At 35.5% G+C, this 576,716-nt stretch overlaps 40 protein-coding genes, 1 long non-coding RNA gene and 1 pseudogene across 73 annotated transcripts; 15 read left to right on the top strand and 27 right to left on the bottom strand.

The window, feature by feature from the left end:
* The first annotated feature begins 1,298 nt into the window (after window positions 1–1,298).
* Window positions 1,299–15,399, top strand: lmbrd2b (LMBR1 domain containing 2b). 5 transcript variants are annotated; one of them, XM_051093684.1, is made up of 18 exons: window positions 1,299–1,380; window positions 2,754–2,971; window positions 3,055–3,155; window positions 3,255–3,353; window positions 6,072–6,239; window positions 6,321–6,531; window positions 6,652–6,726; window positions 6,812–6,925; window positions 6,997–7,180; window positions 7,260–7,441; window positions 8,962–9,095; window positions 9,194–9,299; window positions 9,659–9,756; window positions 9,867–9,970; window positions 11,152–11,198; window positions 11,285–11,399; window positions 11,970–12,096; window positions 13,684–15,399. In XM_051093684.1, exons 2-18 carry the CDS (start codon window positions 2,798–2,800, stop codon window positions 13,745–13,747), a joined length of 2,103 nt encoding a protein of 700 aa, XP_050949641.1. In that variant the 5' UTR covers window positions 1,299–1,380; window positions 2,754–2,797; the 3' UTR covers window positions 13,748–15,399. The 5 variants fall into 5 exon arrangements, with proteins under 5 accessions (XP_050949641.1, XP_050949639.1, XP_050949642.1 ...); XM_051093682.1 differs by having other exon boundaries at window positions 1,331–1,395; XM_051093685.1 differs by having other exon boundaries at window positions 1,347–1,497; window positions 11,285–11,369.
* Window positions 15,400–16,804: 1,405 nt separating this feature from the next.
* Window positions 16,805–21,577, top strand: capslb (calcyphosine-like b). 2 transcript variants are annotated; one of them, XM_051093868.1, is made up of 6 exons: window positions 16,805–16,902; window positions 17,849–18,001; window positions 18,479–18,656; window positions 18,740–18,949; window positions 19,109–19,236; window positions 20,949–21,577. In XM_051093868.1, exons 2-5 carry the CDS (start codon window positions 17,865–17,867, stop codon window positions 19,211–19,213), a joined length of 630 nt encoding a protein of 209 aa, XP_050949825.1. In that variant the 5' UTR covers window positions 16,805–16,902; window positions 17,849–17,864; the 3' UTR covers window positions 19,214–19,236; window positions 20,949–21,577. The 2 variants fall into 2 exon arrangements, with proteins under 2 accessions (XP_050949825.1, XP_050949826.1); XM_051093869.1 differs by lacking the exon at window positions 19,109–19,236.
* A 16-nt stretch (window positions 21,578–21,593) lies between these two features.
* il7r (interleukin 7 receptor) lies at window positions 21,594–24,851 on the bottom strand. The gene is made up of 8 exons (XM_051093867.1): window positions 24,651–24,851; window positions 23,884–24,010; window positions 23,604–23,755; window positions 23,357–23,499; window positions 23,102–23,258; window positions 22,842–22,956; window positions 22,691–22,754; window positions 21,594–22,593 (listed from the first exon to the last, which is right to left on the bottom strand). The coding sequence occupies exons 1-8, from the start codon at window positions 24,718–24,720 to the stop codon at window positions 22,255–22,257; spliced, it is 1,167 nt and encodes a 388-aa protein (XP_050949824.1). The 5' UTR covers window positions 24,721–24,851; the 3' UTR covers window positions 21,594–22,254.
* A 12,960-nt stretch (window positions 24,852–37,811) lies between these two features.
* Window positions 37,812–104,319, bottom strand: myo5b (myosin VB). The gene is made up of 39 exons (XM_051093357.1): window positions 103,839–104,319; window positions 83,598–83,708; window positions 82,260–82,431; window positions 80,138–80,282; window positions 77,485–77,641; window positions 76,411–76,554; window positions 75,783–75,864; window positions 73,786–73,893; window positions 73,575–73,684; window positions 73,208–73,473; window positions 72,797–72,878; window positions 71,204–71,344; window positions 70,831–70,953; window positions 68,116–68,199; window positions 63,612–63,758; window positions 63,429–63,526; window positions 62,551–62,637; window positions 62,245–62,356; window positions 58,745–58,956; window positions 58,508–58,664; window positions 58,185–58,424; window positions 57,865–58,092; window positions 56,330–56,414; window positions 53,821–53,966; window positions 53,621–53,740; window positions 53,392–53,526; window positions 51,676–51,744; window positions 49,041–49,280; window positions 47,484–47,566; window positions 44,608–44,806; window positions 44,278–44,371; window positions 44,062–44,193; window positions 43,832–43,983; window positions 43,089–43,178; window positions 42,234–42,384; window positions 41,851–42,145; window positions 41,581–41,755; window positions 41,416–41,496; window positions 37,812–39,366 (listed from the first exon to the last, which is right to left on the bottom strand). Exons 1-39 carry the CDS (start codon window positions 103,863–103,865, stop codon window positions 39,214–39,216), a joined length of 5,433 nt encoding a protein of 1,810 aa, XP_050949314.1. The 5' UTR covers window positions 103,866–104,319; the 3' UTR covers window positions 37,812–39,213.
* Window positions 104,320–107,686: 3,367 nt separating this feature from the next.
* On the bottom strand, window positions 107,687–113,435 carry cfap53 (cilia and flagella associated protein 53). The gene is given in 9 exon segments (XM_051093483.1): window positions 107,687–108,219; window positions 108,309–108,376; window positions 108,378–108,412; window positions 109,348–109,564; window positions 109,652–109,870; window positions 111,555–111,858; window positions 111,941–112,114; window positions 112,194–112,423; window positions 113,209–113,435. Coding segments are annotated over 9 exon segments (1,560 nt in total). The 5' UTR covers window positions 113,278–113,435; the 3' UTR covers window positions 107,687–107,975.
* A 1,481-nt stretch (window positions 113,436–114,916) lies between these two features.
* Window positions 114,917–122,521, top strand: chek1 (checkpoint kinase 1). Its single transcript, XM_051092427.1, has 13 exons — window positions 114,917–115,095; window positions 115,326–115,398; window positions 115,475–115,698; window positions 115,858–115,922; window positions 116,017–116,086; window positions 118,856–119,044; window positions 119,116–119,220; window positions 120,322–120,417; window positions 120,507–120,588; window positions 120,708–120,873; window positions 121,144–121,275; window positions 121,368–121,469; window positions 121,667–122,521. Exons 2-13 carry the CDS (start codon window positions 115,334–115,336, stop codon window positions 121,757–121,759), a joined length of 1,389 nt encoding a protein of 462 aa, XP_050948384.1. The 5' UTR covers window positions 114,917–115,095; window positions 115,326–115,333; the 3' UTR covers window positions 121,760–122,521.
* A 169-nt stretch (window positions 122,522–122,690) lies between these two features.
* LOC127153012 (V-set and immunoglobulin domain-containing protein 10-like 2) lies at window positions 122,691–128,839 on the bottom strand. Its single transcript, XM_051093932.1, has 12 exons — window positions 128,752–128,839; window positions 128,135–128,488; window positions 127,282–127,560; window positions 126,919–127,194; window positions 126,018–126,275; window positions 125,674–125,934; window positions 125,305–125,595; window positions 124,253–124,561; window positions 123,585–123,707; window positions 123,465–123,489; window positions 123,260–123,373; window positions 122,691–123,156 (listed from the first exon to the last, which is right to left on the bottom strand). The coding sequence occupies exons 1-12, from the start codon at window positions 128,819–128,821 to the stop codon at window positions 123,069–123,071; spliced, it is 2,448 nt and encodes an 815-aa protein (XP_050949889.1). The 5' UTR covers window positions 128,822–128,839; the 3' UTR covers window positions 122,691–123,068.
* Window positions 128,840–131,021: 2,182 nt separating this feature from the next.
* On the bottom strand, window positions 131,022–164,599 carry nectin1a (nectin cell adhesion molecule 1a). 4 transcript variants are annotated; one of them, XR_007825140.1, is made up of 9 exons: window positions 163,945–164,599; window positions 144,783–145,154; window positions 143,627–143,926; window positions 142,297–142,414; window positions 140,581–140,732; window positions 134,344–134,491; window positions 132,590–132,656; window positions 132,374–132,433; window positions 132,034–132,133 (listed from the first exon to the last, which is right to left on the bottom strand). XR_007825140.1 is itself a non-coding variant. In XM_051093775.1 (8 exons), the coding sequence occupies exons 1-8, from the start codon at window positions 163,994–163,996 to the stop codon at window positions 131,900–131,902; spliced, it is 1,443 nt and encodes a 480-aa protein (XP_050949732.1). In that variant the 5' UTR covers window positions 163,997–164,599; the 3' UTR covers window positions 131,022–131,899. The 4 variants fall into 4 exon arrangements, 3 of the variants coding, with proteins under 3 accessions (XP_050949732.1, XP_050949733.1, XP_050949730.1); XM_051093775.1 differs by lacking the exon at window positions 132,374–132,433 and having other exon boundaries at window positions 131,022–132,133; XM_051093776.1 differs by having other exon boundaries at window positions 132,015–132,433.
* An 8,301-nt stretch (window positions 164,600–172,900) lies between these two features.
* Window positions 172,901–176,094, top strand: LOC127151958 (uncharacterized). 6 transcript variants are annotated; one of them, XM_051092321.1, is made up of 2 exons: window positions 172,901–173,002; window positions 173,677–176,094. In XM_051092321.1, exon 2 carries the CDS (start codon window positions 173,742–173,744, stop codon window positions 174,378–174,380), a length of 639 nt encoding a protein of 212 aa, XP_050948278.1. In that variant the 5' UTR covers window positions 172,901–173,002; window positions 173,677–173,741; the 3' UTR covers window positions 174,381–176,094. The 6 variants fall into 6 exon arrangements, with proteins under 6 accessions (XP_050948278.1, XP_050948280.1, XP_050948277.1 ...); XM_051092323.1 differs by lacking the exon at window positions 172,901–173,002 and adding an exon at window positions 173,071–173,229; XM_051092320.1 differs by lacking the exon at window positions 172,901–173,002 and adding an exon at window positions 173,071–173,386.
* On the bottom strand, window positions 175,854–195,263 carry LOC127152843 (uncharacterized). Its single transcript, XM_051093700.1, has 8 exons — window positions 195,245–195,263; window positions 194,589–195,072; window positions 185,440–185,931; window positions 182,946–183,108; window positions 179,745–180,384; window positions 178,338–178,540; window positions 176,946–176,959; window positions 175,854–176,748 (listed from the first exon to the last, which is right to left on the bottom strand). The coding sequence occupies exons 2-8, from the start codon at window positions 195,062–195,064 to the stop codon at window positions 175,854–175,856; spliced, it is 2,883 nt and encodes a 960-aa protein (XP_050949657.1). The 5' UTR covers window positions 195,065–195,072; window positions 195,245–195,263.
* A 4,800-nt stretch (window positions 195,264–200,063) lies between these two features.
* On the bottom strand, window positions 200,064–201,668 carry LOC127152794 (uncharacterized). The gene is made up of 2 exons (XM_051093643.1): window positions 201,554–201,668; window positions 200,064–201,300 (listed from the first exon to the last, which is right to left on the bottom strand). The coding sequence occupies exon 2, from the start codon at window positions 201,290–201,292 to the stop codon at window positions 200,477–200,479; it is 816 nt and encodes a 271-aa protein (XP_050949600.1). The 5' UTR covers window positions 201,293–201,300; window positions 201,554–201,668; the 3' UTR covers window positions 200,064–200,476.
* A 6,015-nt stretch (window positions 201,669–207,683) lies between these two features.
* LOC127152792 (uncharacterized) lies at window positions 207,684–209,793 on the bottom strand (annotated as a pseudogene).
* A 5,791-nt stretch (window positions 209,794–215,584) lies between these two features.
* On the bottom strand, window positions 215,585–229,208 carry gig2e (grass carp reovirus (GCRV)-induced gene 2e). The gene is given in 5 exon segments (XM_051093697.1): window positions 215,585–217,282; window positions 217,484–217,517; window positions 224,138–224,629; window positions 228,580–229,061; window positions 229,164–229,208. Coding segments are annotated over 4 exon segments (2,373 nt in total). The 5' UTR covers window positions 229,054–229,061; window positions 229,164–229,208; the 3' UTR covers window positions 215,585–215,909.
* LOC127152799 (uncharacterized) lies at window positions 218,295–220,982 on the bottom strand. Its single transcript, XR_007825136.1, has 3 exons — window positions 220,628–220,982; window positions 219,884–219,980; window positions 218,295–218,428 (listed from the first exon to the last, which is right to left on the bottom strand). It is a non-coding gene; the product is annotated as an uncharacterized LOC127152799 (long non-coding RNA).
* A 2,252-nt stretch (window positions 229,209–231,460) lies between the features above and the next one.
* bud13 (BUD13 homolog) lies at window positions 231,461–239,178 on the top strand. The gene is made up of 11 exons (XM_051093642.1): window positions 231,461–231,628; window positions 231,843–231,933; window positions 232,798–232,879; window positions 234,117–234,165; window positions 234,256–234,536; window positions 234,630–234,922; window positions 237,973–238,081; window positions 238,170–238,308; window positions 238,393–238,583; window positions 238,712–238,793; window positions 238,894–239,178. Exons 1-11 carry the CDS (start codon window positions 231,486–231,488, stop codon window positions 238,985–238,987), a joined length of 1,554 nt encoding a protein of 517 aa, XP_050949599.1. The 5' UTR covers window positions 231,461–231,485; the 3' UTR covers window positions 238,988–239,178.
* A 2,212-nt stretch (window positions 239,179–241,390) lies between these two features.
* On the bottom strand, window positions 241,391–246,172 carry si:dkeyp-69c1.9 (uncharacterized). 2 transcript variants are annotated; one of them, XM_051093648.1, is made up of 5 exons: window positions 246,041–246,170; window positions 245,604–245,776; window positions 245,343–245,465; window positions 241,867–242,092; window positions 241,391–241,782 (listed from the first exon to the last, which is right to left on the bottom strand). In XM_051093648.1, the coding sequence occupies exons 1-5, from the start codon at window positions 246,043–246,045 to the stop codon at window positions 241,674–241,676; spliced, it is 636 nt and encodes a 211-aa protein (XP_050949605.1). In that variant the 5' UTR covers window positions 246,046–246,170; the 3' UTR covers window positions 241,391–241,673. The 2 variants fall into 2 exon arrangements, with proteins under 2 accessions (XP_050949605.1, XP_050949604.1); XM_051093647.1 differs by having other exon boundaries at window positions 241,392–241,782; window positions 245,604–245,791; window positions 246,041–246,172.
* A 615-nt stretch (window positions 246,173–246,787) lies between these two features.
* On the bottom strand, window positions 246,788–249,557 carry c1qb (complement component 1, q subcomponent, B chain). Its single transcript, XM_051093646.1, has 3 exons — window positions 249,400–249,557; window positions 249,066–249,213; window positions 246,788–247,441 (listed from the first exon to the last, which is right to left on the bottom strand). Exons 1-3 carry the CDS (start codon window positions 249,400–249,402, stop codon window positions 246,897–246,899), a joined length of 696 nt encoding a protein of 231 aa, XP_050949603.1. The 5' UTR covers window positions 249,403–249,557; the 3' UTR covers window positions 246,788–246,896.
* A 285-nt stretch (window positions 249,558–249,842) lies between these two features.
* Window positions 249,843–251,865, bottom strand: c1qc (complement component 1, q subcomponent, C chain). Its single transcript, XM_051093645.1, has 2 exons — window positions 251,611–251,865; window positions 249,843–250,525 (listed from the first exon to the last, which is right to left on the bottom strand). The coding sequence occupies exons 1-2, from the start codon at window positions 251,777–251,779 to the stop codon at window positions 249,960–249,962; spliced, it is 735 nt and encodes a 244-aa protein (XP_050949602.1). The 5' UTR covers window positions 251,780–251,865; the 3' UTR covers window positions 249,843–249,959.
* Window positions 251,866–252,289: 424 nt separating this feature from the next.
* c1qa (complement component 1, q subcomponent, A chain) lies at window positions 252,290–253,679 on the bottom strand. The gene is made up of 3 exons (XM_051093644.1): window positions 253,561–253,679; window positions 253,243–253,406; window positions 252,290–253,111 (listed from the first exon to the last, which is right to left on the bottom strand). The coding sequence occupies exons 2-3, from the start codon at window positions 253,394–253,396 to the stop codon at window positions 252,525–252,527; spliced, it is 741 nt and encodes a 246-aa protein (XP_050949601.1). The 5' UTR covers window positions 253,397–253,406; window positions 253,561–253,679; the 3' UTR covers window positions 252,290–252,524.
* fbxo40.1 (F-box protein 40, tandem duplicate 1) lies at window positions 253,561–259,492 on the bottom strand. Its single transcript, XM_051093641.1, has 3 exons — window positions 259,418–259,492; window positions 256,838–258,649; window positions 253,561–255,546 (listed from the first exon to the last, which is right to left on the bottom strand). Exons 1-3 carry the CDS (start codon window positions 259,418–259,420, stop codon window positions 255,328–255,330), a joined length of 2,034 nt encoding a protein of 677 aa, XP_050949598.1. The 5' UTR covers window positions 259,421–259,492; the 3' UTR covers window positions 253,561–255,327.
* A 1,358-nt stretch (window positions 259,493–260,850) lies between these two features.
* fbxo40.2 (F-box protein 40, tandem duplicate 2) lies at window positions 260,851–268,012 on the bottom strand. 4 transcript variants are annotated; one of them, XM_051093639.1, is made up of 5 exons: window positions 267,996–268,012; window positions 265,688–265,741; window positions 265,452–265,491; window positions 261,973–263,865; window positions 260,851–261,420 (listed from the first exon to the last, which is right to left on the bottom strand). In XM_051093639.1, the coding sequence occupies exons 3-5, from the start codon at window positions 265,452–265,454 to the stop codon at window positions 261,223–261,225; spliced, it is 2,094 nt and encodes a 697-aa protein (XP_050949596.1). In that variant the 5' UTR covers window positions 265,455–265,491; window positions 265,688–265,741; window positions 267,996–268,012; the 3' UTR covers window positions 260,851–261,222. The 4 variants fall into 4 exon arrangements, with proteins under 4 accessions (XP_050949596.1, XP_050949594.1, XP_050949595.1 ...); XM_051093637.1 differs by lacking the exon at window positions 267,996–268,012 and having other exon boundaries at window positions 265,598–265,918; XM_051093638.1 differs by lacking the exon at window positions 267,996–268,012 and having other exon boundaries at window positions 265,452–265,488; window positions 265,598–265,918.
* Window positions 268,013–268,158: 146 nt separating this feature from the next.
* Window positions 268,159–303,019, top strand: arhgap42a (Rho GTPase activating protein 42a). Its single transcript, XM_051093635.1, is given in 25 exon segments — window positions 268,159–268,531; window positions 269,747–269,842; window positions 273,092–273,153; window positions 283,489–283,560; window positions 290,238–290,339; window positions 290,415–290,525; window positions 290,810–290,914; window positions 291,134–291,263; window positions 291,736–291,836; window positions 292,486–292,595; window positions 293,929–294,007; window positions 294,650–294,689; window positions 294,838–294,900; window positions 294,987–295,061; window positions 295,245–295,329; window positions 295,413–295,471; window positions 295,925–295,980; window positions 295,982–296,031; window positions 296,150–296,309; window positions 296,955–297,117; window positions 297,187–297,582; window positions 298,761–298,917; window positions 299,020–299,079; window positions 301,149–301,228; window positions 301,383–303,019. Coding segments are annotated over 25 exon segments (2,655 nt in total). The 5' UTR covers window positions 268,159–268,377; the 3' UTR covers window positions 301,472–303,019.
* A 2,499-nt stretch (window positions 303,020–305,518) lies between these two features.
* On the bottom strand, window positions 305,519–315,592 carry trpc6a (transient receptor potential cation channel, subfamily C, member 6a). The gene is given in 13 exon segments (XM_051093636.1): window positions 305,519–305,908; window positions 306,100–306,175; window positions 306,909–306,965; window positions 307,063–307,263; window positions 307,512–307,707; window positions 308,615–308,879; window positions 308,972–309,199; window positions 309,349–309,565; window positions 309,878–310,042; window positions 310,113–310,292; window positions 312,574–312,904; window positions 312,906–313,322; window positions 314,782–315,592. Coding segments are annotated over 13 exon segments (2,625 nt in total). The 5' UTR covers window positions 314,925–315,592; the 3' UTR covers window positions 305,519–305,759.
* Window positions 315,593–324,384: 8,792 nt separating this feature from the next.
* angptl5 (angiopoietin-like 5) lies at window positions 324,385–329,693 on the bottom strand. Its single transcript, XM_051092246.1, has 8 exons — window positions 329,425–329,693; window positions 329,050–329,212; window positions 328,868–328,971; window positions 328,702–328,795; window positions 328,517–328,618; window positions 328,270–328,392; window positions 326,198–326,383; window positions 324,385–326,028 (listed from the first exon to the last, which is right to left on the bottom strand). The coding sequence occupies exons 1-8, from the start codon at window positions 329,470–329,472 to the stop codon at window positions 325,709–325,711; spliced, it is 1,140 nt and encodes a 379-aa protein (XP_050948203.1). The 5' UTR covers window positions 329,473–329,693; the 3' UTR covers window positions 324,385–325,708.
* A 14-nt stretch (window positions 329,694–329,707) lies between these two features.
* cfap300 (cilia and flagella associated protein 300) lies at window positions 329,708–336,998 on the top strand. 3 transcript variants are annotated; one of them, XM_051092248.1, is made up of 7 exons: window positions 329,708–329,851; window positions 335,033–335,114; window positions 335,196–335,268; window positions 335,373–335,530; window positions 335,642–335,814; window positions 335,992–336,058; window positions 336,153–336,998. In XM_051092248.1, the coding sequence occupies exons 2-7, from the start codon at window positions 335,037–335,039 to the stop codon at window positions 336,294–336,296; spliced, it is 693 nt and encodes a 230-aa protein (XP_050948205.1). In that variant the 5' UTR covers window positions 329,708–329,851; window positions 335,033–335,036; the 3' UTR covers window positions 336,297–336,998. The 3 variants fall into 3 exon arrangements, with proteins under 3 accessions (XP_050948205.1, XP_050948204.1, XP_050948206.1); XM_051092247.1 differs by lacking the exon at window positions 329,708–329,851 and adding an exon at window positions 331,157–331,282; XM_051092249.1 differs by lacking the exon at window positions 329,708–329,851 and adding an exon at window positions 332,259–333,720.
* Window positions 336,999–339,462: 2,464 nt separating this feature from the next.
* Window positions 339,463–349,386, top strand: birc2 (baculoviral IAP repeat containing 2). 5 transcript variants are annotated; one of them, XM_051093077.1, is made up of 9 exons: window positions 339,463–339,601; window positions 345,002–346,531; window positions 346,629–346,728; window positions 346,805–346,883; window positions 346,960–347,008; window positions 348,106–348,348; window positions 348,428–348,682; window positions 348,912–348,953; window positions 349,093–349,386. In XM_051093077.1, the coding sequence occupies exons 2-9, from the start codon at window positions 345,607–345,609 to the stop codon at window positions 349,284–349,286; spliced, it is 1,887 nt and encodes a 628-aa protein (XP_050949034.1). In that variant the 5' UTR covers window positions 339,463–339,601; window positions 345,002–345,606; the 3' UTR covers window positions 349,287–349,386. The 5 variants fall into 5 exon arrangements, with proteins under 5 accessions (XP_050949034.1, XP_050949031.1, XP_050949033.1 ...); XM_051093074.1 differs by lacking the exon at window positions 339,463–339,601 and adding an exon at window positions 340,771–341,059; XM_051093076.1 differs by lacking the exon at window positions 339,463–339,601 and adding an exon at window positions 343,083–343,153.
* Window positions 349,387–349,415: 29 nt separating this feature from the next.
* polq (polymerase (DNA directed), theta) lies at window positions 349,416–367,759 on the bottom strand. Its single transcript, XM_051093072.1, has 32 exons — window positions 367,340–367,759; window positions 367,003–367,102; window positions 366,256–366,907; window positions 365,721–365,903; window positions 365,417–365,547; window positions 364,609–364,765; window positions 364,414–364,522; window positions 364,106–364,319; window positions 363,869–364,010; window positions 363,636–363,782; window positions 362,073–362,285; window positions 361,836–361,978; window positions 361,558–361,756; window positions 361,334–361,476; window positions 361,059–361,252; window positions 359,909–360,033; window positions 359,571–359,814; window positions 356,236–358,736; window positions 355,352–355,489; window positions 354,860–355,047; window positions 354,539–354,779; window positions 353,370–353,563; window positions 353,155–353,283; window positions 352,896–353,070; window positions 352,695–352,809; window positions 352,492–352,610; window positions 352,199–352,383; window positions 350,418–350,529; window positions 350,216–350,340; window positions 350,000–350,141; window positions 349,823–349,926; window positions 349,416–349,740 (listed from the first exon to the last, which is right to left on the bottom strand). Exons 1-32 carry the CDS (start codon window positions 367,396–367,398, stop codon window positions 349,627–349,629), a joined length of 7,737 nt encoding a protein of 2,578 aa, XP_050949029.1. The 5' UTR covers window positions 367,399–367,759; the 3' UTR covers window positions 349,416–349,626.
* A 1,056-nt stretch (window positions 367,760–368,815) lies between these two features.
* On the top strand, window positions 368,816–372,800 carry ddias (DNA damage-induced apoptosis suppressor). The gene is made up of 4 exons (XM_051092416.1): window positions 368,816–369,374; window positions 369,536–369,697; window positions 369,781–369,886; window positions 369,976–372,800. The coding sequence occupies exons 1-4, from the start codon at window positions 369,262–369,264 to the stop codon at window positions 371,653–371,655; spliced, it is 2,061 nt and encodes a 686-aa protein (XP_050948373.1). The 5' UTR covers window positions 368,816–369,261; the 3' UTR covers window positions 371,656–372,800.
* Window positions 372,801–373,105: 305 nt separating this feature from the next.
* pcf11 (PCF11 cleavage and polyadenylation factor subunit) lies at window positions 373,106–382,988 on the top strand. Its single transcript, XM_051092840.1, has 16 exons — window positions 373,106–373,487; window positions 375,372–375,497; window positions 375,735–375,917; window positions 376,034–376,195; window positions 376,388–377,367; window positions 377,445–377,628; window positions 377,712–377,949; window positions 378,137–379,494; window positions 379,578–379,629; window positions 379,742–379,858; window positions 379,966–380,080; window positions 380,209–380,392; window positions 381,145–381,300; window positions 381,402–381,494; window positions 381,582–381,617; window positions 382,095–382,988. Exons 1-16 carry the CDS (start codon window positions 373,320–373,322, stop codon window positions 382,305–382,307), a joined length of 4,365 nt encoding a protein of 1,454 aa, XP_050948797.1. The 5' UTR covers window positions 373,106–373,319; the 3' UTR covers window positions 382,308–382,988.
* A 103-nt stretch (window positions 382,989–383,091) lies between these two features.
* On the bottom strand, window positions 383,092–388,573 carry ccdc90b (coiled-coil domain containing 90B). 2 transcript variants are annotated; one of them, XR_007825061.1, is made up of 10 exons: window positions 388,117–388,573; window positions 387,915–388,034; window positions 385,526–385,629; window positions 385,340–385,441; window positions 385,128–385,169; window positions 384,946–385,017; window positions 384,815–384,868; window positions 384,551–384,665; window positions 383,594–384,324; window positions 383,092–383,392 (listed from the first exon to the last, which is right to left on the bottom strand). XR_007825061.1 is itself a non-coding variant. In XM_051092841.1 (9 exons), exons 1-9 carry the CDS (start codon window positions 388,211–388,213, stop codon window positions 384,269–384,271), a joined length of 762 nt encoding a protein of 253 aa, XP_050948798.1. In that variant the 5' UTR covers window positions 388,214–388,573; the 3' UTR covers window positions 383,092–384,268. The 2 variants fall into 2 exon arrangements, 1 of the variants encoding a protein (XP_050948798.1); XM_051092841.1 differs by having other exon boundaries at window positions 383,092–384,324.
* Window positions 388,574–389,080: 507 nt separating this feature from the next.
* alg8 (ALG8 alpha-1,3-glucosyltransferase) lies at window positions 389,081–395,398 on the top strand. The gene is made up of 13 exons (XM_051093925.1): window positions 389,081–389,225; window positions 389,416–389,494; window positions 389,575–389,768; window positions 389,896–390,002; window positions 390,115–390,182; window positions 390,653–390,779; window positions 391,659–391,762; window positions 392,186–392,306; window positions 392,446–392,585; window positions 392,739–392,878; window positions 392,958–393,055; window positions 393,144–393,216; window positions 393,306–395,398. The coding sequence occupies exons 1-13, from the start codon at window positions 389,137–389,139 to the stop codon at window positions 393,538–393,540; spliced, it is 1,575 nt and encodes a 524-aa protein (XP_050949882.1). The 5' UTR covers window positions 389,081–389,136; the 3' UTR covers window positions 393,541–395,398.
* Window positions 395,399–395,408: 10 nt separating this feature from the next.
* guca1d (guanylate cyclase activator 1d) lies at window positions 395,409–401,018 on the bottom strand. Its single transcript, XM_051093926.1, has 4 exons — window positions 400,711–401,018; window positions 398,529–398,678; window positions 397,692–397,779; window positions 395,409–396,943 (listed from the first exon to the last, which is right to left on the bottom strand). Exons 1-4 carry the CDS (start codon window positions 400,903–400,905, stop codon window positions 396,804–396,806), a joined length of 573 nt encoding a protein of 190 aa, XP_050949883.1. The 5' UTR covers window positions 400,906–401,018; the 3' UTR covers window positions 395,409–396,803.
* Window positions 401,019–407,044: 6,026 nt separating this feature from the next.
* On the bottom strand, window positions 407,045–428,063 carry dub (duboraya). The gene is given in 8 exon segments (XM_051092476.1): window positions 407,045–407,485; window positions 407,571–407,937; window positions 407,940–408,358; window positions 408,437–408,637; window positions 408,729–408,791; window positions 409,872–409,949; window positions 412,984–413,070; window positions 427,926–428,063. Coding segments are annotated over 7 exon segments (1,215 nt in total). The 5' UTR covers window positions 427,932–428,063; the 3' UTR covers window positions 407,045–407,485; window positions 407,571–407,576.
* On the top strand, window positions 424,976–461,946 carry LOC127152070 (lysophosphatidic acid receptor 6-like). 2 transcript variants are annotated; one of them, XM_051092475.1, is made up of 3 exons: window positions 424,976–425,107; window positions 458,381–458,480; window positions 459,498–461,946. In XM_051092475.1, the coding sequence occupies exon 3, from the start codon at window positions 459,542–459,544 to the stop codon at window positions 460,523–460,525; it is 984 nt and encodes a 327-aa protein (XP_050948432.1). In that variant the 5' UTR covers window positions 424,976–425,107; window positions 458,381–458,480; window positions 459,498–459,541; the 3' UTR covers window positions 460,526–461,946. The 2 variants fall into 2 exon arrangements, with proteins under 2 accessions (XP_050948432.1, XP_050948430.1); XM_051092473.1 differs by lacking the exon at window positions 424,976–425,107 and having other exon boundaries at window positions 458,226–458,480; window positions 459,502–461,946.
* Window positions 430,157–436,780, bottom strand: cysltr2a (cysteinyl leukotriene receptor 2a). Its single transcript, XM_051092472.1, has 2 exons — window positions 436,599–436,780; window positions 430,157–433,863 (listed from the first exon to the last, which is right to left on the bottom strand). The coding sequence occupies exon 2, from the start codon at window positions 433,853–433,855 to the stop codon at window positions 432,821–432,823; it is 1,035 nt and encodes a 344-aa protein (XP_050948429.1). The 5' UTR covers window positions 433,856–433,863; window positions 436,599–436,780; the 3' UTR covers window positions 430,157–432,820.
* rb1 (retinoblastoma 1) lies at window positions 436,868–478,221 on the bottom strand. Its single transcript, XM_051092470.1, is given in 28 exon segments — window positions 436,868–438,871; window positions 443,319–443,365; window positions 443,455–443,597; window positions 443,684–443,714; window positions 443,955–444,097; window positions 444,241–444,354; window positions 444,456–444,560; window positions 444,682–444,827; window positions 445,256–445,368; window positions 448,584–448,636; window positions 448,638–448,700; window positions 461,925–462,151; window positions 462,268–462,344; window positions 462,920–462,951; window positions 463,054–463,110; window positions 463,847–463,963; window positions 466,567–466,654; window positions 467,191–467,268; window positions 467,352–467,461; window positions 467,803–467,880; window positions 469,815–469,957; window positions 470,334–470,444; window positions 470,641–470,690; window positions 470,787–470,825; window positions 475,166–475,300; window positions 475,409–475,518; window positions 475,602–475,722; window positions 477,926–478,221. Coding segments are annotated over 28 exon segments (2,715 nt in total). The 5' UTR covers window positions 478,039–478,221; the 3' UTR covers window positions 436,868–438,800.
* Window positions 452,449–454,908, top strand: lpar6b (lysophosphatidic acid receptor 6b). The gene has a single exon (XM_051092471.1). The coding sequence runs from the start codon at window positions 453,039–453,041 to the stop codon at window positions 454,086–454,088; it is 1,050 nt and encodes a 349-aa protein (XP_050948428.1). The 5' UTR covers window positions 452,449–453,038; the 3' UTR covers window positions 454,089–454,908.
* Window positions 478,222–480,871: 2,650 nt separating the features above from the next.
* Window positions 480,872–494,423, bottom strand: dlat (dihydrolipoamide S-acetyltransferase (E2 component of pyruvate dehydrogenase complex)). The gene is made up of 14 exons (XM_051093444.1): window positions 493,967–494,423; window positions 492,220–492,321; window positions 491,805–491,929; window positions 490,460–490,610; window positions 490,191–490,317; window positions 487,167–487,342; window positions 485,578–485,731; window positions 485,382–485,449; window positions 485,184–485,300; window positions 483,760–483,867; window positions 483,552–483,670; window positions 483,253–483,415; window positions 481,590–481,726; window positions 480,872–481,121 (listed from the first exon to the last, which is right to left on the bottom strand). The coding sequence occupies exons 1-14, from the start codon at window positions 494,240–494,242 to the stop codon at window positions 480,992–480,994; spliced, it is 1,953 nt and encodes a 650-aa protein (XP_050949401.1). The 5' UTR covers window positions 494,243–494,423; the 3' UTR covers window positions 480,872–480,991.
* Window positions 494,424–494,976: 553 nt separating this feature from the next.
* On the bottom strand, window positions 494,977–508,664 carry zw10 (zw10 kinetochore protein). Of its 2 annotated transcripts, XM_051092575.1 has the most exons (17): window positions 508,454–508,664; window positions 505,297–505,500; window positions 503,724–503,858; window positions 503,521–503,622; window positions 503,255–503,332; window positions 502,357–502,516; window positions 501,730–501,885; window positions 501,449–501,643; window positions 500,994–501,130; window positions 500,724–500,906; window positions 500,405–500,640; window positions 498,421–498,492; window positions 498,168–498,331; window positions 497,463–497,593; window positions 497,242–497,373; window positions 496,959–497,161; window positions 494,977–495,398 (listed from the first exon to the last, which is right to left on the bottom strand). In XM_051092575.1, exons 2-17 carry the CDS (start codon window positions 505,399–505,401, stop codon window positions 495,275–495,277), a joined length of 2,313 nt encoding a protein of 770 aa, XP_050948532.1. In that variant the 5' UTR covers window positions 505,402–505,500; window positions 508,454–508,664; the 3' UTR covers window positions 494,977–495,274. The 2 variants fall into 2 exon arrangements, with proteins under 2 accessions (XP_050948532.1, XP_050948534.1); XM_051092577.1 differs by lacking the exon at window positions 508,454–508,664 and having other exon boundaries at window positions 505,297–505,780.
* A 768-nt stretch (window positions 508,665–509,432) lies between these two features.
* On the bottom strand, window positions 509,433–548,797 carry usp28 (ubiquitin specific peptidase 28). 6 transcript variants are annotated; one of them, XR_007825046.1, is made up of 29 exons: window positions 548,650–548,797; window positions 547,411–547,485; window positions 547,053–547,176; window positions 546,824–546,911; window positions 544,546–544,708; window positions 541,109–541,195; window positions 540,779–540,916; window positions 540,502–540,572; window positions 537,882–537,958; window positions 537,658–537,806; window positions 536,263–536,390; window positions 534,772–534,867; window positions 534,501–534,656; window positions 534,182–534,396; window positions 531,904–531,974; window positions 531,566–531,794; window positions 528,630–528,932; window positions 528,414–528,550; window positions 525,205–525,453; window positions 517,850–517,945; window positions 517,492–517,670; window positions 517,308–517,386; window positions 516,850–516,929; window positions 516,640–516,763; window positions 513,863–514,058; window positions 513,548–513,781; window positions 510,240–510,379; window positions 510,062–510,106; window positions 509,433–509,781 (listed from the first exon to the last, which is right to left on the bottom strand). XR_007825046.1 is itself a non-coding variant. In XM_051092574.1 (26 exons), the coding sequence occupies exons 1-26, from the start codon at window positions 548,695–548,697 to the stop codon at window positions 513,609–513,611; spliced, it is 3,531 nt and encodes a 1,176-aa protein (XP_050948531.1). In that variant the 5' UTR covers window positions 548,698–548,797; the 3' UTR covers window positions 513,124–513,608. The 6 variants fall into 6 exon arrangements, 1 of the variants encoding a protein (XP_050948531.1); XR_007825047.1 differs by having other exon boundaries at window positions 510,074–510,106; XR_007825044.1 differs by having other exon boundaries at window positions 509,433–510,106.
* A 12-nt stretch (window positions 548,798–548,809) lies between these two features.
* Window positions 548,810–561,128, top strand: htr3b (5-hydroxytryptamine (serotonin) receptor 3B). 2 transcript variants are annotated; one of them, XM_051092578.1, is made up of 10 exons: window positions 548,874–548,951; window positions 553,188–553,244; window positions 553,509–553,675; window positions 553,862–553,906; window positions 555,118–555,227; window positions 555,332–555,501; window positions 555,712–555,869; window positions 558,334–558,544; window positions 558,655–558,864; window positions 560,307–561,128. In XM_051092578.1, the coding sequence occupies exons 2-10, from the start codon at window positions 553,208–553,210 to the stop codon at window positions 560,570–560,572; spliced, it is 1,374 nt and encodes a 457-aa protein (XP_050948535.1). In that variant the 5' UTR covers window positions 548,874–548,951; window positions 553,188–553,207; the 3' UTR covers window positions 560,573–561,128. The 2 variants fall into 2 exon arrangements, with proteins under 2 accessions (XP_050948536.1, XP_050948535.1); XM_051092579.1 differs by lacking the exon at window positions 553,188–553,244 and having other exon boundaries at window positions 548,810–548,951.
* Window positions 561,129–562,570: 1,442 nt separating this feature from the next.
* htr3a (5-hydroxytryptamine (serotonin) receptor 3A) lies at window positions 562,571–573,191 on the top strand. Its single transcript, XM_051092439.1, has 9 exons — window positions 562,571–562,707; window positions 563,011–563,174; window positions 563,279–563,323; window positions 565,308–565,417; window positions 565,855–566,024; window positions 566,295–566,455; window positions 567,450–567,660; window positions 570,207–570,437; window positions 572,547–573,191. Exons 1-9 carry the CDS (start codon window positions 562,641–562,643, stop codon window positions 572,831–572,833), a joined length of 1,446 nt encoding a protein of 481 aa, XP_050948396.1. The 5' UTR covers window positions 562,571–562,640; the 3' UTR covers window positions 572,834–573,191.
* Window positions 573,192–576,716: the final 3,525 nt, after the last annotated feature.

The raw sequence follows: 576,716 nt of genomic DNA, 5'->3' as shown, positions 1-576,716 counted from the left end.
TCCTCGTTTTTCTGTCAGGTGATAAGCATTTTTAATCACAGTGCTCCCTCTACAGAAAAGTCTTTGCCTTGGCAGAACAGCAGCAGCTTTTTTGCACTTTTTTTTTTTTTTTTTTGCAACACATACAGTTTTTGAACAGTAAGATTTTTAATGTTTTTAAAGAAGTCTCTTCTGCTCACCAAGCCTGCATTTATTTGATCCAAAGTACAGCATATCAGTAAAAACGTAAAATATTTTTTTTTACCATTTAAAATAACTGCTTTCTATTTAAATATATTTAAAAAAATATAATTTATTCAAAGCTGGATCTTTTAGCATCATTACTCCAGTCACGTGATCCTTCAGAAATCATTCTAAAATTCTGATTTGCTGCTCAAAAACATTTGTGACCCTGGACCACAAAAGCAATCTTAAGTCGCTGGGGTATATTTGTAGCAATAGCCAAAAATACATTGTATGGGTCAAAATTATAGATTTTTCTTTTATGCCAAAAATCATTACGAAATTAAGTAAAGATCATGTTTCATGAAGATATTTTGTAAAATTCTTACTGTAAATATATCAAAACTTGATTTTTGTTTAGTAATATGCATTAGTAGGAGCTTCATTTGGAAACTTTAAAGGTGATTTTCTCAATATTTTGATTTTTTTGCACCCTCAGATTCCAGATATTCAAATAGTTGTATCTCGGCCAAATACTGTCCTATCCTAACAAACCATTCATCAATGGAAAGCTTGTTTATTCACCTTTCAGATGATGTACAAAGCTCAATTTCGAAAAATTGACCCTTATGACTGGTTTTGTGGTCCAGGGTCACATTTAGTATTAATATGTTGAAAACAGCTGAGTTTTAAACATTTTAAAATATATTCAAATAGAAAACAATTATTTTAAATAGGAAAAATGTTTCAGAATGTTACTGCTTAATTGCTTTGGATCAAATAAACGCAGGCTTGGTGACCAGAAGAGACTTAAAAAAAAAAAATAAATAAAAATCTTACTGTTCAAAACAGATTGACTGGTAGTGTACGTTTGTGCATATTCTCTTTGTTATAGTGTACTATTTTTGTTACTCACTGTCCAATCTTCCTCTTTTTAACTAAAATCAAATAATCATTTTACAATACATTACACACAAACTGTAATAATTAAAGCATCTACCCCAAACGATTTTAAACAGTGTTTTTTTCTCTCTGTTACTTGAGACTTACATGCATTGTTGGTGATAAAAAACTATTTTATTTTGCGTAAAATTAGGTTATTTGCTCTCATACAGTAGTTGGCGATATGCACCTTCCCTGTAACACCAGAAGAAAATAGGCCGCCGCCCTTAAGATGCGTCAGAGGCGTGACGTTTGTTTTCTGGACATCAGTGAAATGTGGGTTTCCTCCAGGTAATTTTTATCATCACGCGATGCTCTCGATTTGTCTCTACTTTGGGAATGAATTAGGGTATACGTTTATTGCGTCACATATTTCTCTGCTGCAGATCTGAGGTAAGGCGAATTAATTTGATCCCATGATTCAGAGCAAAACACGGGCAACTGCCCGAATGACCAGCTGAAGATTTTGTTTGACAGATTTGTTTGCGATTAAACCAGGCGTTGTCGTCAAACAGTTGTGTATGAATTGCAAAGCCCTGCACGTAATGTATTATATTCGTATGTGTATGCTTTATTCCAGCGATGTCCGCTTCGTTGAATCACTGAATCATTCTTTTGAGTCGGATCTTTTTAAATGAATTATTTAAAAACCGGATTCAAAACCAGTCGGGGTGCATTTCTTGTGAGCACGGTGCAAATGTTCTCTAGAGTTCACAATGCTCTGAGCGATTGTTTACGAATTGAACTGAATCAGTCAGAGTCGATTCCCGAGTCAATTCATTGAACGATTACATTCCAGTTTTAGTAACAAAAACGCATTATGATGCTCAAAAGAATCTGTTCTGTCTGAAAATAACGATTTGCGGAAATAATCCTGTCATTACTTCCTATCACGTCATTAGACTAACCTGATTGTCTGATTGTGCGTAAGATTATTTAGGCGTGAATGAATAAGGAAATTGCACATAATTAGTCCTTGCGCTCAAATGAGGAAAAACAAAAGCGTCTCTGAGATGCATAATCTGCTGTCACATACAGTAAGTACAGATTTTAATAGGGAGCAGTTTCACCTCGTTGAGGGCACTTTTTTGTAACCATATAAAAACGCTCCATGTCAAACACTTCAGTCGAATTATTTAAAATAAATTCTAAATGTTTGTTACCCATTTAAATCACGTTAACATCAAAATGTATTGTTTTGTATCTATTGGTAGCATTTTCCTCACTTTATTTGTCTAAAATCTTAAAATCCCTGATAGCACACATACATCATGGAGACGTCTATTTAACATCTGGAAGACGTATTTTTTTTAGAGTGTTTGCTCATCTGCAATATGTCTACAGGATGTTGCCTATCAGATCTCAAATAGATGTCTATTAGATGCTTTTAAGATGTTTATGATTTAGAATGGATGTAAAACTGACATCTTACAGACATCTTCAGATGTTTGTACACAGCAGATGCTTTCCAGATCAAGTGATCTTTAACGGACATCTTGCAGACGTATGTGTGCTATCTGGGATAGTTTTATGCAGAAATTCAGATTAAGTGTTAAAACATAATTTTTTTAAATCCCCCACCCCAACTTTCATTTCACGTGGATTTTAAATCTTCCGTGTTGCAAGTCATTTGTCTTTTCTGTTTTCAGTTGTTCTCAGTCCCTGGAAGAGTGAGAGGAGTGCGGTGTGCACTATGAGCGGGGCGGCGCTGGGAATAGAGATTGTGGTCGTCTTTTTCCTGGCTCTCTTCCTCCTGCATCGCTATGGCGACTTCAAGAAGCAGCAGCGCATGGTTCTCTTTGGCACACTGCTGGCTTGGTATTTATGCTTTCTCATCGTCTTCATTCTTCCCCTGGACGTCAGCACGGTTAGTGTGGCTCTCACTTTATAGAAGTGTCCAGTGCTGTTAATTCCTGATGCAACTCGGCAACTTGTGCAATTGATTTTCAGACAATCTACAAGCAGTGTTTAATTGATCACGGCGCACATGCCCTGAGCCCTGTCCTTTCAAACCAGACGACTCCAAATACCTCTATCTCACCCAATAAAAGGTAAGCCTGTGAGTTCACCTGCACGCTATATATTCAGTTAGCCCTATTCTGTTATATTGTTTGATTGTGAATGTATATTCTGTCGTTTTTATCCCAAAGCACCCAACATGTGTGCTATAAACCATGGAGCTACATTCCGGATGGCATCATGCCTGTGTTCTGGAGGGTTGTTTATTGGACCTCACAGTGTCTCACTTGGTGAGAAAGCTTTGTCCTTTTCAAACTTGAAAATGGCGTCTTAAATCTTCCTGATAATTATTTTGTCACTGTTGCTACACAAGTCTGTTGTAGGGCTGCAAGATTAATTGATATCACAAAGAATTTAGTTTAATTTAATAAATGTATGCACTGCTTGTTTCAGAGTGAATTGTAGCAAGTAATTTTACATTTGTACGTTAAAATTTATGTTATTTATGTTTATTATGATTTTGATGATTCATAGTTTTATTATTATTTTTCTTACTCATTTTTTTATTTTATAGTGAAATATTGCATTAGTAATATTTCTTTTGTTTATATAGTACTAATACTAATAAATAAAAATAATGCCAATAATAGTGCCCCTTAAAACTGAGGATAATCATAAATTTAAGAATTTTTAAATCATTTTTAGTTTTAAATGTTTATATTGCCTTTATATTGTATTAAAGCCAACTGAAATTTATAAATGATCAATATCGCAGGAAAAATATTATTTGTCATTTTAGATATGTAAACCTGAAGTGAAACATGTTTAGTTTATTTCAAAATTATTTGTATAGCACTATACGGTGGTGCATTGCTGCCACAAAGTTTTATGACATTTTAACATCTTTTCTCATAATACCAAGATGTTATGTTGTTAAAACGGCATCTTTTCTCGTAATAACGAGATGCTGTCATTAAGAGATATTTTAATTTTTTTTTCTTGTAACAAGATGTTATGTTGTTAAAACATCTTTTTCTCGTTAAAACAACATAATTATTTCTTAAAACAATATAATTTCTCATAATAACGAGATGTAATATCCTTAAAACAACATAATTATTTAATTAAACATCTTTCCTTGTAATGAAATGTCGTTAAAACAACAGCTTTTTCTTATTAAAAGGACATCTATTTCCATAATAACGAGATATTATGTTGTTAAAACGACAATCATCTCATTAAAACGTCATCTTTCCTCGTAATAACGATATGTTATGTCGTTAAAATGACATCCTTTCTTATAATAATGAGATATGTCGTTAAAATAGATTTTTCTCGTAATAACGCGGTCATTAAAATGACAGTTATCTCTTAAAACAATTTCGCATAATAACAAGATGTTGTCGTTAAAATGACTTCTTTTCTCGTAACGAGATGTCGTTAAAACAACATCTTTTTCTTATTAAAACGACATTTTAATAATAACAAGATGTTATGCCATTAAAACGACACCTTTTCTCATAATAATGAGATGTTGTCGTTTAAACATCTTTTCTTGTTAAAACGACATCTATTTCCATAATAACGAGATGTTATGTCATTAAAGCAACAATTATCCCATTAAAACGTCATCTTTCCTTGTAATAACGAGATATATCATTAAAACGGCATCTTTTCTTGTAATAATGAGGTGTTATGTCTTTAAAACGACATAATTACCTCGTGAAAACATTTTCTCATTATCCATAAATAATTAAATTGTTAAAACAATATCTTTCCTGTTAAAATGACATATTTCTCATAATAATATGTTATGTCGTTAAAATGTCATAATTATCTCATCAGATTAACATCTTTTCTTTGTAATAACGGGAGATGTCATTAAAACAACATCTTTTCTCGTTAAAACGACATCTTTCCTTGTAACATCAAGATTTTAACAAGATAATTATGTCATAAAACAACTTTCTCTGTCGTAAAACAACTTCCTCTTTAAAACAACATCTTTTCTCGTAATAACGAGATGTTATATCTTTAAAACAACATAATTATTTAATTAAACATCTTTCCTTGTAATGAGATGTCGTTAAAACATCTTTTTCTTATTAAAACGATATCTTTTTCCATAAAAACAAGATGTTATGTCGTTAAAGTGACAATTATCTCATTAAAACCTCATCGTTCCTCGTAATGGAATGTTACGTCATTAAAACAACATTCTTTCTCGCAATGAGATATGTCGTTAAAACATCTTTCTCTCGTTAAAACATCTTTTCTCGTAAAACAGCCTAATTTCTTGTAATAACAAGACATGTCGTTAAAATGACATCCTTTCTCATAACAACGTGATGTTGTTAAAACAACATCGTTTTCTTATTAAAACGACATTTATTCTCATAATAACAAGATGTTATGTCGTTAAAACGACACCTTTTCTTATAATAATGAGATGTTGTCGTTTAAACATCTTTTCTCGTTAAAACTACATTTTTCCTTCTAATAACAAGATTTTAACCATATAATTATGTCGTAAAACAACTTTCTCTTTAAACGACGTCTTTTCTCGTAATAACGAGTTATGTTATTAAAATAACATCTTTCTTGTTAAACAACGACATAGTTATCTTGTTAAAATGACATAATTAACTTGTTAAAACGGCATAATTATCTCGTTAAAGCGACACATTTTTTCTCCAGTTAATGACATATGTCATGAAAACTATATGTTTTTCCTTTTATCCCTGCTGAAAAAAACAATAGATACAATCGCAGAAATTTTAATGGTTTCTGCTACAATACCATTACAGACAAAATATTAACTATTAAAATTGTTAAAAAATGGTTTCCCGTAGTTTGTTTTAGGACATATTCCATTAGGATTTAGTAGTTTTAATAAGCCACCAATAGAAGGCAACAAGTTACTAGTAGAGACCAACAGGTGTCTATAAATAACTATGCTGTATAATACCTGTGAGAATAGTGGTTAATAACAATATTTATCCTCCAAGGCTGCTTCTGCCATTCATGCAGTCGTATGCTCGCTCTGGAGGATTCTCCATTACCGGAAAGATCAAGACGGCCCTCATTGAGAATGCCATCTATTATGGCACATACCTTTTCATCTTCGGCTCTCTTCTCATCTATGTGGCTGTGCATCCTAAGTGGAACCTCTCCTGGTCTGTAAACCAATCCAGAATATTCTTCCATCATTGTCACACATTGCTGTTTGTACTGACTTTTCTGTATCACCTCACCAGGTATGAGCTGCAAACCATCGGCATCACTGCGGCCAACACTTGGGGTCTGTTTCTCCTAGTGTTGCTGTTGGGCTACGGCCTGGTCGAGATCCCTCGCTCGTACTGGGAGGCCTCGCGTCAGGGTCACCTCCTCATCAAGACTTACTTCAAAGCGGCCAAGCTCATGACAGAGAAGGCGGATTCAGAGGAGAACCTAGAAGATGTCATGGAGGTAAAAGCCATGTGTGTTTATACGCCGTAAACAAAGATTGAGCTGGTTTTTGAACGGTAATGTCAGATCTGAGTCTGTTCAGCCAACACTGTGTCTTAGAAGTTTGTATTTTTATCACAGGAAGTGAGAAAAATCAACGAATCAATCAAATATAATCATCCACTGAGGAAGAACGTGGACACCATTCTCCGAAAGGTGAGAGGACAATGTGATAGCAGCCTTTAAGTATTAATTTGAACTAATCATGCCACTCTTTTTAATAGAAAACTTTTTTTTTTAGTGTCCAGTTGAATATCAGGAGAAAATGGGCAGGAATATGGATGACTATGAGGATTTTGATGATAAACAAAACGCATATCCCACTGAAAGAAGTCTTTCGAAACTACACAAGCAGGTACTGCTCAATTATTTTCTTTGTGTTTTCAGAATTTTGCTTGAAAATATTACTAACAGCTAGTTTCTCAGGTAATTTATGCCGTGCAGAGGCACAATCGCACCCGTGTTCAGTGGCAGATATTGCTGGAACAGGCTTTCCATCTCGAGGACGTTGCCAAGAACGAAACCAGCACCTCTCGGCAGTTCGTTCACAGTTTTGCCCCTCCAGAACCTGTAGGCTGGTTCAGACGCTACATTTATACTCCCACAGTAGGTAGGTGCTCTAATAGATGATGCATTTGAAACAAATGTCAATGTTGATCCTGTCTTACTGTCTTTTGCTCCTTCTTCAGAGTGGTACTGGGAGTGTTTGCTGAAGCAGTGGTTTTACCGTGCACTGTCTGTGGTTCTGTCGCTGTTTTCGGTGGCCGTGGTTTGGTCTGAGTGCACTTTCTTCAGTACTCATCCCGTTCTGTCACTCTTTGCTGTGTTTATCCAGCTTGCTGAGAGGGATTACAACTACCTGTACATTGAGGTGAGTCTGCTTAAACTTAGGGATCTAATCTAGGAAAATCTGTGATTAAAAGATACATGTATGTTGTTTTTAGTTCCAGGTCTTTATTGAAGCAAAAAGATCTTCAGTTATGATGGTTTTAGATCTTTATACAAACATTGTGGGAGAATCTAAAAATGAAGGCAGCAGTAGACAAAAAGTAAGATGAGATAGATAGATAGATAGATAGATAGATAGATAAAAAGATAGGGGGAGAGATAATGTCAGTAAATTCACTTATGTAGTTTTACATTTGTATGTTAAAATAAAATTTGTGTTATTTATTGTTATATATATATATATTTTCTCTTACTCAGTTTTTTTTATTTTACAGTGAAATTTACACTAGTAATATTATTTAGTTTATTTAGCAGAAATACAAGTAATTATTATTATTATCATTATTATTATTAATAATAATAATAATAATTATTATTATTATTATTATTATTATTAATTAAATAATAATTATTAATATAATTATTAATGAATTATTAAATTTAGTAGTAATACAAGTAATTATTAATAATAATGCCATGGCCCTATTAAAGTGTACCTTCCCAAAAGTAAAATTAATAATAATAATAATAATAATAATAATAATAATTATTATTATTATTATTATTATTATTAATTAATTCTTAATTTAATAAGAGCTATTTAAACAGTAAGTTTGATATATATTTATTTTAATTTGATAGTTTTAAATTGGCTGTTAAATGTTTATATTGCATTTATATTGTATTGTACAAAATATTGTATTGTATTTATATTATACTGTATATGTAGCTAAATTAAATTATTTAAATATTTAATGTTTTTAAAACACAGTCTCTTATGCTCAACAAGACTGCATTTATTTGATTAAAAATACAGTAAAAATTGTATTATTGTAAAATAATTTTTCAATTTAGAAAAAAAAATTCTGTTTTAATATATTTTATAATTTATTCCTGTGATAGCAAAGATGAATTTTCAGCACCAATTACTCCAGTCCATTTCTTCTTCTTCTTCTTCTTATTTATATATATAAATTAAATATATATTATATATACATATAAATTAAATATATATATATATATATATATATATATATATATATATACAAATAAAATTAAAATTATTTTTATCATGAACTTATTTTATATTTTGTTTAGATTTATTTTAGTAATATTTTATATTTAATTTTATATTGTCTGTTTAATTTCATATATTTTGTATCTATTTTGAATATTGTGTATTTTTATATATATTTATTTTTATTCAGTTTAGGTATTTATTTATTTATTTATTTATTTATTGTGTCTTGTTGCTGTTATTCAGATTCTTTCCTCGTAATATTCAGATATGTGTCAGCATACTTTCAAAAAAAGATCATTCTGATTCAGATTAAGTTATTTTTTTCACTTGACCAAAACTAAAAGCTTGCTAACACAGTCAGACTTGGTTTTAGACCTGTGGCATTAGCTGAAACAACCTAACATTGTCATTTTGTCCTGTAGATGGCGTGCTTCATTACCATCTTTTTCCTCTGCACCTGCGTCTACTCCACTGTGTTTCGCATCCGAGTCTTCAACTACTACTACTTGGCCTCACATCACCAAACTGACGCTTACAGCCTGCAGTTCAGCGGCATGTATGTTATATAGAAGTCTTCAGTCTATTAAGCTGAACCGTATTTCCAGTGAACTCTGCCCTTCTCTGTTAAACCACAAAAACCAATGTGTTTACTAGGCTTTTTTGCCGCTTGACTCCTCCACTGTGTCTAAACTTCCTGGGACTGATTCACATGGATTCTGCCATATCCCACCAAGCAAAGCAGCAGACGGCATACACCTCTGTGAGTTATTTAGCATTATCTGAAATGCACAGAATTATTATTATTTTAAGTGGCGCTGTTAGGCACAACACGAAGCAGCTTGTTGCTTTTATAAAACGTTATTCCATATACATGTCACAAAATAAAACGGAGCAAATAAAGTGTAATGATATAAATAAAAACAGTATTCGTCCACCAAACCATGTAGTTCCTTAGAAACAGTTGTGGTTGCAACAAAGTGGTTGCCAAGCAACATACAGAAGTAAACAAAGCAATTTACAACAGCTTAGAACGCGGCTCAACCAATCAGAATGAGGGACCGGAACTATCTGTTTTATAATTACTATTAAACATTAAAGGAACCTTCTGTAATGTTGCAGATCATGGGTTCCATGCGGGTCCTGTCCTTCATTGCGGACGGTTTCTACATCTATTACCCCATGCTGATTGTCATTCTGTGCATTGCTACTTACTTCAGGTTAGTGTAATCTTTTCTAGAAATCAGCAACCAGAAGAGTTTCATGTCGGGTATTATGTGTCAAATATTAAGATGTAGTTTCTGACCGATTTTAAATGTTTTCTGCCCAGTCTTGGCACACGTTGCCTGAACCTCCTGGGTTTCCAGCAGTTCATGGGAGACAACGAAATGACCTCTGACCTCATAGATGAAGGCAGAGAACTCCTGCGCAGAGGTGATTTGATTATATTTATATATTAAAATAAATGATACAGCTGAGGTCAAAAGTTTACATGCACCTTGCAGAATCTGCAAAATGTTGGGGGGGTTTTTAACTAAAATAAGAGGGATCATACAAAATGCATGTTAGTTTTTGTTTAGTACTGACCTGAAGACATTTACACAGTCTATAAATAGTTGAATTTATAAAAATGACCCTGTTCAAAAGTTTACATACACTTGATTCTTAATACTGTGTTGCTGGGGGGTAAAAACTTTTGAAATTTGAAGATCAGGGTAAATATAACTTATTTTGTCATCTGGGAAGTGTATGTATCTTCCGTAGCTTCTGAATATTCATTCAGTTCAAAAGTTTTTAGTTCAAAAGGCTCTTAATGTTTTTCATTCTGAATGATCAGTGAGCGTTTGTACCTTCTGTAATAGTTGCATATGAGTCCCTCAGTTGTCCTCAGTGTGAAAAGATGGCTCTCAAATTCATACAGTCATTGTTGGAAAGGGTTCAAATACACAAAGATGCTGAAAAACCAAAGAATTTGTGGGACCTAAACGATTTTTCTGAAGAACAGCAGGCAGTTTAACTGTTCAGGACAAACAAAGGACTAAAAGAACTAAAAACACAGGTGTGGATCATTCAGGTAACAACACAGTATTAAGAATCAAGTGTATGCAAATTAAAATATTTATAAGAACTCTTTTATTTTGGTAAAATAATTAGCATTTAACAGATTCCTCAAGGTGTATGTCCACTTTTGACCTCAACTGTACATACAGTATTATATTAAATATAAGAACTGGAATATAAAATAAACATAAAATGTTATTCTTTATGTTTTGTAAACAAGTTTATTCACAGGCCCAATTTATACTTTTCAAGACTATAAGAAAAATGTAATGTGAAGACTATCTAACTGTTGGACCGGTAGTATAAAAATAAGGTAGAGCAGTCTCCTGTGGTTGCTATGGTTAGATGTAATACAGAAATAAATAATGATTCAGACAGAAATCACTTTTGCTCATTGCAGCAGCTTTACTTTCTGCAGTGGTGAAAACCTCAGAACGTCAGAGGGTAGTTACCGCTGACACAAACATTAAACACTTTTAACACAGTCCCATCCGGTATTAAACGAGGACATGTATCTGAATTATCTGACTTGCTGTTTTTTTTTTCTTGCATAGAAAGAAGAAAACGCCAAAGAATAGAAGATGGGGAGAACAGACGAAGAGTGAGTCATATATTACAGAGTAATATATTTATAATTACTTTAATAAAACATATTAGAGTTAAATATGGTTTATATGTATATGGCAGGAGTGGAGAGAGCGTTATGCACAACGAGATGAGGTTGCTGCCAGAAACAGGATGTCCATGTCTGAGATGAAGGAAACCAACTACGGTGAAACCCTACATTCAGACACAAACCGGCGTATGTTCAGTGCCCAATAAGACATCTGTCCTGTAGTATTCCTATAGTGTTTTTGTTAATAAAGGATAACTTTACTTCCAGAATAAAAAATTTCTGATAATTTACTCAATCCCGTGTCATCCAAGATGTTCATGTCTTTCTTATTTCAGTCGAGAAGAAAGGTTTTGAGGATTTTTTTTAATGCAGCTTCAAAGGGCTCCACACGATCCCAGCCGAGGAATAAGCATCTTTAGCGAAATTATGTATATGACTTCACGCATTAAGTGATTGTTTCGCTAGATAAGACTCTTATTCCTTGGCTAGGATTGTGTAGAGCCCTTTGAAGCTATGTTGAAACTGCAGTTTGGACCTTCAACCTGTTGGCCACCATTGAAGTTGATTATATAAAGAAAAGTCCCAGAATGTTTTCCTCCAAAACCTTAATTAAAGAAGGAATGACATGAACATCTTCGATGGCATAGGGGTCAGTAAATTATCAGGAAATTTTTATTCTGGAAATGAATTAATCCTGTAAGTGACTTTTGCAAAAAAGCAATCAACTGAATATTTATCCGTTTATTTTTTACGCAGAGGCCAAGTACACCCGTAGTGGCAGCCAGACGGGGCGAGACAGCATTGAGTTGCTGCAAGATGCTGAGCCGTTGGACTTTAATGCTGAAACGCTCACTGATGACCCCTTGCAATCTGAACCTGGCAGGTTAGTTTGAGTTTTATTAAGTGCTCCAGTCATGAAGTATATTTGTGGGCCAACATGAAAGTTAGCATCAACTTTGTTCTCTTGACAAATTGCCTTTTGGATTACTGCAGAAAATGTGGTGACTGACTCATAATTGAACACAACTTTTACAGTTTTAAAGCCTAAACAGATCAGCAAAAGCTAAATATAGGCTATAAATAAACTACACCACAGCCACTTGACCTCATTATCACAATCTCTAAATCTTCTGTATTTATTTGAAAACATTTTCCCTGAAAGGTCAATTAGAATAGATTGCAAGAGCACAATTCTAAACACAATGAGGATGTAAAAGTTGACTAGTGAGTAGATGAGGTTATCCATTCCGAGTGTTGATGTTTAAAGAGATAGTTCACCCAAAAATTAAAATTCTGTCTTGAATATCGTTCCAACCCTCATAACCTTTCAAACGAAGGCAAGACCTTCGTTTATCTTCGCAAAACAAATTAAGATATATTTGATGAATCCGAGAGCTTTCTGACCCTGCATAGACAGCAACGCAACTGACACGTTCAAAATAAAGTTCAAGGACCAGAAAGGTAGTAAGGACATCATTAAGTGCATGTGAAATCAGTAGTTCAAGCGTAATTTTATAAAGCTACTTCTGTACGCAAAGAAAACAAAAATACGACTTTATTCAATGATTTCTTCTCTTCTGTGTCAGACATGGAACGACATAAGGGTAAGTAATTAATGACAGAATTTTCATTTTTGGGTGAACTAGTCCTTTAATGTCACCGACAACCTCTGTAGTCCCATTTAGCCATGTGTTATGATGTGTGTACACCAAACGCAAAGCGAATATTTTAGTACTTTCAAATGATTAATCGTGACTAATCGCATACAAAAATCACCCTTTTGTGTTTTTTTTGTGTGTATTTATATATACATAATAAATATACACCATAAACAAACATATATTATGTAAACAAAAACTTATTTTGGATGCGATTAATCACGATAAATTGTTTGACAGCACTAAAATACTTTGCATCGCATTACTCGCTCTAGTTTACTCGTGGGATGTTTTTCACATCACTCGCTCAAATTAAAACATGAAAACAATATAAATACATATTCTCATACAACCGGAGGAGCTCTTCACTGATTGGCTTGCGAATTTTCGGCTTGAATTTTTGAACTTGTGTGGCAGATGCCATTGAGGCATATATCACGCAATCCGATTCACGTCATTCGCATGAATTCTTTATGAAGTCTGACTGTGTTAGTCTTTGCATTGACTTTGTACATAATTTACTTAATAATTAAATTCACTTTTTGGGTGTATTATTGATTTTATGTCATATAATACAATCTTCTTGAACTTGAGTCCTGAATAATGACTGTTAACCACAGGCATTATTACAGGCGTTTAACAAAAAAAAACCGTAAGTTCAGGATGATGAAACCACAAGTGCAAAATGCTAAGTCGTTTCTGGTTTTTGGCCAACAAAAATGCACCTTCCCTGTGTCACTATTGTCATGAGGTTTTTTTTTTAAGCTTTCCTGTACTGCATGCACTGACTCCTTTGTTTCCTTCCCCCACAGACATGCCGGTGGAAGGTACCTTTCAATGTCTTCTTCTCGAAGCCGAATCTTTGATGACGTTTGATGTTTTTCACTTTGGTCAAAAACACTGTCATGAGAAAATATGCTGAATTTTACCTCTAAAAACACTCCTAAAGAAGTGGTCTGTCCCTCTCATTTTAAGCATCTTCCTGTATCATGTAATGCAGTGTAGTCATCTGCATGCGTCCTGATAAACACACAAAAACACAGAGAAATGTACACACTTGTTTTGAAGTGCCAGACAGTCAGACTGCTACATGAGACAAGTGGGAAATGTCTCTTTTGCTCACAGTTTCTTCAAGAAATGAGTCAATTAATGCTGAACAGTCAGATCACTGAGTTATAAGAGGTACTACAGATGGGGAAAATTTAGTTCAACTCACTGTTTCACATCATTTACTGCTGATAGGTATCAGGTGACGTACCTGAGCGTTTACATTAGTCAAGTAACATGTAAGTATCATGTACATGTGGCCAATTTGTGTTGGGTGTTATTGTGAATAGAGATTTTATAGATCTAAACATAGGCACGTGTATTTTTTGTACACGTGATTGTTTTGGTATAAAGCCAGAGAGATTGCTTAAGATTGAGGGTTTAATCTGAAGTTAATATAACACTCATATTTAACCTTTGAAGGTGTTATGGCTTTCCAGTAGTTCATGTGGGTGTCAAAAATTAAGTTTTTTTTTTTTTTCTTGAATGTTTCATCTTAACATTCCATCCATGAAATTAGTATTTTTAATGAAGGAAATATTAACTTAAAGTCACAAACATTTAATTTGATATGTAAAGCTGTATTTTTTGTCTGTTAGACATTATTTGCTTGTTTCACTTTTTTTTATTATTATCCTTGGACTCTGTATTTATAATGAAGTATATATATGTTACATTATTTTTAGCTGTGGTCTTATGAATGAATGTCTGATAGGCCATTTTTGATTTGCACTGACACGTATGTCACTTATTCTGAATAAGCAAGGATGTTGAAATAGCTTTAAGGACACAGATTACAACAGATTACAAAAAGTACTTACGTTCTGGTTTTCAAGACTTACAAGCATTTCTCAATCACAAGCGCAGTTTTCTTATAGAAAACAGATTGTCAGTATATGAATGTGTTGAAGGAAGTTAGCAACTACATAACAAGCTTATAAAACAAGACTACTGACTGAGTGCATGGCAAGATGTGAGGGAATCACTTTTTTAAATGTCATAAAATATCAAGCATATCTGATGTAAATTTTTGCATGGTGTTCTACTGAGTCTAACTCTTGTTTCTCACAGGACGTGCAGTAGCAGCTAAGTAATGTACAGTATATTCCACTACAAACATAGTATGTCTGCTCTCCACAAATGCTAAGCATCATGGTTTCATCTTGAATTAATGTATTTTGATCACAAGTTTAGCCCTTTGAGTTTAAATAAAAAGGGTGTTTTTGTGTTTTTGGTTTATTATTACTTTTTGGTTTGCTGATAGTATCTACTGTGTATTTATGAAGATATTAATTTTGTTGCCAGTGAGCTGTGATCTTTTTGATATGGTCAGTTCTCAATTAGTATACTGATAAAGGCCTACTGGATCTAATGCTGGAGTTTGTTAATTTGTATAGTTGGTGTAAGTTAACTGTGGTACATTCCAAATAGACACATACTGAATATGTAATCTTGCAATTAATAAATTATTGATTAAATCATATTTGCCTCTGTTTGCTAATGTTGTGTATCTAAAGTTGCAGAATCTGCAAAATGTTAATTGTTTTACCAAAATAAGAGGGATCATACAAAATGCATGTTATTTTTATTTAGTACTGACCTGAATAAGATATTTCCCATAGAACTTATACATGTAGTCCACAAGAGAAAATAATAGTTGAATTTATAAAAATGATCCTGTTCAAAAGTTTACATACACTTGATTCTTAATACTGTATTGTATCTGAATGATTCACAGCTGTGTTTTTTTTTTAGTGATAGTTGTTCATGAGTCCCTTGTTTGTCCTGAACAGTTAAACTTAGCGCTGTTCTTCAGAGAAGTCCTTCAGGTTCCACAAATTCTTTGTTTTTTTTTAGCATTTTTGTGTATTTGAAACCTTTCCAACAATGACTGGTTATGATTATAAGATTCATCTTTTCACACTTAGGAAAAATGAGTAACTCATACGCAACTAGTACAGAAGGTCTAGACGCTCACTAATGCTTCAGAAGGAAACATGATGCATTGGTGAAAACTTTTCAACAGAATGAGGATGTGTACATTTTTCTTATTTTGCTGAAATATCACTTTTTTTTTTTTTACTATTTAGTACTGCCCTACAGAAGATACTTACATGTTCCCCAGAGAACAAAATAAGTTACATTTACCCTGATCTTCAAATTTAAAAAAATTTCACCCCCTGGCTCTTAATGCATTTTGTTTCCTTCTGAAGCATTAGTGAGTGTTTAAACCTTCTGTAATAGTTGCATATGAGTCCCTCAGTTGTACTCAGTGTGAAAAGATGGATCCTAAAATCATACAGTCATTGTTGGAAAGGGTTCAAATACACAAAAATAATTTGTCGAACCTGAAGAATTTTTTTTTTAACTCAAGAACAAATTATCACTAAAAAAAAAACCCCGCTGTGGATCATTCAGGTAACAGCACAGTATTAAGAATCACGTAATTATTAATTCACGTAACTATTATTTCTTTTGAGGACTATATAAACGTCTTTTATGAGAAATATCTTATTCAGTAGGTCAGTACTAAATAAAAAATAACATGAATTTTGAATTAACCCCTTTTATTTTGGTAAAATAATTAACATTTTGCAGATTCTGCAAGGTGTATGTAAACTTTTGACTTCAACCATACGTTCTTATTACGTCTCAGGAACTTTCTATTGTGTTTGTCTCCAAACGTTTAAGTACTTACACAAACATACTCGAAAAGCTGAGATATCTACAGTAGTCATTTCCACAGTTGTTTCATATTCAAAATTCTGTTTCGCATTGTTTTTATACCGTTTGACTGTTCAACAACAACCCGTGTGAACTTGAACAGCAACGGAAGATCAAACACCTGAAGCGAGAACGACCAATCAAATGCAAGAACTCGTCTCTATGGAAACACTGAACGCTGAAACAGGAAAGACCAAACGACGCTAGGAAAATCCAGGTGGTTTCAACACATTTATCATCGTTTTGTTTCACTCCTCTACGTGAGTACGCAGCAAATAGATTATTTAGGGTAAATAAAGACTTTATATCGTGGCGTCTTGTGCTGTTTGCTGAATTATGGCAGGTGAAGAGCATGTTGTTTACTTACTCCATAACGTTAGTCAGTAGTCCACGATTAGAATTACTCAGTCGTAGCTCTAAGGTGAATTACTTTAATATTATTATAATTACAGTGAATTTAGAGACTACATGGAATAATTTTAGTCTTAGAATTAATTTGTCACATCATTTAGAAATGAGCAAGCGAAAGAAAAAGATGGTTACAAATGGTGAAAAACGTCAAAGGAAACATTTTAAAAATCTAAATCCACCTTATATTTACTGTAAAAGTGGACTTCTGGTCTCATCCACGTCCAGCTATTTTTAGCTGTACAAAACAGCTTGTTTTCTGCTTGCAAATTGGTGTGTCTTACCACATTACTTTAATGTATTATCTTAATTATGAACACACTGGTTTGTAGTGCAAACAGTTTTACCATTTACTGCATGTTGTTATTCTTATCCACCTTATTTTCTCGTAAGAACGGGCACAACCCTTTGCAAATTTTATGGGTTTGGCTTCTGGTCTCATCCACATACAGAGCTTGTTTTGCTGCTTGATATTGCAAATTGGTGTGTTTTACCAAATTATTTTAATGTATTATGAACACACCGGTTTGTAGTGCAAATAGTTTTACCGTTTACTGCACTTCTTCTCGTTATTTCCCTATAGCGGGAAAATGAACCGGAAGTTTCACCCATAGGCTTACTTCCACGTTGAAGAATAAGGTGGATAAGCTTTTCCTACTATACAGAACCTTCTGTGCAATGGAAAGTTTCCATGGATGTTAAAGATTTTTCATGGAACCATGGATGCCAATAAGGAACCTTTATTTTTAAGAGTGTAGCCACATAAATAAGTCTAAAAAACACTCTTGTCACCTTCAGATCAGATAGGTGTAGGATGGCAGGTACATCGCGGCACGACCGAGATATGGCAGTCAGTGCCAAGAAACAGCTGACGAATTGTTCAGACCCCATTGAGCGTTTGAGGTTGCAGTGTTTGGCACGAGGGTCCGCAGGAATCAAAGGACTGGGCAGGTACAGTATGCATTATATATGTGACCCTGGACCACAAATCCAGTCATAAGGGTCAGTTTTTCAAAATTGAGATTTATACATTGTCTGAATAAATAATTATTTTCATTGATGTATGGTTTGTTAGGATAGGACAATATGTGGCTGAGATACAACTATTTGAAAATGGAATACACACCCTGGAATCTGAGGGTGCAAAATAATCAAAATATTGAGAAAATTGCCTTTTGTCCAAATTAAGTTCTTAACAATGCATATTACTAATCAAAAATTAGGTTTTCATATATTTACGATAGGAAATTTATAAAATATCTTCATGGAACATGACCTTAATATCCCAATGATTTTTGGCATAAAAGAACCCATACAATGTATTGTTGGCAACTTATGATTTAAGACGGTTTCTTGTGGTCCAGGGTCACATATGTTTCTTTATATACACTGCAATGCTGATATTTGACTACAGTCTGATGTTCTCAGGACTTTTCGGATCATGGATGATGACAATAGTCGCACACTGGACATGAAAGAGTTTCTGAAAGGCCTTAGTGACTATGGTGTGCTCATCGAGAAAGAAGAGGCCATGAACCTTTTTCAGCAGTTTGACAAGGACGGCAGTGGACTCATTGATTTTGATGAGTTCCTTATCACTCTGAGGGTAAACAAACACACTGAATGGTGATGTGTTTCTACACCAGTTTAGGCATCTGTGGTCATGTTGTCTCATTCATGTAATTGCAGCCACCCATGTCTAATGCCAGAAAGGAGGTGGTGCTACAGGCATTCAAAAAGCTGGATAAGACCGGAGATGGTGTGATTACAATCGAGGATCTGAGAGGAGTATACAATGTCAAAAATCACCCAAAATATCGAAACGGTGAGTGGACCGAAGACCAAGTATTCCGCAAATTCCTGGACAGTTTTGACTCTCCGGATGACAAGGATGGAAAGGTATGAAGATACTGAAAAACATTATTGTCTCATCTAAAACAAAGAGTATCAAGCATAACAGTACATTAATAATACATAGACTGTCTTTAGAATAAGTTTGTTGGTTTTAAGCATTCATTTAAGCATTCAAAGTTTGATAATGCTGTCTTCATACATCAGGTCACAAAAGAGGAGTTTTTGAACTACTACTCCGGCGTGAGCGCATCCATTGACACAGATATCTACTTTATTGTAATGATGAAAAGTGCATGGAAGCTTGACTAAACTTCTAAATCACCTGTTTTTGGGTAAAGAACAAAGACGGTCAACCTTCAGCAAAAGTTCATCTTGACCCTGTCATGAGCCTGTTAAACATTTTATATATATTTTATTTCATTATAAACTTATTATATATTCACAGTGGAGATCAAAATTACAGAACAACCTATAATTTCCTAAATTTCAAGGTCAGTGCTTAGACCAATTTGAAGTTATCCTAACAGAAGTAGAAGGGTAGTTTTTAAGCAGTTTTTGTATCCTGAAGCAAACTTAAATGAGATATTTGAAAAAGGACAAAATTAGAGAACACAGACACCTCCAAGTTATTGCTTGCCAGTTCAGTGCTGAACAGGGTAGGGATCTGTCTTGGCAGGTCCCTCATCAGCAGAAAGAGTCCAAAGGCTAGGCTTTTTTAAAGTTCACTTTATTGATGAGAGCAAGTTTTATTTATTTGGGTCTGATGGGGAAACATTTAGTTTGGCATCAGACTGAGGAAAGACTGAAGGTTGAGTGCGTAAAGAAGTCAGTGAAAGGTGGAGGAGGAAGTGTCTTGTTTTAGGGGATGTTTTCTACAGTAGGTTGAGCCTCTTATATAGATACAAGGCAGAGTGAATGCAAATGTATATCAGAACCTCCTTCAGCAAGCTGCAGTTCCTTCCCTGCAAGCATCTCTCAATCAGCCTGCAATTTTTATTCAAGACAATGTCCCTGTCACACTGCAAAACAGGTAAAACAGTTCCTTAAAAACTAAAAACACTGAAATTGCCGGGCCAGAGTCTTGATTTAAACCTGATCTAAACTGAAAATCTCTGAAAAATCATCGGCGACAAAGTTATAACTGAGAAACCCACTACAGTTATCAAACTGCAGAAGAACAGTGGAATAAGACCACACCAGCAAAGTGTGAGAAACAAGTGATGTCCTGTGGCTGCAGATGTGCTGAAGTCTTTCAAAGCAAGGGCCTCTACACTTCCTACTAATTTCTGACAGCTGTAACCCTCCAAATCTTATTTGTAATCTACTTTTGTGCTACAGTGGTTACTGTTATCTAATTCTGATCACTGTGTTTTCCACAAAATAAAGTTTTTTTTGAAATACAATGGATATTTTGTCAAACATAGTAGCACAACAGTTGTATACCTACAGCTAATATTCCTTCAAATTTTGAGCAATGAAGATTAACAATATTTCAAAATTAAGTATTTATAGATTGTTCTTTAATTTTGATCTTCACTTAATCTTCACTGTGTGTGTATACAAACACATTTTGAGCACATGACAGCTTAAAAGCAACAGTTTTGACAGGGTTGAGTCTAAAATAAGGTGGCAAGTTTACCTTTGGTGTAACGTTGGGGTTTTGGGAATCTACCTCACATGATCAAAAAAAATCAACCAATGACTTATTGCACAGTGTTTCTCACTGCAGACAAGCAGCTGCACTAATGAATCTATTGTTTTATTCCAGAATCAGCCACATGATCTAACAAGCGCAGGTGGTGTGGTATTGAGTCTTATGATTGTGTGCATCCTCTTTATTTGGCTATTGAAAGCTGTCTTTGCACCTGCTTGGATCCCTGTGAGAAACACTCGAAAACTCAAATACAAATTATGATTGTTATTAATTCACTCACTTTCTTTCTGGGTTGGGATTGTCCTTCTGCTTTGTGCTTTTTGGTGATGAGGGTCTTACAAAGGGCTACCGGTTTGTTTTATAACACAATATTCTCTATTCCATTTACAGGTGACAAAAGATGAATTCTGGAACTATTACAGCGGAGTCAGCGCTTCTATCGATAATGATGTATATTTTATTTTAATGATGAAGACTGCATGGAAGTTATGATTGATATGAATTGATAACACTTCTGAAATCAAAGAAAGTTAGTCTTAATAAACATATTAATTATAAATTAAGGATATTAACAAAGAATCTGGAAAATCAAAAAATAGAAGAATTGTAGAAGCCTAAATTGTGTGTAAAATGTGTGAGCTTGGTCAGTGGAAACTGAGTTTTAGGGTAAATCGCAGCATATCTGTGTAAACCAGTGTGGTTTATGTGATACATGAAAGTTTTGAAATTCATATTTATGCATGTTATGGCACACTGTAAAAAAAACAACTTAAAAAAGTAAGTGTTCGTGTTGCCTTTTTTAAGTTTTTAAGTTTAGTCATGAAATGTTAAGTTTTACTACATGAAACCGTGGATATTTGAGTTGAGTAAACTTAAAATTTGAAGGCAGCGCAAACACTTTTTTAAGTTGAAACAACTTTTTTACAAAATGTGACTCAATAAATGTTTTATAATGTTATACAAATTAAAAGCCTCTTTAGATGATTCATATGAAATGCGAAAACATATTAAAACATATTTTACAGTTATGTGGGCTAATGTTTTTTTATACATTCTTTTATTACAAATCTGTTTAATATAGAATAATATATAGGCTACAGCTGATTGCATGACAAAATTAGAATTGCAAGCAGTTATAAACAGAAGACATTTCTTGTGATCATTATAAATAAAAACTCTAACCTAAAAAAGTGCCACTTTACTGTATGTATTAGGTTTGAAAGTTGTGCGTGACGTTAACAGAACCAAAAACCTCTCAGCTTTACTTACGGATGAAAATATACATGGATAAATGTCTGTTAAAGAACACTGAGGCTAGCAGCAGTTACACGAGGTCTGAGTATATGCGTGATGACTTCAGAAATGTGTATTTCTTTGTTTCTTATCACTCTTAATGCATGTGTTTCTAAAACATTCAGAAGGAAACTGGCTACCAAAATGGAGACCACAGCTGTGCACATTGCTTGGCTGAAAATGAAACCTGTGGATGACTGCTAAGATATGTACAAACTTGGTTAGCATCAGAGCTACAAACCGGACATGACTAGGGACATGTCAAAGCTCCTCATACTGTATATAAGTAACAGGCTTGATGGGTTATTAAATGCATCATGCAGTCTCAGTTAACCCTTTCTGTAGGGTCTGTAGAATCCAGTGAACTTCCAGTAAATTCCTGAATTGGTTTAAGACAGTCTCTTCATTGTGTTTTAAAGAGGCTGGACATTGTGACATATGCTTCGTCTTTACATTCTCGCTGAGGGGATGTTATGCTTTGAGAGCTGCCATTTTCGCTGTCTTTCGACAAATCTGAATTATCTAACAGTCTAATTTTAAGGTGGGACTGCTCTTTTGGAAGGCATTCGTCTGCTTTCATGTCCATTTCACTCACTGATGCTCTTGAGGAACTGGCTTGGCTGTAGCAGTGCTCATCCAGGTCGTCCTGAGGCTCAGGAGCACATGGCTTTTCATCTACGTAATCCACACGGTGTATGAAGACGTCGCTGAATATCTCAGGACTGAAAGTGAAAGGAAGGCCCTGAAAACATAAAAAAACAGACTGTGTGAAGACGCAAAGTCTCACATGTTTAATCTTGCAGAACGTCAACAAAACAAGACATGAGGGATTCATTTACCCTGTGCATTTGTGCAAGAGTTGCCTTGGGGTGTGGGATGTTTGGTGTAATGTAGTCTTTTATTCTGGATGAGAAATTCAGTACACGTGTTAAAAAATATCAAATGGGTTGGGTTTTTGAAAGGTATAAGAAAGGTATACATGACACTCACTGTGTTCTCCATCGCAAGGTCGCGAAAGCGATGATGAGCATCAGAACGACAAAGGTCATGATGTAACCGACCTTTGGAAGGTCGAAATTCTTTTCTGTCGTAGTAAATGAAGAACCTGCACCATCATTTAGAGCATCACAATGTGTCAGACATGATAAATAATGGTTAAAATCCAATAACGAGCACAAAAAGCCCAACAAGGAGTATTTACTATACTAAACATAGTATAACAGTAGTATCTTCTCCATTTCTCCACTCACTTTTTATAGTAAAACTGACATTTGAACTCCACTCGCTCCAGTTGCCATCAAAATACCCAGCAGGTTTTGCTCTAACACGTGTATAGTAGAAACCGTCTCCACCAAGTCTCTCCTTGCTGACACTTACGTTCCTATAATCCATATTGAGACACAAAGGCTGTAAAGAAAGAAAACGTTGTTGTTTATTTCCCAAAGGAACTCAGAATTGACTTTTTTTTAAGGGAAGGTCAAGTCTAACAAACTTGTGAGAAACACCTTGTCTGCAAGTTTGTCCCTCCAGATTTCCACTTGGAATTTAGGGCTAAGAACATAATCATGACGGTGTTCAAACCATATGAAAACGTCTTCTGTGTCTTTCTTGTAAGAGGCAAGCTTTATTTCAGGAGCTGGGATTTTGACTGCAAAGACAAAGACATATTAGACAAACTGACAGCCAGGCAACAGACAGACATATAGATAGATAGATAGATAGATAGATAGATAGACAGATAGATAGACTTGCCCATTTTTGTCAGGTCGATGTATTTTTTATAACCATTGTCTCCTATGCATAGCACGTATTTTGCTGCATTGATCAGATTCTTAAAAGTAAAGTCTGGTTGTCCGGGAATAGCATCTGTACAATTGTTTTCAACATCTTCACCTTTCATTTTGCTAAGCAGAAAAAAAAAAACTCTGTCATTTTTTATTATTTTGATTGATTCACATTACATTCAAACACTCTAGTGACAGAAACTTTTTATTAATTTTCTGACAGACAGTAAATATGTCTAATGAAATACCAGAGTTCCACGCGTTTGACCTCCTCAGTGGGTTCGTCGTTTAGCGAGCATGTGAGGATACTTTCTATGAGGGTCAAAGTGGATGTGCAGCTCACATCAGGATCTGCAGGTTCTATATCAGACCAATCTAAAAGCAACCATGAGGAGAAAAATAATTTATCATTTTTCTACTCTTAAGTCTCTACCTTATGTTAGTGTGCTTCAATTATAAACTAGCCTAAGTGATCACATTTCACATGAATTTCTCTCAAAGGCGTCTGTCGTTTTATAATCATTATTATATGTGACCCTGGACCACAAAACCATTTGTAGCAACAGCCAAAAATACATTGTAGGTGTTAAAATTATTGGTTTACTTCTATGCCAAAAAGATCATGTTCCATTAAGATATCTTGTACATTTTCTACCATAAATATATAAAAACTTTTTTTTATTATTAATAATAGAATGCTAAAAACATCATTTGGACAACTTCAAAGGCGATTTTCTCAATATTTTGATTTTTTTACACCCCCAGATATTAAAATAGTTGTATCTCAGTGAAATATTGTCTTATACTAATAAACTGTACATCAATGGGAAAAAAGACCCTTATGGTTTTGTGATCCAGGGTCACATGTCGATCTAGCTACAGTTACACTAATTTATTTAGGAGAACTTGCCAGCGATTTGAGTACAAAGTGCTTATAATAACCAGTCCCATTGAAAACATATAAAAAGTGCGAATATTAAAAACTTATGGATTGTATCAAATCTCAATTACTCACCATCATCTCCACTCTCAGACAGAACCAAAGAACAGAAAATAACCATGAGCATCCAGAAAACACCCGCCATCTCTTATTCAGCAGTACAGGCATAGATCACTGGCGTCTTCATTACTCACACACGTTTACTGACAAGTGACAGCTCACAGTATCACTATCAGGGAGGAAGACAGACAGAGAGAGAGAGAGAGAGAGAGAGAGAGAGAGAGAGAGAGAGAGTGAGACAGAGAGGGTGCTTCTCATTTATTATTTTGCGCCTCCTTCTTTCCTCGTGTCTTAGCTCCACCCCCTGGAATCAATTTTGCTACTTTAATTTAAACGTAACTTCTCAAGAATCTAATAAAAATCTAAACGGAAATTAATGAAATGTCTTAGAAGCTTTTTTGGCTTCGCATTTAGATACACTGCAAGTGTTTTCCACTCTTTCTTGTTACAAATGCGCTGTCGGAATTTTTTTAGGTTTTTGTTTACGCTCCATGAGTTTTCGTTTGCCATTCTAGCACAAATCCCTCGTGGAGGGCGGGGCTAGCAGCGGTGGGGTCTCATTGGCTGGAGAGTTTTTGATTGACAGCTTCTTGACTGGAGTCCCGGACGCCAGAAAGTACCGGTTTGTCCGGTATCACAACAATTAGTCATCAGAGCTGTCGTAATCCAAACCATGTTAACAGTAAGTTAACCAAAACGAGTGTTTAATAGTCTTCAGTCAGCCAAGAAGTTGACTGAGGAAAGCCAGAGAAGAGCAGCAGCTGTCGAAATGATGATGGTAAGAAATGAGTTTACTGAACAATATTAGTTGTGTATGTCTCAGTGCTCAGACTTCGTCTGACAAACACAAATTCAACAAGTAGTATTATACCAAATTGTTTCACAACAACATCCCATAAACCGTTTCTATAAACATTTCATCTTATCTCTTACTCACACAGACAAAACAGTTCATGAAACCCCACAATCTTGAGATTGAACAACAATGAAAATGCATAAGCAAGAAATATAAATTATAGAAGCATAATAAAATTAATAGGTGAATAAGTGATAGAAAAATTACAATTATATAAATGATAAATGATAAAACAATCAGTTTAGAATTATATGATTATATGAAAAAAAGATTTTAAATGAATAAAAACAAGAAAAATAAAAACAGCGCAAATGTATGATTGCTGTCTTGATGCAACACACAAAATGTGCACTTGAGGATTCCTTCAACCTGGACATGAAGACACTCACGTTTTAAAGTGAAACTAGAATTTAAACTCCAGTCGCTATCAAAATACCCTGAAGGTTTTGCTCTTACACAACTGTCTCTGTCAAGTCTGTTCCTGCTGATACTGATTCCTATAGTTTATAGTGGGACTGATGGGCTGTAAAGAAAGAAAACAAGTTTCTTTAGTTAAATGTTTTATTTTCTTTAACATGTTTATTTGTTAAATTCACTTAAAATGATTATTATTATTATACAAATTGTTGTGAGAAACACCTTGTGTGGAAGTGTGGCCCCCCAGATTTCCACTTGGAATGTAGGGTCGATAACATAATCATGACTGTGTTCAAACCATATGAAAATTTCTTCTGTGTCTTCCATGCAAGTGGCAGGCTTCATTTCAGGAGCCGGGCCGACAGGACAGACAGGCAACAGACATAGATAGATCTGGACTTATAAATGCACTGTTAGAATTTTGCTTCTGATGTTGTTTGTTCTAAGTTTTTGTTGGCCATTCCAAGTACTCCAGAGTGCAGCCAGAGATTGTCTTATTATTGGGAGATGGGAGGGTCTGTTTTTGTGAACATATTTCAAATTCCTTCGTGCTTCAGGCTTGACCAGCACTGTTTGTGTGCACATTTTATGTCTTCTTCAAATTAAATATGAGCAAATAAGAGCACTGATACAGTGTTTGTCTGATCAGGAATGCGATGACACAACGGATTATTGTGAAACACAGCAAACAAAGATATAGACCCGAATATATAGACTGGAAAAGCAAGTGGTTTTTATCTGGAAAAAACTGTTTTCCCAATAAGGCAAAGGAAACACATTTTCAGATTTTACATATATACTGTTAAGTCTAATCTTTCTAAATATTTGGACACTTACAGCTCATGTTCTTTTTGCAAACTAGCAGAGGAGACATTAGTACATCTGTTTTTGATTGTCCTTTGTTCAAGCAATTTTGGCCTGACATAGGTTTCATTTTATGTGGTACATTTTTCATTCACAAACAAACATTTGCAAATAGTTACCCATCCCCTTTTTAAAACTGAATTAAACTCACTTCTGAAATCTCTTCATCTTAAAAAGAATAAAAACCCCCTAAGATTCTTAAAATATTACACTGAGGTATTTAAAGAAAATCCATGTATTTAGATGTTTTCCTTATGTGTGGTTGTTTGAATATCATTGTAATGTCACTGTAATGTCATTAACATTCTGTTTTTTAACAATTTTTATTTATCATTAATGCGTATGCGTTTGTTATTTATGTTTAATTTATAACTAATGGTCATTATTTTATGGATGTGTATGTGATTCCTTGGCTATGCTCTTCTTGTAGAGAAGCACCGAAAATTCAAAGAAGAGTACACAAAAAGTAAAACTATGCATTTATTCTTTTTGTTTTAAACTGATGTGTCATTTGTACTTTGTCTGTAGCGCTGGCAAATATTAGAACTTTTAATAACTTATCGAAACAAAGTGGATTTGTTCATGATAGTTTTTAGTCTAATGATACGATTTCTTGAGAGTTCATTATCATTATTATTATGTTTTTAAATATATAAAGGTAGTCCCTATCTCCGCTGTTGTTGTTTTTTCATTCTTTCTTTCTCTGCTCATATTTTAATATTAAAGGGGTGGTTGATTTTGATTTCACTTTTTTAACTTTAGTTAGTGTGTAATGTTGCTGTTAGAGTGTAAACAATATCTGCAACGTTATGAGGCTGAAGGTTCAGTGCAAATGGAGATATTGTCTTTTAAATTCAGTTTTAATGCCTACAAAAATGGCCCGTAGTGACTACAATAAGCTACTTCCCGGGTAGGTGACATCACAAACCCAAATTTCTACATAAACCCCGCCCCCAGGAACATGCAACAAAGGAGGCGAGGCAAGAAGAGGAAGAGTTGTTGCCATGTCGTCAAAACTAGGGGTGCACGAAAAAATCTAGTTGAATAGCGATTCTGTCTTAAAAGGACTCATGGATTCACAAGTTTCAAAATCAGTGTTGTAAAGCAGAGCTCCTTAAACCTGTTTTTCACGTCCCCCTGCTCTGTACACACTCTGATCTGCATCTCTCTGTCTTTATCTCTCCCTCCCACATACAAACCCCGCTCGAGCCCTTCTGGCCCTTTTGAGTTGTGACTAAACTGCCTTTTCGGTCCTGTATAAGTTTCACAATTTCTGCTGAGGGGGACCCGAGATAGTGCCCTTGTATTATAGACTTTATGTGTACAGACAGATAGATATTTTTCACATAGCTACGAGAAGCGTAAGGAGAAGTCCACTTCCAGAACAACAACTTACAAATAATTTACTCACCTTCTTGTCATCCAAAATGTTCATGTCTTTCTTTCTTCAGTCGTAAAGAAATTATGTTTTTTGAGGGAAACATTTCAGGATTTTTCTCCATATAATGGACGTTAATGGTGCCCTGAGTTTGAACTTCCAAAATGCAGTCTTTTCTAGTGAAACGATTGGTTATTTTCATTTTAAAAATACCATTTAAGTACTTTTTAATCTCAAACGTTTGTCTCGTCTTGCTCTGCCTGAACTCTGTGTATTCTGGCTCAAGACAGTTAGGGTATGTCGAAAAACTCCAACCCTATTTTCTCCCTTAACTTCAAAAATCATTTCAAAATTATTCTACATCACTGCAGAAGCACCGACCCAGTCTTTGCAACATGCAAAGATCATACAGGACAATTCTGAAGTTGAGGGAGAACATGTCATGGGAGTTTTTCGACATACCCTAACTGTCATTTACCGGAAAAAAAAAACAGTTCAGGCAGAGTAAGACAAGATGAGCGTTTGACATTAAAAATTATATAAATTGTATTATTTTCATGAAAATGACCAATAGTTTCGCTAGATAAGACACTTCTTCCTTGACTAGGATCGTTTACAACCGCATTTGGGATCGTTTGAAGCCGCATTTAAACTGCATTTTGAAAGTTCAAACTCAGGGCACCATATCAGTCCATTAACAGTCCATAAACTGCTATGTCTTACCATATTATTTTAATGTATTATCTTAGTTACGAACACACCGGTTTGTAGTGCAAACAGTTTTACTTTTTATTGCATTATTCTTCTCGTTATTTTCCTACTGCCACTAAGCGGAAGTCTCACACATTCACAAAAACAGCTTACTTTTTCATTGAAAAATAAGGTGGATAAACAAATAAAATTTGAGGTGGAAAACAATAGTCCAGACTGCACCAAACCCATTAGAAGGCAAGCCTGCAACCTTTAGCCAAAAAAGCGTAACTGCTAAAGATAATGCTGCAATGCAGGGAAGGAGACCAGACATCATTTTTTTAATGGATGTCAATGTAGAGCAGGGTTGCCAGGTTTACACAACAAAACCTGCCCAATATTCTCAAAACTAGGTCAAAACTAGCCCAGTGGCATTTTGGAGGGGTTCCCCCGATAAAAATTGCATTCTGGGTGATAAAATACACATTTTTTGGCGGGGTTCCCCCTGGCAAAATGTGCATTTCAGGAGCTAAATATGTTGTCAGGGTTGCTTCAACCCACGGACATGAAAAACAACATGGGCAACAGTGTTAAAGTAGCCCAATTCTGCAGGAAAAGCGCAGACTTGGCAACACTGATGTAGTAGAGGCTTCACTACGCTGAATAGAGAGCTTTTTGAAAGAAACAGCTTAACATTGAATAAACTGATCGGCTAATCTTCAATGTTTTAAACTAAACAATAGATTTGAGTTGAAATATTTTTAAAGTTTACACTGAGAAAATGCTGTTTTATATAAGTCACAGACTTTTTGCGACATGTGGGATTCAACTTGCGGCACTTCCCATTCATTCGTATCTGCAAATGGCAATTGAGTGTTGCACAACTCTGACTGAAACTCAGTGACATCAAGGATGTAATGTCTGAATGTATGTAATTGAAAATATGTTAATTCAGTTTGACATTATTGTCACTAGAGCATATACACAAGTATGAAAGTGAAAGTCTTGGATGCGGTTATGTTGTGACAGGAAAGACAAGAATCCACAAACTGCAGTATAGGCTACATGTAATGCACAGTCTTCTCATACTATATATGAACTCACTATACTAAATGCAGAAGTATATGTCTATCCTCTGAGCATTTCCTGTTTCAGTATCAGTAACACAGTAGTGACTGGGTACATTATGCAGTACTGGAGTGTAATATCACCAAAAAATTACCAATAGTCCACCAAAAATTAAATTTCTCTCATCATTTACTCACTGTTTTTGCCCTTCGACATCTGAGTTGTGTTGAGGTAAGCAAAAAAAAAAACATTCAAAGAAACAACCATTTCACATCATCAAAATATCGGCGCTCCTGTAGTCCAAAATGTATATAAAACAATGTGGATTTTCTAAATAACACATTTTAACACATATTTCAGTAAGAGACATCACGTATGTTATATTAAGCCTTACAAGTCTGATATGGTGCCCTGATTTTGAACTTCCAAAATGCAGTTTAAATGCAGCTTCAAATGATTCCAAATGCGGTTGTAAACAATCCCAGCTAAGGAAGAAGGGTCTTATCCAGTGAAACGATCGGTTATTTTCATAAAAACAATACAATTTATATACTTTTTAATGTCAAATGCTTGTCTTGTCTTACTCTGCCTGGACTCTGTTTTTTTTTTTTTGGTTCATGACAGTTAGAGTATGTTGAAAAACTCCCATCTCATGTTCTCCCTCAACTTCAAAATCGTCCTATATCACTGTTTTACCTTTTTTGTTAAGGGTGTTTGATCTTCTTTACATGTTCACTTTGCAAAGACTGGGTCGGGTACTTCTGCAGTGATGTAGGATGATTTTGAAATGATTTTTGAAGTTGAGGGAGAAAATAGTAAAATAGAGTTTTTCAACATACCCTAACCGTCTTGAGCCAGAATATACAGAGTTTAGGGAGAGCAAGACAAGACAAGCGTTTGAGATTAAAAAGTATTTAAATTGTCATTTATGTTTTTTTAAATGAAAATAAAACCGCATTTGCGTTCGCTTGAAGCCTTTCTTTCTTTACGACTGAAGAAAGAAAGACTTGAACATCTTGGATGACAGGGGGGTGAGTACATTATCCGTAAATTATTGTTCTGGAAGTGGACTTCTCCTTTAAGAAAAATCCATCTCTGCGAGTCCATATAATTGAAGTGCTTTGTAAACCATGCACTTCTGACAGTTGGTCCGAATCGATGGTTAATAGTTAAAAAATTACATATGTTTCAAGTGACTTGACCAAGACAAGTGGTGACCCAACACAATTTACCAAAACTGTTCAGTGTACAAAAGTAAAAAAAAAAAAAAAAGTCCTTACAATCAAATATGAAATTTACATAACAGACTAAACAAAATTAGAAATGTTTAACATAACTATATGAAAATTGGCAATTTTGAAAAAGCAAGGATATATTAACCAAATAATTTTGAATTATTTGCGACAAAATACTGTGATTTGATTCAATGTGGTCTTTGACGTTAGACATAGGAAACGTTTTAATGTCCTATGCATGATTATATGCTTAATGCTTAAGGGTTTTTTTGCTGCTGTCTGCAACCGGATTTGAACAAACCCGCAACACATTTCTGGATTACCACCCACCAGTTGAGGACCACCAGTCTTTACCATACGTAATATCTGTTATGTAGCAGTTACATCAAGTTTTGCATCTTAAAGGAGAACAGTCAGCACTTTATTTAGGTCAAACCATTGAGAGACCAAAGCAGACAGACCTTGTGGGTTTGACTAAAACAAAGACTATGTTGCATTTTGGTAGTTGGATTGAAACTGATGCCTGAAAAAAGGAGACATGTTTACTTCCTCCTGTTACAAAATGAAAAACTGAATATATTGACAACAAATCACTAATATTAATTTATCCTACTAGCAGATATCACCGATTAAAGTTTTCATAGTGATAAAAATCATTATTACTAATTATTATTGTTAATATTTAGAATATTTCCAGTAACATTAGCAAAAATGTTTTGCCATCCTTCTTTCTCTTTTAGATTTTGAGGCATTGCTTACGAACTGTTAGACAGAAGTGCAGGTAAATATAAATGAAAAAGTCCTCTCTCAGCATGTACCTTCAATCTAAAAAACAAAAACAAGTGGTAACCTATTACAACCCACTTCCTGTCGCCTCCAGCAAATGGGTTTATGTAAAAATGAGGCCAGCATGTTGTCAATCTAAGCTACTATCGCTTTTGTAAACAGCGTTCAAGTCACAAACGAAACGATTAATATCTAAAACGAAATGGTCAAAGTTATTCAAATTAGGCTAACCTTTCCACAAACTACTGCAGATTGTACTTATGAACATTTAAAGCCTCCTAAAACTTGAATGTCTTGCATAACTGATTTCACTTCATTTAAAAATCTTTGTAGACACACAACAATATTTAGTCCTTTCTTAGTGCTGTCTAAATTAGTGTGATTGTGTTGTGAAGAGACTGTGGTTGCTCAGCTGTGTATCTACATATTTCCTGTATCTACAGAGGACATTGACCTTTGGTTATGATGCATGAAGTCTCAAATGCAAAAAAAATAAATAAAAAAATGATTTAAGGAATTTTCTAAACTTTAAAGTTTCAACCTTACAAAAATCACAGTGCTACATGAGCAATACTAGATCTTCACAATATGACTCTAAAAGTGACAAACAAGCAGAGAAAGGTCTTACAACTGATCATAGCTGATCGATCGGATTTTGACCCATCAAGTAACCACATAAATGGATGTGGTGTGGCAGTACTGATAACCCAGAAGAAATGAGCATCATGTGTTGAAACTAGCAGAAAACATGTGCTTTCTTTGGTATTCAGTGTGGTAATTCGTATATCCTCATCCTAACGAGGACAAAGGTTGTTACCAGTTTATTTCAGTGCTAACGCTGAAGCATTTCATTTGAAGGCCACAATTTTTTTGGTCAAATTCACCACAGCATCTAAATCTTTGAACATTAGTAATAACAATAATAATTTAAAAGTCAGAGTTGGAAACGTCTTGAAAAAAATGTGTCTTTTTCAACTTATTTAGTATGTATGCAAGTTGTATAATATCCATGGTACACATTTCTAGTATTTGTACAGTTAATCCTCATATTGTCATTTCAGAAAGTTTTGGAATATTTTTCCTCTCCGCCACTACCGAAACACATTAATATATAATTTAATAAGAAGGGTTATGTTGACCTATTAAGATTTTGCTTACATCTTCCTTGTAAATATATATTTTTCTATTTTATTAAAATGTTTTCAGAGGTAAGTCAATAACAATTACAGTTTTCAACAATATTTCAAGTGTGATGAGATTTGTTGCATTTTGAATCCAATTTTTCTTTGTAAAATGCAAAAAGTTGATCATACTGATTTCAAACTTAAGGCTTCATTAGTCTGAATATACATTGAACTAAACACTATCATAACATGTTAGTTGATAATTCAATATGCTTTATTTTTGACAAAACATCCCATGTTTTGTGCACATTTTCGGTAGTGACCACATCAAATTACAGAATTTTAACTCACATACTAAAACACTCCTAAAACTAAGAATCCCCCCCCAAAAAAAAAAAAGTTGCATAACTGTATACTAAAATATAGTTTATTTCCCCCAAATATATGATTAAGTGTTCCCTTTTGACATGTTTCGGTCATGACTGTTACGGTAGAGCCAATTTTATGGGATAACTCCCGCCAAAAAAACACTACTGAAACTCAAATGTTCTGATTGAGACTGCTTCGCTAGTGACAATTTTAGATACTTTTGAACCTTGCTTACAGATGCTAATCAGCACATGTTTAGCTAGCACAGTTCTAAACAGTTGAACACATTGTAAAAACCAAATGTTATGGAATAACTCCCAAAAAAGTGTTTATTTATAGAAAAAATGGTGTTTGGTAATGTTCAGTTATTCAGACTTTTGACCACATTTACCTCAAAATGATGGGGTCTATCTACTCAGCATGTAGCTATGAGAGAGAGTGACATAACTATTTCCTGATTATAAGCGTAGGTGTAGTTAAAATCAGTCTCAGCCAATGGATTAAAACATACACTGTTTCGGTAGTGACATGAAAATGCTCTCATCACTGAAGTGAACTTTGTACCAGTTCTCCTCTGTGCACACAAGATGGGCTTAGCCTTTTGATTATTTTTCTGCTGATGAGAGACTTGGTCACTGCAGGATGTCTGCTCTTAAACAGAAAGATAGATCCTTACACTGTTCAGCACTGAACTGGTGAGCAATTCTGGCTGCGGTGTTGAACCGATTCCCCATTGAGAGTCTCTGCATTATCCTGTCTTCTTGTGCGTTTGTCTTACACGGACGACCAATCTTTCTGGGGGACTTGAATAAATTAGTGTCATTGTAAAGCTGGAATATTCTAGAAATCACAGATTTGGAACGACCAGCTTCTCTTGCAGTGGCTGAAAGTGTCGTCCCTTTGGCCTTCATCTGGACAACCTCCTCTTGCAGGGTTTCAGTCACCACAGGGAGGCACATCATCGTGAAAACCGGAGGAATGCTGCCAAGTAAATAGACTTTGTCATATAATTATGGCAACTAGCCCTGGACTGTCCTACATCACGAACGCCAAACGAGAGGTTACATGACAGACAGAAAAGTCCCGTGTCGTGAAGAGATTTTCAAGCCTATACAGAGTAGGATGGTGCAGCATCAGTGGGAGGAGGAGGGTTTCAGGGTTGCTAGTGTAAGTACTCTCGAATGCGTCCGTGGGCGACTACTGCGGTTAACGCACCGTAGCTCAGCAATGATCATGTGAGAACAAGAAAGGGGAGCAAGCACACATTCGTTTTTAGCTCAGTCATTTGTGTTTTCCGCAGAAACAGTGAGACATCTTTTCCTTTAGACGCTGCCAATAACCAGAGAGGTTGATAAGTCACCTCGTGGCTAAAGGACAGCACTGGAGCAGAGTAACGTGGTGCAAAGAGATGCGACGAGCACTTTGAGCTGCATTGTAAGAGCCCCTTCCCCCTCCCCTCCGAAACCACACTCTATCGCTGTAGGCCCCTATCACACAAAAACATCTCACAACAACAGCATCGGTGGTTTCTCTGCATACAGTTGTTGTCTGTACCCTACGCTCGAAGCTCCTATACCATAGGGTGCTACTTTTTTAATGTCTCTGCAGTCTTCTCCTTTATCTTTGGTTGAGGTCGGGATCTTTGAGCTCCTATAAAAACCCCTGAAATGCACGCAGGTGGTACAGAGGGTGGAGATGAGCAGCTTTCTGTGGGAGACATCTTTCGCTTTATGGATCCACAAACTGTAGTTTTTTTGACTAATGGAGATTTTTGTCTGTGTTTAAAACACAAGTGTGTTTAACAATTGCAGTTCTAAGATTGCATGTTTTTAATTTCGGAATTTTCTGTATTATTGTCTTATTGTGTTTAAGAATGTTTGGCTGTTGGTTGTTCAAGGCTGTATTTTTAATCCACCGAATTTGGTACTTCTAAAGAAAAGTGAAAGCTTCAACAAAACACTGGAAAAAGCGGACAAGGTTGGTGTAATGAAAACTGAGAGTCACATCATGGTTTGTGGATGGACTTTCCCTGACTGTTGGATTGACCTTAAATATAACTGCTGAGATTAACATTTATAATATCATAATGTTGTCAAATGAATATGTGTTTTTACAAATCTCATCTTATTATGTTTCCATTCGAATTGTGTGCTCGCCTTGCCAAAATGTGATGACTTCCTGTGAAAACGTTACCACAAACAGGTTGAGCAGACGATCAAACTGGCGTGTCTTGCCATCCTACGACCGTTACCGCAGGGCTCATATGTCTGGGAAAAACTGTGCAGCCACATTCACAAGACCCCAGCGAGGAAGTTGAAAGCAACGAAAGTGACTGAAAAAAAGATAAACAGATTGGAAGATTCAAAGAATTGATCTGAATCATATTCAAATGCGGTCAGCGGGGGCAAAACATTGACTTCCTTTTTGATTCATGATTTTGACACTTGTTCTGACATTTAGAGCTCTTATCAGTATGCACCGATCATGTTCAATTCACATAATATACAGCTGAATTCAAAAGTTTACATACACCTTGCAGAATCTCCAAAATGTTACATATTTTACCAAAATAAGAGGGATCGTGCAAAATGCATGTTTTGTTTTGATTAAGTACTGACCTACCAAAAAACATTTCTAATTAAAGACGTTTACATATAGCCCACAAGAGAAAATAATAACTGAATTTAAAAAAATGACCCCGTTGAAAAGTTTACATACTACTGATTCTTAATACAGTGTTGTTACCCGAACGATCCCTTGTTTGTCCTGAACAGTTAAACTGCTGCTGTTCTTCAGAAAAATCCTTCTGGTTCCACAAATTCTTTGGTTTTTCAGCATTTTTGTGTATTTGAAACCTTTCCAACCATAACTCAATGATTTTGAGATCCATCTTTTTACAATGAGGACAACTGAGGGACTCATATGCAACTATTACAGAAGGTTCAAACCCTCACTGATGCTTCAGTAGGAAAAACAAATCATTAAGAGCCGGGGGTGTAAACTTTTGAACAGAATGAAGATGTGTACATTGTTCTTATTTTGCCTAAATATCTTTTTTTTTTTTCCATTTTAAATGTACCCTGATCCTCAAATTTAGTCCTTAATGTGAAAAGATGGATCTCAAAATCATACAGTCATTGTTGGAAAGGGTTCAAATACACAAAAATGCTGAAAAACCAAAAAATTTTCCAAAAAAAACTTTGATATCATTTTGTACATCAGTCCAATAAAGAAGACGTTAATATTGAGTCACTTAACATTTTAGACATACTGTAGTATTGCCAGGTACTGTGTTTTTGCCCCGCCAAATAGCGACAAACGTGCAACACATAACAGTGGCTTTTAATTGCTAAATGAATCAGCTGAGAGAATGATTCAGTGATTCACGAGTGAATCAAAAAGATTACCTTCACTGAAAAATCCCCTCCACTAACGCACAAACTGATGACTAATGACAACCTGTCAGGAAAGCAAACACAGACAAGCGGAGTGATACTACCCTTAAGTAGAAGCAAGTTCCGCTCCACCAATAAACTCGAGAATGCCAGGGACTATACTTTCTAGCGGAAGTATGAAATTAATGAATTCATTAAATTATAGTTAAATTAAGATTAATATTTTTTTAATGTAGAAACCGTCTTACAAAAGTAATAAGGCGGCTTTTAGCCGTGAACTTTATTCACATTACTTAATTTTGTAACATTATATTAGCTCCCTTATAGTAAGTGTTTTATTTTTTGGCGTGTCCATTTATAAAACCACAGCTTTATTACAAATACCATATGGTTAGAATATTAAAAATATGGTTAATTTGTAGTTACCATAATTTTAACTATATAGTAACTATATAGTTTTTTGGTTTTATCTGTAATAAAACCATGGTAAATTTTCATAAGGCTGTAACTGATTAAAGGTTAAAGGATGTGTTCATGTGCGTGTTTTATCAAAGTTATAATTAAGAAGTGTGATATTTAGCACAAAAATAGACTGAATAAACTGTAGTTAACGAAACAGTGTTGGTGTGATCTGCTTTTAAAAAGTGCGAGTGTCATAACCACAAATAGCATGTATAATGTGAGGCTTCCTTACTATGAACTGTACTTACTGTTTGAGCGTCACTGAAAAAAAGACTAATACATGAAATATACACAATAACTCAAATGTAACAGGAGTTGAAATAAGCAATAATTAAGACAAAAGCATGCAATTTTTCAGTGTTTTCTGACTTAACTCCAGATAAGATGTTACAAATATGGTCGATAGAGGGCAGTAAAAAATAAGAACAACCATTAAAATATAAAAACCAACCAAGGGGCTGTGGTATGAAAAGTCATTATGGTCAATGGGCAAATATTTATATTTACAAAACAATACAAAACTACAACTATGAAAATTTACAGTTTTTATTTTATTGGCATTGAAAGGACTATTTCAATCCAGAAAGTTGTATCCACAGAGTGAGAGTGCAATACATGAGAATTGGACAGCTTTGTATGAATTCTGAAACCTAAAACTAAAAGATGAATTACTTTTTTGAAACAAAATACAATATCCTGAATTGACATGATGCACTTTTCTTGCAGAACAGTCCATTCTGTTGGCAACATACAAAATGAGGGGAAAACCATAAGAGATTGTATAAAATCGTACTTTTGAAGTAAACAGTGCGTAGTTATTGCTATTTGATTGCACGTAATCATTTACAGAGCTGTGCAAAAGTATAAAGTAAATCGTGATAATTGCTTTCATGAAACAGTAACCTGGTATGTTTGACAATGTCTGTCTTTAGGTTTCTGTACACCATAAAACTCATCTCAGTGTATATTATGCCTCTTAAGACACGTTTCTTCATACTTGCAAATGCCTTCGAGCACATTCTAGCTTCCACCAACAAACAATCACATAATTATTTCAACCTAATATGAAATATCCCAGCTCAATCTCCTCTCATCGTCCTCGTCCTCTCATCACTTTCACGAATGGCCACATTCGCTGGCCCCGTGATTCAGGGTCCCAAGTCTCTACATCTGTTTCTTCAACACACAAGAAGAAAAAAAGCATAAAAAGACCCTGTTTGGAGAGTCCGATCCAGATTGGTCACTGGCAACAGCCACTGCAATGCAGATATTTCCTGCTTGTTTTTGCTAGAGGTTGTGGGAATGAATCTTGGCAGCCGGTTTTAAAAGTTCTCCTAGAAAACAAAATGAGATGGTGGTGTTGCTTCAATGGGAGCCTGTGTTTTTCAGATGAGACTGTGCTCCTGCACAAGCAAGGGAAATAAAAGACTTTTTTCCATTACAAACACAAAGAAATCAGTGCGTACTAATACAGATACATACATCTCGTACAGACACATACATCTTGCATTAGTGTTTCATGTCAGTAGCCCAAAACCCTCTTACTTTAATTTAGATTAAACTTATTTATTCATAAGAATTAATCAAAGACAAACACATCCCAATCCAAATATAGTGTTTAAACTTCATATAACAATAGCCTTGCTTGTATTAAACCGGAGCCCAGAGAAAACTGGTTGAATGTTATAGAAGGAAAGGCAGACGGCTTATTTACACCTGCATCGTTTAGATGCATCTCTCCCGTTACTGAAAACGCGTCTCAACACCACAGTTAGTCGGTCGGGGAGATTGTCTGTCTTGTTAGATGCCGATACTGTAAATCCCACACGGATGGTGTTGTTAGTATGCGGGTTAGCAGATCTGCGACGGGCCCGCTGCAAGCCGCAGGTCTGACTCGGTAGATCTCAGAGTGAGACAGAGATGAGATTTAGATGTCAGACCCGTGTGAGGAAGTCCAGGCTGAGGGAGGCAGGGATGTGTACGGTTTCCAGGCTGAGCGCTGATGGAGTGTAAGGGAATAGCACAGGGAAGGTGTATTTAGTGTCTGCCAGCAGTTGGTTGTTCTCTATTCGATCTTGGAGACGATTCTGCGAAGGGAAATGAGAGTTTTTATTAGACATACTCATTAAGAAGCCACCAAACATTATAGAAAATACTGATCTTTTGGTAACAAAACAGTACTAACTTAGAGCAGCTTTTGAACGCTTGATTTTGTTGAATGATCTAACGCTTATTGTTCAAAAAGCCCTTCTCTGAGAGGTATTAAAGAATCTGAATCAAATGATTTGCGATTCATGATGGTTCCGATCTAAAGCAAAAGATTTGCGAACCCAATCCAAAGTTCTGATCCAAATCAAATGATTTGCAATCCACGCTCCGAATAATGATTTGCAAACCATTTTTTCAGTTTAGATCGCAAATCATTCAATTCACAAAATGACTGAAGCCCCTGTTTCAAAGTTCTGATCTGGATCAAGTGATTTGCGAACTCGCTCCAAAGTTCTGATCGAAATCAAATGATTTGCAATCCATGCTCCAGGTCAGGATCATAATTTCAGATCAGGACTCGGTGTGCGGATTGCGAATCATTCAATTCGCAGAATGATTGATGAACCCGCTCCAATGTCCCGATCTAAATCAAATCATTTGTGATACGCGAGGTTCTGATCTAAATCAAATGATTCATGATTCACTCGCTGCGAAGTCCCAATCTGAATCAAATGATTCATGATACGCAAAGTTCTGATCTAAATCAAATAATTCACAAACCTGCTCCGAAGTCCCAATCTGAATCAAATGATTCATGATACGCAAAGTTCCGATCTAAATCAAATGATTGCGATCCATGCTCCGGATCAGGATCATCATCAGATCAGGACTCGGTGTGTGGATTGCGAATCATTCAATTCGCAGAATGATTGATGAACCCGCTCCAATGTCCCGATCTGAATCAAATGATTTGTGATATGCGAAGTTCTGATCTAAATCAAATTATTCACGATACACGCGCCGAAGTCCCAATCTGAATAATAATTTGTGAACCGTCATTTCAGATAAGGAATCAGCGCACGAATCGTGAATCATTCAATTTGCAGAATGATTGAAGAACCCGCTCTGAAGTCCTGATCTGAATCAAATGATTTGCGATCTGCGCTCCTAGGTTCCGATCTGAAGTGAAGAATTCACAAACCTGCTCCGGAGATCCGGTCTAAAACAAATGATTCGCGATCCATGCTCTGAAGTGCCAATCTAAATAATGATTCGCAAACCATCATTTCAGACCAAGACTCGGAATGCAGATCATCAATCATTCAACTCGCGGAATGATTGAAGAACCCGCTCTGATGTCTTGATCTAAATCAAATGATTTGCGATCCACGCTCCGAAATCCCAATCTGAATCAAATTATTCATGATACGCAAAGTTCCGATCTAAATCAAATGATTCGCAAACCTGCTCTGAAGTTCTGATCTAAATCAAATGATTTGTGATACGCAATTTGAAGGCTTAATCTGAATCAAATGATTCACAATACATGAAGTTCTGATCGAAATCAAATGATTCGCGATCCATGCTCCGAAGTCCCAATCTGAAATTAAATGATTCATGATACGCAAAGTCCTGATCTAAATCAAACGATTTGCAGTCCATGCTCCGAAGTCCCAATCTGCATAATGATTAGTGAACCATCATTTCACATCAGGACTCGGAGCGTGGATCATGAATCATTCAACTCACAGAATGACTGAAGAACCCACTCTGAAGTCCCAGACTAATTCAAATGATTTGCGATACGTGACTTGAGGTTCTGATCTAAATCAAATTATTCGCGAACTCACTCCGAAGTCCTGATCTAAATCAAATGATTTGTGATACGTTTTGAAGGCTTCCTTAGTAGTGTTTTTTTAATTGCGAAGAGATATGTGCTTATTAAAAAAAAATGAAATCTTTCTGGACCTTGAACATGTCAGTTGTATTGCTGTCTATGCAGGGTCAGAAAGCACTTGGATTTCATCAAAAATATCGTAATTTGTGTTCCAAAGTCAAACAAAGGTCTTACGGGTTTGTAACAAGATGGAAACTCTGGTACACCCTAGCAAGTTTACAGTATGTCCATAGTGTGCATGTAGTCTTACCTGTATGTCTCTTATGAAAGACACAGTGACTCGTTCCTCAAACTCATTGAGTGGTGTGTACAAGTTAAGGATCTTCACAATCTGAGGTGGAGTAGAATAGCATGATTAAGTCAATGAAAACAAAATAAAAAATAAATAAGAAAAAAAAAAGTGTTAAATGTCTACCTGCTGTAAGCTGAGGGCGGTACAGAGCGAGCAAATTGCCTCTGCGTCTTGGGAGGTCTTCTTCTTGACCTGCAGCAGCTGGGCGGCCTGAATAACAGGTTCCATGGTGGCTGCGGCTCCACTCTGGTGCAGATTCTTTCCTCTTAGCCATTCCTCCAACTGACTGATGTTGTACCTGAAATGACACCAGTGAGATGGCTGTTACATTCATATGACACTTCTGAAGATTTAACACGGACATGGATTTGCCTGAGAGCATCAAATGTGTACCTGAGCTGCATGCCGGTACTCCAAGAACAGACATCTTTGCGCAGCAGCAGGTTGTTCAGGGTCACTGCATTGATGGAGTAGAAGAGCTGGCGAACCACCTGCTGGCTGATCTCAGGGTCCAGGCCGTGGTCTGCCATGGTGGTGTAAAACTGTCCCAACTGCCTGATTAGGGCCTGCAGCGTGTAGCCCGCTGGACCTCCACTCTCACAGTCCAAACTAGAAGAGCGGTTCCTGTAGCCCATGGGCTTCACTCCAGCCAGGCTGGGGATGCTCTCGCTCTCAAGCATGGCAGAAACTGACAACATCAAACATGTATTGATCAGAATGTGCAAACAATTCCATTTTTATTGGTTATAGTAATCCAGTGTTCTATCTGTACCTACCAATCATGGGTTGCATGATGGCTTCCGCCACTCTGACGAGCTGCTGATAGATCTGGATGGAAAGGTCACTCAGAACCTGCCGATACTCGGCCAGGTCAAAGTTTTTCAGACAGTGCTCGTTCTGCTTGCCAGTGTTCTGTGTCATAAATGCCTATGGCAGGAAGCAAGAACCAAATTATACCAGTGATTAAGACAGGGTCGCCTGGCTTAAAGGGACAGCTCACCCAAAAATGACAATTCTGTCATTAATTTCTCACCCTCATGTCGTTCCAAACCTGTAAGTCCTTCAGAACACAAATTAGGATATTTCTGATGAAATCTGAGAACCTGCATAGACGGCAACTCAACTGACACAGTCAAGGCCCAGAAAGGTGGTAAGAATATTGTTAAAATAATCCATGTGACATCACTGGTGCAACCGTAATTTTATAAAGTTACGAGAATACTTTTTGTGTGCCAAAAAGAAAAAAAAAAAAAAAGTTTTTTTCAACAATTTCACCACAACATGCATGTGCATTCACTGACACTGATGTCACATGGACTATTTTAACAATGTCCTTACTACCTTTCTGGGCACAGCTGTCTATGCAGGGTTAGAAAGCTCTTGGATTTCATCAAAAATAGCTTAATTTGTGTTCAGAAGATGGACGAAGGTCTTACAGGTTTGGAATGACATGAAGGCGAGTAATTAATGAGTTATGAATTTTCATTTTTGAGTGAAATATCCCTTAAAATCCACACCCTTATACTTATTATCTGTACTTAATTGCTGGTTAAATATGTTACAATGTGGCTCTCTTATTTTACAGCTGAAAACATCACTGGAGAAGATGAATAGCTACAGTAAAATCTCACCTCATCCCCGCTGTACTGCTTCAGACAGTGCAGAAGTCGACTAGCATTTGCCAGCCAGAAGGAGGTCATCTCAAAGTCATCGTTGTTTCTCTGGAGAAAAGATTAAAAAACACAAACAATTATTATGGGCTTATACATTACTGTTTTCCAATTTCGGGTCTGCAAGTTTTTTTTTTTTTTTTTTTTGTTGAAAGATTTTTTGAAAGTTAAAAGCACTTATATTAAACAGAACATTTTTATAACAGTCTAAATGCCTTTATCGAAACTTTTGATTAATTTAATGCATCCTTGCAGAATTTGTCTTTTTAAAGGGAACCCCAACTTGTGTGGCTTAATATTGATGTCTCTTATTGAAATGTGTAGTAGAAAACCCATGAAAGATTTACATTACTTAAAAAAAAATTACTTACAAATGGCAGAGACAAGAAATGCTAGATGCCATCCTGGCAGGATGTGCTTGTCATCATATCAGTATTTTATTTTCCGAGTTGCGTTGCGATAAAAATAGCAACAGGTAGCGCCAGTAGCTGAAATAATGGTGCCCCCCATAGTCCAAAATATGTTTAAAACAATGTGGATTTTCAAAATAAAAAATCTTTCATGGGTTTTCTACGACATATTTCAGCAAGAGACATCATTTATGTTATACGAAGCCATACAATTCATAATACCTCTAACTTTTGAATAGCAGTGTAGCTGGTTTGAATTCTAGGATTGTGTTGATGTGATTACAGTATACATACCTTCAGGACCTTTTTGATGGCATTGATGGTTGCAGTAAGGAGTGAATGAACTTTCTGGTCATCATTGATGTAGTCGGCATGACGGATACACATGAAGAGGATGTAGGCGGGGAGGCAGGGGACAGTGGCCGACACCGCATTGGGCTTTATGTCTAAAGACAAGACCTGTGTGTTTAATCACAGCTACAGGACCTCCACATGAAAACGTGTCTGCATGTTACCACACATACCTGTAATTAAAGTCTTGACCAGCAAGGCCTCATCTTCTTTGTAGTACTCCAGCATGCCTTCAAAGTCCTTTTCTTTCCTCTGTACAGTGACCTGACGAGTCAGCTCTGGTCTGCTTCTAGTAGCCTGAGACACTGTACAAACGACATCAGCACATCAGCAAATGGCGATAAGTACAAGACAATGTTAAACAAACAGATGAGAAGCAGATGTTTAACCTTCCAGCTCTTGCACTTTCTTCATATAGATCCTCAACTGCTTCTTCAACTTCTTCTCATTCTTCTCCAACTTCTCAACAAGTTCCTTTAGATCCTGGAGAACAATCATCAGCATAATCTTGAGTGAGAATGTCAATACTACTGTATGTGTTGGATATAATGATACTTTTATAGCTCTTTTTTGAACCAATGGCTAATAGACTGAGTGCTCACTGAAAAATAATTGTCTTGTTTTCCAGTATTCCTTTAATTCAAAATATATTCACTGAAAATACAACTGATCTTGTTCTAAGAATATCTAGATATTTTTACAAAGAATTAAGGTCTTACTAGGTTTTCGTTGGTGAGGCGTGTGATCTCCTGCTGCACGCTGAACTCCACCAGAGCTTCAGGAGAAAGTGTGGAGAAGTGGTCCAGCACTTCCTGCTTCTTCTCCAAACTGTCCTTCAGCAGTTCGATTTGTGTGTGGAGAGCCTCTAACTCATCCTTGTGCTGTCGAGACTGCGTTTGCAGCTGGGCCTCCAGCAGCCTGAACAGATACAAACATGCCACACTATGGTATAAGTGGGTGTAAATGGTGTATGTACTTCAGTTAGCCCTTAAACATTCAAATCAATATATGCCCAATGGTCCTTTACTAATTGAAAACCATTGACAAATACAGAGGCCTCGAAATCAAGTTAAACCTAAGGGAAATCCATGAAATTTAAAGCACAACCTGGCAACTTGCTTTAGACCCTGGTAGGCCAGGCCAAGCTCCCCATCTTCATTCAAATAACCCCAGTCTTGTGCTTTACTGGCGTCCGAGTAACAGAGAGCCAAAGAGACAGAGAAGCAGCAGCAGCAGACAGACAGGAGAGAAACCAAAGGAGAAGAATGACAAGATGGCAGGGCCAGTTAGTTTAGCAAAGCAAGGCATGGTAGGTTAGATTAGTTTGTGAAGACGTCAGCTTGAGCATGAGGACACATCTGAATCAAGTAATAAGGTTATGTAGCTGTTATGGTTTTGGTTATTTCTTGGGGATATAATGTTTCAGTTTCTGTAGGTGAGCTGCCTGCCCAAGCAATGTTGCACTCACAGGAAATGAGAAATAGAGAAAGGAGGAAAAACGCATGCATGAGAAATCAGTTTAAAGTGCCCAGTTCTGAGACCACGGAGTACGAAAACATATTCTTTCCTCATCTAGCATCTGTCACTCTCTCCAAAAGATTACTTTAAAAATGTGACAGAAAAAAAGTATCATGAATTCAGAACAGCCTGGATGGATATTTACCAGCATGAAAGTTCAGATTTAACAGTGCACTGGCCAAAGGTAAAAAGACAGAGCTAGAGATGAAAATGAAAAAAAACAAAAAAACAAAAACAGTTCTGTGGCATCTTTTTAATACACTATTTAGAGCCCAGAATAAACACTCAGTAAGTGCCAAATGGGGGTAAAAAGTAGCTTTTGTGAACTTACTAAAAAAAAAGCTACTTGTGGTTAGCAACTTTGAATGAAATTGCTATAAACTTTAATAAACTACCAGTCAAAAGTTTTTTCGGTCGAAAGTTGCAAGCCTGCATTTCTTTGATCCAAAGTACAGCAAAAACAGTACAATTTTTAAATATTTCTAAAATGTAATTTATTCCTGCTGAATTTTCAGCATCATTACTTCAGTCTTCAGTGTCACATGATCCTTCAGAAATCATTCTAATATGCTGACTTGCTGTTCAATTTTTTATGATTATTATTGTCAATATTTTTAGCATTTATCTAAAATAAGACCTTTGTAACATCATACACTATACCATTCAAAAGCTTGGAGTCAGTATAATATATTTTTTTATAAAAATAGTTTTTTAGAGAAATATTTTAAATATTCTAATATATTTTTAGAAATATAGAAATTAATAATTTTATTTAGCAAGGACGCTTTAAATTGATCAAAAGCGATGAAAGAGACATTTATATTTCATAAGAAAGAAACCTGAAAAAAAAAAAAAAAACATTCTACTTTGCTGTTTTCAAGATAATAATAATAAATGTTTTTTGAGCAGCAAATCAGAATATTAGAATGATTTCTGAAGGATCATGTGACTGGAGTAATGATGCTAAAAATTCAGCTTTGAAATCACAGGAATAAATTACATTTTAAAATATATTCAGATAGAAAACAGTTATTTTAAATAGTAAAGATATTTAAAAATTGTACAGTTTTTGCTGTACTTTGAATCAAATAAATGCAGGTTTAGTGAGCAGAAGACACTTCTTTAAAAAAAAAAACATTAAAAATCGTACAAAAAACTTTTGACTGGTAGTGTATTTTGTTTAAATTAAACTGTGCGAATGAAAGTCTGACACTCGCTGATCCACCGTTCAAAAATTTGGAGTATGTCATTTAAATTAAGAATATTTTTTAACATTATAAAAGTCATTGTCGTCACTTTTGGCAATTTAATGCCATTGTGACATGATTTAAATCAGTCATTTACTTAGTTTACCTTTAAGAAGTAGCAATTTTTAAGTTTCTTAAACTCCATGACTGCGTCTAAAAGCTGCAAAACTTTTCATTTAGTTGCTTTTAGAAGTATCATTTGCTGCATATAATATCCTACAAACCTCTGTGGTTAAGAATAAAATTGTGTCCATTTTTTCCAATTCGTAACTCAATTTACACAAAGAAAAAGTCACTAAATATTTTTCTTGGTTATCGCTTAAGCTCACATTTGTTTTAGATCATTAGACATGATGCTCCAGTGCAACAGAATATAAAAATATAAAAAAGTCTTCTTAAACTATTTTTCAATACAAATTTCAAACTGCCTGTAGTTGAAGTTTCAAACTGCAAAATTAAGTTTCATGGTATAAAAATATGCATGGCCGGTAATGGTCTCCAACTCACCATGATCCAATGGTGGTCTATAAATTTGACCAAAATATTGCAGATAACTTTCAAAATGTTAGCTTTGAGATTTGCGAGTGCTTGTGTGAAACAGCACTATGCTAATTCATGAGAAGTGACTGGCTCTCCAGTAATACGAGTCAAAGAACAGAGGTATACTGCTGTAAATGAAAGTAGACGGAGCATGAAGAGCTGAATCAGAGAGCTCAGATGAACAGTCAATACCACTGGATCCCATCTTCATTAACAAAGACGAATGAGTATGTGAAGGAGAGCTGGTGTCAGTTTAAAAGCTTTTCATTATGCAGATTGGACTGCCTTACTTCTTTAAATCAGGCGTGTCAACAGTGTCCTCCGAGTCCACAGGCTTCTTGTTGTTGGTCCATTCTGACACATCATTGGAATCCTGTTTGAATGAAACAAATACATCAATAGAAATCAGCGAATGTGTGTTTATAGATATTTTTGTGCACTTAAAGGAGAAGCCCACTTCCAAAACAAAGATTCACATATAATGTATTCTCCCCCTTGTCATCCAAGACGTTCATGTCTTTCTTTCTTCAGTCGTAAAGAAATCACGTTTTTTTGAGGAAAACATTTCTGCATTTTTCTCCATATAATGGACTGATATGGTGCCTCAATTTTGAACTTCCAAAATGCTGTTTAAATGCGGCTTCAAACGACCCCAAATGCATTTGTAAACGATCCCAGTCGAGGAAGAAGGGTCTTATCTAGCAAAACGATCAGTTATTTTCATTAAAAAAAAATACAATTTAAATACTTTTTAATCTCAGACGCTCATTTCGCCTTTCTCTGCCTGAACTCTGTGTATTCTGGTTCAAGACAGTTAGGGTATGTCGAAAATCTCCAATCGTATTTTCTCCCTCAACTTCAAAAATCATTTCAAAATCATCCTACATCACTGCAGAAGTTCCAACCCAGTCTTTGCAAAGTGAACATGCAAAAAAGATCAAACACCCTTAACAAAAAAGGTAAAACAGTGATGAAGTTGAGGGAGAACATGAGATAGGAGTTTTTCGACAACTGTCATGAACCAGAACAAAAACAGTCCAAGCAGAGTGAGGCAAGACGAGCATTTGGCATTAAAAAGTATATAAATTGTTTTTTTGTTTTTTTTATTAAAACACGCTAGATAAGACCCTTCTTTCTCAGCTGGGGTTGTTTACAACCGCATTTGGGATCGTTTGAAGCCACATTTAAACTGCATTTTGGAAGTTCAAAATCGGGGCACCATATCAGTCCATTATATGGAGAAAAATTTTGAAATGTTTTCCTCAAAAAACAATTTCTTCACGACTGAAGAAAGAAAAATGAACATCTTGGATGACATGGGGGTGAGTACATTATCTGTAAATTGTTTTTCTGAAAGTGGAGTTCTTCTTTAAGCATTCTTGCAAGGATAGTTTTATAACTTACGGACATTATAAAACTCATAAAAACTTAAATATAACAGCGAGAATGAGAAAAAGAGAAGGAGAGTTTTCTTTCCAAGCATAATCAATGCTGACAATGATTCGCCCGCCTCAGCAGTTTCAGACAGGCAGGTGGATATAAAGCCTTTTTTTTTTTACTACCAGTGCAGGTTTTGTAAAGCTCCATCACTATTACACACTGAACCTAAATTACCCTGAGCTCCATCAAAGCCCATTATATTCCATCTTATCCCATGCAAAGTCTCCATTTCTGATTGCTTTTATAAAAGATAAAGCAGCTTTCCATTCAAGGCACCTCCACTGAAGCCTAATGGGATGCTAATAGATTGAAAGCCTGATATGACAATGACATACCAAGAGTTTCATTTGGACAGCAGCTGAATCAAAGGCCCACAAAGGTCAAATTTATGCTGTTTTCAGACTCACAATGTGGTTTAGGTTCTCTGACTGCTTTGTGGAGTTCACGATTTGGGTCTTGAGCATGAGAACCTCCTCCTTGCGCACATCCAGCTCCTCATTGGCCGCTTTGAGCTGATTCAGCAGCAGGTTGTAGCCCTCTTGAAGCTCATTGGACGAGTTGTTCTCGGAGGCCTTGTCGGCCACCGCTTTCCTCAACTCGTTCAGGTCATTCTTCAACTTCTTATTCTCAGTTTCAAGCTCTTGCCGCTGTAAACAAAACAGATTTTATGAACACACAGTCTGAAAGAGGGCAAACAGTCTGTAATTTATACCACTTAAAGGATTTGTTTTTTCATTAAAAGTCTGTTTATGTGAGAGAAATACACTTTTGAAACAGAAAGAGAGGGGCAATGCTGACTGCAGAAATTTTATCCAAGTGAATCTTACTCCTGTAGCTAAAGCTTTGATTAGACACACACAGCGTTTGAGCGCTGCAGAACAAGAACCATCAGCAGTTATTATATAAGCTCACGATGCAATGTTGGGGTGCTTTAAGAAAACAAACAAAGCAGTTACGTAATTCTACTGCCTTGAGCTTCGCATTCAGCTGCACAGCCACCAGATTAACTTTTGTCTCTGGTGTCTTCATTCTTGTACTTTGCTCTCTGGTCAGAGTCAAACTATTTAAAGTTGTTAAACTGAGCCTGCCATTGAGGTTTCAACACACTCTCATACTCAGATAAATTACTGTGATAAATGTGGATATTAAAGTGCTAAGGACTTATAAGGTATTCGAGGAAGATCGCAGTCACATGGTAATACAAATTACATCTGACCAAAAAAACAACAACTTTAAAGACACAAAGGATTAAATTTGATTTCTTATTAGCCACCTGTCTGTGTGCAGCTTTAAGACTAGTCCAGGAGCGTTGTACATACATGTATGTATTTATAATTTATAATGTACACTGCCAGTCAAAAGTTTTTGAACAAAGATTTTTGATATTGATATTTTGATATATATGAAGTCTCTTCTGCTCACCAAACCTGCATTTATTTGATCTAAGGTATAGCAAGAACAGTATCATTTTGAAATATTTTTATTATTTAAAATAACTGTTTTCTATTTGAATATATTTTAAAATGTAATTTATTCCTGTGATTTCAAAACTGAATTTTTAGCATCATTACTCCAGTCACATGATCTTTCAGAAATCATTCTAATATTCTGATTTGCTGCTATAAATGTGCTTGTAAATGTCAGTATCACTTTTGATCAATTTAAAGCATCCCTGCTAAAAAAAATGTATTAATTTCTATCATTTCTTTCCAAAAAAAAAAAAATAATAAAATAAAATAAAATAAAAATTATACTGATTCCAAGCTAGTACAGTGTATAATGTTGCAAAAGCTTTTTATTTCAGATAAATGCTGATCTTTGGATCTTTCTATTCATCAAATAATCCTGAAAAAATGTACTTAACTGTTTTAAATATTGATAATAATAATAAAAAAAATGTTTCTTGAACAGCAAATCAGAATATAGGAATGTTTTTTTGAAGAATCATGTGACATACATACGTATATATATATATATATATATATATATATATATATATATATATATATATATATATGTTATATACATATAACGTTAAAATATATATTTTATTATTTTATGTAGTATATGCATAGCAAAAAAAAAAAAAAAAAAAAATCAATATAATTTTTAAATATTATATTCTATAGTTTATTTTCAATCAAAATTATGTATATTACAATTTATAATATTTTGTTATTTTAAAATGTAAGGATAGCAAGGAAATCTATATATTTTTATATTTTATATACATTTTATATATATTTTATTTTTTATATAAGGACAGCAAAAAATATCAACATGTATATGAAAATGTATAGTAATGAATGAATTTGAAATAAATAAATATATTTGCATTTACGCCTTTCTTAATATTAAATTCTTATACATTAATTTAGCTTACTACTTTTATTTGTTGACACTATTTAATCTTTCATTTTTATGCTGTATTATGGAGGTAAAAACTTGTTTCAAAGTCTTTAAGGTCACAAGACAATGTTGAGAACCAGAAATGTTTTATTGCCTATTCTTAATATAATAACGGTTTCATTGCTTTTGTGTAATTATTACTTATTGCTTATTATATTATTTCTGGGAGAACAATGTTAGACAGAGCACTGAAAAAAACTATTTTGATCACTTTTCACTTTTCTGTTTGTAGACTGACGACTCAATATCAGATCAAAAGAGCGATCTATTAGGAAATCAACTTGACATCCTATTGAATATCAGTCTATTAAACACAGCATCAAATTCAATGTCTATACAAAGCCACTTTTCAAGATTAGTTTGAAAGTTAAAGTGTTTAGATAACAAAATAAATAGAAGAACAAAAATAAAAGCCTTGCTGCCGTTCCTGCCATGTGCTTTCCTGCTATACTTCAAATATCTAAAAAAGCCTTAATTTCTGCACCGTTCCACTCACCCACAGTTTAACAGGCAGGACGATCAGCAGCAGTAGCAGAGCGGCCCCAGTGCAAAACAAATCAATGAGCAGCAAGACAGTCATTTGACTGGAGGCAAAGCGGCGTGACTGTTACACTGCGCTGGACTGACTCTTACCTTCAGACTGTTGTAGGCCAGGTCTGCGTTTATATCCTCCTCTGACGTGGAGCTCTTGGGCTCATTTCCCTACAAGATAAAAGAATTAAAAGAAAAAAATGTAAACACAGGCTGACTGATAAAGCAGATGACCATGCTGTTGCAAGTTCAGATAACAGGTGTTTATGACCTGTAACTTGTGACCAAAAATGGGAAATGTTTAGCAGTCATTCAGGTTAAGTTCTGTTGCTACAAACATCATGGGAGCATAAAGAGAAGAGTATCAACACTTAACAATCAGCAAGTTTGGATTATTGAAGATTATTTATAACACATACATTCGCTACCTTAAAGACCCTATGAAACTAGATAATTTTCTTTTCTCTGTTGACGCATTTCCAGTTAAAGCCAACAGACTTTAGTTTTAAGTGTACAGATGTACACTTTTAAATGTCTTAATATATATTGCTAATAAACAGAGTAATTATTTTTTTCAGTACTTTATTTTACAGTTTTATTTTTACTTCTACATTTTGTTTTATTTATTTATTTTTTTTATTATTTTGTATTTTATATTTATTGTTTTGTGGCAACTGTAGGGCCCTATTATTTCCGTCATGTGGAAAACGTGTACAGAATCATGGAATCTGGTCATAAATATGGAATTTACTGTGTCACAGAATTTGACAAATTTTGGATGCATAAATCAAAAATAGGTGAGTACACTTCAATCAAAATGCGATATAGACTAGTCTCTGTGAATATTAAGATGCAAAAATACTATTTAAATACGGATCCTTTATATTCTGGGTGTCTCTGTGTGAATGAATGGCGCATATGGTTTCGTTTACTACACACATACTGAAGCGTGTGACGCTCGCGGTGTTTTCAGACTCTACCGCCTCAATATCCGAGTACATAAACACATAAACAATCTCTAGGACTGCTCTGAGAGTCACTTCATGAGCATTTTTACCATTTATTTTGAGAAAAACCATCATCATAAAAGTCTTCTCAGCAAGTCGTCAAAATAAAAGTTCGGTTTAACTTGAAGAAACTTTGACAGAAATATATTACTTAATGTAATGGTACTATTACTGATATTTTTTTTTTTTTTTTCAATTATTAAAACATGATGTTTGTAAGAAATATTTACCAAAGAAATAAATGTAAATACACACCAAAAAATATATATAAATAATATATACATATACACAAAATTACTTAAAAAAGTATATATATATATATATATATATATATATATATATATATATAAATAATTATTTAAAAAAGTGTGTGTATATATATATACTTTTAATAATAAAAAGTAATTAAAAAAACATATATATATATATATATATATATATATATATATATATATATATATATATATATATATATATATATATATGTGTTTTTTTTAATTACTTTTTATTATTAAAATTTAATAAATCATTAAATCAAGAAAATGCATGGAAAACAGAATTTGAAAAAAAAAAAATAATTATAAATAAATAAATAAAGCTGAATTTGAGAAAAATATTAAATGTATTTCACAGGGCCTTAAAAATGTAATTTCTGTTAAACATGTAATTAATTGCTGGTAAATTGTGTACATTTCATGATTTCAATCAATTAGACATGCTTTTGATTAATATTTTTTTCATTTAACTATTAAGGGGCCCTAAAACTGTGACAAGTGTTTGAAAGCAGAGAAGATGTGACAAATAAACATGCCTTGCGTTTGTTCAGCTCCTCAACTTTCTCTAGATTGGTCTGCAGCCTCTTTCTTTCCTGTTCTAGCTCTCTTACGCGTTTCTGTAACTTCATGAAAACACTGAGGTCCATGGCAGCCTTCTCTATGCCCATTTCCTGCAGAGAGACAAACCACATTAATGCTCATTCTGCAACACCTTTTCACTCTTTTCAAAGTCTGCTGGTGTATGTTTCAGTGAAATAGCTTTACCTCCACCTGCTGGATGGTGTCATCAGTGTCTCCCACCTCTGACAAACTAATAGAGGGGTAGTTGGAGTCAGAGCCCAGACTGCTCTGGTTAGAGGGGTTCCTCCGGTGGCCGGGATGGAACTAGAATATGAAAAAACCATGAAGATATTAAAATCAGCAATGAAAAGCAAATTCCAGAAGTTTAGACTTCAAACCAGTACCTTCATGGAGGACATGTCCTCCTGCAGATTTTCGTATCTCTGCTCCAGTCTGGAATATTCTTTGACCAGGTTCTGATATCGCTGCCTCTCCTCATCCAGTTCAACCTGCAGACGGACCTCTTTCTGAGATATGTCGCCTCCCTGACCTGAGAGACAAGACAAAGGCATTCAGTCACGGGAATAAAGCAATGAGCCAGACAACATGCTGATCCCATATCAACTTTCACATGCTGTGTGTGGAAAAACATATCTTTCACATAATTAGGGTTTACATTCTGTATCTAAATGTATGAGAAACTGAAACCTCTTTCCATCCATTTTAGTTGTGAGATCTCAGTTCATCTCAGTTCATTACATCACTACAGGTTTTGTGTTATCCGAGTCCACTTGAATATTACACAATGATGATAACACTTTTAACAATCTTCAATTGATCTTCAGCTTTATTGATATTCTACTGATCAATAAAAGATTTTATTACTCTGATGGAAGACCTTTGAGCATCTATGTGTAGGTTACAATATGTTCTTGATTCTGTTCTCTAAAGAAATAAATAAGCACCTAATCTTATACACTACCAGTCAAAAGTTTTTGAACAGTCAGATTTTTAATGTTTTCTTGTATAAAGTCTCTTCTGCTCACCAAGCCTGCATTTATTTGATCTAAAATACAGTAAAAGCAGTAATATTGTGAAATATTTTTACTTTTTAAAATAACTGTTTTTTAATACATTTTAAATTGTAATTTAATTCTGTGATCAGACCTGAATTTTCAGCATCATTACTCCAGTCTTCAATGTCACATGATCCTTCAGAAATCATTCTAATATGCTGATTTGCTGCTCAGAAACATTTATCACAATTATTATTATCATCAATATTTAAAACAACTGAGTACATTTTTTCAGTTTTTTTTTGATGATTTTTTTAATGAAAGAAATTATAGTAATTAAGAAACCTGAAAAAAAATTATACTCAGATGTTTTCACAATTGTTTTTTTTTTTTTGAGCAGCAAATCATAATATTAGAATGATTTCTGAAGGATCATGTGGCTGGTGTAATGATGCTAAAATTCAGTTTTGAAATCACAGGAATAAATTACATTTTAAAATATATTCAAATAGAAAACAGTTATTTTAAATAGTAAAAATATTTCAACATTTTTACTGTTTTTGCTGTATTTTGGATCAAATAAATGCAGGCTTGATGAGCGGAAGAGACTTCTTTGAGAAAAAAAAAAAAAAACTTTTTAAAAAAAACTTGACTGGTAGTGTACACTACATTCACAATGCATTTTATAATTAAAACATCACCACCGACTTATACTCAAAGTTGTGTGTACAATATGAAAGCCTCGAATCACATCCTTTGAAGAGATTCTGAAAGAGTTATCAAACGTATGGCTTGATAGTAGTTTGATAAAACAGACTATAATTAGGAGGTAATTATTATACCAAGATAACAGTATAATAAACCTGTGACACTGTTTCCTTTGACCCTTTTCTTTGAAGCACTGACTTTAAAAATGAGTAAAGCTCCATTACAAACATACTACAAAAACATGGTCTGACATCCAAGACTTCTTTTGTATTTAATTTTTTTTAATGGTCCTCCAATTTATTTTAGTTTTATTTAACTGTAAAAGAAATGACAAAACAAAAGAGTATTTCATATGTTGAAACTGTTGGTTATTGTAAATTTTATCTTATTTATCGATGCCACATAAAAGCTTCATTGTGCCTCCTATTCACTTGAATTGCACAAGACTTTTCTTTAAAGAGATAGTTCACTCAAAAACGAAAATCCTGCCACCATTTATTCACCCTCATGTTGTTTTAAACCTGTGTGACTTTCTTTCTTCTGTGGAACATCAAAGAAGATATTCTGAAGAACTGTTTTTGTCCATACAATACAAAATCAATGGGGTCCAAAACAACAATGACTGGACTCTGTATGTACAATTTTTTTAAACAAAAGAATCATTTGAAGGAAATCATTTGAAATGACATTAGGGTGAGCAAACGGCAGTCACCTTTACCCTTAGTGAAATAACAATATTCTTAGATTAAAATATATTCAAATCCAAAGACATTTAGCAAAAGTGTAGGAAAGTCGCAAGAGGAATCACTACATTCATAACAGTCCTCTGAATAACAACTTAACAGCCTCAGCAGCAGAAATAAGTGCGGAACAAACTCGTTAAAGCGACATTTAACGAATAGAAAGCGTATTGTGACCAAACCTCGGGTTTCAAATAGCATTCTCACATGTGAACCGACTTGATACAATGGTCAGCTTTTAGTTGCGCAGGTAAAGCAGCAGTGTCACATTCCCCTACTGAAATCCAATGCAGTTTCTGTCTCTCTCGTCCCACTTTTGCACACAGACCCTCTTGTGCGTCAAACAAAACCAGCCCAGCCCTCCAGGCAAGCCACACATCCTTTCGCTCCTCATACCCCTTCCTCCAGATGCTCTGAGTGTGCGTGTGACTCTGAAGCATGAAACTCACCCTGATTGGAGCTCTGGATCCTGCGGTTCATCTCTTCTTTCTCCTTCTTCAACAGTGTGTTCTCTTTCTCCAGCTCCTGCACCCTCTGCAAAAGGAAGGAAAAGTCACACCACCCTTTCATCTCAGACCATCTGATAAACACGCAAGTTTAACTGTAAGAAAGCCAATTTGAGTGATCTGAATTAAAATTAAATTAATAATTATTTCAAACCATGTCATTATTTGATATGTCCCATTTGTGCATATATACACCACCAGTCAAAAGTTTTTGAACAGTAGGATTTTTAATGTTTTTAAAGAAGTCTCTTCTGCTCACTAAGACTGCATTTATTTGATCCAAAGTACAGCAAAAACAGTACAATTTTGAAATATTTTTACTATTTAAAAAAACTGTTTTCTATTTGAATATATTTTAAAACAGAATTTATTCCTGTGATTTTTCGGCATCATTACTGCAGTCTTCAGTGTTGCATGATCCTTCAGAAATCATTTTAATATGCCTATTTGTTGTTCAGGAAATATTTATTATTATTATTTAAAACAGTTAAGTGCATTTGATTCCTTGATAAACAGAGAGATACAAAGATCATTTATCTAAAATAAAAAGCTTTTGTAACATTATACACTATGCCATTCAAAAGCTTGGAGTCAGTAGAATTTTTTTTTTTTTTTTTTAAAGAAATGATAGAAATTAATACTTTTATTTAGCAAGGATGTTTTAAATTGATCAAAAGACATTTATAATCTTACAAAAGATTTCTATTTCAGATAAATGCTGTTCTTCTGAACTTTCTATACATTAAAGAAACCTGAAACAATTCAATTTAGCCGTTTATAATAATAACAATAAATGTTTTTTGAGCAGCAAATCAGAATATTACAATGATTTCTGAAGGATCATGTGACTGGAGTAATGATGCTAAAAATTCAGCTTTGAAATCACAGGAATAAATTACATTTTAAAATATATCCAAATAGAAAAAGGTTATTTTAAATAATAAAAATATTTCAGAATTTTACTGTTTTTGCTGTGCTTTGGATAAAAAAAGAAATGCAGGCTTGGTGAGCAGAAGAGACTTCTTTAAAAAAACTTTTGACTGGTAGTGTAGGGATATAAAAAGCAAAAGAAAAATAAATTAATAAACTTAATACATTTCTTGAGTGCATCATTATAACACTCATGTTTTAAATCATTACTATAATTTAAATTCATAATTTTTAACTCTACCATCAAAACATGAAGGAGATGATCACATTAAAATCATACAAGCTTATTATTCCATTGAAAATAGACCTTTTGTGATCTGGTCAAAACAATTTCCATGCATTATTAACTTTGCTTATACATGACAGACATTAGTTATGTAACAGCTGTCCTGTTACGCCAGCTAGAGTGTCGTTTTTTTAGTGGAAACTAAAAAGCTAAACACACTGGTCTGTTTTAAAGAAATATTTAAAAATTCTTGTGACAAAGAAACACCCAAAACTAACAATGACACCAAACATCAACTAGTTATCTGAGCATCATTTCTCACCTGTTCGAGTCCTTGTTTCTCGTTGCCGAACTCCTCCTCTATCTGTTTCCTCTTGGCGTGGGCTTCCTGGAGCTCCGCCCTCAACTTCTCTAGCTCTTCCTGCAGTGATGTGCCCGCAGTCTGCTGACTGCGGAGAGTCTCCAGTTCTTTCTGGAGCTTATTGACCTCTGATCCCAAAGCAGTGTTAGCAACAGCCAGCTGCTCATTCTGAGTTTTATACTCTTTTGACTGTAAAAAAATGAGATGACTAGTCAACATCACGTCATGTTTGATTTTTGATGACTCTGTAATCATTCATGCATTCTATTATCTTCCTGTACCTTGTTATCCATCTTCTTCTGGAGCTGCACGATCTTGTTCTCCATCCCGACATTGAGTTTTTTAAAGTGTTCGGCCGAACGGGCTTCTATCTTGAGCTGTTTGAGCTGGCGCTTGGCGCGTACGCGGCGGTAGAAACACTGGATGACGATGGCAGCATATCGGGCACGGAGATACTGCTTTCTCACAAGCCAACCACGGACGGTCTTTTGTATGATCATGGCTTTGTGATGGAGCAGGAACTGAGAAGATACAAAATGCAGCTTAAAACTGTGCTTAAGAAACATGAAGAGAGTGAAACAAATGATAAAGCACAGTGCAGTACCTCCTGATATAACCTGCGTATGAACATGCCCCGGGTGAATGCTTGAATGGTGATAACAGCCCGACGGGTCCTCAGATACTCCCGTCGAACTCGTACCATCCGGTACTGCTTTTGACAAATAAGCGCTGCTCGGGTCAGGCGAAGCATCTCTGCGTATCTGCGAGAGAGTGGGGGAACAAGTGTAAGTACGTGCAAGTGAAGTTCAATCTAAGAGCGGAACATTATCGAAACACTCACCTGCGTGCCAAGTAACCCCGGCCGTATCTCTGGAGAGTGATAGCAGACTTGCGGATCTTGCGGTACCGAATTCTCTGCAGCCATCCTCGCACGGTCTTCTGGATCTTAATGCAGGCGTAGCGGAACTTATCGGCTCTGAGCTTCTCCAGATAGGCCACCTGACCTGCCCTGAAGAAAATCTTCGTCTTTCCAAACTGGAACTTATCTGGGTCCTGAAGGAGAAATTGAGTTTGAAATTAAGTTACAATTAACAGGTTTATTCACGAAAAAAAATATAATTGAATCAGAGGTTGCACTAGACTTCAAAGGAGAAGTCTACTTCCAGAACAACAGTTAACAAATCATTTACTCACCCCGTTGTTCATGTCTTTCTTTCAGTCGTAAAGAAATTATGTTTTTTGAGGAAAACATTTCAGCATTATAATGGACTGATATGGTGCCCCGATTCTGAACTTCCAAAAGGCAGTTTATATGCGGCTTCTAACAATCCCAAATGCAGTTGTAAACGATCCCAGTCGAGGAAGAAGGGTCTTATCTAGCGAAACGATCGGTTATTTACGTTAAAAAAAATACAAGACTTGTCTTGCCTTGCAGTCCTTGAACTCTGTGTATTCTAGTTCAAGACAGTTAGGGTATGTCAAAAAACTCCAATCGTATTTTCTCCCTCAACTTCAAAAATCATTTCAAAATCATCCTACATCGCTGCAGAAGTACCGACACTGTCTTTGCAAAGTGAACATGCGAAGAAGATCAAACACCCTTAACAAAAAAGGTAAAACAGCAAGATTTTGAAGTTGAGGGAGAACATGAGATGGGAGTTTTTCGACATAACCGAACTGTCATGAACCGGAACAAAAACAGTCCAGGCACTGTAAGACAAAACGAGCGTTTGGCATTAAAAAGTATAGAAATTGTATTATTTTTATTAAAATAACCGGTCGTTACGCTACATAAGACCCTACATCCTCGGCTGGGATCGTTTACAACCGCATCTGGGATCGTTTGAAGCAGCATTTAAACTGCATTTTGGATGTTCAGAATCGGGGCACCATATCAGTCCATTATATGGAGGAAAATGCTGAAATGTTTTCCTCAAAAAAACATAATTTCTTTATGACTGAAGAAAGAAACACATGAACATCTTGGATGACATACAGGCGAGTAAATTATTTGTAAACTGTTGTTCGGGAAGTGGACTTCTCCTTTAACATTGTCAGGGTCCTAAAAATTCTGTCATAATCTAAGTTACTATTGCCCGTCATTTTAATTTTCATATGTTAATTAGAATAACACATTTAATTGTTTTTATTTTTGTTTACATTTTCATTTTTAATCATGAACCTACACGACGACAGCGCAGATACGCTAGGGCTGGGTAAACGAACAACAAAAAAAATCGATTTCTCGATTTAATATTCTTTGTAATGAGCCAATATCGATTCTTATATCACAATCGATCTTTCTATGCTGTTTTCAGTAGATGAATGAACAGCACAGTGCGTGTTCCTTCCAATAAATAGCAATAGGCCAGGGTTTGTGTTATTTTTTGATATGAAACAAAGTCTCAGATTTCAAATTCTGTCAATTTTATTAGGAAATTCAAGCAATAAATACAGTTTTGGCGCTCTTTAATGTAGGCTGTAGCTTCTGTGTACTCGTCTGCATGTAATCAAAGGCTTAGCAAAACATTCCTGACAGTTTCGTGCTTGTTCTCGATCCAGCGCTCTGCAGCCAGATCGGAGCGCACTCGCCCCCAACTGGACAGAGGTGGGAATTACAGCTACAATTTTACAATAGATCTCCCTGAGTGTAATCTGCGGCCATCAGATTTTTCCGTCACTGATAGAAAAAAAATCCGTCAATGACGGACAATTTTCGGTTAACGCGACCTCTGCCTTGAATAAATACTAATAAAATATTTTTCATGTTGGAGAAGGGATATTTTACCCCTGAGCACTGCCCATGTAGCAGTATTTGTAAAAATGCCAAGTTGTTAACAAAACTGCATTTATTGAGATAAATATATTACTGTTACTAAAGTTTAGGGTCAGTAAGATTTTTGTAATATTTTTGAAAAAAGAAGTCTCTTTTGCTCATCAAGGCTGCATTTACATTGCTGTTCAAAAATTTGGGATCAGTAAGATTTGTAATGTTTTGTAAAGAAATTTCTTATGCTCATCAAAGCTGTAAAATTGTGAAATATTATTTCAGTTTAAAATAATGGTTCTCTATTTAAATATACTTTAAAATATAATTGATTCCTGTGATGCAAAGCTGAATTTTTATCAGCCATTACTCCAGTGTTCAGTGTCACATGATTCTTCAGAATCATTCTAATATGATGATTAATTATTAATGTTGGGAACAGCTGTGCTGCTTAATATTTTTTTTGGAATCTGAGATTCTTTTTTCAAGATTATTTGATGAATAAAAAGTGCAAAAGCATAGCATTTCTTCAAAACAGAAATCTTTTCTAACAATAAAAGTCTTTGCTATCACTTTGTATCAGTGTAACAAATCCTTGCTGAATAAAACTATTAATTTTTTTCAAAAAAAAAGGAAAAAAAAGGAAGACTAAAAGTGTACTGACACAAAACTTGAACGGTAATGTATATACTTAGAAAAGATTTCTATTTTAAATTACATGCTTTTCTTTTTTTATTAAAGAATCCTGAAAAAAGTATTGCAGGTTCCAAAAAAAATTTCTGAAGGAGCATGTGACACTGAAAACTGAAGTAATGATGCTAAAAATTCAGCTTTGATCGCAGGAATAAATGAGATTTTAATATATATTAAAGTAGAAAAATGATCAAATAAATGCAAATCAAATAAACTTCTTTAAAAAACAAAACAAAAAAACATTAAAAATCTCATAGATCCCAAAAATCAAAAATACAGTAAACAGTAATATTATAAAATATTACAATATAAAATTACTTTAAAATTACTTTATTATATTTTTATTGTAAATTTTAATCGTTTAATTTATTTCTATGATGGCAAAGTGATTTCCTTCAGAAATCACTGTAATTATGCCATAATTATGCCAATTCTAACATTTCTTATTATTATCAATGTTGAAAAACAGTGGCGCTAATTAACATTTTTGTGGTAACTTTAGGATTTTTTGATGAAAAAAAAAAAAAAAAAAAAAAATCAAAAGAACAGTATTTATTTGAAACAGAAATATATAATATCTTTACTTTCGATCAATGTATTGCATCCTTGATAAATAACATTTTTATTTCTCAAAAAAAAAAAGAAAAGCTTACAAACTTCAAACTTCTGATGTGTATGTGCATGTTTTGTATATTTACAAAATATTTTAGTTTCTAATTTCAATATGTTTTCAGCTGTTTTGATCTGTTTTGACAGTAATAAATGTACAAGGTACTTCAAAAATACTGTGGTAAATGTCCAGACAAAGATGGTATTACCACAATACCGAGCACTATGCACACAGCTCACATTTAAGTCATTTTTAGCCATGGCAGTCTTACCTTGATCAAGGTCTCCAGCAGGTTCTTACAAACCTGCTTCTTATCCCCAATGGTCATGTCCTTCTTTGTCATAAGCACTCGATATCTGCTGAAGAAATCTGGATAGGTCCACCTAAGCAATGACATCAGATGTGATGAGAGAATAAAAAAAACATATATAGAATTAACTCGTACTTGTGGTTTGATTTCCATAATTATGCAATATCCAATGATCCTCCTGTCTAATGTCTTGCTTGAAAGTATAAGACACCAGCTCTTTGTCTACCCTGCCCTGAAGCCCTATAAAGGAATCTGTAGATCCATTACCTGGATGGATATCCGGCGGCACTGATGCGGATGGTCTCGAGAACTCCACATGCTCGCAGTTGCTGAACAGCTCTTCTAGAATCAAACCTACAAAAAGCAAAAGCCAAAGAGTCACTCAAAGAGTGAAGAATCTTCACAAAAATCAACAAAAAAATATCCCAAACGAGGAACATCTGGGTACAAAAAAATGAGCATGTCAAACCACAAGAGATTTGGGGCATTATCTAGACCTACCGGATCTTTCTTTTGAGCATAGAGCACATCTCCCGTGAGAGAGGCATTGGGAGACTGCAGTCCGCTCAGGGACTGGAGGCTATCTGACTCAGAACTCTGTGACTGTGTGTTCACAACCTTAAGAGCATGTGACTGACAAAACCCTCTCAATTTAACATCCTTGAAGGGGCTTTTGTGCTCAGAATTTGCAGAGGACACAAACAGAGCAAAACAAGACCCTAACCTTTCTCAGAAATGCAAAATGCACAAGAAAAATAATAATAATAATAAATACATTTATCATAGTATTTGGAATAGACTGGTCGATGTTATATAAGGTTTTCATTCACCTCAAACATTTCTTGGAAAAATTATTTTTGGAGTTTTAAATGGGAGATGGGAGCCTCTTCTACTGATTTTGATCTTTAAAAACTAGGTTTAATTATATTTTATATAACCTTATCGGCTAATTCTCAGAGGAGCTTTGATGTCTGATTGTTGGAGGAAACATACGGTGCATTTGAGGTCGACCGAATGTCTCTGTACCAGCATGACTCTAATGTTCTCTGGCAGTTTAAATGAATTTGCTATACCTCTATTTATAGACAAGATAATCTAGATAAGCTAATGGATGGATGACACCGAGACAAAAAGACCAAACTTACACAAATGATTCTTTAAAATCATTGGGTTTAATGCAGCGCACATAATGAGGGGTGGTAGCGTTCAGCGTTTCCATCAGAAGGTGTAGAGAGTTCCTGAACTGTGAAAAGAAAAAAGTTTTAATTTCATCATGTTAAGCAGCTCATAATAAACAAAGCGTAAGTGGATCCACTGTCAAGCTTTACCTGGGTGCCCACACTTTTCCTGTGCTCACGGTTATGGCCTTTTGGAACTGGTTTGGCAGCCCGGACGTTGATCTTGGAGGTCTTGCTGGTGACTGAGGCAGGACCAGCATCTTTGCCATCATGAAAGAGATCTGCAACCAACTGGAACTGTACAAAACACATAGAACATTTTCAGGAAAGTAAGTAAGAAAATATACTGTAGAGACAAGAATATGAATACATTTGATCATATTTGATTATATAAGTGTCACATGAAGAACTCTTGAGTGTTTAAAGCCTTCCAGAGATATTACAGATGCATCGCATCTTACATAAGAGGCATACGAACCCCAGATGTTTTTTATTCTAGCTAGACTAGTGTAAAATTTGTATTCAACTCCAGCAGCACTTCAAAGCACATTTGGAAGCCCTTTCAAATCCACTCCCTAAGCATCCACTGCAAGGCAGGTACACAGTGTGTTTCCATGCATCTCTAATACCATGATCCTGCCAAGATTCAGGGCTCGAAGACAGAATACAGATGACATCATTAAACTGCCGTCGCTGTAAGTCTGATACTGTAGGATGACATTGATGAACAGAGATTCTGGACCAGAGACTAAATACAAATACAAAAAGTGTGGAAAGCAATGGTTTTAGGGCTGTAAAAAGTACTGGGAAATTACATTTAAATTATGCAAATTACTATCTACAAGTTAAACTAAAAATGACAATTTAACACTGAAATGGATTTCACTGGACAAAAAAATTAGTATATTTTTTAAGGATTAGTTCACTTCCAAAATAAGAAATTAAGGTTTTTGAGGAAAACATTCCAGGATTTTTCTCCATATAGTGGAATTCAATGGTGGCCAGTGGGTTGAAGGCAGTTTCAATGCAGCTTCAAATGGCTCTACACGATCCCAGCCAAGGAATAAGGGCAGTGCTGCCAAGTTTGTGATTTTCTCACAGAATTGAGCTACTTTAAGACTGTTGCCGCAGGTTGTTTTTCATGTCTGTGGTTTGAAGCGACCCCAACCATCATATTTAGCCCCAGCAATGTGAACTGTACCAGGGGAACCCTGACAAAAAAAAAAAACATGTATTTTACCCCCCCGGAATGTGATTTTTACTGGGGGACTCCCTCGAAATGTGATTGGGCTAGTTTTGAGTAACAATTGGCCGGGTTTTGTTGTGAGAACCTGGCAACCCTGAATAAGGATGTTATCTAGCGAAACAATTGGACATTTTCTAAAAAAAATTAAAAATCGTTTTTAAATCACAAATGCTCATCTTGCATTAGCCCTGTGATGCACATCTTCAGGCATTACATAATCATGTTGGAAAGATCATGTGCGGTTAGTTCTTTGTGTATCAAAAAGGTAGGGTAGAACAAAAAACTCCATCTCATTTTCTCCTCCAACATCATTGTTGTACCTTTTTTGTAAAGGGCATTTGACTTTCTTTGCACATTCACCTTCTAAACACTGGGTCGGTACTTCCGCCTATGTCACATGTGCATGATTATGTAATATGTGAGGTCGAGTTAGTGCAAGCTGAGCATTTGTGGTTTAAAAAAAAAAAAAAAAAAAAAAAAAAGTATAGATTTTTTTTTTTTTTTTTTTATAGAAAATGACTGATCATTTCGATTGATAAGACCCTTATTCCTTGGCTGAGATCGTGTAGAGCCCTTTGAAGCTGCACTGAAACTGCAATTTGGACCCTCAACTCGATTCCCACTGAAGTCCACTATATGAAGAAAAATTCTGGAATGTGTTTCTCAAAAACCTTCATTTCTTTTCAACTAAAGAAAGAAAGACATGAACATCTTGGATGACATGGGGGTAAGAAATGATCAGGACATTTTTATTCTGGAAGTAAACTAATCCTTTAAAGCCGGGGTGGGGAACCTTGATCCTGGAGGGCCGGTGTCCCTGCAGAGTTTAGCTCCAACCCTAATCAGACACACCTGAAATAGCTAATCAAGCTAATCAAGGTCTTCAGGATACAGGTTGCTTTTTTTTTTTTTCAGGGCTGGAGCTAAACTCTGCAGGGACACCGGCCCTCCATGCTTTAAAAAATAGTTCACCCCAAAGCCCCATCCAAAATGTAGATGAGATTTGGAGAAATTTAGCATTACATTAATGACTTGTGAAGTAAAAAGCTGTGATTTTGTAATTAATTCATCAAACGCTCATTAAATGTGAACATTTGCTTCCAGTAAAGTCCTCTGGATAAATGGATTGATTGATTTCTTACAAAAACACGGCTTTTCACTTCACAAGATGTAAATAATGGACTGGAGCTGTATGTATTGCTTGAGGATCATTATCACATTTTATCAGCTGTTTGGACTCTCATTCTGATGGTACCCATTTGCTGCAGAGTAGTGTTGTCATGATACCAAAATTTTGACTTCAATATGATACCTGACTAAAATATCACGATACTACTACAACAGGAAAAGTAATTGAATAATAGATGATCCAAATGGAGATCATAGATATTTTATCTATTAAAACAAAGCATTTCATCCCCCCTTTAAAAAAAAGAACAAATAATAATAATAATCACATGCCAGTGCCACTGCACAAGATTATGGTGAACAACAACCGAGCCTACAGGTATGTAGAGATCTGTGCTATATTGGTAAGTTAGCTTAAAGGATAAAGCCAAATCGTATTTCATGATATAGTAATTTTATTTCACAACAACAATTTATATCATGACATAGTCATTTTGTGTTATTTTATCTTTGTTATTAAAAATAAGAACCTAGATGCAAGTAACAAACTAAAGGACAACTACAATAAAACAAAGACACAAATGAAATTTTTTCCTAAATTCTATTTTCATTTTTCTAGATTCTATTTTAATGGTTACATTAAAAAAATATTTATCAAAAAGCATGTCTAATTAATTGATATCATGAAACTTGCAGAATTTAACAGCAATATATTAAAAGTTGAACAAAAATTACATGTTTTTAAGGCCCTATGAAATACATTTCTCAAATTCAGTTTTGTTTGTGAATCTCAGTTTTTTCATTAATTTTGGATTCTATTTTAATCGTTATTTAAATCGATTTTAATAAATTAAAAGAATGTCTAATGAATTTATAAAGGATAATTCGATTTGATAAAGAATTAATTTATTATAGGCTATTTATTTATTTTTTTCAGAAATACCATGTTGCGCATTTACAATTTTCTGGTAAATAAATTCTGGTAAATATTTTTTTCGGGTAAATATTCCTTAAACATTGTTTTAATAATATGTTTTATTATTAGTAGTAGTAGTAGTAGTAGTACTACTACATTTACATTATGTAATATAGTTAACTGTCAAGTTAAACCAAACTTTTATTTTGATGGGTTGCTGTAAAGACCTTTTGGGTTTTCATTATATGACAATAGTTTTCCGCAAAATAAATGCTGAAATGCTCAAGAAGTGACTCTCAGGACAGTTCTAGAGATTGTTCATGTGTTCATGTTCTCATATATTGAGGCGGCAGAGGCTGAAAACACCGCGATTGCACACGTATGTGTGTAATAAACGAAATTGCGCATCTGCGCCATTCACTAACACAGACATGCAGAAATACAGCTCTTATTAAAATGCATTCTTAAAGTACCGGTACTAGTAAAATGTGGAATCGTACCGTTTTTAAAGGCAGGGTATCGTGATACTTTTTAAGTACCGGTATATCGTGCAACACTAAGTAGTAGTAGTAGTAGCAACAGTCATACTTGGTTTTTAAGTGCTGATCAGTGGTAGATGTACTATAATAATTAAGTCATAGACATCACAGACTATTTATTAAAACAGTAAAAGAGCATGTTAAATTATGTGTACAAACTAATTAATATGCATGAGCTAAGCCTTCACTATTTCCCCACAGTGAAGTCCCTGCATGAAATGTCTAGCTGAGCACTGCTGATATCCTGAAGAGAACACAGCACTGAAACATATTTAAAGCAAGGGCAAACTTCAGACAACTGCGCTGAAAACTGTTATCACTTGAGACAAACTGATGTTTAAATTGCACTTCTTCCACAGGGACACCTCATTACAAGACTCCTAGTGAAAGTTTTATTTCAAACTCGACAGCATTTCAACACTGTCCTGCAGGGAAGATCTTTAGCTTGTAGACGCCGACGTGCTGCTGTCTGCAAATTAACTTATCTCAGATTCCAGTGAATTTTGTTGCCAAGAAACCACTGCAAGTGATATCAGTATTGACAAAGACAATGGATATACTATTAAATCACGGTTAAGATGGATCCGGCTGTTCCCAGTGATACAGTGCTAGGTGTGGACAAGGTCAGGTCTCTGTTTGCCTGAGAACCTTAAGTCAATTAACTGCTTAAACGGGCTAGAGAGCAAAACATGAGCTAAAGTGTGATTTCAATCAGGCACACATGAGGAAGCGTGAAGCATAAACAGAGGCTTAGAGTGAGCCAAAAAATTCACATTTTTTAAAACACATAACAGATCATTCTTACCAAAGATATCCAGTGCTTACCTGACTGGCCTTGAGGATGTTGATCTGCTCCTCATAAACAGTGTCTCTATTCTTCTCCAGGAAGCCGTCACACTGATATTCAACCTGTCAGGGATGACATAATGTCACAAGTGTAACTCATTCATCAGTAACACACTGAAAATAACACGCTACGTCATTATTGTGACCCCAAACTAGCATGGAGACAAATCAACTATTTTTGTTGCATTCATCATACATTATTAAAGGAGAAGTTCACTTCCAGAACAAAAATTTACAGATAATTTACTCTTGTCATCCAAGATATCCATGTCTTTCTTTATTCAGTTGTAAAGAAAATGTTTCTTGAGGAAAACATTCTCCATGTAGTGGACTTCTATGGTGCCTGCGAGTTTGAACTTCCAAAATGCAGGTTAAATGCAGCTTTAGAGGGCCCTAAACGATCTCAGTTGAGGGTCGAAACGATTGGTTATTTTCTCATCTTGTCTAACTCTTTGATGTGCATGCGTATTCTGTGTAATCCGGGTCGATACAGTTAGGGTAGGCCGAAAAACTCCCATCTCATTTTCTCCTCCAACTTCAAAATCGTCCTACATCGCTGCAGAAGTACCAACCCAGTGTTTACAAAGTGAAGGCGCAAAGAAGGTCAAACGCCTTTTCAAAAAAAAGGTAAAAGAGCGACGTAGGATGATTTTGAAGTGGAAGAAAATGAGACGGGAGTTTTTTGACATACCCGAACTGTACTGACCCGGAGTACGGAGTACTCATGCATCGCAGAGATAGACAAGGGGTTAAAAAGTACATAAATTGTAATTTTTTTTTTTTTTAGAAAATAACCGATCGTTTCGCTAGATAAGACCCTTCTTCCTTGGCTGGGAAAGTTAAGAGCCCTTTGAAGCTGCATTTAAACTGCATTTTGGAAGTTCACACTCGTGGGCACCATAGAAGTCCATTATATGGAGAAAACTCCTGAAATGTTTACTCAAGAAACAATTTCTTTACGACTGAAGAAAGAAAGACATGAACATTATGGATGACAAGGGGGTGAGTACATTATCTGTAAATTAGTGAACATCATCTTTAACACATTAATTTGTGCTGTGTAACGGAACGTTAAGTTCAGCCTAGGCAAACTAAATCTGTTTAAGGGTTAAAAGGATAGTTCACCCAAAAATTAATTACCTCATGATTTTCTCACCCTCAAGCCATTCTCAAGTGTATATGACTTTCTTCTTTCAGATGAATACAGTCAGAGTTATATTAAAAAAAAAAAGTCTCTTCCAAGCTTTATAATGGCAGTGAATAGGGGTGGGCGATACGGCAAAAATATCATATCGCAATTTTTTTTCAGAAATTTCACGATTTTAATTGCGATTCTTTTGTTGGGTTTACTATTTTGCAATTTGTCTGAGCAGTACAGCCAAACTAAAAACAAAGATTTTCAAGGTTACAAAGTATAAAATAAAAAAAGAATAGCAGATATTTAGGCCAAAGTGAGTGAAGATAAAAATCTTTGTCATTATTTTATCTTTGTTATTAAAAACTAAAAACAAAGAATACCAACCATGCTTTATTTTTAAGGTATAGTAGGTGTATTTAGCAGCAGGATTCAATCAGACACGATGCATAACTTAGTTCAGTATTTAGGCGCTGATCGACAGAATTTTAATGTGTGCGCGTTTCAGGTGTACGCACAGTGGAGAAGCGCATGTCGGAATAGTACGCGAATGAAATGTTTAACCGACAAGGCTTTAAAGTAAATAATGTACTTTTGTGATTGTGAATAAGTGCAGTGTCCCGTGAGTTAACACTGATGTGAATGTATGTCACGTTGTACAGTATAATGAGACGGAGGCTCCAGAACTGCAGCTGATAGAATAGCACAATACTACGATATTTTTATATAGACATTTTTATCATCCACGATCAAAAATCATCATATTGCACACCCCTAGCAGTGAATGGGTGTTAAAATTCAGTAGTCCAAGAAAAGTGCATCCAACCATCTTAAAAAGTGCTCCAGCTCTGGAGGGTTAATAAAGGCCTTTTGAAGTGAATCTATGCGTTTGTGTAAGAAAAATACCTATATTTAAAACTTTATAAGCTGTAATCTTTAGCTTCCGCTAACTGTCATTCATATGTGTGAGAAGTGATGAAAGCGGAAACGCAGTGGAGAGAGCAAAACAAACCACTGGTCACAAATTAGAAGCAGAAAACAAGGATGTGTTAAGAAAAATAAGTCAAGAGTAGACTGGTTTTCCTTTGCTTCTGTAAACAAAACTTGATTTATCAAATTTTAAACAGGGATACTTTTCTTATACAAACACATTGATTCACCTCAGATGGCCTTTATTAACCCCCACAGCTGTGTGGAGCACTTTTTAAGATGGTTGGACGCACTTTATTGGACTTTAAAATCTCAACACCCATTCACTGTCATTATAAAGTTTGAAAAAGCCAGGATTTTTTTTTTTAATATAACTCTGATTATATTCATCTGAAAGCAGAAAGTCATATACACCTAGGATGGCTTGATGATGAGTAAATCATGGGGTAATTTTCATTTTTGGGTGAACTATCTCTTTAAAAATCTGAATGTTTTACAGCTTTAAGTGTGAAAAGGCTGTGCTATTTGTAAAAGAGTTTCAGGAAGTTAAGGAAGATGCTTTTGGTGATGATATAATATCCCAGAGGCATCCTGAGCCCTATAGTGTGCTTACGATAAGCAGAACCCACCTTGTCTGCAAAGTGAACCACAACGAAAGACGTGTTGGACATCCTGGGCTTTTCGAAATGCCCGCTGTTTGAATGCTTGCTGTACAGCTTCTGCGCCCAGTTTTGATCCGTTCCTTTAGGCACCTGTCAGATGCGGTAAAGAAAAAAATACTTTGAACTGCAGTGAGCTGAAAACATTATTTGGGTTACCTGTGGCAGAAATAGCATGATCACCCTTTTGAAGCTGCTCTGATTCATACTCAAAAACTTCAAAGAGGCAGAGGCGTTTAAAACTAAATGAGACACTCTGTTCGGAGACCTGTTTAGACAACATGCCTCTCAGATTCTCGTTATCGTATTCTCAACAACTGTTTGCCCTCTGCTTGCGACTCACCTTGCACTCTTCATCAAGGAGGTCCAGAATACCAAGTTTGGCTTCAATGAGGTCAATGCATGGCTGGTTATCATAGAAATCTATAAGCGTCCAGGGGATCTGCTCCTTCATATACTCTTCTTGCTCCAGTTTAAACACATGCTGAGGGGAATATAATGTGTATATATTAGGTAAAATCATCAAATGCATTACATTTTATACATAATACAGTCAAGAGTCATGACACAAACACACGGGTCATTCCTGTCATGCAGTACATTTTCTAAATTTGTAAAAATTAATACCCATTTGCATTTCTATATCGTATGATTATGTATTTCTGAATGCAATTCTAAATTCACAATTGTCCTGGAAGATGATGTCATTACACAACTTACTTTTGTTATTCAAAGTAAAAATGTAAAAGACTAATAGGATAGAAAGTGATGCTGAAAGATGTTGAAAAGAAAAAACAAACTGATTAGACAATTATATCGAAAGCAGATGAAAAAACTATAAACTGATAATCAGTTAAAACAATATTTGATTGATTATTATTAGTAGCAGTAGTATAATATATATAATATATTATATACAATATAATTTTTTTAAAAACATTTATATAAAACCGAGAAAAATTGCAAAAATTTAGACACTCTGTTGTGAAAAATCTTTAAATTACTGTTCAATATTTAAAAAATATTATCAGCATTAGTAGTAGTAGTAGTAGTAGTAGTAGAAAATTACTTAAATAAATCTATAATCTATTACACATAATCCATAATCCATTAAAGTAAAACAGAGACAAATTAAAATAAATTTGAGACACTGTTCAGAGTTCTATTGTAAAATATTTTTAAATTAATGTTCAATATTTTAAAATTATTATGAATATTATTATTATTATTATTATTATTAGTGTTGTTAGTATCATTAAACAATAATATCTGAAAATAAATATAAATTAAAAACATTTATTATTAAAATAAAACTGAGACAAACTAAAATAAACTAATGTTCAGTATTTTAAATCTATTATTATTAGTGTTATTAGTATTATTAAACAATAATATTTTAAAAATATATAAATTAAAAACATTTATTATTAAAATAAAACTATTCAGAGTTCTTCTGTTTTGAAAAATCTTTAAATTGTTCAATATTTTAAAAATATTATTATTTTTATTAGTGTTGTATTTTTAAAACAATAATATTTAAAAAAAAATATTATTAAAATAAAACTGAGACAAATGAAAATAAAAATGAGATGCCCTGTTCTGTTGTAAAAAATCTTTAAATTATTGTTCAAAATTATTATTATTATATTAGTCTTATTATTATTATTATTATTAAATTATTAAACAATAATATTTAAAAATATTACAAATAAAAACATTTATTGTTAAAATAACATGAACGCTTTTTTTAACCTTAAAAAATTACAATTATATTTTATTAGAATTATAAAATTTCATCCAATATATTAAGACATATAAGATAGTATATATATATATATATATATATATATATATATATATATATATAAAATACTGCATAGCATGAGTCATCCAAAAGACGCTAAACATATGGATCTATTGAAAATCTATTACTGACCGAGTTGAACTGTTGCTGTAGTTTCTCATTGGCGTAGTTAATACAGAACTGCTCAAAGCTGTTTATCTCGAACGTTTCAAATCTGTTGGGAGGTGAAGACATATTAACAAAATCAATCCGATTTCCCTGAAAACAAACTCAACACCTTCCACACTTTTCTCTGCATCCTATAGCTTGGCACTTTCCTGCTTATTTACTCTAATGCTGATCAATAAGTTCCCCTCTTGGAGGAAGCAATTAGTCCCATGGTCAGAAAGCCTTAAACGCAACTGCTGACTCTAAAAACTCGATGAGGTTTCTACTAAGGGAAGGTCAAAACACAAGACGTATTACTCTACTGTATATAAAGAACCCAAAGAGCTAAGTTTCTAAATCTCTACTTGCATGCCCTCTCATAATCACAAGCATTACCCGTAGATATCCAGCACCCCGATAAAGGAGTGCTGTTTGGTGGAGGTGTGCAAGGCCTTATTGACGTGCTCTACGATCCAGTCAAAGAGATGCGCGTAAATGTGTTTGGCCAGGGCGTCTCGGGCGTTGACCGCCTGGGCGTGTGACATGTTCTTCACGTAGGTTTCGGAGGTGGTCACCAGCTTCCTGCGGCACAGCCAGTGCTCCATCTGATCCTTCTCTATACCCAGCAGCCGACAGAAATGATGCAAATGAGTGTCGTCCCTCTGCAGGTGCAAAAAGAGATTGTAACTGTTAGTCAGGAGTTTAATGCTAATGTGCTAAAATAAATAACATAACAGTAAGACACTATTTGTTGTGCACTTACGCTGATATGGCAGGATTCTCCATCTCTCTCCGACACAATCCCCACGTTCCCCAGGTGCAAGATAGAGGCCATTATCTTAAAGATGCTCATTTGATGGATCTCTTTCACACCTGCACACACAGTGTCACCATGATAAATATGTATGCTTGACACTCATTATGGCTTGTTGCAAAGCCTTGGTTAAAGTCATGTTTATTGCTGTAGTTCTCACCAAGCATTGTAAGAGCCTCTCTTGTCTTCACAAGGTCTTCAGCGTCATTCACTCCTTCAATAAAAATGTTCTCACCGAGAGACGTGTAGGTAAATTCCTCTGCGCTGGCTAAATGGAGGGAAAAACATTTAATTCAACAGGATGCATTAAATTAATCAAAAGTGACATTAAAGATATGTGACCCTGGACCACAAAACCAGTCATAAGTGTAAATTTCTCAAAATTGAGATGTATAGATCGAAATAAGCTTTCTGTTGATGTATGGTTTGTTAAGATAGGACAATATTTGTCCGAGATACAACTATTTGAAAATTTGGAATCTGATGGTGCAAAAAAAAAAAAAATTATGGAGAAAATCACCTTTAAAGTTGTCCAAATGAAGTTCTTGGCAATGCATATTACTAATCAAAAATTAAGTTTTGATATATTTACGGTTGGAAATTTACAAAATATATTCATGGAACATGATCTTTACTTAATATCTCAATGATTTTTGACATAAAAGAAAAATCGATAAATTTGACCCATGTGTTTTTAGCTATTGCTACAAATATACTTGTGCAACAAAAGACTGGTTTTGTGGTCCAGGGTCATATATTTATATAGTTATAAAAACTTGTATTTTAAATAAATGCTGTTCTTTTGAACTTTCTATTCATCAATTAATCCTGACAAAAATGATTACTGTGTAAACTGCAACTGCTTTCAACACTAATAATACTATATGTTTTTTGTGCACCAAATCAGCATATTAGAATACTTTCTGAAGGATCATGTGACACTAAAGACTGCAGTAAAGAATGGTGAAAGTTCTGCCATCACAGGAATAAATTACATCTTAAAATATATTCTAATTAGAAAAAAACTTACACTAACAGTCACAAGTTTTTGAACAGATTTTTAATGTTTTTTAAAATCTCTTATGCTCTCCAAGTCTGCATTTATTTGATCCAAAGTACAACAAAAACAGTAAAATCTTGAAATATTTTTACTATTTAAAATAACTGTTCTGTATATGAATATATTTTAAAATGTAATTTATTCCTGTGATTTCAAAGCTGAATTTTTAGCATCATTAGTCTTCAGTGTTCATGATCCTTCAGAAATCATAATACTATTCTGATTTGCTGCTCAAAAACAGTTATCATTATTATTCTGCTGAAAACAGCTGAGTAGATTTTTGTCAGGTTTCTTTGATGAATAGAAAGTTCAGAAGAACAGCATTTATCTTTTGTAACATTATAAATGTCTTTATCATCACTTTTGATCAATTTAAGGCATCCTCGCTAGATAAAAGTACTAATTTCTATCATTTCTTTACCCCCACCCAGCTTTTGAATGGTATAGTGTATAATGTTACAAAAGCTTTTTATTTCAGATAAATGCTGATCTTTAGATCTTTCTATTCATCAAAGAATCCTGAAAAAAGGTACTTAAATGTTTTAAATATTGATAATATTAATAAGAAAATGTTTTTTGAACAGCAAATCAGCATATTAGAATGATTTCTGAAGGATCATGTGACACTGAAGACTGGAGTAATGATGTTAAAAAATTTAGATTTGTTCACAGGAGCAAACATTTGAAAATCTATTCAAATTGAAAAGTTATTTGAAAAATTCTATATATTAAAACAATTATTTTATGTTAAAAAATATTTCAGAATGTTAGTGTTTTTGCTGTATCAAATAAACGCAGGCTTGGTGAGCAGAAGAGAGTTCTTTAAAAAAAAACATTAAAAATCTTACTGTTCAAAAACTTTTGACTGCTACTGTTGTTTAAGTAGTAATGATATTTCAAAACATATTTTAATTAAATAAAATGTGCATATGAATTCTGTGTCATGAGGACCACATTTTAAGATCTCTTTGTGAGACATTTCTGCCACCAAACAGTACATACCATCAAACAGCCCAGCCATAGTCAGTGGCAAATAAAAACACTTGAATTTCAGAAATACAGGAAGTAACCAAATCAAAGTTCATTGGGCCACTTACTCAAGGTAAGATCTTTAAACTCCGGCAGAGAGGATGAAGCACAGAGCTGGTAGAAGATGTGATAGTTCCTCTCATCCTCAGCCTGCAAAAATAAATGGTTTTTCAGCATGTGGAAAAGCACAAGGGGCTACGATATAATCTTAAAGGGATAGTCCATCCAAAAATAACAATTTTGTCATTAATTACTCGCCCTCATGTCACTCCAAACCCGTAAGACCTTTGTTCATCTTCGTAACACAAATTAAGATATTTTTAATGGCATCCGAGAGCTTTCTGACCCTGCATAGACAGCAAATTCTTTTGTGCACAAAAAACAAAACGAGAATAAATTGTTGAATGAAGTCGTTATTTTTGCTTTCTTTGGGCACGAAACGTATTCTCATAGCTTCATAACATTACTGCTGAACCACTGATGTCACATGGACTATTTTAACGATGTCCTTACTACCTTTTTGGGCCTTGAACGTGGTAGCTGCATTGCTGTCTATGCAGGGTCAGAAAGCTTTTGGATTTCATCAAAAATATCTTAATTTGTGTTACGAAAATGAACGAAGATCTTACAGGTTTGGAACGACACGAGGGTGAGTAATTAATGACAGAATTTTCACCCTTCCTACATAAGACGGACCTGAAATACTACTCTGGACTTCTCAAGCAGATACGTTCGCATGTTGGCACCAATGATGTGATATCTCCTGTCGAAGCCTATCTGGATGTACTTCCCGAAGCGGCTGCTGTTGTCATTGCGGGTGGTTTTTGCATTTCCAATGGCCTGCACAAAAGGAAAAAAAAAGTTATTTTTCATGGTTGAGTCACTCTTTGGGTTGGTTTAATCTGAAAAAGAACGTTATCAAATTACTATGATTGATGCACAATGGAACATAAGAAGGGTGGAGAGAGAATTTCACAACAGGATTTGCAAAATGATTGAGAAGGCGTGAACCTAAAATCCTGTTTGCAGCATCATGTAGAATGAGTAATACAGTGATTTTGAATTATTTGTTTCTCTGAGCTGGGATTTTGTGAGTCACCTGTAGTATTGGGATGGTCTATCTCTAGGTTCGCATCCTAAGAGGCCCTTATATCACCAACGCTCATTTCTGCAGTAATGATCTCTCTAAATTTACTGTGAGATTTGGCCACTCTCATTGGCACTCAGATTATCTTCCTGAAGGGCAGAAGTGCCTGCTTCACTCTTATCTGTTCAAACAGGCCTGCCGATTCTTGAGTTTAATTTCGCAGCTCAAGTGTGGCAATGCTGCGATGGGATGGCGTGATGAATGAAGTGAGGGCACCTGTATAGCTGCTGCACACGATGGAGGTACTAGGAGTTAGTTTATTAGACTGAACACAGTCTATACTAGAAATGTGTCTGAGATGTGTTCACTCAAAATGAATATTCTGTCATTGATTACTTACCCTCATGTCATTCCAAACCCATATGACCTTCGTTCATCTTTGGAAAACAAATTAATTTTTTTTTTAATGAAATCCAAAAGCTTTTTGACCCCGTACAGACAGCAACGCAACTACCATGCTCTTAGATTTCATCAAAAATATCTCAATTTGTGTTTCGAAGATGAACGAAGGCCTTACGGGTTTGGAACAACATGAGGGTGAGTAATTAATGACAGAATGCTCTATCTATCCTTTTAATAAACTGATTAACATCATGTAGTGCCCTTCTCATGTCTTAACATACCTCCATAATGGGGCTGGAGGCCAGTACTTTCTCTTCGACGTTGGTGTCATTCGCTGAACCTCCCACTGTGGCGAAGAAGCGCATGGCATACTTTGCCGAAACTGTTTTACCGGCTCCAGACTCACCACTCACGATTATCGACTGGTTCTTCTCATCTCTGCAGAAGAAAGTTTAGGTTTACATGCGTCAAGACAACAGTGTCCCTATTAATATCTGAGATGATATATATGGGAAAATCCATTGTAAATCTATGCTCGATATAATGCACATTCAAACTCATAAGACTGTGTTTACAGAATTGAGAGGTATATGACATGTACATGTTACATATGTGACCCACTGGACAACAAAACCAGTCTTAGGTAGCACAGGTATATTTATAGCAATGGCCAACAATACATTTGCATGGGGCAAAATTATACATTTTTCTTTCATGCCTTAAATTATTTGGATATTAAGTAAAAAATCAAGTTTCAAGAAGATATTTTGTAAATTTCCTAATGTAAATTAAAAAAAAACTTTTTGATTAGTAATATGCATTGCTAAGATCTTCATTTGGACAGCTTTAAAGGCAATTTTCTCAATATTTGGATTTTTTTGCAACCTCAGATTACAGATTTTCAATTAGTTGTATCTCAGCCAAATATTGTCCTATCCGAACAAACCATACATCAATGAATAGCTTATTTATTAAAAAAAAATGTAACCTTATGACTGGTTTTGTGGTCCAGGGTCACATATATATACAGCATGATTAAAGATGATTCAACTAATTCTGAATAATAATCAGAATAATTAACAGAAAATTTATGTATATTAAAAATGGAGAAAAAATAAAAAATAAACAAAATTGGAAAGTCTGATTTAAATTTATGTAGCTAAATACAACAACAGCTAAAGATGTCATATGCAAACTCTTCTGATATAAAATATATAGTTTTTCTTTGCACACAAAAACTATTCTTGTAGTTCTTGTAGCTTCATAATAATAATACAGTTGAACCACTGATGTCACATGGACTATTTTATCAATGTCCTTACTACCTTTCTGGGTCTTGAACGTCTCAGTTGTGTTGCTGTCTATCCAGTATCAGAAAACTTTCTGATTTCATCAAAAATATCTCAATTTGTGTTCTGAAGATGAACGAAGGTCATACGGGTTGGAACGACGCAAGGTTGCCTAATTAATGACAGAATTTTCTTTTTTGGGTAAACTATTCCTTTAAACTAGAGGACAAATACAGTTAAAATCTTACAGTCTAAACAACACCGGTTGCTGCTGGTCGGTCTATATGCACTAGACACACACACTTGTCCCAGGAGAGCTACCTCAGGAAAACCTAAACGCAGCCACTTCGACACACTCTTAAATAATTGACGTGCCCATTCAGTGTAACTGACAAGTGTAAAACCTATCAAATGCATAGTCTGACCGCAAGCCTTTCCTCATCTTTCCCTCCTTCGCCCAAGCTTATTTTAGAACTTCAGCATTACACAAGTCATTAGTAAGTCATGTTGTTTCGGCGTGGGATGTTTAGCCCCAGCTTAAACCTGATGTGCAAATGGCTTTGTCTTTTGTTTCAAGCAACAAAAAAAACCCCACATGTAAATACAAAGGTTCGAAGAATGATGCTGCGTGCACTGTGATTATCTGCCCACTCTATCCATTATGGAGTCAAGCTGAACTTTCAGATTACTCACAGCTTTCAAGGCACATGATGTCATTTCCTGTTTAGAGCCAGTGAAAATCACTAATCTGAAGTCTTCTGAGCCATCTGAGGTATTTATTACAAAACAACAAAGCTTAACAAACAGCTTCATCATTAAGTAACTTCTTATTGAAAAGCTTGTTCATGTCTTTCTTTTGTCAGTCGTAAAGAAATTATGCTTTTTGAGGAAAACATTTGAGGATTTTTGTCCATATAATAGACTGATATGGTGCCCCGAGTTTGAACTTCCAAAATGCAGTTTAAATGTGGCTTCAAACGATCCCAAATGCGGTTGTAAACGATCCCAGCCGAGGAAGAAAGGTCTTATCTAGCGAAACGATTGGTTATTTGCATAAAAATAATACGATTTATATATATTTTTAATGTTAAACGCTCGTCTTGCATTGCTGTCCTTGAACTCTGTGTATTCTAGCTCAAGACAGTTAGGGTATGTCGAAAAACTCTGATCGTATTTTCTCATTCAACTTCATATATCATATATCACCTTCACAAGACGAGCGTTTGAGATTAAAAAGTATTTAAATAGTATTTTTTTAATGAAAATAACCGATTGTTTTGCAAGATAAGACCCTTCTTCCTCGGCTGGGATCATTTACAACCGCATTTGGGATCGTTTTTAACTGCATTTTGGACGTTCAAACCCAGGGCAACATATCAGTCCATTATATGGAGAAAAATCCTAAACTGTTTTCCTCAAAAAACACAATTTCTTTACGAATGATGAAAGGGGGTGAGTACATTATTTGTAAATTGTTGTTCTGGAAGTTGACTTCTCCTCCTAAGTTTGTTGAAGTGTTTTGAGGATGTGGTTTTGAAAAGATGGGGTGTGTTTGAAGCTATTAAAATGGATTTTATAGCACCATAAACTAATCTACTTTTTTAAACTGTCATCTTGTAAGACTATAAAAACAATGAGCACAAACCTGGCCATCTGTTTGTATGCTTCCTCTGCAACAGCAAATATATGAGGGTCCATGTCCCCCATGTTCTGTCCGCTGTACGCATTGATAACTTCTTCTCCATAGATCTGAAGCTGTTCGTACGGGTTGATGGCCACCAGAACGATCCCTAAGGAGAGACATTTACACAGCTTTATATCTACAACTGTGTTGCACTGATTATACACAGTATTGCATGAATAAAATCAGACAAAATCTTGATGATAATGATGAAAAAATTAAATATTATCTCACGAATCACAGCTAAAATATCAGGAGATTCTAATCATCGAATGATGTCACAGCAAGCAAAAATGACGTTAATGCATGATGTGTCATTCTCAATGAGTGAACACAAAATAGACACACGTCTGTGAAAGTAAAAAGGAACAAACATAAAAGAGGAATCATGAGGCAACGGCCATTGTTGTGACCTGACAGAGACAATAATGGGAATCATTCAGTCATTACAAAGCACAATAGATGGAGCCTACAATAAAACAAGACAAACAACAGCTGGACGGTCTTTAGATTTTAAATATCTGTGACACTGTTTGACCATGGCCTCGGTGTACAGCATATCCACCGTATTTTTTCCATAAGAGCGGGTGCGGCCATTTGTAAATTTAATGTGTCTGGCTTTCGGTCTCATCCGCATCCAGCTATTTTTATCTTCCCAAAATGTGCTTTGCTGTTTGCTATTGCAAACTGGTGTGTCTTATCACATTATTTCAATGTATTATCTTAATTATGAATGCACTGGTTTGTAGTGCAAACAGTTTTACCATTTACTGCACTTTGTTATTCTTCTCGATATTTCCCTACAGTGGCTTATGAACCAGAAGTCACACATTACAAGAAAACAGCTTTCTTACGCATTGAAAAATGGATCTCTTGGATTTCTGATTGCCTCAGAGGTCACATCATCCATCAATATGCATTACATAATACATGTCTTATTCTTTAGAAGAACTTTTCAGTAGAAATGAACACACCCACAAATAAAACAGAATCCCAAAATGCCACAACCTATTAACAAGGGCATGCTGTCAAAGGGACAGAGTAACTAACAGAAACCCTGAATGTAATGAGCGTTGACTAAACAGAGACACTGTCTTTGTTCGTCTCCAGTAAAGCCTGTTGACCCTGGATACGCAATTACAACATTTACAGCTGGTGAGGAGTATTTGTAAGAAGCCCAGAAAAAGCCCATTCAAGAAACCAAAATCTGTCTCACAAGACAGTAACTACAATGAAGAGATAAATAACATGAAGGCTTCGCCTCATTCAAAAATGAAGGTAAAACAAAGTAGAGTCAGATATTCATCATTAAAGTTTTCTGATAACTTTAGATGTTCATGTCCTTCTATCTTCAGTTGAAAAGAAATTAAGGTTTTTGAGGAAACATTACAGGATTGTTCTGTATTTAGTGAATTTCAATGGGGATCAGCGGGATGAAGGTCCAAATAGCAGTTTCAATACATCTTCAAAGGGCTCTACACAATCCCAGATGAGGAATAAGGGTCTTATCTAGTGAAACAATAAGACTTTTTCTTTAAAAAAATTATAAAAAATATAAATGTATATACTTTTAGCCACAAATGCTCATCTTGCACTAGCTCTGTGATACGCATTGCATAATCACGTTGGAAAGATTGCACACGGTTAATTCTTCATCTGTGTACTCAGTTTCAAAAAAGTAGGGTAGGGTGAAAAACATCTCATTTTCCCTCCAACTTCAAAATCACCCCACATCATTGTTTAACCTTTTTTTTGTAAAGGGTGTGCCTTTCTGGGTTGGTACTTCCGCCTACGTCACACGTGACTACTTAACGTGTGAACCGAGCTAGTGCAAGACGAGTACTTATGGTTAAAAAAATATATAAGTTTTTATTTTATTTAGAAAATTAATAAATAAATCGTTTTGGTAGATTAGACCCGTATTCCTCAGCTGGGATCGTGTAGAGCCCTTTGAATCTGCATTGAAACAATTGCAATTTGGACCTTCAACCTGTTGATCCCCATTGAAGTCCACTATATGGAGAAAAATCCTGGAATGTTTTCCTTAAAAACCTTCATTCTCTTTAAAACACACACACAGACTTACCGCAGTAGGTGTAAATGTGATTGGACTCAAGAAAGCGGACCTTGAGGTTGTGGAGCACAGCAGGCTCATGAAGGTAGCTGAGAGCCGTGAGGTCATTCTCTCCTACCAGAATATCAGGATTCCGAAGAAATGGAAGTGGATTGTCTTTGGGACCAATTGAATATTCTAACGTCTAGGAATAAAGACAGTAACGCCATTAAGCAGAAACAGAAGATTAGAAATTGATTGCATTCAAACCACAATGTCAAGTAACTCCAAGGGCTTCAAGAGTCAAAAAGTGTCTTCTAGCAGACTGAGAGTGTTGGTAATGCACTACAGGCACAAGTTTCAATAAGTCATGCTGATCTTTATTTCATCTACTGGTTTATTCAGGTTTCCCCAACATTGTTTTTTGATAATACACTCGAGAATATGGCGTACAACCTTCCCTCTCAGGACCTGCGCTTCTTACACACCAAAACATGATTAATGATTCATAAGACACACTTTCCTCAGTACGGTGAAACCCAAACTAATGCAGGAAGCGTTAGGATCTGGTTTAGTTCACAATTGCTGTGTCACAATTGAGATTCTAAGCCCAGTACTGTTCAGTCTGCTTAAATTCACAAAGTCTACGGTAGTTGTTTTGTAGTCTAAAGAGAAAAAAAAAAAACACATTTTTCTTCAAATTTTGTCAGCTGGGGCACATTAGAGCTGTCAAACGATTAATTGCAGTTAATCAAATACAAAATATAAGCCTAATATATTTTGTGTACTGTGTGTAATTATTATGTATACATAAATACAAACATTCATGTATATATTTAAGAAATATTTACACATACGTGAATTTATTTACATTTTTATACAATTTATATTATATATAAAAACATCTTGTACATAACATTTCTCTTAAATATATACATTGATTTGTGCGTATTCATATATACATAATTACACACAATACACACAAATTTATTAGGCAAACTCACACTTTTATTTTGTATGCGATTAATTATGATTAATCATTTGACAGCCCTCTTGTCTTCATGTCTTCATTTATTTTTTCATTTATTTTTGGTACTATTCAAATGTGTTTTTGTACAGATTTTCTTTTTTGTTGTTGCTGTTTTTGTTTTACTCTTGCTTTAGACACAGACTTTTGATTTTAATCTATAAAAATGCATCTAAAAATATCTTTTTAAAAAAAAGAAAAAAGACTGCAATAAACATACAACATTTCAATATAATTTTCCACAGTGGCAAACAATTTTGTTCCTAATATTCTCCTCCCACCCAAACATTTTAAAAACTGGTAGATACGTTGGTGAAAGATAAAGTGGAGGGTTTTTTGCTTACCGATTCATCTTCTAATTTGAGATGAAGCACTTTGTCTCCCTCCTTATAATCCTTGATGATTTCAGCCGACTTCCAGACATCATCTGGGTCAGGGATCCAAACCCGGGTGTACTGAAACACAGATGAAAACCAATTTTAGAATAAAAGAAACCATTGATATTCCACTATAAGCTCATACAACACACATCTGTGTTTGTAAATGTAATATGAACATATAATCATGGTTTTGCTTCTGTCAGAAAACAACAACCCAAGTGGTCATCCATCTTCTCAGTGAGGAACAGACAAAAGTGAATAAAGCTGTATACAGTAGAGCTCCAATGCTTTTATCAGCAGATTCTGTATATAATTGGAGGATCAGCAGTACAGGCAGAAGAGTTAAGAGATAAATTGAACTGCAGTAAGATAAATGCAAACTATGTTTGTAGAATTTGCCATATCCTTCAAATAAAATGCTGCCCGGTGTTGTTTAGAAAAGAAAATTACTCAAATGGGAGGCATGTGTGTTTAAGGTTGTCTACCCTGAAAAATGAGACGATCTGATGCGTTTGAATCAACTACTGGATGTATTACTCACTAAAAACTCTCACAGATCATGTTTTCAGGCCATTTTATTTCTTATTTTGACAAAATACAGTGGTTATATCTAAGTATGTGAGTTGTTTACTTTTTAAAATTAGTCTACCCATTAACACCATTATATTGTTCATTCAGACTTATTCACGAACGTAGAATGCGCACAAGAGGCAGGATTTATCACATGAACCAATCACAGATTAACATAAAAGTTCTATCTAATCATGTCACGATGCTCTCACGTGAGTTTCTCTCATTCATTCTCAATTACCCCCCACCAAAAATATATAAATATTGCCACTGTTTTATTTTTGAGGAGACACTGACTCCCCCACTAGTAGCTGATGGACAACTAGTCGGCCATCATGACACAGAGAGAGATGTCTGCAGTACCCAGCAAAGAACTAATGGAAATGGATCCTCTTACTGTCAGCCTTGAGCTTTAGCCAAGATATTAAAGAAAGTAAGACAGTCATGAATCAAAGAAAAATAATGCACTGCTAAATGATAAACTATTTTGTCTTCTGCTCCCAGTGCTGCTCAATGTCTCAGCGTTTGTGTGTTGGTGATAAATTGAAAGCAAGCTGAAGGCTTAGAGTATGTAATGAGAGAGTGCTGTTATCTCTCCTGAAGGCGGTTAGAAAGCAGTTTTCACTGTGTAAAGAACGCTGCACTTGACCTTCAAAAAATCCACAAAAGAAATTCAGTGGGTATAAGCCGCTTAGAGAGCTGCAAGTTTATTAGAAGCACATTCAGTCGCTAAATCCACCACAACTCTGTATGATCAGCTTTAATAGATTCTTAACTAATAAATCATGCTCTCAAATTAAGCAGCAACCAGTCAAACACTGTTATGAAGTCCTCAGTATCCCACTGGAACTGGGATGAATAATATAAGAGAAATTTGAACCAAAAAGGAAAATTCCATCTTCCCTGTGTCGCTTCAAACCTGTATGACTTACTTTCTTCTGTGCAACAACAAAGAGCATATTTTAAAGGAGAAGTCCACTTCCAGAACAAAAATTTACAGATAATGTACTCACCCCCTTGTCATCCAAGATGTTCATGTCTTTCGCGGAAAGCATTTCAGCATTTTTCTCCATATACTGGACTTCTATGGTGCCCCGAGTTTGAACTTCCAAAATGCAGTTTAAATGCAGCTTCAAATGATCCCAAATACGGTTGTAAACAATCCCAGCCAAAGGAATATCTAGCGAAAATTTTCAGAAAAATAATACCATTTATATACTTTTTAATGTCTAACGCTCGTCTTGTCCCAGTCTGCCTGAACTGTTTTTTTTCCAGTTCATGACAGTTGTCGTATGTCGAAAAACTCCCATCTTATGTTCTCCCTCAACTTCAAAATCGTCCTACATCGCTGTTTTACCTTTTTTGTTAAGGGGGTTTGATCTTCTTTGCATGTTCACTTTGCAAAGACTGGGTCGGTACTTCTGCAGCGATGTAGGATGATTTTGAAATGATTTTTGAAGTTGAGGGAGAAAATACGATTGCCGTTTTTCTACATACCCTAACTGTCTTGAGCCAGAATACACAGAGTTCAGGGAGAACAAGACAAGATGAGCGTTTGAGATTAAAAGTATTTCAGTAGTATTTTTTAATGAAAATAAAAATTGTTTACAACCACATTTGGGATCGCTTGAAGCCGCATTTAAACTGCACTTTGGAAGTTCAAACTTGGGGCACCATAGAAGACCACTATATGGAGAAAAATGCTGAAATATTCTCCTCAAAAACCATAATTTCTTTACGACTGAAGAAAGAAAGACATGAACATCTTGGATGACAAGGGGGTGAGTACATTATCTGTAAATTTTTTGTACTGGGAGTGAACTTCTTTAAAGAATGTGTAGTTGTTTGTTTGTTTTTGACCATACAATGGGAGTCAAAGGTCACCAAAATAGTTTGGTCGTCTTTTGTGTTGCATAGAAGAAAGTCATACAGGTTTAAATTAACATCAAGGGTGAGTAAATGATGACAAAATGTTGTCACACTGCATTCATTTTAAAATGCTGGTCAACACCAACAAGACAAAAATGACTGAAGTGTTATGGCCGATGAACAGTACATGACTGATATTAAAGGGAACCCTGGGTATTAAGACTTGTATGGCTTAATATAACATAAATGATGTCTTTTACTGACTTATGTAGTTGAAAACAGATGAATAATCCACATCGTTCTATATATATTTTGGACTATGGGGGCGCCATTATTCAGAAGACGTCAAATGGTGGCACTCTGTAAACTACTGGTGTTACCTGTTGCTATTTTTACAGCAACAGAACTAAGAAAATAAAATACTGATACGATGCCACATTGTTCTCTCCACTTTAGCCCTGATGCTATTGAGGCTTTTAGTAGACCACAGCTACTGAAAGAGCTTACAAACGGCAGAGACAAGAAACGCTAGATGCCATCCTGGCAGGATGTAAACATGCCATTGTTCATCATGACACCACAACCACTAAAGATGTTTCTCAGCGTGGATTTCACTTGATATCCAGGGACATTAGACTCTTTGTTAGGGACAAAACCTACGCTCATATCCAGTGCCACCTGTAAGCTCTTTCAGTAGCTGTGATCATTGTAACAGTATTTTATTTTCCAAGCTGTGTTGTGAAAAAAATAGCAACAGGTGGTGCCAGTAGCTCACAGAGTGCAACCACTGTACGTCATCGAAATACTGGCGCCCTCCATAGTCCAAAATATGTATAAAACGACGTGGATTTTTTCAAGAAAGTAAATCTTTCATGGGTTTTCTATGACATATTTCAGCAAGAGACATAATTAATGTTATATTATGCCATACAAGTCTTAACACCTGGGGTTCCCTTTAAAACTGCAAATGCAAGAGAATTTAGCCATCACAATGCAATACGAAAAATGGATGTTAATTTTGTTTTTAAAGATTAACTTTGAATATTAGATGATCTAAATGTAAATATGATGCAGACAAATTAACAAGAACATTGTAATATAAATCACATATGGTACAAATATAGACACATCTTAAAAACATACCAAAAATAAAAATACATAGTTTTTGGCATAGCTATTTGCTTGCACAGTGCTGTGAATATCACTCATTAGGAGTAAAGTTAAAATATGTAACTTTTCAAAACTTAAATGTAAAATACTCATAATATGAATGGGAAATACATAACAGTTAGGTCCGATGTCACACAAACAGAACTGTGCTCAACTGTGTACAGTACTGTGAAAAAGACACCTCAGTCCTTCCTGTTACGCCTGTTAACTCAGACTGAACTTTGCACAGTCTCCTACACAGAAATCACCATATCAGAGCCTTCCCAGCTGACAACAGCGTTTTTAATCCTAGTTAGAGGCGGAGTGAGAGATATGGCAGGACGATTTGGAGATATGAATGAATCGGGTGCTGTAAAGTGTGTTGTCGCTGATACTACCCATGTGACAGTTTCACATGCAGTTAGTTGTAGAAAGCATGAGCATCCCTGAATGTCTAAAAAGAACGTCAACACTGCAGCAAAAGGTGATTTTTGTTATTCTTGAACATAGCGTACTTGTGATCACACCTAATTTAAACAAAGATCTGACAACTAGCAAAGCCTAAATTTCTACAGGTCACACCTGCAGTTTGATCAAATGGCAACTTATTTGTCAAAACATAAGAATTGGAATATCTTAATGGGATCATATCATACAATCTGATGAAAAAATAACAATAAAGAACTAGAAAAATTGCATGGTGTATATCCAGCTTTACAGTTTGGGCTCAGCTGATTTGGTCTGACACAATGGGGACGTACTTTAACCGAGCTGAGTGAAATGTCGGGGCGTACTTAACACAGACATTCTGCGTTTTAGGAGTCTGTGCTGCACTTCAGGCAGAAATAAAAAGAAAACCATAACCGAACACCAAGATTCAACAAGACACAGCGGAAATAAAGATATTTTGATCGAACAGCAAGGGTCTTGTCTGGCTTTGCAGTCTGTTACATCACTCCACTTTTTATAATGTTTCAGTGTAGCGTTAAGGCTGTTCAAAGCTACAGCACAAAATAGGGCTCATGGGATGCAAGTAGCTTGATGATAACGAGAGCTGTTAGTACAGACTCATCTTAAACTTTTTAATGGAGCACTGCATAATTTTCATGAAGTGGAAAACAAGTAAGCTGTCCCCTTAAGCAGCCAGTGTTAGCAACCAGTAAGTCACAATTTGCTTTCTGCTATTGCTAGACAGTGGCAAATAGTATGTATAATTTATAGAGCAATTTTATAAGACAAAAAAAACGTAAATGTTGTGAGCGCAAAATGATTTAAGAAACTTCTTAAAAATGTATGAATGACGCACACTACATAATTTCAAAGTAATGATGATGGAGTAATGATGCTGAAAATTTGACACCACAAAAATAAAATATATTAAAATTCAAATATTATTTTAAATTGTAATAATATGTCACAGTATTACTGTATTAAATGCAGCCTTGGTTATAGTAAGAGACGTCTTTAAAAAAAATACATAAAATATATTACCAACACCAATAATATACAGAATAAATTAGATTTTTTAAATATATATTAAAATAAAATACATAAAAAAAGTATTTTTTTTTTTATTTTAATAATATATCTTTTTTTTTTTTTTGATTAAACAAATACAGCCTTGGTGAGCATAAAATTTACAATAAAAATGTAAATCTTACCAATCCCAACCACTTGGTAATGAATGATAACAAAAGTGTAAAATTCAAAAACTAAAAAATAAATTAACTGAAAAACAATAGCCATATTCTGTTTAAAAAGTTTGTTAGTACATAAAGGTCAAAAAGTACATTTTTGAAGTCAAGACAAGGTTTGGTTTAACCACCGTGCCTCATAATGCTGATTTCATGCGTGGCCTCTCACACCGATGAGTGTGCACAATATGTGCATAAATACTCTGAAATATGGTTTTTAATCTTATCAAAAATGCCACTTTGGTGCTAAAGTCTGTCTAGTGGCCTTTGTTAAACTAAAAATCCTACAAAACTGAACCTGATCTAAATGTGACCCTGGACCACAAAACCAGTCATAAGGGTCACTTTTTTGAACTGAGATTTATACATCATAAATAAATAAGCTTTCCATTGATGTATGGTTTGTTAGGATGAGACAATATCTGTTAGACATACAAGTATTTGAAAATCTGGAATCTGAGGGTGCAAAAAATCTAAATACTGAGAAAGTCGCCTTTAAACTTGTAAAATTATCATCAAAAATTAAGCTTGAATGTATTTACGGTAGGAAATTTACAAAATATCGTCATGGAACATGATCTTTACTTAATATCCTCAAGATTTTTGGCATAAAAGAAAAATAATTTTGACCCATACAATGTATTGCTGGCTATTGCTACAAATATACCCGTGCCTTATAATAAAGGATGTCCTGTCATTTAGGATTGCTCTGTGTAATGGGACTTAATCTACTGGCTGGAAATAGGGGCGTGCCTGTATATTAGATACATGCAGGTCTTAAAGGGACAGCAGACTAATTGTACTAAACAAGCTACTGCTTGTCATTAATGTTAATAAAACAACAAAACACAAACTGTAGAGAAAAATCACTCACTGCTCTTGACTGAAGAACTTTAATACAGTTGCTTTAATTAGAATCAGTGTATAATTTATACAGTTAAGTTTATATAGGGTCTTATTTTCTTATTTGTTCATTTAATTTCTTGAATGCTACTGTACCTAAAAAATAAACCACTGTTTGTTTTATTTACATATTATGTGTATTTGTAATGTGCATCTTTGTCATTATTTGATCTTTTTTATAAGAAAATAAGAACAATGATTTTTTATCTTCACCTACTTTGGTCTTAATGTCTGCCATTGTTTTTTTTATTTTAACAACTTGCAAAATAGTAAAACCGTAACAGTATAAACCTATCAAAGAATCATGAATCATGACTTTCCTGAAAAAAAAAAGTCTGATGTGTTATTTGTACATACAGTTGAAGTTCTGACTTGAAACGTGATGCGTTAAGAGCCAGGGGGTGAAAACTTTTGAAAAGAATGAATGTACATTTTTCTTAATTTTTCTAAATATCAGATTTTCTTCATTTAGTACTGCCCTTCAAAAGATACTTACATGTTTCCCAGAAGACAAAATAAGTTACATTTATTAATCTTTAAATTTGAAAAGTTCTAACCCCCCAGCATCAGTGCGGCATCAGTGATCCTTAACCTTCTGTAATAGTTGCATATGAGTCCCTCAGTTGTCCTCAGTGTGAAAAGATGGATCTCAAAATCCTAGTCATTGTTGTAAAAGGTTCAGGTACAAAAAAAGATTCTGCAAGGTGTATGTAAACTTTTGATTTCAACTGTATTGCCCACCCCTACCTGGAAACTACCTTTAACTAAACCTTTGTGCTGGACACAAAGAATAATGACTTCAAACTGCTGGGTTTGTAACCTAAACAATATATAATTGCTGATACAGATCAAAACTGGTCTATTTTAACTGTCATATGAAAAAAAATCTATAAAAAAAGCCTGGAAAACAAGCCCATTTGAGAATATTCAAAACATGCACACACACCGCAGACATTTCAGGAAATCTACACAAGTACGAGGAATCTGGGACAGGCGTGATAAGCAAATGTACCTTACACCTCTGACAATTACTGGAGCTACAGGCCGAAGTAAATACTTTTGGGAAACTCTAGAATTAACACACCAAGAGGCAGTTCACCTCAAAATGAAAATTCTCCCTTACATTGTTTAAACTTGTATAACATTTTTGATATCCTGTTGATGCTCTAAAGACATTTAATCCCATTTCTTCAATATAACATAAATAGCGACTATAGTCTACCAATCTCCAATAGGCAAAATGAATGAACTGAAATATGATGCTTTGCCCTCATTAGTTTCTCAGTTGCCCTAATATAGAGGTGTTTCAGTAGAGTAGGCCACATGCAAATTGTGCTGCGCAAGACCATCCGCTTATTTGGCTTGTAAATCATTCTCTGATGACAAAACATGGGAGCCTATTATGACAGCCACAGCGGAGGATTGTGACGGGAGGCCTGGGTGTTTTTCTACATTGACAAGGAAGTAACAACAGTTACAGGGTTGTACTTACTGTATAGTGAATCCTGTACACAAAACCTTACTTATATCAGCTAACTATATCTTAAGGCACAGCATTACAGTAGTGTTTTCAGATCAGCATCAATAATTCAAATTTACAGTAGTGATATGTGACACAAACATATTTACTTAAAGAGACGTGATGCTTTAAAGAAATCCAATTTACGGTTCAGGAAATGTAATAAAATGTTATAAATATCTAAACTAGAGCTGCAACAACTAATTGATAAAATCGCTAATAATTTTGAGTCAGGAAAATGTAACATTTAGTCACATCTGTTTTCAAAGCCATAAGTTTGAAGGACAATATTGCGCAGGATGGCAGGATGTGGAATTACAGTTTCCATACAAAAAAATAAACATTTCTCATTTAAATATATATTAAAAATACTGATTTTCTCACTACTTCTGTGGAGATTTCAGATGATGAGGTTGATATATCCATGGTCATATCTGTGTTTACTGATGCTGGAGAAGGCACATGGTATGTGGAGCAATCACATGACATAAACTGAGGCCTAGTTCTTTATTTTTAAACACAGTGAATGAACGAATGCCTCATTACCAATACAATGACAACATAAAGAACCACACTATAGGCTCAGGAGGGGTGAAGCCCAACAAAACAAGACAGTCTATGTGGTCCTACCTCTATTTCTGCTTGGGGAGAAACACTGGCCTCCTTTCATACACAAATAATAAACTGACACTAATTAATATTACTTTGTGGTCCAGTGCTGAGCATGTCCCATTTTAACAAGCACACAGACACAAAAGACAATCCCCATTAAAACACACCCATAGCATGCAACCAATACTGACTGTAATATTTCTGTCACTTGGTGTGGAAGAATTCAGCTCAAGGAAAAGTATGCATGATTTAGGATTGTGACGATAAGTCGATAGTATCGCATATCGACGACAGTCAGAGACATCAAAATATTTGATATTCAAAAGGGGCGGGGCCACTTTTAGTAAAATGCCTATAACTCCTAAACGGAGCAAGGCTTGGTAACTTGGTGGCACTATAAAAAGGAAAAAAACATACAAATTGCTATACCGACGCAATCATTTGTCCTATCAACATGAAAATCACTGTGCACGGTCTTGGTCCACAGTACCACAAGCGTACATATGAACATAAGCACATCCAAAAAAAGATGCCCACCACTGGACGAAAAAGTTTGAGCACCTATTAAACAAGATTAGCAGAGGCTGATCGAAATGAAACTTGGTGTTTGACTCACGGCCCTAAAGGTCTGTGAGAAATTTGAAAGAAATCAGCCACTGCTGATTGTCGCATTTTTCAAGTACGTAAACGATTATACATTGCACGGTTTTTCGCACATACACACAATATTCGGATCATACGATAGAAGTCCTCATTCCAGACAACTTTGCCCCTAGAACCACTGCTGTCAATCAAATCGTTTGTTAAAAATCTCGAGAAGATGTAAAAAAAAAAAAAAAACTACTTTTGCAAACTAATCTTAGGTTTTTTGCTTTTCAATCTGGAAAAAAACACTGCAGTACAACTCTCTGGACTCTCTAGGTCAATAATTATCAAAAAAAAGTTGAAATTTACCCTATGGGAAGCCTAAAGAAAAACTCAAAACATCATGAATCCTGGTAAGCACATGCAACAGGTGATTCTAAACAAGCATGCAAAGTTTTAAGGAGATCCAACCACAGCTGGCGCTATAACAAAAAAAAAAAAAAAAAAATTCTATCTATGGTAAATTACCATATAAATTTCCATGTTTTACAGTGTTGTGCATTAAAACCAATCACACACGATTGCGTTGAGTTTATGAATGCAGTGGCCAGTCAGAGGCGGATTCGTTGAAACATCGCTGAGTTTTGCTGTTAAGTGCGTGCTAGATGACTGAATTCAGCTCTCTCGCAAATTCTCTAATCATTAACAACAAAGCGCAGATGCACATTTGATGTATTTATAAGAGATTTATTCATTGTTTTTTTAAAGGGGTCATCGGATGGTAAGTTCACTTTTATATGCTGTTTGAACATTAATTTGTGTTGGCAGTGTATGTACAAATCTACCCTGTAATGGTAAAAATCCATGCAGTGGTTTTTAATTAATCTGTAAAAATAATATCCCCTTTTTCAAATTGAGCCATTCTCAGATGTTGCGTTGTTGTCGCGTCACACCCACAGAGGCCGCTCCCACGATAGTTGATTGACATGAGCATCTTACCTGAGATCAGTTGTAACAGTCCAACCTCCATGTTTTGATGCCGGAGCAAGGATGTAAGTCAGACAAGAATTGAGCGATTGAGGTGTTGTGTTGCTGGATGTAATAATAAACGTAGTACTCGTCATTTACTCCCGACACCTGAGCTGCTGAAGATGCAGTGGATTACATTTGTTTGTGAAGGGAATGCACCTCCGATCTACATATATCCGTCTATGTTCACGCAAATCATTCGTGATTCAGCTTCACTTACAGCAGAAGTGAGTATAAGGTTTTTTTTTATGAATCTTTGTGATCGCCTTTCCTGATAATGTGCTAGTTATTAAGTTTAGCGGCTAAATGCGGCTAAAGTAAACAGGCTCGTCACCCCACAGAGAGAAGAGAGGGGCGGGGCGAGCAGAGCTCATTTGCATTTAAAACAGCCTCGACCAGAATGGGATGATTTTTGCAGAGCTGATTTTGGCAAGGTAAAAGAGTGTTGTTTTACACTACCATTGAGAATTTTTAACCAAAGTATATTACAGACTTTTCATTAAGGCCCTAAAGAATCATATCAACTTGTGGAAAATGGGCATCCGATGACCCCTTTAAAGTGCATAAACTCATGCTAGACTGAAGTAGCTAACAGCTAGCAGCTGTTTGAATAACTCAGGAAATGTAAGCATTAAAATTAGTAACTAACAATATTTCTATTAAATTGTTATGTTAAATACAAATTCAGTCATATCAAAATATTTTATGACATAACATCCATATGCTACCTGACTAAAAAGATAATGTGTAGTTAATAGATTATACTAACATTAGGCTGCTTGTTGGTTCACTCTCCGGCTATGAATCTAAGCAAGTAAATCATTAAATAAATTAGCATGATACTATCATGTATGATGTGTCTTACTGGCTGAAGACAGGACGATATGACTATGGAGATGATTGGCATATTATGGAAGATTAGAGATAAGATTAAAGTTTTGACAGCTTGTAGTGACTACATCATCTAACACTAATTCTTATATCAGCTGGGAGCATTTCTTATACACTGTTAAAGGATTAGTTCACTTCAATAAAGATTTCCTGATAATTTGAATACTCATCCAAAATGTTTATGTCTTTCTACAGTAAAAGTGGACTTCAATGGTGGTCAACAGGTTAAAGGTCCAAATTAGTTTTAATGCAGCTTTAAAGAGCTTTACATGATCCCAGCCTAGAAATAAGGGTCTTATCTAGCAAAACAATCCATCATTTGTGATGGGAGGATATGGAGTTTTTCAGCCTACCCTACCTTTCTGAACCGAAGTACACAAACGAAGAACTAACCACGCGTGACCTTTCTGAAGTGATTATGTAATGCATGAAGATGCACATGCGCATCGCATAGCTAGTGCAAGACAAGCATTTGTGGTTAAAAAGTATATGATTAAAAAAAAAAAAAATTTTAAGAAAATGACCAATCGTTTTACTAGATAGGACCCTTTTTCTTCGACTGGGTTCGTGTAGAGCCCTTTGAAGCTGCACTGAACTTCAATCCACTGAAGTCAACTATATGGAGAAAAGTCCTGGAATGTTTTCCTCAAAAACCTTCACTTCTTTTCAACTGAAGAAAGAAAGACATCTTGGATGACATGGGGGTGAGTAAATTGTCATGAATTTTTTATTCTGGAAGTGGACTAAACCTTTAATGGTGTCTTCAGTCAGGAGCACTTCATCCTTATGTTTCTGTTAGGATGCCCTTAAGTAGTTAGCTATTGTGATATAAAGGATGCTTATCAGACTAAATAAAATTATTTCATTTATATGATTTAAAAGTAGAATTATTATACTAACAAGCTTCTGTAAAGGACTTTCACTCAAAGGACTTTTATTTCACGGGGATTAATCAATACTGGTTCCTCAGAGAAATGCTGAATTGACTGAGCAACTTGCTTATCAACTATTTCAAGTGAGTCCGGAAAAACTGCCCCGGAAAATGAGTGCATTGGAGTGACGGGAATTCTAAACAATGTATGAGTGTATGAGAGTCAAGTATCAGAAAAAGGGTTCTAAGACACAAGAGGAGACTTCAAATTTGTTATAAATGGTACCAGTTCATCCCCATATCATTTACTCATAAATGATTTAACTTTCTGCCTAACTTTCTGTATGATGCATTGACTCTTCATGTTTTCCAAAAATATTATTATTATTATTATTATTATTATTATTATTACTATTATTATACTTAATTCAAATTATGAAATACATACATATTATGGTTGCAATATATCTTAATTTAAATTATACTATGGTTGTAAATTATAATTACAATAATGAAATATGGTGTGTGCTTCATTCTAAAACATGCAGATTATACAGTTGAGGTCAAAAATCACCCTTTCAGAATCATTAAAAATGTTGATTATTTTACCAAAAAAAGAGGAATCATACAAAATGCATGTTTTAGTTAATTTAACTAACCTGAATAAGATATTTCACATACAAGATGTTTACATATAGTACACAAGAGAAAAATAATAGTTGAATTTATAAAAATGACCCTGTTCAAAAGCTTACATCCCCTTGATTTTTAATACTGTGTTGTTACCTTAAATGAGCCACAGCTGTGTTTTTTGTTTGTTTTTTTTGTTTAGTGATAGCTGTTAATGAGTCCCTTGTTTGTCCTGAACTGTTAAACTGCCTGCTGTTCTTCAGAAAAATCCTTCAGGTCCCACAGATTCTATGGTTTTTCAGCATTTTTGTGTATTTGTACCCTTTCCAACAACGACTGTATGATTTTGAGATCCATCTTTTCACACTGAGGACAACTGAGGGACTCATAAGCAACTATTACAGAAGGTTCAAATGCTCACTGATGCTCCAGAAGGAAGAACAATGCATTAAGAGCTGGGGGTGAAAACTTTTGAAAAGAATGATGATGTGTACATTTTTCTTATTTTGTCTAAATATCTAGTTACCTTTTGGGAAACTCAGTTCGAAATGATGACAGAAAAACATGAATGGCATGTCTGATGGAAGACAGCCCTGGGTGCCACATCTCAAAGCCTCAAAGCAACAACAACCGCAAAAAAATGAGCAGACGAGATAAATGACATTGCATCATCTTTCATGGAGTGGCATTTTTGGATGTCTAATAGATAGACAACAGTCTTGCTTTTAATCTCTCTATTGTTAACTGCCAATCTGGATTTCCCCCAAATATTCAGAACGCAAACTGAAGTGGCATGCATGACAAAGCTTGAACGGAAAAAATCAATCAACTGAAACAGGTATGATCTTTGAACCATAAAAGGTGATACTGCATGAAGAAGCAGTGACGGAATCTCTAATAAAAGCCAATGGGGAAACTATTAACCAGACTATAAACTCTCTTTGCGGCATTTAGCATGCATGCCATTCCACACCTCACCCTGTCATTATATCAGCCTGTCTGCTTTGCTAATTGTTCCAATGCATTTCCTGCCACCGTAATGAGATGGAACTTCTCATCAGACAGATGAGACACAATAGTCGATACAATCACCTACAAGTTTGTCAAGTGGGAAGCTTGGCTACAAAGATACAGGAATGACAGTCACACTGCACTCACCTCAGCAGAAATGGCCAAACTGCATCATTTATATGTGTGTGTGTTATACTGACAAATAATACAGTACAAATAAGGGATCAAACAATTCAGCTGTCTGTGAAGAAGTGTGAGGCTTCTGATTCAGAGCTCCCAGTGTGGTGATCTGTCAGGCTTGAAGGACACCGTAAAAAAGGCCACAGATAAAGAGTGGAAAAGCTGTTGTGCTGGAAGTGAGCTGGTGATGACCTGGGGTGAAACCTGCACAACTGGTTTTGCACAGTTTCTTGTAGCTGCGTAACAAAAAGGCCTACATCCACGTCAGCTGTTTAACTGAGCTGTGGGTGTTTGTGGCACCTCTAATGATTTTGGTTAAATAAAAAAAAACCCTAACAGAAAGTGCATTGTAAAACTGGGTCTGAAAACTGTGGTTAAGGTATCTATTTGTCCTCAAATATTCAATGCACATTTGCTAACCAGAGCTACCTGTTTGTCTAAACATCGGAGGTGCAAAAAGAGCAGTAGTGTTTGGAAAACCTGTTTAGAAACAACTTATGATGCACAATTTCTCCAGTGGCATATTTCACCTTTAAAGAAGTAGTTCACTTCCAAAGAAAGTTTTCTGAGAACGTACTCACCCCATGTCATCCAAAATGTTCATGTCAAAAAGGTTTTTGAGAAAAACATTCCAGGATTTTCTCCATAAAGTGGACTTCAATGGAAATCAACAGGTTAAAAGTCCAATTGCAGTTTCAATGCAGCTTCAAAGGTCTCTACACGATCCCAGTCAAGGAACAAGGGTCTTATCTAGCGAAACGATTGGTTAATTTTCTTAAAAATAAAAATTTATATACTTTTTAACCACAAATGCTCACCAGCTCTGCGTGACTTCAATCATTACGTAATCACGTTGGAAAGATCATGAGCAGTTGGTTCTTCGTCTATGTAAAAAGGCAGAGTAAAGCGAAAAACTCCATCTCATTTTCCCTTCCAACTTCAAAATCGTCCAACATTGTTGTTTTTCCTTTTTTTATAAAGGGCATTTGACTTTCTTTGCATGCTCACTTTGAGTCAGTACTTCTGCCTACGTGCAAGAAGTTAGGCTAGTGCAAGATGAGCATTTGTGGTTAAAAAGTATATAGATTTGTATTTTTCTTAGAAAATGACAGATTGTTTCGCTAGATAAGAGCCTTTTGAAGCTGCATTGAAACTGCAATTTGGACCTTCAACACTAGAGGTCGACCAATGTATTGGTTTTGCCGATTAACCGGCACCGATAGTTGATCGGTGGAGCTATCGGTTATCGGCAAAAATCCACGCCAATAGTTTTTCCGGGTTGGGTCCATTGCAGGAGCAGCTGAGAAGGTCATCACTATACAGCAAAGTCCCTATAGTCTTTGTTATACAGCACGAGAGCGGCCTCTAGTGGTGGAAATCACTGACAGCACGTGACGTTTGTTTAGACACTTGACACTATGCGCTGCACAGAGCAGGACACTTCACAGACGGATTTAAAACATCGACAACGAAACGGCGTGTACAGAACACTGTAGTGCATGTGTTCATGTCATTACTAAGTGATAAATTTGTTGACTAGATGCTGCATTAGAAAGGACAGCAGTAAACTTTTGCCCGTTTGGTGATCAAAAGTCTTGTAGACCGCCACTTGAATTGAACGCGACGCTTCCAGTGTGTGATACAGGATAGCTGCGAGTTCTTCTAGACGCGGCGCTGCACTTTTGCCCGTTGTGTGACTAACATATTTTTATATTTTAATTAGCTAACCACAAATGTTCTAGAATAGAAGCAGTTAAATTGTGAAAGTACAAAACATCCAAATTTATGTAATTTCAATACTGTGGCCTTTGTGTAGATATTTAAAGATGGACATCTTTAGCTTGATTGTTTATGTAATGGTAGGACTTTACAATATGAGTCCATTTGTAACATTAAGATATTATTTCACTATTTCACGAGTTCACACTTACATCTAATCTGGTTGAGTAAACAGTAAGCATATTTTGGCGTGCTGTCCTGGGGGAGGGCTCCGAGCCTGGAATATGGCCCGAACCCAGAGAACTCCCTCAATCCCAAGTATAGGATGAGGATAGATTAAGAATGAGGAGTTGGGGTGGAGGGGGGATGCCGAAAAACAGTCGAATGACGGAGGTAAGTCGGCTGTGGCGTATATATGACTTGTGCTAGTTTGGATGATTAGCTAGACGAGTTGCACCTGTGCCGAATTAGTTGATTATCTGATCGTGCTCCTCCCGAACTTTGTTATCAAACATCATATGGAGAAAAATCCTGGAATGTTTTCCTCAAAAACCCTAATTTCTTTTCGACTGAATAAAGAAAGACATGAACATCTTGGATGATATGGGGATGAGTAAATTATCAGGAAATTCTCATTCTGGAAGTGAACTTCTCTTCTAATGTCAATATGAAACATCATTCGCAACCTAATTCATAAAGATATTTTTTGTTGTAGTTGAGTACAATATCAGCATATTAGAATGATTTCTGAAGGATTGTGAGACACTGAAGACTGGAGTAATAATGCTGGTATGTCAATACATGAATTACATTTTGAAAATATATTAAAATACAAAAAAAGTTTACAATTTCACTATTTCACAATATTACTGTATTTCTGATCAAATACTGTAATTGCAATGTTGTCACGCATAAGAAACTTTTAAAAAAAAAATGTCTCAATGTTAACGTAATCATCTTGAAGAACAGTTATGAAGACAAAAAATTTCTTTGGAACAAAATGCACTAATAAATTGTTTGCATTAAGAACAGCATTATAAAAATGGTTCATTTGTGAATTCATATTGATTTAAAGACTGCTTAAATGGAAAGTTTAAACCGAATGATGAAAGATGCTCATGTCTTTCTTTCTTCTTCGTAAAGAAATTATGTTTTTTGAGGAAAACATTTCAGGAATTCTCTCCATATAGTGGACTTCTATGGTGCCCGTGAGTTTGAATTTCCAAAATGCAGTTTAAATGCAGCTTCAAAGGCCTCTAAATCGTCCTACATCTCTGCAGAAGTACCAACCCAGTGTTTACAAAGTGAACGCACAAAAAAAAACAAACCAAAAAAAAAAACGGTTTTTAGACGTACCCTAACTGTATTATTATGAATATACATTTTTTAACACCCAATGTCAGGAATTCTCAGGTTTCACTGGATTCACTAGACTTTCCCCTAAGGCTATAGGGTGAAAGGTTAGTACAAAGCTCTGTGTGTCTGCTAGCCACACCCTGATCACTGGCAGCACACTCACAAAAGCCCTATAGGGAAAGATCAGGTGTTTCCTGGAGGATGTGTCACACTTTTTTTTCTTTTCAACCTGTGATCTTTGTCCTGACCACTGTCCAGGAATAACTGGTAGATTGTCTGAATCACTGTGAAATCTGACACCAGTGTCCGACTGTGACTGATCAGAAGTGAGGCTTTGTAGCAGGGGTTAACAGGCGAACTGCCTCGGGAGACTTCCGGGTAAATCAATAATAAGTAACAGCAGGAGAACAGGTGCTCCCCTTTTCCTAATTCTGTATACGTAATAAAAACAAATCGGGAGGCTACATTGCATTGCCTTGGTGTAGCTTGAACAGCAGAGCACAGCACTGGCAATAAAAAGGTCATGAGCTCAAATTCCAAGGAAAACAAGATCTGATAATATTATTGTGTGACCTTGAATGCAATGTAAGTAGCCTTGGACAAAAGCATCTGCCAAGTGCATTAAAGTAAATGCATATAGAGATATATTGCACTATATATCATTTTTTTTTATCATTTTACAACTACATTTATGTCACTGGTAACACTTTACAATAACGTTCATTAGGTAACAGTTTACTACGCTAAGAACTAAGAATAAACAATGCTTCTACAGCATTTATTAATCTTAATGTTAATTTCAGCATTTACTAATGTATTATTAAAACTGCAAGTTGTGTTTGTTAACATTAATGCACTGAACTAACATGAACAAACAATAAACAACTGTATTTTTATTAACTAACATTAAAAAGATGAATAAATAATGTAATAAATGTATTGTTCATTCATGTTAATTAATACATTAATGTTAACAACTGACACCTTATTGTTACCATATTATTAATATTTATAATAAAAAATATTTATATTTATAATAAAAAATGCTGTTTACTATGTATTGTTATAAATATGCATTTAAATTAAATTATTTACATTTTTTTGTTCATATAGTTTTTACAATAAAAGTAATATTAATATTATCATTAATAATATTCTCATTTACATTTAATATTTAAAAAATCTGTTTACTATGCATGTTATAAATATGTATTTAAATAACATTATTGAATATTCTTCTTGTGTTCATATAGTAATTTTACAACTAAATTAATTAATATTATTATTAATAATATTCACATTCATATTTATAACAGAAATATTGTTTACTATTCATTGTTATAAATATGCATGTAAATAAAATTATTTAATATTCATTTTCTTGTGTTCATTTAGTGATGCAGCCAGGGATTTTAAAACAACAACTGGTCATAAGCCATTTTTAAGCCTGTCATAATTCATATTACATTATACAGGGACTTTTTTTTTTGTTTAAACACAAAAAAGGTGCATGAACATTACAAATGCTCTTTAGTGCTTCTTAGAATTCTCTCCACAGCTCTCATAGAGACTCTTGTTTCTGCATCAGTTACCTTTGCAGAGGCATTATTCAAGTCATGAGTGAAAGGAGTGTGATCGCGTATCCAGCCCAATGCTTCACTCCCCCTGGACCTGCACACGACTTGTTTACCTGCCCAGAAGCACTGAGAGACCTCTACAGTGACGTAACACGGTTTAATCAAAGAGATGTAGCATTGGGAACAGAAGACCATAAATTACACCAAAACGAACAGAGAACGAAAATAGAATAGGGGTGTTTTGTTGAAACAGCACAACAGAAGAAATGTCAGCTCACAAGTGAGTCTATTCGGGCCTAATGACTCTTTTTGTCCATCCTAACAAATCAAGGTTGTGTTGGGGTCAACTCAACAAAACCTCCCACTAAGAAGGGGGGTTGAAACTTCGGCAGGGGTGCATTGTGCCCCAAACTAATCCTCTTTCTGAGAGCAATAACCAAGGAAAGACACAAAGCTCCAACAACAGGCTACATACAGTAGTAACACAATCACAGCAGAGAGCATCAAACAATACAATGCAATTTAAAACAATTTATAAAATCATCAAAAAGCAGATTATTAAGTTTGATTAGTAGATGAGAAAGAGTTTCAAAGAAACTGAAAAAATTCAGTTAAACAAGGATAGTGCCTGACTATGTAACCCCTTTTGAACTAGTGGCCTATGTTGGAAAATGCCTGGCTGTCCATTCAATAGCATTTGTTCTCAGTGTAATCGATGACACACATGGGCAGGGTGGTTATAATGACATCACTGGTTTGGTCTTTTTATGATCGCTGAGATAACAGCACACAAGCTAATAATACAACCTAAAAGCTGAGGAATACTTTCAGGGCAAAATATCTGAACAATAAAAAGGCCAAAATAAGGGACTGAACCGGTGTAACATGAATCCACCCTTATGGTGACACTGTGAGAACCAGGCTGAACTGAACAGTCCATCTAAGGCTAAAAAAAAGCTGGAGGAAAAAAAATATTCATTTTGCATACAAGCCCAAACAACTTGGAAACACTGAGTCACCTGCAGCAATAGTATTTGAACATAAATATAAGGCTATACCAAGGTCTTTCATCATATTTACAGCTAGCTTTCCCTCTGTGACATATCTCCAAGACAGGTCAAGATAAAATGACAAATAAACAAATATTAATTCATACTACAAGACATATTACAGCTGCTGAATTTCCATGACTTTTTTTCAGTCGTTTGTAAAAATTACTATCTTAATTATACATTTTACAGGCAGGCACAGTTAGAAAAAAATAGATTTGGCAGCTGAATTTTTTTTTCAACTATGGGAACCCTGAAAACAAGCCTCAAAAGCACAAAAAATACACATTTAAATATCAAATGCGATACATCCCAATAAATGTTACATGATGCTGGCAAAGTTAGTGTTTAAAAAGAATTTAGGGTAAATTAATAGCCAATAAACCGTCGTTAAGTAATTATTGTTTATCCCCAGTATTGCTCACGCTGGTTTTGACAGATAGGCTACACCTACAATGTAAACAAACGTCTTTTGCAGCATATTTTAAAAAAAATATGAACTACCAGAGTCACTAAAGTCCTCAAAAGAGGAAGAGCTCGTCATAAACACTGGCTGTATCTCCTAACCTAGTCTGCTGCCTACATAGGCAGCACTATTTGGCAACAAAAACACATTTTAACGCGTCAAAGATGCTGTCTAGATAGGCAGCGCAATTGGTTGTCGAAACACCGCGGACACCGAAACTACCTACAGACCGAAACCAACAGAAACACACCTGTCCGCGATACTTCCCTGTGTTTTATAGGAAGTTAAAGGCAGAACTACAGGGCGTCAAATAGTTGATTATTACCTTTTGGGAGCGTTTATGATCTTTTGAGTTTAAGTAAAATATTTGAAGCTAGTCATGCTACATTAAACGAAGATTTAAATCCAAGTCTAAGATTGGTGAAGGCTTCCCGCGTCGTTTACCACCGTCCACCTGTCACATATTATTATTAAAACGACTTATTTATATTTAATGAGGAAATACAACTAATTCCAACAACTCACCTTAGAGTAGAGTTCAGTCACAGACATGATCCCAGATACAGCAGCTCCCACCTAAACTAGTTACATCAGCACGTAAGGTTAAAATATCTCCGTTTGAATACGATTATATTCCCGTCAAGTTTTATAATCCAGCTTTTCCTTGTCCTGTCACCATTTCATATCGTCTTGTTGTGCTGGTTTGTACTTTTGAACTCCCTCTGATGGCTAATGTTAGCGCGTTAGCCGCGCCTGAACACGGCAGGTGTCTGTCCCCATAATTGAAGTTGAGTTGGACAAGCCCCTTTCATCTCCTCCTCCACGTAAAAATCAAGTTAAAATTATCGATGACCACGACTAATAACTAAGTTCTGGTATTGACTAACAGGTACTTAATGAATATGAGAAAAATATATAATTGTTAAAATGCAGGAGTGAAGTTGCTGCCCTCGTTTCTTCCCTTCTCCATGGACTCTATCAAGCTGACTGACATGACCGCAGTGGCAGAGGCTCATGGATCAATGGCACAAATTAATGCGTCTACAGCGACACCCTCCGGGCAATTACAGCATTGCACGAAAAATCACATGTTGACGGAAACGAGAAGTTCCTGGCTAAAGTTGTTTCTATTTAGAAAATTGTACGAGTACTTTCAAAGCGTTTGCTTTTGTAAAAGTGTCGTTTACATTTAAATTATTTCTGAACACCAAATGAGGAGAGATGCAAAGCTACAAACACTTGCCTCATAGCTGTAAATGAGATGTAAATATACGTGTATGAATGACGTGAATGACAAATGATGTCCGAAAGAAAAAAAAGAAATAAGAACATTTTTAAACATCTAAACACTTTTTGTAAAAAGTGATGGGGTCTAACTAAAGTGATCCTCTCACGTTTACTTGTCATGCCACAACAACGCGTTTCTTATTAATATTTTATAACAAACCAAAACTGTAAACAAACGCACTTCTTATTATAAATCCAATATATTTTTTCCTTCTTGTCTTTAGTTTTCTGTATTCCACTTCTGCCCTACACTGTAAAAAACAATTTGTTGAGTCAGCTTGAAATAATTTGTAACCTGGCTGCCTTAAAATTTTAAGTTCAGTCAACTCAAAAAAACTTTATTCAGCTTGCAATGTTAAATTATACCAAGTGACAGCTTAGATTTTTGAGTTGAATCAACTTAAAATTTTAAGGCAGCTGGGTTACTTACCCATCTGTTAAGTTTAGCAAACACAAATATCTAAGTTGTTACTTAGTACAACTTAACATTTCAAGTTGAATAAACTTATTTTACTTGACTGAACTTAAAATTTTAAGGCAGCAGGGTAACAAATTATTTTAAGATGACTCAACAAATTGTGTTTTTTTATTTTTTACAGTGTAGCTTGTGTACCACTGAAAACATGGCATATGTACCATGAATATTAATAGCTGAACTTGGGTCTTATGATAAATTGTTTGTGTTGGTCCTCATTATGTCACTTTGAATAAAAGCATCTGCTATGTGACTAGATGCACATTTAAATGTAAAATAGCTGCTGCTTATTTTGTTTTTTAAGAAATAATAACATCAAGTTTTTGCAAGATTTAAATTTTTTAGAGACTGTTTTCCTTTCTCTGGGCAGTTACTTGTATATCATATTTGCCATCAAATAACAAAAGTTAAAATTCTAAATTATTTTTAAGAAAGTGAAAACATGAAAACAAGCTCTTCCTCTTTTGAAGACTTTAGCGACTGTTCATATTTCTCTAAATATGTTGCAAAAGGAAAGACGTTTGTTTACATTTTAGGTGTATCTGTTAAAACCAGCATAAGCAATACTGGGGATAAACAGTAATTACTGTTAATTGGATATTAATTTACTGTAATTTTGGCAAAATTTGTTGGGGCGTGTCACATTTGATATTTAAGTTTGTAATTTTTTGTGCTTTTTGGGCTTGTTATGCTTGTTTTTAGAGAATTCAATTAGTAAATCTACTTTTTTCTAACTGTGTCTGTCTGTAAAAATATTTCATTAGATAGTAATTGGTGCAAACGACTGAAAAAAAGTTATTTAAATTTAGCAGTTATGCCTTGTAATTCCACAAATATGAATTAATACTTGAATTGATATTTGTATCCTAGAAAATGTGTACTCAAGCCAATTTTTTATTAACTGCATTCTTATTTAGCTATTTGCTTATCATTTTTGAATGACAAAATATACTAAATTTAACTAAATTCACTGTTTTTGTCATCTGAGAGCATCTTAGTTTACATAAGAGTTAATTCTTGTAACTTTAAAATACATTTTTGTCTCCAGGTAGATCCTGAAATGCATAGAGCTAGCATAGTCTACTATTAGTACACGGTATAAGCTATTAAATACATAGAAACCCATCATTGCATCCGAGATGACAAAGCTCTGATGAAACTGGGCCCATTTCATTGTGATCATACAATGTGAAGTTTAAAACAAGACTTTATATATACATTTGCTTTTTTGTGTGTTTCTCAGAAATATTTGAGAGCAGAAGCTGCCTAGAATAATCAGATAGTGTGCACTGTGTGAGCTCAGTGTCTACATCATTAATCAAAGACACAACGCTGAGCAACACAGCAGCCTCTCTACTCTTATCTGCAAGGTGCAGATTGGCCACAAGCCATGTGTAAAATACGGGATGAAACTTAATTTCCGAATGAGAATGCCAATGTAGTGTTCACATCCTGAATAAGGACATTAAAAATACCTAAACAGATGCATGAATGTGTCTAGCCGGTTACCCTGGTTTATAATATATATGTGATCCTGGATCACAAAACCAGTTAGTGAATAAATAAGCTTTCCATTGATGTATGGCTTGTTAGGATAGGACAATATTTGTTCGAGATAAAACTATTTGAAAATCTGGAATCTGAGGGTGCAAAAAATCAAAATATTGAGAAAACCAACTTTAAAGTTGTCCAAATAAAGTTCTTAACAATGTATATTACTAATCAAAAATTAAGTTTTGATATATTTACAGTAGGAATTTTACAAAATATCTTCATGGAACATTATCTTTACTTAATTTTCTAATGATTTTTGCCATAAAAGAAAAATCAATAATTTTGACCCATACAATGTATGGTTGGCTATTGCTATAAATGTACTCCAGCGACTTAAGACTGGTTTTGTGGTCCAGGGTCACATATATATTTAATTAATTTATTAAAAAAGCTGTAACCTGTAAATCCAAGTGGACACATACTGCAGCTAATCTGATGAGGAAATCTAAAATGAAATACTGGCAGCGTCTGACCTACCTTGACATACAGCTCATGTTCACGCATCTTCTCTTAAAAATAGTGCAAATATCCACAGAAACAAACTGTCAGAGCTCTGAATTATACAGATGATGTATATTCCTCATTTTATGGTGTACTTTGCTGAGTTTAGTAGTCCAGGACTGGCTTGGGTAAAAGTTAAACCTGTCTGAACAGCCAGTTGAGAAAGAAAAGGACAAAAATGACATCAGACCAATTCTTCCACACCCATACCACTCCTAGGTAAGGTATTGGGTGTTGACTAACTTCTTCACCATACAGCTGAGCTGTCGTGGTATTTGCAGTGACAAAACTTATCCACCCACTCATTCACCTGCTAATTATTTAACCCAGCAGCTTATTGGTCTGAAACCTTGTTGCTAAATCATTATGGAAATATCCTGCGTGTTAACTGTGTCATTTTTAAACCTTAACCTTTTGACCTCTCTTGGTACTATGTACTTTACATGTTTTGTAGCAACCCTGGACAGTTTTCCATTGTTTTTAATTAGATGATTGGTGTTAGACGCCTTGTATAAGGAAGTCTGATTTGCAAAAAGAGGACACTATTCGCAGTCTATTCATTTAAGTGATTGGCTTTCTTTAAATAATTAACTTTTAAACATGCAAATATCTATCTTAAGACAAGTTAGTCCAGTCAGACTTGTAGTCTGAATACAAACTTTAAAACGGATAATGAATCTGATCACAGATTACACAAATGTGTAAGGCATACAACATACAGCCTAGTTAATCAGAAATGAGCATGTAAGATATTTATGCAAGTTTACTGAAAGTTAAATCATTTTTAGAATATTTTAAACTTATGTTATGAATGTTACTAATGTTGTGAACAGAACTGGTTGGATTTACGCCAACTGTGCGCTAAAGTTGGAGCAGGGGCGCTCTCGTCTCCTAAAGGGATGAACTGCTGTGGTGCCGGATATTGGCCTTGAAAGGATGTCCTGGATCTTCTTATTGTACTGCTCCTGGTACATTAGACCCTTCTGGAACTCGTAGTCTTTCTCAGCTTGTTCTGCTTCACGAATGCGCTGGCGGTGCAGCATCTGAGCCAATAAATCAGCCTGATATTCCTGAGTGGCCTCCCTTAAACTGGAAATTTTGGAAACAAAATATTATGTTTTTGTATGTTTTGGTATAGGTATGATTAAGATGAACAACTTTAATAGACAGAAACCTACCGAGTCTTTTCTTCTTCATCCAGCAATTTGTTTTCTTGAAAGATTCGGTCAAGCTCCTCTCTCTCCTTTGAAAGGTTCAGCCTGTTTCAGCATATTCTCTTTCACTGAAGAGAAAAATAACATCTTCATAATATATTTATATGCATATTCTTCTATACATATGGAGTCAGTAAGATTTAAAAAAAAATTTTTTTTTGCATATTCTTTTGCTCATCAAGGCAGCATTTGTTTGATCCAAAATACAGCAAAAGCAGTAATATTGTAAAATATTTTTACCATTTAAAATAACTGCTTTTTATTTGAAAACAAAGCTAAATTTTCAGCATCATTACTGACATTATAAATCAGTGTCACATGATCCTTCAGAAATCATTCTAATATGCTGATTTGCTGTTCAAGAAACATTCATTATTATTATTATCATCAATATTTAAAACAGTTGAGTACATTTTTTAAGAATTTTTTGAAGAATAGAAAGATCCAGAGATCAGCATTTATCTGAAATAAAAGGCTTTTATAACATTATACACTATACCATTCAAAAACTTGGAGTCAGTATAATTTCTTTTTAAATTAATACTTTTATTTAGCAAGGATGCTAAATGATCAAAAGTGATGATAAAGACATTTATAATGTTTGATAAATGCTGTTCTTCTGAACTTTCTATTCATCAAAGAAACCTGAAAAAAATCTACTCAGCTGTTTTCAACATAACAATAATAATAATAATAAATAATAATAATAATAAATGTTTTTTGAATAGCAAAATAGAATGATTTCTAATGATTTCTTCTGACTGGAGTGATGATGCTAAAAATTCAGCTTTGAAATCACAGGAATAAATTACATTTTAAAATATATTCAAATAGAAAACAGTTATTTTAAATAGCAAAAATATTTCAAAATTGCTGTACTTTGGATCAAATAAATGCAGGGTTTGTGAGCAGAAGAAAATTCTTTAAAAAACATTAAAAACTTACTATTCAAAAACTTTTGACTGGTAGTGTAAAATCATTGATCTTAAAGCTAGTTCCTTACACTTCTCTTGGATCTGCAATCGGCGAGTATCCATGACATCCTTCATGAGTCTGTCTCTTGCTGCCTTTTCCTGACGCCATAGTGCCTCCCTGCGGGCCCATGCCTGCTGCAGCTCTGATTCAAATAGTTGCTCTGTCTCAGCTTCTTGCCGTTTCTGCTCTTCCAGCTGCTCTGCCAGATGCTCCCTGTACCTGCGCTGTTCCTCTTGACGCTCTAGCTGTTTAGGAATGATTTTTAAAAAAGTTTATAAAAAATTTCTTTAAGTGATGGTCAAAAATGATCACAGTGTTGGCTGAAATCTAACCTTTTTGAGGACCTCATCCTGCTTTTCATCTCTCTCTTCAGTCATTAGCTGCTCCAGTATGCTCATATCTAGCGCCAGCTCTTCCTGTCGATCTCGTGCCAGACGCTTCATCTTGAGCCGAAGCGAAAGGTCCAGCTGTTTACGTCGTTTCTCTTGGTCTTGGAGCTTCTGTCTGTGTGCTCTCTCTGCCTCTAGACGAAGCATCTCCCTCTGCTCTCTCTAAGGAGCACAGAGTTCACAAGAGTCAGTGCCACAGCTTCAAAGTTTTACTGTATTTTTAAACATTTTTAATGATGCAAGTCAGGCATAATAACATTAAAATGTATGGTTTGTAAAATGGATAATAACTTTGAGATTTGCTAAAGATTATATTTAACAGTGGTATACTTTTTTATTAATTAAGTTTTTAAAAGGTATTTTTAAAAAGATAGTTGTATTTGCATTTATTTATTCATATTATTTAAAAATATATTTATATTTTATGTTTATTAATTTATTCATATTTTACTAAAATAAGGTATATTTTAAATATTACATGTAGTATTTAATATACACTTTATTAAATATAAATAAATTATTTTAAATTATTAACATTACAAAACTAAACAAAAGACTCAAAAACAATTTTATATTTTTATTTTTGTTATTATTATCATTATTTGTATAATCATATATTTTTAATAAAATAATTGTAGAATATTTACATTTATTTATTTATATTATTTAAAAATATATTTTATTGTTATTAATTTATTTATATTTAAAATTTGTGTATATTAAATATTATATATATATATATATATATATATATATATAGTTATTTTAAAGTAATAACATTACAAAACTAAACAAAATTTTATAATGATAATACTTTTTATAATTATTTTTAATCAAATAATTAGAAAAAAAAAGAAAATTTACATTTAAGTCTTTATATTACTTAAAAATATATTTTTTATTTGTATTAACTCACTATATGTGTATATTAAATATGATATATATATATGTATATATATATAAAAGTGTTTATTAAATTTTATATATATATATATAATTTAATAAACACTTTTATTATTAAATATACATTTAATATTTAATATTTTTTAATTATAACATATTACAAAACTAAACTAAAAACGTAACAATTACAGAACAATACATTCATTTAAAGATTAGTTTTGAGATCTAAAGTAGATATAAGAGATATAAATAATATTTAGAATTTCAATTATTTTAATTTATTTCAATTATTTTAAAGTATTTTTATATTAATCTATAATATAAGTGTATATTAAATACTATATATATAATTTATTTAAATTATTTTAAAGAATAATTTTATATTTTTATTAATTTATAATATGTGTATCTTAAATACTATATATATATATATATATATATATATATATATTTTAACAGTGGTATTTTATTTTTTAATATTTAAACAATATATTGATAATAATATGATAATAATAAATATATAATAATATAAAATAATATTTACATTTATTTATATTATTTAGAAATATTAGTTCTATTATTTATATTTTATTTTTATTCATTTATTTATATTTAATAATAAAATGTACATTACATTATATATATATAGTTCTAATATTTCTATTTTCTATTTCATTTAATTTGTATTATCTTAAGTGCAATTAATACTATTTAAAAACTATTTAAACTATTTTAACTATTTAAAACTTTTTTTCAATTAATAACACATTACAAAACTAAACAAAAACAAAAACTAAGGCAAATGAGCATTCTTGAACAGCTATGGTTCAATCAAAATCTCTAAAATTGGTCGATAACCAATATGGTGCAGACACATTGTCCATCCCTAATAATAACTAGCTTAATTTGATTGATTTATCCTATTGAATTATATGACCAATACCAGTAACTGGGCCTCCTCTTGCTTCAGTTGCTTGGCCTGTATTCTCTGCTGCTCAGTCATTTCTATCTGTGTCTGCAGGAATGTCTTCTGCTGGAGGTTGTTCTCTCTCTGACGTTGAATCTCCTGGTTATGACGCTCCTCTTTAGCCTGCCTGTCACTCTCCCACATCTGGGCGAACAGTCTGTCTTCTTCTTGTTGCATCCGTTGCACTTCCTCCTTAGTACGGACCTGAGCAGCACGCTCAGTGCAGACCTCATCCTGCCTGCGCTTCATTTGCACAGCACGCAGTTCCTCGCATTGCTCTCTAAAACAAAGAAAGATGGAACATCTTAAAGCTTTGGATCAAAGTTCAAGTTCACCCAATCACTAATGACACAGTATTTTACCTGAAAAGCTGATCGAGTTTCTCAGCAACAAGTCTCTGTCTCTCACTCTCTCGTTTCTCTCGTAGAGTCGTGGCTCTTTCAAGCATCTTAGCTTGCCTTTCCGACACCGTCTCCTTTTTTGCCTCCATCTCCCTGAAGATCTCCCTCTCCTCTGACTCTAGCAGCTCACGAAGCCTGTCAAAATCCAGACAAAGTCATTATGCTATACAGTGAGATGATTTCTTAATAATTTATGAAGTTATTCCATTCAGACCTTTCCCTCCTTTCATCAATGTCCATCTGGTATTGCTCTCTTGCTTCCTGGAGACGTCTGCTAATAGTGGCCGACACCATCCGGCGCTGCGTGTTCCTTTCCCATCGCATTCTCACATCACAGGAGCTTTGATCTTTAGTAAACTCCAACACTTCATTACGTACTGCCTCCTGTTTCCTCCTCTGCAGAAAGAGGTCATCTACGTCTCTGGATAAAGGGGGCTTTGCTCTCTGAAGTGAAATATTTCAGTTGAATATTAACACAAACTAAAAAAAAAATAATAATATGCATGTATGCTACTAGTCAAAAGTTTCTGAACAGTAAGACTTTTAATGTAAGACTCTTCTGCTCACTAAGCCTGAATTTATTTGATCCAAAATTTTTTATCTAAAATTTTGAAATATTTTTACTATTTAAAATAACTGTTTTCTCTTTGAATATATTTTAAAATGCAATTTATTCCTGTGATTTCAAAGCTGAATTTTTAGCATCATTACTTCAATAATAAAAATAAATGTTTCTTGGACAGCAAATAAACATATTAGAATGATTTCTGAAGGATCATGTGACACTGAAGACTGGAGTAATGATGCTGAAAATGTAGCTTTGATCACAGGAATAAATTACATTTTAAAATATATTCAAATTGAAAGCGGTTATTTTAAATAGTAAAATATTGTAAAATTTTACTCTTTTTGCTGTACTTTGGTGAGAAGTAGAGACTTCTTTAAAAAAAACATTAAAACATCTTACTGTTTAAAAACTTTTGACGGGTAGTGTACATTAAATATCTACATTAACGCCATTATAATTTAACGCAAAGTTAACTATTATGAAAGCAACTAAAAGGAATCTTGATTGAAAAGACTGAAAGACAAGTTTTACAGTAAGTTGTTTAAGAAAGATAGACCTTTTCGTGTAAGTCTATGCGATTTTGGGGAGTTTTGAGGAAAAAGTTGGGTTTTGTTAGGCTGTAATACTACTGCTACTACTAACGTTACTGATAACAACTCACCAGTGCAACTGTATGTCCAGGTCCAGTTACTTCCCGACATCGTGGTCTGCTTCGGTGGGCTGTCAACATTTTAAAATATATTTTATTCCACTTTCTTAGAATCTACCTAGCTTTAGAAATAACCATCCAACTGTATAATTGTGTTTACGGAACTGAAGTGATGTTGCCATAACAACGACAGGCGACCTCAGTTTACGTTCAGCTCCTGTTATGTGATAATAACGATGGTGATTATGACAACTTGTAATTATAGTTTACAATACTTAAATGCTAAAAATTAAATGTCGTATCACAAAAAGTACGTTAATGTTATGACTGAGTTTATTCGCCTTGATCACAGTGACTGGCGAGCTTTTATTTTGGATAGTTTTGAAGCGTTGGACACTATACAAAATAAAAGCCCTCAATTTATTTATGGATAGTTTTCGAGCGTTGGAAACTATACAAAATAAAAGCCCTCAAATTTAGACTTAAAATGACTTTGTATTGCCAGTAAGAGAAAAAAAAACAGACAATCAAACACTTACACATCTAATGCTAACTAATATTCTTTAAAAACTATATTAAAAAGCACACATATAAAATAACGTAAATACACTACCAGTCAAAAGTTTTTGAACAGTAGGATTTTTAATGTTTTTTAAAGAACTCTCTTCTGCTCACCAAGCCTGCATTTATTTGATTCAAAGTACAGCAAAAACAGTACCGTTTTTAAATATTCTTTCCTACTAACAGTTTTCTATTTTAATATATTTTAAAATGTAATTTATTCCTGTGATTTCCATTTTTAGCATCATTACTCCAGTTACACGATCCTTCAGAAACCATTGTAATATTCTGATTTGCAGCTCAAAACACATTTATTATTATTACGTTGAAAACATAATAAAAATAAATAATAATAATAATTTATTATTAAATTATTATGTAGAATTTTTTTCAGGTTTCTTAATGAATAGAAAGTTCAGAAGAACAGCATTTATCTGAAATTGTAACATTATAAATGTCTTTATCATGTTTGAACAATTTAAAGAATTCTTGCTAAATGAAAGTATTATTAATAAAAAAATTAAAAAATAAGTTTTGAATGGTATAGTGTATACTGTTACAAACACTTTTTATTTCAGATGAATGCTGATCTTTAGATCTTTCTTTTCCTATACTGAAATCTAAAAATACACTGTTTTGAAATATTGACAATAATAATAATAATAATAATAATAATAATAATAATAATAATAAATGTTTCTTGAACAGCAAATCAGCATATTAGAATGATTTCTGAAGGATCATGTGACATGATGCTAAAATAAATAATATTTTAAAATATGTTTTTAAAATATTTTACTATAAATAGTAAAAATACTTCAGAATATTACTGTTTTTGCTATACTTCGGATCAAATAAACGCAGGCTTGGTGAGCAGAAGAGACTTATTTAAAAAAAAAAAAAAAAAAAAATCTTACTGTTCAAAAACTTTCGACTGATCGTGTAACTCACATTCATATTTAGTTTATATATCTGCTATGATGTTTTATTTGTTATGGTCTGACGGTCTTAGTTACTGAATAGTTTGTCATACAACTCGAACGAAACAAACATGAAATGAATACCATAAAATACTCCAGGTATTACCAAACCGTTCCTCTCATTTTTAAAGTTGCTGTTAAGCTTTTATTTTAAAAATTCTTCCCTCCAAGCGCTTCCGGTGATGTCACGTCTTCTAGAACGCGCCAAAGTTTGGACGGAGTCGCTTGTTATTATCACGGATATTTCTGTCTAGACACTTTTAACGGATGTGTGTAAACCCGTAAACACACCAACAAAAGAAATAAACAACCTGCATCAAATGCGACAGCTTCAACACTGATATAGCTGACTCGTAAGGTATGTTTATTACAAAATAACACGAAATTGACATCCGACAGCCCAAGGTTATCGGATTTGACGTTTCACTGTGTATAACTGCGTATCTAGTCTTATTTAACATGTGTGTCATTTTGTTTATTTACGTTAAACTTATATATTTTGTGTAATGTTCTAGTCTTTTATGCTTTTTTTTCCAAGTACTGCTTATTACTATTAGTTCTCAAGGATGTTCTGATTTGTGTTCACAGATTGGATCATGGCTGTGCCTTTTGTTAAAGACTGGGATGTGGTGCAGACCCTTGGAGAGGGGGCGTATGGAGAGTAAGTGATCTGTCTCCTTTTTATTAGTCTTATCCTGATTCATTAAAATGTATTAATCTGCTTCACATTATTGTAGGGTGCGACTGCTGGTCAACAAAAAGACAGAAGAGGCTGTGGCGGTGAAAGTTTTGGACATGGCGAAAGCCAAGGACTGTATTGAGAATGTAAAAAAGGAGGTTTGCATATGCAAGATGCTTTCACACCCAAACATTGTGCGTTTCTTTGGGCACAGGAGTGAGGGGACGACACAGTACATCTTCCTGGAGTACTGTAGCGGAGGAGAGCTCTTTGACAGAATCGGTGAGATAAACATAGATTAGGACATTTTTTATTTATTTTTTATTTTTTTGTAGGTGTTTCTTTCTCCAGTATAATGTAGATCTGGTGGCTTCTTAAAGTTTGTAATAAGCCAATATTTAATGTTCTACTCAAAATGTAATTTGTTTCTAATTTTAACAGAGCCAGATGTTGGGATGCCAGAAAAGGATGCACATAGGTTTTTTCAGCAACTAATAGCTGGTGTGGTAAGTATCAGTTTTGTGATTCTCTGGTGAGTTTATAAATGGTTTGCACTTAATAGCAACCTTTGTTGTAAAACTAGATCTCTCTCACTTTCAGGAATATCTTCATAGTGTTGGGATTACACATCGTGACATAAAGCCTGAGAATATTCTTCTTGATGATAAAGGTACCCCTGAATGTCCTGAATGTTTTTTTAAATGTCATTATAAAAGAGATTCCGGCTTCTGATTTGTCAATGCAGCGTTCCTGCCACACATATACATGTAACATTGAAAGTTGTGACACAAAACTTCATGGCATCCATAAAATTGTATTCTGTTATTATTAATATGTCAGGAAATATATCTTTTCAGGCTCCCAGGGGGTAAGTGAGTGCTAGGAGGTCCATGGAAAAATGTAATAAAAAAAAAAAAATGTATGTGTGTGTATATATATATATATATATGTATATATGTATATATGTATATATATGTGTATATATATTATGGCATGCCGTTCAGGAAATAATTATATTTATAGTATGAAGTTTGATATATATTATGGCATGCCGTTCAGGAAATAATTATATTTATAGTATGAAGTTTGACAAAACTCTGAATATATATATATAATAAAATCTGAGTATATGAAATGAAAGTCTGAATATATGGAATGAAAGTCTGAATATATGGAAGGAAAGTATGAATATATAAAATGAATGTCTGAATATATGGAATGAAAGTCAGAATATATAGAATGAAAGTCAGAATATATGGAATAAAAGTCAGAATATATATATAGAATCAAAGTCTGTATATATGGAATGAAACTGAATATATAGAATAAAAGTCAGAATATATAGAATGCAAGTCAGAATATTTGGAATGAAAGTCTGAATATATAAAATGAAAGTCAGAATATATATAGAATAAAAGTCTGAATATATGGAATAAATGTCTGAATATATAAGATGAATGTCTGAATTTATGGAGCAAAATTTGTAGCTATTGAAGGAAATCTGATGCATTAAGAATGTTGCAATAATGGAAATATGATCCTCAAGATGATGTGATATAGACTCCAAACTGCACTGTAAAAAAAAAACAAAAAACAATCAAAAAAAAAAATGTTAAAAGTATTTAAGTGACAACTGGAATATTTTAGTTGACTTAGTTTTTTTTTTTTTTTTTTTTTAAACAGTGTGTTTGTGTTGTTTGGAGTATGACCAGCTGCTGCAAAAAAAAAAGTCTTGTAGTTCAACAAAATATTGGAAAATTTCTGGGAATGACATTTTAAATGAATCACAATTCAAAAGCCTATTGCTCTGATAATGATAAAGCAAGCTATACATTATTCAGTGAGAATTGTTTAATTTGCACTTTCTTTCCATATATTCACACTTTTACATACATTCAGACTTTTATTCCATATATTCAGAATTTCATTCTATATATTCAGATTTTCATTCCATATATTCAAACTTTGATTCTATATATTCAGAATTTCATTCCATATATTCAGACTTTCATTCCATATATTCAGACTTTCATTCCATATATTCAGACTTTGATTCTATATATATTCAGACTTTCATTCCATATATTCAGACTTTGATTCTATATATATTTCAGACTTTCATTCCATATATTCAGACTTTGATTCTATATATATTCAGACTTTCATTCCATATATTCAGACTTTCATTCTATATATATTCAGACTTTCATTCCATATATTCAGATTTTATTCCATATATTCAGACTTTGATTCTATATATATTTTTTCAGCCTTTCATTCCATATATTCGGAGTTTCATTCCATATATTCAGACTTTCATTCCATACACTCAAACTTCATACTATAAATATAATTATTTCCTGAACGGCATGCCATAATATATATATATGTATGTATGTGTGTGTGTGTGTATATGTATATGTAAGTCTAAAAATAAATAGATAAATAATAAATATGATTAAACCAATTTAGTGAATGAAAAAATCATTCAAATAAAAAAAGGAAAGCAAGTAGGAATCCTAAATAATCTTCCGTAATAGAAACAAAATATTTCCAAATAATATTTTTCACATAATATTAATATTTTCACTGTATTAACTGGGACTATATAAGAAAATCAGATATTACTGATCGTGTTGGTATTCCTGGGGAAAAACATGCAAGCACTGTCACCAACAGCTAGTGTAGTTTTATTAGTTTTTTTTTTTCCTTCATTTTTTCATGTTTACCTCACATTACACTATGGAGTCTTTTTTTAATTGTATTATTATTTATTTAATTATTTGCTTCCTCAGTGTTTGCTGAACATTCTGTAATTTATTAGTCGGTATATAACACACCATGTGGTGTACGCCGTGCCTCATCTTATTCGTTTTTGTTAATAAACATAATGTAAGCTAGTTTTTCATTGTAGCCTATTGTTTTGTTGTGCTTTTTAATTAAGAATAACAATCCATCTTTCAAGCATTTGTTTTAGTCTTAAAAAATGAAATGTGTATAGATATAAGCAAAACAGACAATTAGAAAACATCCAAAGCCTGGCTTAGAACAGCAAAAGAGGAACTCCCGTTGAGAAAATTCAAATCACAAATAATACTACTGATAAAAAAGAACGGGTTGAATGTTAACCACTTTTGTTACCATGTAACTATAAACTATGATAAAAGTTTATCAGCATGCATTAATTAAATCCATGTTGTAGCCACAAAAAAAAAAAAAAAAAAACCTAAGAAACTGAGACTGAGAAACGTAGTTGCAAAAGAGTGACCAGTGGGAAGAATAAGTCTAGAGTACTGTCTTCCTAATCTAGTTTTCTAATAAGCCTGGCATTGTGTCTGCTAAATACATAAATGTAAATGCAAATTTTAATAAAATGTGTGTATAACAAAGTACATTTACTGTATAATTCTTATATATATCATATTTATATTTCTTTCAGATAATCTGAAGATCTCTGATTTCGGACTGGCTACTATGTTCCGCCACCGTGGCCGGGAACGTTCGCTGACCCGTCTGTGTGGCACTCTGCCTTATGTTGCCCCTGAGCTGATGTCACGCTCCGCATTCCACGCTCAACCTGCGGACACCTGGGCTTGTGGCATCGTGCTCACTGCAATGTTAGCTGGAGGTAGGACAACAGTATTCTCTATGTGTATTTGTTGAGAGTTAAGCTATAGTAAGCTGCATTTTTTTCCATAGAGTTACCATGGGACCAGCCGAGTGAAAACTGTCAGGAGTATTTGGATTGGCTAGAGAAGAAAATCTACCTCACACCCTGGAAGAAAATTGACGCTGTTCCACTCAGTAAGCTTCTTAACAGTTATTTAAATCAGTATATTTCAGTATTTAATTAATTTTCACTTCCAGAATAAAAATTTCCTCACCCCCTTGTCATCCAGGATGTTCATGCCTTTCTTTCTTCAGTCATAAAGAAATTTTTTTTTTTTTAGGAAAACATTCCAGGATTTTTCTCCATATAGTGGACTTCATGGCCAATGGGTTGAAGGTCCAAATTGCAGTTTCAGTGCAGCTTCAAAGAGCTCTGCATGATACTAGCCGAGAAATCTTGTCTAGCAAAATGATCGGTCACAATAAAAATAAATAAAATAAACAATAAAAACATGTAAACTTTTTAACCACAAATGCTCATCTTGCACCAGCCTGACCTTGTGCATTATGTAATCACGTTGAAAAGTTTACACATGATGTAGGTGGAAGTACCGACCCTGTGTTTACAAAGCAAATGTGCAAAAAAGTCAAACGCCCTTTACAAAAAAAAAAAAAAAAAAAATTAAAACAGCGGTTGTATGATTTTGAAAGTTGGAGAAGAAAATGAGATGGAGTTTTTTCTCCCACCCTACCTTTTTGAACTGAAATACACAGACGAAGAACTGACTGCACGTGACCATTTCCAGCGTGATTACGTAATGCGTGAAGATGCGCATCGCAGAGCTAGTGCAAGATGAGCATTTGTGGTTAAGAAGTACATAAATTATTTTTATTTTTTTGGAAAATGACCAATTGTTTAGCTAGATAAGACACTTATTCCTCAGTTGGGATTGTGTAGAGCTATTTGAAGCTGCATTGAAACCGCAGTTTGGACCTTCAAACCATTGGCCACCAAGTCCACTATATGGAGAAAATTCCTGGAATGTTTTCCTCAAGAAACTTAATTTCTTTGTGACTGAAGAAAGAAAGACAAGAATATCTTAGATGACATGGGCTAAGTAAATTATCAGGAAGTTTTCATTTTGGAAGTGAGCTAATCCTTTCATTTAGACCAGACTTGTGGGCTTATTTGACTTGGGCTGGAAAGCAACCACCCAGAACACATGCACAAATGCATGGAAACATGTTTAAAAACACCTGTGATGCTGAAATATGTGTTTTTATTTTCTTTGTCAGGTCTGCTATCTAAGATATTATTGCATAATCCAGAGGACAGGTTCACCATTCCTGAAATTAAGAAACACCGTTGGTTTAGCAGAAGCTTCAAATCAGGTACTGCTTTCAAAGATCAGTGATTAATTATGTTTGTAAGTCTTTCTAGAATGTTTGTGATTCTTTTGGATCTGTATTTTTAACCACAGCAGTTAAACGACAGAGTGACACACCAGTAACCAAGATGCATCGGGCTGATTCTGAGCTCTCACAGCTGAGACGAAAAAACAGGTCAGTATGACAAATATATGAGACAGATGACTTAAAGTTTAGTACAAATACAAATTGTACAGTAAATGCTGTATTTCGTTCTAAGAAGCACATCCATCACTACCTCTGTGTTTCTGTAGTGATGACAGAGCACAGATCTCTAGCTCTCAGCCTGAGCCGCAGGGATTGTGGGAGGAGAAGGAGGTTCCGGTTCACACTGATGTCAGTGTCAGCTTCTCACAGCCTATCTGTGTTGATCACATGCTGCTGGGCACCCAACTGCTTGGCACACCGGGCGCCAGCCAGGTAACCTGTTCTATTAAATGAATATTAGTGAATGTCCAATTTGCAGTTTCAGTGCAGCTTCAAAGGGCTCTACACGATCACAGCCAAGGTATAAGGGTCTTCTCTAATCAAACAATGTTCAAAATTGTTGGCCAAAATGTAGAACCCTTTGAAGCTGCATTGAAACTGCAGTTTGGACCTTCAACCCATTGATCCCCAGTTGCCCATTTATTTACTTAATAAATATTAGTTTTTTTATTAAAGACTTGTTTATTTATTTATTTTCTTCAGAGCCCATGGCAGCGGTTGGTGAGAAGGATGACCAGGTTCTTTACTACGGTAAAGGTAGAACCGTCTTGCGTTGCTCTCCGTGATGCCTGTATTGCTATGGGTCACACATGGAAACAGAGCTGCACCAATCAGGTAACTGGATAAAACAGTCCGTTGTAACATTTAAAGCATTTGAAATCCTTAGCACTAAATCTTGTCTCTTTTTCCTCTCTTTTGATTCATAGGCAACAGTGTCCACAATGGATCGCCGCAATAATAAGCTGATCTTCGTAGTGCACTTCCTGGAAATGGAGGAACGCATTTTAGTAGATTTCCGCCTGTCAAAGGTGAAAATAAGTCTTTTACTTTCATGCTATATGTTATTAATTTAATATACTACACTATAAAGCTTCTAAATTAACTGGTAACATAACTAAAAATAAAATCAAGAATCTTTGAGTGAAACATATCTAATTTTTTCGTTAGCATTATTGATTTGAATAGTCAAGCTCTGTCTTCTCAAAACAATTTTTTTGTGTTCTAGGGTGACGGTTTGGAATTCAAGAGGATATTCCTGAAACTAAAACAGAAGCTGTCTGACATTATTAGTAACCAGAAGGTTTTGCCTTTGATTTGATGTGTCCACATTTTTACATTCAAAGTGCTTTCACACATGCTTACGCTGGTACACTAAGTTGTTTTATGATCGTAGAGCGTATTTAGATTTATATGTTTGTAGTTGTATATGTCTGTTTTACTGATTTGTGTGTGAAAGAGTGAAGAGAAGCTGTCAGGTTCATCTGTTCATTCACGTTCCGTTACTATGAAGAGAGGGTATAATTTCTGCCTCTTGAAAAGATGTGAGATTCTGAATGTGAAAGACAAAATTGAAAATAAATCTGTCATTATTAATGCTGCTTGGCTTAGTCAGCTGTTTAAATAAGAAAGAAGTATGTTACGTGACCATAGTGGAACTTTCTTTAGACAATTCACTGTCTAGAAAATCAAATTAATGCCAGTAATGTTCATCCTTCATTTTATTAAACTTTCATAAAAGAGTACATTTTGTTTGCAAAGACAATTTGTTCAAAAATATCAATCTGGTGTTTACTTAAACGATTGGTTTATCTTAACCCATGTTATTTAGAAGCAGCTGAAATCAGTTTAGTTAACTGTAAGTAGACACATTAAAGGTGAATGCTAAGGTACTCAAATAATCTGTATTCATGTAGAAAGATTGCTGAAAATGTGCTTTGTATTACCACAGAAGTAAACAGTTAAAGGGTTAGTTCACCCAAAAATTACAATTCTGTCATGAGTTTCTCACCCTCATGTATTTCCAAAGCTGTAAGAACTTCTGACCCTGCACAGACATCAATGCAGCTGACACGTTCAAGGCCCAGGAAGGTAGTAAGGACATCATTAAAATGTGACATCCATGTGACATCAGTGGTTTAACCATAATAAATAGCAACTTTATTCAACAATTTCTTCTGGTTGAACCACTGATGTCACATGGACTATTTTAACATTGTCCTTCCTGCCTTTCTGGACCTTGACTATGTCTGATGTTTTGCTGTCTATGCAGGGTCAGAGAGCTTTCCGATTTGATCAAAAATATCTTAATTTGTGTTCCAAAGATGAACGAAGGTCTTGCAGGTTTTGGACGCCAGAAGTAATTAATGATAGGATTTATTTTTGAGTGAATTATCCTATTAAATGTAGCAAAAATTATAACAATCATGCTTTTAATAAACAAAAGTTTGCTTGTATTTTACCAAAACCAGGTTAGCTTGCTGATATCTGAAGCTGTGGCCTAAATGAGAGATGTTTGCTGGTAAACTCTTAAATTGGTATTAGTATAAAATTACATTCAACACCCTTCTTTGTTTACTTCTATTGATGTGAAGTGAATTTATGGTTATAAACATGATTGTGCCTTGGGTTTAGCTTGAGGCCATGACTGTTATAGTTACATTAACCGGCTCCTCGCCAGGGGGGAGGTTTGTAGGTGTTGCGCTTGGCCTTGGCAGTGTCATTGGTGCCGCTGCAAGAAAACATATTTTATTTGCATTGCTGAAGTTGAAGCGCAAATTATTCTCATTTTTTTGGTATGAGTTGGATTAACAAATGTCATGAGGTACCTGGACTAGCTGATTGACTCGGCTGTCCTGTACCTCTGTCCCCCTCTGCCGTTCCACTAACTTCATCCTCAGGGAAGTTAATGTTCTCTCTAGACTGGCTGTTCTGCCTGAAAAGCACAGATAGTATTAAAGTAATAATGAAATGACAAAAAACAATCAGATAACTGTAAAAATATAAATTGTTTAATATCAACATACCTTCCAAATATCAAGTCATGAAGGCCTGTAAAGTGTGAAAGTTGTATTAGCATGCAACCATGCTAGAGTGTTAACTAACCAATGTTTGATTTCTTGAAACAATTAAGATGCGTAACTCACGTGGGTTATTGTTGCGGTTCCGTACCACATACATGAAGAGCAGTACAGTGATTATTGTGGCTATGATCATGCCCCCAATGGCTGCCCCGATCACAGCTGGGTAGGCATTGAAGGGAGGGTCGGCTGGAAGACAGCATACCTATTTCAGCTTCACAAAACCAGTGTCACAATTGCATAGTTTACTATGGCAATCGGACAATTTCTTACGAGCTTACTCCATAATATTAACTGTAATGTACATGGTTTTTGGGAATAAGCTTAAACACTTGGGTTAATTTGTATTTTGGCATAGCATCATTAGCATATATGATTATACAAGCTTTCTTTAGAAGTAAGTTATTAGACAGAATGAGATGAGTAGATAAAGTAACCTCAGGAAAGAGCAAGTTGACAGGTAAAGAGGAAAGGAACAGAAGAAGGGAGATGTGTGAGTATGGAAGTGGTCAAGTGATTGCGCTTTTCACCTGAATGGACAACAAAACAAAAAACAACAGCATTAGATTTTCAGTGAGTGGTAACCAAAAAAACAACACTCCAATCTTGCACATTTTCTAACCGCATCAAATTATGTGTTGCCTTTCTTAGGTGTTTTTATATAAATGATTGTTATCCATGTGTAGATGTGCACTGATTGTCAGATATTCAATGCCCTTTGTAAGTGTTCTCACCTGGGCTCTTTATCTCTGAAGGGTTTCCAGTGGTGCGATGGTTAATGGCAGTAACCCGAAATGCATAGGTACCAGTGGGATCCAGATTGTTGATTTGGTAGTGTCGGGAATCTGGATCTAGATCTACCAGTTTCTGCCAGGGAAGGTCACTGTTTCTTTTCTTCACAGGTTCAGGGAGCCTCTGGCGCTCGATGAAGAACGCGGTGAGGTTACCCTCAGTCTGGAGCTTCCACTCTAGGTCAACATCTGTCCTTTGACGGCTGCTATAAATAATCTTACTGATGCTTATATTTGGGGGCATTGGGTACCCTGAAACAGGTTGATTTAAAAAGTCAATCATTTATATGTAAAACCGGCTAATATAACCAAAGAGTGGGCTACTGGAATTAGGAAGGGTAGCATGAATCCTTGTACTTATCTATCTTGTATAGCAGGGCTGGGCAACTTTGGTACTGGAGGGCCAATGTCCTGCAGAGTTTCAGTAGCCCCTCATTGCAGTACACAAGATCCAGGGGGCGAGGTTACATCCATATGCAGAGGATGGAGATGGGTAGGTTTAGGGTTTCCGGGGCTAGAGACGGGTTTAGGGATATGTAAGGTGGAAGGAGTTGGATCTTGGTCCAACTTCGCCCTCATGGATCTTGTGTTCTGCAGTGAGGACCATCTCCAGAGTTGGACATGAAGAACAAGCTAATTCAGAGGTCTTCAACCCTGCTCCTTGGGACCCACTCTCATAGAAAGTTTATTTCCAACCGGTTTCAGCACACCTGCCTGCAATTTTCAAGCAGTCTTGAGGAGCTTTATTGGCAGCTTCAGATGTGTTTGATTAGGGTTGTAGCTAAACTCTTTAGGATAGTGGGTCCCCAGGAACAGGTTTAAAGACCTCTGAGATAATCAGTGTCTTCAAGATCACTAGAAAGCTACAGGTGGGTGTGTTTGAGGGCTGGAGCTAGACTCTGCAGGACAGTGGTCCTTCAGGACCCAAGTTTCCTAGCCCTGTTGTATAGTAAACCTGTGTAGACTGTCAGTGTAACATTTAAAAGCTTGCTTACTTTTCACCATCAGCATAATGGGGATCTCTGCCCCACCAACTGCATTGGTAGCTGAACACCAGTAATGGCCAGTGTCTGTCTCGCTGTCCGTTTCCCGCACGGTCAAGTTGGTCCAGGCAGCAGCTCGCTCCAGGACGTACTTCTTAGGAATTTCATTCACATGCTGTTTCAGGTTGTTGTACCAGGTGATCTCTGTTACAGGGTAGTTTCTACTCAAGATACAGGTGAGCTGGGCATCACTGCCCTCATAGACGGTCATTGCACTGCGCTGGGTCAATAGGACTGGTGCCTCTGAAGACAATAAGAAAGGACACAGTTTTAAAATGATTGTTTTACAATCCAGAACAGTAACGATTGACCCTTTCTTACCTAGTTTTAAAACACACTGTTTGGTCTCCTTAGTCAATGGATGTTTTGCATGGCATACGAAGGCCTTGCCACTGTAGGTAGCACTTGACCGCAAAACCAGGATGTTCGCATTCTCCTCAGATGTGCCTTGCATGTCTCCTAAACTGGACGACCACCATACCAGGGCTCGAGGAAACCCACCCTCCCAGGAGCAGGACAGCATTAGGTACTCATTGTTTCGAGTTGCATAAGCAGAACACTTCGGCTCTCCATAGGGCATCCCTGGGATCAAGAGAATGTACAATCTATTTAGTGACCATTTGATGATCTCAAAGTGAACAAGGTGCTCTTGATTTTACACTTACAAGTTCTGACACTGCAGCTTTTGATTTCATTCGATGCAATGTGTGAGCCTTGGCAGATGAAGATGGAGTTGTTTGCAGTGTCTTGACCTTTCTGAATCTTGGTGATGTTTGTGAGTCCCTCGCTTTCTTCTCCAAAAACGTACGGGGTCCATCTTAAAGAGGCAGCAGGGATACCGCCCTCCCAGGTACACTGGAGAGCCAGGTCAGTGTGATTGTTTACTGGTAGGATTGAGCAAGTCGGAGCGCCATCTGGAGGATCTGTGGGAACAAAATCATTGTGTAACACAGGGCAGTGAAATGGATCTTAGGTAATTTGGGCCAATTTAGGAAACTGATAGAGGCAGAGAAGCGTTCCTGAAATTGAGCCAAATGAAGAGGTCGGATTAGGTGTCTACACAATGGTAACAGCTAGTTGACTTCTAGAAAGTTCAGGAGTATCATTCCTGCTATAACTAAGCTAAATTTAAAGTCATATCATGGGAAGTTGTTGCTGTGTTAGTATACAGAATCGGTGGGGTTGTTAGTACCCCAGGTCAGTCAAGAGTAGATGTACATTCAAGGCATGAAGGGGAGATTGAGGTGTTATGACAATACAATACAAGGCCTTCTGGCCTTTCTTGACTTGTCATAGCACAGAAACAATCACACCAGCTGTATACCTTCGGCTCTCAGAACTGTCCTTCACCTCCTCCAGATGCACGTCCACAATCGGCCACTCTGGAAGTCTGACACCCTTGTTTACGTAACTGTCTGTACCTTCGTGTGTGCGTGTTAGTGTGAATGAAAAGGTGTAAGAGGAAGCAAATGCCAGAAATTCCAGAAGGAAACTTGAGGAAGCTATAGAAGGACAGATTGAAAGGCGGCCAGCAGAATCCAGGCAGGGATTTGCGGGAGCACTCACAGTAGACGGTGAGGGTGATGGTTTTCCTGGAGCGGGTGTTGAGGTAAGTGTTCTGAGCCAGGCATGCGTAGTGGCCCGTGTGCATGCGGAGGATCCTGTTGATGGTGTACTGCGGACCCGCGAACACCTGGGAGTTGTTGTAGAACCAGACGTACTGACTTGGGGGATTAGAAGATGCTTGACACAGGAGAGAAACCGTCTCTCTTTCCAGGGCGGAATAACCCCGCTCCGTTACTGAATAAGGGGTGACATCGATCTGAGGCTGGTCTGGACCAACTGGAAAAGAACCACAGATGTTTACCTTTTTAAATCACACACTAAAACAATATGATGCACCAAAGAGTACTTAGGGGAGTTTCTTACAAATGGTGTCAAGCCAGACACGGTCACTGCGCTGCTGGTTGACCTGGTTGCTGGCAATACACCTGTACCATCCAGTGTGATTTCGGTTGACATCAGTGACATTTAATCGGTTGTCGTCATAGATCTCGGCCACGGTGGTGAGCTGGCTTTCCCGGCTCTCCAGTTCCCAGATGTAATTAATAGGCCCCGTGCCATTCTCCAGGCCACAGCGCATGGTCACTGACGTCCCCTCCACTGGTGAAGAGTCGCTCATCACAATGTAAGGTTTGGTCACTGGCACTGTTAAATTGATTACAAAATGGAATTATACTCAACCAGCAATATAACAATAGTTTTGATGTACAGTATATGCTAGTTAAAGGGATAGTTCAATCAAAAAAGAAAATTCTGTCATTAATTACTCATCCTCATGTTGTTCCAAACCTGTAAGAGTATTGTTCATCTTCGGAACACAAATTAAGATACTTTTGATGAAATCTGAGACTCACTGATGTCACATGGACTATTTTAATGATGTCCTTACTACCTTTCTGGGTCTTGAACTTGGTAGTTTTGTAAAGAAACTCACAGAAAGTTTGTTGTTTGATTCAGAAAGCTTTCGGATGTCATTAAAAATATCCTAATTTGTGTTCCAATGATGAGCGAAGGTCTTACGGGTTTGGAACGACAAGAGGGTGAGTAATTAATGACAGAATTTTCATTTTTGGGTGAACTATCTTTAGAAGAACATAGTTCTTAATGGTAATTTAGGGTTTCTACACCACTTTAAATGTTAATGGCAATCTAAATAAACCTTGAACTTAGTTAGCCATTGTTAAGATTGGTACATAGACATCCCTTGATTACCACTGACCTAAAACGCGCAGAAATACATAGTAGTAATACAGCTTGGCTCCTTCAGGGGTATCATAGAGTGCCTGGCAGGTATACACTCCTTCTGCAGCCAGAGGAAGCTTCTCAATGGACAGAGAGGCACTGTTGCTGATTACTGTCAGATCGCCCAAGTCATTGGCTAATTTCTGTATCTTAGGGCCCTTCCCAAAGTTGTACACGATGGCACGGATGGTGTCGGTGCCTGGTTTGGTGAAGCCCCAGATGTAGACATCGGGCAAGGTAGGGCCACATTCCAAGATCACACCACGTCCCACCACGCCATTGGTCCTGGTTTCGCTATATACCACCTGCCCGGGGTCCAAGATCTCTACGCCTGGAAGAGCACACACAAACTTTGAATTTGGCAGTGCTCCAAGTTATTATTAGCATTGATTAAATTACAATGGGTATATCATGAGTGCATTTTGACAATGTGCATACTGTATATAATTGTCCTCATTTGACAAATCAGATTCTGGACGAAAACAAATACTTTCATTCAAGTGGAACAGTTAACAAATGTATGATTGGAAGTATTGGTTGACAGCACTGAACAAAATATTATAAAATATTAAAAATGGTTGTTGATATTCTTACCTTGAATGAGGAGGGGTAGAAATAAAACAGTCAGGCAGATGTAAGGCACCCCTAAAACTCTGTGAACCATGGTGCCATGACTCTCATATCCAATGCATTGACCAAGATGTAAAAAAGCACAAAAACAGTCTCCAAAATAATAATAAAAAGAGAGAGAAAGAAATATCCAGTGAATATTATGTGACCTGTCCGAGCTTATTACTGCCGAAGTCCACAAGCTTAATGAGAGAAAGAGGCAGCTGAGTCTTTCTAAACTGATTTGGCTTGAATAATTCAGAGATCTTCCCTCCATGTACAAGAATACAGTGGACTGGAGTAGAAAGGTTTAGAATGACACAATGATAGCTGTGTCTCATATATTATTGAAGGTTGCGGGATGGATGGCCGTTCTTGCATTCCATCACCCACAGTGAGAAAGAAAAAACCTCTGTTACATCTTAGTTTCATCACAATGATTTATTCTCTTATATAAATAAACAAAAAAGTGCTTTAATAATTGTCCTACACCATTAATAAATTCAGCAAGTTGTTGCAGCAAGACATCTGTTTCATCAGTCTGGATTTGGTTACAATCCATGCAATCCATGTCTAACTACCAAAAGGTTTTAATGCAGGCTGCATGTAAAGGTAGGTTGTGGCCAAAGTGCAATTAAAAAAAATCTAAATTAAGATTCCAGTTAGTTAGCCAGGTTCACAGCCTGAGGAGATGCACTTTAATCACAGATCCTGGCTCTTCTCTGAGCACATCCCTCTCAGAGTTTAAGGTCAGAATTGTACTAGTGTGTGTGTGTATGTGTGTGTGTGTTTCCATCCACGACAGCTCAGTCAAGCAGAGGAAACAGAGTGCTCCCTACATTCATTCATGAGTTTCTCATGTTACGCTTCCATGTAAAGTGCATAAACACACCAGGAAAGACAGTTAAGAATGCAAAGGTGCACACCCATATACAGTTGTGGTCCAAAGTTTTCATACACCATGCCCAATCTGCAAAATGTTAATTATTTCCTCAAAATCAAAGGGATCATACAAAATGCATGTTGTTGTTTTTTTATTTAGTACTGACCTGAATAAGATATTTCAAATAAAAGACATTTACATATATTCCACAAGAGAAAATAATAGCTGAATTTATAAAAACGACCCTTTTCAAAAGTTTACACACTCTTGATTCTTAGTACTGTGTTGGTACCTGAATGATCCACAGCTGTGTTTTTTTGTTTAGTGATAGTTGCTCATGAGTCCCTTGTTTGTCCTGAACAGTTAAACTGCCTGCTGTTCTTCAAGAAAATCCTTTAGGTCCCACAGATTCTTTGGTTTTTCAGCATTTCTGTGTATTTGAACCCTTTCCAACAATGATTGTATGATTTTTTTTACATTTAGGGACTCATATGCAACTATTACAGGAGGTTCAAATGCTCGCTGATGCTTCAGAAAGAAAAAAACAATGCATTAAGAGCTGGGGGTGAAAACTTTTGAACAGACTTAAGAATTTTCTTATTTTGACTAAATATCATCATTTAGTACTGCCCTTCAGAAGCTAAAAAAGATACTTATGTTTCCCAGAAGACAAAAGTTAAATTTACCCTGATCTTCAAATTCCAAAAGTTTTCACACTCAGTGAGTGTTTGAACCTTCTGTAATAGTTGCATATGAGTCCCTCAGTTGTCCTCAGTGTGAAAAGATGGATTTCAGAATCATGCAGTCGTTGGAAAGGGTTCAAATACACAAATTCACTTGTGTATTTTACCCCGCCAAACACGACTTGGCTAGTTTTGAATAGCAATTGGGTTGGTTTTGTTGTGAAACCTGGCAACCCTGAATGCAGTTATATTGAAAAGCGTTCAGTACTTCTTCTGCTACAAGTTCTATAAATATTCTATTGGTCTGAACACACAAGGTTGCTGTTTCACTGCTGACACACTCATACAAATAGTTCATAATCTGAGTTGTGATTAGTTCTGTAAGCAGACGAAACCACCTGTGATCTGTCATGCTATGTTCACGCCAGATGGCATACAGTATGTCGTATAATAAATGCAATCTATAAATAGCTTTAATCAGATTGCTATTTCATTATAAATCTTGTGTAATCATCACAATCACTTCTTTTAACATTTTGCATTGCATTGCATCATCACATCCTGGTAAAATGCAAGAAGAATATTCAAACTTATCAGTTATAATCATACTAAACTTACAAAAAAAAATACTTAAGCCAATATTTATTTAAGTATTTATTAGTAGAAAAGAGAAACAAAAAAATCACAAGTGGTTAAAATATTACATCATTAACAGCTTATTCAATACCATACGGTCACTGTAACAACACACAAATACATATAATGTAACCCATCACATTTTTGCACACTTTCTCGTGCTCTATACACTATATAAATATTCCTTACGCAGTTATTACAATTGCAGTGCATGGAAGAACTTTGTACCATTGTGCATGAATGTCACAAAGCATAATGTAAACAATAATAAAGGACAAATGACCAAAGAGATTCACAGTTCTACAGAAATACTTTCTGGAATTGCTGGTGTGCATGTAAAAAAAACTGTCACATATATATATATACAGCATATACATTTTAACGATGCAAAGAAACATGAATAATGATTACAATGTAAAATATTGTTTAGATCATGTGATTGTTGCACGTTTCACTTTTAAGAAAGCAGCAAAAAGACCCATTTAAATAACACAAAATTAAATTTTTTCAAGAATTTATCTAAGGAAATATATTTAACTGCTATCATGTTTTTGTCTTATTACGAAAGCAGCTGTTTGGAAATTAAATACAGTGGAAATCCCAAATGACATAAAACAACAGAGTGATGCATAACTGTACAAAATACAATAAATAATATGCGCCTGTTGTAAATGAAGTGTACGGACCACCGACCTACTTTAAGACAATGAGAATCAGATTTATTCTGCGCATAGATCCAAACTCTACTTTAATCTGTAATTATTTGCAGATTAATTCTAAGCAATATTACCAAAAATTGAAAATACGCATGCAAATCCAATTATGCTTAGAGGATAATATTTTTAAAAATCTATTCAGAAAGAACACAATATAAAAGTACACAATAACCAGAGCAACTGAAGAAAGACAGACATAGAGGTCACAAATGCATTTATACGTACTGTTCTTTCGGGAAGGTGTATGAGGAGATGGGGCCGGGGGGTGTGGGGTACGTGAATATGGCGGTCTGGTTACCGTGCTGAGTGTAGGGGTTTTGGGGCAGGAAGGTCAGAGGAGGTTGAATGGGAGGAGAGTGTTGCTCCAGATAATCCTCTTTGTTACACGCCAAACGGTAACTCACGTAGTCGGCTGTATTTGGGAGCTCGTCGTAGAACCTCCCGGGGCTCTGTGGGAACAAAGATACAAGGTCAGAGAACGAGAGAATTGCGCTGTGCATATTTAATGAGTGCGCTTAGGCACTCAGCTGACACTGTCACCCTGATATTATGCACTCTAGTCAAGTTTGGGCCTTTTTCTAATTCAGAATACATAAATGTTTCAAAAGTAGCAAAGTTCAAAGAAGTTATATGGAGTTATTGTTAAAACACTGCGTTACTCTGTGATAATGAATTATTTAGGACTCAACTTGGAAGTGGTAGCGTGTTTGTTGTCTTCTCCAGTAGGAGGCGCTCTCTGCTTACTATGTCTGTGAGGCCAAAGGGTATTCAGGTTTATCATTAAAGCCTCAGTACCTCTATTCAGGTCGGTGGCCAGACCATGGTGCATTAGTGCATCTTTTCATCTGATAAAATGGCAAGAGCCCACACTGGTGTTTCTGTGGCTTTACTGAGTGCTCTCTTACCTGGAAGTCATCAGCTGCCTTCTTTTTAGACGAGGAAGGCTTTTTGTGGGCAGGGGAAGAACTATCTCTGCAACAATGGAGAGGGAGAGATAGAGGATCTTAACTAAAACAATGGCATAAAACAACTACAGGCCAGATTGCGTTTTGTTTTATGTGGTAGAATTTTTAGAAATTGTACTAAAACAACAGTATAACATTGAAAAAAATAATGTATTTTAACTATGAGCTTAGTTGTTAATGTAATTATGTCATTTTAGCTTTGGCATAATTCATTGTCAAATAATATAAAAGGCTACAAAGAGAATTAATAAATACAAAATATAAAATAAATTAGACAAAATATAAAAATGATGTATGTATAAAAACGATGTAAATGTATTTTAATACTGAATGTTCTATAAATGTGTGTGTGTGTGTGTGTGTATATATATATGAGGTATAATTTTATGTGATATGATATAATTATATATTAATATTTTTAAAAATAATATATAATATATTAATATATATAATGCATTATATTAAACAAACACAGAAACAGATAAATAATATATTAAAATATGAATAAATAATACAAAATATAAAAAATTATATTATTAAAATACTAAATGTTACATATTTTTATAATATATTTTATATTATATATATATATATATATATATATATTGTATTTTTACATCGGTACAATATAAGCACATATACATATTTTTAAAATATTAAATATATATTAAATATGATTAAATAATATGAGATAAAATGAACGTTTTTAAATATTACATACAATGTTTTGTAAAAATTTATCTAGGATAGTAACTGATAATTTGATATGATATATAATTATATATTAATATTTTTTAGAATATTTCATGTTTCTGCATATTATATTATTACAGTATTAGATAAATCAGATATTAAAATATGAACAAACAAATTATACAAAATCTAAAAATAATAATAATAATAATATATAATAATATAAAATGTTACATATATTTTTTATATTACATATTATATGATTTTATATATATTATATAGAGATTTTCTGTATTTTTTACATGTGTATAATAATATTATATAAAGTGTATTATAAATAAGCATATTTTTTAAATATTAGTAAAAATATATATTAAATATGATTAAATAAAATTGAGATAAAAATGAAACATTTTAAATATTACATACAGTGTTTTGTAAAATGTATCTAGGATAGTAAATGATGAAATAAAGTATATGATATACGATATATTTATATATTAATATTTTTAGAATATTTCATAGTTCTTCATATTACATTACAGTATTTATTATTATGTCTTACATGTCTATAGTTATTAAAATACAAACTAAATACATTATACAAAATAATAAATGTATATTTATATATAAATGTATGATATATGATAACATTTTATATATATTATATACATTTTATATTTTTTTTGTATTTTGTTTTGTTTTACATGTGTACAACAATATTATAAAAAGTGTAAAGAGTGTATAAGCATATATACATATATTATTTACATAATGTAGTTCACATTTTTATTATTAAATCTGATTTAATAATATGAAACAAACAAAATACTAAAAATATTATATAAAATGTTTTGTAAAATTTAGCTAGGTCGATAACTGAGGTAAGAAAATATGCTTTGTAGACACTTTAGTCATTATTTGGGCCTCCATAATGAAATATCAAAATTTTATACATGTATCCTTGCACATTTTAGCATTAAAATGAGTTGAATACTTACGAATCATTGTCTGACCCTGCATGTTTGTGTCGCTGTTGTTTTTTGACCAAATATATTGTGCCAGCTATACTGAGGATGATGCCCAGTGCAATCACCCATCCAAGGACACCCATCACCCTCTCTGCAGCACTCAGTGGCTGGGGTTTCTCTGCAGGAAAAATACATGTTGGGCATCTCCTCACTAACTCCACCATATACTCTACATAACACATCAGGTCATTTACTTTTTTATACTCGGTTGTTCTTAAGTAATCAAACATGACATGCCTCTGAAACATGTTTCCGCTCTAACATTAACAAGAATAGCTCTATTGTACGGCCCCGGCCTATTGTTTTGTGTTGATGAGAAAAAAAACCCACACATCCGGCTCACATGCCCTTCTTTTGTGCAAACTCATACCAACAAATGGGGCTGCCATAGAAGGGATTCATGGGAGCTTTCCCTTAGGTCACTGTGTACATAAAACAACAATGATGTAAATGCCAACTAGTGAAAAAGAGGATTTGTCGTGGTGCTCTAATGGCCGTAAAAGAGATGTTAATGGCATAATGTGTCCACTCGAAACAGACAACACCCAACCTCAAATATGTGGCCGGCACAAACAATGCCCTGATCCGATGACCCCAAATATACCACTTAAATAGCTTTGCTTGGAAAACTGTGCTTATTCATTTATTGATTCTGATGTATCAGAAGCAATACATTATTCAGACAAAGGAGACTTTATGATATACATTTTATCTTGACTATTTTAACTGACTTGATTTATACGTTTTATTTCAGCAGAGAATTCATAAGACTTATTAACACTTGTGTTTCACAATAAATACAGCAAACACTGTATATCTGAATATGTTGTTCTTGGCAGCATTATAAAGTTTAACACATAATGAACACAAAAAAACATCAAGAGTTTCCTGAATAAATTAAGCAACGTTAACACAATTATGTTGTACAAACTATACCGAACCAACAGGGCAAGTTCTATCATTATTGTAAAAATGATCGAAGAAACTTACAAATGAAAAAACACTCAAATTAGCACAAAACACAATGTATTAGAAATTGTACAGCACATCATATGAAAGTACAGTACAACACCTGCAAAAGACCAATGTAACATTCAACCAGTTTGTTCCTCAGTGTCATAAAAAGGAAATAATCTAGCATTTCAAAGCACTTTTGTAGTACAATGTTTTTATATCATCTTAAATAATGTCAAACAAGAACCCATATTTTATTGCAGCCACTGAGACATGCAGTGAATCACTGACTCTTGAAAGCTACAGCCACGGTTTATTTGTGTGATTTATATCTAGACATATATTCATATTCTTTATAGGTAGTATTTGACTACTGCAGTGCAGGGAAACGCAGTTTATTGTACTGTATTATGAAACCTGTGATTAAAGCAGCCTGAAATTCACTTTTCTGTTTCAATAAACAAAAAACACAATATCTGACAAAACAAGGCAATATTTCCATGAATCATGCGCAAAACTACAGGTTTATATACAGTGTAAGACTTTCACAACTTATAGGTTACAGTGAAGTTTTAATTGCTCTTGAGTAAACACTAGCCCGAGGCAGAAATTCTTTCTCAGTACAACGGAACTGTCAAGACATGTATTCTCTTCCAAGCAAATACCTAGTTTATGTTAGAGATGTTAACTCTGTTACAAAACCTACTGTCAGCTTTGTAAATGTAATGGAAAATAACTAATCTGGGCACCATCACAGAAACTGTGTACCACGTACATTGTGCTCTGTACTAAGGAATGTAAATCAAATTCGGTTTCAACAGAGTTTGAAGTTAGCATGTTGCTAAGTGAACAGCACAATACTCTAAAAACAATCCACACAGAACACAACACAACTGATTTCAGTACAGTTTGAAGTTAGCATGTTGCTAAGCTAACATTGTTACAAAACCTTGTGATTTAACATCCTACGACACTGAAAGTGACTACACTGTAAAAAATAAAAAACACAATTTGTTGAGTCAGCTTAAAATAATGTGTTAGCCTGCTGCCTTAAAATTTTAAGTTCAGTTAACTAAAATAAGTTTAGTCAACTTGAAATGTTAAGTTGTACTAAGTAACAACTTAGATATTCATGTTTGTTAAACTTAACAGATGGGTAAGTAACCCAGCTGCCTTAAAATGTGAAGTTGATTCAACTCAAATATCTAAGTTGTCACTTAGTATAATTTAATAAACTTTTTTTTTGAGTTGACTGAACTTAAAATTTTAAGGCAGCCAGGTAACAAATTATTTTAAGTTGACTCAACAAATTGTTTTTACAGTGTAGTCTGGGATGCTAACATAGGTAGAAACTCAGTGTGTGACATAAAAAGCACTCTAAACGAGAGATCGCAAATTACAATTGATTTCAATAGAGTTTAAAGTTAGAATGTTGCTAAGCTAACAGCACTTCTATAAAACCTTGTTATTCAACATCGTAAACAACATTTAAGGTGACCAATTTGGGATAAACATAGGTAGAAACTCAGTTTATAAACTAAAAGCACTGCACGGGAGAATGCAATTCAAAATTTCAATAATTCCAATGATTCCAATACAGTTTTAAGTTAGCATGTTACTAGGCTAACAGCAATTCTACAAAACCTTGTGAGCCAGCATTGTAAACAACACTGAAAGTGACTGATTTGAGATGCCAACATAGGTAGAAATTTAGGGTGTGACATAAAAAGTGCTCTGCACGGGAGAAACCAATCACAATTGATTCCAGTATAGTCTGAAGTTAGCATGTTGCTAAGCTAACAGCACTGTTACAAAACCTTGTGATTTTCCCTGCTAAAAAAACAATAGAAACCATCATAGAAATTATAATGGTTTCCACTACAAATACCATTACAAACATTACAAACCATCAACTTATAATCATTAAAACCATTTAAAAATGGTTTTCTGTAGTGTGTTTTGGGACACATTCCATTAGGATTTAGTGGTTTTAACAAGCCACCAATAGAAGGTGACCAATTACCAACAGAAACCCACAGGGTCCTTACAGTTTCCATTAAAACCAAAACTAAGTCCCATTATAACCAGTAAAACCATTAAAAATTTTGTGATGGTGTCTATTGTTTTTTTCAACAGGGTTATTATCCTAAATAACACTGAAAGTGACAAATTTGGGATGCCAGCATAGGTAGAAATTCAGTGTGTCACATAAAAAGCACTCTGCACAAGAGAACGCAATTCACAGCTGATTCCAGCACAGTTTGAAGTTAGCATGTTGCTAAGCTAACAACACTGTTAGAAACCTTGTGAGGCAGCATCCTAAACAGCATTGAAAGTGACCGATTTGCGATGCTAGCATAGGTCGAGATTCTGTAAATAGTGCTCTGTACTAAAGAATGCAAACTACAATCAATTCAGAACCTTGTGATTTATCATCCTAAACACTGAAAAGTGACCCATTTGGGATGCCAGCATAAGTAGAAATTCTGTGTGTCACATAAAAAGCACTCTAAACGAGAGAACACAACTCAGAGCTGAATCCAACACAGTTTGAAGTTAGCATGTTGCTAAGCTAACAGCACTGTTAGGAATCATGAGGCAGCATTCTAAACAATATTGAAAGTGACCGATTTGTGATGCCAACATAGGCTGAATTTCTGTAAAGACTGCTCTGTACTAAAGAACGCAAATTACAATCGGTTTCAATAGTATAAAGTTAGCATGTTGCTAAGCTAACAGCACTGTTACAAAACCTTGTGATTCAACATGATAAACAACAGACCAATTTGTGATGCCAACATAGGCCAAAACTGTGCGTCATGTAAACAGTGCTCTGTCCTACAGAACGTAAATCACAATTTCAATAGTTTGAAGTTAGCAAGTTGCTAAACTAACACCACTGTTACAACCCCTTGTAATTTAACATCCTAAACAACATTGAAAGTGACCAATTGGAGATGCCAACATAGGTAGAAATTTGTGTGTCACATAAAAAGCACTATGCACAAGAGAACGCAATTTAAGTTGTTAAGCTAACAGCACTGCTACAAACCCTTGTGATTCAACATCCTAAACAACATTGAAAGTGACCAGTTTGCTGCTAAGCAAACAGCACTGTTAGAAAACCTTAAACCAGCATCCTAAGTGACCGATATTCAATGCCAACATAAGCAGAAACTCTGCATCACGTAAAAAGTGCTCTGTATTGAAGAACACAAATCACAATCGATTTCAATAAAGTTGGAAGTTAGCATGTTGCTAAGCTAACAGCACTGCGACAAAACCTTGTGATTCAACATCATAAACTACATTGAAAGTGATCAGTTTGGGATGCCAACATAGGCAGCCTGTTGCTAAGCTCACACCACAGTACTCTATATATAAACATTCTCAAACATTTAGTAAAATATTTAATTACATTTAAATATGTATATCACTATTATAAGAAAAGTAACTTTCAATTGCATAAGAACTTATAAATGACACTTAGATTATCTGATCTTAGTTTCATTTTTGCCACTGAGGCGCCGCAGATTATTATGGGACAGTGTTCTATAGTACATTGTAATGCTGATTTAGAATTTGGCTAAAATTAGACATTTCAAGAGGTAGCATAATTATACAAATAATTATGCATAATCACAATGGCTGCCCTAAACAGCTAGCTAGGTTTTGAAACAGAGAAATTTCATCAGGCAACAATATGGCCAATCCTTGGTCAATTTCCAAACACCCATCATCAGTTTGGATTCTCATGTCAACAATGTCCTCTAGGTGATTCAAATCCATTGTCAGCTGTAATCCCAAAGCCTGCTTCAAATGAAAGGAGATGGCAAGGAACGAGAAGATATCATAAAACGACTATGCTGAGAAGCTCAAAGTCTTGAGTTCTACACATACCACTCTTCTTTAGAGATGACAGAGCCGTCCATCTGAGGAATCATGTCCACTGAGACCTCCACCTCAGATCCATAATCGTAAATGTAAGTCTGCTCGCTATGTCCGCATCTCTCATGGTCCTCAATAAGTCCCGTGTGGTAGGCCTTCATCCTGCTGTCATGGCAGTTGTGGAACTCCTGAATGCTTCTTCCTAATGTATTGGAGCTTCTGTAGAGTTCCAGCTTCTTCTCTTCATCTGAGTCTTCGGAGAAGGTCAGACTATGAGGTACTGAGGGGTGTGAAGGCACGCTGCCAGGCTTGCTGTAACCATTTCCAAGGATTTGCTTCTTGGTACTGTAATCTCCTTTAAACATGCTTCTCCGGCGATAGAAAAACACTACCAGGAGTGTAATGGCGGCCAACAACACTGTGCCACAAGAAACAGCACCACCAATGATGGCAAAAATTTGCCGTGGCTCCTCAGACATCTCATGTGTGGAGTTAGGGGATTCTGGGTAAGGAAGAGATCACCTCCATTAAGTATAACAATATGAGGTTGTTAAAGACCTTGTGCGCAGTTTTCTTTCCTGTGTTGGTGTATTTCCTTAGCAGGAAACAGGAAGTGGGATCACAGCAAAGGGCTTGTATCTTTACATTAAAGGCTGTTAGACGACTATTCAAAAGTTTGGGGATGGAAAGATTCTTTATTTTCTTATTCTAAAAAAATTAACATAAAAGGTTTTATTTTAGATCTTTTAGGAGTACACTAGCATAATGGACTGTGGCTAAAAGCCACAGAGCTTTTAGTCACTGTCAGAGAATTTTGATTTCACAAGGTCTTTATAAAAGCAACATGGGAAGAAAGAGGGAGTTGTAATGGGAAAGACTTTTCATTTCTTTGTATTTCTTTCCCATGGGATAAAATCTGAGGTTGCCATCATTATGCCACAGACACTGAACCATGCAACAGACCAGAACCACACATACATGTACACACAAGTAAACGTGCAGTTTCTATAGACCACACCTTATTCTCACAGCATGCAAAGCGAAAAATATGACTCAAGAGATCCTCATAGACAAAGGTTTATTCAGAAGCCACATGCAGACAACATGCAGCCACATGCATAGTGCTGCGCCAGCAAGCAAGTTAAAACAAAAACCTTAGGGCTGAAGGAAAAAATACAGGCAGGAGAGTGAGCGTCCACACTTCAGGCAGTGAACATCTACATTGTTTATTGACAAACAATGGCATGATAAGTGATGTTTCAGAGGCAGTCGAGTGTAAGCTTAAGGTAAAAGACTAAAAAGTTCTCATGCACAGAAGCAGTTAAGCTGCATGCTTTCAGTCGAGTAAGAAGTGTAAACACGCACCTGTGACAATGACTTCAACGGACGCAGAGCCTGTCCCAATGCTGTTGGTGGCCTCACAGACGTATGTGCCAGCGATGTCATAGGTTACAGGACCTTTAAACATCAGCACATCGTCACGAAGCTCTGCTGTACTCGGCATAGTTCCATTCAAGCTAGAGAGAGAAATGCTCATCAGGTCGTGCATGAGATTTAACTGATGTTAAAATGACAACAACTGAAAGAAGCATTAAAGGGGTGATATTATGCTTTTTCACTTTGTGAACTTTAGTCAGTGTGTGGTGTGTATCTTTGGGCATAAAAAAGATCTACAAAGTTACAAATCTCAAAGTCCACTCCAAAAGGAGATATTTTGTTTTTAAAAAATCCCTTTTTGAGAACTACAACGAACAGCTCCTTTGGACCACAACGTTTGTTTTCCGCATGCAACGATGTCACAACGCGGTCCATTAGAATATCATTAAAATAAATCCCACCCATGGAAATTTAAATTGTTGGAGGGAGGGTAGGGAAGAGGTGGGGGATTAGCTTAACTTTAGCGATGCAGCGCGGAGAGCCACTTCAACGAGCCGCAGCATGGCGGGTATTAACCCCCCCTCTGGGGAGGAATCGATGCGTTTTTGTAAGAAAAATATCCATATTTAAAACGTAAGAATCAGTTTAATCTAGCTTGCGCTAACAGTAACAGTTGTACTTGCATCTTCGACAAGGAGTGTGGCAGTACTGAAACACCGTCTAACATGTTCACCAATCGCAACACAGTGGGACAGTTAACCAATCACAACACATTTCGTTTTTCAGAAGGCAGGCCTTCATTAAACCCTGAACTAATCGAGCCTTATGTGCCAGGCTGGGAGAGACGTATTGTAATAATGTAAATTCTGTTAAAAAATAATGCGTTTTTTGAACCACCAAGCATGAAAGCATGTTCTAGTACACCCCCAAAACAAAATCAAGACTTGTAAAAGTGCATAATAGGACCCCTTTAAAGGGATAGCTCACCCAAAAATGAAAATTCTGTTATTATTACTCAACCTCACGTTGTTCCAAACCCGTAAGACCTTTGTTCAACTTTGGAACACAAATTAAGATATTTTTTGATTAAATCCAAGAGCTTTCTGACCCTTCATAGACAGCAACGCAACTGACACGTTCAAGGCCCAGAAATGTGGTAAGGACATTGTAAAAATAGTCCATGTGACATCACGAGAATACTTTTTGTGTACAAAGATGTTATTTTTGTTTTCTTTGTGCTAAAAAGTATTCTTGTAGCTTCATAACATTATGGTTGAACCACTGATGTCACATGGACTATTTTAACAAGGTCCTTACTACCTTTCTGGGCACTGAATGTGTCAGCTGCATTGCTGTCTATGCAGGGTCAGAAAGTTTTCGGATTTCATCAAAAATATCTAAATTTGTGTTCCGAAGATGACAAAGGTCTTCTGGGGTTTGGTACGACATGAGGGTGAGTAATTAATGACAGAATTTTCACTTTTGGGTGGACTAACATTTTAAGTGCATTGCAAACAGTTGAAATTTCCTGTGGTAATCGACACATTTCTTTGGTAATGATATAATATCTAATATTCAGTAGGCTATTGTATATTTTGAAATCATCGTCCATTTCAGTGTATTTTACCTTAACATTCTTTGAATGATAAATAAATTGGCATAGAATTCAAAGGCATGGTATTTATGTAGACTAAAATGACGTACTATCTCCACTGAAACAAAGAGATGGGTGGGTTTGCATCAGCCAAGCAGGTGAGTTGAACGTTTTCTCTGTTCAGATACCAGTTCCCATCAAAGCCCTCCATTATTACCTCTGGTTCATCTGTAAACAAGGAAAAACAGTGCATACATTTATTCCACAATTTTTTTTTTCTTTATTTTAATAGTAATGAAGATTTAGAATACAATTATTTTAATAGAAAACTCTTGATGGTGTATTTTTTAAATACATTTTAAACTAAAAGCTGATCTACAATTACTACTAATATGTACTAGACATAAATAATACATTTAAATGAAATAAATTATTAAATAATAAAAATGTAAATGACTTTTAATAAATTTAAAAAAATGTCTCAAAAAAAATACTGTAAAATATTATTACAACTTTAAAGTTCTGTTCAACAAATGTTCTATGGAAGCCTGTTTACGCCACTGAAAAAAATGTTACTTAAACTTTTTATCTCACAATTCTGACTGCGAGAAATAAAGTCAGAATTGTGAGATAGAAACACACAATTCTGACTTTTTTTTCTCAGAACTGTGAGATATAAACTCGCGAGTTATAAAGTCCAATTCTGAGGGAAAAAAAGACTGTGTTCTGATGTTCTCAGAATTGCAAGTTTATATCTCACAATTCTGACATTATACCTTGGAATTACATGTTTTAATCTCACATCTGTGAGAAAAAAGTCTGAATTCTGAGATAAAAAGTCAGAATTGCCTTTTAAAATTTTTAATCAGTGGCGAAAACAAGCTTCAATAATTTTCCATTTGAATACATTTTTAAATGTAATTGATTCCTGTGACGACAAAGCTGATTTCTTCAGTGTTCTTTAAGAAATCATGCTAATGTACTCATTTGATGCTCAAGAAACATTTCTTATTATTATTAATGTTGAAAACAGTTGTGCTGCTTAATTTTTTATAAAACCTGAGAGACATTTCTTCTTTTTTGTTTTTAAGATTTATTTTTAGCGTTTTTATGCCTTTATTTGGATAGGACAGTGTAGATGGACAGGAAGCGAAGTGGGAGAGAGAGAAGGGGGTGGGATCGGGAAAGGTCCATGAACCAGGATTCTAACTCAGGTCGCCCGCGCTGTTGACGCGCTAACCACAAGGCTATGGGCGCCGACACATTTTTTCACGTTTTATGAATAAAAAGTGCATTTATCTGAAATAGATTTTTTTGGAACAATGTAAATGTCTTTACTGTCACTTTTGATGAATTAATGCATGCCGGCTGAATGTGTATCTATATTTTAATCTTACAGACCCCAAAATTTTAAACAGCAGTGTGTTGCAAGTTTCTTACACTGAATGTTGAGCGTAACACTGTCCGTGTATTGTTCGTCATTATATGTGGAGATGCAGGTGAGCAGCTGTTGGTGTATTTCTCGACTGGGAACCACCAAGTAATCACTGCGCACTGTGACAGTCCCATCGGGGTTGCGTATTTCCTGAGTGTTATTTTCTCCATCTAAATCAGTTTTCCATGTGATCACACTGGGTGGCTTCCCATTGGCAGAAACACACGTGGCAACAGTCATCTTCAGATCTTTGGTTCCCGCCACTATGGAGGGTGTGGACAGACTCATCTGGATCATAGGACGAGCTGCAGGACAAATACATAGGCTTACAACACTGGGATTTTTCATGCACCGCAGACAACCAGTGGATTACTGTAATATCCTGTGCCATGGTATTTGTTTTTTTGTTTTGTTTTTTTTTTTTCATTAAGAACTGCAAAGCACTATATAATAATCAGATTTCATGGAAAACATTTTGAAAAGACAAAGGCCTCTTAAACTTGTAAAATGAAATATTTTTCTGTGAAATCAGGTTTTACTAATCTCAAAACCAAACAAACAAAAAACATCTTATGTGATCTGATCACTACAAAAAAATCTAGCAAAATTCACAGGTTTTATGTAACTAAGATACCTCTTAAATTGTTTAAATCTGAATCTTGTAAGGTCCCTGAACTTCCTCAATGTTAAAGTAATAGTTTACCCAGAAATTAAAATTTGTTGACATCCAAGATGTAGGTGAGTTTGTTTCTTCATCAGAACAAATGTATACTCTGCAGTGAATGGGTGGCGTCACAATAACAGTCAAAACAGCTGATAAAAACATCACAATAATCCACAAGTTATTCACGACTCCAATCATTAATTGCTGGATTGTGGATTACTGTTTGAACTCTCATTCTGACAGCACCCATTCACTGGAGAGGATCCAATGATAAGCAAGGAATGCTGAAATTTCCCTTCCGTCTGTTCTGATAAAGAAACAAACATCCTGGAGTACATTTTTAGACATTTTCATTTTTGGCTGAACTATACCTTTAAATCGTCACTCGCTAACAGTAGTCAAAGTTATTCAGCTCTTAAATCTCACCTTAAGTCATATTTTTAAATGCACTGTTCTTGATGTACAGTTGGTATTAATAGAACACCAGCATTACATACCATAAACAGTGAGATTAACCGTGTTCTCCCTGTTGCCAGCTGGGAAGGTCGTGTACTCGCAGATGTAGGTGGATTCATCCGACAGTTTTAGTTTGCTGAAGACTATGGTGGTGTCCTCCAGGGAAGGCGTGCGCTGGCGGACGGCGGGGTTCTTGAAACGCACACGCTCTTTGAAGGGGCTCAGTACCGACACCCCCAGGGCTGGATTGGCGATGGCCACGTTCTGCTTAGTGCCATTGACAAGCTTCTGCCAGGTTACCTGTGAGATTTTTACAGGTGGGTTGCTGTTGACAAACTGACAGCTTAGCTCTACCTGTGAGCCCACAAATCCTGACTTACTGCTGTCCATCTGGACCATCTGACCATGAACATCTGGGAACAGAAAGAATAAAAACCTTAAAAACAATTCCAGAATAAAAATCTCCTGATAATGTACTCACCCTCCTCAGGTCATCCAATATGTTCATGTCTCTCTTTCTTCAGTCGGAAAGAAATTAAAGTTCTTAAGGAAAACACTCCATTTTTTTTCTCAGATTTTTCTCGATATAGTGGACTTCAGTGGGAACCAATGGGTTGAAGATCCAAATTGCAGTTTTAATGCAGCTTCAAAGGGCTCTACACAATCCCAGCCAACACGTTCTCACTCCCAACTCATCACATATTGACGCTTGGTCAGGACCCCTTGGCAGTTATGATGCAGTTCTGATGCATATTATGCGGTTACTTGTTTTCCTTTGTCTTTGGAGTGTTATAAGCTGTTTGTGCATATGTAAAATCTGTAAAGTTGCAGAGCTTGAAGTCTGAAACCCAAAAAGATATTTATTATAAAAGTTAAGACTCAGTCACGCCTTCCTAAAACGGCTTGTTCAAACACGTGCCGACATGTGCACGCCACGGTGTGGGTAGATTTGCACAACACCACCCATATGTAAACTTTTGGAGCAACATCATGACCCCTTCAATAGTTTGCATGCATTTGCAAAAACAGAAAAACGATATAACTTATATAATTTTATACTTTCATAGATATTTTGGAGCACCTAACCCCAGTTGGGAGAGAGAATGTGTTGCCCCAGCTGAGGAATAAAGTTCTTATCTATCATTAAATGTATATACTTTTTAACCACAAATGCACATCTTGCACTAGCTCTGCGATGCGTGTCCACAACTTCACGCATTACGTAATCATGCTGGAGATGTCACACTGGTAGGGTAGAGCGAAAACTCAATGTCATTTTCTCATTGAAACTGCAATTTGGACCTTCAACCCGTTGGTTTCCAATGAAGTCGGAGAAAAAGACTCCCGAACTTGTTTAGCGTGATGCAATTGGTCACGAAACACATAAAAGCCAATGGCATTTCACAACCAAAGCTGACGTAGCACTTCTTCTGGTGGCAATTTTTACATTTGTGCACAGACCGCACACAGGATGAGCTTTACGGTGGATAGAGACAGCGATCACATCTGTTCCTCTCAGAAATCAATCGTTTTGCCTCAGAAGACTTGGGATATTAATACTTTAAAAAACATTTGTGACTGTAGTTGTATCTGCCTGTTATATTCTGTGTTTTATATTGACAAATGGTTAGGTTTAGGGGTTATGTGCTCATAAATGTATAAACAGTGTAATGTAAAACAATAGTTTTGATTGTTTACATTGGAAAAAAAAAACATACCCCAACATACATGCAATAATGGCAAAATTATACCCAATATGTAATTTAATCATGACGACAAAATTCCCAATGCTTTTTGCGTCAGCATATTGACATCAGAGGTTTGTTATTTAAAGTAATGGAGGACCCTGCATAACAACAAATGGAGTTAAAGGGGCACCCTGTGCATCCTAAATTGATGACAAGGGGTCCTGACCAAGCGTCAATATGTGACGAGTTTGGAGTGAGAATGTGTTGCCCCAGCTGAGAAATAAAGGTCTTGTCTAGCGAAACAATCTGTCATAAAAATGTATATACTTTTTAACCACAAATGCACATCTTGCACTAGCTCTGCGATGCGTGTCCACAACTTCACGCATTATGTAATCATGATGGAGAGGTCACACATGGTTAATTCTTCGTATGTGTACTCCGGTTCAAAAAGGTAGGGTAGGGCGAAAAACTCAATGTCATTTTCCCCTCTAACTTCTAAATCATCCAAAATCATTGTTTTACGTCTTTTTGTTGACCTTTGACCTTTCCAACGTGACTGTGTAACGTGTGAAGCCGAGCTAGTGCAAGATGAACATTTGTGGTTAAAAATATACACATTTTACTTTTTCTTTTAGAAAATGGCCTATCGTTTCTCTAGATAAGACCCTTATTCCTCGGCTGGGATTGTGTAGAGTCCTCTGAAGCTGCATTGAAACTGCAATGAAGTCCACTATATGGAGAAAAACCTGGAATGTTTTCCTCAAAAACTTAATTTCTTTTTGACTGAAGAAAGAAAGACATGAACATCTTGGATAAGATGTGAGTAAATTATCAGGAACCATGCTAGTCAAAAGCACTAAGAAAAAATAAATATACATATAGTAGGTAGACATTGCTCAGTCCACCCTGAGATATACTGTAAATAAGAGTCCTCTGTTTTCAGAACTGGGGCAATTAACTCTGTAACTTCCTAAATGGGTACATCCACCTTAATGGTCTACAAAGACTTTATCCTCCAAGACAATAGCATACAAAAGACAAAGAGTAATGAAAGATATAGATGAGTCTCTTTGCCGTGGGCCTGTAGCTGGTAAATAAGGTGCAACAGCTCCATGCGACTGAGACTGGGCTTAAATCTAGTTGTCTAAAAATAGGAGGCTTTAAGAACCACGGCGACAATAAGATACAGAGAGGGACTTCACCCGCCCTGGCTAAAGGGTGTCTGTAAACACAGCATGTGTTTACCTGCGGGACGTGTGCGTGATACTCCAATCCCAAGCCTCTACATAGCCAGAGGAGTCCTAGCGTTAAACCACTTAAAACAGGAGACAATCCCTCTCCAAAATAAGGCTGCACTTTACTGAGGTAAAGTCCCTTACATAACTGTAAACACATTTTTTTTTCTCTTCTTTTTTTTGGAAAATTCTGGTGCTTTCTGGGGCAGGGAGGTTCAGATATGTCAGAATTGGTATTTGTATGTTTTAAGTGATGACAGAAATAGTGTATGGGACTCAAAACACAAGGTATTTTTTATTCTTTTTAATTGACAGAAACCAGAGTGAGTAGGAGGTAATTACATTAGATTGTGGTTAATTTTGGAGTTTGTAATAATTTAGGACTAAATAGACAACATGGCTAAATAAAACTGTTTATATAGAAGGAGAATGTGGCCTGTTAAAAATACACACACTATAATGTAAAACATAAATAATAATTCATAAAAAATAATTAAATAAAACAATAAAAAGCAAATATATTTTTTTATATAAAAATAATTAATAAAATAAAAAATAAGAATGTAGATAAAAGCTTGGAGCTGGTTCATTTAAATCTGGTTAAACTGTGATGATCATGGTATAATTCAAAGCACCAAGAAAAATATTTATATTTCACCACAGAGTCAAATAGGACACTAATGAAATGATTTTGCAAAATAAGATATCTCTTTCAAAAAAAAAAAAAAAATGTCCTGTGTGGTATTCAGGACACAAATTTAATATTGTTAAATGTAGTCCTTAAGTCTTCGGTCACTATAGATAGGGTAAGCTTTAAAAAAAAAAATACAACACAAAAAAATAAATGTGAGTCAGTGACAGGCAGAAAGCCTGTGCTGGATTAGAGCAGACAGCAGGGGAGCAGACCGGCTTTCCCAGGCTTTAGGGCTGCTCATGAGAGCCTGCGCAAACACAGCAAAGCCCTGCTGAATGGGTGCTGCTGGACGACAGGTTAGAGGAGGTTAGCGACAGCAGCAGATTACAGCACTCAGGATATTGAAGTTCAGCATCGCTTCCAACCCCATGAGAGAGAACATTAGTATACTGCCCTATGCATGATGCTGTATTAACCTGCATTATAGATACCTACATAAAAAAACATGTCACAGAAAGCCATCCACACACCCTTTGTCGTAACAAATGAACATTTACTTTAGAAATCATTTACTGTTGGTGATACCCATTAGTCATGTTTGGGCCAGTACGGTCACATTTGCAGATCATATTCGGGAAAATGTGTACAGGTCAGGATTATTGTATGATATTACATTTTATCACCTTTTATGAAAAGATACAGCACTCAAAGCAGTAATCATTATTTCAGAGCATGTTCAGTGTTTGAGATGATTCATATGCTATATATCAAGTCATTATTCACATTCTTCACCTCCAGCAAATTGTCAATTTGAGAACAGCACTGAATCAGTGAGTTGAACTCATTCTATTCTGTTTCAGTGAAAAGATTCAACATTATTTATTCATAATGTGGACTTTATATCTCACAATTCTTACTTTTTTCTCATAGTTTGAGAAAAAAAGGCCGAATTGTGAGGAATAAAGTCAGAATAGTTTGATGTAAACTCGCAATTGTAAGAAAGAAAGTCAGAATAGTGAGATGGAAAGTCTGAATTGTGAGGAATAAAGTCAGAATAGTTTGATGTAAACTTGGAATTGTTAGGAAAAAAGTCAGAATAGTTTGATGTAAACTCAGAATTGTAAAAAAGAAAGTCAGAATAGTGAGATGTGAACTTGGAATTATGAGAAAAATATTCACAATAGTGAGACGTAATCTTGAAATTATGAGAAAAAAAGTCAGAGTAGTAAGATGTAAACTTGGAATGGTAAGAAAAAAAGTCTGAAAAGTGAGACGAAAACTCGGAATTATAAGGAAAAAAGTCAGAATGGTGAGACAAAACTCGGAATTATAAGGAAAAAAGTTGGAATAGTGAGACGAAAACAGAATTATGAGGAAAAAAAGTCAGAGAAGTTAAGATGTAAACTCGGAATTGTGAGGAAAAAAGTCTGAATGTTTGATGTAAACTCGTAATTGTGAGGAAAAAAGTCAGACTGGTTTGACGTAAACTGAATTGTGATAAAGAAATTCAGAATAGTGAGATGCAAACTTGGAAGAAAAAAGTCAGAATAGTGAGGTGTAAACTTGGAATTGTAAGAAAGAAATTCAGAATAGTGAGATGTTAATTTGGAATTGTGAGAAAAAAGTCAGAATACTGAGACGTAAACTTGGAATTGTGAAGAAAAAAGTCAGAATGTTTGATGTAAACTCGGAATTGTAAGGAAAATAAGTCAGAATGTTTGATGTAAACTCGGAATTGTGAGGAAAAAAGTCAGAATGTTTGATGTAAACTCGGAATTGTGAGGAAAAAATTCAGAATGTTTGATGTAAACTCGGAATTGTGAGGAAAAAGTCAGAATGTTTGATGTAAACTCGGAATTGTGAGGAAAAAAGTCAGAATGTTTGATGTAAACTCAGAATTGTGAGGAAAAGAAGTGAGAATAGTTTGATGTAAACTCAGAATTGTGAGGAAAAAGTCAGAAGGTTTGAAGTAAACTCGGAATTGTGAGCAAAAAATGAAAATAGTGAGATGTAAACTCGGAATTGTGAGAAAGAAATTCACAATAGTGAGACGTAAATTTGGAATTATGAGAAAAAAGTCAGAATAGTAAGACGTAAACTCGGAATTGTGAGAAAAATAAATCAGAATAGCTTGATGTAAACTTGGAATTGTGAGGAAAAAGAGAATAGTGAGACACGAACTTGCAAACTTCTGAGTTTATAACTTGCAATTCTGACTTTTTTCTCACAATTGCAAGTGAATGAAATCAATATAATCATTAAATATTAAAACAAACTGAAATCTTACCTTATCTTAGACTATATATTCATCAGCTGATTTGCCGATGTCGATTCAATAACACACAGAAGCCAGTTTCATTAAAGTACCAAACTACAAGTTGATAAAAACCACATCTCTCACAAGTGACTTACACCTGTGACAGAAACTAAAACAGGATTTGTCATCTGGACATGATGACCTGACACGCAGGGCTGGACTGTGCTTCATAAGTCAGCTGTCATGACACTGAGCACAAAGGCTAATGAGAAATGAAAGCCCTCCGTCAACAAAGGGGACCAAGAACACAGTCCAAACTGCTGTTCAGCTGTCCAGTCTCCTCACTGCATTCGTGAGTCAATCGGAAAAGACACAGACATTTCCACACAGCATGCACTGTCAGCTCAGAAATTTGTTCAGACATTTGTTGCATAATAAAAAAAGCAAACAGAGTTTCGCAGCTTCGCCTCTTATGATATTAAAGGATTAGTTTATCCAAAATTCTGTCATCATTTACTCACCCTCTTGTCATTCCAAACCTGGATAAACACTGTTTTCCATACACAATGAAATGAAGGACCTTTCAAGATTCAAAAGAATGCAAAAGCACCATAAAAGTATCACGTAAGTGTTTAGACACTAATTCTGCATTCATTGTTGAATTTGAAATGGATGAAGATAAGATAAAATAAATATGTTATATTATTTTATGTTTTACTAAAGCAGAGGCTTGCACAACTTTACTGCAATATAGTATGTTACAATGCCTAAAGTACACCTGTCAATCAAACATGGCTGCTCTAGAGTCCTAAATGTCATATACATATGACCTCATCTCCTCCCACTCTGCCGATGGACTGATGAGCTCTGGTCTCTGAGCTGATTAAAAGCTTTGAGGAACGAGAGCTACAGTACATCCAACACCTATGAACAAGACTGATGGACACCCCCAATCATTTTATGAGTAGAATGAACTATATTTGCTCAATCTTATCTATACACAACAAACTCAACAAATTGTTAAATAGTTAAAAAGTTATTTTGTTTTCTTTGCACACAAAGATTTTCCTGTAGCTTCATAAAAATTAAGGTTGAACCTGATGTTACATGGACTATTTTAATTATGTCCTTATACTGTAAAAAACAACACAATTTGTTGAGTCAGCTTAAAATAATTTGTTACCCTGCTGCCTTAAAATTTTAAGTTCAGTCAACTCAAATAAATTTAGTCAACTTGAAATGTTAAGTTGTATTAAGTCACAACTTAGATATTTGTGTTTGTTAAACTTAAAAGCTGGGTAAGTAACCCAGCTGCCTTAAAATTTTAAGTTGAATCAACTCAAATATCTAAGTTGTCACTTAGTATAACCTAACATTTCAAGTTGAATAAACTTTTTTTTGAGTTGACTGAAGTTAAAATTTTAAGGCAGCCGGTTAACAAATTATTTTGATTCAACAAATTGTTTTTTACAGTGTACTACCTTAAATGTGGTAGCTGCGTTGCTGTCTATGCAGGGTCAGAAACCTCTTGAATTTCATTAAAAAAAATTAATTTGTGTTCCAAAGATGAATGAAGGTCTTACGGGTTTGGAAATACATGAGGGTATTATTGACAGAATATTCATTTTTTGGTGAACTACCCCTTTAAAGGTCCACATAAGTGCTTTGAAACATGCAGCGTTATTCTATATGTTGACGTAATTTAAACTAAAACTAGAAGAAAGGGCGGGACATATCAAATAGTCCCACCCCTATTTATAAATAGCCAATAGCGTTTATTTTACAGCCCGAGCTCAGTATAACCGCATTTGACAGTGTATCAGGCCACAATTTCATCCATAACACTATAAAATGATTCTTTGGATTCTAGAGAGCATTTGATTGGACAGAAAGTTTGAAGAGAAGCTAAAGTGCAGGGTGATGTAATCAAAATTGTTGATCCATATTTGTGGAAGTTAGAAAAATAAGTTTTAAAGGAGAAGTTCACTTCCAGAACAAAAATTTAATGTACTCACCCCCTTGTTATCCAAGATGTTCATGTCTTTTTTTCTTAGTCGTAAAGAAAGATTTCTCTCCATATAATAGACTTCTATGGTGCCCCGAGTTTGAACTTTCAAAATGCAGTTTAAATGCAGCTTCTAAAGGCTCTAAACGATCCCAGCTGAGGAAGAAGGGTATTATCTAGCAAAACGATCGTCTATTTTCTAAAAAAAAGTACAATTTATATACTTTTTAACCTCAAACGCTCGTCTTTTCCAGTTCTGTGTGAACTCTGTGTTGTCTGGTTCATGAAAGTTAGGATATGTCGAAAAACGTCTAATTTTCTCCTCCAACTTCAAAATCACCCTACTTCGCTGCAGAAGTACCAACCCAGTGTTTACAAAATTAACATGCAAATAAGGTCAAATGCCCTTTACAAAAAAGGGTAAAACAGCGATGTAGGACAATTTTGAAGTTGGAGGAGAAAATGAGATGTGAGTTTTTCGACATACCCTAACTGTCATGAACCAGAATACATTCAGAGTTAACGCAAGATGAGCGTTTGAGGTTTAAAAGTATATAAACTGCAATTTTTTTTAGAAAATAACCAATCGTTTTGCTAGATAAGGCCCTTTTTCCTTGGCTGGGATTGTTTAGAGCCCTTTGAAGCTGCATTTAATCTGCATTTTGGACGTTCAAACTCGGGGCACCATATCAGTCCATTATATGGAGAAAAATCCTAAAATGTTTTTCTCAAAAATAATTTCTTTACAACTGAAGAAAGAAAGGCATGAACATTTTGGATGACAACGAGGTGAGAACATTATTTGTAAATTTTTGTTCTGGAAGTGAATCTTGTAAATGCGAATTTTGTCATTGTTTTGAAACACACTAGTTTATAGATAACCTTAAGCCTAACATATTCATACCCATTCAATTTTGATATTATGGGGACTTACATATTAGTACCTAAAGTGTACATATTGGTACCTAAAAGGTACAAAATTGTAGCTTTTGAAAAGGCACTGCCCCAGTGATGGCTTTCATGCCTTTTTTTTTCGGAAAGTGCAGCCTCTTCTAGTAATTTTACTACCTGATGAGTGATCAAACAATTAGTTTCTAGTCCCACCCTGACGTGACTCAGAGCTACAAAATGCCTGGTTATACACAAATCAATTGCTTTCGACACCTTAAATTGCACAATTTAAAATGAACTAATTAATCAGCTGCACTCCCTTAGTTATGAAATGTCCCTCTTCTGCTTCACTACGTGTTAGAACCAAGACTGAGCACATCTTAGGTCCCCTTTTATCCTCAAAGCTGAGCCCTGTCAATTTCCATATATGTTCATTACACTGATTTAGCAGGACAGTTATCATAGGTCTTAGGAGAGTAAAATTACCATAGTTCTTTCATTTTTCCCTGTATTAGAATCATAGTGGTCTAATATCTCACAGGTCTGATAATAATGAAGCACCTATGGAAAGCATCGACTTATAACCAAGCAGAGATAAGGATGAGACATCAAAAGTTGAGAGGATTTTCACATTCTTCATCACTGTAACGAAAAGACGTTCAAGCCAAATCTGTGAACAGCTCATGAAGACTAAAATAGCTAGCTTGTGCTGCCTTACTTCTTGTGAATGTGTGAAATAGCAATTATTTTAACAGTACCATCAGAAACACAAAAGCATTGCAGCACTGCTGTTTTCCCTGAGAGCCGTCCATCATGATACTCATCACAATTTGCTCTATCTCTAAGCACTAGGCTGTTAATCTAAAAGCAGACAGGCAAAGCTGGCAATATCCGCAAAAGCACTGCGAATCGCTTTAATACGCCAGCAAGCCATTGTAATAGCAGAAAAACAACATTCAAGTCTGTTCCCAGTTTTCAAAAAGAAACTCATCGTGTTCAAAGACAAAACCACGGATGCTTTATCTCAAACTCAGACACAGATGCAGCCGTCAATTAAAAGTTTTAATAAAAACATCCTCTGACCTTTCTGTGATAATCACTTCTTGAAATACACACAAGTTACTTGTATCTGTTTGCTTGAAAATATACTGTCATACTTCTAAGCCATCATGTAAATTTCACTTGATTCTAGCAAACATAACAGGAACATATCCACACAGCCTTGTCCTTATCTTAATTAATTAATATTTTAATTTCAATATTAAAATACTTACTCTATTCCAGCTTGATATGCAGACACAATGGCTCTGTACTCAACCACTTCGGCTCTGCACTCAACCAAATCAGTTTGGGGGCAGGATTATCCAATGATAATACTGTCCATTATTGGTCATTATTCTGTTTGGTGTCTTTAGAGGTGAGGATATTACATACTTCAGCTTTAATACTAGTAGTGCATGAAACTAACCAGAGCTGAGCACTACAGCAGTATGCTGCCTTAAGCAAGCTATCATACTTAATATGATGTGCCAGTAAGCCGTGAGAGCCCTCTCTGTGAATAATGTCATCAGGCAGGGTTATCAACTTTCACCAGTGGACCTACAGTGACACTGCTCTACAACACTCGAGTTTGATATCTCTCTTTTGGTTGGGTCTATTGGGTTTCTCTAGATAAAATGTTGGATTTGTATATGCTCAATCAGCTCAGATGTACAGTGGATGACAGCCAGATGAAATGAGATCAGTGTTGCTTATACAGTGTTCAAAGAAAACACATCGTTTTCAGTGAAGAACAAACAATTCCCTTCACATCTGTCTGGGAGGCGAGTATCATTAATCTTTTTTTTTTTAAAGTGAGCTATCGGCAGTCATGCTTAGCCATGCAAAATTCAAGAAGGCCAAGAGAACAAAATAATCAGAACATGATACAACTGGAGAATACAAGACAATAAATTTAGGTATCCACGTGACAGAACACGAAGTACTGTTTCACAAGTTCGCCTGCCTATTCAGTGCTGGTGGTTAATGGTAAACAAAACTGGCTCGCAGTTCTCAACAGAGGCTTGAACCTGAGGCTCAGCTTCAACCCTAATAAAACCTCACCTGCCTGTAGCCTCAACCCTTCAAACCTTGATTAGTTTGTTCAGGTGTGCTTGATTAGAGTTGAAGCAAAACCCTACAGGGCCGCGGCTCTTCAGGACCGATGTTCGCCACCCCTGACATAGACGGAAAATAGAAATTGGAGCTGGGGAGGTGGTGGGATGCTAAAAGAACTGTCACTGCATTGACTGCAGCTTTTATAGGCTCATAATGATGATTGACAGACCTGAATGATTAGGATCCTCCCAAACCTACATTTGGAACTCCATTTAGTTCATAAATTACTAATTTTTATTCAGTTGACCATGAACTGACTCAAGATTCAAGTGTCTCTTGAAACATAACTGCTTTGGTAGAATGCAATATTAATATCATATTTCAATATCATTGGTTGGACTTACTGGACAATTACTCCCTTTATTAAATGAGTCTAAACAAAATTAGAAGCATTGCTTAACAAGATATATTGTTCATTGGCAAATGAATGAACAAAGCTTTGTGTTCATGAACAAACTAAATGAAAGCTAGAACATAAACCACAAATAATTAAAATTACATTAGAACTATTATTGGATATTATTGGTGTTTTTTTCTACTGCTTGCTAGTAATTTCTAGTGTTGCTATTGTTGACTAAAATTAAAATAATTTATAAACTAAAATAAAATCAACATTAAATGACAAAATAAACAAAAACTAGAATGAAAATGCTGGCATGTCATCTAATAAGATTGTTAAATCAAATCTATTAAATGAGTTAAACAAAAAGCACAGTTTATTATTGAAGATTGCTCTCATCCTTCAAATATTAAATTTCAGCTTTTACCATCAAAAAGACATTTTAGGCAACCTCAAGCAAGGAAAAATTTGTATCAAATGTAATTTGTGCCAACTGCTGTTAGAATTTTAAATACTGGGATCTCAGTGTGAGTAGGCGTGATTGTGTTACTAAGCCAAAAACAAATTTCCACTTGTGAACTTGTGAAGTGACTAAAAAAACGTACTGTGAACTTGAAGTACTAAAATGGCTAAACTAAAACTTCTAAATATTAAACTGAAATTAATATGAAAACTGCAAATATAAGAACAAAACAAAATATTAATAAATACTATAAATAAAACTAAAATAACACTGGTCTTACCTAGCATTTGAAAAAGAAAAAAATAAGTATCTTGTACACTTTTTCAGGCCACATGTGACATGATTGCAAGTTATAAACTCTTCTAAAAAAGTAAAAACTTAATACTTGCAATTAATTTGCTGTGTAACCAAAAAACAATTACACGTCAAGATACTAGCAGTCTTCTTTTATAATTTTTTCAAATAATTTAATGTGCAAAAATAAAGTGCTCTAAGAACTTGACAACTCTGAGAAAAAAAAGAATAACTTGCTTGGGACACTTAGGCACTCCATATGGAATTTCTTAGTTGATTTACAGTACAGACCCAAATTAAAATAGGGAATACTAAGGATGCGTCTCAATCAGCTCCCTAGTTCAATAGTCAGGGCACTGATCAGGAAGTCTGACATTTTTAAGGGCTGTCTCAATCGCAAAATCCTTCCAGTGCACTGGAACATTCACTCCCTGAAAAATCCCACAAATCACTTCAAAAACTAGAGAGCGTCGATGCTCACTATGCTCCCTTACCGTAAATTACACCACATTTCCACAAGTGTGAAACATAAACCACACGAGTCAACTCGATAAATATAATGACACACAACAGAAGATTTGAAAAGCAGACGTTTCCTTAAAATATTTTAGCATTAACATCTAGTTAACATTTATAATAAAAGGGGTCAAGACATGGATTTTTTAATTATTTTAATACATTCCTTGAGGTTTACTTATAATGTCAATAAAGTTTTTTGCACAAAAATAAATAGACAAATATATAAATATGTGGAAAAAATAATATTTTAACCCTCATTCTGACCTTTTGTGTAAAACAGTGGTCTCAAACTCAATCCCTAGAGGGCCACAGCTCAGTTTAGCTCCAACCAGCTCCAACCTACACCTGCTTATTGCTTAATAGTTTCTAGTAATCCTAAAGACCTTGATTAGTTGGATCAGGTGTGTTTGATTAGAGATGGAGCAAAACTGTGCAGAGCTGTGGCCCTCCAGGAATTGAGTTTGAGGCCTATGGTCTAAAACAACCTGTTTTAAAGGGCCGGGACCTTTAAGGTTTCTCAGTAATCGGCCATTGTCGGCGCTGATAGCCTTGTGGGCAGTGTGCCGACATACAGCACCGCTGCGCTACGGGCGTCCCGAGTTTGAATCTCAGCCCGAGGACTTTTCCCGATCCCGCCCCCTTCTCTCTCTCCCACTTCGTGTCCTGTCCACTATGTTATGTATAATAAAGGCAAAAAGGCCAGAAATAAATCTCAAAAGAAAAAAAAAGGTAATCAGCCATTGTTATGAACCCCTTGATATTGCATGTGAGTGTTCTGACAACATGAAAAAAGGCCATTTCCATTTAAAAAAGGCCATTTCCAGACAAAGCATTATGAAATAATTTACTTACAGTTTGTGGTGCAGCTGCAATCAGGTCTAGTACCGCTTCATCTTTCAACAAATGTTTTTTGTGAACTCTCCCTGACACCGTGCCTCGTTTACAAAACAAAATGCTCCAATCAATCCTCAAACACAATTCGGGATGCTATTAAAAACAAACTATCCACTCGTTCCTTACGCTGGGAACCTTCTGATATCTGTACAAAGACGCAAACGAGCTGTTTAAACCAAATGTGTCAAAGTGAAAGTTCTTTCACTCTATTTGTTCACAGTGTTCTTGCACCCCAGATCCAAACTAGCCGTTTTTGGAGCTTGATTAAATAAAAAAATGCTTTGCTTATGATGAGCAGTTTTAAGCTGTAAAACTTGCAGGATGTTTTAAAGATGAAGTCCACTTCCAAAACAAAGATTCACATATAATGTACTCACCCCCTTGTCATCTAAGATGTTCATGTCTTTCTTTCTTCAGTCGTAAAGGAATTATGTTTTTTGAGGAAAACATTTTTTTCTTCATATAATGGACTGATATTGTGCCCCGAGTTTGAACTTCTAAAATGCAGTTTAAATGCAGCTTCAAACGATCCCAAATGCGGTTATAAACGATCCCACCCGAGAAATAAGGGTCTTGTCTAGCGTAATGATCGGTTATTTTCATAAAAATAATACAATTTATATACTTTTTAAAGTCAAACGTTCGTTTTATCTTACTCTGCGTGGACAGTTTTTTTTCCAGTTCAATACAGTTAGGGTATGTTGAAAAATTTCCCTCAACTTCAAAATCGTCCTATATCGCTGTCTTACCTTCTTTGTTAAGGGTGTTTGATCTTCTTTGCATGTTCACTTTGCAAAAACCGGGTTGGTACTCCTGCAGCGATGTAGGATGATTTTGAAATGATTTTTGAAGTTGAGGGAGAAAATACGATTGGAGTTTTTTGACATACCCTAACTGTCTTGAACCAGAATACACAGAGTTCAAGGAGAGCAAAGCAAGACGAGCGCTTGAGATTAAAAATTATTTAAATTGTATTTTTTTAATGAAAATAACCGATCGTTTGCTAGATAAGACCCTCGTTTGGGATCGTTTACAACCGCATTTAGGATTGTTTGAAGCTGCATTTAAACTGCATTTTGGAAGTTCAAAATTGGGGCACCATATCAGTCCATTATATGGAGAAAAATGAAGAAATGTTTTCCTCAAAAAACATAATTTCTTTACAACTGAAGAAAGAAAGACATGAACATCTTGGGTGACAAGAGGGTGAATACATTATACGTGAATACATCTGATTTCTCTACAGCAAAAAAAGAATTAATTTAGATAGTTAATTAATTCCAGTGATGATGCTCCACAGTGTTGTCCGTTGACGTCATATGTACTCATGTCCCCGGAAACTGAGTAATCACTGTCCCAATGTGCAGTGAGCCCAGGTGACCGGATTCGTGTACAGCACGATATACTGATTCATGAGCTAGGGAACGAGAGAGCTGATTGAAACGCACCCTAAGACTTGTTTCAGTCGTGAAAGATGAATCAATTAAATAAACGATTCACTGACTCATTCTGACTCGTCATCACAGAATAGTAATCACCAGAAACCACGGGTTACTGAATGAATCAGTGAACAATTCAGAACAAATCCTGTCAGTGAATGGATTCAAAAGTCACTGAGATGAATCAAAATCCCAACCACTACAGAACACTCTTAATCCAGATTTATTTGATATCCATTTCTGATGAATTTTTCCCCCCATGGTACTGATTTGCGTCTGGTGGGTTGGTACAGTTGAATCATTTTAGTGATTAGTCCCTCAACTTAATCACAGCTCATCATTACTCAAGCTCAGAGGGCTGCGTCGCATGTACTGAGCTGGCTTATGCCAACGCCGTGGTTTTAGTACAATGACCTGTTGCTGGAGTTCAGCCCTTTACTACATTATCCACGGACTACTGCATCGCCCGTTTAGAAAAGACTCCCAGTATTGCCATGGCAACGGGCCAGGGGATAACAGATGGTGGGAGCGTGTGCTCAGTGGCAGTTAAAGAGGGAGCGCTGATAGTAAGGGGGGAAAGTGGGTCAGGATCAGCCACAGCAGGACCAGACAACGCTTAACACCAGACAGGCCACACACACACACACACATATACAATGTTCTTCAATAATTCCTTCTAATTAGAGCTCCAAATGGAAGAATGCATTCATATTTCACAGGGATTTGAAATATGCAAGTTCTCTTTTCATTATTCAAAAAGTCAAGAAATTTCTACGTGACATTTCACATCTATATTACATTTAGTTACGTTCTTAGCAAATATTTTCATACTAAAGTGAATTATGATACGCATTATGTTAACTGACAAGGAGAAAAAAATTCTCAGGTGTGTAAGAAAAACTTCACACACGTCAATTTTGTGATGCTGTTCATCATTTTAGAAATCAACTGAGATTGTTCACCAGCTGCTAAACATCCTGCTGTTTCCTTAGCTGTGCTTCTTTCTATATCAAGATGACATGAAGCAAAGATGACAGGAAACCAGTTGTTTTTGTGGTTGTTACTGACAACAGTTCAGAAATCATACTCAAGTTTCACCCCTAGTGACGTTCTATTTTGGGATCTCCTCAAGGAAAAAGTAGTAAATGATACGAGAGACTGTGTTTGCCAAAACAATACAGATACAGCAATTCAAATGTTTACAAATATTATACAAATTGTAGTGGGGAAAAAAAGCATAAATTGCTGGATTCAAACAAGAATCTGAAAATTGTCCATCTAAAAGTGTCATGGCAATGTACAAATATTTTCGCACTATTTCACCATCTCTTCAAGCACATTTTTTAGGCTTGTTCAAACAAAGCTGTGGTACATCTAATAAGAATGAATCTCTCAAAGCCTGACAAAAACATGCCCAGGTAAAATTTTACTCCAAAATTAAAAGAAATAAAATAAAAAAAAAATTGCCTTTTTTTTTTGCATTGTTTCTCATGTATTTTAGGACAAATATGCATGTTTTCTCTCTAAATTCTCACTTCTAACTAGCAAAACCAAGTCTTAAAAATCCATAAAATAATACAATAGTACATATCAGTGGTGTGCGGTGGTCTGTGTTGTTGTTTTTTCCCCCGCCACCTTTTTTTGGTTAAATAAGCATTAATTACACGTTCAGAAAAAAAAAAATTCTATTTTATATATTTTCATTAATAATGTAATCAATATTCTATTTATTAAAAGCCATGTATGAATCTCATCGCGTTTTTAAGCACTTTACATTTATTCCAAAATAATTACTCGAGGCAGTAACAATTTAATATATTTTATTTGTGAACTTATGTTCAGCTATTCTATTTAATAACTATTTTTGAATTTTTTGGATCGCCAGTCATTAAATCTCTGTAAATATTGGTCACAGACACAAAGATTTACTTTAAATGTCACCAAGCTGATTACTCACTCACACAGATCATTTTTTCAGGCCATTTTGAGTCTTATTTTGATGTAACAAAGTGGTTATATTAGGGCTGTCAAATGATTAATCGCGATTAATCGCATAGAAAATAAAAGTTTGAGTTTGCCGAATAAATGTGTGTGTACTGTGTGTAATTATTATGTATATATAAATACACACAAAGATTAGATTAGATTTATATATATGATATAAATTATATAAAAATTATAATAAATAAATATACTTGTAAATATTTCTTAAATATATACATGAATGTGTTTGTATTTATACATACATATATATATATATATATATATATATATATAAAATATATTAATTACACACAGTACACACACATATATTTGGCAAACTCAAACTTTTATTTTCTATTCGATTAATCGCGATTAATCGTTGACAGCCCCAGGTTATATCTAAGTATGTGAGCTGTTTACTTACTTTTTAAAATTAGTTTTCCCATTAATGCCATTATATTGTTCATTCAGACTGATGTGCACAAACACAAGAGGCAGGATTTATCGCATGAACCAATCACAGCCAAACATTACCAGTCATATAGTGACTTTCCCCTATTTATTCTCAATTACCCCCCACCAAACTCACCGCACACTTTAGGGGGTCTGTTAAAACACAATGGGCTCAGGGGAGGCGAGAGACACGTGGATTCTCGCTGTAGCTTTACATGCTGGTGTCGCTGTTGCTTTTCTTTAGAAAAACAAGTAATTTATACACCTCTTAATGTTATATTTCGTAATACTGGCATTTTTTTATTTTTGTACTACAAATTTTTCTCATCCAATATTTTAAGGGGATATTGCCGCCCTTGCCTCCTCAGAGGAAACTCCCCTAATATATATATATATCTAATAAAATGGGGACTTAAAGCAAGATAAACTCTCATGATAAAGCTCTCAAAGATGACACTTTTGCAATATCAACGTGAACTTTTGAGCAACATGTTGTTACGTAGTCTGTTTTCCACATGTAAAAGAGTTTGTTAATTCACATACTTTGAGAAATGAGAGAGATATAGTTCATATTTCATTCTTCAGTGCTGATATACATTAACAGCTGAGGACAAACCGTACAAAGAAAATAATGCTGCAAATCCTACTATACAAATAAATCCAGCACGCTGCACATGTGACTGCATGAGCTGTTGATTTACTCTCCAATACAAGCGGATTGCCTTCACTTTCACCAAAAAACCAATCACAATTCACCAGATGTTTCTTAAGTGTAGCATAGTGTCTAGGAAATCTCAGACGGCCCATGTGTTTGTAAAAAGGCAGACTCGGCAGACTTACGCTGTTACATCACAAGCTGTAATTCCGATGCTACATACATTGGTAAATCCAGTTCAAGACAACAGAGCATGTTCAGTGCCAGAACGAAAGTATGATGGTGATTCATGCTCAACCAGAGCCTTGCATTGTATGAATTATGATAACATTTCAAGTCTAAAAGCTGAAAGCTGTAATTATACAGATATATAGTGTGAAATACTTTTAAGAGCCACCTTTCAACATATTTAAGTCTTTGTTATGTTATTCTCTATGAAGGATTACATTAGAGACAGACTGATAGGCTATTTTTACTGGTATATGTGACCCTGGACCACAAAAAAAGTTTATAGCAAAAATTGTATAGCAAAATTTGGTTATATAGCAATAGGCAAAAATACATTGTACGGGTCAAAATGATCGATTTTTCTTTTTATGCCAAAAATCATTAGGATATTAAGTAAAGATCATGTTCCATGAAGATATTTTGTAAATTTCCCACCGTAAATATAGCAAAATTTAATTTTTGATTAGTAATATGCATTGCTAAGAATTTAATTTGGACAACTTTAAAGGCGATTTTCTCAATATTTTGATTTTTGCACCCTCAGATTCCAGATTTTCAAACAGTTGTATCTCGGGCAAATATTGTCCTATCCTAACAAATTATACATCAATGGAAAGCTTGTTTATTTGAGACTTAAAGATGATAAATCTCAATTTTAAAAAACTGACCCTTAGGACTGGTCAGTAAACAGGAAACATGGGGAATTGAAATAATACTGTCAAAAAGACGAAACAAAACAATGAAGACATTAATAATAACTGGTATTGGTCAGATAAAAACAATACTGATCAATACTGAAGAGTGACCTTCTACCAGTTTGATCCAATATTTATTTTGTTTTTAACCAAGTCACACTTTTCTATATAATTGATTATTTAATATCGATTCTATGATAAATTACAGGGTATGCCATACTATAATAACAATTTAAATGCATGTTTTAATGAATTATTTACATTTTAAATAGTTTGTGATAGTACGCTTGGTCTTGAAAAAACAACATAGCAGTGATAGACAACGTAAACTGAGACAAAGAGACATTAAAGAAGAAAGAGTATGTCTTACCTCGTATCAAGACGATGGACATCAGTGGAAGAACCAAATTCAGAAACATCATGGTCTTGTTTAAGATGTAGCTATTTCAAAACAAGTGGTGCGGTATGAGTTTAACAGAAAGCACAATCCCTTAGAGAACAATTATCCGGGTTCCCCATTTATTAAGATGTGACAGGAAAACTGAAGATATTTAGATGTCCTGTTGTTAAATTGAACTTGTCAGCCAGTTCGGATGGACACCAGGAGCTGAAATAGGCTACTCCGATAGAGCAAAACAATTACGCGCATCGAGACGCACTTTGAACTGCGCGCGTGGGCAGCGGATCGAACATAAATCAGCTTAAAGCACTGAGATTAAAGAAGAATGGATGACCGTGTCAACATAAACCTGAGGTATCTGCTCAGTTGCAACCTAGACGAAAGAGTAAACGTGCTTTCTTCCTTCAGTTGTTGCCCTGGCGTCCTGAAGCGGTTACCCTCATCCATGCGCTTTGGACAGAAGTCTCTAAAAGCATCATCTGTTCCGCCGAAACTCGTCGTATTAACTTAACTAACAGTAAACCACGCTCTTGGTTAAACTGTAGGATGTTTAGAAAACGTCTAATGACGTTAACCAGCACAGGATTCAAAGTTGCGCCCAACTTGCAGCTCTCGTCTGATTCGTTCAGTGATTAAGGGCAATACGATTAATGGATAGCAATACCAGGAGGAGTTCAACTGTACAGCAGCCATAAAAAGTGAAACGAAGTATTTGTAAATAGTTAATTGTGCGTTTCGACTGTATGCTCTATCACTGATCAGATTTAATGTGTCATAACTCACACATTCTGGTTTAAAAAGTATGTTTGGGTATAAATTTAAAGGGAATTTATTGTACGGGTGCGTGTCATAGTTAGGTACAGTCCTACACCTCCCTCTGGTGCTCAACAAATGAACAAACAATTTCAGAACTGCATTGCAGTGTTTAATGCTCAGACAATAATAAATAGAGATAAATAGAGATTTATTATTAGAATGATCAATGTTGACAACAGCTGTGTTGCCAACATATTTTTTCGAACCTGTGATACTTTTTTTCAGGATTCTTTGATGAATAAAAAGCTAAAAAGAACAGTATTTATTTAAAATAGAATTATTTTCTAACCATATAAGTTTTTGCTATCACTTTTTCATTAATTTAACACATCCTTGCTGAATAAAAGCAGTAATTTCTTTCAAAAAAATAAAAAATAAAAAATAAAATAATAATAACATTTAACTGACTCTAAACTTTTGAACCATAGTGTATATTGTTAGAAAAGATTACTATTTTAAATAAATGTTGTTCTTTTTAACATCTTATTCATCAGATAATCCTGAAAAAAAGTATCACAGTTTCCAAGAAAATATTAAGCAACTGTTTTTAACACTGATAATAAATCAGAATATTGTATTTTGATCAAATAAATGCAGCCTTGATGAGCATAAGAAACCTTTTAAAAAATATTAAACATCTTAATAATCCCAAACTTTTGAAAGACAGTGCAAATATAATGTAAAAGGTAGTATATTTTATGTTACGAAAGACACTGCAATCATATATCACCAAAAATGAAAATAGGATTACATTTGCTTTTGTCAAAACATTAATGCAAATACTGTGGAAGGTCAATTCCTCCTGTATTTTGAAACAGAAAAGTTGATCTGAAAACAGTTTTTGTTCATATTTTCAGTACATACTGTAATGCACAGTAAACATTACAGCTCAATAAACTTTTTTTTTTTAAAATTAAGGATAAAAAATTGCAATGACTCTACATACAAGAAGTGGTTCAGACAATGATTGAACAAAAACTCTATAAAATGACTAAAATGGAGTAGAATTTTTAAGTGAAGTGGATGGAATTTAGATCATAAGTTGCAACAAATTTCCCTTAACATATTAATGAAAATATTGTTTACAGCAGCAGAGTCAGATTAGAATTTATTCCTACTTAGGATTCTTTTGGGAGTATAATTGTGAAATTCATTGTTTTCGTTTCAGTTATTGTGTTGATTAAATAGGCATTTTTATCTTAATTTGTAGGGGCTCCAAAGCAGTAATATTAATGAGCAACGTTTGTATGGTACCAATGAATTAATCTCTTCATTTGATGTGAAGGGCGGGTTGTCATGGCTTATTTTGAAATCCTTTCAAATGTAAAACATCCTCTTTACACTCCACCAGCATTGTTATCAGCCGAGGCAAATTAACAATTCAAAATAAAGCAGTGGAATTAATTCTGAACTTCAGCAATGAGCTGTCAGTGCTTTTCAAAAAGCATACCTTGTCACTTAAGGAAACACCGGAGATGTCACTCTCTTTAATCTCTTTAATAAATAATCTTTCATTCCCATAAAAAAAAAATAAAGCAACAATAAACACTGGTGTGTGTGATATTCACCTGTCTAGAAACAGCATTTGTCTGAGGTGCATCAGTCTTCTTCTGATTGACTGAAATCTTAGCGGTATTGAATATACCTGCATCCATCTTAGAAAATGACAATAAAGGCCTTTTACATGCTAATTTGTCCTCTAATTTAAATGCAAAGAGCAACAAACAAACAGTTCACTAGGGCACATCCACAGTGTTTACTGAAAATAAAATGCAAGAGAACCAAATGATTGGCGGCTGTCAGGGAATGACAGATCTGACTATTTACTTCAATGAGTAATGCAGTAATGTTAAAACATTTATTTATCTTAATGAAATGACTTTGTTGTTTAAATTTAATTTAAAAATATGCTACACTGTAAAAGAAAAAAATTGCTGTGTTTTTATGGTTCTAACTTATATTTACATTGAAATACCATTATTTTCTTAACTGATGCAATGATAACCAACATATTAAAGTTTTGTACCTTTGTAATACACTGATAACCACCAAACGCAGGTGGTGATGAGAAAGTCACATGATGAACCTTTTTATTACTAACATATATAGAAGGTGCATAGTGTCATTCACACAAACACTAAACACTATCGTGGTAACACACATGAAACTGAAATAATGCAATAAACATTATTTAGCAACATTAGATGTAACATACAACCCTAATATACAAAACTGATAAGAAAAAACTAAGAAGAAACAGTTATTTAAAACATCAAATTTGAAATGTAATGCAGGGAATTCGGGGAATGTCAATTTGCGGTTATTCACTGTAAATTATACGTTCGTTTTCACTTCGAAAAACGGTATACTACCGTAAAATTACATCCAATGTCCAATGCAAGTTTTTCACCGTATACAGTAGGGGAATTTACCGATAACCATTTAACAGGATTTTACTGTAGCATTTTTAGTCTTTTACCGTAAAATTAACGGTCATTTTTTTACAGTGTATTGTTAGTTCATTTTAGTTTAAAACACATTGTTAACATATGCAAATTTATGTTGAAATGTATCAGTAAAAAAATAACATTGACAATAACTAATATAATTAATAAATGCTGTATAAGTGTTGTTCAGTGACTGATGTAACATATACTGTGTCATATCATACTGTCACATTTGTTTATTACAACAAAATAAATACACTACACTATTAAACTGATCAAAAGTGACAGTGAAGACTCTTTTTTTAATGTTACAAAAGTTTGCTGTTCTTTTGCACTTTCTATTCATTAAAGAACCCTGAAAAGTTTAATCATGGTTTCTACAAAAATATTAAGCAGCACAAATGTCAACACTGATAAGAATTTTTATCAACTGTTTTAAGCACATTAAAGTGATTTCTGAAGGATCATGTGACACTGAAGACTGGAGTAATGAAGCTGAAAATTCAGCTTATTTATATTTTAGAATTAAAAACAGTAATTTAAATTGTATTTTTATGTTTTTAATGTGTTTTTTTTTTTCAAATAAATGCATCTTTAGTGAGCACAAGAGATTTAAAAAAAAAAAAAAAATGAAAAAATCTGACCCTAATCTTTTGAACGGTAGATTAATAGCATAAATACTGAAACATATTGTAAATGTTTACATATTATTACACTTGGAATTCCTTGAGAGTTCAAGGCAAAATGAGTAACTTCAAATTGTGGGGAACTCTGCATAACATTAGGTAAATGGCATAGTTCTTTCAAAAGGGGGAGACAAACCTCTTCTCCTTTCTCTCGAATCCTCTCTCCGTCCACTCTCTACAGAGCTGAAGCTTTATGAACCACTGGAAAGGGCGTCCGGCCAAACGAAAAACATCACAGACTGGGATTAAAACAGCACGACCATAAAGCCTCTGAAAGGTAAATATATGAAAACTCTGATGTCATGCCTGCTCAGGCAGCAAAAGATTTGGCCTGTGATTGAGGATTACACACAAATCAGCTTTTATGATATATAAGATCATGTACATCCTGTCAGAAAATTGCATGCCAAATTGTGCTGTATTGCACTGTTTATTTTACAGTAAGAATGACATTAGGCTTATCAAAGCAGCAAAGGGCCTTCATGATTCTCATCAGGTGTTACTTTAGCTATGTGAATAGACATATTATGGACATACAGATAGCTCATATGATAATGTTGAGGCGTTACATTAGTGCAGCACAGATGGGAGGGGCTGCTGCAGTCCACTGCAGTGCAGTACTTCATGCTGTTAGGTGTATTGCTATGTGAGGCAGTTAGGTGGAGCTACAGCACTGTTGTTGTTGTCGTCTGAAGGGCACAGTTTAATGGATGCTCCACATGGCTGACAGGACTAAACATTTTAAAATGCAGGTTTGTTTATCAGCCTATTTTTTCAAATCACTTCATGCTAGATTTCAGGCTAGATTTTGTGGCCACTGCTGATAGTTATTTCAAAGCTAATTATTAATTTATCAGCAATGCTTTTCACAGGAAGGTTATTTAGTCCTCTACACGTTCTGGGGAAACACAAGATGTACATTTTTTTCCTGATATATAACCGCAGTTTTGATAGTCAAATAATAGATATTTATATATGTTAAAATGATTTTATTCTGCTCTGGGATATTTAACAGTGTTTTATGACTCTCTTTCCTCTTTTCTATCTAGAGTTTTGCAATGAACAGATTTAACTCTTTGTTTGGGTGGATTCTTGTTCTGGGAGGTAAGAACATTATGAAGATGTTTTTCTATGTTCCTTTTCATATGAAACCATTTTAACCATTCAAATATAAGATTTTGTTATATTATTATTATATTATAAGTTATATTCAACTGTCATAGTCAGAAGTTTGTAATATAATATAATTATGTAATATAATAATACTTTTCTATGAATACAAAAATATATCACAATAATATATTACCTCAAATACAGCTAAAAAAGACTTTTGGGTCTATTTATTTATTTGTTTGTTTATTTATTTTTCAATTAATTAATTAATTTTATTATGATGACAACTATATTTTTTGAGATAGATAGAGATGAGGTCAAAAGTTTACATCCGCCTTTTTAGAATCTGCTAAATGTTATTTTACCAAAATAAGAGGGATCATACAAAATGCATGTTATTGTTTAGTAATAACCTGAATTAGATTTTTCACATAAAAGACGTTTACATATAAGGTTTTCTAGAATTTCTGTGTATTTGAACCCTTTTCCAACAATTACCGTATGATTTTGAGATCCATCTTTTCACACTGAGGACAACTGAGGGACTCATATGCAACTATTACAGAAGAAAAAATAAAACATTAAGAGCAGAGGGTGAATACTTTTGAACAGAATGGAGATGTGTACATTTTTCTTATTTTGCCTAAATATAATCTTTTTTCATTTAGTACTGCCCTTCAGAGCCAACGAAAGTAGGGGAACAGAAGTTACATGTTTCCCAGAAGACAAAATAAGTCCAAATTACCCTGATCTTCACCCCAGAGCTCTTAGTGTATGTTTTTTCCTTCTGGTGCATCAGTGAGTGTTTAAACCTTCTGTAATAGTTGCATACGAGTCCCTCAGTTGCCCTAAGTGTGAAAAGATGGATCTAAAAATCATATAGTCATTATTGGAAAGGGTTCAAATACACAAAAGCGCTGGAAAAACAAAGAATTTGTGGGACCTGAAGGATTTTTCTGAAGAACAGCAGGCAGTTTAACTGACAAACAAGGGACTCATGAACAAATATCACTAAACAAAAAAACACAGCTGTGGATCATTCAGGTAACAACACAGTATTAAGATGTATGTAAACTTTTTTTAAAGAAGTATGTAAACTTTTAAACGGGGTCATTTCTATAAATTCAACTATTATTTTCTCTTGTGGACTATATGTAAACATCTTTTATGTGAAATATCTTATTCAGGTCAGTACTAAATAAACAATAACATGCATTTTGTATGATCTGATATGACAAATATCTAAATAACAGGAATCATGCTTTCTCATCTCCAGTTCTGATGATCCCAGTGTTGTGTCAGGATGAAGAGAGTATAATTACAGTATGCCAAGAGGAAGATAATGACCTCAGAGTGGACTGCCTTCTGGAGCCCAGACCCAGCTACCACACAGACTATGAGTTCTCCATGTCCAAAGGCCAAAAGGAGATCATCATAAACACCAACATCTCTGGAATCATGCCTGAGCCCAAGTTCAGGCACAACACGTTTGTGACAGAGCTTGAGCCATACGGATTCAGGCTGACCATTATGAGCTTCGCCATCACTGAGAATACAACATTCATCTGTAAAGTAACCAAGATCCAGAAGACTCTGTTTGTTGAACTAGGTAAAGCAGCTCTATGGTGTCGCTTCGTGAAACTACAATGAATACTTTCTCTGCCTAACCTTGACTTTGTCTTTGCCTTTCAGGCGGCGTCGAGCCCTGCTCAGCCATCAGTGTGTTTCTTCTGGGTTATCCTTGGCTCAATCTTCTGGTTCCTCTGTGCATCTTACAGCTATGGGAAGGCATTTAAGAAACAGTCAGCTACGGCGTCATACTTTCAGAGTATAAAGTATTTCTGTAGATTTCTCAGCATATATGAGTATTTTTAGAAATGCTTTTCGATCTACATGCTCTGTCTTTACTGTAAAGTAAGTACCGGTTGCTGCCTCTATGAAGGTATTTATTTACCTAGCCAAAGCACAACTGAAGAAATGTCCTGTGTGCAATAGGTTAAAGGATTTTTAAGGTTCTTGACTGCTATTAAATCGTTGATAAAGTTATGTCAAGCAATTGTACTGCAACAGTGCCATCAGTGCTTTCAATGAAATGCACCATAAACATCTTGTGCCATTAGTGTGCAGAAAAATAAATCCCATAATTTATTGGCTTAATTCTTTCCCACCACTTTGAAAAGAATTATAAATTCATTTTAATTTTCATTTTTTTCAAAAGTTCTGAAGAAAAAAAACTTTAATGCTATGTAAGGTATAATTTTAATTTGATCAGTAGTTTGTTTTAAAAATGCTATTGTTGTCATATTAGAAAATGTATCTTTAATAAAATCTGTCACTGGTGATATAGCTATTGCTTCGTTTGTGCAACAAAATAAACCAATGAAAAAAAGTGCTTGTTTTTGATTACTAATAATGTTAAAATTATAAAAAATACTATCAGCTTGGTTACTGGAGATAACTGAGCAGTTTAATACTTGAACACATTTCGAAAAAAAAAACCTTTTTATATTCTACTGTCTCAGTCATCACACCAAACTTGTTTGTTAATGAATTGTGTAAGTCAGTTTGCATGTCAACAAGATAGCCTTTTCCACTTCAAGTGGGCGGTTCTTGTCTTGACTTTAGTTAAAAGTCAAAGGTCTGGCTACTTTATAAATGTAATGGCCTAAATGTACTGCAAACTACATGTTAGTCAACTTAAAATGTCGCCAGATTTTTATCCACCGAATTAAACATGCCCCTCTTTCTATCTGTATGTTACCTGTGAAGCAGAAGTAGTACAGCCAGACTGACATAAGTTTTTAAGTGCACTTCCATTCATAAATCCTCTCCCGTGGCCTCATGGACAGTATATCCTTCAAGAATACTGGAGGAACAAGTAGGTCATCTGGGTACTTTTCACCTAGTGTTTTTCGAATATTATGAATTCGGACATACTTGCCTCTGTTCTTTGTCTACTATATAGGGTGACATTTAAAATGTGCAGTGTTTGGGGTTCTCTGGGACCAGGACTGGGAACCACTGGGCAACCCAAAGCGTCTGATCCACGCTCGTTGTTTCATTGTTGCAGGGGCCACGGTTTTCTTGCACAATTAGCTCTTTTGAAAATGGCATCACGGAAAAAATTAGGCTGCAGAGCCGCGGGATGCCATTTTCTTTCTTATTTATGTGATGTGCCATGGCCACCAAAAAATGTAAATACATCCTTTTACTAATGTGTGGTGATGCTTGAATGTTTAAAACCTGGCAACCTAAGAACCGCTGAATCTAGAAGGTACGTGAGTGAATTTTAGTTTAAATAATTTGAGTTTGGCATTGTAGATTAACTGCATATTGATGCTTGTGTGCGAACAAACAAGACGTACGTAAAGAATAAAGAGAATGTAGGCTGTTATTAATGGTCTTGACTAAGATCAGAAAACATTACTTTTCAAATATTTTAAGAAGACATGCAATCAGTATGTTAAGAACAATACATGTTTTGTGAAAAACAAAACGTATAGATATAGTTTTTATCTGCTAAATGCTATATAAGGTATAAAGGTATGAAAAAAATGCAATATAAATAAATTAATTTGACTTAATTTTTAAGGATTGCTGTCACATTGTGTGTGTGCTATTCATGTTTATATGTTACATTTTAAACAATCGTGTAAAGTGTTAAAAAATTAAACTGAAATTTAAAAAAAAGAATTACATGTACCAAAAGTAAAACCGAAGTGTAATGTACAGATTAAATAATTAAATATGCACATATTATAAACATGTCTAGCTAAAACAATAAATAATAATAATAACAAAACGTTTATTTTAAGGCGGTTTAAGGAAATCCCGCAGTTGCAAACTGTGAATGGACGGGGGTGGGCCGGGTTGGATTTTTTTCTGGTACCTGGCAACTGTGTTTGGAGAGTACGAGCTGACACAGAGATCGGTCTGATATCTCAATATCTATGTTATATCGCTCAGGTACGGCATTAGTCATTTATGCAAAATTTATAGCACCATTAGCACCTTTACAATGTTATAAAACAACTTAATACAGTACACAAGTATGACATAATCTGGGTGGTAGCTGTGTACAGTCTGTTCATAAAATGAAAGTGAAAGCATGCAGGGCTATTTGCACGTCAGATAACAGCTCATAACACACTAGGAAAAGACCAAAGTAAGGAAGTGAAATAATCTTTCTCAAGGTTGGGAAATCGCTTTTTACGTCGTTATTTTATGTATATTAATTTACAGCCGCTAAAATAGTCTGCGCAGTAAATGTTAGTCTTGGGAAGCGTTCATTGTTTAACCGGTGTCGACGATTCTTCGTCTTCCGAGGTACTGGGCCTTATGAACCTTGAGGTGTTGTTGCTACCAAATACACATATAGGGATACATTATCAATCAAGCGAAAACAATACATGTATGTATGTATTTATGTAAACAATATATGTATGTATGTATTTATGTATTTCAGTAAAATATTTAGTAAAATATGTAGTTTCACAGGATAATAATTGTAAAAACATTTTAATCTTAGCTTGGTCTATGTTGGTGTTTTAAATATTTTAAGGATTATTTTACCATTGTACTGTTTTCATTGTTTACTTCAACTTTAAATTCATAATTGTTTCTAAAATTGTGTTTTGTAGGAACTGCACTTTTATAAAGGAGTGTCCCAAGATCATTGCAGTATCATATTAGAGTAAGTGCCAAAATGCCAGTGGAATTCAGTGGATGGGAGGCATACCGTGATAAATCAAAGCACCTTAAACCAGGTCAAGAGCCCAAAAAGAGCCACGGCTATATTATGTACCATGGGACACACAAAACCAATGCCCCAGCTATCATATCATCAGGGTTTCGGCCCTCTGGTGGGGGAACTCTGGGTCCTGGTGTCTACTGTAGTAGGAATTTGAACAAAGCAATGGGTTACCCTCTATGTGCTCCCAATGATAGAGTTGTGTTAAAGCTGCGAGTGAGAGTGGGTAAAGTGAAGAGGATTGATGGGCAAAGCATAAACCTGCAGACTACATGGCATCAGCAGGGATATGATACAGCCTGGTTGCCTGCCTCTGCTTCTGGTGTGGGACTTGAGGAAGATTGTGTTTGGGACCCAAAGAGAATTACTGTGATTGGAATAGCCCATTGTACAGACTCCAGTACTAAGAGTTCCCTGGAGAGTCTCATAAAGCAGAATAGCCAATCGCAGGACTCGAATGGCAAAGATCTGAAGCAGTGTAAAGGGTGTGGAATGCAAACAGAGCATAAACACACAATGGAGAAATGCTGGTCCTGTAAGGCATCCATATGCCCCTTCATGAAAAATCACATTTGCCAAAAGAAAGGGAAGTAATTATTCTTGAGCACTTGAGAACTAGTTAATTGATACTTATAAACACTTTAATTAAATATAATCTGTGAAGTGCTGTTGAGATATGGTAAAGGCACTGTAATTCAAGTTCTTCTAATTATATTACTAAAAGTAAAGACATTACAGTGCATGGAAACCTTTGTTTTATTTGATTCAGATTAATACTGTTAAATTAATTAAATTTAGATTTTGTTGTGATATATAACTCCACTACACTTGTGCCAAACATTATACTTAATGTTTTTATCACCGTAAAGCATATCTGGACTGAAATATTAATACCACTACAAAGTTAAAAAAAAAAAAAAAATGTTTTCTGTATTTCCCTTGTCATTCTTTGCTGTTTATGACCTAGTAAGAAGTTTTGTTTGTATGTTTGTTTGTTAACATGCAAAATATTGTGTCTAAAAGAAAGGAATGAATGTGACTCTATACTGTGGGCATTTGGTTTTGATAATAATTCCATATTTAAAATTAAAGATGTAATGTATAGACAACAATGTTGTTTATGTTTTGAATGCCAGTGTGAAGTTTATTGTTTACAAATTCTCTATTCATGATGAAGCACTCATTTATGAACTATTAATTTGTTTATATTGACCTTTTGCATAAAACATGCACCTGCCCAACATCACCATTTACTGTATGTACACAAGTTTTTTCTAGCATATATTCAGATGAAAATGTATAGTGGCGATCAAGTTATTCAGATGAAAATGTATAGTGGCGATCAAGTTATTCATGTTATTCAAGACGGACAGGGTAGGATGGGATGGGAAATGATCAGCACCTTGAATTTCTTTTGGAAATGAAAAGTCAAAGCCTTCAGTTTTGGAAAGTATAGGGGAAGATGATCTGTGTGCAAATTATATCAGTGATATCATTTACTGTATAAGAAGCAAATAAGAAGCATTGCTTTGATAGGAAAACAGTCTGCCTTGTGCTTGCTGACTGGCTGGCTAAATCAGATATTTAAAGTTAATGCCATGTCCTTCTTAAAAATTCCATTTGTTTTATTTTGCTGGTTTATGGTACATACAAAATCTTATTCATCTTTATTCATTTATTAAATATAAAAAAAATAATAAAAAACATAACTCAAAGATATGTCAAAAAAGTATGTTTAATGTATTAATAATTTATATAATTGTGTTACAATAATCATTTCTCAGCACGTGAGTGGTATATCATTGGAAAGTACACCTCATCAGTAACACTCATCTATCTCAAGATGAGGTGGAAATCTACAATTCTCTGGACTGACTTGCTCATTTCAATTAGAATGGCTTTGTCTATGGCTATTTTTAAGTCTTTAAATTCTGATTGAAGCACTCTTGTTCTTGTCTTATGTTTTGCTTCATTTAGATTTTTACTTCCTTATAATTTTTCATTGTGTTATTGGTGTTTTTAGTCATTTTGTTGTAAAGCACATATTACATAGAAATAAAAATTTAATTAAAAATTAAAAATTAAATTGCCATTGCCTTTGCCTTTGCCAGTGACAATGACACCGCCATTGCCAGTGACAATGACACCGCCATTGCCATTGCCAATGACATTGCCAGCGACAATGACACCGCCATTTTTAGCGACAATGACACCGCCATTGCCATTGCCAGTGACACTGCCAGCGACAATGACACTGCCATTGTCAGCGACAATGACACCGCCATTGCCAGTGACATTGCCAGCGACAATGACATTGTCCAGTGACATTGCCACAATGACACCGCCATTGCCAGTGACACTGCCAGCGACAATGACACTGCCATTGTCAGCGACAATGACACCGCCATTGCCAGTGACATTGTCAGCGACAATGACACCGCCATTGCCCTTGCCAGTGACATTGCCAGTGACAGTGACACCGCCATTGCCAGTGACAGTGATGCCTGCTCTTTGTGTTTTTGGGCGTATTTCACGAATGACTGTGATTCGTTGTGGATCCCAAACACAGTCTTCCTCAAGACCACTTGGTACCATGCCACACTTTGGAGGACACCAGGCAGTGTCATACCCGTGATCATGCCAGGTTTTCTGTAGTGGATGACCTTTACGGTCAATCTTCTTCACTCTTCCAACATTGACCTTCACTCTCAGAACCACTCTCTGGTTCTCAGGTAGATCCAGAGGATATCTTGAGGCCTTTTCTAGGTCCCGGCTGAGGTAAACACCAGGCCCAAGCATCCCTTTAGAAGATGGTTTAAATCCAGAGACTTTGATTTTTTCAGCCGCCTCCCTTGATGTGCCGTGATACATTCTGTAGACTTTACCATCTGCTGGTTCTCTGTAACTCTCAAGGCATGGTGGAGCTCCTGGACCCAAATCGTCTTCAGCCCACATGTTTGCACTTGAACAAATCAAATATCTAAATATTAATAGAAACTCAGAATTTTACCAGATCTCTAGCAAACAGACTTACAAAGAAAGACAAACACACATGTAATGGAATTTATTTTATTTTGTAATTATGATTTTAGGCTTTATAAACACAATGACCAACAAAAGCATAAGATCTATTTTCACAAAGACAAAGTGGTGTCTTACCTCTGGTGTTGCTTCTAAAACTATTGCTTTGTTTTGATAGCAGGTATGTAATATCTTTCAGGGTGTGTCCATGACATGTTCCAATGACTTCCTGAAAATGTCCTGCTTATTTAAAAACTACAAAGCTATGACAGAAAAGCTATGAATAGCTCAGGTTAACAAATAATACAATTGAACGTGCTCAAACAGATAAGATCAACACATGACTTACATTTACACATTTTTTTAAATAATACCCATCACCAAAACATAAAAAACACACAAATAAAAAGAATAAATAAACAATAATGTATATATCAATTATATATGTCTATATAATTAAAGACAAACCAGGGGAAGGATTATATCCATATAAAAGAAGTATTTATTGTATAATAATAAAAAAAAAACAATAATATGTACATACAACTATATAAATGGTGTTATGGTATATGGGTGGAGTCACATACTTTTTTTAAGCTCTGTGGCTTTCAACTCACTTAGATGTTTCTGACATAATGAAAAAAGATCCATTTTATTGTCTGTTAGTATTAGTATGTCTATTAGTTATTGTTAGTATCATTTGGATATTTGGAGGCCTGTAAACTCGTCGGAGCGTGCCATGAAAAGACAAATCTGTACATTTTGTAAAATATGAGAACATTTGTCTAAATATTCACAAATAGTGAATATACCAAAATATATAACAGTAATCTTGGACAGACCTTTAACCAATAAGCTGAAGCCAGCTGACATGGCAGTAAAGTTTTTATGAGAGGCCATAAAGAAAAATCGCAATAACCTGAAGCATCAAGAGTGAGTAAAGTGTACTGTAGTTGTTTTTGCTGCTTCTCTGATTACATATTTACTTTAATTTGACAAAGCAGTTGACACAGCAATTGTATTCTGTGTAAGCACTTACATAAATTTATAAATGTGTCATATCAATGAATTAAAATATATTGAATTGTCTTGTTTTGGAGGCACAACTAAAAAAGTTTTCTTTTTTTGCCAGCCGACGGCTTTGCTGTAAAGAGCGTGTGAATGTTATCAGATGCTCGCGGGAGTACAAAGTACTGTAGATGTGCAAGTTATCTAATAATAAAGTATGAACCCATTGATTATAAAATGACTAAAGAAGGGACGGAACAGTTACGTGGTGCTTTATACAAATAATTTAAATTATAAATACGTACATATGACTTTTTGTACATAAAAGTAATAAATCCTACATTTTATATTCATGTAAAAGTAACAAATCAGAAAAGACCAGGCCGTGTCGTACCTGTAATCATGCCAGGTTTTCTGCATTGGATGACCTTAATAGTCAATGTTTTCCACTTTCCCAACATTGACATTTACTCTCACAATCACTCTCTGTTTATCAGGTAGTTATAAAGGGTATCTGGTGGCCTTCTGTGGATCTCGGCTGAGGTAGACGCCACATGCAAGCATGCCATCAACAGACTGCTGAAATCCCTCTGTGAAAATGTTTAGTGCAGCTGCCATGGATGTCCAGTGATACTTTACATACACTTTGCCTTCTTGTGGAGCTGTATAACTCCAGAGGCATGAAGCACCTGGACCCAAGTCATCTTCTGCCCACATGTTTGCTGCTGAACCACATTACAAGATAATAATGAAAACAAAAATGGGAGATAAAATGATCAAATATGGGAAATGCTTAAATATGGGAAATGCTTATATATATATATATATTCTTGAATGGAGGATTTATACACATATACAAATGGTGCATTTGACAAAAACAAAGTGATGCTGATTTTGCTTCAGACACTGAAAGAATTTTCCAAAGCTGGTGTTCTGTGTTTAATTGTGTTATCTGTGTTTATTTTCTGTGTTCTGTGTTTATTTATTTATTTATTATTTTTTGTTATGCTGTAAATGTGGTTATGCTACAAAATTTCATCTGACATTTCATGTAAAATGTCATGTACAAATCAAGCTTCGCACTACATGTCTTGAAAGAAGATGTTTGTTAATAAAAAATTAGTTAAAAAAACATTAAGATAACATATTTTAAGATTTTCATTGCTCATAATAAAAAAACACACTCCTTAAATTGGACGAATTACATCAATTACTGTGATTGCTTTCGGATTCCAAACACAGTCTTGCTCATGACCAGTTTGTGGGGGTATCCAGGCAGTAACCTAAACCTAAAGACAAAAAAAAAAAAAACAATCTACAAACCGTTTTCATGTTTAAGTTTGGTTAGAGAACAACAGTAAAAAAGTGTTTCTCAAAAGCATCGTGAACTAAGTTGATCTTAGAGATGGCAATGGGTCTATGATTTACTTAGGCTTGCAATCCTTTTGGGAAACGCAGCCCTGGTTTGTTGTCTGTATATTTGGTGAAATATGAGAACTTTTGACTTGACTTGACTTTGACTTGACTTTGACTTTATTAATCCCACAATGGGCAAATTCCTTAGAAACAGCAGCAATAATAAAAAAAGACAGTTTAACAGGATCCATGGGATCAACAAAAGTAACAATAAAAATAAATTGTATAAATATAAATATAAACTTTATAAATATAAGTAAAGATAAAAGGAAAAAGAACCTATACACAGTGCTAGTTATGTGGATGAACAGGGAAGGGGATAATCTAAAAAAAAAAAAAAAAAAAAAAAAAAAATTGCACATGGTCTGAAAATACTGCACAGCAACAGGAACAAGCAATGTACACAAACATGTGTATGTCACTGCAGTGATGTATTATAAAGTCTTATAGCTGTGGGGAGGAATGATCGACGAAAACGCTCCTTCTTGCACTGTGGAAGTAACAGTCTTGTACTGAAGGAGCTGCTCAGAGCCTCCACAGTGTGGTGCAAGGGGTGAGAGGAGTTATCCATAGTGGATGACAGTTTTACTAGCATCCTTCTGTCCGCCACTTCCTCGATGGTATCCAGTGTGCATCCCAGGACAGAACCAGCTCTCTTAACGAGCTTGTTAAGTCTTTTCCTATCTCTGTCCGAGCTGCCCCCTGCCCAGCACACAACAGCGTAGAGAACTACTGAGGCCACTACTGTGTCATAAAAAGTCTGTAGGAGTTCTCTGCATACCCCAAAGGACCTCAGTCTTCTCAACAGGTAGAGGCGACTTTGGCCCTTTCTATACAGGGCATCTGTATTTGTTGACCAGTCCAGTTTATTGTTCAAGTGAACACCCAGGTATTTAAAAGTGTTCACAATCTCAATGTCCGAGCCCTGGATGCTCACAGGTGTATAAGCTGGAGGGTTCCTTCTGAAGTCAAGCACCAACTCTTTTGTCTTACTGGTGTTCAGTAACAGATGGTTTCCCTCACACCAGTCCACAACGTCAGCAATGACCCCCCCTGTATTCCTGCTCATTCTCCCCGGACACACAACCAACAATGGCGGTGTCGTCTGAGAACTTCTGCAGGTGACAGTGATGGGAGTTGTACTTAAAATCAGCTGTGTACAGGGTGAACAAAAATGGGGAGAGTACCGTCCCTTGAGGTACCCCCGTGCTGCTAAATAATCACAGTCACGTTTTTTTACTAACCTCTACAATGACAAATTCAGACTGAACAGAAAACAGAAATCCTGGACAGACCTTTAACCAGTACGCTGAAGCCTATGATGGTGTAGTGTAGTAAGTTTTATGAATGACTAAAAAAAGCACAAAATACATTTCCATCAAGACAAAGTGATGCCTCACCTCTGATGTTGCCTCTAAAGCTGATTGCTTCCTTCTGAAAGCAGGTGTATATAAATGGCACATCTTTCAGGGTGTGTCCATGTCAAAAGGTGTTCCACTGAGTTTTGGTTTCTATTCATCTTCATAAACTACTATGGATTGCAAGAATGCGTTATGTATGAAATTTGTAAAGTTTACTGATTTTATTTGGTTTTAAGTCTAAAAATGAAAAGAATATGTAATTATAAAACTAATCATAAGACTGTTTGTTAATGTAATGCCACGCCAGCAGAGGGAGTCCACACCCATTGACTGACTGTTATCGTTCCCTCTGCTGCTTCTCTGGTCACTACCTGTTTGGTGGCCATATAAGGAGGCCTATACCAAACAGGCGTTGTGAAGTATTGTTTTGTCTGTGCGGACTCTACTAAGCGTTTTCTCTGTTTTCATTGCCTTGTTTTGCTATTCCCACGGTTTTGTTTCTTTGTCATAGTTTTGCCTTGTTTTTGCCATAGTCTTGTTTTGTTTCATTGCCATAGTTTTGCCTAGTTTCATAGCCTTGTTTATTTTGCTTCTTTGGACTGCTCACTTGGACTTTGACCTTCTTCCTGTTTATTTTGGATTTTGCGTTTGTCTTGCCTACGTGTTACTGTTTGTTTGGACATCGACCCTGCCTGTCTTGACTACGCTGTGTTTAATAAAGCTCGCATCTGGATCTATCACGCTTCCTTAGAGTCCCGTTACAGTTAAACATGTTACATTTTGTAATGAATACAATAAATAAATCTATTTTAGATTGCATGTTTCAATAATAGTGCAGTGAAAATAAGAACTATAATTTACCCAATTTAGCTTTAAAACCAAGTTTCAAATATAAGTTTCTTTTCTTATTTACAGGACTGTTTCCCTGAAAATGCCACACCTATTCGAAAACTATTTACTATGACAGCAAAGCTAGCTCAGGTTAACAAAAATGCAACTGAACTGATGCGCTTGTACTAATAAGAGCAACACGTGACTTACATTTACACATAGTTTATATTTACTTTTTTTCTCTTAATTTTTAAAATAATATAAAAATGAATATTAACTTTGTAGAACTTTCTTCTTAAGTCTCATCTTACTGCTTTGCATTTTTATGTCCAGAATATGCATATTTGCATGTAAATATGGTATGGTATGGGGTGGAGTCATAAACATTTTTTTTAAGTTCATATAAGCAAGCTCTATGGCCTTCAACTTACTTACTTTTGAAATACATTTGAAATATATAATGAAATATTAAAAATCTTAAACAAACAAAAAGACCATCAACAGACTGCTGAAATCCCTCTGGGTAAAAAATGAGAGATACAATATATATAAATAATGTTTATTTATATATATTTGATTGAATATAGGATTTATAATCAAGCACCATATATTTAGACAAAAATAAAGCAACTTACCACTGATGTTGCTTCTAACACTGAATGCAGATTCTCTGGAAGCAGATTTATGAACTGTAAACTTATTCAGAACCATTTTATCTTCTCTTTATGTTGGAAAACTCTAACATGAATAATTAAATTTAATATGGACTTTACTGCTGTAAATTCTATAAGACTTGATAAGGCCATTTAACTGTTTTGTAAAAGTGTGTTGTTTCTTTGTATTCTTCAAAAGCAAAGAGACCCATACTAAGATTATAAAAAAGTTCAAAATACTGAGTCAAACAGAGTGTGATTTGTGTCAATGTTACAGGTTTATTGATTTTCATCAAGCTGGAATAAAAACAAGCAGATTATTATAATATTAAAATCTATATTATTATATGTTTCATTCAAATTTCAAAAAATTAAATTAAAAAGAAAAAAGTATTAACTTCTCCAATTAATTCAAATTTGAAATCACACACACAGAGATCACAAGTGAATAATTTGGATAAATACCAACTAAAAGATAAGAATATTTAAACTCACAACAAACAATATTAAAAGAAATGGAAAACTGATTTTTTAATGCTTATATTTACAGTCTAGTAACATTGCAAGTGCCTAAAAGACTATAAAATCAAACAAAAAAGCTTGTTTTTAACAATGAATTCACAAATCGTGTCAGTAAAAAGGTTATGTATATATGACAGACAGACAACTAAAAATGTTTATAGTAGGCCAATTTTTAATGATTTCATTTCTCTAGCTTCAACCTCAGAAATTGTTGCAAGACATAGTCAGCAGAGTGCAGTATAATGATCAAATTCTCAATAACACATTGTATTTTAAGATAACATTTTAAGATTTTCATTGCTCATAATGGAAAAAAAACCAGGTACTCCTTAAATAGGATGAATTACATCAATGATGACTCTGATAACCTCTCTCTCACGTGGCTTATCAAGTGGGTATCTGCTGGCCTTGTTAAGATCTCGACTGAGGTAGACGCCACGTCCCAGCAGGCCATCTGGAGATGGCTGAAAGCCATGGATTTTGATCTGTTCTGCTGCTCTTGCAGTGGTCCTGTGATACATTCGGTATACATTACCATTCACAGGCTCTGTAGTGCTTTGGAGATCCTGGACAGATGTTCAACCAGTATGCTGAAGCCTATGAGCGAGTAGTGTAGTAAGTTTTATGAATGACCTCTGATGTTGCCTCTAAAGCTGAATGCTTCCTTCTGAAAGCAGGTGTATATAAATGGCACATCTTTCAGGGTGTGTCCATGTCAAAAGGTGTTCCACTGAATTTCAATTTTTATTCATCTTCATAAACTAGTATGGATTGCAAGAATACTTTATGTATGAAATTTGTAAATCATGGTGCTGACTGATTTTATTTGGTTTTAAGTCTAAAAAATGAAAAGAATATGTAATTATAAAACTATAAGACTGTTTGTTGAACATTTTACATTTTGTAATGAATATAATGAGTAAAACTATTTTAGATTGCATGTTTCAATAAAAATGCAGTGAAAATAAGAACTAGAAATTACCTAATTTAGCTTTAAAAAGTTTCAAATATAAGTTTCATTTCTTATTTACAGGACTGTTTCCCTGGAAATCAGTAACGGCTGTGACATGAACATGTCAGGTTAATGAGCATTAAATACAACTCACCTGACATGATGTAAACAGATAAGATCTATACATCAAATTATTTATTTACTTTTATTAGAAGTAAAACAAGAAAAATAACAGTGACCAATATTAATAAAAACTCACTCAAGTAAATACAAAATATTTTATAGGGTTTTTTTAGGTTCAAGCCCACAATGTAAAGGGATCACAGCAAGTTTTATTTACCATAAAGTCAAAGTACCATAAAAGTCATATAGTACCATAGTACCATAGTACCATAAAATGACAAATAGAGCAAGGAATGAACTATAAGCTTTGCTTGTTAATTTCAGTCCAAGCCCAATCAAATGGAGAAAGTAAAATATTTTGAGTCACATCTCACAATATACAGATTTTGAATCTTGAGTATCTGAAAATTTCAAATAACAGACAAGCATGAGAGAAGTTATCTTTAGAATAGAAATGTGCTTCACAATGTGCATGTATGTGTACTGTATATTCACACTGCACCCCGTGTTTTCTATTAAGTAAGTGTATTTTATGGAAACCTGGCAACCCTGAATGAATGTGAACATAGCCATTTGTGTTAACAAATTATTCTGTTACACATTATTTTCAGTTTCCAGGTCATTTCACTATTTAGATTAGCAGCACAGTATAAGGTTAATTTTTAATTTAACATCTAGTTTATTCTATTTCTTCATTTCAATCATATACAAGTCAGGTCGTTTGCGTGAAAAAACACCAGGTGCTCGGTTTACCGCTTACGCCATTGGAAACGTGTTTAATTGGTCGGATTTTGTGGTGTTGTCACGTTACTGGATAGACGAAATATACATAATAAAAGGCACCATATTACAGAAAATGGCATATACTCCAGTAATTTTTAGTCAGGATTAGCGGTGGGGATATTAAGAAGTTAGAGGGTTTTTGGTTTTGTTATTTTTTATAATTTAGCACCGCCCACGTCCCTTCTTCCCGTTCCCTTTATCTTGTGTTTTTCCTATTCATGTAAATACTGTATATATATATATATATATACCACTCTTTTGATTCCACCACACCTTTGTAGTTTCCACCTTTAATAAATCGCTTTTGTTGCAGAATATCTGTCTCGCACATTGCTTGTATGTATATGCTGTTAATGTCTATATTTTAAATGTTCGACCCCAGAACCCCTAGACCACTTTGGAGTCCTAACAGTTTGTTTGTTTTTTTGTTTAAATGAATATATGTTTTTAAAAGACTTAACAGTTTGTCAGAACCACTAGTAAATTATGTTATTTTGTTTAGTTTTTTCTCCAGAATCAGAGAATCATGGTCTCCGATTTATTAAAAACAACTGGGATTCTCAATTTATCCAGAATCATGAAGCTCTTGTTTAAATGTTGTTTATTACTGCATATAATTCCTTAAAATGGAAGTTTAATTTCATAAAGTTCAAAATGCACCTACGTTTTTTTGCATTTTGTCTTTTTCAGTTGACTAAAAGACTATTTTCCCTATATATTTGATCATTAAGGATTTCTTAAGAAAAGTTTAAAAATCTCGTCTCGTCTCGTTCTTGTGAACCCAGTCTCGTGTCTCGTCTCATCACACCCCTATTGTATAATGCACATTTCATTCTGTAATTGTAGGTTTGTGTTTTGATCCTGAATGCACACTTTGTATTCTGCAGATTATTGTGTATGGGACAAAGCAGATTATTACAACACTGAAACCATAAAAATGTATGTATCAAAGAGTTTTATTGGTTTTATTTCTTGAGCATCTTCAGAGGATTCTGCAAAAACTTTCCTCCTCTGTCTTTGGGTAAATTAAATCAATGACTGTGATTCGTCTTGGATCCCAAACACAGTTTTCTTCAAGACCACTTGTCACCATGCCACACTTTGGAGGACACCAGGCAGTGTCGTACCTGTGATCATGCCAGGTTTTCTGCAGTGGATGACCTTGACGGTCAATCTTCTTGACTCTCCCAACATTGACGCTCACTCTCACAATAACTTTCTCATTCACCGATAGATTCAAAGGGTATCTGGAGGCTTTCTCTAGATCTCGGCTGAGGTAGACTCCACGTCCGAGCATGCCATCAGAAGACTGCTTGAAGCCAGAGACTTGAATTTTTTCAGCATTCTCCCTTGATGTGCCATGGTACATTCTGTAGACTTTACCATCCTCTGGTCCACTGTAACTCTCAAGGCATGGTGGAGCACCTGGACCCAAGTCGTCTTCTTCTTCCCACATGTTTGCCACAAATGTGACCCTGGATCACAAAACCAGTCATAAGGGTCAATGTTTCAAAATTGAGATGCATACATCATCTGAAAGCTAAATAAATAAGCTTTCCATTGATGTATGGTTTGTTAGGATAGGACAATGTTTGTTCGAGATACAACTATTTGAAAACCTGGAATCTGATGGTGCAAAAAAATCAAACTATTGAGAAAATTGCCTTTAAAGTTGTCCAAATAAATTTCTTAACAATGTCTATTACTAATAAAAAATTAGGTTTTGATATATTTACAGTAGGAATTTTACAAAATATCTTCATGGAACATGATCTTTACTTAATTTCCTAATGATTTTTGCCATAAAAGAAAAATCTATAATTTTGACCCATACAATGTATTTTTGGCTATTGCTACAAATAAACCCCAGCGACTTAAGACTGGTTTTGTGGTCCAGGGTCACAAATAATCTTGGTATGCAAGATATTAGTGATAACTAATTACCATGTGTAAGTAAAAAAATAAATAAATAAATAGGAGAAAAAAGACAAAATACTTGTAGTCAACACAAAGTTGTGACTTACCTCTGATGTTGCTTCTAACTCTGAGTGAAGATCTTCTGAAAGCAGATTTATGAACCGCAAGGGTGTGTTCACAAACAGAAATTTTACGCATGCAAAAGAAGAAACTTTTAGTTTTATTTTCACTTTTACTTCACACCTGTTTTCTTGTAAATTCTCCACTCTACAGGAAACTGCCTGTGATTGTGTGAGTCTGAAAGGGTCATGGTAGGGGAGACCAGGTATGGTTGTAAGACTTTTTTTCCAACATCTGTAGCTTACTGAATTTTTGAGATAGAGTGCTCAAACTTTTATACAGATCACCCACATTTGATTACTACAAAAGGCACCACTTCAAATTACTTATAAGCTGATGTCAAAAACACGAAGTGCCCACTGCCAGGGTATGTTCTGTAACAATTAGGCAAAAGAAGCAAAAACAGCAGCCACCTCATGAAGTATGTTTCAAAAACAGGTTTATTGAGACAATCTAAAAGAACAATACACCAGACCACAGCTCAAATCCACATTCTGTTTGATGAGTGTGTGCGTGTGTAAATTAGACTAGAACAACTTCCTTAATGGTATTGTTGCTTAAAGAACACTTACATCCAATGAAGCTAAGTAAAGAACATAACACCTAACAAAAACACATGTAAATTTGTGTGTCTATTTATTAATGTTCTCAACCAGAGTCACAATGGTGACAAATCACTCAAAAAGATCAAATCAACACATGCATGTTGTTGTTTGATGACTGCATTATGCTGACCGGCCAATCTGGCAAATTAAGACAGTCACTGATTTAAAGTTAATTTCATATAAGCACACAGAAGGATAGAGGAGGGTGTTTTTTAATTAAGGATGCAATGATAAATTAAAGCTGCAAGCAGCGCTGAAAGGTCCCTCACACTTGGGTTCACCGCCACCCGGTGGCTTTAGGAAACAACGAATGGTGAGCAATATGCAAGTGGTAAATATAGGAGGAATATGTCTAAGCCATTTTTATGTGCCAAACTTCCTGCTGCCAGCTGGTGGCGCCATAACTATAACTGAATATTGGCATGTAGATGTCTTCAAGCCAGGACTTTGATCAAATATATAAAGTTTGGTGCAGACTGAACATGGTATGTTTGAGTTAGTGTAAAATATGACATTTTCTGTTGCCAGCAGGTGGTGCTGTGATTATAACTGAATATTGGCCTATAGATGTGTTCAGGCCAGGACTCTTATCGAACGGGTGAAGTTTGGGGCAGATCGGACATTGTATTGCTGAGTTACAACAACTTCCTTTTCCACAGTGAAATGTCGAAGTTTGTCACGCCACCATGGACACAACCTTTAACGAAAACTCAAGATCTTCGTAATTTTACATCGTAAAGGCCTTTAGATTAGACTGACCAAATATAATGTTGATGTCATTAAATCTCTATGAGGAGCTTGTTAGAGCATAAAACATGTCACTTCCCATTGCCAGCAGGTGGCGCTATGACTATAACTGAATATGGGCATGGGCATGTGTTCAGGATTCTAATCAAACATGTGAATTTTGGTGCAGATAGGAAATTGTGTGCCTGAATTATAACAACATGACGAAACATCAAAGTTTGTCAGGCTGCCACAGACACGCCCTTCAACGAAAACTCAAGATCTTCGCAATTTAATGTCACGAAGGGTTTTAGACTACACTCATCAAATTTGGTGTTGATCTGTTTAAACAGAATGCCTGAAATGGCAAAAACGTCACAAAACTTGCAGAGAAAATTCAAAATAACAGACTTCCTGTTGGGTTTTGGACTTGGTACCATGGGACTTTTTTTGTAGGTATTGGTGTGTTACATGTGTCCATCGAATTTTGTACGTGAAACAGCTCGAGGGGCACTTTATTGAAATTTTATAGGTGGTGCTATCGAGCCATTTTGCCACACCCACTTCTGAAACCCATATCAGATGTACATTTTCACCACTTTTGGCACGTGTGCAAAATTTCATGAGTTTTCAAGCATGTTTAGGCCTTCAAAAATGCGATTCATTTTGGAGAAGAAGAAAAAAATAGCAATTCCAATAGGGTTCTTGCACCATCAGTGCTCAGGCCCTACACTCTTAAAAATAAAGGTGCTTCACGATGCCATAGAAGAACCTTTTTTGTTTAAATGGTTCCATAAACAACCTTTAACATGTATTTATCAAAAGGTTCTTTGTGTCGAAAGAAGGTTCTTCAGATTATAAAAAAAAGTTAAGAAACAGATGGTTCTTTAAAGAACCTTTGACTAAATGGTTCATTTATGGCATAGCTGTGAAGAACCTTTTAAAGCACCTTTATTTTTAAGAGTGTAATACAAACAGGGCAGGATGGGAATGGGAAAGATCAGTACATAGGAATCATTTTTATACAGCTTATTTTGACTTTTCTGAAATTTCTGGCAATGTAAAGTTAGAAAGATTTAAGTTTTCAACAAGAGGAAGAGGAGAGGATCTTTAAATGAGTACAATACATTTCTGTTATTTATGAATTGCTGTATGAAGACACCATTCCTTTCACTTATATTGTTGTTTTTATTTTAAAAGACAAAAAAGCAAACTCATTTTATTCAAGCAATTGTTGAAGGAGTCCTGAACACTCCAGCAATCTCCTTAACACTTCCATTACTCACCAGCAGAGGTCACTGTCAGCACAATTCTCCAGTAGTCAAGTAATCCATGCTCAAAAAAGGAACCAGGTAGTAGAAACCTAAATATCATTAACTTAGGTTTCTAATACATATTTATGTATGTTACACTCTAGCAAGTTTTTGAATGGCCATTTAGCATTTTATTTTGTATTTAAAGTATCAAATAATAAAGGGGTCATCGGATTCCCAATGTCAACAAGTTGATATGAAAGTCTCTAACATACTTTGGTTAAAATTTCTCAGTGGTAGTGTAAAACAACACCCTTTTTACCTGTCAAAAACAGCTCTGTTCACAGCAACCTGTTCCAGTGCATGTCCCTTTAAATGCTAATGAGCTCTGCTCACCCCACCCTTCTCTTCTGTGGGGTGATGAGCAGTTCTATGAGAGACTTTAAACCAGGGGTGCTCAACCCTGGTCCTGGAGATTGACTTTCTTGCAGAGTTCAGCTCCAACCCTGACCAAATACACCTGAACCAGCTAATTAGGATCTCAAGGAGCACTTGATAATTACAGACAGGTGGGTTTGATTAGGGTTGGAACTAAACTCTGCAGGAAAGTCAATCTCCAGGAACAGGTTTAGGCACCCCTGCCTAAACAGAACTTGCTAACTAGCTCATTATTAGTGGGCCGATTTGCAAAGATTCATAACAAAACCGTATACTCACTTTCTCTGTAAGTGAAGTTGGATCATGAATGATTCACACGAACATAGACGCATTTGGTTAGATCAGGGGGCACATTCCCTTCAAAAACAAAATAATCCTCTATGCCTTCAGCAGCTCTGCTAACATGTCCCTGCGGGGCCCATACTGGCTTTTTGGCTAGGGCCAGCCCATACTAAACCTAAACAGGCCCAGTGCGGGCTCGCCCACAGCTTTGGGCTCACCGCAGGCTCTCTGTGAGCAGCCCACACTAGCAGACTGCCCACATTAATCCCATGATAGCCCAGTGTGGGCCAGCCCGTTTAGGCCCAGAGCAACTTTTGTACCTTTGGGCCCATGCAGGTTTTGTGTAGGCAGCCATGTAATGCATACTAACAAGAGAATACTAACAACATCAGCTGGTCATTCTTTAGCCACTCAACTGAACTAGAATGGCTCAAACCATAAGAGACCTTTTCAGAACCTGTTGTTTCATATAGGCCAGGGATCCTCAAATATGTCTTATAAATGCACTGGTGTGGGACTTGAGGAAGATTGTGTTTGGGACCCAAAGAGAATTACTGTGATTGGAATAGCCCATTTTACAGACTCCAGAAGAGTTTTAATTGGTTGAGATTAATACTAAATTCATAGATTCAGATTTTGTGGGCAGTATATAACTCTACACTTGAAACAGATTGTGCCAAACATCACACTTAATGTTTTTATCACTATAAATGTTTTTTTTTTTTTTTTAATAATCTGGTATACATAACAATTAATATTTATTAAAATATGTATTTTCTCTTGTTTTGCAGTCGCAATTCTGCAAATTCTCTTGATTTACTGTTGAATTCTATTATTGCAACAACTGTTTTGTGAAACTATGTGAAATTTAGCAATATATTAAACATGAAAATTTGGCTTTTTTACTTAGTCTTAGTGCCTCCTAAATGCTTTTCACAGATTTTACGTTTTACAATTCAATTTCATGTTAATCTGGCACACTGAGTCCTACTGTAAACTAATAATTGCTGTAAACAAACTCTTTCTGAGATTCTGAAAGACTTTCTGAAATCTGGACTAAAATATTACCAGTACAAAGTATAAAGATTAAATAAATAAATAAATAAATAAACACACACAGAAAAACACATCACATTGTTAACTTAAATTTCTCTTCCTTGTCATTCTTTGACATTTCCCACCCAGCAGGAAGTTTGTTTGTTTTTACATGCAAAATATGGTGTCTCAAAGGAAGGAATGAATATGACTAGCAAATAAGCTTTGGATCTTTGGAAGGAAAAAATGGGCCTCTGGTTTTGATTATAATTTCACATTTAAATTCAAAGATCTAATTTATAGACAGCAACATATTTTTTTATGTTTTGAATACTACTTTATTGTTTACAAATTCTCTTTTCATTAAGAAATACTCTTTTATGTATGACCTATTAATTTGTTAGTATTGCCTTTTATATGCAATATGCACATACGCAGCATCACCATTTTCTGTATGTAGGTGTTCTAGCATAAATATACTGTAGTGTAAGCATTCATCAACAAGATGAAAAGTGTATAGTGCACATCAACTGATATTATTTAAGACTTGACAGGGTATGGGATAGGAAATGATCAGCACCTTGTCACAGCGGAAACTGTTTTACATACAGCTATACTTTCTAAGTGGCAAAGGCAAGTTTTATTTTATGCATTTTTTTAATAGAAGAAAATACCTGCCATTTGCTTGCTGACTGACTGAAATCAGATATTTAAAGGTAATGGCATGTTCTCTTCTAAAATTCTGTTTGTTTTATTTTGCTGGTTTATGATTCATTTTTATACCCATTTCATTTATCTTTATTCTTTGTTAAATATAAAAAAACATAGCAAAGACATGCCCATGAAGTATGTTTAATTTATTTATCATTTATATAATAAATGATTTATATCATATTATCATTTCAAAGCACATGAGTGGTTGGTTTATATTCAACAGCTTGTATAATTTTCAAAAAACATTAATTAAAACATTAAAACAGTACTACTAAGTTCAAACTTCAAAAAATACACTTCAATAATGCTCATGGCAGGCCACCATGTGCTCCTTGTGTTTTGGGGCGTATTTCACCAATGACTGTGATTCGTTTTGGATCCCAAACACAATCTTATTGTATTTCTTTAACAGAAGAAAACATCTGCCTTCTGCTTTCTGACTAACTGGCTAAATCAAATGTGGAAAGTTAATGGCATGTTCTTTAATATTCTCTTTTTTTATTTTGCTGGTTTATTATACATAATTACTCATCTATTTATTCTCATATTTATCTTTATTCCTTTATTAAATATAAAAAAATATTTAAAAACATAACTGAAATGTCAAGTATGTTTAATGTATTCATCATTTATATAATTGTATTACAATTTGATCATCATTTCAAATCATATGAGTAGCTTATATTCAACAGTTGTTGAATAAGTGCACTGTAAAAAATTATTTGTTGAGTCAACTTAAAATAATTTTGTAACCAACCAGATTAGTTAACTCGAAAGTGACAACTTAGATATTTGAGTTGATTCAACTTAAAATTTTAAGGCAGCTGGATAACAGCCCAGCTTTTAAGTTTAACAAACTAAATTTTCAATACGTTATCACTTAGTACAACTTGACATTTCAAGTTGACTAAACTTATTTGAGTTGACTAAACTTAATATTTAAAGGCAGCAGGGTAACACATTATGGGTTGACTCAACAAATTGTGTTTGTTATTTTTTACAGTGTAGTTTATATTCCAAGTCGTTTTCAGCCAACATGTTTGCACCTGGACAATTAAAACAAACCAAAAAAAAAAAAAAAAAAAAGAATTGTTATCACTAGCAAACTGACTTACTAAGAAAAACATAATGAGAAACAAAATAGCATTAAAAGTCATTTATATTATGATATATTGTTAGGTTTTATAAACACTACGACCAACAAAAGCACAATATGCATTTCAACAAAGACAAAGTGGTGTCTTGCCTCTGATGTCACTTCAAAAGCCGATTGCTTACTTATGAAAGCAGGTATATTGGCACATCTTTTAGGGTGTGTCCATGATGGCAGTTGTTCCAGTGAGTTTTAGTTTCTCTTCATCTTTGTAAACTTTATTGGATTTTTCCTAAAAGAACATATGATTGGAAGATTGTACAGTTCTACGATTAATTAATTAACTGTTTGGTAGAACAGTCAACTTTTGGTTTTCTCCAGCATCCAAATCAAACAGTGTCTTTTAATCAATCTTACCTCTACACTCTGATTCTCCCAAAGCTCAGTATATTGATAAGTCTGAAGTAAACAGGGTGTGATATCCTCTTTTTCAAACTGCTATAAAAAAAGCAGGAACTGCTAGGTGATATGTGACACAATCTGCTCAATATATGCATAAACCTAAATAGGAAATAAAACAGTTATTGAATAAGCATGTGTCCTAAACATTTTTAAAAGTAACTGTAATTTAATTACACATTTTTTTTTCTCAGTAACTGTAACTAATTACATTCATTTTGTAATTAAATTACTTAATTCCATTACATGTAACTAGTTACTCCCCAACACTGGTGTAACTGAAGTTTCATTTTGGCTGCAGAAGACTGTTTTCCTGTAAATGCCCCACCTGTTTAGAAACTATTTACATGGCTATGACAGCAGATGTCCAAACACCCCAAGACAAACTATGTTATTCAAGACTGACAGGGTAGGATGTACTGGTTTGGGTAGTTTATGAGGACACTGCCTATGTCCCCATAATTCAAAAGGCTTTAAAAAACATACTAAATGGTGTTTTCTGTGATGGATAGTTTTAGGGGTAGAGTTGGTGTAGGGTGATAAAAAATACAGCCAGTGCAGTATTAAAACCATTACACCTATGGAAAGTCTCCGTAAATCACCAATACCAACATGTGTGTAATATACACACATATAGCTACATTACATATAGCTCATGTTGGTTTGAATTTCTTCTGCACTGTAAAAAATAAAAAACATAATTTGTTGAGTCAAATTAAAATAATTTGTTACCTTGCTGCCTTAAAATTTTAAGTTAAATAAGTTTAGTCAACTTGAAATGTTAAATTGTACTAAGTAACAACTTAGATATTTGTGTTTGCTAAACTTAACAGATGGGTAAGTAACCCAGCTGCCTTAAAATTTTAAGTTGATTCAACTCAAATATCTAAGTTGTCACTTAGTATAATTTAACATTTCAAGTTGAATAAACTTTTTTTTGAGTTGACTGAACTTAAAATTTGCAGCCAGGCTACAAATTATTTTAAGTTGACTCAACAAATTGTTTTTTACAGTGTAGGAATGAAAAGGTCAAAGGCTTCAGTTTTGAAAAGGAGGGGAAGGAAAGGATCAGTGTGTGATATATGTCAGTGCTATCATTTCTAAGAAGCAAAGGCAAGTTTTATTTTATGTATTTGTTTAATAGATGAATATATCTGCCTTCTGCTTGCTGACTGGCTGGCTAAAGTTACAAGTCGAAAGCTAAAGTTGAAAGTTAATGACATGTTCTCCTTAAATAGTCCCTTCTTTTGTTTTATTTTGCTGGTTTATAATACATTTTTATTTATATTTATTAATTTATTAAATATAGAAAAATAATATAAAACATAACTCCAACATACTTCATTGACATTTCTTTGATTTATTCATCATTTGTTTAATTGTGTTACAGTTTGATCATCATTTCAAAGCACATGAGTGGTTTATATTCAACTGCTGATATAACATTTTCAAAAAACATTTCATATCACAGTTCATGGGAAAGCAAACTTCAGTAACGCTCATGGCAGGCACCACGTGCTCCTTGTGTTTTCGGGCGTATTTCACCAATAACTGCGATTCGTTTTGGATCCCAAACACAATCTTCTTCAAGACCACTTGGCACCATGCCACACTTTGGAGGGCACCAGGCAGTGTCGTACCCGTGATCATGCCAGGTTTTCTGTAGTGGATGATCTTGACAATCAATCTTCTTGACTCTCCCAACATTGACCTTCACCCTCAGAACCACTCTCTGGTTCTCAGGTAAATCCAGAGGATATCTGGAAGCCTTCTCTAGGTCCCGGCTGAGGTAGACGCCAGGCCCGAGCATTCCTTTAGAAGATGGTTTGAAGCCAGAGACTTTGATTTTTTCAGCCGCCTGCCTTGATGTGCCATGATACATTCTGTAGACTTCACCGTCTACTGGTTCTATGTAACTCTGCAGGCATGGTGGAGCACCTGCACCCAAATCGTCTTCAGCCCACATGTTTTCACCTGGAAAAAAATAAATAAATAATCAGAATGTTACCCAGTCACTAGCAAAATGACAAAGAAAGTTATAAATAAAATAACATTAAAGGTAACTTATATTGTAATATAATATTAGGCTTTACAAGACCAACCAAAGCACAATATGTATTTCCACAAAGACAAAGTGGTGCTTTACCTCTGATGTCGCTTCCAAAGCTGTTTGCTTCCTTCTGAAGCAGGTTTATAAATGGCACGTTTCAGGGTGTGTCCATGACGAAAGGTGTTCCATTGAATATTTGCCATTGCGTTGTTTTGTTTTTGCTACTGAAGTACAGTTTAGCCCCACCTAATTAAAAACTACTTACACAGCTACGATAGAAAAGCTATGAACAACTCAGGATAACAAACAACACAATTGAACTGACGTGATCAAACAGATAATATGTCCTTGTAAAACAAAAGTTTATTGTATAATGAAATATAAAAATATTTATAAACTTTGTAGAACTTTTTTCTCAGGTCTCGTCTTGTTGTTTTGCATTTTTGTGTCTAGAATAAGACTATTTACATGGTAATAGAATATACATGAGGTATAAAGATACATAGTTTTATGGTGGTATACGGCTGTAGAGTCATATACAGGTTTTTTTTTTTTTTTTTTTTTTTTTTTTTTCATTTAATATCAGCAAGCTCTATGGCCTTTAACTTAGATGGTTTTTATAGTATACACCAATAATGAAATGTAAAAAATCCTAAAACAACAACAAAAACAATCCATTAAAACTGTTTAAAGGTAAGTTCTTTATATAAAAAAGGATTATTTCCAAAGATATGTTAAATATATTCTTTAAAAATGTCAAAATTTTATGTATATGTGACCCTGGACCACAATCACAGTCTTAAGTAGCACGGTTATATTTGTAGCAATAGCCAAAAAACACATTGTATGGGTCAAAATGATTTATTTTTCTTTTATGCCAAAAATCATTAGGGGTATTAAGTAAAGATTTTTTTATTAGCAGTTAGCAATTAGCTAAGAACTTCTTTTGGACAACTTTAAAGGCGATTTTCTGCACCCTCAAATTCAAGATAGTTGTATCTCAGACAAATATTGTCCTATGCTAACAAACCATAAGTCAACGGAAAGCTTATTTATTCAGCTTTTAGATGATGTATAAATCTCAATTTTTTTTAAAAAAAAATGACCCTTATGACTGGTTTTGTGGTCCAGGATCACATCTGTAATAAATGTTATGTTCAGTAATCAACGCTAGGAGTCAACGTGGAGTAAAACTAACAAGAGACAGCTTTAAGAATGAAATGTGTGGGGTCAGAGAAGACAGAAATGTGACACAATCTACCATTTATCATTATCCTCCTCCTTTTTACCTCCTTTATAATAGCATTTATAAAGTATCCTTGTATGCTGCTTCTACCTTTCCAAGGATAAATGCAGACTTAATTGAAATGAAGGGATGTTTATGTGACGTTTATCCTGAAGAAATTCCTAGTCCAGCCCACTTTTCACAGTGGAAATCACCAGACCTTTAGCCATAGAAACATTTAAGCATTAGAAAAATTATTTCTTACCCAGTATTTCTGACCAGTTATCTAAATGTTCTAAAATCAGTATGCATTTATTGAGAAGGAAAAGTAGTTAAGATATTAAGTCATGTTTTCTGAAATTTTGATCAAATTTGAAAAAAGTGATCCTAGAAGCAAGACAAATATAGCCTATCAATGGGGAAAGAAAATAATCACTTTAAATTTTCACTTTAAATTAAGTTGTTTTTTTTTTTCTTAAAGCATAAACCCCCGTAATTTTGATCAAATGATCAAATTCTCAGAAAACCAGACTCAAGTAAATATATCTCTATTTAAGAACGTTTAGATATTTGTAGTGGAAACAATATTAAAAATTACTGAAGCACAGTGTAGGACAATAACAAAATTGCTCTAGTACAATAATGCATTTTTATCTGTAATGTAATTGAAAGATGACTGAACTGGTAACTGATTTGGTAAAAGTGTTTTGGTTCTTTGTCTTCTTCAAAAGCAAAGAGACCCATGCTATGATTATCCAAGTCCATAATATTGATAAGTCAAACAGGGTGTGATTTGTGTCAGGGTTACAGGTTTAATGATTTTCATCAAGCTGGAATCAAAACAAGCAGATTATTTTAATATTAAAATGCATAACATATTACGTGTTTCATTCAAAAATCAAACTGAAAAGAAAAAAGTATTAACTTTCCCATTTTAATTCAAATTTGAAATCATGCACACAAACATCCAGGGATCACAAGTGAATAATTTGGATAAATACCAACAAAAAGATAAGAATTACAAAACTCACAACAAAAAATATTAAATATTTTTATGTTTATTTTTACAGTCTAGTAACACTGCAAGTGCCTAAAAGACTATAAAATCAAACAGAAAAGAAAGCTTGTTTTTAACAATGAATTTAACAATGAATATGTATATATGACAGACAGGCAACTAAAAATGTTTCTATTAGGCCCATTTTTAATGATTTCATTTCTCTAGCTTCAGCCTTAGAAATTGTTGCAAGATACAGTCAGCAGAGTGCAGTATAATGATTAAATTCTTAACAACATATTTTAAGATTTTTATTGCTCATAATGAAAAAAAAAAAAAAAAACACATACTCCTTAAATTGAACGAATTACATCAATGACTTTGATTGCTTTCGGATTCCAAACACAGTCTTGCTCAAGACCATCATGGCAGTTTGTGGGGGGATCCAGGCAGTGTCATACCCATAAACATGCCAGTTTATTTGCTTTGGCTTGCCTAGATAATCAATTTTTATCACTTTTCCAACATTAACTTTCACTCTCAGAACACTTTTCTGCTGTTTAGGAACATGCCCAAGCGTGCCATCAGACTGACACAGCTTCGATTTTTTCTTTCCTTAGTAGTGCCATAAAACATTGTGTACTCTTTATCTTCAACTGGATTTTCACTACTTTGAAGGGCTGGTGGAATTACATCAATGAAAGTAATTCGTTTGGATCCCAAACACAGTCTTCTTCAAGACCACTTGGCACCATGCCACAGTTTGGAGGAACCCAGGCAGTGTCGTACCCATGATCATGCCAGGTTTTCTGCAGTGGATGATTTTGACAGTCAATCTTTTTCACTCTCCCAACATTGACATGCACTCTGATTACAACTCTCTCACGTGGCTTATCAAGTGGGTATCTGCTGGCCTTGTTAAGATCTCGACTGAGGTAGACACCACGTCCCAGCATGCCATCTGCAGATGGCCGAAAGCCATGGATTTTGATCTGTTCTGCTGCTCTTGCAGTGGTCCCGTGATACATTTGCATTACCATTCACAGGCTCTGTAGTGCTTTGGAGACACAGCACACCTTCATCTTCTGCCCACATGTTTAAACCTAAAGACAAAAAATAACCAATCTACAAATCGTGTTCATGTTTAAGTTTGGTAAAAACCCTAAGTTGATAGATTCGGGTCTACATTTACTCAGGCTTGCAATGCTTTTGGGAAACGCAGCCCTGGTTTGGCATTTGGTGAAATGCTTTTGTCTAAATAATCACAGTCAGGGTTTTTTATAAATTGCTCATCTTTCAGTATGTGTTCATGTCGAAAGGTGTTCCACTGAGTTTCAGTTTCTATTCATCTTCATAAACTATTATGGATTGCAAGTTCCATACGTTTCTATTCTTCTTCATAAACTATGTATGAAATTTGTAAAGTTTACTGATTTTATTTGGTTTTAAGTCTAAAAATGAAAAGAATATGTAATTATAAAACTAATCATAAGACTGTTTGTTAAACATGTTACATTTTGTAATGAATACAATAAATAAATCTATTTTAGATTGCATGTTTCAATAATAGTGCAGTGAAAATAAGAACTATAATTTACCCAATTTAGCTTTAAAACCAAGTTTGAAATATAAGTTTCATTTCTTATTTACAGGACTGTTTCCCTGAAAATGCCACACCTATTTGAAAACTATTTACACAGCTATGACAGCAGAGCTAGCTCAGGTTAACAAAAATGCAACTGAACTGATGTGCTCGAACAAATAAAAGCAACACATGACTTACATTTACACATAATTTATATTTACTTTTCTTTTCTCTTAATTTTTAAAATAATATAAAAATGAATATTAACTTTGTAGAACTTTCTTCTCAGGTCTCATCTTACTGCTTTGCATTTTTATGTCCAGAATATGCATATTTGCATGTAAATAGAATATGCATGAGGTATAAAAATAAATAGTGTTATGGTATGGGGTGGAGTCATATACATTTTTTTAAGTTCATATAAGCAACCTCTGTGGCCTTCAGCTTACTTAGATGTTTTTGAAATACATTTGAAATATATAATGAAATATTAAAAATCTTAAATAAACAAAAAGACCATCAACAGATTGCTGAAATTCCTCTGAGTAAACAAAAATGAGAGATACATTATATATAAATAATGTTTATGTATATATATTTTATTGAATATAGGATTTATAATCAAGCACCATATATATTTAGACAAAAATAAAGCAACTTACCACTGATGTTGCTTCTAACACTGAATGCAGACTCTCTGGGAGCAGATTTATGAACCACAAGCTTATACAGAAGCTTTTACCTTCTCTTTATCTCGGAAAACTCTAACATGAATGATTACATTTATATATGGACTTTACTGCTGTAAATTCTATAAGATTTGATAAGGCCATTTAACCATTTTGTAAAAGTGTTGTTTCTTTGTATTCTTCAAAAGCAAAGAGATCCATACTGTGATTATAAAAGTTCAAAATATTGATAAGCCAGACAAGGTGTGATTTGTGTCAATGTTACAAGTTTATTGATTTTCATCAAGCTGGAATAAAAACAAGCAGATTATTATAATATTAAAATGCATAATATATTACGTTTCATTCAAATTTCAAAAAAACAAATTGAAAAGAAAAAAGTATGAACTTCAGTTAATTCAAATTTGAAATCACACACACAGAGATCACAAGTGAATAATTTGGATAAATACCAACAAAAAGATAAGAATATCTAAACTCACAACAAACAATATTAAAAGAAATGGAAAATCAGATTTTTTTAATGTTTATTTTTACAGTCTAGTGACATTGCAAGTGCCTAAAAGACTATAAAATCAAACAAAAAAGCTTGTTTTTAACAATGAATTAACAAATAGTGTCAGCAAAAAGGGTATGTATATATGACAGACAGGCAAATGTTTATAGTAGGCCAATTTTTAATGATTTCATTTCTCTAGCTTCAACCTCAGAAATTGTTGCAAGACATAGTCAGCAGAGTGCAGTATAATGATCAAATTCTCAATAACACATTGTATTTTAAGATAACATGTTTTAAGATTTTCATTGCTCATGATAAAAAAACACACACTCCTTAAATTGGACGAATTACATCAATGACTTTGATTGCTTTCGGATTCCAAACACAGTATTCCTCATAACCAGGGATCCAGGCAGTGTCGTACCTGCAATCATGCCACATTTTTTGCATTGGGTGACCTAGATAATCAATCTTTAGCACTTTTCCAACATTAACTTTCACTCTCAGAACACTTTTCTGCTGTTTAGGCACATGCCCAAGGTTTTTAGAGGCCTTTTCTACATCTCGACTGAGGTAGACTCCATACCCAAGTGTGCCATCAGACTGACAAAAACCATAAGCTTTGATTTTTTCTGCATCTTCCTTAGTAGTGCCATAAAACATTGTGTACTCTTTATCATCCACTGGATATTCCAATGGATCATCTTTATTTTGAAGGCTTGGTGGAATTATGTCAATGAAAGTAATTTGTTTTGGATCCCAAACACAGTCTTCTTCAAGACCACTTGGCACCATGCCACAGTTTGGAGGAACCCAGGCAGTGTCGTACCCATGATCATGCCAGGTTTTCTGCAGTGGATGTCCTTGATAGTCAATCTTTTTCACTCTCCCAACATTGACCATCACTCTGATAACAACTCTCTCACGCGGCTTATCAAGTGGGTATCTGCTGGCCTTGTTAAGATCTCGACTGAGATAGACACCACGTCCCAGCATGCCATCTGCAGATGGCCGAAAGCCATGGATTTTGATCTGTTCTGCTGCTCTTGCAGTGGTCCCATGATACATTCGGTATACATTACCATTCACAGGCTCTGTAGTGCTTTGGAGACACGGCACACCTGGATACAAATCATCTTCTGCCCACATGTTTAAACCTAAAGACAAAAAATAACCAATCTACAAACCATTTTCATGTTTAAGTTTGGTTAGAGAACAACAGAAAAAGTTAGAGAGGTCAGTAAAAAGGCCTGCATTTCTCAAAAGTTAATTGTAGAGACCATTGGTGTCTACGATTTACTTACAGGCTTATGATGCTTTTGGGAAACGCAGCCCTGGTTTGTTATCTATACATTTGGTGAAATATGTGAACTTTTGTCTAAATAATCACAATCAGGGTTTTTTACTTACCTCAGACTGAGCAGCAAACAAAAATCCTGGACAGACGTTCAACCAGTACGCTGAAGCCTATGAGCAGGTAGTGTAGTAAGTTTTATGAATGACCTCTGATGTTGCCTCTAAAGCTGAATGCTTCCTTCTGAAAGCAGGTGTATATAAATGGCACATCTTTCAGGGTGTGTCCATGTCAAAAGGTGTTCCACTGAGTTTCAATTTTTATTCATCTTCATAAACTAGTATGGATTGCAAGAATACTTTATGTATGAAATTTGTAAATCATGGTGCTGACTGATTTTATTTGGTTTTAAGTCTAAAAAAATATGTAATTATAAAACTAATCATAAGACTGTTTGTTAAACAGGTTACATTTTGTAATGAATACAATGAGTAAAACTATTTTAGATTGCATGTTTCAATAAAAGTGCAGTGAAAATAAGAACTAGAATTTACCTAATTTAGCTTTAAAATGTTTCAAATATAAGTTTCATTTCTTATTTACAGGACTGTTTCCCTGGAAATCAGTAACGGCTGTGACATGAACATGTCAGGTTAATGAGCAATAAATACAGCTCACCTGATATGATGTAAACAGATAAGATCTATACATCAAATTATTTATTTACTTTTATTTGAAGTAAAGCAAGAAAAATAACAGTAAGCAATATCAATAAAAACTCGCTCAAGAGCAGTAAATACAAAATATTTTATAGGGTTTTTTTTTTAGGTTCAAGCACACAATGTAAAGGAAGTTTTATTTACCATAAAGTCAAAGTACCATAAAAGTCATATAGTACCATAGTACCATAAAATGACAAAAAAAGCAAGGAATGAACTATAAGCTTTGCTTGTTAATGTTTTCAGTCCAAGCCCAATCAAATGGAGAAAGTAAAATATTTTGAGTCACATCTCGCAATATACAGATTTTGAATCTTGAGTATCTGAAAATTTCAAATAACAGACAAGCATGAGAGAAGTTATCTTTAGAATAGAAATGTGCTTCACAATGTGCATGTATGTGTACTGTATATTCACACTGCACCCCATGTTTTCTATTAAGTAAGAGTAATTTAAATGCTAAATATCTGATTATTGTGTACTAGGTCAAACATACCATAAAACAGAATACAATACTATAAATCATTTAACCAGATAAATGCATTTAGAGTGTGTTTTTTTCTTGAATTCCACTTAATATGAGTCAGCATAATCAGATACAAAAACACCAAATATATCGGTTCTGTGATAAAGGATCAACAGATATTCTCATTGATTTAATTATATATTTCAAATACTGTTTTGATATTACCATAATTATTTCAAACAGAAAATGGAATAATTTCAGTCTCAGCCCATGCATCCCTGTAAATGCTGAGTCTGCAGATAATCACTCCCTCTGATGATAATGCAAAGACCACATTGTCCTGTAATTTCTTCCTTAAGGTTTAAGTGAGTATTTCAATTGGAATCAGTAACAAAACAGTGTCATAACCTGGATCATTCCAGTTTTGCATTGGTTGACCTTGATAATCTATGAGACTGATTAGACTGTGTTTATTGGAACCATGTTGGATCTGTGAGATAATTGATATAATTTACCCAAAATGTGATTTTTAAGAATAAAAGATTTCTTTATAAGTTATGTATATTGTTCTTTTAGATTTGCACATTGTGGTTACATGCTGTGGAGGATTTTTATTAACAAAATATATATCAAGTACTATAATGAATGCAGTGTTGCCAAGTCCACGGTTTTCCCACAGAATTAGGCTAATTTAAGACTGTTGCTGCAGGTCGTTTTTCATGTCCGTGGGTTAAAGCAACCTCAAAAACGTGATATTTAGCCCCTTGAATGCGAATTTTATAAGGGGAACCCTGTAACATGTATTTTACACCCCAGAACATGATTGGGCTAGTTTTGAGTAGCTATTGGGTGGGTTTCGTTATGGAAACCTGGCAACCTTGAATGAATGTGAACATAGCCATTTGTGTTAACAAATTATTCTGTTACACATTATTTTCAGTTTCCAGGTCATTTCACTATTTAGATTAGCAGTACAGTATAGAGTTATTTTTATTATTTTAATGTAACATCTATTTAATTTTATATCTTAATTTCTATCATATGCACTATAAAAAACAATTTGTTGAGTCAACTTAAAATAATAATTTGTAACCTGGCTGCCTTACAATTTTAAGTTCAGTCAACTCAAAAAAAAGTTTATTCAACTTGAAATGTTAAATTATACTAAGTGACAACTTAGATATTTGAGTTGATTCAACTTAAAAATTTAAGGCAGCTGGGTTACTTACCCATCTGTTAAGTTTACCAAACACAATATAATAATATAAATAAATATATAAATAATATAATTTGTTACCCTGCTGCCTTAAAATTTTAAGTTCAGTCAACTAAAATAAATTTAGTCAACTTGAAATGTTAAGTTGTACTAAGTAACAACTTAACTCTGATATTCAAGCACACAGAAGGATAGAGGAGGGTGTTTTTTAATTAAGGATGCAATGATAAATTAAAGTTGCAAGCAGTGCTGAAAGGGCCCTCACACTTGGGTTCACCGCCACCCGGTGGCTTTACGAATCAGTGAATGGTGAGCAATATGCAAGTGGTAAATATAGGAGGAATATGTCTAAGCCATTTTTATGTGCCAAACTTCCTGTTGCCAGCTGGTGGCGCTATGACTATAACTGAATATTGGCATGTAGATGTCTTCAAGCCAGGACTTTGATCAAATATATAAAGTTTGGTGCAGACTGAACATGGTATGTTTGAGTTAGTGTAAAATATGACATTTTCTGTTGCCAGCAGGTGGTGCTGTGATTATAACTGGATATTGGCCTATAGATGTGTTCAGGCCAGGACTCTTATCGAACGGGTGAAGTTTGGGGCAGATCGGACATTGTATTGCTGAGTTACAACAACTTCCTTTTCCACAGTGAAATGTTGAACTTTGTCACGCCACCATGGACACAACCTTTAACGAAAATTTTTACGAAGATCTTCGTAATTTAACATCGTAAAGGCCTTTAGATTAGACTGACCAAATATAATGTTGATGTCATTAAATCTCTATGAGGAGCTTGTTAGAGCATAAAACATGTCACTTCCCATTGCCAGCAGGTGGCGCTATGACTATAACTGAATATGGGCATGGACATGTGTTCAGGATTCTAATCAAACATGAATTTTGGTGCAGAAAAGAAATTGTGTGCCTGAATTATAACAACATGACGAAACATCGAAGTTTGTCAGGCTGCCACAGACATGCCCTTCAACGAAAACTCAAGATCTTCGCAATTTAATGTCACGGAGGGTTTTAGACTACACTCATCAAATTTGGTGTTGATCTGTTTAAACAGAATGCCTGAAATGGCAAAAACGGCACAAAACTTGCAGAGAAAATTCAAAATAACAGACTTCCTGTTGGGTTTTGGACTTGGTACCATGGGACTTTTTTGTAGGTATTGGTGTGTTACATGTGTCCACCGGATTTTGTACGTGAAACAGCTCGAGGGGCACTTTGTTGAAATTTTATAGGTGGTGCTATCGAGCCATTTTGCCACACCCACTTCTGAAACCCATATCAGATGTAAATTTTCACCACTTTTGGCACGTGTGCAAAGTCTCGTGAGTTTTTAAGCATGTTTAGGCCTTCAAAAATGCGATTCATTTTGGAGAAGAAGAAAAAACAGCAATTCCAATAGGGTTCTTGCACCATCAGTGCTCAGGCCCTACACTCTTAAAAATAAAGGTGCTTCACGATGCCATAGAAGAACCTTTTTTGTTTAAATGGTTCCATAAAGAACCTTTAACATGTATTTATCAAAAGGTTCTTTGTGTCAAAAGAAGGTTCTTCAGATTATAAAAAAGTTAAGAAACAGATGGTTCTTTAAAGAACCTTTGACTAAATGGTTCTTTGTGGAACCAAAAATGGTTCTTCTATGGCATCGCTGTGAAGAACCTTTTAAAGCACCTTTATTTTTAAGAGTGTAATACAAACAGAGCAGGATGGGAATGGGAAAGATCAGTTATACTTGTGTCACATAGGAATCATTTTTATACAGCTTATTTTGACTTTTCTGAAATTTCTGGCAATGAAAAGTTAGAAAGATTTAAGTTTTCAACAAGAGGAAGAGGAGAGGATCTTTAAATGAGTACAATACATTTCTGTTATTTATGAATTGCTGTATGAAGACACCATTCCTTTCACTTATACTGTTGTTTTTATTTTAAAAAACAAAAAAGCAAACTCATTTTATTCAAGCAATTGTTGAAGGAGTCCTGAACACTCCAGCAATCTCCTTAACACTTCCATTACTCACCAGCAGAGGTCTCTGTCAGCACAATTCTCCAGTAGTCAAGTAATCCATGCTCAAAAAAGGGACCAGGTAGTAGAAACCTAAACATCATTAACTTAGATTTCTAATACATATTTATGTATGTTACACTCTAGCAAGTTTTTGAATGGCCATTTAGCATTTTATTCTGTATTTGAAGTATCAAAAAATAAAGGGGTCATCGGATTCCCAATGTCAGCAAGTTGATATGATTCTTTAGGGTTTTAATGAAAAGTCTCTAACATACTTTGGTTAAAATTTCTCAGTGGTAGTGTAAAACAACACCCTTTTTACCTTGTCAAAAACAGCTCTGTTCACAGCAACCTGTTCCGGTGCATATCCCTTTAAATGCTAATGAGCTCTGCTCTCCCCACCCTTCTCTTCTGTGGGGTGATGAGCAGTTCTATGAGAGACTTTAAACTTTAGCCGCAGAGCTTGCTAACTAGCACATTATTAGGAAAGCCAATTTGCAAAGATTCATAACAAAACCGTATACTCACTTTCTCTGTAAGTGAAGCTGGATCATTAATGATTCGCACAAACATAGACGCATTTGGTTAGATCGGGGGGCACATTCCCTTCAAAAATAAAATAATCCTCTACGTCTTCAGCAGCTCTGCTAACATGTCCCTGCGGGGCCCATACTGGCTTTTTGGCTAGGGCCAGCCCATACTAAACCTAAACAGGCCCAGTGCGGGCTCGCCCACAGCTTTGGGCTCACCGCAGGCTCTCTGTGAGCAGCCCACACTAGCAGACTGCCCACATTAATCCCATGATAGCGCAGTGTGGGCCAGCCCGTTTGGGCCCAGAGCAACTTTTGTACCTTTGGGCCCATGCAGGTTTTGTGTAGGCAGCCATGTAATGCATACTAACAAGAGAATACTAACAACATCAACTGGCCATTCTTTAGCCACTCAACTGAACTAGAATGGCTCAGACCATAAGAGACCTTTTCAGAACCTGTTGTTTCATATAGGCCAGGGATCCTCAAATATGTCTTACAAATGCACTTTTGTGCAGAGTTTAGTTCTGACCCTAATTAAAACACACCATGCTAATCAATCAATCATAGGTGGGTGAGTATGATCAAAGCTGGAGCTATACTCATCATTTAAACTAAGGGTCACCAAACTTGTTCCTGGAGGGCCGGTGTCCTGCAGAGTTTACCTCCAACTTTCCTCAACACCTGCCTGGAAGTTTCAAGTATACCTAGCAAGACCTTGATTAGCTGGTTCAGGTGTGTTTGATTAGGGTTGGAGCTAAACTCTGCAGGGACTCTGCAGGTCTGGTGACTCCTGATTTAAACTAAAGGAGCTAAACTCCTCAACATTTGAGGATCCCTGATATAGGCCTATTTGCTTTTCAAGGTCTGATTGAAAATGCTCCTTTACAGTTCTCTCTGTCTCTATTGATTATAAAACATATTCAGCTATAGATGCACAAATACACAAATGAAAATACACATTTATCCAACATCTATCACCCATGTGACAAATTAAACTAATAAAACTATAAAATCATATACTTTAACTATAAAATAAAGATAATTAAAATCTGGTTGTGCTACATTTAGCAACAAAATCTGCAAAGAAACATTTCTGATAACTAGAGATCAGTCTTGTACAGCGTTTTGGTAGAGTTTTGGCACACTCTGTATTAAAAAAAACTAAATGAATGTAACATCTATAAGTAGCCTTACACTTTTATAGATTTTAGAATGTTTATTTTTAAATCAAGAAACATTTTAAATGACCATTTAAATCAAATAAAAAAGAAAGCACTACTCAACTTGTACATGTTTTTACAGAAGGCTTATTTTTAATCATTTTATTTCTTCACCTTCAGCTTTAGAAACTGTTATAAGACATTGTTGTAAGTCAGCAGAGCACTCTATATCAAATTCTCAATAAAACATTATATTGTAGGATAACATATGTGACCCTGGACCACAAAACCAGGCATAAGTACATTGTATGGGTCAAAATGATCGATTTTTCTTTTGTGCCAAAAATCATTAGGATATTAAGTAAAGATCATGTTCGATGAGGATATTTTGTAAATTTCCTAGTGTAAATATATCAAAACTTAATTTTTGATTAGTAATATGCATTGCTAATAACTTCATTTGGACAACTTTAAAGGCATTTTTCTCAATATTTAGATTTTTTTGCATCCTCAGATGTCAGATTTTCAGATAATTGTATCTTGGCCAAATTTTGTCCTATCCTAACAAACCATAAATCAATGGAAAGCTTATTTATTCAGATTTCAGGTATTTTGTATATATAAATCTCAATTTTTTTTTTTTTTTTTTACAAAAATTGACCCTTATGACTGGTTTTGTGGTCCAGGGTCACATATATGTGGGTTTTAATTTATTAAAACCACCTCCGCTTCCCAAATCTTGGACGAATCTTCTCGATGACTGCTATTGCTTTCGGATTCCAAACACAGTCTAGCTCATGACCATCTGGCACCATGGCGTTTTGTACGGGGATCCAGCCAGTGTCATACCCATAATCATGCCAGATGGTTTGCATTGGGTGACCTTGATGATCAATTTTTATCACTTTTCCAACATTAACTTTCACCCTCAGAATATTTCTCTTGTATGTAGGAACTTCATCAGGTTATTTAGAGGCCGTATCTAAATCTCGGCTGAGGCAGAGTCCAGTCAAAGTATGCTTTCATACGGACCGAATCCAGAGACTTTGATTTTTTTCTGCTTCGTCCTTAGATGTACCATAAAACATTGTGTACTCTTTACCTCCAAGTGGAATTTCACTACTTTGAAGGCTTGGTGGAATTACGTCAATGAAAGTAATTCATTTCGGATCTCAAACACAGTCTTCTTTAAGCTTACTTCGCACCATGCCATAGTCTGGAGGACACCAGGCAGCGTCGTACCCTTCATCATGCCAGGTTTTCTGCAGTGGATGTCCTTGACAGTCAATCTTCTTCACTCTCCCAACATTGACTATCACTCTAATAACAGCTCTCTCACGCGGCCTATCAAGTGGGTATCTGCTGGCCTTGTTAAGATCTCAGCTGAGGTAGATGCCATGTCCCAGCATGCCATCTGCAGATGGCTGAAAGCCATGGATTTTGATCTGTTCTGCTGCTTCTTCAGTGGTGCCGTGATACATTCGGTATATGTAATTATCCTCAGGCTGTTTAGTGCTTTCAAGACACGGGACACCTGGATACAAGTCACTCTCTGCCCACATGTTTGTAAACCTAAAGACAAAAAATAACCAATCTATAAGTCAAAAAGTTTTCATGTTCAAGTTTGGTTAGAGAACAGCAGAAAAAGAGAAGTCGATAAGAAGGAATACAGGTTTGTTGTCTGTACATTAAGTAGAATATGAAAACGTTTGTGTGAATAATCACAAATAGTCGGATGTATGTTACTTACCTCTACAATGACAAATTCAGTCTGAGCAGAGAACAATAAACTTGGACAGACCTTTGAAACAAACCAATGAGCTGAAGCCTATGACATGGCAGTACAGTTTTTATGAGAGGCCATAAAGAAAAATTGCAGTCACCTAAAGCAGCATGAGTGAGTTGTGTTGCTTCTCTGATTATATATTTACTGTACACTTAATTTGACAAAGCAATTTTGTAAGCACTTGCATTTATTTATATAAGTGTCGTTTGAATAAACTAAAATATATTGAGTGATATATATTGAAAACAAGTTTAATTTCTCTGCCAGCCCAGTCCTTTATACCAGCGTTTCTCAACTCCAGTCCTAGCAATTTTAGATTGTAAACCTTCAGGTTTGTGTTTTAAATCCTTAATGCACATTTTGTATTCAACAGATTGTTGAGTGCTGGGATAAAACAATCTACAAAACTGAAGGAATAAAAATTTATGTGTCAAAGAGTTATACTGGTTTAATCTGTTTAACATTGTCAGAGAATTACACAAGGATTTTGCTCCCCCAGCATTGGATGAATTAAATCAATGACGGTGATTCGTGTTGGATCCCAGACACAGTCTTCCTCAAGACCACTTGGTACCATGCCACAGTTTGGAGGACACCAGGCAGTGTCGTACCCGTGATCATTCCAGGTTTTCTGCAATGGATGACCTTGACGATCGATTTTCTTCACTCTCCCAACATTGACCTTCACTCTCACAATTACTCTCTGGATCTCAGGTAAATTCAGCGGGTATCTGGAAGCCTTTTGTAGATCTCGGCTGAGGTAGACACCACGTCCAAGCATGCCATTAGAAGACGGACGAAAACCCTCCTGAAGAATTTGTAGCGCAGCTAAAAGGTGTGTGCCGTGATACATTATGTAGACTTTGTCTTGTTCTGGGGCTGTGTAACTCTGGAGGGATGGTGGAGCACCTGGACCCAAGTCATCTTCTGCCCACATGTTTGCACCTGAGCCATTCATAATTTTAATATGCATAAGATAGTAGTGGAAAGTAATTACCACGTGTAATAGGAAGGAAAAGACAAAATATTTGTACTCAACACCAACAGTGGTGACTTACCTCTGATGTTGCTTCTAAGACTGAACGCAGATCTTCTGAAAGCAGATATGAACCACAAACTTATTCAGGGTGTGTCCACGGAAATTTTAGAAGAAACTTTCAGTTTCTCTTTATCTTCATGAACTCAATTCCCAAAACAACGTTTTAACGTAAATGCTCCGCCTAACTGGAAAGTTGTGACTGTTTGAGTCTAACTTATTAGGTATGAACCACAAACTTATTCAGGGTGTGTCCACGGAAATTTTAGAAGAAACTTTCAGTTTCTCTTTATCTTCAAGAACTCTTTTATGAATGATATAATTGGACACTGTAGAAACGATAATCCCCAGTTTACACAATTCCCCAAACAACGTTTTCACGTAAATTCTCTGCCTAACTGGAAAGTTGTGACTGTCTGAGTCTAAAAGGGTCATGATAATAAACAACAAGCACATATAATGCTTAAAAACTCAAAAATTAATGCATGCATGCTGTTGTATTACGCTGAGAAGTCAATAAGGCAAATTATGAGCCATACCAGTCACTGTTTTAAATTATATTTGTTAGTCTATAACTGTTTTAAAGTCTTTTGAAAAAGCAGAAGCGGAGAAGATCTTTAAATAAGTACAACACAGTTCTGTTTTTTATTAATTGTCTAAGAAGTCATTCCTTTCACTTATACTCTTAGTTTTGTTTTATTTTATTCAAGTATTTGTTGAAAGAATTCAACAAATCACGACCGTTCCAGCAATCTCCTTAACACCTCCATCACTCACCAGCAGAGATCTCTGTCAACACAATTCTCCGGTTATAGGAACCAGGTAGTAGAAATATGAACATCATTAACTTTATTTAATGATTTATAATGCATATTTATATATGTTACAGTCTAGCGAAGTTTTTTGATATCCATTTAGCATTTTTTTTTGTATTTAAAGTATCAAAATAAGAAAACATAACTCAAAGGCACATGCATGTAGGGAGAGCAAGTGAGTTGAGCCAGTGCTAACTTGCAGTGTCTTTAAATTGAGCACATGACGGTAAGGTGTTCAAATTTCAGTATGTGGTGAAAAATCACTTTGGGTCTAAAATAAACTGCTTTCAAAATATGACTTTTCAAATGCACACACACAAAAGTGGTCTTGTTGGCTCAAAGTGAGGGGTAAAATGAACTTATAACTTAGATAGGGAGAGGAAAAGTTGAGCCACATGAGGATTTATTTCATAACTTTAAAGGCATTTTTTGTTATAAAATTATTATTTTATTAAAATAAAAAATTTAATGATAATAATCCACATGTGTAACAGTATACCAAAACACAAACAACAACCAACAACGAACAAAAAAGACAAAAGGAACTTAAGCAGTGATGATGAAAAAAACTGACAAACAAGAGACAGGAAACAGGAAGGTAATGAGAAACAAACTAAAAGTCTATGAAAATAACCAGTTATCAATTATTCCATGGGCCTCTCTCCATCACAGGGTGAGTAAAATGGATGACTCTTCAAATATATGTGGACATATTACAAATTTAGTTTTTGGTAGCCTAGACTATGTTACATTTATTTATGGCCAGCTTTAAGTTCTGGGTGTACTACAATCAAAGCACCATTTAAAAGCACATATGCAATTTGCGTTCAACAGCTAATAACATTTACATAAAACATTTTAGAACAACTACTTCATTAAGCATTTTTGTTTTAACATTTCTAAAGCATACTTTATTAATGCTCACTGCTTTGGAAAATTTTCATTAATGACTGTGATTCGTCTTGAATCCCAAACACAAAATTCTTCAAGACGACTTCATCTTCAGATCTCGGCTGAGGTAGACGCCAGGTCCAAACATGCCATCAGAAGACAGACGAAAACCCTCCCGTTTAATTTTTTAGCAGCCTCCCTTGATGTGCCATGAAACATTCTATAGACTTTATCATCAGCTGGGTCTCTGTAACTCTCAAGGCATGGTGGAGCACCTGGATCCGAATCGTCTTCAGAGGTTTGGTAGAATTATATCAATGTCAGTGATTCATAATGTCAGTGACTATTCCAAACATAGTCTTCTTCTTGACCTCTTGGCAACATGCCACAGTTTGGAGGACACCAGGTAGTGTAGTACCCTTGATGATGCCAGGTTCTCTGTAACTCTCAAGGCATGGTGGAGCTCCTGGACCCAAGTCGTCTTCATCACACATGTTTGCACCTGGACCACAAATAATCTTGCTATGCATAAGATATTACTAAATGTAAGTGAACAAAAATAGAAGAAAAAAAATGACAATACTTGTACTCAACACAAAAAAGTGATGACTTACCTCCAATGTTGTTTCTAACACTGAGTGCAGATCTTCTGAAAGCAGATTTATGAACTGCAAGCTTATTCAGGGTGGAAATTTTCCTTGAGCAAAAGAAGAACCTCGATAAACTCTTATATGAATGATTACATTTAGACAAACAAGTCTTCGCGAGTTTACTCTTTAAACAAAAAAATCATTTTCATTTTTACTTACAGCTCTAAAAGTTTCTCCACCTAAAAGTCTGAAAGGGTCATGGTAAAAAGTTACAAAGATTTAGGTTTTTAAAATGCGGAAGAGGAGAGGATCTTTAAATGATACATTTCCGTTTTTTGATTGCCTAAGACTTCATTCCTTTGACTTATGCTGTTGTTTTTGTTTTTAAAAGACAGAAAATCAAACTTACTTTATTCAAGTTTTTGCTGAAGGAGTTCCACCGCACCAGCAATATCCTGAACACTTCCAACACTCACCAGCAGAGGTTTCTGTCAGCACAATTCTCCAGTTAGTCAAGCATATGGAATGCCAAAGCTGACATAATTAGAAATAAATAAATAAATAAATAAATAAATGTACAAAGAAATGTAAAAAAGCACATATAAATAAATAAATATATAAATAAATATACGAAGAAAAGTAAATTAATTATTTATAATTTCATTTATGTATTTTTTTCCACATTTATTTTTTATTTTATTTATACAATTATTTATTTTCACATTTATTTATTTCTCCATTTCTTCGTTCATAGGGTAATGAGGAGGGCATGTTTTACCTCAGGAATAGCAAGAAGTGTCGCCTACATGACGTGCCTGTTGATAGTGTGGGATGAATATGGCCAAAATCTTATATCACGGGTTATTATTTAAATTATTGTGCGCATAAGGAAGCGATTTTCATGAGTTTCAGCAAATACACACGACCACAGATTGCTCGCATCCCAGCCGAAATAATAACTGTAATAATAATAATTGAAATAATAACCAGTGATATGAAATTTTGGAAGTCATTCATCCCACACTATCAACAGGCACATCATGTAGGTGACACTTCTTGTATTTCGTTTGGGCACCACAAGGTGTTACTGTGGCCTAAAAGCCTACCCCCTCGCCTATTCTGGCTCGATTGCTATTCCTGAGGTAAAACACGTCCTCCTCATTCACCCTACGGATGAAGAAATGTAGAAATAAATGAATGTGAAAATAAATAAATGTAGGCATAAATAAATGTGGAAATAAAGAAATAAATATGTAAATAAACACATAAAAGTGGAAATAAATAAATGTCTAAATAAACAAAAATAAATGTGGAAAAAAATACGTAAATAAGGAAATAAAATTATAGATATCTTTTTTACTTTTCTTTGTATATTTATGTATATATTTATTTATATTTGCTTTTTTTTTCTTTGTACTTTTATTTATTTCTAATTATGTCAGCTTTGGCATTCCTGTAATATGTTACAGTCTTATTCATATTTAAATATCAAATATAGGCCTATAAAAAAACATATCTCAAAGGTATATAAAGAATACTGTCGTAAAGACTTTTCTCCAATATCCAAAAGCAAAGAGGCCCATGCTATGATTGTCCAAGTCCATAAACATGGATAAATCTTAAGTAAACAATGTCAATGTTAACAGGTTTAATTTTTTTTTTAAGTGGTATAGCAGAAACTCACTGCTTTTTATGTTAACTTTCCCATTTCTTTCATTTTATACCTTTGTATAGAAGGTTTGTACTTACGTCATGGTTTGGTCAGTTACCCAGATGCATGGCCATACTGGCAATGCTCAAATGTAAACAACAGCATGGACTGCACGGTTAATGTACTACCGAACACGTTGTTCTGCTGTGCTGTCTAAACCATGGAAAAAATGTGTGGAAGCTGCTAAATCATATAGAGAAGTAATATTTCACCTACCTCAGTTTTTGCACTCTTCTCCTTGATTTGTTGTAACTTTTGTCAGTCTATAGTCTAATGTTTTTCCCAGTCTGACCTATTAGTACAGCTCAAAACATGACAATAATTGACCATTTTCATCAGCAATAATCAGGAAGCGTTTGTCTGTTTATTTATTTTAATCAAATATATTTTGCTGTGTTGGAGTCTGAAAGGTCACAATGAGCAACACATGCATAAGCAGTTTTACAACTTTTACGACGGATCACAAGTTAAAAAGATAAAAACAAGGAGATAGGTGTAATAGGTCATGTGTATTTGAGTTGCTTTTGAGATTAACTTTGTTTTGCATTGTTTCTGTGATTTTTCCTTTTGATTTGCCCTCATGTTATACCTGTGTCTAGTTAATTTTCTCATTTAGTGTTTCCCTGTGTATTTATAGGTGGATGGTATATATTATTTAAAAGCATACAAGCAGGAATACGTACATACATACATACATAAACTGTGATCAATATCAATAGACACTTGCTCCAGACCAGCAAATACAATATATTTCATAAGGTACTTTGAAGTTCAATCACACAATATGAAGTAACAAGGAAATTGATTTAACATATATTTATCCCCAATACCACCACTGAATAACACTGTTTATTATTTTTCGTTCTCCATCTACTTTGCATTATGTGTCCAATAAAAAAGCCTAATATATAAGGTATATGCAAAAGGATGGATGCATGATCAGGTGGTGTATGGATGAAGTCAAAGAGTCTTTATAGTCAGTTGTCCATCAAAATGTTATAGTACCATAACATGACAAAGGGAGCAAGGAATGAACTGAAAGCCTAGCTTGTTAATGTGTTCGGTCAACACATTCTCAAATAGAAAAAAAAAGTTTTTCCAAGCTTATTTTGTTTTATTTTATTTTATTTTTCCGTTTCAAATACATGAATACAAGTACAATAAAGGAACTAAAAGTTCAGTCTGTTTTGGCAGCCTGTTCAAGAAGATATAGGCCAGGTTTATGTTGGTTTTTGTACATAGAGTTATCCCAAAACTTTTCCTAATAACCAAATAAGATGATAAACATCATTAGCTTAGGTTTATAATATATATTATATATGTTACAGTCTTATTCATATTTAAATATCAAATATAGGCCTATACATATAAAAAAAACATATCTCAAAGGTATATGCGTGAACCATTTTAGGTTTATTTATAGCCAGCTTTAAGTTCAGGGTGTACTACAATCAAAGCACATGCAATTTGTATTAAACAGCTGGTAAAATTTTCATGAAACATTTCAGAACAACTAATTTCTTAAGTGTACTTCATTACAGCATTCCTAAAGCAGACTTTATTAACTCTCATTGCTTTGGGAAAATTTAACCAATGACTGATTCGTTTTGGATCCCAAACACAGTCTTCTTCAAGACCACTTCGCACCATGCCACAGTTTGGAGGACACCAGGCAGTGTCATACCCATAATCATTCCAGGTTTTCTGCAGTGGATGATCTTGACAATCAATCTTCTTCACTCTCCCAACATTGACCTTCACTCTCAGAACCACTCTCTAGTTTTCAGGTAGATTCAGAGGGTATCTAGAGGCCTTCTGTAGATCTCGGCTGAGGTAGACGCCACGTCCAAGCATGCCTTGAGAAGACAGACGGAAACCCTGCCATTCAATTTTGGCAGCAGTCTTCCTGGATGTGCCATGATACATTCTGTAGACTTTACCATCAGCTGGTTCTCTATAACTCTCAAGACATGGTGGAGCACCTGCACTCAAGTTGTCTTCAGCCCGCATGTTTGGATGAATTACATCAATGACTGTAATTCGTCTTGAATCCCAAACACAGTTTTCTTCAAGACCACTTGGCACCATACCACAGTTTGGAGGACACCAAGCAGTGTCATACCCGCGATCATACCAGATTTTCTGTAGTGGATGACCTTGATAATCAATCTTTATCACTCTCCCAACATTGACCTTCACTCTCACAATCACTCTCTGGTTCTCAGGTAAATCCAGAGGGTATCTGGACGCCTTCTGTAGATCTCGGCTGAGGTAGACACCACGTCCAAACATGCCATCAGAAGACGGATGAAAACCCTCCCGTTTAATTTTTTCAGCAGCCTTCCTGGATGTGCCATGATACATTGTGTAGACTCTATCATCTACTAGTTCTCTGTAACTGTCAAGACATGGTGGAGCACCTGGAGCCAAGTTGTCTTCAGCCCACATGTTTGGATGAATTACATCAATGACTGTAATTCGTCTTGAATCCCAAACACAGTTTCCTTCAAGACCACTTTGAACCATACCACAGTTTGGAGGACACCAAGCAGTGTCGTACCCGTGATCATGCCAGATTTTCTGTAGTGGATGACCTTGATAATCAATCTTTATCACTCTCCCAACATTGACCTTCACTCTCACAATCACTCTCTGGTTCTCAGGTAAATCCAGAGGGTATCTGGACACCTTCTTTAGATCTCGGCTGAGGTAGATGCCACGTCCAAACATGCCATCAGAAGACGGACGAAAACCCTCCCGTTTAATTTTTTCAGCAGCCTTCCTGGATGTGCCATGATACATTGTGTAGACTCTATCATCTACTAGTTCTCTGTAACTGTCAAGACATGGTGGAGCACCTGGACCCAAGTCATCTTCAGCCCACATGTTTGCACCTGGACAAATAAAAAAAAAAAAACTAAATTATAAAAATGAATATAAAAACATTGCAATTAGAAACTTACAAATGGCATTACGAAGTACAGTAGTTCATTTTTATAGTATACAATAATTTCGGTAGTTATTATGTGATTTTTTTTAGAATTTACAGGTGTAATGACCAATAAAGCACAATATGCATTACTGTGGTGCGTTACCTCTAATGTCACTTCTAAAGCTGATTGTTTCATTCTGAAAACAGGTATATAAATGGCATATCGATCAGGGTGTGTCCATGACGAAAGGTGTTCCACTGAGTTTCAATTTCTCTTTATCTTTTATTGATTGCAAGAACAATTTATGCATAGAATCTGTAAAGCATAGTTCTGTAAAGTTGATTGATTATTTGATTTGCAATTATGTAATGCATTTTGATGCATGCTGTTTACATTTACTCAAATGTAAACAGCATGGATTGCACGGTTAATGTACCCCATACGGAAATGTAATATATGTGCTTATATGAAATACCCATATATTGAATACATGTTTATATATGCCATATCCATATATGATTCCTATTAGAAAATGGAACAATTTCATATATTGACATATAAGTCTACCCCATACAAAAATATATGTTTATGTATGTATAATACATGCATTGCCATATATGAAATGTATATAATTATTAATATATGTGAGATATATGTATGTTTTTATTATGTTGTATACAAATTAGACATATATGCATGAAATATATGGTATCATATATTTAATATTTTAATATGTGATCTTTGATCTTTAAATAGAGGTTGTAGACACATGTAAGACACTCTACAAAGTTGCAGTGCATTGCACATTTCACACCTTTAGCCTTAAATGTTAAATGGTACAGAAAGTTACACAAAGAAGCATCTTTATTTAAACAGAATTTATTTAAATAGAAAAAAAAAGTTACTGACCTGCACAATCAAACAGGACAAAAAAGAAACAATTACATATATAACTGATCAAAACACTGAACAAGCATAAGAAACAGAACATCAATTGTAGTGGTTCAGCTAAAGGTCTACAGGTTTGTATTCCCACAGCTTGGTTAGTTTTTTGTTTATTGCCATCCCCAGTAGGCCCCAGGTGAAGAAATTTCTGGATTCCAGCATCTGTAAAAAAAAAAAAAAAAAAAAAAAAAAAAAAAAAAAGTAAAAGTTAGGTTTTTATAAGATAATTACAATAAATTTTCTGCACCATATATGATTTCAGGAAATGCACCACATTCAAAAGCAACTTTTTAGCTTTGGTAGTGTTGGGTGGTACAGTAAACTAAACTTGATTTTAGTCAACATGATATTAAAATATAAAACCTGCTTAAATCTTGCAATCCAACATTGTACCAAAGTTTAATTTAGGTTTTTAGTTAGAACTGTGCCTGTATCTTAAAGTGATTAACTACTATAAGATGACAAATATACTGAGTATTAAACATGGTTGGTAAAGTTAAAGATTATTTTAAAACTGCAGAATACTCATTATTTATGTAATAATTATAAATTGTAGTTGTAAAATATTCCCAGATACCACAAGGACATGGCAGAACAACGACAGAGCACAGCCTGCATGCCCATTCAAATTATATGTCTCTATATACATGAAGAACTAAACTATAGTAACCCAAATGCTCAATGACAGAGTTCACAGGTTACAATTTAATTTGCTATTTAGCATCAATGAAATAAAGTGTTTACATTCATAATCCCTAATATGTGCATCGAGAATGTGGCCTGGAGAAAAGAAATAGAGGGGTGGAACTATGACATGGGTTTTTGAATGACAATTTTGATTAAATCCCCTAAAATAAGGTCTGCGGTTTACACAAACTCATAATATTTTCACGTTTTATTCTATGACATAAAACACACCAGTTAAACCCCACTCTTGATTTTTATTTATTTTTTATTTTTTAAACTGTTATGTTTCTTAAAAAAGGTGGTTGCTAACATGCTGCTAAATGGGACTACAGGCCCTGTCGGAGGCATTAAACGTCATCACGCTGAACAGTTTATCAATTTACAGTATTTTCCAATTGTAGTATAATTTATGGTACAATTAATTGTAGAATAACCAATTAATAGTTTCCCGCATGCAACACAAGTCTTCGGATGGAAGATGCTCATTTGATCGCTTTCCTACTGATATGGGGACTCTCTCTGTATTTGTACCATAAATATTACAATTATTCCATATAAACACATTTACTGCCTTTGTCACAGTCAAAGTGAAACTTTAATAATCTATAGTGCTTAAAGCCACGTTACGGCCACATGAAGCTGTTAGAAAGCAGACAGATTAAGGATTTTCTAGAAGCAAGGATAAAATAATATTTTGTGTACCCACCCTAACAAAATTAGAGCTGAAATGTGGTACTTCATTCACTAAAATAAGTTTAATCTAACCATATCCCAAAACTCACTCACTCCACTGTTATTTAATAGATTAAATGCACTAGAATTGTATTAAATAGTACATGGAGACACATTTTTAACTAAAATATTTTGTTGATTTGATTTGTTTACATGTATATTGCAGATGCTAGTTTTGGTTTCAATAAAATATTTAACCTTTTCTGTGTAGATGCTCCATCATTCACATCACTGCCATCCACATCTGCAGGTTCGGCCTCCATTTCTATTTTCTGAGAATGTCGGGACTCATTACCTTGTCATGGGACACAAACAAGAATAGCACAATTATCAGCAATGATATGAACAAAATTTACTACGATAGATTAACCATATGTTTAAAACCCCACAATCACATCCTTTAGTGTAACTTACTGTACCTTTATGCAATATGCACATACATGTGCTTACGCACCCACTCTAGGCATGTCACGGACATGTCAATGCACTTGGTGCAATATAACCAAGTACTGTCATTTACTATATGAATTCAAGGTGCTTGTATTTAAATAATTCCATTTCGTGCAGTTTTATAGTTCTAGTCTAGACTACATCTCAGAGATAAACATTATAATTTTCATCCATTATTTTTGTCAGACAGCTTTAAATAATTTCCAAACGTGGCATTGCTTATCAAGTGAAAACAATGAGCTCACAGTATCTCCATACAGATTAACCTGTTACCCAAAAGCTAAAATTAACTTTAACGCGAGCAAATTGCAAAACACATCAATGCAGCTGTAATCATAACATCATATATACAACAATGACAGGGAATATTTAAAACATTAGCTGATCTATATAGAGACAGAGGCTCTTGCAGACCAAAACAATCATATAACACTTAGTTTCTATGTAATATTAGTGTAGGAATAAAGCGTTGAGTAAATTAGTGTAAATTACCTGCACCGCTGCCACATTCAAAGGCGTTTCATCCACTCCACTCAGTGATGTCGGTCTGTCTTCGTGCCCGTCTATAAAATCATTGTCGTTTATTATGTGAAGGTACTGGCACATTTGTTATCCTTCCACTAAGAAAAACATCTTACCGCAGATGACTGTTTGTTTAGCCGCAGCCATTGCTCAGACTCTGCCGTTAGCGCGGGTGTGTTTGAATTTTGGCGCATGCGCAAAAGCGCTATTGTGACGTTCACATACAATCGCTCATGTATTTTAATAAAATGCATTTTAGTTCATTGATGATGAGAGCACATATGGACAAACAGTTACATGAAGTGTTTCCCCCCCCTCAATAACTCTATAATACATTCCTACAAGTAACTTTTAGTACATTGGCATTTTTGAACAGGTTATATATTCATCTCTACTTTTTCCCCCAGAAAACTAAATTGAAACAATTAATAAAGTTAAGCAATGAATTGTGTTATATGATTTACAATAAGCAGTATCTTTTAGGCATATATGGTTAATAAACTTGCATAAATTCAGTATATACATTGGTAACAAATGGTCAAAACATAGAGTACCATATATAATTTTGATATATATTGTTAACATATATGGTCATAACATATAATACAATATATAATTTTGATATATATTGTTAACATATATGGTCATAACTTATAATACAATATATAATTTTGATATATATTGTAAACATATATGGTCATAACATACAATACCATATAAAAGTTAAACATATATATACTTTCAATATATGTTTATATACAAATTGTACTATGGGAAATTCATATATGTTATAAACATATATCTACATATATCCAGAAAATGGATATATGTGATAATAATATATTGCCCTATATTTAACATATATGAGAGTAGCACTTCTGATATAGGTACATATATGTCATATATTACATTTCCGTATGGGACTACCGAATACGTTGTTCTGCTGTGCTGTCTAAACCATGGAAAAAATGTGTGGAAGCTGCTAAATCATATCGAGAAGTAATATTTCACCTACCTCAGACAGTTTTTGCACTCTTCTCCTTGATTTGTTGTAATTTTTGTCAGTCTATAGTCTAATGTTTTTCCCGGTCTGACCTATTAGTACAGCCCAAAACATGACAATAATTGACAATATACAATAATTGACAATAATGAAATATATTTTGCTGTGTTGGAGTCTGAAAGGTCACAATGAGCAGAGCAACACATGCATAAGCAGTTTTACAACTTTTATGACGGATCACAAGTTAAAAAGATAAAAACAAGGAGATAGGTATAATAGGTCATGTGTATTTGAGTTGTTTTGAGTTAGATTGACTTTGTTTTGCATTGTTTCTGTGATTTTTCCTATGATTTGCCCTCATGTTATACCTGTGTCTAGTTAATTTTCATAGGGTATTTTGAAGTTCAATCACACAATATGAAGTAACAAGGAAATTGATTTAACATATATTTATCCCCAATACCACCACTGAATAACACTGTTTATCATTTTTCGCTCTCCATCTACTTTTCATTTTGTGTCCAATAAAAAAGCCTAATACATAAGGTATATGCAAAAGGATGGATGCATGATCAGGTGGTATATGGATGAAGTCAAAGAGTCTTTGTAGTCGGTTGTCCATCAATATGTTATAGTACCATAACATGACAAAGGGAGCAAGGAATGAACTGAAAGCCTAGCTTGTTAATGTGTTCGGTCAACACATTCTCAAACAGAGAGAAAAAAAAGTTTTTCCAAGCCTATTTTTTTTTATTATTTTTCCTTTTCAAATACATAAATACAAGTACAATAAAGGAATTAAAAGTTCAGTCTGTTTTGGCAGCCTGTTCAAGAAGATTCAGGCCAGGTTTATGCTGGTTTATATACATACAGTAGATTTATCCCAAAACTTTTCCTAATAACCAAATAAGATGGATGGTATAACAAATCCATCTTTCATTTTTTTAATGTCCATAGTTACAATCTATGTATCTTTTCATGTCTAAAACACATTAGAAATGTATTTAAAGAACCTTAATTATATGTAGGATCATTATCAAGAACAAATTTAACCACCTAGAAATAAGCCAAGATTTGTACTTTTCTGATTTAAATTGGGTCAGTCTACCTTTAATGGACTTTAAAATGAAAAACAAATTAGATGTCTGAGCATAAACATAATGATGACATTTAACACTTAACATTCTAAGCAAGCTTGTATAGGACAACAAAATATACTCTACTTCAAGTTTTTCTTCATCTTGATAAACTTTGATGAAAATATTTAATAGATTTTGTAAAGGATAGTGCTATATAGTCTGTAGGATCATTTGGTAAAAGCATGTTACTTCTTTGTTTTCTCTAACACCAAAAAGCAAAGAGAGACGTATTATTATGATTCTTCAGAACGATAAACAAAATAAACTCAATTCTAAAGTACAAAAACTTACATTTACAGGTTTTATAACATTTCTAGGTTTTATAAACAAGCATCAAGGTCTCTGGTGTTGCTTTTAAAACTCAACAGCAAAATTATTTAGGAAGTGTCTGTATATAAATCTTGATCTTGACAATGAAAGAAAGATATATTTATGGATGTTGTGAAGAATATTGTTGTAAAGACTTTTCTCCAATATCCAAAAGCGAAGTGACCCATACTATGATTTTCCAAGGCTAACATATTGAGAAATCTGAAGTAAACAGTGTGATTTGTGTCCATGCTGTTAGGTTTGATTTTTATTATTATAATTATTATTATTAAAGTGGTATTGAACAAACAGAAACTCCTATTTCATACCTTTAAATAAAAAACACTTACATATTTTATATTATAAATTTCAATAAAAACTGTCAAATGAAAAGTTTGTTTGTTTGTTTATTTTATTTTTATTTTATTCACATATATTTTGCTGTGCTGGAGTCTGAAAGGTCACAATGAGCAGAGCAACACATGCATAAGCAGTTTCACATGATGGATCACAAGTTAACAAAACACAAACAAGAAGTCATGTGTATTTGAGTTGTTTTGAGTTGGGCTGGGTTTGTTTTCTGGGATAGTTCATATTTCTTTTGTCCCTGTTCATTCATTGCCATGGTTTTTGATTTGCCCATTTAGTGTTTCCCTGTGTATTTGTAGCATTACATCCAGTTGTTCCTTGTATATTTGTATGTATTTACAAATATCTTCACGATTGAAACGTGTGCTTCATTTCACAGTATCATTCACACTTTGCACCTGGTGTTTTATTGTAACAGTGTGTTTTTCCTTGCCTTCCACTCAATATGAGATAACACAATCAGATAAAAAAAATACATAAAATACATTACATAATACATAAATACATTTAAAAATAACAACAACAGTACATACTGATTATACAGTGTGACTAAGAACATGCGATCATAAATTTAATACACAAAAACAGTAATGACCAATTATTGAAGAATCAGAAAACATCTTGGCTACATAGTCCTGTCATTTCTTCCTGTAAGTTTTATGTTAGTATTTCGATTAGAACCAGTAACAAAAAGAACAGACAGGGTAAAATAACCTCTAAAAATGGGTAGAGCATTTCAATGACCTGAATCCGCTGTGGATCCCAAACACAGTCCTCTTCGAGGCCGCTCGGCACCATGCCACATTTTGGAGGGCACCAAGCAGTGTCATACCCGTGATCATGCCAGGTGTTCTGGAGTGGATGACCTTGACAGTCAATCTTCTTCACTTTCCCAACACTGACCCTGACTTTTAGAACCACTCTCTGGTATGCTTGCAGATTTAGAGGATACCTACGGGCCTTCTCTAGATCTCGGCTGAGGTAAACACCACGTCCAAGCATGCCACCAGCAGACTGACAAAAACCCTCTTTTCTAATTTTCTTTGCAGCCTCCATGGATGTGCCATGGTACATTGTGTAGACTTGACCTGATACTGGATTTGTGTTGCCTTGGAGGAAAGTCGAACCATTTCCACCCCACATATTTTTCACCTAGACAAATCACAGAGACATAAACAAATAAAATGGTGACTTATACTGAATCACGCGTTTAATAAATATAAACTGTGTTGAAAAATATATATTTACATACGTTATCTGTCTCAAGAAGAAACTTTTCACTTACCAACCGTCAAATTCAAACAAGCTTGATATTTGTTCTCGGGAAATGCCTGTATATCCTTTAAATAACCACGGAACTTCAGCAAACTTTTTAGCCCGTAAACCAGTTACAATAGCCTTAAACAATGCAGCCACGAACTACATAAGAATACGTCGAGCTGTCATTAGACCAGAAACTTATCAAATTCTAGCGCTTATTAAAAATAAAGGATAAAGGAATTCGCTCACGGGTCGTTTTCTCTTATACTTTCATTTTCTTATAATCGCCATTGGCCATCCAACGCTGTCAATCATCATTACAAAGAGACGTCACCACGCTGCTGGAACCAATCACCAATCAGACAAAAAACCAGGACGTTTAAAATAGCGCGCCAGTAAACTAAACAAAAAAAATGCTTGATGCTTGAACCTAGTTTTACAGTATTCAGTGGCGTTGTACTTCTGAACTGAGAAGGCAAATTTCCCTTTCAGCATTTGTTTTACAGGCCAGTAGGAATTCACTAATTTTATTTTATTTTGATTACATTGGTCAAAAGAGAGAACGTTTTCAAATTTGCAATCACTCCCTCAGACTTTGTATAAAAAGAGTTTGCACGTACATCACAAATTGGTCAGTTACCCGGATGTGCGGCCAAATCGGCGTAAGGCTGTTCGATTCTGAAAATGTTGGAATCGACTCCGATTCCGATTCCTGGTTCTGGAATCGATAAGATTCGATTCCAAGAATCGATTCCTCACTTTTTTCTATATATATATATATATTTTTTTTATATAGTGGAGGAACCTAATGTCGCCATGACTGTAGGATATAAAGGTCTTAGAAAGTAGCCTAATCATAATATGAAGCTTTATTTTTAAAAATTATGATACATTTCTGTATTTAAATTGTACATTTGTCTGCATTGCACATGAAATTAGTCATAGCCCACAACTGAGCAGTGGTCATGCGTTTATTGCATGAATGGAACAAGACACAATTCAGCTGAATGATGTGTGCTTCAATTGTATGGTTTGCGCAAAATTAACAAACTGTACACTGAAACAAAATAACCAGAACAACAACACTGATGTAAGAGCTCGTGGTTTATCTGTCAGATCAGATGCGCTCCCGGCCACTGATCTGTGCTCGAAAGAACCTTTTCGTGAAAACGAATCAGACTTCTAATCACTATTAGCGAGCAAGGCTGCATCCTCAAACTCAGACGTGTTCAGTACCGACTCTTCATTCAGTTTATTTTCGTGAATCGATGCTCAGTGACGTTTGAGTACAACAGTCGATATATGCAGCCTTTGTATGATGAAGCCTTTCATTTGAGAGGCTCCCATAGATAAGCTTTGTTGAACTGAAAACGGCTATGAATGGAGAGTCGATTCCCCTTGATGGGATCGATTCCAAACTTTGGAATCGACTCTCGATTCCCAACGCCTCGGAATCGATTCTTTTTGGAATCGACTCCTAGCCCTAAATCGGCGATACTCTGATGTAAACAACACCACGGGAAAAAATGTGTAGAAGCTGCTAAGTCATACAGAGAAAGACTTAGTAAGCAGGAAAGGTCGTAATATTTTGACAAACTTAAGTTAATAGGTGTTAAAGATACGTACGAGCAGTATTAATTAAGATATTAGTCTAACATTTCACCTGCCTGACCAGAAATTCTAAGAACGAACATGTTAAGATTCTTGTCTTGGAAACCCTGGTTCAGTTTGGCTAACCACAAACGTCTTTTGTTCCTCAGATAGTCTTATCTACTCTTCTCCTTGATTTGTTATAACTTTTGGCAATCTGTAGTACTCCAAATGCTTTTCCCGGTCTGATTACTGACTGATTGGTACAGCCCAAAACATAACTGACTATTTTCAACAACAATAATCAGCAAAATATGTGAGTTTCATTCAGTTCTGTGGCATTGTTTACGCTCAGTGCCGACAAATGGCTGACTGATGACACGTAATGAAAACACTATTATAAACACTTGCACAGTAATTTAGTACATACATGTTTTAAAAAAATTAAAAATACAAAACCTTGACTAAATTTACAATATTATTAACACTAAAAAGGCATCATCACAGTCTGTAAAAACGGATCCATCACTGTCTGTGCTTATGTTGTTACTGAATTATAAATTCAGTCTGAGCTGAGAATAATCATCTTGGATAGACTTCTTGTTCTGTTCTTGTTCACACCTCATGTTCTGCAAATATGTTTAATTTCTTGGCAGCCCACATCATTTCGGTAAAGAGTAGGTCAACATTATCAGTCTTTAGATACTTGAAGGTTTATGTGCCAGCTAACATGAAATTCCTGATTATAAAGTATAGTACCATGGAGCTATAAGGCGATATTTTATTTAAAATCAAAATCAGCAGAATGCAAACTAATAAGGCTAAGACTAAAAAAATCAGCAAAGATTGACAGACGATTCAAATCAGGAAGCACAATAATCCAACCAGTCAAGGATAAATTGGGACATGGGAACTTCCAAATAACAGGGGGCATGAAAAAAACTCAGGAAGGAAATGGGCGAAGAACCATGCAGAAATATCCTGTGCTGTTAACACTTCAATAATCTTTAATTTCATAGTGAGAAACACAAGGCTTTTCAGTTTAGCAACATTATTATTATTTACATTTCTTTTAACATTATGTAAATCAGAGATTTTTCCAGCAGGAGTATAAACATAACTTTTGTGCATTTTATAATATAATACTGAGCTGAAAATTTTTAAAGCTTATTTATCCTAGTAGTAGATTAGCTTGAATTCGAATATACATACACTGTTTTACTATCATAACATTTTATGGGTCTGGCTGCAGTCTCATCCGTGTTTACTATTTTTAGCTGCACAAAACAGCTCGTTTTGTGCTTGATATTGCTAATTGGTGTGTCTTAATATTATTTTAATTTGTTATCTTAATTATAAATACACTGGTTTGTAGTGCAGATAGTTTTACCGTTTACTGCACGTTGTTATTCTTTTCGTGTTTTCCTTATAGCGGATAATGAACCGGAAGTCTTACCCATAGGCTTACTTACATGTGTTGAAAAAAAGGTGGATAGAGACATAACGAAAAGAGTAACAACGCGCATAAACGATAAAACGGTTTGCATTATAAACCAGTGTGTGTTCATAATTAAGATAATACATTAAAATAATACAGCAAGACTCACCAGTTTGCAATATCAAACTATGAAATGAAAAACCAGACCTATGAAATTTTAAAATAGCCTTGCCCATGCTAACGGAAAAATAAGGTGGATACGGGCTGTTCAATGAAATCTAATTTAATTCAGCTAACGTGAGTGGTTTATTTAAGTTTTATGTTATTTTAATAATGTTATGAACATAAAAATACCACAACAAAATTTTTTTGTTGTTTTGGTTCTCCCCACCCAATGAGAAGATTAACTGTGAAACTTTAAAAATCTCGATAAAGAAAATAATATGACATAAATAGATTAGATATAAATAGAGTAGACATGTATCTCAAAGTCGGTGTCTCAAAATGAGGTGACCTGAATAAAATGCACCGTTTGTCTTTTGCATTAGATTCTTTTTCTAACCATTTGAGCTGTCAACTAAACTAATAATATTTCCTAGTAATTCAGTGACAACCTTGATTTTAGTCTTGATTTTCAACGCAGGCATGCAAACACAACTTGCAAGTGTATTCAATCAAAATATATCAAAAATATAACTTTAACAATGCACAGATTAATTTGACATCAATGTTTTATTAGAAAACATGAACAATAACCAGTACATTTGTCATTTCTATTTTCTAATTCTGTTGTCTGTTTTGTGCGTTTTTAATGATAATAGCCATACTGCATATGTGAGAAGCCATGCTGCAGTTTTGGGTAAATGATATCAAGAATCTGAATCCGGCGTGGATCCCAAACACAGTCTTCCTCCAGGCCGCTCGGTACCATGCCGCAGCCTGGAGGGCACCAGGCAGTGTCGTACCCATGAGCATGCCAGGTTTTCTGCATTGGGTGACCTTGATAGTCAATCTTCTTCACTCTCCCAACATTGACCTGCACTCTAATCACAACTCTTTCATGTTCAGGCAGATTAAGAGGGTATCTGCTGGCCTTGTTGAGATCTCGGCTGAGGTAGACGCCACGTCCAAGCATGCCATTTGCAGATGGCTGAAAGCCAAGGGCCATGATCTGCTGGGCAGCATATCGAGAGGTGCCATGATACATTAGGTATTTTATATCATCCACAGGCACCGAGTAGCTTTGGAGACACGGCACCCCTGGATACAAATCATCCTCTGCCCACATGTTTAAATCTAGATAAAACGAACAAAACTGTTCATGTGCTGTTGTAGTGCTGGTGAAGGTAAATAGGTTTGTCGATATAGTGTAAAAGTTTAGAGAAATATGATCCTTACCTTCTGGATGACAAATTCAAAATGTGCAAACAGCTGCTTAAGAGGTGGGGAATATCTTGAAGCCACACCTTTGACAAGACGGAAAGCCCCAAACTTTAAGTTTCGTTTCTTTCGAAAAAAAGGAGTCCTACATAACCAGAAACCACTTTTACAGTTGAAAAGAGCAGCAGAATGTGTTCATTTTAAAATGAAAGTCTTGATGATTTCAAAGTTCAGAGTTTATTTGGACCCCTCGCTGTATCGTCTTACTGACATCTTTAAAATCACTTTGGCATTATTATAGTTGTACAGTTAACAATAATTGCTTTACAGTTGTAACTTTAACAGCTTCTTATTTGTACAGCATTAGCACGAGTTTGTGTTGGGTAAATAAGTATTAAAACACAGTAATAATCAGAGGTCAGTGATCACATAATCACCAGTTGATTAGTAAATGTACTTATTTGTATTTGAATTTAAACATATGAAAATATGAAACAGAAAGTACAAAGCTATAAAAAGAAATGTGTAACATTATTTGTCTTTCAATGAGATGCTGTGCAGCTGCAGATCAGGGGAAGCGATTCAGTCCAAAAGACGTTTCCTGGAAAATATCGACCTTGCAGTTAAACAACCACTGGAAAGGTTCAAAAGAGGTTATTTCTTAGACAAGACAAATATTCTTCACAATACACTTTAAACATGAATGAACATGCAGAATCTGTTCTGAGACGAACATATTGAGGTTTAGATAAAAAATACTAATGCTACCTAATTCAAATCATCTTGATGGAAAAGATATTCATTCGTAGAAATTATTGGAAATGTTATTTACCATGTGTGTAACATTTAAATGCTAAACAATTTCTAAAGTTCTCTCTCTCTTCTGTTCATCACCAGCCAAATAATTACATTTATTAATAATTAGGCTAAATGTATTAAAAATGATGATTTGTAATGCACAAAGTTGGCACAATAAATGCAGAAAGCTGAGAATGTCACTTGGCAAACAACAAAACAAAACTTATTTTTGCATTAGGGCCTAAACAATGACAAGGAAAAGACAATAAACAAAACATTGTAAGAGGGTTACAATACATGACATTCTGAAATGAACTGAAGCATGTTATATAATTAAGTATTAGCCTACACTGTTGAATAGTCTTTGTTGAAAATAAAAATAATTGCAAGAAACAGTAGGCTGATAAAATCATTCTAAACATCTATAAATAGGGTCAGTTCTCAGTGAGACATGAAAAAATGGCTTGTACAGAATTTTGGGTATCCTTTTAAAACAACTGGAAAACACTTTTCCAAAATGCAATTCCAAAATAAGTGAGTAGAGTGTTTTCATTGGCTGCACTGACTTTAAGCAATGCCAGAATGAAAAAAGCTCACATATTTTGCTGATTATTGCTTTTGAAAATGGTCAGTTATTGTCATGTTTTGGGCTGAACTGATCAGTCGGACCGGGAAAAATATTTGGAGTACTATAGACTGCCAAAAGTTATAACAAATCAACGAGAAGAGTGCAAAAAAGGAACAAAATGCATTTGTGGTTGGCCAGACTGAACCAGGATTTCCAGGGCAAGAATCTTGACAACATTCATGTTTGTTCTTATCATTTCCAGTCAGGTAGGTAAAATATTAGGCTAATATCTTAATTAATATAGCTTGTACATATCTTTACCCTGGTGAAAAAACCAGCATATGCTGGTAGGTATGTTTTGATGCTGGGATGCTGGTTAGGTATGTTTTGGTGCTGGTTTAAGCTGGTCCTTAGCTGGTTTATAGCAGCAAAAACCAGCAAAGGACCAGCATAAACCAGCATCAAAACATACCTACCAGCATATGCTGGTTTTTTCACCAGGGTACCACCTATTAACTTTAGTTTGTCAAAATAGTGTGTTCTTTCCTGCTTCCTAAGTCCTTCTCTATACAATTTAGAAGCTTCCACACGTTTTTTCTGTTGTTTAGACAGCATAAATTAGCAGAACAACATAGTCAGTAGTACATCAACCGTGCAATCCACGCTATTGTTTACATCCGAGTATCGCCAGTATGGCCGCGCATTCTGGGAAACTGACTAAATCGTAACATAAGTGCAAACCCTTTCTTTAAAATGACAAAAGCAGCAATTGGGCGAAATACTTTTAATAAACGTTGCAAGCCTGACAGTTATGAATAATAAACAATTTTCTTTCAGAGAAAGAAGCCAGACTTTTCCTATTCTATATCCACTGATTTTATTATTCCTAAAACGTAAAGAATTTTGAAGTCTATTTTGCGTTGTGCTTTTTGTCCCTTAGCAGTTTCCGTTCAGTGACGTAATACATAAACAAGATGGCTACTTCCACAGGCTTAAGCAAAAGTGCTGCACTCTCTAAAGCAGATTATCTCAAACGGTATTTATCCGGTGATGAAGCTGGCAAGAAATCTAAAGAAAAGAAGCTTAAGAAGAAACGACCGAAACCCACGGGGAAAGGGTAAATATGATCGGTCACACATAACAGAAATGCAGAATTTAGCTCGCGGTATCGAGAGATACAACTGAACATAATGACATTATGGTTGAGCCTCAAATACTTAGAGTTCCCTACATGCACAGCATTTTATAAAGTAGAAAATAGCAACAAGGTTGCTTTCAGCAAAGTGTACAAGGAGCTGAATTCTATCCATTTAACTTATTATAAACTACAGGATGAAAATTGTGGATGACGACATTGATTGGAGGCAACTGGCAGCTCAGCATGAAGAGGAAAAAGAGGAGGAAGAAGATGAAGCGCCTGTGGTGTGTAAAAGCATGTTTTACCTATTTCAGATTTTAGTCTTAATTTACTATAAACAGCAATTTACGTAGTGTAAATCCTACTGAGTATGCATACCAAGTACTTTTGTAAAAGTTTGATAGTGAATACTGAATTGCAGCAGGGCTGCCAACTCTCACGCATTCAGCGTGAGACTCACGCAATTGACGCAATTCTCACGCTCTCACGCCACACCCCCCTTTTCTCACGCAGACTCGTGCAGCAGTGAGAAAAATCGCGCCGCATGATCTCGCAAAGCAACGCGCAGAGAGACCAGACAGACAGTGTAGTGAGTTTTTTGTGACAATTGTGAGGGAAATACACAATTTATTCCCATAAACTGTGTAGTCAGCCGTTCTCCCTCCCATCTGCACCGTGTGAATTGTGAACGCAGGCAGGTCAGTGAGTTATGTAATGTTATGTAAAATAACTTAAAAGCCATCCAAATCAATGATTAAGGCTGCAAAATCAGCCACCAGCATTTACAATAGAGCACATGTTAATCTGTGAACATGTTAATCACATGTTAATCCTATTTCTGTAAAATGTTTGTGAAAATTAAATGTAATGTAAATCTCCCAAGAAATTCTGTACAGATACCAAATACTTTGACAATCAATATATACCTAATACACTTCTGCTAATGCAATGATTTTGTGTTTGTATTTTTTCCACACCAAGCCACGCCCCTCCATAAGCCCCTCCCCCATAACAAGCCCCGCCCCCAAAATCTCACTCTAGGCTGAACTCAAAAGTTGGCAGCCCTGATTGCAGTATGGTCTTTAGTAATAACTATTAAAAAAGTACATTGGTGCTACTTTGGTTTTGGAAATCCTCCTCTTTTTTAGATTGCAGATGTGATAGATGAACGCCCAGATGAGATCAAGCAGCTTGAGGCATTTGGGACGGGCAAGTGGAAAGTGATCGGCGGTAAGACTTTCTGCACTTGCTTCTGCAAATTTGTGTACTGGTATGTTTTTGTATGTGCAAATAAAGTAATAATAAATAATAATAAAGTATTATGAATTAGAAAATAATTATAAAATATACTATTTTATATACTACCAAGATTTTTTATGTTTTTAAAGAATTCTCTTCTGCTCACTAAGCCTGCATTTATTACATTATTATTCCTGTGATCAAAGCTAAATTTTCAGCTTCATTACTCCAGTCTTCAGTGTCACATGATACTTCAGAAATCATTCTAATATGTTGATTTGCTGTTCAAGAAACATTTTATATTATTATTAGATCAAAAGATCAGTATTTATCTGAAATAAAAAGCTGAAACATTATACACTGCACTATTCAAAAGGTTGGAAATTATAAAAAATAATACTTTTATTTAGCAAGGATGCTTTAAATGGATAAAGACATTTATAATGTTACAGAAGATTTCTGTTTTAATAATAATGTTTTTGAGCAGCAAATCAGAATATTAGAATGATTTCTGAATGATCAGGTGACTGGAGTAATGATGCTAAATTCAGCTTTGAAATCACACAAATAAATTACATTTTAAAATATATTTAAATAGAAAACATATTTTAAATATGTATAAAAAAATCTAAATTTTACTGTTTTTTTTTTTTTTTTGTTTTTTTTGCTGTACTTTGAATCAAATAAATGCAGGCTTGGTTAGCAGAAGAGACAATTTAAAAAAAAAAAAAAAAAAAAAAAAAAAACATTAAAAAACGTACTGTTCAAAAACTTTTTAGTAGTAGTGTAGGGTAGTATTGCCGTTTAAAAATTGAGATTGAAAAGAAATACAGTAGAAAATTAATATTATCAAGTATTATTAGAATTTAAAATAACTTTTCTGTTTTGATGTTTTAAATGTAATTTATTCCTGTGATGCAAAGCTGAATTTTCAGCATCATTACTCCAGTCTTCAGTGTCAAATGATCCTTCAGAAATCATTCTAATATGCTGTTTTGGTGCTCAAGAGACATTATTTCTTATTATTAATGTTGAAAACAGTTGTACTGGAGTTGTATTTTTTTGTAGAAACCATAATACAGGATGATGATGATAATGTTTTGTAACATTACAAATGTCTACACTCACATTTTGACAACTAATTGCATCCTTGCTGAAACAAGTACTATTTATTTCCTTTTTTTAGTTCATTTGTTATATATAATCAAATTTGTGTCTTATATTGTAGCAACGGAGAGTGATCCCCAAGAAATACAGGACCCTGCATTAGATAAAAGGTATAAAGAAACTGTCCTTCCCCTTTAGTTCTTTTCTTTTTAAAATGGTTACTGCAGGAAGAGTGTAATAAATGTTCCTTTTTTTTTTAGCTCGGACCTTGACAGAGGTCATAGAGTACGGCATGACTCGCCGGACACTTCTCCTGTACGAAGAGTGCGGCACGATTCCCCTGACCTCTCACCCAAGAGGGCTCGATGCGACTCACCAGATCTCTCACCCCAAAGAAGAGGTCGTCATGACTCACCAGATCTTTCACCTCAGAGACAAAGAGCTGAGAACAAAAACAGACGGCATGATTCCTCATCACCTTCCCCTCCAAGAAAGAGCCACAAAAGCTCACCCTCTAGAACTCAACGGTCACATGATAAAGGTATGTAAATACATCCACAAATCAGAAACATTACACATTAAACTTTACAGCATTTACACAGAGTTATGTAACTCAAAAATGATGTTATTTCAGAGTCTCCACACAGAAAAAAGACAAAAGCTGCTTCTTCAGATGATCTTTCGCCACCTAGGAGTCGAGTACGAACAGGCAAAGGCTCAGACTCTGATCAGTCCCCACCGCGCAGACGTCCTAATAAACGACGGGGCGGCTCAGATTCAGATCTGTCTCCACCTAGAAAGAGAGGTCAGGGTGGAAGAGGTTCAGATTCAGATCTCTCTCCTCCAAGGAAAAGGCCACAGGGGGGACGTGGGTCGGACTCAGACCTGTCTCCACCACGGAGGACGTGCTCTCCTGATGGACAAGCAGTAAGTTCAGGGTTTGCAGAATCGAACCACAAATTGATTTATTGTAACACCCCTATCTGAACTGAACAAAAACAGCAGACAGGCTGAATGAGATGCAAATCCACTCTCTGACAGCAGGTGGCGCTTATGGAACAGCAGCAATACAGCATTTCCTTGGTTACTGCTGTAAACAAAGCAGCGCTGTGCTTTTAAAAACTATATTAATATGCATTATTATGGAAGCCTGTTTCCTCTACTGAATATAAATAAAAAAGGTAATTGCGACTTTATCTCAGAATTTACTTTTTTTCTTTAGAATTCTGAGATGTAAACTCACAATTGCGAGTTATAAAGTCAGAAATTACCCTTTGCAAACAGCTTGATTGACAGGTGATCTGACCAATCATAATGTCGAATCTGTCATTCTGTCTGATAATAAATCAGACAGGACAGTAGATTAACTTCGGTGGACTTAAACTTAAATATTGTGTGTATTGACGTCTTTCCACGGTTCAAATAAAATACATTCTGATTTTCATTCGTGTTTATTTCATGCTTTAAGTAAATAAGAAAGTATGATCGGTTCACGTGTCGATTGATCTAATAAGGCAATACAGCGATCTGTCAGGACACATTAAAGAGCCACAAAACGGTATTAATTGTTTGAATTTCTTAAAAAAAAATACAACATTTTAAATCTGAGACTACGTTTCATACCTAAGTAACCTGCTTTGTCTTGTCTGTCGGCATGTTGTCAGTTTCTTATTTGTTCCACGATGTATTTTTCACTGCGTGAGAACATGATGTGTGGTGTGAGAGCGACATTGTTTGCTGGACATTGCAACAGTAAGGGCTAGTTTTTGCGAAGGGTCAATTGCGATGCATAAACTCGCAAATCTGAGAAATTAAGTCGCAATTCTAATAGGGATGGGACGATACACCTACCTCCCGATTCGATACGATTCCGATACTTGGGTGCCGATACGATATGTATTGCGATTTTTTTTTTAAGAATTCCAATTCTACAAGTATTGCGATTCGATATTGTAATGTGTTGCGATTTAGTTTTTTCTCTCTAGACCATATGGAAAAATGTGAATAGTACACAATATATACACAATAAAAAAAACATTTTAGCATTTTTCCTGTTTTATTTCAGTTTATAACAAACTAAATATTTCAGCATAAACAAACAACCACTAACTTATACAATGTCTCATTTAGAGTTCGTTGGCTTGCAGACGCTTCTGCTTTCTCAGGTTGCTTGGCGTTTAACTCTGGATGATGTCGAGCAAGATGCGCGCTCATGTTAGTTGTATTACCACAGTAGGTTACCAGTATTCGACAGAGTTTGCACACTGCTTTAGACATGTCTAGCTGTTCATTCCCTGGTAATTTGTGAAATCCAAAGTGTTTCCACACTTTGGATTTAAAGTGTGATGGTGCAGGCTGTATATCTCTTGCTGTCTTTCCTTCCGCCATTTTCAATTTTTCGTGTTTGCTAGTAAGAGATGTGACATCATGTAACCGATACAACACATCGCCCTCTGCTGAAATAAAAGACGTAACTTTCGTCCGCCTCGTTTATAAGTAAGTGCTAAAATAAAGCAATTGTATTTAATATGAATTAATATCGATTCTGGTGTAAAAAAATCGATTTTAAAATCGTAAATAAAAAAATCGCGATAGTTAGGTGAATCGATTTTTTGTCCCATCCCTAAATTCTAATAAAATCAGAATTGCAAGATATAAACTCACAATTTTGACTTTTTTCTCAGAATTGCAAGTTTATATTTTGCAGTTAACTTTTTTTTTTCTCAGAATTGCGAGTTAAATCAGAATTTTGAGATGTAAACTCGCAATTCTGAGAACATATCAATCTTTTTTCACCTCAAAATTGGACTTTATAACTTTATAAAAAAAAGTTTAAATTGATGTAAACAAAAATCTGTTAATTCTGATGTTATAACTCGCAATTGCAAGTTTATATCACACAATTCTGAGGAAAAAAAGTCAGAATTGACCATTCGCAAACAGCTTGATTGACAGGCGATCTGACAAATCATAAATCCAAATCCGCCATTCTGTCCGACAAACAAACCAGACAGGAGAGTAGATTAACTTCAGTGGACTTAAACTTGAAACATTGTGTATATTGATGTCTTTCTGCAGTTTAAATAAAATATGTTATGATGTTCATTCATGTTCGTGCTTTAAGTAAAGTATGGTGACCATACGTCCTCTTTTCCCCTAGACATGTCCTTTTTTTTTGGACCTAAAAAAAAAAAGCGTCCAGCCAGGATTTCTAAAATATCCGTGATTTGGCTTTTGCTTCTACAGTCAGGATTCATTGTGTGCGTTTTTGTATTAAAGCCTTGCGCGAATGTTCTTAATCCCCGAACATTCTAATATTCAATATCATTTTCATGCATCAAGGAGTTGCTATTAATATGCAGAGTATTTAAATCACTTTGGATGCAGCTTATGTTGGATGTAGGGTTGCCAAATCCTCATTTTTTCCCACAGAACTGGGCTGATTTTAAACTCTCCCATTGGTTAAAGGTTTTAAATATTGCACTGGCCACTGTAGTAGCTATGTTTATGATCAGTCTGCATAATGATGACAGGGAGGCTGTATATTGCCTCCCTAAAATATAACATTTATTACTAAAATATGGTCACCTTAAGAAAAGAAGACGATTGGTTCACATGTCATTGATCTAATTAGGGCAATACACTGCATACACAAAATCGTTTAAGTAATAATAAAAAAAGACAACTTTTTAAAGCTGAGACCTTGTTTTATAAATTCATATAAACCTCCACCCCCAATTCATTATTTAGGATTTTATTCCTATATTTGGCACATGGTACTATCTCTGGCACTTGTATGCCTTTTTTTTTTTTTTTTTTTTATATTCAATCTGGTTTATTGTTTGAACCGGGTATATCGCCCAGCACTAGATCCTACATAAAATATACAGCATATTTGCAAAGTTTCGATTCATTTTTAAAAATTGAAGTTGTAGCATGGATAATGATGTTAAGACTTTTGCATTTTTGTTTTTTAGGCCCCTCGAATGCTGTCTGGTGGAGCTGCAGGGCTGGTCTCTGTCGACATTTTGAGGAAAGAACAGGAAGAAATTCGCAAAAGGGAAAAGCGCAACCAGCCTCTTGAAGGTCTCTTGAAAAGCAGTTGTTGTGTATTTGAAAGTGTTGTATTATTTCCTAACATTACTTACATTATTAATGTTTTTTGCTTTTTCAGAGGCATCAAGAAATGCTCAGACAATATTTAGAGATAAGTCGGGTAAGCAACGTGACCTGAAGTCAGAGAGAGAAGAGCTTAGCCAGAAAGCTGGAGAAAAAGCAGAGAAGGATGAAAAATATGCACAATGGGGAAAAGGGTGAGGCCCATTTAATGGTGTTTAAATGTAGATATTATACTGTGACTTGTCACTAGCTGTGACATCTGTACTGTCATCATTCAGGCTTGTTCAGGAAGAAATGCAGCAGCAGAACGTGATAGATGCTATGCGGGAGGCTCAGAAGCCGCTAGCGAGACACATCGACGATGAAGACCTCGATCGAATGCTGAGGGAGCAAGAGAGGGAGGGAGACCCAATGGCAGCCATGCTTCGCAAGAAGAAAGACAAAAATGCTAAATTACAAGGAATTAAAGGTAAACGTATGGAATAATGCCATCATTTTTCTGATATACAGAATCTAACCTGCCAGAGACTGATCTTAAAACAAGCCTAGACCACAGTATTAATCGCAATAATTTGTGTTTTAATGTTTTTTCTCCAGAAAAACCTCGTTACAAAGGTCCACCTCCACCTCCGAATCGTTTTAACATTATGCCAGGGTATCGCTGGGATGGAGTTGACAGGTAAGAGGTTTTCATGAATGACAGCTGTTTTGAAATATCATAAACGTACTAATCCAAATCCCAGAAAACTGTTTAAGTTACTTTTCCAATGATCTTTTAGGTCCAACGGTTTTGAGCAGAAGCGGTACAGCAGGATATCCGATAAGAAAGCTGTCCAAGAGATGGCGTACAAGTGGAGTGTGGAAGACATGTAGATCCAGATGTGTGTATAGAGATTTAGGATTTAAAAACTGAAATGACTGACATTAGTACAGTGCACCTGCACACACTGCAAAGCAGAGCTTTGTGTGCCATCATTTCATCAAAAACCAAGATGTTTGTGTGCAGTTGTCGGTCCTAATGTGTACAAGAAACATACTTTCCTTATTAAATACTACTTTTTTTTAACAAATCTGTTTTGTCTTGATTTTCCCAAGCGCCATTTCAAAACCAATTTCAATATTCAACAGAACAAATTAAATCTTTGTAAAACCATTCTGAAAAAAATGTATTGCTCCCTACTGCGTGTAAATGATGCGTAAAATGTTTTGTGTTAAAACTGATTACGCTGAATTTTAACGCACTGCCATAATAATATTTTACAAGTTCATTTGCCCTTTTTTTTAATGGCTGAGAGTTGATAACTGTTCAACTACTACATCAACCAACCATCCTACTTCCGTACAACAATTGAGCAACAGTAGAGAAGTTTATATTCCTGATTACTGCATTTTTAAATGATGTAATATTCCGTTTTTTCGGTAAAATTCCAAGTTGTGGTAACCAAAGCGTCACAGCTGGAAAAGAACGCTGTGCTACCAAAATGTTCTCAAGCACCGCCAGCTGGCCGTTTTCAGAAGAGCACCTGGGGTTTTTTTCAGCTAACTAAAGCGCTTTGGTGGACATGTTACATTGGGTATTTATTTTTAGGCATATGGACTATTAGTCTTTTTTGCATTTGTGCAATTTACTGGAGCCAAACATGAGAAGGGAGTCCAGAAGATTCCATTGCATTCCTAAACATGTAATTTAGTTGTTCATAGGCGGGGATAATGCTAATTGTGAATGAGTCTGCCCTGTTTACAAAAGACTGGAATGGGCCCTTTACAAACGACTGATGACGCGTTTCAACGGTCATCAGCGTCATAAATCCTTGAAAGTTTTCTGTATTTTGTATGTACATTTATAACATCGTACTCTGTATTATATCACCTTTTCATCAAGTTACAACTAGTTAACGCTAATGCAAGGGTGTTTCTATGCCATCCCTGGTGAAAAAAACAGCATATGCTGGTAGGTATGTTTTGATGCTGGTTTAAGCTGGTCCTTAGCTGGTTTTTGCTGGTCCTTTGCTGGTTTATGCTGGTCATGTTGCTTGTCAAGGACCAGCATCAACCAGCAAAGGACCAGCTTAAACCAGCACCAAAACATACCTAACCAGCATCCCAGCATCAAAACATACCTACCGGCATATGCTGTTTTTTTCACCAGGGATGTCTATGGTAGGGATGGTAAATTTGACATCATTCTCTCTTCTGAGGATATCAGTCTGTCTCAGTTTTTTTTTCCTTTGAAAGTCGTGAAAACACTATCTAGGTTTTTTTCCTTTTGCTATCTGAGCAAATGGGAATGCAAAAAAATACATTTGTGGTACTCTCCCATTCACTGCTCTAGGATTTTACCCAACTATGACGACTTCCGCTGCTGAGAAACCTGGAAATGTAGGACAAGGTCCATTCATTAATATACATGTTTAACTATCAAATCTGATGTTTAGGAAGCATTTGTGAATCCAGAGGAGTGTTATCAGGGAGGTCTGTTTTATGTGCAAATTTGCTTATATATTTAGCAAGTTTCAGGAATGAGGCCCATTTTATATTTTGCTATAAGAGCAGGCACAGATATTTGTACATTTTTTGATTTTGGCTTCTAGTCCACGTCCACATTTTTAGCTGTACAAAACAGCTCATTTTGCTGCTGGATATTGGAAATTGGTGTGTCTTACAATATTATTTGAAAGTATTATCTTAATTATGAACACACTGGTTTGTAGTGCTAACCGTTTTTTCTTGTTATTTCCTTATAGTGTTTTCACAAAGCATCATCAATTGGCCATAGTGGCGGCTCTGAACCAAACAAAAAATGGTCAATTGTTGTCATGTTTTGGGCTGTACTAATTGGTCATACCGGGAAAACTGTTGTAGTATTATAGACTGCTGAAAGTTTAGCGAATCAAGGAGAAGAGTGCAAAAAACTGTCTGAGGAACAAAAGGCATTTGTGGTTGGCCAAACTGCAATAATCTTGACAACATTCGTGATTGTTCTTATCATTTCCGGTCAGGTAGGTGAAATATTAGGCTAATAATTAATACTGCTTGTATGTATCTTACCACCTATTAACTTTAGTTTGTCAGAATATTGCGCTCTTTCCTGCTTACTATGTCTTTTATATGATTTAGCAGCTTCCACGTCTTTTCTGCAGTTTAGACAGCATAAATTAGCAGAACAACATATTCAGTAGTACATTAACCATGCAATCCATGCTGCAACATTTAATAATGACATTTTTTCACCCACTTGTGTTTTACTTCAATAAATTTATTTCAACAGAATTTATTTGAAATAGAATGTTTTGGAAACATTGTAAGTGGCTTTACTATCACTTCTGATCAATGTAATACATTGATGGAGAATAATGTAGTGAACGGTACTGTAAAATAGTTTTTCAGATGTAAAATGAAACAGAAATATATTTTCTTCGAGTTTCTAAAGATATTAAACGTCATGTAGTACAGGATAAATGCACGAAAGTAAAGCTGAATAATACAAATATGTGATTTAAATAAGTTTTTGTGTTATGCATCCAGTGTATAAATGTACTTTGATGGTTTTCTCTGGTCTTCAGCTGTCAGCTACAGCTGTTCTGTTAAGTCGGGCAGGCGGTGGGCGCGCATGCACACAGACATCCCAGCCTGGGAAAGCCTCTTGCTGCACTGTTTTGTATTCAGCTCTATAGAACACAGATTTAAAATCATTAGTTTCAATAGATCTGTTTAAGTAAAACTGACTGCAAGTTCAGTGTTGGTACACTTGCCTCATTGAGGTGTTGATCGCCAGGTTGTCGGGATGAGGTACGACCCGATTTCTCCTGACATAGATTCTTTTAGGAGCTGGGAATTCCTGCTGGTAAAGAGAACATCTCTGTGCTTGGCCAGTCCTGTTTTCTCTTGCTGGGACTTTCCCATGCCACACGATTGGAGTTCCATCTGCTTTGTAATAAGGGAAATCCTCTCTATTTGTTGTGCTGAAACTCCTGTCACCTGCAATTACGTAGAGATAATTAAATTAATAGATCTACAAAACAGAATTTCAATCAATTCCATTCCATATAGAGTTAGGCTGCAGTGTAATATATTTTTAAATGTAATCTATTCCTTTAATGGCAAAGTTAAGGTTAACAGCCATTGTCTTCAGTGTACTCAAGAAACATTTCATATTATTAAAGAATTTGTTTGTAATTTAGGGCTGTCACTAACAAATATTTTAGTAATCGAGTCATCAGTCGATTACTGACAGTTAACTGAATAATAACTATAATTAATTTTTTGCAGTAATAATAGACCCAAGTGAACAATAGATTATAAAATGACTTAAAATACATATATAATAGCAATGAGGTAATAATAATTTGTTCAAATAAAGCAAGAAATCATATGGTTTTATTGAACAAGCCTGTAAAAAATACATAATGTATTATTAACAAAAGAGATAACATTATGCATTATAACAAATGCCTGCAGAGGGTGCAAACAGCCTAATGATTTGCTTTATTGTGCAATCTAATCCTACTTTAAAGGGGTCATCGGATGCCCAGTTTCCACAAGTTGATATGATTCTTTAGGGTCTTAATGAAAAGTCTATAATATACTTTGGTTAAAAATTCTGAATGGTAGTGTAAAACAACACCCTTTTTACCTTGCTTTACCTTTAGCTCTGCAAAAATTATCTTGTTCTGGTCGAGGTTGCTTTAAATGTTAATGAGCTCTGCTTGCCCCACCCCTCTCTTCTCTCTGTGGAGAGACGAGCCTGTTTACTTTAGCCACATTTAGCCGCGTTTAAGATATTCTTGTCTAACTTACATCCCTGCTCCGGCATCAAAACAATGGAGGTCGGACTGTTACAGCTGATCTGAGGGAAGACGCTCATGTCAATCAACTATTGTGGGAGTGGCCTCTGTCAGTGTGACGCCACACCGATCATGCACCTCCCGATCTACATAAATGCGTCTATGCTCGCGCAAATCATTCGTGATCCAGCTTTACCTACAGCAGAAGTAAGTATAAGGTTTTTTTAATTATGAATCTCTGCAATCACCTTTCCTAATAACGTGCTATTAGAAAGTTTTGCTAAATGCGGCTAAAGTAAACAGGCTCGTCATTCCACAGAGAGAAGAGATGGGCGGGGCGAGGAGAGCAGAGCTCATTTGCATTTAAAGGAACAATCCCTCAGAATGGGATGATTTTTGCAAAGCTCATTTTGACAAGGTAAAAAGGGTGTTGTTTTACACTACCATTGAGAATTTTAAACCAAAGCATATTATAGACTTTTCATTAAGACCCTAAAGAATCATATCAACTTGTGGAAAATGGGCATCCGATGTCCCATTTAATATTTATTTTTTGGCCATTTCCTTACGACAGAAATGCTACAGACACTGTCCCAGTAGCACACGTCTGCAAGATGTCTGTTAAAGATCACTTGATCTGGAAAGCATCTGCTGTGTAGTAACATCTGACAGACGTCTGTAAGATGTCAGTTTTACATACATTCTAAATCATAAACATCTTAAAGACATCTAATGGACGTCTATTTGACATCCGATAGAAAATGTTCTTTAGACATATTGCAGATGAGCAAACACTCTAAAAAAATACGTCTTCCAGATGTAAATTCAGACATCATATAGATGTCTCTGTGATATATGTGTGCTTCCAGGAAACTCAGAGTGAAGGTTTAAACTTTTATTTTGAAATCACGATGAACCATTAGCATATTGAGAAAGATACTAATGTATTCTCATAGGTCTATAAAATACTGAATGATTAAATCTGATAAAATGCCCGTTCCCAGATGAACGTTATTATATGCCCAAATTTACAACAATATCCAGAGATGTAGCTTGAGACACAAATTTTGCAGATTACTCAACACAAGCAAAATGCAATCGAGAATTTTTAAAAAAAATCAAGTACTTGAAGTGAATCAAGGAATGATGCAGTCGTTTAATAATTTCAATTTTAATAATTTTAATAATTAAAGTGAAAACCTTTTTTATTTTTTTGCAATTTTATGGTAACTGTGAAATTCTTTGATAATATTATACATTTAAATACATTTTCAGTGTAATGTTTCCACGCTGAATAAACATATTTCTGTTTTGTTTTGTTTTGTTGTTGTTGAAAATGTATGGGATTATTTTTGTGCCAATAAGAATGAACGTAACTTTATAAAACTGAACGTAACTTTCCAATAAACGATCAAAAATATGCCACTGCAAAAGAAGAAAAACACAATGAAAATGAAAAAATGAACTCAGTCGCACGAATTTAACATGCTCTTCAAATATGCTCCATTCTTTGTTAATGATTTTCAAAGAATCGTTTTCGCGAATCATGGATTCTGAATGCGTTGCCACAGCTTTCGCTTACGCTTCGCAAATTTTCGTTTGCTGTTTTGGCACAAACCTCTCGTGGGGGCGGGCTTAACAGCGATCTACTCTGATTGGCTAATGAGCTTTTGATGGACAGTTGCTCTCTGAACTGGAAGCACGGACGGTGACGTCAGTGGCGCAATACGTCGTGCTTTGTTTATAGAAACTATCAGAACTGTTGCACACTGTACATGAATAAAACTTTTATCGATGTTATTGATTAACGTTACTTTAGTAACACGAACCTACTTCAAGCTGCCCTGAGGGACAAGCTGAGGTGGAAGATGATGCTGCTCCGTGTCTTTCCTGGGAGCTCATCTTTAGAAACTAAGAGACGACCATAGGTGAAATACTAATAACATTAATACTTAATATAAACAAAGCACGACGTATTGCACACCGCAACAACTTTCCAATATGTGCGCCACTGACGTCACCGTCCGTGCTTCCAGGTCAGAGAGCAACTGTCCATCAAAAGCTCATTAGCCAATCAGAGTAGATCGCTGTTAAGCCCGCCCCCCACGAGAGGTTTGTGCCAAAACAGCAAACGAAAATTTGCGAAGCGTAAGCGAAAGTTGTGGCAACGCATTCAGAATCCATGATTCGCGAAAACGATTCTTTGAAAATCATTAACAAAGAATGAAGCATATTTGAAGAGCATGTTAAATTCGTGCGACTGAGTTCATTTTTTCATTTTCATTGTGTTTTTCTTCTTTTGCAGTGGCATATTTTTGATCGTTTATTGGAAAGTTACGTTCAGTTTTATAAAGTTACGTTCATTCTTATTGGCACAAAAATTATCCCATAATAATGTTAACCCCAAACTTTTGAACGGTAGCGTATATAAACTGTATTCGTACCATCTAGAGTTAAGTTGCACTGTAGGATCTTCTTTGGCTCTGCCTTTGGGCAGGTTTTGGGTCCAAATTCAGTTTCTGTTGTGGTTACCATCTTTTCCCGCTTACCAGGGTAGAGCAGTAAACCTAAAGAGAAGATTTGTTTGCATTTGTCATTATTTAACACTCATTCAGATATACTTTTGTCTAGTATATGATATTATCTATGGAAATTCTGAATCAAAGCTGAAGGATAAATGAAAATCTCCTTGTTTCACTGCTTACCTGCCAAAGAAGGAAGTTCTCCCAGCATTGGAAAGGCTCGTGGGTGTTTCGACGCCATTTGACCGTTTTTGAGGAGCAGTATATCTGTCCTACGTCGGTGACCAAATGGGATTCTTACAGATGGTCTCTGTTGTTTGCTGATTGTCTTCTCATGAGTGGTCATCTTTGAGTTACTGTACTGTACTGTACTGCATATATTTAAACTTGTAAAAATTATTCTGCACTGTGAATGAAGGTGCTTTCAAGGTTATGCTGGTTTCATAATGTTAATCAGTAACTTTAATCACACTTAAATATTTTCTAATGAGATACTTCCTACTTGTGCGCTATATATGCAGAGTAGTTAACCAGTTCCAGCTGATTTCAGAAGCTTTAAATTTTTTTTAAATGATTTTACCTTGTCCTCTTTGTCCTCCAATTAAAAGAAGTGAACTCACCTCATGCATGGCTTGTTTTCTTCCCATGAATTTGATTCCTGAGCAGTTTAGTCGCTGCTGCTTTTTTTGTCACATTCTTTCAGCACAGTGTTTGGCATGTTTGGAAATGGCTGTTACACTCAGTTAGTGGCTGTTGCCATGGCTGCTCTATTCTTTATAGAAAGCCTGAAGGGTGATGGAGCTTAAGAACAATGAGTGTTCTGTAATAAATACCGTAGACTGACGTGACGCTGCACTTGTGCTCAGCATGAGACTCTCAGTTTTATCATATCTAAATAAAGCATCCCGGTTGCAGTATATTAATATTTATGCTTAAAACGGCTCAATTTATTAATGGATGATAACCAAGAAGATTGTTGTGTGTGTGTGTATATGTGTGTACCTGGTATTTATCATGTTATGACCTGTAATATCGTAATATCAGTCAATTTTGACCTTGTGGGGACTTTTTTTAGGTCCCCATAAAAAAAAAAAGACTTATAAATCATGCAGAATAAGTTTTTTTGAGAAAGTAAAAGTATGCACAGTCTCATATGAGGGCTAGGTTTAGGTGTAGCATAGGTGTAGGGCGATAGAAAATACGGTTTGTACAGTATAAAAACCATTATGCCTATGGAATGTCCCCATAAAACATGGAAACACAACATGTGTGTGTGTGTGCATATATACACACACACACATAATATAGTATATAATACAATGCACTTTGTTATACTTGTAGTGAAAAAAAGTCAAGAAACAACAATATATGATAGCGTATAATTTTAATCAATAACACTGGATGTTCCCAAGCAATGGTTCCAATTTAAGGAAGAGTAAATACAAGAGTGTGGCTGATCAAAATCATATTAAGCATTCATTGTGGGAAGAGCAAGAAAGCTGTAAAGGTGCAGTCAGTGTCTCTACTGAAGATAGAGCTTACTGCAGTTGACTGTATAGACACTTTATCATAAGTTTTCAGTGGCAGTACCACAGATCCAGCAGTTACCATTATCATACCAGGTGAATCGCAGAACCTGACCTTTTCTTCCTCCCCTACTTGAATCTTTAGGCAGGCAATATTATTGGATGAAATGTGGTAGCTGATGTAATACATGCCAGATTTTTGCACCGTAAAGTAACCAGCAGAATCAAAGACTGAATCTGGGGTGGAGATCAGTGGGACTTCAAAGGCAACAGATTTGTCTTGAGTAATTCTCTGTGACTTTGGACTTTTTTTGTAAGACAAAACAAAATACTGGTCTGGAGTATCTACCCCTGTAAAATCTCCCTTCTCTCCTTTCGGTCCCTCTGGGCCTGGTGGACCTTCTAGTCCCTTGTCTCCCTTCTCACCAGGCCTGCCTGGGAATCCAGAAATTCCAGGGTCTCCTTTTGGCCCAATTATTGGCACCGCATTCTCACCTGCAATCATGCACACAGCCAGGTAAAGTGAGATTAACCTTCTTTTGGTGTCTTGGATTAGACTAAAACTTAATGGATAATCAATTAAATAATAAAAAAAAAAAAAACTGTCAACATTTACCCTCAAATTATTCCAAACCTGTATATCTCCAAATTATGTACAAAAAATACAAGTAAAATCAATAGATACTGGAAACGGTTTGGTTACCAATATTCTTCAAAATATCTTTTGAGAAAGATACTTTTACAGATTTGGAACAACTAGGGGGAGAGTAAATGATGACAGAATTTTCATTTTTGGGTAAACTATCCCTTTACCGACTTTGCTCACACAGGGTATGACAAAATAAAGAATAAGTTCTTTATTTTGTACAAAAATAAAATAAAATAAAATAGCTGAAATATCAAATACAGTCACTATTAATATGATTGAAAGATTTATCACTGTTGACCAGTAGGTGTTGCTGTTACGAAATTGATGTGGTGTGGTCAGGGTGAGGTGACAATGGCACAAATAAAGCTAAATAAATGCAGAGATACAGCCTCAGAGTCATTTTGGCATCAAGCCTCACATTTGTTGCAGCACTGTGCAAATACGATTTCGTCTATTGAGATGAAATCCATAACTGACTGGATTTTGGTGAAAATCAGAAGAATGGTCAAGGAGGAGTTAGAAAAAGTAGGTTTTTATGGCAAAATTGATATCTGTGTTCTTGATCTTCATGACCCAAGAAATATTTTAAGACCAGTTTAATTACAATACGCTAATGCAATCAAAAGTTATTAGCATTAGCATAGTTATTGGCTTATTTTTTTTTTTTTACCAATAGGTGGCGCTGTTACCAAATTTATGTGGCATGGTCAATGTGAGGTGACAATGGCACACACAAAATTTGGTGTCAATATGTCAAAACTTTGCAGAGATACACCCTCAGATGCAGTTTGGCATCATTCCAGCAAATTTGTTGATGTGTTAAAAGGTAACCGTTTCATGTATGCCTTATTCGAAAAAGTTTGACTAATCAGCTTGAATTTCATAACATAGTCTGAGTCAATTTAGGTAAAAAAAAATCTGAGTTGGAGACTCCAAACTAGCTATGGTTAATTTTGAGACTGTCTTCTCTGTGTGCCAAGTTTCATAACTTTCCCACAAGTGGGCTGCCATAGACTCCATTGAGCTCAAGAAGAAGGAAGAAGAAGAAGAAATCTAACGAATCTTTTTTTTTTTAGAACTAATTGGTCATAGGGACCCTATTGATCTGAGCTTATGCACCTTAATTTTTGATTGAATATTGCCAAAGTTATCCACAAATAAAGCTTTTTCACTTAATAACTGAGGTGCATAACTCAAATCATTTGACAAAAAAAGAGTAAATCCATAATTTAATAAGAATAATATAGCATTATGGGAGATAATATAGCATGAAGGTGGTCATTTTTGACCATGAACGGCAAATTAAGCAAAGTATTTTCAGCACAAGGGTTAAATGCAAAATTTTTATTTTATTTATCGGATTCTTTGTCTTCATTTAGAACAGTCAAGAAAACAGAGGGTACATTTGTGGACTTTCAATTTGCATTTTTCTTTTCTTCGAATAAAATAAAATAAGTGCAATGACTATACCTGGATCTCCTTTTTCTCCTTTTGCACCATCCTTCCCATCGGTACCAGGAATTCCTGGAATACCTGGTTTTCCATTACATGTACCTGACTCAGAGGAAGCCACCAGCAACAACATAATAGTAAGCTGGAGAACAACCATATGTGCAGCCTGTAAAAAATAAAAACAAGTGCCATTTCAAGGAAAATCATTTGGATAACTGAGTTCAACTATACAGTGACTGATATAAGCAAGCATGTCGATTTTCCTTTAATAAAATTATGTTTTACAATACGAACTTTTAAAACCAGAAGCCGAGTACAAATTTATTCCAATAAGATTCATAATGTATCTTACCATCTTTTCTTCCAAGAAAGCTGTTGGAAATACAGATGGGTGGCTTTGAAGATGAATGTTACATTGAATGTTTTTTCTCCCGCCTGAATGAAGAGCTCTGATTTGATTTCCCAGTTTCACAGGAGAAGTGCAGTGTTGCACAATAAGGGGAAGTAACAAAACACAAATTCATCATAATCTTGATTTGGATAAACCTTGAATTACCTTTTTCATTAGTGTTATTGCACATTTTATTTTGCTAATGTTTGCAAGTTCCATATCCCTTTTCTGAGAAAAAGGAAGCCAAGTTATCCGTATCGGACAATGGATTGACGAAACATAAAAACTGTCATTTGTCAATATTCGTCTGCAGATTTAGATTTTTGGTCAGTAGGATTTGTTTTGAAAGAAATGTGTACTTTTTCAGTCAAAATGATACTGTATATTCACAAAACTTGAGACAATTTACTGAAGCATTATGTCATTTTATTTAAAACTTGATTGTGTGCATTTTCCATGAGTAAAGCATACAGTATGTTTAACAAGAATGTCTTTATAGGTCTTAACAGTGCAGCAATCAATCAGTGTGCATGAATCAGGAAACCTGAGAAAACACTGTCTGCTTTCTCCCCTTCTGCAAACAGACCATTGTAGAAACCTGTCGTCAGCCAGACTTTCTCATTTTCTTTCAGATAAACTGCTAGCCCACCAGAGCTCACCTGCTGGTTGCCCCTTTGCACATGATCACAGAAAACAGCTAGCTTCTTATCATCATGAACCAGGTTTACACACAGATTTTTTTCATTGGACGATGCATGAAACACAAAATAATAAGTGCCAGGAATTTTACATACAAATTTGCTCTCTGCAATATTGAAATCTTTACTGATATCGGTGATAACTTCACTAAAGCGTATCAGAGAGTTTGGCTCGGGATGGGCTCTTGTTTTACGGATAACGCTGAATGCAGACTGCAGAAGAGATCCGGAAGCGTCCAAACTGCCTGGTTCCCCTGGCTCTCCTGGAGGGCCGGGTGGTCCCACTACGCCCAAATCCCCCTGGGGACCTCTCTTTCCAGGAATTCCTTTGATTCCAGGGTCTCCTTTTTTCCCCCTTTTCTTGGTTTCATGAGCTGTAAGAGGCATCCCTGTTGAGACAAACCAATTGTTTTCACATCATGTTAGAAGTATAGTATATGCCAATACTACATCCTAACCCTGTCTTAGCATTTTTAAGAAGTCTCTTCTGCTCACAAAGTCTGCATTTATTTGATCTGAAGCACAGCAAAAATATTTTTAATATTTGAATATATTCTATTTGTATATATTTTGAAATGTTATTTATTCCTGATTTCAAAGCTGATTTTTTAGCATCATTACTCCAGTGACATGATCTTCAGAAATCATTCCAATATTCTGATTTGCTGCTCAAAAACATTTATCATTATTATTTTGAAAACAGCTCAAAGTATTCAAAACTACTCAAACTATTTTGAGTAGAATTTTTTCAGGTTTCTTTGATATAGGAAGTTCAGAAGAACAGCATTTATCTGAAATACAAATCTTTTGTAACATTATAAATGTTTTTATCATCACTTTTGATCAATTTAAATCATCCTTGCTAAATAAAAGTTTAAATTTAAAATATTAACAATGTTTCGTGAACAGCACACTAGAATGATTTCTGAAGGATCATGTGACACTGAAGACTGGAGTAATGATGTTAAAATTTAGCTTTGATCACAAGAATAAATTACATTTTAAAATATATTCAAATAGAAAGCAGTTATTTTAAATAGTAAAAATATTTCAAACTCTTACTGTTTTTGCTGTAATTTATGGATCAAATAAACGCAGGCTTAGTGAGCAGACTTTTTTAAAGACATTAAAAATCTGACTGTTCAAAAACTTTTGACTAGTAGTGTAAAAGTGATAATATCTTTCATTCATTATATAATACTGTATGTATCTCTTTGCACGTTGATTGATTCATTAGCATGATTCATTAAAAGAACCAGCTCAATAGAGTCACTTGAGAATTGCGCAAAACCGATTGCTCCGTATGACTTTGATTCACTAAAAGGAATCGGCTCATACGAGTCGTGAGAGAATCGGACATCGAACATTATTCGGTTAATATAAAACATGCTCTCATTAAGAAATGTTAAGTTCCCACAAACTGAACCACTCTGAGTTATTTTAAATAAAAATAAACATGAAGAGTGAATCTTACCAGGCTCTCCTTTTTCTCCCTTCATGCCTTCCCTTCCATCACGTCCAGGAAATCCAGGGATACCTGGAAAACCAGGCAATCCTCCAGAAGCACAAGTTTCCGTAGAGACCAGAGAGAGGCAGAGAAAACCCACTAAAAGGCTTCCAAAAATTATGTGACAACCAAACATGTTTGCTGTGGAGCGAGGAGATAACCGGACCCACACGACTTGAAACTGTGAGCTCTATACACATATACACAAGAACAAGCAAACAAAATGGCAATCACAGTTCCTCTTTTGTGCTGCACGTGTTGCACTTATCCATGGATCATTCACAAAACTGCATTCAAACAAACCTTAATGCGCAGTATAGCGTTTGACTTTTTTCTTACAGTGTTTATAGACCCTAATGACAACATTGTAAAAAAGTTTATTGGAGTACATTTCACAAGAAAGTACTGTAATTGCTTGTCAAGTTTACTAGCACTTTCTGAGTGCTAGTATTTATTTTTAGTTATTTTTTTCAGTGTAAATATTGTAATTAAAAAAATAATATATATTATAGGCCTAATATATATCAAACATTGCAACTAAGAAATCATTTTTTAACATCAGACAACTCATTTTCATTAGATACATATTTCATTGTTAACGGTTTGTAGAATGTAGAATTAAAATGTAGTGAAAGGTAGTCATTTGTGTAGTCATTTATGCTTTTATTTAGTTAATTGAAGACATTTGTCAAAGACAGCAAGTTTAATACAAAACAAAACAATTAATACAAAACAAGATGCATGTATACAAGATTTGAATACAGCATGCAACAGATTATATTTTTAATAAATGTTTGTAAAATGCTCACATCACTGCTATACATCACCACCACAGTCAATAATCATTTGCAGCGTGTTTAATATGTGGGCTATTGAGTCTCCTATGTTTTACGGTAGATTAAAAATCCATTGAACACAGCAGACATGCTTTTGGGCATGTTCCTGGCAGAACCACTTTTTGTGAAAGGCTCAATCCATATTTCTTCATATAAAGATAGCTGAAGTACGACTCCACCTGACACAACAACAGATACCGATTGTGGATTCAAGTCACAGAAATTCAGGCTGACTGTATTGCTGTTATTCTTAAGTCTGAGACATATGTGTCCTTTAGACGATGCATGAAACACAAAGTAATACACCCCAGGATCCTTGCAAGTAAATTTGCCAGTTTTAAGGTTGAAATCTTTATTGATATTGCTAAGTTCACTATCAAAGATCACAGGTGTGCCGTATGAAGCCAATTCTGTTTGGGTTCGCAGCACAGAGAAAGCAGGCTTTGTACCAGCGGCGCCTCCGCTGCCATCAATGCCACCACTGGATCCTCTAGGACCCTTAGGACCAAAGGAACCCTTTGGACCCTGTGCACCCATAAAACCCTTCGGACCACGTTCTCCTGGAGGGCCTCTGATGCCCATCTCTCCTTTGAGTTCCTGCAGGGTGATACTGTTCAGCTCCTCCTGCAATGCTGAGAGAATATACTATTATTCAAAACTATCATTTAATTTTCCTTTGTATACAATTGCAAGCTCAAAAAAAAATGTAACTGATCGTTTTTAGCTATCTATGGATATAGCATGTCACAAATTACATTCTTACCTGGTGCTCCTTTCTCTCCCTTTGCTCCTGATAAGCCGTCCCTGCCAGGGACTCCCGCCACGCCATTTCTCCCATTTATCGGACATGAATCATCCTGACAGAAAACAAAGGGAAGCAGCACCCAAAGAAAAGCAAATAAAGCCAGCGGCTGCATCCTTAAACATCTACGATAAATCACAGAGAACAAATGAGGTTAACAATTGCACAATCGTTTTGAGTTAATGTACTATAATAGAAACGGCTATAAGGCAATATAATATTGTATAATTAGGATTCTAAAATCATAAAATCATTAGCAGTTAGAAATTTCTGCCTTACCAGTGTCCCGCAGTAAATTTTACACGTCTTTTCCTGATTGTTGGCGGTAAAATGGGGTTAAAAAAAAAAGACTGCTGCTGAGAAAAAAAAAGTGATTGTTTCATTTCTCCAAAATTTGAACTGTATTAAACATCTTTTGAAATTGCTAACACAAGTGTTTTTTTTCCTTCCCCATTCTGCGTCAGCATGTTTTCTGTCCTCATAAAACATTTAAGTAATAATAAAAGGTCAAAAATCTGTTTTACTTCTTAAAACAACCCTTTCACTGTCACAAGCTTCACTTAAACCAACTTAACCCTTTTTATTACACAGGTCAACAATTATAAGATAACCAAATAATAAGCAATTTGATTTTTATTTTACTTTTTTTTTTTGTAAATGGGCCACTCTACAGAGCTGGTTCAAAGAGTTGAAAACAAATTTTGTATGTATGCAAATTGTATATTATCCAAGGTACACATTTCAAGTAATTGTGCAGTTAATTCTCATATTGTATTTTCACAAAGTTTTGGAATATTTGTCCTCTCCCCAAATTTGTCACTACCAAAATACAGTGATGTATAATTTAATAAGAAGGGTTATTTTGACCTATTAAGATTTTGCTTACGTCTTCCTTGTAAATATATTTTTCTATTTTATTAAAAAAGTCTTTAGATGTAAATCAATAACAATTACAATTTTTAAAATATTTCACGTGTGATTTATGAGATTTACTTTTTTTTAAATCTAGTTTTTCTTTGTAAAAGGAAAAACGTTGATTACACTGATTTCAAACTTCATTCATTTTAATTAGTTTGAATATACATTGAACCAAACACTGTCAGAACATCTTAGCTGATAATTCAGTATACTTTATTTTTGACAAAACATCCCTTGTTTCGGTCATGACAGAACAGTTTTGGTAGTGACAGTAATGTTTTGGTAGCCACCACATCACATTACAGAATTTTAACCCACATAAAACATACTAAAATACAAAAAATTTGCATAACGGTACTAAAATTTTCTTTATTTCCCCCAAATATGAGGACCAAAACAATGATGGCATGTTTCAGTCGTGACTGTTATGACAACATCATGGGATAACTCTACTGAATCACTACTGAAACTTCACCAAATGTTTTGATCGTAGCTGTTATTGTAATGACAACTTTAGATATTTAGATAGACGATTTTAAAGATATTAATATCTTAAAATGCAAAAATCATTTCAATATCATTTTCATAAGTTGAAATTTAGGAGTTAGGGTTCGGGACAGTCACCTCTCAATTGAAATTACCCACTTAGTGATGATCTTATATATGTTAAGCTTACTGATATTTTAAATATTATTGTTTCAATAGATAATAGAAGTAGTAAACATCTAAGATTTGAATACTTAAATGCTTTTTAAATGTGTTTTTTGACTGTGGGACAGCAGTTTGCACCAGTTCTGTAGAATGGCCCATATACAATCAAAGTTGGTGGTAATGAAACGGTTTTCAAAATATCATCTTTTGTGATCTGCAGAAGAAAGTAAGGCATACAGGTCTGGAAAGACATGAAGGTAAGTAAATAATGACTGAATTTTCAGTTTTTGGGTGAAAGGACAGGGTATAGATTGAACACAAATATCATTCCAAGACAAAATTGAAAAATTGTTTATTTATTGATTTTTCCACATATTTCGAACAAAATAACAGAATTTCAGTACAGATTAATGATCTTGTGCATGTGTATATGTGTGTGTATGTATATGTCACACAATTAAAACATTTAATTTGATTCTAATACAAATTCGACTTCTTTTTCATGAACATGGAGACTAGACTCCGATTCCTGTGTGCTTCCTTTTCATGGCACTCATGAACGCCAGTTAAAGGAAAAGGTGCAGTCTTATTCTCCACCTGGTAGTAGGGACAAACCTTTAGATGTTCAGAAATCGGAGGCAATTTGTCAAAGCACCAGCTGTCCACGGTGGAGAACAGGTTGCTGTACTGCCACACCTGATGACGTTTTGAAGGTCAATTAATGTAAGTGAGATATTTCTTATTTTAAATGTTCATGCACATACACAAACTAAGTAAACTGCTCCATCATTTTGAGTCTTGAGAGTTATAACAAACACATTTTGAGGCTTTCTAGAAAATTCTAGTTTTTTAAATTGCGTTTCTTCCAGCCTGATCTCATGACGAAAACGTACCCGTGGGAACTTTTTCGCAAGATGTGAAATACCTACCAATAAGTACATCCGACCTCCACTGTTTCGATGCCGGAGCAGGGATGTAACTTAGACAAGAATATTTCCGATTGCTGTGTTGTGTTGCTGGATGTAATAATGAACATAGTGGTCGTCATTTACTCCCGACATCTGAGCCGCTGAAGATGCAGTGGATTACATTTGTTTGTAAAGGGAATGCGCTTCTGATCTACATAATTGCGTCTATGTTCGCACAAATCATGATCCAGTTTCAGCTACAGCAGAAGTAAGTATAATGTTTTTTTTTCTGAATCTCTGCAATCACCTTTCCTAATAACGTGCTAGTTAGCAAGTTTTGCTAAATGCGGCTAAAGTAAACAATCTCTCAGAGCACAGCTCTCACTCCACAAAGAGAAGAGAGGGGCGGGGCGAGCAGAGCTCATTTGCATTTAAAGGAACAATCCCTCAGAATGGGTTGATTTTTGCAGAGCTCATTTTGACAAGGTAAAAAAGATGTTGTTTTACACAACCACTGAGAATTTTTAACCAAAGTATATTATTGACCCTAAAGAATAATATCAACTGGAAATGGAGCAAGTGGAAAATGGGCATCTGATGACCCCTGTAAAATAACGCACCATTTGCACTACGCCTAAACCTACCCGATAATATGAACAAAAGTGAAAAGTGAACATAAAAAAAAAACACAATCACAAGCATGCTGTTTTAGCTTGTTTTTTGATCTCTCATCTTTCAGCTTTTTCATGGGATTCGTACCAAAGTCCAATTCTGTGCAGATGAGCTACTGAGCAAGCTTGTTATGTCCGGAAAGCGAAACATATGGAGCTGTAATCGTACTCTGTATGAGAACGATTACAAGTGCTTGCTGTTTTACTGTCTCTAGTGTTCATTATTGCTGGAAACTCCAGTGATATGTACTTATTGGTACGTATTTCACGTCTTGCGAAAAAGGTATGTTTTCGTCATGAGATCAGGTGGGTTTCTTCACAAACATCTCGTTGTGACTTATAACTCTAAATAATAGGCCTGTTCTCTACGCAAGATAATTCAATATTTTAATTGCTGTAGAAACTCACCGTCTTTCTGGCTCTCCAGCACCATCCGCCATGAGAGTAGACCTTCTTCTCCCACTTCAGTGAGACCATCCCTCTATCATGAAGCAAGGTCCTGCATACTTCCCTCATTAGACGAGATACCAGTGCCAGCTGGGACAGGGTGAAGCTATCAAGAAATTCAGCAACATGGACTAGAACCTCAAAAGGTAGCCTGCTCAGAGCGTCTGTATTGCGTGCACGCTTTCTTTCCACAGTCACCGGTTTTATACCTTCATACAGTACATCTGAAACCTCCGGTCGGAGGCAGAAAGTGCTGAGCTCCTTGTCGTAGAAAACCGTCGCTCTGTGAGAGCTAGGCTGAAACCTTCTCTGAATAAAAGTGCAGCCTTGGTAGGCAAGAGGGCATCGCTGTTCAAACCATCCACTGACGCAACTCTGGATGTCTGAGTGAATGTTCTTGTAGTGTGACGAAAACTCATCCCGTCTGAATATGTGGTTGCAGAGGTACGTAAAAGCAGAGCTGGACTTGTTGTGTCTTCTGGTGACGCTCTCTGTCTGAATGTGGACATGAAGTTTCAAAGCCCGGTCAGCTGTGATGTCAGCCAATGAGGTGTCTGCTTTAAAAGGCGCCGAGTAGAAATCATACGTCTGAGTTCCAACGTCTGTAAGAAGAGCATCTGTGGAACCAGATTCGGCTATGAGATGCCCTCGTAGTTCCTTCTCCAAAGAGCACAACAGAGTTGCTTGAACTTCATCCCATTTTGGCATATCATCGAGTTCAACACCTAGGTCAGATGTATCTACGCTCACGTTAACCTTCTTGTTATGTGAGGGGTTTCGAATCCGACTTTGTTTGGCTTTAAAGCTGGTTGGAATTTTAAAAGTGCGGACTGTTTTAATCTTCATGGGCTCCAAACGTTCATAAACGAGTTTCTTCTTGGGTCTCGTGTCACATGCAAACAGGGATGTGGCGATGATGAATTTGTCTTCGTCCATGAAGTTGTATTGAAGGATGTCAGTAGGGGTGTCCTGACTTTCGATCTCCGTTGGCAGCTCTTCCTGTAAGACTTCCAACCTGTTTGGGTTGGCTTGTGGCTTTATTTGTTTCTGAGACGTTTCGGGATTTTGCCCCAAAGATTTTATCGTATGCTTGCAGCCGCTCAATTCCATGCTGAACATTTTTTCCCAAATATTATAGCTTTCGAGATTAACCACATTGGGATTCCTCGCCAATTCCTCTCGCTCCTCCTGAGTCAGTCCACCTTCTACAATTTCTTCGCTTGAAGATGCAGATGCTTCCTCGACTCCGTTCCAGAGAGGTACCCCTCCCACGGCCCCCTCTGGCACTGCAACCGAATCCTCCACCTCAGCCACCTTTTCGATCAGTTCAGGAAAGAGATTCTTCATTTTGAGAGAATGAAACAGATGATGCTGGTCCCTCAGAGCCATTGAGAGATCCAGAGGTTCCTGAGCGTAGTTCTCCTTCAAAATGTTCTTGTAGAACTCAGGGGTCTCAGACTCTTCGATAGGCCATCGGTTCCACTCCACTGAGCAGGAGACGATGCTGGCAGGACACACCGTCAGATGCTTAGCCAGGTTTGAGCGGTACATGGTGAACGGGCAGCCGTATTCGACATTGAGACAAGGCACTCTTTCGTTGGGGCACAAGAGCATGTGTTCCTCTTCTTTGCACAGGTGAAACACAGCACCGCATAGCAAACGGCAGCTCATGATCGCACATGACACAGAAATCTCAATCGGCGACTTGCAGCGCCGGCTGTGGCAGCTCTCGCAGTGGCGATGAAGCTTGGATGCTTGGGTCCTTTGTCTACCCTGTGAAGCAATGCAAAATTTTTACAATGTTTTAGACTGGACAGAAACTTGGTAAAGTAGGGGTGCCACGATAAATCAATTCGTGGATTGATTCTGTAATTTTCTAAATGAATTACAACTTTCTCTGGAATCGATACTGAGCTTAGTTTTAACAGCAGATGGCACTCTAGGCCAGTTTTTAACCACACACTTGTGCATTCAACTGAGTAATTTAAGAGGTTAAACATACTTGCAACCCGGCTTTTATGCTTTTAATGATGCAAGATTAATATAAACACAGCCCACTGTAAACATTTGTAATTCGCCTCAACCTTTTCAAAATTTGTGAATGATTACTCTTAAGTTCAAGTGGTGTGTGTAAAAAACTGGAAGCAATCAGTTTCTAAAGCACACAGAGCCATCTGCTGTTAAAAACTAAGCTCAGAATCGATTCAAGAGAGAATCGCAATGCATTTGGAAAATGCTTTGAAGGGTCTTGCCATAACTACAAGTGAATGTCAATGACATGCTAGTCAACAGCTTTATAGAAGAACAACTTTATAGTCTTGGAATTAATACATATGCTGTATATGCATAATATACACATGCATAAATGTGTTTTTGCACATTCCACCTCTTAGTGGTAAAACTTGGAATGCCTTTCATAAATATCATTAATCCTAAACTAATGCTACAAAATTAAATGCTTCTTGCGGAAACAATACATGTATTTAGACTTCTATGCTTACATCTTGCAGACAAAAAAAATGCAAAGAAGAGTTGACCTACCATGGTGTTTTTACATTGAGCTCCACGCTGGTGTTCAGCTTAGTCACTAAAAGTCTGAGTGAGCCTATATCTGTTTCTGCCCACAAGTTAAAAATAGACACTTTCATATACTCAGAGTGTGACTAGGTCTTTGGCATACAAGAGTCAAGTTACATGTTCTGTAACCATAGCTGCTCTAGGTACCCAGTGTTTTCAAGACATCCAAACTTAGCGGCAGGTCACACAGAATGCATTTTTGCATTAGTTTGCCCTGCATTTTAGACGTTTTTTGTTTGTTTGTTTGTTTTTACTATTATGCCCCTTTTACAATATGTAATATATGTCTTAGGTATCCCCAGAATGTGTCTGTGAAGTTTCAGCTAAAAATACCCCACAGATCATTTATTGTATCATTTTGAAAATGCTTATTTTGAGTGGAAGCAAAAACATGTGGTTTCATGCATGTCTCTTTAAATGCAAATGAGCTGCTGCTCCCCGCCCCCTTTTCCAGAATAGAGCTGTGCCTTTATATTAGTTTGAACCTCTGATATAGGGTTTTCTGAGCGCATACATTCTAAACTCACGCAAAGAAAGTGTCTGTCATACGACATGAGTAGTAAACTAAGTTTTCTTTCATGTCTTATTGCGCTTACACTGTCAAATACACACAAGTTTATGTAAAAAAAAAAAAACAGAAGTTAGAAAAACAGTCAGTCATCTCTGTGAAGGTTAACAGCTGTGAAATAAATTGCATGTTTATATTATATGTGTGTGGCAGCAATGTAAAATAAAGTAAATAAAGCAATAAATTCACTGCTCTCTTGTCCCCTCTGAGGCTGGAACTTTATATAATGTTCTGTGCTCATCTGTGGTTAACAGGCTAAGGGGCGGTAATATTATAATAAGATCCCCTTTCTACGTCACGGGGGGAAGCGAAATCTGAGAGGCTCGTTTTTTCACAAATTTGCAGAAAAGGCTTATCAGAACTATGTTACTGGGTTGTCCTTTTTCACATTTTCTAGGTTGGTAGATGCACTGGGGACACGATTATAGCATTTAAAAACAGAAAACCCAGATTTTCAAGATATGTTACCTGTATGTTTATAAGACGTGTCAAGTTTTTAATTTGACATGTTGTCTTAAAATTTTCTTAAGCTTTTCTTTTTCATTGTGCTGCATATGGGTGTTTGAATGCAAGAAATAATTAATTTTTAAACATGTTCAGTATTATTTATTTACATTTGTTTGTCAGGTCTATTTATTCAAACTTGCTTTTCTAATCATACAGTTATTGTGCATATAATGCACAAAAATATATATTTTTTACTCTATGGGTTTATTATCCCCATTAATGCTTGCATGATTGACCAAAAAAACATAATATATGACAAGAGCTATGGAAATGTAAGGTGAAGTGAAGAAACACATTCTGCTGTACCATAAGTTGAATTTAAAGTTTTATTGTCTAAATTTAAGTTTTACAGAGAGAATACAAGGCAAAATTCAGTTATAAATCAAACACACAAGACCTGAACATCTGGGATTCAAAATTTAAACCTAGAAATAAAATAATTAATAAATAACCATAAAGTAAATGTGATAATGTGGACACAGCTACTGTCATTAAAGCAAAAAAATGCAACAACATACTGAAATAATAATTTTTAAATTAAGTTGTTATACATATGATATTATTTGTAATGAAAAATATGTATGTTCATAATTTAATAGAAGTAAATATTAGCATAATATACTGTAAACAGAATAATTTTTACTACTGGGGTATATTACATTTTAACCCAAAATTTCTAAATAAATTTCCAGTATCATTTGCGTCCCATAAACAAAGAAACCAAACCGTGTCTCTCCTTTCCTTTGTTGCCAAACATACTGGCCAGGGCAAAAGGCTCAGTTTTCAGTTCAGTTTGGTAGAATGGACAGTGTTTCAGGTGATCAGCCATTGATGGTGTGTCGCCAATGCACCAGTTACCCACTTTACTAAAAAGAGTACTGAACTCCCAGACCTAAGAAAAAGCGATAAAGAAAAATGAAAGGAAACATGTAGTTAAAATCAATAAATCAGTGCAGATTTTGAGTTGTTGGAATCTTTTCAGAAATAAGATAGCTACTAGTACTAGTACTAAACAAATGATTGCTTAGTTTAAATAATTGCAATAATAATTTATCAAAAAAAAAAAAAAAACTTTAAAAATATTATTTATAATATTTTAATATATTTAATCCACCTTATTTTTCCTGTAAGAGCGGACACAGCCATTTGTAAATTTTATGGGTCTGGCTTTTTGGTCTCATCCGGGGCCAGCTATTTTTAGCTGTACAAAACAGCTTGCTTTATATTGCAAATGGGTGTCTTACCATATTATTTTAATGTATTATCTTAATTATGAGTGCCCTGGTTTGTAGTGCAAATAGTTATACCATTTACTGCACGTTGTTATTCTTCTCGTTATTTCCCTACGGCAGATAATGAACCGGAAGTCTCACCCATAGGCTTACTCCCACATTGAAGATCAAGGTGGATAGCAATTAATTAAACAAATGATGAAATGTCTTACTTTGGTAGGTATCCAGCGGGCTCCTCCATGAGAGTATGACTTCTTACGCCACTTAAAGCCCACCATTCCTCTCTCCTGCAGATGTGTGGCACATATATCCCTGAACAATCGGGAGACTAAGGCTAGCTGGGACAGGGTGAAACTATCCAGGTAACTCGCAATGTAGCAAAGCACCTCAAAGGGAAGGTTACTGAGAGAATCTTCACATTTGACACTTGCCTTTAATGGAACAGTCTTCGAATCACTCATGAGAGAGGTGTGAACCTCAGGCGTGAGGGTGAAAATACTAAGATCTTGGTTATAGGAGACTTTAGCCCTGTGTGTGGACGGCTGTAATCTTCTCTGACTGAAGGTGCAACCAAGATAGGCCAGAGGACATCTCTGCTCAAACCAGCCACTTAGACAAGACTGGATATCCAGATGCACGTTCTTAAAGTGTGAGGCGAATTCGTCCCTTCGGAAGAAATGGCCACACACGAACGTGAAAGTGGAGGTTGATTTGTTGTGTCTCAGTGTAACCGTTTCCGTATCAAGGTCAACGTGAAGTTTCAAATCCCTCCCTGCTGTAATTTCAGTCAGAGTTGCGTTGTATTTGAAGGGGGCTGTGGCAAAATTATACGTTTGTGTAGCGATATCGACATAAAGTCCATCAATTGGCACCGTTTCGCTTATTTTGTGGCCTCTTATCTCAGTCTCCGCATAACAGAGTAGGGTTGAAAACATCTCATCCATCTCCCCACCATCTTTCTCAGAAAGATCCAGGTCAGATGTGCCAACGCACTTGTGCTCGGTCATTACCCTCGTATTGAATTCTCTAAGCTGAATGCGTTTTTCTCTGTAACTGCTAGGAACCTTGTATGAAGAATGTAGAGTCTGGACTGGTATTGGTTCCAAGCTCCCATAAACAAAATCTTTCTCTCTAGGCGTGCAAGCTTCCATCTGACCGAAGGAGATCAACATGCGTCCATGATGCACTATGTACATGTTGAATTCTCTGGGTTTCACCTCCTGCCCAAGTCTCTCCAGGACACCATCCTGCCAAGGCGCAAATCCAGTTTTGGAGGTATCCACATGGGATACGTTTGATTCCTCCTTCTCAGGCTCTGCAGAAGCTCCTTGTGACTTTGAGGAACCTTTAGAAGATGTTTTATTCCCTTTCTTCTCTTCTGTTTTCAAAACCTCCGCTTCTGCCTCTGCCTGCCTGCAACCACCCATTTCCATGCTAAACATCTTTTCAAACAGATTGTACTTCTCCTTGTCAATAGGACCATTGAGGACCACATCTTCTTTCAGAGCTTTCTCACAAGCTGGTCCATTCACCAAGCCTCCTCCTGAACTTCCATATCCGTTGACTTGCATCCCGTTACACACAGTTTCTTTTCCCACCGCTCCCTCCTCATCGTCATACTCTTCCACTGGGGCAGGCTCCTCTTCTTGTTCCTCCATCAACTCAGGAAAGCACCTTCTCATTTTCAACCTGGTACATAGATGTTTCTGGTCTCTCAGTGCCATGGAAAGGTCCAGTGATTCTTGCTCGTGGAGCTCTTTCAGAAGGTTTGTATACAAGGGGGCATCTGGATTCTCAAGAGGCCAACGGTTCCACTCCATCGAGCAGCAGACGACGCTTGCGGGACACACCTCGAGGTGTTTGGCAAGCCGAGAGCGAGACATGGTGAAAGGGCAGCCATAGTAAGCATTAAGGCAGGGCACCTTCTCATTGGGACACAGCAGAGTGTGTTCATCCTCTTTACACATGTGGAAGGAGGCCCCACAAAGCAAGCGGCAGTTGACGACCATGCAAGACACGGATACTTCTATGGAGGCTTTACAGCGGCGACTGTAACAGGTCTCACAATGTCTGTGCAGCCTTGGACCAGATCTTCTATAGCGGCTCTGTGGAGAAACACAATAGACAAGAACAACGAAGAAATTGGACTGGTTCCAAATTGGAATCTCATAAAGAAAAGCACAGAATTCATTCTTTACTGGTGTATATTCATTCTACATCTCCTAGAGAAACATGAGGGGGCTTTTCAGTTGAAAGCACATTTTGATTGGACGAAATTTTGATTAATTTTGAGTTAACATTTATGAGTACAGTAGCATATGAGTGGCCTCTGTAATGCTGGGGCCAAAAGAGAGATGAGGTGGATCCCATCACAGAGATCACAAAAAAAAAAATAGACATCATCAACAAATTTGTAATGGTTTTACTGGTTGTAATGGTACTTGTTTTGATTCGAATGGAAACTGTAATGGACCCCGTAGATTTCTAATGGTAACTGATCGCCTTCTATTGGTGGCTTGTTAAAATCACTGGAATATGTCCCAAAACACACTACAGAAAACCATTTTTTAATGGTTTTAATGGTTAAAAGTTGATGGTTTGTAATGGTATTTGATCATCTGTGATGGTCTTTTTGTGTGTGTGTGTGTTTTTAGTAGGGTTATTTACTGAGGAACATGAACATGAAATAACAACTGACCAATGAACCAAGGAAACACAGGGGTATATATACACACAAGTTAACCAGGGTTAACAAGGGGCAGGTGTGGGTGATTCCCTTACGAAAATTAAACATGGTTTTATTGTAGTAAAAGTGTAGTAACCATTTGTATAACCATAGTTTTACTACAAATACCATGGTTAAACTATAGTTAGTGTAGCAAGACCATAATTAATTTGTGGTTACCATGGTTTAACTATAGTAACCATGTTTTTTTGCGTTTTTTTGCATTTATTTGTAGTAAAACCATGGTTAATTTTCATAAGGGTTCGTTGTCATTGACATTAACAAGGCAGCAAGGCAAACAGAGACACAGAACACAGGAAGCAAGCACAGAAACACTGGGGAAATACATTTCAAAATAAAAGTGCAAAACACAAGACAGAAACACAAGATGGGATTATGACAGCCTCAAATCTAAAATGTGTGGACAAAAAGCCACAAAACACCAATCTTGAGCTATTATATTAAGTTTTATCATCTTGTTCTTTGTTCTTTGTATATAATGCTACTAGATTTTGCAATTCAAATCTGAATAGAGTGTTTTTACGAAGTGTTGGCACAGAATGTAAACAACAATGCCACTGAATCGAATAAAACTGAAGGGCCAGAATCTTGACAACATTCCTGTTTGTTCTTATTTCCGGTCAGGTAGGTGAAATATTAGGCTAATATCTTTATTTTTTTTAAATATTGTGCCCTTTCATGCTTACTAAGTCCTTCTCTATATGATTTAGTAGTTTCCACACATTTTTCCCATAGTTTATTAGCATGAATTAGCAGAACAACGTATTCAGTAGTACATTAACCGTGCAGTCCATGCTGTTGATTACATCCAAGTATCTCCAATATGGCCATGCATCCAGACAACTGACCAAATCAGTAAGTGCAAACCCTCTATTGTGAAACTTTTACAACCAAAATATCACTGGTAACCAATATTTTAAGAATGAGAAAATTAAATGAACATACCATTATTATGTGAAGCAGTTTCAATGTGCAACAGCAGCTTCTGGAAAAAAAGGTAGTAAATACGTATTGATCAATTCTAATACAATTATCTGCATGCATCTATATATTACATTGTGCTACAACACATATTTTCCTTATAAAAGTACCTGGTTTTGCAAGACCTTGCTGTATACTTAAGGGCAAGCGGTTGCAGACAGCACTGACAGCAGAACCTAAACAGTTACCAAACGGCTTACCTAAAGGGGGAACCATGTCTCAAGACATTCCCCGGCTTGTTCCAAGAGTCCTTTCTAAAGAACAGGATTGTGGGTCATGTTAAAAATAGTTGCCTCAGCTGTCAGTAGCAAGTTACATGACTTGAAGGTACAGAGGAAAATTTGACAAACACATGACCATCATTGTCAAATAAAAAGCGATCTATTTTTGTCTATCTCGCTATAATTAAAGCTCTTTACTAGCCACAGAATGCAAACAGAAGACGGAACAAATCAGCAGTAAGAGTTTAAACCTGTTGGTTTTTTATTGTTTCATCAGTGGGTCAGCAGATGGCAGTCTTTGCTTTTGGTTTACAGGACAGAGGTCCACAAGGACAGAGCGCATTATTCAAGTAACCCTTTTGGTATCTGAACACAAACACATTTTGTGTTCTTCTCCATCTTTACCTTTATTTTTCATTAATAGGTTTGTCATGTGATGTTCCTAATGTAGTATGTAGGGTTTTTTTTTAATCAGAAGGTTCAGGAACATCCATCAGTCTATCTTGTTTCCAAACTACTTGTCTTATGTAGGGTTGCAGGGAGTTGGCACAAGTTGGCTATAATGAAATTCTACAGGAAAATGCATGTGTGTTTTGATGTGCCATGCAATTGTATGTTATAATATACTATAAAAATGCACTATAGTAAGCACATTTTCTGGCATATTATCATGATTTGGTTAATGTTATTAGTAAAATAACAAGTGCCAAAACCAGTTTTACTGTAGCTAAATACTATTTTTATTTATTTATTTATTTTACTAAACTATAATCACCATGGTACATTTTTGAAAGAGGTGCTATAGTTAGCCTATATCGTGTGGTTAATACATAGTATAGTATAGTATACTATACTATATACAGTTGAGGTCAAAAGTTTACATACACCTTGCATAATCTGTGAAATGTTAATTATTTTACTGAAATAAAAGGGATCATATTGACCTGAATAACATATTTTACATAAAAGACATTTACATATAGTCCACAAGAAAAAAAACAATAGTTGACCTCATTCAAAAGGATGTATTTGAACCCTTTCCTACAATGACTATGATTTTGAGATCCATCTTTTCACACTGAGGACAACTGAGGGACTCATATGCAACTATTACAGAAGGTTCAAACGTTCGCTGATGCTTCAGAAGGAAACCCGATGCATTAAGAGCCAGGGACGTAAACTTTTGAACAAAATGAAAATGTGTCCATTTTTCTTATTTTGCCTATATATCATATTTGTCTTCATTTAGTACTGCCCTTCAGAAGCTACAGAAGATACATGTTTCCCAGAAGACAAAATAAGTTACATTTACTCTGATCTCCAAATTCAAAAAGATTTCACCCCCCAGCTTAATGCATCGCGTTTCCTTCTGAAGCATCAGTGAGCGTTTGAACCTTCTGTAATAGTTGCATGTGAGTCCCTCAGTTGTCCTCAGTGTGAAAAGATGGATCTCAAAATCATAGTCATTGTTGGAAAGGGTTCAAATACACCCTTTTGAATGAGGTCAACTATTGTTTTTTTTTCTTGTGGACTATATGTAAATGTCTTTTATGTAAAATATGTTATTCAGGTCAATATGATCCCTTTTATTTCGGTAAAATAATTAACATTTCACAGATTATGCAAGGTGTATGTAAACTTTTGACCTCAACAATTATGGATCTCATAATCATACAGTCATTGATAAGAGTTAAAATACACAAAAATGCTGAAAAAACAAAGAATGGTGCCTAAAGGATTTTTCTGAAGAACAGCGCACAGTTTAACTATTTAGGACAAACAAGGGACTCATGAACAACTATAACTAAACAAACAACAACAAAACACACACACACATAGCTGTGGATCATTCAGGTAACAACACAGTATTAAGAATCTTTTAAACAGGGTCATTTTTATAAATCCAAGTATTATTTTCTCTTGTGGACTATACAAACATCTTACGTGAAATATCTTATTCAGGTCAGTACTAAAAAAATAACATGCATTTTGTATGATCCCTCTTATTTCTGTAAAATTTTGCAGATTCCGCAAGATGCATGAAAACCTTTGACCTCAACTGTAATTATACTACAAACGTTAATGTTTAAGTTTAAAACTTAAGTGTTTGTTAATTAATTGTGACCTGTAATCATTTTGTTTAATCTTTGTGACCCCTTTCTGGTCATGGCATTTCTAGTTTTCTAACTTTTAGATAAAGCACTTTTGTTTTATATGAAATTAAACAAGAAAATATGCACTTTATATCCATCCAAATAAAATCCAGCATGAAATGTCACCTTCCTACCTTCAAAATTGTAATAGTTCTTTCCCCCTCTGTAAATCCTTCACATTTGTACACAGAGAAGCACAACTTCTAGAGTCGCCTCAGGAGGGTGTAGTAGCTTACATACCAAACACAGCATAGTCGCCTAATCATGTCCTCATGTTTTACTGTAGGTGAGCGGGATCAGACCAGTAGGAGTCACCGCTCCACTCGCGTTCTCGCTCTGCTGAACCTCTCAGTGATTGTGCTGGGAAACAAAATGCCGGAAGTGGGGTTTCGGGAGACGGAGTTTCGGGACTCGTAACGGTGGAAAGTTTACTCTGTTAAGAAATCTACTTTTTCCCGAGGATTAAAGCTGTTCGTCGGGTTTTGTTTTATTGTTTCATTCATCCGCACTTCTACAATGGGGCTCCCGGCGCTGGAATTCAGTGATTCTTTTCTAGACAGTCCTGACTTCAGAGACCGACTCAAATGCCACGAAATTGAGCTGGATCGTACTAATAAATTTATCAAGGAGCTAATCAAAGATGGAAACATGCTTATTAGTGCGCTTAAGAGTAAGTTACAAGTCGTGTGTCTTTTTAAATGTAAGATCATTGTGATTTATTGAGGTTTATAAGCGAGAAAGCTCATATTTGTTGTGCTATTTAAATATATCAGTATTCCCAGAATATATATTTTATATTCTGATGAAAATGCATGTATATACGTATCAAACTGACCTTTTGCCTTTTTAAAACAGTTAATTTAAGTACTTAAAATTACAGTTCCTTATGTACAGTCTTCAGAGGCTTACTGAAATTTTACTCTCAAAGAACAAATCATTGCAAATATATTTGTGAATCAGGACCACAAAACCAGTCATAAGGGTATTTTTTTTTTAATTGAGGTTCATACAGAATCTGAAAGCTGAATAAATAAGTTTCCATGAATGTGTGGCTTGTTACCATATGACAATATTTGGAAATACAACTATTTGAAAATCTGGAATATGAGGGTGGCGGAAAAATCTTAAAAGTTTAAAGTTGTCTAAATGTAGTTCTTAGCAATGCATATTACTAATCAAAAATTAAGTTTTGATATATCTATGGTCGGAAATGTACGAAATATCTCGGAACATGATCTTTACTTAATATCCAAATGATTTTTGGCATAAAAGAAAAATCGATAATTTTGACCCATACAATGTATTTTTGACTATTGCTACAAATATACCCATGCTACTTAAGATTTTAACATTTAACCACTCTGATATCAAACAGGTTTACAAAGTGAGCATGTGGATGGTTGGTGTATGCCATCATTTAATGCTTATTTATACAGCTGGGATCTGATGTGATATCAGAAAGGAGACATATCTCTGCTAGATATGCTGTTATCGGCCACTTCACCAGCATGGCTCCTCCTGCCTTCCTCTAGATATATTTGCTTTGCACTAGTCTTAGTCTTTGAACGTTTAGTTACAATCAGCTTCTTGTTATTTTCAATAATATTCTCTTTCACAACTTTCTCCTTTATTCTCAGCCACAAAGCAGTCTGGCTTTTGTACCAAACAAAAGGCAGTGAATGCCTTCACAAAGAGACCTAAATCTTGCTTTGCACTAATGCTTTAATTGACTATTATAGTATTTGTGATGCCAGCATCTTCTTTTCAGTCTAAATGAATCACAGCTTATATAAAATGTTATAATAATAGCTGATAATTCAAAGCGAATATGCTTAAATTATAACGAAGCTCCATCACATAACTCTGTTGGTTGTCTCTTTGACAGATCTTTCTGCAGCTGTGCAGAAATTTTCCCAGTCGCTTCAGGATTTCCAGTTTGAATGCATCGGAGATGCAGAGACGGATGATGAGATTAATATTGGTGAGTAGTTAGCAAATGATCAAGATGATAATTAGATGAACAATCATATGATTTAGTTAATTATACAATTTCTTAGATGGATGAAAAAGTACATTCTGTCATCATTTACTTAACCTCATGTCTTTCTAAACCAGTACTCCTCCTTTTATACAACTCAAAAGGAAAAGTGTCACAGAATTTTGAAGCTGCTCTCATCTATACGATAAAAGTGGATGGGGACAAGAAGAGGTCAATCCCAAAAAAGTAGCATAAAGAAAAAAATTAGTCCATAAGACTTCTAAAAACATATTATTCACTAAAAATAGCTGTGATCACCATTCATTCCATGGAAAATTAATTTATTGGTTATTAAGCTAAATAAATAACTTCTTTGTATCACAGAAGAAAGAATGTCATAGACGTTTGAAATGACGTGGTAGTGTGTAAATAAGGGCAGAACGCTCATTTGTTGGGCGAACTATCCCTTTAAGCTGTAAACAGTGTGCAAAATGTTCTTGCCTCCATAAGTTTTTTATTTGCAGCTGTCGTCCTAAGTTACCCACCAAGCTGAGAAAACACACATTACTGTAGCACTACAGCCCTATAGAGGGTTTGCACTTATGTCAGGATTTGATCAGTTACCCGGATACGTGGCCTTTTAGGCGATACTTGGCTGTTACATGGATTGTATGGATATTGTACTACTAAATATGTTGGCTCTGCTAATTTATGCTGTTTAAACCACTGAAAAAATCTGCCAAATTATATAGAGAATGACTTAATAAGCAGGAAAGGGCGCAATATTTTGACAAACTAAAGTTATTAGAGATACTAAAGATATGTACGAGCAGTTTTAATTAAGATATTAACCTAATATTTCACCTACCTGACCGGAAATGATAAGAACAAACACAAATGTTATCAAGATTCTTGTCCTGGAAATGAGTTTTTTGCACGCTTTTCCTTGATTTGTTATAACTTTTGGCAGTCTTTAGTGCTCCAAATGATTTTCCCGGTTTGACCCAAAACATGACAATAATTGACCATTTTCAGCAGCAGTAATCAGCTAAATATTCAAGTATCATTCGATTCAGTGGCTTTGCTTATGTTCAGTGCCGTCAATATGCTGATTGATGACGCGTTGTGAAAACACTCTATAGTGTCAAACACAACAGTGATGGTTGTTTATCAGACTGAGACAATTGCTGACTAGCATTTAGAAAACCATGAACCCAAACAACTGCCTGCATGGAGTAAAAATGTTCCTGTCCCTGGCTGTCCATATTGGTCAAAACAGTTTTAGATATTTAGACTAGTGGGACTGATAAAATGCAGTTTAGACCTTTGTAATGTTAATAATGACATTTTAATGTAAAAAAAAAAAAAAACACAGTTGCCACTTTTATCCTCAAAATGTACAAAAAATCTCTCATTGAAAGGGGTGCTATTATGCTTTTTCACTTTCTGAACTTTAGTCAATGTGTAGTGTGTATCTTTGGGCATAAAAAAGATCTACAAAGTTACAAATCTCAAAGTCTACTCCAAAGGAAGATAAATCCCATTTCAAGAACTACAACGAATAGCTCCTTCAGACAATGAAACTAAGTATGTAAACAATTAAATACATTAGCACGATAATATCATGTATTGGCGATCTCGCAGGCTGACGATAGGACCCAACACTACTGTAGCGTATTATTTACTCACCCTCTATGCATCCTAGATGTCTATGGCTTCCTTCTTTCAGACGAATGCAATTGGAGTTATATTAAAATTTATCCTGGCACTCCCAAGCTTTAGAACGGCATAAATGAGTGTTTCTCCTCATCAGTCCAAAATAAGTCCAATAATATGCGTCCATCCATAATAAAAAGTGCCTCACATGGCTCCGGGGGGTTATTAAAGGCCTCCTGTAGCGGATCTATGCATTTTTGTAAGAAAAATATTCATATTTAAAACATAAGAATCACTTTAATCTAGCTTGTACACAAAACTTGCTTCTTTGACAAGGGGCGTGGCAGTTCTGGCTGGGAGAAATGTATTGTAATAATGTAAATTATGTGAAAAAGTTTTTCGGACCACCAAGCATGAAAGCATGTTCTAGTACACCCCCAAAACAAAATTAAGACTTTGTAAAAGAGCATAATAGGACCCCTTTATTAGGGTTATAAGAATTGGCGATGCAGTCAGTAATAATAGCCATACACTATTATTCAAAAGTTTGATCAAATAAATGCAGCCTTGGTGAGCATTAAAGACTTCCTTCAGTTTACCCCAACCTTTTGAACAGTAGAGTATGTTTGCGATAAATCAGAATGCCAGTTCTTCGAATGCGATATGCATATCTCGACAGGATAAGTATTGTTTGGTGCATGCCTTGCATGTCCTTTTAAGTGCATCTCGGCGGATTTGTGGTTCTCCTGCTATGCGTCAAAACAGATTTGTCGTGCTGTAACATGATTTTCAAATGACCGAGGGTGTGTTTATCTGTCGGTCTGCGCTTCTAATAGAAAGTAGTTGAAAGTAGTTCTTATCTGAGTTTCTAATTGGATATCTGGAGGAGTTAAAATCCCCAGAGAATGATGAGGGGGACTGAGAGGTGGGACCCCGCTTATCGCAAAAGAGAAAAATGCTGTATATCCCAGGACAGGAAGTGATGTGGCCAAAGCGTACTTTGTTTAGGAAAAAAAATAAAGCACAATCTAAGAATCACAACATCGTGTGATGTGACTTTAGTAGCATGACATAATATCAACAGTAGTTTATTTTAGATCACAGTTGATTTCTGTTTTATATCATTTCTTAGGTGCTGGTTTTAGCCTGCATCCGGATTATATTTTAAGTATCATGTTCTGTAAATGTTAAAACAAGGCATATTCTGTAACTAACATGAATAATCCCACTGTTAGAAATGTAATGGATCACTGTAAAACATGCAACTGCTTTTGAAATGATGAAATCTTGATTTTTTTTTTCTACGACTGACCGTGTTGCACACATGCAGGGCTCTTACAGGAAACATGTTTTATGTTACTCTCACATTTCTACATCTTGAACATGTGGTCTGCTGTTTCTTGAATACCCCTTTGTGCATTGATCAGTTGTTGGGTGGCCATGGTGTGTTTTTTTCAGCATAGCTAATATTATATGCAGGTTTTCTGTATTTCCTTCATGCTAAAAGACCAAAGGGCAAAATCAGATGTGCTGATAGAGTAATTACAGATCCAGAGCTGATGATTCATGATTGGAATTCTTTCTCTCTTATCACAGCCCAGTCATTCAAGGAATTCTCCCAGCTGCTGAACACAGTGGAGGAGGAAAGACGACGACTAGTGAGTTGCTTTGTTTCTGTTCTTTTGTTTCAAAAAAAAAAAAAAAAAAAAAAATTCTACCATTCGAAAGGTCTCTTATGGCTCTAAAGACTGTATTTGAAATTTTATTAAAATTTAAAATAACTTTTCTATTTGAATATACAGTTAAGGTCAAAAGTGTTCAGACACCTTGCAGAATCTGCAAAATGTTAATTATTTTACCAAAATAAGAGCGATCATACAAAATGCATGTTGTTTTTTTATTTAGTACTGACCTAAATAGGATATTTCACATAAAAGATGTTTGCATATAGTCCACAAGAGAAAATAATAGTTACATTTATAAAAAATTACACGTTCAAATGTTTACATGCGCTTGATTCTTTTTTTGTTTAGTGATAGTTGTTCATGAGTCCCTTGTATGTTCTCAACGGTTAAACTGTCCACTGTTTTTTTGCACAGAAATATCCTTCAGGTCCCACAAATTCTTTGGTTTTTCAGCATTTTTGTGTATTTGAACGCTTTCCAACAATGACTGTATGATTTTGAGATCCATCTTTTCTGTCACTGAGGACAACTGTGGGACTCACATGCAACTATTACAGAAGGTTCAAACGTTCACTGATGCTCCCGAAGGAAACACGATGCATTAAAAGCTGGGGGGTGAAAACTTTTGGAATTTGAAGATCAGGGTAAATTTAACTTATTTTGTCTTCTGGGAAACCTCTTTTGTAGATTCAGAAGGGCAGTACTAAATGGAAAAATATGAAATTTAGGCAAAATAAGAACAATGGACACATCTCCATTCTGTTCAAAAGTTTTCACCCCCGGCTCTTAATGCATCGTTTTTTCTTTCTGGAGCATCAGTGAGCATTTGAACCTTCTGTAAAAGTTGCATATGAGTCCCTCAAAGTGAAAAGATGGATCATATAAGCATACAGTTATTGTTGGAAAGGGTTCAAATAAACAAAAAAAGATGATAAACCAAAGAATTTGTGGGACCTGAAGGATTTTTCTGAAGAACAGCGTGCAGTTTAATTTTTTAGGACAAACAAGTGACTCATAAACAACTATTTCTAAAAAAAAAATTTAAAAAATCATTCAGGTAAGAACACAGTATTAAGAATCAATTGTATGTAAACTTTTGAACGGGGTAATTTTTATAAATTCAACTATTATTTTCTCTTGTGGACTATATGTAAATGTCTGTTATGTGAAATATCTTATTCATGTCAGTACTAAATAAAAATAAGATGCAGTTTTACCTCAACTGTATCTTAAAGTGTAATTTATTCCTGTGATGGCAAAGCTACATTTTCAGCATCATTACTCCAGTCTTCAGTGTCACATGATGCTTCAGAAATCATTCTAATATGCTGATCTAAAAAACATATCATATTATTATCAAGCAGCTGTGCTGCTTATTGTTGTTGTAAAACAATAAGCCTTTCAATTAATCAGTCAATTCCGAATGGACTATTCCTTCAAGCTATGTAGGTTTAAAATCTCAGTGATGCCATAAACACGCCACATGATGCTGTCTACTTCAAAAGTACCGCAAACCTCATAAATGAAGTAGCCATAGTGATTGTTTGCTTTCTAGCAATTGTCTCTTCATTGTTTCTTTTATGTGGTATTGTTCACGCGTGGTTAAAGTTTCATAGCCTTGTGGTTTAGCACCATCCGTGTGCGCTGTTTTGAGGGATTGTTTTTTGTGAGCTTCTGCTTGTGCGTTATGAGAAACAGGCTGTTTACCAAAAAGATGCTTTCTGTAGGTCATGACTCTTTGAGGAGGGAAGGGAAACGGCATAGATCAGCAAGTGCAGACGCTAATGAAATATCACTCACGCTGTTTCTCTTAAATATCAGTGAACAGCATAGCATCTTCATTGGCATCAGCTCTAGCCACTAATAGGCACTTTTATGGGCATTATGCATGAGGCAGTGTGTTGCCAGGGAATATTACTGCCATTCACTGCTGCAGCTGGTGGATCATTAGTCATAGTACAGCAGCGAAAGACCTCACCAGGAAAACAATGCTCCTCTGTGCTTCACCGCTGACCCTACCCACATGTTAACAAACATGCAGCTTTGTTTGGGATGCATAAGATTTTCTGTACACTAACTCAAATTTCTTTAATTGATTGTATAGTTTAAATATACTACTGTTCAAAAGTTTGGGCTAATTTTCTTGGCGAGGCTTATTTTCACCAAGGCTGTTTATTTAATCAAATGTAGTACTAATGTGGAATATTACTACAATTTAAATTGTCTTTTTTCTATTTGAATACATTTTAAAATGTATTTTAATCCCGTGATGGCAAAGCTGAATTTTCAGGATCGTTACTCCAATCTTCAGTGTCACACGATCCTTCAGAAATTATTGCAATATGCAGATTTTTTGCTCAAAAAAACATTTTTTTTATATTTTCAATGACACTTTTTCCTCTGGATAAACACTTTTATGATAATATGTCATTAGTTTTTATTAGTCATAATTTTATAGAGCAGAATGACGTCTGGCCAAATCTAAACTGAAGTCTTGTAAATGCAAAACTCAAGTTATTAGCTGTAATGGTGTGACTGTAAGACAGCAGCCTCCTTTGTAGCAAAGACAAACATCTCTATTGTTTCTTCTGGGCTTGTTTCTGGATGTCTAATAAAAACGCTGAGGTCAAACCTTAGGTCATCTACTCATGACATGTTGTGTTATTGGCTCATACCTTCAGATGATTGCTTTTCCAGTCTGTAGATCACAACGTTGTTTCCTTTCTCAGTGAGAGACCAATGCGTAATTCTTCCCTGTCCAATAAATATCATGTTAGTGAGTCACTGCTGCTCTGTATATCCTATTTTATAACTATAAAGATGGATAATTTTCTTTCCTTGCAACGTCTTAATGAAGTGAACATATACGGCTGAATTTTAAATTCACTACTTTGGTTTGAGCAGTTGTTCCCATTTTTGGCATTTTATAACTTATTAGATAAAGACCTGCCTGTTATTAAGAAATATTCCAGATTTCTTCTCTCTTTTTTTTATTTTTACTTTCCATCTTGTTCATTTTGTAATATACACTACATTACTCCAGTCTTAAGTGTCACATGATCCTTCAGAAATCATTTTAATATGCTGATTTGCTGGTCAAGAAACACTTATTATTATTATCAATACTTCAAACAGTGTGGAAAACATTTTTTCAGGATTCTTTGATGAATAGAAAGATCAGAAGTGATGATAAAGACATTTATAATGTTACAAAAGATTTCTATTTCAGATAAAGGCTGTTCTTTTGAACTTTCTATTCATCAAAGAAACCTGGAAAAATTATACTCAGCTGTTTTCAACATAATAATAATAATAAATGTTTTTAGAGCAGCAAATCAGAATATTAGAATGATTTTTGAAGGATCATGTGACTGGTGTAGTGATGCTAAAAATTCATCTTTGAAATCACAGGAATAAATTCTATTTTAAAATATATTCAAATAGAAAACAGTTATTTTAAATAGTAAAAATATTTCAGAATTGTACTGTTGTTGCTGTACTTTGGATCAAATAAATGCAGGCTTGGTGAGCAGAAGAGACTTCTTTAAAAAAAAACAAAAAAAAAAACATTGAAAATCTTACTGTTCAAAAACTTTTGACTGGTAGTGTTACTTTAATTAAGAAATACCCAAGTAAAATCATTTAGTTACATAATCAGTGAATTTTTTGGTTCTGTGGTGTTAGCTGGTTTGATTTTTCATTGATTTTACAATAAATTTTCCAGTTTTTCCAAATCTAGGTTATCAAAATTTCTAAGGAAGCTGAATAAATGCCAAGTTCTGTTATTAAACTCTAGATGGCGCAGCCTGGTGGGTCATTAACGCAAACTGATGATATTTATCACAGCGTTAAACTACTTGGCACAAGCTGATTGGTTCATGTTGCATACACAGCCAATGAGCTTGCTGCTCTCATTTAATTGGCTGGTTAGTATTCACTAGAGAAGTTCGCAGTGCTTTCAGAGTTCCTCTGAAACCCTCCACCTCCCCAGCTCCACCTGTATACAGTAAATCTGCTACAGGTTGTAATATATTCTACCTGTGCACCAGCAGTATGTCCTAAATACTCACAGCAATGTATCAGTGTATGTATTGGCAGTAGCAAGTTCCTGTACTTGCTTTGCAGCAGCAAAAATCTACAGCAACAGCAATAACCAACAGCCAGTGGTAGAAATATAAAAATAAATCAGATCAGTTAGAAGTGGCTAAATTTGGATGTTTATTTCTGTCCTGTTGCACATCCTGTTTATCTTGATTTGCGTAGATAATTAGCTTTAAACGTTATAATTAATAAGGGGTTGTAAGCTATTTCTGAAAGTCTGGTTTAACCAGATTTGTAACCAAGATTTGTAAAAGAAATTACCCTAAAAGGGGATTACATTCAAAATGCTTCTGTACACAAAGGAAAGTCTATTCGGTTTGATTTGGAAACACTTGATTTGTGCAAGAGGATATGAAATATGTTGCATTTGCCTGGAGAGCCCCAGTCTGCAAGCATCCAGGCTGCAGTTTCAGTCCCATCCATTGTTCACTGGAGAAAGAAGAGTGGGTCAGCGGAGCTGTGTGAAGAGCCTCAGGGGAAGAATTACCCAGCAGCCTCCTACAGTTTCTTTACTTCCTGTAGACCGTGGCCGTGTTACGCTTCAGTCTCACAGGCTCCTGCTCTGGGCCTCTCAGGATGACAAACACCTCCGTCAAGCTGAGAAAGTCCCTGAGGGCCTTTTCATTCATAGACGTACAATAACAGAGCCGAGGGGTGAATAACTCCAAGTAAATGTGTTGCCCTCCCACAGGGGTGCAGATGGGAAGTACTCCCTGTTATTGGACCATGGTGCCGAGACGGTCAGGTCTAGAAGCTGTGACTCACGTAACGGTGAATCACTATGTAAACACAATCGTAGTAGTGTTTTATTGAATGTCTGCCATTGTGTTCTGCCAGATTAGTAGACGGTCTCATATCCAGAGGTACTTTCATCTTAGGCGCACTGCCAACATGCTCTGCTTTAAGTGGGAGGCATTTTCCCACATGATGGATCGGACTGATGTAAGAAGCGAGTTTCCTCTTTGGCTAAAAAGGGCCATGGGAAGTTTTGACGGGAGAAACTCTTGACAAACAGAACGACTGTCTGCACTCAGCGCTCGGCACTCTGCTGTATCTGAAGTGCTGAAAGGCCACTTGCTTTAATGAGTTGAGAGTTTATTGTTGACTTCAGTTTAGTTCAACATGTAGGTCAATGACATCATTGATAATATATTTACAAATGCATTAAATATGCAATTTGTACATACATTGGCTTGACTGCACCTCAGCTATTTATATGTTTTTAAATCTCTACATTAAAATGCAGAGATAAAAATTCTTTAAAAGAAAATTACTATTTATTATTATTTATTACTATTATTATTGTTATTATTAGTTAAATATTTTAACAGAAATTCTTCACTGCTTATTAATATTTTAAAACTTAAAGTCATGTAGGACATAAAACAGGAAGGACATGACTGTGTGTCAAGGTCAATGAATTTCTTAAAGGGATAATTTACTCAAAATTCCTGAAAATTACCCCATGATTTACTTACCCTCAAGCCATCATAGGTGTTTATGTCTTTCTTCTTTCAGATAAATACAATCTGAGTTACAGTTGAGGTCAAACGTTTACATACACCTTGCAGAATATTTTTCCAAAAATAGAGGGATCATACAAAATGCATGTTATTTTTTATTTAGTACTGATCTGAATAAGGTATTTCACATAAAAGATGTTTACATATAGTCCACAACAGAAAATAATAGCTGAATTTATATAAATGACCCTGTTCAAAAGTTTACATACACTTGATTCTGAATACTGTGTTGTTACCTGAATGGTTCACAGCTGTTTTTTTTAGTTGTTCATGAGTCTATTTTTGTCCTGAGCAGTTAGACTGCCTGCTGTTCTCCAGAAAAATCCTTCAGGTTCCACAAATTCTTTGTTTTTTCAGCATTTTTGTGTATTTGAACGCTTTCCAACAATAACTGTATGAATTTGAGATCCATCTTCTCACACTGAGGACAACTGAGGGACTCATATGCAACTATTACAGAAGGTCCAAATGCTCACTGATGCTTAATAAGGAAAAACAATGCATTAAGAGCCAGGGGTGTAAAGTTTTGTGTACACTTTTCTTATTTTGCCTAAATATCATATATTTTTTTAATTTAGTACTGCTTTTAGAACTGCGACAGTAGATACTTACAATTTTGCCAAAAGACAAAATAAGTTATATTTACCCTAATCTTAAAATTCAAAAAGTTTTCACCCCCTGATTCCTCGAATTTTTATGAAATAATTTCTGCGAGGTGTATGTAAACTTTTGACCTCATCTGTATATTAAAAAATGTCCTGGCTTTTTCAGCTTTATAATGGCAGCGAATGGCTGTTGAGATTTTAAAGCCCAAAAAAGTCAATCAATCCATCTAAAAAAGTACTCCACATGGTTCAGTGGGGTAATAAAGGCCTTTTGAAGCAAAGCAACATATTTGTGTAAGAAAAATATTAATATTTAAAACTAATAATATCTAGTTTCCGCTAACTGTCGTAGTTGCGTTCACGAGAGAGTGGTGTTCCAGCAAATGACATAGGACACAGCCGTAGCATAAGCTCCAGTGAGAACATGCTCGTCTCGCAAGAAATAAGTTTTGTTTACAGCAAAGGAAAACCAGTCTCCTCGTGGCTTATATTAAAATCCTCTGACATTTTACAAATCTTTCTTTTGTACTTTATTTGTGACTGGTGTTTTGTTTTGGTTCTCCTCTGTGCTTCCACATTTATCAACCACATTCACCTACTTTCTACAACATCCGCTGGAACACCACTCGTGAACATTAGTATGACAGTTAGTGGAAGCTAGACATTATGGCGTATATATTTCTTACACAAATGCATCGATTAACTTCAGAAGGCTTTTATTAATTAGTTAGTTCTTTTTAATATAACTCTGATTATATTCATCTGAAAGAAGAAAGTCTTATACACCAAGGACGGCTTGAGGTTAAGTATATCATGAGATAATTTTCATTTTTAGGTGAACTCTCCCTTTAAAATATCACATAATTTGACCATTTTATGACAAGACAAAGTCAGTTCAGGTTGTGAAATATCAAGTAGTGCGATTCTCCTAAAATCAAATGATATTTCTGAATTTAAAATTGTTGATGTTTGTAAAAACAAACAGAAAAACACTTTTTACATTGGAAAAAATAATAATTTAAAAGCATTTTTGAAAATAATTAAAACATGCATGCTCACATTTTATGTATGTAACATTTTTCAAAACGTAAATACAAAGAATCCATTTCTAACTTGGTGAATGTGTTTAAAACGTGATTTTAAAATGATTTTCCCTTTTCTTTATTGTGGCCACTCTTATATGTCCCATGTGCAGCTCATCTGTCTGATGCTTATAAGCCTGTCATATATGTTTGTGTAAGGCAAGCTTGTTTGACTTGCTTAAAAAGTTTAAAATGAAAGTTCAGCATTTTATGTAATCATATATGCGGTAAACTGAACTGAAATTCAGTATAAATATACTGTTGGTTTACACTATAGGGAAATACTCAGCTGTTCGCCATGAGCTGAACAGGAAATGCACCCATATTTTAAAAATGAAGTTGTCACTTACATCCTTTCAAAGCCTATAGCATACATCTGGACTTGCTTGGAGTCTGTACATTTGTATTATTTGTAAGTGCAAATTCCATTACTGTTGATGTGGGTGGATGGAGCCTGTAGAGATGGACGGTCAGTGGTGCCGCCGGCTGAGCGCAGGCAAGCATGTGGAACTGATTTCGACCAATTCTCCAGCGAGACATGAAGTCCTCCGTGCTGCGCCTGGGAAAGTGTATAAAAGGAACTAGTGTATGTAATTGTGTGTTTTTCCAATTGGAGTGCCTACATGAAAATGGTACTAATTATAGTGCCGTTATTTTACAGTAAATAAAAGTAATTCCCTTGGATACGTTCGCGCACACTGCCGGCTGTTAACTATTAACAGGCTGTGATGTCGATGAGTTCACACATTAAGAACCACATTGTGTTTCAGTGTGTTTCTTTTTACACTACAGACTGTAAAAAGGGTCAATTTTAAATACTTTCACCACTTTGGTTTAAGCGTATGATGCAGTTTTTGTCATGCTAACTTCAAAGGTAGAAAAACATGAAGTGTATTTAGGAATATTGCAAGTGTTTTAATTTTTTCTTTATTTAATCAAATTATTTAATATAGTACAAAGGCAGCGATCTGATATACAGCATTAAATTTACATGTAAAATGTAACATGATGAGATTTTGACATTCAAACTGCATGTTTGAATTCTAAACAAGTACATTCTGACCTAAACAACTCTTAAAACTACATTTCGTGACACATAAACAGTATTATTTATAAAATTATAGTGGATTTGGGCATCCGCCATGAGAAAACTCAGCGAGTGGAGTGATACAAATGATGAAACAGTTGGAGTTCTGTTATCACTAGAATATCACACTCCTCTCAGCCAATCAGATTCGAGGAACAGAAATAACTGTTGTGTGTGTATATTTATCTGGTCCACAAATGTGATTGGCTGATAAGAGTATGATATTAGAGCAATATCAGAACTCCAACAGCTGTTTCACAGTTTGTAATTGTGTCACTCTGCTTGCGGCACTTCTCACAGCGAGTGTCATGGCGGATGCTCAAATCCGTATCATTTTATAAATATAACTGTTTTACTGTGTCACGGAATGTAGTTTTAAGAGGTTTTCAGGTGAGAATGTACTTGTTTATAGTTCAAATATGCAGTTTGTTAATAAGGATAATGTCTATTTGAAAATTTGCATCGTCGTTTTTTGATGTGTGCGCTCCAGATCGGCAGCGTCCGTTCTGCGCTCATGAACCCGCCTGAGAGCGCCTTACCTCAGCCAGATCTTCTTGAATTTACCACTGGCTCTGATGTCTCTGTAGTGGTTACACAAGAAATATAATTCATTTTGGGGTAAATCTAACAGTAGTTTTTGGTCTTATTACTCAATTATTAGTTCCAGAGAAGATAGTTTTGGCTATCTTAGTGTTTAGTATTGAGAAACGCTGTGTTCGTGATGGTGATTTTAGTTACATTGTTCCACCATTAGATGGTGACAAGAGATTGTTTTTCTGAGTCAGCAGTAAAGACTTATGCATTGAAAAGTTAATTGGAATTTATTTTCAGTTTCAATAACAGCTTGACACAGCGAACAAATGCACTGTGCAGCAAACTCACCCTTAACAGATGAAAGGACATTAATGATACGACAAAGATATCGCTTTCCTCAGCAGATATTTAATGCTTATTGTGATTACGAGACCGATCTGAAGAATGAATGCTGTTTCAGATGCAGATAATAACACTCGCTGTGTCCATCTCTCTCTCATGATATTCTACATAATACAGTGAGCTTTTAATACAGTAATTCAATGAAGCAACTCAACGTTCCTTCGTTACTAGTTCTAAAGTGATGTTTTCAAATTAATTTAATTCAAATGTATCTTTATAGCACTTTTCACGATACGTATCGTTGCAAAGCAACAAATTAAAGTAAATTAAAGTTTGTACAATATATTTAGTAGTAGCTTACTAGTGGTGACTATGTCAAACTGATGTACATATGGCAGAGATGTATGGTAAAGATCAATTAATGACGTAATCAAACAGACAAAAAACACTATGAATTAGTAGCAAAATTTGATAGTGCTGTATGTTGTTTCAGGGCTGGCATCATACAAAGTCTTCTGAGGGGTTGGCATCATCTCTTCTTAAGTGTTCTGAATCCAGACATTAGTAACGGAGGCTTGGGCTCAGCTGTTAAACTGTCAAGCTTAGATTTGTGGCAGAAGGAAGTAGTTCTGCACAAAAGAGGGGTTTTAAACACACTCCGTTGTTATTTTGTTTATGTATTTACACACTCGTGTCATCGAACTGTTGTATAAACCCAATATCACACTCATAGACGTGAGATATGGCTGTATATCAGCACTGCTGTGATTTGGCCGCAGTTAATTACAGCGGCTACTCGTGTTAAATATATATATATATATATATATATATATATATATATACACACACACACACAGTAGAAAGTAATGAACGATTATTTTATACAATCTCAAAGCTGTTAAGTACAAAGCAAACATTTCCCTCAGTGACTGTTGATTATTTTGTAATGTTTTATTGTATAGTTAAAGGTTTTCGAGGGATGATTGATTAATGTTGGTTGTTTGAAAATGTTTGATGATTTTTCTTCTATTTAGATACAAAATGCTGATGACGTCTTGATAACACCGCTGGAAAAGTTTCGCAAGGAGCAGATCGGAGCGGCCAAAGTAAGTTCTTAAACCCCATTGTGAGTTAATGTACTACATGTCAGCGGAAAGTAAATTTTTCCTACACTGCGACAGGATCCTATACGATCAATATAGGTCTGTGAAACCCTGCAGGAAGGAGGGAAATTGCAAACACCTGTTGAAGACAAGCGCAGTCAAATTATAGCCAGATACTGTAATGCCACATTGACCAACATGAAACGGCCTGTGAGCGCTATGCTAAAGGGCATGTTTACAACCAGACCAGTTAAAGCTTTACTCCTTCTAGGAGATTAGCTTGTTGTGCTGCATGGGAGCCCTGGTGATCTGTGAATGTGACCCCTCCAGTCGTATTAGAAGAGCTGGAGTGCTGCCTGTTGAGCTCAAGGATCCAGAGCCAACACATTTGATGCCTTATTTGGGCGTTTTGGCCCAGTACTCTTAAGCGAGAACTGTGAAGGAACTCGCTCAACTTAGACATTGAGACATGATAGAGGCCAAAGGGAATGGCAGTTCGGCTGTTCAACCTCCCGCAGATGTGTGCACATATTCAAACCAAAACACTGTCACACACAATCTATTCCCATTTTAAGGCTTCGTTTACACTAGTGTGTTTTCGTTGTAAAACATAACTTTAGCTACTGTTACGCCTGTCGTTTACACTGCCTTGGCGTTTTTTGACCCTTGAAAACTGAGACTTTTGAAAACGATGGCATGGCTGCCCACATTCGCTCTGCATATCCTTGGCGACCGTGTAAACAATAATATCATGCTCATTGTTGTACCCATAGATATGTTTAGGTAGATGCCCCATTCAACCGCTCCAAGCACCTGACGCATCCACCATCTAAATAATAGGGCATCTGCTTATACATATCTATTAGGGCTGCAACTAACGATTATTTTAATAATCGATTAATCTGTCGATTATTTTTTCGATTAATCGATGAATCGGATAAAAAACAAGAAAAGCATTCATTTCCAACCCTTTATTCAAAAACAGAACTAAAATCTTTAGATGAGCTGTTATAATAATAATAAATTAAAATAAAAATGGACTAACACAAAAAACATACACATGTATGCTTTACATCTGCCAAATATATAGACTTTTTTTTAAATAAAGTGCCACCTGAGCTGCCAGAACAATAAATAACTTATAAAAAATGAAAGAACAATACAAATCAGAAAATTTAACAGGATTTGTTTGAATGCCAGAACTTGTTCTCTACACTACACTGCAGACGCACACACTTTTGCAAATGCACACATGCAAGTGAATGCAAGTTCACTTGAAGCTTATTCATTAAATTATTACCATCATTGTAGTAAGTGCAAGGTTCATTTATACACCACATTTAAACACAGCTTAAGATGACCAAGTGCTATAAAAGAACTTTAAAATTAAATTAAAAAGTACAACACACACAAATATATTTGTCAATAATAACCTATATGGGACAAAGCACAGAATATACACTGCAAAAAATGCTTTTCTAACTTAGTAGTTTTGTCCTGTTTTCAGTCCAAATATCTAAAAAAATCTTAAATCAAGATACATTTACTAGACACATGAAATAGCATAAGAAATTATGTCTTGTTTTCTGAAAAAACAGCTCAAAATTAAGTGATTGTTTGCTTAAAACAAGCAAAATTATCTGCCAATGGGGTAAGAAAAATAATCTTAATGAGATATAATCTCAAACAGAAGTTTTAAGCATCACTTAATTTTCTCATGCCATTTGTCTTGTCTAGTAATCTTGATTTAAAATTTTTTAGATATTTGGACTGGAAACGAGACAAAATTACTAAGTAAGAAAAGCTTTTTTTGCAGTGTAGCTATACATGACAACAGATTGAAAAATGAATGGTCCAAAAAAGGCGAGTGAATAAAAACGTGTCTTTAGTCTTGCAATGCAAAGTGCAAAGTAACTATACCACCCCTGCTTTACTACTGTTATTAACGAGCTAACGCTAACTTGTCATGCTTGTCAAGCTGGATAACCAGTAAACACTGGCACCAGGGACATTACGTTCCTCACTTCAAAACGGAACAAAAGCAGGATTCTGTAGTAAAGCAGGATTCTGTAGTGACTTATTTTTCTGGTGACTTTTAAAAAAAAGAGCAGCGCGTTGCGTTTTTATGTTGCTAGGCAACCATCAAATCAGCCGTCCTGTCAATCTAATTAAAGGATTATAGCGCGAGCGCTCTAAAATCTTTGGTTTTTAGCTGTTAAGTAAACTGTCATATCAGCAAAAAACTTAAAACATACAGCTCCGGGTAACCCGCGAAAGACACCAAAAGTTTCTCCTCCATCACTGCAGTCTCCGGACCTTTTAAGCGTCGGTAAAACTTTTGTCACCACAACAGAAGGCGCTGCAGGGGGTTAAAACGCGAGGATAACGCATAAACAGCGCGCATAACGCTCACTGCCTATGGAAAACAATTCAAAAATTCGTTGTTGCAGCCCTAATATCTATAGTTATACCTGCATGAATTGTCATGTGACATGCATTTTCGCTTGTGTAGTGTGGCGGAGATCGTTTCTGGAATGCAGTGAAAACACCAGTGCAGACAAGGATCGTTTTTATTTTAAAGCTAAAACGAAAACGCAGCAGTGTAAACAGGTCCTAAGATGTGTAAAAAAAAAAAAAAAAATAGATCAGGATTGGAACAAACAGCTGAATGATAACTGTAAAAAATAAAACATTTAGATATTCTGAATGTTATAATATTTATTAATAATATTTAAGTTCTTTAAGAGTTTTTAATGTTTTGAAAGAAGTTTCTTATGCTATAAAAGGCCTTATTTATTTAAAATGTAATTTATTTGAAAATGTAATATTGTGACATATTACAATTTAAAATAACTTTTCTATTTGAATATGTATATTAAAATGTAATTTAATTCTGGTATGGCAAAGTCTTCAGTGTCACGTGATCCTTCAGAAATCATTCTAATATACTGAAGAAACTTTTCTTTCTCAATGTTGAAAACAGTTATGCTGCTTAATATTTTAGTGGAAACCATGGCAAAACTAACATTATAAATGTCTTTACTGACACTTTTGATCAGTCTAATTAATTCTTGCTGAATAAAAGTATATTTTTTTCTAAAACGTACTGACCTCAAACGTATGAATGCTATGTAAACTGTCGTTCAAAAGTTTGGGATCAGTAAGATTTTTAATGTTTTTTAAATATTTTTTTTTCTCCTCATCAAGGCTACGTTTATTTGATTAAAAATACAGAAAAAAAAAAACGTAATATTGTGAAAAATTAGTGCAATTTAAAATAGTGGTTTTCTATTTTAATATACTTCAAAGTATCATTTATTCCTGTGATGCAAAGCTGAATTTTCAGCATCATTACTCCAGTCTTCAGTGTCACATGATCCTTTAGAAATCATTCTGATATGCTGATTATCAATGTTGGAAACAGCTTAATATTTTTTTTGGAACCTGTGATACTTTTTTAAGGATTCTTTGATAAATATCAGGTTAAAAAGAACAGCATTTATTTATAATAGAAATCTTTTGTAAGTTGCCAGTAAATTTTCTCTTTCTTTCTTCGTTTGAAAGAAACTAATACTTTTATTCAGCAAGTATGTGTTAAATTGATAAAAAGTGATAGTGAAGACTTATATTGTTAGAAAATATTTCTATTTTGAATAAATGCAGTTCTTTTTAACTTTTTATTCATTAGAGAATCCTGAAAAAAGTATCACAGTTTCAAAAAAAAAAAATATTAAGCAGCACAACTGTTTCCAACATTGATAATAAATCAGCATATTATAATGATTTCTGAAGGATCATGTGACACTGAAGACTGGTGTAATATTGCTCAAAATTCATCTTTGCATCACAGGAATAAGTTATATTTTAAAGTATATTAAAATAGAAAACCATTATTTTAAATTGCAATAATATTTCACAATATTACTTTTTTATGTATTTTTGATCAAATAAATCCATAAGAGACTTCTTTAAAAAACATTAAAGATCTTACTGATCCCAAACTTTTGAACAGCAGTGTACATGCATATTATTACTTACATAAATGTTTGGGTACCTCTGCTATGATACTTTTGGAGGTCTTTCTTTCACGCAAATATAGTATTTTTCTTAAAAATTCCCTGTATACATGTCTTTTTAAAATCTTTGTACACAAAGCATGCATTCCTAAAGAGAATGATGTCATTGCTAGCCAGCAGATGGGCCTAGAAACTGGACTAAGCATGTCAAAAATGAGATTCCTTCAGTTTGTTGTTTGGCAATCCAGTCTGTGGTTTAGACGGCGTGTCCATTAGAGGGTCATGGGAAAGGTTGGGCTGATGTCAAACAGGAAAAACAAACAGCTCCAAACTGGTTTCAGTTGCAATCTCAGAAAAAAAAAAGATTCTCATTGCTGGAGGTCTGCAGCATATAAGCGTTCAGTCCAATGTAAATAGGTGCCGTCAGTGCGGGCACAGGAAGTGGGGGTCTTGTCTACTGTACACATCTTTATTCAGCCTCATTTACAACCATAGGCCGCCACATAAAATTGAGAACACGCACTGTTTGTTGTTGTTTTATCTGTGGTTACATGGGTGCTCAGAATCATCAGCTTTATCACGCTTATCACCGATGGTACCTCAGTGACTAAGGAAGCGTGTGCATGCCACACATGTCCTGAAGTGACACTTCATTCCATTCAGATGAGCTGTTGAGTAACTCATTTAGTTCCTTGTTCCCTGTATTTGTTTGTCACATTATCCACAATAAATAGTTCAGATTCATAATTTCTGCTTAAAGGAGAAGTCCACTTCTAAAACAAAGATTCACATATAATGTACTCACCCTTATTGTCATCCAAGATGTTCTTCAGTCGTAAAGAAATGATGTTTTTTGAGGAAAACATTTCAGCATTTTTCTTCTTGTAGTGGACTGCTATGGTGCCCCGATTTTGAATTTTCAAAATGCAGTTTAAATGCGGCTTCAAACGATCCTAAATGCGGTTGTAAACGATCCCAGCCGAGGAAGAAGGGTCTTATCTAGCGAAATGATCGATTATTTTCATTAAAAAAAATAAATTTAAATACTTTTTATCCTCAAACGCTCGTCTTGCCTTGCTCTCCCTGAACTCTGTGTATTCTGACTCAAGACAGTTAGGTTATGTAGAAAAACCTCAATCGTATTTTCTCCCTCAACTTCAAAAATCATTTTAAGTATCGACCCAGTCTTTGCAAAGAAGATCAAACACCCTTAACAAAAAAGGTAAAACAGCGATATAGGACGATTTTGAAGTTGAGTGAGAACATGAGATGGGAATTTTTCGACATACCCTAACTGTCATAAGCCAGAAAAAAACAGTACAGGCAGAGTAAGACAAGATGAGCGTTTGACATTAAAAAGTTTATAAATTGTATTATTTTTATGAAAATAACCGATCGTTTCGCTAGATAAGACCCTCGGCTGGAATCGTTTACAACTGCAGTTGGGATCATTTGAAGCCACATTTAAACTGCATTTTGGAAGTTCAAAATCGTTGAGCTGTGCAGAACATCGAAATCTGCAGAAAATTTTGGGTCAATTATAATAAACGTTAGTTATGGGGATAAGTAGAATTTAATTGAAATATTTAATTTATTAAATGTTTGTTTCAGTTAATAAAATAAATGTAAAAATAGATATGTAAAATAAATAATAATGTTTAGTAAAATATATAAAATGTATATAATGTTTTAATGTTTTTTCACATTTTATGTTGCTGCTTTGGCTGTCAAACGATTAATCGCATACAAAATAAAAGTTTGAGTTTGCCTAATATATGTGTGTGTACTATGTGCAATTATTATGTATATATAAATATAATAAGTATATATATTTATTATAATTTTTGTAAAATTTATATTATATATCAATAAAAAAATATTTTGTACATAACATATTTCTCTTAAATATATACATTAATGTGTGTGTATTTATATATACATTATGATTACAGTACACACGCATATATTAGGCAAACTCAAATTTTTATTTTGTATGCGATTAATCGCGATTGTTTGACAGCCCTATTTTAAACTACTTTAAATTACTTTTTTCCACATCAATCTACACTCCATACACCAAAATGACAAAGCCAAAACAGAACTGTCACAACTTTGAATATTTATATTTAAAAAAAAAAAAAAAACACAGAAATAAGTACATTGCATAAGTATTTATACCCTTAATTCAGTAAATTTACAAAGTTGTGACAATTCTGTTTTTGCTTTGTCATTTTGATGTATGGAGTGCAGATTGATATTGAAAAGCAGTGATTTAAAGCAGTTTAACATAAGGCAGCAACATAAAACGTGAAAAAAATGAAGGGGTATGAATACTTTCGCAAGGCACTGTATATAATAAAAATGTCCATTTGAATTTGGCAGAAATCTGTAGGCTATATTAAACATGAATTAAATGTCATTAAAACAGGTTACTGGAAGTCAAATGTGAGTCTGCCATCTACTGGTTGTTACATTTCAGGATTAGTTTTTGGCCTGTCTAATGGAAATAAACAAATTAAAACACTCCTAATGTTTTCTTTGAGACTCTCATATGGTGTTTGTTTACAAGTTAACATTTTATGTAACATCTTATCTCTGCAAAACCTATTTAGCATCATAATTACAGTGCAGGAAATTCCAACTCATGTCACCTTTTTTTTTAAGGAAGGAAAGAAGAAATTTGACAAGGAGACAGAGAAGTATTACACAGTTTTGGAGAAGCACTTAAGCCTGTCTTCAAAAAAGAAAGAGTCACTTTTGCAGGAGGTAATTTGAATGTTAATTTATTGATATAAAATACACAAAACACAGAAAATAACTATTTCTGAACTACTTCTTTAGGCAGACACCCAGATAAATAAGGAAAGACAGATCTTCTATGACGCCTCCCTGGAATATGTTTTCAAAATCCAAGAAGTGCAAGAAAGGAAAAAGTTTGAGTTTGTTGAGCCGGTAAGACACACCTATTTCCATTTCTCCAGTGCTATGAATGCAACTTTTGTTTGAGGCGAAGAGAAATGCGAAGATGACTTTCTCTTACTGCGAGAAAATTTCTAGACTGCTTTTTAATCTATTACATCTTGTAACATCAGCAGTGTTGTTTCTCTAAAGCACATGCCTATCAGAAAGAAAATGCTGATAATACCCACATCCTGCCTGCGCTCAGAATGTACTGCATGATTATGAGTGTTATTGCTTTTATACAACTGATCAAACTTCCGCTGTCTTTCTCGCAGCTGCTGGCCTTCCTCCAGGGATTGTTCACCTTCTACCACGAAGGTTACGAATTGGCACATGAGTTTGAGCCATACAAGCAACAGCTACAGTTCAACCTCCAGAATGTAAGAGCCTTCAAATAACATGGCCTGATGTATCGCTCTGACAATAAGCCCATTGTGTAGTGCTAAGCATATCATAAAACTGTTGGTAGTGTTAATCCGTCATAGGCTGTATAATAGAATATCAAGTATTTATTGCTGCACGTGGACGAAACTGTGATTTGGAATCCAGTGATGTCCCTCTAGAACCAATAGACTGTTGTTTTGATGTTCCCTCTGAAGACAAGAAATAATTTCGAAAGCACAAGACAGGAAGTGGAGAATTTGATGAGAAGGATAAGGTCTGCAGAGCAGGACTTTAAAGCTCCAGGACAGTGGACCATGGAGGGCTTCCTCTACGTGCAGGAGAAGCGTGAGTATCCTCCTGGGCATGTCCAGGTCACAACTAATAAGAAAATCATGTTTATATTTTTTAAATAAAAAAAATAATGATTTTTTTTAAAAAGTGTGTTTTTAAAAAAAGTATTTCTAACATTATGCTCACCAAGGCTGCATTTATTTGATTAAAAATACCTTCAAAACAATAAAATTATGAAATATTATCAGAATTTAAAAAAACAGCTTGCTGTTCCACTATATTTTAAATGTATTTAATGCTGTAATGGCAAATGACTTCGTCACTGCCTGTGGATTTTTTTTTTCTGCGACTAAGTGACTAATAAAATTTTTGTCGACCAAGCCTCTTCTTGTCAACTAATTCGACTATTAGGGGGCAGCCCTAGTAATTTCTGACACCAAACGGCAGAGTACAATTTTTGAATATTGATTTTGAAATATTGAAATAAAATTCATATGCACTAATGTTTGCCTGTTTTCTTTTGAAGGACCCTTGGGGTGCACGTGGAGTCGACATTATTGCACGTATGAGAAAGGGACCAAAATGTTTACGATGAGCAACTCTGAATTCAAATCTGGAGGCAAACAGGTATTCAATTTTCAGCATTTAAATGTCATTAGCTTCATTTCTCATTACCATATTAAAGGATTTGTTCACTTCCAGAATAACAATTTCCTGATAATTTACTCACCCCCCATGTCTTCCAAGATATGCATACCTTCCTTTCTTAAATCACAAGGAAATTAAGTTCCAGGGAAAACATTCCAGGATTTTCCTCCATGTAGTGGATTTCAATAGGAGCCAGTGGGTTGAAGCTCCAGTTTTTAGTGCAGCTTCGAAGGGCTCTACACGATCCCATCGGAGGAATAAGGGTTTTAGGTAGTGAAATGATTGGTCATTTTATAAAAAAGAAATAAAAATATCACTTTGTAACCACATATGCTTGTCTTGCACTAGCTTGACTGGACTGTAATGTTGAAAAGTTCATTTGTGGTATATAAATTATATAAGTATTTAATTTTTTTTTTTTTTATGAAACTGCAATTTGGACCTTCAATCCGCTGATCCCCATTGAAGTCCACTATATGGAGTAAAATCCTGGATGAATTAATTTCTTTTCGACTGAAGAAAGAAAGACATGAACATCTTAGATGACATGGGGGTGAATAAATTATCAGGAAATTTGATCTGGAATTAAACTAATCTTATCTTTTGTGTTGTCTTTTGTCTTGTCTAGAATGGACTGATCATGAGTCCCCCTGAGATGTTTAAGCTGAAGTCCTGCATCAGACGGAGGACTGACTCTATTGACAAGCGATTCTGCTTTGACATTGAGGTGGTGGAAAGGTGTGTTCAACTAATGGCACCCATGACATTAAGAGAAATTTGAGAGCTGCAGAAGGCCAGGGTTTACTGTGTGTAATTCTTTCTTCAGTCTGTGATTTTCAACACTCTACTTCCTTCCATTTCTTCTTTTCTCTTCTCATAACTGAAGAGGTAACGCCTGTGAAGGGCTTCTGTTCACTTATCTGCAATGTTTCTATAAAGTCCATCGGTATGTTGCACTTTTATCCTAAACTGCTGGTGTGTTCTAATGATAATAAAATCACTTTTAATAAAAACAAGCTCCCTTCGCCTGAATGTGGAGTATTTAAATGACTTTTTGCAATGCTATATAATGCTATATAAACATACTAACTTTTTTGTGACCTTTTATTTTTTGTTTTTTTCTATCACTATTTACAAAAAAACTAACTTAATTTCAATTTTAGACGTGTTGTTCAAAAAAGCGAATATGTTAATTCAGTAACTGCACTCAAGCTTGAGTTATGTTTGACTGATTCATTAAAAATTGCTGAAAATTTACTGACCTATGGCTATCTAAGATGTCAAAAGTTTTCATACACCTTACAGAATCTGCTAAATGTTAATCATTTTACCAAAATAAGAGGGATCATGCAAAATACATGTTATTTTTATTTAGTACTGATCTGAATAAGATACTTCACAAAAAAACATTTACAAATAATCCACAAGAGAAAATGGTTGATTTTTCAGCATTTTTGTGTATTTGAACCCTTTCCAACAATGACTGTGATTTTGAGATTCATCTTTTCACACTGAGGGACTCATATGCAACTATTACAGAAGGTTCAAACACTCACTGATGCTCCAGAAGGAAACTCAATGCATTAAGGGGGGTTTAAACTTTTGAATGTGGTGATCAGGGTAAATTTAGCTTATTTTGTCTTCTGGGAAACATGTTAGTATCTTCTGTAGCTTCTGAAGGGCAGTACTAAATGAAACAAATATGATATTTAGGCAAAATAAGAAAAATGTATACATCCTTATTCTGGTCAAAAGTTTTCACCCCCTGGCTCTTAATGCATTGTGTTTCCTTCTTACGCATCAGTGAGTGTTTGAACCTTTTGTAAGTTCATACGAGCCACAGTTCAAAACTGCTACATAATAATGCCCGCATAAATCTGTTTCCTTTCTGCTGCACTGCAGCATATGGAGTTGGTTTGCAGGCTTTGGAAATATCTCATTATTCGTAGGCATGATACTTAGAGCTTGATTTAAAAAAAATCCTGGTTATAAACAGATGAAAGAAACAAAATGTAAAATTCTGACACCTTACACTAGTAGTTGAGCTAACATTTATCATTGTGTCCCACAGGCATGGTATCATCACCCTTCAGGCTCTCTCTGAATCCAACAGACGACTGTGGATGGAAGCCATGGATGGAAAAGAGCCGGTAAGAACAAACACCCTGTATAAATGAGACTCTACTCTCAGTTTGATTAACATATGTCGGTTCATAGTACAGGAACTTTATGACTTCTTGAAATCCTGATAAGAGATAGTAAAGGGTGGCAGTAAATTTTCTTGGCTCAATCAATGGTGCAAGTAGGGAGTATCTGTTTTTTGACCAATGACAGACAGGGAAACCCATTTGAACCAGTTTATTTTTTTTCTTTAGACCACTGACTCCGTTTTTGCATTTTAGGCACGTAATTGTTATTATACAGGCTCTTTGAACTCCAGGCAGTGGATAGTGTACACATGGACAGGAAAAAGATGACAGCCGAGAATTTACACTTCACTAATGACTCTTTGTTTTGACTCTCATGCTGTCAGCTGTAGTTGATTGTCTTCAACTCATTTGACCCTCATTACGCTGTTACTATTTAGTTGAGTTTGTGAGCCTTTTTATATACAAAGGATTATTAGTGCATGTATGTTTATATAGTGAAACTATAAATTGTATTTTGTATATTCGTCCTTGTAATTTATTGTCCGTTAAGAGATATGGATTATGCAATATAATGCATTAATGTATATGCTTTAAATGCCATTTATCTTCAGTGTGGTATAAACACATGATGATTTCTTCTAGATTTACACCCTTCCAGCACTACTGAGCAAGAAAGAGGAAAGTAAGTTCATTCCTCCCATTTATTTTATTGTCATTTAGGTGTATACAGTGAGATAAACGGTTTCATTTGGCCATGTGCATGTTAATTCATAAGACAAAAATAGTTCACCTGAATTGGCCTCATATTTATAAACTCTCCGTGCCCACAGCATTCCTAAATGAAGCAGGCTTTAATTTTGTAAGGAAGTGTATAGAGCTTGTGGAAACAAGAGGTGAGTCTCTGCTTTTATTAATTAGACTTTCTGGTATACTGACAGAATTTAGTGCTTGTATTAAAAGAATTGTCTTTTTTCTTTAGGCATTAACACAATGGGGCTGTACAGAATAGGTGGTGTAAACTCTAAAGTCCAGCGACTGATGACCTCAGTATTTGGTACAGCAATGTTAACTTTTTTTGCTTTAAGAAACCTGATAAATTTCTGTACATGAAGTCTTTAACATATTACAATTTGTTTAAAAATGAGTTTGCCTGTTAGAAATGTACACTATTTAGAGTAACATTTACCAGATGTGTGTTTGAAGCGAAATTGGATTTAAGTTCATTTGACCCTTCCAGCGGCCAAAGCTCCTGCAGATATGGACCTTGACCCAGACACCTGGGATAACAAGACCATCACCAGCGGCCTGAAGAATTACCTCAGGTTTGTAAATAATCCCCATAATCTTTCATTTTTAAAATGGCATGTTATCAAGGAGAAAAATTAAGTCTTTTTGTTCTCTACAGGTGTTTGGCAGAACCCCTCATGACCTACAGACTCCACAAAGACTTCATCATGGCAGTCAGTGAGTTCTAGCATGTTCTTTGCTTTTAACTCGTCTTGTCTGTATCTGATTTGCTTATTTAAAGGAGTAGTTCACTTCCAGAGCAAAAATTTACAGATAATGTACTCAGCCTGTTGTCATCCAAGATGTCTTTCTTTCTTCAGTCGTAAGGAAATAGTTTTTTGAAGAAATGTTTGAAAATGACTGATCGTTTCAGTAGATAAGACACTTATTCCTCGGCTGGGATCATTTAGAGTCCTTTGAAGCTGCATTTAAAATCCATTTTGGAAGTTCATACTCAGGGTCGCCATAGAAGTCCACTATATGGAAATAATTACTGAAATGTTTTCCGCAAAAAACATCATTTTATCTTGGATGACAATGGGGTGAGTACATTATCTGTAAATGTTTGTTCTGGAAGTTATCTACTCCTGTAATGATTGGATGCCTTTGGTTTCTTTTTTTTTCCTCTAGAGTCTGATGATCAGAACTACAGGGTCTGTGCTGTTCACGCCCTCGTCCACAAGCTCCCCCGACAAGAATAAAGAGATGCTGGGTATTCTGATAAAACATCTACATGTGTACGTCACACTCGTGAAACTGCACGTCTAGTACATTTGTTCATGACTGCACTTTAAATTCCACAAGGTGGTGTTAACCAGAGTGTTTATGAAATTGTTTTTCTGCTGTTTTTGACAGGGTTTCCACACATAGTCAGAAGAATCTGATGACTGTGTCTAACCTGGGTGTGATTTTTGGCCCAACACTTATGCGCTCTCAAGAAGAGACAGTTGCTGCCATGATGAACATCAAGTTTCAGAATATTGTGGTAGAGATCCTCATAGAAAACTATGACAAGGTGATTGTTTGAGCAAGCATGTCGATAGATGAACAAACCATTTAAAGGTTTAGTTCACTCCAGAATTAAAATCTCTTGATATACTCTCTGTGTCATCCAAGATGTTCATGTCTTTCTTTCTTCAGTCGAAAAGAAATTAAGGTTTTTAAGTAAAACATTCCAGGATTCTTCTCCATATAGTGGACTTCAATGGGAACCAACAGGTTGAAGGTCCAAACTGAGGAAAAGGAAGAACTAAACTCGCTTGACCTTTCCAACGTGATTACGTAATGCGTGAAGTCACGGACACGCATTGCATAGCTAGTGCGAGATGAGCATTTGTGGTTAAAAAGTATATACATTTGTATTTATTTTTTTTTTTTTAGAAAATGACTGATTGTTTTGCTAGATAAGACCCTTATTCCTCAGCTGGGATTGTGTAGAGCCCTTTGACACTGCAGTAAAACTGCAATTTGGACCTTTAACAAGCTGATCCCCATTAAAGTCCACAATATGGAGAAAAATCCTGGAATCCTGGAATGTGCTTAAAAATCTTAATTTCTTTTCGACTGAAGAAAGAAAGGCATGAACATCTTGGAAGTAAATTATAACCAAATTTTGTCTTTGGGACCATTTTACCATTTACCATTTTGTCTTTTTTCTTAGATATTTCATCAAGCTCCAGATCCTAACGTCCCTCTGCCGCAGCCTCAGTCTCACTCTCAGTCTCGTGCCAGTGCCCGCCGCAGCAAAGCCATCTGCCTGTCTTCAGGGTCCCGCAAATCCAGAGGCTTGTACCCTCCCACCCTGTGCCTGGCTGATGCTGACAGTGAGTGTCTCCAAAAACAGCCATTAATCCCTCTATTAGAGTATCAACCTAACCCTTTCTCTCCATCAGGTGACACATTCAGCAGCAGTCCGAGTAGCACTCCCATGGGCAGCATGGAGTCTCTCTCGTCTCACTCTTCGGAGCAGAACAGCTGCTCTAAGACGGGCTCCCCGTCACGTAACAAACACAAGGCATCAGGGAGTCTGTGCTGGACCACTTCATCTCCCTCCTCCAATGGGCCCAAAAGCCCTGCTTGCACCACCAGCCCCGATTCTAGCTCCAAAGAGGACGCCAACAAGACTGATGGAGAATGGGAAGAAGCGCTGAGCACAAGTCCAGGTGATCGAAGCTCTCCAGCATCAGAGCTCCTCCAGAGAACCATAGAAGAGACAGTGGAGGATCATGTGGAAGAACGGCGCAGTCTGTCCTCCTGCTCTTCTCTCACTTCACTCCACATTTCTGAGGGTAAGAACAAATATGTTTAGTATGTGTATGGGCATTCTGATATGCCAATATTTATATGGCCTTCAGCGTGGCCTTCTGAGTGATCAACTTGGTTTATCAACCTTTATTTTTAACCCAAAGATGGTTTGTGTGAATTATAGCAGAATCTGCGAAATGTTAATTATTTTACCAAAATAAGAGGGATCATACAAAACGTGTGTTGTTTTTTGGTAAGGACTGACCTGAATAAGATATTTCACATAAAAGATCTTTACATATAGTTCATGAGAAAATAGTTGAATTTATAAAAATGACCCTGTTCAAAAGTTTACATACACTTGATTCTTAATACTGTGTTGTTACCTGAATGATTCACAGCTGTGATTTTATTGTTTAGTGATGGTTGTTCATGAGTCCTAAACAGTTAAACTGCTCGCTGTTCTTCAGAAAAATACTTCAGGTCCCACAGATTCTTTGCTTCTTCAGCACTTTGTGTATTTGAATGCTTTCCAACAATGACTGTATGATTTTGAGATCCATCTTTTCACACTGAGGACAACTGAGACTCATATGTAAATATTACAGAAGGTTGAAACGCTCACTGATGCTTTAGAAGGAAACACAAAACAGCTGGGGGGGGTGAAAACTTTTGAATTTACCAGTAACTACAACAGACATGGCAGGAATTCAAAGGTTTATATCCACAATCCTAGTTTTCCTTTTTGAATGAGAGGAATAGACTACTGCCACCCTCTGGTATAGACAGTTATTTTCTCTCACATAGGTGCATAACATAAAAGCTAGGTTGGCTATTGGATGTAGTCATTGCAGTGAGTTCAAGCCCAACTTTTTAGACCAGATGAATGCAACACAATGCGATAACACAGTCGGCCCTTTGTTTTTTGATGTCAGTTTGGTGCATCATTGCCTGAAAACACAGCACAAAATCCTGCATTTTATCCACTAACCATCCACTGACTAAACATTTACATTTACAGCTGAACAGATGCTTTTATTCAAAAAGACCGGATACAATACCGGAACATGAGCACTACAGAGTAAAACCAAACAAACCACATATACAAATAATCACCGGCATCAGCGGAAGTTATTATTTCGGCGGTTTTGCACTTTATTTCTCCTGAAGTATGACTAAAGTGGTCTTTTTTTTGGTCTTTTTTTTTTTTGGTTACACTTAGGTTTCAGAAGCTGTCACGGCTCTATTCAGAGTCTGGTGTCACGCAGTCAGAGAGACAGTCTCAAGTCCCTCCAGCTGCCGGAGCTTCCTCCTAAAGAGACTGTGAGATACAGAGCTGACTCCTCAGCCAGCAATGGCTACCAGAGACCGGGATCTGTGTAAGCAAGAAACTTCTCACTCATCTTCTCGTAATGTAAAATCAGTTTGTTGCACTGGTCTCAGTTGGTGAATCACCTGTGCCATGTTTTTTCTTTCCCAAGTGTGGCCTGCCGTGCAGCAATCTTTGAGAGTCCTGTGATATCCCAACCCACAACGGGAAGGTAATGAGTCAGACTAAGAGTATTACTAAGTTTTATTTTTATTACTTGTTTCCAGGCCTAAATTAAATCTTCAGTGTCTAGCTGAGTAAGACGATACCTCACGTCGCTCCAAACCCGCAAGGGATTCGTTCATCTTCAGAATACAAATTAAGATATTTTTTATTAAATCTAAGAGCTTTCTGACCCTGCATAGACAGCGAAGCAAATGACACTTTCAAGGCCCAGAAAGATAGTAAGGACATCTATAAAATAGTCTGTGTGATGTCAGTTGTTCGCATTCATGATAGTACCACAAATTAATACAATTATTTTCTTTTAAAAAATTCACCTTAAAATATTGTTCTATGGGTCAGTATCACCACAGAGTGCTTTTCAACCCTCACAGTACTCAAATATTTTGGTCTTAATTTCCCATTCGCTTTATGTCATGTCATTAATAGTAGACACTTTTTAAATAATTATGGGCCATTATTCGAAGCATAAACCATAAGATATGTCCACCCTGTCATGGACATATAGATTACTGTGTATTTACCATTTTCATTGCAATATTAAGATAAAAGATATTTTCTGAAAGGTATAATGTTCCTTTCCTAAACAGGGTTATTTGTTTGCTTTCAAATTATAAATACATGAAAGATTTTATGTGAACTATGTGCATACAATTTGCACATGTATTTTTTCTTATTTGGAGAACTGATATTTGGATGTAGTTTTTTGTTTGCATCTTATGGCCCCCATACCTAGCTATGGAACACACTGGATATGATTAAATATATTATTGGAATATTATTTTTAAATATTATCAAGATGACAGGGTGGACCAGCACATGACGGGGTGGACACATAAAGCAGAACACACAAAGCGTGACAAAATATGACAATGAAACATTTATTCAACTTCGAAAAAAATAATATAATGATAATAAATAATATAATTAGATTCTCAGTCACACTGATATACCCCCTCGCCCCCCATTCATTTTAGTTTTTAGCAATATTAACTACAAATGAATGCTATGGTCCATCCTGTCATGTGTATGTCCACCCTATTAAATCTAAGTGGCCGACAGGGTGGACATTTTGAGCTTCAATTAGCATATTCACTTGCAACAAACTGTTACAAGCTAAATAGTTAGTCTGGTTGCTGAAGAGAATTTGGCATATTTAAAACTTGCATGTTTTGAAAATACTGTATTCTAATCACTTCCAGCATATTTTATGTCGACAGGGTGGACATGTAAAGCTTAGGAAAAGCAAGTAAGCAAACTCAAACGAAGAAAATTGGTCAATTAAAAAGTCATCAACTTACTCACCTCAGCTGTTGAAATTTCTGCCACTGAAGAGACAAAAAATCTGTTGTCCTCACTAAAGGGGACGGATTCCCCAATACGACAGGGGGGACAACCATGTCCAAGGGACATGGACAAACTCTTCTTTTTTTATTAAATAAACATACTGGTTTTATTACCAAATGGTCAACACACTCAAACTGATTAATCTCTTATTGAACAAAATATTATTAGGAGAACAAAATGTTAACATTTTATGACTTGACTATATCCTACTCTCATTCAGATTTAATGAGCAGTGCATGGGACATAGCAAAATAATACGCATCCTCTGACACAAAAATCTAGAAAATGTATCTAAAGAGCCATGTAATGCTTTTGTTATGAATATAAAAACGTACAGTCCCTTTCATAGTCATTTTTATTTTATCACGTCAAATGAGCTACTTAACGTACAGGACACCAAAAGGCACCCTACAGTGATATTGATCCCTATATAGTTCAGGTGCTGTTGGCTGTTGTTTTGTGTTTTTTCTACAATTCTTTGCAAATAGTAAAATATTAATCACAAATGTGGTCAAATGTGACATAAAACGGAGAGTTGGTCACTGAAAACATCAAGTATTACAGGAATTTAAATGTTGTGTAATGAATTTCTATTTCCTGTACTAAGAAAAGCCAACAGGGCTAAAAGATAAGTGAGTGTTGTTGATGTTGTCAGTGATATTAGCACGTTTTCGCAGTTGTCTTGTCTTTACATCTCTGGTGTTTTTACAGAGAGGCTAAAGCCTTGTATTCCTGTCAAGCGGAACACAGTCATGAGCTGAGCTTTCCTCAGGGGGCGCTCTTCTCTAACGGTATCCACCTCTTTTTTTTAAATGGGATGTTGTGTACTGTTTGAGGATACAGTTTGAGCCGTACTTTGCTTTTAACACAAACTCAGTTCTGCTTTTTAACAAAATCTCAGTTCTGCAGTATTTGACTCTACTTTTTGTCTTTATATCCATGCAGTGTATCCCTCAGTGGAACCAGGTTGGCTTCAAGCGACATATGATGGCAAAACAGGACTCATCCCAGAAAATTATGTGGTATTCTTTTGATGGGTCTGGAACAGGCAAAAAAAGTCCATGGTATCCATGGTATTCATTTCTGCAAAAAAGGGAACATTTATATGTACATTTCTTACAGTATTTAAATAAATTTTATGTTATAACATATAACGTTTAACATTATAACCAGATTATTAACTGTTGCATATGTTCAAGTTTATTCTGAATGTAAAAATCACCTTTGTCTTAAAGGTATTGTAGATTTTATTACCATCTAGGTACATGCAATTGACTGTATTAACACATTTCTCTATTTATATGTGTCAAAACTGTAGACATGAGCTCATAACACTCTGATCGGTGTTGCGGTACGGCTCTGAAGGAAACTATAGATTTGTATTATATTGAGGGAGAATTATACGTGTATCATATGCATTAATTAGCGACTATTTGTGACCTTGGACCACAAAACCAGTCGTAAGGGTCAATTTTTTGAAATTGAGATTTTACATCATCTGAAAGCTGAATAAATAAGCTTTCCATTGATGATAGGATAGGATAATATTTACAGCTGTTTGAAAATCTGGAATCTGAGGGTGCAAAAAAAGTAAATCCACCTTTAAAGTTATCCAAATGAAGATATTAGCAATGCATATTACTAATCAAAAATTAGGTTTTGATATATTTACGTTAGAAAATTTACAAAATATCTTCATGGAACATGATCTTTACTCAATATCCTAATGATTTTTGGCATAAAATAAAAAATCGATAATTTTGACCCACACTTATGGGTCTATTATGGGTCACTTATGTGTATTTTTGGCTATTTCTACAAATATACCTGTGCTACTTAAGACTGGTTTTGTGGTCCAGGGTCACATATTACGTAGCGGAAGATAACATTTGTGAAATTCTTTGCAGTATGTTTTATTGACTTTCTTTTCAGTGATGCCAAAAGGAGAATCAAGTTTGGTAGATGCAGGTCATCTTTCATTTCAGTAATTGTTGAATCTGTTTGGTGAAATAATTTTCAAAATGAGTTAGCACTCATTGTTATTCCTTACAATTTCAAAAGGTTAACTAGAATAGAAAGAACCTTTTCGTGTCCTTAACATTTTTATTCCAAATTTAAACAATGCATCTGACTTTTTGAGCCAAATATGTTTCTTATATACTGCAAACTTATTTTATTATGCTAATGTACTGTCGGTTTTGGGGCATTTGGTAAAATGATGAAACTAAGTGTTCTTTAGATATTTCAGCTTATACTGAATATGTTTGTTGAGTGTAATATAGTGTTTTTTCTTAATGAAGTACAATCAAAAAACAAGAAAATACTTCTGACAGTGTTAAATTTTGTAAAGTTTGTTTTAGCTGCAATTAGTTGTAGTTTGTGCTCACAAAAATGCAGTTGTTCAAGTAATGGTTCTGCTGTATTTTATTTTACACTGGTTTAACATTTCTATATGTTGAAATGGAAAATATATATGATATACAGATTGTAATACTTATTATTAACATCATTTACAAAGTAATTTAATGTTTGGTGATTTTCTGATAAAGCATTTTAACTATTAAAATGTTACTGAAATGGTTCTTTTGGTTGTGTTTTGACCTGTTTTCATCTATCTATCTATCTATCTATCTATCTACATTTGCCACCTCAGTTCAAATCTTAATTTTTTTGTTTTTAGAATTTTTTATAGAATGTTAACTGCTTTACATTCTACACTGCTGTTCAAAAGTTTCGGATCAGTAAGGCTTGTAATGTTTTTCAAAGAAGTTTGCTCATCAAGGCTGAATTTATTTAATCAAAAATACAGAAAAATACAGTTGTTAATGTTAATAATAATGTTAATAATGTTATTACAATATAATATAAAAATTTTCTGTTTTAATATATTTGAAAATATAATTTATTCCTTTAAATTATAATTTACATAATTTATTTTTAGCATCATTACTCCAGTCTTAGGTGTCACATGGTCCTTTAGAAATCATTCTAATACACTGATTTTTTTATTACAATTATCTGTATTGACAACAGCTGTGCTGCCAAAAAAAAACTTATATCAGGATTCTTTGAAATAATTAAATGTTATTTCAAAATATACATGTTTCTATCAATATAAGTAGTCACTTTTTATTAATTTAACACATCCTTGCTGAACAAAAGTATTAATTTCTTTCCAAAAAGAAAGAATAAACATTTACTGACCCCAGACTTTTGAACGGTAGTGTATATTGTTAGAAAAGATTTCTATTTTAAATAAATGCTGTTCTTTTTAACCCCTTAAGCTCTGCAGTGTTTTTTGGAATTTTTACATACTCAAATTCAAATGTTTACCCTACACACATACAATGGAGGAAATGTAAAAAATGGTGTCATTGGAAAGAAAACCCCTTGAACTACAAAATATGATTGTAATTTTTCATAAAGAACATTATATTGGTTTTAAATATTACACTAAACCCTAAAAAAAACATGGGCGCTTTTTGATTTTTTCCAGAAGTTTTTGTTTGAAAGTCTGTTATTCAGGTTTTATTTGCTCCAGATAATATAGGGTTTGTGGCTGTTTGAAGCAGTAGTATGTGTAGGAATATGATAAATAAAAAAATTGTAAGAGCTAACGGTTTTGACATCTCGATTCTATTGACAACCATTCGGTCTGTGATTGTCACACAATAAAATAATTTACATAGCCAAATACCTGAGAATGAGAGCTTGCATGTGATATATGACTTGTCTGTTTTGAGAAAAATATAAAAAATACACATTCTTGGGAAAAAATCATCCTAATCTTTAGGCGGAAATTTATGCGTGGGACAAACAAAGTTCTATGCTTAATTTTACTACTTTATGTATCATAAAACCAAAAGTGATGGTATTCTTGAGAGATGAGACTTTAAGCTTTCAAATGATACCATATAAGGGCTGATACCATATAAGGAAGGCTTTGAAAATGAAACGTTATTATTTTAAACGTGATTTTGGACCCGTATCCGGGTCCGCAGAGTTTAGAGGTTAACTTTTTATTCACCAAAGAATCCTCAAAAAAATAAAATATTAAGCAGCATAACTGTTTCCAGCACTACTAATAAATCAGCACATTAGAATGATTTCTGAAGGACCATGTGACACTGAATTCAGCTTTGATCACAGGAATAAATGATATTTTGATGTAATAATATTTCACAATATTATTTTTTTCTGTAGTTTTGCTCAAATAAACACAGCCTGGATGACCATAAGAAACTCCTTTAAAAACATTACAAATTTTACTGATCCCAAACTTTTAAACGGAAGTGTATATATAGTGTATATGTCTTGAGAGAACATGAAATATGACAATATGACAAAAAATCCGCATTTAGAAATTTGAAAACATTACTTCACTTTGCCTTTTTTGTACTGTACAGTACATTGTGTACATTTCAGTGACGTTCTTATATCAGTAAATGCGTAAGCTGGCAGTCCCACAGCATGACACATACAGTGTTATTGACAAAGCAGTCAACTGCTCTGTAATTCCCCTAACTTCCTCTTTGGTGAAATTTTTCTTTGTTTCACTGGACAGCTATGAGGTCTTATCTTTGACATCATTATCTTAGTGACCTTTAACCTCAATATCCACATAATTGAAATTCCAGTAAAAAAAAAAAAATTCCCAAAAAAATTTTCCCAGGATTTAATGACAATATTTTTTATATTTGTTAGACCTGGACAGGCTTTATCAAAAGGCTTGTGCTGGTTATATGATCTTTGCCAGCTCAGCAGCATGTGTTATTGTGTCGGCAGAGTTAAACAAAGCGGCTCTGATTCTGGAAACACATTGTGTTCTTGTTTTTCCATTCTCTCTAGTGTGTTTCGTGATGGATTCCAAACACTGTGACTGTGATATTTTAAATCTGCAGTTCCTCTCAAGCTCAGTTCAGCTTCAACCTTTGGAACAGAAGTTCTCTTGTTACACATAAAAGGAGAAATAAAGCCTATTACATAAAGAGCCCCTGTGGAGAAAAAGAATTTGACATGTTGAAAAAGCGGGCTGTTGTAATATAGTTGATCTTGATACAAAGAAAAATGATTAACTTGACAAAAAAAAAAATCTTACCCGTAAATTGGGCATATTTGTTATTTAAAAAAACATTCAGTAATGTATCATCAAAACAAAAAGACAGAATATCATATCTTCACAGTCATGGAACGCACAACAGTTGTTCTGTTTACCCAACAGGCCAAGGCAGAGAAGCATGTGAAACCACATGTAGTCCTTGTGCAAATTGTCTTGCTTGATAAATAGTTGATCATATGCTTCTGTAAAGACGCTCGACTTATTTAATGAGACTTGAGTGTCAAGCTGTCCTGAGAGAAATTTTTTTCAAGTGTCCTCACTAGGTTTGCCAGCTCTTCCATGTTGTGTGACTTTTCCTCCAGCAGCTCATAGCGAAGGCTTGAAATGTCCTGCTTAATCTCTTTCAGTTCACCTGCAACACAGTAGCTTTCAGTTTGAATTATGAAATGTATGAATCACAAAACAGACATATTTCACCCATACACTCACTTTGTTCCAGACCTCTTTCGCCACTCTTACCATTAAGTAAATAGTGATCATGTGTAACAAGCAAATATGTATATTTGTGAATTATTCCTTTAATGAAAGCTTAAATACACTCACCTTCATTGACTTCATCACATTCTTTGTCAATTTGAGCTTTGATGATGTATCGCTTAACAAGACGCTTCATAATTTTCTGTACAGATTAAATGCAGTAAAATCAAAGTCAAACAAGCAAATATGAACCGTACAGATCTATGATGAACATTAAAGGGATAGTTCACCCAAAAATGTCAATTCTGTCATTAATTACTCACCCTCATGTCGTTCCAAACCCGTAAGACCTTTGTTCATCTTCCGAACACAAATATTATTTTTATATATTTTATATATTTTTGATTAAAAGCCGAGAGCTTGACCCTCCACAGACAGGGTCAACTACCACGTTCAAGGCCCAGAAAGGTACTAAGGACATCATTAAAATAGTCCATGTGACATCAGTGGTTCAACTGCAGTTTTATGAAGGTACCAGAATACTTTTGAGTGCAAAGAAAACAATGCGTCATGGTACTTTCGTGAACATGTCAAAGACTGACACGGAAGAGAATAAAGTTGTTGTTTTTGTTTTCTTTGCGTACAAAAAGTATTCCCATAGATTTATAACATTACAGTTGAACCACTGATGTCATATTGACTGTTTTAACAATGTTCTTACTACCTTTCTGGGCCTTAAACATGGTAATTGCGTTGCTGTCTATGTAGGGTTAAAAAGCTCTTGGATTTCATAAAAAAATCTTAATTTGTTTTTTGAAGACGAACGAAGGTCTTACGGGTTTGGAACGACATGAGGGTGAGTAATTAATGACAGAATTTTCTTTTTTGGCTGAATTATCTCTTTAAATGTAGCATAAAAATGGAAGGAAACATACCTGATATCGACTGAGGCTAGGAGGAGTTTTGTCCTGGCAAGTTTTGTTCTGTCCCAACTGAATCCAACAAATTGCAAGAGCAACATAAATGTATTAGTTTGTCACACTGTGAATTTGCTTACTCTAATGCAGAATTAGAGGAGATATCCCTCACCTCACTGAGCTCAGACCCCTTCATAATGGCTTTATGTCTGTTGGAAAGCTCCTTCAAAAGACCTTTAGCCCCCATAACCAGTCCCAGAACAGATTTGGGACTGGGAACCAAGTTAAAAGGCACAGGGAGAGTCCGGCCCTCCTCAAAGTAAGTAAACCAAAGCTTGGCCCGGGCAAACTTCCACTCCACATCTGCGTCATCCTGCAAGATACCAGGAAACACTAATGTTTTGTATAGGATTGTGGATACAAAATGGTTTAATTAAAACTAATTAAGCAGTCACACTAATTGTCCCATTCTGAGGAGATACGGTTGTTTTACATAATAAGCAAAAACTACACTGGGGTGCTTCATCAGCACTTAAACACAGATTTACAGATCCCATGTCAGCAGATTTATCAAGCCATCAGCTATTCAAAAGAAATATGAAGATGTTAACTGAAAAGTACCTCAATCTCCTGAAAGGAATTGTTGATCATAGCAATGAGCATGTTGAGAAGGACGATGACCACTGTGACATTGTAAACTCCATAGAGAACATATCCAATGTTTTCGATGAACTTGTGTCCATTGTTCACGACTACTGATCTGACCTCAGAAAGGCCAAATATTGCCCAAAACAATGTTTTGAAGCTTTCCTCTACACTACAGAGAAAGAGAGATGTATTTACTGATGGAGGTTTACTGAGGAACATTTCCTTTTCTCATCAGAACTGTATTTATTTCGCCAACTACGACATGTTCATGAATAAATTCACTAATAATTTTGTACAATTTACTGTATTTAGACTACTTTTTTTAAAGGATTAGTTCACTCCTGAATTAAAATTTCCTTATAATTTACTCACCCCATGCCATCCAAGATGTTTTAAGGTTAAGGTTTTTGAGTAAAATCTTTTTTTTCTACATATAGTGGACTTCAATGGTGGTCAACGGGTTGAAGGTCCAAACTGCAGTTTCAATGCAGCTTCAAAGGGCTTTACGCGAACCCAGCCGAGGAATAAGGGTGTTATCTAGAGAAACGATTGGTCATTTTCACGAATCACATAATCATGTTGGAAAGGTCACAAGTGGTTAGTTCTTCATCTGAGTACTTTGGTTCAAAAAGGTAGGGTAGGGTGAAAAACTCCATCTCATTTTCTCCTCCAACTTCAAAATCATCCAACATCATTGTTTTACCTTTTTAGTAAAGGGCATTTCAACTTGATTATGTAATGCGTGAAGTTATGGATGCAGAGCTAGTGCAAGATGAGCATTTGTGGTTAAAAAGTATATAAATTTGTATTTTATTTAGAAAATGATTAATCGTTTTGCTAGATAAGACCCTTATTCCTCGACTGGGATCATATAGAGCCGCACTGAAACTTTTTTGACCTTCAACCGTTGATCCCCATTGAAGTCCACTATATGAAGAAAAATCCTGGAATGTTTTCCTTAAAAACCTTAATTCTTTCTCTGAAGAGAGAAAGACATGACCGTCTTGGATGACACAGGGGTGAGTAAAGGAAGACGTCTTAATGGGCAAAATCACCATGAGTGTATTTCTACTCACGTTGTGAAAGCTTCGTTCTGTTTAGCACCCCGATAATATGAGTAGAGGTTGAACATTCCAATCATGAAGGCCAAAAAGACTAGGATGAAGATAACCATGAACTTGAAGATGTCCTTCACAGTTCGTCCCAAAGATATCTGCAGTGGTCCAAAGCTCTCATTCGCTGGCAGGATGTACGCAATTCGAGAAAAGCTCAGGACCACTGCAATGGCGTACAAGCCCTCAGAAACTAACTGAGGATCAGACGGGAGCCAGTCGATCCGAGCTGGATCAAAAAAGATAGGGCTGTATTAGGCTATATATTGTAATTTTGTGGGGAAACAAAATCTTGCCCGACTTGAGAGGACAATCACTCACCCAGCTGGAAGTATCCCACCTCGAAAGGCAGAGTTACATTGGTTAAATCAGTGTAGTGCTCATCAACATAGCGTTGGGCTGCACATGCGTGCCAGAAAGCCATTATCCTTGAGATGAAGGACGCCACAAAAATGGCCAACATTCCAAAGTCTAGCAAATTCCAAGGCTCAACCAGATAATCTCTTGGACCTTGAGACCAGATCTCCTTGCACTCTGCCCAAATCATCCCTACAGTGAAGGACATTAAAACAGAGAAATAGATGTTGCAACATGCAGTTTGTCCTGGGACATACACATGAACTGTACATTTTGTTCTCTAAATATAATAATAGACTAGTAATCTTAGTAATCAAGTTAAAAATCAGTCAAAAACACACCTATGACCCAGGAAATGATGAGCATTTCCATCCACGTAAAGGGAGTTGTTTTCATACGAAACAGCTGCGTTGGATAGTCATGAATGGTCATATTTGGGAGCAGCTTTGTCCCATCAAAGCGGTCTGCAGCGTTCATTACCAAAAGGCCAAGGAAAATAGTGAAGGAGGCTGCGTGTGCCACAAACTTAAGGAAAGGCCCACGCATGATCTTTCCCATCTGTTGGTAACAGCATTTTTTACTGATTGTGGTGTGATTAACAAAAGATTCATGCATTCTTCTATTGTATTTTTGTACATTACTGCTTATCAGCCTGATATGCTTATCAACATTACTGTGACTCATAGGATTTGGTGGATATTTTAAGCTCTGCTATAATTTACAACCATGGGAACAGTCAAACTGAGCATAGATTCCTGTGAGTGATTCATGTTAAAGCAATTTCTTGATTCTTTAATCATGTACTGTATGTTTGCAATGTAATACCTCTGGTATTTACCATTGTTAAAAAAAAGTAAACAGCATGCTTACCTTGCTGCAGGGTGCCACCCAATACACCATTGCTAGAAAGGGAAGTCCAATTGCAACACCTAAAACCACTAGCAACTTAATGGCGGTGGACTGCTGCCTGAGTCCAGGCAGGTTTTCGTACCATATTGATAAGAGCTGTTGTTGACAGTTAGGGTGGGCCACAAACTGTTAGGAGAAATGAGTTAAAAGAAACATTCTGAGATCAAATTTGAAGGCAGATTATAAGATTTCTTACCTTTTTCAGTTCATACGTTATTGCGAGTTTTAAACGAATGAGACTTGGTCGTCCGGGCACGTCTAAAGTCTCATCCTCTTCACCATTCAAAATGGCTTCAACTTCCTCTGTGCTCCGACACAGGTCCAGAAGCCCCACGACAAAGTCTTTGCATTGCATAGAAAGTTTCCTATATTCATTCTGAGGAAGATAATCATTACAAAGAACATGCAATCTTTTTACGTTTTTAAAAGGAATAGTTCAACCAAAATGAAAATTCTGTGAAAGTTCTTCTGTGGAACACATAAAGAGAAATACTGAAGAATGTACTGGTAGTTGAGCTCCAAAATGACAATAATTCATTAAACGAGTCGATACAATTTATTGTCTGTATTCCAAGTCTCATGACATTATATGATTGATTTGTTTAACCAATTTAATTTGTTATTCACTTAGAATCTTTCCCTCAACTTTTATATATTAAAAGAAGGAGAATGGCTATTGGTCACCTAAGACAATGGGTAAAGTTAAAGGAGAAGTTCACTTACAGAACAAAAATTTTCAGATAATTCACCCTACCCCTAGTCATCCAAGATATTCATGTATTTCTTTCTTCAGTCAATAAGAAATTATGTTTCTTGAGGAAAACATTTCAGGAATTATCTCAATATAGTGGACTTCAATGGTGCCCCCAAGTTTGAACTTCCAAAATGCAGTTTAAATGCAGCTTCAAATGACTCTAAACGGTCCCAGCCGAGGAAGAAGGGTCATATCTAGCGAAACAATTGGTCATTTTCGAAACAAACTGACAATTTATATACTTTTTAACCTCAAACACTCGTCTTGTCTATGTCTGCATGAACTTTTTTCCAGGAACATTTTTTTCCGGGACAATACAGCTAGGGCATGTCGAAAAACTCCCATCTCGTTTTGTTCCCCAACTTCAAAAACACCGTATATCGCTGCAAAAGTACTGACCCAGTGTTTACAAAGTGAACATGCAAAGAAGATCAAACGCCGTTTACAAGAAAAAGGTAAAACAGCGATGTAGGGCGATTTTGAAGTTGAAGAAGAAAACAAAATTTTGTCGACATACCCTAACTGTATTGACCCAGATTACACAGACTACGCATGCGCAAAGCAGAGCTAGACAAGACGAGCATTTGAGGTTAAAAAGTACATAAATTGTAAATTTTTTTAGAAAATAACCAATCATTTTGCTAGATAAGATCATTTTTCCTCGGGCTGGATCATTTAGAGCCCTTTGAAGCTGCATTTAAATGCCATTTTGGAAGTTCAAACTTGGGGGCACCATTGAAGTCCACTATATGGACAGAAATTCTGGAATGTTTTCCTCAAGAAACATAATTTCTTTACGACTGAGGAAAGAAAGATATGAACATCTTGGATAACAAAGGGGTGAGTAAATTATCTGTAAATTTTTGTTCTGGAAGTGGACTTCTCTTTTAACCTGGTCATGTCACTTTCATGTTAGACTTGCAACAAAATTTGTTTGTATTTTTTTTAGTGAAAAATGACTTGAAATTTCAGCCGGTGTAGTTATTGTTACAAAATGAAAATTCAGTCATTATTCACCCTCAAAATTTCTACGTTACCGGCCATTCATAACTTCTACTAGCCAAAAATAAATAAATACTGAAATGAACCAACAGCTTGTGGCTGTCCACACTGGATTTCTGAAACTGTGTTTCTGACGTAGACCCCAGATGTGCTGCACCTTGTTTACTAACAGTGGAAGACTCACGCTGTACATAAAGCAGTCTTTGTAAACATGTCTGAAGATTTGGATGAAGACTTGCAATTTTTTGCTCAGCCTTATTTATTTGAACGATGAACTAAGAGAAATGGATGTTCCACATCAGACGTATGCGTCGTGGTACAGGTGACACAGAAGGACTTGTTGAATAAAGTTGTTATTATTGTTTTCTTTGCGCACAAAAAGTATTCTCGTAGCTTCATAACATTACGGTTGAACCACTGATGTCACATGGACTATTTTAACAATGTCCTTACTACCTTTCTGGGCCTTGAACGTATCCGTTCCATTGCTGACTATGCAGGATCAGAAAGCTCTCGGATTTCATCAAAAATATCTTAATTTGTGCTCCAAAGATGAACGAAGGTCTTAAGGGTTAGAAACGACAAAAGGGTTAATAATTAATGACAGAGTTTTCATTTTTAGGTGAACTAAATGACAAAAGCGCATGACAAAATAACTAAAACGTAACTTGAAATTAAAGCTGAAAACAAAAATAAAAGCTAAATCAAAATATTAATAAAGACTATAGTATATAAATAATAGTAAAATAATGATTTCAGTATGCTTACACAAAACTGTGTATGACTAAATGTGAAACGCTAGTGCTCACTTTCACTCTATTTACATGGCCAGTACATTCTTCATATTTTCATATTTGAGTGAACTATCCTTTTAAATGACAAACAGGCCTGGTTGCTGTACCTTAAATTCTTTTTCAATATTGGCCAAAGACGCGAGTTCATTGCTGAGCTCCAGAGCCGCCAACACAGGATCCTCATTGGACAGAGAGAGGTACGCTGGACTGGCCAATCCCCTGTAAGCATTGATACGCGAGCGGGAGTGGCTGAAAGAATCGTATTTTTGATGGTAATTGCAGGTGTCGCAGGTACAAAAGTAGTCATGTGGCTGCTCAATTCGAGCACCCTTTCCTAGAAGAATGTGCACGATTTCGTATTCGTGACAATGAGATGCTAGAATGATCGGAGTGATGTCATGAGAAAACCGCGTGCCATCCTCGTCATACGCAAAAAAAGTCATCATGCATTGGAGCCTGACTAGGGCTCGCTGTGAGTCTCTTGGAGTCGGCGAAAGCTTTGTGACTCAAAATGGCCTCGACAATCCTGGTGTAGCCTTTGCTGATGGCCAGCAAAAGTGCATCACCAATACGCGACAGGTTGTCTTTATTTAACAGGAGCTCTGTTACTTCTAAGTGCTCGTTTGCCACCGCCAACTGCAATGCATTCTGGCCCATGTAGTCCACACAGTTAACATCCAGCTCAGGTATCTCCTCAAGCATTCGGCGCACCACAGGTATGTTTCCATACTCGGCGGCATCAAGGAAACGTTCCTCTACAGGGGTTAGGCTGTTGGGGTGGGCATTGAACATGTAGGCTGCCCCTCGAACCGCCTGCCTTCTGCTCTTGGGTAACGCCTGTCGGGCCAGGTTCTCACTACGGTTAAAAACAAATTAAGAATGTGTCCTGTGGCCGGCATTTCGTAAAATGTTTTTAAGTGTTACTATTCACACCACTTATGTTACTCTAAAGTAGCCTAACCAATCACCAATCCAAAGCTTGCATAGTAATTTTTCTTTAAAAAAATACCCCCATTTGCTATTACTGAACAGCATGTGTTTTCTTAATAATATCAGATTTTTTGTTCAGATTTAAAGTAAAGTATGTAAATATTCAATACCACATGAATATTATGTGTGTATCTCATTGTATATACATTGTACAACATTGTATTTGTAATATTAATTATTATATTAATGTTATGTTATTGCATTACTACTATACTATATTATCAAAACATATATTAGTGCTTGTAATTTGTAATGTTACTGAAACAAATTCTGTATTTAAAAATATAATGTTAATATTTTAATTGAAAAGTTAGTATTTACATATAGATTAATATTATAAGATTAATATTATATTATTATAATTATATAATAATATTGTATTATAGTATACATTAATGAAATGTATTGTGTGGTGTTATTTTAAAATATTGTTATTATATTAGATTTTAAAATATTAAGTAATTTTAAATTAAAATATAATATAAATATTCATTATTAATGTAATATTAATGTGTGTGACCCTGGACCACAAAACCAGTCATAAGCATACATTTTTTTTTTTTTTAAATTGAGCTATATACATAATCTAAACAATGAATAAATAAGATTTCCACTGATGTTTGTTAGGATAGGACAATATTTGGCCAAGATACAATTATTTGAATCTGGAATCTGAGGGTGCAAAAAATCAAAATATTGAGAAATATTTTGCCTTTGAAGTTGTCCAAATGAAGTTATTAGCAATGCATATTTCTAATCAAAAATTAAGTTTTGATATATTTATGGTATGAAATTTACAAAATATCTTCATGGAACTTGATCTTTACTTGATATCCTAATGATTTTTGGCATGAAAGAAAAATAAATCATTTTGACCCAGACAAAGTATATATATATATATTTTTTAATTTTGCTACAAATATACCTGTGCTACTTAAGACTGGTTTTGTGGTCCAGGGTCACATACATATTTGTAGTTGAATAATACAAATTAGGTCTAAATTTGCTATTGTTTCCAATAATATCATTCATTTATCCACACAAACAAATACAAACATTGTTTTATAGCCATCTAATTTTGCTGAACATGGTATTTACATAATGACTTATGACTAATGACTTATGCATGATACGTTTTTAAACTGGTGTTACTAGTTTCTAATGCCTGTTTATTGAAAACTGACATTTTAAATGAGCAGAACAGTTCACAGATATTTCACTGGATATTGAGTGACAGTTTCAGGTCAGGCCATTGAACTACATATTAATCCTTAAAGGCAATGGCAACTAATATTACAGTACATAGAGAACCTTGACTAACTCACCCATGGTAGTACCCATAACTGCCATAACAGTCGTCGCCAAAATCTTCATTCATCAGTAGATTGTCTTTACTTCTGTTTCTCTTTTCAATTGTGTGATACTTTGATTGATTTCTATCCTCCAGAACAGGTCTTCTTTGATTCATACTTTCATCTGAGGCAGTCCACGTCCGAATTGCGAGTACAGCAGAGCTAACACATCCTGTTATCCAAACATCCAGCTGTGAGTGATTGAGTGTGCGCTACACACTGGCAAGTCACCATCTTCTACAATCCGTTGTTATGTTCCCGTTTAAGTCTTGAGATAGTGCAGAGCACAGAGGAATTCTGACTGTTCTTTTCCACTCATTGGCTATAAATGAGGAATATATAATGTCTTCCTGCTAGTTTACGGCATATAAAAATAAATTGTTTTCTTTCTTGCTTGAGTTTTTTGATCAAACTGAATGAAGCTTAAAGCATTTAGTCCTAATTTTAACAGTAGATAGATAACAGAATCCATTGACATTCTTGATAACATTTTCAGTAAGAAGAAATGCCACATGTAGGTCCTTCACTTTTCATAATAACTCTTTCATTGTATATTCCTCTGTTTGTATTAGGAACGGTAATAAAATCTGCTCTCAGCTTCCCAAAATCAAAAGCCAGTGACGGAGTACAGATGTAGAATCCCTGTGGGTCTGTCTCAGCGTTCCCAATAAACCTCTACATCCTGTGTGTTCATTAGGAGCACCCAGCTCTCTGTAAACTGTGGGAAATGGCTTCAATGGAATTCCAGACTGACCAATCGTCAATGTACGTTCGGCAGCGACATCACACTTTTGCTTCTCTGTATTTTGCCTCTCTCTGTTATTCTTTCTCCCACAGTCCCACATCTGTCTGTGAGTGTGTGTGTGTGTGTGTGTGTGTACAGTATAACCACATGACTAAATGTGTACGTGCAGTAGTGGTCAGTATACTGCTCACAAAAATCTTAACTGACTATGTGAGCCAAACCGATGGGTCAAAAGGTAACACACACAGTGGGTCATGGGAAGCCACTGTCTTGTTTCTATTCTCATGTTGATAGGCCCTGATACTGATGACTATCAGACTGACTATTTTTAGACTATTTTTATTAGTTCCAGGGACTGCTAACTAACTCTCCTTGGCTCATGCTTGTTGCAGTGCAACTTTATATATAGTTTCTATGTGTAAAACATCTGAAAATAAACAATATTATACTTTTTTTGTAGCATCTTCCCCACTGAAGTCAAATTATAACACAAGGTTCTTGCGCCAAAATGGTTGTAATTTATTTTTACTTGACCATTTCCCACCCTCTCTCTGATCCTAAGAGTTATGCAAGCTGTTTATGCTACAGTAGCTTTTAGAATTCTATACGTGAATGATCTCTGTTATGATTGGCAAATCTCCATGTACCCGCATTGTTTACAATGTCGTCCATCAGAGTTTTCAACACTGATAATAATAAGAAATGTTTCTCAAGCACCAAATCAGCATTAAAATGATTAAAATGATTTCTAAAGGATCATGTAACACTGAAGAACGCAGAAATGGCTGCTGAAAATTCAGCAATTAATTTAAATTCTGAATTTGAATTACATACAAAAATATATTACGGTAGAAAACTGTCACAAGTGTTTGCAGGAATACAGGCAAAGACAATGAATAAAGTCCTAAAACCCAAAGTTTAATAATAAATCTCCACAAAGCAGGCGAACAGGCAGTAGCAAAATGCATATCAACATAACAGAGACTGGAAAATGAATGACTGAGCAGGTACAACTTAAATAAGAACTCAAAGTAATTAATTATGCACAGATGATACAAACAAACTAATAAAGACAAAAGCCATGACAACCAAGTAGAAGCGGGAAAATGAGACGCAGGGATACAGAAACTAGTGAATGCAAACTAAAGGCTCGTGCACACCGGGGCGATTATCGCATGCCTATTGCCAGCATTTTTCGATGGGTCTTTGTGTTCATACCCAAACAGTTTTCACTGGCGATGAGCCAAGTGAATGTGCAAATTCACTCCCTGACATTAGATGTTGCTTAATTAAAAACAGAAATACTCCGGTACATCCCCAACTGAATCACGCTCTGGCCCACCTCTTTCAAGCAAGCCAGGGATTGCACGGGCACGATACAGAGAAATCACACTAATCAAACAAACCGGGCTTTCGAAGTCAGACACGCTTGGGTATGGTTCACACTAGATCACCTGGTGTGAGTACACCCTTATGGTACTTTTCCACTGTATTCTGTATTGCTGTATTCTGACACCAGTGAGATCAGCAGCTCTACATTCATCTTGCCTTGATGCATCTTCTTCATCTACTTACTACTATGTCGTTAGGTATCAAATGTGTGCTCGGCAACACCGTTTTGTCCTTGAGCACCACCAAGTTGTGTTTTACTGTAACTTCAGTAGCTCCAGGCATGTGAACAAAAGGGCCAATCTCATTGGCTGGTCAGTTTTAAATGACGTTTTTACGCCTGACGTTTTGCGCGCCGGTGTGCACTGCCTAGTGTGTATACCGTAAAAGTCCATGATAACTAAAACTGAATGTTGGTGCCCACTGTTTAGCCATGAGGCATTAAACGTTGGCGAAAATCGTGCGCAGTATTTGTCCCGGTGTGCACAAGCCTTAAGGATACTTTTCAAATGAATGGCACAGTACGACTTAGCTCGCTTCGCTTTTCCAATGCGTGGTTTGGCTCGATTCGGCACGGCACAGCTCGGCTCGCTTGCTTTTCCACTGCAGTTAGTACTGCTTCAAAATTGGTGGGATTATAGACTAGTTGTGTTTTCTCTTCTGCCGTGATACCATTGTAAACATGCGCAAAACAGGAGCCTTTCTATTTTAATTTTTTTTCCAAACAAGTCATTTAATTTGTGCAAACGACACTGTGGTGGCTGTTGCTGCTAGTGAGTTTGGTGTCTCATGTCACAAATCCAATGACACAGGCAGTGATAATTCTCTCTTACCAATCAGCAATCTGCAGTGTTAACACATCACATTTTAGTGTCTGCACCATGCAATGGAAAAGCGCCAAAAAGTGAGCCATGCCATGCAGTAAAAAAGCACCAAAGTGAGCTGTACTATGCAGTGGAAAAGTGCCATAAGGGTGTACTCACACCAGGTGATCTAGTGTGAACCATACCCAAGCTGACTTTAAAAGCCCAGTTTGTTTGATTAGTGTTTCTCCGTATCGTGCAATCCCTGGCTTGCTTGAAAGAGGTGGGCCAGAGCGTGATTCAGTTGGGCACAGCACTTCTGATACGTCCAGCAATACTGCTTGAAATTTTCTGAGCAGCAGAAGCTGCATCATAATGATGTAAGTGGGTTCCGGCCCGAAACATAAAGTGCAATATATGTGCAGGCCATCGAGGGAGTGGGGACAATCGTGCTTCTTGACAGAGTGACAGTAAGTATCATAGAAGGGGGAGGTGGCATAAGCACCACTCCGAGAGTACCACGGATGCTGCCCTCTTGACCCAGGACTGCAGCATGAGAGTCAAACTTGACAGGAATCTCCAGTTCCCTACCGAGATAGCTAGCACAAGCCTGCGTCCAGACAGTGTGATGTGGTCCAGCAGCTCCAAAACTGAATTCCGTGGGAGGCAGTGATAGGGGCTGCGTGGGAGAGGAAGAGGCTGAAATAACATGAATTCACGGCTGAGTGCAGGGAGGCAGGATGGAAAGCCACTATTTACCCATTAGAGGTGGGATGCCGTGAGTTTGTGGGGAAATCAGCTGTTCGCCTCTGGGAGTCTCTGGAACAAACTTGCGGAAGGCCCTCAAAGACCTGGCTGAAGAAGCAGAGAAGGGTAACTTTTGACTCTGGATAAAGAGGAAGGACACTTGTTGGGGCACCACTTAGCACAGACACAGGCTACATGAGGTGACAGGGAGACGTCCTTGACACTGCCCGTCACCAGGAGGCATTCCGAGTTTAAAGGGGCGAAATGTCAATGAGCGATGGTACCCGGCTGTTGACCCTGCAGCCTGCCAATTCATAGGCACCAGAGGATGTGCATCAGGCAGCAATGCCTTAGCAGGTAAAAACCTACCTGTGTAATATTTGTCAGACACAACATCGTCTGCAGGTCAATGAAGTGAGTAAATCATAGTCCATAGTGCCATAGTGCCATAGAAACAGCAATGATGAAGGTACCAGGTGGGAGTCAATGCCTCCATTTCCCAGTCAGTCAGGCAGTCCTCATGGTCCACATTCACTACTCCCTTGTCCGCTGATGTCCGCTCCTCTTCCGGGCCGAGGGTCAGCACTGTCCTCTTCTCCTCTGGCTCTGGCCTGACACATTGCAACAGGTGGTACCTCTACATTTGTAAGGGGACGAGATCTCCATGGTCGATGGTGGTGATTCTGGCTGTGCTCTGGCCCAGGGCAAGACACTCTCCAGACACCTAATGATGGCATCCCTCCAGTTAAGTCCAGAGGTGTCTGGGAGATCAACATGCTGATGGTAATTGATCCCAATCCAGAACAGTTTCTCGTCATCAAAAGGGCTGAAACTCAAAAATCAGTGTTTGCAGGAAGTGTTTGCAGGAAGTCCCAAAACTCTGAGCTCCGCAGCAGACTTTTACCCGACAGTCAAAGCAACATTATGTCACAAAAGTGTGGACTCAGAAGAAGGCCGTAAGGGTTTAGGGTGCCATTTGGGACAGGGCCTGAATAGGAACTCAAACAAGGTAATTAATGATGCACAGCTAACACAAACTAACTAATAATGGCAGAAAAACCACAGCCACTAGAAGGCAAGCCTGCAACCATTAGCCGGAAAAGTGTAACAGCTAATGCTAATGCTTTCAGTCTGGCGGTAAGTGGAAAAGGAGACCAGTTAACATTGCCGGTCACAAACTTTTGAACAATAGCATACAGGTGCATCTCAATAAATTAGAATGTTGTGGAAAAGTTCATATATTTCAGTAATTCAACTCAAATTGTGAAACTCATGTATTAAATAAATTCAGTGCACACAGACTGAAGTAGTTTAAGTCTTTGTGATCATTTTGGCATTTAACACATTTAACACAAACCCACCGATTCACTATCTCAACAAATTAGAATATGGTGACATGCCAATCAGCTAATCAACTCAAAACACCTGCAAAGGTTTCCTGAGCCTTCAAAATGGTCTCAGTTTAGTTCACTAGGCTACACAATCATGGGGAAGACTGCTGATCTGACAGTTGTCCAGAAGACAATCATTAACACTCTTCACAAGGAGGGTAAGACACAAACATTCATTGCCAAAAAAGCTGGCTGTTCACAGAGTGCTGTATCCAAGCATGTTAAAGTTAAGTGGAAGGAAAAAGTGTGAAAGAAAAAGATGCACAACCAACTGAGAGAACCGCAGCCTTGAGAGACTTGAGAGAAGCAAAATCGATTAAAGAATTTGGGTGAACTTTACAAGGAATGGACTGGGGCTGGGGTCAAGGCATCAAAAGCCACCACACACAGACGTGTCAAGGAATTTGGCTACAGTTGTCGTATTCCTCTTGTTAAGCCACTGCTGAACCACAGACAACGTCAGAGGCGTCTTACTTGGGCTGAGGAGAAGAAGAAATGGACTGTTGCCCAGTGGTCCAAAGTCAGTCCAGTCCAAAGTTTTCAGATGAGAGCAAGTTTTGTATTTCATTTGAAAACCAAGGTCTTAAATTCTGGAGGAAGGGTGGAAAAGCTCATAGCCTCCAAGCTGCTTGAAGTCCAGTGTTAAGTTTCCACAGTCTGTGATGATTTGGGATGCATTGTCATCTGCTGGTGTTGGTCCACTGTGTTTTTTGAAAACCAAAGTCACCAAGAATTTTAGAGCACTTCATGCTTTCTTCTGCTGACCAGCTTTTTAAAGATGCTGATTTCATTTTCCAGCAGGATTTGACACCTGCCCACACTGACAAAAGCACCAAAAGTTGGTTAAATGACCATGGTGTTGGTGTGCTTGACTGGCCAGCAAACTCACCAGACCTGAACCCCATAGAGAATCTATGGGGTATTGTTAAGAGGAAAATGAGAAACAAGAGACCAAAAAATGCAGATGAGCTGAAGGCCACTGTCAAAGAAACCTGGGCTTCCATATCACCTCAGCAGTTCCTACAGACTGATCACCTTCATGCCACGCCGAATTGAGGCAGTAATTAAAGCAAAATGAGCCCCTACTAAGTATTGAGTACATATACAGTAAATGAACATACTTTCCAGAAGGCCAACAATTCACTAAAAATGTTTTTTTTATTTTTTTTTGTAATGTTAATTGTTTATATTAATATTATAAGAAGTATAAATTGTGACACTCCAATGAAGTCTGTAGGTCATCTGCTGTAAACTGAAAATTCTGCAATACTGTAAATGTGTCACATGTTCTTTGTGTTTTGGTTCTGTTTTCCTTGTTCTCCTGCCTTCTGTTTTCTGTTCTTCATGTGTTTCTATGGTTTTTGATTAATTACCCTGCACCTGTCATTGATTTGCTCTCGTTTGCCCATGTATTTAAACCCCATTCTGTTCAGTCTTTCTTTTTCCGGTCACAATTACCTACGTTGTGTTTATTCCCCATCATTCTGCCTGTGTTTATTAAATAAGAAGTTTAGATCCTACTTTCTGTCTCCGTCATCTTCCTTATTCCCTATACAGCCGTGGCAAAATGATATATGTAAATCTATATAATTTTAAAATATATGTACAATAAAATAATGTGCAATAAAAGTCTCAAATTTAAAAATAAATGTAAGCTTATTCAAAAATGTATTATGTTTAAGTGTAACATACCTTACACTTAAAAGTTGTTTTTTTTTTTGTTACATATTTTTTTTTCTTTGCTAATATCAAGGGAAACCATAATCATAAATGGGTGAGTGGGTCTGTGTAGACTCACTGAAAATAATTAATTTTAAAAAAATAGTGTACAAACAATTTTAGTTCAGAAATTGCTAGTAAATTTCACCATTACAGGGCAATGGCAAGTAGCAAAAAATAAATTCATTAATTTAAAAAATAATATAAAGTAGTATTTTCTTGTAAACATACTCCAATAATCTTCATCTGTTTTGTTTACAACTTTAAAAATTCTATTTTTTTTTAGTGTAGGGAGGACATTTTGCATTCTTAACACTGGAGTGAAGATGGTACTGTTGTCTATGTGTCCTTTAAAATAACCATCCCTTTTGTGCACTAAATCCCAAATTCTCATGTTGATATCATGGTGGTTAGTGTTATCTGGTTTTCCTGCACTCTCTCACGGTGACTCCCACATAGGCCCAGGGCAAGGTCCTACTCACGAAACGCTTCAGCAGAACTGGACTTTTTGTTTAGTCTTTGGCAGGACAAAATTTGGCTGGATTCTTTGCTCTAAATAGACATAGTACAGATGGTTTAACATATACACACATAGCAACTGACATATTTACCCAAGGATAGTGATGCTAATAGCGGCCCACACACTATGCAGCTTATTTTAAGTGTGTTAATTATCTCTGTCTTGCCAGTGAATCAGGACAAACAATAGACCACCCACGTAAATGGTGACACTGCTTTTCACCCTCATTTTTAAAGTGCCTGGTCACCTAAAATCTCATAAAATCTTTTTTATTAATCTCAATAAGGTTAAGACATTACCTGTTTCTACTGTGGTAAATAACTGGTAAATTACCGTTAAGAGTTCATGTGTGAACAGGACCTTTTCAAAAATACCGGTAAATTTGTGCCGGCAATTTACCAGGGAAGTTGTAACATTACCAGTGAAAATTACCGGTAATGTCCTCTATATGAGCGCAGAACTAGATTACAGATATGAGCATCAAAATGCATTGACATAATACGTCTACTCTGGGCCAATCATATCATTCTGACACAGATGACACATGTGTAGTTTGATTTAAAGTCATCAAATACAATGTATCTGTGCCAAAAGCAGCTGCATAAGTGTGAAAGTTTGAAACAAACATGAAAACATCAACAAACCCACTAACTGTGTTTACCCCCAGACACAAGAATGGGGGTGCAACCGTTTAGAGGTAATTTCTGGTTAAGGATGTCACAGAATTTACCGGTATTTTGAAACTGATGTGCGAATGGTGCTTTACCGGTAAAAAGACTGAATCTACACTCCATACACCATAATAACAAAGTAAAAAATGTTTGTAATGTTTGTAACAACTTTAGAAATAAAAATAAAAGAACTGAAATGATTCCATAAGTGCTCATACCCTTTTCTGGGACACTTCAAATTTAGCCTAGGAGCATTCATATCTCTTGTAGATGTTACTACACTTGAGTAGAGTTAACCTGTGGCAAATTCGATTGAATGAATATGATTTGGAAAGGCACCTCTCAGAAAAGGTCTAACAGCTGAAAATACATATCGGAGCAAATTCAAGCCCTGAAGTCCAAAAAACTGCATGTAGAGCTTAGAGACAGGATTGTGTCAGGCCACACATTTGGGGAAGAGTTCAAGGGTTCACAGAAGCATGTAGCTTCTATTTTCCATAATGGAAGAAGTTTGGAACAACTACGAGTCTTCTTTGAGCCGGCCTCCTGGCCAAACTGAGTAATTGATGGAGAAATGTCTTGGTTAGACTGGTAACCAAGCAGATGGTCAATCTAGTTGAGCTCTATGATAATATATGCAGATGGGAGAAACTTACAGAAGAACAAACATCACTGCAACACTCCACCAATCCGGTCTTTATATCGGTGTGGCCAAACTCAATCTTCTCCTCAGCAAAGACGCATGAAAACCCACTTGGAATTTGCAACAAAGCACCTAAAGAACTCTCAGACTGTGAGAAACAAGATTCTCTGGTCTGATGAACCTCAATTCCAAGCATCATGTTTGAACAAAACCAGGGACTGCTCATTTCCTGCACACTACTATCCCAAAAGTAAAGTATTGAGGTAGCAGCCTCATGCTATAGGGCTGTTTTAGCGGCAGGGACTAAGGGACTCGTCAGAGTAGAAGGAAACCTCAACAGAGCAAAATATTGAAATAGCCTTAATGAAAATCTAGTCCAGAGCATTCAGAACCTCAGACTGAGCAGAAGGTTCACCTTTCAACACGACAATAACCCTAAGCACTCAGCAAGAGTCACTTATAGACAACTCTGTGAATGTCCTTGAGTGGCCCAGCCAAAGCCTGGGCTTGAAACCAATCAAACATTTCTGGAAAAACCTGAAAATATGAAAATCCCACATGAAACCTGAAACTCCAAGCTGACAGGGCTTGAGAGGTGAAAAGGTGAGGAGAAGAATGGCAGATAATCACCAAATGCAAATGTGCTAAGCTTGTCTCATCATACCCTAAAAGACTTGAGGCTGTAAAGGTGCTTCACCTAAATATCACATTAAGGGTATTTTAACGTAATTGTGTGCATATTTGACCGTTGAAGCACAATAACTCGTAAAAGAGAGCAGAATTCGCTATCACATTCTGTCTGTGAGAAAGGCAACTTTCCATGCACACACTTTGGGTGTGTTAAAGAGTTCTTTTATGAGGTTTATTGTACTTAATAACTCATTTTAACATCAAACACATCCTGCATTTTATTTTCTCAAGCATGCATGTTTCTTATCCACTATTAAATTGTCATTAAGTTTAACTAGTCCTGCCCATCACAGATATATAAAGTTTGGCATGACTAGTGTTTATGTAGTGTGGAATCAGGGGGCTGCACACACACTGTCCCACTGTCACACATCAACGCAACTCAGGAAATACGGCTCTTATTAAAACGAATTCTTAAAGTACTGATAATAGTAAACTGAGGAATCATAGCGTTTTTAAAATCAGGCTATCATGACACCTTTTTAGTATCGGTATATCGTGGAACGCTGCTTTAGACTTGTTAAGCTTCTATCATAATTTAATTCTGCCATACAAAGAATGCATCTAAATTGATATTCGTTAAAAGCTCCATGTAGAGTTTGTAAATAAGATGTTAAAATGGTATTTCTCTGTAAGTAACTAAATGCCCTTTCACCCTTTCTACTCTGACTCAGGAGGTTGGCTTTCATTGTCTAGAACAGTATGATGGCCCGCTACTTTTTAGGGATTGCTAGGGCCACTTTATTCAGCTGTAGTCCAAAGAGTCCAAAACGAAAACTGAAAGTAGTTTAGGATCATTTCAGTTTTATTTCTAAGCGTGAGATAGTTTCAGTTTAGAGTTTTTGGGAACATCTCTGGTTTTTAGTTCATTTTTCTAGGGTTTTTTTGTGGTATGTTGTTTTGGTTTTAGCTTCAGTAAACTTTTATAACTTTCATAACTCTCAGGACTTTATCATGATTGTGACTTCACATCTTGTGACTTTATTTCCTAAACTGTGACTTCATATATTGGAATTGTGTGACTTTATTTCTCTGTGACTTCATACCTCACAATGTTACTTTATTTTATTTTAAATTATAGATTTTTACACATTTTCATTGTATGTTACTTCTCAAAGATACCTTCTTTATTATAATTATAATAATAATAATAATAATTATTATTATTATTATTATTATATTCTGAAAATGGCAAAAACAGCCTATGAGTGTTTTGTGTAAAATCTCATGTAAACAGTCAGTTGAGAATTGTACTCCTGGGAATTTCCGGTGCTGATAGTTTGACAGTGTCTTTAACTGAATTATTTGGTTTAATGTGTGGTTCCATGTAAACAGTACATTTTAGTAATGACACAATTCCCTTTATTCATAACACTGAAAAGATTAGTATGAATATTTTGGCCTGTGACCCAGGATTAAAAAGCATGGTGGACTAAATCATAATGACAAATGGTTTATTCCTACAAATTGCTTTTTTTTTTTTTTTTTTTTTTAGAAAAGCTCACAGGGCAGAAGTGCAAGTTTTAAGTGACTCCAAATTATTAATTGTTCCATTTTAATACATTATTTTCAGAAGCGTGATTCATTTTAAATTCGGGATCTCAACTCTCCTGATCTTCATAGTCACTGATTTGATTTTGACAAGCGTGCCATTTTTGGTCCAGGTGTCCCAGTGGATATGTGACTGGCTGGAGAGATCTTGGTCCAGTGGTGAGCCATTCAGATTTGCCTTGCCACACTGGTTAAACCACCACCCTGTGTTGTTCTGGTTCACACTGCAGCTCTCAACAGCTTTATCAGCAAAATTGCAGAACGGAGAACAACCGTCATTGTCAACGTCAGAGGTACTGAAAGGAGCCGTGTCTTGATTCTGCTCTTGGTCGTACCCTCGAAAAGCATCTCCTGAAGAAATATAAAGATAGAGTACATATTTAATATGGATTGTCAGTATTGTGCAAATCATAAACGAATCATCAGCAGGCCCAGATGGAATATGTAGACATTATTTGCATTTTCCATTCTAATTTTGAAAAAAGCAGTGTTATGAGAATAATATTTGCTGCTGGCTGACCTGCACTACCAGCATATCTGCCAAGGTGTATTGCAAAGAATTTGGTTTCGTCTTCAAGCCAGAACTTATCATATGAGGCATAGGCCGTAGTGTCATCTTGCGCGACCAGGGACACGTGCAGCTGGAAACGTGTGTTTCTCTGATTCACAATGTTGAAGATTTTTCTTAAACCCAACCAGTGTTCACCTTCAGAGACAAACATAAAGTCAGTACCTTTTTTATAGTAATATTTAAGACATTATCCGATTTCGAAGTTAAATTCTGTCCTTAATTACTCACCCTCATGTCATTCCAAACGTATAAAACCTTCGCTCATCTTCGGAAAACAAATTAAGATATTTTTGATGCATAGACAGCAATGGAACTGACACGGTCAAGGCCCAGAAAGATAGTAAGAACATTGCTAATGTTATGAAGCTACGAGAATACTTGTTGTGCGCAAAGAAAACAAAAATATCAACTTTATTCAACAATTTGGACAATTTCAGTGATGCCCTTACTACCTTTCTGCGCCTTAAACGTGTCAGTTGCATTGCTGTCTAAGCAAGGTCAGAAAGCTCTCGGATTTAATCAAAAATATCTTAATTTGTGTTCTGAAGATGAACGAAGGTCTTACAGGTTTAAAACGACATGAGGGTGAGTAATTAATGACAGAATTTTCATTTTTGGTTGAAATATTCCAAACCTGTATGAGTTGCTTTCTTCTGTTGAGCACAGAAGAAGATACAATTGAGGTCAAAAGTTTACATACACCTTGCAGAATCTGCAAAATGTTATTTTACCTACATAAGAGGGATCATACAAATTGCATGGTATTTTTTTATTTAGTACTGACCTGAATAAGACCTGAATTGCACATAAAAGATGTTTACATATAGTCCACAAGAGAAAATAATAGCTGAATTTATAAAAATGACCCCATTCAAAAGTTTACATACACTTGATTTTTAATATGTGTTGTTACCTAAATGATCCACAGCTTTGTTTAGAGTCCCTTGTTTGTCCTGAACAGTTAAACTGCCAACTGTTCTTCAGAAAAATCCTTCAGATCCCACAAGTTCTTTGATTTTTCAGCATTTTTGTGTATTTGAACCCTTTCCAACAACTGTGTGATTTTGAGATTCATCTTTTCACACTGCAGACAACTGAAGCACTTATATACAGGTATTACTGAAGGTTCAAACACTCACTAATGCTTCCGAAGAAAACAATGCATTAAGAGCTGGGGGTAAAGACTTTTTGAATTTGAAGAGCAGGGTAAATTTAACTTATTTTGTCTTTTGGGAAACATGTAAGTATCTTCTGTAGCTTCTGAAGGGCAGTACTAAATTAAAAAATATGATATTTAGGCAAAATAAGAAAAATCTACACATCTTTATTTTGTTCAAAAGTTTACACCCCTGGCTCTTAATGTATCATTTTTCCTTCTGAAGCATCAGTGAGTGTTTAAACCGTTTGTAATGGTTTCATAAGAGTACCTCAGTTGTCCTCAGTGTGAAAAGATGGATCTCAAAATCATACAGTCATTGTTGGAAAGTGTTCAAATACACAAAAATGCTGAAAAATCAAAGAACTTGTGGGATCTGAAGGATTTTTCTGGAAAACACTAAACAAAAAAAACACAGCTGTGGATCATTCAGGTAACAACAGTATTAAGAATCAAGCATGTGTAAATTTTTGAATGTGGACATTTTTATAAATTCAACAATTATTTTCTCTTGTGGACTATATGTAAACGTCTTTTACTGTATGTAAAAAATCTTATTCGGGTCAGTACTTATTAAAAAATAACATGAATTTTGTATGATCCCTCTTATTTTGGTAAAATAATTAACACTTTGTAGATTCAGCAAGGTGTATGTAAACTTTTGACCTCAACTGTATTTCAAAGAATGTTGGTAACCAAACAGTAGTAGCCATTGACTTTTGGTTACCAACATTCTTCAAAATATCTTATTTTGCATTCAACAGAAGCAAAAAACTCATACAGGTTTGGAACAACATGAGGGTGGGTAAATGATGACAGAATTTTCATTTTTGGCTGAACTACCCTATTAACTGTCTCACTGTACCCGGTAAGTGTCCAAATCCATCCAAGTACTCTGACCACATTCGTTTAAAGTCAGTGAGGCCGTCTGTCCGTCTCTGTATTACCGTCCATCCGCCCTCCATGTAATCCATCTCACAGAACACCTGTTGATGGCCAGTTTTAAGATGGTTAATTCATCATGTGTAAGCCTAAAACCGTGTTTGAATTGCTTTTAGATAAAAATAACTGTGGTTGGAAATTTTTAAACAACTAAAAGACGGTACTTTCCTCAAAGGAAACATCTGTGTTTTCTGGCTGAATTATATAAATTCCACTTGGGATTTTTGGAGACACGGCACCTAGTGTCTCTTGGATGTCACTACAGTCTTTCCCTGTTGAACGAAAGGGAATTCACTGTGAGGTTGTGTAGATGATAAATATTTTGCATAAAGTTTGACAGTATGAATCAACTCACCATGGGACTCCATGGGCTTCACGGAAAAGATGTCACAGCTGCTTCTCTGCACATCTGAACTGAGTGTGTTTACTTTATCTGTAAGCTTGATTATCTAAAAAGAAAGCAATATGTTGAAGAATGCAAAGAGGATATGTGGTTTGGAAGTTTGGAAGTTTTAGAATACCTGACTTGAGAGAAATTCCAAAGCTTTTTGCTGTTCATCAATGAGATCTCTGATCAGCTTCCTAGTGTTTCTTGTATATGACACTATGGTATGCTGGAGGTTATCTAAGACACACAACCTGCATTAAACGTGTAAATTATTGAAATATATCACACTGTATGCACAAAAATTTAAACACTTACTACACAAGGAATGTTTCTCATCACGCATTAGCTTTGCAGTCATTTCACATGGCATAGTGCATTTGTCTTTGCCTGTGTCTCTGTCGTAATGCTCTTTTTGGCCTTGAAGAGAGACATCCTCAGACTTCTCAGTCAACATAGCAGGATCATTCCTGCTAGTATTCTATTAAGAAAAACAAAATATACCACACATTATTACATATTCAGTACCCTTGTTATATAAGCTCCATACATTGTTTTAACAAAGTATTTTAGTATAACAAGAATGAAATACTAATGCATTCTAGCAAATATTGCAAGAATAAACATTTTAACATTTATTAATTTATTAACATTAATTGCAGATGATAGAAAGGAAAAGTTGACAACACTCACCATAGCTGATGATGCAAGAAGATGCAGAAATAAAGTGATCCAGATCATTTTGGTCTATGTAGCAGTCCCACATGTGAAAATGTGAAGATGTGCACCTTCCAGTAAGATGGTAGTTTTCTCTACTCTTTTCTGGTGGGCTGGACTGCCCACTGCTTCAGGAAAAAAAGAAAGAAAGAAAGAAAGAGAAAACCTCACAAAAAAGACAAACAGCTGTTATCACCTCAACAAAAAGTGTCTAGACTAATTCTGCTTCATTCTAGAGTATTGTTGCTTTATTGCGCTTCAACAACATCCTGTATTGGCTATGAAAACCAGATGCTGAAATGTGACACGTCTTTCTGTTGAAGTGGGAATCAGCAGGACCCAGAGCAGCATACGTAAATGCATTCCTTCCAGAAACACAGTGAAATCCTGGACATGACAGAAGGTAAACACATTCAGTTAAATTACCTTCAAAATGCTTGGATTGGCAAATATATATTTTTCTTTATAATAGGTCATTTGTTGCATCTAATTGCAGATCATTTGTGCCGTGCTGTCGAAGATGGCACTAAGCCAAATAGGTTTAATTCCAATCAATTTATATACCATGCACTGATTCAAACTATATGCTGAATGCACTTTCTTTGGATAAAAACATAAGCCAAATGCACGAATGCGTATATAATATGTACTCTTGGCACCTATGCAGAAATTCTTGGTAATGGTCAAAAGGGTTTCATGCATTGTCCTTCAGTGCCCTTCAAGGACAGCTCTGTTGATTATGCAATATATATATATACATTGTAGAATCTGCAAAATGTTAATTATTTACCAAAATAAGAGTAATCATACAAAATGCATGTTATTTTTTATTTTGTACTGACCTGAGTAAGATCTTGCACATAAAAAGACGTTTACATATAGATGTTCACAAAACGTTGTCACTCCCTGGCTCTTAATGCATCGTGTTTCTTCCTGAAGCATCAGTCAGCATTTGAACTTTCTGTAAAAGTTGCAGTCCCTCAGTTGTCCTCAGTGTGAAAAGATGGATCTTAAAGTCATACAGCCATTGTTGGAAAGGGTTCAAATACACAAAAATGCTGTAAAACCAAGGAATTTGTGGGACCTGAAGGATATTTCTGAAAAACAGAAGAGAACAACAACAACAACAAAAAAACACAGCTGTGGATCATTCAGGTAACAACACAGTATTTACAATAAAGTGTATGTAAACTTTTGAAGAGGTTAATTTTTATAAATTCAACTATTATTTTGTATGATCCCTCTTATTTTGGTAAAACAATTAACATTTTGCAGATTTGCAGTATGTAAACTTTTGACTTAAACTGTGCATAGCCTTATAACGGATGACTGTTATCGGGCTAGTTGTCACACTTTTTACTCCAGTGAATATTTCTCAGAATAGGCCTGTTTATTTTTGATAGTCAATGTGATTGTCTACAGTCAAATTAAACTACTTTTTTAAATAAACCAATAAAATGCCATTTTTATAACAAACACTTTCATGGAAACCAGAGCAAACTGTTTCTTATTAGATCGTTAAAAATAATTAAATTAATAATAAAGCAGAAATTTTCTTTATCGAAATACCAATATATAATTGTTAAACTTGTACAATCCAACAATATTACTCTTAAACTTACTAAATCTAAACTTTTACTAAAGCTCATTTTCCTCATGCATCGTTTCGCACCATGAGCGCGTCTCTTTGTAGTTGTCATGGTAACCTGTGGACAACAAGCAGCATGGCGGACGAGAAACTTTCGTTTGAGCATGCGTTCACCTTCAATTTGCTTTCTACCAAAAAATTTACGTTTCAGCAAGATCCTAAGATATCAAGACTCCTGATGAAATGGTAAGAATATTCTCGACAGGTGCAATTTTACTAAATTCAGTGACAGCCAGTAACCGAACAAGCGACACGTCATTAATTATGTGCACACCTACATATTTCTGCTGAAAATGACATACGTAGTTAACAGTGTGGTGATTCGCGAGAATATAATATACATTTAAATGTAAAGACATTGGAAGTGCTATAACTGATGAATTTGGAAAAGAAACCGATTAATATTTTCTGTGTTCATATTGCTGCATTGTATTAAATTTAATTTTATTGCCTATTTTTATTATTGAGTTTAATTGTATTGCTTTATTGCCTGTGTGTGTCTGTATTATGCACCTTTTCTGCATTGGAAGCTGTCAGAAATAACGTTACTAATTCCATATTTGGCAGTAAAGCTCATTCTGATTATGAAATGAAAAGATGATGCATAAGTGTCTGCATCTATAAAACACATTAACTAGAAATGTACTTCAATTTAAAATTGACTTGTGAAGCTGTATAGAATGTTTTCATGATGTGTCGTCAGTTGGCCATATTGGCAGCACTGAATGTAAACAATGCCACTGAACCAAACAGAATTAGCAAATTTTGCTAATTATTGCTGCTAAAAATGGGCAATTATTGTCATGTTTTGGGCTCTACTAATTAGTTGGAGCAGGAAAAACATTTGGAGTACTATAGACTGCCAGAAGTTAGAACAATTCAAGGAGAAGTGTGGAAAAAACTGTCTGAGGAACAAAAGGCATTTGTTGTTGGCCAAACTGAACCAGGATTTCCAAGGCAAAAATCTTGACAACATTCGTGTTTGTTCTTATAATTCCCATTCAGGTAGGTGAAATATTAAGCTAATATCTTAATTAATGCTGCTCATACTTATCTTTACCTTTAGTAACTTTAGTTTGTCAAGTTATTGCGCTCTTTTCTGCTTACTAAGTCCTCTATGCGATTTAGCAGCTTCCACCTGTTTTTAGGTGGTTTAGATAATTCTGCATAAATTAGCAGAACAACATTCAGTAGTACATTAACCGTGCAATCCATGCTGTTGTTTACATCTGAGTATCTCCAATATGGCTGCACATCCGGGTAACTGACCAAATTGTGACATAAGTGCAATATATGTATATATATATATATAGGGGAGAGCGGGGAGCATTTTCACCTCATGCTATATCAAAGGAAGAGAAATTGTGATTGACGAACCACCTATCCAGGGAGTTTCTCCACCTATTGATCAAGACACTGTATTAGACACTATACCATGTAAGCAGTGTGGATAATGGAACGGGTGGATGTCTTCTTAAAATACAGTTAAAATTGAGCAATTAAAAAAAAAAGGATGGACTGCAACTGACCCTACACAGCTGGTCTAATAGTACTCAACATCCTGCTTATAAATGCTGCAGGGAAATACAATTTCATAAAAACTTCAAAGGCCAGTTTTCATCAACCTGTTTCAGAACAACATCAGAAATGTTAGGTGTAAAATTAATTAAATATAATGTAGAATTACAGTAAAATCATACTTTATAATCACAAGAAGAGGTGAACCACTGGCTCAACTTACCCCACTCCTACCATATTAACAAATTTGTATCATCCAGCAGTTTAGAACTAATATCATGCTGTCTTCATATATTTGTAGTAACATCACTCATTTTGTTTAAGGTTGCCTAGAAACAAGGGGTGGTTCAACTTCCCCACAGACTTTATTTTATTTTATTTTTTTCACTGCATCTCTATAAGACCTTCATTTTAGATATATAAAAAATAATGTGTAAATTTTATTCACTCCTAATTAGTCATTGTATTGTGTTTAAAAGACTGATAAGACATTCCAAAAGCAACCCCCATAAAATCTAGGGGCAATCCCAAACGAACAGATTCTTGTAAAGGTATTTAAATGTCACTGTAAATTCTTTAGGTAGTTTCCAGTGGAGAGTGGGTAAAATGTTGTTGATTACTTAATTTACATGGTATTGGTAAGCTTAATAAGTTTAAAGTATTTTATCAGCTTTTAAAGGTATCTTTTGGGAAATGCAGTCATGCATAAGTGTCTGCATCTATAAAACACATTAACTAGAAATGTACTTCAATTTAAAATTGACTTGTGAAGCTGTATAGAATGTTTTCATGATGTGTCGTCAGTTGGCCATATTGGCAGCACTGAATGTAAACAATGCCACTGAACCAAACAGAATTAGCAAATTTTGCTAATTATTGCTGCTAAAAATGGGCAATTATTGTCATGTTTTGGGCTCTACTAATTAGTTGGAGCAGGAAAAACATTTGGAGTACTATAGACTGCCAGAAGTTAGAACAATTCAAGGAGAAGTGTGGAAAAAACTGTCTGAGGAACAAAAGGCATTTGTTGTTGGCCAAACTGAACCAGGATTTCCAAGGCAAAAATCTTGACAACATTCGTGTTTGTTCTTATAATTCCCATTCAGGTAGGTGAAATATTAAGCTAATATCTTAATTAATGCTGCTCATACTTATCTTTACCTTTAGTAACTTTAGTTTGTCAAGTTATTGCGCTCTTTTCTGCTTACTAAGTCCTCTATGCGATTTAGCAGCTTCCACATGTTTTTAGGTGGTTTAGATAATTCTGCATAAATTAGCAGAACAACATTCAGTAGTACATTAACCGTGCAATCCATGCTGTTGTTTACATCTGAGTATCTCCAATATGGCTGCACATCCGGGTAACTGACCAAATTGTGACATAAGTGCAATATATGTATATATATATATATAGGGGAGAGCGGGGAGCATTTTCACCTCATGCTATATCAAAGGAAGAGAAATTGTGATTGACGAACCACCTATCCAGGGAGTTTCTCCACCTATTGATCAAGACACTGTATTAGACACTATACCATGTAAGCAGTGTGGATAATGGAACGGGTGGATGTCTTCTTAAAATACAGTTAAAATTGAGCAATTAAAAAAAAAAGGATGGACTGCAACTGACCCTACACAGCTGGTCTAATAGTACTCAACATCCTGCTTATAAATGCTGCAGGGAAATACAATTTCATAAAAACTTCAAAGGCCAGTTTTCATCAACCTGTTTCAGAACAACATCAGAAATGTTAGGTGTAAAATTAATTAAATATAATGTAGAATTACAGTAAAATCATACTTTATAATCACAAGAAGAGGTGAACCACTGGCTCAACTTACCCCACTCCTACCATATTAACAAATTTGTATCATCCAGCAGTTTAGAACTAATATCATGCTGTCTTCATATATTTGTAGTAACATCACTCATTTTGTTTAAGGTTGCCTAGAAACAAGGGGTGGTTCAACTTCCCCACAGACTTTATTTTATTTTATTTTTTTCACTGCATCTCTATAAGACCTTCATTTTAGATATATAAAAAATAATGTGTAAATTTTATTCACTCCTAATTAGTCATTGTATTGTGTTTAAAAGACTGATAAGACATTCCAAAAGCAACCCCCATAAAATCTAGGGGCAATCCCAAACGAACAGATTCTTGTAAAGGTATTTAAATGTCACTGTAAATTCTTTAGGTAGTTTCCAGTGGAGAGTGGGTAAAATGTTGTTGATTACTTAATTTACATGGTATTGGTAAGCTTAATAAGTTTAAAGTATTTTATCAGCTTTTAAAGGTATCTTTTGGGAAATGCAGTCATACAAAAAAAAAAAAAAAATTACATGATTACTTTTTCTTGCATTTTCTATCAATAATTGGTCAATTACCCATTCTAAAATTCATCATGGCTTTTTAGGTCCATGTTGGGTCGAATTACCATCCAGGCCTTCAACTTTGACCAATCTTTCCAGTCTTATATGAGCAACGACTTTGCCTGGGTAAATATTTATAGATGAATCTTAACTTTCTTTGTCACAGCAACATAGTATGTCAACATTATTTCTTTTTATTTTTTTCAGAATTTCTTTCAAGATCCAATTGTGAAGAACAATTTAAAAGTACTTGATACTGCTGGATCATGGACACTGTTGGGTATGTTACTACAGCTGAAGATACTGGGTTCACAACGTTTTATGTCATCTTATGTTTATATCTCCTTTCATAAAGGCTAATAATGGCTTTTTACCCATTCACAGGTAGTGACGTCACACATGTAAACGTTGAAGTTGTTCCTTGCACAAAGGTGTCAGTAGATATATTCAATCCAATTTACTCAAATGGAATTGTGCGTCCCTCTGGCCACATTGTCAGATGTTACCATGAAATATACCCAGACTTTGATGAGTTAAGGATGGTATGAATTATTACATCATTCACTGTTATCACTGATGCTCTCAAACATAGCTGATCATAGCTGTATCAAAATGTTAATTTAACCTAAATTGTTTGATGTGCTTTCTGACAGCTTTTGCTTGAAGAAGATTCTGACAATTATCATATAATCAGTCCAAGTGATCGCCAAGAGTTTTTGTTCAGACTGTTCAAGCATGTGGTCTTGGGTGGTGAGCTTTGCCAATATGAGGATGTCATTGATCCCTACATTGAAACAGCAAAAATGATGTACAAAGACTTGGTCAGGTGAGACATTTAAAGACATTATGTTCCATTTTAACATTTCACATGAATGTGGGACCAAAATAAGTGAGTACACATTAATGTGGAAAACTGACACATGACCTCTTTAACATTTCACCATGAGACCTGATCAAATGTATAGTTGTCATATAATAAACTTCTCAGTTATATGTCTTTCAGTGTTCAGAAGGATCGAGATACAAAAGAGATCAGTGTGGTCACAACAATCTTAAAGGTTTCTGCTCATGTATGTAACTTGTTTCTTGTGCACCATTATCTTTAGATGCAGTCAGTATTCATTCCTTATTAATTATGTTAACATTGCTGTTTTTGTTTATTAGGATCACAGTGGATTGTGCTACCCATCCGCAACAGAAAATGAGCAGATGTTTGCTTACCTTTGTATTGATCCATTCAAAAGGCATGTGTATGTTCTATACCATTCATTTGGTATTGGAGACTTTTCAGGAAATGAAAAGCCCTAGATCTAGCCCTATATCTAAACTTCCAAGAATGCTGCATTTCTGTAAACACTTTTTGAATATAGTTTCATGCTTTGAAGAATTTTTTCATCTCTCTGTTTCATACATGTGAATAAACCTTTACTCAATTACTATTTAAGAAACTGATTACTCATATCTAATATACATAGTTGATGTCTGTAAAACACCAACGTGGAAGTAAGCCTGTGGGTGAGACTTCTAGTTAATTATAGGAAATTAATATATATTTTCCGCTATAGGAAAATAACGAGAATACATTAAAATAATATGGCAAAACACACCAATTTGCAAACTTGTTTTGAACAGCTAAAAATAGCTGGACATGGTTGAGACTGTTTGTAACACTGAGAGTAATGGTGGTGTCCCCACAAAACATAATACATTTACATTGGACTTTTCTTGTAATTCAAGCTTTGGTTATGAGCAGGGAAAAAAAGGTTTGCAACACTGTGACGCCCCCACAAAATACATTATGAGCAGAAAAATAATGTCATTCTCTTCCTCACTATATATGTTTAAGTTGGTCCATTTTAGTCATCAGTCAGATTTACGTCAGTAGCAAATTGTTATTGATCATAAAACGTTATAACTGCAAATTCTGACGTTTTGTTTGAATGCGTTTTGTGTACGCATGATGGAAAACAGATTGTGCTCATCCAGAGTTTCACTGGATCGCAACTTGTTTAATGGATTAGTACAAAAAAGTAACAAAATTGGGATGTAAAGCCTAAACATTCTTAAAACAATAAATGTTTTGTATAATATAATAAATCATCTGAGCTGTTTTTCCTGACTGATTACATCCATTCAGATACATAGGTAGGCTAACATTATACAGCAGAGCAAATATTAGTGAATACTGTAAACTGTAGTGATAGTCTAGTAGAGTCTACTTTTACCTTGTGTTGTGCGTATTTATTTATTCATTTTTAACATTACGCTTTAAAATTCGATCAGTAATCAGTTACACATTGCAATGTTTGTTTTAAAAACTACAACAAGAAAAAAAGAGGTAAATACAGAAAAAAAAAAGTTGCTACTATAGAGGGTTTCCACCTACATCACGTTTTAATCAGTTATCCGGATGTGTGGCCATTATGGTGATACTCAGATGTAAACAGCAGCGTGGATTTTATAGTTAATGTACTTTTGAAAACATTATTCTACTAATTTATAAACCATGGAAAAAAATGTGTGGAAGCTGCTAAATCATATGGAGAATGACTTAAGCAGGAAGGGTTGTTATATTTTGACAAACTAAAGTTAATACAGGGCTCAGCCCTAAGCAGCGATAGTGTTTCCTTGATTACTGCTCTACACAAAGCTGCACTACGCTTATTAACACTGCTTTATAATGCATTATTTCCTGGTCTGTCATAAGACTGGATTCTGATTGGCTGGCAGGTATGCAGTAAAACCGTTTAATACACAGGTAGTTCCTTTTCCCTGTTTTTGAATTAATTAGTTGTTTCTAGAGAGAGATGCACAGGGCAGCATGCAGGTATGCACACACAACTGTCATCGAAAGAGTAACTGTACATATGCATTTCTAAGAAAATGTGAAGATATGTTTATAAATATGTAGATGTGAATTTTAAAGGGGTCATCGGATGCTAAGTTCACTTTTACATGTTGTTTGAACATTAATGTGTGTTGGCAGTGTATGTACAAATCTACCCTATAATCATAAAAATCTATGCAGTGGTTTTTAATTAATCTGTACAAATAATATTCCCTTTTTCAGATCGAGCCGTTCTCAGACGCCTGTTGGTGTGGCATCACACCCACAGAGGCCGCTCCCACGATAGTTGATTGACATGAGCGTCTTACCTCAGATCAGTTGTAACACTCCAGCCCTCTTTGTTTCGATGCCGGAGCAGGGATGTAACACAAGTTATATTCGTATTAATGCCACTGTTTACGTTCAGTGCTGCCACAATGGCCGACTTCCAGATTGATGACATAACCTTAAAACTAGGGACTAATCGCGTTTAATCACATAGAAAATAAAAGTTTGAGTGCCTAAAATAAGTGTGTGTATTGCATGTAATTATTTTGTATATACAAATACACACAAATTAATGAATATATTTAAGAAAAATATGTTATGTACAAAATATTTTGATTCATATATAATATAAATGGTTAAATACTTTCCAGAGTCTCTGTAGGTGCTTCTCAAATGGAAGGCTGCATCCTGTGATGACTTCTCAGATATTTTGGCTAGTACATTATCAAATGTCGGAAGGATTGGAATGATTCTGCGGTAGACTTTCATTTCGTGTCCTTCATTCAGCTGGATTTGAATGCATGGGATTCATCCTCTGCGAACTTCATTTACCCACAATCCTTCGTACACATTCCAGTTCACAAAAATAAACAGAGCTTGTCTGAATTTATGGTGAAATCTAACACAAAAATAAAGTTTTCAGACATGAAAGCATAGATGTTTTTTTTCTGTGTAAATTACTCACTACACTAAACTGTTGGTAATGTAAGTTAAGCCACTGGGAGAGTGTAGGCAGTTGTGATTCATAGAAAGTCAAATAATATAAAGATCTGTAATTGTAGAGGATGACTCTAGCCTACGGGTGTGCTAGGGTGTGCCGATGCCACCCACAGTGGCAGCTGGCACACCTAAAACTAGATGCAGAAATATTTTTTTTTATTATCGTTGGCCAGCGCAATCTCATCTATGGCTTTAATATTAAAAAAAAAAAAAAGAAATAATTTATAGAATTATGCAATAAGAAATGAAACACTTTTATGACAGTGTGATGTTTTATTAACGTGTTTGACAAAACATTCGAGCAAACGAATAAGGGACACAAGGCAAATATTAAACACATGAAGAAGCCTTTGTTGTAATACAAATGAACTCCGCCATGTAATTAATATGCTGGACAGAAACCGAAACTGTCATCAATTAAATACCTTAAGTGCGTGTGTTTCAGTCTACGTTTTACTCTGGCTGACAGCGGCAGTGTCACTCGAGGTGCCACAGCAGTGACATGTTCTGCGAGATTGACAGTGACATTGACACAATCCATCTACACAATCCATCACTGGCACGTGCCACTCTGCGGTGACACATGTCACTGAAAACTGGAAGTGTCACTCGATGTGTCATTCTTGTTGTGCAGTTTCTACTAACAAGCTGATGAGTTGAATCAGGTGTGTCAGATGAGGGATACAAACAAAATGTGCAGGGCGGTGCTTCCAGGACCGGTCTGAAAATCTAAACGAAGCAGCTGTGGGGATGCCTGAAACAGGAATATAGAAAAATGGTGAATTATCTCTCTTTATTCTTTTTCTTTCTTTCTTGATAGTTTACAAAATAGCCTTTTTACTTCGTACATGAACAAGTAGGCCTACTTACAGACAAAACTTATTTTACACACAACCACGTTTACAGAATAATTGCATTTATTTTCGCTAAATACAGTTCTTAGTACAACATATCTGACCACTTAAACATCAATCCTATGTGAACTTATAATCTGTTTTGTGTCTAAACTCATTATGTGAAAAAGCTTGTTCTGGCCAGTATAAATGCAACATGCCAGTTTTTTTTTTGTTTTTTGTTTTGTTTTTTTTTTTTGTCGGCTATTAATAATATCTTGCAGATTGTGCAAATTATATGTAAATTTACGACTTAAAAATTTGCGGAGTGTGTGTCGCGAATAAAGTGAAAATTAAATGAAAAGTCAAGTGTCTATTGCCGCATTACATTTTTTTGATTGTCGGTGGCTGTCTAGAGGAGCGAGAAAATTGCTTCGGAAATTGGCTCATTAAAAGAGGAGGACTTGAATATGGCAAGCCGTTTTAGCTTAAAATATTCTAAGTGTCGTCCTAATTACATTTTTACTAGTAATAATTGAATTAGCTCTATAATTACATTTTTACTAGTAACAGTGGCAATTAGAGAGCTCTCTAATTCAATTCTTGCTAGTAACAATTATAATTAGAGAGCTCTCTAATTAAGTTAGAGAGCTCTGCAATTGTATTTTTACTAGTAAGTTCTGAATTATAGAGCTCTCTGATTTAGTTCTTACTAGTAACAATTAGAATTAGAGAGCTCTGCAATTACATTCTTACTAGTAAGAATTGAATTAGAGAGCTCTCTAACTGGCATTGTTACTAGTAATAATTGAATTAGAGAGCTCTCTAATTATAATTGTTACTAGTAAGAATTGAATTAGAGAGCTCTCTAACTGGCATTGTTACTAGTAAAAATGTAATTATAGAGCTCTCTAATTCAATTATTAATAGTAAAAATGCAATTACGACGAGTAACACTTAGAATATTTTAAGATAAAACGGCTTGCCATACTTTAATGCGTTTTGAAAGTTGGAGTCTAAAAAAAAAAGGTAGGCGTAAACGTTTCACATTAAATGCTGTCAGTGAGGGAGGAGTTGTAGGGTTGCGTGCCTAGCAAGAAAAATAGGCTACAAACGCATCTCTGGTTATTTTAATATGTAATTTGTAATGTTAGTAATACCAGTCGGACTTTTTTGCACATCAATCATTTATTGAAATGTGGCACACCAAGTTTTTCTCATGCACACCCAGAGTCTCTTTTCTGGCTGAAGTAGCAATTGGTCCAGCCTTTCACTGAATGTGTGTATGCATGCGGGATGGGGGTGGGGTGAGGCCAGAAGTCGGAAAGTCCCTACGTTTCCAAATTCACTAAACCGACTGTCTACTGAATAGAGTGAAACTTTGCGTTGAATCTTCTCAGCTGGTGAGTAAAAAGCTATGCATATAAGATGTCCACTCAAGGGTGGGTTAGGTGCATTTTCTTTTCAGACTTTTTGTAACTTTTGTAACTGATTATGATGTGAGTGGGACAGAAGATTGTATGCCATCAAATCAAATATTACAGTTAATAAAAATTATTTTGTTTTAATCCTAATTTATTGTAAACCTTACTGAAGTAAATGTTCTTTATGAGGTGATCCTCTTTGAAACTTTATTATTATTATTATTATTATTATTATTATTTAAAAACACTGACAATGAAGCTGTTACACAGGGATACAAATATCTCATCTAGTCTAACTCATGTGATTTTATACACAAAACTTACTATAGAATAGATTTACTGTAGAATAGTAGCCTAATTTTGTTTACATGTCTCTGGTGTTTTTAATATGCTTAAAGACAAAGCATTTCAAAAAATGCTGTTTGAACCACGCCCCTTTGCTACCTCACAAAAATGTAATTAATCCATTAGTATCTTGTGAAGGTGCAGGGCGTGATGTTCTTTACTGGTCAAAGATTTTTACATACAATGTTTTTTCCCCCTTTTTTTCTTTGAGCGTTGAGTAATACAATTCATTGGTGTTTTGTTTGGTGCTAAGTTATGCGTGCTCGAGATTCCAAGGTGTAGACACCATGTAAATAAGAGATTCATTGTGTAGTTGGTGCCGAAAGCCTTGTGGGCAACGTCGTCCCGTGTTCGAATCCTGACTCAAGGACCTTTCCTGATCCCGCCCCCATCTCTCTCTCCCACTTCGTTTCCTGTCACTGCTGATTTGTTCTGTTGTAATAAAGGCAAAAATGGCAAATATAATGTATAATGTTCTCTATTTTAGTTCAGCAAGCACAGAGTAGAGCTTCGCAGATTATAAACGAACGAGAATGCGACAAACTAAGATGAGTGGCAACTTTTCAGCGATAAGGGGAGCTTTCTAGACTAAAATCCTTTCGGAATTTGAATACATTCTCTCACGGATTCATTCTCGAAACCGCAATGTATGACATCGCGGTAACCATTAATCCAAGATCCATGTTGAAGCGTATACTACTATATCGTATAGCCTACACTGTAAAGAATAAAAAAAACACAATTTGTTGAGTCAGCTTAAAATAATTTGTTACCCTGCTGCCTTAAAATGTTAAGTTCAGTCAACTAAAATAAGCTTATTCAACTTGAAATGTTAAGTTGTACTAAGTAACAACTTGGATATTTGTGTTTGCTAAACTTAACAGATGGGTAAGTAACCCAGCTGCCTTAAAATTTTAAGTTGATTCAACTCAAATATCTAAGTTATCACTTAGTATAATTTAACATTTCAAGTTAAATAAACTTTTTTTTTTTTTTTTGAGCTGACTGAACTTAAAATTTTAAGGCAGCCAGGTTATAAATTATTTTAAGTTGACTCAACAAATTGTTTTTTACAGTGTACTTCCGCTAAGCAAGTACAGCATGTCAGGGCCAGTGACAGTGAATGGAGGCAGGTACTAATTTGCATAGATCAGCATATATGACGTACAATGACGAGGCTGTAGTTAGTTTTTCTTTTTCAAGTACGCTAGGCGACACATTCGCTCTAGAAAGTGTCAACTTTGTCCAGCGTCTGCTCTGTTTATCTCCACAAGTTATGATCGATAAATATGTCTTTATACTCCTTTTAATTTTTTATGTTGTTGCTATCTTATAACCCTCTCGCACAAGCGCATGTCAATGCGGCCGACAATTGTTGCAGTCACCACAATTTTGTTGTCGTTGTTCGGTCTCTCTGCCCTTGAGTCAATGTGCATGCGCGATCTGTGAATACAAAAATAAATGATGCCTGTACAGTACGTGCGTACTATTCTAGTGACGAATCTTACACTGTAAGCCAGTGGTTCCCAATTCCCGTCCTGGGGGTCCCCTGCTCTACACATTTTGAATGTCTCTCTGATTTAACACACCTGATTGAGATTATCAGATTGTTAGTTCAGTTCATGGATCTCTTTCCTAATGAGCTGATGATCAGGTGTGTTAAATAAGGGAGACATGCAAACTGTGCAGAGCAGGGGGCCCACAGGACCAGAATTGAAAACCACTGCTGTAAGTAGACCCTCAAACCATTTTAAAATGGAGATATTATTTTCATGGGAATACATCATTTTTATTATGAAAGATGGGTTTTAGGAGATAAAAATATTGACAGTAGGGGGAATTTAAGATCCAATTTACAAGGTGAATTTTGTGTTCTAAACCTAAATTTAAATTTTGTTCCTTATGACGTGTAATTACTATAATTTCGTTCTATCTTTGGAATGCAGTGCTCGATTATTTACCATCACGGCGGGGCTTTACAGTTTGTTCCTGTTGCGGTTGTTTAGGAGGGAGTGTAAAATATTTTCTTGAAAATGGTTACGTTTTCGCCAACGCGGTGACATGTGTCATAGATCATAGATATGTATCTATGCCATACTGTGGTGGATTGCCATAGTGGATTGTTACGAAGAACATAACGTTAGGTCTGCTTGGTACCGACCTGGGACTTCCGAAGTATTATTTAAAATTAAACAAAACACCTCTCTCTCCTTCTCTCTCTCTCTCTCTCACTCACTCACTCTCACTCTCACTCACACACACTAAATATAGAAAAATATGATTGCTGCTGCCAAAAAAAAAGAAAAAGAAGAAAATTATAATTATATATCCATGATATTTGCAACACTGTGACGTCACTTCCGCTTTTCGCCTGAAGAAGAAGGGACATTTTGTGCGGTCTGAAAAATCCATTTTTGTTTTTAGCGTCGGTAAGTCGGTCTTTTATAACTCTCTATTGGCCAAGATGAAGATTTGATTACCTTTGTAGTGTTGTATGAATTGTATTTGGCCCAGAAAACAGGTTTTCTGGTATTATATCCATAGTCTCCGTGAAATGGCAGCGTCACGTTAAAAGACTACCTGTCTGCTGCTGTCGTGGCAGAGACGTTACTCACAGGATTTCACATATGGTTTACCCATTTAGTCATTAACGCGCGTTCTGTATTTAATGTGGAAATTAACGTTACTCATCAAGTTATTTCCGTTTAGATTGAGGAAGCGGCGGCAAAGGGCAAACATTATGACTCATGACTATTGTGCGAAGTCATCATCCAGTATAAGTACATCACTTTTTTTCGAAACAGATTCGACTTACAAGGCTGTTTTGTTTTTCGATGAATCAAACAAAACCTAAATATCTGATAAAAGCTCAGTGTGTTAAGTTATTTGAGTTGACAAAATGAAACGCTATAGGGGCCTCCTATTTACTAGTTGTAATATTTCATTTGTTTGGAAAGGCTCCTCACACCAGTGGGTGAACCTTGACTTCCAGCTTCCCTTCCCTGTCTGTAATGGGTGGAACTAGACCGTTTAACCACGCACATCTAAATGCAGCTCCACCTATTAAGTCCACAGAGGTGAAGTTGGACTAGGTCAGATCCGACTATAACATTCAGAGGAGGGGAGCTGTATGTCATTTGAATGGTTGATTTACCATTGCATAGTTCTATTGTTTATAATACATTGTTTTTCCACATGTTTGTTCAATAAAACGGAAAATTTGGTGTTGATATTGCCTTAGGTTCATATTGCCTCGTGGCTGTTGTAGATGTATTTGAAGTCATTTTAAAGGTTATTTTTTTGCATAGGTGTATTTGTATAATTACTTTGTGTATATATATATATATATATGTGTGTATATATATATGTGTATATATATATATATATATATATATATATGTATGTATGTGTGTATGTACATGTTCTTGCCTTTCTTTCTTCAGTTGTAAAGAAATTGTTTTTTGAGGAAAACATTTCAGCATTTTTCCCCATATAATGGACCGCTGTGCTGGGAAAAAATATGACATTAATAGAGATCTGTAAATTAATCATGTGGTTTTTCTGTGTTATTTTCAGGTTCATGCATTATAGGGGACAGAAGCCCGTACCTCCTACGTCGACCTTTTATCTGTTCAAGAGTTCATTTCATTTTTTTAATAAGATTATGTGTTCTGTCATGGACGACTAGACACCAGTCATGGGGTATCCAGCAGAGAGAAAGACTTGAATGGACACACCCTGTGGTCACATTTTTAACATTTTTATGTTGGATTCTATGTTAATTACATGTTAAGGTCTAAAGAAACTACCTTTTGGCATTTAAAAATGTGTTTTGGCCAGGTTGGTGTATTTCTTAGTGATCCAGGATGAGCTTATGGAGGAATCCCATAAACTTAAACTAGTTCATCTAACCAATCTTGTTTGATGTGGCTTGTGTTATACATCACATTATGTATATGCAGTTTTAGCCTTTCCGTGCACGTCACCAGTTCTTTGAAGAAACACTGTTGTGTTCTGTTGTGTAACCGGCGTGATTGATCAGGAGGAATTTTTCTTTTTTGCAAGGAGTTAGATGTTTGTGTAATCTTGTTTGCCTTGTTCACACAGTTCATTCTCTGCACGCACACAGGGTATTCAAGTCTTTCTCTCTGCTGGACATCCCTTTCCCCAATATTTCTATAATGGAAATTATACAAAACAGTGCTTTCCTGAGAGGCTTGTGTCGTAATAGTGCCCCTGCAGATTTACAATACGATAACTCGTCTGAACTCTTTCGTATATCCACATATGCTAAGTTCCCTGCCACTGCACCAGTGACTGAAAGAAGTCTCGCTCGAGCTGGCTTTTATTACACTGGAGTGGGCGACCGTGTCCAGTGTTTCCGCTGCAGTGTGACAGCAGACAACTGGAAGTCTGGTGATTGCCCTGCAGAGCGCCACAAACAGCTGTCTCCCACCTGCAGCTTCATCCAGAGCTTACCCGCCACAGCAAACCTCCTGTCGTCCTCCCACTCAGCCTTTTCCCCGCTTCGCAATGTAGCTATCCTGCAGCTGTCCGCCCCTGCAACCGCAGTTGCATCAACCACTTCAGCATCATCTTCAGGCCAAACAGAGGACCAGGTGGGTTACCTAAATATGGGATTTAGCAACCTGGCACCCTCCAGTCCCATTTCTTCCCGTGGAGTGGAGGACATGTCTCACCAGCGACCGCCAGCTTGTCACAATCCCAGTATGCGTCGGGAACAGGAGCGACTTGACACGTTTCAAAATTGGACTCTTGCTACAGTGACACCAACTGAGCTCGCCAAAGCTGGTTTTTACTACCTTGGCCAGGGCGACAGGGTGGCTTGCTTCAGCTGTGGTGGCCAGCTCAGCAACTGGAAACCAGGAGATCGGGCAGTTTCTGAGCACCAGAGACATTACCCCAACTGCCGGTTTGTTCGAGGCGACCGTGCAGATAATGTCCCATTATCTGGTGGCGGCCTTTCCAACGTATCCAACTCAGCAATGCAACAGTGTGAAGAACGGCTGCTCACGTTTGTCAACTGGCCCTCAAGAATACCTGTTCGACCAGACCAATTGGCTAAAGCTGGTTTTTACTATGTTGGTAAGAGTCTTGATGACATTACAAGTCATACGGTAAAACTTTTATGCTTTTTTTGATTCTTGTGCTTACAATTATTTCTTTCGCTTTGTTTCGATAGGTCGTAACGATGATGTCAAGTGCTTTTGTTGTGATGGTGGACTCAGATGTTGGGAGTCTGGTGATGATCCATGGGTTGAACATGCTAAGTGGTTTCCAAGGTAAATAAAAGTGCCATCATTTTCTGTCCTGTGATGGCATTATGTGAATATTAATCGTGCATACATGTTCTTCTAGATGTGAATACCTGTTGCAAGAAAAAGGCCAAGAATTTGTTCATCAGATTCAAGCAAGATTTCCAAGACTTTTTGAACAGGTATGTTAAAAATACTGGTGTTATCGGTTCTTCCACTACACTGATGGATATTTTACCTAGTTTGTGTGTTTTACAGCTCTTGACTAATGGAGAAAACAACTCGAGAGAATTTGTTGATCCACCTGGTAAGTTTTCTATTGAGTTGACCTATAGTTGAGGTCAAAAGTTTACACACACTTTGCAGAATCTGCAAAATGTTAATTATTTTACCAAAATAAAAAAGATCATGCAAAATGCATGATATATATATATATATATAATATATAATTTTTTATTTTTATTTTATTTTATTTTTTTATGTAGTACTGACCTGAATAAGATATTTCACATAAAAGATGTTTACCTGTAGTCTACAGAAGAAAATAATTTATAACAGCGTGCTGTTCTTCAGAAATTCCTTCAGGTCCCACAAATACTTTTAGTTTTTCAGCATTTTGGTGTATTTAAACCCTTTCCAACAATGACTGTGATTTTTGAGATTCGTCTTTTCACACTGAGGACAACTGAGGGACTCATATGCACCTATTACAGAAGGTTCAAACGCTTACTGATGCTTCAGAAGGAAACACCATGCATTAAGGGGGTGAAAACTTTTGGAATTTGAAGATCAGGATACATTTAACTTGTTTTGTCTTCTGGGGAACATGCAGGTATTTTCTGTAGCTTCTGAAGGGCAGTACTAAAACAAAAAATATAGATATTTTGGCAAAATAAGAAATGTACACATCTTCATTCTGTTCAAAAGTTTTCACCCCCAGCTGTTAATGCAGTGTGTTTCCTTCTGGTGCATCAGTGAACATTTGAACCTTCTGTAATAGTTGCATATGAGTCCCTCAGTGTGAAATGATGCATTTCAAAATCATACAGTCATTGTTGGAAAGTGTTCATTTGTGGGTATCAACAACACAGTATTAAGAATGAAGTGTATGTAAACTTTTGAATGGGGTCATTTTTATAAATTCAACTATTATTTTCTCTTGTGGACAGTATGCAAACATCTTTTATGTGAATCATCTTTTTCAGGTCAGTACTAAATAAAAAAAAAAAAAAAATAACATGCATTTTGCATGATCCCTATTATTTTGGTAAAATAATTCACATTTTGCAGATTCTGCAAGGTATATGTAAACTTTTGACCTCAACTGTACATGTGATGCCAATTTCCATATGTTTTACAATGATATCCTTTACATGTAGTCAGTATTTCAAATCATGATTTTAGTTGTACACCTGGGTCCTGGAGAAGACCGTTCAGAAGATGCAGTAATGATGAACAACCCTGTTGTAAAGTCAGCATTAGAAATGGGATTTGAGCGTAACCTGGTGAAGCAAACAGTTCAAAGCAAAATTCTTACAAGTGGAGAGAATTATAAAACCGTTCAAGAACTGGTGTCTGACTTACTAAGTGCAGAAGATGAAAAGAGAGAGGAGGAACGAGAACTTCTTGCTGAGGAGATGGCCTCAGGTATGTATTTTTTACCATCTGTCTAATGATTCAAGAGTCCATCTTGACTGAATCTAATACTCATTGTGTTTCTTCACAGATGGTTTTACTTTCCTTAAGAAACATCATGCTGCCTTGACACAGCGTTTAAAAAGCGTGCAGAGCTTAATGGATCATCTTCTGGAGGAGAATGTCATCTCACAGAAAGAGTATGACATTATTCGTAACTGCACTACGGTCAAGCAGCAGACAGGGCAGCTGATTGATTTAGTCCTATCAAAAGGAAACGCAGCAGCAGAAGTTTTCCGCAACTGGATCAAGAAGAATGACGTGTACCTGCTGAGAGAACTGATGGGTATGTCACCTATGAATCAGATATGAAGCACATTTTGAGTGTTACATGTTGTTAGTCTGTGTCAGTGTGAAACTGCACAGCCAGTAGATAGGAACACTTCTTGAATCAGTTAAAAAAAAAAAAGGTGATGCCTTTTAAGATCCTAAAGTGAGCAGGGACAAATCCACAGCAAACAATCACATAATATTGACAACCAATTTTTATTTTTTTTTTCTTACTGCAATTTCAGCCCAGACAAATGAAGCTGCATCACCGAGTCAAGATCTTTCAGGTATATTCAAACATGAGAAAAGGTTTTCTTTTGATTTTGCCCCTTTTTGTCTCTAGCCATCACACTAAGGGAATCAGTTAGATCCCACTCTGAAACAGAGTTTGTATAAAGTGATTGACTGTGTCCATCATGTTCACAGACTTACCTATGGAGGAACAGTTGAGAAGACTTCAAGAGGAACGCACATGCAAAGTGTGCATGGATAAGGAGGTCAACATCGTCTTTATCCCATGTGGTCACCTAGTGGTATGCAAAGAGTGTGCGCCTTCTTTACGGAAGTGCCCAATTTGTAGAGGATTGGTCAAAGGCACTGTCCGTACCTTCCTATCATAAAATAAAACTTAGCCTTCAAAAAACAGTGATAACTTAATCAATTAAAAAAAATGAAAAGTTCTTAACATGTTTCAAATAAAGGATTAAAAAAAGGAAAATGAACAAATGTCTGATGTTTGATCTTTTTAATATCTTGTCTACAAAAATTTTTTTAAATAGAATGTACAAAATATTTCCATTTCTTCACACTTATTAGCATCTGTTGAATTTTATTTCAGATTAAAAACATTTACTGCTTATATATTAAACATTTAGTGTTTTAACAGTCCATTCAAGTAATTCATAATCATCGATCAGCTATTTACACATAAACCGCAGAAGAGTCAAGGATATGGTTGTTTTATATGTCCAGGTCTTGAAGGTTACCCCAGCTTGGACCCACTTTGACTTTTACTCTGAGTTTTACATACAATTTCACAACACACTCCATTTCTCGCTTCACAATCTGAGCCACCTATAAAAACAATACATTTAGACTTGTCAGTGCTGAACTTTTTTTGTTGTCCAAGTTAAATAATAAGACTAGTCTTCCTTACCTGAATGACGTCTTCCTCTGCAACTTCGTAGATGAGTTCATCATGCAGCTGAAGTATAAAAAAGCCTCCTCGAGAGGGTCTAAACTGATTTCTGTGCCGACCACCTGATCACAAACCTTGTATATTAAATTCAGATCTCATTTAAAAGTGAAAACGGTAATATGAAGTCAGTCTTACCTGATCTGATTGGAGGGTGTTGATGTGATGTGGGAACTCCAGGAAACGCTGCCTCCAATCTACGCTGAATGTTGATGGTGGCTAATTTGACAATGTCAGCGGCAGAGCCCTGCACTGTTGTGTTCACTGCCTGTCGCTCTGCCTGAAAGATGAAGGCGAAATTAAATGCTTATTCCACTCCAGACATATTGTAAAAGAATCATCATGAAGACTTACATGAGACTTTATGTACACATTTGTATCTTTTATTCCAGGCAAAAAACGCTTCCTGCCGAGCAAGGTCTGCACATACCCGTTTTTCCCACATTTCTGCACAGTTTCACGCAGAAAGTTCTGTATGCCTTAAAGAAAAATAAGAAATGATACGGTTATCATTTCAGACTTTTTTTTGGATTAGACAAATTAAAATGTAATTTACCAGTGTATCTGGATTTAAATGTCTCAATGTAGCAGGCAGCATCATTCTCCTCAATGCCCATTTGTTCTCCAAGAGACTTTGCTCCCATTCCATAGATTATTCCATAACAAATCTACTGACAAAAATATTAAGATGTTAGACAAGTAAAATTTCAATGAATCATGCTAATGACTACATTTACCCAAAAACAGCTGCTTTTAGAAAGACCTACTGGCTCTAGAATGCACATACAGTGCCTTGCAAAAGTATTCAAACCCCTTTAATTTTTCACATTTAATGTTACTGCCTTATGTTAAATTACTTTTTTCCCCACATCAGTCTACACTCCATACACCATAATGACAAAGCAAAAACAGAACTGTCACAACATCAATTTATTAAAAATAAAAACACTGAAATTAGTACATTGCATAAGTATTCATACCCTTAACTCAGTACTTAGCTGAAGCACCTGTACAGCCTCAAAACTTTTAGGTATTATGTGACAAGCTTTGCACATAAGCATTTGGCAATTATCTGCCATTCTTCTTCTCACTTCTTCATCTCTCAAGCTCTGTCAGGTTGGATAGGGGCTGACAGACACTTTTGGGTTTCTCCAGAAATGTTTGATTGGGTTCAAACCCAGATTCTGGGTTTTCAAGGACATTCACAGAGTTGTCTATAAGCCACTCCTGCTGTGTGCTTAGGGTCATTGTCCTTTTGAAAGGTGAACCTTCTGAATGCTCTGGAATGGATTTTCATTAAGGCTATCTTCATATTTTGGTGCATTGAGCTTTTCTTCTACTCTGATGAGTTCTTCAGTCCCTGCTGCTGAAAAACAGCCCCACAGCATGAGGCTGCTAACACCACACTTTATTTTTGGGATGCTACTGTGCAGGCGATGAGCAGTGTCTGGTTTCCTTCAAACATGATTTTTGGAATTGAGGTTCATCAGACCAGAGAATCTTGTTTCTCTCAGTCTGAGGGTCCTTTAGGCGCTTTTTTGCAAATACCAAGTCTTTCTTCATGTGTCTTCACAGATGGAAAGAATTAAGTCTTTCCACACTGCCATAAAGCCCAGATCAGTGGAGTGTTGCAGTGATGTTTGTCCTTCTGTAGGTTTCTCCTATCTCCACATATGATCAGAGCTCAACTAGAGTGACCATCAACTTCTTGGTCACCAGTCTAAGGCCCTTCTCCATCAATTGCTCAGTTTGGCCAAGAGGTCAGCTCTAACTCTCAACTTCTTCCATTAAGGTTAACGGAGACTACATGCTTTTGTGAAACTTCAATGCAGCAGATTTTTTTCTGAACTCTTCCCCAAATGTGTGGCTTAATGCATCCCGTTTCTGAGCTCTACAGCTTTTCTTTTTTTTTTTTTAAATCTCAGGGCTTCGTTTTTGCACTGATAATCCTTTTTAACTGTTAGACCTTTTACTAAGAGGTGTGTGCCTTTCCAAATCATACCCATTCAACTGAATTTGCCACAGGTTAACTCCACCCAAAGTGTAGTAACATTTACAAGCAATATGAAAGCTCCCGAGCTAAATTTCAACTGTCCCAGATAAGGGTAGGAATACTTATGCAATGGAATCATTTATGTTTTTTATTTGTAATGAATTTTCAAAGATGTTAAAAAATGTTTTTTGCTTTGGCATTATGGTGTATGGAGTGTAGATGGGTGTGGAAAAATAAGTAATTTTAAGCAGTTTAACAAAATGTGGAAAAAAATGAAGGAGGTTAATATTTTCACAAGGCACTTTATATGTAAATGTATAGAAATATATTCTAATATAGCAAACCTGTTTGGCCTGTTGTCTCATATTATCATCAACCGAAGCAGGGTCTATCATTTTCCACTCAGCTGCAATGCTTTTAAATACATCTGCACCACTGTTGAGCACATGGAGGAGACGTTTGTCCCGGGACAGATGAGCTAAAATGCGGAGCTCCAACTGTGAATAGTCAGCAGCCAGAATCAGACCTCCTGAAGACATGTACAAGATTAAAACAAAGCATGTTAATGTGGCACAAACAGATGTTCCTTTAAATAATCACCTCTAGACCCAGTTCCCTAAATAATAAAGTTTCATACCTGAAAAAGGAACAAAAGCATGTCTCATACTGACAGAAAATGCCATCCCTTTGTCTGGTGATTTGTCTGATACTTTTAAAAGGGGTGCCAACTGCTGGTTTATCTTTGATCGTTTAACCCTGAAATAAATAATCAACATTTTAAACATACATTACATATGTATTTTGTTATATAGAATAAAAGGAATGAATACAAGACTGTACCACGTCTTGCTTGCACCATTCTGCGATGGTTGACTTTCTTCTATTAGTGTTGGCATTTGAATTTCAAAATCTTTTGGGACATTTTGAATGTTTGGTTCAGTGAAGCTCACCCGCCCTATGTGAGATTAAAGATTAAAACATTCAAATACTATCACAAGACACATATATAAAGTTCAAAGGGTATTTCCTAATGCTCCACACCTGTGGCTGTGTGAGACTGTGAGATTGGATGTATTCTGTCCATTTTCAGATGTGAGTGCCACTTCTTCTCTCGTTGCAAGGGGAAAACCACTTTTGTCAAAGCATTTGTGATTCTTCTCCACTCAAGAATAACACCTGGTAACTGATGCAGTGGCTTAAGCTTTTCTAAAACATCCTGATGAAATAAGAAAAGAGTGTATTTAGGAAGTATATATCACAAGTTTAAAAGACAAAAAAGATCTGAAATTATGGAACGTACCTTGGTTGTGCTGAACTGTTTAGAAAGTTTTATACGGGCTCCTGCTCTCCTAGCGTAGCCCAGTGTCTTCTTATTCTTTGGAGCATTTAAATCTCCATTGGGTGGCAGCTTTAACTCAAGAAACAACACCTGTAAAAGTTGAGATGGAAGATTATAAAGAGGTTTCCATACAGGACAATAAATTTCTATGAGGGTAAACAAATGGTGATGATAACCTCTGCTACATCCTCAGGACTGGTCAGTGAGAAGCTGTGCCCTGCTAGCTGATAAGCTTGGGATTCCAGAGCACTAAGCTTGGCTTGCATCACATGTTTCTGAGCCTCACATTCGGCAACACTAAACCCAATTCCATTTAGCTCCAACAACGCCAGGCAATATTGGGTAGGCATCTCTACTTTCTTGAATACGTCTAGCAAAGAAGACAACATCAAATAATTAGTAGCTATATCACCAACTTAAATATAGACAAGGTTTGTCCAATCCTGCACCTGTAGTGCCACTATCTTGCAGAGTTTATCTCCAAACCTAATTAAACACATCTCAACCAGCTAATCAATGTCTTCAAGATCACTAGAAAGCTACAGACAGGTATGTTTGATTAGGGTTGGAGCTAAACTCTGTAGGACAGTGGCCCTCCAGGACCAAAGTTACCCAGCCCTGGTGTAGGGGCTGGTTGGAGTTCATTCTCTAGCGGTGTCCAAACTCAGTCCTTAAGGGCCACTGTCCTGCAAAGTTTAGCTCCAACCCTAATCAAACACACCTGAACAAGCTAATCAATGTCTTCAAGACCATTAGAAAGCTACAGCAGGTATGTTTGAATAGGGCTGGAGCTAAACTCTGCAGGAGAGTTGCCCTACAGGACCAAAATTGCCAAGCCATAGTGTAGGGGCTGGCTGGAGCTCATACTCCAGGGTTGTCCAAACTCTGTCCTTAAGGACCACTATCCTGTTTAGCTCCAACTCCAATTAAACACACCTGAACAAGCTAATCAATGTCTTCAAGATCACTAGAAAGCTACAGGCAGGTGTGTTTGAATAGGGTTGGAGCTAAACTCTGCAGGACGTTTTCCAGCCATGGTGTAGGGGCTGGTTGGAGCTCATACTACAGCGATGTCCAAACTCGGTCCTTACAGGCCACTGTCCTGCAGAGTTTAGCTCCAACTCCAATTAAACACACCTGATCCAGCTAAGTAGGGTCTTACTAGACCAACTGGAAACTTCCAGGCAGGTGTGTTGAGGCAAGTTGGAGGTAAACTCTGCAGGACACCCACACTCCAGGAATGAGTTTGGACACCCCTGTCCTACTCTTTAGGATGCTGGCTTTCCAGAAGCAGATTGGACACCGCTGATACAGACAAATCGAGAAGCTCAAATTTTGTTTCTACCAGAGAAGCCATCCTTTTCAAGAAGACAGTTGAGTTGCGTCATGACCCTGAAGACCAGAACAGACTCAACAGCAGCTCTGTAGCGTCCAGGTTGACTGGCATCTCCATAGATCCCTAAACTCTGCACACCCTGACCGGGACTAATTCCTTCCAGCATTGGGAGATCCTCTGTAGCAAAGCTGGAAACCATGTTGTGGAGGGTGCGCTCTTTGGAGCTTGAATCCAGAAGCCAACATGCAATCTATTGAAGGAAAAATAATTGAATGTAGTTAGATATCCTATTCCAGTCAAACTGTTTTATTCCAATTTGACAGATCCTACCTTTGGGTCTTCAAATCTGCCACGCATAGCAAGCTCACATGCCAGGAGTAGTGTTTTGTAAATGTGAATGAAGTCATAAGTGACCATCACACTTGATTCTTTTTCCAAGCAGCACTGAATTTGCCTCAGTCGCTCCTCAACTGTAAGTGTCTCATCAAGAGGTGGTGGTGCCAAGCTGGCACTTATATCTGTCATAAGACAAGAATAGCAGTAGGTTTAGAGCAAGGGTGCCCAAACTCGGTCCTGAAGGGTCAGTGTCCTGCAGAGTTTAGATCCAACTTGTCTCAACACACCTGCTGGAAAGTTTCTATGTTATGGAAAGTTATGCCTAGTAAGAGCTTGATTTGCCGGTTCAGATTTGTCTAATTGGTGTTGGAACTCTGCAGGACACGGGCCCTCCAGGACCGAGTTTGGGCACCCCTGGTATAGAGGGAGTTAATGAAACAAGCTCATTAAATTTGGTCAACAAGTTTACATTGACATGTTTCCTGCCTGATTCTGACAGCTCCTGTTGTAGAGATACAAAATAAGCATCTTTTGCTCCCCAGCATATAGATATGCCAATGACCGCAAGGTCCTCGTATCCCTTGAGAAGGAAGCCATCTTTTCTTTTCCTCATTGGGGTAGTATCTTTAAACAGAGGATTACAAAAGATTACAATCTGGATATTACATTTTACATTACAGCGGCGTTTTCTCTGAGGAGGCAAGGGAGGCAGTGCTTCCTCAAAAAACTGGGTGAGAAAAAAATTTAAAATGCAAATACATCATTAAAAAGTATAGAAATTACTTGTTTTTCTAAAGAAACACTGTCCAAAAGCAACACCAGCAGGTAAAGTTACAGCGGGAGACCGCGTCTCTCTCGCCTCCCCTGAGCCTATTGAGTTTTAACAGACCCCCTACAGCATGCTGTGAGTTTGGTGTGGTGTAATTGAGAAAGAATGGGGGAAAGTCCATTGCGATATGATTGTAATTATGATCGGCTGTGATTGGTTAATGCAATAAATCACGCCTCTTATGTTTGTGCGCGTTACACATTTGCGAATCAGTCTGAATGAAGTATAATGGCGTTAATAGGAGGAGTAATTTAAATAAGTAAACAACACACACTCTAATATCACCACTTTGTTACATCAAAATAAGACTTATAATGGCATGGAAACATGATCTGTGGGAGTTTTTGGTAAGTAATCAGTTTGGTGAAATTTAGGTAAATCTCTATGTCCGTGACCTATATTTACAGAGCGTTGATGACTGATGACCCGAGGAATTTAAAAATAGATAAAGGTTTCACTATTAAAAAGAAAAGCACACCACTGGTATATTATATACAGGATAATAATACATAAAAGAAGCAACATTTCTCTGAAGTCTTACGTTTTTTGAATTTTCCACCTATAACCATCTCAGGTTGCACTGAGGTGTTGTCTATCTTCTCACATGCTAGAGCAAGACAAAATCTGTCCTTTGTTTTCCACTCCTTTATAAATGTATGAAAAAGCCTTTTATCGCTTGCCACATCGATTATGGAGAATGTTTCTGGACTGCAGAAATTTGAAGCAGGAAGTGATTGACACTGAGAAAGCCTTGCAAAGCCATCCTCAGCCAGAGACATGTCTAACTCTGACGCAGAGTTAGTCCTCAAACAAGAGTGATAATCTTTCTGGGTACTTGATTTAGAATTTTTAGGATCCAGTTCAGACCTGTGCTTGGTGACATTAAGAGGTGACTGTATAGCTGAGGTGGTCATTTTAACTCGTGGCGTGACTGGTTCAGAAACTTGTGTGGGAGGAACAAGGTCATTGTGAGACAGTGGTTTGGTCTGGGCTACCACGAAATCTGAGCTTCTTGGACCTCCTTGATCAATTCCATGCTTTGTTTTTGGGGAAACTGCTTTTTCAACAGCAGCATTTGGTTCCACCACAGTTGAATCTGACTGCCCTGGAACCTCAGATAGGGTTGAAAACTGATCAGACCATTTATCAAAAATGTCCTGCATTCCTGGGCTGATGTGAAACGATGAACTGTTTAATTGACACCTTTCATGTGAAGTGCTTGAATGAGGTTTGTTGCTTTGCAATACATGAAGTTCATACACAATATCATCTGTATAACTCTGCTTCTCTGCACCCAATTTTTGGCCATCACAAGCCTTGACAACACTGCTCATTTTATCAAGGTACTGCTCTCCAATAAGTAGTGAATCTCCCCATTCTGAAAGGTTGAAAGATGATTCACCCCATTGGATTGCTTCCTGATCCTCTGTTGACGCTGCATCTCTTCTCTCTGGAATGAGTTCTGGAGAAGAGCCGTTCGAATTAGCATGAGCTTCAACCACCTGCTCTTTGTTGTCTCGATCAATAGCTGCTTCCTCCATGGCATCCAAGATGGAGTTGTCATAGAGACTGTCAAACAGAAAACTGCTGCTCCGGTTGAAGCTATTCTCAGCAACATGATCAGATGACTCTTGATTTTCCCTTTGTTCAGCAGGTTTGTTTGCACTTGATTCTTCTTCAGTAACCTGGTTACTGTAATTTAAAATATTCTCCAACTGGCTGTCAGTAAGCGAGATGTTATATTTTGGTTTGAATTCAGTGGCTGGGGCATTCTTCTGAGGTGATAAACCTTTGTCTTTGTTGTGGTCTCTAGATATCTGTTTTTCATTTTCCAGGAAAGATGACTGCTCGACAGGTTTCATCTCACTTTCTGAATCAACATGATTGTTATGTTTATTTTCTTTGAGAATGTTTAAATGACCAATGCCATGTGAAAAATCATCTCCTTGAAGCATTTTCTCAGTCTGTGTATCAAGTTGAAAACTATCACCAAACTCTTCCAGTCCATTTGTGTACAAGTCAGGAGAGCTAAGCTTCTCAGAACCACATACTAAATCGTGTTTAAGGCTTGTGTTTACCCTTAAGCCAGTTTTATTCTCATCACTGCAGCTGAATTTCTTGAAACTGTGAGTTTCACTTTGAGTTTTGACATGTGGGGTTTCCCTACCCCTTTGTAGATCACACAAGTGAGAAAACGTTTTTGACTCAATGACTTGGTTTAGTCCAGCAATGGATGACTGGAGATTCATCTTGTCTTTATCTGTTCTACAGTCAGTTTCAGATTTATTAAAGCAAAACTCTTTAACTTTTGATTTTCTTTCGGGGTCTTCTGTGGTTACAGTTGGTGTTTTCGCTTTACTCACTATGGGTTTTGCATCAGAATCCACTACATCCATCCTTCTGCGTTTCGAAACTGGACTTGAACGATGGTCACTGCCAGAGTTACAAGTACTTTTTATACAGGAACTGTGTCCTAATTTCCTTTGAAGTGATTTCAAAGAACATTCTGATGCCTCAGCTGTTTGACTATTTTGAAATCCCTTGTCTTTCGCATTTAATGATTTGAGAACTTTATCCAATGTACTTGACTGCTGTTCACATTTCTTAGCAGGCTGACAGTCACTAGATAATGCATCAATATCCATTGGCTTGTCTGAATTGGTAGTGATCTCTAATGGCCTCAAAGGAGGATGGGAACAACTGTCAGCATTTTTATCCACCAATAACTTCTGTTCATCCACGTTTGTGGTTACATTTTGCCTCTCTTTGTGTTCTGGGTCTCTTGATGTAGACTGTAGAGGTTTTGTATTGGACGATTCTTCGTGTGAATGGGAATCTGGCTGGGTCTTTGTTGAGAGGGATGTTGGGTTCCATTCTACCCCAAGAAGAGCCAAATCCTGCTGGAGGAGCACCTGGGCCTCGGCCACGATTTGCTGAGCAGCCTCCCTTTCAGTCAAGGCCTTTTTCCCGCTGACCCAGATGCAGCGCATGCTCTTACGCTCTTGAGCCTCAACCTCGTTTTCATCCAACGCCTGCCTGGAGCTGCAAAGAATCAAATTATCACTGTATGACTTAAAATAATCTATGGATAAACCAACATTCAAATTCTGTCCATTACAATAAACCATTACGAACAAACTAATGCCCAACTAAAGTAAAAATGAAACACTAAATATCAGTCATTTTAAATGCTACAAGTGGATTCATGCATCACAACATTGTAATGTACAGTACAAAACATGGGACATTCATTCTGCGAGTTAATGAAGACTGCTGACTGACTGTTTTTAAATATTAACTTGAAGGGATAGTTCAGTCATTGTTACTCATCTTCATGTCGTTCCAAACCCATAAGACCTTCGTTCATCTTCAGAACCCAAATTAAGATATTTTTGATGAAATTAGAGTTTTCTGACCCTGCACAGACAGCAACGGTACTACGAGAACGGTACTACTTTCCGTGCACAAAAAAACCCAGACAATTACAACTTTATTCCACCATTTCTTCTGTGTTGTGGTACTCTCATGAGGGTGCGTTGAAGACTGACATGGAACAGAAGAAATTGCTTTTCTCAAAAAGTATTCCCGTAGCTTCATAAAGTTACGGAACCACTGACATCACATGGACTATTTTAACAATGTCCTTACTACCTTTCTGGGCCTTGAATGTGTTAGTTGCATTGCTGTCTATGCAAAGTCAGAAAGCTCTTGGATTTCATCAAAAATATCTTAATTTGTAATCATTTTAAAACTCAAACAATAATAGACAGATCTCACGTCTCTAAAATGACCATTCTTCAATAACTAAAAAGCTTATCAAACACAAGAATGACATCAAATAAACCTTTTAAGCTGATAATCTCCCTGTTTCATTACCTTTTGAAAGGGATGGCTTTCCTGAGGGCCTTCTCCACCTCTGTAACATCAGCTCTGGCCACCTCTGCCACTGTGACAAACCCAGAGCTGTAGAGTGTACGTGCTCTCTGGGCGTTTAGTAAAGAAATACGAACCAGATCGCACAACTCCCTTTGGACTCCAAAACTCAGACGACTCTGGAACTGGGACAGAAGCAGCTCTAGGTTGTGCCATCCAAGTCGATTACAGAAGACTGTGACCATTCCTGAAAAAAATTGTTGCCAGGTTTTTAACTTTGGCATTGTTTATCTCCTATTGATAAGTAAGTAAGCCCATGCCTACAGTATGAAGAGATGTACCTGCATATGTTGAGGCAGACTGCTGAAGTGACTGAAGCTGTCCTCGGCTACAGCCATACTTCTTTGCGACAGCTCCAAGTGGTACTTCGCTTACAAGGTCATGGAGAACTAACGTTGTGAAAAAACTGCACAACAACAAAAAATACACATCAATATACTGATACTTAACATTAATTGAGGCACTCTACAGTTGAGATCAAAAGATTACATCCCCTTTTCAAAATTCTGCATAATGTTAATTGTTTTACCAAAATAAGAGGGATCATACAAAATGCATGTTATTGTTTATTTAGTACCGACCTGAATAAGATTTCACATAAAAGACGTTTACATATAGTCCACAAGAGAAATTAATAGTTGAATTTCCAATTTACAAAAAAATGATAGTGATAGTTGTTCATGAATCTCTTTTTTGTTTAAACTGCCCACTGTTCTTCAAAAAATCCTTCAGGTCCCACAAATTCTTTGATTTTTCTGTATTTTTGTGTATTTGAACCCTTTCCAGCAATGACTGTGTGATTTTGAGATCCATCTTTTCACACTGAGGACAACTGAGGGACTCAGTGCAACTATTACAGAAGGGTTAAATGCTCACTGACACTCCAGAAGGAATAGCTATGCATTAAGAGCCAAGGGTGAAAACTTCTGAACATAATGAAGATCACATTACAGAAGAGTACATTTTTTTTATTTTGCCTAAATATCATATTTTTTTCATTTAGTACCACCCTTCAGAGGCTACAGAAAGTTACATTATTCCCAAAAGACAAAACAGTTGAATTTACCCTGATCTTCAAATTCCTAAAGTTTTCACCCCCTGGCTCGGCTTGGAAAGGGTTGAAATACACAAAAATGCTGGAAAACCAAAGAATTTGTGGGACCTGTAGGATTTTTCTGAAGAAGAGCGGGCAGTTTAACTGTTCAGGACAAACAAGGGACTCATGAACAACGATCACTAAACAAAAAAAAAAAACATCTGTGGATCATTCAGGTAACAACACAGTATTAAGATTGGTCAGTACTAAATAAATAATCCACATTAATTTTGTATGATCCCTCTTATTTTGGTAAAATAATTAACATTTTGCAGATTCTGAAAGGGGGATGTAAACTTTTGACCTCAATTGTATATTCAGAAAATACATAGTACCGTTTGTGAATGGCCATCTGTCTGCGTTGCTTATCTGTTTTAGCGACTAATTTCCCACTAACAGAGCGGGCCAAGAAACCTTCTTGGATGCCCACCATCTCAGCCACCCGTTTCATTGCAGATGGTAATTGTTCCCACAGACAAAAGAACTGGTACCAGTCAATTGTAGTCCAGTCCACATACACAGGTGTTATCTTAAAAAACACATAACACGATTTTGTAAATAACCCATATTTTTCTGAACTACTGATGATAAACTGAAGTCATCTGTCTACCTGATAGAGGATATGAAGATCATTTTCCAATACAAATCCTTTCATTGCTCTCTGGAGATCTGCAAAAATCCCCAGGGCTTCCGGAGGTGATAAAGACGAAGACAGAGTCGCAGAACCCAGATGCGTGGGGCAGTACCTTTCCACTGTGAGGCAGATAATTATTAAATTATCAAAATGTCAACATCTATCAAAAACCACAAAAAAAAAAATCCCAGATAAATTACCATCTCCTTCTTTCTGTATATGAATAAACTCATTGTCCATTAGCCACTCTATGCAGGCTTCGATAGCTCCTTTGTTTCGAGCTTCTGATGCAGCTTCTTCTCCACGTGGCTGTTCGGCGGCAATACTGGCTGTCAGAAGAGTGCAAGCCGCATACATCCGCACATCCTGTGGTGAGCTGGCGACACCTCCAACGATGATCTTCAGTCAAAATAATGAAATTAAATCCTGTACATATTCAGTATCATACAACACACTGTAAAAAGAAAGACATTCACACCTCCAAGATGGCCCTGAGCATGCTGGTAGTGACGCCCTCACCCTCCCGCTTCACCAGGCAGCTGCTGATAGGCTTAAGTGAGCCCTGGATGAGGCTCATCCCCTTCGCACGTTCAGCCTCTTTACAGACCAACACACTTTCCCCTAAGTCAACACAGATAGCAAAATAAATAATAATTAACATTTTAAAATCCTCTAACAAAAAACTAGCTATGCCTTCAAAACCTGTTGCACTCACCCATGGTGTCCACTCCTTTACGGCCTGCTCGTCCCACCATCTGCTTATAGGTCAGGATGTCCAACAAATGACCATTAAAAACAGGGGTTCTGATAATCACACGTCGGGCGGGCAGATTTACACCAGATGACAAGGTGGAGGTAGCAGCCAGCACCCTAATGTAGCCTTGACGAAAAGCACCTTCTAGAATATCCCTCTCATCAAACGTTAAACCTGAAACAAGAGTTACAAGGATTTAACACAATGGATTTGGGATGTTGGGATGTCCAACATGTCCAACAGAAATTATAGAAATTAATACTTTCATTTAGCAAGGATGCTTTAAACTGATCAAAAGTGATGATAAAGACATTTATAATGTTACAAAAGATTTCTATTTCAGATGAATGCTGTTCTTCTGAACTTTCTATTCATGAAAGAAACCTGAAAAATTCTACTCTGCTGTTTCAACATAATAATAATAATAATAATAATAATAATAATTAACAAAACAGAATATTAGAACGATTTCTGAAGGATCATGTGACTGCTGTTTCAACACAATAATAATAATAATAATAATAACAAAACAGAATATTAGAATGATTTCTGAAGGATCATGTGACTGGAGCAATGATGCTAAAAATCACCTTTGAAATCACAGGAATAAATTACGTTTTAAAATACGTTCAAACAGAAAACAGTTATTTAACATAGTAAAAATATTTCAAAGTTTTACTGTTTTTGCTGTACTTTGCATCAAATAAATGCAGGCTTGGTGAGCAGAAGAGACGTCATTAAAAATCTTACTGTTCAAAATCTTTTGACTGGTAGTGTACACGGTGATGAAAGCCAAAATATTAGATGTCACAGATGTGTATTTACTGGGTAATCCACTATTTTGTAGAGAAGTGTCAAATTTTCACCTATTTGGAGTTAATTTACATGGGTCTAAAATGACTATGTCTTTTATTTTTACACAGAGATTGTGAATCCATTGACTTTAGCAATGTTTGTTTTGTTAAATGCCAACAGTGACAGTTCAAAAATGGCAAAAAGCACTTATTGTGGTTTTGTGGTCTCAAGTTTACATGCCTGTAACTCTTAATATCATTTTAGATTCTGGATCTTAACAAACTTTCTTTTAGGTATCTTCACTTTAAAAGCCCTTGATGATTCAGTCATGGAGATCTTAATGTGGTTTCATGAATAAGCTGGACAATTGTACACATTTTCAGTGAAAAAACAAATTTGGGTCACTTTGCATACAGCTGAAAATTAATGAATGAATGAATATTTGAAGAACAAATAATACTGAAACTAGAAATGTACGTCATGATTTTCTATCCACATATCATAAATAGTGCCATAAATATTCTTTTCCCAAAGTTTGCAAGTAAAAATATAATATAATGAAACAAAGAGGGCTAAATTCAACAGATTTTACTAACAGACCTACCAATCTCTGTGTAAAACTAAAATAATGATGCTGCCAGCTTGCTAAAGTTGTTTTTACACTATGTAATTTGGCTCAAAATCTCAGGTTGAGTTGACACGGAATAACACTTGTGTAATCTCATGCACCTGCATGGTGGAAGGCAACTCCCCAAGGAACCGTTCGCTGAAGCACTTGGTCCAAGCCTGCAGGAGTACGCTTGAGTTGGGCTAGTACATCCTGGAGACCTTCCTGATTCAGAGATATACTTTGCACTCCAGAGCCTGACTGCATTTCTGCAAAAGCAAACAATGTTAAAGAATGTTCAATACATACCTGCATAATAAATATCATAAAACTTGATATATCTGTGTCGGTAAACCTTTGTGATAAAGATTGTAAAACTCTCTTCCAATGCTGTCTGCTAGTTTCTCACACCAGTTCTTTGAAGGGCAGAACAGCAGTGCAGAGTGTCCGTCCTGCACTGTCTCAAAGCAGAGGCTGACAATATGATCATCATCTCCCTACAAACAGAAGAACATCTTATTTTGTAATAGGTACACTCTGTGCAAAAACTTGATTCAGTTTTCAAAGGCCAGCAAACATGTCAAGCTCTGACCTTTACGGGAAGAGCTGGGGTGAACGGTCTGACCAGGTTCATAGATCCATCATAGACATTCGTGCCTATCTTGACCCACTCCACCAGTGGTACAGGACGATAGTTAGTACTATACAGCTCAGCATTCAACCAGCGAGCAAGAAGGTCCAAGTTTGGCAGTGTGGCACTCATACCAACAATCTGCACACCAGCTGAGGCACTTTGAGCAGAACCCCTTAAAAAGACACAATGTTAAGCTTCACCATACATACTGATTATCAGGAGGATTTCTGAAGGATTACTGGTTTAAACATTGGATTATGACATACCTTGCTGCGTTTTTTTGGGCAATGTATTGGATTTTAGTTAGCAAAAGTTCCAAGAGATATCCACGACCAGAGTCCCCAAGCATGTGCAGCTCATCAACCACAACAATTCCTGCAAATTAGGTAAAAATTTAGTTTTACAATAGTACCTGTAAGAGTAGATAAAATAAGTGGTAAGAAAAGTGACCATTATTTTACCAAGTAGATCCAATTTGTCTTCTTCAATGAGTCTGTTGATAAGTCCATTAGCTTTCTCAATTGTGCAAATAGCGACATCTAAAGCTGAAAACCCACCAGCTGCTGAAGTGTTACCCATATACCCCTCCACTCTGACCCCTGCCTCCTGAAACACATTCTGGGTGAAAACAGCAAGTCATATTAGCAAAATCTTGTCAACAGAATTCCAAGATTGACAGATGTACTAAATTCAGAAGTCAATAATTATATGTACAGTGGAGATCAAAATTAGAGAACAACGTGCAATTTCAAGGTCACTGCTTTGAAGTTGAATTTGAAGTTATCCTAACAGGAGTGAAAGGAAAGTTTTTGAAGCACATTTCATAAATTAATTGTATTCTAAAACACATTTTAAAAACATAAGATGTTTGAAAAGAACTCTTACAGATACATCCAAGTTATTGGTGTTAATCTGACACCTGATCCAAAATTTAGCTCAAATATTCATTTGTGCTACAGTGGTTACTTTTCTCTAATTTTGATCACTGTGTTTTCCAACAAAATAATGTTTTTGTTGAAATTCTCTGGTTATTTTGTCAAACATGTTAGTAGAACAGTGGTATATCTACAGCTAATATTCCTTCAAATTTTGAGTCATGAAGATCAAGAAAAAGATCAAGAAAAAAACAAGTATTTATAGATTGTTCTCTAATTTTGATCTCCACTGCCGATAATGTACTGTGCACTCCCAGCTGAAGAAGAAAAATACATTAAATGATCAACTGAGATAGTTGACAATTACATACGCACTTAGGAAATGGGAACCAACCTGTAGATAAAACATTTTCTCACGAGCCACAGACACGAAAGGAAGAATGAACATGGCCTTTTGTCTTGTTTCCAAAACTCTCTTCAAGATTAACAGCTCAGAAACCAAAGTTTTTCCTGCACTGGTTGGAGCTTAAAAAAGAAAATATAACATTTTAACCTGGGAAAAATGAGATGACTACATATATTTTAGAAAACTATCAAGTAATCAGAAGCAGCATTTGATCTGGTGCTGTTTCTCAGAAAAACAGGACTAAATAAAAATTAAAACATCTGCTGTCAACAAGACAAAAACAGGCATTTACCAGAATACACCAGGTTCTGGCCCTCCAACACTTTGCCCAAAGTCAGACACTCAGCCTGCCACTCAAACATCCTCTGAACACCAAGACTCTGGTATTTCTCCAGAACAGGCTTAGGGAGACCCCAACTGGAGAGCAAAAGCTTGTCTAACTGATCTGCGGGACGTCCCATATGGATGCTTTGTGCTGTTCAGAGCAACGAACAGAAAAAACTGAATTAATATTTCACAAGAGCAAAATGTCAAACAATTTTCAAAAGTTTTGGGTCAGAAAGTTATTTTAAAAAAAATAATAAATTGACCAAAATTTGTGTTACAAAACTTTCTATTCTAAAAGAATTCTGAAAAAAGTATCAGTTTCCACTAAATTATCACCCAACAGAACAGTTTTTAACATTGATAATAATAAGAAATGTTTCTTGAGCAGCAAATCAGCATATTAAAATGACGTATGAAGGATCATATTACATTAAAGATGGAAGTACTAGCTGAATAAAAACAACATTAATGATGAAATTAGGCAATTTTTAGAAAATCACCTGCATCTGGTAGTGTAGCATCACCGAGGACACTGAGATCCAGTCCAGGAGGAGGGGTGAGCACAGAGACCGAAAGGTTTTTCATTGATCTCTTCAACAGGGATCGCTCTTTAGCGGCAGCCATATGTGTTGGACTAAACAGAATGTAATCCTTGGAGTTACTGAGAGAGTCATTTGGGCTGGTATCTCTTCTGAACTTCAACTTTTGCTTGCCGTTTGCTACTTTAGCTGTTTTTTTCATGGAGTTGAGGATCTTTTGAGGTGAAGAATATTCCTTGTCACATTTCATCTCACGGCCACGGGCCCGTCCTCCTGCGTCAGTCTTTTTAGTTTCACTGAACAAAAGCTTTTGGGCCAAATCCCTCCAGTCGTTCTCTTTTTTGGCTTGTGTTCTGGTTCTTTTGCGCTCTGATGGTGACCACGCTGAACCTGGACTTGAAGGGTTGATGTTTTCTGCATTTTGCACTTGTTGCTCACAAATATTTTGTGGAAAGTCAGAGGTTTTCTTAAGTGACGCCAATTCAGTTGGTTGAATGTTTTCATCTTTTTTGAATTTTAAGACTTCTGGACCTAATTCATCAATAGCTTGTAAAATTTCCACATCCATAGCCAGAGTAGAGTCTCCTGGCATCCATTGCTTATTCTGGTTTTGCTTTAAATAGAAAATGTGAATTCATGCACTTAGTGTAACACAGCTTATCAGTGGCATAATATTATATAAACTGAATTAAAAAAACAACAACATACTTTTGGCTCACTACATCTTTTGTTCTCAGATATATCTGTGGCAGAAGAGCATGCTCGATGCGGGCGACTGGATTGTCTATGTGGTTCCTCATCTCTTAAACTACAAAAATGAAAAACTCCATGTTAGTTACAACAACAATATTTACATTTCACTAAACAAAAAACTCATATACAGTCACGCCTACTTATTTGTGTACTATAAACAAAGTTGTGCTAGGCGTTAAGATGAAACAGAGAACCATTAAAAGCTCCATGTCAACCAAGTTTGCAAACAAAACCATGGAAACACACAATCAATACAAGCTCAACACAGTTTCAGGTGTCCGACAAATCTTACCCCTTTGTCTTTACAATCCGATGTTGTCCCAAATAAATCTTTCTTGTTGAAGTAGTCATCACATTTAGAAATTAAATGACTACTAACGTTAGTGACGTCCTTACATAAAACGCTTTGGTTGAGTAAAAATATAAACAGTAAAATAACATATTTTGTTGAGGTAGCTGTTGTGTTTCTACCTCCCGTCGCTCCACATAAACAAACACGTATTAGTGGATTAAAAGAAATGCATTTCTCATATCATTCCAGCCAACTGAGCTGACATTTTCAAAATAAAGCTATTTACGTAAAACCATCGCAAAGTCTTTGAATAACTAATATTTCATTAGTCCTGTCAGCTAAACAAAAATTGTTTGTGTAAATTCATACTGAACGACAACTGTAAGAAATCAAAACAAGGTTATCAAAACAAAAAACAACCAAATCAAACAGCCCGCGGTGTTCACACACAAAACTGTCCCGTGGAAACACGACTACAGTGTCGAGGTTCCTCCTGGCTGTATAAAAATATTACACCTTATTTTATCCTTTAGCTTTAAAAAATATAAATCATAAAAAAAACACACCGAGCTGATATTTCTTTTACTTAAACAGTGGGTGTAATGTTTAAATTACGTTCTTGTAGTTTTAGTGAATCAGATTTTTGAACGAATCTTTCGTTAACAATACATTTTTATCACTCCCATGATTCATATTTTTGGTAACGTTACACTGAACTTCTCTCACTGTTTTTCTGCCTTAACGGGTTGACAATAGCACGAGTAAAAAGCATCCGAGGTATCGAGTATATTTTGGGTGATTCAAAAGATTCGATTCATTTGAATGAATTGAAATCCTCACCACTGCTATCACTTAGTGATGGGAAGTTCGGATCATTTTACCGACTCGGACCTTTGAGTCTCGTTCAGCAAAATGAACGAATCTTTTTTCGAGTCATTTCGTTCATTTTAGCAAAATATAATTAAAATGTTACCTGTTACCTCCCTAACACATCTACTGCTTACACAAACGTTGATCACACTTCAAACAAAACAAAACCATAATGCTATAAGAAACAGAAAATATTAATTCATTGTTTACCTGGGTCTTTAGTCTAGAATTCGCTCACCTCGCCTCTTATCTGACAAGTTTTCGGGTTTGAGTCGTTCGTTCATCACCTGACAGCCCAATTAGCTAACCAACGTCTGAGCCGGAAAAATAATTGATTAGTTCATCTCTCGAGTCTTCGGGTTCGAGTCGTTCGTTCATCACGTGACAGCCCCATAAGGTGAACGAACGACTCTAAAAACCCGAAGACTCGAAACAGGTGAACTAATTCCAGTACAGAACCAAATAGGATATTTGAACGAATCACTCCCCGAGACGACTCATTCGTCCCGAGTCACATTAAAGATTCGTTCAAAATGACCGAATCGTTCAAGAACGAGCCATCACTGCTATCACTCGCAACACTGACATCTGCAGTATGAACAAAGCGCAGGGTAAAGACACATTACATCAACGTGATCACAAAGGACTTTAAATACATTTCAACTCATTCAAACCTAAATTAGAATACAATTAAAAGGAAATACCTTACCGTAATTTATCTTTAGTTTAAAACTACACACAGCCGTATATAACATTGTACGATAGATGGAGCTGTGATCCTTGAGAATTCAGGGAGAAAACCAACGAGGAAGAAAAGCGTTCTTGTTTTGAAATGCACTTTCTAGCTTACTTGTTTTTGGTTTCTGGTCTATTTTTTTCTTCATTAGATCATTTAGTTGTTGTGTGACTTTAATGACATAGATTTAGATTTTTAAACCTTTTTGACGAAAAGAGGTTTAAAATCTGAGTCCTCTGTAAAGTTAGTATTTCCTTGTAGAGAATAATGGTATTATGGTCATTGTTTGTAAACCTTACCAGTATTTTAAGCACTCATGAGCAACACACGGGCTCTGGTGAGTTGTACAATACTTTCTCTACAAGATTCTTGTTTTGTATATCCATGCTGCAAAGACTGCCTATCCAGACTAAATAAGGAAAGCAAAAGGTACGTGGTAAATTTAAGTTAATTTCATTAATCTATTACATATTGTGGTGAATGTACTTTAGTGAATGTATCATTATGTGCTATTACGGATGCTATTATGAGTGTGTGTTAAATGAAAAAGTGCCTGAATATTACGAATAACTTTTGAATCATTATCTTAGAGCTATTTGTGGAAGATGTGGATTCACTTGTGACTTGCAAAACGTGGACTACAGATACAGGCTGTCATTTAAAGTGTCCAGAAACCAAGATATATTTGGTGTGACAGTATTCGGGGGCTGTTTGAATCCCTTCTTCGGCATAACTGCTGGTGGCCTTCAAAGGTATGTTTTAAAGCATTTGGAAATGTTAAACGTCTTAAACATTTCCGTGAATTTATTGTTGATATAAAGTGTGATGTTTCCAGATGTATTGATTTGGAGAAAACTGAAGGCACACATACTGTTCAACAACTCCTTGTCAAAGCTGTGGAAGACTGCTTTATAGGAAAATGTGTCATATTTGGATTGAAGGTATGACGCATTTCATTTAATTTGGGCTGAGGCATCAAGATTAACCCCCTTTTAATTAATTTTACTCACTTCTTGTTCGTTCCTAACAGGTTCCTCATAATGTTGCCAAAACTTCTTCGCTGTCTGGACAGTTAGTGGCCTGCCAGATCATTTCTCCATGCGAGTCTTTGATTGGATGCACCGTAATCGGTTATTTTAAAAACCTCCTGCGAGCAAATTCTGAGTCTGCAAACAGTATTTGTTCATCGCAACAGAAAGACTCACAAAGTTCACAAAGAAATGAACTCAACAGTTTTGATTATACTCCTCCATCATGTGGAAAGTTGGATTCTCAACCCAACAGTGAAGGATTCACACTCTCAAGTGCATGGCAGTCACCTGGGTTATGCTTCCCCTTAGAAGAATTAAATAATGACTTGATACAGCAGTCCAGAGACTGTGATCATCATGATCTTTCACCAAAGAATGAAGAGACAAGAACATGCCAAAGCAACACCAGTCAGCTGAAGCATGTTAACTGTGTACAGGATGAACTGAAGAATGAAACACAGAACAGTCACAGGAAATCTTTTTCCTCAAGCTGTGACATGTTTGAATCATCAGAATCACATTTTAACACTTCCACTGCATGTGATGCTATAAATCCACTTAGCACTTTGTCCTGTGAAAATAATTCTGAAAAAACTACATCCAAATGCCTTGCCAGAGCCAAAACAGAGGAAGAATATGATGCACCTTTACACGAGAAGTCACTTTACAGTCATTACAGTCAAAACATGGGTTTTGATTTAGAGGATGCACCTTTATCAGAAAGCTTACAAGAATTTGTCAATGTTGAGCCTCAGATATCAGAGACAATTGATACAAAGAACCACAGTTCAGGTAAAAGTAATCAAATGACTGAAGTGGAAAATAAATTCTCACTGACTGAAAATTCAGTGGTTGCAACCATCTCAAAAAGTGAAAAATTGCCCTCACCAGTGCACAATGTGAACAACATTAGCTGGAAAGAGAACAATGAAAATGACTGTCCAGAAAATCCTGGAACTAAGATGAACAATGCTGAGATCCGTAAGACCAATTCTTCAAAAAAGATGATTCCTTTTAGTCCTGACATTATGTGTGCATTTAATCGCTCTACAAACAACAGGTTGTCTTTTCCAGACAAAAAAGAACTCGCTTTAAAAAGGAAAAAATTAACTAGGAGCAGACCCTCTGTGGCTTTTTGTTCAGTAAACCATGAAAAGGGCAAATATTTCAGGCACTGTGCACAAAGTGATGTCCATTCTGTAAACTGCAAAGTCAAGCAGGAACGTATTGTGTTTGATGACCGTGAGGAGAGGTACAATTGCTCTGTAGACTTGTTTGCTTCTGGTCAGAGCAGTATGGACATGAACCTTTCGGATGTGACAGAGACATCTAAAGTCAATGAACTGAGAAATGTCAACACATCAGAACCTGGAGGTTCAGATTCTCTGCCTTTTTCACCATGTTTGCAATCCACCCCAGTTTCTTATTATAACAACTCATGTGGACAGAAAACCAGGCGAAGCCAAAAACGTGTAGCCTCACTGTGCTCCGGACAAATCAAGTGTGAGTTTAAAAGCAAGATCGTAGATCTGAGGTTAAGTGATAAAAGACAAAAGATGGATCAGTCGCAGGTTGTTGGGTCTACTGAGAGTTTCTCCGGCGAGTCTGACATGCAGGATGCAAGTTGTAATTTATCTGTAAATGAGTGGTCCAAAGATCTTTTTGAAAATTCATTTTAAATTAAAATTGAGTGAGATAAATTTCAATATTTGTTCTGTTTATTGTAAGTGTAAATTAAAAAAAAGTTATATATGTAAAATGTAATTGTAAATAAGCCACTGTCTAAATAATTTATAAATATGTTTATGAATATTATAAAAACATGCCCAGAATTGTTTATTCTTACGCATTTTATTACACTATCAGTCTTTTGAAAAATACGATTTTTAATGTTTTGTTAAAGACGTCTCTTCTGCTCACCAAGCTTGCATTTATTTGATCCAAAGTACAGCATTTTGAAATATTTGTACTAAAATCTATTTGAATATATTTTAAAATGTAATTTATTCCTGTGATTTAAAAGCTGAATTTTAGCATCATTACTCCAGTCACATGATCCTTCAGAAATCATTCTAATATACTGATTTGCTGCTCAAAAGACATTTATAATTATTATTTTGTAAACAGCTAAGTAGAAATTTTTATAGGTTTCTTTGATGAATAGAAATTCAGAAGAACAGCATTGAAATCTAATAGTGAAATCATTTGTAACATTATAAATGTCTTTATCACTTTTGATTAAACTACAAGCTTTTAAATGGTATAGTGTGTAATGTCACAAATGTGTTTTAATTCAGTGTTTTATTCATCAAAGAATAGAAAATGTCAAAATGTTTTAAAAATTTATATTTTCTGATAAAACTGATATTAATAATAAAAAGTTTCTTGAATAGCAAATCAGCACATTACAATGATTTCTAAGGGGTCATACCACACTGAAGACTGAAGTAGTGTGCAGAAAATGTAGCTTTGATCAACGGAATAAATTACATTTTAAAATATATTCAAATATAAAACAGTTATTTTAAATAGTAAAACTATTTCAGATTTTTTCTGTTTTTCCTGTACTTTGGATCACATAAATACAGGCTTGGTGAGCAGAGGAAATGTTAAAAAAACACTAAAATCTTACTGTTCAAAAACTTTTGACTGGTAGTGTAATAGTAATAAAACAGGCCCTACATGTTTAATAATCAAAAACACGTTTTTCAATTAAAATTGTGTTAATTTTGCGTCACGTCCACCAATACTTCAGCAACGTTAATGTACTCAAAACAGATGATTAAAATGCAAAAAAAATTAACCTATTTCCATATATCTGTGCTTATAGCTTATTGGAAAAATACTCTGTATTCTTTTGAACCTGCTGAACCTCTCTTCCATGCAAATTATCCTATAGTGTGTATTTTATTTTCAAGGTGATGACGACATTGTACTATCTGTTGTGATTTTTGTTGATTCATTGAATTGTTTAATTCTGATAGGCTCTTCTTGAATATAATAGTCCTGTTTTGACCAATAACATCGAGCTCGAAGTCTTCATCGCCCAATCAGATTCGAGTTTTTAAGCGCAGCCAATCGGATAGCGGTGACGCGCGTTCAACTATAAAACAGTTGGGATGACGCGCAGTCTCCGTAGAAGTACGACGGACATTTTGCAACGCGTTATCCAAACAGAAAATATCGTTACTCAAAAGCAAGACGCTAGGGGTTACAACACGACATTCGACGCGCAGAGGAAACCAAGAGGAAATACAGATGTTTAAGAGGACTGTGTTGCAACTAATGTTTGTATAATAGTTTAAATTGTGTGGCGACAGCCCTTCGACTCAACGGCTTAAAGATGTCGGACGTAGGCGCGAGGGAGGACGCCTGCCGCGAGTATCAGTCCTCGCTGGAAGATCTGACTTTCAACAGCAAACCGCACATCAACATGCTCACCATTCTAGCCGAGGAAAACCTCCAGTTCACCAAGGATATCGTCGCAATAATTGAAGCACAAATTGCCAAGGTTTTTATGAAAATAGATTTATTTTTGTTTCGTTTCAGTCATCGTCTTTTAGCTCGAGTGTGGCTAGTTAGTCAAATGACGACATGACATGAGGCCTGTAACATGGCGGCAGCTCGACTAGTTCGCTAAGCACTTGTGTAAATCGACCGAAAACATGTTTTTGATGATATAAAGTATCGTTAACTAGTATTGAGTTTATTATTTAATGCCGGTCAGTTAGAATTCACTGTTTTTGTAGCTCAGAAAAGTCACACCACTCCACATTCCCAAATTAGGCCAGTTGCGGCAGCATGTTTATCTGGTTGTTGGGTCACAGCTGCTAATAAAGTCGGACTTATTGTTGACGCACATTTGCCTTGAAGTTAATAATCCATGTTTTATCTTCTCAACAAGCTTATAGGATAATGATAACAGGCCGAAGGGCCAATTCTATTTATTATCTTAAACCAGTGTTGCAGTAACGTTACATTACATTGTTTTATGTCAATATACATATAACTGCTAAAATGTAATTTAATGGCATGTGGTTTTATGAATCATAATTTATCCACAAAAACCCTAACTTGGATAGAAAAGATACGACATTTCCGTGTTATGTAATCAGCCCAGCGAATCGAGTCATTGTTCTTACATAGTTAATTGTGCACTTTGTATAATAGCAGTTTGTAAACGTTCACTAATTAGAAATATAAGGTGCAAGACAAACCCTTTTCATACCAACCATTAATCAGAAATAAGTATTTGCATACTCATGGCTGTAGTTATGTCATATCACCAGCTGGTACACGTGGTTTGCCGCTTGTGTGCATAGATGGGTATTTGGAAAACTCGTGGATTTTTTTATATATATTCTTGTTTATGTTTGCAACCTATTTGAAATTGCATTAGTTCGGATAGCCGTGTTGGGCTGCTTTGTGAAAACGAGCACGCCTGCATTTAGTCCTTAATACAAATGTGCGCCATTCAAATTTGTGTGTACTTGAATTAATAAAGGGTTTGGGGTGTTAGATTGCTGAGTAATTTTCCATTCTTTATTGCAATGTTAATAAATGGTATACAACTGTGACAATAAACTATGTGAAATGTCCTTTTGTCTTTATTTCCCAGTGTATTTTTTTGTGGTAATGTTTGCTCCATTGATTTTCATTTTAATCTAAATGCTCTTTAATACAAAGACATTTGCGTTGATGCAGTGTCCTTTCCAGTGACATTTCCAAACAATGTTTAAAAATTACTTTTGAAAAAATAACTACAGTTTTACCAAAAAACTGTCTTTATCAAAAACTCTGCACTGGGGCATGTTGGTGACAACTTGTCAATCTTTTTATGGACTTGTGTAAAATGTAAAGAACAAGTGTTTATTTTTTTTCCCCTAATAAGAAGAACAAATCTAAACTTGAATCTAAATGGATCACTGAGTTGAGTTCATGGTCAAGTACCAAAAAAAAAAGCAAGTGAAAAAATGTTTGGTTTTTTTAACCAATTTAAAGGACTTGGGCTTCTTGCTTAAAAAAATACTACCAGTAACTGAAACTGAATTGTACTGACAACCTAACAGAACTCTTCTTGATGGACTGAGCCTGAAGAGTGAACACTGAAGACATTTTTAAAAATTTTCCCACCTTTTTTTTTTTTTAAACCTGGAACATGGATATTTTTAATTCCTGCAACCAAGAAACCTCCCTGATTTTTGATGGATCTGGTTTTGAAGAGTCTTTTTTTTTTTAACAGCAAACAATGGACTTCCCCTTAAGTGCTTGATTTTTGTCATCTGTGCCAGTATTTTTGACTTCAAACATTTAATAACCTCAACAATCAAATTTAATGTAGTTGTGCATTTCTCCCATGTTGTTCTCTAAACTTGTCAGTTTTCTATCACTTTAGGCACCTGCTGGTGAGAAGCTCCCAGTTTTGTACTTAGTGGATTCCATAGTGAAGAATGTTGGAGGGGAATACCTTGAAGTGTTTGCTAAGAACCTAGTCAATTCCTTTATTTGTGTGTTTGAGAAGGTACATAATTTTTGAAACCATGTCCATGGTGTTACTTCTGATTGAACGTCATGTGTTCTGTGTCCTCATTTAAAATGTATTGTGCTAATTCCTTTATCATGATTGTTTTTTGCATACCTTGATAGTAATAACATTCAGCTTTTGTACAAATGGTAATCTGTGTAGTTTTGTCAGTGTTCTTTGAGAATAAACAGAGAAGTCAGATATTCTTTCCCCCTTTCTTTTGCTTCACTTTAGGTGGATGAGGCCACTAGAAAAAGTCTCTTCAAATTGCGTTCCACATGGGATGAAATTTTCCCCTTGAAGAAACTTTATGCACTAGATGTGCGTGTGAACTCTTTAGATCCTGCTTGGCCTATAAAGCCATTGCCACCAAATGTGAATGCCAGCATACATGTCAACCCAAAATTTTTAAAACCGGTAAGAATTTAAGGAGTTCTAACTATGATTTTTTATTTTTTTTTTATTATTTCCAAGAAGTAGGAAGAAGTGTACTGCTATGGTTTATCTGAAATGTGTGCTTTTTCTTTGCATAGACTGAAGAAGCTTCTCCGAAGCCTCCTGCACCACAACCTCCACCTCCGAGCCTGACACAAGAACAATTGATAAGGCAGCAGTTGCTTGCAAAGCAAAAACAGTTGTTAGAACTTCAGCAAAAGAAGATAGAGCTAGAACTTGAACAAACCAAAGCTCAGTTGGTGAGTTAAATAGTCATGTGCTTTATAATGAGATGAACTAGAAAGCACAGCATGTTAATACTTGCAGTTTTAGAAGTAGAAAACTTGTTTTCTGTGATGTCAAGTGCATGTGATATGTAATGAGCTTGTAGTTAGTCTAAAGCAGCTGAATCGACTTTTGAAAGAGAATTGCTGCTTTTTTCTTTCTCAAAGGCTGCTAGTCCTGCTGTTGCTTCAAACCATGCACGTTTCGATATCTCACCACAAGTCACTCATACAGTTCCTGCACCACAGACCAAAACTTGGCTTCCAGCACCATCAGAAAAAGTGGCAACCAGAGATCCTAGATTAAACAGACTTGGTACAACAGCTGTAACTGCAAAGGAGCAAGTCATGAATAAGAAGGAGAGTCAAGTCACACCAAGCTTTCCGAATGCATCAGAAAAAAGAGGACAAGTCTCGGCTGAAAGACCGAGTAAGTTGGAGAAGATGAGAATTCCAAAAAAGGATAACTCTGCAGTAGAGGAAAAGCCCAAATCCAAGTCAATGTCACCATCTGGAAAAGGTGTCCTTATCAGACCCAGAGGAATGGAGGCTGAACATTCAAAGACTGCTGAATTGAATAAGAAGGACCCAAGGTTACATAAGCAGGTGCATGACAAGACCGATTCAAAAGCTGAAGATGTCCGAGAGAAGAAGAAAAGTTCAGAGAAGAAAGAGAGGGATGAAGATAGGGATCAGAAGTCCAGCAGCACTAGGAACAAGCTTATAAACGGCTCTCTAAACAAGCATGAAAGACTTGAAACGTTTCTGAAACAAGAAATTAAAGTGAACAAAGCAAATGTTAGAAAAAGGTCTAGGTCAAGATCACGTTCACCACCGTTACATTCTCCCAAAAGAAAAGAGAGGCGATCGTCTCCAAAGAGAAAAACCAGGAGTATTACTCCACCCCCCAAGTCTGGAAAGGCTAGGATAAGTAAACATCCACATAATGATGATGCTTTTCCACAGTCGAGTCTAAGAGATGAACGAAGTACCAAGAAAAGCGCCCCAGAACCAAGACGATCAAAAAGGCCGCTTGACGATAGACCTGCTGATCAGAAAGATGGACCGCAGCAGAGAATTTCTCCTGCAGAGCATAAAGACATAAAAGATGGCAAGAGATGGAGGAGTGGATGGGAAGAAAATAAACAGTAAGTGGTTTCTTTTTAATATAAATTCTTAAACATCTTTTGTCTTTCTATCATTGAACTTAAAACTGCCTTAACAGCCTCAAACAGTCAGAGTCAGATCTTTCACACGGACGAGTGAGCACCCAGAGACACAAGACTTGGAACACTAATCAAAGACCGTCCACACCTCGTACTCCTAAACAGCATCGCTTGAGTGTTGACAGCAACATACAAATACCAGAAGCACTTAATTCTGCAAGTAAACGGGATCTTTTAAGAAAGGTGTGTCAGTTGTTATCAATTTAGACCTTGTCTAATACATTATTGATTTACAACATTGCTAAACTGGACATTTTTCATTTCAGGCTAGCAAAAGGCATGCTGATGGCGAAATATCCAGTGATGAATTCCTCAATGTAGCCCATCAAATAAACCAACTGTTTCAGTATCAAGAGGAAAGACAGCGGTCTGACTCTTGGGATGAATCGTGTGATGAGGGAGTGTATCAGTCAAAAAAGAAACAACCAGGAACCATGTCTGATGCAGAGCTTTCTTATCTTGAACATAAATCGAAGTTGAGAAGAACACAGCTTCACCGTCCTGGTAAGATTGTGGCAATTTTTAAGTATTAAAAGTTTAAAGTTTTAAATAATTTAATTTATTCATTTTTTTGACAATTTCACCAAAGGAGGTAATATTCAAACATGCCTTAGGTTGTTGATGTTGTTGGTGTTTTATAGAGAGTCTAAACTTTAATTATTTTCCTACATTCATTTGTCCATCTCTACAGTCCAAAAAGAGGGCCAGTCGCCTTTGGATGAAATGTTCTATCACCCTCAACATGAAATGACCGAACAATACATTGAAATCTCAGAAGTGCATAAAATTGGTGATGCCATAAAGCCTGAACGTGAAGATCCTAGAAGAACTGACAGGCCTCCATCGTGTACAGGTCCCACATTTAGAAATTCACCAAGCCCGGTCAACTTAGACGGGACCTGTGGAAAATCCACAGCACCACCATTTGAACAGCCCTCATCTCCAGTTGAAATGGATCAACAACCAGGAGACATCAGCCCACGTTTTGAAAGTCCCAACAGCGTTCACTCTGGCACAGGTCCAGATGATGGTCCAATAAGTGTAGAGGCTCTTCCAAGGCCTGATCAATTCTTGGAACTGGGAAGAAGTGGACGAAACCATGGAGAATCTCCAGGGAATACGCCAACTCACTCCTCAGAAGGTTCCATGCCACAGGTGAACGCACCACGGCATGATGGACCAAATGTTCCTCAACGATTTGATAGATATAAAAGTTCTCAAGCTCCCTTTGATGGGCCACCTAGCCATGTGAGAGAGCCAAGGTTAGATGGTCCTCCAAGACCTTATGCTCCTCCTCCTCCACGGTACGAAGGCAGTGCAGGGGGATTTGAAGGTTCTGGTGGACCCGTAAGATATCCTGGACATCGCTTTGATACCCCTCACCGATTTGAAAGATTTCCCAAAGCCCATGAAAGACCTGTGAGATTTAACAACCCACCAGTACACAGGCCAATGAGGTACACAGAGCCTCACAACATTGTGAGATTTGACTCACAAGCCCCAATTCACTATGACCACCCGATGCACCAAAACAGATTCGTTAATCCACCAAGGTTTGATAATCCTCACATGCAACATGGTCCACCAGGATACGAGGAACCACGGTTCCCAGCTAGACTAATGAATTATGATGAACAGCAGGGTCCAGTTAGATTTGATAGTCCATCAGGTGGGATGCGCTTTGAAAATCCTGTGCAGCCTGAACCCTTAAGATTTGATGCACCACCTGTCATGCCAAGATATGACCCTCAAGGTCCTCCAAGATACTGCGCTCCAAATATTCCAAACCAGCTTAGACCGCAGGAGCCAACAATGTACGATCAAACTCAAGGTCAAGCTCCTGTGATAAACCCCGCTGTACCACCACCTAATTTCAACATGCCGCCCATGAACACGTTTGGTGGCCCGGCCCAACAGTTCCCCATTCAGCAAAATGTATCTCAGCCTACATCTAACTTCAGTGTGACGGGACCTACGTCATCAGATTTTCAGGGTTCATTTAGACCTGCTCCATTCCCTGGTCCAGGTGTTGCGAATGTTCCTCAACCTGTAAGTATCAGAGTCCCTCCGTGTGTATTCTTTTCGTTAAACTTGGAAAATTAAAGCTTAGTTTTTGTCTTGTGAATTTATAGATGATTGGAGCTCAACCCTTCATGCCACCAAACCAGATAGCTTTCCAGCCTGGTAAGAATGTCTATATTTTATGCATGCATATCCTGAAACACTGTACTGTTACTGTTAACTTATCAGCCTACATTTGTTTGTTCTAATTGTGACCTATTGATTATTGATTCAGGTTCCCAGTTTCAGCAGCCTGAGCCAGAGTCATTGAGGCAAATAGATGTGAACGATCTGTTATCAAAACTTATATCCACTGGAATAATAAAACCTGCACAAACCGACTCAATGACTGGTATGCCTACCATATTATATTTAATTTCTTACTGTTGGACGATTAAATTGCATCATTGAAGTCTTATTTCAAATGAACCTAATTAAAGATTGTTAAATCTATTTTAGACTCTACTTCAGCAAGTCAGACTTTATCTGTGCCTGAAGAGGAAGAGGAGGAGGAACAAGAGGAGGATGAAAGCGTCCCAGATTTGACTGGCTTTGTTTTGGATGACATGAAACAGTATGTACATCTACACACTCTCTGGAGTCTAGACACAAGTGAATCTGACAGAAATATCTTTATTATTGTGTTACAGTGTAAAAAAGACTTAATGACACCAGATGTTTTTGAAAATTTGTGTGATTTAGGAGACACGACAGCATTATCACCAAACTATATACTGGAATCCAGTGCTATTCCTGCGGAATGCGTTTTACCGCATCTCAGACAGATGTGTACGCAGATCATTTAGACTGGCACTACAGACAGAATCGTTCAGAGAAGGACATCAGTAAGAAAGTTACACACCGCCGATGGTACTACAGTCTGACGGTAAGCAATTCTACTTCATTACTTTTCCTAATTAAATTATGTACAGTTGAGGTCAAAAGTTTGCATCCCCCTTTCAGAATCTTTAATTAATTATTTTACCAAAATAAGAGGGATCATACAAAATGCATGGTATTGTTATCAAGAGAAATAATACTTGAAAGAATAAAAATGACCCGGTTCAAAAGTTTACATGCCCTTGATTCCTCAATACTGTGTTGTTAGCTAAATAATCCACAGCTGTGTTTTTAGTAATAGTTGTTCATGAGTCCTTGTTTGTCCTGAAAGATGTTCTTCAGGAAAAAACCTTCAAGTTCCACAAACTCTTTGGTTTTCCAGCATTTTTGTGTATTTAAACCCTTTCCAACAATGACTGTATGATTTTGAGATCCATCTTTTCAAGGAAAACTGAGGGACTCATATGCAACTATTACAGAAGGTTCAAACACTCACTGATGCTCCAGAAGGAAAAGCCATGCATTGAGCCGAGGGGTGAAAACTTTTTAACAGAATTAATTAATATTAATTATATTTTTCTTATTTTGCCTAAACATCACATTTTTTCACTTAGCACTGCCCTTCAGAGGCTACAAAAGATAGTTATACGTTTCCAAAATAAGACAAAATAAGTTAAATTTACCATGATCTTCAAATTCCAAAAGTTTTCACTCCCTCAACTGTATATTGTCAGAAAATTGTGAAATGGAGCACAGGGCTTTTTTAGAAACCTAACACAAAGAAGTGCTGTTTTTTAGGACTGGATTGAATTTGAGGAAATCGCTGATCTTGAAGAGAGGGCAAAGAGTCAATTCTTCGAAAAAGTTCATGAAGAGGTTGTGCAGAAAACTCAGGAAGCAGCCAAAGAGAGAGAGTTCCAGAGCGTAAAGGCTGCCGCAGACGTCGTTCACGAGGTTAGATGATGCATGTAGTCTGTGATAATTCATAGTATTAAAATATTTTTAATATTTCAAAATTACAAATGTTCTAAATTTCTTTATTTCTCTGTCCTCAGCTGTGTGAGATTTGCCAGGAGCAGTTTGAGATGTACTGGGAGGAGGAAGAGGAAGAGTGGCACCTGAAGAACGCCATCAGAGTCGATGAAAAGGTAAGAAATCCACTAATTAAAAGAGCAAATCAAACGCTGTGGCTTTGATGTTTGACAATTAATAAACTGTTTTCCCCTCTCTTTTAGACATATCATCCCTCATGTTACGAAGACTACAAAAATGTAAGTGTTGATTTGGAGAATGGCATTGTTCCAATCCCGTAAGACCTTTGTTCATCTTCAGGACACAAATTAAGATATTTTTGGTGAAGTCCAAGAGCTTTTTGACCCATGCATCATGGTAGTCGAAGACTTTGTGCACAAAAAGTATTCTACTAGCTTCATAACATTGAAGTTGAACCACTCTTGTCCCATGGATCTATGTCCTTATTACCTTTCTGGGCCTTGAATGTGTCAGATGTGTTGCTGTATATGCAGGGTCAGAAAGCTCTCAGGTTTCATCAAGAAAATTTTAATTTGTGTTCCAAAGACGAACGATGGTCTTACAGGTTTGAAACTACATGAACATTTAACATGCATCACATCTACATATTGAAGTCCCATGGCAGAAAGCATGCTGTATTTATGATTCTGCTTTTGTGTGAAGACTTTGGCGTTTTAGTCAATTAAAATACTACTACTTTTTTTTTTTTTTCCTAGACATCCTCATTTGTGGACTGCACACCATCTCCTAATAAAATGCTTACAGAAAATCCTTTAACAGCTTTCATGAAACAAGAGCAGGGTGATGAGGCGTCATGCTCCAGTATTAAAGAAGAGCCCTCCGAGGACGATACGGATGCACCAACGGTAAAAGAGGAGGTTCAGGTTAAGTTAGAAGGAGAATCACAAACCAGTGCAATTATTTTCTAACTATGCTGCTCCTTAGCCACTTTTTGTGGTTACTTTAGCTGGTCTTTTGTGTTTTTGTAAAGAAGGATATTTTTATATTGCAGAGCTTTGGGGCCGGGACCTCAGCTAGTCACTTTAAATACATTTTTGTATTTGTATTTGCCTGCATGTTTCAGGTATTTTTTGCCATGTGAATGCCCAATGAAATGTACTGTGAAAGATGTACATTTGGGGTAAATGTATATGTATAATTTAATTTATAAATAAAGATATTTTTGGTATTCTCTGTGTAGTATTGATAAAAAAAAATGGAATTTTTGTTTGAGACAATGAGACATTTGTTTCTGTCTTTTTGGAGAATGGTGAACGGTGGTTGAATACTAATTTATGAATGACTTTTTGTTTTTCCTCCAAAAAACAAGGGAAAATGCTTCTCAGTCATTGATAATTCCCTAAATCCAGGTTTGGGGCTGATTGTAAATTATTAGTTGATGGAACATAATTTACTATGAGAATTTCCCTGACCTCAATATGTAAATAGTTATTTGAGTTTACTACTGTATTTGGTTCAGAGTAATGTGTTGAAGAAAATGAAAAAGAAAAAAAAAAAGGGTGGTGTTTTTTTTCTCTCTTTTTGCAGAGGTTCAAAGGGCAATTTTGCTTTATTCGGAATATTCAATAAAAAAATATTTGAGGAATAAATAGTGTCTTGTGTGTAAAGTGATTATTGTGCGCTTTTTGACTGCTTTAAACTTGTCAGTTTTATGCATAATTCTAAATAAAGTTTCAGTGCTAATGAAACCTTCTCTGTTCATTTATTTGGTTCTTGTCTTTTTAAATGTGTACCACAAATTTAGTTACAACCATATTTTTAGTTCATCTGTATTTTAATATTTGTAAATTAAAAAAAAACATGTAATACTTTAAATTATATGATAAAATGAAGCATTTCAATAGTCTAAAACTGTTAACAAACTTAAATATCTCAATTTCCGTTTTCAGAAGAAAACAAAACCTTGGTCACCCAACATGATAAACAGCCATTCATACTTCCACATGACTTCTCTTCAGAGATATGCTACAGTGATATGATGGAGCTCCAAAATCTAAAACCAGTGTGATATGATTAATCTGGTGGTCATGGACCCTCAAGATCGACATGGTTGATTCATATGTATGTATTAACAAAAAATAAGCCATGTTAAGGTTAAAACCTGATTACAACAATAATTGAAGCATTTATGTTTGTGCTTCCTTGTAAATGTATAGTTTAACCCATGGAGAAAATTTGAGAATATAATACTTACCACATGCTAAGCTCTGTGGTTCAAGATATTAAGTGAAATGACTGTATCAGAAACAGCTTCTGAAACGGTACGATAATATTTGTTGTCATGCATATGAAAGTGCTTACAAAAGAATGATTTTTATGTACTTGCATGAAAGAGAATGTTGGCGAATACCTTTTAAAAACTGAAAATGTGCAAAAACTATGACCAAACTCTCACACATTGACAATATCAAAAACAATCGCTGGAATTTATATGTCATACTAAAGATATTGGTCTAAAGCAGAGATGCCGAAACTAAGGCCTTTGATATCTTATACCTAAGGCCCATATCTATATCCATATCTAAAAACAGAAAAGAAATTTTTATTTATATTTCAGTTTCAAGTTTTTTATTATTATTACATTTGAAATTTAAAGAATACAGGTGGTTTTATATTTTAATATAATATATTTGGACACAATGCAACATTTACAAACAAGTTTGTTTTTTGGCTTTTCGTAGTTAAAAGTTTAGGCACCTCTGATCTAAAGAAACTTAAAAAAAAACATTCATGTTGCTCACATAAAAATACGCAATATTGAAATGTAAAATATAATATAATAAAACATACATGCGTCAGCATGAATAAAACAAAAGACAGAAGTTTTAAGATAAAAACTCAACATTCATTCTCTCCTGTTTTGTAAGATTCATTTCCAAAAGCGATAGAGTCCCAAGGAGATTGCCAAGCAGGCGAAGACGCATGCTGTGAAACAAAATAAACATAAAAAACAGATTGTTCAATTTAAAAATATATATATTTTTAAATTGCATCAACAAACTAAAGAGCCACTAACAAAACACTTGATTCATTCATTTAGTCCGTCACGAAATTCAGTGTCTTATCTGAAGGACTTGCAAACAAGTCACTGCCAAATCAAATATACGCAGAGATAAATATCATCTGTTTGAAAAGCATCTTGGGTACATACCTGCAAGATATCTAATCGTCTCTAGCTTGAGTGATTCCAGAAGGGTTTTCAAAGAGGCAACTTGTATGTCTATTTTCTTTGAAGTATCCACAGCTTCACTTTCTATATCTGCATTCTGGAAAAAAAAAACTTGACTGTAATATGTCATATATGTTTTTATATAAACTATGGCAATAAAAGCATTATTTCATTTGGTTAATAGAAATGCTTTTTTATAATCATAGTTCAAATTACTGTTAAAACATGCTGTGATCATAGCCTTACCATTTTTTGGAACTCTGTTTTAACTTCCATAAGCTTCTTCTCTTGTTCTGTAAACTGTAATAAAAATGTTTTAATTGAAATCTTATACAATGCAAACTTACACAAAATATTAGCAAGTAACGTACACATACCATGTCTGTAACTCTGCTTCGCTCCAGATTAATATCTAACTTTGCATCTGCTCTGATTTTTTGACTTTCTTCCTTCAATGTAAACATGAAAAGATAAATGAAGCATGTGTTAAACAGAAACAATGGTACTGTGCAGAATGATTATTGAAATTCACACAAAACTTCTATCTACTTCTACTCACCAGTAGTCTGTTCTTTATTTGCTCCAGCTCTGTTTTCATTTTCTACATGTGAAATAATTGAGAAGGTAAAGAACTGAACACCTGACATTTGTTTATGACACATTTCAATGTGTTAAATGACAAAAACACTGTGGATAAACAGGTTTTTTTACTTTTATTTTGTGTGTTGCCAAAAACAAAGAATGAAATACAGGTTTAAACTTTATTCTTACAGCATTTTCAGAGCGTAAATTGGCAAATTCACTCTTCTCCAGAATAACCATGTCTTTCCTAATAGCGTCTAGATGAGCCATGATTTGTTGTAGAGCTATTTCCTAAAAGAGCAGATGAAGAAACAATATCATTCACTGGGGTTCTTTACAGTCTTTCTGTTAACAGTCATTTAGTTGGCAGTTTACCTGATGGGCTCCAGTGACCATGTCTCTGTATACAATGTCCATATTGGCTGTAGTAAGAGTCACCAGTGCTGTGACAATCACTTCTGCCTGCCTCTTCTCAAAGCCTAGATACATATGCAAGACACATAAAATAAACTTAAAACTGCTTAATATGACAAGATTTAAACAAGCATATTTAATACATTTAGTAAATATAAATGATTTTAAATATCTATATTAAACTTACATTTATACTTAAGATGTATAAAAAAGTAATTTGTTTTAACCAATAAATATTAAAATGGCTTGCTAAACTATGGAAGCCCATTTCCGCCAGGTAAGAAAAAAAATTAACGCCTTAAAAAGTCGAAATCATGACTTACTTAAGTCATGATTAAGAGATAAAAAGTCAAAATTATGACTTATACAATTCTGAGATAGTCACAATTATGAAATAAGAAGTTGAAATTGATAAGAAATCGAAATCAACTTGAAAAGTCTAAATTATGATTTACGAAGTCTAAATTATGACTTAAATCATAATTACAAGATTAGGAATTTTAAAAAATCAAAATTATGCGATAAAAAGTCAAAATTATGACTTAAAATGTCGCAATTATGAGATAGAAAGTCAAAATTATTACTTATAAAGTTGAAATTATGACTTACTCGAGGCATAATTATGAGAAAAAGACAAAATTATGACTAACTCAAGCATAATTATGAGAAAAATTCTAAATTCTGACTTTAAAAAAATAAAAATTGTGATCAAATTATGACTTAAAAAAATCAAAATCATGAGATAAATTTAAATGATGACTTAAAAAGTCATAATTGCGAGATAAAATTTTTTAATTATGACTTATTTACAATTACAAGATTAGGAATTTAAAAAAATTAAAATTATGAGATAAAAAGTCAAAATTCTGACTTAAAAAGTCAAATTATGACTTAAAAAAATCAAAATCATGAGATAAATTTAAATGATGACTTAAAAAGTCATAATTGCGAGATAAAAAGTCGAAATTATAACTTAAAAGGTTAAAATTATGAAATAAAAAGTCAAATTCATGTTCAAATTATGACTTTAGACTCGAATTAAAGTCATAATTTCGACTTTTTATCTCATAATTACGAAGAAAATTCATGATTAGGAGATAAAAGTCTAAATTATGACTTACTTAAATCATAATTACAAGATTAGGAATTCAAAAAAATCCAAATTATGCAATAAAAAGTCGAAATTATGACTTAAAATGTCGCAATTATGAGATAGAAAGTCAAAATTATTACTTATAAAGTTGAAATTATGACTTACTCGAGGCATAATTATGAGAAAAATTCTAAATTATGACTTAAAAAAATCAAAATTATGAGATAAGTTGAAATGATGACTTAAAGTCAAAATTCTGAGATACTTAAGACATAATTATGAGATAAAAAGTTGAAATTATTACTGAAGTCATAATTACGAGATTAAAAAGTCAAATTCAAGACTTAAAAAAAATCTAAATTATGAGATAAAAAGTCAAAATTCTGACTTAAAAAGTCAAATTATGACTTAAAAAAAATCAAAATCATGAGATAAATTTAAATGATGACTTAAAAAGTCAACTGGGAGATAAAAAATAATCTAAATTATGATTTACGAAGTCTAAATTATGACTTACTTAAATCATAGTTACGAGATTAGGAATTCAAAAAAAATCTAAATTATGCGATAAAAAGTCGAAATTATGACTTAAAATGTCGCAATTATGAGACAGAAAGTCAAAATTATTACTTATAAAGTTGAAATTATGACATAAGGCATAATTATGAGAAAAAGTCAAAATTATGACTTAAAAAAAATCAAAATTATGAGATAAATTGAAATTATGACTCAAAATTATGAGATACTTAAGACATAATTACGAGATTAAAAAGTCAAATTATGACTTAAAAAATTTAAATTATGACTTGCTGGCTCACTGATTTAACACAACACCACATGAGACCCAATAGTGATCTAATGATGTGAAGAGATTATGTTTTGATATTCTCGCCTTTATTCATAAATCATAATTTCGACCCTATATCTCATAATTTCTACTTTTTGTCTTGTAATTATTACTTCAGTAAGTCATACTCTCGACTTTTAAAGTCATAATTTCGACTTTTTATTTCGTAATTACAACGATAATTCATAATTAGGAGATAAAAAGTCTAAATTATGACTTTAATTCGAGTCTAAAGTCATAATTTAAACTTTTATCTCGTAATTACGATTTTTAAAGTCATAATTTCGACTTTTAAGGCATGATTTTTGTTTTTACGTTTCATACCATACAAATGACTAGAGACGTATATGCAACACATACTTACACAAACAAAGTACTTATCACAGTTTGTTTTTGTCTAGTAAACATACCGCTGGATTCCAGCTCTTTAACGAGCGCATGGGAGTCAAACGTGAGTTTCCTCTGCTCCAGGGGCGTTAACTCCACCTTTCTTACATCATATGTGTTGACAGTAGTCGTTTTATGGAATCCTAAATAGAAAAATACGTCTGTAAACCCTTGAAATGCACCAATGCAACTTCCTGCATTGTGTCCTTAAAGAACAACACTTACCTCTCCGATGACACGTTGGTTGGATGTTGAGTTGATGCAATTTGAACAGCGAGGAGAACTGGTATTGTCTCCGTACAAAGATTCCCCAGCATGACATTGTTATATAAAACGTTATATGGCTAAACTAAATAAATATAGGACTGTTTATGTGGGGAGTATAATGCGCATTTAGCTTCAATACTTTTTGTGAATTACTCAACAACAGCTAAAACGAAGTCTTGCGTCTGCCTTTCCCAGGTAAGTTAACGTTATTCCAGGGCAGAACGACACACTTTTCAGGGTCAAATCGATTATTACTGTCTTAACAAAAAGTCTGCAGATCTCCTCAGTATATGTCGTTTCCTGTGTTAGGTACGCTTTAGATGACGTTTCGATAGATTGTAAAGAAGGTGGAGTTTTTTTTCGTTTTTAAAGTAGAAATAGAAAGTAGAAAGGCGGTTAGCATTAAACAAGTGAGGCTTAGCAGCCCGGATGTTGTCACGAGTTGATCAGGTAGCATGGTTCTACAGAATATTTTGTAAAAACTTTTAACCGTTCACTGAGTGTTTTAAATAAAAATTATGTGTGTGTGTGTTTTTATTAAACTTTTATAATTGGGATAATTTATGTATAAATTATTAACAACTGCAGAGCGCTACGGAAGCATCACGTGATAGGCGATATGATGTTACTTTTCTCAGCGCTTTTGTGTGATTGACCAATCACAGTCATTTGTGCACTCTGATTATAATGTTTTTAAACAATAATTTTAGGGAGTTCTAGTGCGGATTTCTTATTGTACAATAGCGACCAGGTTTCTAACTTAAGATTTCATAGATTATACTTTTTATTGTACAAATATCTTCGTCGACATATAAAAACAACGTCCTGATATGTACATTTGGTTTAACGCGCCTTTTGACTTTCTGAGCCTCCACGCGCCTCCTGCAGGAGAACTTGTTTGTGACTACAACTTTGTGCCAGCCAAAGGCTGTAATTCGGCTTTTAGAAATAAAGTTTTCTTTACTCTAATAAACTGTCATGGCTGCGTCCATGACTCACGAAAAGAGCTGGTTTTTGGCTCTGGCTCTTGGAGTTACATTTCTCAAATGTCTTTTGATAAATGCCTAGTAAGTGAATTTATCTCACATTATATACATTTTCTCTCATGTGGTCACATTAAAACAGAAATTCCAAATGTTTGTCAGAAGAGCGAGCAAATTCTTGAGACTCATTCATTCTAACAAAGAGGAAGTATATGTTTTACATCACCTAATACCAAGCAATTTAATTTTGTAATCTGAAATTATTGTATTTCAGCCACTCTACGGACTTTGAAGTACACAGGAACTGGCTTGCCCTGACTCACAGTCTTCCAGTATCACAGTGGTATTATGAGGTAGTCATATATATTAAATACAGTTTTCAAATAACTATACACACAGGTTTTAATTTTGTGGTTTATTTTTGTATTTTCAGGCTACATCTGAGTGGACACTGGATTATCCTCCTCTGTTTGCTTGGTTTGAATATGGACTTTCTCATATTGCCCAGTTTTTTGATAAGGAGATGCTGGTTGTTCAGAATCTGAATTATGCAAGTCCAGCCACAATCCTGTTCCAGAGACTGTCAGTCATTGTGGCTGATGTGGTCTTCTTTTATGCAGTTAAAGAGTATGTAGCTTCTATGCCACAATTTAATCCAAAGTAGTTTTTGCACCTTTGTCTTTTTAGGTTTGAAAGATACTTTTGTTAAAGGCTTATGTTGAATTTGGGATGAAGAACATTTGTGCTTTTTTAGATGCTGCAAATGTTTACGAGAAGACAAAGGAAAGGACCTTCTTGCAAAGCCACCTTTCATCCTGACAGTGTTGTTGCTGTGGAATTTTGGGCTTCTTATTGTTGATCGTATCCTTTGAGATCTAGCACGTTAAGAAGTCAAGTCATGCTTGCCCTGATGTGGCTCAGACATGTAGTTTCCCTTACCTGAAATTAATTTTGCTTAACTGAATTCCTGCAGATATTCATTTCCAGTATAATGGATTCCTGTTTGGAATTCTTCTTTTATCAATAGCAAGACATTTCCAGGTATTAACTGTAATTTCTTTATATAGTGAGTTTTGGGACAACTAATAATTTGGGCTTTGAAATAAATTTGTACTATATCCACCTTATTTCTTATATGGAAGTAAGCTTATGGGTGAGACTTCCAGTTCATTATCCGCTATAAGGAAATAACAAGACAAATAACAGTGTAAATGGTAAAACTGTTTGCTCTGCAAACCAGTGTGCTTATAATTAAGATAATAGATTAAAATATTATGGTCAGACACACCAATATCAATATCAAGCAGCAAAACAAGCTGTTTCGTACAGCTAAAAATGAGACTGGAAGCCACGCCCATAAAATTTACAAATAGCCACGTCCACTCTTACGGGAAGAAAAAAGTTGGATGTTTTTTTTTAATTAAACATCATTATATTTTGTCTTATTTAACTTTATTTGATTTGCTGAAAAAAAATATATGTAGTGTTTTTTATATTTTGTGTTTTAACAGAATAGACACTTTGAGGGGGCCTTGCTGTTTTCAGTACTTTTAAACTTGAAGCACATAAATCTATACATCGCACCTGCATACGGTATCTACCTGCTGAGATGTTTTTGTTTTACCCAGAGCAATGCAGGTAATTTAATTTCTTTATCAGCATTATGCATGTATTGTATAACATTCAAGGTACGCATTTCTAGTGATTGTGCAGTTAATTTGCATATCTTTCAGAACGTTTTGGAAGATTTGTTCTCTCCTCATATTTGTCACTACTGAAACACAGTAATCTATCATTTTATTAGAAGGGTTATGACCTTTTAAGATTTTGCTTACATATTTTTTTCTATTTTATCCAAACGTTTTCAGAGGTAAATCAATAACAGTTACAATTTTAACAATATTTTAAGTGTGATTTATGAGATTTGTTGTATTTTGAATCGAAATGTTTTATGTAAAAGGCAAGAAGTTGATCATACTGATTTCAAAGTTAAGGATTCAGTAGTTTGAATATACACTGAACCAAACACTATCTTAGTGTTGATAATTCAGTATAATTCAATTTGGTCGTGACTGCACATTTTTTGTAGTGACAGTAATGTTTTGGTAACGACCACATCACATTGCTTTCACGAAAATCTTTAAAGTTACACACAGATGAAAATGCAGGAACTTCACTTAAAAAAAATTAAGATGTATTTAAAAACAACAATGGAAAAATTATTTCAATATCATTTTCATAAGTTGAAATTTAAAGGTTAGGGTTCGGGACAGCCACCTCCCAGTTGAAAATACCCACTAAATGATGATTTTATGGATGTATTAAGCTTATTGATATTTTCAATATTATTGTGGGTTTCAGTAGATATTTAAAGTATCTTAGTAAACATCTAAGGTTTGAACACTTGAGTGCTTTTTTATTGGTTTTGGGACAGCAGGGTCTACCGGTTCTATAGAATGGCCCATATATATGATGTAAAATGATATATATATATATATATAAAATCTTGTTTTTCAGATGGATCTTTGCAGTGGAGAAGTTTCAGTGTTGTGCGGCTTGTCACACTAGGAACTATTGTCTTGTCTACTTTCGCAGTGTCATTTGGACCCTTTATAGCACTGGTTTGTTATCATTATATGAATAAAGCTCTTCATATAATCACATATATACACTGCCGTTCAACTGTAAAGTCAGTTAAAATGACTAATTTTATTCATGAAACTCAAACATGAAAGTAAATAGATTTGTAATGTTACATAAGGTCTCTATTTTTATTTTTTTATATTAAAGATTACAATGATTTCTGAAGGATCATGTGACAGTGAAGACTGGAGCAATTACTGCTGAAAACAGAAACAGAAAATAAATAACATTAAAATATTCAAATAGAAAACAGTAATTTTAATAATATTAGTAATATTTTGCAATATTACCGGTTTTACTGTACTTTTGCTCAAATGAATGCACTGTGTATGCATAATTTGAATTGCATTTGTTTTATGTTATCACATATTGATATATTTTATTCATCTTTATTCATCAAGGGTCAGCTTCCCCAAGTCCTGTCACGACTCTTCCCTTTCAAGCGTGGTTTGTGTCATGCATACTGGGCACCAAACATCTGGGCACTTTACAATATTGCAGACAAAGCTTTTTCCATCCTGGGTAAGTTTAATAACTCAAACAATTACTGTTCATTAAACAGAAATGATCAATTTTGTATGTTCAAATTCTGAGCATTGTCAAATAATGATCCAGTCACTGCCCCTTTGTTACTCAAATCATTAATAATTCATTTATTTAGGTGTGAAATTCAAACTACTTGATATAAACAAACTTCCCAAGGCCTCAATGACTGGTGGTCTGGTTCAGGAGTTTCAGCACTCTGTGCTTCCTTCAGTCTCTCCTTTAGCAACCCTTGTTTGTACGTTACTGTCAATATTGGTGAGTTCTTCTTGATTTGCATTGCTAATCTGAATGTTCAAATATATAGCCTTGATTTTATCCACTGACATGACTAATACAAAAGAAGAAACTGGTTTCTAGATTTGCTAAACTCTGATGCATATACCATTTTTGTCACTTTGTCCTTTGCAGCCTGCTCTTTTCAGGATATGGCATAGACCTAATGGAGCGAGAGGATTCTTGCGCTGCCTTGTCGTTTGCGCCCTTGGCTCCTTTATGTTTGGTTGGCATGTGCACGAGAAAGCCATTCTTATGGCCATACTTCCTTTAAGGTGATCATCTGATGGTATTCTTACAAAAGTATGTTCTGCCAGCCACCTACTAAGCACTTGTTTCTTTATTTTTTTCCAGTTTGCTCGCTGTGGAGAGTAGAGAGGATGCCAGGATTTTTCTTATCCTCAGTATAACCGGTCATTATTCCCTGTTTCCACTCCTCTTCACCACTCAAGGTAGAAAAAAATACTCATCTCATAACATTTGAAGCATTTTGCATCATCACTGATTGTAATTCTTAAACATTTTAATTCTTTATTCCAGAGTTGCCCATTAAAATATTCCTCATGTTGCTGTTTACAATCTTCAGTGTCACTTCTCTAAAAACGCTGTTCAGGTCAGTACTTAAAATGGAATTGTTGTACCATTATTGCATTGATGTTTGAGGAAAATGTTGGTAATGTGATTCTAAATTTGATTTTTCAGGAAGGGTGGGGCTTTGTTGAATCCACTGGAAGCGACGTATCTGCTGGGCCTGATTCCGCTTGAGCTGATCTGTGAGTTTGTTTACCCGCTGACAGTGTGGCAGAAGACATTTCCCTTTCTCCCTCTCATGCTCACCTCAGTTTATTGTGCGCTGGGAGTGACATATGCCTTCATCAGACTATATATTTCACTGCTGGCATGTTCAGACACCACTAAAAAGACTAAAATGCAGTGAATTGTGTGATTTAGATGGTGGTGGCTGGGCGTAATAGCTAGGAGCTGTTTATTTCTGTTTCATTGGACCAAAATGAATGACTTGTAGATGACATCTTGGGATTTGTTTGGGGACAGTTTGTGGGATTTGAGTGTCTCGCTACTCAGTTGTTTATTCTTTTAAATAATGATACAATCTAGCGTATGGATACAAATGTTTACTTTTTAAGGTTTTTCTATAAATATGTTTGCTCAGTAAACCTGCCTATGACCTGCAGTGTTGTTGTTATCAGCTAAAACTGTGCTAAAAACAAAAAAAAACAAAAACACTATTATTCAAAGGTTTTCAAACAAAAATTTTTAATGTTTTTTTTAAAGAAGTCTCTTCTGCTTACCAAGCCTGCATTTATTTGATCCCAAAGTACAGCAAAAACAGTAACATTTTGAAATATTTTTACTATTTAAAATAACTGTTTTCTATTTGAATATATTTTAAAAAATCCAGTCTTCAGTGTCACATGATCCTTCAGAAATCATTCTAATATGCTGATTTGCTGTTCAAGAAATATTTTTGTTATTATTATTATTATCAATATTTAAAACAGGTGAGTACTTTTTTTTTTCCCCCATTTTTTTTTTTTTTTTGGGGGGAAAGAAATTATAGAAATGAATACTTTTATTTAGCAAGGATGGTTTAATTTTATCAAAAGTGATGATAAAGACATTTATAATGTCACAAAAGATTTCTATTTCAGATAAATGCTGTTCTTCTGAACTTTCTATTCATCAAAGAAACCTGAAAAAAAATTCTACTTAACTATTTTAAACTTAATAATAATAATAATAATAATAATAATAAATTGTTTTTTGAGCAGCAAATCATAATATTCAAAACTTTACTGTTTTTCAAAACTTTACTTTAGATCAAATAAATTCAGTCTCGGTGAGCAAAAAAAAAAAAAAAAATATTACTGTTACAAAACTTTTGACTGGTAGTGTAAAAGCTAATAAAAATGACAAAAAATGACAAAAATTACTTAACATCAAAATGAAAACTCAAAATCTAAAAATAAAAGCTAATATAAAATATGAATAAATGCTATAATAGTATACAAATCAGTCTAAAATGACCTGCTTTTAAACATTGGTTTGTTTAACCCATTTTATTAATAAGGCAACATAAATATTCCATACCAGATGACATGTAACCTGATTCTACAGGAACACCATACCTCATTCATGTATTTGATGTGTTTCCTAAAGTATTTCTAGAGTGAAAATGGTCAAATACAGAGATTTGTCACTGGAAGCAAGTGTACAGTGCAGGGTATGAAAATGATAATCTCAAAGCTTCATATCAAGCATTTGCGCCTTCCATTAAAAAACATAATTCAGAAAACAAAGAAATTAAAAACAGTTCACCACAGGTGCCAACATAACAGTCACAGAAGCCACATCATGCTACAGAATTTCTATCTCACTGCTTCAGTTCTGGGGCCTCATTTATAACACACAATCCACGCCAACATTCGGCTTTCTAAAAAGATCATTGATGTGGAAAAGTGCTTAACGCTACTTCAGATTCTTAGCAGGCATATGTTAGTTTCTCTGAATCACACATGCGCACATTTGAGAAATAATACGCAACATTTTATAAACAAGGCCCTTGATCTCTGGTGTGCATCCAACAGAACAGTCAGGTGTTTATCTACTGTTTGCTGTAGTTACATAATTTAATTTTAGTGCTAAAAGATCAAGCCGGAGTCTACACAGACATATTCTAACTGGTTGTTAACGATGCTGTTAAAATATTTCCAACAGTAAAAGCACTTTTAAGAGCCCGTTTGTAATTCGCCTGTGTTTTCCAATGCAAGGCTTATCTAAAGGACTCAAGACTGGTTAAAAAAAACACATGCAGACATCTAAACAGCGACATTACAGAAATATATATTTAGATATATATGGATTACAAATTCAGAAATTTGGGGTCAGTAAGATCTTTTAACACTCACCAAGGCTGCATTTATTTTATCAAAATAATTTGTGAAATATTATTACAATTTATAGTAACTGTCCAGTCTTCAGTATCATATCATCCTTCAGGAATCATTCTGATATGCTGATTATTACCAATACTGAAAACAGTTGTGTTGCTTAATAATTTTGTGGAAACTGTGATACTTTTTTCAGGATTAAATGTTTTACTATCACTTTTGATCAGTTTAATGTGTCCTTCCTAAATAAAAGTATTTTTTCATAAAATAAAAATAAAATAAAATAAAATAAAACCTTACTGAACCCAAATCTGGTAATGTATATAACTATGAAATATGCAGTCACTAATTTCGAAAGCTTTTAGTTTTACTGTTTTGACAAGATTAGATCAGCTAAAAAGATGTGCATTTAATGAATTGCACCTACTGCATCAGGTAACATTATCAGATAAATCTGATACTTTTCTATGATAAAGTGCTAATTTTATGATGTTTTATCATTGGTTCTTAACTGGTGGCTCACAAGACAAAAATAGGTCTTAGGTCTTTTCTGATGGGTCATGGACAACAAAATAAACAGGCACATCTTCCCATATTGTTAATGATGTCAAAGATGTTGATGTCAACATTTTGTGGCCAAATATTGCATTTATCAAATTGTTATATTTTCCACTTAGCCTGGTCATGTTACTAATGTAGTCATTTCTGGGCCTATGTAGGTTGTTGTAACATAACGTTGAATACATTCTCTAAAAATAGTTTGATTTACAGGTAAGGGTATTTTGTATCATTTTGTGCCGTTTGATGTCCAGTATAAAATGTAGGCTTAAACCAGTTAAGAACTACTGCTCTATATACTGTACATTGTGCATTTCACAGTTTTTAGGGCAATTCAGGCCACGTCGGCAGCGGACTGTCTCAGAGTTCACTCTCAGAGCATTATAGTGATGCCGTAAACAGTTCAAGCACGATTACATGGATTATACGATGCGCTCACCCAATGAAAGTCGCTAGATGTGTGCTCAGTGTTCTCCACTGAGCCTTCCCTTAAAAAGCACCACATTGCTCACTCCTAAGCCTTGCCAGCAGTTCCTTAGTCTCCTGAATAGTCTCCTGAATCCCTTATAGCATTAGAAGATCAGTGTTCAGCTGAGGACAGCTCAGATGCAAGGCTCGGTATCTCCACTGGGGTCAGACAGCACCATGCTTGGGCGAAAGTCGAAGTTCCCCTTGAGAATTTTCTGTTGAGGAAATCACTGCGGGAAGCTACATCTGTTCCTGTTTAGCCAGCCTAACTTCTATTGTTTGATTTCTGTCGCCCTTCGACAATAATGATCAGGACTGGAGTGAGGTCCATCAGCTTCTTCAGCATATCCATAATGTCAGGATGATCTTTGGCTCCTTCAATGAACTCCTCCAGGGTCAGTTCACCTGAACGGTTAAGTAAAGAGAGATGTAATCAACTGGAGATTACATTACAAGTGGATATAGATGAGGGTTTTCATAAATCTCATCCAAGATGGTCACGTCTTTCTTCAGTCGAAACGAAATGAAAGTTTTTGAGGAAAACATTCCAGGATTATACGCCATATAGTGGACTTCAGTGGTGGTTGGAGGTCCAAACTGCAGTTTCAATGCAGCTTCAAAAGGCTCTACATGATCCCAGCCGAGGATTAAGAGTCTTATCTAATGAAAGTATTGGTCATTTTCCTTTACATAGTCACGTTGGAAAGGTCACATGTGACGCAGGTAGAAATACCAACCCAGGGTCGGATGATTTTGAAGTTGGAGGACAATTGAGATTGAGTTTTTTCGTCCTACCCTACCTTTTTGAACCAAAGTACATAGGCGAACAACTCATGACCTTTCCAGCGCAATTACGTAATGCATGAAGAGCTGATGCAAGATGAGCATTTGTGGTATTTTTCCGCTAGATAAGACCCTTTTTACTCGGCTGGGATCATGTAGAGATCTTATGAGCTGCTTTGAAACTGCAGTTTGGACCTTCAACCTGTTGGGTTCCACTGAAGTCCACATTACGGAGAAAAATCCTGGAACGTTTCCTCAGAAACCTCAATTTCTTTTCGACTAAAGAAAGACAGACATGAACCTCTTGAATGAGTAAATTATCAGGAAATCTTTATTCTGGAAGTGAACTAATCCTTTAACTAATTCTCACCTTCTCCGTTAACATCAATCTTTTCAAATATAAGAGCCACTATTTCCTCTGGCACGATGTCACGATTTCTTGTGATGTCTTGTATAGCCTGTTGTATAACAAAAAAAAAACCAAACATATAATTTCAGAACTTTCTTCAACTTTTTTTCAATGAAAATCTATTACATTTTCCCATTCTTAGAATTGCAGCATTATTGTGTGGAGTAGCCGAGCAGCCTCCTGAGGTCAGCTGAACATAAGACCTTATTGACACGCAACACTATTTCCAGTCTTAAGACGTGTCAAAAACCCCAGTACAGAAACAGGACAAGAAAAACAGTTCTCTAACTGGATTAAATAAGATCATCTACAAGTTAAGCAGACTAATCCAGTGGGCATGCTAACCTGATCTGACCTGCAGTCAGCGTCTATTTTTGACTTTCTATTTTTAGCTCGTTCACAAAGACCTGATGCCGGAGACAATATAAATGCAGATAATTCAGGGGTTGTCCTAAGCAGAGGTTAACATCCAGTTGCGACCCATATTGGATACTTAAGCACTAATTTATTACGCTTTGTAGTATAAATAGTGCGAATAGTGTGTTCACACTGAAAGTCACTTTAAATACTCACATGAAGCACTTAAATAACCAAAAAAGCTAAGTGTGGATTTTGGACACTTCAAGCACTTAACTCTCACATCTTTAATTATAGCAAAGGGGGAGTGGCTGTCAGATTATGAATGACAAAATAATCATATAATTCTTACTCTACATAGTTGAGTACATAGTGTTATTTGGGATGCAGCTATTGTACTTTGTGTGAAAAAGTAAGCTAATGAAATGAACATTTACTTACAGTAAATATTGTTTCCAGTTCATCCTTGTCGATTTTTCCATTGCCATCCTGGTCAAACAGTTTAAAGTACCATTTAAGTTTCTGGTTGATTTCCCCCTTGAGCATTAAGCTGATAGCAGCAATATATTCCACAAAATCTATGTATCCGTCCTAAAGAAAAGAGAAAGAGAGAGTGCATGTTACAATAGTTTTTCTTGGACTGTTTTAATATGAACAATCCACCTAAAGAGATCCAGATCAGATCATTGTGCTAGCTTGCTTTTTAACCTGTTTAAGCTTTTTAAACTTAATCAGTGCAAGCTTTTTTCCTTTAAGCTGAACAGTCTACAGTTAGATCTCAATGTACTTTTACATATTAGTAAACCAATCAAAGGAGCTTGGATGAATTACACAACTAAATCTAACCTCCATATTTCTTATTACACCCCTGATAGCACCTGCACTGTTTTGTTGAGTCAGCTTAAAATAATTTGTTAGCCTGCTGCCTTAAAAGTTTAAGTTCAGTCAAGTAAAATAAGTTTATTCAACTTGAAATGTTAAGTTGTACTAAGTAACAACTTAGATATTTGTGTTTGCTAAACTTAACAGATGGGTAAGTAACCCAGCTGCCTTAAAATTTTAAGTTGATTCAACTCAAATATCTCAGTTGTCACTTAGTATAATTTAACATTTCAAGTTGAATAAACTTTTTTTGAGTTGACTGAACTTAAAATTTTAAGGCAGCCAGGTTACAAATTATTTTAAGATGACTCAACAAATTGTTTTTTTTACAGTGTGTCTGTTGACGATTGGAAAGCGTTTGCTGCTTAATATTTTTGTTACAGTATGCACTACTATTTAAAAGTTTGGGGTCAGTCATTTTTTTAAAAGAAATAAATACTTTTAAGCAGCAATGATGTGTTAAATGGATATAAAGTGATAGTAAAGAGTTATATTGTTAGAAAAGATTTCTGTTTTTTTTAATAAATGCTGTTCTTTTTATTCATCAAAGAATAAGGAAAAAGTTTCACAAGTTCCAAAATAATTAGCATATTAGAAGGATTACTGAAGGATCATGTGACATTGAAGACCGGAGTAATGATGCTGAAAATTCAATGCTGTATCACAGAAATAAATTCTATTTTAAAGTATAATAAAATAGGAAACCAATATTAGATATTGCTAGAATATTTTCCATTTTTGCTGCTTTTTGTGTATTTTTTGATTAAATAAATACAGCTTTGAATAGCATAAAAGATTAAAAGAGCATTAAAACAAAAATTAAAATTGTACTGATCCCAGACTTTTAAACAGCAGCGTACTTCTTGCAATGTAAATGTCAAATATTAATATAAAAATGAAACAAAATGGCCAAAAAATATTTCTAGTATAAATGGTAAAATACATTTAGTTACTAATATTTCCTCATATTTTTTTTGACAATTTTTATACATATTTTCAATTTAAATTTATTTATACATTCCAAATTCTGCTTTAAAAATTGAATTTTTATACTGGATTGGAAGTATTTCCTCATCTCTTTAAGTGCATTCCGTAATATATTTAAATTACGTAAAAATATAAATATATGTGTGTAGTTTCTGATTATACAGAATCAAAAGTTTGTATTACTTTATAAAATTATATTCTTATAGGATTTATTATCTTGTATAATTCATGCCTAAATTCAGTTGAATTTTTTTTTTTTTTTTGTAAATTCTGCAAAGTTTTAGCATAATCAGCTAAAGAAATGTAATAAAAAATATATATTTATTTTATGGCATTTTACATTGTATGCTATGTGTATTTATTTATTAGCATATTTTAATATTTTTTTTAAATATTTTTCTTTTTTGTCATTTTTTTTTTTTTTCCAGAATAGGCCAAAAGGCTTTTGACCATACTATAAATAGGTAGTGTTAAAACTGTACAATATTAATATTTACATGTATAAATTACTAATGTACAGTTTTATCCAAAGTAACTCACAAATCAGATATGCATTTGCCCAACTGATACCTGCACAAGTCTATTTAAAATGTATCTATTTAAGATCGAACAATAAATTATAGTTTTTTTTTATACCATGTCTATAAAAGATGATTTGCAAGATTGCAGAATTAGAAATCCCAGAAATCCCAACAGTGATTGATATTACATGCAAATATAACCAAGATAAACCACTTTAAGAATCAAACCTCACCCCATCCATGTCGAAAGTAAAGAACACTTGATCCACATAACTGTTAGCGTTCTCATTCATCCCCTGCAGTCCCAGGATGGACTTCAGTTCAAAAAGTGTGATCAGGCCTGATGGAGACTCCCTCATGAACTTGTTATACCAGTGGTGCATATCCTCAGCGAGAATGTCGTCCAGACTTGTGTGTGTGTTTCCCATGGCTGTGTCCTGCGGCCCTCGTACACCTTCTAGTCCGTCGCTGGTCCAGGCAGTCGTAGGCCTGTGAGCTCTGACGACGAGGTGCAGACTGGCCTCCGCACACAGCGATGGCACAAGATACTGAATGTCTGAACCTATTAGGTCCAGGTAGCAATAAAAAGAGGTGGTACCTTAAAATAACTTTGGCTAATGGGATAATGGCAAGACCTGAGCGTTAAAGAGTAACTGGCACAGAGTAGAGAATGCTTATATAACAGCATTCAGCCTCCAGATGAACCGTTTGTGCGGTCATTGTAGTGCAGAGTGCATCAGAGGCCACCACTCGGTGTGTTCTGTTACAGGTTCTTTAAGGTCTAACAATTATAGTTATCTGTTTCTGAGGGCAGACTTTAAATAAATCTTTTTACAAAACAAGTTTAAAATGGAAATAGATGTGATTTAAATTCTGTCTGATACTGAGTAACCCATGTTATTTTTTTTGTTATGGCCAAAAATGTTTTTTTATGATATTTAGAAGTTTTTTATGCTCATCAAAGTTGCATTCATTTGATCAAAAATACAGAAAGACAAGAGTAATATTTTGAAATATTATTGCAATTTTAATATAGTTAAAAACATAATTTATTCCTGTGATGCAAAGCTGAATTTTCAGCATCATTACTTCAGTCTTCTGTGTCAAAAATCATTCTAATATGCTGATTTATTATAAATATTGTTTTTTCCTGCTTAATATTTTTTTCGAACCTGTGATAGTTTTTTCACGATTTTTTGATAAATAAAAAAAATAAAAAAAGAACAGCATTTATTTAAAAAAGAAATATGTTGTAATAATATACACTACCGTTTAAATGTTTGGGATCAGTAATTTTTTTTTATTTTAAAAGAATTTTTGTTGCATGTGAAAAGTGTTGGTATAGACTTACACTGTTAGAAAAAAATTATATTTCCAACATGGATTATAAATCAGCGTATTGTTAATAAATCTGAATTATTTATGAAGGATCGTGACACTGAAGACTAGAGTAATGGATGATGAAAAGTCAGCTTTGCATCACATGACTAAATAATAGTTATTTTGAATTATAATAATATTTTTGATCAAATAAATGTACCCTTGATGGGCAGAAGAAATGTCTTTAAAAACATTAAAAAGCTTACTGATCCCAAACGTTTCAATTTGCATTGATAACATTAATAAAGAAATATACATATAAATATTAATGAAAAAAGTATATTCATTTTGTGATTTGTTTTGAATGATTACGTTTTATTTTATGTATTATTATTATTATTATTATTATTACTTTATTTTAGATCATGGTAGTAACCGAACAAAGTGTGAACAATTAAACACTGATACATAAAAAAAACTCAAACATTAACTGATATAGTAGAAATATATTGTGCATCCCTAAAGTTATTTAATAAATCATTCTGTGTAGTTTCTGATTATACAGAATCAATAGTTTTTATTACGTTATAAAATTATATTCTTATAGGATTTATTATCTTGCATAATTAATGCATAAATGCAATTGAAATATATATTTTTTGTAAATTCTGCAAACTTTTAACATAATCAGCTAAAGAAATTTTTCAAAATAGCAAATTGCAAACTAAAAATGTTCCATATTTTTAGTTTTACAAACAAAAATCATTTCAATCACAAAAAGTTGCGTAGTTCCATTTTGAATTTAAATCTGAACTTTAAATAAACACATACATACTAAAACAATTTAGAAAACAATACAAAACACCTAAATTATACAGTCATATACTGTTGCAGGTGGAAAAATTTCTGTTCGCTTTCATTTTTTGTCAATGTACACTATTAGAAATAAAGGTGCTTTAAAAGGTTCTTTATAGCAATGCCATAGAAGAACCATTTTTGGTTCCACATAGAACCAATTAGTCAAAGGTTCTTTAAAGAACCTCCTTCTTGCCTTTTTATAATCTGAAGAACCTTCTTTCACCACAAAGAACCTTTAACAGGAAAGGTTCTTCCGAAGGTAAAGGTTCTTTATGAAACCATTTAGACTAAAAAGGTTCTTCTATGGCATCATGAAGCGCCTTTATTTTTAAGAATGTATCCACCTTTTCCTTTAACATGGAAGTAACCCTATGGGCGGGACTTCCGGTTCATTATCTGCTATAGGGAAATAACAAGAAGAATAACAACGTGCACTAAATAGTACAACTGTTTGCACTACAAACCAGTGTTCATAATTAAGATAATACAATAAAATAATATGGTAAGACACACCAATTTACGATATCAAGCAGCAAAACAAGCTGTTCTGTACAGCTAAAAATAGCTGAACGCGGATCCCATAAGATCCCAAAGACCCATAAAATGTACAAATGGCCATGCCCGCTCTAACAGGAAAAATAAGGTAGATAGAATGCACTCTGGATTAAATAGAAATGAGGGGTGAGAAAACATGCCTTTTGCAATTTATGATTAAAGGAGTTGTCACATAACACTTTCATGCAAATGCTACTGGTGATATGACCTGATGATCTCCCAGCCTCATTTTGTCCGCACGCCAGTCCGATCACTGACTTTTCTCACTTGAAAGTGGTGACGAGGCAGATCTGTGCTCTTCATTAGGGTCTTAATGTGGTTTGTATCCACTACAGTAAATGGGATTAAGTGGCTGTAGTCATTAGCTCAAACGTTCATTGTGAGCATTAGCCTGAACCTCTCAACTCATTACTTTCCTGACATTTCTAACGGTCTACCAGTAAATTAAGATACATTTCCAATGCCTGGATTAGCGGCAGCGACTTTGTCAAAAGTCACGTGAAGGAACGAAACAATTAAACAAATTGATGATCAAAGTGCAGCACAGTTATATAAAACACATTGAAATATGTGCAGAATGCATGGCTCAAACTGGACACTGAAAGCCAATCAGAGAGCTGGAGGATCATGTTATCTAGAAATAGTATCAGCTGTATGATTATTACAATATTACAAATATTGTTCAATCAGAGCAATATTGGAACAAAAAGTGTCATTTCTGTACACTGTAAAAAATAAAAAACACAATTTGAGTCAGCTTAAAATAATTTGTTACCCTGCTGCCTTAAAATTTTAAGTTTATTCAACTCAAATATCTAAGTTGTCACTTAGTATAATTTAACATTTCAAGTTGAATGAACTTTTTTGAGTTGACTAAACTTAAAATTTTAAGGCAGCCAGGTTACAAATTATTTTAAGTTGACTCAACAACATGATTGTTATCTTTATAATTTAATTTCATTTATTTTTACATCAGACTTTGCAGTGACAATATTAGCAATCAGGACAAATCAAAAAGTCTGGTAGTATTTCAGTAAAAGCCAGATTAGGAAACATGAGTTGATCCAGCGTAATCCTTCCTCCCTTGACCTTGAATATCTGATTCCAATCATTAATTAATCTCATTGCCCTTACTGGACAATATTGAATCCTTTGAGGTCTTTAAAGTAGCATGATATTTGGGTCTTTGCCATAGTTAAGTATACTAGTCTGTAACAGTGTTCAGGACAAGCATTACAACAAAGAACAAATGCTGCATGAGCGAGAGAGAGATCTATTTAAATGATAATCTGTCCCTCACTAGAGCTTCCATGAGGTCAGCACAGATCCCAGAGATGAGAAAAGGCCTGAGAGTTGAGCCTAACACTGAAAATCTGTCAGTGCCCTAATTAAGAGATTTTATAAGAGAAATAAGATATTTCTGGTAATGTACTTCTGCTCTGAATGGCCAAGTGAGGGAATTAATCACAATTTGAAATTTTTTATTACATTTTATTTGTTGTTTTAGGGATGGCTTTGTCTTTGCACCTTATTTTTCCTGTAAGAGTGGGCATGGCCATTTGTAAATTTTATGTATCTAGCTTCTGGTCTTGGCGTCCAGCTATTTTTAGCTGTAAAAAACAGCCTGTTTTGCTGCTTGGTATTGCAAATTGGTGTGTACCGTATTGTTTTAATGTATTATCTTAATTATGAACACAATGGTTTGTAGTGCAAATACAGATCATTTCTATGCCACTTATACCGTACAGGGTCATGATTGTGCTGGATGATTCCTGACGTATGGCAGAGTGATCATATTGGAGTAAAGAGGTTAGGAAAACGTTATAATAACGTTGAGGGAATGTTTGTAACATTATACAAACCAAAAACTAACGTTCTATTTCCGTTAAGAAAATCGTTCCTGACTAACCAAAAACAAACCCTAACCAAACAACATTCTGGGAACCAAAAACGAATGCTCTGGGAACGTTATAATAACATCAGAATAACATTCTAAAAACCAAAAACTAACGTTCTGGGAACATTAGAATAATGAATAAATGAATACAAACGTTTTGAGGACGAAAAACTAACATTATGGGAATGTTAAGAAAATCTTTCCCGGCTAACCAAGAACAAACCATAAAAACGAACATTCTGGGAACCAAAAATTGTTAACTGGGATCGTATTTAAAGGAGAAGTCCACTTCCAGAGCAATAATTTACAGATAATGTACTCACCCCCTTGTCATCCAAGATGTTCATGTCTTTCTTTCTTCACTCATAAAGAAATTGTGTTTTTTGAGGAAAACATTTCAGGATTTTTCCCGGGCGCATGTGTTCACTGTGTGTGTGTGCGTGTTTGTTCACTACTCACTACTGTGTGTGTGCACTTGGATGGGTTAATGCAGAACACAAATTCCGAGTATGGGTCACCATGCGTGGCCACACGTTACGTCTTTTCCTTTCCTTTCCTTTCCTTCCAAAACATTATTTATGCTTTTGCAACTGCAGGTTAACGGCATTCATGTCCTGCATCAAACAGTCTGTGTGAATGCATCTAAATGCCACTTCAGATGCAGATTCTGTGCATTGCAAACACAAATTTTGTTGATTTTGATTTGATTGATAACAGCCCTATAGTGTCTTACTGTTTGAATTTATTGATTACATTTAAAGATGTCCATTTCCATAACAAAAATTTACAGATAATTTACTTACCCCCTTGTCATCCAAGATGTTCATGTCTTTCTTTCTTCAGTCGATAAGAAATTGTTTCTTGAGAAAAACATTTCTGAATTTTTCTCTGTAAAGTGGACTTCAATGGTGCCCCCAAGTTTGAACTTCCAAAATGCAGTTTAAATGCAGCTTCAAATGGCTCTAAATGGGTCTTTTTTTGTAACAAATTGACAATCTCTATAGCTTTTAACCTCAAATGCTCGTCTTGTCTCGTCTCTGCGATGCGAATGCGTAGTCTGTGGAATCCGGGTCAATACAGTTAGGGTATGTCGAAAAACTCCTGTCTTGTTTTCTTCTTCAACGTCAAAATCGTCTGCTGTTTTACCATTTTTTTGTAAAGGGCGTTTGATCTTCTCTGCGTGTTCACTTTGTAAACACTGGGTCGGTACTTCTGCAGCGCTGTAGGGCGATTTTGAATTTGGGAAAATAAAAAACGAGATGGGAGTTTTTCGATGTACCCTAACTGTATTAACCGTATAGAACCGGGAAAAACCGAGTTCATGCAGACTTAGACAAGACGAGCGTTTGAGGTTAAAAAGTATATAAATTGTCAATTCGTTTTGAAAATGACTGATCATTTTCCTAAATAAGACCCTTCTTCCTCAGCTGGGATCATTTAGAGCCATTTCATCATTTGAAGCTGCATTTAAACTGCATTTTAGAAGTTCACACTCACGGGCACCATAGAAGTCCACTATATGGAGATAATTCCTGATTTTTTTTTTCCTCAAGAAACATAATTTCTTATTGACTGAAGAAAGAAAGACATGAACATCTTGGATAACAAGAGGATGAGTAAATTTACCCTCTTTTGACACAAAAGATGATACATACATTTAATTAGGTTAGGTAAAAATCCCCATATAAGGTAAAAAATCTATTTAAACTTATTGGAAAATTCCAATAAAATTGAAAAATATTGAAAATCACTTTGAATATCAAGTCCACACCAGTCCTAAACCGGCTAAGGTACCAGCACAAAAACACACATTTTGTAAAATACTGTCTAATTATCGTTATCAACAAAATTCCAGAAGAGATCGAGATACAATTTTTTTGTCAGTATTGCACACCCCTAGTTATAAGTATGTATTTTTATCATAGGACAGTATTTCCAAAGAAGTTGAAATGTGATGTTTTTATTAAATTTCCATATTTTATTTTCTGCAAACCTCAAAGATTAGCTCTTCACATATTTGATAGGAATTCAACTATGAACAACAAAAACAGAATAAAAAATGTCATTTAGTGAAAACTAATTATTATATACAATATATGTCTCAAACCAAGCTAATGTGTAAATTCATACAAGCGGCTCAGAACAGAGATATTACCAATAATACATCTGTACAGGAGGAAAATACTGTTGTTCTCGGGACCTGCAGATTTCACTTGCACATTCAAACGACTCATATCTGACATAAAGTCTAATACCAAGTTCTTCACATTATTTCATCTTCTCCTGACGTCTTTGCTTTGAAGCAATGAGTTTAAGGGAGCTCTTCAGTCTGACGCAGCTGATTTGATGTTTTTCTCTATTTTCGAGATGTTACACTCCTGCAAAATATAAATAATGAGATCAAATGGAACAAGTAAGTGCATATAACTAGTGTGATATGAAATGGATATGACTCCCACTTACTTGGCTCTAACAGTTTACTTCATCTTCTTTCGGTTCCTCTTTTTTCTCATCTGTCGTGTCAGGTTCTGTTTGTGGCTGCGTGACCGGCTCTTCACGTGTTTCTTCTGTACTGTTAGTCATCTGTGGTTGGTCTTCGTTTTTCTCTTCCATTTGCTCTGGTTCTGTCTTCTCTTCTTTCTCTTCATCCTCTTTCTTTTCTGAAGTCACAGTCTCCACTGTTTCTGTCTTCTCTTCTTTCTCTTCATCCTTTTTCTTTTCCGAAGTCACAGTCTCCACTGTTTCTGTCTTCTCTTCTTTCTCTTCATCCTTTTTCTTTTCTGAAGTCACAGTCTCCACTGTTTCTGTCTTCTTTTCTTCATCTTTTTCTTCATCACAGTTGTCTTCTCTTCTTTCTCTTCATCCTTTTTCTTTTCTGAAGTCACAGTCTCCACTGGTTCTGTCTTCTCTTCTTTCTCTTCATCCTTTTTGTCTTCCGAAGTCACAGTCTCCACTGTTTCTGTCTTCTCTTCTTTCTCTTCATCTTCTTTCTTTTCTGAAGTCACAGTCTCCACTTTTTCCTCCGGTTCTGTAGTTTTAGTTTCCTGCTCACTCTCTTCTTTAGTAGAAAGAGATTCAGCGTCTGTTGACGACTTGTGTTCTTCAAACACGTCTCCTTCGTGGCCATTTGGAGTTGTGTGATCGAGGGTGGCTGAGGTTGTTTTATCCACCTCTTCGCCGCCTTCGTCGGCACTGGACTTCCTGTGTCGGCGAGACGGCGGCCGCCGCTTGATGGAATGTCGAGCTCTACCCTGTGTGGATTTTAAAAGATGTTTGAATTCAAATTCTGCCATTTGAGTTCACATTTGAAGTTATATGAGGCCTCAAACCTTGTTGATGCTTTTGAGAACAGTCCCGTCGACAGGATTCTCAAAGCTAGCGGGAGTTTCCTCTTGTTTGGGTGTGACAATTGCAGGAGGACTAGAGGGGCTGTTGGGAGAGCCGGGGGAGAAGGCTGCCACTGGTAATTTCACCACCCCTGGGCTTTTTGAGAAGGTCGGAGGCCCCGTGGGAGAAAGTGTAAGGTTGGCCTGTGTGAAACGGGATGGAAAATCACTTCCATTATCTAAAGCAATACTGACCTCTATCCACTAGAGGGAAACATTGATGTGAACAACCAACCTGCAGTTTCTCAATAAGGGCTGAGTTTCTGTTCTTCCTGGTTGATACTGTTTCAGCTCCTTTCTGAATGGATAAAACATAAATCAGTTACATAAATACAAACAACTTTGAGGAAAATGCTTTGAAAATCATTGCATATTTTGATCTGAGGTAATAGTTCACAAACATAATTTCTGTATGCATTTCCAGAATAACAGTTTACAAATAATTTACTCACCTCCTCGTCATCCCAAGATGTTCATGTCTTTCTGTCTTCAGTCGTAAAGAAATTATGGAAAACATTTCAGGATTTTTCTCCATATAATGGACATCAATTGTGCCCCGGTTTTGAACTTCCGAAATGTAGTTTAAATGCAGCTTCAAAGGGCTCTAAACAATCCCAGCCGAGGAACAAGGGTCTTATCTAGCGAATCGATTGGCCATTTTCGTCCACGAGTCGTTCTTGAACGATTCATTCATTTTGAACGAATCGTTCAAGAACGCGAAGAACGAGTCGCGAAGAACGAGTCGTCTCGGGGAGTGATTCGTTCAGTGATTCTCGGGGAGTGATTCGTTCAGTGATTCTCGGGGAGTGATTCGTTCAGTTGCTCATGTGGAACATCCATTAGGTTCTGTACTGGAATTAGTTCACCTGTTTCGAGTCATTCGTTCATCTTACGGGGCTGTCACGTGATGCTGACCTTTCGACATGATTCAATAGTACGTGAACGCGCATCCCAGAGCCTGTGCTACATGAGCTTTTGTGCTTAAAAAGTATACACATTTTTATTTTCTGAAAAAAAAAAAAAAAAAAAAAAAAAAAAAAAATGACGATCGTTTCATTAGATAAGACACTTCTTCCTCGGCTGGGATCGTTTAGAGCCCTTTGAAGCTGCATTTCGGGGCCACAAAATCGGGGCCACAATTGAAGTCCATTATATGAAGAAAAATCCTGAAATGTTTTCCTCAAAAATCATAATTTCTTTACGACTGAAGACAGAAAGACATGAACATCTTGGATGACAAGGGGGTGATTATTTGTGAATTGTTGTCCTGAATGTGAAGTTCTCCTTTAACTAAGGATAATTTACTACACTGTAATGAAAGGTAGTTTTATTACTGACAATGTGGAGTTTTTTCCCTCTCAATCCCTGATCGTCTCACCTCTTCCTGGCCTTGACCTGCATCATTACCAGCAGGCAGTGGCAGTGAGCGTGGGGGTCTCCTTCTCACAGGCTTGTTCTGGAACAAATGAAGAGCTCATATCCACATGCTTAAACATGTACATAATACCTTATCACCAAATTACTTTGACACTATTCTAATGTGTGTATGTATATAGGTATACTACCAGTCAAAAGTTTTTGAACAGTATTTTATTTTTTTTATAGAAGTCACTTTGCTTACCAAGCCTGCATTTATTTGATCCAAAGTACAACAAAAACAGTACATTTTTGTGATTTGAAAACCGCTGAGTACATTTTTTTTCAGGTTTCTTTGATAAATAGAAAGTTTAGAAGAACAGCATTTATCTGAAATAGAAAACTTTCGTCATATTATGTCTTTATTATCTCTTTTGATCAATTTAAAGCATTCTTGCTAAACAAAAGTATTAATTTCTATAATTTCTTTTCCAAAAACAAAACAAAACAAAAAAATTATACTGACTCCAAGCTTTTGAATGATATAGTGTGTAATGTTACAAGCGCTTTTTATTTTAGATAAATGCTGATATTTGGATCTTTGGATCTTTCTATTCATCAAAGAATCCTACAAAAAATACTTAACTGTTTTAAATATCGATAATAATAATAATACAAATGTTTCTCGAACAGCAAATCAGCATATTAGAATGATTTCTGAAGGATCATGTGACACTAAAGACTGGAGTAATGATGCTTAAAATGTAGCTTTAATCACAGGAATAATTTACATTTTAAAATATATTCAAATAGAAAGCAGTTATTTTAAATAAAATAACTAAAAAATATATGAATAAAAATATTAAAAAATTGTTACTGTTTTGTTGTACTTTGGATCAAATAAATGCAGGCTTTTTGAGCAGAGAGACTTCTTTATTAAAAAAAAAAAAAAAAACATTAAAAATCTTACTATTCCAAAATTTTTGACTGGTAGTGTTTGTTTATATTAAAAAAATAATTAAATAAATAAAAAATAAAAATTAATACATAAAGCATTTTTAGAATTAAATAATTCAAAACCAAATAAAATAATTTTATTAAAAATACAATTTTAAAAAATTAAACAAAATAAAAAAGTGTATATTTGTAAAAGAAAAAATGAAAATACATAATAAATTATATAAAAATTAAAAACTAAAAAATGAATAAAATATTTTCAAAAATAAAACAAATAATATTTAAAAACAGAAATATAGAAATAATTTACTATAACACAGAAACAAAAAAAAACTATTAAAAACTAAATAAAAATAATTAGAAAATGTAAAAATAATAATAATGTAAACATAATAAAAAATTTAAAAATAAAAATAAAATACATAATAATTACTAAAAAAAGAATACAGATATTTAAAATAACAATAAAAAATAATACATTTAAGAAATGATTAAAAATACATCTATCAGAATTACACATGCCTAAATCAAACATTAAAACATTAGTTTGCCCAAAAATGAATATTCTCTCATTAATTACTCACCCTCATTTCTTTCCAAACCCATAAGACCTTTGTTCATCTTCAGAACACAAATTAAGATATTTTTTATGAAATTCAAGAGCGTTCTGGCCCTGCATAGACAGCAACGCAACTGACACATACAAGGCCCAGAAAGGTAGTAAGGACATTGATAAAATAGTCCATGTGACATCAGTGGTTCAACCGTTATGTTATGAAGCTACATGAACACTTTTTGTGCATTAAGTAAATAAAAAAATATTCAACAAAATCATTCAACAATTTCTTCTCTTCCTCGGCTGCACGTTAATGACAGTACCACTTTCTCTGCTTATAAACAAGGCACATCTGGGTTCTACATCAGAACGTCGGCTACTGTGTCAGCAGCATCACAAGCATGCGTCATGACACTCGTGAACGAGCATCAAAGACTGACACAGAAGAATAAAAATTGTTGAAAAAAGTCTGTATATTTTGTGTTTTCTTTGTGCACAAAAAGTATTCTCATAGCTTAATAACATTACGGTTGAACCACTAATGTCGCATGGACTATTTTAACACTATTTTGTCCTTACTACCTTTCTGGGCCTTGAACATGTCAGTTGCGTTGCTGTCTATGCAGGCTCAGAAAGCTCTCGGATTTCATCAAAAATATCTTAATTTGTGTTCTGAAGATGAACAAAGGTCTTATGGGTTTGGAGCGAAATGAGGGTGAGTAATTAATGTGAGAATATTCATTTTTGGGTGAACTATCCCTTGAAGGCAATCAAACATGTTGATATGCACACTATTATATATACTTGAGAGTTTGCAATGAGGAAATGTTGCTAAAGTGAGCGACAGGGCTTACAAAGGGGGAAAGACGGGAAAGTAGTGGTAAAAACAAACTGTCACCTGCATAGACATGCAGCATAGTACTTCTGTACTGCATAACATTCACTCTTATTAATATCTGTGCTTGAGGATGCCTTTCTTTGGTGTCTGTTTCCTAAGCGATAGAATGACACTCTTCCAAGCAGTTCATGAGGATCCGCACCAGTTTTAACATTCATAAGAACAGAAATGCGGATGGCACAGAACCAAAAATAGACCAAAAATGTTCTAAAGAATGAGACAAGGAAATTTTCTTCATTGTCTGTAATATAGGGGACAGACCAAGAACTAACCTAGAAAATCTTTGAAAATTTCCCATGAATCGCTTCCTGTTTATATGTACACAGAAGGTATCAGGAAACACCTGTGTTATACAATCATACTTTCTACACTTAAGTACAAGTTATGCTATACTGCAATATTTATAATATATGGATAAATAATGTCACTTTCTAATTTGAATGTCAATGTTAATGTTAATGTTATTTATTTTATCATTTGAGGGTTTGTTTTTATCCACACTAAGGTGAAGGTTAACTGTTTTTTCAAAGGAAATGAGGAAAAAAGAGAGCAAAAAAACTGAAGATTAAAAACAAAATAATAACCTATAAGCAAAAGCAGGAAAACACCTTTAAAAGATGAGATGACTTTGGTAAAGCCCAGAAAAAGAGATGAAACGTAATAGGAAGTTCAAGTGCGAAAGCAGAGAGGATGTGATCATATTCGGATAATGTGAAACCTCACCACTTCAGCGTCTGTCGTATGGGATACTGGACAACTGAATTTTCCAGCTAGTTCAGCCACAGAGCGCTTTTTTACAACAGAATGCTCCTGAAATACAAAAATGTTAGTGAATGAATGAGAAAGCCCCCTCTTTTTTTATATATATTGCCTTTTATATTAATCTAAGGCATTATAATCCATGGCAAAGCACTTGAAAATTAAAACACCTGTAAAACACCTACCACCTTTATATATATATATATATATATATATATATCAGAGGTCACGTTAATCGAAAATTTGAAATTGAAATACTCCGTCTACGGAGTTTATTTTTTTAATCAGTGATGGAAAAAAAATCTGAAGGCCATCTGTCATTTTGACAGATTACACTGAGGGAGATCTATTGTATATTGTAGCTGCAATCCCACCCCTGTCCAGTTGTGTGCGCTCCAGTCTGGCAGCAGAGCAGGGGATCCAGAACAAAAACGAAACTGTCACGAATGTTTTCCTATGCGTTTGATTACGGAACGGCGAGTACACAGAAGCTACAACAATCTATCACGCCACATTATAGAGTGCCGAAACTGTATTTATTGCTTAAATTTCCTAATAAAATGGACAGAATTTGAAATCTTTGAATATAAAACAAAGTCTCAGATTCCTCACAAAGCTTAGCCTATTGCTGTTTATTGGAAGGAAGGCGCACTACGCACTGTTCATTCATCAGCTCATAACAGCATAGAACAAAAGACTGATTGTGATTTAAGAATCGATATTGGTTCATTAAAATGAGAATCTATTAAAATCGAGAAATCTATTTTTCTTTTTCTTTTTTACCCAGCGTATTTTGTTGTTTTTAAACACTACGGTGTCGTCCTGTAGGTTCATGATTAAAAATGAAAATGTGAAAAAATAAAAGCAATCAAATGTGACATTCAAATTCAAATGACGGGTAATAATAGATTATGACAGAATTTTTACGACCCTGTCCGTCAAAATGACAGACAATGTTAAAGTCTAGCACAACCGCTGATATATATATATATATATATATATATATATATAACAAATTTATAATTTACGTATAACAAATTTTTGTAAAAATGTATGAAAACACAATATTGCAACGGCTTGTATTTGAGGACTTTTTAATCTTCTAGTAAAGATTTCTAATCACAAGCCATTAGGTTCTGTAATGCTGACTTCTAGAGTGAGGGTGAGAAAATGTCTTGTTTTTCATCACAGGAAACCACAAGAGTAGAGAACGCTCATCTGAGCAAAGTGACGAAAAGAGCATATTTCAAAGAAAATGTTTGAGAAAGTGCTTTTTGAGTCTCGCGAGTATCCTCAGGGGGACACGGGCTCAGTCGGGTATGACTTCAGCCCGCTGTTATCATTCCCTGCTCAGGCTCTTCCATCCACAGGCTTCCATCTAAGACCATTAGCCCTCTCACTATCAGTGAAGGGAAACCAGTGCTGCCTTGTCAAAAGTGATAGCAGAGTGTGGTATTTTAGAGCTGAGGCAATGTCTATGGACTTACACAACTGTTTGTCGTCAAGGCGTTCCATCTCAGAGCTTTTGTGGGAACCCGCCCGCACTAAGCTGCATGCAGTCTACACCTTACAGGATGTTGGTTATACAGTGATGAGGCAACTTAAGATAAACTGATCTTTATAGGACAAGTCAAAAACAGGAAGGGTGTCTGAGCAAGCCACAAGCTTAAAATCACAAGTCTAACCATTTCTGAGTGAATTATGTATACAACTTTTCGATTCAACTTTTCCTAACTATGCCTGTATATAAACCAGAATGCATGAAACCGTTGCACAACCACTGCAATTTAATCACGATCCAAACAAACGTTACATGTAGCATGAGCTGTTTTTGATGTAAATTAGATTGTATAATTTCAAAATTTGAGGAAAAACGAAACAGCCTGACCTTAGCTTTGTGAAATTATGCTACATAATCTGCACGAAACAGACATATCTGCACGAAACAAAAACAGCAAGTGGCTGAACGAAAATGCAAATTCACTCCCTGACAGCAGGCGGCACTAATGAAACAGCAGCTGCATTTTTTAAATACTATATTAATATGCATTATATGAAGATGGTAAGACGAAAAGAAAACACCATCTCAACTTTTCTGAAGACATTCAGAATCCTGGAATATATGAAACTTAAAATTTACAATTTTACACACAGTACACGCACAAGAATTGTGAGTATATATTGCAAAACTTTTTTCTCAGAATTGTGAGATTGCATTTGTGGGTTATGAAGTCCAATTCTGAGGTAAAAAAAAAAAATTCTCATATTTTCTCAGAATTGCAAGTCTGTATCTCACAATTCACACTTAGTAACTCACAAAATGTTGTTATAAAGTCAGAATTGTGATATAAACTTGCAATCCTGAGAAAAAAGTAAGAATTGTGAGTATATATCACAAAACGCTTGTGACAGTGGACAAATCTGCCACTAGCCCGATCGGGCCACTGCTGTGTCGTTGCGAAAGTTTATCATTTGCACGTGTTTTTAAGTATTGTTCATTTAAAATTTTAAATTTCATATGTGCCGGGATTGGACACGAACTGCATGCAATATTTTTTCAAAATGTCATGTGTGCAGAAATATTACGAACTCTTTAAACATCTATTAACAGAGGCCAGAGACGCTGAAGACGAACGCAAAAAGGAAAAGAAAACTGTAGCAGACAGAGCAAGATCACGGTTCACAATGTGCGGAATATTGGAAATATTATCCTAAATATTGAAACAGGGTTTATATGAATGTATCTCCGATGGGAGCTGACTGTTTTAAGAAATGTTTACATGGCGTTTTCTTTTCATCTGCCTCTGTATAATGCATTTAAAGTTGTGATCATAAGCACGGCACTGCTTTTTACACAATTGCGTTTATTCAGTCTGTCTGCTGTTTTTCCCTAAGCATCGTTTCAATAATACAGTAAAATAATAATAGTAAATAATAGTATAATTATAGTAAAATTATAAAATTAAATAATAGTAAAATTATTTTTGAATGAACAATTAATGTTTGAACTTTGTATTTGTTAGGCTAATAGGTTTTGCTGTGGTATCGAAATTGGAAATGAGAATTATACAGTTGAATTGGTATGTAAAATGCTGATGTCATATAAGCTTTTTTTTATTATTATTAAAATAAAGGTAACATGAGTCAGGATTGTGAGATATAAACTGTATATATATATATATATATATAAATAAAAGTAAGATTTGACCCTTTGCAAACAGCTTGATTGACAGGTGATCTGACCAATCAAAACATTGAATCGTTGAAGAGTAGATTAACTTCGGTGAAAAATTGTGTGTATTGACATCTTTCTGCTGTTGAAATGAAATATGAAATAATGTTCATGTTCATATTCATGTTTTTTTCGTACTTTAAGTGAAGAAGACATTCGGTTCACGTGTCGACTGATCTAATAAGGAAAGAATAAAAAGCACCAAAGCGAGTATATATTGCAAAACTTGATTTCTTACAATTGTGAGATTGCATTTGCGAGTTATAAAATTCTGAGGTGAAAAATGTTTTCTCAGAATTGCGAGTTTATATCTGCCAATTCTCAATAACTTGCAATTTTGTTATAAAGTCAGAATTGTGAGATATAAACAATTCTGAGAAAAAAAAAGTAAGAATTGCAGGTTTATATATCACAATTCTGAGTTTTTTCTTATAATTTCGAATTTATATTAAACAAATCTAAGATAAAATCTAAGATAAAAAAAAATAAAATCACAATTACTTATTTTTATTCAGTGGCGGAAATAGGCTTTTATAATGTGAGCCTGGTAGCCCTTTTTTTTTTTTTTTTAAATAAGGTATATGACAGCCAGCTGCTCATTAAAAGAGCCAAATAAGACCTGGCAAACACCTGGTATCTTGATGCATTCAGGCCTCTATTTAAGAAAAAAAAAACTCTTTTGCCCAGCCTCTTTGTGTCTGCACTTCTCTCAGCCCTGCCTCTGTGTCTGCTGTCCATGTGTTCCAGCTCCACTAGATCCAGTCCCCTTTAAGATAAAAGCATTCCATCATGACATCACTTGCCCAATTTAGTGCCCAATATGGACAGAAAAAAAGCTTGTTCTGTGAAATAGCTTGTTGCTATTTTAAATCTAGGCATGTTCAGAATTCACTGATGTATTCAATATCTGTTACCCTGGACCACAAAACCAGTCATAAGGGTCAGTTTTTTGAAATTGAGATTTATACATCATCTGAAAGTTGAATAAATAAGCTTTCCAGTCTTGTATGGTTTGTTAGAATGGCTGAGATACAACTATTTGAAAATCTGGAATCTGAGGATGCAAAAAAAAAAACAAACAAAAATCTAAACACTGAGAAAATCGCCTTTAAAGTGGTCCAAATGAAGTTCTTAGAAATGCATATTACTAATCAAAAATTTAGTATTCATATATTTACAATAGGAAATTTATAAAATATCTTCATGGAACATGATCTTTACTTAACATCCTAATGATTTTTGGCATAAAAGAAAAATAGATCATTTTTACCCATACAGTATATTTGTGGCTATTGTTACAAATATACTCATGCTACTTAAGACTGGTTTTGTGGTACAGGGTCACATGTCTGTGTAGAAATGATTTAAAACAGAAACAGATTCAAGCAGTTTAGCCCATATAAACTGCTACAGTTAGGCATGTATTTTGTCACCCAGCTCACTTCAAACTCCAGCCTGAGAAAACATTCTCCAGTGTGACCCCAAGAAGCATTCACAGAAATTCTGTGTCACTGACAAATTGACAAATTTATGCTAACCGCCAAAAACAACATGGGAAGACGATGAGGACCTGCCCCAGAGACCAAACCGCTCCCAGAGCGAAGCTCCCATGCCTGAAATGCAACGCAAGTGCATGCTTGCCATTTTTAACACCAGCAACTGAGAAAACACTGATTTCCTTCATGCACTTTTCCTCTATAATCAAATTTTCAAAGTTCAGTGAGTAAAAATGGCATTACAGTAGATATTATGCAAATATAAACATAATCTGACATTGTCAGCATGTATTTCTGCTCTACTCAAGGGAATATTTCACGCAAAACTGAACATTTGCTGGTAATTTACTCACTCTCAGGCCATCCAAGATGAAGGTGACCTTCTTTCTTTAGTAGAACAGTAAAGATTTTATTTTTGTTTTCTTTGGGCACAAAAATATTTCTGTAGCTTCATAAAATAATGATTAAACCCCTGATGTCACATGGACTGTTTTAACAATATCCTTACTACCTTTTTAGGCCTTAAACATGTTAGTTGCATTACTGTCTATGCAGGTTCAGAAAGCTCTTGGATTTAATCTAAAATATCTTTTATATAAAATAGTTTTTTTCATTTGTACTACTACAGATTTGAAACGACATGGTGAGTATTTAATGACAGAATTTTCATGTTTATGGTGAACTATTCCTTTAACTCACTTTCTCTATAGAGTCACCTACATCTTAAATAGCCTGGGTGAGTAAATAAAACACACCTTTTCATATCTGGGTGGACCATTCCTTTAAAACATGAACATATGACAGATGTTGTGGTTTTTACTTTTGAAAGGTTTAATTCAGATGCAGTTTATCTCATATGTTAAGTACAGGGCACTGAGCTCATTACTGCTCATTTCAGGCAGGGTGTGGGCAACTCTTCCCTTGAGATCTAGTGGGTGGTGAGATTTACAGCATATGTGTGTGTGTGTGCGTGTCCCACAGCTGTGCCTTTGCACACATTTAACACATACACACACCTGCAGAGATGATCCTTGAAGATGACATCACTGCTGTAATCGTCACTAATAGTTTCCTCAGAAATTTTACTACCTTTATAAATACTGTTAGCTACAAAAGACTGTTCCAGAGCTTACTTTATCTTTACAAGAGCTGGCAGCAGTCAGATGACACAGGGTGGGTAAACAATGCAACAAACATAATCAATTCAGCATGAGCCTCCAAAACAGAGGCATGATCATGATGACACACTCGCTTTTTAACTGCACTGCAGTGCTGGAGCAAGAATCAGCTCATTAAGCGTAAGGCCATCATGAGTGTGGGAGCGCTTATGTGTAAAAAAAACATCTAAGAGAGGCTCTGGGGTATTTTGTCTGCGTTTCTGCTTCAACTGCTTCAGCCACATTGTTACCGGAGCATTTTGTCAGAGGCAACAAGGGAGGCAGTTTAAAAAAAAAAAAAAGAGATGAGAAAATAAGACAAAAATTAGATATTTGTATCTGTGTAAAAATTAAATTTATAACACTTTACAAATGCACAAGTCCCAATTACAATTTTTAACAGTTAGTAAACAGTAAAGAAATATGTTTAACCTCATTATTGCAATACTTATTATTGCAATACTTATTACCATTTCAAAATTTGTTTTAAATTGCAATAATGAAAATGAACCCATGACCCTCAAGCCATCCTAGGTGTATATGACTTTCTTATTTAAGACGAATACAATGAGAGTTATATTAAAAATGTTCAGTCTCTTCCAAGATTTATAATGGCAGTGAACGGCTGTTGAGATTTTGAAGTCCAATAAAGTGCATCCATCCATCAGAAAAGTACTCTACACAACACAAGCAAATCGATACGTTTGTGCAAAAAAATAACCATATTTAAAACTTTATAAACCGTAAGCTTCCGCTAACTGTCATGAAAGAGTGCCCTTCCAGCAAATGATGTAGAAGTAGGTAAACACTGAGACGCAGTGGAGAGAGCAAAACAAAACACCGGTCATGAAAGACGTACAATAAAGAAATATGTTGGAGGATTTCAATATAAGCCAAGAGGAGACTGGTTTTCCTTTGCTGCAAACAAAACTTGGTTCTCATGAACGTGTATAGTTAGTCAAAGCTAGAGATTATGGTTTATAAAGTTTCAAATATGGATATTTTTCTAACACAAATGCATTAATTCACTTCAAAAGGCCTTTATTAACCCGCCGTGTACTTTTTACGATGGATGGATGCATTTTATTGGACTTCAAAATCTCAACGCCCATTCACTGCCATTTTAAAGCTTGGAAGAGCCAGGACATGTTTTATATAACTCCAATTGTATTTGTCTGAAAGAAAAAAGTCATATACGCCTACAGTGGCTTGAGGGTCATCATGGGGTAATTTATACTTTTGGATGAAATATCCTTTTAATATTACTGTTTTTAATGTTTTTTGATTAAATAAATACAGTATAGGAGACCTTTTTCCAAAAACATAAAAAATGTTACCAACCCTAAACTTCTGAACAGTAGTGAGCCTTTGAACCTGGTTTTTAAAAATACCAAACAAGAATGTGATTATTCTATGTATCGTTTTGCATCTGGTGTTGCATCTGTCTTTAACCCAGAGACTGAAAACCTTAAATGTGACTGTAACATTAAAATCATTACACTAAAAAATAACGAAATTCAACCCAAACATGCTCCTCATTTTAGAACCCCAACACTCTACTGATTGTGCACCAGGCAGTGGAAAACAGAATCTTATTAGTGTCCCACAAAGAAACTGTTGTATGTCAAAGGGCTGAAGGACATGAGGAAGCAGCCATGATTCAATTTACACTGAAACATGTCACCTAATGAGAAAGGATGCACAGGAAGGAAAGACAGAGACTTTCTAAACGTTTTAAAGAAGGCCATGTACGCAGACACGTCCACCTACACAGACTCAACTTTATGTGGTTTTGCTTCAAAACATGTCAGAATCTACTGTATAATGTAAAGGTGCAAACTGTAGTCTCATCATTGCTGCAAGGGGCTTACATACACAAAGAAATTTCTTACTAATATATACATATATATATATATATATGAATGAATGAATGAATAAATGAAACGCATTTGTCCGTGTTTCACTCCGTCTCGAATCGCACTCACGGAAATCACACGAGTTTATATCTCGCAATTCTGACTTTTTTCTCAGAATTGGGGATGTAAACTTGCAATTGTGAGAAATAAAGTCAGAATTGCGAGGTAACTTTTCTCGCAAATGCGAGTTTGTATGTTGCAGTTCTGACTTTTTTTCTCTCAGAATTGTGGTATAAATTCACAATTGCAAGTTATAAAGTCAGAACTGTGAGACAGATTTGCAATTCTGAGAAATGAAGTCAGAATTACGCACTATAAACTTGCAATTGCGAGTTATAAAATCACAATTGTGAGAAATAAACTTGCAACTGACTTTTCCCTGAGAATTGCATAATACAAAATCAAAATTGTGAGAAATAAAGTCAGAATTCTTTTTTTCTCCGAATTGTGAGAAATAAACTCGCAATTGACTTTCTTTCCCTGAGAATTGCATAATACAAACTTAAAATCGCAGAATTACGAGTACGAGTAATACAATTCTGAATTTTTTATAAGTTTATATCCCACAATTGTGACATTTTTTTTATCAGAATTGCGTGATATAAAGTCGCAATTTTGAGAAATAAACTGACTTTTTTCCTGAGAATTTTATAGTTTATATATAGTTTGTTTATATCTCACAATTTACTTTTTTCTCAGAATTGCGTGATGTAAACTTGCAATTGCGAGAAAAAAAAAAAAAAAAATCGCAATTGTGAGAAGTTAACTCACAATTTACTTTTTTCCCTGAGAACTGCATGATAAACTCAAAATTGCAAGAAATAGTCAATTCTTTTTCTCGCAAATGCGAGTTTGTATGTTGCAGTTCTGACTTTTTTCTCACAACAGAATTGAGATATAAACTCACAATTGCAAGTTATAAAGTCAGAATTGTGAGATAAATTTGCAATTCTGAGAAATGAAGTCAGAATTACGCACTATAAACTTGCAATTGCGAGTTATAAAATCACAATTGTGAGAAATAAACTTGCAACTGACTTTTCCCTGAGAACTGCATAATACAAAATCAAAATTGTGAGAAATAAAGTCAGAATTCTTTTTTTCTCCGAATTGTGAGAAATAAACTCACAATTGACTTACTTTCCCTGAGAATTGCATAATACAAACTTAAAATCGCAAGAAATAGTCAGAATTGTGTGATATAAACTCACAATTGCAAGTTAAAGTCAGAATTACGAGAAATACAATTCTGAATTTTTTTTCTGAGAATTCTGAGTTTATATCCCACAATTGTGATATTTTTTTAATCAGAATTGCGTGATATAAAGTCGCAATTTTGAGAAATAAACTCTGACTTTTTTCCTGAGAATTTTATAGTTTATATATAGTTTGTTTATATCTCACAATTTACTTTTTTCTCAGAATTGCGTGATGTAAACTTGCAATTGTGAGAAGTTAACTCGCAATTTACTTTTTTCCCTGAGAACTGCATGATAAACTCAAAATTGCAAGAAATAAAGTCAATTCTTTTTTTCGCAAATGCGAGTTTGTATGTTGCAGTTCTGACTTTTTTCTCACAACAGAATTGAGATATAAACTCACAATTGCAAGTTATAACGTCAGAATTGTGAGATATAAATTTGCCATTTTGAGAAAGTCAGAATTGCATGATATAAACTTGCAATTGACTTTTTTCTCAGAATTGCATGATGTAAACTCATAATTGCAAAAAATAAAGTAAAAATTGCAAGATATAAACACAATCACTAGTTATAAAGTCAGAATTGCAAGATATAAACTCGCAATTCTGAGAACATAGTCTTTTTTCCCCTCAAAATTGGACTCAAATTCTCAGTTGCAAATTTATCCCTCACAATTCTGAGTAAAAAGTCAGAATTGCAAGATACAACTCAAAAAAGTCAGAATTGCGAGTCTGTATTACAAAATTCTAAAAAAAAAAAATCATAATTGTGAGAGAAAAAGTCGCAAAAACTTTTTTTTTTTAATTCAGTGGCAGAAACGGGCTTCTGCAGTAACATTTACAATTTATATTTTATTGCAAAAATGAATATACTCAGAATACATTGAAACTAAATAGCAGTCAATAGAAAAACATCTACAAGCAGTGAATAGCTGGGTCATGCTAACTAGCCAAACCTTGACCTCTTTAGTTAAAGTTAGCTTAACGTCTATATGTGTGCAGCTAGCGATCATAATAACACTCATGGTTAATGACACCGACATTCGAGGTTTGTTACACCCACAGTAATGTAAAGTTGCATGTTATGTACAACAAGACCACACATTCTCACACTTGTATAGAATAGGTTTATGACCCAAGCCACCATTTCTTTGGTTAAAGCAACAGTGTTCAAGGACAATCACTTTCCTCTACAGTGATCTCTATCCAGAAGTGCCCCATTACAATGACCTCATGTTCTGGCTCACAATATTTGGAGCGAATGGTGCGCTGGAAAAGTCGAGCCTTCGCAAAACACTCTGGTGTGAGTCAGTGAGTTATGATGATGGACTCCACCTCACACCCAGATCCCATCAGGGTCCAGGTCTTGAATCATTCACACAGTGTTGCAGGAGTATGTAATGACTCCATCTACAGCATGCACATCGACTTCCTGTAACAGAATAACCGGATTGATTGGAACGGACAATTACCTGACGCTTTTGAATCATGGAAACGACATGGACATTGTGTCCTGCACTGAACATTTAGGCTACATCACTTGCTAATACTCCAAATGAAGTCATACCCCTACATTTTTGAAGAGTGGCTGGGACACGTTCACACCCATATGCTCTCGCAGTCTCCAAGCACAAGGTTCAGCAAGTTCTTTATGAGGTAATGAATGATCGCTCTCCTAAATGCACAGAACACTCTCCAGTACAAAGAACAAACAAAATATACAGGTCTTTTGGGGAGGAAGCTTGATGTAGTTGGTTAATGTTGTGTTGCAATAACATTTCCCTTCTCCAAATCTCTCTGTCTCATCTATGAACACACTGTGGTTGCGTACAGCCCTGACAAGAAGGGCCGTCGCCCTAACAGCTGCCGAGGTGGGACTGACACTGACCCGCATGCCCACATAGCTGACATTCAGGAGATAATCAACTTAAATATCCCGACGTCCACACGGTACAGTGCTCTGCACAAACACAAAGCTTTCATTGCAATCCAGGTTTCACAACTCCTACAGCAGCAGAGATACTTTTTTTTTAAACAGGAATTAAATCATTTTAAAATGTGGCTTAGCTCACAATATGTTCATAGAGAATAGTTCCTCTTGCTTAAATTTGCAAAAGTTGACTATCACAATAAACTGACTTGAGAAATCTATTTGTTTTGTCTTATTTGTGAGATTTGTGGTATTTGCCGCTGCATATCTGAGCAAACAAACAGTTCTTCTGACCACAACGTAATTTCCGAACCAGAAAACAGAAGCACATGCAGAGTCACTTGTTTTGAATGTTATTCACTCACTTTCAAAGCAGCAGCATATTAAATTTAGCTTTGATAATACTGTATAACACTTCTAATCTACATGATAAGTAGTTAAAACGAACTTCTAACATGATAAAGCACCAATTATTGCACACTTTTAGTATTGATAAGTGTTTACAGTAGTGATGGGTCGTTCTTGAACGATTCGTTCATTTTGAACGAATCTTTAATGTGCCTCGGGACGAACGAGTCGCCTCGGGGAGTGATTCGTTCAGTCGCGCATGCGCAACATCCTATTAGGTTCTGTACTGGAATTAGTTCACCTGTTTTAGAGTCGTTCGTTCACCTTATGGGGCTGTCACGTGATGAACGAACGACTCAAACCCGAAGACTCAAAAGATGAACTAATCAATTCTCCTTCCGGCTCAGACTGCATAGGTTAACATTACGGGGCTGTCACGTGATGAACGAACGACTCAAACCCGAAGACTCAAAAGATGAACTAATCAATTCTCCTTCCGGCTCAGACTGCATAGGTTAACATTACGGGGCTGTCACGTGATGAACGAACGACTCAAACCCGAAGACTCAAAAGATGAACTAATCAATTCTCTTTCCGGCTCAGGCTGCATAGGTTAACGTTACGGGGATGTCACGTGATGAACCAACGACTCAAACCCGAGGACTCGAGAGATGAACTAATCAATTCTCTTTCCGGCTCAGACTACGTTGGTTAGCTAATTGGGCTGTCAGGTGATGAACGAATGACTCAAACCCGAAAACTTGTCAGATAAGAGGCGAGGTGAGCGAATCATAGACTAAAGACCCAGGTAAACAATGAATGAATCTTTTCTGTTTCTTATAGCATTATAGTTTTGTTTTGTTTGTAGTGTGATCAACGTTTGTGTAAGCAGTAGATGTGTTAGGGAGGTAAAACGTAACATTTTAATTGTATTTTGCTAAAATGAACGTAATGAACGAAATGACTCGAAAAAAGATTCGTTCATTTTGCTGAACGAGACTCAAAGGACCGAGTCGGTAAAATGATCCGAACTTCCCATCACTAGTTTACAGTTGCATACTCATTTGCATAAAAAAAACAAAAAACTAACAAAAGAATTGCATAGCATGCACATTTTTAAGAATACTGAAAAGATATTAAGTAGGCCTTTATTAAAAAAAGTTAATACATTTTTTTAAGGCATTTATTTTGTGCAATTCAAACAATCGCTTAAGTGATATTCAGAGCTTTTATTAAAATGGTAGTTATTTATTATTGTGATATTTACAAAGCCACTGAATTACGTATCGCAGCCTATATGAGCCATTCTACAGAATTGATGCCCCACAACCAAAAAAACACTGTTAAAAAGCATTTAAGTATTCAAATCTTAGATGTTTACTAAGATCCTTTTATTATCTGTTGAAACCCACAATATGAATGACTTGTGATAATGATAATTTGACACTAAAATATGCAGATGACATGGCATTGGTGGGACGTATAAAGGATATTCAGTCATTAGATACTTGCCTTAATTTTTTTATTTATTACATTTTGAACAGAGGAGAGTTCTTTGCAGCTTAACATTAGTAAAACTAAATAAATGGGCTAACAACGTACAAGCATTGTGTGAACCTTTTTTAGTAAATGGAGAGAAAGTTGAACAGGTGGGATCTTTTGAATATTCAGGTATTGAGATTAGAATGTTTTTTTTTTAAAAAGGCTTATCAACGTTTAGGGTTATTGAGAATTTGGTGGCATTTCAGTAGTGACATTTTAGGTTTTTTTGGGCGTTATCCCATAAAATTGTCACAGCCGAAACGTTGTCATTGTTTCAGTATTGACAAAAGGGAACACATAATCCTTTATTTGGGGGAAATTAACAATTTTAGTACAGTTCTGCAAATTAACTGTATTTTAGTAGTTTTAGTATGCAAGTTAAAATTCAGAATTATCAACTAAGATGTTATAATAGCTTTTGGTTCATTATATTATTCAAACTAATGAATCCTTAACTTTGAAATCAGTATGATGATCTTTTTGCCTTTTACAAAGAAAAAAATGGATTCAAAATACAACAAATTTCATAAATTACAACTGAAATATTGTTAAAATGTAAGCAAAATCGTAATAGGTCAATATAACCCTTCTTATTAAATTATTATTACTCTGTTTGGTAGTGACAAATGTGGGGAGAGAACAAATATTCCAAAACATTCTGAAAATACAGTATGAGAATTAACTGAACAATTACTAGAAATGTGTACTTTGGATATTATATTCAATCTGCATACATACTAATTTTTTGGAAAAATACATTTTCAACTCTGACTTTGGACCAGTTCTGTAGAATGGCCCATATATATCACAAAAACAACAGAAACTTATGGAAAATTACACATAATTTGCCTACAAGGCACTAAAACCGCACTCAAAATCCAGTTTTGAAGTTGTCAAAGCTCTTCAAAAAGGTAATTGTTTTTCTATGCTCACTCAAAAATGTTCAGAGATGGAAAAAGTGATTATTAAGCCACTTAATTAATCACTTCATGCAGAAATCAGTTGTAACAAGCATATACACGTCTACAAACACAAGCACGTGGGGCCATCATCCAACCCCGCCATTTTAATCTGTCATACGGATGAGGTTACACCACTTCCTGTGTCAGTTAGCTTGCTGCCATTCCAGTCATACTTTCTTACTAACTTGAGAAATGTAAGTGAGGCAGTGTCAAATCAACAGGATTCACTTGTCAAACATATTTTGAAGAGTTACTGGCACAAACACAACAATAAAACTGCTAGTAATGATAGCAGCCTCTGCAAACAAGGTTATGTAAATGATGATCGATGGAGGTTTGCAGGTGGCTTGGCCAATCTCAACAGCCACAGTTATGCTTTATTCATCTTTCACCCACTGACTCCAAACTCACATATGACTCAGACAAATACCTGCCGAGAGTGTTGGAATGCAAACCGTTATCTCTTAAACTAGACAGCACACATATTTTAAAGCATAATGAATAAGTCTATAGTAAAAAAAGATTGAAACCTGCACTAATAATAACTCATTTAACCCAAATGTGTATGAAGTATAATCACAGTATGCATACGGTGAAGTCTAAAAAATCTAATTTGAACCTGAAAATAGAAGATTTAAATTTTTGAACATTTGCAGATATAGATGCTATGATGTAAAATAAATACTAAAGATACTCTTGAAGATAAAGCTTTACACAAAATTGTGGAATTAATGCAGCTTTAGTGCTGTTGTCATTAAAGCAAAGGGGCAAACCAATCTAAAAATATTGAAATGTAATTTGTTTATTTTTATTACATAATTTGCATACAAATTGGTGATAATATCTTGCTTTCAATGCTTTCAAATGCAAATCATTCACTATACTTTTGCAACCCACTGTATAATCAAATAGCAAACGCAGTTATTTCTGTGGCATCTATAAAAGCTGATGCTTTGCCATCTTTAATCATCTTGTGGCATCTCATGGACTGAAATGCAACAAGTTTTTGTTTACTCTGTAGCAGACAACATGAAGAGCAGTATAGGAAATAAACTTGAAAAGTTTAGGTGAAAAAAAAACGCAACAACAAGAGTTTAAAGCGGAAACTGAATTATTTCATACCTCCATCTTCTAGCGTTGTTGGCGTGTTCTCAACTTCTTGTCGCTGTTTTGGTCTGACACTTGCTGAAGTGAGGCGCGCTCGCTCTCCTCACACGAGCGCAACGTGCGCGCGCCTTCTCTCTCACAAGTCAAGAGGGTGGTCGTTAGTTATATTTAGGTCTGACACTTACAACATTTCCACGGTCAAAAGATTGTGCCATACTCTGCTAAAAAGCTGTTGCAGAGAAACGGCCTGCAGTTTCTTACACATTTCCCTGGTTACAGAAACTTATGAAAATCTCTGTGCGGTGACGCACTAAAATTCCATTATCATTAAATTGCACTTGGTCATTTTTTGCAGAAACGTTTTATACATTAAGCACAGCACTTTTGATGAACATAACTAAAATTATATTAATTCCATGAAGTCGCCAGATGACATCCAGAAACAGCTGTTTAATTCTACATTGAGCAAGTCGCCCCCTCATGGGCGCAACCATGTTTACATCACATGATGAGCAATGTCACTAACAGGACAATACATTGTTATACTGATTTTTAAAGCTCAAGATACTGTATAATGTGTAAAAGCATATCAAAACAATTAATATAAAAATAAACACAGCATAGCCTACCACAGCGGTTCTCACGGGGACAGGAAAGCAAATTTCTAAGGTGGGCCTATGAAGTTGATTTGAAATGACAAAATATATTCTAGTGGATTTGCAAGTGTGTGATCCATCGGAAAGTTCAAACTAGATTAAATGAGGGTGTACATGATAGACAGAAAAACAACTGGAGCAAAACAAAACTGAGGTTATCAAACATTTCTTACATCCAGACCAACATCCCTGGTGAAAATACCAGCATATGCTTAAACCAGCATCAAAACATACCTACCAGCATATGCTGGTTTTTTTCACCAGGGACATCAGTATAAAGTGCAAATCCACAGCTAATGTTGGGATAAATAGGTTAAATAAAAACAAAAACTTGAGTAAATGACTGAATATACACTACCAGTCAAAAGTTTTTGAACAGTAAGATTTTTTTTTTTTTAGTGTTTTTAGTCTCTTCTGCTCACCAAGCCTGCATTTATTGATATAAAATATAGCAAAAGCAGTAATATTGTGGAAAAGTTTTACTGTTTAAAATAACTGCTTTCTATTTGAATATATTTTAAAATGTAATTTATTCCTGTGATCAAAGCTAAATTTTCAGTATCATTACTCCAGTCTTTAGTCACATGATCCTTCAGAATTAATTCTAATATGCTGATTTGCTGTTCAAGAAACATTTATTATTATTATTAATATCAATATTTAAAACAGTTGAGTAAATTGTTCTGAAATAAAAATCTTTATACATTTTAACATTATACACTATACCATTTAAAAGCTTGGAGTCAGTATGTATGTATGTATGTATACATATGTAAGTACATACACACACACACACACACACACACACACACACACACACACACACATATATATATATATATATAAATGCTGTTCTTCTCAACTTTCTATTCAAAGAAACCTGAAAAAAAAATACTCACCTGTTTTCAATCATTTTATATTCAACAATATTAAATGGTTTCTGAAGGATCATGTTAGTGGAGTAATGATGCTAAAATGCTAAAAATTCAGCTTTGAAATCACATGAATAAATCACATATATTCAAATAGAAACCAGTTATTTTAAAAAGTAAAAGTATTTCAAAATTGTACTGGTTTTGCTGTACTTTGGATCAAATAAATGCAGGTTTGCTGAGCATAAGGGACTTCTTTAAAAATAAATAAATAAAAATATAAAATCTTACTGATCAAAAACTGGTAGTTTATACCTTATTTACCCATAAAGGGTGCATTTTAGTATCCTAAAGTTACATATTTGTACCTAAAGTGTACACACTCATACCTAAATGCGAGTACCTTTTGAAAAGGTACTGCCCCAGTGACAGCTTTCGTACATTTTTTCTGAGAGTGAAGGATGTTGTTATTACTTGGTGACCAACAGTTAACTAAATGAATGAACACTGTTGTCCAAAAACATGAGCTGATTGTTTTGCTAATATCTCTTAAAATGAACTTGTGAATGTCTGTGTGGGCACGTCATCGGCATTCAAAATCAAAGCGCGCCTTTTTATTTTATAACGCCGTCTTATTGTTCTCTTTATAGCAGGTGCATTTTAAAAAAGCTTTCCTGATGAATCATGGACTCCTGATCAAAATTCTAAATTAATATAACAACAGACAGCTACCCAAAAAAAAAAAAAAAACCCTCACACAAGACTTTGAGGCTCAACCTGTGTTGATGCTGAGGACGTTTCTAATGTACTTCAGTTGCGCAGTATGCAACATAATGGGAGGAGCTTTAGCAAGGGAACAATAGTGATAATACTTCCATTTATGGATAAAATGAAAGAGGAAGCAGTTCAATGTTTATGTTTCAACGAAACATAATTGCGGTCAATACCGTTTCCTTGACATCTCTAGGTATGGCATGTTTAAAAAAAAAAGTGTTGCCCAATGCAATATGCATGGGATGCATGCTTTTCTAATTAAATCTGACCAGTGAGCAAGACACTTAATATATCGTAACTATAAACAACCCAACCCCGCAAAAAAGTTTTAAAGCCAGTTTCACTCCGAGCATGAACAGTGGAAGGGTGTGCAGACGTGATGAAGATAACATGATATTCACCACACAAAACCGAGCTTCCTCTGATGAATCTGACGACAAATAAACAACTCCGATATCTACCACAAAACACAAATGTTTCACTATGGAAACTTAAAAAGATGAATGTGCGCAGCGAGCAGGTGTATGCAGGAAGCCACATGGTTTGCCAGCTTTACTTGTGCTTCCTGATTGCGCAGACTTTATCATGGGACTCTGCAGAGAAGTGAAACCATCAGTACTGAGCAAAACAATTTTAATTGAAGATTATACAATGAAAACAATTCATGATATAGCACACACCTACGGACATAACAGCCCTGTGTAAATATTAACATGATTAGCATTGAATACTGAGGCGGTGTTTGCACTAATAGTGAATTACAGTAAACAAAAAGTGACTTGCAATCGTTTCCCTTTTAGAGAGCAAGTGACTGCTAGTGAAAGCAATCAATGGCTAAGCTACATAGTTAAACTTTATGCGAATGAACAGCTATACAACTCGACAAACACAATGGAAGTACAGTAATCCACCACCTGACAGAATTGGACATTGTTATCGGGGAAGAGCACAGTGACATAAATAACGGGTCCATTACAAACTCAATCGACAGCATTGTTCTCATTTATTTAAAAAAAAAAACAAAAAAAAAACCTGAGGTAAAGGTGTGGCAGCGGCACTTAAAAGTCCTTCTGGGAACTTAGTATTAATGATTTCGTAAGTCGTAATTACAATTTAAGGTGCGTTCAAATTTTAAGATCGTAGCGAGATGCCAATTTTCTACAAAAAAAAAAAAAGAAAAGAAAAATCCCGAGTTTCACACTCAATGTGTGTAAACTCTCCAACAGCTCTTAAATCTTTCCGACATGAGTTAAACTCACCATTACAATAGGGCCAATTTCTACAGGCTTTGTGATGTGGTTAATAAGGCATCACTCCCTTGGTTTTACATACAGGGCTTAGATTAAACCAGGATAAGGCCTTAGTTAAATTAGGCCATTTAAGTCCTTTTTTGGTTTTAATCGTGCCCTAGAATAAGAAAAGATATACTGGTGTGCATCTTGATACAAATTGATGGCACATAGCACAATGACATTTTAAGGTAGTGGTTTTCAAACCGGTCCTGCGAGCACCCCTAACGCTGCATATTTTGTAGGTCTCTCATATCTGACACACCCATTTCAGGTCTTGGTGTCTCTACTAATGAGCTGATGAGTTGAATCAGGTGTGATAGATGAGGGAGACATAGAAAACATGTAGTGTTGGGGGTGCTCGCAGGTATGTTTTAAGGTATATTAGTGCAGTTTCCTTTCAGTTAAGACAGTTCAAACATGCATTATTAGTCTAGACTAGGTTTACACCTTGTCTGTGAAACTAGGCATTAGTATTCTGTTAAAACCTGTTTAAGTTGCAAAGTTGTTCTCATCGTTTTTATGGTCATTTTAGGGTTTATGGCATTGCGGTGTCATCGTGAGAAAGTTGTTAAACTGAATACAGAGTATTTTTTTCCCTCTTTACATTGAAATCATGTTAAAACGCATATTACTTAAGTCTAGTGGCTATTCTACTGAAACTGTGAGAAGCCTAGAAGCCTATTTTAAAGGTATAGTTCACCCAAAAATGAAAAATATGTAATTTATTATTCACCCTCATGCCGTTCCAAACCTGACTTTCTTCAAAACGCCAATTAAGATATTTTTGATGAAATCCAAAAGCTTTCTGACCCTGCATAGACAGCAATGCATCTGCCACGTTCAAGACCCAGAAAGGTAGTAAGGACATCGTTAAAATAGTCCATGAAGCTACGATAAAAGTTTGCGCGCAAAGACGCACACGCGTGCATCATGGTACTCCTGAGAAAACGCAATGAAGACTGACACAGAAGAGAAGAAATTGTTGAATGAAGTCATTATTTTGGTTTTCTCATAGCTTCATCAAATTTCAGTTGAACCACTGATGTCACAGACTATTTTAACAATGTCCTTACTACTTTTCTGGGCTTTTTAAAAGAGGGAGCAGTCAAAATTAATTTACATAAATCGAAATTTTGTTGATTGAGCCCAACTTGCAATGAATCCAGAATATTCCTCTAGTCACAATCAGTGTAAACATCTTCAAAGGCCATTCAGTATATACATGACCTTTGTGTGTTATACATCTATTTATAAAGTACACAAAAGAATGAGGTCCTTCTGGTCTGTTCTTTGTTATCTGTTCGGCCATTTTCCATTTACTTCTGCAAAACCTGTAACTCTTTCTGCTGTGGGTTTCTCCCTGCAGTATAAGTGATTTTTTTTCTTCCTCCTGTCCATTTGGCGAAGAATGATCTGGAATTTTCCCCAACGAAGAAGAAGAGGATAGGGTCCAGACAACTGTTAGCCGTGCATAGGCAATGCGCTATGACGGCAACCTTTCGGACTATCAAAACAAAGTCACATGAGTCCTTGTATACATTCGTCTGGATGTCCTTTTCAGTTGTTAAGAAGATTGTCCGCACTATGTGATAGGGCATAAAACACACCAGAAAGATCCCAAGGCTGATGATGACCAAAGCGCAAGCTTTCTTCCTGCAAGGTCTGGTCCTGCCGAGTGCAGGGCTAGGCCTTAGAAGATTCTTTGCAACCAAGACAGAGCAAAAAATGACAGCAACCAAAGGAAAAACAAAGCCCACTGGAAACGTAACGTTGTTTATAAGAAGCAGTTGGTCCACGTTGCTCTCCGCCAGCTCCAAACATCGAAAACTATTTGGGTCGTGATTTTTTTTTTGAGTGAACAACAGTGGACTGCAGGCTAAACCCATAAAGAGCCAAATGAGAGCACACACGATTCCTGCGACGTAGTGAGTCTGTATGCGTATGTATAGGTACGGTCGCACCAGCGCCAGATAACGCAAGATATTCAGAGCCACTAGGAAATAAACAGAGCTGTACATATTAAGATAAAACACGTATGAGATTACTCGACAGGTGATGTTACCGAAGATCCAGTGTGAGTCCAGCATGTAGTACGAGACCCTCAGGGGCAGAGAGGACACCAGCATCAGGTCCGATACTAACAGGTTCACCATTAACACGCTGACCGGAGTGAAACTCTTCTGAGTCCTCCATTGGCTGTAGAAGACGCAGATGGATAAAGAATGACCGACGAGTCCCAGGACAAAAATGAGTATGTATGCTGCAGGATACACTTGATGTTTGAAGATATCAGAGCTGTTGGACTTCAAACAGGAGATGTTTCCCCTGAACTCTGTAAAAGACGAATTCATGTCCTTCCCTGGAGAATGATTACAAAGTTAGTTTTAGTGATTTAAAACAAACAAAACAGCTTTTAAAGGGGTCATCGGATGCCCATTTTCCACAAGTTGATATGATACTTTAGGGTCTTAATGAAAAGTCTATAATATACTTTGGTTAAAAATTCTCAATGGTTGTGTAAAACAACACCCTTTTTACCTTGTCAAAATAAGCTCTGCAAAAATCATCCCATTCTGAGAGATTGTTCCTTTAAATGCAAATGAGCTCGGCTCGCCCCGCCCCTTCCCTCTATTCTCTCTGTGGAGTAACAACGAGCTGTGCTCGGAGATTGTTTACTTCAGCCGCATTTAGCGCGTTTAGCCGTGAAACTTGCTAACTAGCACGTTATTAGGAAAGGTGATTGCAGTGGATCACGAATGATTTGCGCGAACATAGACGCATTAATGTAGATCGGGAGGCGCATTCCCTTCACAAACAAATGTAATCCACTGCATCTTCAGTGGCTCAGATGTCAGATAAATGACGACCACTATGTTCATTGTTACATCCAGCAACACAACACCTCAAACTGCTCAATCAGAGATATTCTTGTCTAATTTATATCCCTGCTCCGGCATCGAAGCAGTGAAGGTTGGACTGAGACAGCTGATCTGAGGTAAGACGCTCATGTCAATCATTTATTGTGGGAGTGGCCTCTGTCAGTGTGACGCCACACCAACAGGCATCTGAGAATGGCTTGATTTGAAAAAGGGGATATTATTTTTACAGATTAATTAAAAACCACTGCATGGATTTTTATCATTATAGGGTAGATTTGTACATACACTGCCAACATACATTAATGTTCAAACAACATGTAAAAGTTAAGTTTGCATCCGATGACCCCTTTAAAGAGATAATTAGCTTAATACACTTCTTGAACCAAACATTCAAGGCATGGACAGAAAAAGCACCAACGTTTTTCAGAATATCTTTTGTTTCGATAGAAAAAGCACAGCGTTTTTAGTTGTACTGTCCCTAGTCTAAGTACGATAATGTACACTCTTAAAAAATAAACATTTTTGTCGCCAACATATCCACCTTACCTATGGGCAAAATTTCCTTTTACGGTTTGGTCAGTTACCCGGATGCGCGGCCATACTGAAGATACTCAGATGGTTAATGTACTATTGAATACGTTGTTCTGCTAATTTGTACTGTCTAAACCACAAAAAAAAAAAAAAAAAAAAAAAAAAAAAACATGTGGAAGCTGCTAAATCATATAGAGAAGGACTTTTTAGGCAGGAATGGGCATAATATTTTGACAAACTAAAGTTAGTAGGTGTTAAAGGTAAGTACCAGCAGTATTATTTAAGATATTAGCCTAATATTTCACCTACCTGACTGGAAATGATAAGAACAAAGACAAATGTTGTCCAGATTCTTGCCCTGGAAATCCTGGTTCATTTTGGCCAACCACAAATGCCTTTTGTTCCTCAGACAGACTTTTGCACTCTTCTCCTTGTTTTGTTATAACTTTTGGCAGTCTATAGTACGCTAACGATTAATACAGCCCAAAACATGACAATAATTGACCATTTCAGTAGCAAAATATTAGTTTTGGGTCGTTCAGCATCATTATTTATGTTCAGCACCGCTAACCCTGGTGAAAAAAACCAGCATATGCTGGTAGGTATGTTTTGATGCTGGAATGCTGGTTAGGTATGTTTTGATGCTGGTTTAAGCTGGTCCTTTGCAGGTTCATGCTGGTCCTTGACCAGCAACATGACCAGCAAAAACCAGCAAAGGACCAGCTTAAACCAGCATCAAAACCTACCTAACCAGCATATGCTGGTTTTTTCACCAGGGAATATGGCCGATTGATAACGCATTGTGAAAACACTTTACAGAGAAATAATGGGAAGAATGTCAATGTGCATTAAACGTTAGACTGTTTGCACTACAAACCAGTGTGTTCATAATTAAGACAATACATTAAAATGTAAAAACACACCAATTTGCAGTATCAATCAGCTGTTTTGTACACCTAAAAGCTTAAGCGTGACGCAAATGAGACCCAGAAGCCAAAACCCATAAAATGTATTAATGGCCGCGTCGTTCTCACTGGAAAAATAAGGCGGATAGCCCCCTCCGACTTCGCTTCCTGTCCTATGATAGGAAAAGGCAAAAACGCCAAAAATAAGAAATCTTAATAAAAATAAACTTTTTTGGGGGGCATCAACAGTTCCATGATTTTTTGGGGGGCATCAACAGTTCCATGAAGAACCTTGAACATCCACAAGTTTTTCATAGTGGAAAAACATTCTTCAGATTATTAAAATATACAGCAAGAAAAAAAAAAAAGAAGTTTTTTTTTTCTTACGAAATGTTCACAGAAAGGTTATCAGAGGAACCCAAACTGGTTGTTCTATTGCTTGACTGTGGAATCTTTATTTTTAAGAGTGTTAGTTCTTTGCATTCTTACTGAAGGTTTTACGGTATGTACCATTTCCAGTTCACACATTAACTTACTTTTACAAGCAGTCCTGAAAAGTTTTTCTAGTCTACTGTGAACAATCTCCGTCACATTCACAGTTACTAAAGAGGTCTATTAAAAATAGATCTTTATCTCAAATTACTTCTCTAAACTTCACTCCACAATAGTGCCCACATATCATGTTAACACAGTTTTAAACAATTGGGTCAACTGTATCTAAAACAAGTTTTACAAGACACATTAATTATATGTTTAACAGCAACTGTAAAAGACGTTACCTTTTCTGCAGAGTGGAGAGGCGAAAGCAGGTCGTCCAAAAGCGCACACCGTTTTGTCACCAGCCAAACCAGCACAGCAATGTCAACTATCAGAGAAGGTATGAGGTAGAAAACACAGTAGAAGGAGGATGTCCCAAGACCGGCCTCCCCATCATCTCTTTAATCTGTTCAAAAGGACTGATTCATTTCCTTATATAAGAACAGCAGCCACCCTTGTGCGTGCATTGTTTAGCACAGCAGTTCTGTCAGCTGCTGTAGATAAGTGTTTTGAATATTAAGTCTTGATATACAGCATATATGAAAGATCCAAAGTCCACATGATTAGGCAAGTGACAGAAGCAGCCAATCAGATGCAAAAAACAAAACACTGTTTACTCAGAATTTTGCTTGGCAGCTTTAAACCACAACAGTATTTTGCAGATGTACATTTTACCGTCCCCCTTATTTGTTTCCTCATGTAATACGGAATTTAACCTAGTTACGCTCCACTGAACTTTCACAAGCACAAGCACTTTTGATGATGTACTGATAACCTTTTAAAAGAAGCCACTGCTGACAAAGCAGAGCCTGTGTGAGCGTCTACGCTGTGACGCTAGCAATACATTAAAAACCATAAATGATGTGATGGGGGAATTTGAATGAACAAACTTCGTTGAATTTCTTCTTCATCTTCTGCCTTCATGTGCAGACATGTTCCAGTATTTGAGACATGAGCGACCCACTTAGGAAATCTAAAATTTCGCAACTATCGGGAAGCGTGGATGCAAAAAGGATTTCAAACTAAAAATGATCAAGTTTCCAAAAATAAAACAAGATGCTACAAGATTCTTCTTTGAACTTTGTCAAGTATTTGAGACATGAGCGATTTACTTATGAAATAAATCATTTCACAACTATCGGGAAGCGTGGATGCAAAAAGGATTTCAAACTAAAAATGATCAAGTTTCCAAAAATAAAACAAGATGCTACAAGATTCTTCTTTGAGCTTTGAATTAAACTAATGCGAGCATGACGTTTGCGAGCATGTCGCTTCCTGACAAGCAGCATTCCGGTAAGGAATACTATATATCTGCCAACACTTGCCTAAACAGTTCATTGAAAAACACAAGTGTGATTTATCATTTCACCACAACGTGCTATGGCTACAGTCTCAGATTGTGGCAACAAGAAGCAAGTAAAGGTGTCACTGTCTTCCTTGAATCAAAACAGGACACATTTCGCTTTTCTTTAACAAACAAGTCAGTTGTTAAACTTTTGAGGCATTACATAATTTTTCAAAAACGAACATTTGAGGTATAACATAATTTTTTGAATATTAGTAACAAAAGCTCTAAAACGGTCTTAAAATCCAACAGCAGAAACAACAACGCAGTCCAGGAAGAACATAAAAGGTGACCGCCACACATGCGCATTCACTCACACAACAATCGCGTCCTACAAAACTCAGTAATGCTTAAACAGCAACAAATTTATAATACAGTCACAAAATTAATTCCATTTACTTCTAGTATGCAAAATAGTCCTCAGAGAAATGAGAAAAACCACCAGCAGGGTTCAGATCTACAAAAGGCCATCACAATACATGATTAAAAGAAACACTTGCAAAATTTGATCTTGCACCCTGTGTAAATCACAATGTCCTGTATAGCAATGAGGAAAAGCAGGCAGCTCTAAAATTAAATGGAAAAGCAATAAATTATCATGACATGCTAAACCAGCCTGTTTGTATATATCTGTAGATCAATTAAAGGGATAATTCACCCAAAAAGGAAAATTCTGTCATCATTTACTCAAACCTATGTTGTTAACCAAACAGTTGCTGCTCTCCAAATGGAGTCCATCAAATTTTTGGCAACCAGCATCCTTGAAAATATCTTCTCTGGTGTTCAGCAGGAGGAGGAAACTCATACAGGTTTGGAACAACTTGAGGGCGAGTAAATGATGACAGAATTTTCATTTTTGTCCCTATAAGAGGTATGCATCATGTTATTTCCTCAACATAAACAGCTAAAATAAAACCTCCTTCATGCTTAAAACAAACTAAAATAAAACACCACAGGAAAAGCACCTGTGCCATTTTAAGAAATGCAGTGCACCACTTAAATACTAAAATAGGTGGAAAAGTCCAAACAACCCAGGCATATCAGCGTTTCCCTTTCAGTGGTGGAGTGGTTTTCCTCAGGCAACACAAAGTGGATTTATTTAGGGCTCTGGGTGCTCTTTATCGGACTCCTCCTTTAGTTTCTGTTCCTGCATTCGAGTACGTGTTGAGCCTGAAGAGACAAGAACAGATGTTTAAGCAATAGCCTTTGACGTGATGCTGAATTATACCACAGTGACTTGCATCTTTTCATTGCAGTATTTTGCAAAGTTTCCGTCTGAATCTAATCAGGCGGAATAGAAAATAAGTTCCATTTGTTGAGAATTCAGCTTAAAAATATGAGATTCTTATCATTCTTAATTATAAGAAGAAAAAACGCTTACCAAGACTGCATTATTGGATGAATAATAAAGTAATCTGTCAATTACTAGAATTTAAAATAACGTTTCTATTTTTATATTAGGGATGGTCTATTTGATAGTCATTTAAACGAAAGTTTTGCATCTGACTAGTCGACTAGTCTAAAACCAAGATAACCCCAAAAGATGGTAAGAAAAAAAACCTATGTAGGTATATTTAAAATACTTCTCTATAAATCACACTGTCAAATCCCTCAACGAATTCTGCTTGCCGTACGCTTACCTCGCAATCGATTCATTTTAGGTGGTCGTTAAAAAGGAAACAAAAGAAGAGCATACACTCAACGTCAGCCACTGCATAGCTTATTTATTCAAATCAGCGGCGGAAATACAATCTAAAATCAATCAATAGCCTGACAGAATTATTTATCTTCATATAACGTTAGACAACATTAAAACAAGTCAAAAACAATAGAAAAATTTATCAAGGAATAGCATTAAAAATGCTTTTAAAAACGTACATCATGCAGGCTATGTCGTTTAAAAACAAAAAAAAGCCCATTTTACTTAAGACCATGTGTTTTTGTTCAGTAAATTATCAACGTGGTCTGGTGAACTATGAAAAAAGGCACTTAGCAGGAACTGAAGTTGAAGACACAAAGAGATAAACGAAATGCTAGCCGATAGAGTTTTTAGAAAGCGCCTGGACATCCCGCACCATCACCGAAGTGGGTCTTTGTTTAGAGGAATAGACGATGTGGACAGGTTGTAGTGAATGCCATGATTGACATTTGCTGGCTTTGGCTAGCCTCTAAGTTAACGCCACGACATGCCTGTTATGCATCGCTCCAGGTACTGTAAGCCAATATGATATTACAGTTTACACAAAACTTTTCCAATTCCTTCTAATTCAAAATAATCCCACACCCAGACTTTTGCGTGGTCATGAGGTCACTATAAGGGCATGCGGGGTCTGAGGTAAAAACGCAGTTTTCGCCCAGACACTATTATTTTTCAAACGTTTAATTTTAATTTAAAATGTAACGTTAAAATGATGGCAGTTTCAATGATAAAATCAGGGTTTTTTTTCTGTCATGTAGTCGACTATTGTTTTCAGTGTCAACTAGTAGGAGCTGTATCGTTTAGTCGACTAGACCCGCACATACCTATTTTATATATGTGAAAATTTAATTTATTCCTTTAAAGACAAAGCTGAATTTTCAGCAGCAATTACTCCAGTCCAGTTACACACCACTTCAGAAATCATTCTTAATCATTTATCACTGATTATCTTTTGCAGGATATATATTTATACATAATATGGTTCAATAGTTCCAGTCCCAAAATGCACAACTGTTTTTGCCCTACAATTAATAATGCTGAAGGACTACTTCATGTCACCTGCAGTGCAGGAACAAAGTGAAGCAATACAAAAAATACAGAGCAGGATGCAGCCAAAACAAGATCACTATGAGGAACTTGCTATTAAGCGATTATTCTTTACAGCAGAGCAACACACAAGTGTGTGCATCTCAGCTGTTACACAACAGTTTCTCAACAGTGGCTCAACAAATCAAAAGTGTTACATTATGTTAAGCTGTTACTGCATTAATGCTAGACTTAATTCACTACAGTTTTTTCTTTTGGTTTGAATCCATCAATTTCCAGAGATAAAATAATCAAATAAGCTAAAATATTTAATTAATCAGATTATTCAAAGCAAAGTTCTTAAATGTAAAGTTCTTACAAAGATGCATTAAAATTGATCAAAAGTGACAGTCAAGCCATTTAAATTATTACAAAAGATTTTCACTTCAAATAAATGCTGTTTCTGAACTTTCTATTCAAAGAATCCTAAAAAAACCCCCCAAACATCTCAGTTTACAACAGTAAGCAGCACAAGGGTTCTTAACATCGATAAGACAATGTTGACCACCAAACAGCACATTTGAATGATTTCTGAAGGATCATGTGACACTAATTCAGTTTGGCCATTATAGAAATAAATGATATTTAAAAAAATATTCAAAAGGAAACTATTTATTCTTTGAATTTTCTTACTGTGATATGTTATCGCTCAAGACAAAGAAAACCCCAGGTATTAGACTTGCATGGCTTAATATAATGCAAATGATGTCTGTTACTGAAATATGTAGTAGAAAACCCATGAAAGATTTACGTTATTTAAAAATCCACATCGGGGGGGCGCTACTGTAAAAAAGAATGTGGGTACAACTCTGTGTGCTAATTAGCCAAGAGGCTAAGTGTTTTTTTAGACCATTGTTTACTTTGTAAAGATGCACACCTTTATGAGAGATGTCATTACGTTCTTATGGACAACATATGCTTTTCGAATTTGTGTTCCCACATCATTAGCAAGTCTGGATCACTAAATGTTGAATGACTGTTAACTAGTGAAATGACATTTAAACCGAGACATCAGAGCTCGTGTTAAAGGGCATGCTAGATGAAGCCTCGATTTGAGGCTTGTTAACATAGAAATCCCTTTCGTAGAAGCCTCACTTTCTGTCCAGTCATGTGCGCGATTCACTTTGCGTGTCCTAATGTTCGACAGATCTTACTTTGCGAGTACATTTTCATTGGGACCCATTTAATACTTACTTTTTTAAATACCCAGTCATATAAGTAATATGAAGAATACAAATTATTTCAGGAAAATTAAATATATGCCATCTGCAATTAATATATGTGTACATTATTCTTCTATTACATCATATTGATATTCGTACTGGCATTTAATGGCACTGTTCAATGGGTAAATTAATCAGAGTCAGAAATTCAACAAACACACGGTTAGGCTTTTATTTGTGCATATAACATGGACCGATCTATGGTGCTGCTTCTGATGGAGCTTTGGTCTTTTGGCTGCTTTACGGTTTACTAACCACCAGATTGCGCTGTTTTCAACACTCTCTAAGTTTTGAATCTTTTCCTGAAAACGGTCAGAGGAAAGTCTCAGTGCTTCACGAGGCTTAATTTGCCCGTCACTACAGTCAACTGTTGAATGGATGAGTGTCACGTCCCGCTTGTTTACTTTGAACCGGTAGACGCTCCACTTTTGACGCAAGGACTCATGGGGTGTAGGAAACTTGTGGATACACATTTTGGATTATAGGGGGGGCACCATTATTTCGAGGATGTAAAATGGTTGCACTTGGTGAGCTACTGGAGCTACCCTGCTGCTATTTTTACCGCAACACAACTCTGAATACACAACTCAAAAATAAAATACTGATACAATGCCACATTGTGCGGCTTTTCAGTTGAATGACAAAAAAAAAAAGAAGCAATGTAAATTTTTACTGCTTTCCCTAGTGATATTAAGAGAAAAGATTGGGAAGACGCCTATGTACAAATAAAACTTTGTAAAGACCCACGTCTTTGTTTTCTCCACTTTAGTCCTGATGCCTTTGAGGCTTTTAGTAGATCACTTCTAGTGAAAGCACTTACAAACGGCAGAGACATGCAAACGCTTGTCATGATGTCGCAGCCACTGAACAAGTTTCTCAACGCAGATTTCACTCGATATCCAGGACGTTTAGACTCCTTGTGGGGAAAACTGATGGCATGACATTTGGTAGTCTATGCTGATATCCATTGCCATTTGAAAGCTCTGTCAGTAGCTGTGGTCATCATATCAGTTTTTTCCGAGTTGAGTTGCGGTAAAAATAGAAAATAGTAGCTCACATAGTGTAACCATTTTAACATCATCACATGGATTTTTTTAATAATGTAAATATTTAATGGGTTTTTCTCTCTCATATTTTAGTAAGAGACATCTTTGATGTTATATTAAGCCATACAAGTCTTAATACCCAGGATTCCCTTTAAACACTTTCAGTAAAAACGCATTAAGTGGATCAAAGACTTCCATTTTAAATAAATGCTGTTTTTTTCCCCACTGTTGTTTCCACAAAAACAGCAAGCAGCAGTGTTTTTAACATTAATGATATTAATGAGAAATGTCAAAATGTTGACCTGCAAATCAGCGTATTTGAATGATTTCTGAATGATCATGAGACTAATTAAGCTTTGCCATCATAGGTAATAACTCAAAACAAAGGATTGTAATCATACAACACACCTCTAACTTGCACTATATGTTAAACCACCTTCTGACTCATAAACAAAAAAAAAATACAGACAGGAGGAAGTGTGATGGCTTGAGCGTTTGTGGTTCTGGGAAATATAGCTCACAATTCAGATAACAGACATGCACAAAGGTTGTAGGAAACTTACTCATCTCTGCCAACTTCTGGATCAGTGTTGACTCGCCACTTGATTTACTAAAAATGAAAAAACATTCTCAATGATTCACTGTGATTGACAAACTTACGAGAGATGAATTAATAGTAAAACAGAACATAAATCCCACCTTCCATCAGCTTCATCTTGTCCATCCATGTCAAAGCGTAACCTCTTCAATGGTTTGGGGGCGGAGCCTCCATCCAGACTCCTCTTGAGAGACCAATCGGTGCTGCTCACCATCTCATTAATCTTCTGAAATTTGTCTGCAGACTATTGAGACGAGGAAAGAGATTTTTAAATAAAGTCTAACACATTTAAAAAAGCCTGAACGTTTAATAATTGCTTTCATCACTAACCCCAAAGGATTCGCCGATAGATATAAGAATTCTGTCCAGGATGCCATGAAAGAAAAGATACAGGACAATTAATACAAAAAGACAAATTCAAAAATCGCAATTTTTTATGGTTAAAAATAAACTAGTCAACCTCACTAACCATCATGCCTCATCTCAAAATAATACAGCAAAAAAAAAAAGATCTATTCAAAGGACAGTTCATGATTTAAAATGTAAAGTGTCCAAAACTGATAGATGATCTCCCGAATTTAATGACCGAAAGTAAACAGACCTGCTTCTTGGAGTCATGACCACTGGGGACATACGGGTGCTTTTCAAAGGGGAAACGTAGACGTTATTGCTGCCAGGTACTCGCAGAGGGGAGTTTTTATAGGGGCTGCAGGGGATGCGTGGAATAGGAGACAGAGGTGGTGGCTGGGAGACAAACGGAAGGACACTCAAGTCAACCAAAAGTTGGTGTGAAATCTTTCACTCATTTGAACATGACTTCAGCCCACCAGGGGGCATTATAATACAAGTAAAGATTGATTTAATGAAAACAAAAGTGAGCATCTCACCCGAGGAGAGGAATACTGAAGAATGTTAGTCTTCAGCTTCTGCATGAACACCAGATTGTAGAAGACGATGATGGAGTCGTACTGCCCCTCTCTTATAAGCACACGCTTAAATGTCTGAAAAACAATAAACATAACATCACTTTAGATTCACTGTTAATGTATCTGAATGATCATCTGAATTCAACTATTTAAAAGAAAACCCAAGATTGACTCACCTCCTGATTAGTATTAGGCATCTCTTTGTAAGCGGTCACAATTGTTTTGAAGCGCAGGTCCACGTTCTTCACCTTGCATATGGCATACATAGCTGACATAATCAACTGAAGAGAGAAAAGAAGCAGGAGAGGGTTAAATTTTTAAACATTTCACTGAACATAAGGCAAAGTTAACGGAATGCGAATGCGGGTTATTATAACATTAATGAAAAAGAGAGGGTAGTACCTGGTCTAAGTGTCTGTCTCGCATTAATTCGTACTCGTTCTGGAGGGTGTGCTGAAGCAAGGTCCATATTATTGGCTCCAGTTCTGGGTGTGAGGTCAGCAGGTGTGAGAACAGTGTTTTCAATCGCAGGTAGGCCATCCTGTACACTGAAAGACCAAAAAACAGTATATATCAGTGGTGTGTGGTGGTGTTCTGGAATGAAGAGGCAAGGTCCTCAAAGTTTTTTCTTTTCTTTCTTTCTTTTTTTTTTTTTTTTTTTTTTTTTTTTAAATGTAAATTCATGTTCCAGTTACATTTTCCTGGTTAAATAAACATTACTTACACTACCAGAAAAAAGAAAGAGAAAAAAAAATGAAAGATTATTTTATATCTATATTATATTTATGGCTGGGCGATATGGCAAAAAATTCAAATCTTACCGTTTTTTAAATCTTCGATTTTTAACTACATGATTCAAGTAACTTTTTCTTTATTAACCCTCTAGTTAAAGAAAATTCTATTCCAAGTGCAAAACACATGAAGTTGTCAATATGTAAATGTTAAACATCTTTGCAAAAAAGATGTATGAACCTACATTTTTTGTAGAAGAGGCTCAGAGAGTTTGAACGGAGCGCTTTGGTTCCTGGTGTGGGGAGCTCGGCCTCTGCTGCTGGAGGTTGACAGCTTGGCCGCACAGGAGAGAGATACCTGGGGAAAGTGAGAAGGTTAAACATGTTACATTCACATTTTGTCATTGAAAAGGAGATAAAAAAGAGAGAGCTAATGAATGTCAGTGGTTAAATACTGTTCAAATGCTTGAGAGATTTTCTAATGTTTCATTTATTCATGTAACACACACGTACACGTATTACGTTTTAAACGTAAATGTAATTTAAAGGAGAAGTTCACTTCCAGAACAAAAATTTACAGATAATGTACTCACCCCCTTGTCATCCAAGATGTTCATGTCTTTCTTTCTTCAGTCGTAAAGAAATTGTTTTTTGAGAAAAACATTTCAGGATTTCTCTCCATATAGTGGACCTTTACGGTGTCTATGAGTTTGAACTTCCAAAATGCAGTTTAAAAGCAGAGTTCTAAATGATCCCAGCCAAGGAAGAAGGGTTTTATCTAGCGAAACGATCAGTTATCTTTAAAAAAAGACAAACATATACTTGTTAACCTCAAATGCCCATCTTGTCTAGCTCGGCTGTGTATTCCGGTTCAAGACAGTTAGGGTAGGTCGAAAAACTCTCATCTCATTTTCTCCTCCAACTTCAAAATCGTCCTACATTGGTGCAGAAGTACCGACCCAGTGTTTATAAAGTGAGCGTGGAAAGATTAAAAACAAGTTTAAACAGCGATGTAGGACAATTTTGAAGTTATAAGAGAATAAGATGGGAGTTTTAGGGCCCTATGATTTTCGCGATGCTGAAAACGCGGACGGAAACCAGTCATAAAAACTGAATAACGCAGAATGACATGGAATTTGTCAAAGTTTGAATTAATTAAAAGTAGGTCATTACACTTAAATCAAACCACAATATGGACTAGCATCTGTAAATATTACGCCGCAAAAATACTATTTAAATCTGAATCCTGCATGTTCTGCGTGTCTCTGTTTTAATGAATGGAGCAGACGAGCGGGTTTGTTTACTGCACACACTAAAGCACGCGTGACACTCACGGTGATTTCAGCTTCTGACGTCTCAGTAAATGAGGACATAAATACATGAACAATATCTGTTGAGAGTCACTTCATGAACATTTTAGGAAAACTAGTGTTACATTTCCGTGTGTCTAGGTGGACACGGCAACCCGTCAAAATAAAAGTCCGGTTTAACTTGATTGTGCCAGATATATGTTACTATTACTACTACTACTAAAAATGTACCAAACATTATTTTTTAGGGTATAAATCATATAACATTTCCATGTTTTAATGTTAATAGTAAATTCCCCTTTGTTTGCCCAAAAAAAAAAGTTTGCTTAATTTCCAGTAATTAAAAGATAAATGAAATTAATGTTTTATGCCTTCATTTGATAAACAGAACATTTCAAATATACAACACAGAATTTGTGAGCTAAATAAACCGTTTCATAAGGCTATTTTAAGAATCAATTTGAACAAATTAAATATGCATTCAAATAATTAGACATGCTAAAACACAGCATGCTAAAACATATGGTGAGAAAAAAAAAACATTTCTTAGGGCCCTAAACATTTAATTTTTGTTAAACCTTTAATAAATTCATATTAAATTGTATAAGTTTCATGATTTTAATTAATTAGACATGCTCTTTGATTAATAAAATTTAATTTAACCATTAAAAAGGAGTTGAGACAAATTAACATGGGAAAAATTTAATTTAATTTTTTGACAATTTTAAAGAAAATATCAATTCGTTTTGCTAGATAAGACCCTTATTCCTCAAATGGAATTGTTTAGAGCCCTTTGAAGTTGCATTTAAACTGCATTTTGGACGTTCAAACTCGCAGGCACCACTGAAGTCCACTATATGGAGAGACATCCTGAAATGTTTTCCCTCAAAAAACAATTTCTGTACGACTGAAGAAAGAAAGACATGAACATCTTGGATGACAAGGGGGTGAGTACATTTTCAGTACATTTTGTTCTGGAAGTCAACTTCTCCTTTAACAAAACTCTTTATGTAGCTGTTACAACATGGTGAACAAATCGTTCGGTCTTTAGGTTTAGCTTTTGAATCAGAACAACAGATTCATTAGAAGATACTAGCTTAAAAGAATGATTCATTCACAAACCACCTGATTTAGTCATTGAGTTTAACTTATCATCAATTATCCAGTGGTTTTTGGGAGTTAACTCACTGGAGGGGAAGATTACTTAGATTACTTTTAAGCTAATTACATAAATACTGTTTCGCTCATGCATCATTTGTTTGCAACTTGATTTCAAAGGGGAAGTTGATTTTTTTCTTAACAGTCTATAGTCTATATATTAACGCAACATGAATATGCATGAACTGAAATATCAGGTGTTTCCCACCATCATACAAAACTAGTAGATGAGGCTGACCACATGCAAGTGGCTAACCTTGTTTAAGAGAGACAAATTTGTATATCAGACTTTCCACAGACAGGCATTGTCCCAGCCTGATAACCTACAAGCTTGTTTGCAACCTAAAAAAATTCAAGACTTTTGGTTCCCTGTTTGTTAATCAAAAGAAATCATGCCACTTTGTTCTTTCAGAAAGGTACCCCCAAAACTAGCATTAATCTTACAGTGCTGCAATACACTGAACTATGACTAATCTGACTTTGAATTATGCAATAGCTATTTCAACAACTAGCTTGCTGGAAATCATAAACCCAGATTTTTCAGAAGCACTGTTATTATCACAAACTCAAAGAAATTATGTTCACCGTTTTTTACCTACATGTACACCAATTAATCATAATCCCTTCAAAATAGCTAGTTAAAAGTCGAATCACATGATAAAATCATTTAGTAATTTAAGGAAATTTGAATCCTTTTGTCCCCTTTTTTAATCTTTTGCTAACCTGTGTTTTGTATTTTGTGTCAAAGGCTGAGATCCTAATGGTTGAACGTGACAGAATAAACGTTAAAAAAATGTTGATTCAGGTGCCAGTTCAGATCGGAAGAACAATCTCGTACTGATTTTGTCTGCTTTCCCATGCACTGCTTAGGCAATAACTTCCTATGTTACAATGGGGCACATTTCCTCTAACCTAAATTAATTTAAGACATCGCAGCTGCATGTGCAGCATCTTCTGACTCCAAAAGTAATGATTCCTCAAATTAGCCCTAGTATCAAAAGTAACTAGGACAGGAATTGAGTCTGTTACATAGGATGTTGTGTCTTTTCAAACAGGATGTTGTGAGTTTATAACTGCACAGCCCTAGTCCTGAGGGATGACTTACAAGTCAGCGGCGGTGTGGTTGTGATGTAGGGGTTGGTTTAGTGTTGCGGGGGGGTTCTGCTTGTTCCCCAGGTCCTTCCTCACGAGACTGTTTAAGGAGGTCAAAGAGAGGAGAGTCCTGCACGGAAGAACAAGATATTGAGTTACATCACTGACCTGAAACCGAGAATGCCTATATAGGAACTAATTAGAGGAAACAATGTGTTTTTCACTAAATGAGGCACTGTTTGTAATTTCATTTGAACACATTCAAATGAATTCATTCATTTTATTCCCAAATATTAGTAAAAACATTCTATTAAAGAGCTTGTTCATCCAAAAATGAAAATGATGTCATTAATTACTCATATTGTCATGGTGGTCTGGTGAACGCGTGAGAAAGATTGACACAGAAGAGAAAAAAAAAAAACAGTTAAAATCATTATTTTTGTTTTCTTTGCACACACATAAGTATTCTCGTAGCTTCATAACACTGATGTCACTTGGACTATTTTAATGATGTCCTTACTACCTTTCTGGGCCTTGAACGTGTCAGTTGCTTTGCGGTTTATGCGGGGTCAGAAAACTGTTAGAAATTCATCAAAAATATCTTTCTCTTTTTTAGGTGAACTATCCCTTTAAGCAATATAAGACACGTTTTTAGAGATTAAAAAAAAATAAAATCGATAAAAACCAGGATTCGTACAGATACTGTAAAATGAAATTCCAGGACTTTTCTACTACTTTTTAGATTTTCAAGGACTTCAATCAAAGATCTAACTTATGTCTTCCATTTCAAATTCTAATTACAAAAAAAACAGTAATAATAAGTAAATAAAATAAATAAAATGGCCAAACAAAAATATACTAATAAAAAAAATGGCTAAAATAAAGAAAAGCATGCACATAAAAACTATTACTACTAAATTATTACAAAGTATACTACACTTTTACTATAGTAAAACCACGATTAATTTATGTATGTGTATACTTTTTTCTTTGGTTTTGTTTTTATAACTGTACTCCATTAATGGTTTGATGTTTTCTACTGTTCTACTGGAAAAGATTCACGATCCATGCTCTGAAGAGTAGTGATGGGTCATTCTTGAACGATTCGTTCATTTTGAACAAATCTTTAATGTGACTCGGGACGAATGAGTCATCTCTGGGAGTGATTTGTTTAGCCACGCATGCACAACATTAGGTTCTGTACTGGAATTAGTTCACCTGTTTCGAGTCTTCGGGTTTTTCGAGTCGATCGTTCATCTTATGGGGCGGTCACGTGATGAACGAACAACTCAAACCCGAAAACTTGTCAGATAAGAGGTGAGGTGAGCTAATCATAGACTAAAGACCCAGGTAAACAATGAATTAATCTTTTCTGTTTCTTACAGCATTATAATTTTGTTTCGTTTGTAGTGTGATGAACGTTTGTGTAAGCAGTAGATGTGTTAGGGAGGTAACGTAACATTTTAATTATATTTTGCTAAAATGAACGAAATGACTCGAAAAAAGATTCGTTCATTTTGCTGAACGAGACTCAAAGGTCAGAGTCGGTAAAATGATCCGAACTTCCCATCACTACTGAAAAGCTAATCTAAAACAAAAAAGTTTTGCGAACCCGCTCCGAAGTTCCGATCTAAATCCAATGATTTTTGATCTGCCCTACAAAAATCCGATCTAAAGCAAAGATTCGGGAACTTGCTCTGAAGTTCTGGTCTAAATCCAATGATTCGCACTCCAAAGATCCGATCTATAGCAAAAGATTTGCAAACCTCCTCCTAAGTTCTAATCTAAAGCAAAAGACTCGCAAATTTGCTCCGAAGTTCCGATCTAAATTAATGATTCGCGTTCCACGCTCTTAAGTCCCGATATGAATAGTAATTAATTAAGAACCTTTTTTCGGCTCAGGACTCAGAGTGCGGAGCACAAATCATTTGACTTGCGTTGTGTATCGTGAATCGTTTGATTTAGATTGGGACTTCAAATCGCGTATCACGAATCTTTTGATTTGAATCATTCGATTTAAATCATTACATTCGCGAAATGATTCGCAAATGTTCCTGTCTAATTAAAACGATTTACAATATGTGAATCAAAGTCGAAATTTGAAAAATGTTTTGAGATACACAGTTCCAATCTAAATCAAATGACTTGTGATCCGCGATCCGATTGGAATGCTGCGAAACAGTGAATCATTTTGTGATGCAATAGTTTATCTGATTCAGAGTTTCAAAAAGCTGTTTCACCCGTCACTACGTGCTTTTTAAAACTGTTATCAGTGATGTTGAAATTCAACAATGAATGGCTCTTTTTTTTTTTTTTTTTTTAAGAATTATTTTTGGCGTCAATCAGAGCGGTTCCAGCTTTCCAGCGGTTTCCAGCAAAAATTAATCTGTTCCTATTTTCGCGTCTTCAGCCATGTTTACACGACACTGTCTGTACTACTATTTGCTTAGCTCGACTGTTGTTTGACATTAACTGAAATAAGCAAAAAAGTTGTTTTAAATTGAGTGAATCGTGCGTGAAAAGATACATGCTTATTGACAAAATTAAACGTTTAATTCATAGATACATTATCTTTCAATAATTTGAACACTTTTAAAGTACCCATTTAGGAATACTGCTATTTTCAAGGGTTTTCCAGGCCTTAAATTTTAAAAAGTCAAATACAAGTAATTCATACACTTTAAGCACCTTGAATGAACCCTGACACAAAAAAATAAAATTAAATGTGATTTAATTAACACTACAAACAGTAAATAACCTAAAAGATGATAAACAACAGAATTTTAAGAGACAAAAAGGATGAACCTTTTTTACATTTGCATGCTTTCTCAACTTCATTCAAAACCGGTTGGACAAAAAGTGCAATGAACTCATAATACTCCCTTGATTTACAAGCTATATGAGTTTGCATAATGCGCTGTACATATGATGTCACGTCGAGTTAAATGTGTGAACTTTGGACTGGCAATCCCTCTTTGTAAGTGCTAGGAATCAATGAGCAATGTGCTCTTGCATACAACACACAACACACCCTTTATAATCAAAAAGAATCCACAAGGAAAAAACAAAACAAAAACTACAAAACTTACTAGCAAAGGTCTGAGCACTTATGGGCTTTGAAATTAACTATTTCATGACTAAATGTTGTATGACTATAATATACGCTACCAATCAAAAGTTTTTGAACAGTAAGATTTTTAATGTTTTCAAAGGTCTCTTCTGCTCAACAAGCCTGCATTTAAAGGCATTTAATATTTTTTTTGCTATTTAAAATAACTGTTTTCTATTTAAATATATTTTAAAATGTAATTTATTCCTGTGATCAAAGCTGTACTTTGGATCAAATAAATACAGGCTTTTAAAGAGACTAACCCTTAAACATTAAAAATCTTACTGTTCAAAAACTTTTGATTGGTAGTGTACACAAATTTTCACACTGATTTTAAAATACAAAATTAGTCACATAAGTCTTAAAAATGGCTCATTCCAGCAGTACAGACTCAAGAACACGTAATACAACTATACTTAAAGTGCTTTGCACAAGCCTTTTATTTTTATTAAATAAATACCAATGATTCATGGTTTAGGTGGCACCAATTTTGGATATGGATCTAGACGCCTATACTATGCTAACAGCAGCCAAGTCTCTACTATTATCTACTTATGTAACAAAGCAAACAAATGTGATTTTTACAAAGGAAAAAATAAAAATAAAGATCTTATCTTTTACAGAAACTTTGCGTGCCCATAATATGATCAACCATGAAGCATTCAAACCATTATAAACTCTACAGAAAACTCATTTTTATGTCTGGTACGTAAAAGACAAAGAGGAGGTGCTTTAACTCCAGCCCCACCCTCTCGTGTGCCTTTCAGTCCTCCACATGAAGAAAACTTCAGTGTAAACCAGAGACTGAACAGCAGAGGTTAGGCACTATAAACCTCACGTGGCTTCAACAAAGTAACAGACTATGACTAAAATCTCGAGGAGACAAAGACGATCACGCCTCAAGTCACACAGAGATGGGAAGCCAATTAACGGAACAAGAAACTGAAATTAAACCAGGCTTGGTGGTGGAAATTTCACATTGCTGTTCTTCGTGAAGAAGATCAACTAGGTATGGATTCTCTTTTCATCAAAGGCTCAGAGAACCTTCAAAGCACTTTGGAACTGTGGATATGAAGAGCAAATATCTAGAAACCAACTTCCTGTGCCGGTAACAAGGCGGCTATTCATTGAACCACACACAAAGCATACACCACGTCTCATTGAGTGGAAAAAGAAGAAGGTAAACTGATGTGGTTTGTTCATGCTTACGTACGCATGCTTTTTGCACTTTGAAAGAAGGATTACGCAACATCTGAGCGGTAAGAAGCTCCATCTTACAGCTCTATGTAATTCATTTCACGTTTTGATTCTTCGAGCTTTAAAAGCACTGACTGACTTCTTTAAGTTAAACTCTAATCGATGACAATGACCGAAAAGAACAATTCAAGTACAAGCTGTGCCAACGATAACTTTAAATATGTATTATACAGCTCCGTTTTCAGTATTGTCTTTATCCTCGGGCTGCTCTTCAACATGGTGGCCTTGTACATTTTCGTCTGCAGACTGAAAATGCGCAACGAAACTACAACATACATGCTGAACCTTGTGGTCTCAGATACTCTCTTCGTGTTCAGCTTGCCTTTCAGGGCGTTTTACTTTATTAACCGTCAATGGCCTTTTGGCAACGCTCTCTGCAAGATCTCAGTGGCCTTGTTCTACACCAACATGTACGGCAGCATCCTCTTCCTCACGTGCATCAGCATGGACCGCTTCCTGGCAATTGTATATCCCTTTGCGTCCAGGACGCTGAGGACCAAACGCAATGCTAGAATCGCCTGCACCTTGATCTGGGTGGTTTTGCTGTCGGGAGGCCTCTCCGCAAGTTTCGTGATGGACACCACTTCGTATACGAACAACACAATATACTGTTTTGAAAACTACTCCAACCTCCAGTGGAAGTCAAAGGTGTCAAAAGTGGTGGTGTTTATGACGACGGTGGGCTTTTTGATTCCGCTGATGATCAACTTTATCTGCTCCATGAGGGTCCTGCAGACCTTACGACACCCTGAGAGCATCAACCGTGGAGGGCAGCTGAACAAGGCTAAGATATTGCGTATGATTGTGGTGCACTTGCTCATTTTTTGTTTTTGCTTCTTTCCGTACAACGTCAATCTGGTCTTCTACACCTTGGTCCGAAGTCAGGTTATTACAAACTGCACTGTGGAGTCAGTGGTCCGGACGATTTATCCGATCGCATTTTGCATCGCCGTGACCAACTGTTGCTTTGACCCGGTCATCTATTACTTCACCTCAGAGACAATTCAGAACTCTATTAAACGAAAGTCTTACGCTGTGCGCAAAAACACGCTGAACACCACAATTGACAACAGTGTTAACAACAGAAATTACTCTATGAATAAAATCACATCTCTTAAAGCTAAATTCATCATCGAAGAGTCTACAATATAACCAAAGCTCAGGCAGCAGTTGCTTTTTATACATATTTCGTATCAAATTCTATTCATCCGACATTCAGCCAGTTGGTTGGCACAGAATATACTGACTAATAAATAACTGAATATTGCTAAACTTGCAAAAGTCTGAGTATCATCTTGGTGCTTGAATGGATGTGTTTACAGGCCAAACTGTACTGTTTTCCTAATGGATTATTGATCTTGTAATTGTATAAGAACTGTATATGACTGAAACCTGACAAAGAAATATCAGTATTTCTGCACAAAGTGCTACATTTTAAGACAAACAACAAATTAAAGTCTAAACAGCAGCAGTTTTTGTATCATGAATTAATAATGGGTAACACTTTACAATTAATTTCGATTAGTACTACAATGCACTGACTAACGTGAGCAAACAATGAGCTTATTAGTATTAATAAGTAGTGTAATAAATGCATTGTTCAACAAATGACACATTGTAAAGTGTTACTCAATACATATTTTGCACAGCATTTAATATTCTGGGTTAATTTTAGTTTATAAACAGCTATATTTAAATTCACTTGTAATTTATATAAAATTAGAAATTAACTAAATTATTAAATGCTGTTGTTAACTGTTATTTCACACAATATATTGTACTGTATTCATTAAATGTTAACTGAACCTCACTGTAAAGTGTTACCATCTAAACAGATCATTTTGTTTATTATTTTGTTTGACATTTCAATGTATTAATGCAGTAAACCTCTATTATATGTACAGTAATATCCACCAAAACTGCTAGTGTCTTGTAACAAATGACACTTGGGGTAAAATGTTTTGATAAAATATTCCCATGTGCCATTTCGTGTTTATTCCTGGGCAATTCAGACAGTTTGTATTGTCTTCCAAGCCAAGTCATGACTAATGTAAACAAATTCCATTATATCCGTTTAGTCTGAGGACAAACAGTAAGAGGAAAAGGGAGTGTCTCATTGAGAACGATGACATTTTGTGCGCTTTGGTCCACTGATTACTGAATATACCAAGTTTTGGTAATGTATGAAATTAAGCTGATGACGAACAGGTCTGCAGGGTGTGTCGCTTACATGTGGTAAGAGCTTCACCTAGAAGTAGCTCAAGCAGTATTTTTCATTTTTTCTATTTTTTATATTATATAAACTTTTATAATCTTTTCTCATTTTCAAATATTCTTTTTTTTAAAAAAAACGTACCAATAAGGAACTGAATGACCCAAATCAAAGCTGCATTTCAGGAACGCTTAACAGGACTGAACGAGCCCTGCTCCATCACTTACACTGCATTCCTTGCGCAATCACATGCCCGAGGGCCACGCTCACAAAAACTCTCAAATCATACCTCTAAAGGGCATTTTAAACAGTAGACAGCAGGCTTTGCATGTGATCTTGCTGCCTTACACACACAGGAGCCTGAATGAGCCGGTTTAACACTAGCCAGGACAATTCCAGCTTAAAGCTAGTGAGTGCAAAACACACTGCATTTCTGAAAGTGATTTCTGTACATTTATTTTTTTGGATGTAAATGCTAATAAAACTAACAAAAGTTCAGTAAAATGTAATTTATTTCTTAATGAAATGCCTTGCATATATATAAAAATAGAACAGAGTGATGATTCAAAAAAATGTCAGCGCTCAGAAAATGAGGAAACAGTGACTACATTGCCAAAATGCATTTTTGGTTATAAATAAAATTATTAGTCAGTGGAAACTGGTAGATTTACAAAAATACTTGGTCATGCGTGCCACTAGCAGTAGGATTTCTGTGCATTAACGTGGCAGCTGGCAAGGCATTAACTTCTTCAACTCTACAATAACACATCTGTAATCTTCACTCAGGTCCAATGTGTGAACACCCACAATGTGTGAACACCCACAATGTGTGAACACCCACAATGTGTGAGCGTAATCCATCAATAACAGGCCCTTAACTTAAGTAAACAAGAAAAGATAAAACGCTTGTGATGTACAGACAAGATGTGTTTCTGAGGAAATCTCTCACTGAATCTGATGCTAAATGATTATTTGAACATGCAGAAACCTAATACTTCCTGTGTAGGCCACAGCATACACTACCCTGGGAAATTTCAGGTAGACAGCGACTTGCACAACACATCCTTGGACCAAGACAGACAAGTGAAAGCAGGTCACTAAAGGGGTCAGGAATGCAGTCAAAAAAAATAAAATAAAATAAAAAAAATCTGTAAAAAATTGTTTACTTTTTTCCCCAATACAAAATGACAAATTTCAACAAGCTGGAAATTAAATAGCTATAAAGTCACTCCACATATTAATTTTACTGGAAAATGATGGCATATGATGTGCACAATATTAAACTGCTTTTTGTAGATACATTCGTACTAATGCTTTCACTGATCCTCACAAGTCATTTTTGCAGTTTCGACAAAACCTCATCTACATTAGCTACCTAGATAACATCATATTTGTGAGAAACCAGCAGGATTTGCAACAGCAATAAGCAAAGTGTCACAGAAAACCAAAAAAGCTTGTACAGATTTAAATAAAAATGTGAAAACCAGTGGCAATTTTCTGTCAACTGAGCTTACTGTTACGTCATTTTAGGTATTTTGTAAATCACCACTTTATATGAAACTGTGTGAATTCAGTTTGCTTTTAAAAAATAAAAATCAAGTGATAGAAGTGAAATATGCTTACTGAGTGAATTTAAATTTGCAGTAGATAGTCAATAAAATTATGACGGGTTTATATATACAGATGTCGAAATGTTATGACTTTAAATTAAAATTACAAGATTAAAGTCATAATATTTTGAGAATAAAGTTGAATATTTCAAGAATAAAGTCAAAATTACAAGAATAAAGTCAAAATATTTCAGAACACATTTGGAATATCTAGAACACACTCTCAAAATATTATAACCTTATTGTCGAAACGTTCAGACTTTGTTCTCGCAATTCTCGTAATTTTGAATTTATTCTCAAAATATTCCGACTTTGTTGTCGAAGCGTTCAGACTTTGTTGTCGAAACGTTCAGAATTTATTCTCAAAATATTAACATTGTTGTCAAAAGGTTTAGACTTTGTTTTGTCGACTTTATTCACACAATTGTCGTAATTTTGAATTTCTCAAAATATTATAACTTCATTCTCGTTCAGACTTTGTTGTCGAAACGTTCAGACTTTTTTCTTGCAATTTTGAATTTATTCTCAAAATATTATAACATTGTTGTCAAAAGGTTTAGACTTTATTCTCGCAATTTTGAATTTATTCTCAAAATATTATAACTTCATTCTCGAAACGCTCCGACTTTATTCACACAATTGTCGTAATTTTGAATTTCTCAAAATATTATAACTTCATTCTCGAAACGCTCCGACTTTATTCACACAATTGTCGTAATTTTGAATTTCTCAAAATATTATAACTTTATTCTCGAAACGTTCAGACTTTATTGTCGAAACGTTCCTACTTTATTCTCGCAATTTTGAATTTATTCTCAAAATATTATAACTTCATTCTCGAAATGTTCCGACTTTATTCACACAATTGTCGTAATTTTGAATTTATTCCCAAAATATTATAACTTCATTCTTGAAACGTTCAGACCTTTCTCTCGAAACGTTCAGACTTTTCTCTCGAAATGTTCAGACTTTATTCTCGCAATTCTAGTAATTCTGAATTTATTCTCTAAATATTATAACTATTCCCGAAACGTTCAGACTTTATTGTTGAAACATTCAGACTTCATTGTCGAAACTTTCCTACTTTATTCTTGCAATTTTGAATTTATTCTCAAAATATTATAACTTTATTGTCGAAATGTTCAGACTTTATTGTTGAAACGTTCCGACTTTATTCTGGCAATTTTGAATTTATTCTCAAAATATTACAACTTTATTCTCGAAACGTTCAGACTTTTCTCTCGAAACGTTCAGACTTTATTCTCGCAATTCTTGTAATTTTGAATTTATTCTCAAAATATTTCAACTTTATTCTCGTAACTTCGACTTTATTCTCATAATATTTCGACTTAATTTCCATAACATTGACTTTATTCTCGTAATCTTAGTTTTTTTTTTTTTTTTTTTTTGGAACCTGGCACTAAAGCGCTGTCGTAACCAAAGTTTAGGCTGTACTTTTTTTTTTTTGCTTACTATTTCAATCCAGAGCTAAACTACTATATTAGTAATAAATCCACACACCCCATCCATATTTGAACAGTTATATGGCATACACACACGCAAGTTTATTGATTTAGTGTGACTATATATATATATATAAAAAGTCTTAATATGTGTTAAAGGCACCTTCACTCAAGCTTGACTGAGAACAGAGCATGTTCAACTAACCGAGAGACATCAGAGCAATGATGTAGATAAAGATGGATGAGATGAAGCAAAATGGTGAGTTAATTCCTCTTTATGTCTATGAATCTAAAGTTTAGAAAAATTATCTATAATTTTACCATCAAGACTAGAGTGCTCTATGAGTTTGTTAAAGTTTATATATCCTTTACACTAAGGTTGTCAAACGATTAATCATGATTAATCCATCCAAAATAAAAGTTTCTATTTACATACACGGTGTGTGTACTGTGTATATTTATTATGTATATAAAAATACATACATACATGTATATATTAAGGAAAAATATGTAAGATTGATATATAAAATATTTATACATAATCTAAATTATAGACATGCATATATTTTGTCAAATATATACATGTATGTGAGAGTATGTTTATATACATAATAAATATACACAGTATAAACACACATAGTATGTAAACAAACTTATTTTAGATGCGATTAATCGTGATTAATCGTTTGACAGCCCTACTTCACACACTCAATTTAATAATCATTATAATACAAAACATTTTCAACCTAAAACTACCACTTTATGTGCCTTTTTATTAATACATAGCATAATTTTAAATATCAAGTTTAAACCAAACATTTCTAAAAGTATTAATATTTAGTACAGACAAAATTCAGGCAAGTTATTCAATCAAATTCAAGTTTAAATGTGCACATTTACAATGTGTGCAAGTAACAGGCAGTAATGAAATTCTAGGCTCCTTTACTGCTTTCTAAATGAAGTCCTCCTCTGTCATAATTCAATCACATTACTTTTCCGTTTCATAACCCCAAGTCATATAGACTCAGCCGCCCTGGCTGATTATGACCAGGCGAGAACAGGTGGTTTGTTTTATACGAAGAGGAAGTCGTAACTTTGTAAATTTCCTTCTACGCTTTGAGGTGGCTATATGAAGAGGAGGCACTCAACAGCACCTGCATTGTAACCAAATAAAAAAACAAAAAGTCTAACAACACAGTGCCTGAAACCTCATTATATTATAATTAAAAACGTTAGTACTGCTGTAACAGTACAGCTGTTTTCCCTCTCGCCAAAGACAGGTTCCTCATTCATTTCTGGACCACAAGAAGGTTCTGACTGATGCAAACCAAGCTGAAAGTGATCATGGATCTCCGTAACACAACGTACATATCTATTCAAGCCAACTGCACGGTGGACACCAGCTACCGCTTCACCTACTACAAGATCTCCTACAGCGTGATTTTTATATTCGGCGTTATCAGCAATGCCACAGCCCTGCGACGTTTCTGCCGCATACCTCAAACGTTCACTAGCACGGTCATCTACATGGCCAACTTGGCGGCTGCGGATATCTTCTTCGTGATATCTCTCCCCCTGCGCATCTATTATTACCACAACAAAGCTGCCGCTATCTCCAACCGCACCAACGACTGGTCTCCAGGAGGTGCTTTCTGCCAGCTGACCTTCACATTGAAGTACATCAGCCTATACGGAGGAATCTTTTTCCTGGTTTGCATTGGAGTAGACCGCTACTTTGCCGTGGTTCACCCTCTACATCAACACCTGAGGAAGGTTCGTACCGCCCGCATGCTCAGCGCTGGGATCTGGTGCCTAGTCCTGGCCCTCAGCCTCACTCTGCCTCTTCTGTATTCTGCGGCATCGCGGTGGCACAAGTCATGCCTTTTGGATCCGTCTTCCAAACGGGACCATACTATAATCCTAGCTGCTCTCGGCCTGGTGCAAATCGCCTACCTATTGCCCGCGTTGCTCCTGCTGTTCAGCTACTGCAGCATACTCCGTATGCTCCGCAGCCTGCCGCACCGCAGGAAGATCCGGCACCGACGCACACTCACCGTCATCTACTGGGTGCTGGTGGTCTTTTTTCTCTGCTTTACCCCTTATCACCTCAATCTGCTAGGTTATACTCTCACACAGGTGGGCCTTGTGCGCAGCTGCGGCCTGGCTCAAGTCACAAAAGTGCTTCATCCCATAGTGCTCTCACTGGCCAGCACCAATTGCTGCCTAAACCCACTCATTTACTATTTTTCCAGTAGCCTGATTCACAAAGAGACGACCGGCAGCAGAGGAAGTGCAAGTCAATGATGTGTTTGCTCAGCAACGTCACAGATTTTAGACTAGAAACAGACCATGGAAAGGTCATTTAAAGGATTAGTTCATTGCCAGAATAAACATTTCCTGGTAATTTACTTACTCCCCCCCCGATGTCATCCAAACTGTTCATGTCTTTCTTCAGCCAAAAAGAAAGGTTTTTGAGGAAAACATTCCAGGAATTTTCTCCGTATGGGTACTTCAATGGGGATAAATGGGTTGAAGGTCCAAAATGGCAATTTCAGTGCAACTTCAAATGGCTCTACACAATCCTACCTGAGAAATATGGATTTTATCTACAGGGTTCATATGGATACTGTAAAATTAAATTCCAGGGAAATTCAAGGACTTTTCAAGCATTTTTTAAAGGCCTTCAACCAGAGGTTCCATTACTATGTGCTTTTTAAAATCATTAAAGGTGATGTTGAAATTCGAAAATGAATTTTTTTTTTTATTTAATCTGGTTTTTGCTAGTGAATCGCTTGGAAATGAATGATCAAAGTCATGAGTTTAAATCATTAGGAGCGGTTCCAGCGTAAATGACTCAATTGATTTGGTTCTCTTTTCGCATCTTCAGCCATGTTTACACAACACTGTCGCGGCACATCAGTACTACTACTTGCTTAGTTTGATCATTTTCTGATATTAACATAAATAAGCAAAAAATATAAGATATATTTTGAATTGCGTAAAAAGATGTGCTTATTGACAAAATTAAACACTTCCTTTATAGATACATTGTTTTTCAATAATTGAAGCATGTTTCCAAGTACCTCTTCAGGAATATTGCTATTTTCAAGGGTTTTCCAGGCCTTAAATTTAAAAAAGTAAAATTCAAGTACTTTCAGCACCTTGTACGAACCCTGTATCTAGCGAAACAATCGGTCATGTTCTAAAAAAGAAACTAAATTAAATGTACTAGCTTGACCTCACGCTTTATGTAATCACGCACACGTGACTTCTAACTTCATTACGCAATGCGTGAAGTCACAGACACGCATCGCAGGGCTAGCGCAAGATGAGCATTTGTGGTTAAAGGGTATATAAATGACATTTTTTAGAAAATAACCGATCGTTTTGCTATATCAGACGCTTATTCTTTGGCTGGGATTGTGTAGAGCCCTTTGAAGCTGCATTGAAACTGCAATTTGGACTTTCAAACCCTAAAGTCCACTATATGAAGAAAAATCCTGGAATGTTTTCCTCAAAAACATTAATTTCTTTTCAACTGAAGGAAGAAAGACGTGAACATCCTGGATGACGTGGTGAGTATATGATCAGGAACTGTTTTATTCTGAAAGGGAACTAATCCTTGAAATGATAGCTCAACTTATGCTTTAGGTGACTGAATAAAGCAAACAATGCACGCAAATGGCAGCAGACAGTTACTCACCGCTTTCCATGCGAGACTCTCCATGATAACATGTTCGCACTGCTCCAGGTGCTTCATCATGTCGTGTTTCAGGGTGGGCTCGGCTTTAATAAAGCTCTCTATCACCTTGTAGAAATCAAAAGCAGGCAGCTGGAAGACGTCCAAGATCCATGGAAAACACAGATCAGTTTCTACAGAATCGCTGGCCCCTGAGTTGCGGCCAAACCCTCCACTCCTTAAGGAGTTCCCTGAAAAAAGAAAGCAGCAGGTGCAGTTAATGTATACAAGTTAGTTCTATAAACCGAAGCTAAAAAAGACTTTGGACAAATTGTTGTACATGTGTAAATTACAGTAAAGGACTTACCAATATAGGTTGCCATAACCACTTCCAGGGCACATGCGAGCAGTGAGGTATGGAATGCTGCATTGTTGAGAAGTTTACTAAAAAAATGAAGTAACATGATTAATTGTCAGTGTATAGTTCATAACTAAATCACAGATTATTTATTGCGGTAATAATCTGATAAATGACAGTGTGGAGGAAGTTTTATGTGTTTATCTGAAAAATGATTTATTATATTATTAGCTTTATCTGCTTTACTCCACCAAAGAGTGTTCTTTCCTTGTCTAAATGCCTCATCAGTATGCTTGAGTTGTGTTGATGTACTAAAAACAATCCATGGGTCGAAGGTGCCAAGGCAAGTGCGAGAGACCCTACATCCTAGCTTCTAAGAAGATGGTTTGCATTAAATACTTAGAAACTCATCTAGGGAACACAGATACCTTAAATGGAAACGTGTGTTAAACATACAGTATGATTGGATAAAACAGAATTCAGATTTGGGTAGAAATATTGAGCTAAGCTGACCTGAATTGAAGAGTGTATAACTGGAGACCAATTCTTCTTGCAAGAAATAAATTCTCAAAAGACTTTTGTCTCATACTTTTATTGAAACACAAAAAAAATGCCACCACAACATTTAATAATCTAAGATGATTTATAATATTGTTCTTACCTGAAGTTTTGGACAGATAATCTTTTCTCCTCCTAAAAAAAAAAAAAAAAAAGCAACACAAATGTGACCACCAGAAAAAAATAAAAAATAATTGTACAACTAGTAATATAAATGTAATTTTCATTAAGGCTTACCGATTTTAGCATCGACTCCATGACTTTATAGTAAAGCTGGGCACCAAGATTAAACCGCTGAAAACGCAAAAAACAGTTGTTGTTGTTTTTTTTTTGTTGTTGTACAAAAGCTACACTACCATTAAAATGTTTGATGTTGATCATACTTTTTGCTTTCTGAAAAAAAGTCTTAGCAAAGCGGTTTTAATTTGATCATCATAAATGAAATATTGTTAAATATTATTACAATTTAAAATTTTCAGCAGTAATTCCTCCAGTCTTCAGTCACATAATCTTTTAGAAATCATTCTAATATCCTAATTTGGTGCTCAATAAACATTTCACATTATTATCAATTTATTACAGGGTGTGCTGTAATATTTTACATTATTATCAATGTATCAATTAAAGGGTGTGCTTTTTCTGAAAACTGTTGATACATTTTGTTGTCATGATTCTTTAAAGAATCAAGTTCAGAAGAACAGCATTTATTCGAAATCTTGTTACGATATAAATGTTACTGTCACTTCTAAACAAAATCTTACTGACCTCATCTTACTGATTTTTGAACAGTATTACATTTCTAGGGTGTTATCTAGGGTGTACTTTATGGCTCCACAATCATTTTGACCAATAATAATAATAATAATAATTGTGTGCCATTACCACTAACCACTCCTATGGCAGCATTCACAAAAAGGCCAGATATTATCTAAATCAAATTAGCAGAATTATCTTCAGTCATAACAGTATGATGACGATCAGTGTAAAAAAAAAAAAAAAAAAAAAACAATTAAAAATAGGCTGGCGGTACCTTTCTGCCCAGTCCCTCACAGTGCTGGCCCACAGCCTGCGCAAACCTCTTGATGAAGACCTGGCCCAGCTCTTCAACCCTTTTCTTGATCTCTTCGGATGGGTCAACAGTGCAGTTCTGACAAACACATTCCAAATAAAATATATTGTATACACCACTTTGTTAGGCTTGCCACGATAGACGGTGTTACCGGTTTTAAGACGCAACACCGGTGACATCACTTTTCCACCGTGACACCGTCCCCACATTTTTATTTATTTTTTTTTTAAGTATTCGTTTTTTTATTAAATATTTATTTGAATTAAATGGAAAATATAATTCTAAATAATTTACTTAAGACGAGAGCATGCACTGTAATTAAAAACTGAACATGGCTACAATGCGTCATATTTCATTTATCACGTGAGGAGAACGAGAGTCGTCGAATTTACAGAAAGAGAATGGCGTTGTGTTTTTTTTTTCGTTATGTTAATAAAAGTTCTGTTTAATATCAGTGATTTTTTTTTTTTTTTGTACTTTCGTTGTCGTCCATTCAAACAATTGACGCCGAATTGCCAATTCCCGCAAAACTGAAAGTGAAAGTATAATACGCACGCATTTATAAGCTATTTAAACGCAGAAAAAAAGAGGAAAAGAGGAAACCCCCACCCCCACGGTGATACCGGTATTACCGGTGTTGTCACATGTCGATTAACCGGTGGGGAAATTTCCTCATCGTCACAACCCTACACTTTGTTTCTGTATAATATAGGTCTAGCTATTTTGTCTAATAGGGCTGGGTTTTGACAAAAATTTGATTTTAATTCACAAGCTTGAGATTTGACTCGATTTCCAATTTGATTTGATTTTGATTGTTCTGGATATATATCAGGTACAGTACATGCCAAATTGTCCCGAGGAAAAGAAATCTCTTAACTACTGCTGCAAAATAAACATGAGAGTCAGTTGGTACTACATTACTATCATATAGAAGGTTAAAATCAACTTAACCTATAATAGTCAATTAACCATCAGTTGACGAAAATAGGCATGGTTGACCAAAATTTTATTAGTCCCAGAAAAAAACCCCAACAGGAAGTAGTGAAGTCACGCAGTCTGTAACAGACAGATCGTTCAACGGCTTGTCTGTGGTAATACAGTACATCAGGCAGGACATTTAAATGCTAACCTATCATTAATCGACCTCAAATATGGCTTTTTATCTGAAAGATGTATCTGGTAGCAACCTGACATGGCTGCTCAATCTAATGTTAACCTAGAAAAATATGTGCTATTGAAGTGCCTGTGCAGAGTGTGGAAGCTTAAAAGTAGCGTGCTTACTGCGTGACAGATGGAGGTGCCGGTGCGCTCACTTGCTCTTAAACTACTGTCATTTCTGGTCATACAGATAAAAGTGATACATTTTTTGAATATATAAAAGACACTACGTTTATTTATGTGCACTCACAATAACAACAAAAACTTGCGCTTTTGTAAAATAAAAAAAGCAAACTTGATGTGCTTTCTGCCGTCTCGGTCTTTGTGAACTTGAGCATGAAACTTCAAAACTCTGTAAAATGTCTAATTTTAAAAGAACCAATTCAAATACAAAAATATTCTCAGATTATGTAATCTGTATGAAACATGCATACAGGCACATCCACTACTGCAGAGATGACGAATCAGTGTCGCCAAAAACAAAGAAAGCACTCGTTTAACAAATTATTAAAACGTTAATGCAGTCGCCTTGCTGTTTTTCTCTGACACATTTCTAATTATATCTTACGGTGCGCTGTGGAAAACTTTTTTTGCATGTGCTTGAGCACTTATGAGGCTATGTAGGCAAATAAAAGCTCATTATTATGATTAAATGGCTTATTAATAAAGGTGCGACCAATAGTCGACCAATGCTTAAAATGTACGACTATTAGTCGACCAGAAAAATCTTTAGTTGAGGGCCGTTCTACTTATTTGTATACAAATGCTCAAATTATTTAGTTATTGTTTATAATAGTTACGTTATAAATACATAACTATATATGAACTCGTATATCAAACTCGTTTATAAACATTTAGAACACTTGACGGATTTATTTAAACATAAGTTAAACATTGAAGAACAGTAAAATTTCTAATGAATGTGTTATGTGGTGCATATACAGTATTTAGCAAAATGCGAAACCTAGAGTTCTTTTTTTCTAGCAGACTAATGAATTTATGGTCACCAGATATGTTTTTCTGAGGTTAAGGTGACATTACCGACATATTGTTTACAAGCTGATGAACATCTTTGTGTGGTTGAAACACTGATTGAGTGATTACACGAGACAGGATATGGATTTCAGTTAGTTGTACTTTTTCTTTTAACATACCGTCAGGTGTTCAAGTTTATTTTATGATGAAACTGCTATTAAAGTGAAGGAGACAATCAGTTCAAGCTGTCACTTCACATTAAACAGCACCAAAACAGCATTTATTGTTTAAATACTGTAATAAAACGGACAGAATTTGAAATCTGAGACTTTGTTTTATATCAAAAGTAATAAAGCACAAGGCTTATTGCGATTTAATGGATGGGAGGTGTGCTACAATGTTCCGTTCGTTAACTGAAAACAGGCTAGACTAATCGAATCTAAGAATTTAAGAATCAATATCGTAAAATGAGAATCAATTCAAATCAGAAATTCAGTATTTTTCCCCAGCCCTGTCTAGGAAAGAACTTTTTTTTTAAAAGGAAATACCTTGTAATAAACTAGGAGATTGCTTGAGGGCTGGTCACTGGCCGAGGTGAGATCTACTCTGAGCTGCTGTATGGAGTTCATTGCAGCCCTACAGAAAAAAACAACAATGAACATGAGTGAAAAGAGAAGAAAAAGTACAGAACAAGTTTCCATTATGGTAAAATATTTTTAGAAAGACTTTCTTTTAATCACATCCATCCTTCAAGAAAGCAGTTACTGGTATGCATTTACAAACTTTCCCCAGTCAAATATCCATTAGAGCAGTATGTGCAGCCAATAATCAAACAAAACCCAGGATAAGGCCACGGCTTTGGGGGGGCACGTGAAAACACCAAAACCAGATCTCGGAGGGAATCCCATCATGTGGCATGAGTTTAGAGCATTACAAAACTGCTAGTTGCACATAATACCATTCACACAAATGACTGCGACCCCGACTAGTGAGCAAATTCCCAAGCTGTTTTTGTTAAGGTTTCAAAGATTTGGGATCCAGAAATCATTCTGAAATGCTGATTTGATGGGGATTTTTTTTATTAATGTTGATAACTGACGTTATATACATATATATAATAAATGCAGGAGAATTGGCTCATTCTTTTATGTTCTGAGAACTGAAAGTCGCACCTGATTGGGGTCTGTGGAACTGGAATTGCAACATCATCTCCAGATATGTTCTTTCTTGGAGTCATTTCCACCTTTGGCCTATGAGGAATATTGACATTTATTTCAACATATGCAGGTGCAAATGTATAACAACATGATTGTTTCAATTTAATCACACTCACACTTCTATTTTGTTTGGGGAAAGAGTCTCATCATCCACCAAGAACAACCTGGCATCAAAGTCTTTGTTTTTGTGGTACAGCTCTTCATATTGCTTGGAAAGTGTTTCCATCTATAATAAAAGAGCAAAACAGATGGCCACAAGCATTTTTTAATTCAGACTTTGGAAGGAAATTGTATTGTATGTCTTTCGCATAGCCGTTACTTTATTGTTAATAATCACAGCTGAACCGGCAATAACTTTCCAAATTATCACCATGCAAACAGAGCATCCATAAAACTATGGACATAGTCCAACAAGTAACAAGCTATAAAATACAACACAGGCAAGTTTAAATTCATAGTCCAAGGTGGGAAGTACCCCACGGGGATTTGATTAGTTATCTAAAAACCATTCAGCTCTCAAAAGCAGAAGCAGGTTTTGTTAAACATCTTCCATGACGCAATACTCACTGGAGGAAGCCCTTGGAGTCCCGACAGACCCACAGAATCCAGGAATGCACAGAAAGTGGTCTGGTACACGTTTTTCACCTGGAAAAGAAAATGTTCCATGAATGTGATGAACTACTTTTCACACAATTACGTAAATGCAGATGTGATTATACAAAAGATCTATTTTATGGACACAAGCTGTGCTTGAGGTAGAGGTGGACGATATGACTAGAGCTGCCCCCTAATAATCAACTAATCATTAGCCGACCAGAAGAGGCTTGGTCAACCAAAATTTAATTAGTCGCTTAGTCTGAGAGAAAAAAAAAAAAAAAAAAAAACACGTTAGGAAGTGGCGAAGTCATGCAGTCCACAACGGACAGATCATTAATGGCTAGTCTATGTGGTAATACAGTACATTAGGCACAACATCCAAATGCTTGCTGATCATTCATCAACCTGAAATATGGCTCATCTAAAATAACAACTTACATGGGCGCTCAATCTAACGTTAACCAAAAAAATGTGTGCTATTGAAGCTCATACAGATAAGAGTAAGACATCTTTTGAATCTGTAAAGACTCTGTTTGTTTGTGTGCACTCACAATAACAGCAAAACAATTTGCTTTTGTAAAATAATGAAAGCAAATAGGATGTACTTTCTGCCGTCCCGGTCTTTAGCCTTGAACTCCCAAGCCCAAAAAATAAAAATAAAATAATAATAATAATAATAATAATAATAATAATAATAATAATAATAATAATAATAATAATAATTCACAGAAACTCCATGTATGCCTTACAGACATATATATATTTAAAAAAAAAAAAAAAAAAAAAAAAAAAAAAAAAAAACACCAATAGAGTGCGAAATGTCAAAACAAAGAAAGCACTAGTTTATCAATTAATTCTTAAAATGTTAATGCAGTCTCAACATTGTTTTTCCCTGACACATTTATAATCATTACTTCTTTGTGTACTTGGGCGCTTATTAGTCTATGTGGGCAATTAAAGGCTCATTATTATGATTTATGGTTTATAAATAAACATGCGACTAATACTGGACTAATGCTTACAATGAATGACTACTAGTTGACCAGAAAAATCTTTAGTTGAGGGCAGCCCTAGATATGACCAAAATCTTAGATCGCGATAGGACCAAATTTATAACACAGTAACAATATATCTAACAATACAGTAGCTTTTGCTTTTTTTGATACCAAAAAAATTATACCAGCCTATATTTAAAAAAAAAAAAAAAGACAAGTAAACAATCAGCGATTAAATAATAAAAAACTAATTACAAGAAATAGGACAAAAAAAAAAAAAAAAAAAAAAACTACAGTTAAACAAAATAAATAAATGCTACATACATTGTGTAAAGTAATCAAACGTTTAAAAGCATTGCATAATCTTCAGTGTATATTAAAAAATATTTTTTTTCTTATTAAAGTTACAAAAGTGATTACAAAAGAGATTGTCTTTTTTATTGTTTGATTAACATGAATGATAGACAGCAGGAACTAGACTGCTGTCACTTTAAGAGCTACCCAGATCCAATATACAGTTACACATTTGTATTTTTTCTGAGCTTTTTTTTTTTACTTGATTTAAATTGCCGTGTTTACAAGAATACTTGCAAAGACAGGTGTTTTGACACAGCAATTAGCAATTCGAGGCCTATAAAGTGGCAAAAACGACTCGGTTTAATACTCCTGCGTTTTGTAAACAACGTCTCCACATGCAGTGTCTACCAGACAGTGCGCAAAATAGGAAAATTAGTAAATTAGTTCTCTTTCACTGCTGACTGCAATTCAACAGCTTAAAAATCACTTGTTTTTAAAACGCAATGCTTAAACGCATGCAAACGATGTTTTCGTGCCCATGTTGCACAGCAATGTCACATAAGCGTGAAACTGAGACAGAGCCCACATTACAACATACTGGTTAATCGTGTCTACTATCTACAATCGTTACTACGCCCCTAAATGAAAGCTTGCAATGGCTGATGGGATTGTGTCTGAATGAGTGCCAACCTCATCCACACTGCAGTCGCTCTCCTTGCACAGTGTTTCCAGCAACTGCACGTCCATCTCTGGAGGACGGGGTTTGGCTTTGCCCTGATTACGTCGGGATGACCTGGTTGGAGGACTCAATGTGGATGAATTAACCGCTGACTCTGGAATGAAAATAGGAGAACATTAAGATAATTTTCCTAAAAATAGTGGTTGCAAACCAGAAAAGAGACATCCTTGAGATATTATCACTATCCCTCTGAGCAATGCATTTAACCACTTGTCATTCCAAGCAAATAAGGCCATTTTTAAATGCAAGTCACATCATTTCACTGACCTCATATGACCTTCTATAGCGGAAATTGACACTAACAATTCTGGAAAACACTGATAACAATACTTATTTTTGACCTAAATTTGTGGGAAAAATGTTGTTGTGCTGGTTTCATGAAATTCTTTAGGGAGTCATTCACAATATTAATGGCATTTAAAATATTTGCCCCTGCAGTCTCCGAGCAGAGGAATGTGAGGATCACTCACTGTAGGGTGACTGAAGCAGAGAAGGCGTGAAACGCTTGGTGAAGAACTCCAGAACACACAGCAGCAATTGGAAGGCTATCACAAGGTCATCCTCCATCTGCAGAAATGTTCCTGTACATGATAAATGACACAAAAACAAGAAGTGACAATGTGGCTATGAGGACAAACTATCCATGACGTGCATAATCCAGACAGAAGCTGGGGGGGAAACTCCACTCACAAAAGCAGAAACTGTAAACAAGGCTTATTATTTACATAGACAAACAATAGAATGTGACAAATATTTCCAGTTTCTTTAATGACTCACCTTTGGCCAAGAGGAACATGGTCCAACTGCTTTCCCATAGCTCTGTTCTCCTTGAAGGAAACATACATGGGACAGTAAAACCACTGGTGTTTAATGGAACAACTCTAGAATCATCTTTTGGTAACTGAAACGGGATTTCTACTCACTTTGCTTTGTCAGGCTCTGCAGAGATTTTTTCACAAGTCCTAGAGGAAAATTAAAGATGGAGTTTATGTTAGTCTCAGCATACTTAAAAAACATGAATAACATCTGGAAAGAGATTTACACAGACTGCATGCACTAGAGGTTCACCAAAAAGTAAAATAAATAAATTAAAATGATTATTGATTATTATTAGCAACAACATTATTAATTAACAACAGCAACAACAATAATACTTCTTATTAGCTAAAATAAATAAATAAATATATATATATATTTATATAATATATATATAAATAATATAATATATATATATATATATATATATATATATATATAATATTTCTAATTTTTGTAAAAAAAAGCTCACATTTGTAAATTTTTATGCTTCTTATTAAAATATATTTTTATGCTTCTTATTATATATATATATATATATATATATATATATATATATACACATATATATATATATATATATACACATACATACATACATATATATAAATAATTTAAATAAATTATTTCTGTTGTTAATATTTTTTAAAATAGCAGGCATAAAAGCTTTTTATTTATTTGTTTATTATTGTTGTTAATATTGTTTTAATAAAAGCTGGCATAAAAAGTCTGAAAGAAAATGAAGAATTATTATACTCAATACAGTTTGGGGTCAGAAAGATTTTTCTGAAAGAAAATTATTAGTTTTTCAGCAAAGATACATTAGATTGATCAAAAGCTTCATAGAAATTCTGTTCTTTTGAACTTATTCATCAAAAAATTCTGGAAAAAAAGTATCGCATTTTCTGAAAAAATATAAAGCAGCTCAACTTTTTCTGTTTTTTTACCATGTCATTACAGTATATTAAAATGACTTCTGAAAGATCATGTGACACTGGTAATTCAGATTTGCCAACAAAGGAAAATGTACATTTTAAAGCACATTTATAAAAAATACATTTATTTATTCCAAACAAATGGCAATTTATAACGAAACAAAAATAACTTTTTTTTTTTTAAATCACTTTTAATTTTAATACATTATTAGTGTTATATGTAACATGTGTGACACAGGACCACAAAACCAGTAATAAGGGTACATTTTTTAAAAATTGAGATTTAAACATCATCTGAAAGCTGAATAAATAAGATTTCCATTGATGTATGGTTTGTTAGGATAGGACATTTGGCTGAGACACAACTATTTGAAAATCTGAGGATGCTTAAAAAAAAAAAAAAAAAAAAAAAAAAAAAAAAAAAAAGTGAGAAAATCGCCTTTAAAGTTGTCCAAATGACGTTCTTAGCAATGCATATTACTAATCAAAAATTAAGTTTTGATACATTTACAAAATATTTACAAAATATCTTCATGGAACATGAAATTTATTTATTTACTTTAATATCGCTACAAATATACCCATGCTACGATGATTTTGTCTCAAGTGTCACATGTACTGTACGTTATAATCGCACAACTAAAAGCCAACATAAATGAACTGAAACCCACATATAATGTCAAACAAGAGTTTATCGACTGTTATAGACATCAGTGTGAACGTTTATTTTTGATGCAGTGAGGAAGCTGCCACAATTAACCACAGAACATGCTGGCTTGAGGCACTCGAGAAACAAAAACAAAGCACTACCCTGCAGCTTGACCACAGACTTCACTCAGACCACATATTTAGACTTTCTGTTCTCCACCTACAAAGCACTGACTGTCAGAAGAACACACTGAACAGTGGCCACCTGCCACTTATTCAACTGCAAATAACCCACACAGCAGATCTATCCTATACCTAGACGGCTGCTGCCACCTTCAGGTTCACGAATGACATGTAGAAATCACGTTTGAAGGTTTTTACCATTCAAACGGACTAAGAAATGAAGCATCAAGTGATAATGTCAATCGTGCAACATAAAAGCTTAAGCAATTATTACAGGCAAAACAGAAAACTGATTTAACGAATACACAACAGGTTTCATCAGCCAAGGAGTGACATGGGATGAGTCAAACATTCTTTAAATGAGACGCAATGCAAGAATTTATCTAAATAAAGTGGCATGCGGAGGGAAGGGCGAATACGCCCTGAGGCATGCCCAAACATCACCTGATTAGTAACCGTTTAGTCCTTTAGCGTAATGAGGGAAAGCTTCTCACGTTATTCAGTTATAAACTGCATGAGTCATGTAAATGATACTATATTTTCAATTCAAAATGTTGACTACTTTACATCCCTGGTTATCACTGGTGGTTATATAATGTTTTTAACACACTGTAAAAATTCAAATAATAAATATTTTGCTACTTTCCTCACTCTCAACACTAAAACTGACACGTCGCACTGAAATTTGCACTCTGCTTCTGTGAACAGTACACCCTGTAAACTTTTATTTGATTGGCCATCTCAATCATTTTGACTTTGACAAGCATTGTTAGACTGCTGAGGCAGACTAGGTTGAAAATGTCATGTTTTAAAACTTTTTGTCAGTGTAATGGAGTACAGCAGGGAGGCAAGTACATACATTTCAGATATGGGGGGACAGTTTGGACATTTATAATTATTGGGGGCAGACTTGTCCCCTTCAACGTCTGTGGTGGTTACAGCCCTGTTGTAAACCTTATATATCCTCGAATACTGTATACATTTAAAATAGTTTCTGTTTTCCTCCTAGATCTGGATCTCAGACACTATAACGATACAGAGGAAAAAAAATCTCATTGGAATTACTTTCAGAGCGATTTTTTCAAGTAGATGAACAATAAAAACACTCAGAAGTCAGAAGTCAATCTTGCTTTTAAGAGCGCAAGCATTTAAAGCTGCAGACAACAAACCTGCAATGCATGCTTATTATAAACGAAACATTATCATGTGTTATAATATGGAATAGTGGAATATAAGTAGTGTTATACTTCTCATTCGTGGTGTTAACGTGCCTTAAGCCATTGTATTTAAATGTCTGAACACATAAATAACTTGCTATACTCAACTTGTCCTTACTATAGTCAATTAAAAACAATTTAAAGACAGTCAAAAAATTATTTTACTCAATATGGATTATTCAAAGTTTGGGGTCAATTTTTTTTTTACATTACATTAAACCGATCAAAAATTTTTATACACAATACCAGTCAAAAGTTTTTGAACAGTAAGATTTTAAAGATTTTTTTCTTCTGCTCACCAAGCCTGCAGTTCAGCCTGAAGTACAGCAAAAACAGAAACATTTTGAAATATTTTTACTATTTAAAATACCTGTTTTGTATTTGAATGTATTTAAAAATGTAATTTATTTGTGTGGTTTTAAAACTGAATTTTTAGCTTTCTATTTTTTTATCATTACTCCAGTCACATGATCCTTCAGAAATCATTCTAATACGCTGATTTGCTGTTGAAGAAACATTTTTTATTATTATCATAAATAATAATAATGAATAAATTTCAGGATTATTTGATGAATAGAATGATCCAAAGATCAGCATTTATCTGAAATAAAAAGCTTTCGTAACATTATACACTATACCACTGAGAAATTATAGAAATTTATATTTTTTTATTTAGCAAGGATGCTTTTAATTGATCAAAAGTGATAATATATAGATTTTATTGATCTAAAGTGATGATATATAGTTTCTATTCATCAAAGAAACCTACTGTTTTCAACAACAACAATAATAATAATAATAATAATAATAATAATAATTTTTGAGCTGCAAATCAGAATATTAGAATGATTTCTGAAGGATCATGTGACTGAAGTAATGATGCTAAAAAATAAGCTTTGAAATCACAGGAATAAATTACATTTTATATATACATTCAAATATAAAACAGTTTTTTTTTAAACAGAAAAAAAAAATCAAAATTGTAGTGTTTTTGCTGTACTTTGAATCAAATAAAAAGTGAGCAGAAGAGACTTCTTTACTTAAAAAAAAAAAAAAACCATTAAAAATCTTACTTTTTAAAAACTTTTGACTGGTAGTGTAAATACCATTCTTTTGGATCAAAAAATTTAGAGCAAAAAGGTATTACAGTTTTCACCCAAAAAAAAAAAAAAAAAAAAAAAAAAATTACGTTGGTAATAAGAAATAGTTTCTTGAGCACCAGATTTAGTATATTACAATGATCTCTGAATAATTCATTTGCCAGCAAAGAAAAAAATATTACATTTTATGGTATATCAAAATTATTATTTTAAAATGTAATAATTTCAAAATATTATTTTTTATTTTATTATTATAATATTATTTTTTTTTATTAACTGACATAGTTGTCAGTCGATCCTGGATGCTAATTAAATTAACAAAACGTCTAAACATTGCTAAATTAATCATTTTTATTTAACATCACTTCTACAAATTTAAAACAAATTGCACAATACCACTTACTTCACAAATCTTTGGTAGAGAGCCAGTGTCACTTCATATTTGTTCTCCAGTCGTTTCAAAGCAGCGTTCACTTTAGGGCTTATCGTGTCCACGTTTACATCCATCTTCCTCACAAGACTGATGAACTGCTTCACACTGCAAAAGAACAGCAGCTTAATTAAAGTGTAGTTCATGCATTATTAACACTTTAAAGGCATAGCCACACTCTGGAATAAATGACATTTATTAATCTGCAATACATACTTTAGTCCAACTACTTTCAAGAACTGTGTGAAAGTGAGGCTGATGCCATCAAGCTCCATGCCTGCAATGAACAGACAAGCTCCCCACTGCTGTCTGTTTGAATACGGCATCTAGCATGGAGGACACACACATGTTTGTGTTATTACACATTCATAAATCAATACACTAGGTAGTGTAGATATAAGAGGCGTACATTTGCCTTGTCCATCGACCTGATCTCCCTCTCCCAAATTCTCCACGCATGATCACAGATGGGATTGGTGGCCTGAAGCTCCTCACTGAGAGACACAAACTCAGGCTCCTTGTCCTTGTGCCTGGTAAAACAACACAGTTGACAGACATGAGTAAACACATTGTGAAGTGACGGACACTATTGTGGGGTGGTCGCCATACTGGCGCTGCCGGTCACGCAACACTGCATATACACATAAACGTTTCTCAGCTGTTTGGGCACTTTTCATTGATATATTTTAATAAGCACAGGTCGGATTTACATAAACATACACTACCAGTCAAAAGTTTTTGAACAGTAAAATTTTTAATGTTTTTAAAGAAGTCTTTTCTGCTCACCAAGCCTGCATTTATTTGATCCAAAATGCAGCGAAAGCAGCAATACTGTGAAATATGATTACTATTTAAAAAAACTGCTTGCTATTTGAATACATTTTAAAATGTAATTTATTCCTGTGATCAAAGATACATTTTCACTACAGTCTTTCAGTGTCAAATGATCCTTCAGAAATCATTCTAATATGCTGATTTGCTGTTCAAGAACATTTATTATTATTGTTAATATTTGACAAATAAAAAGATCCAAATATCAGCATTTATCTGAAATAAAAGGCTTTTGTAACAGTATACACTATACTATACCATTTAAAAGCTTGGAGTCAGTATAATTTTTGTTTTTTGGAAAAGAAATGATAGAAATTAATACTTTTATTTAGCTTTAAATTGATCAAAATTGATGATAAAGACATTCATAATGTTGCAAAAGACTTTGATTTAAAATAACCGCTGTTCTTCTGAACTTTCTATTCATTAGAGAAACCTAAAAAAAAGTTACTCAGCAGTTTACAACATAATTTTTTTTTTTTTTGAGCAGCAAATCTGAATATTACAATGATTTCTGAAGGATAATGACTGGAGTAATGATGCTAATTTTACATTTTAAAATACATAAAAAAAGAGTTATTTTAAATAGTAAAAATATTTCAAAATGTTATTTTAAAATGTAAGTTATTCCTGTTATCAAAGATACATTTTCAGCATCATTACTCCAGTCTTCAGTGTCATATGATCCTTCAGAAATCATTCTAATATGCTGATTTGCTGTTCAAAAACATTTATTATTATTATTATTGTTAATATTTAAAATAGGATTCTTTGATGAATAGAAAATCCAAATATCAGCATTTATCTGAAATAAAAGGCTTTTGTAACAGTATACACTATACCATTTAAAAGTTTGGACTCAGTATAATTTTTGTTTTTTGGGAAAGAAATGATAGAAATTAATACTTTTATTGAGCTTTAAATTGATCAAAAGCGATGATAAAGACATTCATAATGTTACAAAAGATTTCTATTTAAGATTAACGCTGCTCTTCTCAACTTTCTATTCATCAAAGAAACCTGGAAAAATTCTACTCAGCTGTTTACAACATCATAAATGTTTTTGAGCAGCAAATCAGAATATTAGAATGATTTCTGAAGGATCATGTGACTGGAGTAATGATGCTAAACTACTTTGAAATCACAAGAAGACATTTTAAAATATAATCAAAAAGAAAAGTTATTTTAAATAATAAAAATATTTCAAAATGTCAAATAAAAGCAGGCTTGGTAAAAACAAACATTAAAAATCTTACTGTTCAAAAACTTTTGACTGGTAGAATATCTATAACCCTGAATGATGAGGTAACTTTTTCTTTACTCATAGTCTGACATTTTATTTTCACAAAAGATATGAAATATTAGACACTTTACTTACATTTAATATGATTTATGTTTAATTTAAGACACCAAAATGGGATGTCGCGTCTTTGACCCAATATATATCAGACTGCTGAAAGATTTTACACAATTATTACTTGACATTTCTTCATACAGACTGATAAACAGACTTATTACTAGCTAGCTAACGTTACCGTAGCTCTTTTGTAGCTTAACAATGCTATCTGTAATAACACCACAGTAGCACAGGTAAATATTGGGTGTGTCCTAATTATCATATTACTACTAAAGTAAATAAACTATTTTTTATTATCAAAATGAGCATAAACACGGTTATAAACTGTCACTTGTACCTGTTACGTATAATTCCAATAACAAAAACAGGGTAACGTTAACGCACAGCTGACATTTTTCTTAAGACTACCGACTCTTATTCATTCACACTGTTGTTTCCTGGCTTCGTCTCAATAAAAAAGACTTTCCGTCGCCTACTACTCATTCATTGCTGTCTATTGTGTCATTGAGGTTTGTTTTAGACACAACCGCTCGGTATGACCTCACCGTTCGGGGCTCAGCACTGCGTTCTCGCTGCTGTCCGGAGATCCGTTCTTCGCGTTCCCTTTGAACTCTTTCTTTTGCGGGGTCCCGCTGCTGCTGCGCTTCTTCGGCGGCATGTCGAAGGTCTCGTGATGAAGAGCAGAGCGCGTTCACTCACAGCACAGCGAGCGATCACGAGCGGCGGGTTCGTGGTGATGTTATTGTTTTTGTGGTAAGTGGTTGGATGTCGTAGCTCGAGATCGCTTGTTTGTGTCCGCAACTCTCCACTATTTCCTCAACTACCCAAAACGCGGGAAAATTGATCGACGCAACATCCGGAATTCTGACGTCACGTCCGGTTTTTGCGTGTAGTCAACATCAACTTTCTTCACTTTACGTGTTGTAGTTATTTTAAAACATTTTTTTCTATGAGCAGTGTATTCAGATTAGTATAAGGTGAATATATATTAAATTTTAAATGCAAGTGAAACATTAACGTGAACTTTTAAATGTAAGTCTTTCTACTCAATTCTATGCGCTTCCATTCAAAACTTAGCTCTACTTTTAAAGTGAGAATTAGGGATCTCAAAACACGTTTATCCATAAATTTAATAAACATTTGGATTTAATATTGAATTTTTGTACTGATTTTGTACTCGCTGTTTAAATGAGGAATGGTGTACCTAATTAAACAAGGTATTTTTCAGTAAAAAGCACGAACAAGATTAATCGCATCCAAAATAAATGTTTGTTTACATAATAAATATGTGAGTGGCTATTTGGTTAAAAATACAGATACAACAACAATATTGTGAAAATAGTGGTTTTCTATTTTAATATGCTTTAAAATAGAATTTATTTCTGTGATGCAAAGCTGAATTTTCAGAATCATTACTCCAGTCTTCTATGGAAGCACATTTCCACCACTTAATAAAAAATAAAAAAAGGTAATTGCGACTTTTTAATCTCACAGTTTCGACTTTTATTATAATATTAAAAGTATAAAGTCAGAACTGTGAGATATAAACTCTATTTGTCTCGCAATTCTGCCTTTTTTCTCGCATTTACGAGTTCGTATCTTACAATTCTAAGAAAAATTCAGAATTGCAAGTTATAATCTCGCTTTTGTGAGTTATAAAGTCCAGTTCTGAGGAGAAAAAAAGACTGAAATGTTCACAGAATTGCGAGTTTATATCTCAATTCTGACTTTATAACTCGTTCATATCACGCAATAGCAATTTTCATTCTCAGAAATGCTAGAAATTCTGAGAAAAAATCAGAATTGTGAGATAAGTCACAATAAGTCACTTTTTTATTCAGTGGCGAAAACATCTTCAGTCTCAAATGATCCTTCAGAAATCATTTTAATATGCTGATTTATTATCAGTGGCTGGGGCTTAGTATTTTTTGGGAAACTTTGATACTTTTTTAGGATTCTTTGATGAATAAAATGTTAAAAAGAACATTTTATTTGAAATATTTTTTTTTTTTTTTTGTAACAATATACACTACCTTTTAAAGTTGTGGGTCAGTAATTTTTGTTTTTGTTTAAAAGAAATTATTATTTTTATTCATCAAGTATGTGTTAAATGGATAAATAGTGATAGTAAAGGCTTGCATTATTAGAAAGTATTTCTATTTTGAATAAATGCTGTTGTTTTTAACTTTTTATTCATCATAGAATCCTGAAACAATAAAAATCTTACTGTTCCCAAACTTTTGAATGGCAGTGTATAGCACAAACTCGCGATTAATTGCGATTAATCAATTAGTACTATTTCGACAGTACTATTTCTAATATCTAATATTATCAGTATTGTACTATCTATCTATCTATCTATCTATCCATCTGTTTAAAATAATGATGGTGAACATAAGACAATAAGACTTTCTTTATGGAATATTATATTCTTTTTATCACATTAAGTGATTATACCTTATAGTAATGTAAATGAGTAAATGCTACTCTGCATGACATGGTCAATAAGACTACACAATTGTTTAGGAAACATAACAATGTGCAACATATATTTGAATGTATATTTTGTTTATTCCCTCTCATGTTGTTTTTTTTCTGTCATATTAAAAATATTGATATAATCTTCCTCAAGGAAAACATAATGTTTCACTCCCTGTTTGTCCACATGGCACTGACTGCAAAAACAGCTTGAGTAAACCATTTTTCTACAAGATGTAAATATGTATATCCAGTCTAGTGTTTTAATTTGGGAACCTTTCTTTTGTTTCTCCATAGGTTTATTTATAACAGCAGTTCACCCCATGAATTGTGCGTTACTCATTAAGAATGACTTGAAAATATAACCACCATTTGAAAAGAAATACCAAGATGCTATAAACAGGAGCAAAGGCACTACTGTGCTTTGTCTGGAGTGAGAGATGTAATAAATAAAGATGCCTATATCAAAACTCTGCTCACATACCAAGACAGTGTGAAGGACCATCACACTGTCTCAGTGGAGCAACCATCATGAATACGCCAGATATTTACCTCAGGGAGTGACAGTCCGAATGTATTACTACTATGCAGCAATACATAAAATAAACCTATGCACTGAATAACGTGTCATAAATAAATTGCAATGACAGCCAGACAATATTTGGCACACACATCATCTCCAGATCTCATCACCGTTTTTCTTACACAGAAGGGGTACTCATATTGTGCCAATGCATACATGGAAACAAGTCAAAGCTTGCAGGTACAGACCGTGAGGCTTGGCCATGGACACAGACGTTATTCTTTGATCTAATGGCAAACACAGACTTACGGTGCTTGTAACAATATCCTGAAGAAAAATAAAAAACCCTTGTTCAGCATTATCTTCTGAAACTCCAGAAAATGACCTTAACAATGACTTGTGACTTTGGGTTGAGAGGTTACTTCAGGCTTTGGGAAGCAATGTTTTAAAAATACAGTGTATGAAAGGGTGTATGTGAGTGAGAAGGACAATAAAAAAAAAAAAGAGGAGAGAGAACCACCTGTTATAATTCCCAGGAAAAGCATATAACCAATGAGAGAGACCTCTCCAAATCTTAAAGTCTGTTTTTCTTTTTCTTTAAACTGCCTGCTCACAGGAGCATGGTGTACGGCTTCTCCAGGAACTTGCGGAACTCAGCCAGCCACTGCGCGCCGACAGCGCCGTCTACAACACGGTGATCACAGCTCAGAGTCACCGACATCATGCTAGCCACATCAAACCTATGAGACACAGAAAACACATGCACTGACTGAAGGAATTGTTTTAAAAGTGTCATATGTATTAGCAGGGATGATGGCAAAGTACGCTAGTTCACCCAAAAAAGAAAATTCTGTCATTAATTGCTCACCCTCATGAGCACCCTGTAAGACCCTCGCTAATCTTTTAAACATAAGTTAAGATATTGTTGATGAAATCTGAGAGCTTTGTATATAGCTGAATCACTGATGTCACATGAACTATTTTAACAATGTCCTTACTACCTTTCTGGGCCTTGAACGTGTTAGTTGCATTGCTGTCTATGCAGGGTCAGAAAGCTCTCAGATTTCATCAAAAATATCTTAATTTGTGTTCTGAAGATGAACGAAAGTCTTACGGGTTTGGAACGGCATGAGGGTGAGTAATTAATAACAGAATTTTGATTTTTGGGTAAACTATCCCTTTAATGTCTCCCTATTTCCCTTGCTCACCCTTTTTCGTTGTCTGCAGGCAGCAGTCTCTTTTCTGAGCCACCCACAGCCAGAATGCAGGCTTGAGGAGGGTTAATGATCGCTGAAAAATGCTTGATGCCATACATGCCCAGATTGGAAATAGTGAAGGTGCCACCCTAGGAAAACCAAAAATGTTTGCTTTGAAAAAACATAAGTAATGCATTTTTTATATACATATACATATATAGTTTATTATATTAGTTTGGGGTCAACAATCTATTTCAAATAAATGCTGTTTTTTCAAACTTTATACACTACCAGTCAAAAGAATTAAATTTTTTTTTAAAAGAAGTTTTGTTCACCAAGCCTGCATTTATTTGATCCAATGCACAGCAAGAACAGTAAAATTCTGAAATATTTGTACTATTAAAAATAACGGTTTTCTATTTTAATATATTTCAAAATGTAAATTATTCCTGTGATCAAAGCTACATTTTCAGCATCATTACTGCAGTCTTCAGTGTCACATGATCCTTCAGAAATCATTCTAATATGCTTGTTTGCTGTTCAAGAAGAAATTACAGAAATTAATACTTTTATTTAGCAAGGATGCTTTAAATTGATCAAAAGTGCTGATAAAGACATTTATAATGTTACAAAAGATTTCTATTTCAGATAAATGCTTTCTATTCATCAAAGAAGCCTGCAAAAAAAAAAATTGTACTCAGCCGTTTTCAACGTAATAATAATAAAAATAAATGTTTTTTTAGCAGCAAATCAGAATATTAGAATGATTTCTGAATGATGCTAATTTCATTTTTTATCACAGGAATAAATTACATTTCAAAATATATTTAAATAGTTCAAAATTTGACTGTTTTTGCTGTATTTTGGATCGAATGAATGCAGGTTTGGTGAGCAGAAGATACTTGTTTAAAAATCTTACTGTTCAAAAACTTTTGACTGGTAGTGTATTTAATAAAGAACCCTGAAAAATGTGTCATGGTTTGCACATAAATTTAATCTAATAATAAAAAAAATATATATTTCTTGAGCACCAAATCAGCATATGTGACCCTGGACCACAAAAATCAGTCATTCGGGTCTTTTTTTTTAAAATTGAGATTTGTACATCATCTAAAAGCTGAATAAATAATATTTCCATTGATGTATGGTATGGTATTAGACAATATTTGGCTGAGATAAAACTATTTGAAAATCTGAGGGTGCAAAACATTTTTAAATATTTAGAAAATGTTAAGCCTTTAAATTTGTCCAAATGAAGTTCTTAGCAATGCATATTACTAATCAGAAATTACGTTTTAATATATTTACAGTAGGAAATTTACAAAATATCTTCATGGAACATGATCTTTACTTAATATCCTAATGATTTTTAACATAAAAGAAAAATCGATAATTTTGACCCATACAATGTATTGTTGGCTATTGCTACAAATATACCCATGTGTCTTATGACTGGTTTTATGGTCCAGGATCACACATTAGAATGATTTCTGAAGGAAAACGTGACACTGAAGACTGTAGTAATGGCTTCTGAAAATTACATTTTAAAATGTATTTGAAATAGAAACATATAACATATACTATATTATAATTGTAATAGTATTTCACAATATTACTGTATGTTTGATAGTGCAACCTTGGTGAGCATAAAATACACTATATATAAAATACTCACCTGGAATTCATGTGGTTGTAGTTTACCCTCCCGTGCTTTAGCAGCTAATGTAGCTACGTCTTTGCTGATATTTGCAAGTCCCTTAATATGAGCATTAAATACAATGGGAGTGATCAGACCCACAGGTGTACTGACTGCAACACTAACATCCACCACGTGATTTCTGTGCGGAGAGAAAAAAAACGCTTGATTTTATTGTAATTTAAATGTCACAGTTACTTTAGATTCACTGCAAACTGAAAAAGCAATGCCGCCCTCAAATGGTTTAAAGCAGAATTGCATTGTTGGAGTCCACTCACTGTCTGATGACTGTGTCCATCCAGGAGGAGTTGGCCTCTGGCACCTTCAAACAGGCCAGAGCCGAGGCCTTGATGATGAAGTCATTGACCGATAGTTTGATGTTATCAGTTTTCACCTCCTGATCATGAGGAAAATGTACAATTTAAATTAGGAAAATCATAATGTGGAGTTCACTATCAAGTCACGGTCACTGATGAGTTCACTCACAGCATTAAGCTCTTTCCTGAGTTCAAGAACTTGGTCCATGTTGACATCGATTGACAAATAATAGTGAGGAATAGTTTGTTTTGATTGCATCAACCTCTGGGCGATCACCTAGACAGCGTACCAGTAAAGAGAAAAGCAGAGAAGCAGGGAAACAGAGCATTATGGCTAACGTAAGTCTTCACACATGCACAGTTGAGGTCAAAAGTTTAGACGCACCTTGCAGAATCTGCAAAATGTTGATTATTTTACCAAAATAAGAGGGATCAGACAAAATGCATGTTATTTTTTATTTAGTACTGACCTGAATAAGATATTTCACATAAAAGATCTTTACATATAGTCCACAGGAGAAAATGATAGTTGAGTTTATAAAAACGACCCTGTTCAAAATGCATTCACTTGATTCTTAATACGGTGTTGTTATCTGAATGATCCACAGCTGTGTTTTTTGTTGAGTTGTTCCTGAGTCCCTTGTTTAACAGTTAAACTGAGCACTGTTCTTCAGAAAAATCCTTCAGATTCTTTGGTTTTTCAGCATTTTTGTGTATTTGAACCCTTTCCAACAATGACTGTATGATTTTGAGATCCATCTTTTCACACTGAGGGACTCATATGCAACTATTACAGAAGGTTCAAACACTCACTCATGCTCCAGGAAGAAAAATAATGCATTACAACCCAGGGGTGAAAACTTTTGAACAGAATGAAGATGTGTACATTTTTCTTATTTTGCCTAAATATCATATTTTTTCATTTAGTACTGCCCTTTAGAAGCTACAGAAGATACTCTGTAGATGTAGAAACTTCAGGAGATGTTCCCAAGAAGACAAAATAAGTTAAATTTACCCTGATCTTCAAATTCCAAGTTTTCACCCCCCAGATCTTAATGCATCGTTTTTCCTTCTGAAGCATCAGTGAGTGTTTGAACTTTCTGTAATAGGTGCATATGAGTCCCTCAATTGTCCTCAGTGTGAAAAGGTGGATCTCAAAATGACACAGTCATTGTTGGAAAGGGTTCAAATCCACAAAAATGCTGAAAAACCAAAGAATTTGTGGGACCTGAAGGATTTTTTCTGAAGAACAGCAGTCAGTTTAACTGTTCAGGACAAACAAGGGACTCATGAACAACTATCACTAAACAAACAAACAAGAACAATAGCTATGGATCATTCAGGTAACAACACAGCATTAAGAATCAAGGGTGTGTAAACTTTTGAACAGGGTCATTTTTATAAATCCAACTATTATTTTCTCTTGTGCACTTTATTTAATTGTCTTTTATGTGAAATATTTTATTCAGGTCAGTACTACATAAGAAAATAACATGCATTTTGTATGATCCCTCTTATTTTGGTAAAAAAATTAACATTTTGCAGATTCTGCAACCTTAAGTGTAAAGTGGTTTCTGTGGACAGTGGACTCACTCTGCGGATGTTGCTGATGGGGATGTCAGTGAAGGTTCCTGTAGGTACAGCAGCATAAGCAGGGGTGGCTGGAGCACTGGGTGTGGGTGCAGCAGGGGTAGGAGCAGCAGCTGGTGCCTGGTGGTATCAAACAGAACATTTCATGAAAGAATGAACATAAGAGATAAAAATTATTTTTTGCTTTAAAATGTAACTTACAGGAGTGAGCTTAGGTGGAACGAAACTGTCGATATCTTTCCTGGTGACTCTGCCATCTGGTCCAGATCCTATGGGCACGGCATAAATCACCCAGAAATTATACTAAAGTTACTTACACTAACGCCACTAGTGCCAAAAAGACATTTCCCATGCAAAAGAAACTAATTGACAGTATTATAAGTCAAAGCGCACTTACCTGTGACTTGGGCGATGTCAATTCCTTTCTCAGCAGCCAGTTTTTTGGCTAGAGGACTGGCAAACACCCTACCCTTCCTAGGTGCAGCAGGGGCGGCTGGAGCTGCAGCAGGTGCTGGGGTAGGAGCTGCTGGAGCTGGTGGTGGGGCAGCAACCTGATAAGTAAGATACAATTATAAGTCATATACGTAAATCACAAGCTTTGGTTAAAGGGGACATCAGATGCCCATTTTCCACAAGTTGGTATGACTTTAGGGTCTTCATGAAAGATCAGCAATATATTTTAGTTAAAATTTCTCAATTATCAAGAAAAACAACACCTTTTTTGCCTTGTAAAAACGGCTCAGTTCACAGCAACCTATTTTAGTGCATGTCTCTTTAAATGATAATGATCTATGCTCACTCCACCCCTCTCTTCTGTATTTAGTGGTGCATTACCATCAAAAACAAAACTAATTCACTGCATCCTCAGTGGCTCTGATGTCAGGGGATAATGAAGACTCGTATGTTCACTTTTACATCCTGCTACAAAACACCTGCATTGTTTACGACACACTGTCGTTGCAGAGAAAATGGAAGACAGTGTACAATTGGCTAAGGGTGGAAATCAGAAAATGAATACGGCTTGATAATTTAGACTGTTTTGGTTTTTGGGGGGTAAAAAAAAAAGTGAATGGATTTTTATCATTGTAAGGTGGTTGAGTTCACACACGTCTAAGACACATTTATATGCAAACACCATGTGGTGAATTTTCCCTTTAAGTTAAACAGTTAAAATTCCGGATTACTAAAATGTGGATTAAAACATGTTATGTTTCTAAAATTCTAAAGTAGCTGTGGCCTGTGTATACCACAACTGACAGCAATTTGTTGTAGTCTAATCTTAACATCGACTCCCACAAAACTGGCATGGCCTGATCACAGTATTTCAAAACACTGCAAATATTTCAAAGTGACCTTTCACTTTTAGCCATAGCATGAAACTGCTGATATTACATTGGCAGTAAAAACATGACCTTGATTTTCCCAACAGCCGTATTTAGGTGGCCACATAAAAAGTTCATTACATCACATCATGACATGTTGCTCATGTCAATCAAAGTTCTGTTGCAACTCAAAGTGGATAATAAATGACTGTTGTTAAAGGGATAGCTCACCCAAAAATGAAAATTCTGTCATTAATTACTCACCCTCATGTCGTTCCAAACCCGTAAGACCTTCGTTCGTCTTTAGTACACAAATATATTTTTGATGAAATCTGTGTGCATTCTGACCCTGCATAGACAGCAATGGACCTACCACATTCAAGGCCCAGAAAGGCAGTAAGGACATTGTTAAAATAGCCCATGCATTAATCAAAAATATCTTAATTTGTGTTCCGAAGATGAATGACGGTCTTACGGGTTTGAAACAACATTAGGGTGAGTAATTATATTTTTGGGTGAACTATCCCTTTGATGTTAAGCGATGTTAAAAATTACAAATCTTTTAAACAATACCATTAGGTGTGCATAGTTAATCATAGTAATAATTACATTAAACAATAAACTCAAATAAACAATAGAGGTCCTGTAGAAATGAGTGTTTTACCGGTGTGGGAGCAGATGGTGGGCTCGCAGCAACCCCTGTCTCTACATAGTCAGCGAACGTGCTAATGTCGGATTCCTTTTCCACGATGATGCAGAGAGGGGTGCCGAGGGGAACATCCCTGGTGCCTTCAGCAATCAATATCTTGGCCAGGTAACCCTCCTCCTGTACCTCAAAACCTGAAAATCACAAGTAGGTATGATTTTACATGGTGTTAATGCAAACCTATAAAAATCACCATTTCTCTCCACCTTATTTTTTTTCCGTAAGAGTGGGCATGGCCATTTGTAAACTTAATGTGTCTGGTTTCTGGTATCATTTACGTCTAGCCATTTTTTGCTGTACGAAACAGCTCATTTTCTTGCTTGATATTGCAAATTGGTATGTCTTACTATATTATTTTAATGTATTTTCTTAAAGGAGAAGTCCACTTCCAAAACAAAGATTCACATATAATGTACTCACCCCCTTGTCATCCAAGTCGTTCATGTCTGTCTTTCTTCAGTCGTAAAGAAATTTTTTGAGGAAAACATTTCTGCATTTTTCTCCATATAATGAACTGATATGGTGCCCCGATTTTGAACTTGTATTATTTTTATGAAAATAACTGATCGTTTTGCTAGATAAGACCCTTCTTTTCTCAGCTGGGATCGTTTACAACCGCATTTGGGATCATTTGAAGTCACATTTAAACTGCATTTTGAAAGTTCAAAATCATAATCAGTCCATTACATGGAGAAAAATCCTGAAATGTTTTTCTCAAAAAACATAATTTCTTTATGACTGAAGAAAGAAAGACATGAACATCTTGGACGACAAGGGGGTGAGTACATTATATGTGAATCTTTGTTTTGGAAGTGGACTTCTCCTTTAATTACAAACACAATGGTTTTTAGCACAAACTGATTTACTTTGTTATTCTTTTTGTTATTTTTTCATTACCAGAAAACAGCTTACTTCCGCATTGAAAAATAAGGTGGATAATTAGAAATTATTATCGTAAAATGACAGGGATGTGACTAATATGAATAGGGTTGGGTATCGTTTGGGGTTTTTTCGATACCGGTGCCAAATCGATACTTTTAAAACGGTACCGGTGCCAAAACGGTGCCTGAACCGATACTTTGAAAAAAGCCACAAAGTGGTGGATGACACAAAAATATATTTTTATTGGACAAAAAAGTTCTTTAAATTGAACAATGTATTAAAAGTAAAAAAAAAAAAAAGAAAAAAAAAAAAAGAAGTAGTACTATACATTATTAATTCAATGCAAAACGCAACAACAATAAAACCTAAGCCACCTAACCCAACTACAATAATTTAACAGCTTAAAATTTCAGAAATTCTTTTGCAGAAATATGACTATATGTGATGAGATCTGGGAAAACCCGTCGGATGTAGCGGTGGGACGTTTTCAGGAAATTCGTTTTTCATTAAATTATTATTCTATAACATCTTGTCTACCATCTCTGAAAATATCTCTTCGAAATTGACTTGTTTAGTGCAGAAAAATAGAAATTTATTGCAGCAAGCAGAAATGACTGTCTTTCTCCTATGTTAAGAACGCGCTGCGGAGGTGCTTTCCCAACTTTTTTAACCTATCAAAATAAACCACATAACATATTTAGTAAAGGCGTATCAGTTCACATTCTCCACCAGTCCTGTGTAAAGTACGGCAAGCAAATTTATTTATTTATTTATTTATTTACTTACTTTAATATCGTGAGATGGCGGAGCACAACAACGCCGTCTAAAGTACTGCAGCTGCTCACGTAACCGATCTTACTCGTCTCAGTCTGCCCAGTTTTGGTGATGTCAGTGCCCTAAATGATGTTGCGGGCTATTTCACATCCAGAGATGAAGGATCGGATGATGAAGTTACTAAAGAGGAGTCCGATGACAGTCTGTTTTATCACAGTGCGCGAACAGTTGCGCTGCGCTCGCTTTTACTACAAAGTGCTGCATTATTTACTAAACATAAAATGGGTGATCAACGGAAAACAAACGTTAGTCTGTTTGTCTAATGATGCAGTAGCGCTCCTAACTTGACAGACAGCTCTCGTTAAACCCGTAAAGTGAAAGTGAAAGCCGTCTCACTTTAAAGCCGTTTTTCTCAAAATCCCATTCCTGAAAATCATCGCAATCAGCCAACCTAAGATAGCCATAACGTAGGTTATGTAAAAAATAAAAGTTTTGGAAAGGGGCCTGAACGCAGCTTTCATATGGTGTTAAAACCTAAAAAAAGGTAAAATTTCACCATGTGTTGGGTTTTCCTAGATCGCATCACATATTTGCCGTCTCTGGCAAAATACGACACCTCTCCAGCTGATGTCTGCAAACTGTCAAACACGGTGCATCCCTCTGCTTTCAACTTTATTCCACATACCATCAAATGTTTCATGAGGTTTGACGCGTTTTCCCCTTCACACGCAACTGCTGTAAAACATTTGCTGCACGTCGCAGTGTCTGAATCATTTCTCGTGAAATATAGCCACACTTTAGAATGTTTAGTTTTTGGCATTTTAAGTTCGACGCGTTTAATGTAGCTCGCTAAGCTAACGGCAAACCACCTGCTGCAGTCAGAGCAAGTGTAACGATAGTTGCAGCATTCACGCGCTTCTCGGATGCATTTCCAGACGATTTGTGCTTTTAATTCGAAATGTGAAAATGGATAGTAACTACAAAGATGTCTTGGATTTCTATCATCAAAGCTTTCCGACTTTCCCGAGTTTTCTCATTCAGTAAAAAAATGTTCTGATCATTCCGACACCCCATGAATGCAGTATTTAAATTTAACTAGCGATCATCCATGTTGATGAATCAATGCTTCTACATCCGTGTCATAGCACCAGAAGACAAATATTTCAATCGACAGTTCAGGCATTTAAGTGGCACCGAAATTCGCGTTCTGATTCGGTCCGGTACATACCGGTCACATGGGTACCGGTGCCGTATTGGCACCGGGTTTCGGTACCCAACCCTAAATATGAATTCTAACAATTTAAGTTAAGATAATTGACAAGTTACCGATTGTTGCTTTATCCGTCTCAATTTCAGCCAGCAGGTCTCCCTCACTCAGTTTCTCGCCCACCTTCTTCTCCCAGCGCTGCACGGTGCCCATCGTCATGGTGGGGGAGAGAGCTGGGAGAAGAATCTGAAGAAAGCAAAACGAAAGTTGATGATACATGTGATAATAAGCTTGCTTATGCTTAGACTGGCCGATATCCCAATGGTTTTTACTTCTGAATTAGTAATTCAGTTTGTAGTCATTTTCATATTTGGTCAACATCTCATACCTTCATGTGAGGTGGATAGGAGCTTCCAGGAACTTGTGGGGGTGCAGGAGCAGCAGGTGCTGCTGGAGGGGGAGGAGCAGCTGCTGCAGCAGGGGCAGAGCTGCCGATTTTATCCAAAGTAAGGTCCTTAAATGCAGGGATGAGTTCAGGACTAAAGGTCAAAGGATAGATGATGTTATGACATTAGGTGGGAAATAGAAGAAAACATCAAACATGCATTCTATATCACACACAGATTTCAAACATGCTAATTTAGACTTTTTTAAAATAGCCAAGATCAAGATGGAATCATTTTGGTATTTTTTATGATGCTTTTAACATTTCTCTGTGCTACTGCAAAACTCACAGATTGACAGGACAGTTTTCACTTGTTATTTCAAATATGAAAGCTTAATTTTCTTCACTAGCATTCTACGCCACCAGTCAAAAGTTTTTGAACAGTAGGATTTTTAATGCTTTTTAAAGAAGTCTTTTCTGCTCACCAAGCCAACATTTATTTGATCCAAAATACAGCAAAAGCAGTAATATAGTGAAATATTTTTGTTATTTAAAAAAACTGCAATATATTTGAATATATCTTACAATGTAATTTATTCCTGTGATCGAAGCTACATTTTCAGCATCATTACTCAAATCATTCTAATATTCTGATTTGCTATTCAAGAAATATTTTTATTACTATTAATATTATTATCAATATTTAAAACAGTTGAGTACTTTTTTTTCAGGATTCCCTGAATAATAGAAAGATCCAAAGATCAGCATTAATCTGAAATAAAAAAGCTTTTGTAACATTATACACTATATCACTCAAAAGCTTGGGGGGGAATTTATAGAAATTAATACTTCTATTTAGCAAGAATGCTTTAAATTGGTGAAATGTGATGTTTAAGACATTTATAATGTTACAAAGTTTCTTCTAAGCTTTATATTTATCTAAGAAACCCGAAAAAAAATCTGCTGTTTTCAGCACAATAATAATAATAAATGTTTTTGAGCAGCAAATCAGAATATTAGAATGATTTTTGAAGCATCATGTGACTGGAGTAATGATGCTAAAAATTCTGCTTTAAAATCACAGGAATAAGTTACATTTTTAAATATATTCAAATAGAAAACAGCTATTTTAAATAGTAAAAATATTTACTGTTTTGCTGTACTTTGAATAAATAAATGCAGGCTTGGTGAGCAGAAGAGACTTCTTTAAAAATATTAAAAATCTTACTGTTCAAAAACTTTTGACTGGTAGTGTATATTATTAATTACATTATGTAATATGTATAAAGCAAACAGCAGATCTTACGACACTCTGTATCCAGGCAGTGCAGATTAAAATGATGCTTACTTGTCAACTGTAATACAAATGACAGCTCCAATGGGCACATCTCTTGTACCCTGAGGGACCAAGATCTTGGCAAGGTAGCACTCCTCCAGCATTTCAAATCCAACCGTAGCCTTGTCTGTTTCAACCTGTCCAAATCAAAACAGAGTAAGTAGAATTAAATTAGAATTATACCATTGGGCTGTTGAGCGGTTAATTCTGATTGGTTGACAGACATTCTAATGTGCTCTGCTCCACGCCGTGGCCTCATTACCACCTCCGATGTGAGTTAATATAAAAGAATTCAACAGCCTTTAACAGTTATTACTTACATAATCTTGTCATCACTATTAAACTATCAAGCGTAATTTCGAACTCTGAACAGTGACGTAGCAGACTGTGGCTTTGTTGTGCTGGTAAAAACCTGAATGTGCCTCACCTCAGCAATCAAATCTCCCTCATTGATTTTATCACCTTCCTTCTTCTCCCAGCGTGCAATAGTGCCCATCTGCATAGTGGGGGACAAAGCTGGTAGTTCCACCTGTAATAGAATGAATTAGGTTAAATAAATAGAAAGCTGTGAGCATTTCGCATGAATGACTTTAGCTTTACCGTCACAGGAATACATTACATTTTAAAATATATTAAATAAATGCAGCCCAGGTGAGCATATGGCTGGTTTAATATGAACCCAAAATAGGTTGTAAATGAAAAATGAAAAATCAGACACATACACTACGAGTCAAAAGTTTTTGAACAGTAAGATTTTTAATGTTTTTTAAAGAATTCCCTTCTGCTCACCAAGCCTGCATTTATTTGATCCAAATTATAGCAAAAGCAGTAATATTGTGAAATATTATTACTATTTAAAATAACTGTTTTCTATTTAAATATATTTTAAAATGTAATTTATTCCTGTGATTAAATCTAAATTTTCAGCATCATTACTCCAGTCACATGATCCTTCAGAAATCATTCTAAAAAAACAAAACAAAACAAACAAACAAAAAAAAAACCATAATTTTTATTACAATGCTTTGAGCAGCAAATCAGAATATTATAATGATTTCTGAAGGATCATGTGACTGGAGTAATGATGCTGAAAATTCAACTTTGAAATCACAGAAATCATATAGAAATAAATTATTTTAAACAGTAAAAATATTTAAAAATTGTACTGTTTTTGCTAGATTTGGATCAAATAAATCCAGGCTTGGTGAGCAGAAGAGACTTCTTTAAAAAAAATAAAAAAACATTAAAAATCTTACTGGTAGTGTAATTACTATAGGCATCAGTAATAATCAAAACGTCCACATTTAAAAATAAACAATTTAAAAACTGTTTATTATTTAATTATTACTTATTCAACATATATATACATTTTCATTTAATCAGCATAATAATAAATGTTAACTTCCAACATATTTTGAGTTAATTTTAAGCAAAAAAAAATCATAATTATTCCATTCCTTTAGTTTTTTTTTTTTTTGGTAGTATAAATGATCAGCATTCGGCAAATGGTACTTTAAACAGTAGCTTAAAAATTCAGTTGTTGTTTACTAAGACAATAGATTGGGATTTTCAGGATTCCCACAACTTCCAATAATAAATTTCCATGACTTCTCCCCACAAATTGCAATTTCCAGCTAATAAAAAGCTAAGAGCTGAGTACTAATGTATAATCACTATGGAAATGTGCACTTTTCTGATCATTTAATTATTTCTTATGTCTTTTTTATGCCAGTGGGCACAGTTTTGAGGCTAAATATTTACATTATTATAAATCATATGAGAAACTGTTATGCTGTTTAGTAAAACAGCATGTTTAATTTAGGCATGTCAACATCGACCTCTGACCCCTAACACAATTCATAACATATATATGTAGCTACAAGACAGCTTTTACATCTTGAAGGTGACACCAACAGAAAAAAAACGCAGTGATTATACCAATACTACGTTTACACCAAATATATATATATAAAACTATTATTCTCCCTTATGTTTTCCAAATCTGTATGACTTAATTTATTCTGTGAAGCACAAAAAGAGATGACAGATGGCACAATGACAGCGAACGATGACTGAGGCAGTCATTTATGTATAAAAAGCTGCAATAAAAGTGAAGTGCTCCGCTAAAAAAGCAACTCAAACTGCGGTGGAAGCACATAATAACATTAGCTTACCTTCTGATGTGGCGGCAGACTGTACACTCGCATGCTTTGACTGAAACTAGCCATTTGGCTTTGCAGGACCCCTGATCTGTTACTGAGGATGCTGTTGTACACACGCCGACCGTGACACAAGGTCCGGATCCGGGCCGGGCCGTTGGAGTGGTATCGTTTGAGATGATGGCATGATACCGGTCCGGATCGCGGACTAGCAGCAGCAGAAGGGCCCGATAGGACACTGGGCCGGGTAAGCCTGGCAGATGGGCGTACTCGCAGCGCTAAACGCAACATTTTAAACGTGAAGACCACTGTAAAACTACGCTGGATTTGAGTAAGGCCACTCTGGTATCAGAATATCTGACACCTGCGCTAAAAGTGGCGGTCTGTTCCCCCCAAAACGAACCGAACAACCTCACTTTCCAATGACCTCCCCACTCCAAAACATCCCACTTTACGACACTCTCCTTCGCTTCGTCCTCCGGGTGACGCACCGGGGTTGCCAGATATGCTTTTATACGATCTGCAAAACTTCTCATTATTGAGAGAATATTCATCGCATATTATAGCTGTGATAAATACGAGTATCATTCGTCACGTAACCTCTAAAGATAATGAGGTTTTGAAGTGATATGGCTGAGTATTTTATTGACCAGACGTATTATTCAGAGTGAACACATGGCAACCTTCTAGCTGTCAAAGCCGGTGTCGTAAACCGTCAGGCAAGCGCTGACGTAAAACTACCGTCAAGTAAAAGTTTAACTAACTATCCCCACGTCTTATCCAGAAGATATTTGCACCACTTCGCATTCTTTCATTGCTAATGTAGAGACTCAAATATTTTTAAGGTATTACCCTCTTCTTAGACTTTAAACATTAATTTGAAACGTTAACTATAAATACACGGTACTTTTCCTAATGTCGTTTTATCTTCCATAGAACACAAAAAGATTTCCGAGGCAAACTGCCAGCCTCAGGCACACTTGTTTTATTGTATTGCATAAATACAATAAATGTGAATACCATACTGCATGCTTGTGTTTCATATTTTAATATCATACAGGTTTGGAACATTACAAAAAACAAAACAAACAACTTTAGACAGCCTAAAACGATATTATATGCAATAGCTGTATTTTATTGAGGTGTTTTTTTCAAGTATTAATTCATATGCTGATTACAAGGTGATGAGAGAACAGGCATGTGCTTAGAACAGCATTTATTGTAATGTATTTTTCAGCAAAATAGAAAAATAGAGAATACAGTATATGTAAGGAAAAGCCCCATGTAGCGTTATTTTGCTTTGGAAGTGAGTTGGTTGGCTGTTTATTTGACAATTTTAGCGAGGGCTGCTGCTCTTCTCTCTGTGTTTTTGAACAGGGCTCGGATAAGGCTCTTCATCTCATTACAGGAGAACTCCACTGCCAGAGGTCCTTTTCCTTCTGCCCACCTAAATGAAAAGGAAGATACATCTATTGTGAGCTCCAGTTAAATCTATAAACTAGATACATTGGATCCCATAAAATGAACCATATATGGGCCATTCTTCAGAATTGGTTCAAAGTCTAAGTTGGAAATGTCTTTTCCACAAATTTTGTATGTATGCAAATTGTATAATATCCAGTATTTGTGCAGTTAATTCTCATTCTCATTTTATTCTCATAATTCTCATATTTTAAGAAAGTTTTGGAGTATTTGTCCTCTCCCCAAATTTGTCAATACCGAAATATCATTTAATAAGAAGGGTTATACTGACCTATTATTGAGAATTTGCTTACATCTTACTTGTAAATGTATATTTTTTCTATTTGATTAAAAAGTTTTGAGAGATAAATCAATAACAAGTACAATTTTAACAATATTCCATGGGTGATTTGTGAGATTTTGAATCCAATCGTTCTTTATAAAAGGCAAAAAGTTGATCATACTGATTTAAAAATATTTTAGGATACATTAGTTTGAATATACATTGAACCAAAAACTATTATAACATCTTAGCTGATAATTCAGCGCACTTTATTTTTAACAAAACATCCCATATTTCGGGTCATGACGGAACAATTTCAGTGGTGACTAAACTAAAAATGACTAAAATTTTATTTCCCCCAAATAAAGATTATGCGTTCCCTTTTTCACTACTAAAACAGTGATGACATGATTTGGTCATGACTGAAGGTAGTGACAATTTTAGATTCTTTTGAAGCTAGCTCAAGGATGCTAATCAGCACATGGTTAGCTAGCACAGTTCTGTACAGTTGTGCACACACAAAAACTAAATGTTATGGAATAACTCCCCAGAAAATGTGTTTAATTATAGAAACATTATGTTTGGTAGTGACATTTGTTAGTTACACAGATTTTTCATACGTTTCAACACATTTACCTCAAAATGATGGAGCCTATCTACTTAACATATAGCTATGAGAGAGGGGCACACAGTAATAGTTCCTGATCATAAATATTATGGGTTTAGTTAAAATCGGTTTCAGCGAATAGACTAAAACATACACTCTTTTGGTAGTGACATGAAAATGCAGGACACTTTTTTTTTTTTTTTTTTTTTTTTTTAGTTTTACATAAAGATTTTCACAGAAAATCTAAAATAAATATTTTTTAGCTTCTTTTTTTTTTTTTTTTTTATTTATTTATTTTAAAAAAACAACAACAATGGAATAAAATGCAAAAAATATTTCAGTATCATTTTCATGAGTTGAAATTTAGGGCTTAGGGTTCGGGACAGCCACCTCCTAAGTGAAACTACCAAATAAATTATATATATATATATATATATATATATATATATATATATATATATATATATATATATATATATATATATAAAGCTTACTGATATTTTAAATATTATTGTGGGTTTCAAAAGATAATAAAAGGATCTTAGTTAACATCTAAGGTTTAAATACTTAAATGCTTTTTACATGTATTTTTTGGTTGTGGGATTGGTAGTGTACCAATTTTGTAGAATGACCCATAAAAAGATTAAATGCATCACCTGTCCACTATTTCCTGTAGATTAGCATTTAGCACCATGGAGATCTCTTTTAAGGTCATCCATTTCTTTACATAGACTGGAACCTCTTCTTGGTATTTTTTGTTCTTGTTTTCATCTGGTAATGGATTGAACACCAGCGGCCCTTCCTCTATGATGGTTTGACACAGTGTTCGCAGTCGCTCACCATCCACGTTGGAGATGTCCTGGAATGAGAGCACTTGGTTTGTACTTTAAACAATTTGGTGGTGTCCCCAAAAACAACAAGCATTATGTACTGCCTTACCTCCAACATCATAATTTTGTTAATCAGCTCTGATATTGCAGTATTGAGGAGTGTCCCAATGGCTTTGCAGTATATGTTCACAGGCAAGACATCTTGCCAAACTTTTCCCAACCTCCTCAGCTGATGAATTACCTAAAATACACAACAATATTTAAATATAAGCAGTAAAAGCCTTTTTTTTTTATTCAAGGATAGTGAATATTGGTGGTGTTTGATTATACTTGTCTGATAGCTTTGCTGGCTACAGAGTAATTGTCTTCATCATCCAAATTGGAAAAGTTACGTGCAGTTGACAGTCTTTCCAACATCTCTGCTTTCTGAACATTCATTTGTGCCACAAAGCACCGAGCACCTTATTTAAAAACAGAAAAAAACCCTTAAAATAAACATCTCACCTTGGAAATTGCCATCTACACTACTGTTTAACAGATTCAAAAGAAGTCACTTATAGTGCATTATAATAAATGCAAGACTGCATTTATTTGAACAAAAATACAATAAAAACAGTAATATTGTGAAATATTATTACAATTTAAAATAGCTGTTTTCTATTTGAATATAATTTAAAATTAATGTATTCCTGTGATGCAAAGCTGAATTTTCAGCAGTCATTACTATAGTCTTCATGTCACATGATTATTCAGAAATCATTCTAATATGCTGATTGGTGCTCAAGAAATATTTGTTATTATCAATGTTAAAAACGGTTTTTCTCCTTCAAAAACATTCAAAAGAACAACATTTATTTGAAACATTATAAAAGCCTTTACTGTTACTTTTGATTTTGAATTGAACTATACTGAATTGTAATGCATCCTCAGTTGTAATGCCGAATAGAAGTATTCATTTCTTAAAAAATAACAATAATAAATAAATCTTACTGAGCAGCTTAAACAGTATCATAAAATCTGTCAATGTGTCTATACCTAGTCTTCTGAAGCCTGGGACCAAGTCTACAAAATAAGCCACGCCGTCCTTCAAAGGAAGGTGAGGTTTAAACTGGAAACCCAAGGTTAAAAGGTGGTGAGCGATGAACATGCAGTTATTGTGTTGGATTGCAGCCAAGTGAGGCAACTTCAAGAAGTTGTCCCTAAGTTATGAAAACACAACCACATTAAAAAAAAGAAACAAACAGTATACCAAGAATACTGCTATTTAACATACACACACCACACTTACTTGTGATATGTAGGCACAACATCATAGAATAGGTGAAAAATGTTTCGGACTGTGTAGAAAAGCTGGACTGCACTGCAAGAAAAAGACCACAAATTTACAGCTTTCAATTAGACCTAAAAACATATCTGCTTAAAAGAGATGTTAACTTCAAGAACAAAAAAATTCTGATAATTTACTCACTATCATGTCATCCAAGATGTTCATGTCTTTCTTTCTTCAGTCGAAAAAAAAATTAAAGTTTTTGAGGAAAACATTACAGGATTTTTCTCCATATAGTGGCCTTCAATGGTGGCCAACGGTTTGAAGATCCAAACTGCAGTTTCAACACAGCTTCAAAGGGCTCTACATGATCCCAGACTAAGAGTAAGGGTCATATAGTGAAACGATCGGTCAATTTCTTAAAAATAAATAAATAAATAAATAAATAAATAAATAAATAAATAAATACTTTTTAATCACAAACACTGATCTTGGACTAGCAATGCGATGCGTGTCTTCATGCATTACATATTCATGTTGGAAAAGTCACACATGGTTAGTTTTTCATCAGTGTAATCTGGTTCGAAAAGGTATAGTAGGGCAAAAAAAATCTAATTTTCTTCTCCAATTTTAAATTTATCCAACATTGTTGTTTTACCTTTTTTTGTAAAGTGCATTTGACTTGCTTTGCCCATTTGCTTTGTAAACACTGGGTCGATACTTCTGCCTATGTCACATGTGACCTTTCCAACATCATTACATATTGTGTGAAGTTGAGCTAGTGCAAAAGCATTTGTGGTTAAAAATTATATAAATTTAAATTTTTGATTAGAAAATGACCAATTATTTCACTAGACAAGACCATTATTCCTCGCCTGGGATCGTGTGGAGCCCTTTGATGCTGCATTGAAACTGCAATTTGGATCTTCAAACTATTAATCCCCATTGAAGTCCACTATATGGAGAAAAACCTTAAACCTTAAAAAACTTTAATTCTTTTCTACTGAAGAAAGAAAGAGAAGAACATCTTGGACGACATGGCGATGAGTAAATTAACAAGAATTTGTACTCCGATAGTGAGCTAATGCTTTAAAGGAGGAGAACACTTCCAGAACAACAATTTACAAATAATTTACTCACCCCCTTGTCATCCAAGATGTTCATGTCTTTCTTTCCTTAAGTCGTAAAGAAATTATGTTTTTTTTGACTTCAATGGTGCCCCAATTTTGAACTTCCAAAATGCGGTTTAAATGCGGCTTCCAACAATCCCAAATGCGGTTGTAAACAATCCCAGCCGAGGAAGAAGAGTCTTATTTAGCATAACGATCGCTTATTTTAATAAAAATAATACAATTTATATACTTTTTAATGCCAAACGCACATCATTCCGGTTCATGACAGTGTATGTCGAAAAACTCCCATCTCATGTTCTCCCTCAACTTCAAAATCGTCCTATATTGCCGTTTTACCTTTTTTGTTAAAGGTGTTTGATCTTGTGCATGTTCACTTTGCAAAGACTGGGTTGGTGCTTCTGCAGCAATGTAGGATGATTTTGAAATGATTTTTGAAGTTGAGGGAGAAAATACGATAAGAGATTTTTGACATACCCTAATTGTCTTGAGTCAGAATACACAGAGTTCATGGAGAGAAAGGCAAGACGAACATTTGAGATTTAAAAGTATTTCAATTGTATTTTTTAATGAAAATAACCAATTGTTTCGCTAGACAAGACCCTTCTTCCTTGGCTGGGATCATTTACAACCACATTTGGGATCATTTGAAGGCGCACTTAAATTGCCTTTTGGAAGTTCAGAATCGGGGCACCATAGCAGTCCATTATATGGAGAAAAATGCAGAAATGTTTTCCTCAAAAAACAATTTCTTTACGACAAAAGAAAGACATGAACATCTTGGATGACAAGGGGGTGGGTACATTATATGTGAATTTTTGTTTTGGAAGTGGACTTCTCCTTTAATTGTAGTGTCTGTAATTCCTGCTACGTACCACTGGGGGGAGCTGCCAACTGCCTCAGACAGAGTTTGTACGGCAAGGTCCATTAACTGCTGCACTGACTCACTAATGCGACACTCAGGTAGGCACAGAGTGCTGGGACTCAACTGCTTCTCATTTTCCAGACTCTGCTGATCATAATGGGCACTTTTCTTACTAGACTCCTTCTTTTCCTTCTCTCCACTGGGACTTGGTAGTTTAGGGATAGAGAGTTTATACTCTGGAGTGATCTGGATACAAAGAGCAAATAGAAGTCTTTAACTAAAAATCGTTTACAGCTTAATTAACATTAGAGCATCAGAAGAGGTCTTACTTTCACTGTATTGTGCATCTCAGAAGTCATCAGTTTCCGGGCAGCCACGATGACATCTTGGCATTTTTTGCTTGCGAAGTGGCAGTTGACGTTCCTGGCGTATTTTAAGAGGTCTGTTGAGTCTCCTGCGAGGTACCCCATCTCTTTCAGACTGCTCTCGAAATCTTCTGTCTGTTTGATGACCTGAGAATACAATTGAAGATTGTATTACAAAGAATGCTGAACAGTTGTCATATGCTGACAGATACTTCTATGGCCCTGCCGCCTTACCTCACTATACTCAGATAGCTGACTACTGTTAGCTGGTATGGAATGAACCAAGCATTCACGAATGATGCATTCAGACATCTCCTCCCATATTAGGTCTCCTAAAATCTCAGACACTTTCTTTTCATCTATACACACATCTGAAGCAAGAAAAACAAAACACACACCATCATCAGCCTACTTCAACCTTGACCCACCAATATTGTATAAAACTGCATTTTACATTTTATGGCTGACCTATAATAACATGCATATTGTACCATAACACTTAAAGGGCAAGTACATATACAGAGAAAGAGACAAACATGGAAGCTTGTGCATTCCAGAACAAGCTAGAACACATGTAATTAGTTCTAGCTTTGCATGTTTATCATGTTTTTGCTCTATGTATGTGTTTTTATTTTAATTTATTAGGTATTTAAATTCAACTTGTTTTGCTTTTTGATTTCTAGACATACCAAAAAGGTGTTCATGTAGCGTTTTAAGCACGGTGAGCACTTTGGTGTAAACCTGGCTGGGATCTGGATGCTCTTCTTTGGTTTCTGTGCACTGCAGGCTCAAGACTGCACCCTGCTCTGGCTGACTGCTCACTTCCACCACCAACGAGGGGTATATGATTAAAGGCTTCAGCATGTACTTAAACAACACTTGTCCTAAAGGATTGACAAACAGTCAGTCAACTAACAGACCAAAATATAAACAAATCAATCTGGGCTGTAACACCAAAACTTATTTTTACCAAACAGTTTTATTTTTTTATGAAGTTCTCCTTGAATGGAGAGGGCCTGGAGAATGCTGGGGAGAAGAGCATGTGGAACAGATTCATCTCCCTTAGATCCTCCTCTGTTCAAATGGAGTGCTGTTTTCAGGAAAGACTTTACACTAGTGAGCTCAGCTAAAAAACAGAGATCAGAAGATATTAGACAAGCAAACAGAAGCAGAGTGTTTTCAAAGAAACCACTATTCTCTATGCAGATACCAACAACTAATGATTCTGATGTAAATCAGAGTGAATAAGATTATCAGAAAAGAAAAAATTGTAGGGTGGGAATTGGTTCATGCATTGGTTGCTGATTGGTAGGAGGCGTATCTGATTGCAAGCTTGTGGTCGATTCTAAGAAATGGTCTGGGTTTAAGCAAACTAAAGGACCATTTACCCTAAATGACTAGAGAAAATGGTCACTTGGTCATTTTGGATTGGTCATTTGACTGGAGATGGAGATGGGACATTGTGATTAAAAATTAGGGTTTGAAAACATACTCACGTCACGATTGAATTGGTCACAATAAGATGAATAGCATGCATTTATGAAATAAAAAGGGTGAATTTTTACTTCTTGTTGGTTTTAAACTAAAATACAGTTACTTTTAGTGGAAGGAAGCTTCCAAACTGCCAGTTCCTTCCACTCTTCCCCAAGGTGGTAGATGAGATTCTCTCTCTGTATTGTGATCTCTGAGCTGAGGGCCCGAATTAAAGGCAACTCGGTGTCTTTCCAGGCTTTTAGGGCATCGACACTAGCTCGTGCCTGTATAATGCAAGTAAGAATATGTAAGACCTGGTTTAGTATTTTGCAGGGCCGTTAAAAGGATTAGTTCACTTTCAGAACAAAAATTTACAGATAATTTACTCACCCCCTTGATGTTGAAGATGTCCTACATGTCCTACATTCTTCAGTCGTAAAAAAATTATGTTTCTTGAGAAAAACATTCCAGAATTTTTCTCCATATAGTGGGCTCCTATGAGTTTGAACTTCCAAAATGCAGTTTAAATGCAGCTTCAAAGAGCTCTCAATGATCCCAGCCGAGGAAAAAGGGTCTTATCTAGCGAAACAATCGGTTATTTTCTTTTTTTTTTTTAAAAAAAAAATTACAATTTATACACTTTTTAACCACAAAAGCTGCATTGAAACTGCATTTTGGAAGTTCAAACTCATGGGCACCAAAGAAGTCCACTATATGGAGATAATTCCTGAAATGTTTTCCTCAAAAAACATTTTCTTTTATGACTGAAGAAAGAAAGACATGAACATCTTGGATGACAAGGGGGTGAGTAAATTATCTGTAATTTTTTGTTCTAGAAGTGACCTAATCCTTTAATCAACCAAAATGTTATTTAAATTAATTACATGATATACCAATAAAATTCAAAGAAATGTCAAATCGGAAGAGGAAAAGCCCTCTTTTTTTAAATAATTAAGATACATGAAATAAACCTGTTAAATTCACAGGATGGTAAATATGGTTTTAATGTTAATGTGACTTACCTTTCCATGTTGCTTGGCTGCAACCACATAATTCTTTTCCTGCAATGCCCTGTGATACTCCTCTTTTGCTGTGTCAAACTTAAAAACCATATCAAAATAATGGGATAATGTTTTTCTTACACAAACCATGTGCCTGAGTGTATGTAAACAGGCAAATTACTGTGTGCTGTTTTTACACAATCAAATACATCACAAGAATGCACATGCTTTAAGACATAAGTCTAGCTTTAATCCTTTAAGCATATAGAAAATCTCAGTAGCATTACCTCTTGGAGATGCTGGAGCAGGTCTATAACTGCAGTGTTTTTTTCAAGCTGCTGTTTAAGCTTGGCGTACTCTGTTACGGCATCATGGAGGTTCTGCTGAACCTGCAAATGCAAACATTTAGTTCACATAGTAAAGTACTATAAGAGTCACCTTTTCATTTGAAACTGATGCATAATTGTTTATTAACAGAAAATAAAGGTACCTCATTCTCAATGCAGCTTTTTAATAAATCAATGTCTTTGGAAACTGATTCAACCTGGTCCAATAGCTCCTCTGCTCCCTCCATACTGGGTATAAACTCAATATATTTTTTATTAATCATGTCTGTAACCTCTTCCTGTATGGAGAAAAACATAGGAGGGTTAAACTCTGACATGGCAACATAAAATAATAATAAACAAAAGCTTAAACATACACTACCGGTCAAAAGTTTTTGAACAGTAAGATGATTTTTAATGTTTTTAAAAAAAGTCACTTCTGCTCTGGAATTAATTTGATTCAAAGTACAGCAAAAACAGTACAATTTTAAAATATATTTAAAATAAAAGTTTCTTATCTGAATACATTTTAAAATTTATACCTGTGATCAAGGCATAATTACTCCAGTGTCACATGATCCTTCAGAAATCATTCTACTAGGCTGATTTACTGCTCAAATAAAATTATCGTTATTATCATCATTATCAATATTTAAAACAGTTGAGTAAATTTTTTTTCAGGATTATTTGATGAATAGAAAGATCCAAAGATCAGCATTTATCTGAAATAAAAAGCTTTCGTAACATTATACACTATACCCTTCAAAAGCTTGGAGTCAGTATATTAAAATTAATATTTCTGAAGGATCATGTGATTGTACTAATGAAAAGTCAGCTTTGAAATCGCAAGAATAAATTACATATTAAACAAAAAACAATTATTTTAAATAGTAAAAATATTTAAAAATGTTACTTTTTTTTTGCTGTACTTTGAATCAAATAAATGCAGGCTTGGTAAGCAGAAGAGACATTTAAAAAAAAAAACATTAAAAATCTTAATGTTTAAAAACTTTTGACTTTTGATTTAAATGGAGATCAGTGTTATATTTCTTAAGTAATACATATGGATAAATTGATCTCTCCAATTCAGATAACAAATATGAAGCATGACACATTTCGATACATTTAAATACAAAAATCTCTGAATGTGACATAATTATCTCGTTAAAGACAAATATCAAAAATCACAAAACATAACCAAGAATGAAACACCAAAAGGCAAGGTTGATAGGTAAAAATCAGAACCCAGACAGATATTATGCTTATCGGTGTTAACACGGTCTCAAGACTGGAAAAGAACACACTGTTGCTTAAAATTAGGCTAATAACAAATAATCTGTCTAAAGTCAGAGATTAGACTGGCACTGACAGGCAATGATATCAGCAGCATGACACGTCAGCCAAAGTCACATCAATACCCCTCTATTCACGATTAAACACGAATTAACACAGAGCTCATTGTCAAGCGAAGCTTATTACACGTTTGTTAATCCTAAATGAATTCACGTCATGAGAACGGCGTTAGCCGCACTTTTGTTAACGGTCAATGTAACGTTATGCTAACATTAGTACCATAGAGTCAGTGTGCAAACAAGCAAAATAATCGCCTTTAAAAAATAAAAATAAATAAAACTATGCTTTTAAAAATATTGAATGTAACATTCATTATTTTTACCGTCATGTTAACTCAGTTATATTGTGGTTTGACAGCTGCTAGCTAACACAACTTCAGTTTACCTTCGTTTCCTCCACTTTCCGTGACAATTTGGAGATTTTGCAGGCGAGGTCATCTTTCTCCAGTTTTCCTGAGCTGGCGAGCACTTCTGTCACAAACGACGACATGACGGTCACTGGTAAACAAACGACTGAACGCACAAGATAGTTTACCACTTCATGCCACGACCCGCCATTCCGCGCGCAAGGGATGCCGGGAGTCTGTGTCTGTTGAAGGAAAAAAAAAGCTGGATTGATTTTAAAAAGGGGCGGTTAGAAATGCTCGCTGGCTTTTCAGAGAGGTGCATTTAAACTATAAAATTGGGTCATGCGGTCATTTATTAGGGCAGGTTATAGACGAGACTGAAAAACAATTGAATGTATTAGCTGTCTTATGTCTGTTTTAGTGGATATTCAATAATTCCATTTTCACTTCAAGTCAGACTAAAAGTGAATTCTTGCTAAACCATTAGAAACACACCTTAAATAGGAAAACAACTAGGGATGAGCGAGTACAGCATTATCTGTATCTGTATCTGTATCTGTTAACCATATGAATTATCTGTATCTGTATCTGTACTCGGAGTGGGCGGGGCCTAACCCGGAAGTGGGTGGGATTTAACCTGGAAGTGGGTCATGTTGTATTGAAATGGGCGGGGCTTTAACCGGTATGTTATTTTAAGCATGCAATTGATATGGGTTGATCAGAAATTGTTATATTTATTGCTGATTAGAAAACTATTTACATGACAGCATCAGCATTGAGCTTCAGATCAGTGGTTTTGATCATGATAACAAACGAACTATATACAGAATAAGTTTTGCAACAATGAATACAACACATGCGGTTGCAATTACGAAGTAAAATGTAATGAACAAGAGTTTTCATTTCAACATAACTTTCTTTTTTTTTTAACCTTGAGCAGTGTGGTTTTTTTATTTATTTATTTATTTATGTACATAAATAAATTTACATTTATTTATGTACATTATTTAATACAGAAAGAAAGTGTCAGACACTCAGTGCGTGAAGTAAAAAAAACTGGTCAGAGCCAGCTGACGGTTTAAAAAAGAAAAATAAATTCTCCGACAGGCAGAGACGCGAGTCGCTTTTACCAAGCACCACGTCTGAACAAACCCCACGTTTACCAAAACTCTACTGGTTAAAAAGTAAGTACTACAAACAAACCAAAGTAAAAAACAAAGTGATGCTGAAGAAACCCTAAACGTTAACGGAAAAAAAAACCGCAAACCTGAGTGACTGAGGGAGAGAACAGAGAGAGAGCGCGCTGTTCTCTTCTCTTCTCAGTGTTCTGTGTGTGTGTGTGAGCAGAGCGGGACACAGCAACACAATAAATCTGTATGTGTTAGTGATGCGCGGATGGCGGTTATATCCGCGGGCGCTGCGGACAATCCGCGGGTCGGGTGGGTCGGGTAATAAAAAATTGCATTCTGATTATTTGCGGGTGGTTCGCGGGTGGATGAGAAAAATCAATAATGACGCAAATATTAACTGTATTTTCTAACATATGTTTTAAATACTCGAGTAGGTTAATATGCAGTGGTGTGTATAACCCGCGTATACCCATTTCTTTATCAGTCGGCTCTGCGCACCCACTTCTAAATCCCCTCTGATGCGCATCATTCAGTAGTGTCCTGCATTAGCCAAAATCATGACAGGCCACCATTTGTAACTAAATCGTATGTGAATAAATGCAAATATTCGCTCAAAACACCCAGCAAAGACGGTAAGGACCCTAGCGCCGGCTTCCTTTGAAATATGTTTTATCATTGCACCTGATGCGCCTGATGCGCCCGATGCGCCCGCGCCCGCGCCGTCCGCGCCAGCACCACATTTGCTGCCTGTTCATACGCGAGAGCATGTCAAGAGAGGCACGCCGAGTATTAAAATAAAAATTATTATTGATTACTAATTTGAATCAGTACATTATACCGAAAACAATACGTCACGTCCAGATATCAGTTAACGTTATTCTTTTTAGCGTGGATTTGGCTTAAAAGCACGAGTGATTAAGCTTATAAGTGTTCATCACATTCATCATATCATCATGCAAAACTAAGAATTAGAATAATTGTAAATGACGATCGGGTGCGGGTCGGGTGCGGTTATCTAAATCAGAGAAAAATACAGGTGCGGGTGAGTGGCGGGCGGATCATTTATTTGGAGCTGCGGATTCCGGTGACGTTTAAGCTCATCCGCGCATCTCTAGTATGTGTGTAGGGGAGGGGCGCTGTGACTAGCCTATCACAGAACGCAGACACAGTAAACTACCCAATGAGAATTTTTATTCAATCCGAGCACAGATATTGACTCGTATTACTCGTATGATACTCGTACTCGGCAAAAGTGCTTTATCCGTGCCGGATACTCGTTTCAGCCGAGTATCCGGCTCAACTCTAAAAACAACTGCACTGAATGTAATGGTCGAAAAACAACCAAAAACGCAGAATGCTTTCTGGGATATAAAAGAGAATGTACGGTTTAAGATATTAAAATGACATTTACACATCATCAGATTGATTTTGGGTAACATTAAATTTATTTTTGTGTAAAATAGAGGGTCATAATTGATTTTGCTGACATCTAATACTGGCTTGTCCTGCTGTGTTTGCAGTTGTTCACATCAGACCAAAAATGCTTTTTGGGGTATAAAAACGTGATTAGACATCGTCAAGAGTGAATTTGGGTAACATTACAGCCATAATGGATGTTTGGACATCATCAACCCTGAGGTTTCTTTCTATTCCATCAAGGATGACAAACATTAGAAGTCACTAGAGTGAATTTGGGTAACATTAAGTGCTGTCAAGTGTAATTCTTGGAGAAATTGTCAAGTGTAATTCTTTCTCTGTGTACTTGGATGAACCATCGGAAGAATGGAGATCTAACAACCCTGAGGCTACTTTCTATTCCATCAAGGATGACAATCATCAGACATCACCAGAGTAAATTTGGGTAACATTAAAGCCATGGTGTCTGAAATAGAGAGGGGTAACAGATTTCAGATTTCCTGCCAGATTTGGTGACCGTGGTGTATGTTTTCAGCTGTTCACATCAGACCAAAATGGTTTTGGGCTATAAAAATAATGTTTAGATATCACCAGATTGAACCAGATTTTCATTCTGTGTGAAACAGAAGGTGTAACAGGTTTCAGTAACCTCTAATACTGCCTTGTTGGATTTAATGACCCCTGCCGTATATGTGCTGCTTGACACATCAGACCAAAAGGCTTTCTACAGTGTGAAACAGTCACCAACGTGAAGTTGAGTAACATTACAACCATAGTGTGTGAAATAGAGTGGTGTGCAGCGACACGACCAGTCAAAAGTTTTTGAACAGTAAGATTTTTAATATTTTTTAAAGAAGTTTCTTCTGCTCACCAAGCCTGCATTTATTTGATCCAACCTACAGCAAAAACAGTCAAATTTTGAAATATTTTTACTATTTAAAAGAACTGTTTTATATATTTTAAAATATAATTTATTCCTGTGATTTCAAAGCTGAATTTGTAGCATTACTCCAGTCAATCATCATTTTAAAATTCTGATTTGCTGCTCAAAAACATTTATTATTATTATTATTAAAAACAGCTGAGTAGTTTTTTTTTCAGGTTTCTTTGATGAATAGAAAGTTGAAAAGAATAGCATTTATCTGAAATAGAAACTTTTTGTAACAATATAAATGTCTTAATCATCGCTTTTGATCAATTTAGAGCATCCTTGCTACATAAAAAAAAAATTATAATAATTACAATATACTGACTCCAAGCTTTTAAATGGTATAGTGTGTAATGTTAAAAAAGCTTTATATTTCAGATAAATGCTGATCTTTTAATTTTTCTATTCATCAAAGAATCCAGAAAAATTTACTCAACTGTTTTAAATATTGATAATAATACAAATAAAAATAAATGTTTCTTAAACAGCAAATCAGTATATTAGAATGATTTCTGAAAGATCGTGACACTGAAGACTGGAGTAATGATACTGAAGCTTTAGATTTGATCAGAAGAATAAATTACATTTTAAAATTATTAAAAGAGAAATCAGTTATTTTAAATAGTAAAACTATTCAAAATTTTACTGTTTTTGCTCTACTTTGGATCAAATAAATGCAGGCTTGGTGAGCAGAAGAGACTTCTTTAAAAAACATTAAAATATTACTGTTCAAAAACTTTTGACTGGTAGTGTATGTGTGCAGCTATTAACATCAGATCTAAATGCTGTCTACGATATAAAAAATAAGTTAAGACATCACCAGATTGAAATGGGGTGACATTCCATACATTGTGTGTGAAATAGAGAGGGGCAACCGATTTTGGTAACCTCTAATACTGTCTTATCTTATTTAGTGATGCTGCTGTATATGTGAAGCTGTTCACATCAGACCAAAATGGTTTTTGAGATTAGACATCATGAAATCCAGAGGGGTTACAGATTTTGGCAACCTCTAATATTGCGGTGTATGATGTTCTACCATGCCGTGCCTGAAAAAAAGATGAAGACATTATCACACAACTGACAAATGTTAATAAAAAGACAGAAAGGGTTGTAACTCTGACAATATTCCCAAAACGTCTGTGTAATTCTTTGTTTGTGTACATGGATGAACCATTGGAAGAACAGAGATCTAACAACCCTCAGGCTTCTTTCTATTCCATCAAGAATGACAATCATCTCAACTCAGGCATTTTCAAAGACACTTGTATCCCAGAAAGGGTTGTGTTCATTCATTGTAATTATTATATAATTTTTCATCATGCTCACGTGACACATTACTGTGTTCTGATGATCAGAGCCCTCTTCTGTGGCCTGGAGATCAAGAAAAACATGCATCAAAATATTTGAATCAATTCATTATGTATATCGTTAAAAACACACTGTTAGCATGTGTAATACTGCATTTAAGCAAATAAGCATTGCAACAACAACTTTGGCTGATTACCTTGTGTGAGCAGTGGATGGATGGAGTTTCTTTGAGGTTTCACTCTCTGCCACCCTCATTCTCACCACTGAGCACCTATTCTGTAAAGCTATTGTGTTAAAGACGGAGGTGTACCATCACAGACAGCAGGTACCTTCTTCCTGAGGACAGAAGATAACACTTGTAAGATTATTAAATGTTTTCAAATGTATAAGCACGACAAATTAAACTCAAAAAATATTTTAAAAACAGTTCTGATTAGCTGTTGTACACTCAGCGGTGGCCACAGTTCTATATTAATACACTATGCCTCTTTGGCATCCATAAATAGCTTATAGATTATTAAAGAATTATTATTATTAACACATTTAATTGGTTTCTTTTACACTGGTCAGTGTATATTTCTGTTGCCTAATATAAAAGCCCTCTCTATTTTCTGTATGTTCTTATTATTTTGTATCTTAAGGGTAATGGGAGAGTCTAATCCTGATAAGACTGTATAATGACAAGTTTGTGAAACTTAACCAGATGGCTTCAGTGCATCTTATCTTTCTTAAACGCTTTCCATGTAGCCTTAGAAGACCACGATCCACTGTGCAGTGCAGCGTTTTGTTGTATCAACACAATCACGGCCGTGTTCGAAGTCTAATTAAACTCAGGAGATTATGTCTAATTCTCTAAATTAATCCAGGGAGAAGGCGGCAAAAAGAAGTCTTGTGGTAATGCATTTTAGAAGAGTATAACATAATGATTTCATGCAGATGTACAGAACGTAAAAAATATATAACTGCCTTCATTAACTCTAAACTATGTTGTCACTACTGCGCTGTTTAACAGCACAGCATGTTCAGTTTTAGATGGCAAAACAGTCTGAATTTACACACACACACACACACACGAAAGATTGAAAGAAAGAGCTGAGAACAAATTGGATTCTATTATTTATTTAACTATTTCTGTTGATAATGAATATAATAATAATTTGACAAGTGGCATAGGAAATGTCTCACTAATTTAGTTTGAATTACTCAAAATTTTCATATCTCGTTAAACATAAGTCCACACTACTCTATGGGCATTAATCAAAGAAATGTAATTAACGAAAAACAATACCACTACCTCACCGGAGATAAACAATTCTAATAAATGCATAAAACTGTGGCTGCCCTTTGTATGTGGTTATTTTTAGTAACAGGCCATTCTGAAAGCTTCTAACCTACTAAAATAAATTAAAGAGAGGAAGGTAAAACTATTAATTTAAGGTTGTGGTTAACAGAGTTGACTATTTTGAGATACACTTTTGATCAGTAAGATTTTTAATGTTTTTAAAGAAGTCTGTTTATTTGATCACAAATACAGAAAAACTGTAATATTGTGAAATATTATTGCAATTTTAAATAGTGGTTTTCTATTTTAATATACTTTAAAATATTTGAATAAAAGTTTGTGATGCAAACCTCAATTTTCAGCATCATTACTCCGGTCTTCAGTGTCAAATTATCTTTCAGAAATAATTCTAATACTCTGATTTATTATCAATGTTGAAAACAGTTGTGCTGCTTAATATTTGTTGTAACCTGTGATACTTTTTTAGGCTTCTTTAATAAATAAATATTAAGAACAGCATTTATTTAAAACAGAAAATCTTTTCTAACAATATACACTACTGTTAAAAGTTTGGGGTCAGTAATTTTTTCCTTTCTTTCTTTCTTTCTTTGAAAGAAATTAATACTTTTATTCAGCAAGGATGTGTTAAATTGAGAAAAAGTGATAGTAAAGACTTTAAAGTCATAAAGTCATAGTAAAGTCATTGCACACTGAGTCCGAAATTTTCGTATACGTTTTTTCTGCGTTTATTTTTTTCGTATTTGTCATCCTTTTCTATTAAAATGATTGCTACGGATGTGAAAACGCAGAAAATCGAGCCTGATCTGCACTTTTTTTTTATGGCGGACGAAAGTTTCGAAATTTTTTAACGTGCGAAAAATTCGGACAAACATTTCGGACTTTTTGACTATTTATTCATCAAAGAATTCTAAGAAATGATCACAGGTTTCAAAAAAATATTAAACAGCACAACTGTTTCCAACATTGATAATAAATCAGCATATTAGAATGATTTCCGAAGGATCATGTGACAATACTGGAGTAAAGGCTGATGAAAATTCAGCTTTTCTTCACAGAAGAAAATTATATTTTAAAGTATATTAAAACAGTTATTTTAAATTGCAATAATATTTTACAATATTACAGTTTTTTCTGTATTTTTGATCAAATAAATGCAGCCTTGATGACCATAAGAGACTTCTTTAAAAAATATTAAAAATCTTATAAACTTTTGTAATGTAAGTAATGTGGGAAGTGTTTCGTAGATATTGACAGAGGAATTGGCTTAAAAATATTTTAAAAATAGGCTAAGTAATAAACATATATGTATATATGTATATACTCACACTATATATTACACGCACACATACAGAACAATATGAAAATCTTTTAATTTATTTTTTTAATTTAATATGAGGAATGTGATGAAATATACGCAACTAAATCTTCTTAATGTAAAAATATTTTACGATTTTTATTAATAATATTTTACAACATTAATATATTTTGTAATATATATTTAAAACAAATGAAAATATATTCTTTGTCCTATCGGTCATTTGTTATTATCTGCAGATCCCACAACGTGACAAAACAAGTACAAATAAGTGTCCATACACTTACTAATAAATAGACATGCCTGTGGTCTCCTACATAATAACTAGTTATTATTAATGGACTTGCAGTAAATGTACAGTATAAGTGGAAACCCTAATAGAATTATGATGAGAAGAAACAGAAAATAAGAACAGATGTGGGAAAAATACAACAGAAAAAAAGAGGACTCACAAGAGAGAGCGACAAAGTGAGAAATCAAATTTTTATTGAAACGTAACAAGAGGGGTAGAACAAAGGAGTGGAAAATCAGACAACCTTACTGTACAAAGAAAGAATACATAGAAGATCTTCAGCTAAGTGTAGACTGAAATAAAGTGGCTCCAGCAAACGACTAATATTTTCACGCTGTCTACAGCTCACGTGAAAAGAAGAACAGGGTAAAAGCTTTCACTCTGCCTTCACTGCCCTCTCACAAACCCGGCCTTAAAAAATGTCATCTATTTGATCTTTCCTGAGATCAAACCTCTACAATGATCGAAAGCAGCCAATCAATCTCCCTTCAAGGAATTCAGAACACAGTGAATATGTGTACCGTGGTGTGACAGAAAATGTCATTGTGCAGCAAAAATGAAATCCAGCTCAGCCTGAGGCAGAGGTTAGATCACCTTGCGACTGTGCCGTGTTTTTTTGTTTCCAGCCTTGCCTTGCATTATGTTACGTCTGGCCTCACTTCACAGTGACGACTGAGGTGCTGTGAATGGACTCCATGACAGCAGACAGGCGGCTGCACAGATCGTGGGGAGAGTTCCTCACTTTGGGGGGCTCCTTCAGGACCACCATTTCTGCAGAACAGTCCAGGACTCTGGGCAGGAATTCACTGAGCTTTTCCTGAAGAGAATCTGCAGACAAACATGAACAACAACATGAGCTAAGAATTTAATTGAAATGGTCTATATATGAAATCTGGGAGGAAAGCCCACCATCCATGTCCTGTCCCAGGTAGGAGCACCAGCAACTCCTGATCAGCTCTATGATGTCCAAATCCTCTTGGCTGACGCTGTCTCTGACCATAAGGTGCATGCAAGGGATGATGCATTCATTCATGATGGTCACCGCCTCTGCCACATCATTTTCATCTTGACTTTTAAAGAGCGTGGCTGCGTTCTCATTCAGCTCCTGCAGAGTGCAACATGTACAGACACATTTCATATTATATGGAAATAAAATACGTTGTACCAGTCAAGGTTTCTCATGAACCTAAAATCTTTGGATCTAAAGATTTGAGATATAAGATACAAACCGTGCCTATTAGGGGTGTAACGATACATGCATTCGTACCGAATCGTCACAGTACGGACACCTCGGTTCGGTGCATGAGGCCTTACAACGTAAAGGCAATTCACCTTTAATCCAGAAGAGGATAATGCAGTAATGCAACGCTGATTTATAACCAGCAGCAGGAGAACAGCGAGCGAATGCCAGGAGTTGTGCACTTGAAAACAAAGCCCACTAGACAGTGACCATGTGCTGATTCTAAACGCGTCTCTCACTGACAAATGAGTATAATGTTACTTTAAAGGCTTTGTGCCCTTGTATCCTATCTCTCTCATTCACCACAAATTCAAATATTCCATAATATTGCCATATTTGCGATGTATCTAAATGCTAAACGATTATTTATTATGTAAATTACAGGCTTTGTACTTTAGTCGCGTTCCAACGGTGACAGAATGAGGCGGGCGCGCTGATGTTGGGTTCACTGTATTTTATTTTGATAAAGTAACGTTTCCAACTGCGCTGTCAAGATAGCAATACTGGAAACCTTGAACTTATGTTTTGTGTGTGTTCCGGTGCAATTGCTTAAACTGTTTCCTTATACCAGCAAAATTAACTTATAACAGTGTAATTTATTGTCTTATTAATAATGCATCACTGTAAAAGGTCTTCTGTAAAATAAAGAAAACAAACAGAATGTCGCTTTCTGTCATTTGAGTTTCCCTTCTGTCACAAAAATGAACTGAAACTCAACATATATAGGCTACGTTATGTGTTTTTTTCACTTGTTTATCTGTTAACTAAATAAAATATTTAAAATTTTGAGTATTTATTCTTTTTATGTATATATGTACTGCAGATTACATATATATATATATATATATATATATATATATATATACACATACATTATAATTTCATATAATATTTAGTATTTTCACAACTAGGTGGAAAAAAATTCTAATTTGTACTACAGTCTGTTCAAAATAAATGAAAAGAAACTTATAGTGTATTTGTTGTACCAAAATCGTATCGAACCGTGACCCCCGAACGGAGGTACGTACCAAACCATGACTGTGTACGTTACACCCCTAGTGCCTATATATGAATGTCTTTGCAAAACTACATACAGAGTTTATTATTGGGGCCTGTAAGATTTAATAAAAATTATAATAATAAATAAATGAATATTTTTATTCATCAAGGATACAATAAATAAAAACTTAAAACATTTATTATGCTTCAAAAGATTTGTACTTATCAAATAAACCTTTAAAAAAAGTTTCTACAAAAATATAAACCAGCACTGTTTTTAATACTTATAATAATAAATCAGCATATTAGAATAATTTCTGAAGGACTGGAGTAATGATGCTGAAAATTCAGCTTTCCCCTTACAGGAACAAATTAGATTTTTAAAATATATTAAAACAGAAAACAGTTATTTTAAAGGCACAGTTCACCCAAAAATGAAAATTAACCCATTATTTACTCACCTTCAAACCATCCTAGGTGTTTATGACTTTCTTCTTTCAGATGAATACAATCGGAGTTATATTAAAAAATGTCCTGGCTCTTCCAAGCTTTATAATGGCAGTGAATGGGTGTTGAGATTTTGAAGTCCAATAAAGTGCATCCATCCATCATAAAAAGTACTCCACACAGCTGCGGGAGGTTAATAAATGCCTGAAGTGAAGCGATGCATTTGTGTAAGAAAAAAATCCACCTTTAAAACCGTAATCTCTAGCTCTGCTAACTGTTGTACATGTATTCATGTGAATTATGTAGGCCATAGGTGTCGCATAAGCTCCACTGAGAATATGCTAGTCTCATGAGAACCAAGTTTTGTTTACAGCAAAAGAAAAGGAGACACCAGTCTCCTCTTGGCTTATATCAGGGGTGGGGAACGTTGTTTTGCTTTGCTCTCTTCTCTCTGCTTCCGTGTTCATCAATACGTTTGCCTACGTCCTACATCATCTGCTGGAATGCCACTCTCGTGAATGGTTATGGGACAGTTAGCAGAAGCTAGAGATTACATAAAGTTTTAAAATATGGATTTATTTTTCCAAAACGCATTAATTCACTTCAGAAGGCCTTTATTAACCCTCTGGAGCCGTGTGGAGCACTTTTTATGATGGATGGATGCACTTTATTGGATTCAAAATCTCAACAGCCATTCACTGCCATTATAAAAATCTTGAAAGAGCCAGGACATTTTTTAATATAACTCCGATTGTATTCGTCTGAAAGAAAAAATCATATACACCTAGCCTGAGGGTGAATAAATCACAGGGTAATTTTCATTTTTGGGTGAACTATCCCTTTAAATTATAATAATTTGTTATAACATTACTGTTTTCATAGTATTTTTAATCAAATAATCAAAGATTTGGTGAACAGAAACAGACTTTTTTTAGAAACACACAAAAAAAAAATCAACCTTATACAAAGTGTATGTTTTGGATGATTAATGTGGACATACTTTCAAACACTTTCTTCTATAAAGTGCTATAAGTGACTGGTCCACTCCTTTCTTCTCCCCTTTCCGAAGCAGGACTGAGTTGTCCTGGTGTGCGTGTGCGAGATAATTCAGAGCTTCTCTTATCCTGCAATGGAAAAGATAAATGCTGAAGCCATACAAACTCTCCAATACACTGCAAAGACAATGATCGTTGTCCTTGAGTCTACGTACTTTCCATTCTGATACTGCTCAAGGCCTGTCAACAGGTAGGCAAATACTGTCTTGAACATGCTGTAGTCATCATGCCATTGCTGGGAAGAGAGGGAAGAAAATATAGTTTGAAATGATCAAATACATGCAATGCTGTTTAAAAATTTGGGGTCAGTAAGCCTTTAAAAGAAGTCTCTTATGCATTTATTTGATCAAAAATTCAGTAAAAACTGTGATATTACGAAATATTATTATACATTAAAATAACTGTTTTGTATTTTAATATATTTTAAAATGTAATTTATTCCTGTGTAACATTATAAATGTCTTTACTGTCACTTTTAATCAATTTAATGCATCTTTGCGGAATAAAAGTATTAATCTCCCTAAAAACAAGTAAGAATCTGACTCCAAACTTTTAAACAGCAGCACATATACACTCAAAAAGATATAAGAGTAGAAAGCCTTATTGATTTTACCAAGTACTCATCCATGTCCATGTCTTCTGGTTTAATGAGACGCAGTTTACATCTGGCTTCTCTCATAATACTGACAGCCCTACAAAGGAAAAAGTACCAATTTGGATTAGTCCTATTATTCAATCTTAACATAATGCCCCCAAGAAATACAGCATTAAATGACTTATTTATAGGAAATGTGTACCGATCATCAAAACTCAGGTTACGATCCGCAAACTGCTCCAGCAATGTCCTCTCAATGACACGGTTAGGCGCCTGGTTTTGGAAAAAGTAGACCAGAACATGCTGGAGTCGAGGGTCCTGCTGTGGTGTGGTCTCTTCCTGGGACAGCTCATACAATCTGGAAAATTCCTCATGGAACGCCTGATCAGGAGACCCAAAAAATTTTCAAAGAAAAAAACAGGGAGCTTGCTAAACGCTTTCTAAAAGTATTAAGTAATCTAATTTAATATCTATAATTAATATATGAATATATGAGAACTGTGAATAAGCAATTTGGTGTGTTCAGCCACAGTTTCGTTGAGTATTTTTAAGATGTATACCTTGATGAGTCCTGCTTCAGGTCCATCTTTGTCAAAGGCCTGTCTTGCCTTGGCGATTGCAAAAATGACGCCCTGCATGGCTGGTGTTAGCATCATCTATTCAATTACACATGAAAAATAAGTCAAAATTAAAGTCAATGGTTCACCCAAAAATGAAAATTCTGTCATTAATTGCTCACCCTCATGTTGTTCCAGACCTGTAAGAACTTTGTGAACTTTGTTCATCTTCAGAACACAAATTAAGATATTTTTGATGAAATCTGAGAGCTTTCTGACCTTGCAAAATTAAGAACCACTGATGTCTCATGGATTAATTAAACAATGCTGTTACGTCCCAGGACATGTATAGATGGGAGTGTCTCTTTTGTGTACATGCTGTTTTCGTTTAACTTTTCTCTCTCTCACAAGCTCTGACAAGGACTAACAGGTGGAGTTCAGTTAACTGGTGTTTCTGCTGATGACTGCACTGTCCTGATCGGTCCACCTCATCTATTTAACCCAAATATTATTGGGTTATTTTTAAAATTGCGTTTTTTTTTTGTTTCTCTAGGGAGGGAAGCTGTAGGGAGGTGGTTGCCATTTCTTTAGTCTACAGGTTCTCCAGTTTAAGGTTGGACAGAGAGATAGTGTATTATTTTGTATTTTTTTCTTTCATTTGTTAGTTTAGGTAGATTGTTTTCTGGAGTTAGTATGTTTTGACTATGTTGGCCTTGACCCCTTCTGCTTCCATGTGTTCAAGAAATTTTGCGTTGATTATGATGTGTGAGTCAGTAGAAAAGAAACTCCTTCTGTTTCTCCACCACTTTCTTTATTACCCCTTTCCATCCCTATACTGGGGAGGTACAGTTGCAATCAAAATTATTCAACCCCCTTGACCTGCAAGACATTTTGCTGCACAGAACAAAATCTCAACACAGAAAATATTTCAACACAGGCATCGGTACACTTTGAGAATGTCTATGAATGCGCATTTGAGTAATTCTGAGAATGTAAGCTAATGAATAATGAAAAAAGAATCTAATTGGCTCAAAACACTCATGTTAAATTATTCAACCCCCAAATGTAAAATTTGGTGTGGAATCTTTTATTCTTTAAAACCACCAATAAACGCTGCTTGGAAGTGCTTAGAAGCTTCTGTCACCTCTCTTTTGCAATCTTGGCCCATTCCTCGCCTCAAAAAGCTTCCAGATCACTGATGATCTTTAGTTTTCATTTTGCCACTGCTTTCCGCAAATTCTACCAAACCTTTTTAATGAGAATTACATCTGGAGACTGAACAGGCCACCCAAGAACGTTCTATGATCCTTGAATCAAGCATAAGTAGATTTGGATGTATACTTTGAGATGATTGTCCTGCAGAAAAGTCCACTGATCATTAGCTTCAGTCACTGCACTAAAGGCATGACAATTGTTGCGCAAATGGCCTGATATTTCAAAGAATCCATGATGTCCTTCATACAGTCATGATTTCCACTTCCTGCTATAGTAAAACAACCCCATAACAGGACTGGCCCATCGTCATATTTGACAATGGAGATGGTGTTCTTCTGCTTATTAGCTTTGCCTTTTTTGCATCAGATATACATCCATAGGTCCAAAAATTCCCAGTTTGGTCAGATCATTCCATAAAACAATCTTTCAGAACTCCAATGGTTTATCCAAATGTTAGCATGTTCAAGTCGGCCTTTTTGTTCTTCTTGGACAAGAGTGGTATTTGGCAAGATGCCTTAACATGAAGGCCATACTTGTCTAGTGTTTTTCTGATACACTGGATTTAAATGTTTTTCCTTCTTTCGTCAGGTCATCTTGCAAGTCTTTGGATGTACATTGCAGGTTTTTCTCAGTTGCTCTGATCAAACATTTTATGATATTATGCTTTTTTGTTCAATCCCTCAAAGGTTTTCTAGTAAAGCACATTTTAAAGGAGAAATCCACTTCCAGAACAAAAATTTACAGATAATGTACTCACCCCGATGTCATCCAAGATGTTTGTTTCTTTCTTTCTTCAGTCGTAAAGAAATTATGTTTTTTGAGGAAAACATTTCAGGATTTTTCTCCATTTAGTGGACTGATATGGTGCCCCAAGTTTGAACTTCCAAAATGCAGTTTAAATGCGGCTTCAAACGATTCCAAATGTGGTTGTAAACAATCCCAGCTGAGCAAGAAGGGTCTTATCTAGCAAAACAATCGGTTATTTTCATTAAAATAATACAATTTATATACTTTTTAATCTCAAACGCTCGTCTTGTCTTGCTCTGCCTGAACTCTGTTTTTTCCGTCGAAAAGCTCCCATCTCATGTTCTCCCTCAACTTCAAAATCGTCCTATATCGCTGTTTTACCTTTTTTGTTAAGGGTGTTTGATCTTTGCATGTTCACTTTGCAAAGACTGGGTCGGTACTTCCGCAGTGATGTAGGATAATTTTGAAGTCATTTTTGAAGTTAAGGGAGAAAATACGATACAAGTTTTTGACATACCCTAAATGTTGACCCAGAATACACAGAGTTCAGGCAGAGCAAGACAAGACGAGAGTTTGAGATTAAAAAGTATTTAAATTGTATTTTTTTATGTAAATAACTGATTGTTTTGCTAGATAAGACCCTTCTTACTCAGCTGGGATTGTTTACAACCGCATTTGGGATCGTTTGAAGCCGCATTTAAACTGCATTTTGGAAGTTCAAACTCAGGGCACCATATCAGTCCATTATACGGAGAAAAATGCAGAAATGTTTTCTCAAAAAACACAATTTCTTTACGACTGAAGAAAGAAAGACATGAACATCTTGGATAACAAGGGGGTGAGTACATTATCTGTAAAGTTTTGTTCTGGAAGTGGACTTCTCCTTGTAACGCCAAGCCAGCAGAGGGAGCCCTCACCCCAGTACTGCCTGCATGCTCCCTCTGCTGCTTATACTGTCACTTCCTGTTTGGCAGTATATAAGGACTCACCATGTGCTTGCATGTTGCGAAGTATTGCCAGTTTAACCTGCCTTACCGAGCGTTTTCTATTACTCTGTTTGATTACCTGTTGCCGTCTTGCTCTGTCTCTGGATTATTGTATTTTTGGATTACCCCTTTTGGATTGTTTGCCTGTGTGGATTGTTTTCAAGGTTTGACCCTCATCTGCCCTTTGACTATCGCTATCTGGATTACCCCTGTTGTTTTGGTTGCTATTGGACTGCTTTTGGTTTCGACCCTCTGCCTGTTTATACGTTTATGTTTGCTGCTGTTCCTAATAAACTTCTGCGTATGGATTCTACTACTGCCTCAGCGTCCACGTTACAGAATACTTCGCCTACCAAGAATCCAGCGGAAACGATCAGCCAACATGAACCCAACAGTATCTCGTCTCCTCTGCCTTCGTCAAGGGGACAAGGCTATAGAGGAGTATGTAGAGGAATTTTGTGGACTGTGTTACCTTGTTGATTTTAATGACGTGGCACTGAAGGACATTTTTCGGGTGGGTTTAAACGATCCCATTCGTTCATGGCTACCTGGGGGAAAGATTCATTGGTCACTAGAGAAATATATTGATCATGCTCTACTCCTAAGCGGATCATCATACACTGTTGGGATTGCGGACGAGGGACCCCGCAATCCCGCAGTAACCACCACACCACAGCCTGTTCAAGCCACATCCACCAAGCCAAAGCCTGTTCACGTCATGCCTGCAAAGCCAAAGCCTGCTCACGTCACGTTTCCCGCTCCAGGGCCTGCTCACGCCATGCCTGCCGCTCCAGGGCCTGCTCACGCCATGCCTGCCGCTCCAGGGCCTGCTCACGCCATTCCTGCCCGTCCGGAGTCTGCACCTGTCATGGCTACCCTCCTACAACCAGCTCACAAGATGGCTGCTATCTCCAAGCCAGTTCACAAGATGGCCGCCGTCCCAGAGCCAGTCCACAAGATGGCCGCCTTCCCAGAGCCAGTCCACAAGATGGCCGCCATCCCAGAGCCAATCCACAAGATGGCCGCCTTCCCCAAGCCAGTTCACAAGATGGCTGCCATCCCAGAGCCACTCCACAAGATAATCACTGTCTCCAAGCCACGCCTCATGATGGCACACGTACTGGACTCACCCCTAATGGCTGTATGGGCAGCTAAAATGACAGCTACTGTTCCTGAACCAAGTCAAGCAACAGAGTCAAGTCAAGCAACAGAGTCAAGTCAAGCAACAGAGTCAAGTCAAGCAACAGAGTCAAGTCAAGCAACAGAGTCAAGTCAAGCAACAGAGTCAAGTCAAGCCAAAGCTACTGTTCCCCACGAGTCAAGCCAAGTCACAGCTGTTCCCCACGAGTCAAGCCAAGTCACAGCTGTTCCCCACGAGTCAAGCCAAGTCACAGCTGTTCCCCACGAGTCAAGCCAAGTCACAGCTGTTCCCCACGAGTCAAGCCAAGTCACAGCTGTTCCCCACGAGTCAAGCCATGTTGTTCCTGAGTCAAGCCATGTTGTCCCTGAGCCAAGTCAAGTCACCGTTGACCTTCACAAGCCAAGTCAAGTCACAGCTGGACTGCACGAGCCAGGTCAAGTCACCGCTGTTCTTCCCAAGTCAAGTCCGGCCACGGCAGGCCTCCCTAACTCAAGGCAAAAAGCTATTATCCTACCAAATCCTCATCTGGTCCCCTATAACATTTCTAACCCAAGCCACGCAGAGCCCACGCTCCCAAGCCACGCAGAGCCCACGCTCCCAAGCCACGCAGAGCCCACATTCACAAGCCACAAGCCCATAACATCAGCACCCACAAGGTCAACAGACACCCCACTAGCTACTGTGCTGCCTGTAATGGCCGTAGCCATCCTCAGTATGTGGGCAGCATACTGTGCTCCAGAGGCCTCTTCTGTCCAAGAGTCTGCTCCCGAGGCCTCACCGGTCCACGAGTCTGCCCCGGAGGCCTCGCCTGTCTACGAAACCGCTCCAGAAGCTTCGTCTGTCTATGAGACCGCTTCAGAAGCTTCGTCTGTCCACGAGTCTGCTCCAGAAGCTTCGTCTGCCCACGAGTCTACTCCCGAAGCTTCATCTGTCCACGAGTCTGCTCAAGAAGCCTTGTCTATCCACGAGTCTGCTCCCAAGGCCTCGTCTATCCACGAGTCTATACCAGAAGCCTCTCTTGTCCAAGAGTTTGCGCCAATACCTCCTGAGGTGTCAGCATGCGCTGTAGAACCTCCTAAGGAGGTGGCGTCCATTAATGAACTCACTGCCTCGTCTGTCCACGAGTCTACGTCAGAGGCCTCTTCTGCCCAAGCATCTGCGCCCATGCCCCCAGAGGTGTCAGCGCAAGCTGTAGATCCTCCTATGGGAGCGGCGTCCTATCATGAACTCTCTGCCCACCATGTCACAGTCACAAAGGCCTACGATGAACTCTCTGCCTGTTATGTCATAGCTAAGAAGGCCTATTATGAACTCTCTGCCCGCCATGTCGCTATCAAGAAGGCCAAAGAAATCATTCATGTGCACACCGCTCTGCCTGCCCTGCAATGGCTCCCTGCTACGCCTGCTCTGCCTGCCTCGCCATGGCTTCCTGCTCTGCCTGCTCTACCTGCCTCGCTATGGCCCCCTGTTCTGTCTGCTCTGCCTGCCTCGCCACGGCTCCCTGCTCTGCCTGCTCTGCCTGCCTCGCTATGGCCTCCTGTTCTGTCTGCTCTGCCTGCCCCACCATGGTTCCCTACTCTGCCATTGTGCCACGGCCCTGGCCTTCCAGTACTTCATGGTCTGCTACTGCTTCACGGCCCAGGACCTCCAGTGTTCCACTGTCTGTCATTGCTCTGCGGCCCAGGCACGTCAGTATTTCACGGTCTGCTGTCGCTCCACGGCCCAGGTCCTCCAAGTTTCCACTGTCTGCCACAGCACCACGGCCCAGGACCTCCAGGGTTCTACTGTCTGCCACAGCCCCACGGCCCAGGTCCTCCAGTGCTTCACTGTCTGCCACTGCACCACGGCCCAGGACCTCCAGGGTTCTACTGTCTGCCACAGCCCCACGGCCCAGGTCCTCCAGTGCTTCACTGTCTGCCACTGCTCCATGGTCCAGGTCCTCCTGTGCTTCACTGTCTGTCCCTGCTCCACGATCCAGACCCACCTGCTCTACATGGACCTGGCCCTCCGTCCCACCCCCTGTTTTGCCTCTGTTCCCCCACCCACCTGGACTGTTGTTTGAGCGCCAGGAGTCGCTCCTAGGGGGGGGGATTCTGTAACGCCAAGCCAGCAGAGGGAGCCCTCACCCCAGTACTGCCTGCATGCTCCCTCTGCTGCTTCTACTGTCACTTCCTGTTTGGCAGTATATAAGGACTCACCATGTGCTTGCATGTTGCGAAGTATTGCCAGTTTAACCTGCCTTACCGAGCGTTTTCTATTACTCTGTTTGATTACCTGTTGCCGTCTTGCTCTGTCTCTGGATTATTGTATTTTTGGATTACCCCTTTTGGATTGTTTGCCTGTGTGGATTGTTTTCAAGGTTTGACCCTCATCTGCCCTTTGACTATCGCTATCTGGATTACCCCTGTTGTTTTGGTTGCTATTGGACTGCTTTTGGTTTCGACCCTCTGCCTGTTTATACGTTTATGTTTGCTGCTGTTCCTAATAAACTTCTGCGTATGGATTCTACTACTGCCTCAGCGTCCACGTTACACTCCTTTAACCTAAGGAATAAGGCTGCCAGCTGTGTCTCTAGGAACATTTGTCTTGGAAATCTTCATGTAGCCTTAGACTTTCTAATATAATAAAACAATTTCGTCTCTCTAGCTTTTGTGAGAACTCTGTTGACTTTACTATATTTTCTACTCAACTTCAGCACATACATGGGCCAAATGTACTGTATGTATGTGCCCAAGCTAATTTTTTTTAAAAAAAGAGTTTCTAAAGGCTTAATTGTGTTTTAAGACAAATTTGTTTCCTCCCTAAAAGATAAGTGACTTAAAACAGCAATGTTGAAAAGGGGTTGAATAATTATGACACAGCTGTGTTATTAAAAAATCCTATAACTAAAAACATTACAGTACCTTTTGACATTATTACTTTTAATATGCCAGTAAAATGTTGTAGATGCAATTTTTATAAAGTCCTGGATCTTCAGAAAAGCTTGTACTGCAGTCTCTGGGGGGTTGAATAATTTCGATTGCAACCGTGTGTAATAATGTCCTTACTACCTTTCTGGGCCTTGAATGTGTCAGTTGCGTTGCTGTCTATGCAGGATCAGAAAGCTCTCGAATTCCATCAAAAATATCTTAAATTGTGTTCTGAAGATGAACAAGGGTGAGTAATTAATGACAGAATTTTGATTTTTGGATGTACTATCCCTTTAAATTTAAATATAAGTAGCCTTGTTTTACAATTCATGGAACTAGAAGGATGTGGTGGTCCTTTACCTCCTCATTGTAGCCATCGGCATCAGAGCGCACCAGAATCTTGCCTACATTGGGTATCTCGACCTCAGACACTTCATTCTCAGGCTGGCTGCGTGCGGCTGCAGCCTGGTTCTCCTCTGTGGACGAGGCCTCTGGCTCTGCCTGGGCTTCTGGTTCTGCCTCTGCTCCTCCCTCGTCACTCATGACCTGCTCCTCCACCTCAACCTCTGACTCAGATCTGTCTATAGTGGCTGACTCCACCACAGGCTGCTGAGAAACACAGAGAACGCAGGTGTTGAATGACTGTCAATGATCTTATCCACTCATCCTAGTCTATAAAGATGTCCACTCATAACATCAATTTGTAGGCAAACCAGGAAGTGTAATTCAGCATGGGATCCCTTAGGAATTTTTTAATTGTTTTTTAAAACAGAGGAAATGTGAACCTCTGAGCATCATCTGACTAGTTTTATAGTGGTTTTCATCCATCAAAACACTGTTGAAGACGACTCTTCAAGACTCTGAAGAAGGCAGCAGTGAATGCTAGATAGGAAAATGTATTTTATTTAAAATTTTCATCATTTATTCCTTTTAATTCTTTAATGCATGGACTAGAATGTTCGGATACAGTACTGTCCACTTTCTGTGTGTAAAACAGTGATGTTAATTAACAGTGATTTTAGTTTAGTTTAAACTGAAGTACTAACTAAAGCTAAATAAACTAAAACAGCTCTTTTCAAGTAACGCAAACCAGCTTATTTTGCTTATAAACACCCTTGAATGCAGTATGAGATACTAACCACTAGAGGTCCTATTACTACCATTTATGATGAGGCCTAGCAACCAGATCATGTAGTGAAAGCAGAGTCATAAATCAGGAGCACCAATAAAATCAATGAGTCAAAGAAAGGAACAGCAGAAGAATAAATCCTGTGTTGTAAATACAGAATTGACTTGCTGATTGAAACTCCACATACTGAGTCAATAATATCCAAGATTACGCTTTCCAAAGACTAACAGCAAGAACGCAATCGCCTGTTGATTGAAGTGTCAGGAAAATGTTCTCCACGATCATTTAATGACTGTGGAAATGTAGGAATCCAGTTGATCTTGATGGTGCATGCAGGAAAGACAGAGCTCAGGTTCTATTTAAAGCTCTTCTCTGACACACTGTCCCAAAGCAACCCCACATGAGACTTGAACCAGAAAGACTGAGGAATGTTGGACGGCTCTCAGCTGTCCGATGAACCTTATCCACATATTCCTTTCCAAAACGTATCCTCTTACAAAATACCGGAGTTTTGCACAACATAACGCAATGGATAAAACATTAAACATTAAGCAAGTTCAAACAAACAAGTTTGTAGTGATTTAACCACTAATGTAAACTAAAACTTTCTCTCCCATATTCCCACAGTACACCCTGATCGTCGCACCACACATACTTGGCAAAATATACACAGACATCTATATTCCAAATCCTAAAAATCCACTAAATATGTTGATAACTGTAATGAAAGAAGAATTTAAATATATATATTTTCTATATAGAAATTCATAATAAATAAATGTATCATTTTTAAATGCATAAAAATGTTCTATGTTGAAATAATTCACTAAAACAGTCTTGGGTCAAAAGTCTTAAGTAGCAATAGGTAAAAATACATTGTATAGGTCAAAATTATCGTTTTTTTATGCCAAAATATGTTAAGTAAAGATCATGTTCCATTAAGATATTTAGAAAATTTACTACCGTAAATATATCAAAACTTAATTTTTGATTAGTAATATACATTCTTAAAACCTTAATTTGGACAACTTTGAAGGGGATTTTCTTTGCAACCTCAGATTCTAGATTTTCAAATAGTTGTATCTCAGCCAAATATTGTCCTTTCATAACAAGTTATACATCAATGGAAAACTTATTTAAAACAGCTTTCAGATTATGTATAATTCACATTTTCAAAAAACTGATCCTTATGTCTGGTTTTATGTAATTTTACAGTACAAAGTGTGTCCGAATATGTCTTACTAGAGTAACAAAAAAAGTGAAAATTGTATACTAAATTTAGCAACTCAGTATAAATACAATATATACATATAAAAAGGAAAAGTTCATTGGCAAAAATAGATACCTCCATTTTTAACAATTTTCAAAAATGATGTTTTTTCATTATGCATTCTAATTAATCTCAAACTTTTTTGACATAAAGTAAAAACAATAAAACATGATAACATAATTTAAATTCAACCTGTTCGTGCTAACAAACTTCTAATATTGTCTACAGTTACAAATACATCTTATAAATATATAAACATAATAACATACATAAAAACATACATTGTTTAAAATGGTTTAAGGGTTTTCAAAATAGGGTTCTGGAACCCACAGGGGGCCGCAAGGAGAAAAAGCATAAAAATGTAAAAAAGTATTATTATTATTATTATTATTGTAATTATATTATATTATACATAATTATACACATTTTAAAAGAAATAATTTAAAAATATGATTGAATAAAAATGAAATAAATAAATTATCCAAAAATTGATGAAAATAAATTTGTAAAAATGAAAACAAAGAAATAAAACCAAACTAGGCCTACATTAAAATGAATTATACAATTTAGACTAAAAAGATAAATAAATACTGCACTTTACTATACATTTACCAAGAACTGTTTTTGAAAAAAATGGAAAATAATGTAATTTAATAGAAACTAAATATCTTTCAATTAATATTTTAGACTTGCTTATAATATGCATTTTTCACAGTGTAAACTGGGTATTTATACAAGAAACTATATACAGTAAATGTATTTTACATTTTAGAATAGGGGTCCCTCACAGGATGATGATCATATTTGGGGGTCAGTGGGATCTAAAAGTTTGAAAACCCCTGGTTTAAAATATTATTACTTATTTGTAAAAAAAAAAAAAAAAGGTCATACATGATTCACATTACATACAATTTTGTGAAAAACAGTAAAAAAAAGAAAAGGTATCTGATTATGTGTAATTAAAAGAAATTTTCTTAATATTTAACTTAATATTAATATTTAAAAAGTTAGATAACTAACTTTTTTTGTTAAATGCATTATTTTGTTGAGCTGTAGTTTCTATTGAGGAAGAAGATTTTGACCCATATGTACTGTACATGAAACATCCAGTGCTGTATAAGTGACCTATTTTTTGCACGTCTCAAATAACGTTTTAGCGCTCGCATTCACCTGACTCTGATCTGGCTTCTCTTCATCTGGCGGGCCTGGTGTCTGGCTACTGGTGATAGGCTCTTCACCTCCCTCTTCCACATTCTCACTGGGCTCTGTTGATACCGAATCGAGAGCTTCTGAATTGGCCACAGGCTCTGGGAAGGGAAAGCACATTAAAAATAAACCTGCCATGGATACATGGAAAACATCTGACCTGTACAAAAAGGTTCTGACCTTCACTGTCCTGGGCAGGTGCTGGTGATAAATCTGTAGGTGGTTCTGCGGCCACTTCATTTGTTTGTTCGTGCTCTGGTTCTGGGTTTGGCACTTGTTCTGGATTCTGTGGTTCTTCTTGAACGGGTTTCTCTGTTGGTGTTTGAACTTGCGCTTCTTCACGTTGGGCTTGGCAGAACTGCTCTTCCCATTCTTTCAGCTCTTGCTGGAACCAGCGGTTATCCTCCCTAACATAACGCCTCAGGATAGAAGGGAGGGAGTCCATCCCTTTCAAAGCCTGTCCTGTCTCATCGTCCGTGTCTTCTGTCATTCATAAGCAAGGAAAAAAGTCATGTTCAATGAGATTACATTACTGCAGCAGATGGGAAAAGCATGTCAAAAGGCCTAATGTTAAATAAATTACATCATTGCATATAATTACGGTTGAACCACTGATGTCACATGGACTATTTTATTGACGTCCTTACTACCTTTCTGGGCCTTGAACGTGTCATGTACATTGTTGTCTATGCAGGGTTAGAAAGCTTTTGGATTTCATCAAAAATAACTTAATTTGTCTTCCAAAGACAAATGCAGGTCTTACAGGATTGGAACGACGTGAGGGTGAGAAATTGTCATTTTTTAGTGAACTATTCCTTTAATATTCTGTGGTAAAACTGTGTTGTCATGGTACTTACAATTCGGATACTACTATAGCTATCCAGAGTGGAGAGTTAATAGAGTTTCATTCATTCCACTCCTGAAATCAGGCAGCGATCTTAAAAAATTAAAGTGGAAATTTGTTGTACTGTATGATATTGACCTCTGTTTGTTTTAAACTTCCATGATGTTTTCTCCATTAAATAAAAAGAGTGCACAAATAAAGGACATATAATTTTATATGGCAGTATGCTTCATTCTCAGTAATTTGAGGAAATTTGATTTATTTCCTTCATAAATCTCAATGTGCACACTAAATGTGAATGGGTTTCATCCAAGACACTTGTGCATCTGTTAACTCCATCTTATGTGTGGATTATTTGATTTTATTTGAAAAGCAGAAGCACGCTGAGCGGACTCTGGTGTAAATCTCCAGTTTCAACAACTCTAATAAGTAATAAATAATGTGGCTTGTCAAAGTTAACCTTTTTGTAAGATAAACAGGTCAAAAGTTTACATACACCCTGCAGAATCTGCAAAACGTTAATTGATTTAACAAAATAAGAGGGATCATACAAAATGCAGGTTATTTTATATTTAGTACTGACCTGAATAAGAAATTTCACATAAAAGATATTAAAATATAGACCACAAGAGAAAATAATAGTTGGAATTTATAAAAATTACCCTGTTCAAAAGTTTACATACACTTGATTCTTAATGCTGTGTTGTTACCTGAATGATCCACAGCTGTTTTTTTGTTTTTTTTTTTTATAGTGATGAGTTGTTCATGAGTCTCAAGTTTGTCCTCAACAGTTAAACTGCCCACTGTTCTTCAGAAAAATCCTTTAGGTCCCACAAATTCTTAGTTTTTTATCATTTTTGTGTATTTGAACCCTTTCCAACAATGATTGTATGATTTTGAGATCCATCTTTTCACACTGAGGACAACTGAGGGACTCATATGCAACTATTACAAAAGGGTTCAAACGTACACTGATGATTCAGAAGGAAGCACAATGCCTTAAGAGCCAGGGGGTGAAAACTTTTGGAATCAGGATAAATTTAACTTATTCTGTCTTCTAGGAAACATGTAAGTATCTTCTGTACCTTCTGAAGTGCAGTACTAAATGAAAAAAAAACATGATATTTAGGCAAAATAATTAAAATGTACACATTTTCATTCTGTTCAAAAGTTTTCACCCCCAGCTCTTAATGCAGCTTTTTTTTCTTGTAGAGCATCAGTGAATCGTTTGAATCTTCTGCAATATTTACATGAGTCCCCCATACAATGAGTTCCTCAGTTGTCCACAGTGTGAAAAGATCGATCTCAAAATCATACAGTCATTGTTGGAAAGGGTTCAAATACACAAAAATGCTGAAAAACCAAAGAATTTGTGGGACCTGAAGGATTTTTCTGAAGAACAGTGAGCAGTTGAACTGTACAGGACAAACAAGGGACTCATGAACAACTATCACTATACAAAAATACAAAAACAAAACAGCTATGGATCATTCAGGTCGTTTTTATAAACTCAACTATTATTTTCTCTTGTGGACTATGTAAATGTCTTCTATATGAAATATCTTATTCAGGTCAGTACTAAATAAAAAAACAACATGCCTTTTGTATGATCCCTCTTATTTTGGTAAAATAATTCACATTTTTTAGATTCTGCAAGGTGTATGTAAACTTTTGACCTCAACTGTATATTAATGTCAATGTTTATGACAGGTTGACTGTCTGGCTGTCTGACTTCTTGACACTTTCCCAGCAACCTGATACAAAACCTTGTGCTTTCTGGTTTCTTTTCACAATGATAAACTATGACAAACAGCATTAGAAGTAATTTATTCCAAAAAAAAGAGAGCGAGTTGACTTGCGTGTCATTTTGTTTGACAGACATAGAGTACTTGCCCTTAAAGAGCAGTGGCTGTGGTTAAAAAACCACTGTCAATTCATTTTTCTTTGCGTTTTAATATTAAAAATTTACATAATGCATTAAATGTCCACCCCTATGTCATATAAATATTCATAATAATTTATTTTTACAGAAAATATTATGAAAACTAATCAAAATAAAAAGCATTAGGAAGAGATTTTTATGTTTACAGCTTGGCAGAGACTCTCATATGCCCCCCAAAATAATAAAGTGTTCCGTCACAGCTATCAGCATTAATTCATCAAAGAAATCTGAGCTCATGCCAGTGCTTTAAATCAAGTGTGTGATTTGCTTGGCTCCTTCAGCAAAATCTAAGCCTGGATGTGTAATCTAAGAAGCACATGGGGAAAGTACCTGCTATGAGGTATGGCAGCTTGTCATTGATGTACATGAGGCAGTATGCGCTGGCATTGGTCATGCCACCGTACGAGTCTCGAACCAGCTCCTCCCAGGTTGACTCTGTCACCATAACATCGTTGTATTTCAGCCAGCGTTTATTAGCATGATCATAGATGTACGCCCAGTAATGGCCAGCGGAGGCCTGTCCTTCATGGACGAGCACAGCATGTAGCCTATAGGGCACCTGGAAGCATCAAATAAGAAATCAGGGTACATTGAGGTGTCATGCAAATTTCTTGAAAGGGCTCAGTCAATATAAAAGCACCAACGAGTGTTCAGGATATAGACTTTACCTGACACAGACTGTTATCTGAGTACATGCCCTCCAGGGCCTGGCTGACCTTGTCAATGCTGGCTTTCAGCTCTGCACACAGAGAGGGAACACAGATCAATAAGCTACGCCTGAGGCCAGGATCCTGATACAGTCACAAACGCATTAGGATAACTGCTTGTGAATAACGATGGCCTTCAGAACAGAAAAATTAAAATGCACATTACAGCTCGGATACAAAACCTAGGGAGCCGCCTCGCTGCCGACTGCCTACATAGACAGCTGTCTTCTGTGGCAACAAGAACTCTGCGTGCCAAACAAACAGCACTCAGCATGCAAAGTGCACAGAAGATTTGACTCACAACTGATTTCAATACAGGCGACAAAATATAATGAAGGCACACTCTAAAAAATGCTGGGTTATTTTTTAACCAAGCGCCGCTGATTTGGTGCACTTCTTCAGTTTGTATACATTTTATTTTATTTATAACCTCATTACTGTGCTGTAAATTGTATTATTTTACACAACGCAACATAAGTGCGAGATGTCAGTCAGCTGCGTCAGCAGCGGTCACTTCGCATGATGGAAACGCCTTTTGCCTTGCATAAAATAAATTGGATTTTATTCGTTATAGTACTGAGTTTAATTTACTTAAAAATGCTCTCTAATGTCAGTACTGTTTGTTTATGGGCAGGTTTTGGAGTCAGTCGTGGCTGCTGTCTGAAGCTCACAGTTACCCTGGCGAACAGTAGCCGTTCACTGGTTCAGATTTCGGCAACACACCAGCACAACAATTAGCGCTATTTCAATAAAAAGCTATTACAGAAAACGGTTGAATACACTATAATTAAAATGCTACTTTTAAATGTTACATTTTTATGTCTAAAATGCTTGTAAATGTATGTAATATTGTAAACTATGCTTCCCAAATAAATTCAATTTGTCTTGTATTCTGTCTATGTGCTCTTGCTTAATAATAAATGTTCATCTTTTGATTATTGCTGTTGCCTCTAGTAATTCTAGTGTGTGTTTTTTATAAGTTCCAGTCCATTTTAAGCCAGAAATATAATCATTTTCAAACAATAATTGACTTAAATAAAATAACCCAGCCTGTTTGGTAAAAACATTTAACCCAACCAGCTGGGTCAAAATAACCCAGCATGTGTTCTGTCCAATGTTTACCCAGCGCTGGGTTGCCAAATAACCCAAGCTGGGTTCTTTTTAACCCAGGATTTTTTAGAGTGCATAAATAAATATAGCAAGTAGTTCTCAATTTTGGATGAAATAATCAGTTTTTTAAAAGCATTTCTATCAGTGCTTTTCAGAACAAAATGATTTTTCAGTTAATTATTTGAATAATTTATTTTGAACATTTTGAACATGATTTTGTATTTGATGAAGAACTGTTAATGTATTATGTTATTAACTACGGTGTATGTGTAGTAGTAGGACATTCAGTATTTTTCTAGGTTTTATGAATAATGTAAATATTTGGCCATACTACTTTAGACATTAAATTTGATGTTGGTATGAATTTTAATGTTTTTGAAAAAAGTACTCACTTTTCTATAATATATTTTAAAATAGAATTTATTCCTGTGATGGCAAAGCTTTTCATCAGCCATTCAGTCTTCAGTGTCACATGATCCTTCAGAAATCATTGTAATATGCTGATTTAAAGGGATAGTTCACCCAAAAGTGAAAAATCTTTTATTAATTACTACCATGTCGTTCAAACCCGGACCCAGAAACAAATTAAGATATTTTTATAAAACATTTTAAAATTACATGCAACTACCACGTTCAAGGCCCAGAAAGGTAGTAAGGACATCGATAAAATTACATGTGTCGAGGTACTCTCATGAATGTATGTCGACTGACACAGAAGAGAAGACACTGTTGAATAGAGTCGTTATTTTTGTTTTCTTTGCGCACAAAAAGTATTCCTGTAGCTTCATTAAATTCATGTTGAACCACTGATGTAACATAGGCTTTTTTAATGATGTCCTTACTACCTTTCTGGGCCTTCAACGTGTCAGTTGCGCTGCTGTCTATGCAGGGTCAGAAAGCTCTCGGATTTCATCAAAAATATCTTAATTTGTGTTCTGAAGATGAACGGTCTTACAAGTTTGGAACGACATGGTTAGTAAGCAATGACAGAATTTTCATTTTTGCATGAACTATTCCTTTAAAATGTTGTTTAAGCTCACCAGGTTTTGAAGGAGAGTGTATGTGTTCACTTACAAAAACACTGATTCAAGCTTGTAGAAAAACAACATTCACTCAGTGCATGATCTACCGTTTATGGTGTTCTCGACTTCTGCTCTCCAGCGTTGTAAGCAGCTCCTGACGAAGTACAGCTCCTCCTCGGTCACGCTGTGGGGGGCTGGTTGCAGTGGCACCTCCATGGGGGGTCTGCACTGAGTAAAAGGCTTGTGTATGGGAGTCCTCTGTGTGGCTGTCTGCGGGCTACCTGAACCATCTGATGAGCCTGCATCGTCTGGTTCTGTTTGACTACAGCGGGAAATTAAACATTTAGAGAGTTGGAAGAGAAAACAAACAATGGGCACGATTTGTCACACAGCTGAAGAATAAGAACGCAGGAAAACGGGTCTTGCCTGCTGTCACCTGAGCTGGGTTCTGTGTGTACAGAAGGGTTTGCTGGTACTGAGGCTGGAGATGCATTTGTGGGTTTCGTGGTGGCAAACTCCAGCACATACTGCAACATGTCTGCCAGGGGGTACTTGGTTGGCCCTGAGCCATAGTTTTTATATCTTTAAAAAAATAGGTTTTGTATTTAACATTGAAAAACAAACCAAAAATAACAATTTTAAAATATTACTTGCAGTGTTGACCAGGATTTAGCTTATATTTGGATTTTGAACATACCCCTCGAGTTTCTGTTGTAGAACTGTTAACTGGTCCTTGAGTCTCTTGACTTCTCCTCTTCTACCATGGGTCTGATCAACATTTTTGTGGAGGTATCTGCTCACCAAAAAAAGTGAATTGCCATTTATTTCGGCTTTTATTTATTTTTATGCTTTTAAGAAACAAACAAACAAATAAAATAAGTAAAATAATAAATTAATATACAGTTTGGTCAAAAGTTTACATATACTTTGCAGAATCTGCAAAATGTGAATTATATTACCAAAATAAAAGGGATCACATAAAATGCATGTTTTTTTTTTTTATCTAGTACTGACCTGAATACGATATTTCACATAAAAGACATTTACATATGGTCCACAAGAAAAAATAATAGTTGAATGTATAAAAATGATCCTGTTCAAAAGTTTACATACACTTGATTCTTAATACTGTGTTGTTACCTGAATGATCCACAGCTGTGTTTTTTCGTTTAGTGATAGTTTTTCATGAGCCCCTTGTTTGTCCTTAACAGTTAAATCAGAACAGAAAAATCCTTCAGGTCCCACAAATTCTTTTGTTTTTCAGCATTTTTGTGTATTTGAACCCAGCAATGACTGCATGATCTTGAGATCCATCTTTTCACACTGAGGACAACTGAGGGACTCATATGCAACTATTACAGAAGGTTCAAACGTTCACAGAAGCTTCAGAAAGAAACACAATGTATTAATGGTTAAATGCATAAAACAATGCATTACAATGTGTTACAATGCATTACATTTTACTAAATGAAATAAATATGATATTTAGGCAAAATAAGAAACATATACACATCTTAATTCTGTTCAAAAGTTAACACCCCCTGGCTTTCAATGCATTGTTTTTCCTTCTGTATCATCAGTGAATGTTTGAACCTTCTGTAATAGTTGCATATGAGTCCCTCAGTTGTCCTCAGTGTGAAAAGATGGATCTCAAAATCATACAGGCATTGTTGGAAAGGGTTTAAATACACAAAAACCAAAGAATTTGTGGGACCTGAAGGATTTTTATGAAGAACAGCAGGCTGTTCAGGACAAACAAGGAATTCATAAACAACTATCACTAAACAAAACACAGCTGTGGATTATTCAGGTAACAACACAGCGTTAAGAATGTAAACTTTTGAATGGGGTCATTTTTATAAATTCAACTATTATTTGCTCTTGTGGACTATATGTAAACATAATTTATGTGAAATATCTTATTCAGGTCAGTACTAAATAAAAAATAACATGCATTTTATATGATCCCTCTTATTTTGGTAAAATAATTAACATTTTGCAGATTCTGCAAGGTGTATGTAAACAGATAAGCAAATAAATTAATTACAAATTGATACATCAATATAATTATATCTATTTTAAAAATAATTAAATCAGTACATAAACAACCAAATAAAGTAAGCAAGAAAGACTACAGGCATTTTAGACAAGTGACACTATTAATATATTTTGAGGATATTTTTCTCACCTGTCCATATAGATCACTTGGGGAAACTCCAGTTTTTTGTGTATTTTTTCTGGTCGCCCTAAAGACTGATTGAACTCAAATCTGGACAGTTCAAAGGTCAGCACTGGTGGCAGTTTGGAGAACCACCTCTGCAAAAAAATGTAAAATCACATTCTTGAATTAATAAAAAGAAAATGTGCATGCTTCAGAATAATACCTGTATTTTGTTTTTGCAATACTATGTTGTTTAATTAGATTCTTCCTGTATCTCAAATAGTAGAGGCCGGTGCTAGCAACACCAAGGTTATGGGTTTGATTTTGATAAAACTGATATTGTGTACCTTGAATGCAAAGTCTCTTTGGATAAAAGTGTCTACCAAATGCATAAGCACTGTATAAATAATGGATAAATAACAGGAGTTGTATATGTATTTTTGGGATCAGTAAGATTTTTAATGTTTTTTTAAGAAGTCTCTTATGCTCATCAAAGTTCCATTTAGAAAAAAAGTACAATTTTGAAATACTATTGCAATTTAAAATAACAGTTTTCTATTTTAATATACTTTAAAGTGTAATTTATTTCTGTGATGCAAAGCTGAATGTTCATCAGCCATGCTGTTGGAAACAGTTGTGCTGCTTTATATCTTTTTGGAACCTGTGATACTTTTTTCAGGATTCCTTGATGAAAAAGTTAAAAATAACAGCATTTACAGTCTTTACTATCACTTACAGTCTTCACTCATTTTTTTAATCAATTTAACATATCCTTGCTAAATAAAAGTATTAATTTCTTTCAAACAAAGAAAGAAAGAAAAAATTTACTGACCCCAAACTTTGAACAATACTGTATATTGTTACAAAAGATTTATATATTAATCAATTGCTGTTCTTTTTAAAGTTTTAATCATCAAACAATCCTGAAAAATGAATCAAATGAATAACTGTTTTCAACATTGATAATAAATCAGCATATTAGAATGATTTCTCAAGGATTATTTGACACTGGAGTAATGATGCTGAAAATTCAGCTTTACACCACAGGAATAAACTACATTTTAAAGTATATTAAACTAGAAAACCACTATTTTATTATTTCACAATACTATTGTTTTTTTGTATTTCTATTCAAATAAACACAGCTTTGATGAGCAAAAAACAGACTTCTTTAAAAACATAAAAAATCTTACTGATCCCAAAATTTGGAGCGCCAGGATATGTATATGTATATTGCAACCCATTTGATTTTCTTTTATTTAAGTATTTTTTTCATTACTAAATTTCAGAAAGAATGTCTATAATTCTACTAATGAAGCTGTTTTGACTGTTTTCCTGTTTGTCAATGTTCCATAACGATTAAAAAAAGAATAAACGACAGGAGTTCCTATAATTGTATGTAGTTAAAGTAGAAAAACTCACCTCCTGCCCAGAGGAGACTGTCTGATCTGAATGAAGTGACTCAATCTCTCCTTCAACCATGGCACCCTCCAAACATTCGTCTAAATTATTGAAGCCATTCACTTGGAGAGGGTATTGTCCAAATTGCTCAATGTTGGACACAATCTTTCCTGCACACAGTTACACAACTATCATCAAGGACTGTGATAAACAGAATAATTACCAAAGAAATATCATTCTCTTACCTTCATGAAGTCTCTCAGCCACAAATGTGCCATAAAACAGCTGGACCATGGGGTTGTTTTGTTTATCCTCTGGGTTACTGAAAATAACAGCTGCCATGTTTTATTTTTGGGGACAAAAAAAAATTCCTGGCAAGTACATTAGCAGCCAAATATACCATAGGGTAATTATTCAAGATTCTTTAACAAATGCTACACTCATTACCATTTATTAATTAACCCTCCACAGCAAGTTGTTGCCTTGGGGTAACAAACACATTTTCTTCATGTTGCAAGCACATGATGCATATGAGATGGCGATGAAGTTATTTTAAATAAACCATTAGAAAAGCTTTGTCTTAGTCACACTATTTTTTAAATACATTTTAAACTCATTTTCTGGCATGATGCACCCTGTGGTGGATTTATGCTCTGAAGAACTGCCCTCGAAAAAGGATGTTTTTAAAATTGTCCACCCATTAAAAATATGATTCACATTTCTTTGGAAGTAAAGTTAGTTTTAAAATGGTTTATGAAGAATTGCTTCAATGTCTTTCTTTCCAAAAAGAAAGATTATGAAACTGTGGAATGGATTAAGGATGTAGTGAACACAGATGTAGTCACTAGAAAATATTGCAGTTATGAAATATTATTATTTTATTATACACTGACCAAAATTATAAACGCAACACTTTTGTTTTTGCCCCCATTTTTCATGAGCTGAACTCAAAGATCTAAGACTTTTTCTATGTACACAAAAGGCCTATTTATCTCAAATATTGTTCCAATATCTGTCTAAATCTGTGTTAGTGAGCACTTCTCCTTTGCCGAGATAATCCATCCACCTCACAGGTGTGGCATATCAAGATGCTGATTAGACAGCATGCATTATTGCACAAATGTGCCTTAGGCTGTCCACAATAAAAGGCCACTCTAAAATGTGCAGTTTTACTGTATTGGGGGGGTCCGAAAACCAGTCAGTATCTGGTGTGACCATCTTTTGCCTCATGCAGTGCAACACATCTCCTTCACATAGAGTTGATCAGGTTGTTGATTGTGGCCTGTGGAATGTTGGTCCACTCCTCTTCAGTGGCTGTGTGAAGTTGCTGGATATTGGCAGGAACTGGAACACGCTGTCGTATACGCCGATCCAGAGCATCCCAAACATGCTCAATGGGTGACATGTCCGGTGAGTATGCTGGCCATGCAAGAACTGGGATGTTTTCAGCTTCCAGGAATTGTGCACTCGATCCACAAAACTGACATCAGCAAACCGCTCACCCACACGACACCGTACATGCTGTCAGCCATCTGCCCTGTACGGTGAAAACCGGGATTCATCCGTGAAGAGAACACCTCTCCAAAGTGTCAGACGCCACTGAATGTGAGCATTATGCCCACTCAAGTCGGTTACGACGACAAACTGCAGTCAGGTCGAGACCCCGATGAGGGCGACGAGCATGCAGATGAGTTTCCCTGAGACGGTTTCTGACAGTTTGTGCAGAAATTCTTTGGTTATGCAAACCGATTGTTGCAGCAGCTGTCCGGGTGGCTGGTCTCAGACGATCTTGGAGGTAAAGATGCTGAATGTGGAGGTCATGGGGTGGTGTGGCTACACGTGGTTGTGAGGCCGGTTGGATGTACTGCCAAATTCTCTGAAACGCCTTTGGAGACGTCTTATGGTAGAGAAATGAACATTCAATTTACGGGCAACAGCTCTGGTGGACATTCCTGCAGTCAGCATGCCAATTGCCACGCACAGAAAACTTGCGTCATCTGTGGCAATATGCTGCGTGATAAAACTGCACATTTTAGAGTGGCCTTTTATTGTGGCCAGCCCAAGGCACACCTGTGCAATAATCATGCTGTCTAATCAGCATCTTAATATGCCACACCTGTGAGGTGGATGTATTATCTCGACAAAGGAGAATTGCTCACTAACACAGATTTAGACAGATATTGGAACAATATTTGAGATAAATAGGCCTTTTGTGTACATAGAAAAAGTCTTAGATCTTTGAGTTCAGCTCATGAAAAATGGGGGCAAAAACAAAAGTGTTGCATTTAGAATTTTGGTCAGTGCATATTAGATATATTATAGTATATTATATGTGACCCTGGACCACAACACCAGTCAAAAGGGTAACATTTTTTAAACTGACATTTATACATCTAAATAAATAAGCTTTCCACTGATGTATGGTTTGTTAGGATATGACAATATTTGGTACAATTATTTGAAAATCTGGAATCTGAGGTTGCAAAAAAATCTAAATATAGAGAAAATTGCCTTTAAAGTTGTCCAAATGAAGTACTTAGCAATGCATATTACTAATCAAAAATTAAGTTTATATAATTACGGTAGATATTTTCAAAATATACTCATGGAACATGATCTTTACTTAATATCCTAATGATTTTTGGCATAAAAGAAAAATCAATAATTTTGACCCATACAATGTATTTTTGGCTATCTGGTTTTAAGACTGGTTTTGTGGTCCAGGGTCACATATTATATACCTGAATTACCTGAGTCATTTAACGTTTAAACACTGCTTTCATAATCCGTGCAAACACAGACTTTCAAGCATCAAAATTAAGTCATTCATCAAAGAGTATTATTATTTATCATTTATAAACTTACTTTCCATTAGCAGCCAGCTGGAACGCATCCTCTAGCCAGTCAAGCAACTTGTGTGTGAATTCACTGACATCCTAGAACAAGCAAGCTTAAAATAAACACTGTTTTCCAAAAATACAACATGGTGTCTGTTTAGAAAAAGCTCTAATGTAGTTTTATAAACTGCTGCGAATGGCAAACGCTTCAAGTTATCTTTTATTAGCCTGTCATTTGCAACCATTTCATTTTAAAATTAGCCCCCGACAGAACAGCTGTGAATCATATTATTTAAATGATGTACCTGTTGTGCCTCACTGGTTCTAAATGCATCCCTGAGAAGCTCGACTGCTGCGGAGGGGTCTACAAACCTACGGTTCGAGCCCACCATCAGAGCAAACAAGCAACGCAACTCCTGCATGAAGGCAATGTTTCTTTTCTCCTGCAACAGAAAATAATGGAAAGTGCATATTCAAGTAGACCTATATTAGCATCAGTATAGATTAAATTTAAAGGAATAGTTCACCAAAAATGGAAATTCACAGAAAATTGAACATATATAGACATACATAAATAATATTCAATGCAACACAAAGACGAAATGATACTCATGCTCATCTGGCAGATTACTCACTGAATGACTTTTGCATTTCTCCAGCACACGCTCAGACAGGCAGTAATTGAGCACCAGTCTACGGAACACCGGCAGATGGAACAGAGACTAAACACAAGAGAATTCCATTGTTTAGTCCAATTTGCCTTCTTCCAGCATTAGTACATGAACTATTATAGCAGTATCTGACCACTTTTATTGACACAGTTGTTAATTTTGTTGTCATGTTTAGTAACGTCTTTTGATGTCAGGGTGTATTTTGGTTGAGTATTACACCTGTTGTGCTTCATGTATCAAGTTTTAAGGTATTTTATGAGTGTTTTGAGCCTTTTGGGTAATAGATGTGAATGTAGAATGTAACAATTTAACAACCTGACAGAAGCATAGTGTGTAATGCTTGCTGGCATATAAAAACAAAGACATCCCACTTTATATACTGAAACACTGAACCAGTGTTGCCAAGTCCGCAGGATTGGGCTACTTTAAAGCTGTTACAGCAAGTTGAAGCGACCCCAATAATGTGATATTTATCCCCTAGAATGCAATTTTTAACAGGGGATTCTCGCCAAAAAACGTGTATCTGACCCCGAAATGCATCTGGGATAGTTTTGAGTAGCAATTGGGTGGTTTTTGTTGTGAAAACCTGGCAACCCTGCACTGAACACATGCACAACAGATTTGCAATAGGAGGAGACAAATGACATAATAAAGTGTTTCCACAACATGTCATCAGTCTGCCATACTGGCGGCACTGAATATAAACAATGCCACTAAACTGAATGAAACTTGCATATTTTGCTGATTATCGCTGCTGAAAATGGACAGTTATTGTCATGTTTTGGGCTGTACTAATCGGTCGGACTGGGAAAAACATTCGGGGTAGACTGCTGAAAGTTATGAAAAATTAAGGAGAAGAGCGCAAAAAACTGTCTGAGGAACAAAAGCCTTTGTGGTTGGCCAAACTGAACCAGGATTTCCAGAGCACGAATCTTGACAACATTCGTTATCTAGGTGATAAATATAGATAACAATAATTATGAATAATATGAATGAGAAACACTGTGTGCAAAAATACAGTTAAAAGGCTTTTTAATCTACAAATTACTTTAGTAGCACTGCCTACACAGTGGTATTGTGCCAGAAATGTGGGTATATTTGTGTCAAATGTTATTATATTATTAATGTAGATATGTATTGAAGGAGGAGTAATGGAATATAATTACAGTACTTTTTTGTGATGAAGCTACAACATTTATGCATGTATACTAAATGTATTCAGACTACTGTTTTTCATACAAATACCTAGGAACCATATTATATTTTTACCATGGTATTGAGGTGCTATATTTGTGGTTTTAACTGTTATTATCAGGATCTATGGATGATACTATGGAAGAACAATGGTTAATAAAAAAAAAAAAACTCAAAACAAAAGAATAATAAAAAACGAGGTTGCTACAATTTTACAGATTTTACTGATTTTGTTAATGAACATGAATCTACATCTGCATCCTAACTCAAGCTACTATCCAATGTGTATTTCTAAGAGACAATTTTTTAAAAATTATTATTAATGTTATCAGGTAACACAAACCTGTTTCTTGATTTGAAACAATATTACTCATTAAAACATGCACAACTAAGAATTTTTTTTTCTGTTATGATATTTATTTATAAAGAAAAATGATTGGAAAAAGTGTGAAGAATTAAAAAAATATATTTTTTGTGTTTGTCACGTTCTGACCATAAATAATAGTTTAAACCCACATTTAACCTTCTGGTTTTTTAAAATTTTTACATCGTAGCAAAAACCTGCCTTTAAACTTGAAAGTTATAAAAATTGGATATTTATTGTGATAATTATCAATATCAACTGATATGAAAAAAATTATTGTGATCATTTTTTCAGCCATATCGTCCAACCCTATTTGTTCTTATCATTTCCAGTCAGGTAGGTGAAATATTAAACTAATATCTTAATTAATACTGCTCGTATGTATCTTTACCACCTAACTAACTTTAGCTTGTCAAAATATTGCGCCCTTTCCTGCTTACTAATTCCTTCTCTATATTATTTAGCAACTTCCACACATTTTTAGCATATACTATGAGAAGCAGGTTATGTGATATTGATTTTATAAAACAGTCCAATAAACAAGAAGTTAATATTAATTGAGTTACATTTTAGACACAAGTTCCTGTTTTTGCTCTATTTTTGTCAACGAAAATAGTTTCGATCCAAGCCACAGCAGAGTTTTGCGTTTCTGATGGTGTTATGTTAAATCAATCAGCCATTTGAACGAATCAGTTGAATGAATGACTCAATGATTCACGCATGCAGTGATTTACTGCCACCTACTGGCAATTTTATGTTTATATTTAAAGTATATTTACTCTTTTTTTCCCCAAAAATCATTTCAAATATCACTATTATAAATACAATACCAGCACAACAAAGCACAGAGCAAAGTATTGTCTAATAATCAAAAAATTCCAGAAAAAAAAAATACAGGTAAAAACTAATATTGGGAAATAGTATTACAAATCAAAATAGCTGTTTTCTATTTTAATATATTTTACATATTATCACATGATCTTTCAGAAATCATTCTAATATGCTAATTTGGTGCTTGAGAAACATTATTATCATTGTTGAAAACCATTTACAAAATATTTTGGTGGAAACTGACTTTTTGTTTTTAGGATTTTTTTCATGAATAGAAAGTTTAAAAGAACATTTATTTGAAATTAAAAGTTTCTGTAACCATGTAAAAGTCTTTACTGTCAATTTTGTATTGTAAAGTATTCATTCATTTAAAAAAATGAACTGAAAATGTAACAGTAATGTATTTATACTTGGGATATTCATATTAACGCTGGGGCTGTTTTCAAATGACATCATTAAACTGCAATATGAATGAACTAAAGATTGTTTGTTACTTATCTATAAGCCATAAACTCACTCCATGAGTTCATGCTTCTCTTTATCATCAAAACAATGCTCTATTTAATTAGCTCAGACATCTATCAATACAAGGCTTATATTTCACCACAGACATCTGAGAAGCCTCGCTAAATTCAGTCTGGAATGGATATAATAAAATTACAGCTCTTAGACGCTTCTGCAGTCAGGAACAAAAATAAATAAATAAAAAACAGACGCTCTACCTGATCTTCTCTATTCTCCAGTGATTAGCAACACAAGTAATGTAATTTACACAGTATGGCCAGATCATATAGTAACAGGTTAGAACAAAGCACTTACTGCAGTCCTTATGTTTTATTCTATAAAACTAAAAAGTCCAGCACTCACAACACAATTTTCATAAGCCATATCAAACTTAGGCTAAAAATGAAGCTTACCTGAATGCACAAACGGGCATAACAACCTAATTTTACTGGAAATGTTGTCTTTTCGTCATCTCAAAGCAAAATTTGTGATTAAAAACTCCACACACCTGAATGACAGCGCTGAACCAGCAGGTATTTCCCACATTACGGATGCCCACAGGACAGTCCTCCTGTCGGATCCAGTCAGCAGGGCTGCAGCTCTCTCCAGACCCCTCACATCTCTTTCTTTTCATGCGAGCCGCATTCTCTTCTGCACTAACCTCAAGAGCCCTGGAGTAAAAAGAGGAGACGGTCAAGACCACAGTCTGATAGTTACTGCTGCCCATGATTTCTTAATTCACATAAAACCAGTGTAGCAAGGGAGAAAAGGGCAATTTTAACACTCTAAATTCTTTTATTCACACTTAGGTTAGGTTGACACTTGCTCAGCATATGGTTAATAAAATTCTCTCTCTGCCAAAGAAAAAGGTGTTAAAATTTATTTTGAGAAATGAGTGTTCTATTTTTTCTTTAAATCTTTAAAACAAATAATTAACATTATGTCATCAAAGTACCAAGCTGAGGAATGTTTTTGACTTAATGTAACTTAATGTACACTGCCGTTTAAAGGTTTGGAATCAGTAAGATTTATTTTTTAAAGAAGTTTCTTATGCTTATCAAGGCTGCGTTTATTTGATCAAAAATACAGAAATATTATTACAATGTAAAAAAGTGTTTTTTTCTATTTTAATATACATTAAAATCAAATTTATTCCTATGAACAGAGCTGAATTTTCAGCATCATTACTCCAGTATTTAGTGTCACATGATCCTTCAGAAATCATTCTAATTTGCTGATTTAATATCAATGTTGGAAACAGTTGTGGTGCTTAATATTTTTTTTTTTTTTGGAACCTGTGATACTTTTCAGGATTCTTTGATGAACAAAAATTTAAAAAGATCAGCATTTATTTTAAATAGAAAATATTTCACACAATATTCAGTTTGGGGTCAGTAATTTTTTTTTTTTTTGAAAGAAATTAATACTTTTATTCAACAAGGATGTGTTAAATTGATAAAAAGTAACAGCAAAGACTCATATTGTTAGACGGGATTATATTTTGAATAAATGCTGTTCTTTTTAACTTTTTATTCATCCAAAAATTTCCTGAAAAAAAGTATCACAGGTTCCAAAAAATATTTGGCAGCACAGCTGTTTCCAACATATGTAATTATAAAAATAAATCAGCATATTAGGATGATTTCTGAAGGATCATGTGACACTGAAGACTGGAGTAATGGCTGACGAAAATTCAGCTTTGCATCACAGGAATAAATTGTATTTTGAAGTATATTAAAATAGAAACCATTATTTAATATTGTAACAACATTTTATAATATTACTGATTGTTTCTAATATTACTGTTTTTTTTAAAAGATTTATTTTTAGAGTTTTTGCCTTTTATTGATAGGACAGTAGTGAGACAGGAAATTAAGTGGGAGAGAGAAGGCGGGACAGGATTGGGAAAGGTCAGCGAGTCAGGACTCGAACACGGAACGCCCAAAGAGCAACGGCGCTGCATGTCGACACACTGCATCTTACTGATCCCAAACTATTGAACAGCAGTGAATTTTTAAAACAACACTTTTACAGTACTATAAAACAGTGAAAACCATTTATTTACTAATAAGTATAAACAATAATACTATTTTAAGGTGTGCTTTATTTGAGATTTAATGTGTTTAATTACTCTACAATTGCCCCCAAGCACTATTACCATTATTACAGAAGTACTGTCTTAGAAGTATTATGATAGTCCTTTTCATTACAAGTTAATTATTTATAGTTTATTGTAAGTCATTGACATGTACCGTTCAAACATTTGGGGTTTGTAAGATTTTTTGAAAGAAGTCTCAGTTTATTTGCCATTTATTTGATCAAAAACATTAATATTCTGCAATATTATTTTCTATTTTTTGGGAGGGGTCTGTCCTTTTATTATTATGAAAGGACAGATCAGAAGAGACAGGAAGCGATATGGGACAGAGAGATGGGGGCGGGTTCGGGAAAGGTCCGTGAGTCGGGATTCGAACACTGGACGCCCGTTGACGCGCTGCCCACAAGGCTTTCGGTGCCAATAACTATTTTCTATTTCAATATATTTTACAATGTAATTTGTTCCTGTGATGGTAAAGCTGAATTTTCAGCATCATTACTCCAGTCTTCAGTAACACATGGTCCTTCAGAAATGTCCTTGCTGAATAAAGGTAATAATGTCATTGAAAATATACTTCATAATGTACTTTTGGCATATGCAAATATTTCTTATGCCAAAAGCAGATGACTTGTACATTAGTAGTATTTAATGAGTTATGAAGGAAAGTGTAAAAATGTTGGTAGTGAACCTGTGCAGCTCTCTCTGCTCCGCTTCGGCCTGCTGTGACTCCTGAAGACTAAGCTCAATGGCGGTCTGCAGGTCATCTTTAGCAGGGCCTGAGAACACGTACAAAAGAACTATGTGAGCATAAAATAAACCATGACATTATCTGTCACACTGCTATATAAAGAAATGAATCTTTGAAAAACGCAGTGACGTGAAAGTCATTTGATATTAATAGTGCGGTTTCAGCCCACCGTTCTGTGTATTGGAGGTGTTCCTCTCATTATTGGCGTTAGCTGGTTCTTCGGGCGTGTGCTCCTCTTCCGGGGGCTGAGTGGTCAGCAGCCCAATGGCATGGCTGATATCACCCTGACTAGCCTGGATGAAGAGTTTTCTCACAATTAGTCATCACTACTGATGTTTTAGCACACGCTGCGTTTTAGTACCACATCTAGGTCACTGCTGAACGGAAGGGAAACTCTCGCACATGGTATGATTTACATATTTACAAACATTTGTCATGCTTATTTGATATTTATAGCCGTGTCAGTATCATTACATCTGCTGCTCGTGTTATAAACACACGGATAAGTGCTGCTGTACTAAACATACGTTCAGGGCGCTCTGGAGAACCTGCAGATCCTGAATGCCAGTAATCTCTCTGAGCTGGTTAAGCAGCATTTGGCTCTGAAAAAGACAAGCAAACATGCTGTTTTTTAATTTCTGTGGATCAAAAATTCAAATGCTTTGCCACGGGCATATTGAGAATACTTCTGTTTGTGATAACAAGACCCACTTGAGCAATTAACCACTCAATAACAGGATCCGTTCCAGAAAAAAAGAGCAGGTGTGAACTGATCAAAACAAGAATATGATATGAGACGCAATTTGCACTTAGATTTATCACCCAGCATAACCACATTTCTGACTCAGGTGTCAAATGAGCGTGGGCTGGCGGAGTCTGTAGCTGGCCCGATCAACATGTTACGAAAGCCTTGGGCATGAAAATGCCTGCATCTTCTATTAAATCCATATCAGATTTGATTTTCTTCAAGTACAGTGTGCCTGAAAATAGACTTTAGCATGTGGCATGTAAACATTTTCAAAAAAAGTCTGTGGCCCAGATAATAGATGCAGGAGCTACAGAACTATATAAAGAAACTCTGACAGCAGGTGGGAATGTCAGCATGGCTGTGGAGGCAGCCAGACACCCTAGGCTGGGAGCAGAAGACATATATGGTGAGCTGGAGGCCTGTGAGCAGCACTCAGAGCTCTATTTTGGGCCCTCGACACAGATAGCGCTTGTGTTTATCATAGACAAGCTTGAGTGACACAAGAAAATTCACTGATTCCTAGATTTCATTCGGAAGATGGCATTAAATATTTAAAAACCTCATTTAGAAAAGAAAATAATTTAAGGGAAAATACTAACTGAAACATCTGAAACGCTTTTGCAGATTCTCTGTCCGTAGAAGATTCCTAATGGATTTTTTATCATAAACTGAAAGTAATCATAATGGGTTCAAAAATCAAACAAGTGCATATTCTGGATATTGCATACTGGATATTTGATTCATTGAGTTCAAATGAATTTTGTGTAATGTTTGTCTTTTCAATGAGAATGGGTTCCAATGGATTCCAATGTTAGGGTTTTAAATTAGGATAGAAATTCCCATAGTAGGCCTATATGTTTAAGGTTTTATAAACATACTTTCTATATAATCAGTCTGCAACATCTACTAACTGTTTAAAGCAAATAAAACAATGACAGGCAATGCTGTGTCTATATATCGTTAACACAAACCGTGTTATCGTTTTTAATTTGAATACGTTTCTTCAAAACACACTCACCGAGTTTTCAGACGTTTCCCCATGTTCAAAATCCTGTTCAACTCTCATGGCAATGACTTTTTAAAAAAATATTTCTCCAGATTTCTTCGCCCTGACTCCAGAGTGTGACCTACTCCATATGCCCCCCGCACACACACCCACACAAGCGCCGAGCGGGACAAACGCTCACACGAGCACGCGCTGGGAATCGTCGTGCGCGCGCTTGGTAAACCGTCAAGAAAAGGAAACGAGTCTTCCTGTGGTAGTTTGTATGAGCTGACTGGACTGAACCTGGTAATCATGACAGCCTCACCTAGACAGAGGTAATATGGATGAAAACTAAAATAAATGCTTATTTTGTTTCCTGAAGAATACAAGCAATGTAAACGATGTAAAAAGGTGCCATGGTAAACTAGCATTAATAATAAAGTTTCGTACACTTTAAAAAAAATGTACAGTGATTTTGTAACTGCAGTTTTTAAATATAAAAGTGTATAAAGCGTTCTTTCATTTTGTTTAATTTTGTTGACAGTGACTTACCAAAGTACGATTTTTTTGGCGGAAAATATAGTTACTTTAGTTAGGGTATGTACATAAAACTAGCAGTAACTAATAATCACTGTTGGCAAGGTTTCTTTAGAAATGTAATAGGTTAAAGATTACAAGATACCCTATTTAAAATGTAATACGTAACTATTTAAATTACTTTATTAAAGTAATGTAACTGATTACATTTGATTCCTTTTCTAAATTTCTGTTTTCAACTGTTAACCATTTTTAAACATTAAAAGCAGGAAGGCTTAACCCTTTAACTGTCACCCCCCATTTTTTAAAATAGCTTAGTCTCTTTTTAAAGACGACAGTCAGCAGATTATGCCAGAAGTTTCAAAAAAATAAAATATTAATAAGTTACAGAAGTTTAAATTTACTAAAAAGAAAACTACTACACACTTTTTATTTTATTTTATATAAAATACATATTTTACATAACAGGTTTTACCCTAAATTTGATATCAAATTGAGGCCTTATGTCCAAATAAGTTATGTTCCAAATTTGAAGTTGATATGAAAAAATTTGTGGTTCCTGTAAAAGTTTGTTTAGGGCGTAATACCACAAACAGCCACCGGGTGCCATACGAACTCTATATAAACGCATTTTTCATTCACAAACGTCCAAATTTCTCTGTCAATTTTACTTCTATCACAAAATAACCACCAAATATGAAATCCTGAGACTCAGACCTTTCCAATGACATGTTTTTTGTCAAGATTATAAAAAGTCTGGATTCTAAAAGACCATTTTGTAAAATGACACTTGACACCGCCACTAAGGGGGAGGAGACCGCCAAAAGATTTTACAGTACCATTTCCATAGTAACACAATGTCCAGTTTCAAAATGGTTTTCACAGGATGATTCTTGGGCTTTTAAGCTTTTAAATGATATATAATTTATGATGATTACTAAAATATTTGATAGAGAAAAAGGACAGCGAATAAAAGAGCGCCAAGCGTCCCACAGGTGGGACGGTGACAGTTTAAGGGTTAAACTTACAGCAGTACTCAACACTGATTACTATCAGATTTTTAAAATCCTTCATCACTTGAATTAAGATTAGCCTATAATAAATTAATTTTAAAGCACTGCTACCACAAAATCAGACTTTAGCATGTCTTTTTATTTTGAGATCATTCTGAGGTTAAATACAGATCATCATAACAAGAGGACTGTAAATTTGTTTCGGTGACACAAAAGATAAATGAGTTCAGAAAAGTTATTATAGTTTTAGTAACAATTACATAAATTATAAACCAAGTATGAAAATGTTCACAGATTTTTAACAAAATTTTTTTTTTTTTTTAAATTAAGAAAAATTAAAACATAAAACATGGAATATAAAAAGGATTTGATGTTCAGAACAGAGTAATTACAGTAATTGCCCATTGCCCCCAAGGGTGTTTTAGCCCACTGACTACGTTTGAGAAAAAGTTGTCATTCTGAAAATAGAATCATATTTTTATTAAATAACACATACTCCCTATCTACAGGCCCTACTGTTCTCATATCATACATAACTGTGATGTTTTACAAAACAACAAGCTTTAAAACACTTTTTTTCTTTTGCTGAAAGATCATTTACTGTGAAATCCATTTTCTCTTGGTACATCACCAGTGTAAGTGTCATGGTGAAAACTTCTACATCACTCTTGTAAAAGTAGTCCATGGTTACGATAAACAAATGTATCATCTTGTGATTATTTTGGGAAAAACAATAGGGGTGGGGTGGGGGACGTTTTACCCCATGGTGGCATTTTCCCCCACTCTGCTCAACACTGATTACTGTCAGGCTTTCAAAATCCTTCATCACTTGAATTAAGATTAGCCTATAAGAAGTTAATTTTAAAGCACAGCCACCACAAAATCAGACTTTAGCACGTCTTTTTACTTTGAGATCATTCTGAGGTTAAATGCATATTTAAAATCATGACAAGATGAAAACGCCCCCCTTTTAAGGACTGTGTAATTGTTGTTGTTTTTTTCAATGAAACAAAAGTTAAGTGTGTTCAGAAAAGTCCAGAGTTTTCATGGTATTAGATTTTGAACAAAAAGTAAATTTGTACCAAGAGGGTGTTTTGCCCCACAGGTGGGGTAAAATGCCCCCAAGGGTGGGGTAAAATGTCCCCCAGTCTTACAAAGCACTTTGCTTTATACATTTACAGCTAAATCATAGTACAGGCAGTTTTAGCTTAAAATTAACAAGAATATAATCAAATAATTATGAATTACAAAATTATAATAGCCTGTTTGAAAATGTTGTTAGCTGAAGTTGAGGTAATTTTTAAATATAAAGTCCAAATGTTTTTATTCAACCAACTAGTTAGAATACATTTGATGGAAAAACAAAGGATTTGATGTTCAGAACAGAGTAACTACAGTAATTGCCCGTTGCCCCCGGGGGCGTTTTACCCCACTGACTTTGTCTGAGAAAAAAAAACTGTCATTTTAAAAATATAATTATATTTTTATTAAATAACACATACTCCCTATTTACAGGCTCTACTGTTCTACAAAACAACAAGCTTTAAATCACTTTTTTTGCTTACTGTTGAAAATTAGATCAATTACTGTCAAATCCGGTACATCACCAGTGTAAGCTTCATAGTGAATACTTCCACATCACTCTTGTCAATGTGGTCCATAGTTGCAATAAAAATGTATCTTGACTTTATCTTGTGGTTGTTTTAGGAAAACTCACCTAAAATACCCTACTGTACCCTATAGTTTAATAGATATGATACTGTTTTTGAAATTAAATCTTTGCATACACTCTTAAAAATAAAGGTGCTTTAAAAGGTTCTTCACAGCAATGCCATACAAGAACCATTTCTAGTTCCACAAAGAACCATTTAGTCAAAGGTTCTTTAAAAAAAACATCTTACTTACCTTTTTATAATCTGAAGAACCTTTTTCACCACGAAGATCCTTTTGTGAAACAGAAAGGTTCTTCAGATGTTAAAGGTTCTTTATGGAACCATTTAGACAAAAAAGGTTCTTTTATGGCATTGTGAAGTACCTTTATTTTTAAGAGTGTAGCTGTAACAAGAAATACTGGCATCTAACAACGCCTTGGAAAAAAACAGTAAATTTAAAGTAAAGCATATAAACCCAAATAGGAAATAAAACAGATATCAAATAAACATGTCAACATTTCAATCAATCAAATCTTTATGTGTGTTTGTGAAAATATTCAGCTGTAACCCCCTTTGTAATCTTTTACATATTCATAAGTAACTGTAATTTAATTACACATTTTTTTCTCAGTAACAGTAACAGATTGCAGTTATTTTGTAATTAAATCACGTTATTCCATTACACGTAGCTAGTTACTCCCCAACACTGCTAATAAAAAAATTGTCTGCAGGCAGTGGCAATGATATAAGACTGAACACCTGTTAAAATAAGAAAAACCTGCTATAAACTTGCATCATGCTGTACTATACACTATCACACTGTACTTTTTTACACATTTTCACTTTTTCACACTGTATTTATTATTTGCTACTGTCAAAGATTGTCAAAGATTAAAAAAAATGTCATTACCACATTTAAAACACACAACAATGATCTTGCTAAAATATTCACCCTTTTGTTTTTCCTTATCTCATTTAGAAAAGCAGCATTAGAATATTCAATAATGTTCAATACGTAATTATAATTAAAATAAGCATTTTTAGATGATTTTACAGATTATCGCATAATTGTGATTATGTATGTTTTATAACCCATTAGGTTTAGTTGTATTCTTTGCTTAGGGTCCATGAATTGAGCAGTCAGAGTACACATCCTATTTACTAAACCCAGATCTTCTTACCATCATAATGGAAAATCAATTTGCTAGAGTGGTGAGCAAGTTGCCACTGTGCATTTGTTGCAGTCATGTGTACAACGACTGTTCTGATGCTCCATAGCATTTTACTGGAATAAAACACATTTTGTGAGAGGGTTAATCTTCAAAAGCTGGGACAAAGGAGGTGGAAACTGACTTGAATCTGTTTGCAGTTTTCTTCTTAATTGTTAGGATGAGTCCTGTCTTTTTGCTATCTTTGTTACTGTCAGGTAAGTCCAGTGCTGCTTCTTCTTTGTACTGTATTAGTTATACAATCATTCAGTTGTAGCTATTTGCATGAACATTTAATATTCAAAAGATAGAACAAAACTAGAAAACATTTAAGACTATTTATAAATCCACATTTCAGTGAAATATATATACTGTGAATTGTAGAACAAATGTGACTGAATTTAATATGCTGCCAAACTGTACTAGTAATTCTAATTTAAGCAAGTCAAGTAAGATCTGCACTGATTAACATTTCTGTACAGTTATTCCACAGGCTGAGTTAGTTCCAGAGAAACCAAAGAGATCTGCTCTTAACCAGCTTACCAGGTTACTGCTTCGCAAATATAACTCTGGAGTCCGGCCTGTCCAGAACTGGACCAAACCAACAACCGTTTACATTGACCTTATAATCCAATCCGTCCTAGATGTGGTAAGTGCATTTCAACCTTTAGAGAGATTAGTTTTATTACTAATACAACTAACAGCCTAGTAACAGTGGTCATACAATGAACAATTTTCATGTCAAGGTTTTTTATGCAGTGCATATTTATTGCACGGTTATTAAAGTGTGTTTTCATGTCAGTAAAATAAAGTAAATTTACATGTCTTTTCACAGGATGGACAGATGCAGAAAGTGACCACCAGCATTTGGTATCGCCAAGTTGGTATCAATTAATTTGTCTAATTAGTGGTAACAATTCACAGCAGCATTATTGTATATGGCTGACATACTTTATTCATATCAGTCTGATGCAGATTGTTTATAGTAGCTATTTTTAAATGTGTTTTGCACTGTAATCTCTTGAAATCAAACCTTCTGTCCTTTGCCTTTTACTTGAATATTTACACTACCAGTCAAAAGTTTTTGAACAGTAAGATTTTTAATGTTTTTAAAAGTCTCTTCTGCTCAGCAAGCCTGCATTTATTTGAACAGAAAAAAATTTAAATATTTTATACAATTTAAAATAACTATTTTCTATTTGAATACATTTTAAAATGTAATTTATTCCAGTGATTTCAAAGCAGAATTTATCATTATCATTAGTCCAGTCACATGATCCTTCATAAATCATTCTAATATGCTGATTTGCTGTTCAAAAAAACATTTATTAATATTATGTTGAAAACAACTGAGTAGATTTTTTTCAGATTTCTTTGAGGAATATAAAGTTCAGAAGAACAGCATTTATCTGAAATAGAAATCATTTGTAACATTATAAATGTCTTCATCATCACTTTTGATCACTTTAAAGCACCCTTGCTAAATAAAATCATCAAAGAATGCTGAAAAAAATGTACTGAAATATTGATGATAATAATAATAAATGTTTCTTAAACAGCAAATTAGCATATTTGAACGATTTCTGAAGGATCATATGACACTGAAGACTGGAGTAATGATGTTGAAAATGTAGCTTTGATCACAGGAATAAATTTTAAAACATATTCAGATAGAAAACAGTTATTTTAAATAGTAAAACATATTTCAAAATGTTACTGTTTTTGCTGTACTTTTGATCAAATAAATGCAGGCTTAGAGAGCAGAAAAGACTTCTTACTGTTCAAAAACTTTTGACTGGAAGTGTACTTCAAGCATACAAATATATCAGTATATTTTACATATTTTATACATACCTGAGTGCCCACATAAACTGCATGTCTTACAGGCATCCCTATAAAAGAAGAATACAATGAATGAGCAGGTTTCATAAAACCCATTTAATTTTATCTTTACGAGACAGATCCAGCGAAGAAACACATACACAATAATCCGATTTTGAAATGCATGGAATCTGATATTTAAGAGATCTGAATCTTTCTCATGGGACCTTCTAGGTAGTAACAGTAAATCATATTACTCTAATGTTTCAGATATGGAACGATGAGTTTCTTGTTTGGGATCCTGAAGAGTTTGATGGAATCACTGAAATTTCGCTGTCCTCGGATGCCATCTGGGTGCCTGATGTCATCATAAACGAATTGTATGTACATGATAGATGTATCTCTCCCAGCTCCTTTTGTGTTCTGGAAATGAATTTTGTTGAGTTAAACTCTCATTGCATCATACATCTTCCTATCTCTCCAGTGTCGATGTTGGCAAATCCCCAGTCATCCCATATGTTTATGTCAACTGCTCGGGAACAGTAAAAAACTACAAACCCATCCAGGTGGTCTCAGCCTGTCACCTGGAGATTTATGCCTTTCCCTTTGACAAGCAGAACTGCACTCTGACCTTTCGCAGCTGGCTCCACTCAGGTAAATTACTCACTCGTACACAGCGTGTGCTTTGCAAACAAGCTGGCCTCCGTATAATGAGAGTTGCTGTGATTACTGAGTGTTTTTGATCAGGCCTGGTTAGAATCTTTTAAAAGCTGACATATTTGAAATAGGCTCCTCACAAACCTGCCAACATAAACACTTAATTGCACAATAACACAGTGAACTGCTGATATGTTTCTCTGGCAGTGAACGAAGTGGATTTAGCTCTATGGAGGCCTGCTGAGGAAATCACCAATGACACACGAGAGTTCATGAATGATGGTGAATGGGAGCTGCTGTCTGTCCCTTCTCACTACTGGACACTGAATCTAGAGAACAGAGACTACGCACAGATTCAGTTTAATGTAAGGATATATACATATATATACATATATACATATATATACTTTATATTGCTCTATGTGAGTATACTGTAGGCCTATGCATGTGGATAAAGTTGGACATACAGTTGAGGTCAAAAGTTTACATACACCTTGCAGAATCTGCAACATGTTAATTATTTTACCAACATAAGAGACAGAATGCATGTTATTTTTTATTTAGTACTGGCCTGAATAAGGTATTTCACATTAAAGTGGTTTACATATTTACATACTGTACACAAGAGAAAATAGTAGTTTAGTTTATAAAAATGAGTTGTTCATGAGTCCCTTGTTTGTCCCCTGCGGTTCTTCAGAAAAATTTGGTGTATATGAACCCTTTCCAACAGTGACTGTATGATTTTAAGATCCATCTTTTCACACTGAGGACAACTGAGTGACTCATATGCAACTATTACAGAAGGTTCAAATGCTCACTGATGCTTCAGAAGGAAACACAATGCATTAAGAGCCAGGGGATGAAAACTTTTGAACAGAATGAAGATGAGTACATTTTTTCTTATTTTGCCTAAATATATATTTTTTTCATTTAGTACTGCCCTTCCAAATCTACAGAAGACAAAATAAGTTACATTTACCCTAATGTTCAAACTTAAAAAGTTTTCACCCCCCAGCTTTTAATGTATTGTTTCCTTCTGAAGCATCAGTGAGTGTTTGAACCTTCTGTAATAGTTACATTTGAGTCCCTTAATTGTCCTCAGTGTAAAAAGATGGATTTCAAAATCATACAGTCATTGTTGGAAAGGGTTCAAATACACAAAAATGTTGAAAAACCAAATAACCTGTGGGACCTGCAGGATTTTTATGAAGAACAGCAGGCAGTTTAACTGTTCAGGACAAACAAGGGACTCATGAACAACTATCACTAAACAAAAAACAGCTGTGTGGATCATTCAGGTAACAACACAGTATTAAAAATCAAGTGTATGTAAACTTTTGAACAGGGTCATTTTTATAAATTCAGCTATCATTTTCTCTTGTGGACTATATGTAAATGTCTTTTGTATGAAATATCTTCTTCAGGTCAGTACTAAATAAAAATAACACGCATTTTGTTTAATCCCTCTTATTTTTTTTGTAAAATAAATAACATTTTGTAGATTCTGCAAGGTGTATGTAAAATTTTGATCTCAACTGTATATACTCGATTTTATATATATAGTAGACCCATGCAAAAATACAGTTTACATTTTGTGATGTGAAACAACAGGCTTGTCTCTGGTAAAACAAGCCAAACTTCTCTAAACATTTAGTTTACTTAAAGGGATAGTTCACCCAAAATGAAAATTCTGTCATTAATTACTCACCCTATTGTCGTTTGAAATCTGTAAGACCTTCGTTCATCTTCGAAACACAAATAAGATATTTTTGATGAAATCTGAGAGCTTTCTGACCCTGCATAGACAGCAACGCAACTGACACATACAAGGCCAAGAAAGGTAGTAAGGACATGATAAAATAGTCCATGTGACATCAGTGGTTCAATCTGAATTTTATAAATTTCACAGATTTATGTCACAGTATGAAAGAAAATATCTGTTTCTACTTCCTTTATAGTGTGACATATTGTAAATTACAAAAATTTTAAATATATTTATACTTTTTTTTTACTTACCACTTCCAAATTTGACTTGCATTTGGAGTCTGGCAGATGTTCATTGTGGACCTAACTGTAGCCCAGACATGCTAGAGTATTGACGTTAGTCTGACATGTGTCACAACCCTTCCTCAACCTTTGCGTAGCTGTTAGTGGAGTCACACTAAAGCTAATAGATGAGGCTTAGCGGCAGACAACACACAGAAAGGATGATGATAATGAGACTGTCTTTTTGGCATTTGATCAATGAGCGTCGTGTTCAGTGGGAGGAATGGGCCAATAGCTCAAAGCTCGTGGGCAATCCACCCTGTTCCACCAAGATGCGCACACCATGGAAACGGCTGTGTACTTTGATTACCTTTGCTCTGCGGCTCATTGCCGAAGCCATTTAGGGATCCATATTTGTGTTTTTACTCATTGGCCAAATGGGTGGGGAACATGTTTAAGTCGGTATGAAATTGCTCTTTGTCGTACTGTGAAAGCTTAAGCAGCCTTAAATAAGGAAAGTGAAATGGATGGTCCTGATCCAGATGAGGGGCAGCGAGAGGAAATAGCTCCGTGGCAGCGAGGTTGATCAGGACGCTCAAGAATCAAGTCTGGGTTCTCAGGGGGAGCTGAGGTGTGGGAAAACAATTTCAGTTCTAGAATGAGAAATTGGACTGATTTAGCAAATCCAGGAAATGGGGAGAAGGCTTAAGCTTGTTATGTAATTCCCCTTTAGACACAGCCATTTCAGACTGCTCCGTGAGCACATTTCTCTGAGGGCAAGTAATGGAATAAATATCACCCAGAGAGAGAGCGTTTAATTCCAGCCTTTCTGTCTCTCTGAAGGTGCTGATCCGCAGACGCCCCCTACTGTACGTGGTAAGTCTTCTCATCCCCAGCATCTTCTTCATGGTGGTGGATGTCACAAGCTTCTATCTGCCTCCAAACAGTGGCACTCGCATCACTTTCAAGACTAGCATTCTCTTGGGCTACACTGTAATCAGAGTCAATCTGATGGATGAAATCCCTGCTACGGCTATTAAAACACCCCTCATTGGTAAAGTACAGCTGAAGCTCTTCCTAATTACAATTGTCACCTATTAACAACACTCTTGATGGACAGCAACCTCACCTTACTGACAATAATGTCTGCTCTTTTTGCTAAAGGGGCCTTCTTCGCTGTCTGCATGGCGCTGCTGGTGCTGAGTTTGGCAATGTCCATTTTCGTAGTGAAGCTTTTGCATTACAGTGAGAAAGAAGTCAAGGAGATGTCCATATCAGCCTGCTTACTCGACAAATACGGCTCAATGGATCAGAGCTTTATTGAAAGTGCTTTTACCTCGATGAAGACACTGGATGATATGGAGCAGTCTGGGGGTAGGAGACAAAATATTTTCAATGTTTTAGCTGTTTAAAATATTCAACATTGACCAAGAGTTTATTCATAAAATAACATTAATCTAAATGAAAAAAATATATATGAAGAGTTCAGATGCAAAAGTCTCTAAGTGTCATATGAAATTTTCACCTAAAATGAGCATTTTTATCATGTTTATGTTGAGTAATTTTACTGTAATTTTACTGACAATGTATAGGTTATTTTCTATGCAATTAAAGTGAAATAACTGAACATAAATATAGGACTCTGATGAAAATGCTCATCTTAGAAGAAAATTTCAGACAGTACTTAGAGGCTGTTGCATCTGAACTGATAATATTGTTAATTTCATAATATCATTATTTATTATACAGCTCTCAGGAATGATTCTGATTGGTCAGTTAATGGACTCTGCAGTCATTCCATTTATTTCAAGGGAGCCTTTTATTCAATACATCACTTGCTCACCAATAGATCCACTGCAGTGAATAGGTGCCGTCAGAATGAGAGTCCAAACAGTTGATTTGATGGACTGGGGTTGTGTGTATTACTTGTGGATTACTGTGATGTTTTTATCAGCAGTTTGGATTCTCATTCTGACGGCACCCATACACTGCAGATGATCCACTGGTGAGCAAGTGATCTAATGCTAAATCCTGTAAGACCTTCGTTCATCTTCACAACACAAATTAAGATATTTTTTATGAAATCGAGTGCTTTTTCACCCAGCATAGGCAGCAATACAACTGACACGTTCAAGGCCCAGAAAGCTTAAAAATAGTTTAAATAGTCCACGTGACATCAGTGGTTCAAACTTAATGTCATAAAGCTACAAAGTATAAAGGGAATACTTCTTGTATGCAAAGAAAACAAAAATAACGACTTAACTCTTCTCTTCCGTGTATAGAGTAAGGCAGTGTTGCCAAGTCTCTGGTTTTCCCGCAGGGTTTTTTGATGTGCGCGGGTTGAAGTGACCCCAATAATGTCATATTTAGCTCCTGAAAAATGAATTTACCAGTGGAACCCCGACAAAAAAACCATGTATTTTATCCCCTGGAACGCAATTTTTAACTTGGGACCCCCCTCGAAACGCGATTGGGCTAGTTTTGAGTAGCAATTGGTGGGTTTTGTTGTGAAAACCTGACAACCCTGGAGTAAAGTAGCCTCGTAGCTTCATAAAATTAAGGTTGAACCACTGATTTCACGTGGACTATTTTAACAATGTCCTTACTACCTTTCTGGGTCTTGAACATGTCAGTTGCGTTGCTGTCTATGCAGGGTCAGAAAGCTCTCGGGTTTCATTAAAAATATCTTAATTTGTGTTCTGAAGATGAACAAAGGTCCTACAGGTTTGGAACGACATGAGGGTGAGTAATTAATGACACAATTTTCATTTTTGCTGAACTATCCCTTTAATATTTGTGTACTCACTCTGATTCAGGTTATGAGTTTGATCTTTCTCCGGAGCCAGATCTGTTCTCCCTGACAGAAGTCTCAAACAATGACTCTCCACTGGAGAAAATCCTGCAGGAGGTGATGTCTCTCAGACTGTACCTTCAGGAGGAGGACAATGAGGGAAATTCACAGTCTTACTGGGTGGAACTGTGCCTGAAAGTGGACAAGCTCCTATTCTGCGTGTACTTGCTACTTTTGTTCGTCTATGTCATGACTCTACTGCTGCTCTGGGGTGCCTGGAGCTCTGCCTGAAAGTTTAAAGCAGGTGGAAGGGAATACAAGTGTTGGAATGAGGAGAGAAATACAAAAATGGATGTAGAGGAAATGGAGAAAGTTAAAACAAAGTGACAGATGTCACAACTGCAGTTTTCACCTTTTTCTTCATGTAAGAGTGGGCGTGGCCATTTGTAAATTTTATGGGTTTGGCTTCCAGTCTCACATCCAGCTATATTTAGCTGTACAAAACAGCTCGTTTTGCTGCTTGATATTGCAAATTGGTGTCTTATCATATTATTTTAATGTGTTATCTTAATTATGAACACACTGGCTTGTAGCGCAAACAGTTTTACGACTTACTGCATGTAGTTATTCTTATTTCCCTATAGTGGCTAATGAACGGGAAGTCCTGCCCATTGGCTTACTTTCACGTTGAAGAAAACATTGCATAAAACAATTACATTTGATACCTTTTTGTATTGTAAAACATGGTTAATACTTTCTTTCAGTATTGTAAAAATCGTAATGACTAGCTGCAAGCAAGTTGTCTTCATGTTGAATGTGATTGATTGGCATAATAAAGAAAAATAAATTAATGGCCAAATTGTAAATAGTCTTTCTCTTCTGTGCTTTTCTTCTTTTCGCTAATAACACTCAAATGTTTTGTTTTAATTGTAGCACTTGATGATAAGGGAAATTAACCCCCATTCATAAACATGGATGTCGCTGTTTTTGTTAATAGTCTATAAAGACATGGCAAATGTATCTATTTTTATATGACATGTGTTCACGTGTAGATTAAAAAAAATAAACTCAAATGTACAATTTTAAAGGGACAGTTAACCCAAAAATTAAAATTCTGTCATTAATTAGTCACATGCTGTTCCAAACCCCTAAGACCTTCATTCATCAGTTGAACATAAAAATGCTCAAAAAATGTGCAAAAATGCTTAGTGCTTACAATAATTTGTACTGTTTTGTATTGTTTATTTCTGCTAAAACCAATATTTTATAATATATATGTCCTTAATAAATTAAACCGTTAATCATGCTATTATAAAACTCTTTAAGTAGGTAATCAAAATCCTCTTTTAACTAAATTAACTCGTTTTAATTAAATTCAAACATGAAACATGATTTAATCTGCATTAATTTTGCTACACGTTTACACAAACAAACGTAATTTTAAAAGCTTTCTATGAAAAATGACACATACATAACATATAAGAATGAAAAACTTACGTTTATATGCCCCTCCCTGCACTGTAACATTATCATATCATATCAGGCTCCAGTTTCCTTACCGAAAAATAAACCACAATCACCTTCACATCACTATCATTATAGTACATTTTCATTACATAGCTTCTCAGAGCTGCCAGTTCAGTCAGAAAAAAAAACACCTAATTCAATTCCTCATCAAAATTCTGATAATATTTTCCTGACGCAAATCTAATCACCTGCCTATTGCCGGGCTAATTAAGTCTCATCATGGCTGGGTGAAGTATTAGATCACAGTTTAATGTAGTAGTCTAAGTGCTCATGGAAATTGACTTGAACTTGGTGGTGAAATATGACCCATAAAATGTCAAAGGTAGCTGTTATTCATACGCCATCCTTTGTTGAGTTAGCGTGAGGGGGAAAAACACTAGTGTTATCAGTTCGGAAAACAGCTGACAGTGTTTATGTTGTTTATCCTCTTAAAATTAAAATATTTAACGCATACATACGCCACTGCTTCCATGCTTCATTTTTAACATGAGAATGAGGCCTGTTTACAAAATAATTATGAATAAATAGTAATTACTGTACAGAAATAGCAATCTGTTAGCTTTTTAAGAGTACACAATGCTTGTCATGCTTACATAGTTAATTCTCTCCGCTGTGTCTCTTGGGACAAGCTGAAGTGCTTTGGACCTGCCTAAATTGTGGGATGATCATACAGAGGAGGGAGGGTGGACTAAGTGCTGTAATGACACAGCCCAAGCGCTTATGGAAAGCTCAGAGATAACTAATGGAGCTCAGGGTGCATCACTGGAAGGAAGCAGCCCCAGGCTAGAAGCCTGCGAGAAGAACCCAGAGCAACGCCAAACAGCTCAGCACCATGAAATGTTCAGCACTCTGGACAGCTCTCTGCGTTTACATGTATGGGGCGGTGGTGACTTGCTCAGGTAACTCTTCTTATTCTTTATTTTTGACTTTGGTTATAAGAACAACTTGCGTTTAAGTTATATTTTCACATTAAATGACTTCAAGACTCATGACTGTCTCTTAAAACCAACAGTGCATTTTTGGCCATTATAGGTGCATTCTGATGCCCCAAAATGCTGTCTTTATAGGTTTTGAATGTCAATATATTCCTATTAATTAGTTAATATGCATTCACTCGTATCTGATAGCTTAACCTTTTAATGCTGAAGCTTAAGTTGAATGAAGTAAAAGTGATAAGTGGCTATTCTTTTGTCTTGGTGCAGTGAAGAAGCTTGGCAATAACACTGGGCGTTTCGCCAATGCCACACTGGTTCGACTAAATGAGTTTTTAAGTGCCGGATATAAGAAAGGAGTCCGACCAGTGCGGGACTGGAGGCAGTCAACCACAGTGGCTATTGACCTAATGGTTTATGCGATTCTTAATGTGGTGGGTAGAAGTCTCAAAAGTCTATTAAATATGTAAACTAACTGCCTGTTAAGACTTTATTCATTTATGCATGTAATCTTTTTATGTATTGTTGTGCCACTCAGGATGAGAAGAATCAGGTCTTGACAACATATGTGTGGTACAGACAGGTATGTTGGTGGAAAATGTTAGATTAATTTAATATTAGATAGACTCTTTGAATACAGCGCAAAGAGTGATTCGATTCTGAAACGATTGACTCTTATGAACCTTAGTGAATCAAGAACATGCAGTGCGAATGCAGTCTGGTTGACGAATGAATAACTCTTGTGAGTCGGTTCTTCTGATTGAATCATGAACGTACAGTACTCCTGTGAGGTGGGCTTGTTTTGTGAAACAAAAAACTTGTAGCGCTAGCAGTCGATAATATTTAGCGTATCAAAAACATAAAACTCCACGAGTGTGTAGTCAGATTGCAGAACAAATGACTCATACGAGCCGGTTCTTTTTTGTGTATCAGCAATGTACGACAAAACTGTTTCAATTTCAAACAAATGATTGTTTTCTTCTTAGTAATTAGTGAAATTAAATAGTAAACAGCGGTGTTTGATTTCCGAATTAATGCCTTTCAAGAGCGAGTTTCAAAAACATACATTCACGATTCACGAACAAGTGACTCATACGAGTCGGTTCTTTTTTGTATCAGCAGTGTACGACAAAACTATTGTAGATTGAATTTCAAAAAAATTGCTGTTTTCTTCTTAGTAAATCATAAAATTAAACAGCAAACAGCGGCGTCTGATTTCCGAATTAATGACTTTCAACAGCGAGTTTCAAAAACATACAACGCGATTCACGAACAAATGACTCATACGAGCCGGTTCTTTTTGTGTATCAGCAATACAAGGCAAAACTATTGTAGTTTAAATGGCAAACTACTTTTTTTTCTAGGTGAATCATTGAAGTAAATAGCAAACAGTGTCGTTTGATCTTCGAATAAATGACTTTCAGACCCAGTTTTAGTTTATTAAAAACATACAAAGATATAGTCCGATTCCTGAACAAATGACTCATACGAGCCGGTTCTTTTTTTTTTTTGTATTAGCAATGTACAACAAAACTACTGTAGTTTGAATTTCAAACAAATTACTGTTTTCATATTAGTAAATCAATAAAATTAAATAGCAAACAGTGGCGTTTGATTTCCGAATTAATGACTTTCAGAACCAGTTTTAGTTTATTAAAAACACAAATATATAGTCCGATTCCTGAACAAATGACTCATGCGAGCCGGCTCTTTTTTGTGTATCAGCAATGCAAGGCAAAACTATTGTAGTTTAAATGCCAAACTACTATTTTCTTCTTAGTGAATCATAAAAGTAAATAGCAAACAGCGTCGTTTGATTTCCGAATGAATGACTCTCAAGAGACAGTTTTAGTGTATCAAAAACATATAACGCGATTCACGAACAAGTGACTCATACGAGTCGGTCCTTTTCAGCCAAACTACTATTTTCTTTTTAGTAAATCATGAAAGTAAATAGCAAACAGTGTCGTTTGATTTTTTTGAATAAATGACTTTCAGAACCAGTTTTAGTTTATTAAAAACACAAATATATAGTCCGATTCCTGAACAAATGACTCATACGAGCCGGCTCTTTTTTGTGTATCAGCAATGCAAGGCAAAACTATTGTAGTTTAAATGCCAAACTACTATTTTCTTCTTAGTGAATCATAAAAGTAAATAGCAAACAGCGTCGTTTGATTTCCGAATGAATGACTCTCAAGAGACAGTTTTAGTGTATCAAAAACATATAACGCGATTCACGAACAAATGACTCATACGAGCCGGTTCTTTTTTGTGTATCAGCAATGTACTGCAAAACTCTTGCAGTTTGAACTCCAAACAAATGGCTATTTTCATCTTAGCGAATCATAAAAGTAAACAGCAAACAGTGTCGTTTCATTTCCGAATGAATGACTCTTAAGAGCCAGTGAATCAATAACATACAGGTTTAATAGTGCGATTCCTAAAATTGCTTTATTGTTTGCTTTTCCAAACTATACAAGAACAGTACTAAATTAACGCTAATGAGACTCGAAAGCTATAACAGTGTGTATTTTTTGTCTTTGACATTTCTCTCACCTCAAAAGCAATGGATAGATGAGTTCCTTGCGTGGGATCCTGAAGAGTTTGATAATGTTAAACAGATTTCGATTCCAACTGCCAACATCTGGGTTCCAGATATTCTGATAAACGAATTGTGAGTAGACTTGACATAATGAGACGTTAATGGTCGAATTATTTCGAACTATTTCAGTCTGCACTCCACAGCAGTAGCCTACATTTATAATCTTTATCCACCTTATTCAATGCATAAGTAAAACTATGGGCGAGACTTCCGCTTCACGGTAAAACAGTTTGCACTACAAACCAGTGTGTTTATAATTAAGATAATACATTAAAATAATATGGTAAAACACACCACTTAAGAAGCTGTTTTGTACAGCTAAAACTAGCTGAATGCGGATGAGACCGGAAGCCGGACCCATACAATTTACAAATGGCCGCGCCCGCTCTTGAAAAATAAGGTGGATAGAAGATTGCATCATCATGGATATTCACCAGATTTGTTTTATCTGAGCTTGTTTTTTAGCTGAACTCTTTTACCTGCTTGCTCCCTCTCTCTGTCCTCTGCAGTGTGGATGTAGGAAAGTCTCCTGAGATTCCTTACGTCTATGTAGGCCACACAGGGCTTGTTCGCAACTATAAGCCTATCCAGGTGGTGACCGCCTGCTCCCTCAACATCTACAACTTTCCTTACGATGTCCAAAAATGTAGCTTGACTTTCCAGAGCTGGCTGCACACAAGTAAGTAAACACATTTCAGCAAGAAATGAGATCATTCAGAGTCATAATTGACAAAATGTACCTCCTACACACAGAATCTAGCTCTAAAAGGATTTTGAGAAATGTGATCTTATATCATTTATGAAACGGAAGCATGAAAGCTTATTAAAATACAGACAGGCGTAAAGATGCCCTGGAAATTTAGCATTGCATGATTCAAGAAAAAAAGACAACATACTTTTTCTTGAAAGCTCTGAACGAACTGACCTTTAACCTTATCTTATCCCGCAGCTAAAGACATCAACATCACACTAATGAGAACCCCTGAGGAAGTAATGAACGACAAGAGTGTGTTCATGAACCAGGGAGAATGGGAGCTGCTTCACGTCCTCTCCACATACAAAGAGTTCAGCATAGATAATGATGATTACTATGCCGAAATGAAGTTCCATGTGAGTAACGTAATAATGCCAAATTAAGCCATGGCACACATTAGCATTTGCAAATGAAAAATGTCAGGGATACACATTGCTTTTTGCAGTCAGGACAGACAGAAGTCTTACTGACTATATTAAACATAATTGCATTAGCTTTGTATTATTGTATAGAGGAGTGTTGTGTAAGAGGTGAGCAATAACCCCAACAATTTAACCAATTAAAAACAATCTACAGATCAATATGCTTTAGCAGAGCAATATTACATCTACCTTTGCGGTTGCAGAACAAGATCAGCATATTAAAGTAGAAATCCACTTCCAGAATTTACAGATAATGTACTCACCCCCTTGTCATCCAAGATGTTCATGTCTTTCTTTCTTAAGTTGTAAAGAATTTGTGTTTTTTGAGGAAAACATTTCAAGATTTTTCTCCATATAATGGACTGATATGGTGCCCCGAGTTTGAACTTCCAAAATGCAGTTTAAATGCGGCTTCAAACGATCCCAAATGCGGTTGTAAACGATCCCAGCCGAGGAAGAAGGGTCTTATCTAAAATACAATTTAAATACTTTTTAGTCTCAAATGCTTGTCTTGTCTTGAATTTTGAAAGTTCAAACTGTGGGCACCATAGCATTCCATTATATGGAGAAAAATCCTGAAATGTTTTCCTCAAAACACATAATTTCTTTACGAATGAAGAAAGAAAGACACAAACATCTTGGATGACAACGGGGTGAGAACATTATCTGTAAAGTGTTGTTCTGGAAGTGGACTGCTCCTTTAAAATGACTTCTGAAGGATTGTGTGACACTGAAGACAGAAGTAAAGAGTGGTGAAAATTCATCCTTTTCATCACATATTTTAACTTGTAATATTTCATAACATTAATGTATTTTTGATTAAAAAAGCAGCCTTGGGCTTACAAGACTTTGACGGCAAACTTTTGCACCACTAAATTCACATGGTCCAAATGTCTAGCCGTAATTCAGTTTTTTCTTTCATCGTCAGGTTGTGATCCGACGCAGACCTCTGTTCTACACAGTCAACCTCCTGTTGCCCAGTGTGTTCCTGATGGTGATGGACATTGTTGGATTCTACCTGCCCCCAGACAGCGGAGAGAGAGTATCCTTCAAGATCACCCTGCTCTTGGGCTATTCTGTCTTTCTCATCATCGTCTCTGACACTCTGCCAGCGACTGCCATAGGGACCCCTCTCATTGGTAATGAGGTCTTTCTGATTCATAGAACATGACCTGATGCATTTCAGAAAATCACTCAATCATTCATTGATCAAGGAAGCTTATTATTGTGTGTGTGAGGTGATGTGCAATTTAGTCTACTGCATCTAGACATTATTAAATGCCCTTAGATAAAAAGGTTTTTGTTATTGGCAGCCAGTACAGTTTTCTCTCAGCTGGCTGCACTTCTGATGCTCCTGCACAGTCAGAAAAAGTCAGAAGGCAAAAACCAAGATATTTCTTGAGTATTTCAAATGAAGTCAATCCACATGTCCATTGATTTTCAATATGGACCCGCAGCTGTGAGGAAGCTTGTGCGGAAATACACAGCGCTTATTAATTTGAGAGATAAGGAGAGCAGCCTAGATCACTACTGAGGTTTCAAGTTCAAATGCAATTGCAAAACTAATGCTTTCAAACAGACTAAAGACTAAAGAGGGCATGCATTTTTTGTTTTCTTAAGAAAGATCTTGAGAGAAATAAGTTCTCAATAGGATCTCAACATAATACAGAATACAACAATGCAGAAAAATCTGGGTAACTCAGCAAGATTATTATGCTGAAACAGTTGCATAAATATTAGGGCACTATGATTTCCGCGATGCGGACAACGCAAGCGGAATTGCGGAATCCTTTCATAAAAACGGAATTTACTGTATAACGCGGAATCCCACGGAATTTGACAGATTTTGGTTGGATACATCAAAAGTAGGCCATTACACTTAAATCAAAATGGGATATAGATTAGTGTCTGTAAATATTTAGCTGCAAAAATACTATTTAAATATGAATCCTGCATGTCCTGTGTGTCTCTGTGTGAATGAATGGCGCAGACGTGTGGTTTCATTTACTACACATGCTCTGCCGCTTCAGTATACAAATACATAAACACATTAACAATCTCTAGAACCGCTCTGAGAGTCACTTCATGAGCGTTTTACTGTTTCATTTGTAGATAAAACTATACATATCATATACAAACTGAACGTCTTTACAGCAAGCCATCAAAATAAAAGTTCGAATTAACTTGAAGAAACAGTGAAAGAAATATTACTTAATGCGATGACAGTATTACTAAAAAATAAAACATATTTCATAGGGTCTTAAAAATGTAATTTTTGTTAAACTTTTAAGTTCTTTTAGACCACACTGTATACATACATAAGGCCAGTTATCACACACACTTTACAAATGTTTGGGGTCAGCAGGATTTTTTAAAGAAATTAATAATAATTTCATTCAGTAAGGATGCATAAAATTAATCAAAAGCAACATTAAACAAACGAACAAAAAATGTTTTTAATGTTTATTTAAATAGGTCTTTTCTGCTCATCAATACAGAAAATTATTGTAATATCGTGAAATATTATTGCAATTTAAAATAGTGGTTTTCTATTTTAATATACTTTAAAATGTAATTTATTCCTGTGATGAAAAGCTGAATTTTCAGCATCATTACTCCAGTCTTCAGTGTCACATGATCCTTCAGAAATCATTCTAATATGCTGATTTATTACTTTTTTCAGGATTTTTTGATGAATGTCATTAAAATGTTAAAAAGAACAGCATTTATTTAAAATAGAAATATTTGTAACAATATACACTACCGTTCACGGTTTGAGGTCAGTAAATTTATAAGGAATTAATACTTTTATTCACCAAGGATCATGTGTTAAATTGATTAAAAGTGATAGTAAAAACTCATATTGTTAGAAAAAGATTTCTATTTTGAACAAATGCTTTTTTTTTTTTTTTTTACTTTATTCAACAAAGAATCCTGAAAAAAGTATCACAGGTTCCAAAAAAATATTAAGCAGCACAACTGTTTCCAACGTTGATAATAAATCAGCAGAATGATTTCTGAAGGATTGTGTTACACTGAAGTAACGATGCTGAAAATTCAGCTTTACATCACAGAAATAAATTTGATTTTAAAGTATATTAAAATAGAAAACCACTATTTTAAATTCCAATAATATTTAATAATATTACCTTTTTGATTGTATTTTTGATCAAACAAATAAAGACTTAATTTGAACTGTCTATTCATCAAAAAAAAATCCTGTTTCTGAAATGTTTCTTGATCAGCAAATCAGCATATTAGAATAATTTCTAAAGGATCATGTGACACAGAAGACTGTTTTAATGGCTGCTGAAAATTCAGCTTTGCCATCACAAGAATAAATGACATTTTAAATATATTAACAAAACTGTAATAATATTTTTCCATACAACTGTTTTGGCTATTTTGTTTAAATAAATGCAGCCTTGGTGACAGAGATATCTTTCAAAAACATAAAAAAATCTGACCAAACCCAAACATTTGAACAGTAATGTATAATTTTGATTTTTTTTTATTTTGATTTTTAATTCTTATAGACTTTAGTTGGCAAGAATGACAGTGAGTGCTGCACAGATCTGATACATTATGTGTTTCTGCCCATTAATAGTATTCTTTAACTCAGAAGGAGCACAAATGAGAGGAAGCATTGAATGTAAGCATGTTATGTCTGTGTGTTTGAGTGTAGGTGTGTACTTTGTGGTATGCATGGCGCTGCTGGTCATCAGTCTGACCGAGTCTGTTTTGATCGTGAGGCTGGTGCACAAGCAGGATCTGCAGTCTCGTGTGCCCCAGTGGGTCAAACACCTGGTGCTGGAGAAGGCCACGGTGCTGCTCTGCATTCGCAACAAGAAGGTCTGCTCCATCCTCTCGCAGGGATCTGACCTGCCGCTCTACAAAGAAAACAACATGAACACAGGTAATTGACCCTTCGCTAAGCCCCGCCTTAAACGTTACTGACCAATCCTACCTTAGCAGCTGTTGCCATCCACTACATCAGAGTGGAAGAAATGATAATAATTAAATCAAATGTTAAATAAAATAAATAAATGGCTGCACAATCAAAATAAAACTGAAATCCTGCTGAAACCCAAGTGCAATTATCAAATTAAATGCAGCGATTTAATTATGTAGTCTGTTATGCTGCTTGCTTGTTGCACACAAACAGCTCCATTTTGGGAACGCAGTGTGTGTTAGTTTCACTTACACAATTAATTATTTTCTTAATTTCTGAAGATACAGTACGAGTCAAAAGTTTTTGATTGAAGATTTTTAATGTTTTTTAAAGAAGTCTTTCTTGCGTACCAAGCTTGCATTTATTTAATCCAAAGTGCAGCAAAAACAGTAATATTGTGAAATATTTTTACTATTTAAAATAACTGTTTTCTATTTCAATACATTTTAAAATGTAATTTATTCCTGTGATCAAACCAGAATTTTCAGCATCATTACTCCAGTCTTCAGTGTAACATGATCCTTCAGAAATCATTCTAATATGCTGATTTGCTTTTTAAGAAACATTTATTAATATTATTATTAGCAATATTTAAAAATGTTGAGTAATTTTTTTAAGAATTCATTGATGAACAGAATGATCCAAAGATCAGCATTTATCTGAAATATAAAGCTTTTGTAACATTATACACTATACTATTCAAAAGCTTGGAGTCAGTATAATATTTTTAGTTATTTATGTAATTTTTTTTTTAAGAAATTATAGAAATTAATACTTTTTTTTAGCAAGGATGCTTTAAACTGATCAAAAGTGATAGAAAAAGACATTTATAATGTTACAAAAGATTTCTATTTCAGATAAATGCTGTTCTTCTGAACTTTCTATTCATCAAAGAAACCTGAAAAAGCTGTTTTCAACATAATAATAGTAGTAATAATAATAATAAAAATAATAATAAATGTTTTTTGAGCAGAAAATCAGAATATTACAATGATTTCTGAAGGATCTTGTGACTGGAGTAATGATGCTAAAAATTCAGCTTTGAAATCACAGGAATAAATGACAAATTTAAAACATACTCAAATAGAAAACAGTTAATTTAACTAGCAAAAATATTTCAGATTTGTACTGTTTTTGCTGTACTTTGGACCAAATAAATGCAGGCTTGGTGAGCAGAAGAGACTTCTTTAAAAAACATTTTAAAAAATCGTACTGTTCAAAAAATTTTGACGGATAGTGTAGAAGTATACATGTAGAAGAATATAACCGGCATTCTGCCAAAATAAAAGCCTAAGAATTTAAAAAATGAATGAAAAAAGACATAAATATTAATATTGTAATTTGCAGTGTAAAAATAAAATAGTATAATGACCAGATATTCTTTTTTTTTATTTTACAATACAATTTACCATTTTACCAGAGTGGTGTTCCAGCAGATGACGTAGGATGTAAATGTAGCGTAACAACAGTCATGAATTAAAAGTACAAAACAAGGATTTGTAAAGAAAAATGTTGGAGCATTTCGATATAAGCCAAGAGGAGACTGGTTTTCCTTTACTGTAAACAAAACTTGGTTCTCGTGAGACTACCATAGCATACACTACGTCTACGTCATCTGCTGGAACGCCACTCTCTTGTGAACGCATGTACAACAGTCAGCGGAAGCTAGAGATTATGGTTTATAAAGTTTTAAATGTAGATATTTTTCTCACACAAACACATAGATTCACTTCAGAAGGCCTTTATTAACTCCCTGAGCCGAGTGGAGTACTTTTTATGTTGGATAGATGCACTTTATTGGACTTCAAATTCTCAACACCCATTCATTACCATTATAAAGCTTGGAAGATTTTTAATATAACATTTATAATAATATAACAGTTCTTAATATAACTCTGATTGAAAAAAAAGGCATATACCTAGGATGGCTTGAAGGTGAATAAATCATGGGGTATTTTTCATTTTTGGGTGAACTATCCCTTTCAGTTATCTTCACTGAAATGATTCAACAAGTATCCATCCCTATAGGATGATCTGTAAAGCTCTGAAATTCACCTGTGGTTCTTTAAACAGTCCACTGCAACCATCACAGCTGCGAAGGATCCAGAGACTCTGGGAGAAACCTTGGCTTGGGGCTGTCCACGCGGGACAGCGCCTCTCCCGTCATGGACGGCATCCTGCGCGAGATCACCACCATCCGCCAGTTCCTGGAGAAGAAGGACGAGAGCAGGGAGATCGCTAAGGAGTGGCTGCAGGTGGGGTACGTGCTGGACGTCCTGCTGTTCCGCGTCTACCTGCTCACCGTGTTGGCCTACAGCATCACTTTAGGCACACTGTGGTCGGTCTGGCAGAACGTCTGACTGTAGATGTGGGTCACAGAGGGAAGGCGCCAATTCTGTCTCACTGCTTAAAGTAAATGCAGTGTTTGACGTAGTTTAAGTGCTGGTAATGTGATTGTTATCTCACAAGAGAATAACTTGAGCACCATAGAGGAGAAATGTGCTTTCAAATCAAGAGTTATTACTCGCAGACTGCTGTTCTCGCCAGATGAAAGCTCTTCAAACTGCCGTCTCTGAAAAGCATACGACATACGTGTATGATTGTTATAATATTGCAGTCTTTTCATATTCAGTACAACAGTGTGACTGTGAGTGTGATATTTCTTTTTACAACATATAAAGAAGTTAAAAATGAATTATTCATATTTTAGATACATAATGGGAAGATATTTCGGTTGTTTTTTTTTCTGACGATGGAAATTGTTTCAGACAAGCAAAGCTTTAAAACATATATGAAATAACTCACTGAAACACCATATCAAAACCTTCATTATTCCAATGTTACGGAAAAATATTCCTGGATTTGATTAATCACACTGACAAAACTATCGTTCAAAAGTCAGGAGGCTAATTTTTTTAATTAGCACTTTTATTCAGCAAGGAGACATTAAATTAATCAAAAGTGACAGTAAAGGCATTTATAATGTAACAAAAGATTTCTAATTCACAAATAAAACCTGTTCTTTCTAGTCAAAGAAATAAAATTATCATGGTCTTCACAAAAGAAGCACAAGTTGAGCACCAAAATCATATTAGAATGACTTCTGAAATATCATAGGATACTGAAGACTGAAAAAAATTCAGCTTTGCCATCACAGCTCTAAATCATATTTTAAAATAAACTAAAAACAAGTTTAAATTGTGATAATATTTCACAGTATTGCTGTTTTAAAGGGTTAATTTACCCCCAAAATAAAATTCTGTCATTAATTACTCACCCTCATGTTGTTCCGAACTCGTAAGACCTTTGTTCATCTTCTGAACACAATTTAAGATATTTTTGATGAAACCCGAGAGGTCTCTGACCCTCCCATAGACAGCAAGGGTCCTACCCATAGACTGTAAAAAAATATGGATGTAGTGTCCGTGACGTCACCCATAGGTTTCTGAAGAGCATTTTTGAAGCTCTTAGTGGGCGGGAGTCGGCCGTCGCCATCTTGGAATCGCGTCACTGCACGTCACTCCCGGATAATCTAAATTGGGCAAAGAGGCGGGTCATGGGTGGAGCTGGTTGCTGAAACCACGCCCCCCCTGACGCGACGGTGGTGACAGCAGCGGCAATCCACCCATCACTCAAGTGGCCACGCCCTAAATTATGCAGAACTTTAAAGCTTAATATAATTTAATAAGATTTAAACGGATGAGTTATAAAAAAAAATCCCTTTTTTCCGCAAAAAAAAAAAAAATATATATCGACTTCATTCCACAATTTTGTATACAATGCATCACTTGTGAACGCGCGTTCACGAAAGCACCCCGACGCTACAGCGTGCGTCGTTCTTCGCGTGCGTGTGTTCAACGTCATAACGCTGAATCTGGGTTAGCGCCGCCGCCGCCACACGCATGCGTACTGGTAACGTACTTTCGTGAACGCGTGTTCACAAGTAATGCAGTGGAGACGAAAATGTGGAATAAAGTTGATATATTTTTATTTCTTCGAGCAAAAAAATATTCTCGTAGCTTCTTATAATTACAGTGGAACCACTGATGTCATATGGACTACTTTGTTAATCATTTTGGTACTTTTCTGGGCCTTGAACGTGGTGGAACCCTTGCTGTCTATGGGAGGATCAGAGATGAAATCTCGGATTTCATCAAAAATATCTTAAATTGTGTTCTGAAAATTACGGGTTTGGAACAACATGAGGCTGAGTAATTAATGACAGAATTTTCATTTTTGGGTGAACTATCCCTTTAATGTATTTTTATCAAATAAATGGTGAGCTAGTGCTGCCTTCACGCCATGTCGTAATTACCGTAATTCCGAGATGATGACACGTGACATTTTCCTCGTAGCTTTCCATGTTGTCGGACTCGGAGGTAGGAACACGTGAGGGCTTTGGAGTTGATAGTGTTGCCATAGAAACCCATAATTCCAGATCGAGTAGAATGTCACGTGTTTTCATATCGGAATTACGGCATGGCGTGAATGCAGCGTAAGACTTTAAAAATCATAAAACAAATACTTAAACTTTTGAATGGTAGTATATGCTAAACCATTTTTATTTCAGCTTCAACCCTATTTGTGTATGTTGGACCAAATCATTTTAGTTTTACGTCATCATGGAAACAACAATCCTTTAGGTTCTAATTAACATCCAGTTGTTATCCTGATAAAATCTGTAGTATTCAATTCTATCCTGTTGTTGAAATGAAAACATCTTGTAAGTGTCTGTATTTATATGTCTTGAGAAGATGTTGAATTGTGTCTATATTGTGTTCCCGCTCTTCCAGCCCAAGGGCGGCTGAGTATTAGTCGTTCCCTGTGACACTAAATGTACTAATTGTAAAGATTTTCACCTCACTGGGAATGCACTCAGCAGGCCTGGGGTGATTGGATAAATGCCATCGACACCCTACATAATTAAAGAAAAAAAATCAGTTAGACAGTAAATGGGAGCATTGATCCCAATACAATCAATGTGGCTACATCTCTCCATTCTGCCAACACAACACAGTCCTGAATTAGTGATATGAAACTTTATGTTTTATGAGAAACGACAGTTTGCCGTGTGGCAAATGCTACTCTTTATGTAAATAAAATAAATCATTCAAATCGGTATTATCATAATTACCCGTCAACCACACCACAACCATAGACCCTTGATGTTTGCACTCATGTTTGACCAGCAGAGGGCTTCTAAGGCCATGTAATGTATTTAAGGCACCGCTGATGTTAGGGACATCATTACATGCTCCTGAGTTTCACTGGTATCTGTAATATTAAATACAGTCTGCATTTGGAGCACACAATAGGATTCCAGTGCCAGAGGAATTTCATTATCAACCAAGAACGGAATGTTGGCAGGCTGAAGTTGGCTGTGTAATTCCTGAAAGCCATACGCCGTCATAACAAATGGCTTCAAGTGGCATTTGTATGCTGTTACTTGTTTTGCAAATTCATCTGCTGGAGGTCGTCCACCGGCTGTGGCTGGGCCCGCTCGCGCCCGCTCGCACCCGCAGGCGCAGCTTAGCTGGGAACACAATCGAAGGGATTTGAGAAGACCACGGCCACCATTCAGTCCTTCGCTGTCTAAACTTCCCTTGTCCATTAGATCATATCTGGGTCAAAGAGCAACCAAAGATGGGACCCCCCGCTTGGCGTACAAAAGCTATTCACGCGGAGAAGGTCACGTGACCCTAGCCAAAAAACTGGCGGTCTTGGGTGCCAACGGCATCAGCGTCGCTCTAATGATTCTTAACTTCCTAAGGCCTTGCAAAGCAAATATACAATCTGAACCCTGCTGTCTTTCTCAGACGATCATTAAAAAAATCTGTTTCATCTTAAGAGATAGAACTAATTAAAAGACTCATTAGCACAGTACACTGAGGTAGCATTGTGTGCTTTATATGAGGCACATTATTTCCAAAGATAGTTAGAAGGTGAAAAGGGATAACGGCGTTTCATTAGCCACTGTAAAGATGCGGTCACATTTACCTTTGGTCGGCGAATTTTAGCTGGTGAATTTCATGTGAGGGAGAAATGCTTCTATTCGCTTCGCTTCAATGTCTTTCAAGCATTTGCTGTGTTTTTTGTTTTTTGCTCAGAAATTTACTTTGTGAGATGTGCTTGTTGTCTTCTATCTTCCAGTCTGTATTTCCACAGAAAGAAGGGTCATATGAATTTCTAAATGAACTGCTCATTTTAAAATCCCAGTCTACTGATATGTGTTATGAGATCCAT

Source organism: Labeo rohita, chromosome 21 (genome assembly GCF_022985175.1).
Source record: "Labeo rohita strain BAU-BD-2019 chromosome 21, IGBB_LRoh.1.0, whole genome shotgun sequence".
In the NCBI taxonomy this organism is placed as follows: domain Eukaryota; kingdom Metazoa; phylum Chordata; class Actinopteri; order Cypriniformes; family Cyprinidae; genus Labeo; species Labeo rohita.
The sequence above is the reverse complement of the archived record's forward strand: the minus strand, read 5'-3'. Positions and strand labels throughout refer to the sequence as shown.

Bases quoted from the DNA above. Each gene is read 5' to 3' on its own strand.
- htr3b (XM_051092578.1), top strand. From the start codon at position 553,208: ATGAGTCCTGTCTTTTTGCTATCTTTGTTACTGTCAG. The intron at 555,228-555,331 runs GTATGTACATGA...CTATCTCTCCAG, and splicing joins GATGTCATCATAAACGAATT to TGTCGATGTTGGCAAATCCC. The intron at 558,545-558,654 runs GTAAAGTACAGC...TTTTTGCTAAAG, and splicing joins TATTAAAACACCCCTCATTG to GGGCCTTCTTCGCTGTCTGC.
- birc2 (XM_051093077.1), top strand. From the start codon at position 345,607: ATGGAAATTATACAAAACAGTGCTTTCCTGAGAGGCTTGTGTCGTAAT. The intron at 346,532-346,628 runs GTAAGAGTCTTG...TTGTTTCGATAG, and splicing joins AGCTGGTTTTTACTATGTTG to GTCGTAACGATGATGTCAAG. The intron at 346,884-346,959 runs GTATGTTAAAAA...TGTGTTTTACAG, and splicing joins TTCCAAGACTTTTTGAACAG to CTCTTGACTAATGGAGAAAA.
- c1qc (XM_051093645.1), bottom strand. From the start codon at position 251,779: ATGTTTGGTTGTCACATAATTTTTGGAAGCCTTTTAGTGGGTTTTCTC. The intron at 250,526-251,610 runs GTAAGATTCACT...TTGTCTCAACAG, and splicing joins GGGAGAAAAAGGAGAGCCTG to GGATGCCTCTTACAGCTCAT.
- zw10 (XM_051092575.1), bottom strand. From the start codon at position 505,401: ATGTCGTCGTTTGTGACAGAAGTGCTCGCCAGCTCAGGAAAACTGGAG. The intron at 498,332-498,420 runs GTAAGTGTGGTG...TTCATAACTTAG, and splicing joins GTTGTGCCTACATATCACAA to GGACAACTTCTTGAAGTTGC. The intron at 495,399-496,958 runs GTGATGCATTTA...CTTTTCATTTAG, and splicing joins CTACAGGAAATAGTGGACAG to GTGGGCAGAAGGAAAAGGAC.
- lmbrd2b (XM_051093684.1), top strand. From the start codon at position 2,798: ATGAGCGGGGCGGCGCTGGGAATAGAGATTGTGGTCGTCTTTTTCCTG. The intron at 2,972-3,054 runs GTTAGTGTGGCT...ATTGATTTTCAG, and splicing joins TTCCCCTGGACGTCAGCACG to ACAATCTACAAGCAGTGTTT. The intron at 11,400-11,969 runs GTATGTTCAGTG...TTTTTTACGCAG, and splicing joins ACATTCAGACACAAACCGGC to AGGCCAAGTACACCCGTAGT.
- polq (XM_051093072.1), bottom strand. From the start codon at position 367,398: ATGACTACTTCAACAAGAAAGATTTATTTGGGACAACATCGGATTGTA. The intron at 366,908-367,002 runs GTATGTTGTTGT...TTCTATTTAAAG, and splicing joins AAAGATGTAGTGAGCCAAAA to CAAAACCAGAATAAGCAATG. The intron at 361,477-361,557 runs GTAATTTATCTG...TCTGCCTCACAG, and splicing joins TATACAGAAAGAAGGAGATG to TGGAAAGGTACTGCCCCACG.
- usp28 (XM_051092574.1), bottom strand. From the start codon at position 548,697: ATGAGAGTTGAACAGGATTTTGAACATGGGGAAACGTCTGAAAACTCG. The intron at 528,933-531,565 runs GTACTTTCCCCA...TATGAATGACAG, and splicing joins GCTGCCATACCTCATAGCAG to AAGACACGGACGATGAGACA. The intron at 525,454-528,413 runs GTGAATGCGAGC...TGTGTTTCTCAG, and splicing joins AGAAGCCAGATCAGAGTCAG to CAGCCTGTGGTGGAGTCAGC.
- angptl5 (XM_051092246.1), bottom strand. From the start codon at position 329,472: ATGATCTGGATCACTTTATTTCTGCATCTTCTTGCATCATCAGCTATG. The intron at 326,384-328,269 runs GTACAGTGAGAC...TTGTCTCTGAAG, and splicing joins TGGATTTGGACACTTACCGG to GTGAACACTGGTTGGGTTTA. The intron at 326,029-326,197 runs GTCAGCCAGCAG...ATATTTCTTCAG, and splicing joins CAGATATGCTGGTAGTGCAG to GAGATGCTTTTCGAGGGTAC.
- bud13 (XM_051093642.1), top strand. From the start codon at position 231,486: ATGGCTACTTCCACAGGCTTAAGCAAAAGTGCTGCACTCTCTAAAGCA. The intron at 232,880-234,116 runs GTAAGACTTTCT...CTTATATTGTAG, and splicing joins CAAGTGGAAAGTGATCGGCG to CAACGGAGAGTGATCCCCAA. The intron at 238,309-238,392 runs GTGAGGCCCATT...GTCATCATTCAG, and splicing joins TATGCACAATGGGGAAAAGG to GCTTGTTCAGGAAGAAATGC.
- c1qb (XM_051093646.1), bottom strand. The intron at 247,442-249,065 runs GTATAGTCATTG...GCATGATTGCAG, and splicing joins AGGAGAAAAAGGAGATCCAG to GTGAGAATGCGGTGCCAATA.
- LOC127152070 (XM_051092475.1), top strand. From the start codon at position 459,542: ATGCAAACCAAGCTGAAAGTGATCATGGATCTCCGTAACACAACGTAC.
- htr3a (XM_051092439.1), top strand. From the start codon at position 562,641: ATGAAATGTTCAGCACTCTGGACAGCTCTCTGCGTTTACATGTATGGG. The intron at 562,708-563,010 runs GTAACTCTTCTT...GTCTTGGTGCAG, and splicing joins GGCGGTGGTGACTTGCTCAG to TGAAGAAGCTTGGCAATAAC. The intron at 566,456-567,449 runs GTGAGTAACGTA...TTTCATCGTCAG, and splicing joins ATGCCGAAATGAAGTTCCAT to GTTGTGATCCGACGCAGACC.
- fbxo40.1 (XM_051093641.1), bottom strand. The intron at 255,547-256,837 runs GTGAGTTTCTAC...AAACGTCATCAG, and splicing joins GCTGGAGAGCCAGAAAGACG to GTGTGGCAGTACAGCAACCT.
- c1qa (XM_051093644.1), bottom strand. From the start codon at position 253,396: ATGCAGCCGCTGGCTTTATTTGCTTTTCTTTGGGTGCTGCTTCCCTTT. The intron at 253,112-253,242 runs GTAAGAATGTAA...ATATTCTCTCAG, and splicing joins GGGAGAGAAAGGAGCACCAG to CATTGCAGGAGGAGCTGAAC.
- LOC127152794 (XM_051093643.1), bottom strand. From the start codon at position 201,292: ATGTGGGCAGAAGATGATTTGTATCCAGGTGTGCCGTGTCTCCAAAGC.
- lpar6b (XM_051092471.1), top strand. From the start codon at position 453,039: ATGACAATGACCGAAAAGAACAATTCAAGTACAAGCTGTGCCAACGAT.
- guca1d (XM_051093926.1), bottom strand. From the start codon at position 400,905: ATGGGAAACACACACACAAGTCTGGACGACATTCTCGCTGAGGATATG. The intron at 398,679-400,710 runs GTGAGGTTTGAT...TCTTTTCTTTAG, and splicing joins TTACTTTCGACATGGATGGG to GACGGATACATAGATTTTGT. The intron at 397,780-398,528 runs GTAAGTAAATGT...GTTATACAACAG, and splicing joins AACTGGAAACAATATTTACT to GCTATACAAGACATCACAAG.
- ccdc90b (XM_051092841.1), bottom strand. From the start codon at position 388,213: ATGTCATGCTGGGGAATCTTTGTACGGAGACAATACCAGTTCTCCTCG. The intron at 385,630-387,914 runs GTATGTTTACTA...ATATGTATCTAG, and splicing joins TAAAGAGCTGGAATCCAGCG to GCTTTGAGAAGAGGCAGGCA. The intron at 384,869-384,945 runs GTATGTGTACGT...TTTTTATTACAG, and splicing joins GAAGCAGAGTTACAGACATG to TTTACAGAACAAGAGAAGAA.
- myo5b (XM_051093357.1), bottom strand. From the start codon at position 103,865: ATGTCTGTGACTGAACTCTACTCTAAG. The intron at 68,200-70,830 runs GTGGGTTCTGCT...CATCCCTGACAG, and splicing joins TGGTTCACTTTGCAGACAAG to GTTGAATATCAGTGTGACGG. The intron at 49,281-51,675 runs GTAAGAGTCAGT...TTTTGTTTACAG, and splicing joins TGGCCTACAACAGTCTGAAG to CGGCAAGAGCTTGAAACTGA.
- LOC127153012 (XM_051093932.1), bottom strand. From the start codon at position 128,821: ATGGTTCACAGAGTTTTAGGGGTGCCTTACATCTGCCTGACTGTTTTA. The intron at 128,489-128,751 runs GTAAGAATATCA...GTGCTCTTCCAG, and splicing joins TCTACCCCTCCTCATTCAAG to GCGTAGAGATCTTGGACCCC. The intron at 127,561-128,134 runs GTCAGTGGTAAT...TCAATTTAACAG, and splicing joins TGTATTTCTGCGCGTTTTAG to TGCCAGTGACCAAACCTTAC.
- LOC127152843 (XM_051093700.1), bottom strand. From the start codon at position 195,064: ATGTGGGCTGAAGACGATTTGGGTGCAGGTGCTCCACCATGCCTGCAG. The intron at 185,932-194,588 runs AAGTTTGCTTTC...TTTGTGATCCAG, and splicing joins GCCTGCCATGAGCGTTACTG to GGTCACATTTGTGGCAAACA. The intron at 178,541-179,744 runs GTACAAGACTGT...AATGTGGTTCAG, and splicing joins GGCTCTGAGCAGCTCCTTCA to CAGCAAACATGTGGGCAGAA.
- cysltr2a (XM_051092472.1), bottom strand. From the start codon at position 433,855: ATGAATTCGTCTTTTACAGAGTTCAGGGGAAACATCTCCTGTTTGAAG.
- dlat (XM_051093444.1), bottom strand. From the start codon at position 494,242: ATGTTGCGTTTAGCGCTGCGAGTACGCCCATCTGCCAGGCTTACCCGG. The intron at 490,318-490,459 runs GTATGAGATGTT...TGCTTTCTTCAG, and splicing joins CCTATCCACCTCACATGAAG to ATTCTTCTCCCAGCTCTCTC. The intron at 483,671-483,759 runs GTGAGTGAACTC...CCTCATGATCAG, and splicing joins TCAGGAAAGAGCTTAATGCT to GAGGTGAAAACTGATAACAT.
- chek1 (XM_051092427.1), top strand. From the start codon at position 115,334: ATGGCTGTGCCTTTTGTTAAAGACTGGGATGTGGTGCAGACCCTTGGA. The intron at 115,399-115,474 runs GTAAGTGATCTG...ACATTATTGTAG, and splicing joins GGAGAGGGGGCGTATGGAGA to GGTGCGACTGCTGGTCAACA. The intron at 121,470-121,666 runs GTGAAAATAAGT...TTTGTGTTCTAG, and splicing joins TAGATTTCCGCCTGTCAAAG to GGTGACGGTTTGGAATTCAA.
- pcf11 (XM_051092840.1), top strand. From the start codon at position 373,320: ATGTCGGACGTAGGCGCGAGGGAGGACGCCTGCCGCGAGTATCAGTCC. The intron at 376,196-376,387 runs GTGAGTTAAATA...TCTTTCTCAAAG, and splicing joins AACAAACCAAAGCTCAGTTG to GCTGCTAGTCCTGCTGTTGC. The intron at 379,630-379,741 runs GTAAGAATGTCT...TTATTGATTCAG, and splicing joins CCAGATAGCTTTCCAGCCTG to GTTCCCAGTTTCAGCAGCCT.
- nectin1a (XM_051093773.1), bottom strand. From the start codon at position 163,996: ATGATGTTTCTGAATTTGGTTCTTCCACTGATGTCCATCGTCTTGATA. The intron at 143,927-144,782 runs GTATGTAATGCT...TTTGTCCTGCAG, and splicing joins GGTTAATCTCACTGTTTATG to CTCGTCCTATGATCCAGATG. The intron at 139,718-140,580 runs GTGCGTGTTTAC...TTCCTTACCCAG, and splicing joins CGTTGAAGTCATTGTCACAG to AATCCCCTAACTCCACACAT.
- LOC127151958 (XM_051092321.1), top strand. From the start codon at position 173,742: ATGCCAGTGGAATTCAGTGGATGGGAGGCATACCGTGATAAATCAAAG.
- ddias (XM_051092416.1), top strand. From the start codon at position 369,262: ATGAGCAACACACGGGCTCTGGTGAGTTGTACAATACTTTCTCTACAA. The intron at 369,698-369,780 runs GTATGTTTTAAA...TGATGTTTCCAG, and splicing joins ACTGCTGGTGGCCTTCAAAG to ATGTATTGATTTGGAGAAAA. The intron at 369,887-369,975 runs GTATGACGCATT...CGTTCCTAACAG, and splicing joins GTGTCATATTTGGATTGAAG to GTTCCTCATAATGTTGCCAA.
- alg8 (XM_051093925.1), top strand. From the start codon at position 389,137: ATGGCTGCGTCCATGACTCACGAAAAGAGCTGGTTTTTGGCTCTGGCT. The intron at 389,226-389,415 runs GTAAGTGAATTT...ATTGTATTTCAG, and splicing joins TGTCTTTTGATAAATGCCTA to CCACTCTACGGACTTTGAAG. The intron at 392,879-392,957 runs GTGATCATCTGA...ATTTTTTTCCAG, and splicing joins ATGGCCATACTTCCTTTAAG to TTTGCTCGCTGTGGAGAGTA.
- capslb (XM_051093868.1), top strand. From the start codon at position 17,865: ATGGCAGGTACATCGCGGCACGACCGAGATATGGCAGTCAGTGCCAAG. The intron at 18,657-18,739 runs GTAAACAAACAC...ATGTAATTGCAG, and splicing joins AGTTCCTTATCACTCTGAGG to CCACCCATGTCTAATGCCAG. The intron at 18,950-19,108 runs GTATGAAGATAC...TTCATACATCAG, and splicing joins CGGATGACAAGGATGGAAAG to GTCACAAAAGAGGAGTTTTT.
- cfap300 (XM_051092247.1), top strand. From the start codon at position 331,173: ATGGCGGACGAGAAACTTTCGTTTGAGCATGCGTTCACCTTCAATTTG. The intron at 335,815-335,991 runs GTGAGACATTTA...TATGTCTTTCAG, and splicing joins ATGTACAAAGACTTGGTCAG to TGTTCAGAAGGATCGAGATA. The intron at 336,059-336,152 runs GTATGTAACTTG...TTTGTTTATTAG, and splicing joins TCTTAAAGGTTTCTGCTCAT to GATCACAGTGGATTGTGCTA.
- il7r (XM_051093867.1), bottom strand. From the start codon at position 24,720: ATGGCGGGTGTTTTCTGGATGCTCATGGTTATTTTCTGTTCTTTGGTT. The intron at 23,756-23,883 runs GTATTTCATTAG...TTTTCTGCTTAG, and splicing joins GTCAAACGCGTGGAACTCTG to CAAAATGAAAGGTGAAGATG. The intron at 22,957-23,101 runs GTGAGTGGAGAA...ATGATGGTGCAG, and splicing joins TGTCAGTTTTACTATAAAAA to GTTCTTCATTTACTACGACA.
- fbxo40.2 (XM_051093639.1), bottom strand. The intron at 261,421-261,972 runs GTAAGACATTTC...GCTTTTTCTTAG, and splicing joins CCCGCTGGATACCTACCAAA to GTCTGGGAGTTCAGTACTCT.
- si:dkeyp-69c1.9 (XM_051093647.1), bottom strand. The intron at 245,466-245,603 runs GTAAGCAGTGAA...TCTTCTCTTTAG, and splicing joins AGAACTTCCTTCTTTGGCAG to GTTTACTGCTCTACCCTGGT. The intron at 242,093-245,342 runs GTACGAATACAG...ACGTAATTGCAG, and splicing joins GTGCAACTTAACTCTAGATG to GTGACAGGAGTTTCAGCACA.